The sequence below is a fragment of the Accipiter gentilis genome, chromosome 11 (assembly GCF_929443795.1).
Source record: "Accipiter gentilis chromosome 11, bAccGen1.1, whole genome shotgun sequence".
Lineage (NCBI taxonomy): Eukaryota > Metazoa > Chordata > Aves > Accipitriformes > Accipitridae > Astur > Astur gentilis.
In genome coordinates this window covers 23,448,447-24,025,162 of record NC_064890.1, presented here as the reverse complement: position 1 = coordinate 24,025,162, position 576,716 = coordinate 23,448,447, and the positions used below count along the sequence as shown (strand labels likewise).

The following is a 576,716-nucleotide window of genomic DNA, read 5'->3' as shown; positions in this document are numbered from 1 at the left end:
TTTAAATTTCTCACTTACGAAAGGTAAAAATAGAAAGAAAAAAAAAAAAAAGATTGCCAGATTTCTAAAGCTTATTTACAAAACTCTTTCAGTTTGGTCCTCACAGATCAGCCATTGGCTGATAGGAACAATTTTGTCCTCTAAAGAGAAAAATTTTATTGTCTCACTAGCTGTCAGTGTGAACTATTTGGAACCATGTCACAATGTGGCCGCTACAAAAAAAGAAAATGGAAAAGACAAAACCAAATCACTTCAGTCTCCATTAGACTTGGGATTTGGGGATATCTTTTTTCTGCGATGTCAGATGCTGATAGTGTGACTTCTTCCACAGACAACTGTTTAATCTGTCACAATTTTTCTACTCCATGGGAGTAAATGTACACATGTAAACACACGTAAATGTGCTGAGAAAGATCACAAAGGACCAGCAATAAAACGCTGCTTGGCAAATTTACTAATTTGCATGTCTTACTATTTAATGTGCACTAGATCATGTAGGCTTCCACAGATAATTCGGATGTTTTGAATTCTTTGTGGTTTATCTCTATGGTTATTTAAAAAATCCAATAATTCAGAACTCAGGACATTATTTTGAAGGTTATTGGTTAGCTGTGATTGATCATCTAGAATCACAAAGTATCATTTGTTTCTGGTGCTCATGCCATATACTATGATTCATGATCGCTTCTGTGTCTGGTTTTGCTATATAATTTCTCACATATGTGACATTTAAAGTTGCTTTCCTACCAAGCATGTTTAGCAGAGAACTTCAATTCGTCAAGCATTCGCTTAAATTGAATAATATGGGGTGTTAAGCATGGCCCAAAAGCTTTAGTTATAAAAGAGTGGAAAGTCATAGAATCTATTTCTTTTTATCATCATTTTCACTTTGAAGCTACCATGTTGTCCTGGTTTCAGCTGGGATAGAGTTAATTTTCTTCTGTGTTGTGTTTTGGATTTAGTATGAGAATAATATTGATAACACACTGACATTTTAGTTGCTGCTACGTAGTGTTTATCCTAAGTCAAGATTTTTTAGTTTCCCATGCTCTGCCAGCAAGGAGATGCACAAGAAGCTGGGAGGGGACACAGCCAGGACAGCGGATCCAAACTAGCCAAAGGGATATTCCATACCATAGGATGTCATGCTCGGTATATAAACTGGGGGAAAGTTGGCCGGGGAGGCCCTGAATGCTGCTTGGGGACTGGCTGAGCATCGGTGAGTGCATGGTGAGCAATTGCGTTGTGCATCACTTGTCTTTCTTGGGGTTTACTTCTCTTTCTTCTTGTTATCTCCCTTTTCATTACAATTATTATTATTATTAAATTTTATCTTATTTCAATTATTAAACTGTTCTTATCTCAACCCATGAGTTTTACTTTTTTTTCTGATTCTCCTCCCCATCCCACTGGGGTGGGGCAGGAGTGAGCAAGCAGCTGCGTGGAGCTTAGTTGCTGGCTGGGGTTAAACCATGATACTTGTACAGAATGAACACAAGGTATTTATAGTTTCATTTCATCAAGCCTTTAAACAGAGCGTAGATATCTTTCCTCTCAGAAGCTGTTATACCCACTGCTTTTTTTGTAACATTAATGAAATATACTTGCTGTTCTGATAGAAATAGACACAAACTATGACCCTGTGTGAAAATATAAGACATAATAAAAAAACTTGTCTTTATCTCCTTAGTCACCAAATTCAGCTCATAAACAAAATGGGATTTTTTTTCCAATATTGTCTACAGCATTCTTTGTAGCCAAAGACTGATTGTATGTTTTACAGTAGATGCAAGAAGTATTTCTATCGATTTTACTGATAGTATGATAATGTGTGTTCAATGCTTACCACCTCTCAGCTATCAAATAATCTTATTAACACAGTGATGACATGAAATGCCTGACTGTCTTTAACTCAGTACAAACATGATTTTAAATAAAATGTTGCTGTGCAGGTGGCCTTAGAATTCTGTATGGAAATCACTGGTGTTTTTTGATTTAATGGAGGAAAAAGAAGCCTGTTAACTGTGGTAAAGCCTACCTCAAGACCAGTAAAATATTTTTATATTTTCATCATTTCCTTCCATCTTTACATATGTCTTTATTTTAAAATAAAACCTGCAAAGTTATTGATTTAAGCTCTTCAGCACCATAGTTTAGTAATTTTTAATCTGGTAATATTGCAGATACTGCAGAATGTAGATAATTGGTAGTTGTTATATGTAGTTATTACTGTTAATTCCAAGCAATTATTTCAATTGCTGAACTACTTTACTGTGTTGTGTGTTCTACATAAATGTTAACACTTTTCAAACACAATGGTTGTTTTGTTAATTTTATTTACAGCTCTTTGCCAATTTTCTCACATTGCCTTAGTGAATGCCTTCAAAATGTTTTGACGGTTCTTACTTCAGTGAATTTGGAAAACTGCCTGGTTTTTTAATGCTAAGAGTAAAGCTTTAAATATTATACATGCCAAGCCCTACTCACTGAAAAGAAAAAAGAAGAATGTTGTATTGTGAAAACAGTTTTGAAGCTCTGAAAAAATGCTGTTTATAATGTTCTTACACAGTTTAACCTGTACAAGACTTTAAGAGCACTTAGTTTTGTGTTGGATGTACTGTAGCTAAGTATTTATTTTGACATTTGCTTATAACTCTGCATATATTTTAGTATTTTCCAAGAAGACTGTAACATGATTTAAGACCTTGATCAATGCAGCAGGAGGGAGAGAGAAAAGAACCTTACTCCCAGCCCTTACACAGCTACAGAAGGACTTGCATTACAGCAGTCTGTGTTTAGGTATCTATCACGTTTAAACACAAATATGAAACTAAATTATTTCCTCTATGTCAGTTATATTTCTTCATTCCTTTAACTTTTTATATTAATGTCAAACTTAAAGCTGGTTTGTAAACAATTCAAGGTCACTATGAACAGTACAATCTTCTTTGTTTTACTTTATCCCTGTTGCCTCTGCAGTAATAATTAATTACAGTTGTCTTGGACCCTAATCTCTCTTTTCCTTCATACACAATCTTTTCCTCCATATCAAAACTTGTCTCCCACTTCTTTTACCCACAGATAGCCAAAGCAATCTTCACTGTCATTCATGTTTTGAAGATCAAACTCACTGAATTGGAGGTATCATCTCGGGTGCTACTTACCTTACATAGGGCTGTATATCCATGCTCGTTACCCCATACTCCCTTCTTGGTCAGTGATAAATAACATTTCAATGGAAAGAAATTAGGATTAGATTAATCTGATCTATTAACACTATACGATGCTAAGAATTAAGATGCAGAAATTTTTATTACTTTCCATTTAATAAAAGGTTCTACCTGAGTTTTATAAATCTTAATTTGATGAGATTATTATTGCTATTCCTTCTCAGTTTATCTTTTTCTATCTAGTTCTCATACCATTCTTCTGCAATGTATATAAAACTAGTCAAAATTTTTAGAAAGGAAATAACTTTACAGTTGAATATATTGGACTTAAAAGCTTTCAAAGGGAAGTTTCTGGGTCTAAGGCATTATGTCTGCTCAAATTGACAGAGAAACAGCAGAATTAACCTATGGATTGTGTATTCATTCTGAGCAAACACATGAATGCAGATACATAGCCCAAGCAAGGGACTTTACTGCCAATTTTCCGCTGTCTTTCTCGGACCTAATAAGCATGTAAATATTTCTACCAAAGAGAACTTGAAAAAAAGAATGCAAATTCAACAATAATGGGAAAATTTCACTTAACTGAGGGAAATGAAAGAGTAGGGAAATACACTCCAGATTCCTCTGTTTAAATCAGATGCTTAACAACAGAATAATAGCTTCATTGGAGTGTAAGAACACAGGTTTTAATTATTTTAGATCGACTTGTTTTTCAGAAAATTCTAAGCTTCATTGCGGCAAAAATAAATCTCAGGACCTTCTTTTTTGACCTTATGAAACTCTTGGGGGTTTGGCTTAGCCAGATACCTTTTGGGTGTCCTAATTGTTGTCAGCAAGTGAGTCAGTGTCCAAAAGACAGTCACAGAGCTTGTTGAAGCTAATGGGTTTGTCAAACACAGTTTCAGGCTGAACGAAAGGAACAATTAAGTCTTTTTATGTATCAAGGATAGCTGGAAGCAATGGAATAATCATCCAAGGCAAATGGCGGATCAGAGTTAGTTTGAACACAGTCTTTGGACATGCAAATAGATTAATTTATGTCAATTCTAGCTGTCCTAATTTTTAACATAGTTGTGAACATGTGACAAATATAAAAAGTTATGCCGCCACTTCCAGGTAAATAGGGGCTAATCATCCTGGTTTTAAAAGCTCATTTCTTAGTGAATAGTCAGCACACATCTCATACTTCTCAATGCACTCCCTGCTTAGTTTTACATAGTTGACATGGTGGGATCTGTGTTATTTAATGCTCTAAATATTGCCTCTGTATATACCTATAAGCCTGATTGAGTGTGATACTTGCTTGTTTAAAGTTGCAGGCATTAGGCATTCAGATGGCAAAAAGATGGGGTTTAGATGCAGAAAGCTGGGAAAGACCTGGAGAAGTAACTGTGAACATCAGCATTCAGAGGTGCAAAGCTTTTGGGTAAAGAGTTCTCTGACTCTCAGATTGCAAAGCAAAGAAATTGTGTCCTCTTTTACCTCAGTTGCAATTGGGAAAAGAGTAACTGGGTTCATATTCCTACAAATAAGCCTATGTATGCAGGGAATATGTCTTTGGTACGTAACCAATTGATCCTCCTAGAAGCAGCAATCCTTCCTGCCTATTAGCCAGCTGTTCAGACCAACTTGGCAACCTATCTTAAAGTTGCAACCAACATTACCTTCCTTGCCTTCTAACTTTTACTACTCACTCCTCTCTCCAAGCCCCCTTGCTGGCAAATGTTTACTACTCTACTAAGTTAAATTTTCCAAGATTGTTGCTTTCAAGGCCCTGCACAACTGCCTGCATAGACTTTAATAGACTCACTTAGGTAAGCAATCATTTCTCATCTTAAGTGAAGTTTGATGAGTCTGGCCAGGAGGGAACAGCAGGTTTTCTTCTATACCCAATTTTGCTGTTTTCTTCCCTGACCCCTTTTCATCAGTAGATCTATTTCTCTTGACAGACATCTTTGAGTCTCACAACAGCCTGAGATGATACCAGACACAAGTATTCATTTCACTTACATATCAAATTCCTAACGCACAGGAACATGCTATCCATAACCACAAAACAGACAGTGAGTAACACATCCAGTCTTATGCTGTATATATATATATATTTGTGTATTTACTTATTTATCAGTAACGTCAATATAGTTGCTCCTTCACAGTTTTTGTCCCTGAAATGCACCAGGAACTTGTGCATATATAGTTTCAAGCTCCATCAGGCAGGAAATTCAATACTCTAAGTAAATATTGTTCCATATACTTTTTCTCTTTCCTGTCATTGCTTTAACTACTGCAGAAATATAAGTAAATGATCTGAAGAACATTACTCCATGTTTATTGAGTTGTGGATGGAATAACAGAATTTTACTTGGGCATGAGACTGTACCCTTTGCACGACAAGGTTTAGCACTGCAGGTATTCATTAAAAAGCTTCTCAGGGGCTCCAAAATATGGATTTTTCCCCAAGTGCATCAATTTCTTAAGGAGAAAGAGAATTCTGAAAGGCTACACCTGCTTTACATTCATTTTACACTGAAGGAGAGATCACAAGATTATGATAATTCCCTTCAACATGCTGCTTGCTTCGATCATGAAAATACCTCTAATATAAGGAAAAGGGTGTTGCATCCCCTATATGTAGGCTTCTAAAAGTAACATCTGTGCTTTGAGCACCTGTATCTTGCTGATGATTGAACAAGTTCCTCCAGACTAGGGATATTGTTTGACCTCTGGGAGGAGCCTCTTTCTCCACTGGTAAGAACAGAACAACGTAGTAGAAGAACTTTTGAGTTTGTTGAACCTAGGAAAAGTACCTGAAATTAGGTTGTGTGACTGCCTGCCTAAATATGTTTCCTGCAGAAATATGTATCTTTATTACAAACTTTCACCAGCTTCATGCTCTATTTCGTTAAGATTAGGTTCACTGAAGTGAGGAGGTTAAAATCACAAGTAAGAAATTATATTCTTCTTCCTTATCTTGTTTCTGAATCTACTTCCCATCGTCTCTGCTTTTTAATTTCTTGTATTTTCTTCTCCACAACATGCCAGAAGTGCTTATAAGTATTAGGAGAGCATTTTAGTTGAATCAAAATAAATTTTTTTTTTTTTTTTTTTTTTACTGAATTTTTGCCCTTATAACACAAGAAACAGTCACCACCTTTGCTGCCTCCTACTCTGAATATATAATTGATTTAGTGATGTTAATGGTTAGCTGGTTACATTAGAAAAGCTTTGGGTTTGATTTTTTTTTTTTCCATAGTTTCCCTTTAATGGCAATTTCTCACTTATTTCCAGTATTAGGATCATAGAGGTATGTTTAAATTTTATGCCAGCCAGGTATTAACCAGATGATCAATGGGGAAAAAAAAAGCATATATATATAAAAAAAAAAAAGTAGATTTTTTTTTTATTATTCTCAGGAGCCTTGATCAGTAGGCTAGTCTAATGCTAATACTTTTTTCCTAATATTCAGTTAAGAATGAGAAGCATCATGCACATCTTGTAACTGTGACAGATTTGAACTTCTCAGACTGTTCTAACACTCTGCAGACTGGAGTATCTGTATATCTTATTTGGAATATAAGAATGGAAGAGCACCCTCTCTGCTTTTTGTTCTCTCTCCATTAGACAGCCACTGTCATTGGTTTTCTTAGACTAAGTAGGCTGTAAATCATGTAAACCTTAGCTGGGCTTATTGCTGCACTAGCTGAATATTTGAAGCTATACCTTTGCTATCAGTACTCATTTTCCCACTACATAAAACCTGTATTTAATCCAAATTATTAGTTGTTACACAGCAGGAAGCAAAACAGTCCTGCATTTAAATAGCCCTGTTAAGTCCCCAGTGACTGGACAACAGGGAATATGGCACCCATTTTTAAAAAGTTTAAAAAGGACCACCCTGGGAACTGCTGACCAGTCAGCCTCACCTCAGTGCCCAGTAAGATCACAGAACTGATCCTCCTGGAAGGTATGTCTAAACACGTAGAAAACAGGGAGATGATTAGAGGCAGCCAACATGGTTTCACCAAGGGCAAATGGTGCCTGACTAATGTAGTGGCCTTCTAACAATGGAATGACTGCATCAGTGAACAAGGGAAATGCTACAGATGTCACCTACCTGGACTTCTGTAAGGCCTTTAATACAGTCCTCCACAACATTCTTACTGCTAAATTGGAGAGGTATGGGTTTGGTGGATGAACTATGTGTAAATCTTAGTAGATATACCTGTGACATCTGTGTGCAATGTTGTCTGTAAAACAGAAAACTGTGTGAAAAGGATTTGCAATGAAAGAAAACAGCTCTTCTCCATCTGAAAAAGTACTAATTGTTGAAGTGGTGTGATTCAGAGAAATAGATGAATGCGTTATATTCCTCTTCATTAGAACTTCAAAGGTGAGCCAAGATCCATTGTGTTCCAGTGAATGCAATACCTGGATCAGATAGTTAGTGGATACTTAATTAGAACGCATTAGAATTTTAACTGAATATAGTATTATTTTTGAGCAACGGTGCTAAGTCAGCTGTCTGTACATTACTGCACTTTAAAAGTAATCCTGACTCTGAATCAATACCTAACAGCTCAGGAACTTTTCATGTTACATATATATGTACATTTTATTATATATACATTACATATTACTTTACTTTATATATGTACATATATAAAGTAATACGGAAAGTTCCTGAGCATATATGTACATATATATATATAGTCTGAACTAAATGTTATTGGGAATAATTTGTACTGTCCTAATCTTGGACTTCATAGAGGTTCATGAATAGGAAATCTGCTTGAGAATTTACCTTGCAGTAGTGACTGAAAAACAAGTAGACAAGCAGGGAAAACTCACAGTAAATGAACCTGGTGTTACAAAAGCATGAACTATTTTATTTCTATGATAGAGAACAGAAGTAGTTTCACATCAGGATCACATGAATAATTAATTCACCTTTTGTTCAAGAACATGTTCTGATTGGAAAAATATATGTGAAGTGGTATGTTAACTTTACTTAAAAACATTTTTGTTGGCATGATTTAGCCACTGAACTGTGGTCTAAGAAAAGAAAATGCTTATTATTAATCTTTAATAAGCTATACCAAATAAAAGAGCCATAATTCAGCAGGCTACAGCCAATAATTCCGCATCACCTTGGATGTTATATAACATTAATTTATTGAGGAAAATATTGCCAATAAAAAAAGACAAACTGTTTGGACTGTATACAATGATGCTAGTTTATAAAAGGTTGTGACTAAAATTTGATTAATGCTGGCAAAGAAACTCTCTTTCCATTGCCAAATGTATCATATATTTGTCTGGGTTGTAATACTTCAGCTTTAATACAGTAAAACAAATCAGTTACATGTAACTTGGTTTCATGATCGCTTTATAACATTATATGTGCAGTGACCTCAGTAACCCACATATTCCCAAACCTGAATCTATAAATGTAGTAGAAAATCACTATGTGTTAATAAGTTATAGTTATAATTAATAATGTGTGTTAATTTGCACCTTGCCTTAAAGAAGCTGAGACCTAGAGTAACCAGAGTGAAAAAAAGATCCATCCAAATGCAATAAATCCTAAGTTTTGTAGGTACCATTATAAAATTAAAAAATAATATACACAGAACCATTCTTTCTGTAATGAAAACTTCTATGTTGAGTATGGAAATATATCTTTACTGATCTGCATTTTGTTAGTAGACACCAGAAATGTGTTGGTAGAAAAATGAGAGCTCTGCCTACTCCATTATGATCAGATACTTATTTGCCTATATTATATATATGTTTAGATACATATTATACACAGAAAAGGAATTATTCATGGCAGCTAATGCGTGAAGACGGGAAGAAAATAAGAGTACTGAAATGAAACTAAGCACAACTGTCAGTCATTCAGTTCATTTGTGCAAGTCAGTCATTATATTAGGCACAAGGTTCTGATTCAGGAGACCTAGTTTCAACTGAAGTCTATCACAGGCTTCCTCTGTAATTTAGGCATATCACCTACTTTGTATGCTTGTTTCATTTTTCAATCCTTTAAGCACAAATCAATTACTGTTCACAACAATTACACACATAATTCATTATTACAGGAGAGAGTCATCTCTATTCCTCTAGATAGATTCCAAATGTTGATCAGAGCAGATTTTCTTCTTGTTATTTTGCTGCTTTTTTAAAAATATAGTTTACTCCTCTGAAGCCTCTGAAGAGAAAAAAGGGTTGGGTCAAACCATTTTTTTCCTGAATACTGATTATTCAATTTGTTCCAGCAAAGCTATTGACACGGTTAAGCTGGTCTCCTGTAGGCAGCAATAATTGAAAGCAAACATTGAACAGCAAGTAAAATAAGAAAGAAAAAAAGCATAAAAACAACACACCTGCTGCAAATGAATAACTGTTCATACAGCCTTGAATTTTATCTATGTACACCCTTCAATGTTACTCTGTAGCACTCAAATGTTCTTTCATTTCTTCTTCAAATAATTAAAAGACTTACTTCACACAACACTGAAATTTCTCCTCCCTGGATAAGTATTGTTTAGGAGAACACATTCTATAGGCAGGTTTGACACCCCGCCCACCCCCAGTTGGTCTGTATTGTCTACATTATAGTGATTTTCTGATGAGAAATTGCCAAAGATTGAAAATAAGGCAAAGATCAGCCTATCAGAATCTGAAGTCTCTACAGAACAATCTAAACTCCAGAGGTTTAAGAGGGTTTTAGTGGTTTCTTTTCTTTTCTTCTTTTCTTTTTTTTTTTCCTCCAAGAAAATAGTCTCCTATTTACATGGAACATTCCAGACTATTTAATGCTAGAACATAGAGCCATAATGTATCCATACATCATGACAGAATGCGTGTTTTAATAAACTTAGTGACAAACATCTTGGAAAACAAGAGTGCAATAGTATTAATTTGAATAATTATTTTAAAAGATTAGGTCCTGCGTGTAATAAACCCAGGTTTCCATGACAAAAGGCTAAAGATGAGCTTTAGTAAAACATATCAGCCTTATCTGTAGGAATTCACAGATTACATTAATTTCACACTTTCTGTGCTACCACAAATACTGTTCCAAAGTAGAAGATTTTAGACAAAAACTTTTTCTGAAAGGGACGGTCTTATTAAAAAAAATATTCCAAGGATTACTTTTAGGGATGCCTGATCAAAGCTACTTAAACATCATCTTTTCCTTGAGTTAAATCAATTTCTTATTTCTTCAGAAGCTTGGTTACAAATCAGACTTTAACTCATGCACTATAGCTTGCTGTTTTAACTGCAGTTCTCAAGGTACTTAAAATGACTTCTGCTGACTTAAGTGGCAAGAACAAATCATTACTCCTTCTTCATTCGTGTTAGCACTACAGAGGCAAAACCATGGCTATACTATTTCTTCTCAAGTGTAATTGAGAAAAAAAGTACTGATTTATAATCAGCAAAACCTGTGCAGACCAATTGCTTATAATAATTTCTAGCAGGAGAAAGCTGATAAGTTTTTCTCTTCAAAGTCATAAAGTGAAGAGTATGACAAGAAAATCTACTGGATTTTCATCCTGAAGTTTGTGCTCAGGGTCTGAGATTGTTATGACTGATCTGAACATGAAAGCAATGAGTGATTTGATAGATATTTAATAAATAACTGGAAATCTATCTGTACAGTCTCCAGAAGTTTTGAGATTCCTCATCATTGATAATAAAATACTGAGATACTCTTGTTTTCTTAAAGTTCCCTTAAGCTATCATTAAAAAATGAATATATTTTCTAGGGTTAAAGTCCTTCAAATACCCTTCTAGGTTTAAAGCCTTCATTCATCTGAATGGCTGAAGTCAGTAGCATTCACAAGAATAAGTTCTTTATGGGCTGAGACCTTTATATGGCATTTGGCATGTGTTGGTCTTGGCTGATAATAGCCTTAGCATAGTCACTGCAGTTAGCCCTATGGGGGAATGGAGGAGTATTTTGAGCGTAAACAATCTGTTGATCACTGTGAAAGCTGCACACTTGCTAGGAAGCTTCCAGAGGAGCAGACTGAGACGCTCCTGAGCATCCAGATGCATGAGCTCCAGAGATGGCAACAGCCAGCTATCAGGCACCACAGGTCAGTCAAGACTAGATTATTCTCTACCCAGACCTGTAACTGAGAGTGTCCAGAGTCACATGGGGAGAGATTTCAGGGATATATGGGAGAGATGCCAGGAAGAGACGCCTGAGACATAGCCCTGAGGACTGAAGAAAAGAAAAACAAAGAAAGAATGACCCCAGGGAAACCTAAAGCCCTGGCCCTGGACTAAGCACTGCATGGCTGGAAGAGTTGTGCTGACCTACCAGACTTTTCTCCGGGAACACTTTGTGCGTCTTGTAGGACAGGAAAGTCGTACAAGGAACCACTGCGCTAACCTGCACAACTTCTGGACTGCATCATACCTCCCACAGGACAGACAAGTCTTGTAATTTGTAAAATCGCATAGACCTGTGATTCAAGTGTTTTGGTATCTTTATCCACTTTCCACACTGCCACTTTGTCTTAAACTATGACACTTCTAGCTGTTGTAAGGTCTTTACATACAGGGAGTATTACAGTCACAAATAAGGCAGTGTGTTTTCTGATCATTTAAGAGTGACACACACAGTTTTGTCAGATAATGAAGAGGTCACATCAGAAGAAAGGTCTACAGCTATCTAGGATCTTGACAGATGCATAGCGCATAGTAGGAAAATTCATATTTTATCAAGAATGGATTTTTTTATGAAACACTTTTGAGAACTTGAAATAAAAATATAAAGTTCTCTTTAGGCAGAATGAAAGAAAAATAGACCACAAAGTCATTAATGAAACCATCATCTGCTTGTCTGGAAAGTTTTCTCTACTCCTGATTAGAGTTTTTAGTGATAGCACAAGTCCTGGTATGTCATCTAAGTTTTACAGACAATGCAGGAAACTAGAAGAAAAGTTTGTAGAACATTAGTATTTATTTGTAGCATGAGTGCATAGGTAGTGATTTATTAGCATTCAGTTATAGTATTGCTCTGTCTTACAAAAGACTGTAGCAAGAGGTGAAAATAGTACCACAACTGACATTAATGCACTTTTAGAACAGAGCTATAAATGGAGAAAAGAAATTAATATATTTTAAACCTTCCACAAAATCACTAGGCTGTAACTGTGAGGGTGTTCTTTAATGATTTTTCCACAGGCTACAAGAAACAGTTTTTAGTATCTCTAATACATTTGAAATAATTGTAAGGCTTTTCATTTAAACTAATTTGAAACAAGTGTATTTTTTTTATTTAAATTAATTTTATTTTAAAGAGATATTTTAATTGATTCTGTGATAGCGTTATGCCTCCTACCATAGGCAAGTATATTAGGCACAATATATTAGCATAACCAAAAGGTGATGTCTGCCTCATGAAAGTTTATTGCACTGACCACCCATACCCTTTTCTCTACTTGCAGTGTTCCTGCATGACCACTGTATAGCCTTTGGTATCCTTATATTGTTTTCACCAGAAAATGTGATACTGTTCTCTCCTCAGTTTAAACATAAAGCAGTCAAATCTGAGCTTGCCGTTTCCTCCGCCAAGATCTCCATACTCCCCATTTTGATCGATCTATGCTGGTGATAGAAACATCGATATTGCCACTTGGGCCCACAGACCAGACTCACCTAGGATGCTTTTGTTCCTTTCCTGTGCAGATCCACTCCATATCCCACTCTGACTTCTGCCTTCCTCCAGCCTGGTTCTTCTTCATGACAAGAAGTTAATACCTTCTCTTGTCTTCAGCATCCACTGCAGCCCTACTCCCTGCTGTTCAGTCTCATCTCTGTTGCATCATTACCACTTTACCAACTTTTTGTTCATCTTTCCTATTCTGATAGTCTACCCTGGTTCTAAATACTTCTCCTAATACCTAAAATCCTCTTGATCATTATAAATAGCCATGATCTTTGGCCACTTGTTTTTCAAATTCTTAGGTTTGAGTTAAGGACAGCTCTACTGAACTCACCAGGATTACTTTTCTTTTAGAAATATTTGCAATAATTCTTGAGACTCACCAGTCTTAATTTGCTTTTCACTGTAAAGACATAAAGACATAAAGACAAATACAGGATATCATGCTTTTCAAATTTTTAAACAGAAGGTCACCATGGGTTGGGGGGGGGGGGGGGGGGGGGGGGGGGGGGAGGGGAGGGAATCCAAGAATCGTCTTGTGCATCTTGGTAGTTTTCATTTACAAGAATGTAAAAGTTATCCTAAGATTGGAGTAATCATCTATTACTTTTGTTTTCCCTGTTTTATCTTATTCTTCTTCATTTTTGTTTAAATGTTTGGTGTTTTGTTCTTTTTCTGTTTGTTATCTTTTCAGACATCATCTTATGATGCATAATAAAACCCCTACAGAGATCACTTACAAACATAACATAACAATTAATAGAATTAGTCAGATGGACTGGAAGGTAGAATGACTTTTCATTCATTCTCTGTATTCAAACAGATAGCAAGCATCATCATGGAGAAATTGACAGATAAGTGAAAACTAAGGTGTTTGTTCTAGTTAACTTATTTTGATTGAAAGATAAACACAAACCAACTCCTATGCTTTACAGCTGGGTTTACGCAAACATAGGGATAGCAATGCAAGCAAAAAAGGAAACCAGAGATATGGTAATGTACTCAGGGAAAAGAAAAGCAAGGAAACTAAAACTAAAGCAATCAATCTACACCAAAAATTCTGCCCCAGGCAACAGCTGTATTCACAGAGTATGATTCTCAAGCTTTCTTTCAAAACAATCCCAGAATGTATAGAGGTCAGTACTTCAAATGAAAAAGTAGTGTTTTTTCTAAAATGTTTGAAGAGATGAGAGTGATTCAAGAGGAACTCAGAGATGTAAGCAGCAGAAATTACATGAAGATTTCTTCATTAAAAGTAAGAAATCATGTCAGGTTAAGACACAAAGAACTAGTCAGGTATTACTGATTAGACTAAAACTATGTGGTATAATTATATAGATAGCTGTACTCCTTGGATGCAGTTATTAAATCTGATCAAAGTCATGATGCATTATCATCTATCAAATCCTAAGGAAAAAACCCAACATATAATATAACATAGCAAAACAACATTAGAAAAATCAATAACATGGACAGAAAAGAAGGTTTCAGACAAGAAACTTATAGTATAGGAAGTAAACATTTAAAATTGGGTTTGAGGGAAATAAACAAAAACTTGGAAGAAATACACTAAATGTATGAGAGTTAATCACCTGTTGTGGTTTAAGCCCAGCAGGCAACTAAGCACCACACAGCCAATCGCTCACCACCACCCCTCCATGTGGATGAGGAAGATAAGATGACTAAAAGTGAGAAAACTCATGGGCTGAGATAAAGGCAGTTTAATAGGTAACGCAAAAGCTGCACGCGCAAGCAAAGCAAACCAAGGAATTCATCCCCCACTTCCCCTGGGCAGGCAGGTGTTCAGCCATCTCCAGGACAGCAGGGCTCCAGCACGCCTCACGGTGACTGGGGAAGACAAACGCCATCGCTCCCAATGTCCCCCTGTCCTTCTCCTTCCCCCAGCTCTATATGGGGAGCATGACGTCCCATGGTCTGGGATCTCCCTTGGGTCAGTTGGGGTCAGCTGTCCCGGCTGTGTCCCCCCCAACTCCTTGTGCCCCCCCAGCCTCCTGCTGGTGGGGTGGGGTGAGGAGCAGAAAAGCCCTTGGCTCTGGGTAAGCACTGCTCAGCAGTAACGAAAACATCTCTGTGTTATCAATGCTGTTTTCAGCACAAATCCAAACCACAGCCCCATACTAGCTACTATGAAGACAATGAACTCTATCCCAGCCAAAACCAGCACAGACCATCTTGAAGCAGTCATGTAAAACTAGGAAAGATTATTTCCTGTTTTCAGAGAAAATAGAAAAAGATCGTAATTTAAAACAGAATAAAAAAGTAATATTTATCAAGGCTGTCATTGAAAAGTGGGTAAATGTAGAGCCACTCTTTCTACAAGAGATGATCAAACTCCAGAAAAGAGAGATTTCATAGAAGGGTAGTGAACTAATGACACTTTATTATGTTTTCAACATCAGCATTTGAAAGGAAACACAGAAGTAGCAAATGCTGGGACCAGATGGTATCCTTACCAAGACCAGCACAGCTCCTAGTGGCTTTATCAGAACTCTGTAAATCAACACTGCATGCCAGAGCAATGCTAATTATCACATTTTGAACTACTACCTTATCTCCTTTTTAACCACAATGAGGAATCTGTTAACACTGTTCATATCAGAACATAACTGCAACAACCTATTTAGGCAAAGATATTTCCTGTGAGATGCAAGCATAGAACAAGAGGTACCAAGGTTCAGATTCTGATTGACAAGCTAGTTATAAAAGCCATCAAATCCATGAAGAGGAACCTTTATTTAGGCCTGTGTTTAAAAACGTTGAAAATACTGAGACTGTACACTACTGTGAATAACACAGAAAATTTTGGAGTTTTCCTCTTGCAGTTTTGATATAATGCATTATTCACCAGCTCCCATTTCTATAACTTGTTGTGTAATGCTGTTACTTAAAGAGTGCCTGAGTATATTTCAGCAGGATGAACTGGAACTTAGAGTGAATTTATGATCTCACTAACCACAGCAATATATTGTCTTGGTTTTGGCTGGGATAGTTTATTTTCTTACTAGTAGCTGGTCTAGTGTTATGTTTTGGGTTCAGTATCAGAGGAATGTTGACAACACGGATGTTTTCACTTGTTGCTCAGTAGTGTTTAGACTAATGTCAAGGATTTTTCAGCTTTTCATGCCCAGCCAGCGAGAAAGCTGGAGGGGTACAAGAAGTTGGCACAGGACACAACCAGGGCACCTGACCCAAAGTGGCCAACGGGGTGTTCCATACCGTGTGACATCCCGTCTAGTATAGGAACTGGGAAGTGAGGGGAGGGAATTGCCACTTGGGGACTAACTGGGTGTCGATCGGTGGGTGGTAAGCAATTGCACTGCACATCATTTGTACATTCCAATCCTTTTATTACTACTGTTGTTATTTTATTAGTGTTATCATTATCATTATTGGTTTCTTCTTTTCTGTTCTATTAAACTGTTCTTATCTCAACCCGCGGGTTTTACTTCTTTTTCCCGATTTTCTCCCCCATCCCACTGGCTTGGGGGGGAGTGAGTGAGTGGCTTCATGGTCCTTAGTTGCTGGCTGGGGTTAAACCACAACAGGCATCTACCACCTCTATAGACAACCTAGATAAATAGTCCTTTGTGATGAGCACCATTTCTACAGGGGCTGGAAGAGGTAGGAACATTGCCTGAGCACCAGAAATGATTAAATGAATTTCATACTGGATTTCCACAGGCTGTTGGAAGACAGAAGATCAGACATTGTATTGATTCAAAAATCTTCCTCTTCACAAAGCATACTCATAAAGACTATGAAAAAACCCTGCTATTTCTTTGGACAAATACCCCTCAGAGAAAGAAGAAAAAATCCTCCAGAAATCTCAATTGCTAAGGAGAGAATCTGTAACAATAATCACAGAAAGAGAAAAAACTGTTTAAATACCACTTGTCACATGTGGTCTGAAAGGCCTTGTAGTCTTAATCAGTTGGAGTTTCCCTTCAGCATACAGAGTCTCCAAAACCCTCAATTTTAAACATTTAAGCCATCTTCCACATTTCTATAATATATTGACCTGTAAGGATACAGCTAACACCAACCACTGTAAGACTTCATCAATTCATATCAATAGGAAATAAAACAAACAAAAAATTAGAAACACTGCATATACAGTAACTATTAATTAGAAAATGTTCCTACTATTCTGTGTAAAAAAGCTTTTAAATCCTACAGGCAATTTCACTACTTCAAAACATTGTCAAGTATGGCTTTCTGCTCTTGCTAAGTAGGGTTTGTAAGCACAGAAACAAGTCAGTCTCAGCACTAGCAATTTCATTGCATTGACTGCCGACATGAAAAATACTGAGGCTGAAAATGGAAAAGTATACTGACAGTTGGTTATTCGTACAAGAAGTAACTAGTTGTCCTTTTTCAGAAAAGGAAGACTTAAGTCAAGCACTGAATGTAAAACAAAAGCTTACAAGAATACCTTAATTGAACCAATCCAGAAGAATCAACCGATATTTCCTGACAAGGATTAGTGCAGGAACAATTTACTAATGCCTTTATCAGTACAAAATGAGGGGAAAAAAGGAAGAAAGTTAGTGGATCTAATTCTCCCATCTCTTCTGAAAGTCTGATAATAGACAAAATGTAACACAAACCAGAACGCAGAGGTGAAGGTTTTGATTATCACAGCAAATTTTATGTGTAAAGGTATAAGGACTTATTAAAAGTCCATTAAGAAGGTGAGGGATGAATTGAGGCTTCAGGAATTAAAAATATCTTTAGACAAACAGAGCTAATGAACTACGAAACTTAATAACTGAAGAATAAGAGAAGTGCAAAAATGTTAAGAATTCCTAAATGGAGACATTGTGCAGCAGTCGGCTCTTATTTCACAAAGGGTCCCTTATCTTGAATGCATAGGAAAAATAATGTCTAAGCAAATGTAAAGGAACCTATAGGATTTTGTACAGAAAGAATGTAAAATATAGTAATATTTATACGAATTATCAGAAATCTGCTCCTGTCTTTTTCACAATCAAACTCAAGATTATACATGAAATAATTTGGGGGTAGGCCAGTCTTTTCCTGTTTTAATATAGAAGCTGCTGAAAAAGGTTAATGAAGATTTTAAAAATCTTAAGCAGAAATATAAAAAAGGAACTAAACAGGGAAAGGTGATGGGGTAACACTGGACTTTGGTTGCTTTGATTTATCTGTGCATTACCAGATAATAAAATTACCACTATTTTTTTTTCCCCAGTAATCATTCACCACCTCTGCACCTCCCCTTATAGTGGAAGATTTACAATTATCTCGGTTTTAACTGAGTACTCTGGATCCGCCTTTCAGCCTCAGCAGGCATATGAAACAAATCCACAGAAATCTGCAGAGAAACATTTTGCTCTTTGTGCCAAATTTTCTGAATCCATAAATTTACAGTGTATGCTTATTTTAAAAGTGGCCTCATTTGCATTTCAAAATTGTATTCATTGCAACAGCACGGGTGTGGGAACTGTCAGTTTTGCTAAAGAATGCCTAATATTGATTTCGTTTAAGAAAACTCATTACTAATGTCAATAAAATCAATAAAATCAGAATAAAAGTGTCTCTACACAGAAGATTGCATCAACCCAGCCAAATCATCAAAAGAATTTTTCTTATGGGCACAAGCCTTATATAAAGTGGAATATTCATGGGCTATTGATGCTTAAGCATAAGATTAATAATCCTGTAAGTGTTTATATACATAGTTCATAGACTATTCATACGGATCTCATAATTCAAGTAGATCTTCGATACACAGAGTTGCACTGATAGTCTATCGCTTTCTGTTAGGTAGACTATAAAATATCAGTACTACACTACTAATCTAGATCCTCACTTAAGCACTTAAATCTAGATGAGATTAATTCAACATAGCTTGAGTCTCTGTTAATACATCCTTGTCCATGACTAGAGTTCTTGGGCACAGCAGCAACAAAAATATAGATTTCTCTCACTGTCATCTTATTGCTGTGTTGCTGCTTACTAAGATATATCAGTACAGTCCAGATCTGGAGCATAAAAAGTAATAACAGTAGTATATTTATAATATGAATTGCACACAGTGCTATGTACATTCAAAACAAACTTGCATGATAGAATACAGTATGGAAGAAAACACTTACACACCTTTTCCTCATACCATGGTCATTCCTTTTTTAATTCCCTTCCTTCCTAAATCTCCAAGTAGGGTAAGATACTTACTAAAATCAGGTGGTAAGGTCTTATTTTGAAAAACAGACGCTGACTCACCACACTTTTGTGTCCAAATAAATGCCTCTGCAGATATCAATAAACAAGATACACCCTTGTCAGTGTTACTTGCAGCCACATCAGATATGAGTTTCTAGGACAAACTTTTCAAGAAAAAAATCTGATGTAATGAATGTATCACATTTACACCTAAACTAACACAGGGCTTAGAAAGGTAAATTGTTGAGGAATGGTTAATGGAACAGGGTCACAAGTCTGTGTAGGTGTTGTGCAAGCAAAAAGATTTCTGCTGAGACAAGACAGCGATGAAAGTAAGGAACTTGGTGAAGAGAAGTTGTGGTTGAAGAAATGTAAAAATAAGTAGCTTGTGACCGCAAGTACGTGCAGTATGTGAGTGTAGCCTTTTTATCATGTAACCAATAAGAGAATGGCTAGTAGGCATATGTTATAGAAATCATATAAAAGAACCTTGTTAGAAATAAAGATTGAAGACGTTTGCAGGATCTCATATTGAGTGTTCTGTGTTGTCCCTGTTCGCGGCGAGAAGATTTGGACTGGTGGTTACAACATTCGGAAATGTTACAATTAAGTTTATTAACCCAGGGTGTGCCTATCAATTTGAGCCCTTTAAAAAGTCCAGTACTAAAATGGATGTCTGGAACGGAATGGATTGAAAAACCAAAGAGAAGTGAAGCTCCTATCAAGAATGCATTAACTGTTTATACAGATGCGGTTAAAAAATCACAAACAGCAGCTGTCACCTGGGAAGTGAATGGACAGTGGAGTCATCAGATAATCGCAGCAGAAAAAGGAGATTAGCTGCAATTGTTAGAATTGTCAGCAGTCGTATGGACCTTTGTTAAGTAGATAAATGAACCAATTAATGTTGTTTCTGATTCATTATATGTGGCTGGAATAGTATACCGAATAGAAGGAGCAAGGATAAAAGAGGTTAACAATCCTAGATTGTTTGAACTATTACGGCGACTTCAATCTGCCGTACATCAACGGTCAGAACCGTATTGCATGATTCATATTAGAAGTCATAAATGGTCAGAAGGTTTAGGTGAAGGTAATCAGAAGGCTGATCAATTGGTATCTTTGACTGTACCTCTAAGTGAGTTTGTGAAGGCTCGTGAGGCACATGAAGCCTTTCACCAAAATGCCAAGGGACTGTTCAAACAATTCAGAATTACCATAGATGAGGCTAAAGGTATTGTACGAAGCTGTCCAAAATGTAGCCATTTTGGTCCAGGTTTGGGAATAGGAGTAAACCCCAGGGGTCTTGGTCCGAATGAACTATGGCAGATGGATGTAACCCATGTAAATGGATTTGGGCGTTTAAAATATGTCCATGTAACCATTGACACCTACAGTAAATATGTATGGGCCACAGCTCAGGCTGGAGAAAAGGCACTCCATGTGGTTAGACATCTTACTACGTGTTTTGCTGTTATGGGGGTGCCTCAAGAGATTAAAACTGATAATGGTCCAGCATATACCAGTACGAAAGTTCAAAAATTTGTGCAAATGTGGGGGGTGAAACATGTAACAGGTATACCACACTCGCCCACTGGTCAGGCTATTATAGAAAGAACACATCAAGTATTAAAACGATACTTAGAAAAGAATGATGATATTGTGGATATACAAGAACGCCTAGCTCGTACATTGTTTACTTTGAATCATCTTTGCATTTTTGGGCAAGATCAGCCTGCAGCCTGGGTTCATGATATAAAACCAAAACCAAAGTCTGCTGAGTTGCCAAAAATTAAGGTTAAATATAGAGATTTGAAGACTGGGATTTGGCAAGAACCAGCTGAAGTTGTTTATCAGGGAAGAGGTCACATGTGTGTACTTACCCCAACAGGGTTACAGTGGATTCCGTCCAGGTGGACTAGACCAGCTGTAAACGACATTTGTACTGAGACGCCTGGTTTGTAAATAGAACTATAGACTGTCTAATCATTACTAACAAATTTGAATCTCCACTTGTTTTATAACAGAAAATGGATAGAATTATAACCGGGATGAAGATTTTAATCATATTGTCTGTTATCTTAGGAGAGGGATCGGGAAACCTTCACAAGATTGACCTTCGACAGAATATGTGGATTACTTGGGCTAACGAGACAGGACAGGATTCATTTTGTCTGTCATTAGCTACCCCGTCTGATCCGTTTCGTACGTGTTTAATTGGGGTCCCTTTAAAAAACATGAAAGGATTTAAGCCTTGGACGACAACCAAAATTTATGATGATCTAAATCAAGCAAAGACTGATTTCTGTACCATTTGGTCTGGATTAACCACATACAATTGGTGTGACATATTAAATATCTCCATAAATCCTTTGGGAGCCCAAACACATAGCATTATTAAAAAATTGAATGTTACTGGTATAGAACCTCAGGAACTTGATATTTTGGGGTCTATACCTGGAGAATATTGTTTAACTTTCAGAAATTATCAAGGTAAAGATTTAGTTAAAATCAAAAACTTTAGACCTGAAAAGCTGAGAAATGATAGTATCTGGATTACCCCTAAATCTTTTTGGTATTATAACATTACTGGTTATTGTAATAGTTGGAACTGGCCCGTAACCGGGTATGACAAAGTGAAAAAGGCAAAAATGTTACCACCAGGGATATTTCTTATTTGTGGGGATCGTGCTTGGCCAGCCATACCTGCAAAAGCACAAGGGGGACCATGTTATCTTGGCAAATTAACGTTGTTTGCCCCCAGCATTCATCAATTGTTAGATATGAGTAATATAAGTCACAAATCTAAACGTGCCAGACGTGATATATATCAATTGGGACCTGAATGTAAAGATAATGTGGAATTGTGGGAACGTCCGACTGTTATTTTAGCATCTCTTTTTACACCTCAAGCTGCCTCTGCCAAAGCACTAACCCAATTAAAGCGGCTAACTTGTTGGACAGGAAAACAAATTAATATTACCTCAAGAATAATAGATGAACTCATTACTGATGTTGATAGTATACGGCATACCTTGTTGCAAAATCGAGCTGCCATTGATTTTTTGTTGTTAACACAGGGACACGGTTGTGAAGAGTTTGAAGGAATGTGTTGTATGAATCTTTCTGATCACTCTGAATCTATTCATAAGAAACTTTCTCAATTGCAAGATAACATAAAAAAGCTTACTGTAGTTGCAAATCCTGTTGATGACTGGTTTGAGAAATGGGGAGGTACCGGTTGGTTAAAAACCTTGATGAAGGAAGGCATTCGGTTTTTTGTTATTATCATTATTGTATTTGTTATCATTTGTTGTGCTTTTTCTTGTATGAAGAAGGGTTTAGAATCAGTTGTGAAGCAGGTTTGGATTGTTCAACAAAAAGAAAAAGGGGGAATTGTTGAGGAATGGTTAATGGAACAGGGTCACAATCTGTGTAGGTGTTGTGCAAGCAAAAAGATTTCTGCTGAGACAAGATGGCGACGAAAGTAAGGAACTTGGTGAAGAGAAGTTGTGGTTGAAGAAATGTAAAAATAAGTAGCTTGTGACCGCAAGTACGTGCAGTATGTGAGTGTAGCCTTTTTATCATGTAACCAATAAGAGAATGGCTAGTAGGCATATGTTACAGAAATCATATAAAAGAACCCTGTTAGAAATAAAGATTGAAGACGCTTGCAGGATCTCATATTGAGTGTTCTGTGTCTTCCCTGCTCGAAACTCTCCGCAGTAAATCACCCCAGTTGCAGATTGCTTCTATTACTTTAAATTCTTATTATTCTAAAATAGGTACTGATAATAATGTCACTTATAATACCATCTGTGATGGTTTAACCAGCAGGCGCTGAATACCACAAGGCCATTTGCTCACTCCCTCCCCTGTGGGATGGGAGAGAGAGTTAGGAAAAAGGCAAAACTCATGGATTGAGATAAAGACAGTTTAAGAGGACAGAAAAGGAAGGAAAAATAATAATAATTTAAAAAAAAGAATATACAGAAAAAGTGACACACAATGTAATTGTTCACCACCTGCTTACTGAAGCCCAGCCAGTCCCCAAGCAGCAGGCTGCCACCCTCTGGCCAACTACCCCCAGTTTTATGGTTCAACATGACATCATATGGTGTGGAATATTCCTCTGGCCAGCTTGGGTCAGCTGTCCTGGCTGTGTCCCCTCCCAACTTCTTGTGCCCCTCCAGCCTTCTTGCTGGCTGGCCATGAAAAGGTGAAAAATCCCCGACTTCGTCTAAACACTACTTAGCAACAACTGAAAACATCAGTGGGTTATCAATATTCTTCTCATGCTGGATCCAAAACATAACACTATACCAGCTACTAGGAAGAAAATTAACTCTATCCCATCTGAAGCCAGGACACCATCTAATGACAATAGCAAATACGAAGTAAGAAAATTTATGATTATGTTATCAGCATCATTAAAAACTAGTTTCTGCTACTTTGATAAACATATTAGTATTTATGTGTTTCAAGGCAAAGATTTAGGGAACTAGAATCAGCAATGACAAGTTATATCTTCTTCTTACACTATCCTCTGCTTCTCGGAGAAGAGAATAAAGACCAGTTGCAAATAAATATAAGGAGGTAGCATTTGTATCTCAATTAGAGCTCACTAAAATATGGGAATCTCATATTTTATAGGAAAGGACAAATGCTTTAAATGTTCTTTCAGTCTAAATAAAAGTGAAAATTAAAAATTTGGCAGACTCTTTTTTCCATCAGAGAGGGAATACAATAATGAAGAGATATTCAAAAGTAATCAAAAATAATGCAAAAGCAGAAAAAACCCTCTAAATATTTCAAGGTTTCAACACTTGGGTACAACTTGTGTTTGAAAATTTCAGTGTAATCCCGATGTTCCCAGTGTTTTTTTCAATAGAATCTTTTCTACACACAAGCTCTATCCTCAGGATCTGCTGATCTTGGTCAACTGCAAACTATGGAACAATGATGGCTTAATCCAGTGTTGTCAGTAAGCATTAAGTCATATTTTAATATGAATAACATAGTGACAGAACCAGAAGGCTATAATGTAATCATTCATAAAATATGAATGACTATGTAGTATGAGGAAAGTAGCTAAATCTAACCTTTACTAAAAGAATGAATAATTTTTCTTTGTAAAAAGCATTGATATAAACTTATTTTCTAGTTTGCAGAGGAAGAGTAAGCTATTTAACATCTTAGTTTTATCACTTCAAAAAAAATGTTGTTTTCTTATTGAGCTGAAATTACATCAAATCTTTAAAGGGTAAATTAATAGGTTTTGTAATTATTAAGCACCACCTTGCTCAAGCAAGAGGCTATTTTCCATTATTTACAGTTTTGCATCCCTTCTTTTATCTATTCCCATGTAATTGCCTTCTTTTAATCGCTCCTTTTGAGAGCCTCTATCTTTCAAATTCATGCTGACTTTTATGCTTACCTACATTTTAGGAATTGTCAGAATATGAAGTTCTGGCATAAACACAGCTGCACTGATATAAAAAACAATTCTTCGTGTAAGTTTCTTCTTAAGAAACTTTAGCTACATAAGTAGTAGGCATCTGACCTAAAGCTAGTCCATGAAGAGAGAAATGTGCTTCCACAGGATTATTCATCCTACTGATTTCAGAAACCTACTTTAGAATGGGATGAATCCCTCTCTGGAGTTGCCTTATCTTCCTCTCGAGTAGACAAATCCTATACCACACTAAATACTTAAGTATGGAAGGGCTCAAACTATGTGACACATAACTGGCAAGCTCCAGTTATGCTGTAAATAAAATTACTCTGAAGGTTTATTCGTGTTGAGACGAAGAGACAGAACCGTTGCAGTCTTACCTGTACAACCATATCTTTCTCAAGCCTCTCCTGGGTGGTGCACAGAGGGGAACGTGAGCCCTTTCTTAAGGCAGCAGTTCCTCACTGGGAACAGTGACTGGCCTCACGACAGCAAAAATTTCTCAGTGAGCAGATGTACTCTGCAACGTCCATCCTGTCAGCTCTATAGACCTGCCTCTGGTCCAGCCAGCTCAACACCACACACTCCACACCCAGCAAGGGGCTCTGCGGCCAGCTGCCTTTTCGCCCTCACTGCTGCCCCTCACAGGGACCACATCAGCTGCCACCTATTTAGGGCCCAGCTGTGCTTAGGGAACTTGTAATAGCAGTGGGGTGCCTAAGGGCCAGGCACTTTTTAGTTCTTGTTCTAAGCACATTCAGTGCTTGCACAGGCAGTGAATCCGTTCAGAAAACCTGCGCGTTTATTTTTTTATCAGCATAAAGCTTACCTGGGCAACTATATGATAAATAGCAAATCAAGATATATAAAGTCAACAAAACCGTGGCAAATGGGGAAAGCATAAATGGAGGTTGGCCATTATTTGGGAGGGAATGAGGGTGGTAAGCAGTCATTTAAGTGAATTATGTGATTGGGATTGTAGGGTATTCCTGTTGAGCAGCCTTGCACAAGATCAGCCTAGTTTGCTTCAGAACAAAAATCCTGTCATTTCTTTGATATTTGCATCTGATTTCACCCTTTGGCTTGGGCACATGGGTTGCTCTCCCTAATACTGGCAAGGGAATGCTGATTTCATAACAACTGGCACATACGCAAACGGGGGACGTAACAGTCATTTCCTAAAGAAAACAGACTGAAGTGCCTCTCTGACACCTTGTCGTTCCTTTACCGGGAGTTGTTTTACATTATCATGCAACTATTTATACTAGTGTTGTTAATTCACATTTACATTGGTCTGAAGTAAAAATGAGATGCCAACAGAGTTCCTGTAGCAAAACATTCCCCTAAGGCTTTGCTCTTCACTGTCTTTCCTGCAGCCATGCGCCCTGCACAGAGTAAATATTAAGTGCTAATATTTTTATATGGTGAAGTTTTACTCTGAAATTGGTGGAATGATCAAAATGTAAATTGAGTTTTCACACTCGGTGGCAGTGCTTTTCGTGATTGCCATTCAATCTTAGCTGCGCCCTTGTCATTCCCAAAGCCCACTTAGGGATGACTTTACCTTGAATGATCTCCTTTCATGAAAAAGATCCAGCAGTGGCTGATAATTGGCACAGTGAGTTATGTTGCGTCTTTCAAAGTAGTACAGGGATTCTTCCAAAATAAATGAGCATGCCCTTCGTGCGTTCTCATGTTCCAATGATTTCTGCCTGTCAGAGTCGTGAGTTTGGAGCAGAATTAAAGTAGCCACATACAAACATAATTACGTAAATGTGACAAACATAGAGGTAGAATGATGACAAAGTTCGTAGGACAATTAGTGAAAATTTTCTTGAGTTCCTGAAGGGTTATATTGATACTAAACCCAACACAGCTGGCCAGTTCAGTCAGGTGAGTGAATATATGCAGTTTCACTTGTTCTTATCCATGTCCAATGTCTCATTGACCATGACTTCCTCAAGTAATTTTCATCTACTGTATTAATGGATGCTAGTCTAACTCTTTCTTTTTTTTTTGAGGAAACTTGAAGTTTCAAAGCACAAAGAAAGAGCAGTGCACATGAGCTACACTCTTCGGACAGCAGATGATTTATGAGGTTTGACAAGGCAATTTACAGATTTTCTATTTCTGCATTCAGAATATGCTCTGTGTCTAACAGGAACTCCTATTAATTACCACATGAAACAAAGTCATGGTTGTTGTGACATAAAATATGGAAGATTATTTTAAAAAATACACATTTGATCACGTATCATAGTTGAATGAATTCAGAATCAGTGTAAAGGAAATTTGATAATGATTTTTCCCAGCTTGTGGTATATAAACCAAAGTAAAATCCCATTTCTCAGACAAGTAAAAAGAAAGTGGACAATAAAAGAAAAAAAAACAACCACAGCGAGTTAGTTGATTAAATATATCCTGGCAGTTTTGGGCATATTTAAAGCCAACTTTGACAGATTACAGGCCTGGATTTGCTGCATTTCTATTCTAATAATAATGTAACATAATGTAAGAGGACTGTTTCACTGGAGTATTTACTCCTGAAGACAAAATTGTTTTTATAATTATACATCCCCATTAAAATTTACAGAAATGTTGACGACCATAAAACAAATTCATCAACAAATTATAAGGTTTGAATTCTCCCAGTTACATGTGTACAACACTTTCACTACTGTTAAAAGGATTTAGGCACCTGCACTGAAGGATAAGCATAGCTGATTGGATTTTTCATTGTAATTTACATTGTAGTTTTTCCTGCTAAAGGATTGCTTACTGGAAAATTGCATTTAATATAATTTTCCATTTTTAATGGTTTTAAAAATAAATTAGGTATAAAATTTCTGTGATAGAACATATGTGAATAGCTCCCAGAAACTTAATTTCTCTCTTCTTTTATTCACTCCATATGCAAAATTCAATATTTGGGCAATGTGACAGATTGTTTAATTCACAAGAGGGTATTTCTGCACCCTGTATATATACCATTAACCTGTCTTGATACTTATACTTTTTCTCCATCTGGAATTCATCTGGCCATTATAAGCCATACTATCTTCTCAGTAGAGGAACCTATATTTCTATTACAACAAAAATTATAAACCTAGCCTTATGAACCTCTCTAACAATGACTTTCTATTAACACTTACATGTATATCTGTTATGAGTCATGTCTGTAATTCTTAATAAATGACTTTACCTTTACTACTTAATGTTTGCGAAAGTTAGGATAGTTGCTCAGGAGCTTAAGTATCAATTTAAAAAGCTCTGCTATTATAAAAATAGAAATCATGGTCTTGATACCTTTTGCACCAGCTAGACCTATTTTATGGCAGCAATGGCTACATTATGTCTTCCAGTAGGAAGGGAAAAATGTAAGCAAAAACCTGTTTTAAGCAGGTAATTTGCAGAAAAAGAGAAACTAAATCTTCCTCTCTTTTTGAAGCTGGAGTAGCAGTGATAAGTAATTTTGAAGAAAATTATTGATTAGTGACAGAAAAGGTATTTACCTGTTGTGCCATTTGTTGTGTCCATGCAATGAAATGCAATTAGGTGTCATATTTCTCCATAATGCAGAGGGATTACTGTGCTCTAAACTGTAGATCTGCTAAGTATAGAAAAAGCCACTTCTTGAGAGACATCTGTTAGCTTGGATGTTACTCAATTTCTGTTTCCCACCAAGATCATCATTGCAAATGAGAGAATGGGTAAGTAATTGGCAGGAAACACTCTGCCTGAGTTATTCTTATTATGTTGAGCATATGGCGCCATTGTCTGTCATCACTTAGACCTGTTTCACTTTATTTTGTTGCTGAAATGCTTCTTGATTTCTAAATGCTCATGAGATATAAATGATTCTCATGGATCAATCTGATCACCAGGGCTTTGCTGCATGGGCTACACAAGAATATTTTTTCTGTTAGGGCCATGAATTCTATTTAAAGCAAGTGTAAGAGATTTAAGAACAGTGTATTATGCTTAATGCCATCAGTTCTATTTTTTCTTATGAATGTCTCTAATTAATCTAGAGCTGCCCTTTGATACATGAAATTTTAAAACCTCCATTCAAGCACTTTTTCCCTGCTCTGCCAGTTCTTGCCAATTTTTTCATGTGTCCATGGATTTATATAATATGACATGAACTGATCTCCCCCCACCCACCCCGCCCCAACCTCCCCCAGGCTTCAAGGTAATTCATTCCAGAACTAGTTCTGTAAGAGTGGTCTGAAAAATAACTGAGCACACAGAAGTGCCAAATTTTAAAGTATATTAGGAGCCTTCCAGTGCTTTGAATACCTAACTGAGTGGTATTCAACAGTGAAGAGCTGAAGAGATGATAAAGTCAATGAATAAAGTCACAGAGACTACAAAATAATTGCAACATGTACCCTGACATGACCCAATGTACTCTTGTATTGATGCAACATCACAGTGAAAACACTGCAAAGCAATATCAAGGCACCCTGCTGTGATTACTTTGTGGTTCTTCATGACTATTTGACACTGTTTTTCTTATCTTCCTTCTCTTTCCTCTTACTCTCGACTTCTTAGAGGAGCCAGGTTATTTCACATTGTGTATCTCTTTCCTTCTTTTTTTAACCCCATTTTCACTGTTTTTTCTTCTGTTGTGGATGATTCTCAGTGACCTGGGTTTATTTGTTCATAACTTTATGAATGTCAAGGAGCATTAAGGCAACTGCAGAGATATTACTCTCTAGGTATTTTCTGGTCATAGACAATAGAAAAAGAGCTTTATAAAGTCTTACTGACTATACAGGAACTATAGGCAGGAAGCAAAAAATATACATGTCCCTGTACTCCAGAAGGATCCCACTAACTCAGCCCTTTGTGAGCCTTGATATTATAATTATAATACAAGGAAATATGTTGACTTTTTAAAAAGGAGAATCTTCAAGCTTTCAGTATCTCAAATTCCAGTCCTAATGCAAGATGTGAGAGGTACAGATTCAGCACAGCATATGGCTTTAAAGTTGTTATTACAGATTTAGAGCATGCAGCCGTTTTTTGTCCTGTGAAATTACTTCCCATGAAATATAGTCTTCGATTTGCATTTTACTCTGCTATCCTCTATTATTTGATCCTCCATTTATATTTTAACTCCCGCAGCACTCACTACTGGATAATGCCAGTTGTTGAGTCAGCAATATGAATGCAGCTCAGACACTATGATTACTAAGTTTTATCTTCTAGTCTCTGAAGATGCAGCCACCTGCTTTGTTGCAAAGGAAAATTACTCATACTGCACATAGACAGATACCTGGATACTCAGAGTGAGTTTTATATGGTGTTCAGTATGAACTTAAAAGGGAAATATAATGATGTCTCCCACAGGAGGTATAACAATAGCTGAAGAAAGATTTGGGAGATTTATGCTTAATGAAAATGTAAAATAAAATAAGGATGAGGGAACTTTACTCTCCCTGCTGTTCCTTGGTAGCCCAAAACATTCTGAACACAAGGACAGGAGAAAATTTCTGGAATAAGTGGGCTGTGAGTATCCTGGCTGTGTTTCTACCACATAGGCATGAGTGCTGCTCAAAGGTCAGGAGTAAACAATGTTCATTTCTATCAAGGAAGACTGTGGTTTGGATTCTAGCAGGTTAGGTGCTACAAATGAAGTCTTAAAAGTAGTAAAACAGGTTACATATCTGATGTAAAATAGTGAGTATAGGAGGATCGTAGAAAACCAGCAGAATGATATTATTCAAAGCCATTCAGTTCAATAAATGTTCCATTCCTGTTAGAAACTAGTGAAACTAGAAATTGGGGCTGAAATTATCTGACATAAAATGTAAAGAGCTGGCTTGTAGAGCTTAGCTGTTCACCTATGGTTCCCTTAACTGTAAACAGAGATGAATCAGAACATCTAATTCATCTCATTATAAATTAAATACCTAAAATAGATTAGATTAATCGCACCCTAAAAAGCACTAATTCCTCTTTGTTTTTCTATAAAAACAGCCTCTCCTATTAGCTTTGTTCTGGATGTATACATCACAGATGTTTAAAGTTAAGCTAGATACATCTTCTTTTTGGTGCACAATTTTTCCATGAACCTTTGAAAAATTTTACATGTTTTTATATCTATAATAATTTATAAAACAGGAGGTTGGACTAGATGACCTCTGGGGATCCTTTCTAATCTATATGTTTCTATGACCTCACTGTGAGAAAGTTCTGGAAAGCTCATGAGATTTCCCATCCTTTTTAGGCAACATTTGCCTGTCCATTCAAAATCTGCAGGCCACATATCTCTAAAATATCTGCACCTGCTGACAATCCATAATAGAAACATGTTTTTTAAAATTTTATGAACTCCTTACCTATTGAGGACAGGGGCCCACCGGAGGTTCCTTGAGAACATAGGAGTTAAGAGTGTTGTAAGAAAACACTCAACACTGTGGTGAAAGATGTGTCAAATGGATATAATAATGACATGGTGAAGAGCTGGGAGGCACAAGGGTAGATGAAGATCTGCCATAGGAAACCAGACAACACTTTTTCTACTCCTGATGGAACAATTTATTTTGTTTCACTTTTTAAATACAAAGACAGTCTAATCTAAAACATCTGCAGATTGCAGAGGCTGGGGATAACTGGACAAGCATGCCTTCTCTTTGTGAAAATTGCCTTTCTGGCTTTTTCAACATTTGACTCCAGGACTTTTTCATTCCTGGCTGCATAGTGGTCCAGATATGACATTTGATAAAGATTCAGTCCCACAGAGTGCCCACAGGGGTTGTTGATGAAGTTGTCCTTATATACATAGGAGCTTCAGGATGTGATGCCTTGTGTTTGTGGTGTTTGAAAGAGAGAATTCAAAATATGAAGAAATTGTTTGCTTGTTACTTTAAAAAAAAAAAAAAAAAAAAAAAGAAATCTTTCTGCTTCATCAGATGTCTGTGTTGTTAGAGGGAAATTTATTGGGTAGATTTATAAAAAGAAGTGCCTCTAGGACCAATCACACTGTTAGTTCCTTAGACAACCACCAGAAAAAAAAGATGAGCTCTCTTTGGAAATCTTCTGGAGACCCAATATCTTTTCATGTATTTTAGGCAATTCCCTTAGGAGGACCAAGTGTCCATTTCTGTATGTCAAATTTTGATGACTACAGTGCAGAGGTGTACATCTGAGCTGAACTCAAAGATTTTCTTAATGGTCAATAGAAAGTAATAGGTTTTCCTGGAATTCAACTGAATTCCTACAGTCTACATTTAAAATAAGATAAATACTTCTCTACACATGGCTATTTCAAATGCTTACAACTCTCCAAATTCTGTACAAGGAGGCTAGATGATTACCTCAGGCATAAACATCTACATTGCACTCATCTTGAGGGTAAAAGAGATCCATCCCTAAAAGCTCATCTTAGGTGCCCAAAACTGGTGTATCAAGCCTGACTTAGATGTCACAATCAGGCTCAGTGGATCCCCTTTCCATTTCTGTAATTCTAATGTTGCAAAAGTGACCATTAACATAACGCTAGTAAAAGCAACAGCAGGTTTTTATGGTTTTTTTTAATGAAGACTTTAGCCAAGTTTTCACTTTAAGATTTTTATTATCTGTGAAATCATTTATTGAATATTATAAAGGTAATTAATGTTTCTGAACAAATTAAATATCTCTATTGTAGTGACTTGGGAATTCTGATTTCCTCATGCAAACTCATCTACATTTTGGTAACATCTGTTCCCTAGCCACTTAGTGATAAACAGAATAACAGGTGATTAATCTGATGAAAACACACTTTCTAAAAAATATTGTTGTGATGAGTAAAAGTACATAGATTGATTCTGATCTGCATAATTTGTCATATTCATGATATCCAGCCATATCATCCAGTAGACAAGTGCGGAAACAAGGAAATCTATTGTCATGATACCAAAGGCTAAATGAGCACTGGCTGATATAATTCAGATTATTCTCACTGATTTCAAGTCCTATCTGAGCAAGAAACCCATCAAAACCTGTCATATTGAATATGCTATACAAAGCTCCAATGTAAAGAACAACTTTCAAATATACTTTTATTGAACAACTTTTAGTGTGGTCGAGAACAGCCTACCACCATATTCCAGGAACTTTTGCCATGCAGTAATGACATTGCATTGAGAGGTCTACTTAGTTAAGTATTTTGAGGTGTACTTCTATAGCCTTCCATGCTCTTGCTGTTCATGGAAGAAACACTCGTGGTGTTCAGGAACAGAGAGGAAAACAGCTGCTGCACTACTGGTGGAATAGACAAACTCAGGTCCCTGCATTTTGGAAAGAATTCCAAGTTTCAGTTCAAATACTGACATGAAGCTGTCGTTGCTAAGATCTGCAAAGCTGACCTGATCAGCTCTGCCTGACTTTTTCTAATTTTACTGCTCTGAAGAATGAAGAAGGTAGTAATACAATTGCTGTCAAGCCTTGCAGTAGTAGAGTTATTCCTTTGAAAGAGAAGAAGGTTGGGGTTAATCACTTCATATTTTCATATGCCTAGTTTAAGGAAGACATGTTAAAGCACCTTCCCAAATGAAGGCGATAGACAAAAGTGATCTAAATGGAGCTCAGTTACCCTGTTATTTTAGTCTGTTTTCTTTTAAATTGTTTCCTATACTAGATTGTTGTGGATGCCACATTAATGCAGTATTTCAGTTTCATAGGAGTTTAAAATATTTGACTAAGATTGTCTTTCATTTAATTGTTAATGTTTTTTTTTTAAAGCAATTTCCAAAAAGTGAAAATTACCCTTTCAGTGTAAATTGCATCATTTCGTTGGAGTGATGCTTTCACTTCATGATTTGCTTTCCCTCTACTGAACAACTAGAAAGTGCATAGTAAAATCCCTTCTTTACTGACAAACTAAAAAATTGTCTGCAAGAAAAAAGCTGACTAGATTTAAACCCGTCATTTCAATCAAACATAAATCATAGTATGCAGTGATGAAAAACTTTTTTGAGAGACAAAACCTTAATTGCATATGTATAGCACCTTTTCTTCTGATAAATTTTGGGAAGCAGGAGATTTATAAATTATTGACTACTGTAAACATAATCCAATGCAATAGAGGAAAACATCATTATCCCTGTAGTGTACATCAGTTAACTGAGACAGAGAAGGGAAAACTAGTATTAGCAAAAGCATACAGCTGTGCACTCAAATAAACAGCAAGTGTGTTGTATTTGAGATTAAGGTACTGCTTTTAGGTGTCTTCAAGTAAAAGTCTTTGCATGAGTTAGATATCTGAGCTTCTATTATAGTCAGTTGAAAGAGAGTAAATTAGTCAATGGCACCCTAATTACTTTGCTTAAATATAAGCCTCTAATGACATTGAGACACCCTAGGATACCTGAGACATCTGCCAGGGTCAAGCAGTGGGAGACCAGTTACCTTTCTGGAATGGTAGATAAGTGGCAGAGAGAATACCCCAGGCCAACTCAAATCATATTAAAAATATATGTGTGAGCAATTGAATCAAGTTCTAGGTTTCCACATTAGACTGATCCAATACTATTGCAGGCTCCATGTACTGTATTGATTTGGTCTCCACTAGCTATAATCTATCTCCTACAGCTATCTACAGATGGACACCCAGATGTAATTGTCCTATTCTTGCACTTGATTATGCCCCTTAAGCTAAGTCCAGCTGTCTAAATGTCATCATCTCATGCTGTCTGAAATGCCATACAGTATCCAAGATACTTATACAGTACTGGCAAATACAGTACAGTACATAAATATTATTTGATATATGACCATCTCCTTCCAGAGAAACAGCCAGAAGCCAGCCAGGATATCCTTGTGTACCTCAAATGGCCCTGGATGCCTACGTTTAGATGACTAAACATAGCCGGGATTTGAATTTTTGAGTCTAATTAAAATAGCTTGCTGGTTCCAGCATAAACAGCCACTAATGAATTATATGGATACCAGCCAAGCAATCTGAACAATATATTGTCTTCAGGGGTTAATGCTCCTAAATCTGAATATTCCCTGATGGCTTATTTTTTTACACAGTTCCTAAAAAGAACTAAGCTATCACAGTTTTATTTAAGCTTTGCAAAATCCAGTTAACAAATTTTACATGTTTCAGCCAGAATATGAAGACTCAGAAACCACGTCTGAAAAGGCAGCGAGAGAAAGACCTAAGTTAGTACATGGATGTGCTAAAGTGAGCAATTGTAAATATTGTGTCAGCCTTCTATTTTAAAGAAGAAGTGCAGGAAAGAACACTAGTAAATTTGTTTCCTAACATTTTTTAATTTAAAAGTGATTCATTGTGTTCCAAATCATACTTATGATATTTTCTTTCTGTACTAAATCTTTGCTTACTAAGAAAAAGAATAATATTAAGGTGTTCTGAAAAGACTTGATACTCACATTTGTCAAGGCGTTTAACTATATAATCATGAAGATGGATTTTTTTTTTTTAACAGAAATCTGGTTTCTGAATCAGCAAAGAGTTAAACTGAAAAGCAAGAAAAAAATGCAGAGCAGAAGTATAATCATGCATGCTGAAGAAGTGTTCTTGACATATCAGAATAGAAAAATAATGGCTGTTGAATAAAAAATTTCCATTACTTAATTACTATAGCAGAAGTTACCCCTTGTGATTAATTTATGGTTTACTCTCTTTATCCAGGAAGGCTGTAATCATTGAATTTTGGGTACCTTCTATCTTGTTTTGTCTTCCAAAACCTTTCCTTTCCCCAGCATGCTTCTTGTTGGAGATAAAAAGAATCTAGTCACCATGGCACCCATGATATTTTTGCAACCTTTTTGTAGCCTTCAGTTCCACTCTCATCATATCTAGAGTAGAAATGAAAGAGCACTGAATCCCAACTCTACTCCTTTTTGCAGAGACATTGGGAGTGGGACCGGTGTAAAAGAACTCTGTACATTACATGAGAAAAATGTAAAGGATTGCTTTCCCTAATCAGCTATTTCATTCTTTCATTCTGTTGCAGGCTAGCTTGCTCAGCAACACAAAGACAATGCAAGACTAACAGATTAGTTCAATGGTATACTTTGTCAGATAATATGGTGAGTTTTTAAAATCTGCATTATTAATCATTGATAATTTCTAAGGGGAACCGGCTCCTTAAGACTCAATAATATCCTGGTGCAAACAAATAGCAGCTTTTAGGGTCACTTGGTTTTAAGAGTTTGGCAGAGAAGAAAGCCAGAGATGTCTCTTCCTCAGAGTCTTCTTTCTCAGCTATACATTAGTTAACACTTTACTTCACTGAAGATTCCTCAGATCAAACCATTCTTTTTAACCACAGTTCGCTGATAGAAGTGAGAGATGGAAAGAGATAAAGTGGAGAAAAAGTAAATGAGAACACGAGCTGTGAAGATTTCAGCATCGTTCTTATTCTCAGGGAAGGCAGGAGGCACTAGAGGTGGTCCAGGCAAGAGGTCCGTCTCACTGTTTTACAAATGGTGCTACTGCAATGCAAGATAAACAAAAGACAGCTGGATTTTTAGTTTTATTGTTACTCTGCTTGCATTTTAATATTGCTTATTCCGAGTAATGAGGTATGTTTAATGGAGTAGTGTTAAGTGAAGAATGGTAATCCAACTAGGAGGCGTTCCTAAAACTTCAAACTATAATGCCTTCAAAAAATAAAAGAAGTTATTGGAAAAGAAGTCATACCAAACCAGAAAAAATGAAGACAATTTTGAAAGCTTTCTAACAGATCTGAATCTGCTGGGTCAATATATTATTTTGGGAGGTATATTTGAGATTGCATTGTAATTCTTAATTTGAGATCACATTGTAAAGGACACTAAAGCTATCAAACCGAGAAAAAGACTATTAGAAGATACTGATCAAGATATTTTAAAAAACAAAAGAATACAGTAGGGTGAAGAACAGAATGAGAGCAGATTGGAAGTACTGTCTGAAAAAAACTAGACGATACCATGGTAGAACGAGGTACAAGAAAAAAAACCTGCACGCATACATAACTTGGGAAAACAGGCCTGTTCTTTCCCTTTGACTTTTTTTCAGTGATTGCATTTGGAAATGATGACAGGCTTTTTTTTTTTCTTTTTTTCTTCTGTTGTATAGCTTTGAGGCACAAATTATTTTTACTTAAACACACAGATGTAGCTTTCACAGAGTGTGGGTTCTTTAATTGAAAAAAGTCTTGAAATAAATTTGAAGTAAAGAATTTTTTGTGTCATCACCACATAATTGATAATCCTCTGAAGACACCAAAGAATGTGGGGATTAAATTAATTTTTTTTAAAAAAAAAGCCAAGATCCTAATGAAAAAACTAAACACAAGTTGGTTTTTTTCTTTTTTTTCTTTTTTTTTTTTTTTTTTTTTCTTTTCTTTTGTCATTAAGACAAAGATTGGTACTGCAAAACCAATTTACGGAGCAAGAATATGCTGTTGATTAGCGAAGCTAGTTTCTTGAAAACCTTAAGTACTATCTTGATATTTCAAAGTCACTAAGAGTTGTGACAAAGTCATAAGTTATTGTTCAGATAATGGAAAAGATCAGGAGAGTTAATTCTGGGAATACTTGTACTGAATTATATATCTATGACAACAAACAGTTTTAAACCTTTGATGTTCTGTGATGTGTAGCACTCCCACTGAGGCATTTTTAACAAAGGCACAGCTGTGAGCAAATGTGTTTTTGATGGGTAACAAATAAATGACCCCAGCACCTATCCACAGTGAAGTGGAGATCTGAATTGGGAAAAGTGATTCCCCAGAAAGTTCTCCAAGGTGTCTCCCTGAGACCCTCATAGAGAAGCTGATGAAATATGAGCCAGATGAACAGGCATTGAGGTGGATTGAAACCCTGCTGAATGGCTGGGAATGGCTGGTGGTCAGTGGCACTAAGTCAAGCTGGAGGCCAGTAACCAGTGGTGTACCCCAGGGTTCAATATGGGGTCCAATCCTGTTTGACAGCTCTATTAATGATCCAGAAAATGGGGCACAGTCTACAGTCAACAAGTTTGCTGACTATGCAAGGCTGGGAGGAGTGGGTTATACACCAGGTTGTGCTGTCAGCTAGAGGGATCTCAGAAGGCTGGAGAAATGGACTGATGGGAACCTCATGAAGCTCAACAAAGGGAAATGTAAAGTCCAGCACTGGGGAGGAATAATATTCCTTTAACCCTTGACAGCCTGAGAAAAGTGGTAGGATCCCAACAGGAGGTCCTGAGAGAAGATTTGTGGTATGGCTCCCCAGAATAAAATGGGAGGAAAATGCGACCTAAACTGTGAAGTATATAACCTCCACCTTGCCTGTTTTGCTCAACAGACAAAACAATGAAACTTCCAGATTCAGAGATGGAAACCCCTATGACTTAATCAGTCCACAGCTTCATTCATTCATTCATTCATTCATTCATGCAAAAATTAATCCATTTAAAAGGTGAATATTTTAACTTTTCCTGTAAGCACAAGAAACTGATCCTGGAGAAAAATCAGTAAAATCAGAAACCAGAGAAATATTCTCAGAATTATTTTTTTGTAATAGCACATATCTACAGGTGAAAAGTTGGAAATAGAATTTGTAAATATAAAAGGCATATATGTTTCACACGTCCAATAAACAGTTACCACTCAGAGACACCATGTAATTCAAAATTTTGAAACTCTTTAACAGTCTAAATTTAAAAATGCAGTTTCATGCCATATTGTTGGGATGTTGATGATTTTGGCCATATCTGACTCATTATTTTAAGACTTAGTGATTTCTTGACTTATTTTCTTACTTCTTTTCTCTTCCTGACTTGAATTGTTATTCCATGGCATTTTTCCATTCCTGACTGACGTCATTCACCCACAAATCTATTTTTACATTACACAAACCCTCAGCTAAACACATGGATGTCTGCTCAGTGGTACCAGCTGCCTGAAACACTTCATTTCTTTGGTTCCTGATTATGCCTTCCTATGATTCCTTGTTACACTTCCTTGTGCCAAACTGTTGATCTGACGTGTTCTAAAGTCCAAAGTTTAAAAAAAAAATTCTGGTAATAACAGCTAAAGTTTATGTAAGAGTACAGTTTTCATTATATATTTGAACTTATAACTTCAAATATTTATTTTTTTAATTATTCTATTTTGTGATTCTTTAATATCTAATGCATTTTAAGTTTGATTCACTTTATCATGCTCCCTATTCACTCCACTGTTTTTCTTCATACCCTTTTCTGCACTATCTCTTGCTCTCAGTTGCCAACAACTTCTGAATTTATGAACACATGTCATTTTAATTCTTTTTGTTTAACATTTTAAAACAGTGAAACACACAGAACTTCTCTTCTTGTACAATATAACATTCATGTTACGAGCATGCTGCTGCTCTCATTAAAAGCTCCCATTGCATACAGGTTCTCTATCCAAAGATTTTTTAAAGAAAAATTTTTATTTAGCGTTCCCTTAAAAATGAACTGAAGACATAGTAGGGAACAGTAGATCTATTTCAGACAAGCGTAACCACTGTTTTAGAACTTATTTTATACCAGTGGAGTAGCTACAAGTGAAATGGAATGTCCTATGATAAACAATAGTGGTAGCCTGTAAACTCAGCAAATTATTTTCTTCTCTAGACCTCTATTCTAACAACTTATGTGCAGATGTATCTGGAAAGTAACTGTATTTTGGAAAGTAAAAGCTTAAAAAGCATATTTTTCATCATTATTTGAGAAGACCTGAGGATAGAAAAGTAATTCTGTTTCACAGATCTCAATTTTCTGTTAATAATATATGGGTTTGAGGTTTTCAGTTTGAATTACAAAGCAAAATGTTTCAGCTGTAAGAAAATTTCTCTGGGTGGGATGCTACAGATCCTAGAAGTTATAAGGTATCTGGGTCTACACCTGGAAAGGTAGACCCAGATCACAGTCCATAAAATCTTGGTCTGCTGAGCAGCTGGGCACTTGGAGCTGGAAATGCAAGTTCAGGGGGCTTCTCAACTCTCCACCAGGCAAGCTGAAAGCAAGCCAAGAGCCTTGAAGCCTTGGCTGGGCAGAGCAACCTGGGAGCCAGGACTCGCAGCTCCTCAAGAGCTTGCCAAGTGGACTGCTGAAAAGTTGGGAGCTTGGAACTCCACCAACAGCCTTCATAAAAGGCAGGTGGGTGAGCTAGCGTTGCAGATGACTGTTGGAAACCTGCCTCCTTTCTGTCACAACTTTGTCAGAATTGAACTGTCTCCTGCAAACGCTTTGGTTTTGATGAATTTGTAGTGTCTGCTCCATCTGACAATTTCCAAAACACTCTGATTCTGGAGCCCACCATTCAGGAAGTTAGGCTCTTTACTAGGAAAACAAATGTTCTTGGGAAACACATACAGTTTTATACAACTGGCAAACAAAAATCCACACTAAACTAATTGAAATATTCCTTCATGCATGACGAATGAAGTCTTGTTTGCCTGGCATCTTTTAACATTTTTGGTTTGTTAGATTGCTTAGTTGCACTTCTCAGATGAAGAATACTGTCACTTGCTTGTGCACTTTTTTTTCAGATATTTGTCTGTTCTAAACATTATTGTAGAATGGGATGACAGTAATGGAATACGTTAGTGAAGTAACTCAGGTACTGACATCATTAAAGTTTTAGTATTTCTACAGATACATCTAATACTGAAAAAAAAAAGTTGAAGCACTTCAGTATGTAATTTTCCCCTTTTTTTAAATAATCTACATAAATTTAGGGTTTGTATACTCTATATTAGTTTTTATTTAATCAAATGTTATTATAACTTGAAGGACCAGGTGTAAAGAATTGAAGCTTATTACTGAAATATTGTTCTAATTTTTGAATTTTCATATTACTAGGATAACTTTTTCAACAAAAGAAATTTCATATGTTTTTTCTTGCCCTTTTATTTAGTAAATCTTTCTTTATAAACAGAGAACAACATATGATAAAGAACAACATAATGATAAATCACTTTATTTGTGTTATTTACCCTTTCAACACAGAATGGCATTGATATTTTGTGGGGTTTTTATCTCTGGTCTCTGCAAACACTATTTAAAAGAAATATTCTATATCTGTATAATAGATTTCAGATAGTTCACAAGAACATTAAAGAAATTAGGTAACATAATGATAACACTTCAGTAGAGTTTCAGCAGTTCTCAAGAGTATCTTTCACACAAATGTAACCTGACTGCACTAGCAATTGTTAGATCTTTTGGATTTCAAAAGGGCTGTTTCTTATTCATTTATTATGGCTGAGAATTTCAAAGGGACAAAGGAACTGAAATCAAAGCCAGTAAGAACTTGATTTTTGTCTTTTTTTACATATCCTTGAAGAGGTTTTGCTGCTTTCATTCCCTCTCTCACTGTATTCCTTCCCCTCCCCTTCCCCCCAAAGTTATCATTTCTGTGGCAGTTTGGTTGGTTTGTTTGTTTTAAATTCTGTCATTTGGTCTAATTTGGACTTCACTGTGCGTTCATTTGCCATACAACTAATGTGAGACTAAATTTTACAGGTACGGTGCAGTGGTACGTAATTATATCAGGTGCCCCATCTATTTTTTTTTTAAATCGATAACATTGGAAAATTTATAATAAAGTAGTAAAGGTGTATCTCAGTGAAGTTTTAATGAGATAGCAACGTCTGAGCCAGATGTTGATTTTTTGATCTCTACAGGTTTTATGTGATAACATCAGGTCTTTTGAAATTGTTCAAATTAACTCATAGTAATTTGTGTAACCTGTATTTAGGAATTTGGAAGTCATATCATCCCTATTTTCTGGTCACCAAATGATGTGTTCATAAATTGATCAGTTTCTTTCAAAATATATTAATCACGTGTCAGACAACAGAGGTGATGTCAGTTCTCTGGAAGGAGACGCCAACAAAGGCGCAGATTCATTTGTGTTATTTCAGTGCGAATGTGTTGGCTCTAGCAAACAACCTGAGATCACCAGGAACGTTACCATTTGTAACAAAGTGAGGGCTCTACCGATCTTCCCCATTTCTGAAAATCACCATACATTTACATAACTTTTAAGTACCTAAACTTACTGTTTAATGTTTTGCTCTGTTTCCTCCTCAGTAGTGGCTATGGATCACATTTATTTTTCAACTGGTGTAGACTGCCCATTTCAAGAAGTACGTCAAATAGCCTGGCTATTCCAAGTATTTAGACCTTTCTTTCATGGTTCAAAGCACCCTTTCCTGAGAATGTAACACTTTGGATTAAACTCTGAAAAGTTCATAAATACTGTGCAAACGTGCCGCAGAAATTGAGGCATCAGTTTGATACATCACTACCAGAATTTTAACTTCTTGCATCTCCTGCAATAAGAAGAAAAATGGAGGAAAAAAAGGTAAAGGGGAAAAGGTGTGTGTTGGATAATACAGACATATTGTTTCATGGGAAACAGAGAGAGAACTGGGTTGTTATGCTCTTGTATCATGCTGTTATGAGGAAAGTCACTGCAAGGGAGAAAAGTTTAAATTGACTTCCCTAAGAAATAAAAAGTTTCAACAGGCTTTCTGTAGCAAATTATACCTTCTGATCAGACAATCTCCCCTTTTGCATGTTTGATCTTTTAACAGTGAGAAATTGTCTGTGCAGGCAAAAAATATTAATTTCTTTCTAGTTTCCATTTTAATTTGATCCAGAGAATATTTTGTGAAGTATGACTAATAGGTTTTGAATGTGGATCAAGAGTACTACTTTCAAATCTGAAAGTAGAGACAAAAGGGAGTTTGCTTTAGGTAGTAATATTGGGAATTACCTTTACAGGGTCAGAGCAGCAGACAGGGTTTTTCTGTTGGATTTGCCTTTTTCTACTTTCAAGAAAAATTCAAGGTATTGCATGGGCACTTAGAGGAAAACTCCTTCCTATCTCTTATCAGTCACTTTCTAAATTACCAAGAAAGAAAATTTATATCACCACCCTCAAAAACATTATTAAAAAAAACCCTCTTTAGTTATCAAGTTCAATTTTTTATGTATTTCTTAATAACTTTCTGACTCTATCGCATTCTCCACCACACTGGCAAGTTTTGTCAATGTTTCACAGGCTGTATTATGTAAGAATTTCCTAAAAGCTTTTACCTGAATGTGTCATTAAATACTCATGTATTCTCCAGTAAAAAACTGCATTTACGAGGGCCAGATTTTTAGTTCAAATTTTTATTATTTTTTCTATCTCCACTTTCCTTCATCCTGCTGAATTGCCTCTTTTCTAAACTAAACAGCCTCAGTGTTTTTTATCTTTTTTATTAGTCTATGAAAGTTCATATCTGGTTTTAGGATTTGAATGATATGAACAGGAGGCATGGTAGATCTTGTGGCTAGTCTGCCAATCTAGGCTTAATAGACTATATGAATTTACCCCCAAATCCTTGAATCATTTAAAGTCTTTTGACAACATTGTCATAAAATTTGTTCTTTGCCTACAGTGTCCACCGCTCTCATAGCCAAACTATGAAGTGAAAGGAGGTTTTATTTCAAGCTTCTCCCGCAGACACTGTTGTTGCTGCACCTGTCCATTCTATTTCTCATTTTCCACTCGGTGACAAAGCTGAGTAAAACTGAGGAAATCCTTCCTTCCCTAGCTGAAGAAGGACCTGATACAAGACTCCACATACGAAAGGATGCACAGCCTGACTTTCATGAAGGAGAGCTTTCTAAAGAGCTATCAAAATAATGCAAGTGCAGCTAAGGAATTCCATATCTGCTATTGAGATTTATCTCATTGATTGTAAATCCATTTGTCTATCACCTGCTGAAGTCTACATAATCTAGGAGAACTAAAGTGTGTCATCCTATGCAATCACATCTCTTAGGTTTGCACATTTCAGGCTTACAAAACTACAAACCCCTACTATAGGGCTACATATCTAGCTAGTGACCATTTTGAAGGCTAAAAGATAGCTGTGGTACTGAAGACTAACTTTTCAACATACACAAATTGGGTCAACATTTCAGAAGACACTCACCCATGCTTAAATATTCAGTAAGTGACTGGATTGCTCTAAAGGGCTTAGTAACCAGTAGCTTCTGGATCCAGACTGACTGCATGTTCATCACTAAGCTTCCTCAAAAAGCTACTTCTTAGCCAGTATCCAAGAGCACCACTCTGTTAAAAAACAGCTGAGTTTTGTAGTCCACCTTTGAGTTTTGTGAGTGTGTTGGTTTTGTTTTGATATTTATTTTCCTAACTAATCAAGAAAAAAAGTGACATAATTGTGAAACTGTGAAGCTAATGAGTTCTATATGAAAATGCATGAACACCCAATGACTGAATAGTTGTAACAAAATCTCCAGTGTAGTACCTATATAAATGTAATTCAGCTACTAAAACTGGTTTTTTTCCCCAGGTTTATGTAACAGGTTCAGATTCACTTTCCACTTTTATAAGCAATTTTGAAAATTGTGTTTTATTGTATCAGGTATTGCATCCACTGTATATTTATCCGGCTGAAAGATCTTTTCATTTGTGAGGCACAGATTCTGCTTCACCTTTCATGAAGAATCTTATACTGTAAACTATGGCAAGATCACTTAGGTAAGTAGAGGCTGGTTTTCTAAGGTGAGTTCTATACATATCTATACCATATACTGACATAAGAAGTTGACTAGTATCAAGCTACAAAACAGAATCCTGAATATGCATGCATATGGTTTTAGATAACTTTTATGAAACACTGCAATGTAATAACTATTTTTCTTTTTCTTCCTATAAAGACAGAGCAATGGATCAAAATGTGTTCATGCTATTTACAGGTAGTGAGTCAGATCAAATTTAATGACTTTTGAATTATCACTTTTTCATGGTGAAAAATATGATTATAGAAAAGTTTTCTTTCAGCAAGTTGTATTGTTGGAAAAAAACATTGTTCATTTGAAATAACTAGTTATAAAGACAACAGAGAACATAAACAAAACAGGAATTAGTTTTTCCTGACTTCAAGCTATCCTGAACTTGCTTTATTCTTACATGGTTTTGTATTTCTTCTAAGTTGGATTGAAAGGGGAGGAAATAAGAGAGAAGAAAAGGGGGAAGAGGGGGGCAAATCTAGGGAGAAAACAGAGAAAAGATAGAAAGCACTGAAAACAAATGTTAAATTAGACCAAATAAAGGATTACATAAGGAAGTAAAAAAACAATCGGGGGGGGGTGGGGGGTGGGGGGGTGGGCGAAGGTCAGATCACAGTTTACCGCAGGCTGGATTATTTTTATTTGTCTTATCCATGAACAACATATAGCTTTCTCTTTCTGCTAGCTAACTGTAATATTAGATTTAGCTTTATAGACTTCCCTAGCAGGAAATTAAGTTGGCTGTAAAATTTACTCTTCCTTTTTTTTCTGGAAAAAAACCAACCAAACAAATAAAATCCCCAACAAAGAAATATGGGCTTGAATTGTACTTGAGGCAAAGCATGTCCATGAACTCTTCCTTTGGCAGGGGGGTCTGTCACAGCAGCCATCCTGCACTCATCCTTGAAAAACACAAACAAACACAATAAGTTTTATCAGTCTCACCCACAAAAGTTTTATCAGGCCAGCTAACAGTTTAGCAGGGAAATGAGAACACAGGTTATGGGAGGCGTAAACTCAAACTAAGACGACAAGAAATGATTATCAAACTGTGGCCTCATCAACAAACTTTGAAAATCTAAACACTTTGCAAGTCTTTTGTCAGCTCTCAAGAGGTTGTCGTTCAGTGCTAGACATAGAGCTAATAATTTGATCCAAATGTAATTTCTCTCACATCAGCTTGACTATATCAGAAATTAATCAGATTACAAATGGATGTAGATATTGTGGTTTTCATCAGATAACTCTTTGATTCAAGGAAACTTTCCACATTGAGTTAAAGTCAACATATTTGCAACACTTTTTTCAGACTGGAGAGAGCCTTAGCATAGAGGCATAAGCATGTGCTCTATGTATGTAAATCTTCAAGACTCTGGGAATTTAGAGAGCAAATGTGGGCTGAATGTTACTAATTGTAGAGGCTACAATATGCATTTGGCCCCCTAGAGGCATAATATGCAGAGAATGCTTTGTGACTAATGCCTGGAAGTTTACACTGAAACTGAGGTTTGCCCTTAAATGTCATTTCACTAAACTAGTAAGTGTGAAAATGTACCTTGTCCAATGAACAAATGGTAGAAATAATCAGGAACACTTCCTTCCATAATACTGATGGTGAGAGCACGTTGTCCATGCCTTTGGGCACCCTCTCCATTACTGACACCTGAATGATCTATGCTTCCATCTTTGATTCTCTTAATTTGCATTCCCTTTTCTCTGTTTACCCTTCCTTAGAGATTCCTGTCGCTGATCAGCTTGAACTCTGTGTTATTATTACTGATACTTCATATTACAGTGGAACCCTATGACTCCCACTCTGCTGATTTTCAGTATTACAGTGATTCTCTCCAAAGTTCCATGCTCTGTTTTCCTGAGTACTACAACGAAATAACAAATTGACCAAATGTCTGGAGCAGAAATACCTATACTGTTGCTTTGTAAAGAGTACCCCAAAATATCAGAGGGTTTGAAATTCTAATGTTTGCTTTTATTAAAGCAAAAATGGGAACAAGTAACTCTTTAAATAAAGAAGATTCAGACCTTCCAGGTGATTAAAATAAAAGGATGCAAACCCATACTTTTCACCTTCCCACACCTCTTTGTTGTGCAAGTCCTTCCCTAAGGTGTTGTTCTTTAGTCATCAGTTTTCAGTAGCTTCATGGGTTACGTCAAAGACCACACAGGCTCTTCTGGGTCTCTAGGGAAAATATCTTTCTTTCCACAAAAAATGAGGCTGATCTGCCTGTTCCCTCATCTTTTGAGGAGTCTTCCATTTCTTTTTTATTATCGCTATATGTCCCATTCCTTGTTGGCCATTACTTGAACTCAAGATATTTCTTCCAGTGGAGAAGGACTTATTGTCTGTTTCAGAATGTACTGTCTGGAGAGGATCCCTCACTGCAGAAAATTTTTTTGACCTTTGATGCAACTAGGAAAATTATTTATGTTTAGCAGAACATGAGGTTTTCACAGTAGAAACAATAGTAGAATGTGAACAAACAAATCAAGCAGATACCATGTACTACAGGCAACAATATTGCAGACTCTCTCTCAACACATCTGTCAGCCTGTCCCACACGTCACAACATGTATCTCCATCTCTAGCAATTTAGCTGTTTGTGTGGTTATGAACTGGATCAGTAAACAAACTTTGGATAAATATGACCCTTTCCACAGATTTTTTTAGTGATTGACTTCACAGCAAAACGTTATGATGTGCTGTACTAGAATAACTGAGGGGCAGTAGCCTCCTAAACTGATTTTACCTCTGGAAAGATGGAACATAATTTGACAGCCTTAGAAAGTCTCCTTTGGGAAGGACTCTGCTGGGAAAAACAGGCACAATACAAGATAGCTATGGTATCTCCTCTGTGTTCCATGTACTCCTTCTGTTCAGGGTTGGCTCCACAGAACCAAGCTGTACAACTCAGGAATTAACTGCTTTGTAATCTGGTGGTAGACTGCAGTCCTTCTTCATTACTTTTGGGGATTAAAGAGCCATCACTGAAACTTTTCCCACATCTTCTTTCTCTCATCCTTTCTCAGGGCACTCCAGCCATACTGGGAGTAGTTTCTTAAATGTGTTATGCATAACTACTGTGGTTTTTTTAAGCTCTCCAAAGTAATGATGTTACTTTACAACAGATCTCTCCATAAGCTGAGGTGTCATGCCTTGGACACATGTGGGACATATGTAGGATTTGGGATATGTAATGGGATTCTTTCACCTTACCTGAATGTAAATCCAAAACAAGACTTCATAGGAACAGAAATTCTTTTGCTTCATTAGTAGGTCAAAGATTATTTCAAGAGTAAGTATTCCTGCCTGCTATTTCGTTAATTGGCATGTGGTGCTTTTGCCTTTTAAGAACAAATGATGCATTTCATACCTGCTGGCAGATATATATATTTTCAGATCTAACAGTAGTGTCACAGAATGCTCAGAGCTCTTAATTTTCAATTTTCCTCCCTAAGTGGGAAAGTAACAAAATACTTTATTCAGTGCTGAGAACAGATTAACTGATTTTATTCCCTTTCTTGGAAGACAAACTGAATGGGTAGCCAGGTCAAAATATTGTGAAAGGTCTGCCTAAACAGCATATTTTCTTACCTTGGGGAATTCTTCAAAGTACTCTGATGAAAAGGATTCAATGAGCTCTTTGTTCTTCCTCCTGCCTAGTACATGAAAAGCTCCAGCCAAACATTCAGAGCTCAGTTTGGGATCAGATGAGGGTGAGAGTGTGGGAACCAGCATGACAGAAGTTGCAGAGCCTCAGTGAGAGCTGGAAGACAAGGACAGAACTGAGTGATGCCAGATGTATCACGTGGGAAAAAAAAAAAATCAGCTGTGGATTGGTGCAAGTTCTGAGGTGACAGGAAATATGATATCTAGCTAAGGTGAGGTTTAATGATATATACAAATAAGGTTTAGATATATTTTCCACATGATTGTCTTCCAGCTGGCTAGCCTATTACTTTAAAATTTGTTAGTCTTTTGAGTTAATAACACATTAAAGGTAAAGATTTAGTGGAGGTGGAGAGGTCCTAAGAGGACTACAAAACATCTACCAGAACTATTTGATACTGAAATACCATACTTTCTCTTCAGGCATGGCTTATGGCTTCTGGAATTATTCACCAGCTGGGATTTAAGACTTTCAACTTTTATGTAGATTTTCACCCCACAGTCCTTATCAAAGCTGGAAGTTCTCTGCAATTCAGCAACATTTGCTGTATGCAAACAGATCAAATAGATTGACCTGTTACAGGTTTAAATAACCTGTGATTTAGTAGACCTACTGCACTTACCTCAATATTCTGTATGGGCTGAGCAAGTATCAGAAAGTAATTGGAGAAGTTTACAAAACCCATGGTATCAGCAACAGGAAGGGAGCTGACACTCAACCTGCATGTCCATCCAGTTGTAGGAAACATGCTATTTAATTCTCTAACGGAGTTTTTGTTATTATCTTTAGCACAAGGAATCATTTTACTAAAAATGAAGACTATAAAATCATATTATACAACTACGAATGACGTCCAAGAGTTTGAATATGTTTCCTAAGCTGGAAGTGAGTTACAGCTAGAAATAAGGTTTTGCAATCAGGGTTGCTTATATTAAACAGGGTTGCTAACAACTGGATCTGGCCTGTACTGCTATTACTGCTATTTGGAAGAAGGGTTGGATGACTCCTCCGAACGTATTTCCAACGTTTAAATGGAATTCAGCAGATGTGTGCAAATATGGCTTAGAAAGCTTTATGTTTGTGCTTCAACTGTTCATTTGCTCTAAATAGAAAGTACAGAGAAGGCCTTCAGAGAGGTAACTGAAAGGCCTATTGATATATAGTGAATAAGCAATAATGTAGTAAAATTAGCTAGAGTCTAATGAGAGATGACAAGGACTAATGTAACAGCATGTGAAATGGAGGTGGGAGAATAGACTGCATGAAAAATTACATTTTCCAGTAAGTAAATCATCCTTTCATTCCTTAAAAAAATGCAAGACTGGCGAAAAAAATGTGGGTCAAGTTGTGCCCTGCTATTCTACCCACTTGATCTCACAATCCTTTTCATAAACATACTGAGCTCTGTCTCATAAGTGGTGAGTTTTTTGCCTCCCCTCACCCCAAAGAAGCTGTTCCTGAACTTCTCTGATTTGATCATTAAGAACTTTCACCTCAGCCCAGATTGAATTTTTCATCACCAGTTTGCACTTCTGTGTGATGTGATAGTTTGCCAGCCTAGGTGCTGCTGGACTTTTCTGCAAGGTCTGCTGGTTTCAGCAGTTAGTAGTTGAGGACTTTGAATTCCAGAACCACAAACTGGACTGGACACCAGAAATGTCACTCTGGTTTCTTTCACTGGGGTAATCTGGCTAGAATGGCAAAGCAAAGCATTGGCAAAATGCTGGACAAATGATAAAAAATGTAACAGTTCAGCAAGGAGAATCTGAATGTGACTAGCCAAATATTTCTTTCTTTGCAACATATGTTCCAATCTATTTTATATAAAGATATCCCTGCTAATATAGGGTTTCAAACTGTATTTACAAGCCCAGTAGGGATGCAGATCAGGAGTTTTAACTTTGGTTTCTTGGCCATAGTTTGGATATGGTCTTTTGAACTACATGTAAGCGCATAGTTTTCCCCAAGTCCAGTTTAGGACAGCTGAATTGCATGTTGGTTTTGTTGGGTTTTTTTTCCATTAATCTGTCAAGGTACACATTATCTAGCATTTCTGAGCCCTGTATAAGATGCAATAGATGAGAGTTCTTTGCTAGCCACTACATTTAGTTTTTCTTATTAGCTACACTTATGCCTAAAAGTACTTCTTTGATAGTAACAGACAGCAATCGAGTAACTTCTTAGCCTTCCTTAGCTGGATTAAATAAGTCACATTCGTTAGTCTCCTGTCAAATAGCAGCTGCTTCATTGTCTGAACATCCTCCTAGGCCTTCCTGTGTTTGTTCCATTCTGAGTTCTTTTTTCACGAGCATGAGTAACCAGTCATATATGCATTCTGTGAGAAGGCTAACCTGGCCTAAATTGTACAGTGGGATCAATTTCTTCCTGCCTCTGCTGGAAGCCTCTGCTCTGCTGTAATAAGATTTCATTTGTCTTTTTCACACCTACATCAAGTTAGCAGCCTGTGATCAACGAACAGATCAAAGTCCTTTCATCTGTTTTTCTATAGATAAGTTCCTAGACTGATGTCACAGAAGTTTATCTTATTAGACCTGAAGCATATGATCCTGCATGTTTATCAACTGCATTACATCTTAAAATTCCTGTCATCACAATAGTTAGTTCTTCCTGTATATATTAATTCTTTTCTTATGGACAACACTTCCCAACTTCATTTCATCACAAATTCTCTGAGTCAAATCCTATCCGCTGTGTTTTAGGTGAAAATACTAAAAAATATCTGTGCTAAAAATTGTCCTTGTGAAATACCACTCAGCTCTTAGCTGATCTTTCAAAATCTATTGTCATCTTCTCTTCAGGTTGTTGCTCCTCCCTTGCTTTTTAATTCATCTATAACCCCATCTTCACTATTTTTTTCCATAAAGAATCGAGAGATGCTCTGCTCTAGTCCAAATACAGGAAGCCCTCTAAGTCTAATCTATCTAAAAAAACCCAAAACATTTGCAATGTATGTTAGCATATGTTATGATTGATAAACCAAGATTACACATTTCATTTTTTATTTATTAAATATTTACCTATTCTTAATATTTTGTTCTAAGACTGTTCAAACTACAGAAGTCAGAGAGCTTCTGACTGAATCTCTTATTCTCAGATGGCAAAATCCAAATTTCTTGACTAACCTGAATTAAGTAATTTTATTTTTGCTTCACCTGTGTTATGATTATTTTCATTCTATACACTTATTTCCATTAGTCAACTTACCTTTTCTCTTCTTTTCAAAAACTTCCTCTTTTTTTAAGGCAAAAACCAAATATTTGTTTAGTTTGAGTCTACATCCTAAACTTGAAGAAGCATGATTCTTTCAGATTTAACTGCTCAAGCTATTACTTCCAACCAATTTCATTTGCTGGTCCTACTGTTAATAAAGGCCACTTTTTTAAACTGTAGTTCACACACAGCTTGGTTTGTTTGTTTGCTTATATTTTCTAGCTAAATTCAAGTAATTAATGAAACTTACGATTACGCTGCCCATTTTAATTGCTCAGCCATGTGTCTTATAAACCCATGGAAGATTCTCTTAAAATAAAAAATCCACAGAGTTTTGAGACTCAACTGCAGCATGAAATTTCCCTAATTGAGGTATATACCTGAAACATAATCAAGCCAGGAACCTTCAGCAGAAACTGGGCTACATGTTACTAAGAATATATTGTGTGGATTTCAGATTACTGGAAGAAAGCAGCTATGGATAAATTGAATTTTGTCTCTGGATATCTCCATTTCCACTTCAACACAAGAGAAAGATTGTAACTGGAGATTTAGGTGGAGTTATTGGGCTGGTTGTAAAACATTCCTGTACAAATGAACCTGAGATGTCTGTGTCCTGGTTTCAGCTGGGACAGAGTCGATTGCCTTCCTAGTAGCTGGCACGGTGCTATGTTTTGAGTTCAGTATGTGAAGAATGTTGATAACACACTGATGTTGTCAGTTGTCGCTCAGTAGTGTTTAGACTAAAGTCAAGGATTTTTCAGCTTCTCATACTCAGCCAGTGAGAAAGCTGGAGGGGCACAAGAAGTTGGCACAGGACACAGCCAGGGCACCTGACCCAAACTGGCCAACGGGGTGTTCCATACCATGGGACATCATGCCCAGTATATAAACTGGGGGGAGTGAGGGTGAGGGGTTCGCCGCTCAGGAACTAATTGGGTGTCTGTCAGTGAATGGTGAGCAATTGCATTGTGCATCACTTGTATACTCCAATCCTTTTATTATTACTGTTGTCATTTTATTAGTGTTATCATTATGATTTTCAGTTTCTTCTTTTCTGTTCTATTCAACCGTTCTTATCTCAACCCACAAGTTTTACTTCTTTTCCCAGTTTTCTCCCCCATCCCACTGGCGGGGGGGGGGGGGGGGGGGAGTGAGCAGTGAGCAGCTGCGTGGTGCTTAGCTGCTGGCTGGGGTTAAACCACAAGAGTCTGTTACCTAATATGTACTCTGGCTCTGTATTTAGGTGCAGAAGAATATATCAGTGCATTCTCTAAAACACCATTTGTGAAACTTTTTGATTACTAAAATAGTATTCCTTCTAGAGCCAACAACTTGACTACTGTGAATAAACTTCTTTGTTTTAAACTGTTTTGCTTAATTAAGATTTTTAAATCACAGTTAGTCAGACATGTGTTTTCTGATATATGTTTCCCACAGGGACATTCAGAATATGAAACTTTCTTACATTTTAGACCAAGGATTTATAGTTAGGCAAGACGATAAATTTTAGATTTTCAGGAATGAACTATTCTAGTTCACACTATCTGTAACAAAAGAAAAAAAAACATGATGGTGCATAATGCATATTCAGCATCTTCCAAAACAAACTCCTGTTACAATCTACTTCTACCTTAGTATGACACTGAACAATGAACTGAAATTTGAGCAGATTCTGGGGATGCCTGTAAGATTAAATAGAAACACATTATGTAATGGTAGAAATATTTTTTAAAGAGTTTTCACACATCAACTCTGTGAATAACATGATGTAGAATATCAATATTTATTCTTCATTTCCCAGGAATATGAAACCTTTGCATATATTTAATGACAATAGAGACTGCAAGATGTACCCTAAGCATCAAGTAATGAAGATAATATTATTTTTTTAGCTTTAGTATTGAATCAGTTCCCTTAAATAAATGGTTCCTCAAAGAAAGAACTGGCAGCCAGCTGGAATAGGGAAGATAACATACAATATATCCTGAAGCAAATTTTTTATAATGGCTTAATTAATAAGTCTGTTTTACTAGTTGTTAAGTGATCTGTTTACTAATTTACTAATGATATTGTGTAAAGAATATTATTTATTTTCTGGAACATTGATGTTGTAATGTGTTTTTCAATAGGAAAAATCTACGGTAACTTTGATAACATTTGGAACTATGGTAACATTTCTTTAGAGAAGAGTATCATGCTGCTTTGAGAATTTTGTGTGAAAACCAGCCTTTTTCTCTAGTTGTTCAGTATATTACAAATCTGTTTTACACATACTCCAACTGATGTAATCTGTTCTACTGAAATTCAACTATTAATGATAGCTTTTAATGTCATTCTGCTTCTGAATGATGAACATTTTTTCTATTCTATTTAGTATGGAAAGAGAATTTTAGGTGATAAAACTCATATCAGAATAAGGAGTTACTAACAGAGCAATGTTGTAGTTGTTATTATTTTTATTATTATTATTATTGTTATTCACATCTTTATTCTCCTTGGACAGATTTTTTTTCTTCAAAATAGGAAATCTAATGGTTTAATGTGTATGAAATTTAATCATCTGTGTTGTACATTAATTTGGACTAGATGGCCTTACAGGATCCCCTATAGCCAGCATACTTATGAAACAATGGATTACAAAGAATAAAGTAAATCCAAACCAATTCAAATATTCATCAAAAAATGTGAATTCTTATATTCTGGTATTTTCTGAAGGGTATTATAGCTAAAAGTGAAAAGCAGTTCTAACTCACATCAAGTAACACCGTCAAGAAGACATTTGTTTGGTACAACTCAAATTTAATATTCAAGTTATGATGTTGTATGTATAGATTCTTGATAAGGCATAACTAAATTGTTCTTCAGTCTTGTTTCTTCTAGTTCTACTTCCTTCTATTTCCATTCTTTCTGGTTTTTAGGTCTCAGGAATTCAAAACTCTTTGGGACTTCCTGGAAAGTCATATTCAATTTCAAAACCAACTGGAGTTTATCACAGAGGTAACCACACATCCTGACTGGCATCACATTTTCAACAGTATTTGCTTCTGAAACACTGTCATACAGTTGTTCATACATACCTCTGTGTAACAGGTTCTGCTGTTTAGTTTTATGTGAGAAAACACTTAGACTGTTAGGCATAGGTGTGTTGACTGTGTTCCAGTTTTTATTATGAAGGCTACGTTGTCTGTGACCTTGCATGTGCTTTTATTCAATGAGCTTGTGATGTAGCATGGTTTATTTTAAGTGAAATAACTTTAGAGTTATTTAGTTAGGTAATTTTATACCTGTAGTTCAAAAGGCCTGTAAGAAGTTTCTTATATCCCTGGGACTTTAAATAAAATTGTGATTCTGAATGTTGTACAGAGCTAAGCACTTATTTATCAGCTCTATTCCCTAAATTTGCTTACTCGGATTCCAAGATGCACTGGGTTAATTTTAAAATTTAAGAAATATTTTCAGAGTAACTTCTGGTGTTCTAAAATGCTGGACAGTCTTACAGGAACATCGGTCTAGAAAAACACACATGGTTCTTGTTTTCCAAGCAAATGGAAAAATTTTATTGGTCAATATTAATGGACCTGTTGCCATACTTTTATATGCATTGTTAGGTATACCCTGAAAGTTTTTTCTAGTTTTGTTTTTATTTTATTTCCTGGGGTTTGTTTGGTTTGGTTTGGTTTGGTTTTTTAAGAAGAGCTAGGCTTTCTTTCATTTTACGGATCATGTGGTAAAGTGAAAAGTAAAAAAGGTGCATGACCAAAGCAAATAGGTAGAGTTTTGCAGTTTGATTTAGATCTAAGTTAAGAATGACAGGCTTTCTGTATCTTTTTTTAATTCAGTCTTAGTTTCAGTGAGCAGCTACCATGTCCGTAACTTGGAAACCATAGCTTTGAAGAACAGAATATGTGAGATTGTGCAAAGCCTTTTATAAAAGACTAGAGACTGCATATATTCAGATTTATGCCTAGCACAAAAAACTTGTTCCTTCAGGTAGTCCTGCATTTAATGCCTGCATTGGTCTGCACAACTGCATGACTGCATTGGTCCAAAGAGGGTAGAAAAACCTCTTTGAAAATTTTATGGTTTGTTAAAGCCAAGTGTCTTCTGAAATTTTCTGGTTTTGATATCCCCTTATTCTTAAAAAAAAAACCCCAAGCCCCAAAAAACATCCAAACAACAACAACAACAACAAAACACTAAAAAAAACAAACCAAACCAAACCAAACAAAAAAACCCAAACACCCCAGTTTGTTATGGGTTGTCAAGGTTTAAACCCAGCTGGCAGCAAAGCACCACCAGGCTGCTCACTCACTCCTCCCCCCCGCCAGGAATGGGGAGGAGAAAATATAAAGAAAGGCTCATGGGTCGAGACAAGGGCAGGGAAGGATCACTCACTAATTACCGTCATGGGCAAAAACCAGACTTGACTTGGGGAAAAAAAACCCAAAATCAATTTACTTTTTTACCAATCAAATCAAAACAAGGATAATGAGAAGTAAAACCAAATCTTAAAACCCCTTCTCCCCACCCCTCCCTTCTTCCCAGGCTCAACTCCACTCGTGAATTCTCTACCCACCGACCCTGGCACCGCAGGGGACAGGGAAAGGGGGTTCGGGTCAGACACCTTGTCTCTGCCGCTCCTTCCTCCTCGGGGGGAGGACTCCTCACCCGGCCCCTGCTCCACCGTGGGGTCCCTCCCATGAGAGACAGTCCTTCACCAACTTCTCCAATGTCAGTCCTTGCCTCAGTCACTAAATGAATTCAGCTTATGCTGGAGATCCGACGCAGAACAGCTGTACAGCATCAAAGAATCTGGCAACTGATGCATGCTATATTAATCTTATGGGACCCTGCTGACTCCTGATTCAAGAAAGTCCCCAATGTTAGGGATCCAGGTGGAAGATGATTATACAACGTCCCATTTGAGGTATGAATATTCCCCAGTCTCCTTCATGGTTATTTTGGAAGGGAAGAGTAGACGCAGACAGATAGACAGTGTTTCTTTACTTATTTTTTCAGCTTCAGTAGGCACTGCTTTAGCAACTCATCCCATTTTACCATATGTTATGACCTGTATCTAGGTCATATCTCGGGAGAGTCCTGCTCTGAATGATTTCCTAAAGAAGTCTGATTACAAATTTCAAACTTTTTGGTGTTGTCTATCAAATAAAATAAAAATCGAGTACTGCATGGGAAATGAGCTTAAGTAAGTCAAGTAAGCAGGGGTCTCAAGGCCTGCAACAGTGAGAATTTATTTATTTGGACCTTTGGTAGAGGGTCATCCAGTAATAAAATTAGATTTATTATAATAGGCCTCAAGATATTGTCAAAGGCTTTTAGAAAAAAAGAGACGTATGTGTAGCTACAATTCAAGATATTTTATTGGTGACTGAGAATTCTCTGCAGTTTCTATAAAAGAGATTTCTAAATTCATCTTTAATTTATGCTATCAGCACACTAGACTTTTAAGAAAAATAGTGGTGCTCTTAGAACATCAGTAATAATAATATTTTTTCTCTGTTTTGGGGGTATGTGTCTGCCTGTCCTCCTCCTCCCCCCCCTCCTTGTGTATTGGGTCTGGCTGAGATGGAGTTAATTCTCCCCATAGCAGCCCTCACAGTCTGCATCAGTAGCTAGAAAGGTGTTCATAACACACCCGAGTTTTGGCTACTGCTGAGCAGTGCTGGCACAGCATCCAGGCTGTCTCTCCAATATTTTTGCCCCCCCTCAATGGCAAGCTGGGGCTGGGCAAGATCTTGGGAGAGGACATAACCAGGACAGCTGACCTAAACTAACCAAACAGATATTCCATACCATTTGACATCAGCTCAGATATAAAAGCTAAGTAAAGGCTGACAGAAGGGAGGCATTTTTGTCTTCAGGAACAACCACTACGTGTACTGAAGCCCTGCTTCCCAGGAAGCAGCTAGACATCACCTGCTGATGGGAAGTAGAGAAGAACATCATTTCTTTTAAGTTGCTTTCACGTGCGACCTTTGCTTTCACTTTATTAAACTGTCCTTATCTTGACCCATGAGCCTTTTGTTATATTTTCTCCCCCCCGTCCAGCTGAGAAGGGGGAGTGATAGAGCGACTTTGGTGGGCACCTGCCATCCACCCAGGGTCAACCCACCACACCTTGGTAAATAAAATATTGTATAATAGTACAACATATTGGTATACCCTTTCATTGTAAAAACAAAACAGTCCCCACCCCCCAAAAAAAACACAAAACAACACAACACACAAAACAAAAAAAAAAAACAACTCCTTTTGAACCTTTGACCAGTTTAGGCCAGTTTTGTCAGAGGAGTAGAAGTCACAGAAATAAAGAAAAAGACTAGATTCAAGCAAATTTGTGAGAACTAGCAACTGAATACTGAGAAGAGATCCACTAACGCCCTCAGGCAATGCTGTAAGACAGACAAAGGTGCATTACCTTTTTTGAGGATCCACACAGAAACCCTGTATGAAGAAACAAAACCTGCAGTAACCAAAGCCTTGTTGGTTCCACTACTGACACAAATAGCCATTTTGCAAAGCTTCTGTGTACATGTGATAGGAATTCAGAAGGTTGAAAGTGTGGGTGTTCAGAATATAAACCACAATGTAGTCCTTCTCTATTTGTCTATTTCTTTATTTCTACTAGATTATCTTCTCATACACTTGAAGACTCCTATTTCAGTTGAAAAAATATTTGAGAAATCTTTTTTGATGGCCAGGCTCTAAGCTGGAATGAAACATTAGCAGTGGAAAGCAGATGACTTAGACACTGTCACTACTTTCCTACCTCAGTTTTGCATGTCACGTGAACTATGTTGAGTGGGCTTATATCAACTTATAAAAAGAAGTACTGAAATGAGGGAAAGATTAAGTATATACTTGTACTAATGAGGTATATTGGACAGGTTTAGGATTTGGCTTTAAGACTGAGGTGATCTAAATAAGTAAAATCAAGCTTATGTCTGGGTTTAAAACACATGAAGAAATGTTTTGAGCGTGTCCCTATATTTAGGCAAAACCAGTTTCTTTGTATATAGATATATACACACACACACACTTATACATGTGTTTGTTGTGTATGTGTATCTATATTATCTTTTCTGTTGAAAAACAGAGGAACAATTAGATGTTAAAAACCCCAATTTTGTGATGTTGCTTGGGAATAATATTCTCTGTAGACAAATGCAAGAATATAATAGGTGTGATTCATCATCAAAACAAATATACTGTGTACATTTATCTAGAAGCAATGGAAAAACAATACCTAGAATGTGAGATTTCATCTTTGATCTGTTCACAACAAAATCATCCTGACACTAATGAATTTCTCTCTGCAATGTTCACTGTGGAAGCAGACATGAAATATTTAAGCAGTCACTGTGATACCATCACAAGGACACCTCAGGATGGACCTCTTTTTCTGATATTTTTTCCAGGTAGATATTTGAAGAAAGTAACAAGTTCAAATTGCTGAAGAGATAAGAGCATACTGGAAGTTTCTGCATTTGTCATTCAACAAACACTTTTTATTGCATTGGAGGAAACAGCTCATTTCTTTGAAGGACAAAATGACGCATATCTTTTATACCCAAATGTATTTACAATTGAGATATTGAGGCTGATGTGTCAAGGTTGAAGTGTTCCACCTCTGTAACTATGTGCAAATTATTCCATAGGAGTCTCAAAACACAGGAAAGGTAATGGCATGCTCTGTATGGAGAAACTGTCCTGTCTATTGAGATAAACTTTTATCGTGTATTATGCACAGTAGGCTAAATGCTTTCCTGTTTGCTATTCTTAACAGAAGAGGTGACTTCACTGAGGTAGCATTGTTTTTTTATATTTTCTGATGCATTGAAAATGATCTGACACCACCCAAGCATTAAAAAATCAATCTGTTTTACACTTAGCTTTCACAGAACCCTTTTAAAAAAACTCTCTGTTCATGCCATCAAAGTAACAGAATATGTGCTCATTCTTAGTATTTTCAAAGCAGAAATAAAATTGGTTTATTTTGCACTCAGAATAATTTAATTTTATATTTTATCCATTTTACTTTACACTGCAGTAGATTAGGTATGCTAGCCAAAGGAATGATATTTCCACTGAGAAGTAACTTCTTAAACATCTCTCTAACGGTCATCTATAATTACCCAAATATATCTTAGTGTTTATCAGTATAGCTTATTAAAGAGCTGTATTTTATAATGTAGGTTTATTTTGACCCTGCAGAAAATTTGATAATGTATTAGATGTTCTCATGTGTATTTTTTTCCAGTCTATTCACACATCAAATAGATAAACCATCCCTATTGAAAAGAACATGTCAGCATATGGTTAATTTTGTGTTTAAGACTGTGGAGCATTAACTTGAAAATAATGTATGTAAAGTTAAGAGTTTTACTTTGTAAGAATACTTAATTTAAATGCTCAAATGTCTGGAAAACTTGACTGTAAAGATATTCTGCAGTATTAGAAAGTACTCCATAATTCATTGTTTGTTTGATTAGTTTCTCCTATTTTTCTCAACATTTATTGATTCTTTTCCAACAGGTTGATATTTCTTAACATTTCTTTAGAAGGATAATCTTACAGAATTAATGACTTTTAATGGTTATTTGATTTTCCATTCATGCCATCACATGTGGCATTGTTTCTAATCTATAATGAGATAAGCATTATCTAGGAAAAACACATTGAGAATTCACTGCTCATTAGTCATAAAGGGCGAAGCTTTAAACTGTTCTGTCTGTGAGGATTCAGAACATTAAAATCCAGTCACATGAATATTTGCAAATGTTGCAAATGTCCTTTCACTTGGTTAGTGATAGGACAGATGAGCTACAGCTGCATACACTTTTTAAACAATTTCCATCGACAGGCAGGACAGAGAATGCCAGGTAGGTACCACAAGCTCCATTTTCAGCAAATGTCTCTGTCTCTGTCTTCCAGTACTGGCTTTTTGTGACTGGATCTTTAGATGGAAAAGGGACATTTTGAATAGGATTAATCTCATCAAATGTAGAGCCTAAAATATAGGCTGTTGTGTCTGAACTAGTTGTGTAAACTTCCTTTATAGTCAATGGGAAGAGGAAGACATTTTAGGATGAAATGTGATGTCATCTGAATGTACTCATCTATCAGATGAGTCACACCTTAAGAGATCCTGTTCTCTCCAGTGACTTTAAAGGGCACCAGAAGTGACTCCCTTGGATGTAGACATCTTCTAAATTTAGGTGAGATAAGGTCTGCATTTGAAGACTGACAACATGGGGAGGAAAAAAAGTATTTCCATAATGGCTAAAGATTGTATAATGTTAGTAAAACCATTGCAGCTACAGCATTTTGTAGCAACATACATCATATTTCATACATCATATAGGAAAGGCTATCCTTCTAACATTTGATCAGATTATACCTCACATTGTAAGAACTTTGCTGAAAAGAAAAAAGGAATGAAAATTCCATCCTCCTTTTACCTCGATAGCCAAATATATATATATTTATATATGTCATTAATTTAATTTGAGTACGGACCAAATTACAGTTAGTTTTAGAGTAATATGCTGCGGCGAATACTTGTACTTGTTCTCTCAGACAAAAGAAATGTCAACTGTCCTGGTTAGCATGGTACTGTGTAATTCAATAGGAGAGGGAACACAAGACAGTTTTTGAATAATAAAACTTAAAAAGTTACATTTTACTATTAATTGTAATTTGGTCAGTCTCTCAGCTTATTAAATGACACAGGCAAGACTTTGGTCAAGGACATATTTGGAAGTGTTTCTAACTCTGTGTTTAGTGAACTAGTATAGGGCTACCTATCCTTGTGTTATTTGAGTTGTTAAAGTTCTGACATAGAAATGATTTTCTGTCATGAAGTGCTAGATACTATTTAAAGTCAACAAAATATGCCCAAGGACATTGAGTGTGATGTGTGCCACTGTCATGTGTTTCTCTCATGGAGCGGAGTCTATTTGACTAGTTTGTTGGATGGGAAACTGAGAAATGAAATAGAAGAAAATAGAAACCAAACTTTGTTCTTTTTTTATTTTGAGGACAAGGTACTTTGAAAGTTATGTAGAACTTCAGGACTCTGACGCACACAACACAGAGCTAAGAGTAAACAAATACAACCATTTTTATAGCCTACTTTGAGGAAGCTGTGTTCACCAGCTTCTTTCATGTTAAGAATTTAGAAATCATTTTATGTTACATTTGAGAATAAAACTGCCTCCCTCAATCACTAGAAATAGGTTTTTAAAAACAAGCAGGTATTTACTTACCTAAGAAAGGTAAAGCACACAATCTAAACTGCACTTCAACCACAGGCTGGATTCTAACCTCATGTATATTAGTTAAAATAAGTGGAAGTCACTGATGTTACACGCTGTGGATCTGGGGAGCAGCAATATGTATATAACTGCAGGAACTTACTTCATATACTCTCCAGTATGTAAAGTGCACAGCATGCTATTGTTTGAAGAAAAAGTGTAGCTGTGAGATTTTGGCAATCTATAGCCTAAATGAGTGCTGTTACTGTGTACTTTACCCTAAAATGTCACATTTCAAATTGCTGAGGTACCTCAGACCCTATTATTTGGCAACTATTTTATATAGTGTATATATACACTAAAACAAACATACAAAAAACTAGTACAGTTTTATGTATATTAATATATATGGCTTTATTTCAGTGTATATATATATATATATGACTATATAACGTTATATATACAAATATACCAGTGGTTTTTCCCTAAGAGAGAAAACTCTAAGCCCATAATCAAGTCTAGTGTATTTGTACACTGATATATATATATATGTGTATGTGTGTATATGCCTTTACAATTTTCTCTTTGCTTTTTTTTTTCTTTTTTCTGATGCACAGTTCTTCAGAAAATCAACATTGCTTTGCCCTTTAAAGGACTTGGATGAATAATATTCTTAGGAAAAGTCATCTAATCTATTTTAGATGCTTTTTTAGGATCAGATGAATCACACTCTGGAAGTACCTTTTCCTTTCTCCTAAGTACAAAGGGTTTGTGGGGTGACTTGCTTAGCCTTGAACATCTACTCATTAGATGCCTACGTGAATGCAGAAAAATATCTCCTGAAATAATGCAGACAGTAATTCATTATTTTAAGCAGAGTAAGTTCCAGTTAAAACACAGAGACAAAAAATGCAGCAAAACAATTAAACCCTGTTAGAATTGCAATAGTAGAGTAGAAAGTCAGGAATAAAAGCCAGTGGAACAAGCTTCATATGTGTTTTCTTCTTGTGCATTATCAGTAGTTGACGGTTCATCATTTGGGAAATATCCAAACCCATGATCATTTAATGAATTCCCCACTTACAGAGATAGAGACAGAGGAAGAGGAAGAGGTAGAGGTAGAGGTAGAGATGTTACAGGTGTAGATATAGATATTTTAGAGAGTCACCATAATCACCAAACCGTTGTAATGTGTTCTGGGAACAGAAACTGAAGGTAGCAATTGCTTTGGGTACAACTTTCACAGTATTATAGAAATATGTTATGTGTGTTTACACATTTGCATTGCTGTCTAATTCTGGAGGCACTTAAAACTGGCTAGGATGCTACCTTTTTAACCTGAGAGCCACACAGAACTTAACTGCTTGTGACTTCTGAAAATCCTGATCTAACCAGCAACATCTCTACCCCTTGCCAAAGCCCTGACTAATCTAAACACACCATAATTCCTTGTAAAGGACAATTTATTACGCTTGTTCTGTTCTTTCCTACCACAAAAAAACCACCATAAATTCAGCACAAAGCACAGGGGATGTGGCTGATTTCATTAAGCTGGGTGAAAGATCTGGACATGTTGGACAACAGCCTTGGGGTTAGTGCTCGCTACTGGGAAGCAAGTGATAAAAATTCTTAGGCACAGAAAGGATTCAAAACCATATTTCCTAAGACAATGATCTCCTCCAATAAGTTAACTAAGGTAGGCTGATCACTTAGTCATAAGGCTGTATCTTTGGGATAAAGATATTAATCTGTGAGTCCTTGATAACTTGGATATATCTATTTTCCTATAATGTTAAAGACATCAAATGTTGTGAGATCTGGGGATTGAAGTCTAGTTGCCAGTTACTGACTGAATAGTTAGCTCTCAGAATCAAGCTCTTGCTTCCTTGTTTTTCCTCTTGTAGTCCTCTTTATACAGTGTCATCTACAGGACCAGCAAAGGTAGCCTGTTCTTGTCCTTTTCTGTTCTGTACCTGGAAATAATGTGCTGTAACTACCCTCCTGGAATGCAGTTCAAGGTTCATTTGAAGAACCCAAATTTCCCATTTCTTGAATGGCTGTTATGTAAAAAGTGGGTATTATCATTACCATGCTCTGTTCAAAAAGACACTTACTCTCCAAGGAGGTTTCAATGCTCTGCATAGTGAGTGGACAGAGGATTATTAATCTAAGCTTAAATGAGGGCAGAATTTGAGCCATTGCTGTGCCTGGCATCCGCTATTTGTTACTGCTATGCTGGCTTTCCACAGTTCCTTGCAAGCACTTTCTACTCCCCTGCAGCTTGGGCAATATGAAAAACACTTTGTATGTGAAATCTCTGTTTTTCACTGACATCCATGTTAGCTCCAAAACAGGCATTTTCAAAGTGCTTTGCTCTACTTCATAAGGAACTCTGCAAAGAACAGCTAGTATGAATCTGTGAACATGCAAACAATACTGAAATACCAAATGAGAAATTATTGGAGGGGCACTGTGGATCTGTACGGGAAGGTATTAGCAACAGCTAAACCCTCCTTTCATTTATGATGAGCATACCTATCACCAGGTTCTCACAAAAATACAAATATCTGTCATAGACGTGAAAGCCCTATATTGAAATAGCATAATCAACATTGCAATGGTATCATAGAATCATAGAATCATAGACTAGTTTGGGTTGGAAGGGACCTCTAAAGATCATCTAGTCTAACCCCCAAATGTTTTCAAAAGTTATGAAATGTCACATGTATGGCAGTCAAAACACCTCAATTGTTACGTGCTTACACTTTTATACAGTCTTCTCTTACATGGTCACATGTTTTCCTACTTTTTTTCTCTCATAGTGTATCTCTCTTTCAGTTAAGATGATAGGAAACTCTTAAGACATAGCCCATTGATTAATAGCTCATTGCATTTTCTTAGTAATCAGTTTTTAAGCCTACTTTTTTTCTGTTGCCCATTATCCAAACTGCTTTGACGAAAGAAATAAGGATTTCCTTATGTACTTTGTATGGCGTTCATCGCTTGCTAGAGTGCTGAAGTTTTTCAAATATGTCAATACATCAGTTTTCATAACATTATTTTTCCATTATCTCTCCAGTAGGCAAACTGAGCTAGATGCTAGAATGGATACAGTAAGGTTCTGTCCCTGTTTAAAAAAAATATGGTTTTTTGCACCTTACTTCTTTTTAAAAAGGATATGTAAGTTAAAAGCACAGGCCTGGTTAATTTCTGTGACTCCATGTGTTTGTCAGAATTTCTGCCGGAAAAAAAATCCAGGTTCTTAAGGCAGTCATAAGCAACATATAGACTGTGGGGACCCAGAAAAAATCAGTTAGCTGTTTTGCCTAGCATCACATGCAGTTTCATGCCACGGTAAGTAATAGAATCCAGTTCACTAGGTCATTGTTCAACTACCCTAACAGACAAAATTTTTCAATTCCTTTCTTCAATTCTTTGCTTTGTTTACTAGAAAAAACACTAGACATCTTTTATGGCAACCTTATCCTGACATAATTTGTTGAGATCAAACATGTTTAGAGAAACGTGATGACTTCAGCAGATCTTCTTAAAACACAGGCCAGTTTTGAAGCTCACTTCCCTGTCTGGTTTTGGCTAGCCCCTTTGCCCATCTTCTTTGCTTTTTAGTCTTAGGCTGGCTCGTCCACACACTATTTAATCACAAGTTTAGTTACACACAGATGAAATCTTGTAAGTGCTAGTCTCAAACCCACAAGTTTGATGCCTCAGGCATGAGATTCAGCCAGTGAGGCCCTGCTCCTCTCTTGTTTCCAAATGCTGGCATCTCCTGTAGCGGCCACATGCCTAGTGCAACCCCAGCTCACCGCCCATGTTAGTCTGCAATCTGTGTGCTCTCCTTGGCCAGCAACCATAGGGGCGGCCAGGAGGTCAGTGTGAGTAGCGGAACGTGCAGAAAGGGTGGGAGCAATCGTTTGTTGATCTCCATAACAAGATCATCCAAAATGTGGGCATAAACAAGCAAAATGACAAATACTGCACTATGTAAAGACTTGATCATGCTTCCAGACAGGCAAAGAACCCCCTTTCTTGGTGCCGTTAAAGGCCAGTGTCACCTGCAGGTGTTCATTTAACACCAGTTCGAAATTCCTTTCCTTGCTACTCCAGTAGAAAGGTGATTTATTAGTACAACAACTTTAGACATCTTATTAGATGTACTGTTAGACTATTATTACTATATAACTTTTTAAGTTTTCCAAAGAATCTCTCTCCTCTATTTTTTTGTAGAGAAATTATACCCAATGAAAAGTTTTAATAACAAGGTTTGTGAAAGACTGCTCAAATTTTCCAATTGGCATTATGAAAAGCTTTTGTTAATTATCTCCTAAATATCTTTATTTATTGAGAGATTTTACTCTAAAATTGCTTCTGACTTACCAATGTTCTGTCTTTGAGTTATTTTTGATTAAAACATCACGTATACCTGCGATAAGTAAATATGAAACTAACAAGGTATATATATTTACAGTAAAGGAGTCCTCTTGGTCTTCCTCTTTGTTTTGGTTTGGGGTTTTGTTGTTTCATTTTTGCTTTATTTCTTTCTTCCTTCCTATTTCCTTTATAGAGCTTCCATTTTATCTATTTGTGTATTTATTTATATTTAATGGTGCAGTTTCTTTTAGTTTAGCTGAAGTCTCTGTTACTCGGTGTCACACCAGCTTAGCTACAAAAGAAGCTTACAAGACTAGGAAAAAGACAGCCAGTGATACCTTATAAATAGGCATTTAAAATGCTGGCAAGCTCTTGGAGAAAGTGAGGGAAGTTAATTTTACCTGAACACTAACACCTGAAGAGCAGTCACAAAAGTGATTGATTGCTATACAAAATGCGCCATTATACATTGCATGGGTTAGTGTATTTATTTCCTGTATTATTTCCAGTCTTCTTGAATTTTCTATGAAGAAGTATCTTTTCATAGATCTTGATATTAAGATACAGAGGATATACATAGTGGCATCTGTGTTTATATTCGGGACCAGAACACAGGTAATCTCAGAGACTACATCACCACTCTCTGGATATTCTTCACAGTGTAAGGCTACAAATGTGGTTTTTAAAATTCAATAATTTTAATAATGGATTTTCTTAGGGATAAAAAAGGAATTCCCAAGAAAAAAAATGGAATTTCTGTCTCATTCAACTTTTATTGCCATCTATAGAAGGAAAAAAAGAATTTGTAATTACAGTTTACCTACAGCAAAACAACAGAATTCAGAAAGGTCAGGCGTAGATCAGAAGAATTCTCCACATTTGTTATAATTCCCATAACATAGGTAGAGTTGTATGACATTGTTTTTGCTATCCTATTCATATTTTTTTGTTGCTAAATCAGCTATACTACATTTGGGAATTCTAGTCCTTCAAGAAGCATGATTTATAGAAGACTAGAGGACTGAATTAGAGGTCCTATAACACAAGGACTTAAAAAATACACTTTAATAATTTTTGTTCCTTCGCTGAACTGTGGGTATTTGCTTAAACTATATATTTAGGATTATGTCCAGGCAGCAAAATATTTTGATTCGGGTCAAACCTCCCTAAATCAAAATAAAAAATAATTATTTTTATTTTCTCTCTCTTTCCTTCTCTCTTTCTCAATACATATATTTATACACACACACACATATATATCTATGAAGCTGAAGTTTTTAAATTTTTTTAAATTTACCATTTTCTTAGAATACTTATTAGAAAACTCTGTTCTTCTCAAGGATGTATTATGATATTAAACAAAGTTATTGTTTATTTTATTTTACATTGTTAAATAAATATTGATGCATTATTCAGGCGGTATAAACATGCATTTTAGAATTACTGGGGTAAATGCTCTACACTGTAGAAAAACACAGCTAATAAGAATTTAAAGTTACATCATTGGAAAAATCACAAAACAATTACTCTTCAAGGCTTATCAGAATAAACATGAGTTAGGAAATATGTCTCTTTAATCATATGACCCAGTAAGCACTGGGAAAATTCAGTGTTCAGTAATTCTGTGAAACTCTAACTACTCTTCCTGGTCACAGCACCTGCCTAGTAGCAGGAAAATGGTGCAGAGGCAAGCTACATACTGATATGTTAATGTTTCATTATTTTTCTTATGCATTTCATTTAAACTTAGGTATATAACATGTACATTTGCAACCAGAATTGTGTCTTTTAGCAAGTATAAGTTGCACTAGGACATTCCTTCCTTGTTTTGTGTTGAAACAATTGGTTCACAAAGAGACCAACTATTCTTTGATTTAACTACATAGAAGTAATGGCCTTTGTACTGAGAGAAAAAGAAGTGGCATTAACTGGTGTCTAATATGAATGACATTTCTGTATGTTTCAGAGCTTTGTACACAACCAGCTGGAAAGACGGCAGACAAACTCTTGGAAGCACTGGATAAAAACACTAGTTGATGACCTGTCACAAAAACACTTCCTTTCCTCAGTAAGATGTTCTTTGGAAGTTGATATAAGGAGATTAAGATGATGGATGATGACACAGCCTAAGCAGTATGCAGTATTTCACTGGTCATATGTGTAAGGCTGAAAGTCACCTGGAACTTTTTCAGTCTTTGTTTCTGCAGTTTTGATATATTTTGTTAAGGGCCAGCACAAAAATTTAACCTTTAAATTTAATTTGAAAGCAGCCATTTCACAGTAATAATGCTGACTGTTTTTTATCTTTCATATCACATCAGAACAGTGCTGACTGAACACTAACAACTTTTCGGTATAAACAGATTGACAGGTAATGACCACAACTGCTTGAGAATTATTTACTACACAGAGAAATTTTTTATTCAAGGCCTTCTCTTTTTTCCATTTTTCTTCATCTGTTTGCTAATCAAACAAATGCATTGTAAGTTTTCAGTTATCTGGGCTTGTCTACTTGATCTTGTATATATTATCATTGGAATACACACATGGGTAAAATGACAATGGCTAAATGGCAATGGAAATGTTGTTTTTCATAGCTCTTTTTTTTAAATGAGTCTATCTATGGCAAACCACTCTTTGTTATATTTTATCCTGTGTAATAAGGTGTCTTCATTAATGAATTGGATGATGGGATGGAGTGTACTGTCAGTGAGACTGCAAACCTGACCAGGAGGAGGGATCACTATGCTGGAGGTTCAGAATGGCTTCGCCAAGCTGGAGAAATGGGCTGACAGAAAACTCATGAAGTTCAACAGAGGCAAGTGCAAAGTCTTGCATCTGGGATGGAATAACCACATGAGCAGTACAGAGTGGATAGAAAGCAGTGTCAGGGAAAAGGAGCTGATATACAACAATTTGAACGAGTTCAACCCTTACAGCAAAGGCAGCCAGCTCTTGCCAGCAGCTACAGGGAAGTGAACCTTGCTCTCTCTTCAACACTTGTGAGACCACATCTGGAGTATTGTGTCCAGTTTTGGTCTCTCCCATACAAGAAAGACATTGACAGGTTGGAACAAGTCCAGTGGAAGACCAGCAAGGTGACTGAATGTTCATGACATGGAAGGGAAGACTGAGAGAACTGGTTTTATTCCACCAGACAGCCAATGAGAGGGTAAAGAGAAGACAAAGTCACACTCTGCTCCAAGGTGCACAGGTATGGGAAGAGAGGCAATGGATGCAAGTTGGAGAAAAGAAATTCTCATTAGGTATAAAAGGAATTTTTTATTTTTTTTTTTCCCCCATAAGGATGGTCAAACACTAGAACAGGTTGACGAAAGATGTTGTGGCATCTTGATTCTTGAAGATATTAAAAACTCAGCTGTACAGGTCCCTGAGGAACCTGATCTAATTGGACTTGCTGTGAGTGGAGAGTCAGACTAGAAGGCCTCCAGACATCTCTGTAACCTAAAATACTCTATGATTCTATTAATGGAATCCATGCTTCTTCCTTAAAAAGAAAACAACTTACTGCTTACAAATGGTAACAGTCAATACCTTTCTAGCTCTATGCATAAAGATCATCCTTCTGGTGCTCCCTTACAACTTTTTTGCCTCTGCAACTTGTACTTTTTCCTCTATCATTTCACTAAAGTTGCTATATGGTGTGTACACTCTAGTTACTAGTCTATACAGCCAGTAAGTCTTCCCTTGTACTCCAGAGAAACTTGCATTCTCGTCCCCTAGTTTTCTCATACTGTATCACTGTCTCTAAGCGTCCTGTGCTGTGCTGCTAAATAATGAACGTGGAAGGGAAAAAAAATATTACATGGTAGTTGCCGTGGTTTAACCCCAGCCAGCAACTAAGCACCACACAGCTGCTCACTCACTCCCCCCCATCCAGTGGGATGGGGGAAAAAAATCAGGAAAAAGAAGTAAAACTCGTGGGTTGAGATAAGAACGGTTTAATAGAACAGAAAAGAAGAAACTAATAATGATAATGATAACACTAATAAAATGACAACAGTAGTAATAAAAGGATTGGAATGTACAAATGATGCGCAGGGCAATAGCTCACCACCCGCCGACCGACACCCCGCCAGTCCCCCAGCGGCGATTCCCTGCCCCCCCGCTTCCCAGTTCCTATACTGGATGGGACGTCCCATGGTATGGAATAGACCGTTGGCCAGTTTGGGTCAGGTGCCCTGATTGTGTCCTGTGCCAACTTCTTGTGCCCTGGCTGGGCACGAGAAGCTGAAAAATCCTTGACTATAGTCTAAACACTACTGAGCAACAACTGAAAACATCAGTGTGTTACCAACATTCTTCTCATACTGAACTCAAAACACAGCACCATACCAGCTACTAGGAAGACAATTAACTCTATCCCAGCTGAAACCAGGACAGTAGTAATATGAGATCTCTGACTCCTGTTGACTGAGTTGGTATCTCTATCAAAATTGGGATCCTAGTCTATAGCTTTCACTTACAGCTGAAATCTTCTGAGGCATGAAATTTGTTCTTTTTAGATTTTAATAGGCAAAATAGATTTGGGAAATCACATTACACTGATTCTTTACAGTGTAGCACTACACCGTCCGCATTATTCATATACTTATGAATCAGGTCTTTGAAAGTCTGTAAACCAGGAATTTGCACTGAAGAAACCCGATTAGAATAAGTAGGGTTTGATCTTGCCAGTATTGTAGTACCACAGATTAGGTATCTCTAAACCGCTACTGTTGTCTCCTATTGCACTCACCTGTATATACAGACATTAATGGTAGACACCTCTGCTGGTGTACAATGCATTTTTTTTGTTCTTTGTATGATCTGACTTGATGGATTTAGCTCATTGGGTGACTGCTTTGAAACTGTGTGGTGTGAGTATGAACTGTTGGCACTACACAGAGAGATGAATATGTTAGCATCAAGGACTCTGATCTCAAGTCCCACTAGAATCAATGGGTATTTATCATCTGAAAGCAAGCAAGTTCCTGACAGAACTAGGTCCTTACAGTCTCAGGACTCAGCCAAAATACTTTTCATCTCATGAAAAAAATGACAGAATTTCTCCCCATACAGACAAAACTTGCAAAGTATGATTTACACTACCTGGACAAAGATCTTATGAAACAGCCATTCCAGGTGATGCTACAAAGAGCAGAAAAAAATTGGGTGGGATAATACTATCGCTATGTAGCTGGTGTCCCATGGGAGAGTAATAGTGAATAAAAGCAGTGTACTGATAGCACTAATTACCCAGGGGTATCATGCGGCTGAATGATGTAGAAGAAAAAAAAATATATTGAGGAAAAATAGATACAAAGCAAGCAAGATGGGACAGAAAAAAACCTGAGGAAGCAGGCACAACTGAAATGAAACAAATTATTTTTCAGGGACAAGGATGCTTGACAAAATTGATCATCTTGGAGGGAAAAATAAACCATTGATCCAAAAGCAAAAGAACATGGTAGCAAAATTAGATTGAATATTTGTATCCTCATAGAGATAAATGGAAGCAAGATGGAAAATGTAAGAAGAAAAAGAAAATTGCCATCTTTAAATTGCCAGCCCTACAGTGATATAGGGGAACATAGAAATGGTATATTAATAATCTTTTTTTTTTTTTTTTTTTCAGATGCACTAAAATAACTGCAAAGCTCGACAGATCATAACAGTGAAGGACGAAAAGCTGGGAGTCAATGGATGGCAGCACATGCAGTTTTAGCTAGTTTCAGCCATACAAATGGTAGATCCTGACAGACATTGTTAAGCCTTATCTGCCTTTGGGTGTCTAAGCCAAAAGCTAGATTCTGAAAGAAATATTCAAAACATCTCCCTTTTTGACACAGATACAGGAATTTTTGAGCTAATATACTTGTGAATGCAAGACTATAAACCCACCCTGTTTTTTGTTGACATTATCATAAAAACAGCACTATAGTTATAATCTGCTTATAAAGGAACTCTATGTGTGTAATTGGGAATGGGCTAACAGTGAATCCAAGTGTATTGGACCATAAACTTATGGGTAGCTCGTAGCCAGTTTAGAAGATTGCACTCATTAGCTGATCTTTCATCATGCAGGAAATGCCGCCTATACAAAACCCCTGATCCTGGCTCATTTAAACTGCATTTACATTATCAATTCTTTTGGATTAATTTCTGGTACACACAGAAATTAATAACATGTTACTCTAGCTTTCATAGTGCCTTTAAAAAGAGCAGTAGGAAATTAAAATTTTACTTGTTTCTTTTTGGAGAAGAGTGTTAGAGACAAAAGCGGGAGAGAATGACAAAAGGAGGGGACTGAAGAGTGGTATGGACGGCTGCAGGTAAGTGGCAGAGCTGGGCCTCACTTTAGCCATAACTCAGTAGCTTGGCTCCGTGAGGCTGGAACGACAGGGGGAAACTGGTGATGAGCATAGAGCGTGGGTACTGCAGGCAGCGTTTACCTTCCTTGGGTCAGTGAAAACGTGATTCCAAAAGTGCTGGAAGTGTGTGTTGTCAGCATGTCTCCTCTTCTGTGGCTTTCCCAAACTTGGGATGGGTTCCTAAGGAAATTAACGGGACCTTCAACAATCGCATGACAAAACCAAGAGACTTTTGTGTTGCCAGCAGAAGAGATGTCTAAATTGGTCTAGATTTGTATGAATTGACTCTATTTTATACCTGGACTTCTGCTTTGCTATCTAGCCTTTTACCAGGATGACTGGTGGATCCAAGCCAGGGCAAGTGTGAGAGCACGTAGAAGGTCAATGATGCCTTTTCACGTGATTTGGTTTCTAAAGTAAGACACATGGTCCAGACAGGAAATACAGTTTGGATTGTAAGTTTGTCTTCAGTAACAATGAAACAGTCCTCCCAATTCCAATAAAAAACTGAAACCAGAAAGATTGGGTTTATTTTACCTATCAATCTATTTCAAAAAAACATTTTGATCTTATTAAAAAGAATAAAAAAGGGAGTTACAGTTTGTTAAAATGTAAGGGATCTTAGGCAGTAGATGAGACATAGGGCTTTTCCGTCCTTCCTTTCTAAATGATGAAAGAGTTGTACTATCATTAACTTAATTATTAACTGCCACCAGTTGTTCTGATGGTTAACCCAAAACTGGCTCTGTTGTTTTGTAATATTATTTCCAATTAGTACTCAAATTGTATTTAATTTTACTGTGAGGGTTTAATAAGACTAGCAGTAGTCACCTCCATTTGATTGGTATTTCTCTGTTACCATTATTATGATGCTAAAGTCAAGGCGACTTTAAGTGAAGACTGTGAGATACAGAGAGGTTGCAGAGCTTTTCTTTCTGACAATGTATTCAGTCACTGGAATAGACAGGCTCAAATAATACATTATTTGTGTTGCAAAACAATTCGTACTCCTGGGGTTTTATCAGTTTTAGTTTAGCTCTTGCTAAAGGTCAAAGTATGTTTCTCTGAATAGAAAACAACTCAGGATCCTCAGACTGACACAGCATATTTTACATAGATCATATTATAGAATCGTACATACTGCTCTTGCTACCTAAGCTCTGCCAAAGCCTTGGATAAATCTGAACATATCAATTCTTATAAATAACGTTAAGAAATGAAAACATGCAAAGTTAACAAGAATATTTCAGTAGCTCTCATCTAGGTATTTGCTTATATGAGCCTTCAAGAACTAACTTGATTCTAAAAATGAAAACATAGCAGACTTGTAGATAGAGGATGGCTTTGTGAAACTGTCCTAGGTTTTGCTGGGATAGAGTTAATTTTCTTCCTAGTAGCTGGTATAATGTTGTGTTTGGATTTTGTATGAGAATAATGATGATAACACACTGATGTTTTAGTTGTTGCTAAGTAGTGCTTATACTAAATCAAGGATTTTTCAGCTTCTCATGTCCTGCCAGCATGGGCATGAGAATTTGGGAGGGGACACAGCCAGGACAGCTGACCCAAACTGGCCAAAGGGATATTCCATACCATATGGCGCCATGTCTAGTATATAAACAGGGGGGAGTTGGCCAGGAGGGGTAGATCGCTGCTCGGTGACTGGCTAAGCATCGGTCAGCCTGTGGTGAGCAATTGCATTGTGCATCACTTGTCTTTCTTGGGTTATATTTCACTCTCTTTTTGTTACCTTCATTATTATTATTATTATTATTTCTGTTATTAAACTGTTCTTATCTCAGTTCACGAGTTTTACTTGGTTTTGAGTCTTCTCCCCATGCCCCTGGGCAGGGGGGCGGGGAGTGAGTGAGCGGCTGCGTGGTGCTTAGTTGCTGGCTGGGGTTAAACCACGACAGAAACACACCAGCTCAAACAGGTACATTACTATTTCAGTGCTTCGTCTGCTTCACATATGAATTACAAGTGAGTGAAATAACACACTCTAAATATAAATATTTTTAAATTCATGCTAGTTTAGCTACAATCATATGAGAATATTATGTGTGGGAGATATTAAATACAGGGCAAATCATGCAGAAACTATAAAACTCAGAAGGGTGATGGACACGTGTCTGTTGGAAGTGGTCACACCTCGCAGCCCACAGTCCAGACAGCAGGTCTGGGATGGAAGCAGTGTATTTCTAATAAGCAATCTTCCTCAGCTGAGAAAATCTCCTCCTACTTAGGCTGGAACTTTAAAGTTAAATTGGCAACAAAAGTAGTGTTTGGCAACCAAAATAGCCTTTGAAGCAGTTTATGTGGTTTTATTATCAAGTTCTTCAGAAACACTAGTATCACTCAGGATGTGTTTTCTGGGGTTCAAATCTTCTCAAATAATCAAATGAAGAAGAGGAGTTATAAGCATCAGATGACCCATTTACTGAAGCATGGGTTCTGCTCACTCCCCATCCTGATCAAGTTTGGCTCAAAGGTTAGTGACTTCATTTGGGTGTTTCACAGTCCAAAAAGTGATGGCCTGTCACCAGTTTCTCATATACAAGATTTCTCTCTCTCAGAATTTGGGTATGAACAAATCAGTTCTGTTGCTGCTTCGTGGCTGATGCCCAGTGAATACTGGAAGTGGTACCTGGTGCTAGTATCAATGACTTTTCCATCCTAGAGCGAAAGTGTTCCTTCAGGTAACTATGACCGCTCTGTTACTTGAAACCTTAACTTGTTTGCACTGTTATCTTCTGCAATATATTGAAATACATTTCAGTAACACTTTTCTTATGTTTCATTCCCTTGCAAGAATTTATGCTCATTGCTAGTATGAAATACTAGTATTTTCCACCTAATTGATGGTTTTCTAAGAAATACAGTACTGTAGAAAAGAGGTAAGGAACCAAAGTCTTTCATTATTGTTGATCATCAGTATCTTGCTGTGGTGGGTTGACCCTGGCTGGATACCAGGTGCCCACCAAAGCCGCTCTATCACTCCCCCTCCTCAGCTGGACGGGGGAGAGAAAAAATATAACGAAAGGCTCGTGGGTCAAGATAAGGGCAGTTTAATAAAACGATAGCAAAGGTTGCGCACGAAAGCAAAGAAAAAAAAACAAATGATGTTACTCTCTACTTCCCATCAGCAGGCGATGTCTGGCCACTTCCTGGGAAGCAGGGCTCCAGTACGCGTAGTGCTTGCTCCGGAAGACAAAAATGCCCCCCCCTCCGTCTCCCTTCACTTAGCTTTTATATCTGAGCTGACGTCATATGGCATGGAATATCTGTTTGGTTAGTTTAGGTCAGCTGTCCTGGTTATGTCCCGTCCCAAGATCTTGCCCTGCCCCAGCCTGCCATTGAGGGGAGGGCAAAAATGTTGGAGAGACAGCCTTGATGCTGTGCCAGCGCTGCTCAGCAGTAGCCAAAACACTGGTGTGTTATCGACACCTTTCTAGCTACAGAGCTGCAGAGCACAGTGCTATGAGTGCTGCTATAGGGAGTACTAACTCCATCTCAGCCAGACCCAATACACTTGCATATGTCAATTGTTTTACATAAGTATGTATGCATATGTGTGCACGCTGATTATTCATGGTAGAAGAAAACATTTATTTATATTAGAAATTCTATGTTATTACCAAATAGTACCTGCCCATCTTACAAACATAAAAGTACCAAATGTATCAAAATATTGTCTTATGTATTTAAGACATGGTTTAGTGGTGGACTTGGTAGTGTTAGGTTAACGGTTGGATATGCCAAATTTCTCACTGAGAGCATACATGAACCTACTTTACAGTAGCATAATCTTGCCCAAGAATTTTATAAGCAGCAAGAGCTCTATTTCACAAAGAATGAGTTCCATCAAGTTAGTGGTTTCAGGTTTCAGGTTTTATTATCATCCTCTATTGAATTTTTTTAGACATGATAATGATACATATCAAATTAATATCCATGCAGCAAAACCAATTTCTTATTCCTAGGAACTTATTAATCCTTGAAATTGTCTTTAGTATTATGAACTTTCAGTGTGTGAGCCATTTGTCTTTTCCAACAAATATTGTTAGTTTACAGCCTTTAAAGAAGATATATAATGAGGAGTTTTTTAATATGGAGTAAGTAATATTTATAATATTTTCTTACTGATATATGTTGATTATATCTTTACAATACCTGTTTTACATTTTTTCTCCTTGTGTACGGCATTTAATAAACCCCTCTAGCTCTATTAAATCAACAAAGAACTGTTCATCAGTTATAGAGATTCCATTTCAGTAAATAAATATAAAAATATAGGAGAATATCAATCTATATGTTGATCTATCTATTGATCCACCTAGCTATCTATAGGACAGCACCCAAATTTATTCCAGTTCAGTCCTATGGCATCAATCACCTTGTCATGTGGGAAAACTGGAGCAGAAAACACACACACTTTTTTAAAAAATTCTTGTTTACTTCACCCAGCTGTATTGTAAAATATCACACTACACGTAACTACTGTAGCAAAATACAGTGAATGCAAAAGAAAAAGTGATGTTCTTTGTCTACCAAAGGGAACAGAAGAATTGCTGCAGATTAGAGGCATTGATCAGGCATAGCATCCTTAAACCAGGGGTAATACTAGAGCATTTTCTCCTTTCTTTTTTCATTCCTCGCTCCCTCTTCTTGTAGAGATTGTGACTGTCATTTAATATCCTTGTTATTACCTTTGTTTTAGCAACATATGTGGGATGATTTACATATGCTGCATGTTTGGCTTTTGTTCTCTTTGTTACACCAGAAACCAGCTCTGGACAGCTTTCAAGGTTGCATTCCTTTAGTGATCAGTGATTGACTGTTTCTGATTTGCAGCTATATCTCCAGAGCCCCCGGTATCATCTGTGCCTGTATTCTCAAAGCTTCTATTATTATCTTGTGCTCACACACTTCGCGCACCATGTTACAATCTCTGTTGTATCTATCTTGATAGATAGATAGGTTGTGATTGTGTGTGTGTGTGTGTGAAATTGTAATTATGGTTTTCTTTTGCCAGTGTTAGTCTTGTATTCCATCACTACCTGCTATGCTGTCAATTTTGTCACAGGTACTTCTGGGCATAAGATTGAGGCTTGAGCAAATGAAATCATGAAGAGGGAAAGGATTTCTGGGTTTCTGAGTGAGTAGAAGAGTGTAGAAGGAGCTGGTCCTTAGTGTATTTTGAAGTGATGATAGAAATGAAAGACTGGGTTTTTTGCTGAGGGTGTGTTCAGACTGTAGAGAAGGTATGCAGAGCAGCACAGCCCCTGCAATACATTGAGGTCCCATTGGCCTCTTCCTGCTCATGGTTTTCCCTTGCAGAAGAATTGGGTACTATCATGGAGTCAGAACATGATAGTGATCCAGTTTTGCATCCATGATCACAAGCAAGGAAATGCTGTTCTGTCTCACTGCATATACAGAGACTGACTGAGCAGATACGCTGTCCCAAATTCTGGACTACTTAGTACTCTGTCAGAGAACTAAGATGATTTCATGGTAAATAAAATGGGGAAAAAAATCAGGAGTTGACAAAGCCCCACTTTAGTGGAGGTTCTGGAGCTATTTAGCCACTGAGTCATGTTACACAATTCGGGAGAGTACATCAGCCCCTACTAGTGACTGGACACTGGTGTTGCATTGTCCTCTTAGTCTGCACCTGTAAAATCACTGGGGTTTGCCATAGGATGGAAACTGGACTATTAGAAAAGTAAGGACTTGATTAATTTTGTGGACCTGCTACATATATCCAGGAAAGATATTCATCTCACTTTGCCTCACTTTCTCATACTTTTGTAAATCATGTTAAACAGCAAAATATCAGGTCCAGAATGATACTGTCCCTAAAATTCAATTCAATGTTGATATGGAGACAATAAACAAAAATGCTGCAATCCATGTAGAGTTCCAAAAAGGACTTTGGCATTGGTATTCTGAACATTACAACACATAATTTACTGGCAGGTGGTCCACAGAGCAGGGTTCACAGCTCACAGATGTCCTCGGGAAGTGTTGACTGCATAAATACAGGATAGGAAATAACTGGCTTGGTAGCAGTTCTTCAGAAAATAATCTAGGTCATGAGTCAACAGTATCATGCTGTTGAGAAATAAAGCAAGCATCACACAGATGTATGAACAGGAACCCATCCTGGGGGAAAAAAAAAAAAAAAAAAAAAAAAGAAGAAAAGAAAGAAAGAGAGATAGGAAGAAAGAAAGGAAGGAGCAAAAGAAAGAAAGAAAGAAAGAAAGAGAAAAAGAAAGAAAGCAAGAAAAGAAAAGAAAGAAAGAAGTGCATTATGCATACGCAGACAGATGACTTCCAGTTCTGGAGGTGCTCAGTCTTCAAGAAAATAAAAGACTTTCAAATAGTAAAAGAATAATCTCTCATGGCAGATGGGAAATAAGAAAGAGCTCGAACTGCAGCAAGACAATTAAAGCCTTGCTAGTAATAAGGGTGGTAACCATGAAACAGACTGCCTGGCTAAGTTACAGTCTCTGTCACTGAAACTCCTTAGGAACAGGTTAAATTAGCATCTGGGGGGAGGGGGGAAACAAAGAAAACCAAAGCAGAAAAATATATGGAAAGGGAGAGGGAAAGTAGAGGCAGGAGGAAGGTTTCTAGACTATATTCATTTGTGAAAGTGAATTTCTGAATTTTGTTCCAATTTCAAATATGTGTATTTGAAAACTATATCCAGTAATACTATATCCAGTGATGATTTCCCAAAGAGTATATCACTCCCTGTATCTAGGATCAAACAAAAGGTTTTGTAATTTCTAAAATAATGCCCAGGCATGATCATAGAAAACCATTCTTTGCCTATTTCTTCCCTGTGGCCATATGAATCTTTAAATATGCTTGCCCAAAAGCTCTGTTATGCATGTGCCCTCTCTTTAGCCCCAAATCTGGTTGTTAGGGCATTCCCACGAAGGTCAGAGCTTCCAACTTCCTCCTTCTGGCAGAGGAAGATGTTGAATTTGGTCTCCTGGTGTCTGAAGTTTGGATGCATGTTGTAGATTATTTTGTGATACTGACTTATGTAAGTCCAAATTCTGTTATCTTTACTTTCCCATTCATTTATTCAGCATTACTGCTATTTCAAATAAATAACACAAAAACATTTTTAACACTAAAACTGCTATTCAAAGTACTGGTATTTTTAATTACATCTGCAGATTTTGCATTGAAATAGTCAGGTTTGCAACTCTTGTTAATACTAGATGAAGTTATAGATTTATGATCCGAAATGGTTTGACATCATTGTCAATAGCTTTTCTTTACAGATGCATGAAATTAAAATGTAATTTTCATAAAGCAAAAATTTCAATACTAATTTCCATGAAACGTTGATGTTCATATAGAATGCCATTTCCAAGAATATTCTTGAGCTCAGCTTTGAAAAGACGAAATCTTGCCTATTTTCTGTGAGCAATATGAAGGGTTAATGTTTGGGAAGTACTGTGTGTTTATTGATGGCTTAAAGTGAACAGAGTATAAAACAGACAAAATATGTCTTCTCTTTTTGTAACTCAAAAAGCAAGGGCATGCAGTCATTAAAAAAGGAAAAGGAATGAAATCAAAACAAAGACAAACTCTTAGACTGCGGTGCTGATGACTCATTTTCAAACCCCTATTCAACTTTTCACTTTATTTTCTAGGGCGGACTCCTCACCTGTGCCAGCTTGTGTGACATTTATAAATAAAATTGTGGAACTTATTTATGTGAAACACTTCTAATGTGTCATGTGCATCTTCCATATATAAATGTATTTGCACTGCCTCTTTGGCTATAGAAGATAAACTATTTCCAGCTAAGCTAAAGCCCGCGTAATGGCAGTGAACCCCTGAGCCCCAGGGCAGACAGCCGGCACGACGTGCAGCAGGTATCCCCGCCGAGGCTGACAGACTAATATCCGCTGTGACTTCAGTGCACTGAGCCCTCCCAGTGCCGTTGGGATGTGGAACTTCTTTCACTTGGATTTGGACTGACAGATACAGTATTTGCTAGACCGACGAGAGCAGAGAATGGCCAGCTCCACAGCAGTCTAACAGCAGCCGGCATTGCAGAGGAATTTCAATTAGTCAGGTGACAATCAGCTGCAGTCCCCAAGGAGCTGGCTACCGCCTCTTCTGCACAGTGCTCTTTCACTGCTCCTAAAAGCTCTAACTGTGACACCACTTACATCACCAGGTGTAAAAGTAGCTACCTGGGGGTCACTTTTCCTATCCTCACGCATTCATTTAAAACCACATCTTCTATACTGCGTTTCCCTGAATATGAATCGGTTAGTTTGTAAACAAAGAACTGAAAAAGATGAGTTTGGCATGAAGAGGCAGCTGAGTCATTCTGTAATCCCCATCCCTTGAACGTAAATGGCAGAGGTTTTCTTATTTCACATAAGTGCAGCTCTTTTAGCTTAATGAGCTCTGGGACTTTTGTAGTAAAATGATTCCTGTAAGCTATTGGTCCAGTCAGTGCCTCCACTTTAAACTTTTCTATCCAAGATTTCACTTCTTGACCACTATGAAGACAAAATTAATATATTGTCTCCAGGAGCTTTCTTTTCTCTTTTTCTTTTCATTTTAGCTCTATATTTTAATAAACAGTGTTTGAATTGATTTGAGTACACCTCTGTCTTTTGAAGGTAGTGTTTCTTCATTGTGCTATGCCTTTTATACCATTTACAAAGGGGACACATTCAAATGTTGGCATTAAATCTTTGGAGTGAAAATATGGGTACTTAAAATGTGATATTAAATCTTTGGAGGAAAATGTGGGCCCTCTGTGGAAGGAAACAAGAGACCTGGTCACCAAGGACATGGAGAAAGCTGAGGTATTCCTTGACTCTTTTGCCTGAGTCTTCGTGGCAAGGGCTCCAGCCACACCACCCAAGTCGCAGAAGGCAAAGGCAGGGACTGGGAGAATGAAGAACTGCCCGCTGTAGGAGAAGGTCAGGTTCGAGACCACCTAAGGAACCTGAGGGTGCACAAGTCCATGGGACCTGATGAGGTACATCTGCAGGTCCTGAGGGAAATGGCAGGTGAAGTGGCTAAGCCACTAGCCATCATATCTGAGAAGTCGTGGCAGTCCGGGAAAGTTCCCACTGACTGGAAAAGGGGAAACATAACCCCCATTTTTAAAAAGGGTAAAAAGGAAGACCCGGGGAACTACAGGCCAGTCAGCCTCACCTCTGTGCCATGCATGGAGTGGATCCTCCTGGAAACTATGCTAAGGCACATGGAGAATAAGGAGGTGATTAGTAACAACCAACATGGCTTCACTAAGGGCAAATCAAGCCTGACAAATTTTATGGCCTTTTACGACAGGGTTACAGTGTTGGTGGATAAGGGAAGAGCTACGGATGTCATCTACCTGGGCTTGTGCAAAGCATTTGACGCTGTCCCGCACAACATCCTTGTCTCTAAGTTGCAGAGATATGGATTTGATGGATGGACCACTCGGTGGATAAGGGCTCAGCTGGGCGGTCATACTCAATGAGTTGCAGTCAGTGGCTTGATGTCCAAGTGGAGGTCAGTGATGAGTGGCGTTCCTCAGGTGTCGGTATTGGGGCCAGAGCTGTTTAACACCTTTGTCAGTGACATGGACAGTGGGACTGCGTGCACCCTCAGCAAGTTTGCTGATGACACCAAGCTGTGTGGTGCAGTCGGCATGCTGGAGGGAAGAGATGCCATCCAGAGGGACCTTGACAGGCTTGAGAGGTGGGACCACGTGAACCTCATGAAGTTCAACAAGGCCAAGTGCAAGGGTTGTTGCCCTGCACAAATCCCAAGCACAAATACAGGCTGGGTGATGAGTGGATTGAGAGCAGCCCTGCGGAGAAGGACTTGGGGATATTAGTGGATGAAAAACTGAATTTAAGCCAGCAATATGCACCCACAGCCCAGAAAGCCAATTGCATTCTGGGCTGCGTGAAAAGAAGCGTGACCAGAAGGTCAAGGGAAGTGATTCTCCCCCTCTACTCCACTCTGGTGTGACCCCACCTGGAGTACTGCATTCCGCACTGGTGCCCCCAGCATAAGAAAGACATGGACCTGTTCAAGCAGGTCCAGAGGAGGGCCATGAAGATGATCAGAGGGCTGGAGCACCTCTCGCATGAGGACAGGCTGAGAGAGTTGTGGGTGTTTTGCCTCAAGAACAGAAGGCTCCAAGGCGACCTTACAGCAGCATTCCACTACTTAAAGGGGAACCTACAGGAAAGATGGGGAGGGACTTTTTATCAGGGAGTGAAGTGATAGGATGAGGGGTAGTGGCTTAAAACTGAAAGAAGGTAGATTTAGATTAGATATTAGGAAGACGTTCTTCACTCTGGGGGTGGTGAGACACTGGAACAGGTTGCCCGGAGAGGCTGTGGATGTCCCCCCATCCTTGGAAGTGTCCAAGGCCAGGCTGGATGGGGCTTTGAGCAACCTGGTCTAGTGGAAGGTGTCCCTGCCCATGGCAGGGGGGTTGGACTAAATGACCCTTAAAGGTCCCTTCCAACCCAAACGATACTATGATTCTATGGTTCTATGATTCTATGAGTTTTGATTCAGAAGTAGAGGTTAGCACAGAAGAGGATTATTTCTAGTTTGGATTATAACAGCTAAAATTAATACTAGAAAACATTACAGGTTTCAGCAAATATACCCACAGTTCAAAAGATAAAAACTTTCACAAAACATGAAATATTTTTTCTTCCTTCAGCACTACAACTTTGAAAAGACACAATATGAATAAAGCAATAATGTTCCACAGAAATTGATATAATTTATCTTCTGTGTGACATACTTATTTGTTTTATTGTACACATCTTTTGAAATTAAAGGAAAATTCTGTCTTGTTAGAATATCTTACCTAAATAGATATACTGCTTTAAAAGACTAAAGAAAGTTTAACATCCTCTAATAAATTCTTTGAAAATAAGTGAATACTGTTCTGGATGTACATTTCCACTAAAAATTTTATTGCAAGCAAAATGGAAATTGAAATCTGAATATGCTTCCTCTTGTCATCATTAATAGTATTGATAATAGCCACATAAGACAGGGTACTTCAAAACAGCTGACTATATTCAGAGAACAGGAGTCTCTAGGGTAGTAGGTTACAGCATTAGTCAGCAAACACCATCGTTGGGTCTATAAATAGGAATGTTGAGTATAAAACAGTGATTTTACTGTGTTCAGAGCTGATAAACTCAGCATTTCATATCTGGGGCAATGCAACTTAAAAGGAGTGATTCAACTAGAGAGAGTCCCAAGGAGAGCAGGAGGCTTTTCAAAGGTCTGGAAAATCAGACATTAAAAGGAAGATGAAAGGTTTAAGTATGTTTAGACTAAGGAAAGAAAAAGACAGTAGCAGTGTTCATATATGTAAAACATAGCTTCTGAGGAGTTTATTCCCCTCTCAAAACTCACTGCAGATCAGACAAGTGACTTTAAATAATGGAAAGGAAGGTCTATGTTAGAGTGTGTAATACTGAGGACTATGAAGTACCTACAACAGTTTGTTGGGAGGCTGAGGCAACTCCCTCAGCTCTAGTTCCTAAGAGCAGGTTGTAAAAGTGTTTGTTCAGAAATGATACAGGTACAGCTGATCCAACCTTTGCAAAGGAGGAGGGAGTAGAAACTCTCTTAAAATTTATTTCAGCATCAATTTCTGCTATTTCTGTTGTTTTATTATCCAGACTTATTGTTCAGTTTATTACCCAGATAATAAAATCATGAAGGAATTAATTTGGAGTGTTGACGTCAATACAAAATTTTTACAAAACAAACACAGGGCTAGGCCCTGGATATTAGATGGATATCCTTTAAAAATTATGCTTAAAAATTATCAATACTTTCATTTAAATTTTACCAGAAATATGTTCAGATTGAATTAATATTTTACCTCTAAATGTTCTAAATTTCCCATAATTACTATATTATTACTCTATCCAATGATTGAGGCTACTGCAACATTAGCAAAATATTTTCTTTACTTGCACACTAACTTATTTACACATCATATAAAGCCAGTATTAAGCACTAACAAGGTTGATAAATGCAACTTCATGTTGCCAACTTGTGATAGTAAAGGGTTTTGAAATTTCATGCCTGTCCAACTAAATACTACAAAATATAGCTGTGAATTGTTCTTTTTCCTTTTTTAATGTCCCTAAATATTTTACGCTGCTTAATGAGGATGAGACAAATTATAAGTTCATTATAAGAATTGTAATGGACAGCAGTTACATTTGTGTTATTTCGCATTTTCATTATTCTAATTATCCTGACAATAGGCTGATGTTGTTCTGCCTCCTGTTCTCATGACAGTTTGCCAGAGAAGTGCTGTATCAGAATGCTAATAACTTGTCATATCCACTCTTTGACAGTCAATAGTGAACTTAAACACTCCGAATTTTCTAGTGTTCATCAGTTTTGTTCAGTGGGTCTATCCTGCTTTACAGGGGCAGTAATCCACCCGGAAGAGTTAAGAATGGTTTAGCTGTCAAAATACAGAAAAGACTGAACTCTGCATTTTTAAGTCTATTAAATATTTAAAGATTTTTCAAATAACACTGTAAGGCATTGCAATTTAGGTATATTTTTTAAAACTATAAGGCTAAAGAGATACTACTCTATTTTTAAAGTAAACCATTCCCAGCTATTAGTTCAGAGCTTCTCTAGGAAATTTATGTGTGACCATTGAGGTGCCGTATATTTTATCTGAAAATTATTCTTTTGCAATATTCAACCAGGCAAACAGCACTTGTGCTCTTGATCAAAATTGATTCAACATCTATCTTGCAGTGTATTTCCTCGATAATCAAGCAGATTTTCTTCAGGTAAATCCTGTTTAGAAATATGGTATCTTAGCAAAATATAGTAGGTTTATTTAATATTAATACACTCATCTACACAGTTCATATCAGTTGCACAGCATTATTTTACATATCCACTTCAGCATGCACATAACTGAAGCTGAATAATCATCCCAGTCAGTAAAACATAAATATTAATTTCATTTTAAGTTCACTGACTTAGACATTCTAACTTCCTTAAATGTGAAAAGGTGTTTAAGTGCTATGCAGTGATGGGGCCCGGAGTTTTTAATGAGAGTAATTTACTCAATGTGAGAGATAAAAAGAAGAAACTTGTTGCTAATCATCTAACCTTATTTACTATAAATCTCCAAACTCCCAGATTCATGAGGAACAAGCTTAATTTTGGATCCAGAATGAAATTACTTGTAATGGATCAAAAGTTAATTCTCTCTTTGGATGAGAATAGATAAACTGGTGTGTATGGAGTGGATTATTATGGTTTAAAAAAAAAAAAAAAAAAAAAAACCACAGCCAAAAAAACCAAGGATAAAAATAAGGCTACAAGTCTTGGATTGGACAAAAATTATTGAAAATATAGAATTAGCACATACAAATAAAATTTCCTTTGGTACTTTATCAGTATCATGCTTTAGGGAGAATTTCAGCATTTCTTATGGGTATACTAGAGGATGTTACTATAAAACAGAGGGATTGCATAGCAATGTTGTGTTGGATAACTGAACTTGAAACAAGATCAAGCCATTCATCCAACTAATACATCTCAAGATATTGAGACAACTCATCTGCCTAAACATTTGACACAAACATTTCATTTTATTAATCTAGTATTATTTGAAGACAGGAAGGAGTTCAGGGGGAAAGGGGAGATATTTACACTATTACAGATACAGGTCATAAACCTATTCTCTTTCTATTTCTTGTTCTAACATAATTTACATTGGAATACAACTTGATAGTAGTAAATGCAGCCCGTTGAAGCATTTCTGCCTGTTGAATCCTGGATATCAGACGCAGCAGAATTTCACAGGGATATGAATTAGTCATGTTTCTGCAGTCATGATTATCACGGGCCTAGAGCTCTTTGAAACAGTACTGGTGAAATAATTAATTTCCCTGGTTCCTTTATCAGTTAATTCAAAAGTTGATGGACAGAGTTTCTGTGCTCATAGGATCTTCAGCATAACAAGCTTCATGGCTTTAGAAGAGCTTAACCTGACTGAGGCTCCAAAAACTTACAGACAATTTGGGAATTTTTAATAAAAAATTGCCCAAGTATTGAAATAATTCACAAAACAAAATTGCCTGTCAGGCCAACTCAAGTGACTATATTTTATAGTCAGTTCGCAGATCCATCCATTTTCTTGAATGAGTGGGTTAAATCACCTGCCTTCACAAATCTATGAAAAAATCATGCCGCTGTCACCTAGGTATTTTAAATGAGTATGTAAAAAAACCTGCACCGTAGTCATTATCTTTCAGTTTGTTCTATCCTTCAGTCTTCCCTGTTTATCACAATGCACTTAATAATTTGGAGTAAAATACAGACCAAATCAAAATGTGTGCCATTTTCTACCTTTTATTTCTGCTATGTATCTGTCTATACAGGTAATCCCTCTTTGTATATTCTGAAAATGCAGAAACACTGAGACATTCACACTACCTAGCATAATATGTGTGATGCAGCTTACAGAAAGTTAAAAAGAAATAGCAAAACCTCAGAGGGACGAAGCATTTATCATCTCTTGCTAAGATTCATTTTTGTAGACATCAGTCACTTTGTTCTAAGAACCTGCTTTTAAAATTCATTTGAGAACATAGCCTACACTTTTCTGGAGTTTGGAATTTTGTATAAAGTTGCCTCATGTAGTCTTCACAAATATTTTTTCTACAGGTGATAAACCTTTATAGATATTGAGGGAAAAATGTCATGCAAATAGTAGCAAGTAAATAATAATTTAAATACAATATCTAACAGGAAAGCTACAATTTTCTTCTAAGGTTAGGAAAAAAATTAATCTTTATTGTAAGCCACAGAAAAGACTGTAGATTGGAGATGGGTGTAAACATGCTTTGAAGCTGAACTGTGAGTAACATTTGGAAGTCCGTGTGTACCACAAACATTTTATTATCTGTTGTCCTTTCAAGTCATGTCACAGGTCCTTCTGATCCATGTTTTGACAAAATGCAGTGCCCCAGATCACTCAATGGCATTCATCTGGAAATCATTTTGGGTATATTTTGTAAGTACAGCTGAAAAAGCAAGTGGGAATGGGTGCTGGTTTTCAGGTGACAATCAACTAATGTCTTTGTTAAACAACAACATGCAGTGTTGCTAATAAAACGATGTTCCCATAATTGAGTAATTGGGTTGGATTTGGAGTTAAGAGAACTGATGAGTTATTGTTATGCATGACAATAGCATTAGAAGCAAAAGAAAATGTAAGCATTGCTTATTCATGGCTTGATCACTAAAACCTGAAAATAAACACATACTATGAGGCAGTTCAAACAGTAACTGAAAGTTACAGCACTAAATGCAGAATCCTCTGTCAAAATCACTTGAATAGTTTCAAAAATAAATAGCAATATTTTAATATTTCAATATTTCAGATTCAAATGCAGTGCTGAGTTCTATCATTTAGACAACCTAGTATAAATACGATTTTTTGTAACAATTGCTAAAACACAGAGAAGATAGACACATTATACAGTTCTACTCTGTCATTTTACATCCTTTTATGATGTTTCATTTCACATCATTCTGCATAATATGCCAAAGAAAAAAAAATATGCACAGGCAGTTGTTAACAGTGGTGCTATTTTCTGTGTTCTGTTAAAGGCAGAGAAACTTTGACATCCAGATTGCCACAGGCAGGTTTGAACAAACCTGTTATTGAAAGTTTGGTTAAACAAAAAAATTGTTCTCATTCTGCAGTAACACAAGTCCTGTGTTCCCCACATATCATATCCTGAAGATGGATTTCCAAGGTGAACCTCCTTTGCAAAACTGACACAACCATTTCTGTAATTATCATGATTATTTAAAAGATTTCAGAGTATTTTAATAAAATGGTCTGTGCTGGTTTTGGCTGGGATAGAGTTAATTTGCTTCCTAGTAGCTGTTATAGTGTTGTCTTTTGGATTTAGGATGAGAGTAATGTTGATAACACAGGGATGTTTTCATTACTGCTGAGCAGTGCTTACCCAGAGCCAAGGGCTTTTCTGCTTCTCACCCCACCAGCAGGAGGCTGGGGGGGGCACAAGGAGTTGGGGGGGGACACAGCCGGGACAGCTGACCCCGACTGACCCAAGGCTGATCTCAGACCATAGGACGTCATGCTCAGCATGTAAAGCTGGGGGAAGGAGAAGGACGGGGGGACGTTGGGAGCGATGGCGTTTGTCTTCCCAAGTCACCGTGAGGCGTGCTGGAGCCCTGCTGTCCTGGAGATGGCTGAACACCTGCCTGCCCAGGGGAAGTGGGGGATGGATTCCTTGGTTTGTTTTGCTTGTGTGTGTGGCTTCTGCTTTACTTGTTAAACTGTCTTTGTGTCAACCCACGAGTTTTCTCACTTTTGCCCTTCCGATTCTCTCCCCCATCCCAACTCAGGGGGGAATGAGCGAGTGGCTGTGTGGGGCTTAGTTGCTGGCTGGGGATAAAACCACAGCACAGTCAGCGTTCTTACAACCCTACTCCACATTCTATTATATTTTATTTAATCCTGTAGATGGTTTAGGCCAATTGTGTAAAAAGGATTCAGAAAGATAATTCTGGTATGCAGTGAGAGATGAATGTTATGTGAGGGTGCTCTCCTTCCCTTCCAAAATGGGGGAACAATTAATTGTTTACTTCTGCTCCGGCTCAATTGTTCTTAAATAACTCATTCTGCTAAGGTATTAAATGTTCATCCTTCCAAATTGTGAATTACCATATTACAGGGTATGCATCAGAGAAATACCAGAATGTTCTCTTTATCAGGTAGTAACATGAACACTTTCTTCTGGGAAAACTAAAGATATTTTTTTTCTTACTAGACCTCACTTTCATTAATGTATTTTTCCACTAGAATTTTAATTTGGAGAATTTTTCTACAAAGCTATCTGTGGCATGATGATACTATATCTTTCCTTTTCATTATACTGACTGTAATTATGAATTAGTATCTTTACCAGTGCATGCATTTGTTTTATTATAAAATTGACCAGAAAACAGTTTACAGAAGCCAAACCCGAAATATACTGGTAGTCACTGGTGACCTAAGTGTGACTAGAAGTTTTGTTTATAATCAGGTTTCTACTTCTGCATTTACATGAAATCTGGTGGGAGTTCCTTACTTTGCTTTTTATGACTTAAGTCCTATTTGGATTATAATCATAATACAGTTGTGAAATAATTTTCAGCTTCTGGAAATGTAGCAGACTGCATCAACGGAGTGTTGAACTATCAGCCATTCAGGAGAAAAAAACCAAACAAGTCAGCAAAAGTTGCAATGACAAAATTTTCTTTAGTTAACAACAGAAACATCTCCCTTCACAGGAAGCAAAAGAGCTCATTACAATGCATTTCTTTATTTTCTTATGCATTACCAAGGAAAGGGAAACCAAAATAAGCCACAGCTGAGATCACTTCTTTGTCTCTTCATTACTATCTTCTGCACTGTTAATTCTGATTTTATTTGGAACTTTGTTTTCTGGTAGAGACTGGCATCTCGGATATAGAGCAGGACTCTATTTTGCTAGATAGGCCTTATAGTATTACATTAACAAATAGGTCCTATTCAACAGGAATAAAGATGCTGAGCAACATGGATATGTTCCTGATGGCAAACAAAACTCAACCATTTAGTAGATGTTTTTTCAAATCTTAATTATACATTTCTAAAAAGTACAGTTTAATTTCTCACAGTTGTCATTTGCTAAGCTATTCGTGTTATGTAAGTAATTGGTATTTTTCTTTATTTTTCTGGGAAAAAGAAACCCCATACAAATGAATATGAAAATGCTTTGGTTTGGATCAGCAGTTTGGACTGTAGCTTTTCTAATTGAAATTAAAAGCCTGTGTGTTTAATTCTGTTTATCATTCTTGCATCCAACACAAGGATTCCACTTACACACGTGGAAGGAAAGTGAAGGAAGATTAAAAATAAAGGAGGATGCTCACCTCTTATTGAGTAGCTCTGGTGTCTTGGCATCTTATGACTGATTTCCAGCTGACCAATATTTTTGCCAATTTGGAGTGAATTTGCAAACACTTTCACAAGAACCAAGAATACAGATTTTGTCACATTGACTGTATGGTGGAATAGATAAAATTCAGAGACAAAATTTCTGGTATCAGAGGGATAATTTATTCCTCTATAGAATCCTTCTCTGATTGACCATGTGTACTTCTCTCCATTCAGCTTTTGAAACTATTCTGCCAGAAGAGAATGGATCCCTAAAAGACAATAATTTGGGGACCTTTAATGAGATTCATCTCAATATTTTGTTTCTGTTTTGTTTTGTGGAAGGCCTTACTATCTCAAACTGGTTTATTGATTTCCTCAGCAAAATCAATCCTTGATGTAACTCTACTGCCATGAACTTATGATTCAAATGAACATGACCTAGTCAGTTTTGTGGCATTCTTATTGCTGTTGTTGCTAATGTATTTACTAATTATCAAACCAACTTTACACTGCTGTCAGGCACAGCACAGGGAGAACACAAATAAAAAATGGCAAGCAAACATATTGACTAAGGAAAATGTCTTACCAGGTACTCTACTTCCTATTTCAACTGTTCTTATATCTGGACTAAAGGGAGAAACACTTTGTTTTAGTTTTTAAAACTATTGCAGCAAGCCCTCACATGTAAATGCTCTTTTGTAATTATGAAGGACTAAGCACATGTATTCCAATACATGTTATTACCTTCAATATTAGGTAAGAGTGGGCAGTAAGAGAGTCGTGACTCTAGCCAATAAAGGAAAGTTTCAATACCTTAAGTTAAATATTTTCTTCGGAGTTGGAAAGCTTAAGTGCTTCCAATCAGGCACCCTGTTTCATTCCTTGTTATGGCTTCAGGTATTTTATCCTACTCTGTACAGATCAACACAAATTTAGCAACGCTTGTTGTATTAGCTCCATGTCTGGAGATCCTGAGCCATATATTAAGGAAACAAAATCTCCCCTCAGAATAAACTAGAAAGCCTTTCTCTAGGTTCAATCATTAAGAAAAACATAATGATCAGCCAGAAAAAAAATATTCTTGGCTGAGTTTCAGGTTATCACTTCGAGGTTAGTTCTAATGATAACTTAGGAAGCAGGCAATTACTAATAGAATGATATGATTGAAGGTAATGCAAAACAGTACTGTTGACTGTGCTTTTGTGAGGTCATTCCTCTCTACCATTAAGGAAGGTATACATTTTACACAAATTAAAAATTCTGCAGTATCTACTAATAGTTTAATTAGGGGAAGTGAAAGGATGTTATGAGCACTTCTCTGTACACAGTAACTGCAGAAAAACAACTAGGTTTTATCCTGATAGTCTGTCTAAAAGCTACTACCTTAGCTGAGAGCCAGTCCTTCGCTGTTTAGAGTATCACCACAATCACACTGGATAATGTCCATACAATGAAACGTCAATTTGCATCACAGCCTCTCTTTTCATCTGGGAAAATTTGCTCAGAAGAGATAATTTAGCAAGGCTTTTAATTCTTCTAGGGGCAGAGAGCAACCTTGTTCTAATCCTGCTCTCAGATCTCCCTTACAAAGAGCAAAAAGTTAGCCTATCAGTTTTTATAGAGATCTTATAAAGCTTCAACTGAACACTGAGCAGAGATAAGTAATGACCATTAGTAATGCTTGGGGAACTCAAAGAAATTTTTAAGACACAATTAAATGGTTTTTTTCCCATCATTTGTACATTCCTAGGAGACTTTTTTTTGAAATATCACCTTTCTGTTCTGGCCCTACAATCAATAGTAATCTCAAGCATTTAGACTAACATCTTTGATTGACTAATAACACATTTTCATTGTTATATATTCCTGGTTTTTAAAATTTTGTTTTGTTCTACTCATCAACCATAAATAGCCATAGAATGTTAGGAGCTGAGTAAATAAGGTAAGTTAGAAAATGGTGTAACCTAAATTACCTGAATAGTTAGGTATGGAGTCAAATCACCCCAATACTTATTATTTGTGGTGATACCTTCAAATAGAATCAGTAAGAAAAACAAGTGTTTGTATACATTGTGTGTTTCCTGTCTGTACCATGAGTATAAATATTGTATCCCAGGTATAAATGGAAGAAGTTCAAATTTCACCTTAACAATTGCTTCAAAGACCATTAATAAACTTCCCGGGCATGCTGTTGCCCCATTGCACCCCTCCTGCAGGAGGTTCAGCTCCAGGGGTGCACCAGGGACGCCACTGCCCGGCCCGCACAGGGGTGTGCTGTCACCCCCCCGGCAGCACCCACCAGCCTTGCCATCCCTGTTTCCCTCTCAGTGTGTCTCCCCCATTAAAAATATTTATACTTCTTTTATGTCCCTTTTCAAGCTGAACCCTTCTCTGTTTCAAAAGTCTCCTTGCAATTCCCTAGTTAATGTTTAATCTAGTTGATGATGACCTTCTTCGGCATGACTAATTTGAGGCAAAAGTGTTTTCAGACAGTTTTGGATGTGCTCTTCCCAACACACTCACAGTCTTGTCCTAAAAGCCGGTCATGTTTATCTGTGAGCACCCCCACAACAGCCTTCTCATTTGCATCCTTTCACTGTACAACACTTTTTCCTGCATCAAATTTATCTGGCTGGCCAGGTAGATTTTGCTCAAAATTGTAGTGTCAATTCTCGTTACCCAAGGTCTTGTTTTGTTTAGTAATAGAGATTTTACTCAGGAAATTCCTCAAGTCTCCTAGTATGAATATATTCATTTAAAGAGAATATCCATGTAGCTATGAGGCACAAGCCTATGTTTGTGATGTCTAGAGAGTTCCCCTACAGTGGTGTAACGGAAGTACCAAAAAATCTTTTTCTATATTCTCCCCCGTCTTCTGTTCTGGAGAAAAAAACAGATGAATAACAGAATATTCCTCTTCAGTCAATATTTCATGCTGCTACTTTCTTCCTGTCTCCACACTTAAGAAGAAAACGAAGAAGCAATCCACTTAGTTCCCTCAATGAAATGCCTACAGTTGTGTCCACTTTTTTTTTTTTTTTTTTTTTTTACAGTGCACAAATTCCTCCTTTTTAGTTTACAGGAAACAAAAAACAACCCAAAGGTCTAGTTTTGTCAAAATGGCATATATTTTTAAGGCTGGATTTGCTTTGCATCTTTCTAACAACTGCAGCTGGTATTAACTCAGGGCCTTCAATCTCCAGCCAAAAGTAGATAGGAACAGTCATAACAGCCTGGAATAGGAATAAGATTTATTCTTTTTAGCCTGTGATTCTTTCTCTCTGCTTGAATCACATTTTTTTTAGTAATGGTACTTCTGATGTTACACTATAGCTTACTTTCTCAAAACTGGACAACATTAGCATGAAAACAATTAGATTTCCTAATTTCTTTTAGAGGTGATTGATAGAAAATGTATTTAATCAGATGGTTCATATCCCCACTGCCCTCTTGGAGAAAAATCCTAATTAATTGCAGAGCTATCACCGAATATGGACAATGAAATATGCAAAATCACTTCAAATTAATTATATATGTATGAAAGCTCAAATAACTAGTTTTATATCTGTGTTGGTACTGAACTGCCTTGATTTCCAGATAGAAAGTTGAACATTTAATTTATATGTTTCAGAAGATGTCTTGGAATGCCATCACTGAGTTAGCTGAACACTATAATAAAAAATTATTGATACTATAGTATATGTAAGCCCTTAATCACAAATTGACCTGATAAATATTGTCTTAGATCGCCCATGCTGTAAATGATTCCACTTAATTTATAGACAGAAGTGCTGTAGTACAAAAATGATATCTTGTTCTCTGTTAACCAATCCTTTGGTAGCAGAAGCACGAACAGAATATCTAGAATCATAGGCTAGAACTATAGAATTTTTTAGGTTGGAAAAGACCTTCAAGATCATAGTACAACTGTAAATCCAACACTGCCAATTCCACCACTAAACCATGTCCCTAAGTGCCATGTCTACACATTTTTTAAATACCTCCAGGGACAGTGGCTCACGCACTTCCCTGGGCAGCCTGTTCCAATGATTAATAACCCTTTCAGTGAAGAAATTTTTCCTGATACCAAATCTAAAGCTCCCCTGGCACAACTTGAGGCCATTTCCTCTCATCCTATCTCCAGCCACCTGACAGAAGAGACCAGCACCCACCTCACTACAACCCCCCTTTCAGGCAGTTGTAGAGAGCGATCAGGTCTCCCCTCAGCCCCCTCTTCTCCAGACTAAACAGCCCCAACTCCCTCAGACACTCCTCATAAGACTTGTGCTCCAGGCCTCTCACCAACTTGGTTGCCCTTCTCTGGACACACTCCAGCACCTCCATGTCTTTCCTGTAGTGAGGGGCCCAAAACTGAACACAGGACTCGAGGTGCGGCCTCACCAGTGCCCAGTACAGGGGGACAATCACCTCCCTGCTCCTGCTGGCCACACTGTTTCTGATACAGGCCAGGATGCCGTTGGCCTTCTTGGCCACCTGGGCACACTGCTGGCTCGTATTCAGCCGGCTGTCAACCAGCACCCCCAGCTCCTTTCCTACCAGGCAGCTTTCCAGCCACTCTTCCCCAAGCCTGTAGCGCTCCATGGGGTTGCTGTGACCCAAATGCAGGATCCGGCACTTGGCCTTGTTGAACCTCATACGATTCGCCTCAGCCCAGTGTCCAGATCTCTCTGTAGAGCCTTCCTACCCTCGAGCAGATCACCACTGCTGCCCAACTAGGAAGTTAGTAACCTAGTGTCACAATTTCTCCTTTTCCTACTTTTCATGCAGAATAATGGTTTGAAAACTTTTTTTCTGTTAGTGGCATTGTTCATTTTAAGTGATTTTGGTTTAAAAATTCAGTTTAAGATACAATGTTACTGCATTGCAGTTTCTCTTTTAAGTTTAAATTTATACTGTTTAATGTACAGGACATGTACTGATTTAGACTCACATATTCTGTTTATTCACATAAAATTCCATTGTTCAGTTTGAACATATAACCCCCAACTGTGCCTTCAGTTTCCAGTCTGAAGAAAGAAAATGTTGTTACTAACATCTGAAGACACATAATATGATAATTACTGTGTAAATTCTCTTTTTAAACTCTTCCCAAGTAAATGTCTTTATTTTATTGAATAAAAAGCCTCATTTTTTATTCAATAGAAGTTTCAGTTTAAGGTCATTCCAGCAGCAAATTAACTGCAGCACGGCCCTTCTACTAATTATATACACATGAACCTTGATTTTCGGGAATAAAAATTTCTTAACCTGAGTCCAGTTTGCTCTAATTTGTGGTATGTTATTTATTTCTCCTGAAAACAGGTGAAACTCTTAATCTGTATTTCCCAGAATACTCTCACCCTACAGCAGTAAAGTGCTCTGCCGGAACAGACTGTGCCATAGCCATGCTTTTCAGAGGTGCAAGTAACAGAATGCTAAACTGAAAAAGAAGAAAAAGAAATGTTGACATCCGTGAATCACAGTTCACCTAAGAGCAAACATGACAAAACTGTTGACAGGAAATAAAGTGGCACTGAGGTGCTGTGTGAGTTGGCACAGATGGATCATCATCAAAAAATAGAGAGCTTCTGTGCATGTCCGTTCATCAGAATGTATGGCTGAATTGATAGAGTGCATGTTGAATATAAGGCAATGACATATGAACCTATACACAGAAAAATATGCCTTGCAATCAAGGCTTGAAGCTCCCCTTTGTGCCATAAAAGAACTATTATTCAGCTTTCCTGTGTTATCTCCAAGTCTTCTGGCATAAAATCATTTTTTGGAAGATCACCTGCATTTTCAGAACTTGATTATGAAAGATAACATTTATTCAGGTCGTCTGTTCTGATTCTTTAGTATGTTTCATATATTTTAACTTTTTGAGACATGCAGGTTACCAAACTACATTTTCCTCAGTAGTTTCACTTTTATAGTGGCAGCTGGGAACCACAGAAATGTTTCGTTATTTGCTTAGTGTATAACTCAGGTGTTATAATATCAACAACATTTTCTACTCACTTGAGAGACCTATGTGAAAGGAAGATGAACGGCACATTGACTGAGTAGGAAATGTAATGCAATAGACCAAGCTCCAAGCAGAAAATGTAGGCATTTGTCTTCAGTGATTTATTCTTTGAAAAAGACAGCAGATCAAAAATGTATGGGTTTACAGGAGGACAAATTATACCCAATATATATGTATGACTTCTTACACCAGTTTGTACTCTGTTATAACTTGTTTGCTGGTTAACTGGAAATATTTGGGATTAAAGAAGAGATTTTATGTTGTTGGTAATCTTCCTTAAAAATAAATTGCATTTTGACAAAAATGGTAAAAAAAATTTCTTTCAAAATAAAAAAATTAAAATCTTACTTTAAAAATGCCTACGTTAAAGAATGGAGACATTTGTGCTTCTTCCCCGTTTTTTGAACTAAACATTGACCAACTCTATGTGGGCACACAGGTAGCTTCAGCAAAACCAGATCTTTGCTTTGTAAAGGACAAAATGGTAAATAAATACTTTTTTTTTGAGCAGATTACAATAGTTCATGTGTGCCTGCATTGCTGTTAAAACACTTCTGTTGTCCAATCTACTGAAGTCCATTGCTAGATCTACATAGCAAGAAGAAAAAGGCAGTTTGCAAAGAATTAATGATAAAAAAAGAATTTAAGAATTTAATAGCATAAGTTTATTAAAATAGCCAGGTTTCTGGGGCAGTCAGCAAAATGTATACAACAGGAATTGATTAAATTTTATTTATCAGTATTAAAGGGATTAACCTGGTTGTTATTGAATGCTGAAACATATGGTGTTTGAAAAGAAATTATGTTCATGAGAACACTTTCAGCTTTATGCCAGGGTGAAGAATTTTTCCCATTTTGTTTACACTCTGAAATGTATTGTTCTTTGAAATGTTCATTTAATCTCCAGAAAAGCAGAACTAATATGACAAAGCCAATCACTGACACACAGTCAACTTGTACAATTTTGCAAACACACAGAGATAACAGACTCTGAAAATAGTTTATCTGGATTATTAAATCAATATGTATGAATAGTGAGTGTACTCACATGGAACATTATGGGATCACATATTTATGACAATATTCCATATTCATGGACTCCTGAACTTACAGGGTCTAAGAAATCTATTTCACTGTTTTTACTTTAAAAAACCACATATAGGTAATGCAGATTTTATGGGCAACATTAATCCAAAAGACGCTCCATTGCTTTTAGCATCACTATGGATCCAGTAATCAAAGTTCAAAAGAGGTGGTGAAAAAGATTCTTGCTTTCCAGGAAAGCTTGAATCAAACTGTATAAAATAAACAATATGTGCAGGCATGAGAGAAACTGAAGGTCTTGGAAGTTTATAAAATGCTTCAAGTGGTTAACTTTTTCTGTCTCAATTTTATAACTCTCTGGCAAGTGCTAATTTTCTAAATGTGTTCTTAAGTGTTGATGCTATACTTATGATATTTATTGTTGAACTGTTTCTGGGACCATCAAGGCAACAGAGATGTAGATATGACATAACTGAGTTCCTAGCTATAGATAACTTACTCTAATAAACAATCAATCTCCAGGTAAAAAAAAGGATTCAGTTATCAAATTGAAACCTTGATTTGATTTTATATTTTGAACATTCTTATATTTAATATTATTTGAAATATGATTCTCCATTTCTCCACTCAGATTGGTTGAGTCCTTTTTTTTTATATCCAGAAACTACTGTTCACAGGCTTGGCAAGGTATGCTCCTACCCTTAAATCTGATCAAATGATTTTTCATGCTCCTGAATATTATACTTTAGATGTTACAAACCTAACATTCTGTTTCAAATCAAGTGTGCACTTCAATAAAAACTTATTACTTATATAAAAATCCTTTAAAAATGTGTCTAAGTTTTTCTGTACAGGCAAACTTAGGTTTCTTTTTCTAGCTTATTTTTTAATTGGTCCATGATATACTGCCTTTGGCTTAAAAGGTTTTTTTCCTGTCTGTTTTCTGAAGATGTTTTAAAACTTTTGTGTCAGCGATGTCAAACCTTTATCAGAAGTGAGCACCACATATATCGTTTCATTTTGGCATCTCTCATTAAAGGACTTAAAAGAGCTTTTGCACAAACAGTTCTGTCTTTGGAAGCCGAAAATAGATTTCCATCATCTTGAAACCTGAAGAACCACAGGGTGCCCTTTGGACATCTGAGAATAAGGACTGATGCTAACAGCAAACGCTACCAGTATATCACAATACAAATCAGTTTAAAGGAAGTAATAAAACTAATCAGGCTGCTGTGCCATCTCTTTTGTAATGGTTTGGCATTATCTATTAAAAAAAAAAAAAAGTCCTGCTTTTCTTTTCTAATTATCATGTGAAAAGATATATTCAGTTTTTCATGTTTATATATTGTCAGCTGAATGGATCTAAGAAGTCAGCACTTCAAAGGGATCATTATTCCTTTGCTGGGAAAACGTATGGAAATAGGAAATTACAAAGGAGAGAGAGAGAAAGAAGTTAAAAAATAATAAAATAGAAAAAGTGAGAAAGCTCAAAGGAAAAAGTTAGTTCTCTAGGTTTCATATGAAACATTCATGACAGAGTGAAGGTAAATGGAGAATAGATAACAGTATTAGCAACCTTTGCATCGCAAGGGCTTTCCAGGCAGTGATTCAGGAAAAAGGGTGCTATCACTGTAAATGAACAGCCATTAGTATAGGTGGCTAGGATCTCAATACAACGTATATGAAGAATTAGATACCTCTGATAAGCAGTCACTGTCATAAGCAAAGAGGATTTTATAATAAACAATAAGAAATGTTGAAAATATGAGTAAGATATAATTCTTATGCCTTTAAGAAATGTGCCCACTGCATTTCAGCCTTTAGGAATGAGCTAAACTTCCATGCAGATTTACATACTTTCATCCATCCAATGAGACGGACTGTCTGCTGACTAAGAAGTGTTCATTTAAATCCTTCACAAGTCAAAGTCCTTTCACCCAGCAGGAGAAAGTTCTTAGAATATGTGTGAACTGTCCATGTCCACAGACTTCTGATAGTAAAAATTTTTACTCACAAAGTAACTTTTGATACTGTATTTGGGATAATCATTAGTACTTATCATGGTAGGGAATATTTAAGAAACAGTTTCTCTGAATTAGTCCATTTATCATAATTTTAAGTATTTTAATGTACTTCTCATAACTTAACGCATAGAAACATTAATTAAAGCAGCCTGTTATAGACCTAATGCATTTACTCTCATTTTAGCTTCATGCCAGTCCTCGTTGTTAATTTTCTTTCACCAATAAAGTCTGGGTTTAAGGAAAATTCTTATCATCTTCATACTACACCTCATTCAAGAAGCATTATATAGAACAGAATAGTATATTGATTCACAAAACTCATAACTGGACTGGCAAATGGTGGGGAATAATGAGTTTATAAACTTTGATGATGGCCATGAGGAGCTGTAGAAAGGTGTCCTAATAGTTATCACTAATAAAATAGTAGATGACGTTCAGTGCCAATAAATTACAAGTGAAACATATGAGGAAAGAATACTCTGAACTAGGTATTTCCTCCTTAAGAAAAAAAAAAAGAAAAAAAAAAAAAAAAAAAAAAGAAAAATTATAATAATTTTTGGAAGACTGTTCAATAACAATAAAGAAAAAAAAGGAAATAAAACAACAAACAAAAAAACCCTGCAAATACTCTGCAGTTATTAAAACAAGACAGAGAACAAAATATAAAACATCATCATGCCAGTACATAAATTAATCACAGATTAAATATTTGGTCCAGTTCTGGCAGTTAATGTCTGAAAGTAATGAATATTTTTAGAAAGGTATAACTGTGGAGGGCTGTAACTGGGAGGAGCTGGGATGACTACAGCTGTAGAGCAAATTCCATGCAAATAGAAGTTACACAGACTCTGATTCTTTGGCCTTGTTATTTGTCACAAAAGAGGTATATCAAACTCTGAGTTGCACAGAGAAGGTGAAATTAATTATTCCCTGTTTCTTAAAGAGTAGGCAGGAATCAAATCATATTTTCCACTGACAGGTTGGAAACAAAAGGTGTGCATTCTTAACTCTGGAATTCATTATAACAAGACATTATGGGCATGAAAAGTTTACATGGGTTCAAAAATTGACTGGGCAGATTCATGGAGGAGGTTCAGAGAAACCTTTGTCTCAAGAACTTCAGACACAAATTTTACAAGGATATTTCAGAAGCATAACAGTCTGCTTGCCTTGCCCTGCACTTTTTTCTAGACATCCACTTATGACTAAGTGTCAAAAATATCAGGCACACTCTCCAATAGAAGAGAAAAAAAGAAGAAACGCTGTGATATCAGAAATATGTTCTATTTTTATTTGTTTAGCTATGAAGCAGCTTCACTGTGCTAACTGTTGAGAACTGACCTCATGGGCTTTTTTAGCCACCACCCAGGATATAACCTCAACTGTTACTTAATTAAGCATTCGGCTGCTGGGGAGCAGCAAGGACCAGCAGCTCCATGAGGGCTGGGCAAACCCAGCTCAAGCTGTGCCCTCACCAAGGAGCACAGTCCCATGGGGTCTGGACACAGCAGGCAGCACCAGTTTCTGGTAACAGGGTCCATCAAGAGCCCCAAACATGGCAAGTGGTGAGGAAGGTCCAGAGGTTGTCCAGGGAGCCGAGTTGGGAGCAAAGGAGATGAGGTCATGGACACAAATGTGAGGTAAAGTGCCTCAATGAACCTAACTGAAAGAACTTCAAGCAATGTCATTTTATCTCCTGGTTCAGATGGAACAGATGAGAACTGGTAGCATCGTCTCAGATGTTGGGTCTAGATTTCAGCTCAGCCCTTTGGCTTTACATATTTGTGTGTTTCACTCTGTTTTATGTAGAGTCCATAAAAGAACAAAAGGCTGTTTTTCAGTCTTGCAATGTGCATATGCTAAGTATTTATCTTAACATCATAAGAGTATAGATAGGTATGAAATTACATGGCATTTGGCATTGATACAGGTTTACTCGGGATTCAAAAATCAATCAAAAAACTTATTCTGCAAATATATGGATGTATTAGTAAAACTGACACTTCAAAGATTACTGACAGTATAAATTTAATTTAGTTTCTACAATGTCAAGAATGAGTTGCCTTACATCTAAATAGACTGTAAGAAACCATTTTAAACTTGAAGGAAGTCATATATAATCTTTGTGAGAAGAGGAAATGAAAATCAAATTCTCAATTCTAGTTGAATTGAAATATCTCAGGCAAAGGTGACAGAATAGATAAAACATTTATATTAAAAAAATGCCATGTTGCCTGGGGCTTATTGATAAATGCTGCTTTATTAGGCTCAACTATTCCTGAAGATATACACATACAACTTTCATTGATTTCCTTCAGCTTATATTTTTATAATCATTCAGAGTACCAGTGCTTCCTGACATTTCATGCTACTGAGTCAAATTGGTCTTATTGAACAGCCATAAAAACTGGAGAATCACTGAATCATTCACACTGGAAGGGACCTTGAGAAGTCACCCAGTCCACCTTCCTGCTCAAAACAGAGTCAACATTGAATTCATATGCGAGATCTAGGGCTTTTTTTCAATAGAGCCCTGAAATTCTCTAAGAACTCAGCTTCTCTGGGCAACCTAAGGAAATGCTTAATCTATCTGATAGTGAAGTGTGCTTGATCTTGGTTTGGTTTGGTTTGGTTTGGTGTTTTTTTTCCCAGCTAGGCAGTTGGAACCTCTTCTGTTTCAATTTATGTCCACTGCCTTTCATTCTCTCCTGGGTACCTCAGTAGAAAGCCTGGATCTGTCTCTTTGGCTGCCTACTTGTAGGTATCAGAAGGCTGCTATTTACTCCCCCTAAGTTTTTTAGTTCTTCAGACAAAAAAAACAACAACATTCCCAGTAAAGCCGGATAATATTCTTTAATTTGACCTACTGACTATACTCCTGCTGGCTTAGGAGCTGTTGGCCACCTTCGCTGCCAAGGTACTGCTGGCTCATGCTCATCTGGCTGCCCATCAGCACACCCCGGTCCTTTCCAGTGCAGCGGCTCCCCAACCAGCCCGCCCCAGCCTGTGCCGCTGCTCAGGGCACCGCGCCTGCAGGGGAGGCTGCGGAGAAGGCTGTGGCCACCAATTTACCAGGGGTACTTTCTCCAGCCAGTGGTGGGGACTGAGCCCTGTGACATATTAACACCAATTTGATTTCAGAATTCAGAAAATGGAAAATTTTTTTTAGTTATTTCATGCTTTTCATCCTTACTCCTTGTTTTGCCAAACTCAAATCAAACAAAACATGTACACATACACACAAAATATGTCTTAATTTCACCCTAAGAACCCTAAGATTGTGTTTTTAAAGTGGCCATTCAAACTTTGTTGTTGTTGTCGTACTACTAAGTCTAATAAAATGCATGTCTTCACACAGGAAGAAGTACAGAATCAAGATAGATTGTTGTTTAAAATAACAAGATAACAGGATGTCATGGTTTCAGCCCAGCCGGTAACAAAGGACCACGCAGCCTCTCACTCACTCCTCCCCACCCCCCTCTGGTGAGATGGGGAGGAGAATCAGAAAGGAAAAAAGAAAAAAAAAACCCAGAACCTCGTGGGTTGAGATAAGGACAATTTACTGGGACAACACTAAAAGAGAAGTTACAACAACAACAACGGTACTAATAAAAGAATATACAAAACAAGTGATGCACAGTGCAACTGCTCACCACCTGGAACCTGGCGCTCCGCCACTTCCCCCACTGAAAGGCAAGAGAACCCCCCAGCCCGCTCCCCATTTATATACTGAGCATGATGTTGCACGGTATGGAATAGCTCCTTGGCTAGTTCAGGTCAGCTGTCTTGGCTGTGCCCCCTCCCAGTTACCTGTGAAAATTAACTCTATCCCAGCTGAACCCAGGACACAGGAAAAAAAAGAAAATGCACCACAATCTCTTGATGAAATGTTATGTTTATTCAGGAAAACAGCAAAACTTCTATTAACTCTGATAAGAGTCATGATTCCCCTTCATCCTGCCACATAAGGCCTGTGTCAACTCTTCTGCGTGGTAAAGTATTATCTTGGGAAGCAGCCTGTAGAGAGTTGTCTTCTGCCTAATGCTGATAGGGAAGGACTGGACAATCTATCCTAAACAATGTCCTCACATAATGAGGAGGAGCTGGACCTTGTAAAAAGGTAGCTATACTTCAAGAGCAGCCTTCTCTAATGCAAAAGTTGTATCCCTGTACCTGTCCTGAGTATGCCCTCTGACAACAGCAGGAACTAAAAGCCCAAGAGGAGAAGACTGAAATATCTTCAGTTTAGAAAAAGAAACTGGACTGCCAGGAAATGACACTAGCTTAATGTCAAAGTTTCCATATAAAGTCCAGTTATTTTTGTTGATGTGTTTTAAAGTATTTTCACAAATATACTTCATTATTACAGGCTTTGAACACACATTCATATCACAGTTTGTATAGGTGATAACATCCATATTAATGTTAGAAGAAATAAAAAATATCAAAGTCAAGAGAAAATTAAAAAAAAAAATCAGGAAAGAACAATTTATAAATCAAACATTTGCCCGTGATGCTTTACCAGATAAGAGGCAAAAATGTAACTTTACTTTCCATTTGGTATCCAAATTTTCTGTTCAGCAGCTAGCCACTTTCCCATAAACTCAGAGGTTCATCATTCTTTGTGAGTGTCCTTTTCTCTTTGTCAGCAGTTACCTATCATTTCTGCTACAATCCATATAACTGAAGAGACTCTATGATAGCACAGCTGTCGCAGGGAAAGGTGGCTGCAGTGATTATGTTAATGGGATCACTAATTTCTTGTATAAACATAGCTTTAAGCTGTTGTGCTACTTCATGTGTCACTAGCTGGGTCAATGAAAGATCTTGGGCAAAGGACAAAAACGTTAATACCTCGGCTGTTATTTATATTTCAGTGGTACCTACAAGCCACAATAAGATGAGACCCTAGTATTTGAGGCAAAAAATAATCTCCCTCCTTGTAAAAGCCTATATAATCAGACAACAGGGCCTTACTGACCACCTCTACGCTGTTCTTCTTCCCCTCTACTTCACTCTTATGAGACCCCAGCTGGAGTAGTGCATCCAGCTTTGGGGTTCCCAGTACAAGAAAGACATGGACCAGTTAGAGAAGGTCCAGAGGAGGGCCACAAAAATGATCAGAGGGATAGAACACCTCTCCTATGAAGACAGCCTGGGAGAGCCAGGGCTGTTCAGCCTGGAGAAGAGGAGGCTCCAGGAAGACCTTTTTGTAGCTATTCAATACTTAAGGAGAGCTTATAAGAAAGACAGAGAAAGACTTTTTACCAAGGCCTGTAGCGACAGGACAAGGGGAAATAGTTTTATCCTGAAAAAGAGTAGATTTTTAATTGCATATAAGGAAGAAATTTTTTATGATGAGGGAGGTGAGACACTGGAACAGGTTGTCCAGAGAAGCTGGAGCTGTCCCATCCTTGGAAGTGTTCAGTGTCAGGTTGGATGGGTCTTTGAGCAACTTAATCTAGTGAAAGATGTCCCTGCACATGACAGGGACTAAATGAACCTTAAAGTGCTCTTCCAACCCAAACCATTCTATGATTTTATGGTTCTATGATTCTATGTTTCTATGCTTCTATGAGAGACAGATAAGAGTTGACAAAGAAATAGTGAGATAATGAAAGTATTTACCTAAAAAAGTAATATATCAATTAACAGACTCTCATTAACATGTTGGAAGCCTCTCCACTTCTATATCTATCATATGATAAGGAAAAATATTTGTTTCAACATTAAAAAAAAGAAAGGTATCTTTTAGTATGTAAGGTGGTCAGCTTGACCATACAAGCTCCATTCCTAGGACCACGAGATACACACCATCTCTCCCAGAAGATCAAGAGGCAGGAAGGATGTAGGACTAGTTTATAAATGTGCTGATTCTGGGACTTGATAATATGTACCTGGAGATCTTTTTACATTTCTGCAGATAATGTTAACTTTTGTGGTTAATTTCCTCCCATAGAGAAGGACTCAGGCTGCCCACCAGTCCATGGACCACTCCACATATATACCTGGCCTCCTGTCTCAGAGGCTTTCTTGAATTGTCCACATAGAGACATGGATTGCTTATTCTTGTGTTAAATCTTTATTGAGGACAAGAGTCTGTCAGGATTTTTGCCACTGAGTATAAATAAAAACTCACCTTGGACAGCTCATGTGTCTAAAGCTAGGTGACATGATATCCGTATCTGTCTCTTAACAAGGGAGCACTGTGTTTTCTTATGGGCCCAGTTGCCTATTAGTATGTGTTGTTATATTCACATTCAAAACACAGAGATCTTAGCCTAAGTCCTTTGGAAGATGGCGGCAGTTACAGCAACGGACTAGGAAATAATCAGTCTCATCTGTAGACAAGACTTCCAAATCTTTAGAACTTTTGCAGTCATATCCCTTCCAATTAAGCTTTCCACAAAAATAGGCAGGAAGCCAGGACAGATCAACCATAGCCTGCTCTCAGCAAGAAATGTCACTTAGGAGGACAGCACTCATGGGGGGGGTTTTGCATATTTTGAATATGTACAGTGTGATGTACTTGCAGAGCGCATCACAGCACTTCAGACAGCAAGTGTGACAAGCATGGATAACCTAAGGCAATGTCCAGATCCCAAGATGAGCCCAATTTCCTTGCCAAACACAGATGGAAAGCTTTATTCTGGCAACTGCTGATTCTTGGATGTCTAAAGGTTTTAAGCTTAAATTATATAATGTGCAAGCACAAGTAGGTGTATAGACATAATCCAGAGGGTACCATGCAAGTACAATTGGCACTGCCTGTTTTCTAATAATGGCTCTTTTCTACATTCTACCTGCACTTAGGGTTTGGCTTTCAAAGGTTTCAGTTTGGCTCTTCAAACATGAGATGTGGTATTTTCATTGTATAGCACCCTGCCAAAAAATTTGTGTCGCAGCTTGTAGTACCAGTTGAGTGAGGAAGACACATACCTGCTGCCCAGTCTCAAGGTAAGTAAGGAAAAATATAAAGGAAAGCAGCATGACCTCAAACAGCTGGAAAAAAGTTCTCCTAATGAAAAAAAACCATAAACAGAATAAGCAAATCAGAAGAGGATGCATATGACTGCACTTTGGTTTATTTTTAAATTAGTTTTTTTAAGACTGAAGTTGTTCAGAGATACCCTAGGTATTTCTGAATGAAGTAGCTTGAGTGCTGAAGAACATCTGTGCTTCACGGCATTTTTCCAAGGTTGTTTTATGCCATTTCTGATTGACCCCAATGGGAAGACTGCCACATTACGATATTAGTCAACACCCAAACTAAGTTGTTTAGAGCTAGGTCAGACTTCTTTTTTTCAGGTCTGCACTGGTCTCTGCCGACATCATTCCTTATGTATTTCATTTAGCTCTTGGGTAAATTCAGCAGTTGCAACCATCAGTGAGCCCCTTAAAACTGTATGTTAATATCTCCATCTATGTTGCACTCGTCTTTCAAATTCACATTAAAATATGTTTCAAAAGCAATTTATGCTGAATTGTTTCCAAGCCCCTTTTAGGCACTGATTATGAAAAGGACTAAACTGTACTCGTACAACATTAAGAAAGCCTCTTCTGTCTTGAGCATTGTTTAGATCTGACTTCACACTGGCTAAGAGTACCTATACAATATATTGAATATGTAATTCCATCAGATTTTGAGAATGAAATCATATTTTTGTTGTAAAGACAGGTGTCCTGTTAGGAATACGAGTTGAATGACACATAGGAATATGAGTTGAATGACACAATCACCCATTGGTAAAGGAGTAACTCTACAGTACTACAACATTTTACTATAACTTTACTCAACATTCAGTCTTTATAAGGTACTACAAAAAACATTTCACCCAACTGCTCATTTGTCTTAAGTTATGCAACCCTTGCAGTAAATTCACATGCGCAATTCCAATATACAACTATAATGGTGTCATGGTCTAACCCTAACTGGTAACTAAGGACCACGCAGCTGCTCGCTCATTCCCCACACCCAGTGGGACGGGAGAGAGAATTGAAAAAAAAGTAAAACTCCTGGGCTGAGATAAAGACAGTTTAATAGGACAGAAAGGAAGAAAATAATCATCATCATCATCATCAGACAGCAACAACAACAACAATAATAATAAAAGAATTAGAATATACAAAACAAGCGATACACAATGCAATTGGTCACCACTTAGTGATGCCTAGTTAGTTCCTGAGCAGCGATCCCCCCCAGCCCCACTCCCCCCAGTTTATATACTGGGCATGACATCACATGGTATGGAATACTCCGTTGGCCACTTTGGGTCAGCTGCCCTGGCTGTGTCCCCTCCCAACTTCTTGTGCCCCTCCAGCCTTCTTGCTGGCTGGGCATGAGAAGCTGAAAAATTCTTGAATTGGTCGAAACACTGCTTAGCAACAACTGAAAACATCAGTGTGTTATCAACATTCTTCTCATACTGAACCCAAAACATAACACTATACCAGCTACTGGAAAGAAAATTAACTCTATCCCAGCCAAAACTAGGACAAATGGGAACTGAGAATTGCACAGTCCAGATACAAATATAGTCTAACGAAATTACACAATTCAAGCTTGTGGAAGAATCCAAAATATAGACTCAAAAACTTAATAGTGGCATATTATTCACTGACTTCATTAGGTCTGATTATGTGAGGTCAGAAAGAAAGGCAGATAGGTTGAAACACAGGTTCTTTAAGTAAAAGAGCAGTACACTGCTTTTACGTAAGCCTGTTTCCTTGCAACTCACTGGAAACGACAGCTCTCTGGTTACTGCAATAGTGGTACAGACTTTGCAGTGGCAAGACAATGTGATTTATGCACTTGATGTTGTTGCAGTTGGCCAATTCTTGTTTTCCAAAAGCTGTCTTGATAGGCCAGATGTGTCATTAAAAGTCTAAAATTGCAACAAAAAGAGCTACAGAAATTTAATCTCTATATAATCATAAACTGATGTTTTCTACAGTTAAACCATTAAACATTTGTATTCTTCCCAAAATGAAATAGAACTTGGTATTTTGGATGTATATGTTTGAAAATTCTAGTTAAAAAAAAATTAAAAATGTGGAAAGGCATATGATTACTTTATAGAATCCTATTGTGCTCTTGACCATATATCTTTTGCTCTTACTCTATGTAGTGGGTTGACCTTGGTTGGACACCAGCTGCCCACCAAGCCACTCTATCACTCCCCCCCCCAGCTGGACAGGGAAGAGAAAAATATAATGAAAGGCTCGTGGGTCAAGATAAGGACAAGAAGATCACTCAGCAATTACTGTCGCAAGCAAAACAGACTTGATTTGAGGAAATTAATTTATTGCCAATCGAATCAAAGTAAGGTAATGAAAAATAAATCCAAATCTTAAAACACCTTTCCCCCAGCCCTCCCTTCTTCCTGGGCTCAACTTCACTCCCAAATTCTCTAACTCCTCCCCTCCAGCGGTGCAAGGGGACAGGGAGTGAGGGGTGCTGTCAGTTCATCACACATTGTCTCTGTTGCTCCTTCTTCCTCAGGAGGAAGACTCCTCACTCTTCCCCTGCTCCAGCATGGGATTCCTCCCATGGGTGACATTCCTCCATGAACTTCTCAGCGTGGGTCCTTCCCACAGGCTGCAGATCTTCACAAGCTGCTCCAGCATGGGTCCCTCGTGGGGTCACAATTCCTGCAGCAAACCTGCTCCAGTGTGGGCTCCTCTCTCCACCGGTCCACAGGCCCTGCCGTGAGCCTGCTCCTGCACGGGCTTCCCATGGGGTCACAGCCTTCTTTGGGCATCCCCCTGCTCTGGCGTGGGGTCCTCCCCAGGCTGCAGGTGGAGATCTGCTCCACTGTGGACGTCCCTGGGCTGCAGGGGGACAGCCTGCCTCACCAGGGTCTTCCCCATGGGCTGCAGGGGAATCTCTGCTCCGGCACCTGGAGCATCTCCTCCCCCTCCTTCTGCACTGACCGTGGTGTCTTCAGGGTTGTTGTTCTCACATATTCTCACTCCTCTCTCCTGGCTGCTTTTTTCCCCCTTCTTAAATATGTTATCCCAGAGGCACTAGCACCGTCGCTGATGGGCTCGGCCTTGGCCAGCAGTGGGTCCAACTTGGAGCTGGCTGGCATTGGCTCTGTTGGACATGGAGGAAGCTTCTAGCGGCTTCTCACAGAAGGACCCCTGGAGCCCTTCCACTACCAAACCTTACCATGCAAACCCAATGCACTGGATAAATCAACAGCTTGTATTTTTTATTTTAGTTTGATTTCATCAGTTGGATCATTATTTTATTGCCAAATTAAAGTATCTTGTCAGTAGGAAGTTTGATTTCATTTCTGTGTCCAGCAACTGATACTACACGAGCCATAACACACAAAATCTTTGGTATTTGTATTCTTACTATTTTAGATATACAGCCATGTCTCTTCCTGAGTACTTTACTTTTCCACTGACGTTTTACCCTGTTAAACTTTCTGACCAAGATGCTTTACAACAAAACATTCAGCGAGCTCACTGGGAATGTGGTCAGAGCCTGTTGCTGGTGTGCAAAAAATAACCAAAGGAGTTCTTATGTAGGGTGAGGTGATCTAAGCAAACTGCCGGATCAGCATTCCCTGCCCATGACAGCTCAGTGGTTGAGCATCTAAACCTATGGTTCTATGGCATCTGTCTAAAGATAATTCAGTGAACACTGTCTTGGCCGCACACATATTAAATATTTTTTTTTAATTATTGATTGTAATTATTATTTAATTTCCAAACTTCCATTTGATTTTCAGAATTGCTGGAAGTGTCTGAAGTAAGTCCAATTCTCCAATCCCCTCTGGATAGCCTGTCTGCTTCTTTCAGCTCAAGTCAATGTACTTTGCTGGCTGGTTTCCACTATAACACCAGAGATGAAACTGTTTATTCTTCACATACTTCCACTGTAGGAATGTAATGTGGTTCATGTTGTTCCTCCTCTGAGAGAGGACAAGACAGTCAATTTCTCACAGGAAGTTTGACTTCCGTACAGCCTAACTCAAATTGATATCAAATTCCTTTTTATTCAGGCAATTTATAGTACTGGCATTTTTCTGATCAAAGCCTAAAAAATTAGGAACAGTAATTCAGCCTGCTGCAGCTATGATTTCTATTTTTACCCACATACAACATTCGATCCATCATACTTTACATTTCACAATCAGTGACTTTGTAAGCTTTTGCACTTCAGACAATTACAGGTAAGTTTGATACATATAACTACCAAAGCAGCCAGCCAGCTTAACATTCTTTGGAAAATCACATGTCAGTTTCAATTGCTTAAAACTATAGTTTTGAATACTTCCTTCTATTTAATTGTGCTTGCTAATGCCTTCTGTTTTCCATCTAATTTCATGTACAGAATTAATACGTTTTACTATACAAACATTATTTTTGTATTTTAGACATTCTCACCAACAGGTGCACATACCCATCTACAATCAATAGACATGAATCAATGAAAAATATGTGATTATTGAAGTAAATATTCAATACATATGTTTAGTGGTATTGCATACAGCACTTGGTCTTAAAAAACAATATTTTTAAACAAGTTTCTGCCTTCATTTTCTTACTTCCTTGTCTGTTACTTGAATTTGCCTTGTGGCCCCATAGAAGGTGCTATTCCTCAGTTTCAGAATCACTGTGGGTTTAGACATTCCTATGGGAGAGCTCCAGGTCTTTTCCACTGGTTTGTCTCTTCCTACCTACCAGTTCAGTCCTGAGCTATATGAGATTTGATTTCAGTGGAAACTGTCATTTGGCCCAAATAGGGTTATTTAGGATCATGAAATTCCTATTTTGTCTGGTTTATAAAAACAACTAAATTTAAAAAGTTAAAGATCCCAAGCAATATCTTTACATCCAGACTACTGACTATTTTAGTATGGTCAGTAATTGTTCCAGCCAAGCCAATTTCACTCCCTCTTAAATAATTAAACATTCAATGGGACTGACAAAAAGAAGGAGAAATTGCATACCTGATCATACATCTTGTTGGTTGGTGTTCTTTTCTGGGATACAGAAGAGTCAGGTTACAAGTTTCTGCTCCAAAATTCAGTTTAATTATTTAAGCAAAGAGAAATAGCTTCAATTGTATATTGAGAGGAGATCACACTAGGATATCCAATATCTTGATGATTAGGGTACTCCCCTGGGATGCTGGGCGACCTCTTTCAATTCTTATGCCAGTGAATATTTAATAATTTATACACAGTAAAACTGCTTCAAGACAAATTCATACCAGACTATCCAGCACCTCAATGATTAGGACACTTATTTGCAATTCAGACAGACCTGATTTCAACCCTCTGATCAGATCAGAACCCCAAATCAGAAAACACATATGCTTTGAACTCTGCACTGCTAAGTAAAATAAGCCCAAACTCTTTATCTGCAGGTTTTGTGGAGCAGACAGTTTGCGAGAGCTGACCTGGAATTGGATATTTATTTCCTGAAAAGGATTCTTTATTGAGACTATATAATATCAGGTGTCTCAGATTGCTTCCATGTCTTGGCGTTCCCATCTTGGATAGCTCATAGCTGTTAGCTTTTGTGAATCCTACATGTAGGCACCAAATTCTCTATACTATGGCCTTCAAATCTGGGACCCGCCGGTTATAGTAGACTGCAGTGTGCCTAAAGGTTTTAAGTGTTAAAAATCAACACTAGCCAACTTCATTTGTATGCATGGGAGAAGAGAGAAAATACTCATTGGTATGTAAATCACTTGTACATCTATATCATGAAAGAAATAAAGATACTTCAAAATGCGTAGCTTTACAGATTGGTTCCAACTGGCCCCCAAAAGAATATTTTACTTAAAACTATTCTCTGATCATATGGAAATGCTTTATAATTAAAAGTATGTCAAAGAGTTTATAAAACCAGAAATAAGTGACAGAAAAGATATGTTTTTTCTGGCATTTCATGGCTCATTTAATCCTTATTATTTAGCCTTTATAAGGTAGATTCATTCATATAGTACATTTGATGTATCTACAAGTATTCATTAATGCATAAAGTAAATAAAGCACCAACGATCTTGTTAAACATTGGAAAACAAAACTAAGAAAAAAATTCATCTTCACTAAGGGGAAAATAGATTTCTTTCTATATAGAATTCATAGTATGCATGAGTCAATAAGAGTCAGGTGAGAATAAATGTGCTTATTCCCCTTGGACACCTATGTTATTTAGATATACATAAGGTCTCTAAATTCATCTTGTTATCTGAATGAAGCTATTCAAGTAGTGCTCAGAGCAAAACAGGAAAAAAGGAACTTTAAGCACTACAACTTTGAAAAAATTACTGGAATTTCATAGAGAAGACTTTGGATTGTACTTTACATTACTGATACAGAAAAAAAAAAGGAGTCGCGCAGCAAACTATTTTTCTAAATTATCACTATTACTATTACTATTATTGTTATTGTAAATAATAAAACCAATAACACAAAGATAAAATTTACGTTGTGATTTTATTAATTTCTTGTAGGTGTATCTGAAACTCCTAAGTGAAAGAAAAACTTTAGAAGCAACTGCCAATTTTAATATCCCCCCCAAGTAATGAAATTATTCACTCAACAGCAATAAAACTTGTAATTTAACACCATGAAACAAAACGTATAATCTACACTGTGCAGGGAAATAATTGTAGTAGTAATAATAGTAATAGTAACAATAATGTTTCCACTTCACCCATAAAATGTATTTTTCCCTTTACAACCGCAAAAAATCTCTAACACTTGTTTATAGGGCAAAAAGTGCTTTAATTTAATTTATCTTTTCCCTTTCACATGTCTATTGTGTTACACCACAAGAAAGTATATAGCTCATTTTCTTGCCAATTATTCTGTCACACCATTTTGAAACTGCATGTATATCATAGAGGTAAAAAAATGAAACTGAAGTTCACAAATAAAGGTGGATATGATTCCAGTACACAATATGTTCACATCAAGTTTCAAAGAAGGCTATGTCATAGAATCATAGAATCTTAGAATCATTTCGGTTGCAAAAGACCTTCAAGATCATCGAGTCCAATCATCATCCATGCCCACTAAACCATGCTGCTAAACCATGTTATGGAATACCCCATCTACGTGCTTTTTGAATACATCCAGGGATGGTGACTCAACCACTTCCCTGGGCAGCCTATTCTAATATCTGACAACCCTCTCAGTAAATAAATTTTTCCTAATATCTAACCTAAATCTCCCTTGCCACAGCTTGAGGCCATTTCTTCCCATCCTATCTCCTGCCACCTGACAGAAGAGACCAGCACCCACCTCACTACAGCCTCCTTTCAGGCAGTTGTAGAGAGCGATCAGGTCTCCCCTCAGCCTCCTCTTCTCCAGACTAAACACCCCCAGTTCCCTCAGCTGCTCTCTATAGGACTTATGTTCCAGGCCCCTCACCAACTTGGTTGCCCTTCTCTGGACACACTCCAGCACCTCAATGTCTTTCCTGTAGTGAGGGGCCCAAAACTGAACACAGGACTCGAGGTGTGGCCTCACCAGTGCTGAGTACAGGGGAACAATCACCTCCCTGCTCCTGCTGGCCACACTATTTCTGCTACAGGCCAGGATGCTGTTGGTCTTCTTGGCCACCTGGGCACACTGCTGGCTCACATTCAGCTGGCTGTCAACCAGCACACCCAGCTCCTTTCCTGCCAGGCAGCTTTCCAGCCACTCTTCCCCAAACCTGTAGCACTGTATGGGGTTGCTGTGACCCAAATGCAGGACCCAGCACTTGGCCTTGTTGAACCTCATACAACTGGCCTCAGCCCACTGATCCAGCCTGTCCATATCTCTCTGTATAGCCTTCCTACCCTCAATCAGATTGACCCTGCTTCCCAACTTGGTGTCATCTGCAAACTTGCTGAGGGTACCTCAGTACCCTGGGGATAACTGGTCTCTTTATTAAAGACTGAGGCAAAGAAGGCATTAAGTAACTTGGCCTTTTCCTCATCTCTGGTGGCTACGTTCCCTTCTGTATCCATTAAATGATATATATTCTCCTTGGGATTCTTTTTACTGTTAACATATTTGTAAAAACATTTTTTGTTGTCCCTTACAATAGTGGCCAGATTTAATTCTAGCTGAGCTTTTACCTTTCCAATTTCCTCTCTGTATGATCTAACAAGATCCCTGTACTCCTCCCAAGTTGCCCGCCCCTTCTTTGAGAGATGATAAACTCTCCTTTTTTTCTTGACTCCTAGCAAAAGCTCCCCGTTCAGCCAGGCCGGTCGTTTTCCTCGGCGGTTCAACTTGCGGCACATGGGAATAGCCTGGTCCTGAGCCATTAAGAATTCCTTCTTAAAGAACGTCCATCCCTCCTGGACCCCTTTGCCCTTCAGGACCATCTCCCAAGGACTCTTTCAACCAGTGCCTCGAAGAGGCCAAAGTTTGCCCTCTGGAAGTCCATAGTGGTGGTTTTGCTGACCACCTTCCTTGCCTTACAAAGAATTGAGAATTCTATCATTTCATGGTCGCTAAGCCCAAGACGGCCTCCGACCATCACACCTCCCACCAGTCCTTCCCTGTTCGTAAACAACAGATCTAGCAAGGGTCCTCCCCTGGTTGGCTCACCCACCAGCTGTGTCAAGAAGTCATCTTCTACACACTCCAGGAATGTCCTAGATTGTTTACTCACTGCTGTGTTGTATTTCCAGCAGACATCAGGGAAGTTAAAGTCCCCCCCGAGGACAAGGGCACACGATTCTGAAACTACTGCCAGCTGCTTCTAGAATGATTCATCCATCTCTTCAACCTGGTTGGGTGATCTATAACAGACTCCCAGCACAGTATCTGCCTTATCGGCTTTCCCTCTCATCCTCACCCATAAGCACTCCACCTTGTCATCAGAATCGTGTAGCTCTGTACAGTCCAAACACTCCCTAACATAGAGAGCCACCCCACCACCTCTTCTACCTCGCCTCTCCCTTCTGAAGAGCTTATAGCCATCCATTGCAGCACTCCAGTCATGGGGATCATCCCACCATGTTTCCGTGATGGTGAAACATGGTCATAACATGCTTAGAATGACCTCTTTTGTAAGTCTTACTGTGTGACGTCCTCTCCATCCAGCAGTTATACATTCTAGTGTCCACTTGCTGAGTAACCACTAATTGAAGTACCTAAAACTTGTATTTACACATCTGACCAATATGTGTCCAGAACAGGCAGCAAAGAGTTGTCTGAACTGAACACATTTATTGTGAAGCTGGCTACAACTAATTGATGAAGATGAAATATTGGCCTTATGGTATTTTACTAGCAGATCCAGGCAGCCATGTCCATTGCATTTTGCATCTAGAGATGTAGAAAAATCTCCTGAAACTGGGTATCTATCTTTCTTTTAAACATTTGAATAGAGCTTGGTGCCAAAATATTGTCAGTAGTTGACATAAGCCTTTAATCTTACTCTTTACTGCCCTTCAGAGCTTCACAAGCAGACCTAGCAGGGCAAGGCCTTTGTGGTGTCTTTTGTACAACCCAAGACTGGTATCAGTTACTAGCTTATGGGGAAGAAGGTGCCCAACAGGCCACTTCTGCCTTAAAAACAGAGATGCAGACTGTAGCAGATCCAAGAGTTCAAATACCTCATTAAGCATTGCCACAAACATTTATCTCCCTTCTGCCTGCCTGCCATGATGCAAGCCCACATCATTCTTCCATGGCAAAATTCTTTCCACTATGTTTCCACCTACTTAGATACCTCTCTCCATGAAACTCTTGAAACTCTCGAAACTCTCTAAATTCTCTGAGATCTGAGAGCTCAGTGTGCCGGACAGATTTCCTCCTGGGTATTTGGCTCAGCTCCTTTAGATCCTTCAAGCGAGCACCCTCAGATACCGTAGCTGCTTTTACCTGTATGACTAGCAGCACAGTGGCACAGGCACAGAAGCTGTCTTTGAAATTCCTTGCTAAATCTATAGCTTAGTTTGGGGAGTAGGGTTAACAACACTCAAAAGATATGCATAGCCAGGTCTCTTTCCTGGCAATAGCAGCTTATAAAATTCTTATGGTGAGCTAGAGGATAGTTAGTTGTGCTGAGCGTTGTCCATGCTGTCCTATAAGACAGCATAGACAATGAAAAATTAAGACCTCATGACAAAACTGGAAGCATGAACAGAACTTCTGTGAGTGAGGAATTTTGAATGAAAAACATGAAAACACTGTTGATTTTTCTTACGCTTGAATATTCTGGGTAAAAGGTTTTGGCATTGGGCAGCTAGTTTTTATTTGAGTTCCTTTAGATGAAGTTCAGTTTGGAAAAAGAGCTTCACATGGAAATAAAAGCATCTATCTTTCTTTGTGATTTGTTATGTAAAGCATGGGAGAAAACCAGTCCTTTACCTCTCCAGGTTAAGAAAAGGGCAGATCTTCATCAAGAAAGACTTGCTTCACTGTGTAGTTTGAGAGAGGCAGGTTACTAATATTGTTTAACAGCACCAATCATGTTAATTTTTTAAACCTTCCAATAGAAAAGGTACTTAACAGCTTGTAGCAAAGGAGATGGGAAGCTATTACTCAGTAAGCATTGATGTCCAATATATAACTCAAGGAGTGGATTGAGCTTGAGTTTGAGGTTTGGGGGTTTTTTTCACTCAGGAGAAAATTTTTCCATGAGAGAAGGGAAACCACAAAGGAAACAAAGAAAGCTACAGGCTACAGGCATAAAACTGTGTTTCAAGAAAGAAATTCCAAAACCTGTAACTCAGTAAAATTATTGTTCATTTTGGTAAAGATTTTTTATTGTTCCCGTATCTACTGTCACTTAACATTGAACAGCTCCCAGGTCTTGACAACTACATGCAAACTGACTTCTTAAGGAAGCTGGTAAGAATTCGTAGCAAAAAAAAATTAGTAAACCTCAGATCAAAATTGTAGAAGTCAGTAAAAGAGAACTTGTAGAGTATCTAGCAAAATTGTTTGCTTTTTTAACTGCTTTTTTAACTGCTTTAAATATTGTCCTAAGTCATTCCTCTAAAAATTATAAAGTTTTTACAGCATACTCATACTATGATATATACATACAGGCTGAAAGTTGAAAAAAAATATTGTAATAAAGAAATAAAAATAAAGAATCATAAGCTGTTAGGATTCATTTCATTACGAAATTACACAGGTAGTTGAAATGCACAGGAAGAATACTAAAGTTAGTTTCTTTTAACTTCAATGAATTATACATTGACTGTTGATGTGGAAGTTAAGAAGGTATCTTTGTTCCAGAAAAGCCTGCATGAAGCCACTCCGAACTATAACTTCAGTGGCAATTTCAGAAAGATTCTTCTCACTATATGAGTGTTTGACTGTTTCAATTGCGCAACCTCTGTAAACAGATCAGTGTACAGAGTATCCTTTCCCGTGTGTGGAGAGAAGTATGACTGTTGCAGCTGCTACAATCCTTTATGCTATCATGGCAATCTTAGCTGGTTTTCATTCTGCAGACTTCCTTCACCGTGCATCAAAAGGCCATATGTTTTACCTATGAAAACATTGCAGATTGAGAAGGAGTGCCAACCACAATCATGTAAGACCTTAACAATAATTCTTTTCACAGGAGCATCATGCACTCCCAAAAAGAACAAATTGCACATTTTATTAGGTGTTTATATGTGAGTTATGGGTGTGAGGGTAATAACTAGTGGATAAGACTAGCAGAATTCACACGTAAGATCTCCTAGAACTTTTTTTCCATATATCTGAGACAGCTTTGCAAATGGGACATGATCATACTGCATCCGCCTTGCAGATGGCTAAGGTGCAGAGTGGTAAAACAATGTCTAACAGCTACGTTAGGACTAGAATGTATACCACATGGCTTTTTAAATTACTGAATACACGTACCATAAGACACCAACCTAAGCCTCCTTTTAGAATCAGTGAAGACAGAGACTACCTCATCCCATCTACTACAGACATCTAATTTAGGATATAAATTCACCTGTAAAGCTGCCTTGCTCTCCAACGACTACAGACAGAGCCTACACAACTAGATTAGACAGGATACTCAGTGTTTAGGCAGATGAAGCTGGTTGATGATTCCTGCTATAGAGTTTTTACGTTCTTCTTTGATGCAGTATCCAAGATGTAGTCCTAGATTGACTATTTGTATATTTATATTTACTGACTGAATATTGAATAGAAAATTCTTTAACATTTAGGATAAACTGAGATTGAAACTATGCATTTGTATTTTATTTCATAATTCTTCTCATGCATCAGTAACACATTCCTTTGTTTTAATGATATTATGTGGCTCTGTATCAGGTAAATTTCTGTGACCTATTTTCTCATCCTGATAATTTAAAACCACTATGAAGGATAGTGCGTTATAAAAATAGATTTTGTATAAGTGTGTTTTCTGTGTCAAATGAAGGGTTTTGGTATGTCTTATGTGTGCAGCATAAATGTTATTTGTCAATGTGAGAACTGAATCAGAATCAGCAGGAAACAGAAAACTTGCAATAAGAAACACTGTCAAGAATAAAGCAAACCAATAACAATTGAGCAGTAGTTAATGAAAATGGATGGAAAAAAGGAGAAGAAAGAATTGACACAAGAAGGCTGCTCATACTAAGGATAAAAATGATATAGAGTTGTTTATCTTCATTTGGCTGCCTATCTTAAAGTAAAGGATAAGCCCCAGTGTTGGCACTGTAAATAAAGAGAAAATATGAACCCTTTTTTAAACTTGCTCTGCACGTAACATTGACTTCTGTTTGTAGAATCTTCTACTATCTCTCTGCTTTTGCCACATCAAGTAGTTATTTCTTCCATGTGTGTCACAGACACCCCTTCTCAAAAAAAACCCCAAAGCTTTTGTGGGTTTGTTTTAAACTTTTAAATTTTGTAGAGGAAGAGCTATTTAGCTAAAAAAAAATAATAAATATGTAGTTCAGCTGAAGAATAATTTTGGAAATTTCCTTTTGTCTATTCCATTTTTTTAATTTAAATTTCTCACCTCTCTTATCTTTCCAAACTTTGTTATGATTATAGTTACAGTGAATTATTTGAAGAGGTAAATCACTTAGAAGTAAGCTGTCAGTACCTACAGCTCGTTTGCTATAACTATATCAAGGTAAAATTCCATGCAGTGGCAATCATTAAAGCTAAAATCCGTTTGGTTCTAATGCTTCAGGTTTCATGTGACCTTACTGTTACCCCAAAATAGTAAAGGAAAAACATGTTTTCTTTTTCTTCCATACTGAACATATAGCATTGTTTCATTTATCAATTGCTCAGTTACTTTGAGTGCCAAGATCTGAAGAAATATCTGCAACTTTGCTTTTCCTTGGTCTATGATTTTATGGCTGTCAAAGATCAGTAGAAAAGTCGAAAAATGAAATCACACAGTTTTATAATGTACCAGCTGTTATAGAATTACTCTAGTAGCTTTTTGTTATTGCTGTCCTCTTACTCACCATTTTTCCTGACTTTAAATGGTAGTCTATGATCACACAAATTAAGGCATAAATCACATCAGAAATATGTCACCTATTCCTCAAATATACATGAGGAATAAACGTGTATTGTGAACTAATATTCTTGGAGAAATAAGACATCTTCCTTTAATTGCTCTTAAAATGTAATCATTCTTGCATTGACAGGAAATTGCCTGGGATTTATGACCCAGATCTAAAGATCTGATAGACAGACATACTTTCGTTGATCTCAGTGATTTAGCCAGGTGAAGGCTAGGTCCAAAACATGGATTAATCTCAACTTTTTCTCTAAAAACCTTTAGGGACTTGTCCCAAAAGGACTATAAACTCAAAAATGCATCAGGTATATCCTCTAACTGTTTTTTTAAAGAGACTATAATAACTGCCACAAAAATGCTTCTGTTGAAATACAGAATACATCTCTATTCCCAATGGAATTCTGAAATTACAAAGAAAATTATTTTTGACATACTGAGAATATATTATTGGATACTACCATGTCTTGTTGAGAGTCACTATTAAAAAAAATCAGCACTTTTTAAAAAATGACCACACAATCTATGATGCATCTCACCTAGATTTTGCTATTAAAGTTAGGCGTTCTTTATGCCTAATGTGGCAATTTAAGTTATTCTGTGTTCCCTCAAGAAGCTAATTCCAGAAGATCATTCATCCTACTGAAGACACATAGTTTAGGACAGTATGATTCATCCTTTAGAGGTGCCTATGTTAATCCATCTATTTTGGAAGGAGTCTAGATGAGTAGCTGACACAACAATTCAATGGCTAAAATGAGATGAATGCTGTTTCCAGGGACTATTTTACCTTCCCGTTAGAATCAGAATCTCAAAAGTCTGTAGTATTTTAGGCCATAGACACACATGGGTCAAACCTTGTTAATTGATCTGTCATGATTTTAAATTCAGTCTGGATGAATCAGAAGTTAATTTACATTTAATTTAACATTTAATGCTATTGCTTACAACTACTGATCTTTCAATATGCAGATTTTTTTCTTTCTCAGACTCCAAAATATATGTCCTGATCATTCATGTACAGCTGTCAATGATGCACTTTGTTCCAGATTTATGCCCCAAGTTTTAGCGTTTCATTTATTTGCTCATAACTTGCATTAATTATGTTTGGTAACTGCTGCTGAAAATGCTTGGTTTTTAAAATGGTAATAATTCAAATCCCTTTAACTGGCTTTGTATGAAGAAGATAATACTATTAATATGGCAAGTGATAGTCTGCTAACAGTAATTTAGTGAAAACTGATTTCTTATTTTGTTCCTGAAATATAACTCCAGGTTTTTCTTGATGATGATAAACCAAAACATACTAAGAAATCCAACAGAAGATTGTACTGTAAAAACTTTATTTTATAAAAACCAGCACGAATAGTTTGCAGTTTTCCTAAGTCACAAAGTAGTCTTGTGGGTCTATTCTGACCCACTGTGTAAAGGCAATAAAATCTCCCCCAGAAATTCCTGCATTCAGCCACCATCTTCTGCTTAGTTTTAAGGCATAGCTTTATGACATCCAGACCTAGATTTAATGGCAGCATAATATGGTCTGACTTAAAAAATCCAAATGAAACTAAAACAAAAAACCAAAGGTATTTGACTTAGACTGAACTTTAAGGGTAAAATCATTAATTCAGTAGAATGAATTGGACTTTTGCCACTGATGCCTATCAGATTAGTGTCTCTACAGAGAAAACTTCCAACATACAAAAAGCCCTGCCAAGCAATTGTTATTTTCCTCTTTTTGTATCAGAAGATGGAAGGGAAGGACCCCATGGAGGTGCTCATAGTCTTGAAACAGGCCATGTCCTAACTCTGGGAATTAAACTACCAAATTTTTATTGTGGAATGAAGTTGGTTCAAAGAGCTGCTTTCTACTTCCTTCCCCTTTATATATGAAAGACAAACACTGATAATTCTGATGTGGTATCCTGATAATCACTGAGAGTTTATTACATGAAAATTGATTGTGGCTTTTAAAGCTCCGCAGAAAAACATTGGTTTCTACTAAGTTTCATATGACTTTACTATACTGGTTGACCTATACAATACTGTGTTTTCAATTGCCAATGAATCATACATGTGGGGTTTTTTAGCAAGAGGCTCTGAGACGGATTTTTCCTTTAGTTTTTCTGTCCTCCATTTAGCTAATATTGATTTTCCACCACAGAGTTTCTAATGAACTGGAAAACAACCTTTCTTCTTTTATTTACTTTTTTCTTCTCTATAGTACATTAGCATTCTCAAATTACATGTAGATATATGTAGGGCAGAATATTACTTTAATTACATTTAGAAAAGAAGAGCTTGGAAACCATTTTTAGCAACAGAAAAGGACATAGTCACTTTTAAAATGTTTTTTCTTAGAACAAAATTATTCTACACCTATATTAATTGTTAAAATTCGAATATGGTTGCCTTCCACTCTACTGTCTGCACAATGGTTACTATTTAGGATTTAGTATGTTTATTGCCTGCACCAGCCAGCAATGAGGATATGTTTGTACTCTACCACAAACAATTGTGTACTGCATATATATATGTAAGCTATGATTATGTTGCTAACCTAGATACTATTAGCAAAACATCCTGAGCAGTCTTTATCCCAGCAAAGCGTAACTGGTCAGCCAAGCTATACAGGGACTGCTGAATCCTGAGCTGTCACAAAATATAGATAGAGGTATCCCAGCTAGCTATTTTAGATCTTACTTTATATATCTACTGCAAACTAACAACATTGCAAGGACAAGTAGGTAGAAAGGGATAGGAAGAAAGCAAAGCTGCTTACTGATGTAGGAGCTGTCTGAAAAATTTCTGTAGTGTAACAAAATCACAACAGTATTTTCAGAATTCAGTGCTGTCAAGAAAAATTAATTTTGTCTACTATTTAATGCAGAAGAAACAGTGAATTTTCCAGAAAGATGAGAATTGCAGAACAAATGAAGATTAAGCCTTAATGCATTCAAAGGTTTTATGTACTCACTGGCAGAACTTAAAACTGGTCTGAGAATATGGAAAGCATTCACTACCTAGATTACTGTAATGGTAAATAAAATCAAAGGCTAATAAGTCTTAAAGGCAGGAAAAAAGCTTCAAACAATAATGCAAAGCTCTTGTGTGTTTATTCTGCAATTTAATTTTATTAAACTTCAGAATACTACTTATCTCAAATAAAAATTGTGTTTGTTTGCTGGACATGCTCTGAAAAAAGTTCTTGCTATCATCTGCAGGTGCTGTTTTGTACTTAAGAAATGTTAAAAGAATTAATCGTGAAATGAAAAGTAAATCAACTTTCTTTCAGCTGTTTACTGCAAAAATTTAGTACAAATGTCATAAGATCATATACAGTTTCCAGTGTAATAGGCTGAATATTAGTTTTTAATATGGCAAAAATAATTATTAAAGTTTTATACTTCCTACCGATTATCAATAATTGTATTGTTAATCAGGAAACACAAATGCTCCCCAGAAATATACATTACATGATCTAAATTAATTAATGTGGACATGGTCTAAATTAATTAATAAAAGCAATAACTAGTGGATGACACTGTATGGCAAGCTCTTGCTTAGCTGTAAATACCAGATACTTTAGTGAATATAGGATACTTGTTCTGAGATGTGCAAACTTTACTTACTTTGTAGACTGTGCTATCATTTTAAAAAAGCAGATTATAATTTTAGTAAAATGGGATTAAATTCCAGTCTTTGGTGTCAGAATGCTACTTTTGGTAAAAAGACTTCAGTTATTCTAGAGAGAGATATATATTTTGTCAGATATTGAAACAAATCAGTCAAGATTCAATCCTCCTTTTTAAAGTATCTATCATAGAGGTAAAGGTAAGGATTTAGCTGAAGGAGAGTGATTCAGATTTTTTAAATGAGGTGCTTAGTTTATATACTTTTCTCTACTGACTGAAGGGAGTTCTTAGGACGTTCAGAAAATGTTTTTCAATGATCCTGTATGCGAGGGAGGGAACTGCCCAGAGCTTGCCAAAAGGGAAGGTGTCTAACACAAGACTGATTCAGGGCTGCATAAATCTCCTTTGCACAAGTTGCCTGTTGGAGAGAGGAAGAGAAGGCACTCTTTTCCTAAAGGTGATTGACAATATAGGCACTCTTCAGTGATGAAAGTTTACACGAACACCCTTGCTTTGTAAGAAAGGGTCAAAGCACCAGATTATTGACGAAAGAGGGCTGCTCTCCATCTCTTTTATTGAAAGTGCATTTCTGTATACGAAGTAATGTAGCATTCATGAAAATAGAACAGAAAAATAAGGGGAAGTCTATATTTATAATCATGAAGTTGGAGACCTGCATTCACTTGCATCTCCAGTTTTCTGATGTAGAAATAGGAAGCCATATATTCCCAGGTTAATCCTGTCATTTCCCTAGCATGGGAAACCTGGTTTCCTCCAGGTACCAAGAAACCCTAATGTTTATACCATTCTATGGAGCATCAAGGGCGATGTGCAACCCTCATTTAGATCCCTGCTTTAGCACATAATCCAGTGTTACAGGAGCAGAGTCATAGCTGCCCATACATATCAGCACTATTTCTAGCTCTGTATGCATGTGCATGTGCATGTATGTGAGTTTATTATAATACTAGTTATAATAAACAACTGGTTTATTTTAGCCAAATTTGAAGAAGGAGTGGAGATTGCAAAGCTAATTATCTTTCTGCACTTTTTGTTTCAATAGAAACGGGAGAGAGAAATGAAGTTGAAATATCCTTTAGTTTGTTTCTAATACTTTCTTATTTCATTAGCTAATCTCCAATAAGGAGTGGAGCAGCTCCAGCTTTATTGAAAAAGTGTAAGAGAAGGCTGCAATGGAAAAAGATGAAGGGACACTCACATTTTAAGTGCTCTTGGGAAAAGAAACTCAAGCAACTTCTGCATTGAAACCAGATGTCTGTGGTTAAGAAGTGACTGACAGATCACTTTGGATTCAAATACCTTTATTCCTCCAGAATTGTTAAGTATCTAAAAAGTTTATGGTAGCTTGTGATTTATACATACAACTGATAGAGTACACTCCTACTCCACGGTATTTAAAAGCAATGCCACAGTCCCCATTTCATTGGTGAGGAGCTGAGGCACAAATATATTGAAGTTCCCCAGGGTGACTGAGTAGAACTATGGAGGAAGAGGCAGAAAGCCACCTAACATATTCAACATACTTACTTCAACTGCATCCATTTTCACACAACTATGACCAACCATCCTTCACTGTGGAGTAAAAATCCTTTTAAAAGTGCACACTAAATTCAACTTTTTATGCTTCTGTTTGTGATTAGAGCTTTAATAATGATTTACAAATTTACCAGTTTTAAGGACCGTGTCTAAGGAAACCAAATAAACAATCATTGTTCTGAAGAAATTTATAACTTTAGAAAGGTCAACATCATATATTCAAGCTTATTTCTCTAGTCTCATTGTACACAGGTTTCTTCAGATTTGTTTTCAAAGTTGCTGCCTAAAACTGTCCTGAGAATTTTTCTTGGGGGTTCTGTTTGTTTCTTTTCATTTAAGGCCGGTACATGCAGGTAAACGCACACATTGATTTTCCTCAGGAAACTCCTTTTACATCTGTGCATCACTACTGGGAAACCTTATTTCCCTGCCTTACATATACATTAGGGTTTCCTGTAATAATTTCTATTCTTCTGGCACAGAATAATGGGCTGAACTCCTTTCCAAGGCCACCAACAAAGTTTTTTGATTAAGATATGAAAATATCGCAGGTCCTGCTCATCAGACAAACAAAAAAGCATGAAATGCAAGTCTTCCAAATAGATCTTGCAAATGGCATCTCCAATCCATTGAACTTTCAGCATTTTCAAATGCAGCTTTATACGGGATTCCACTTCTTTTGCAACACATTTATTTTCCAATTAAGACATCTGTAAACTCTAAAATGAAGGGTTTAATTACTATTAAAAACTTACTTCCATCTTAGAAAGGCAGTCTCCCTCAATAAATTTTATAGGTGGATAGACTAGTTTGAGATATCCTGAAAATAAAGTAACTAAAGCAGCTAAAACAAGAAAAATTACACCAACTGATTATAAGATGAAATACAACAGAAGAAATCAAACCATGCACAGATGAGACATAAATGGCTTTTTCTTTCAATTAGAAATAACTGGAGGTTATATTGGGCAAAAGAGAAACAAAAAAATGAAGCTAAGCATAGTGTAAAGACCCTTTGTCTTGGACAAAATGGGGTGGTAAGTAGAAATGTCAAAAGTTGAAAGAAGCTTGTTGTGGACAAAAAAATAGCAAAGAAACAAACAATGAATCCCCAAAGAAAGCTAAAGTCCTGAAGAGAAATGCTGCTGTCTTTGTTTCACATATACTTCAACAGTCAGACAAGATACCTGATGATCACACAGCATGTTAGCATGAGAATTCTTCATGAAACCGATCTGAGCCACATAAAATTTTCATTTATTAAGAGAAATAGTAGATGGGGAACACTGGATTTTGAATAGCCAAATATTTCAAGAGTATTTGAAACAAAGAGACAGGTTTTGTTTGGGCTTTGGTTGTGGGTTTTTCTTTTCTTTTCACTCTGCTTTAGATTATAACAGAAATATGACAGACTAATATTTGAAATTCTTGTATGTCTTCAATACCATTGAGTATTGCTCACTTTAAGAAAACAGGTGACCAGAGATGCTTACTTTATGTGCCCATGTTAAAAGCATGTATCAGGCAATTTCAGAAAATGCCTACTTGAATTTGAGTCCTAATGGGACATCCTTGTACATAGAGAACAGATTTTGGTTTGAGACCAACAGAAGTTTCCTAGTCTTGTCAGCATGAAATCAGTGCCATGCAGACACAGAAGGAGAACCTTTTAGCACCTTGGGTACGTAAAATATCACTGATGTTGTGGAGTTTATACACCTCCACAGCTAGGCATTAAGTCAGTAGACATTTATAAGATTATAGGATTAGCCCTAAATCCCTGAATTCCCTGTACTTCTTTTGTCAGTCCTAGGCCTTGAAGAATTAATTATTAAATTTCCTAAGGAAACAGGTTAAGACATTTAAATTTGAATACGGATTTTATCTTCCCACACATGCATGTGGTTTAGTATACAGTTTTACTACTTGACTGAAACATCATCAGTATGATCAGTTTCTCTATGCTTTACTTAGACATATGCAACAAAGCTTCAGCCAGTCATTAAAAAGCGATAGACCAAAATTCCAGCCTGCAATACCTTTAGTGCCAGAAATTCACAGTACGCCATTACTAGATCTGATGACACTTAAACTAATGGTGAGTCATTCAACAGCGTTAAAACCTGGTGAATTACACCCATAGCACAGATCCCATGCCCATCACAATTTGCAGATGGAATGATAATTTGGATAAGTATGTCCAGTTATAACACTTTGAAAAGACAAAAACTGAGGGAAATTGGCTTCTTAGAATTCACACAAAAACGCCTCATAAGTATTATCTGAGCAATAAATTCTTCAGAAAACTAACATAGTTAACATTAGTCTTCATATTAGTAATTCAAAGCTTAAAACAACATTGAATTGCTTGTACTATGCAATGAATAACAGAGAAACTTAGGTAACTGCTCTATACATTTTTCCATTAACACACTTCCCATTGGGCTATTCAGAAAAGCATTAATTGGAATTAACATTAAATAGGAAAAAATCATTAAAAAAAAATTTATTTGTGTCAGTTTTCCATTTAAAGAAATAAGTACTCTTCAAAACTTACTTTTCTCTTGAAATTGTTCTGAAATCCCTTGCCATAATTTTCTGTGATCTTAATGATGGACAGAAAGTTATCAAAAATCAAAGCAAGCAGAAAGAAACAGATTTGGAAGACTTACAATGGTGGTTTCTTACCAGCTTTCATGCTTCTTTTCCCAAAACGAAAAAAGAGAGCTTCTTGCAGTGTTTCTACAAACTTTGTGAGAAGAGACTATAAAAGTGCTTCTGTTATATTCAGGCAGAAAACAGGTGAGATTTAAAGACAAACCTTACATTTTCTAGGACAACATGATTTATTGACTTCTAGAAGAAACTTTAAAAATAAGAAAAGGAAGAAGGAAAAAGGAATGAAAACTCAGAAGCTTGTAAAAATATTCTTGTTCTCTAGATCAATATAAGAAACTGCTGGCTGTCTTGCTGTGAAGAGCTTTCCTGTGCATTTGGGTGAATATTCTGAAATAAATAGCTGTTAGACTCAACTATGAATAGCTGTTTTTTAAAAAATAAAATGCAAAATGATAAATTTTGATTAATTATTTTAAAAATTACCAACATCGTCTCCATCTGTGAAATATCTGTGAAATCAGGATAAATTATATGACTCTGTTCTGCTCTTCCTTAACATTTTATTTTGTGAAATAATAGGCATCACTTTTATATAGTGTCAGTACATAAACAACATACGTTGTTCCTTTTCCGTGATTATATAGCATACAAATTATTCTACTGCACATATTTTCTACTTTGATTTTCAAAATTCAGTTTCCACAAACAATTGCAACTGTTTCAATTTCACTCTGTGAACATTTTCCAGCAAAACAAATAACTGGTAAATTTGTGAACAGAAACATGAAGTAGTTTACAAATGGCACAGTAGAATTAATTAAAAAATGCAAATCAATATTTAAATTTCTGTACGTATGTATTTGTTTTATTAGATTTTGTGCACAATGCATTTTGAGAGTTACACAGCAGTTATTAGTCAACTCTAAATCACTTTATTTATTACTCTTTTCTTTCTAAATTATAAAGTCTTTCCTGTGAAGGAAAAATAGAGCGGGTTTTTGGTTTTATGTTGACATATTTTGTTCTTTCACTAATGCTCATAAAAATCAAGCACTAGTGTTGGAGCGGCGGAGGAATGCACATAAGTCGACCCAATATGAGTGATAGAAGTGATTCAACTTTATTTGCACGGAAAGCTCAAATTTATACAGTTTGCGATAATTATGCCTACTAGTCCTAATATGATTGGTACATTGCTAATGTTTATTCATTACTAAAACACACCCACTTGTGATTTGCAGCTATGCGTGTTCCGTAACTTTCTCATGGGAACTTCTTCAAAAGTTACTTATGAAGTTATGCCAAGGTCACACCGTCCCTGTCTTTCTCCTGATAACAGCGAGACCAACTGTTGTTTTTCTCCTGATATCAACAAGGCCAGCAGTCTTCAGCCAAGGCCTAGTCTTGCTGCGCACGCTGACATTCCTTCACACACAACTCTGCTCGCACAACTTTTCCATAGACCCATGTCCTTTCTCATTAAGCCAGTTCCCAACAATTCCCCCTTTTTCTTTTTGTGCGAGTAGAGCTTGGTGTTTCAGCCTTGAGACTCCTCTCATCATGTACCCATACGCAATCCTGACTATTACCCAGATTAATATCAATATACCTAACCATCGTAAGGCTTCCTTAATCAATGACATTAGCCATGGTGTTATTCCGCCAAATATTGATTGTAACACACCATCAAACCAATTAATTTCTTGCTGGATCTTTTGTGTATGTTTCTTCAGCCAATCTATTTGTTTGTATATAGTTTGAGAATGATCACTTAAATTAAAGCAACACATCCCATCAACATCTTTACACCAGTGTCCTTGTGCCAGCAATAGAAAATACCCAGACCATGAGGACTATGAGGAAAATGAACCATCCATACATTCTTGTGCCATATTGCTCCACAAACTTAGCCCAGCAATCGGTAGGTGCCAGCTTTCCGTGGGCGTCCCCACAGAGGCAACGATGGCCTCACCGTACACCAGCCCCATGCTCTTCAGAAAATCCCGGTATTTATAAATTTGCAGAGGAAAGGGGTTTAGCACATGTGGCCAGCGGGTGCCAAAAGTCCGCCTCGGTTGCAATCTATGACACATGCGCTCGCTGGCCAGGCGCGCTGCACGAGTCATAGCCATCTTGTCCCTTGGTTCATGGGCTTTACGATACAGTTGCGATGCATGGAGAATCTTGACCTGTTATGTTAGCCAAGGTGACCTATACATTAGTTTTCAGCTGAGGTAGTATTCATATTGCCACATCATCTATGATGCTCCAGATGATGTTGGTTGTGCAAATCGAACAGGAGTCCGTCGTGGGCCTGTACCTGTGGAAACACAATCAACCTTGTTCCCAGGTTATTAATGGAAATAGACCTTACCCCTAATTTTGGCTTTAACTAACTTTTACATTTACCCCACACTGTCTTCCCGTAATCACACTATGTTTAATCAAATTATGCTTAACACACTTTTTACCTAAAGCAAGTTCTGTATACAATAAGGCACGCTGTTCTAAAAACCTCTCTGAAGGACTCAGTGTCTGCTAGTAATACTCTATTAGTTAGAATCTGTCAGATCAGTGGCTTCAGCACCCGCCGGTGCCGTGCCAGTTGCCATTGGGACAATTCCAGGTCCAGCATCAGTGCAATGCCATGGCTTGACCCACTTAGCCGGGATCTCCCAGTAAGTTTTACTTCTGCTGATCCGCACCATTTCCCGGATTCTGGGTCCTTATACGTTACCATGATTCCTGTACTTTGTTGCGTCCTTTCTGCCTGTAAAAGAGCATGATGCACTACCATTGGTGGGTCTTTGTGATCACCTGTCAATCTAAGATAAGTTAGCACAAATAAGGCTTTGGCCAATCGTTCCTCTGGGAGTAAGCCCTGGGTTCCCCCTTTTTGTTTTTGCAGCATGTTCTTTTAGGGTTTGGTTGGCCCATTCGACAATAGCCTGTCCTGTGGGAAGATGTGGAATACCGGTACCGTGGTGAATTCCCCACAAATTACAAAATCGAGCAAATCGTGTAGAACCATAGGCTGGGCCGTTGTCCGTCTTAATTTCTTTAGGCACACCCAGTACTGCAAAAGAAGCGTGAAGATGTCATTCAATATGTAAGGCCTTTTCTCCAGTTCGTGCCGTGGCCCACATGGCAGCAGGATAGGTATCAATACACACGTGCACAGAACGCTTTGCACCAAACCACGTGACATGGGTGAAATCCATTTGCCACAACTGCAATGGCAAAAGACCTCGTCGGTTAACCCCACAGCCCAAGCCCAGCCCTTCCTTTTGACAATCGGGGCATGCTTTAACGATACCTTGGGCATCAGTAAGTGGTAAGTCAAATTGCTTTGCTAACATCCTAGTGGGTTGTTGCACGAACGCATATGATTGAGATCTATAATTAACAAATCCCATTCTTCTGGAAGCATAACTGGAGACGGCAAACCTGGCTGCAGGGCTCCCATACAGTGTATCACCGCATTCACAGCTCTGAGATCATGTAACAGTCTCCATTTCCCACTTGGGAATGGTAAATATTGATGTATTCCATGGACTAGTAGAAGGAACAACATGTCCCTCTCTCAATTGGTCTTCAACTAACCCTTGTATTTTTAGCAGCCTTTCAGAATTTAGCAGCTACTGATCAATCCAAACAGGGTCATCTGTTTTCCAGATAATTTTCAGAATCAGCTACCCCTCAGTGACCGCTCCTGAAAAGGATGTGTCACTAACATTGCCTTCATTTGGCTCAATAAATCACGGCCTACGAGGCCAAACAATTCAGTTGGGGTAGTCATGACCTACGGACACGTCGTAATGTGTTCACCATCGGGGAACGCAAATGTAATTGGTAGCTGACTTACTAAGGTGGCTTGTGTGCCCCCTATCCCTGCAATACCAAAATTTGGATTGATCGATGGCCATGATGGAGGCCAAATGCATCGTGAAATAATCGTAACATCAGCTCCTGTATTGGTTGTCATCGGTTTCTTGACGACAACTCCATCGGGCCCTTCCAATTGCACTACCTTTTCTGGTTTACCTCTTCTTGTGTCCATGGCAAAGTATACCTGCGGTTTCCCTGTGGAGCCGAATCCACCATCTCCACGTTGTACTTCACCCGGATTCGGAACGCACGACCTGAATGGAACTAATTGTGTTATTCTGGTACCTTTAGGAATAGAAACAGGAGGGATTAAAACATGAATCATAATTTTCACAGTCCCACAATAATCTGCATCAATAAGCCCTGGGAGCACCAGAATTCCTTCTAGAGCTGTTGACGATTGCCCCATTAAAAATGCACTAAGTCCAAACCCCAATGGTCCCTTTATGTTGACTGCGGTTTCCACATCCACTCCGGAGCTTCCTGCGGTGGCGGATCTGGTGGTTGTGAGGCTGCCTGAGGGCTGGCAGCTCAAGCCCCTTGCATTCGTGTCGTCGCGCGAGGGGTCTTCGTGGTCGGTGTAAAGTTTCCCTTCTTCCTGTATTCTCGGTGGTATGGTTATCTTTCTTACACTTGTTGCAGCACTTACTGTTAACAGTACCTGTACATTTGCTCCTAATGTGTCCACGTTTGCCACAGTTAAAACACTTGACCAAGGGTGTCTTACTGGCCTCGTGTTTCTTTGTAGCTCCTTGGAGAGCTGTGGCAGCATAGGCTACTTTCTGTGAGTCCACTGATTGATCCGTGTATTCTATCATATCAACGACGTCTGCATTTTTCGACAAATTACACAATACTTTGCGTGTCTTTTCAGTAGCATTTTCAAAAGCGAGTATTTTGAACATGTTTTCTTTCATGCCCTCGTTCATGTCAGGGTGGTCATAAATTGTATTCTCCTGTTTCACCTGGGTAAAAGCATGGCTGTACATATTGTCTGGTATGGTAAGCAAAGCTTGATACGCCAAGATCTGTGATAGATGATGAACCTCAGTGATACATTGTAACTGAGCGTTCCCTGATGTGAAGGGTCCAGTACCCATCGGCATCTGCGTGGTTACTCCCCATAGGGGATCTGTTTGTTGTCGTGATGTTGCTTGTTCCCTATCACAGAGCTTCTCCCACTGCCGGAAAAACACTAACATTTGGGCGGGTGTCAAAATCAACTGTGCTAGCTGTTTAATATCTTGAGGTATCAGCGTATCAGCAGAAAAAAATGAATTGCAGTATTTGGTGAGTTAACGCAGATTTGATTCCGTACTGACTCACAGCATTCCTTAATTTCTCAACGACCTTCCAGTCAAACGCCTCCCATTTTTTCTGTCCATTTGATGCAATAACTTGGAGCATAGTCCCTTCTATAATGGCCTTTTTTATTACACCCCTCCAATATCTCTGCCTTTCTTCTGCAGCGGCTATTACAAGCAGCCATTACAAGTGGCTCCGCGTCTATCATGGGTGCGGTTGCTTTCCCCGTCTCTTTTCCCCATTTCCTTTAACAATTCTAACATTGTCTCTTTTTGTTCTATTATTAGAGTAGCCAAGTCCTTGTTAGCATTATTTGAATCAGGGTGTATGCTAGGTATAATTTGTTCATGTTGAACGGTGTGGGGGCTGTTTTTTCGTAGGCAGATTTTTACTCACTCCCTGATTCTGTAGGGTTTCCTTTAATCGTACGGTTAGGGAGGCTTAGGAACTGTCAGATGGCTGATTACTATCGGCAGTCCCAGGGAGTGGAGCAGAAGTCAAGGGCACAAGAGCAGGCGAACAAGCTCCAAAAAGTCTCTCTCGCTGCATTATGTTTTTCTCCCCGCTTTTCCCTTTCGCTTGCGGTTGGAGAGAGAGAGCAGCAAAAGCAGACGCAGATGCTTTACGATCTGCTTTCATTTCTTACAGAGTTGTCTTAATCAATTTCCATAAAGTTGCAAGACCTTTAACTTCTTTAGACCTGTCACTAATTTCACCCCATAGGGAGGTTCCGATAGCATTCCAGGTACTAAGCTCAAAAGCTGTACCCACACTAATTGAAAGGTTTCTGTCCTTGCTTCATTAGTTTTTTAGCTGATTTATCATCATCAATTACCATATCCCATAAAACATCTCCTAATCTACGCCATTCACTCTCCTTAAATAATAAATCCGGATTCATAAAGCATCCCTTAACACGACCTAAAGCAACTAAACCCGAAAATTGCTTAATGCAATTTACCCCCCGCTTTTCTAAAAAGCACTGTAATAATTTTAGGGCTACCTCTTGATCCATTGCCGGCCGGCTTCTCGATACTCCTTGGTGCTTCCTTGATTAAGGCACCTCGGTTAAAAAGTCTTTGCAGCCTTTTTCCAGTAGCCCTCACTGACGGTGAACCCCTTTTGGACGGTCCAGGCACGAGAGTTAACACACCAACCAAGACGATCAGCGTTCGGTTAATCTTTTGCCCCCCGGTCGCTGCTACCGGTGCTTCTCAGTGTCCGTCGTTCCAATTCCCCTTTCTTCGGTCCCTGTTCGGGCGCCATTTGTTGGACCGGCGGAGGAATGCACGTAAGTCGACCCAATATGAGTGATAGAAGTGATTCAACTTTATTTGCACGGAAAGCTCAAATTTATACAGTTTGCAATAATTATGCCTACTAGTCCTAATATGATTGGTACATTGCTAATGTTTATTCATTACTAAAACACACCCACTTGTGATTTGCAGCTATGCGTGTTCCGTAACTTTCTCATGGGAACTTCTTCAAAAGTTACTTATGAAGTTATGCCAAGGTCACACCGTCCCTGTCTTTCTCCTGATAACAGCGAGACCAACTGTTGTTTTTCTCCTGATATCAGCAAGGCCAGCAGTCTTCGGCCAAGGCCTAGTCTTGCTGCCCACGCTGACATTCCTTCACACACAACTCTGCTCGCACAACTTTTCCATAGACCCATGTCCTTTCTCATCAAGCCAATTCCCAACACACTAGTAACTGATACAAAAAACATTATTCTCTTAAACAGCGACGAGACCACTTCATTGGAAAGAATACCAGTGTTTTGATTTTTTTCCCCTGTTTTGGAGGTGGTGACAAATTCTACATTTGTTGCTAGTTTTCTGTTTAATATTTTATTAAATAGGATGGTATTTAAAAAGTTTTTAGACACTGAGCCATGGAATTATTTATATTTGACAATACTGAAACTGATGCAAGAAGAAATAAAAGGAAATAGGGTACACGCTCACAGGCTGCCAAGACCTTTTGGATATAATATCCACCATAAAACAATATTAAAACATATTTTTTTTCTTTGGGATCCTAGTTGTTCTGTTATTTCCAGTGAAACTTTGTTAGGTCAGATGCCTTCAGCAATAACCATGGCCTGTTTTAGTGTCAGCAAAGGCTATGCAATTCCTGTGGCCATAGAGGCTTTACAGTATTGTTTTTAACAGGAAAGGTTAACCACAAGGTTTTAACAAGTTTGTTATCTAACATTGTGTTTGCTATTATATGCCATCAAATATTGAAGAGCTTTCTACCCAAGGCAATGCTGACTACCAATTTGGAATGGCAGACAAGTGACTTAACAGTAAGAAAATAACATCAGTCAACATGAGTGACCTATACAGCAGAAATTTAAAATCTGTAAGACAAATGTCTTTTGCTTCAGTAGGCATCTGGATTCACTGAAGGACACAATGTAGAGGCTAACACATGAAACAGAAATAGGTATGTGTTGCAAATAGCAACACTGAACACTAATACATTTTACATATTTTATAACTACACTGTTCTGCCACTCATACCTAGAAAAGTATTCAACTATTCCCTTTGTTGAACATATCTGTGAAATTTAATGTCTAAGTATTCAGTATTATTTGGCTTATGACATATTTATTTTAGGAAATTTTGCATATCTCTATATTAATCAATTCATAAAATCAGTCTCTGATTTAATCCTCATCTCTATTTTAATGATGTGTTACCTTATGACGTATAAGACTGAAGGTTGCCTGCTACTGACATGTTCAGTTCATAGGATCATGCTCGTCGTCTTTAACAGCAACAAATGTTAATAGAGAGAATTAATCATTAACAGCTCTTTAATAGGGTTGACTCCAACTATGAAACTGGAAGTACAGTATTAATTCATACCTAGAGGATGTCACATTGCAATCAGCCACTTATTAAAGCATCAGCATTAGGCATTCACAACAGTGATTGAACAACAGGATTTTGCTGAAGTGTTCACAATTTCTTCTATGCACAGGTTTTCTGGCAAATCAATACATTAGCGTTTTGACCCTTGGCACTTCTCACTGGAAATTGCAGTTTACAGGAGAATACTACACATTTTTTTATTATCGCTTTCCATTTTTGTTTTCAGTTGAAGAAGTCTTTGAGTTTAACCTTTGAGACCTAGTATCACAGTGCCAACTTTCATACACAGGCACATTCTTTTTAGGATATGCTCAGAGAAAGGAGGATTTAAAAAAAAAAAAAGTATTTTAAGACTTTCCATTTTTTTCAGAGCTAAAATTTATATTCAAATTGATGAAAGTGGGAAGCCAACAAAAGGAAGAATGAAAGAAGGGAAAACTGAAATTTTAAAAACTATGGACAACTAATATTTTCACTTATTTTCTCCATTTCCCCCTTCATCTTAAGAGAAAGGATGCATAGCAAATGGCTCTAACATTTTCTTGGTTGTGTGGCAAACTTAATATAAATAGATTGTGTTTATATTGTGTTTCCAAAGCTGTGAGTTCATTGGTCATTCTAATGTCCCACAGGAGGGCGATGTCGGGCAGTGACTCTTAAAGGCTGTAATGAAGGGTACAATGCCATTGATGTGCCTTGGGATGTCCCCAAGTGCAAAGGCTCAAATCTGCAAAGCGCTGTGGAAGAAAGGATCCATTTGTACTGTGCTAATGCTCGGAGCACTCAGCACCTGCCAAAGAGTACTCAGCACCTTGCTGGATTATCCCTACGGAACAGAAGATTAAATAGGATGAAAAAACACATTACTAACCCACAGCTCATCTAGCACATACACTGTCTGCAGCAGTAACCACTAGCCAGTAGCTATTAAACAGAGCATTTTTCTCTTTCTCGAAGAAGAAAGTATAGCTTATTTTTGATTCTAGGAACCGTCTGCTGTGTTTCTTTGACAGAAATAAGGCATTTGCAGCGTAATTCTTCTATCACTAATAGCATTACAACAAATGCAGCAAAGCCACTTCTTTGTTCCATATTTATTAATGAGAAAATAATTTGGTCTATTGTTTTTTCCATTATATCCTCTGTCATTTGAAAGATTTGGATAGCATGAAATAAGCCAGATAACTATAGATTTGGCTACCAGATGGAAAGAATCTGGTGATCTGTTTTGGAAATTCTGGATAACCAGTGGTCAGTTAAGTTATGCAGTACTCACTCTGTGGGACACTGCTATCAAGTTCCATTTTACATGGTAGTTAGTGAATGTGTTTAATTCTAGTTCTTTTGCAGTCCCATGCAGTTTACAAGGATTATTCAGGCAATTAAAATGCTATGTGTTCTTAAGTAACATGTAGAGTCTAAGTTTAATCTTTACTTGCAATACACAAGTGGCTGCTGAGAGAAGATTTTGGTTTTACATTTTTCTAATAACTAATGCTAACTTTAATCCTTGATTAATCCTGAGCATTCAAAAGACCAAGATGGTGGACTGCAATGCTGTTAATAACACTATCCTGAATAATAACTCCATGCAAGATAGCAGATTCACTCAGCAATCCATTCTTCTGTTTTATCCTTTTGACTTTGTAGGTGAGGATAAGTATTCATAATAATTTCATCTACTCTTGCAATATCTTCTGTATTTTTCTTTTTTCATTCTTTGGGTAAGAGAGCACTGACTGAAGTAGATTTACAGTGAAGTCTCAAACTGCTGAAAGATATTAACTATAAACTTAATTTTTCTATCTTCTTTTATGGCCCAGTGATCAGAATAATTGAGCTTCATGAACAGAAGGTGTCTGTATTCTTGTCTTCTAAATTCAGGGGTGTTCCAGTTAGTGGAACATTATTCCTCTAGATTATTTTGGACCGTAGTAGTAATCAAAGAATACCTGTTGTTTTTCAAATTTGTTATTGGAAGAGTGTCTATCTCAAAAAATTCATAGTTTAATAAATAAAGCCATGCATGGTTAGAAGGAAAAACAAGTGAAGCATTGGTTTAACACAGAAATGCAGTAGCACCCTACTAAGCAAAGGGGGGTTTAGGCATTATGCCAGTGATGTGTTCTGAAAAAAAATATTTGAGAAACAAGAAGCAATACTTTTACACTTCCTAGCTATGGAAGGCTGCTTCTTTTTAAGAAGAACAGGTTGGAGTGTTAGAGAGATAAGAGAAATGAAAATGCCTGGGATTAATGAAATTAATAAAAAGACAGTGTAATGATTGCATGTAATGATATCTGAGGCAATTGGAAATGACCATTAAAATGCTTGGAATAACAGATGCTTAGGCCTGAAAATGATCAATAACATGACTGTGAGACAGCTGGCTTCATTAACTGAAGAAATTAGCTAACTGGCTAGGAACTTGCATCTGGTTAGATCAATTAAAAAAAACTGATTGAATAGAAGGAGAGTTGGGCTTCATTGGTTCAAATAAAATAAGTTTAGTAAAAGATTTAAGAAATCACAGATGGGTGTCTAATTAATAAAAAAAAAAACCACCAACAAAAAAGTCTTGAGCGGTTAAATGGGGAAAAAAAAGTTTGAGCAGACATAAGGGACCAAGCGTATTGAGGGCAGATAACTGAGGACTTTAGGGTAAGGGATCCTGACACTGGACATCACTGAAAAGAGCCTGGTTCTGTCTTCTTTGCACCATCCCTTCAGGTATTTATATACATTAACAAGATCCCGCCTCAAGCCTTTTCTTCTCTAGGCTGAACAGTCCCACCTCTCTCATCCTTTCCTCATATGAGATGCTCCAATCCCTTACTCATCTCAGTGACCCTTTGCTGGACTCTCTCCAGTAGCTCCATCTCTCTCCTGCACTGGCTATTTCCATAACACTTGTTACTGGCCTCCAACTACATTTTGTGCCACTGATTACCACCTTCTGGGCCTGGCTGTGCAACTGCTTTTCAATTCATCTCAGTGTCCACTCATCCAGCCCATATTTCATTGGCTTCTCTTCAACAATGTTATGGTAGACAATGTCAAAACCCTTACTGAAGCTGAGAGAGACAACATCCACTGCTCTCCCCCCATTTACCTAGCCAGTAACAATTAGCAGCAGTAGTAAAGAGCAGCAGTAGGGTCTGTGCTTCTCTGTCACTGAACTAGGTATTTATGGACCTAATATTTTACTTATTCCAACAGGAATTGATTTTAAATGTGATCAGATGGGGATTTGCCACTACACTTGAGAATCTGAAATGAAATGGAAAAAAAAAAAAAAGAATTATTAAACAAACATTAGTCTATGTCATTCAGTTATTCATGTGAGAATTTTGCTATTTACAACCCCTTAATAATTTAATTATGTTATTCCTTTTTTTTACTGTTATTTGCATTGCAATAGGACCAAGGATTCTGTTATTGATCATAACAGCACTGAGCAAGTCATTATATGTAAAAATTGTGTTTCTCATATTCTTAGCTGCCCATGAGATCCAAAATCTGTTGGTTGGTTACTCTGCTGGCAAGATGGCAGCAGAAATTATCCAAGTAGATTTGAATGAGAAGAGGAAGAGAGCTGAAAAAAAGAAGTGTAGGAGCTATGGTTTTGAGCAGAACAGCTAGAAAAAGACTCAGGTAAGACAGAAGAGAAGAGAAAAGGCACTTGTGTATAAGCACAGAAAGAAGAAAAAAGTTCTATGTTGTTGAGGTTGTACACTCCTTATCCCACAAAAAAAATTTCAGAGAGGGCATATTGATAATCATGCTGTAATATAAAGATGAGGAATATCCATTGCCTAAATCTACTCTGATGTACCTTTAAGAAAAAAAGTGAATGCCTGAATAATTCTCTACAGTTGCTAAAGGAAGTCTGGCTATAAAGAAAGAGCAAAGATAGGGCAAATGCAAGATTGCAGTTATCGCTAATACGAATGGCTTGCACATTTGCCACTCTAGTACTTAATTCCCTACTACTGCACCTTTGATAGCTTGGTAACTTTAGTAACATAATAATCACTTAGCAGTTAGGTAACTTAAAGAAGATTAATTATTAACAGTAATTTCCTGCAGCTTGACAAATTATAAACATCAATGAAGAAAGGTTTAGAAATATTTATGTAGCTGCCTATTGCCCTTATGAGTAGGTAGTGCCTTCGAGGTCTGAAAGTGTTTTAAAGACATTAATTAAACATGTACTAGAATACATGTAGAATATAGAACATATATAGAATACATCATACCATATATAGAATATATTATTAGTATATAGAATGAATAAAATTTAAAAAGTCCCAGAAATTAATTTGTTGTATTTTCTATGTAAACAGATGACTAAAACCAAGAAAGGAACCTTTTAGAAGGGTGATGTGTATAATCCTCAAATAGTTATTTTTACCTTGTTATTTGGGACTGCAGAAGGAAAACAAAAGTACATATTTAATACTCCTCCTACTCTACAAATAATTATACTAATTAATTGAACAGTTGAAATATGTTCTTCTGATGGTTCTGTAACTAGCTTCCATTCATATTAATTCCCCTGGTAATTATCCTTATTATAACAACACATATTTATAACAGCATTTTAAACACTTACCTCCTAAGGCCACACCGGTATAATAAAGGTGAAGTGTTACTAGTATTGCCACAGTGCAAACACTCAAACTGAGACTTTGCAAAAAGCCTTTGTATTCAATTAACGCTAAAGATGAGATATCAGACCTGTAAAATGCTGCTAGATATTACATTCGCTAACACAACTCATTAGTCCAACTAATCAGCAATAGTGGCATCTGATTCAGAACTCTTGTTCTATATAGAAGCTTAATTCTCATAACTGTTTTTACACAAAATAGTCCTATCATAGTATTCTGTTCAAACCTGACTACATACAAGAATTGCACTTTAAAATTCCAGTCTTGCAAAATCATGCACATGGAAATGTTTTATAACTTTTTTTAAGATAAATTCTGCATTTGTACCTCTGAAGCAGGACAATAAGCCCTATGACTCACTGATAAAAATTTTAGGATCTAGTGAGAATGTTCCGTAGACTTCAGATAGACTTCCCACAAGAGGTTTGGAGGGAGATCATCTTGAGGAGGATAGGAGTGAGTAGGATAACTTTTCTGTTTCTTTTCCCCACACGTCTGCAAAGCAAGAACAGCAAGAGTACTACAGTGGGAACTTTTTTTCCCACCCCCTTTTTTGAAGGCAAAGGGAAAGAAGGAAGAACTTTCTTCTGCAGCAGGATCTCTGTGACACTATGTCTTTGGTAACTATTTCTACAACATAATATTCACACCAGGCATTCCTTGTTCCTATGACAAGTGAAATATTGTGTTGATGCCTTTTCAAAAAAGACCAAAAGAAAGAGAGGGAAATAAATGGAAGGTCTACACTCAGAAAGTTGAAGCTTGCACCAATTAAGGTCACCAGGAAAGAGTTCTTCCATCCTCTTCAGAGGAGCTAGAATTTCACTCCACAGACTGTACAATTATAGAGCCTAAAAGTACTACCTGCATAACAGGGAATTTCATCACACAAAGTGAATTCTATTAAACAGTCCAGAGATCCCGCAAATAGGAAAAGAGAATTTATAGGTCTTGAGTGCTGCAGCTATACAAAAAGACATATTTTATAAACAAATACACATTATTGTCAAGGAGGGATTTTTATGTTTTCTATACATCTAGATATTTCTATTTTCTGTTTTTCATCTTTGCTTTTATTTGCCATCTAAAAATAATTTAGATTTTCCTACTGAATTTTCAGATTATCTACCTGTTGTTTGAACTGGCACAGGCAAAATAATTTTACAGTTCATTTTAATTCCTCCTTGTCTTCCATAATGGCTTCTCTGTTCTCCTTCTGTTTCTCTTTTTGAACTCTGAGACTCTTTGAAAGAGTAGAACAATTTTTACCACAAGTGTGTAACTTCTCATCACAGCCAGTGACTGCTTTGGCTTTTCTAATCCTAAGTGGGATGAATCTCTTAAATTTAAATATTAAGAACATTATTACTTTTGATCTCATCTGTTTTACTATTAACATGTCAATTTTTTATTTTACCTTCAAAACCAAAGCATTAATTACTGGCCTAAAGGTAATTTATTCTGCATGTTCTGTCTGTTTTAATATCTTTATTTTACCTATTTCGCCTCAGACTACTGTGGATAACACTGTAGTTCATTAATTAATCCCCGGAATTAACAACAATTGTTCCAACTAAGTTTTGCACATGCAAGCCTAAAACTGTTTTGCATCTTAGTTTATGAGACAGGTCAGGTGAGGGATGGAGAACTTATGGTGCAAAGCATTTTATGACAATCATTTCTATATGAGACTAAGCATTCAAAAACTGGTGCAGTCTAAGAACCTGAATGACTTTTGAAAAAAAAGTCATATATTTATGACACACACACATATCGTTCTAACAAATATACTGAACTGTGGTTTATTACAATATGAATAAACCCTGTATAATCCAGTTTCTAAATATTAGTAAAGATCTATTGGTCCCACAGCATAAAGAGAAATAAAAATTCCCTCTCTGAGGCTCAGATATGCCGTTGATGTAGCAGGAGAAGATCTGGTGGAGGTTCCATAGGACTCATGCCAAAGATGTCTTTGAAATCTTATTGGGAACATCACACAGCATATGTCCTGCTTGCATGTTCTAACTTGAAATGAGAAACTTGAAGTTCTCACAGTAATCAAGTAGTATAAGATTATTGCAAGGCATGTCTTTTCACTCTTGCTGTTTTTCTTTGTTTGATTGCACCTGCAGTTTGCATGTCTCTTGACTTAAGGTTTGATGTCTACCAGTGTATACTGAAACTGAGCCGATCACACTTTTCTTGGTTAATACTGCATATTTTCAAAATTGCCATATAAGACAAAATGAAGTTTCTGTGACACTACATTCTTCTTGGACCTTCTGAAGCCATATGAGATACACATCTTACCTGTTTAGAAGAATGCTCATTGGTAACTCCATTTGTTAGTTCAATAAGTGTAATCTTTTTACGAATTTAAATACAAATAATTTCTACCTTGATACTGGTGATGGGTTTTCTCCAATTTCAAAGTAAATAATGGCAATAGAGAATGCAATTTTGATTTTGGCAATAATTTCGGAAAAGTTACTCATAATACATATCTACCTCCAGTTTTGCTAGTACAAACAGTAGCAGAGACTATAGGGGGTCCTACACCCCAAATACTAGAACCCTGTTTCAGCTTTCACTGTCAACACAGATGTCCTTGAAAAACAGCAAGCGAAGTCCTACAGAAGCTGGCAGACACATGTCTATACTGATGTGTGCTGCAGTGCTATGATAAAGGAACCACCACAAAACCACTTTGTCCTCTGCCTGTCTCGTTGATGATTTATTGCTTAAACATCAGTATTACTTAATTAATGTTCTCTAAGCAGAAAATTTTAGATGCACTAATAGCATTAGATTCACTTAGGATAACATTCTTAATTAAGTAAGGTACTGGGAAATGCACCTTGAGGAGATGTCTTGGGATTGGTTTTCACAGGTATCTCTACCTGCATGGAACTATTTGCATGAAATTCAGTATGAGTGAAAGGATTAATAACATTATCTGAAAAGGCCAATAGGGAAATGTTTTTAATTAACTCTAAAGCTCTTAAAAAATATATTTCTTTCTAACTTTTTTCTTTTTAATTGCTGAGTGTTCTTATAGGAATAATAATGGATATTTGAACTGGGATTGGTATACAAACTGGTAAAGGTCTAAGTGGGAACACCAAAGAAGGAAAGATGCAGACCAAATGTCTCTGTTCATCTGTGCCATGACAGAAAACACTAGTTGCATAAGGATTTTTCATCACTCCAGGCAAACCTGCTTATTTGCTCCTCGTGGTAATGACTGAAACAATGTATGCACCTGCCCTAGTATGTCTGACTACGTAACACATGGCTGCCTAGCCCAAATCAACATTCCTTCTTTTGCTGTTCTCATTTGAAAATCAATGCAAATTTTGTCTGAGTAGGGAAAGAACTGACCTCATAAATCCTGTAGTCACTTCTGTTCTTCAATCTGATGACACTAAAAAGACATAGTTTGAATGTGCTATATTGTATTTAAAATCAAATCAAGTAAGGTGATTATTTTTGATAAAACAGCTAACAGTTGAAACAAACAGCTTCATAGAATGGTATGAAGTTTCTCATTTTTAAATGTGATTCAGATAAGAGATTATTAATCTATTCTAAGATTTAAGGGGTAACTAGCCATAAAGATACTCAGTAAAATTTCTTTACAAGTTATACATGGCTACTTCGAAGTAACTCTTAAGAATCCTTTTTTGTCATGGTAGAAACTGTGATTTGATCACTTGAAAAATGAATGACACTAGCTTGTTATATAAATTGAGCTGAGTTCTATGGCACTGCAAAAATATTTAAATTTGACTAATAAAACATATTTTAACCTCTTTTTTTTTCTCTTTTTTTTTCTTTCCCATGAGTTGATGAAGTACTTCCTTATATACTATCACAAGTCTCAAAGTCCTTACACGTTTTCTTTCAGGCTTCCCCCAATTGAATAGTCACTGTTAAGGATCTGCTAGTGGGCTTTCTATCTCTTTCTATTCCATGTTCTTGGGATACACAAAAGATTTGACTCTGTATCCCACTGTTATATTTTCTTATGCAGAAAGTGTCCAACAAGCATACAGACAAGTCTAGAATTTAGTGCAACACTGCTGGACACTACAGGCTACTTACTACTGCACAGAGACCAGGGCTGGGATGATAATGTAATGTAACAGATTTGATCTTCTTGTTACACCATCTTAAAAGGCTCTAGGCAGTCTGGCTCTAAGTCTTGTTTTCCAAATTGTGGAAGTGAAGGCAACTAGTGATTATTATGCTTGCTAATTAATAATTATGGTATGTATCTCCATGAGCCAGATAGACAAGTGGAATTAAGAATAATGGATTCATTGTCTGGCTATATCTAATCATCATTAGGTAACCAACTTCATATGCATTAGTTGATATGCAAAAGACTTCTGTATCTGTTCTTCATTTAATCTTTTTGCTGATACAGCAAGATAATGTTGCTATGGCTAATGGTCTTAAAAATTTGTATCAAGTTTTACATCTATATTATAGAGTTTTGCATAAGTTACATTTAATTAAGTTTACAAACTACTCAAGGAAATGGCACTGGAAAGCAGAAGGCACAGTACAACTTGTATTGGTAGAAGAGTGTACATGCTCTGTAGAGAGCAGTGTACTATAATTTGAATTAGATGAAATCATGATTTGCTGTGACCTGTGTAACTCAATACACACAGATATCATAACCTTATTTGAAAAAAAATGGGAATTTAAATAAAGAACAGGTACAAATGGAATATTTTATTCATTGTCAGCCTGTTAAAACTGACTATTACACTAATAACAGACCTTTATTATTATCACTACTACTACAGAACCAAATTTAGCCATAGATGCTAGAAGCTGAATCTGAGGCCCTCAGATTCATCATTCATTATCTAAGTGCCCTTTGGCATCTAAAGTCTAGACTAACAATTTTACTTCTATGGCTTGATATATTTTTCTTCAACAGGAAGCTAAAGGCAGGCAACAAAAAAGGTCATTCCATGGTTATTGTTACTGCAATATTACCTGTTTATTTAGAGACAAAGTTTGATCCCTTCCAAGACATGTCAAAATCATTTCGTAGTCCTTCAGTAGTGCAAAATAATACATGCTATTGCAATTATAAAAACAATCTGAATATGATGTCCTTTTTATGGTATAAAACTAATGCCTTGTCCACATTTATTTTTCATTTTTACCTTTTGCTCTTAGTATCACAAATCAAAAGTGTTGTCATACCTACCATTTCATTTTTATTGAGTATTCCACACATTTTATACAATAATCCTAGTTTTAGAGAATAAATTTAATGCATTCATAAATGGTAGTTTCACACAATAAATAAATATCAAGAAGGATTTAGGCAGGAACATCATATCATATGCAACAGATGGCATAAAACATGTTGAAGGCCCTAAAGTCCTTCAGGAACTGAAAATTATACTACCAAATATGCTTGAAAAGGTGCCTGAATGAATGAGAATCTTCACACTGAAAAAAACGCTCATTGATTGAGTTTAGACGAATCACACAATACTTTTTTTTTTAATTTCTTTTCTTTTTTTGTTGTTGATCTGGTTAATGCAAGTTGACATTTTATGAAAATGCATTGCATTTCAAAATATTCAAACTATTTTAAAGCATCACATCAAGCTTTATGCATACCTTCAAGTTAGTATTATGCAATGTTATTTATTTTTATATACAGATATAAATTTATTTCCAGTGGTTAAATTAAAAAAAAATCTAGTTTCCTTTTCAGTGATGCTTATTTGTGATATTTAGAAGATCTGCACTAACATATGCTGTACAATACCCATCTGATATAGATGTCCTATTTGTGCTCCATAGTCCTTTGCCCCACATAATTTTTGGTACCTAGGTCACCTGTGTTAGAATCATGCAGTACTGTAGAGCATAAGGTTGACAGCACCAGAAAAGGATTCAGGTGCTATGGTTCATTCTCTATAGATGCCTTTCTTTTTTCACTTGCTAGTTATACTTGACACGGTAACTAGAGTCTTAATGGGGGAGATCTTAGGACAAAGGAGGTTTACCTACTTCTAATTTGTTACTGTAGAACTTCCTCAGGGTTGATATCTGCTCTAGAAAACCAAAAAAGACAAAACTTGCATTTCATAAAATCATGCTGACTGTCAGTAATGAATCGTATTTTCAGCCTCCAACATATTATCCTCAAGTCTTAGATGTGATGCTACTCAAGGTTAAATTCAAACCAGAAATTCCCCTGGTTTGGCCTTTTACCCTTTTTGTCTCATCTGTTTCTGTTACTAATAAAATGGTAAATATAGCACTAAATTTTCTTCACTGACGGAATACAAGTGATAAGTCACTTATGTGTAAGCAGTATAGGAAAGGCCCACAACTTTTATCATGATTTCTGTTTTCAGACAAAATAAGAAGGATGTATTTACACAATATACTGATGTAAATAAAGAAGAAGTGATACAATATCTGTTAAGATTACAACTCATTAAATTAAAAATCTCTGATACATAAGGGAATTACCTTGGGAGCTCTTTGCACAATTCAGTTTTAACAAGCCTTAGGAAACTGGAGGAATGCTAAGGGATTAAAACCAAGTGACATATGCTTAATCCTATAAAACAATAAAAGAGGATAAACCAGAGGACAACAGTTTGGTGTCAGTCCTGTGCAAAATAACCAAATGGCTATTTTGGCACTCTACCAATAAAGATTTAGGGGATGAAAATATGAGTAATTGACAGCCAGCATGGCTTCATGGAAGGTAGGTTTCATTAAGCAAAGCCACTGTTTTTCTGGTAGGGTTCTTCTGACAATTACACACTGATAAAAGTAATTCTATTGCTTTGACACACCTTTTTCTCCAAGGCATTTTAATTCTACGTAACGTTTGATTAATAAAATTGCATTAGGGAATTAATCAGTCACACATCAGAAGGACTGAAAATGGTCTCATTGACATATCTCAAAATATAATTGTTACAGAGGAGGTAATAACGAGCAGGGACATTTCTGTTGGGGATCCTTAAGAGACTGATTTTTGGTTCTGCACTTTTTATTACTTCCTGTTATGATCTCAATAAATATAGAAAATCTTCACTGAAAGAGATTGAAAATTACATGCTGACAACAGGATAACAAATATTGAGAAGTACAAGTTACTAATGCATACTGGCTAATCATTGGCTTCACTGATATTTGTGGGAATAGTTGGAAAGTGGAGATGTAGTAGCAGCATATTACTCCTCTTATCCTTCCTAAAATCATAACTCAGTTCTTGGTGTAGATTTGTATTGCCTCTCACTGAAGTGGATGGAAAGGCATTCTGCTGTGAACTGTTTAAAACTATCTTTATACTTCCCCCCCCCCACCCCCCCCAAGAAATACAGGACTCTAATTTTAAGTTAAAATATTTGTCCACTATGTGGGGTTTGAATTTTTTTTTGTACTTGGTAGTCCTTTCTGTCACTTGCCTGTTTGAATCCCTGAGTATCCCTCTTAGCACTTCTGTACGTGGGCCCCAGCGGGTATATGATCACCCATGTTGTCAGTGAACTTATAACATTCACAGCTCTGCATCTGGATGATGGGTATAATAAATCTTATGTTTCATGGTTTCAGCTAGTTTTGTGTAGAAGTCAGGATTATATTTTCCTTCTTTTCCTTCAGAACTACTTGAAATAATCAGTTTTTCTTTACTTCTTTCTTTTCTTCTCTATTTGAAACATTATAGATTTGAGACCAAACAGACTATCCCAAAGCTCACAGAGAGAGTAGACAAACCTATCTCAAGCATTTCATTCCCTTGATGGACTCAGGATGATACGATTACATTGAGATCCCAATCTGGGATTGAAAACAAATTTTCCTTAAATTCAGATTGGCAAAGCAATCACCTTTTCAGTGCCAAAGGCTTGGATCATTTGCTTGGATTATTTTGCTGTATCTTAATCCAAATGGTGATTTCATGGTCTCTGATTTTGTCTGTCTATGGTGCAATCTAAAAGCTCAGTCTTGACAGGGTTTTATCAAGGTAAAACCTGCATCAATTTATAGTCAGTGATATACAAGAAATTATGATTAAAATATCCAGGTGTCCTATTCTTTAATTCTATGAAATAGTCAAAACCTTTGTTAGAATCTAGATCTTGTAAATCACCAACCTTACATATAATTGAAGAAATTATATTGTTCCGAAGCATGGTGTTTAGAAAATGGTCCATCCTAAATCAGTTTTAAATATTATATGACTAGATTCAGTTCTGTAGAATATCTAAGTTCCCCATGCAATCATTGGAGAGGCAATTACTCTTTTTGCTTGGGATACCTAACTGGAAGCCATTCTCTGAATAGATTATGAAATCTGATTTCTGCCCCCACCTATGCAATGAGGTTAGCCTATTAATAAATGACAAAACTGCTGTCAACTTTACCTCTATAAATGGACTATGCAGGCAATAGTATTTAATTATGAAAGCTTTATAAATACAAAAGATACCATGTCCTCACCATCTATAGATCAGAAAAATAGAAAAAATAGAACCAAATCAGAAGGTTCAAGTTAAAGATTTTTGAACATACATGGAAGTAACTCTTAAAATTGAATTCAGTACACTGCATAAGATGCATGTCAAAGTTACTGGCATGTGTAGTGGCAAATCATAAAGCCACAGATGTATTTAACCTTATGAGATCTTTGGAAGGAATAGGGTCACATCAGCTTCAGGGAAGATGACAGTTATTCTAAGCAAGGACATGGTATCTATCCATTTATCTATCTGTGTCCTTGTCTGAATAAGCCCCTTGGGTTAAAGGTGGAATCAAAGCTCTCTGTTTGTAAGGTTTCCTATGTATTTGGTTTCTGTGTAAAAAGTGGAAACTCACTCTCTTCTGATCTAATAGTAGCAGGATAGGGAGCAACGTAACACATCTACAGTCAAGCCCTTTCATTATTTAACATGGAAACAGAACTCTGAAAATGCAAAGTAAGCAGGCAACATATAGCATACTTTTAAAGAACTTAAAGCGAATGCATCCGTTGCTTTCTGCAATGCAGAAAAACGTGTTCTTCAATGTTGCTATTGTGCTGTTTTGTTATTTGCATTATTCTCAGCCCAGTTTCCTGTGGCAGAGAATTCTGTTGTTTTATTCTTGTAGACAGTGCTAGATGACAGTAATTACTTTATGTAATACTCTGAAGGATTTAAAAAAAGAAGTAGACAAAACCCTATTTTTCCAATATATTGAGTTTTAATAAACAATCAGCAAGAAATGTTTTTAAAAAAACAACCAAAACAAAACAAAGACCACACACACACACACACACACACAAAAACCCAAAAAAACAAACACAAAAACAACCAAAAAACCCAGAAGTCACATCTCCCAGGCTAAATCCATGCTGGATCCATGGATGAGTGCTGTGTGTTGTCCTGCTTGACTGAATGTCCTGGTCAGCACCTCTGAATTGTGGTCCCCAACCTGTGTCCATACTAGGAGACATGCCAAGCACACCATCTCTCCCTCCTTACTGCCATTCTCAGTTTCCTTTGGAAGAAAACTAAGGGGCACAATGATGTGATGCTTAGGGCAGTCTGCTCCCACCGTGGTCTTGGGATGTGCTCAGAGTGCACCAAGATTTCAAGTCCGTTCCTGCTACATAACGTAGCCACAGTTATGAACAGTAAGACTATAAATATCTCTGCTTCAGGAACCAGGTATGCCTATTGCCTTTTAATATTATAATAATTTATATTGTTATTTTAAATAGTTATATTATATTATTTTTCACAACTTTTTTTTCTTGGACAGGAAAGCAATTAATTCACCATACTTAAGGTGGCCTAATCTGCCTGCATTTTTTTTCACCTCTGCTTAGTTTCACCTGTTTTATTATTTCTCCTTTAAAGTCACACAAGGCAATACTATATATGTGCCTGAAATATATTCAGAAACATGAACTCCAGAATTGTCTGTCTTGTGTTTGAAGACAGTAACATAACTCCCATAGAATGCATTGGGCGCAAAATTAGGCAGCACAGATGTCACTGATGCAGAGCTTCCACAACTGAGAGTTCTTCTGAAGATCCCTTAAACTTTTAAAGTTACCTTTAAACTTCAAACCATGCTCACTTCTGGATAGTACTCAGAATGATCAGAATGCAATTTTTTACTTTCCTTGTAACAGTAAGAAGACTTAATTAAAGTTTATAGTATATCATAGTCTACTATTTGTCATAAATAAAAGCAAATAGGGTTTTTTTCTTTGGTTGGTTGGAGTTTCTTTTTGATCGTCTGCTTGTTTTTTCTCCAAAATGATCATCAAAGAGCAAAGAACTGTTAATCATTCACAAGTGACCTCAAACTGTAATATAGTAAAATTCCTTTTCTTTTCTACATCATATATACAGTTCTGGTGACAAGTGTCCGTGCTCTAGCTAAACCTCGGACAAAAAGGACAGCTTAAAAAAAAAAAAAAAAAAAAAAAAAAGTGTCACCAAGCGGTTAGAAGCTAGAATGCCTGCAGTAAAACGTGGGGTTTTTTTCTGAGCTTAACCTTGACCCTAGTGAGTCACCTAGCTGTCAATACTGCAAATCATTTTTGGTTTGTTGCATCCAAGGTTTTTCTTTTCTCCTCTTTCACCTATATCAGAGAGATCTATGACACAGCAAAGGCTATTTTGAATAGCACTATGAAGACACCTGAAAATATTACTGCACATCAGGTATGTTCATTACAGCATGAATAAATTAAGTGAAGATTCAGCATTTGGAGGAAATTGTATTTACTTGAAGAAAATAGATCTCATAAACAGTGAAAAAAATCTCCAAACCCCATAATATCGAAGAATAAACGAAGCTTGTTATCCTATTTCAAACGCCCAGTTTCTAAGTGGAAATGTTACTCTGTGTTTCATTTTTTATTTTCTGATGCACAGTTACAGATGTGGCACGTGTATGAGCAATTTTAGATGTTGCAGGTTGTTAGAGGTGTCATTGCAACAAGCTATATACATGCGTCATATTATTTAGATAGTGTCCTGTAAGTACGCCCACCTCCAAAGAGTATTAAAACTCTTTAAGGTATTTTTTCTTTATAGATCTGAGCTTTCATAAATTTCAGTTTTTATAAAGGTGTGCCCAATTTTGCCCAAACCAACTCTTTTATTTGAAAAAAGGTATGCAGAGAAGATCCACAGCGTTACGCTTTAAGTCTGAGATATAATGTTCTGTTAGGTACAATATTTTGCACTCCTGTTGCCTTTTCTAGAAAACAATAAAAACAAAGAAGTTTTATACAAATTCATTTTAAAAGTCTCTCTATCAGTCTTCTGATTCCACACACAGAAGAAATCTGTCATTACATTCCATTGTGTAGTAACTGCAGGCTATTGTTAGCATTTTAATAAAGTTCACAACTGGGTGTTATAATGCAGAGAGCTATTCTTTTAATATCTTAAATGAAATCTTCACTCTTATTTCTGTGATAGTCTGAATCTCATATTGCATGACTCAAGCCACAAAACCCCCCTGCTCTCAGACTGTTTAAATGGTTTATTGGCATATCAGTACCTTTTTATTGATCTTGATACAGTAGACCAGAGACCTATAAATTGACATTCTTCTTCTTTACTTAATCAAATTTCCAATAGTATAATATTCAACCAATTTAAAATAATGCTTCAAGTAGCCAAGCTTTTTGCTTTTCATAAAGCAAGCTGTAGTAAGGTGCTTTGTGTCATGAGATTAAACATATCCATCACTACTCTTTACGTATATTTACTTTAAAAATGAAAGAATAAAGTACTTCCTCTTCAGTGCTGTAAGTTAATTTTCCCATCCACTCTTGTCATCTGAGTATATACGCTAAAAGGCCATCTTCTGTATTTTAAACACAAATGACTCCAATTTGGCTGGCCTACACATTCTGCCTTTAAAAAAATAACATTAGCTGGTTTCAAGTGTCAACCCCATCAAACTCCTCAGTCATGAAGAAAGCAAATGTATTTATTTAATTTTGTAATATGTTTGGTATAACTGGCTTCCTCTGTAAAGCAAAAAGACTGTTTTCACTAATGTCAGAATAAGTTTCAATTTTGCAAGTACACAACAAGGACCAAAACAATATGGTCACTTTGATTTCAGTCTGGACAGATAGAGAAACTTTCCTGGCTATTGCTGTGGATATGTATAATAAAACAGTAGGCATTTTCAATATCTGGTGTAACCAATCTGACACCTTCAAGCCTGTAATAATCCACAGCATGAACCTATGTCAGTATTTTGTCTAGTGAGTTCTTTTGCAAATCATAGAATCACAGAATGGTTTGGGTTGGAAGGGACCTTAAGGATCATCTCATTGCAACCCCCCTGCCATGGGCAGGGACACCTTCCACTAGACCAGGTTGCTCAAAGCCCCATCCAACCTGGCCTTGGACACTTCCAGGGATGGGGCATCCACAGCTTCTCTGGCCAACCTGTTCCAGTGTCTCACCACCCTCATAGTAAATAATTTTTTATAACATCTAATCTAAATCTACCCTCTTTCAGTTTAAAACCGTTATCCCTTGTCCTATCACTTCACTTCCTGATAAAGAGTCCCTCCCCATCTTTCGTGTAGAACCCCTTTAAGTACTGGAAGGCTGCTGTATGGTCTCCCCGGAGCCTTCTCTTCTCCAGGCTAAACACATAACCACAGATAGCCAAGTCCTGTTCTCCTTCAGCCAATCAGGCCTGAAGTTCACACAAATGCCCCCACTTTCTGGATTTACACACACACACGCTCGCAGATCCCTCAAGCATCGGCATCCACTGCCCGACCGCTCTCTCTGCCCGCATCCCAGGCACTCTTACCTGCTCCACTGGTCTTCCAGTCTCCCACTTGCTGGCTGGTCCAGCTTGGTGGTCTCTAGCAAACACACACAAACTCTCACACTCGTCTCACGCACACTCCACGCTCACTTGTCCCCCCCCCCCCAATACCAGCATGGGCCCTCTGCTTGGATCTGGGGCCACCTACTCATCATCTGGTCTGCACCCCCACACACCACGTTAGGGAAGGATACGAGGGCAGTGGTCCCCGTGGCTGCTGGCATGCAGGCACACGGGCCCTAGCCCCACTTCAGCTGGTGCCGGGACCCTCGCTCGCTCCAGCTGCTGGCACCATGGGCACGAGGGCCCTGAGGTCTGACTCCAGCTGCTGACGCTTGCCTCAGTCGCTGCAGCCCCCCAGCTGCTCCGCAGCAAACACACGGGTCCCCGTGACCCCGGTGCGTCCCAGCTGCTGACTCCGAGCCCCTCACCCCTGCCTTTTGCTGGCACCTTGGGCGCACGGGCCGCTGCCTCCAGAGTCTCGCTCCTGGTGCCGGTACTTGTCAACCGCTCTAGCCTCTCCGATTGCTGGCTCCTAGACCTTGCAGTACTCACACATGGGTTGAAGAGTGAGATTACACAGAAAGACAGTTAAGAAAGGGTTTAATAAGAAGATAGAATGGCTGCAGTGATCAAGCAGACTGGCAACTGTTTACAAGTGACCAGCTCTTTTAATACTTGCTCCTCTCTATTGTTCCTCACCAGTTCCTGCCCCCTAAATATTCCTCAGTAAGTTTTGCCTAGTCCCACACGTGCCCCCCCTCAAATATCCATAATCCTTGTGTTCATCTTATTTGTGCATTTTTATCGGTTGTAAAGCGCAGGTTCTGTCCTGGGTTTGGTTGGGATAGTTAATTTTCACAGGAAACTGGGAGGGGGCAGAGCCAGGACAGCTGACCTGAGCTAGCCAAGGCGATATTCCGTCCATGGGCCATCATGCTCAGTATGCGACTGGGGAGCGGGCCGGGGGTGGTTTCTCACTGGGGGAAGCGGCGGAGCGTCAGGTGCCAGGTGGTGAGCAGTTGCACTGTGCATCACTCTTTTTGTGTATTCTTTCATTAGTACTGTTGTTGCTGTAACTTGTCTCCTTGCGTTGTCCCAGTAAACTGTCCTTAACCCATGAGGTTCTATTCTTTTTTCTTTCTCTGTTTTGATTCTCCTCCCCATCCCACCGGAGGGGGCAGGGGGGAGTGAGTGAGCAGTCTGGTAGTGCTTTGCTGCCGGCTGGGTTTTAAACCATGACAGGTTTCCTCTCAGTTATAAAGTCCAGGCTGGCCCTTTCTAAGACTATGCCCCATCAGTAGGTGGCTGAAGAGTTTCACTCATTGTCATGGTCTCCCCTTACAGTTTATCGGTTTTGTATCTCTGTGAGTTTTGTTTATCACTTTCCCTTTTGCTTATTATCCCCTTTGAAATTAAAGTTCCTTGATCTGACAATCTTACCTAAGCAGATGGTCTCGCGGTCCACACATCCTTATGCAAGCACTTTCTCAGTTTTCTCAGGTGGGGACTATTCCCACATGTTTGCATGGCCACCCAAGGCCACGCTTGAAGTACAATGATATCCATCCTCCTTTTTTATTATAGTTTGTATCATACCAAAACTAATTAATTTGATGTGTTGTAGCTCACCTGCAGAGTAGGATGGCACTTTTTGCATATTAGTACAGGATGGGGGAATTTTATAAACCTATAACAACAATAAGATGTTTCTGAATATTTAATAGTTTAAAATATATCATACATTTAATGTTTATCTGTTTTCAGGACTTGATTCACGACAGAGCAAATTTGAAGAATGAAAAGCTTTTATAACATGATCCTATTTCTCGTAGGAAACCATTTTACAAAATGTACTTTTTTATGTATAATTTGGACTGCTTAAAAGAAAGAATGTTGCATTACCCAGTATAAAGACATTTTAGTGAATATTGCACCTGTTATGGCATCCTTAGTAGTTATACAGAATGTATATAATGTAGCCAGGACTGTAGAATTTATGATTATTTTATATATTATAATATATATTTATATATTTTATATTATATTATAATATTTATATATTATATTATATTATAATATTTATATATTATGATATAATATTACATATAATTAAATTTATACTTTTATGTAATTTTGGAGTCAGAGAACTTTCCCTAACTATATTTGTGTAGATGACGCAAATTGATCAATACTTACCTATGTTGCTCTTCTTTTCTGTCAATAACAAATGTATTTCAAAGGCAGGCTTTTTCTGTATGTATGCCTTCCATCAGCACATACTCCCTAAAAATCGATAAAAAATCCACAAGTGAAAAGCCTGATACAAGTTTCATGAAGGGACACTTTAGACCACTGCCCTGTAACATCTCCATGTCCTTACTATACATTTAAAATGAGTATTTCTGAGAGTTCAAATTATTTAAAAAAGGAAAGGACAGAAACAAGAGCAGTTTGTCAAAGCCCCCATTCCATACAGCTTTGCTAACACACAGAAAGAAATTAACATCCCACATATAATAATGATCTGCTGCATAAAGTGTGTCTGTGGGACTGCAGCGTTGCAACACAGTTTGGATCTATTTCTCCCTTCACAATTCTTAAACAAAGACAATAGCTTGGTTTTTACTGAAGGCATATTTTTAGTTATAAAAGAACTGCAATAGTAGTAGTTGCTTTGGTATAGCTGAATAAACATCGATGGCATAACATTTAAAATATATGTCGAGAAATAAAAAGGTTATTTCTTTTCAGCAATACTAGATTGAAGCTATTATTATTTATCATCTAAACTGTAATCCCTTTTTTCTTTTCCATGAGTACTTAGGAGGTCTCTAATCACAGTGTCCTGGAAAGAGTTATTGCTGTGCTGTTTCAAAGCTTGTGATTATCTTCTGGTAAAGACAGTGTTGTGTTTTTCCACACTATATTCTGCTGGTTCATACATACAAAATAATATTTCAAAGTGTTGAACCGAACATTTTCTTTTAAGTTTGAAATAAACACACTTTAGTCCTTCATTATAGTATATGGAATACATTTGATTTCTGGCAGAGAAAATAACATGTTACTGTAAATGTTTCAGGCAAGACCAATATGGAAATAGCTCTGATTTAACGTTTTAAAATTCAGTAGGAACTGTAGACTTTCCATAATCAAGACTTCCACTGATTTAGAAATGGCTGAAGACACATGGCATGAATGCAGAGATTTAGGAACAGTCCCTTTGTTCTTTATTTGTGAAATGGCACATTTTATAGGTAAAAAATTAATAGGTAACAAACAAGTAAATTTTAGTTGTTAAGAATTCTCTGTGTTGTAGAGGACAACAATATGAAGTATTTCTATGCGTGTTAGCTACTACTAATTTTTTTAACATATGCATTACGATATTACAAGAGAATTGTGCAGACAATGGTGTGTTCACTTTTACAAGTCATGAAGTGGGAAAGCACAATCTCTTGAACATCAAAAGCCACTCAGTTTAAACAGAGATAAGAGAAATTCTATGTTTGAAGTTATGAGAAGAAATTTCAGAAAAAATGAGATGCTAACTGATTTCATTAACAATAATATAGTAAGGAAAAAAGGCTGATCTTCAGATGGCTGCGTAAGGAATCTGGGGGAAAGGAAGAAATTATTTTTTCCAGTTGTCTAGAGATTTAGATCACTGACTAGCATATCAAAATATAGAATTAGAAAGTTCCAGTATAGATTAATTGATCAATCACAACAGAAGAACATGTGACAGTAACCATCAGACTCGGAAAACACGCAGAATCAACATCTGTTTGTTTGTGCCTTATATACCACAGAAGAAACTGCATTGATACTTGATCTTTAAAGGTGTTCATGGCAGCTTTGCTCTTTACATAGGTAACACACTGTTGAGCAATTGATGATCAGATTGCAGTAGCATTTAAAAGTCCAGCTCCCATAGTTTCTGAAGAAAACTGAAATTTAAATTTAGAAAGGATATGAGACAGGGGAACAAAAGCAAAATCCGTAGCCCTGAGCTACATGCTTTATACAACACAGAGGAAGAATCAGCTCTTTCAGAAAATGGATCCAGCAAAGCCAACATGGTGAGCAAGGACTGCTGCGCGTGGGAATGCGTTTTACTAACATGGTCCAGCTGATGGCTTGAGCTGGAGCCCGACAATCTTTCTGCCAGGATGGCTCCACTCTGCCTTCCTGCAGAGGAGCAAAGGAAGACTGCACTCGCTCCCTTGGCAGCGAAATGCCTTATCTCCCTCATCTGCTTTGCTGGGTGCTCAGAATCCTACCGACTCCTGTTGCATCCATTTGGAAGGAGAAGCTGGGGTCCCGCAACGGGGTTGCAAGCTAGCCTTCTTGGCTGATGAGACTGCGCGAATCCTTCCCCTCGCAAGGCATCTCTGAGCTGTAAGGAGTCACTGCACTTCGCTCAGCACTTAGGGCACTCAGGCCTCCTGTGAAGGATGCAGCCTAAGTCCTTGCTGACAAAAGCAGAAGTCAAGTGTTTCCTTCGAAGCAAGGGCGAGTGATTTTAGCCAACAGTTCAGCAGTTACGAGATTTAGAGAGGCAGTGGCCTACCTGCGTCCAAATCCTTTCTCTTCCTCACAGGAATTGAATTCACATCTTTGACTCACTAAGGTCAGTCTGAAAGCATTAAGCTATACTACATTTTTAAAAAGAGGTAAAACAGTTGTTCATCTTTGCTTGGAATACTAGAGGATTAAGTGGAAGCAGAGGAAGAAAGAACAAGCATAAGGACAATCGATTCTCTGACCCAGTGATAAAGGCATTTAACTGATAGGAGGATGAACTATGTTCTATTCCCCACCCCTAAGAATGACTTGTGCTTTTTGTAACCTCTGCTCCTATTTTTTCTTAATTAAAAAAATGCATTAATTTTTTATACAAACAAACATAATATATACACACTGAAACATAAGTTTGCAATCCCCTTTGTTCCCTTATCAGGCAGATTGAGTGAGCTCAAGCTGACCCAAAGTCATTAAAAGATTATAATTTTAACAAAGAAAATTTTAGGTTCATTAGGATTGTAGAGGAGTATACAAGATTCTTGTATTAATCAGAATCTACATTCAATGGAATAATAATCTTTTAAAGGCTTTTGGACTTTTTTAATTTTAAATCATGAACCATTTTAGTGTCTCCTTTGCGGTATTTCTGTACCATGTATGCTTGATCTCATTATTAGACTAAGCAGATATAGCAGGACTGTCACATTTGTAACTGTTGAGCGAGTACTGCTAGTACACTGCGGCTTTTAAGTGCCCATATCTGTTGTACTTAGTCCCCTCACCACGGTCAAAATGAGAACAGATGCAATGCTCCTAAAATGCAACCGAGTGTTCTCTCACTCTTAAGTCTAAAGTTTACTGAAAATCTATCAAAATAGCTACTCCAAAACAAGGACTTCCACACTAGTGTTAGTTCAAATAATGAAACCAGAATAGACATTTCCATACCTTGCCTGATGCAGAAATTCTGAGACTTATATTAATCTTACATTTTCATACTCCCTTGTTACTGTTTTTGATCTTTACTCCCACCCCTGTCCGTTTCCTCCAAATGATTTACTAACAGAGGGCTTAATACAATTAGCATAATAGAGGCCTACAGAAATCTGCAAACCTGCTCTAAACACAAATAACTTCAGGTTGTTTTGAGCTCAGGAGGAACATGGTAATACAAAGAATTTAATTAACAAATCTTTTAATACTACTAGAAGAATAGACTACCTTTAATAAGAATCAATTACTGATAATTGTTTTTCAGCCTGGCAAGTAAAGATGTTGTTTTCAGTGATCAGATTAAGCACTTCTGCACACTTCAAAAGGCAGAATTAGGAAAAAAAAATAGAAAATATGTGCGGTTTCATACTGAAGTAATTGCAAGGAAGACTTTACTTTAGCTTACTAGCTATAAAACAAGTCATAACCTGAGAGAGACGAGAGAAGAAAACAAAAGAAAAAAAAACAGAACTCAAAGAGTGACGTTGGTTAGTTGATAACAACAGAACTCAGTCACAGAAACAAAATTTTCCTTTTATGTATTTTCCCCAAACTATGTGTTAGCCCTATAGAACTAGGCAGAGCACAATAAGCAGGACCTCTAGGAGTGATTACATTTCCTTGAGTCTCCCAGTCTGCAAGGACACATATTCACTAGTCCAGCCTTAAAAAAAAACCCACGCTTTTTCTGTGCTCTTAATTGGAGCCACTAGCACTTTAAAGATGTGTAAGGTGATGGCAGTAGCAGAAGAGATTTGGAATAATTCTCCCAGAGGTTGGTTTCTCTGTGCTTTGTCTCAGCAAGTTATGGAAAACAATGCAGTTGCCTCCTTTTCTGGGTTTGTGTGGTGGGGTTTTGGTAGCGGGAGAGAGGCCGCAGGGCCGGTTCCTGTGAGAAGCTGCCAGAAGCTTTCCCGGCTCCGAGTCAGAGCCGCCTCTGGCCCAGGCCAAGCCCATCAGTGACGGCGGTATCGCCTCTGGGAGAACGGAGTTTAGAGGGGGGAAAAAATCACTGTGCAACAGCAGCCAGAAGAGAGGAGTGACAATATGTGAGACCCCCAGGTCAGTGCAGAAGGAGGGGGAGGAGATGCTCCAGGCGCCGGAGCAGAGATTCCCCTGCAGCCCGTGGGGAAGACCCTGGTGAGGCAGGCTGTCCCCCCGCAGCCCAGGGAGGTCCACGGGGGAGCAGATCTCCACCTGCAGCCCGGGGAGGACCCCAGGCCGGAGCAGGTGGGTTCCCGAAGGAGGCTGGGACCCTGTGGGAAGCCCGCGCTGGAGCAGGCTGTGCCTGAAGGACTGCACCCAGCAGAACGGACCCACGCTGGAGCAGTGGAAGGACTCACGTTGGAGAAGTTCATGGAGGACTGTCTCCCGTGGGAGGGACCCCACACTGGAGCAGGGGAAGAGTGTGAGGAGGAAGGAGCGGCAGAGACAACATGTGATGAACTGACCACAACCCCCACTCCCCGTCCCCCTGTGCTGCTGCGGGGAAGGAGGTAGAGAATTTGGGAGTGAAGTTGAGCCTGGGAAGGAGGGAGGGATGGGGGAAGGGGTGTTAAGATTTGGGTTTCCCATTATCTTTGTTTTGATTTGATTGGTAGTAAATTAAATTGATTTTGGTTTTATCCCCAAGTTGAGTCCGTCTTTTGCCCGTGACCATAAGTGGTGAGTGATCCCTCCTTGTCCTTGTCTCAACCCATGAGCATTTCTTTATATTTTCTCCTCTCCATCCCACCTCCCACCAGGGCCGGGGGGGAAGGAGTGAGTGCTTCATGGCGCTGTGTTACTGGCTGGGCTTAAGCCACGACACCTCCTGGAGCCTATTTTCTCAGTCTGGTAGTTTCTCCAGCAACTACTGGACAAGGACGTACTGGGAATCCCAAATTCATCTGCTCCTTTAAATTCCAGTAATGAAATAATATTCTGTGATTATTTTTTTTTTCATTTAGTAAGTTTTGCAATATTTATTTAATCAGTACTTTTTTTTTCCTATTTTTTAATTAATTCTGAGGAAAAGAAACAATTTGCTGCTTCTGAAGCTGGTGGGTGTGCTGGGCAGAAAAATATAACTATCTCTTCATCTGCATCAGCTACCCCTGGGATGTAGTTCTTGTAGCTTATCTAGTTGGTATTCATACTGTCCTGAGCTGCTGGACATTCTTCTGAGTTCAAGATACATAGGCTTTTGATGCATTTCAGAAAGGAGCTTGGAGCTAGAGGGTAAATGGAAAGAGTTTTAATCTCCCACTCCTATGTTCAACATAATACAGAAAAGCAGACAGCTGTGAGTTTTTGTAGTGATGGATTAACAGTATAAATAGCCAGCCCTAAGTAGCAGCATACGCATCACCTTTAATTTAATGAATGTCAAACTATTGTTTACTATTTTTAAATCATACTTCCAAACCTTCTAAAACCTGGTCCTTCCCTTCTACATCCTATTATTTCTACACAGCAGCAATTTGTTTCAAATGGAATTTGGTCAAAGTAAGTCTAATATATACCTGTCTTGAGTGTTTTCTTGCTATTGTAGTACCAGTTCTGTCTCTAAGAGTCTCCCTCTGGCCTGAGTGATTGCCTGCCTTCATGTCTGACTGCCAGCTAAGCACTGAAAGTTGACCACAAGGTGCTGTACTCAGGGAACTAGGCAAGTCAGTAGTTTTCTGCTCCAATTACTGGGCTTTAGTCATTATTAAAACACACTATAATTTCTTTTGTGGGCAAGTATTCCTAGTGATGCACAACCAGAAGATGCATGCCTCTAGTAGAGCATCCAAAAGTGGCTCTTCCCCTAAGAACATAAATAAAATATGCTGGCCTGCCAGTAACATTTTGGAGCACAGACAGGCAATCGTATGCAGTTTAGCAAGAAAACAAGAGTTGGTATAACCCCAAGTCCTTAGTCTCCTAGGAAAGACAATTCATGTCTAGGGGGTTTACCACAGTAATTAATTTTCCTAGGCAGAAACTAAGTCCGAGCTCTCAAGCCTGCTCCACAGAAGAGATGATAGATTATTCTTTGCAAAGCTAATTCAAAACATGTCACATAGCTACAGTGACAGGATTAGCAATGTCAGAAACAAAGCAGAGTGAGTGGGTGAAGTGCCCTATATTTATGGAAGACACCCTTCTCAACCTCTTTACAGAAGCAGGAAACACTTCTCTCCAGAAACAGTGTTGTGGACTTTCTTTTTACTCCAGAGTCAAGCCTAACTAGCTATGGTTTAAAACCAGCAGAACTGATAGGCTTTGCTGTAGAACTGGTTTTCTGCTGACTAGCAGCTTATAATTTATCACATTGCTCATGATTACATCACTACATAACCAGGATTAATCTCCCATGGAGTTCTTTATGGTAGCAAACACAAGCAGAAGTGCCAAATGAACGATCACAGCACATGAAAGGAGGCACTTGATTTGCTGTACCTATTTGGTTTGAAAAAAAAAAACCAAAAGAGACCGGGTTTTGTTCTAATGCAAAGTACAGCGTAAAGTACTGGAAAAGTCAAAACATAAGTTTCAACTTTACATTTTTGTTTCAGTGGGCTTTTGATGTGTTATCAGATGTGTACACAGCTCTACTTCATTATCATGCTGAGGAGGAAATAACCCCCCTTGGCCCCTTTTGATGACCTCTTTTTTGTCTCTCTTTAATCCTGCTGCTCAAAAAAATAATGAAAAACACTATGCTGCCACAGCAATCACAGAAAACATATCTCTGAACTTAAAAATAATCTTAGGGAGTTTACACACCTTTGGAGTTTTCTGGCTAAGTCTATGGAAAACATCAATATGGCAGTGTGAAGGAGAATCCTTGCAGAGAGCTCTAAGGCAGACTTGTAGAGGTGTTTATGTACCTCAAGAGCAGATGGATAATACATAGATTTTTCCAAAAAATTCTCTGATTTTCACTAATTCAAAGGAAAATTGTCTTCTCACATTCCTTTGAAGATCTTCTATTTTGTACCTGACTCCAACTGCAGTTAACCACTTCTGAAATTCCCATTAGATACCAGTTTGCCACTTTAGGCACTGAAATGACCTTTAAAATCTTGTCCTACACTTCTAGCAAACTGTGAAGGAAAGGAAGTGGAAAACAAGGAAAAAGTAGACACCAGGAACTCAAAGGCTATTTCAAAAGGTTACTTAACATTCACTGTATTCAGAGCCAGTGTGTTCATGTTGGGTGTTGAAATGAGGATAAACATTGGCACCACTCAGTTTTGACCATCCAAATTATCCAGTTGCCTAGGCTGTCTCTGTAGGTTGCCTTTATCATCAGCAAGTTGGGGTAGGTTCCTCCAGAGGGTGGTTCAGAGGATCCTAACCGAGGTGCTGTGAACTATTCTGTGGAGGAGTGTTTTTCTTTCCAGTACAAGGAGCCTGTCTGGTTACTTTACTTAGCTAAAGCAGGTATTGAAAGTTGGACACAGTCAACAGACCCTGTAATATTTATTTTTAACTATTATGTAAGAATATGAGACTACTATTGTAAAAATAGAAGCCATGAGAGAATTCCCAATTGCGGGCAATGCAATGCAGCATAGCATGGTGATTTTTGATATGTGGTTTAATTGTTAAGGAACACCAGCATTATATTACCCATGACTATTACTGAAAGCGTATTTTGATTTTCTCTCAACATGAGAAAGCTCATTTTCAATTCCATCAACACCCACTTTGCACTTTTTGTCCACGTTTAGTTTATTTTAGGTTTTATACAGGTTCTCCTGTGTGAAAATTCAGAGCTCACCATAGGGATACTGTGTGATGTACAGAATACACAGAACCCTGTTGTGTTTCCATGGAAGTATTTTATTTCTTCTTAATTCAAACTCTTTCATTACAAATGAATGGAAAATGTGGACAACATTTTAATTAAAAAGTAATATGCAGAATTAACTGGAAACCTAATCTTGCTTCTACAGCTTTTGGCAGGGACTCCTATACATCTGTAGAACCTCATTACAGACAGAAGAAGTAAACAGCCTACAACTGCTCCTGTATTTGCCCTTACTGAATTCCAGTATGTTTTTTTATAGTTACTGTCTTGAAAGCATAACAATTGCAACATAACTAGAGAACTGACTGAAAACTGAAGAAGCATAATTTAATAATGCACTGTAATGTTAGGATTTTTTGTGTGATGCTTGGTTTTCCCCTTAGTAAATAAAATATATTGTTGAGTGATGGGAAATGAGAATTTTACTGAAATACTAGTAACATATACAAGTGCCCAGCTTTCTACAGAGATCGGAATGACTATTTAAGTATTTCCCATAGACCGACAAAACTCCAAGAGGAGATAATTAAAGGTATTATGTCTCATAATAGTCCACTCAATGTACTAGAATGTAGAGAATGTAAGATAAGATAGATTCTGCTCCCTCCCCTGCATTAGAGGAAGAACAGATTTGAACTCAGATCCTTCACTTCAGATGAATGGCTTAACTGTTCTTCCTTTTAGAAAATTTCAATTTATGTACGTGTGAGGTCTCACATGGAGCACTGGACTGGAGATAAGAACACAAATGTAGAACAGCTGAGTTCCAGTATTTACACATTCAAATTATTTACATAGAGCAGAAAAGCAATGGTGTTCATAGATCCAACAGAGATGATTAGAGTCTCTTACTCAACCCCTCCAAAGAAAAAGAAGAGCAAGACATGGCGAGATGCATTTGGGTGAGGTGGTAAGGTAGGTTCAAGTACTGATTAAAAATTTAACCCGTGTTTATTCTAAGCTGAGGGAGCATTCTGCCTTCTGAATTGCTGGATGAGAAGCGTGAAATACTACGGCTTCACTCCAACTAGCATTGGGACAATCAAAACTCTGTGTTTGATGGGGGATTTTTTGGCAAATTAACCATTCACTAAGGAAAAACAAATCATCCAACTCCACTGTGGTAACCCAGTATCCCAAGAATACTGATTTGCTATTTTCTAATACTGGTTAGCTGCCATTTGTCTTGGGATAACTTTCAGTGAGTAGTACAGCTGTGAATTATGTAAACACAGAAGCAGTAACAAAGCTCTCTTGCTAATGATGATTGTTTCTTAGTAATTGTATGTATCATTCCTGTAATTATAATGTTATTTATTATGTTAATTTACTACAGTATTACCATTAATTATTTCTAAATGTGATTGGACTACTTGCTATTTCTGACACTTGATGCAGTTAGGAATGATGTGGCCCACATTTTAATTAATTTGTTAATGTTGCTCTTGTTTGGTGTGTGCTGTACTGTGTACTGCTTATTTTGCAAGCTTTTTTTTTTTTTCTTCCCTGTCTTTCCTGGTGAAGTAGCTTGTTCTAAAGATGCAGCATGGAACAAAGGCATTTGCCAAGTTTAAACAAACAAACAAACAAACATACAAATCCCTATATATATATATATTCCCCAATGCTCACCTCTAGATTTCTACTATTAGATGGAGCCTTAAAAAAAACCCTTAAAAATTATATATATGTTTTTATCTCTAAGACACTGGATATAAATTATACAGTAGCACCAGCAGAAAATGACATACCAGTTCCTAAATGTAAGATCTTATTCTTGAGTTTGGAAAGGGTGAATTAAACTCTCGGGAAAGATACTGAAGGTGTTACTGAGCACTCTATTGGCAGGGTAGGGAGGGTGTTCACATCTTGACTGATTCTCAGATAACTGGGGACAGAAGTAAAAAAGGAGACACTGCCTAAAGGCATTGCACTTTTCCATGCCTGATCCTGATTTTTCTTCTGGAAATTATCTGGGCAAGAAGTGCATTGAAAAACAAAGAAAGAAATCAGCAAGGCTGGACAAGCAAGGTTAAGTGCAAGAGGTGAATGACAGCTAAAAGTAATCTGAATGAGTACAAATGGAAGTTTTAACTTAAAATATCTTACTAAGCACAATATATCTCTGGCCTCAAAAGCCCCAGAAGACCATCTCTGTGGCAGGCCAACCTATTTAAACAGAAAGGTCAGACTGTCAAAGAAACTAAACTGCCTTACAGAGCTGTAGAGCAGATGATGAGCTGGGAGGTAATTTAATGAACTCCTCCAACCTCCCATCCTTCGATATTTCACACTCGGAGGTATTTTGGCTCCACAGTTAGCAGTGCAACAGATATGAGCTCACCGAGTTCCAGGCAACAGTAATTATCCTGAAGAGAAGTAAAAGGGGGAAAGCAAGTTTTAGCCTCTTTGTGCCATTAAGACAACTCTAGTTTCACAAATAGTTGTCTTCCATAATCTGTTCACCTTTTCAGAACTGTCTGGTTTTTCTTTTAAAAACAACAACCTTTGGTGCTGGAGAATGTCTTTGCTGCTGACACACAGGGAAGAGGAGAGCCCTCAGGGGTGAAGCCTTCAGCTTATTCCCCCATCTCATTGTTTCCCTGGTCAGGGACTACATCTGGTCACTTGGGACGATAAGCATTGTCACTGGCATTTCCAGATACAGCTCAGAAGCAATCATATTTCTAGCTGACCAGATAGCTTTTTTCCTCATAAGAAATGTGCAGCCAAAAATACGCAAGCAATTTTTTTGATACAAAAATTGAGGTCAATGACCAAAAATATATATTTTTTTTATTTTTTTTTTACTCTCTCCAGTGAACCCTGATACAGCTCATTTCCAGGTTAAAAAGCCCCTTTTCATCAAAATTAAAAACAATGAAAGTTCAACCAAAAAGCAAATTGTTATTTGCTACCCTGCTTCCTGATTCAATGGGCACAAATATACTTGAAAAAATGAAATGTATGTGTGATTACAATAAATATTTAATTACTATAATGAAATTAACAGTGACTTCGAGTATATTATCTCCCACGAACTAAGTATCTGCTAGAATGCAATGGCCAGCTACTGTGGTGAAATAAAAAGCATAGTTAGGAACACATATTCCAAATACTCTCAGCCATCTCAGACAATGTTACAACCTCAGTTCCCTGTATAATTTAAATTATTCAAAACTTTTACTGAAATCATTGCAAACATTTCTGTGTGTACTTTGAAACTGACTCTGCACCTCCTTTCCTATTTACTGCTTGTTTGTAGTTTTTAGCAACTTTTGTGTTTGTTTAGGAACTACTCATTTTCAGAGTAAAAATATCATTAGCACTGTCCTTCAGTGTGAACTGGGGAAAAAAAATTGAAGAACTGTGGGATCTATTGTGTTCTGAACGTTCTGACAAGAACAAATAATTCACGTTACAACATATTAGTACCTTATGAAATGGGTAAAAGCTAGCATTCAGAACAATGAAGAAGCATAAGAAGCTGAGGCCTTACATAACCTTCTCCTAAAATACATACAGTTCACAAAATTCATTAAGAAGAAAACAAAGAAAATGGGTTTTCTTTCATAACATAGAGCTAGTCAACATGCAATTAGATGTGAGCAAAGTGACTAAAGGGCAGGGGTTTTTAATATTTTATGTATATTAATGTACATTGGGACCCTGATCATATCTGTGTAACACAGTTCCATGCAGTCACTCAAACCAGAGCAATTTGCACCATATAAAAAAGGACAAGGGTACCTGAAAAGGAATCAACTGTAATTAGAAATTTCAGTATTCTCAAGGTCAGAGCCACTAAACAACTTAAAAACTTAAAAGTTATATGCCTCAAAGCCACACTAGCCCTAAAGTACAATGGGATCTCCTGGCTTCCCCTAGTGCCATGAGGGAAGCTAGAGCTTCACCTCACAAAAATGAAAGTTTACTTTTTAAGACTGACCGGACTGGAACTCATCTCTGCCTATTCCTTCTGCTGCTGCTGCTGACAGAGCTGGCCATGACACAGATGAAGATCTGTCAAGAAGTTTATAGCTGAGTGTTTTAAAATCAACCAAAGTGGTTGCATGAGTCTGGATTTAGAAACCCTACTTTTCCTAATCCCTAAACTCATGAACTAAATTCCAGTTTACCTTAGCTGTGGAAGTTCCAGAGCTACTTCAGCAGGCAAACAGGTAAGGATAGCAACTCTATTATCCACCTCAGGGCAAGCCATTCCCACTTGCAGAAAAAAAGCTTGTAGTTATCTGTCTGCATTCTTGTTTTCGTATGGTATCTCAGCTATTATAACCCTCTGCAGGGAAACAGGATATTCAATTAGCAGATTCAATTTTCTCACTTGCAGGGAACAGGGGAGGGAATTAGGCTATATTTGCCTAAGATAGTGCACTGACTATGAGCTCAAAAGGTGTTTATAGGCCCTATTGACCACTCCTCCTGTATGTTTTGTGTGAGATAGTGATTCTGCAACACTTATAGGTTCCCCTATACACATTAACTTCTCCTCAGTCCAACATCTTCAAGCTGCTTATCATTTTTTCCTGAGATTCTGCTTGCAGACACATATTCCCAAAGAGTCTTTGCAGCACGTCACAAGTTGTTGCTGTGTGTTATCTAATCAGTGGGAAATATTACTATTCCGACTGTGTTGTAAGATCTGAAATAACCACGCCACAAGGCAGCCAGGCACAAAAGAGAGAAAAACTGACGTTGTAACAAAGACTCTGTTTCATTTAACCCAAGTGATGATATAAACTACATGGAGTGGAGAGTAGGAAGGCTTCAAGGAGTAGGGCAAAATGGAAGTGAATGTTGGCTGTCCTAGGTGGACATGATAAAGCCTCTGAATGATGGAAAAATGAGTTTTGCGTGGCACCTTGCATGACCGATGGGAGTACAGAAGTAGAGAGGAAAACAGAAGAAAAACGATTCCCACGTGAGCAACGAGGAATCCCAAAAGAACTGGATTCCCGTATGCCAGTCTGTAAGATCAGATCGCGCCTAACTTTAAGTTCACCTGGGCAGATGTAAAGTTCATTTAACATGTCCTGTAGCTGCTGCTGTGTCACAGTCACATGTCAGTCACACCGTAAGTGACTGATAGTGCGGTCTGTTGTTCTGTTCGCTCTATACCTTGAAGTGCCAAGGGAAGCATGGAGAAGCTTTTGTGGCCACTGTCGGGCTCCTGTGCCACCGAGGGGTGAGCAGGCAGCACTCCTTCCCTCAGCTGGCTGCTCTGACCAATGAGCACCTCCAGTGCTGCTCAAGAAGGGGGAGACTTCTGACAGGGCTTCCAGCTTCTGTACATCTAGCAGTGGCCCACTGACATCAGCTCTCTCACCTTGGTGTTTGATTAGGATAGATTTTAGGATAGGAAATTTTTGCCAGCATGTCTTTTTGACAGAATCGGAGATTAATTGTTACAATGACAGAATGTGCAACAGCAACCCTACCCGCTAGATATGCCAGAACATGGTTTATGAGATTTTCTTCCATCTTTGTGTTGATAGTACCTTCATAGGGTTAGTTACCGGGCTCAGCTGTATTGTATGTAAGATTAGGTCAATTTAAGTGACTAATTTGCCACAGAAATCTTGCAAAACTATAGGTGTTAAAAAATAAAATGCCTCTTAAAAATCAGATTTATTGTAGTATATTAACCAGAAGAAAATTACAGACAACACTGTTTATGCTATTGTAGCAAGAACATCGGTAGACAATGAAGAACGTATTTGCTCTCGCAGATGAATATGTTTGGTAATTTCTCCTTAATGAGCATGAGAATTGCATTATACACATAGCTCCCATAGACATACAGAGCATGTTCTCAGAAAGGTTTTCAGGAAAAGCAGTTGTAGAATTTTCAGTTCATTTTTAAAAATCACTTTTCCATCATTAGTATACTTCATCTGGACTATGGAGTTTGGGGGTGTAGTAGGCAACAGTATATAGCCCGTAACTGATCACTTTATAACAGTAGCCATGTCCTTGTCAACTGACAAACAGTAGGTTCCTCCTGCCTGCTCTCCCCCTGGGCCCTGAAGCATCAGTATCCCCATTTCAACAGGTGGAAGGGAGACTTGCTCCCTCTTGTGTTACCTTATTGCCTTGTATTTAAAATACTTGAAAATCGGAATGTGTACTTACCCTTAAGCTACTGTATAAACCCAACTGCTTTCATTCACTAAGGGCTATGCTTACCCCAAGAAAAGATTTTGCACAGTGACTAGGATGGAGCAGGTCCTGACCAAGCTGCTGAAGCAGAGAGCGAATTACCACGTGCAGGCACCCGGCACCATCAGGGAGGACAAGGCACCTCTTTCAGCCCCATGGCATCGTGTTGTGACAGCGAGTGCCTGGAGCTTGCTGGGCTCAAGGAGCAGAGGTCACCCAACGAGGTACGAGAGGTTGGACTGAATATGGACGTAGTGCCTTGTACACCACTCAGGATTCCTTGATGGGATGGATGGTGTGGTATTTTGTGTATCCTATCAGAGAAGTATGTAGCCAGGTAACAGGGAGCATTGATCAGTGTTTGTATCAATTAACCAGTAGACAATCTCTGGAGGCATAAAAGACTATCATTCTTCAGAGCAAATGGATATGCTCAGTAAAGGGAAGATGGCGTCCAGGGGGCATCGGGCAGAGCAGGAACGAGAGTACAAGCAAGGAAAACCGACTCTAGGATGTAAAAAAAGTGCTTTTGGTAGGTAGCAAAGTTTTGGAGAGTCTTTAAAGTGAAAGGAAGACATTTATTCTAGAGACCTATATATGACTGGGTAGATTTACTTCTAAGCTAGGAAGATTGCAGGGAAGACCTCAGTCTGCCAGAACACAGTGAGTAGATTTGTCTTAAAACCTTTTATTTAAATAGTCTTACCAAGCAGAGCTGAGTTTTTTCTGTTAACGTAAAAGAAAAAAGAATTAAGCAATAGATGCTTTTAGTGGGGAGACATGTTTTAACAGAGCGATAAGGCAGAGGAAGAACAGATCCTTTGAGACAAGATTTTATATACATTTACCTCAAAGTCCAGGAAGAACATTTGGATGCAACATCTATATTCTTCTGCTGTAAAGCTTCTGAACAGCCCCTCAGGGGGTCAAGTAAACAATAAAGCATCCATACTAGATAATATTGCATTATGAAATTGTGTGTGACCCTCATCTGTAGTTACGTGTATATCTTACATAGCACTTAAACAGTAAGTTTAAGTAAGGGAGAGAGCTTTTACTAAATCACATCGAACGACATAATGTATGCAGCATAAGTAGGGCAAGAAGAGGAAAAAAGGAATAAAAAGATGGATGGAAATATCCCATTCTTACCATATGAGCATAGGAGCTGACTTTTGACATATTTTCATCAAAGAGTAGGAGAGCAGACAGCTAATGCTCTGAAACACCAATACTTTCTAGCCAAGTGTTCAAAGAAGAAAAGACCTTTAAAATATTGAAATCAAATGCTAAGGATATATAAAATTACTAAAAATGGAGACTTGAATATAAGAAAGAGGAAAATACTTCAAAACATTTCTTTTTCAAGCCTTGAGGCAAATAAAACACTCAGATCACAGTAGATGATTACTAGTAACTGTAAGGGAAGGCAACCTACTAAACTGGTCACATAAACAAATATTATATTTCTGCCTTTTGTCACCTTTTATTATCCAATAATCTGAAATATATGGGTGAAAGACTTCCTTTCTCCAATAGGTAAATTCTTCTGATGCATTATTTTCTGAGAATTTAACAGTATCAGAGTTCCAGTGTTCATCTGTGGCAAGGCACAAGCAGGCTACAAATTGAAAGAAGGCTTGAAAGTACAAGATAGAAAATGCAAACAGGGTGAAAAACAGAAATTGTGTCTAACTTGGTTTAATGGTAATTGAACTTGCCAGGTGTAACTGTTTGAGCCTATGTTGCCTTCAAATAACACAAATGACCTACAGAGCAGCGCTACAGGAAACAAACCAAATCTGCTGATAATGCAGAAGTCATTGAAACTGGGAGCCCAGTTATTTCAGTGAGCAAAATTAAAAAGCAGTAGTAATTAGGCTGATGAGGCAAGTCATACTAAAGTGATGAATATCAGGTTTAAGTGTGAACTAGCAGAAATCTGTAATGTGTCCAAAACCAAAAAACAAACCTCAGATATGCACATATGTTGTTGAGCAGGTGAGGGACTACACAAAAGCTTCCGCAGAAGGGAAAAAGCCTTGCCCTGGAGGACAGCCAGTCATGCTGGACATAATTTTATTCCATATGTACAAAATGATGATGTTATTTTCATTGGCATGCACAGTTACTGGATTTCTTACAACCCAAATTCCTGCAGCTATGATAGGGACAGGCTGGTGTCATTTATGTCTTTGCTTGAGAGACAAGACCTCCTCTGAATGCTTCTCTTCTGAACTGATTGGGTAGTAGGTGGGTAGAAGATTAATCAGGTAATTATTCTTGTCTTCTATGAACCTGAAGGAAAGGCAGCTTTCTGACCCCTTACCAGTAGAGCTGGGTTATGGCATCCTTGACATATACTTCAGCTGTTGTCACATAAGTTGACAAAAAAACCCTCAAACACTTCAATCCTCAACTGGCTAGAGTATTTTAATGCCATAAAACTAGTAAACAAGTGCCTAATTTTCTGTGTTTAGTTTCTTTATTTATCATTATAGGGGACAGGTTAACAGTATATATTGTTATAAGGTTTTCATTTCAGTTCCAAAGAGTGTATTCTTTCAACAAAGTGACGGAGCTCTTGTCATTTTATATTTCCTGAACAATGAGATGCCCTGTGAAGTGTCACATCAGGTTGTGTCAGTCACATTGCTTTGCTTAATAGTGAAATGAATAGATTTCAACTGGAGCGGAAAGTCTGGAAGGGTTTTAAAAACAGTCTTGAGGTAACAATGAATTGGCCTTTACAAATACCTACAAAGAAACAAACTAGAGAGGCCGGTGTTCTCGCAAACAGAAGATGCACCTGTTCCCTATCACCCAAGACAGTTTTCACATCAATCCTTATTACAAGTATGATTCTCCAACCACTTGGCTTTCGCCCACAAATCTGCAAAGCGTATTACCTCTGAGCCATTTTGTAAGACCATCTATTAAGAAGCTGGATACAAAGATGTGTGTGCATGTAAGAATTAAAAGCATTAAAATATTTTGCATAGTATTGTTCTTAACTCACAATGAAAGAGTTACTGATGTGATGAATTTAGAAATAATACATGATATAGTGCCTGGTCAAACACTGTGGAAGTAGGTGCTAAATCACTCACTATGAAGCATTTTACTTCCTTACCCACTGTGAGCACACTCTTAGAGTTCCTCCGGAAGGCTGCCATTCCCCCTGCAAATCATCAAACACTAGCTGAATTGTACATTGTATGACCATAGACAGAGACCTGTGGGTAAAGAGGGGAGAGAAGCACAGTTTTTCTTCTTTTGCTTTGAGACAAAATCATGACCCCAACTCACGTTTTTTAAAGAACCATCTTACCCTCAGAATGGGACTTGCATGCCAGCGTGAACATACACACTGAAGCTAACCATGTAGATTCCTTCATAGGAGGAATCCTTCCTTGTCAAAGGAAACAAGTGCATGCAAGTCATCTAACCCTTTTGAGGTATCTTCTTTAAGATAAGATGGATTAGATCAAAAGTCCTCTTCCTCTCCATTGACTAATAAAAGGAACCTAGTATGACTGCCTCAGAGGTAGATATTCACATAGTCAATATCTGAAGTTAGGTGAGACTGCCCTGTCTTTAATTCCTGGAGAGGGTTTGCAGTGTGGATTCTAGGTAGAGAAAATTCACTATAGTCAAACAAGATACAGTTTCTGGGATATTTAAGGTGTACTTACACTTCAAAAAATTCCAAGTGTTCATCTGTCTTGAATTTTGTAGATCAGAATAATGAACTGCTTAGAAGGCTGAAAATGTTTTGCTGAATGACAATCAAATACATTTAGACCTTCTGTGATAAAGGCTAAATAATAATTATTATATATTCATAAAGTATATGTGGCTCAAGGGTTTCACTCCACTATTAGTATGTTCTACCTTTGAACAGGAAGGCTTCAGAATATGAAGTCTGAATGAGGTAGACAATTTGCAGCTCAGAAATAACACTTCTGTTCATTATTGGGAAAAAGGAGTAAAAGTGTAACACAGCTGCTCTTCTATTTTAGCTTACTTTAAAACAAACAAGGCCACCACTCTGGGCCCATCTAGTTAATAACAGCTGGAAAATGTTCTCGGCCAATTTTCCCATTAGGCAAATAATTATAGGATTTAACAGACAACGGTTTTCCTGGTACAAGACTGTAAACTTGTCTCTAGGGTATACGGACAGTATGAGAGATGCTAGACTGGGAAACAGTAGATGTTTTCTATTGGAGCTTCTCTCTAGGGAAATAGACCAACACAGTTCTCGCATGAGTAAGAAATGGCATGGATGATAGTAGATTGGACATATGTTTTCCCTGTCAAATAACTTAGATCCCGAGGGTCTGATTCCCTGTTCCACTCTATATGTAATTTGGTTGGTTCCTGGACTCTCTTTTGAAGCAAACCAACTGGTTGCTTCTGGATAAACTCTAGATGTAGACCTCTCATTTCTTTGCTCCAGGGACTATTCTGTATAGGGAAAGGAATGAAACTGCACAAAATTTCGCTTCCTTCATCCTGCTTTAGCCTATAAGGCCTACCCTGATTCTTCAGGTTGCCTCACATCCTTTTGCTTTCATGGAAAGGAAAACAGATACTTAATGTTATGCTATATATGTTCAATGTTATACCTGCAAAACAGATACTTAATGTTATGCCACAAAAATATCATTTTTGTAAGCCTATGAACCAATCCTCATTTTCAAGCACTGCAGTTTCACCCAGGGACCAAGGCTATATCACAGGGAATCCAGAAGATACTTTCGTCACGTACAGCGCAGTGTAGCAGCAGTCCATGGGGAAGGGTTCATCATTAGTACAGACACAGAAGCTTCTGCAACTCTTGGCTTGGAGGCCTGGAATCACTCCCAGGCAGCATGTCTTTAGCAGGATAAGTATAGTCTGCGCATTTGTCACTGAGCCAATGACTTCCACACCTTCTGTCTGTATCTGATGCCTCCATTCAAGAAAGATGACGATACTTTGTTCATGGCAGAGTTGCAGGAATGATTAAAAGATTAACCAAAAAGTCACACTGTGAAGGACTCCAGAAACACTCTCTCTTTAGCTTAACAAGAAGGAGGTTAAACGGCAACTTCATTACAGCCTGTAAGTAGTTACAAGGAAACCAGAGACGTCTGTGCCAATACATATGAGCAGAAAATAGAATGTAGATATAGTCAGGTGAGGAAAAATACCATAGTTTTTTTAATAGTGAAGACATTAACCTTTGGAACATATTACCAAGAGGAGTATTAGATTCATCATCACTCAAATTTTTAAAATTGAGACAAGATTTTATTTTGCTTTTCCAGAAGGCTTGTTCTACTTCAAACAGGAATTAATTTAAGAAAGTTCTTTCCTTTACAGAAGGTCAGACTACGTGACCCTTTTTTTGATGGCTAATCTATGAATCTATTAATATAACAGAGAATTATGCTGACGATAGAACTCAAGCAGCCATTTGTCCTGCTGATAGGATACATCCTCTATAACGTTCAGACTTATGTTTATAGAATGTCACTTAATTTTAATCACAAAAATTCTTCATGTTGGACTGACTAGCCATCTCTCTTGATTGTATAACCCACAAAAGTAGCAGCATCCTAGTTCTGCTGTTCATACACACAACCCATATTTATTTCTGTACTGTTCCTAAGATTTGTGATATAATTACAAAATTAAATCTGTTTTAAAATTTTCTGGTTTGTTTTACAGTTATTTTTATCTCAATTGTCTCCACAGATTTGCTTCAGCATACTTCCCTGTTTCAATTCACGTTTCTGGCCTCAGTATCCTCTGTTGTACTAGTTATATTTTCCATTTAATACATCCCTTTTAATGCCTTCTGTGTAGATCTAATCTACCACATCTACAATCCACAATTTCTTTTCCCTTCACATTTTCCTCCCAACTTGATAATTTCACATTGTTCCTGCAAGGTTCAAAATCATCCTGTCACATAGAAACAGAAGAATGATGTCAACATCAGATTGCTACTTAAACTGGCAAATGAAAATATACTCTTAGTTTGCATGTATTTTTCTCTTTACCCGTATCCTCTCTCATCTGTCTCAGGGAGAAAAGTTAAGAAAGCAGCATGTCTGAGTTTGCAGTAGGAAAAAAATAAATACATGAAAAGTTTAGTTTATTTGACTTTGAAAGACATATGTTGAACTGATACGGAGACAATGTTATCCTCAAACTTTCTTTTATATCCTGACTTGTGACTCCAAAAATTCAGTGTTTCAGAAATCTCTTTGCACAGCTATTTGTTTTCCTGTCCAATGTCTCATAGCACTCTATATGAAGGACATTCTATATGAATTGCCATTCTGCACATGGATTTGCCATTTTCTCAGCAAAATAGACCAGCTTTGCCATTTACAGGTATCAGGGAAAACAGAAAGAAGGTTTGTCTGGATTATTTGAAAACCTTCTTCAGTTTCTTTTATAAATATAGCAATCAGACTTGAGTCTTGAGAAATAAGGATGGAGCGGCTGGATTTTGATATTTGCTTCTGCTGCTTCACACTGTTCTACTCAGATAACCACGGCAAGGGGGATCTAAATTTTTGCAGAAAGACTATATTTCTTTAACGGATATTCAGTGCATATACATTTCTGGAGTTTCTGATTGGTTTTCAGTGACAGTATTTTTTGTCAATTGTTTTGTTATGAAAAAGAAATACCATTTTAAATTATTTTGGTTTTATGATAGACCTTCTTTTTTTTTCTTTAAGTATATGTATAATGTCATGTCCTATTACCACACCACTCTCAGATTTTTCACAGTTATCAGTCTCACACATTGAGATGCACATTATCTAAGCTGCTGATTAAAATTGTGTCTTTTTTGATTAACATAGCGCTCTATAATCTTGACTAAGCATGATCTGCAGGGCATGGATATCACATATTTCATGGCCTGACTACCATTTTCACATCAGAACAAACCTTTTTTTTTCCTCAGATGCACATCTTGAATAGATTTCTCTTGTGAGGCTGATGTTCAGATGGTTTGTATTGCATTTCACGGAACAATGATGCTATCCATATTCCAGACTACATTCTTTCTTTCTTTCTTTCCCTTCTCACTGGATGTATTTTGGATCAGTGCTATGTCTTGCTTTGCTTCCTATATTTGTTTTGGATTGATGGCAATTCAAATGACTGTGGTTTGGCCTTCATCTGTGTTCCAATGGTAGTTCTGTAAGAACTTGTAAGGGTTTAATGACCTAATATTATCCATTATTGATATGGAAATACTACTGAGGGACTGAACCGGTGAACTAAAATGTTATTATGGTAGGTACTGGGCAAGTGTGGAACGACGATTCTTTATCCTAAAACACTTAAAAAGCTGAATGTGAAACAGAAGACAATATGGGATATTGAGAAAAGATACTTTGAGAGGACAAAGATTTACCCTTTCAAGGTTCCATTGTGTGAAATCACTGGTCTTCATTGCCCATTACTCTGTCTCTGACTGTAGCTGGTAACAGATGTTTAAGAAGTGTTAGAAAAGAGCATGCATATAATGATACCTCTCCAGAAGGATCCTGGCCAAGTTTTAGCTGCACAGCCTTTTGATTAAGAAGTGGTTTCTTTGCAGTTAATATCCCTTCATGGATATTTCTTGCATGACACTGTCTAGCTATTTTTCAAAACTATATACAGTTTTAGGCAAAGAATTTCACAGCTGGTTTATGTGATGTGTTAGGAAGCAGCTCCTTCCATCTGTCACCAGATAAGAAGACTCAAATCATTACTGAGTTAGACTGCACTTTGAAATTATTTCCACCAATATTTTCAGGTCTTAGTGATTTCTTTTTGTCTATTAAAATAAACTGTCATTTTTTTTTTTTTTTTTTTTTAAGATATCAACTCCACCTCCTACAGATAGCTGCCATGTTAACTTGTCATCTTTGAACAATATTAGTTCCTACCTATAAGCCAGATCCTGTTATTCTTTCTGGCACTTAATAGTCATTCAGGGCTGGATGAACCAAGAAGATAGATGTATAAGGTTAAATGTAGGCATAACTTAAGCACCTAAGTCCAATTTTTTTGTTGTCTTTAAACCATAATTTAAACAAATCTGTAAAGAGGTCTAAAAATCTACACGTATCCATATCTTGATATGAAAACATCTTAGTTTCCATTTTTTTGTTTCTAGCTCAAAATTTACTTCAACCCCAACAAAGCCAATCAGCTGAGTGTTTAGCTTATGTCTATTTCAGATTCATATATATTTGGTTTTCATTAGCTCATTTTTCTCAAGAAGCTCAATCTATTAATCCTTGAATGTGTGAGATACTGTATCATTTGTCAGATTTTGCAGAAGCTGCAGCGATAGCTACCCCTGTATTTCAAAGTATGGACAGAAAAAAAGGATGAGTTGCCCATATTTTTTTTTTTTACAGAGGGTTTTAAAGTAGATTACATCAAACTCTACATCTTTATTTAGAATGAAAGCATCCCAGTCACCAAACACAAAATCCCTTCTTTCTAAAGAAGTTCTACTTAGCAAAAAAATTAAGATAGGTTGGTTGTAAAGAGTGAGTGTCAAAGGTCGTGTGTTATGCTGAGCTCTTGTGGGTCAGAGGTTGATTGCACACAAATGTAAATATGCTCATATATTGTAGTAATTAGACATATTTTTAGAGCTGGAAGTGGTGTAATCCTCCTCTGTGTCACTTTGTTCAGAGAACAATTACCTTAGGCAAAGAGATTCTGCAAGTAGGATACACAACTTAGTATAAAACAATTACTTTCTGTCTAGTGCACACAATGGATAGCTAGGATTAACTGTTGAGTTAAGCATTAACATTCTAACCATTCCCAAAGTCATCTAATGACTTTTGGCTTGCCAGGCAGATGCTACTTAGGTGGAAAAAGTTGCCTCTGATGTTCTTTGGAGTGGCCTGGCCCTTGATATTTCTGATTTGCTATGTCCTGGTCTTTTCCCTTAAGATTTTTTTACCTTTTCATATTAATACTTTTTGTCTTTTATTCTTGAGCTGCTAATACTCATCATCTCAAGTATCCTGCCTCTGTCTGCAGTTTTACCATCCTTATCCTGCATGGTTCTACCATGCTGGTGTTCTTACAGATACTTCTCATGACTAAACTGTTTCCTCAGGAGTCTAAGTCAAAGTTACGCAGCTAGGGCATATTGAGAGTACGTCTTGTACAACAAATATTTGAGCCCTTTGAGATCAGTGTTAGGGTAGAATGAATCTGCATAGACCAAGAGTTACTTATGTGCTTTATTGTACAGCTGTTTAATGTAAATATGCCCAAGCCTCCTCCCTCAGAGTCAGGAAAAGACCCAGAAATATACTCATCCCTCTTCCTTTCTGAAACCCAACAAATCTACTGTTATTTTCTTCAGAGTGAATCCACTTCAGAGGCTGATCATGCTGCATTCTCTCTCCTCCCTGCTGTCATGTCGTGCTTCTGTTTGTACCCGTTTATAACCTGGCAGTTGTTACACCATGACGGACAGACACTGTGGAATGGAGTGCTTCCAAGAAAGGACAGGATCCTTACCTCACTAGCAAGTGAGAGTGCCTCAGTACTGACCTCTTCCTCTCACATCTCCCAGAAAGATTAGTGTTACCTAGATTTCCATACCTTGGACTCCTACAGAAAGTGCATCTGTCTCTGCAGAGAGCCCAGAGCTGTAAACCCCTAGCAGCTGAAAGGTCCCACACTGCCATGATACAGATTTTGGGGACCCTATTGTCTTCTGCATTTCCTACTAGATAATTTAGCCATGACCCCCCACAGGACCTTGGCTTTTGCAGAGACTATTCAGAGGCACTCTCCCTGATCTGTTCTTGAGGAATCTGTGCAGCTGATTTAGGTCTGTGGATTCTCCTGCAGGGCCAAAAGCCTAAAGATTACATACTGCCACATGCAATCCCCTTGTGAATTTGAGCCTTATTCTCTCTGGTTGGTTTCTAGTTGAACACACTGTGACTCTTATTATATACCATTTCACTGCACAGTTGCATGAATACAGCCCATTACAAATTACAATGTGGTTTTTCTGCCTTTATTTCCTAGCTGTGATCACCATCAAGACTATGTAACGTCTTGCCCATGGAATAAGATTCTACATGGATTTTTTTGTTGGTGGTTGCTTTGGATAAAGTATCTCCTGTACCATTTTAGTATCAGTAAGCTCTCACTGACAGCTTGTTAAGTTTACAAGAAAAAGAAATCTCTTATATTCCCAGATGTTCAGCTCATCTGCCAGAATGAGAACTGAATTAGGAACTGAACAATTAGAAGGTGACGTATTACAGAACACAGAGCAAGCCAGATTTGTACCAACTTAATAGTCTTGAAGTCTTTAGCATTTTATACAAGATTTTAACCTGGGTATTTTAAACCAGATAGTACATTTATTATTTCTCATTTAAATTTATGTTATCTTTAATACTCCTGAGTGCAAAGTTTTTGAGACATTAAAATGTGCAACTGTAACTGTATGTTGTATACCAGCTAAGCAGGCAATTAGTTATATTTTTTTTAATTAACACATCAATTCTTCTTAGTTTCAAAACATCAGGAATATATGAGACAACACCTTCTTTTTAAAAGTTCATATAACACACGTTAAAAAAACTTAGAAATAAAACAGACCCAATTTGCATCACCAAGGAGAAATCATGAATACATGCCTTCCCAGAAGAGGAAGCAGAGAGGGATTGCTATATCAGAAGAGAAAATAAGTATTATCCATCCAACCAACATAATAATAAATCTGCAAGAAATAATTTAATTTCAGTCAGGTTCAAGTTTTCACACATAGTTTCTCAAGCATACTTATTCTATAGCACTGAAAAACATTATGCAATTTGTCCTGGTTTAGGCAATCTTATGACCTCAGGTACTGTACCCAACAGAGAAATAATTCTGCTACATCTTTTAGGTCAGTTTCCTCAACCGGCCAGAAGTGTATCTCTTGGACTGGGGAGCCCAGAACTGGACACAGTGCTCCAGGTGTGGCCTCACCAGTGCTGAGCAGAGCGGAAGGATCACCTCCTTCAACCTGCTGGCAATACTTTATCTAATGCAGTTGAGGCTATAATTTGCCTGCTTTACAGCAACGGCACACTGCTGCCTAATGTTCAAATTGGTGCCCACCAGGACTCCTAGGTCCCTAGTTTTGAGAGATTATTCAGAAAAGTTGTTACATGGTGTTGGAAAATAAATAGAGTATTCCATCTTACTATCCATTATAATATAACTGAAGAGAAATATAAGTTAAAACTAAGCTTTTAAGAAAAATATTTAGCAGCAAATATCTCTAAGTAAATCTTGATTACTAATAAGTTTGTAGTTCTGCTATTACAATTAACATTTTTACCTCAGTTTTATCTGAGGTTTTTCTTCATTGTTGTTAAAGAAACATTTAAACAGGTTTTTTTATCAACATTTTAAACAAAATTATATCAACCTAAACAGGTTTCTTTTTGAGAAGGTTGGTAATCCACTGTATAATAGCTGAGAGATTTCAGATCTAGTTGCAGACAATCTCCTTAATGAAGAACATCTCTATAAACAGTGGGTTCTAAGTTTTTATTTTTTAATTCATTATGCATTTTTGTCTTTTATGTATTTTGTGTAATTTTTACCTCTAATGGTAATTTTACTTACTCATTGTAAACATGGTTGTGATACTTTAACATACAATGTAGGACTGCTAATTGACTCAGTCTTTGGATTTTTGTTCTATAATCATCAAAATGCTGGTCAAGTTTAAGACTTTCTTATATATGTTTCTCAAGCTATATAGTCTTAGCCATCATTTCATCATTCATCCTAATTCTAATATCATTTCCTTATCCTTAAGCTACTCCGTTACTGAAAGAATATTTTATTCTGTTCCAAAGAGAATTTTTTCCAGACAAGTTATATATAAATTAAAGACAACTGTGTTCACAATGGAAACATCTGTCTTCTTCTCCAAAAGATTTGCTCTCTGGATGCATGTCTTTCTATTTTTACTGAACGAAAGATATTTCAGTTTTGTCAGTGTAACTGAAAAAATGCAACTTCTGGAGAGTTAACTGAAACACTCTATTTTATGGCTTCTCAATAGGATTTGCATTGCAGAACAAGTTCATTTGTTACATATTAAAAGCTCCAAGCTGATAAAGAAATCTCTATGCAAATCTTTGCTTGGCAGAAGTGTTTTCTTAAGGAACATGTCAACAACTTTGGAGATGCATGTTTTCATGCTCTTTCTGTACTTGCTGGTCCTAAATGAGAAAATTTTGCTACACAGCTGCAGGTACTTCGCAGAAGAGAGGCTTGTCTAACTAACTACAATGCTTCTGGGCATTTATCCCCAAAAGACCTTAGCTTCATCCAAATATGCATCCTCTAAATTCCACTACAATCATATAAGTCTCCAGACAGCTACATTTTCAACATTTGAATCCCTCTAAGTAAGTAAATATCCATTTTTTTTTCCTGGAAATTCCTTTCATACAAAGGTAGTTATGAGTTACAGAACTTGAAACAGATAAACAACATACATTAACTTCTTCAGTCATTCCATTCAATAGTGTCAGTCCTATTGCTCATATAATATGTTATTGCTTCTCCACTTTTCCACTCTGCTCACTCCTGTGTTCTTACACCCTATCTATCTCCTGCTATGGTGTGGTAAATCTAGTTATTGTTAGATTCAGTCACTTCTGTTTAAGAATAAATAAATGTTTGCTGACCATTAGTTTGAAAAGTATTCGAAAATGCCATAAAATTCTGTCTTGAAGACATCTCAGTGAAGGTCTTCCAAGGAGTGTCAAACACTTTATGTGGACAAGACTCACCTGTTTAGAATATTGGATTTCCACATCCCAGATCATTTGACTCATGTTGAACAGTTAGGATATCGTATATTTTTCTTCTTTGTTTTTTTTTTTTTGTCAAAGAAACCAGACCTGGTTTGTGTGATTAAGTCCTGAGGTTGAAAAGGGTTTGTGATCTGTTCCTCATCAGCTCAGGATTGTGTGAATCCAGGACAGTGTTTCGACACCTGGGTGTCTAGTCCTGGGACCGTGCATTACACAGTGCAGCAGGGTGTCTTCAGGCTAAGCCAAGAGGCAGAACTGAGACTATTTTTGAGTTCAGTTCTTGTACAGATTCACACATACCTGAACTTGCTACCATTTATTATGCTTTCAGGTTATCAATGGCTCATTAGCTGATTCATTAACTTTAAACTCCTTCAAACCAGTTCTACGGGAAAGTCCTACAATTAAAACTGCAAGGAATTCTACAACAGAGCAAATGCTAACTTTCAACTCCTCTTTAGTGCAGCATTTGGCCCAGCCCATTTCCTTCCACCGCTCTCCCAGTTTCTATTATTCAGGACTGATGAACTGGAGAGAAACTGCAGCCCTAGGCTGAGGCTGGGGACAGGGCTCTGAAGCAGAGAATGATGGATGAAGACCGGGTAGGAATGGTAGACTCACCTGCAAGCCCCTGGTGAATCCATATGTGCACGGAAATACATATACACACAGAGAAAGCATCCAAAAACATCTGCCCTTGGGATCATCATGTTTTTAGCTGAACTATAATTCTGTAGAAATCCTGCTGGTTTAGCTTCAGTTTGTATTCAATGAAGAGCTTCATTCTGGTTCAGGACTATTTAAAAGCAAGCTATAGGCTGGTTTGAACTGGGTTTTAGTGGATTTTGATTTTCAGTCTGATCCTCTGTGTGCAGCACTGTAACACCTGAATTGCTTTGTACATTTACCTCAAAGTAACAGCAGCTCCATGACACTGCTACAGTACTAGGCGCTGTGCCCAAGTCATAACCCTCATCACAGTTCTCAGCTATTCATTCTCTGCTCATTTCCCAGTTCCTCAGAAAATATCGGTACAGGAACTGGATGTGGCTATTGTAACAGCAAGGTTTATTTTTTTAGACAGTGATAATTTAGTGATCTGAAAATTAGGCTCTTCTTATTATATTTGTAGCCTCCTGGATGTTTCAGGGAGAACTGGATGCCCTCAACTCTCAGGACACTCCAGTATCTTACAGAAAACCTTGGATTAACTTCACAGTGAGAAGAATCTAGTGCTTATTTGTTCATAAATGATAAAGCTAGTTGCACTGTGGAAAATACATTCCTATCTGTTGAAGACTTCTTTGTAAATCATAATCAAGTTACCATCACCCACACATTGTATATAGATAAACATGTACAGACATCAGCAAATAATGTCATATTGGCTTCTCCACTAAACTGTGGGCATTAGCTCATCAGCTTTAAGTATGATGCTGAGCTGCACAGTACACATGAAGTGACAAGTGACATATACATAGAATCAAAAGTTTCAATCTTTTTACCTCCTAGCAATAACAGGAAACTAACAAAAAGCAAACACCAAGCAGATGCCAGGAAGAACTTTTTCATGGAAAAGATTAGAACTGCAAGGATCAGCCTAGTGGGCATTATCGTTAAAGAAAAATCATTGAAGCCGTTCAAAAAAACAATTACATTAGATGACTCCCTGGGGGGACTGGAGCTCTGAAGGCGAGTAAGTCCTAGTAGGATGAAAAGCCTTCAGTCCCTAAGCTTCATATCTATTAGACTTTGACTGTATTGAGTATACCTACAGATCTGAGATGCATACTACAGTTAAAAGGTATTGGTTTACATCATCAAAGCACAGGCTACTATATAAATGCCTGCTGCAGATAGATCACCCTGGCCTGACACGTTTGGGTTGTTCTAAACAAACAGAAAGGCAGGGAGACACACACACACAGAGCATAGGTCCCTAATTGATTATCTATTCAACTTAATACCATAATAAATGTCTTCCAAACACCTGCATTATACTGGATTCTTTTTGAGAGACATCATCTTCAAATTCTCTTTTTCAAAGTGATGCATCACTTATTAGATAGTGTATGTATAAGGAGAAAGCATGGTAGTTTTCATGCATATACATCCTCTAAGGTCAGTATTTCCTTTTTACTGTTTACCAAATAGCTGCTGTTGTAATTCTTCCCTCTTTTCACACTTTTTTAAATCTGTTTGTTACCCATTTAAATTAGGACATATTGCTTCTCTTTTTTTTTTTTTTTTTAAGGCATTTTATTCAGATCGTTACTCTCTTCTAACGCTAAACATGGCAGTACTACTGTTGTGAAGAGAGTTTAACAAAGGCAGAACTTATAGCATTATAGTACAGAATGCTATCATGTAGGTCTATTGAAAGAAAGTTATCAAGCAAAGGACATAAACTCATCAAGGAATATGTCACTGCAAAAACTCTTCAGAATACATTAAGTGCATGGAAATAGCACCACAATTTAATTTTATTAAATTCTGTTAATGGAATATAAATGAAATATTAATATCTTGAAAAGGCCAGTGCAGTGCTTTTTGGTCCTGCTGGTTGAAGTGTCATTAAGAATATTAATGTCTTTAGAGGCTGAAATGCTATTACAAATAGAAATATGATTCCTATTCAGAGGGATCCAGTCCCCATACTGGAGTGTCCAGTGCCCCTAATTGGCATTTCAATGCTATGTTTCTAGTTAAGAAAACTCCTAATGTAAGTGTCTAAATTTGCTGTCTAGTCAGTAGGAAATGATGAAGATTTCATAGTAAGCCGATATACCCCTAAGATCACCAGCCACAGAGATGCTGCTAATGCAAAAGAGTCCTGTGAGAGGAAGAAAAAGAACCAAGCTCATTTTGCCCATAGCGTGACTTTGTTGAAACTGTGTAGCCACTCAGAGCCATCTCATTAATATTGACAGCGATTACTGACACTTGAAGCCTGCTAGCCAAATCACTCCCACAATTTCACCTACACATTGCTGTCAAAAAATTACCAGGCTTCACGACTTATCATTTTAGCTGTTCAAGTAACCTGCTAATTCCTTCTGGGAGAGTTTAAACAGAAATGACACAACAAAATTATTTGGCCTGTATAAGCTATCAACATTTTTTTTGCATATGTGGTGTGTGAGGGAATATCAATTCTGTCTTATGTCAACTTTTGACATTTTCAGTTTTTCATTCCACTGGGGACTTCCAGTCAGCATCTTTCAAGTGTTTTCAAAGAAAGAAAACTCTGATCAGCTCTAGAACAACAGTATAGTATTTCATCTGAGAAATTCTTTAGACCTAGGTTCTCTCATAACTTCTGATCACGGGCAAACTAAGCGGATAGCACTGTTACAGAATGGAGCTGATGTATGCCAATCACTTCTTTCCTGTTTTCTGTGAATTACACACAGGGAGTTTTTCAAACTGGTTGTGTCTCAGTTGCAGGCTAGTGCTTTAACTAGTAGTTTGGAGAATGGAAGAATGTTTCCAAAACCAAGTAAAATCCCAGATTATCGTCAAAAAGCGAATAAAAATTGACACATTACAGAAGTGCTGAATAACGACAAATGATCTGAGTGTCTCAGTACTGCTACCATTACCTTTAAGGACGACTCTCACCTCTGTACTCCTCTAGATACACTTTCTGTGAGCCCAAGTACCTTCTTCAGATACTGCTGATGGAATACAGATTAATATCCTTACACAGATTGCAAATTCTTAAATGGTAATAGTTAGAATATTTCATCCTGCTACAGTATTCCACCCATGAGCACCTTGGTCAAAAAAGATAAAGGGCATTGTATTTACACAGTATGAACACTGCATGCTGCATTTGATGCACCTCTTAAACTTCTCCTCATGACTGTATCTTGTAGAACAGCTCATATGGATTTATGCTCTTTGGCCAGATTCTGGGGACTTGTTGCCATAATGAGACATTTTGAAGTACTTGATGGAGGCTGTCAAGTAGAAGGTAAGCACCAGCTTCTGATATTCCTAAACTCATCTTTTGTTGTAGGTCTCACTTGCACATACTGCTTTAACTTGATTCTTACCTACAGAGATGTATCTGCCTGAAGCTTGTCAGCTTCATAGGGATCCACTTCTGCCCATATCCTAGGCTTCTGGTAGTGTCAGTCAGTACTGCCACTAGCTGTCATATGCTAAAAGTTTGTAAATAAGGAGTAGAATGATAAAAGAAAAAAATGTGGTTATTTATTGTAATTAAAATATTCATCAAGTTCAGCAGTATTTTAACTAAAATATGGAAATTAATATGTACAAAATGCTAACACCCAGCTAATCCTTCGTAGGATATTCTAATTACTTATTTTCACAGATTGTTGGATAATTTGTTTTATCTTAATGCAGGAGACTTTCCTTTTTTGTGTGTGTGCAGGAACAGTACCTCTGTAGACTCATTTAATTGCTCAGCAAAGATCTGGCTGACTGAGGACTTTGATCTCTTTACATGTCAGCACATTGCTCTTTGCAATTTATATCGGAATAGAAAACAGGGATACCTGGTATGTCAGTCAACCCTCTTTTTTGTCTTTCTTTCTGAAACCCTGACTCAATTTACCCAAAAGGCAATGTGATATTTGTAATGCTGGCTGTGTATTACATATCTGAAGGGTATCAAATCCAGCATTCAGTGGAAAACAGTTGTAAGTGAAGACTTAGTGGATCCTTGAAAATGACCTGATACCAGTCTCTTCAGTTCAGCGTCTCCAAGCAACTATGAGTTCGTTTGTTGTAAAATCAACTTCATAAACCTGCCCTGGTCCCCCGCAGTTGGAGGGGTTTTATCTATTGGAAATTTCACAATCTAACTGAAAGAAACAAAACCCCCGATCTACCTGTTACCGTCACTTTACCAGATCAACGGTAACACCTACATCCTGGGTCAGGATGTGTTGCAAGTCCCACATTATGCAAGTGTTTTTCAGATGAGTTGTGTTGCTTCCCCATGCCAGAGAGCTGTGAGTCTCATTTGCATCAGTAGCACACCAGGCCTTTGGCCCTGGCAGCTGGCAGCTCAACCCCACCGTACCAGGCAGGAAAGCTGACATTACACTTCTGCTCTCCAAAAAAGGCCTTGCTTTGATCCCTGACTTCATGTCTATAGGAAATTCACCCAGATGGGATATAGTCACAGTGATGTTTTCCTACCACAAAAAAACATTCTGCTGTCATTAGTGCTGCTTAGGGAAAGCTTGGCTTTCAAGCACAACCTCATCAAACGTAGGTCAGGAGCTGTGTCAGGTGCCTTGGCACTAAGAAGTATACGGTGGGATCCAGTGGTGGACAATGTGCAGGCACCTGCCTAGGACAGTATTACTTTCCTCAAATGGACGCATAGGATTCATTAAAAAGAGGCCTTCTGCCTATGGATGGCCGATCCTCTTTGTTCTCGAAAGCAAAGCATGGTGTGTTTTAAGGGGGCTTATTACAAGGGGATCATGAACATGGTTCTTTCTTGAAAAAAAACCCTGGGGGAAGTCGACTACCATACTAGAGACTTCAAGTATGTGTAGCACCGCTCTGTACGTGGAACAACCAGAAAGCATGGTGTGATTACTTTTTGTCAGCGTGTTACCTCTACTGTCTCATTTCTGTTTTCTCGTCAATCTATGTAACTATAAAATGCACTGAATTAATCAGACGGAGGAAACAAATGGTTCCCATCTTTTACCTGTAATATTTATGTTGTTGTTGCACTGCCGTTGTTTCTCTTTTCTGGTTTTATATGTGGTCTCTTTCTTGAAGTAACAGCTCATTTTTCTTAAGTGAAGAAATAGGTGCCGAAACATCATCATTTGAAACTATCTCCAGAATACACTTGCAAGGCATCCGTCCTAAACTTTCAATGCTTTAGGCAATAATTTATAAAGTACCATCAGTCTGGCATTTGAAATAATCACATTTTTGTTATTTTATCTTGCAAATTGTGCGCTTCATAGCTGTCATTCAGTGAAAAATACCCTGAATTTCATATAAAACTAATCTTTCTGTCATTCCTTGTTCAGTGTCACACTGGAGACGGTGGCAAAAGATGAAAACTCTCACAAGAAATGATAACCTCTGTATATCAAAATGATTGCAACTTGTTCTGCATTTTCAGGTAAGTGTATGAACCATAGAAATGAAGAAATAAACAGCATATTGTTTTTAGAAATGTCTATCACTTGTGATGAAAAACTATGGGGAGCCAGGGCAGAATATATGGATACAGTTATATTTACGACTCTGTATCCTCTCTAAATTATGCACACAGTAAGGGCTGCGCATCTGAGTTAAACACAGCAGGCAAGGAGTATTGAGGTTTACTCTTTGCAGTCTGCAATATGTGAGATATATAAAGAAATAGATGAATAGAAGTATGGATAGGTTTATCTCTGATGAAGATTTCATATTCTTGTAACAGGCAAGTCCCCAAAAGTTTGGCAGTTCAATACATCATATGCATCTCCAACATTCATTTTCACCTGTGCATTCTCTCTTTCTTTAGCTTTTTGAGATTTTATTAAAATTCTATTAAAAAAAAATCTGGATAGCATTCAAAGGCTAATCCAGGTGTTGAGATTTTCTAAAAAACAGTAAGCCACTGAGGCAGACTTCCAGCAGCAGCCTGTGGAAACTGTCTTTAGAGCTGATTCTTCCATTCCCTAGAAGAAAGCAATCAGTCATGTCTCTAGCCAGGAATGTTTTCTGGAGTTGTTTTACCTTCTTTAAGCACTTTTGACCCTGTTATTCCTCATATTTGACTATTGTTGCTATGGATTTACTCCATTGGTATGTTTTCTTCCACGATACCAAAGCCAGTACTTGGATAAAAGCTCTAAAGGGAGTACAAGAGAACTACTAGAAGCTGTATTGAAGAAAGATGGTGATCAGTCATAAATCAAAACATATCTATTGGAAAGTTCGTCAACACTCTAGCAAGACTAGGAAGAAGAAAATGTGTAAGTTAAATAAAAATAGTTTATTTTCTGAAAGGTCATACTTATTTAATATTGACAGTCAATGACCACAAAGACAGTAAAGACGCTGCAGCTAACCTGGGGAGTAGGCTCCCAGATAGAGAGTATATGCTGTATCAGGCAAACAGGAAGCAGAAAAGGCTTTGAAACTAGCACTGCATATAGGAATTCTTAATGACATCAGTCTTGCAGAAAAATTTTGCAGAACAACACTAAACTTTGGCTTATCACTTGATCAAAGAGCCTCCAAGGCACATTTTCATGAAATAGGAAGTGATACTGGCAATGCAATTTATGTTTTGCTTACTTTGGGATCAGGTTGAAGTTAATGCACTTGCAGTGCTGTTGATATTAGATGACACTGTGGACAAGACACTCTGTAATATTTGTATTGGCCATTGTGTGTGTTTCTAGTTGTGTGTTTCTTCTACATCTGACCAATAAACAAAAAACCCAACACCTTCTACCAGATAGTAATTAAGCTTTCAGACATACTCAGTCTGAATACATTTAATATACTGGTGAGCTGGAAATTTAGAGGGTTTTTTGTTAAATATAGTATGTCCCACAAAATAATAATTTTAAGCGAGAAAATTTCAATTTTGCAGGGAAACTTTCCCTTTATTTTGGAAAATAATTTCCAGTTCCCTCTGAGACCAAGATATGACGGACCAGTAAGGCTCCGGAGATTTTCTGAAATCCCATCATTGAATTAGTCATTGACAAAGGAGAATAAGCTAATTCATTTGCAGAAAGACAGGTGCTGTATTAAAGGATATGTTGCAACCTTTGATCTCAACCTACTCCTTGTGAATCAAATGTTAAAATATTTATATTTGCAGGTCTTTGCAGAAGTTGAGCATATTCCTTGGACACAATCATAATATTTTCTTGAATTTCAAAGAAAAATAAGTCTATGTTTGTATTTGCTACCTCATCCAACATTAGCTCTGATGGCGCCCATCGATTATTTTGTCATGTCTGTTCACTGCAGTTCTGTGGAGTATGTAAGAGTAACACACACTCTGGGGATGGATGGCAAGTGCCCTTGACAGAGGTCAGCATGGACTTTTTGGAGCTGACACAGCTCTTCAACAGTGGAACTTTCCAACATTTTCTGCTGCTTCCAGTAGGGGTTTAGGTACTGTGGTTCTGTCACTGCTCTTTTTTTTTTTTTTCTTTCATGTCCATACTCCTCTGCATGTCATACTGCTCCACTTCCACTGAGAGACAAGTCATTTGTGTAATACAAACAAAAGCTTTGTTCGCTGTTCAGGATATTGCGCATCTTAGTGTACTTCTAACATTGTTTTAGCTCTGGGGGGCACTGCGGTTTTCTCTTCGCTGCTGCACCATTGAAAATAGTAAGTTCCTGGGAGCTAACCACCTGCTGTCATCCTATAATGCCAAACAAGAAAAACTATTGCTCTCCATTACTTTAGTGTTTCAATGTGATGGAAGAATTTACAGAGTTATCAACATTCATGAAATGTACAAAGAATTCTACAGTGATCTTTTATAGACAAACGTTGAAAATCTTTGAAAGACTTTACTGAAAGAAGAAGTTTAACATACTCTTACGTAGTTCATTTCCTGATAAAAAATTTTAGTAGACTCATTATTAAGGTTTCCAATTTCCTTTAAGTTATCATAACCAAAATATTTTCAGATGAATGTGTCTTTCCCATCAGCCAGCTTGTTTTCTTTGCACAGATGCAACAGATTATTTCCACCAAATGTATTTTGCCATTCTCAGGATCCTACTGGTGAATTTAAGCCAAGTAAGAAACTAAAATGAGACAATGCAACTTACATATATTCAGCAGTATAGGATGCAGTCAACAGATAGGATCTATTCATTCTTGTATTTGCTGTATCCCATTAATTACAATCATTTACTTTCCCAGGAAACATAATAAGGATTAGTTGACACATATACTTTGCTCTCCTATTAGCTACTGAAATTTCAGAAGAAAGTCAGAAAGAAATTACTTCTTGCTGAGAAAAAGACCATTTCACAATTAGATTGCAGGAGGTAATTATCCACAGCAAATGAAACAAGCATGTAAAATATGAAATGGTGTTTTGTGGATGCAAACAATTGCAGTACCACAAGTGCTAAAGATGCAATTAGATTAGATACCACTGAAACTGGGAAAAGGAATGCTTACTTCTTCTGTCATTGAATTTTGCTCTTTAAAATTTAACCAGAATATGTAGATCCATATGTAATTTCTTAATTATACCACGTGGCACATCATAAGCTATTTGCAAGTGTAGTTATAAGCTTCATTTTTTTAATGGCTGATGTGATGGTGAAATGTGCTGGATCATTCATTTACAGTTTCAAACCAAAGCATTACAAAAGAATGCTGCAAGAGAGATATTTTCTCTTTATCTATTCACCATGCTACGTCTCTTGCTTTCACATTCTGCCTTTAAGTAGACACATAAATGAATAAGTTGTATTCCAATACAATACATTTACAAACTGGATCTGTTAGGAATGCTTTCCTTCATGTCTTTCATTGGCTAGTAATAAAAATTATCTATTCATTGGAAGAGAGCTAGTACAATTAGTTAAAAACCCTGCTGTGGAAATTGCTATTTAGGCATTTCTTGAAAGGAGATTTTTGTCAAAATTCCCTTATTACTCTTTCTATAGAACAGTTAAAGTATTGTCTATAAATTCTGTTTAATTTCTGGTTCATTGACCTGATACATAGAGTCATTCAGATCTCATTGTATCTATCCTGCAGCCACAAAACAACATTAAGGACTTGTTCCTGATCTCAGTGAAACAAAGTTGTGTGTCCTGAGGGTGTTGCTTCAGAATACTCACACAAAAATGACCAGTAATCACAATTTTAAAACTGTAGTCTGCTTCTCCATGATTGGAACTAAACCCTAAGTTTGTACAATAAAGACTTTTTATAATTTTAGTTGAAAAAAACGTTCCTGTGCCTACACAAAAATTTAGTTACTAAACTTTGAGATCTCAGCTACTGAATTACTGTGAAACCCAAGTGGACTGAAAATAATTGAGAGAAACTCCTTGATTAAAAAATTTGGATAATCACATTTTCAGACACTGTCTCACGAGTGTGCATAAAGCATACCCTGCAGGCTTTCATTAGTATAATACTGCAGTCACTGTGCTTTTGGCATACATGTTTTGGTCTTGCCACTGGGACCTCATTCATAACAACGGTGACTTCTTCTGGATAAAAATTAGATTGGAATGTATTTTGACATTGTGTATTGCCCATCTGATTTATAAGTCATTGGATGGTTTCAGCTTACAGTCTGGACTAGAAAAAAGTAGAACCATCCAGTCCCTCTGGGTGGTGCTGACTAAGTAAGCCTACTAAAAGACTCCTGTGAACTTCACTTGGCTTTGGATCAAATCTTTAGCATACAGTATATCTTTAGTCTGTAGAAGTATATGGTTGATAGGAGAGAGTAAATCTTGCCAATGTATACTAAAACTAGTGTGCGCTAAATTTATATGATGGGACAGCTTCTCTAGTAGAAGACAGCACCATTGACAGGGGATCTCACCCTGTCACCTGTCTGCCAGCTAGAGGCACCACCCCAGGCTTTGATCTGCATGCATTTTAATTTTTCTATAATGAACTGCTCTCATTTGTGAAATGAGGCAATGAAAGCTTGCAGAGCTAAGGCTGCAGGTTAGTTCAAGACCTTCACCCATTCCTTGTTTCTAAATGGAAAGCTCTGAGATCTAGATAGTTTTAGATACCAAGGTTTTTAACTTCCATCAGTACTAAAGAGATTTATCTATCATAGTCTATATTCCTCTAATGACTTCACTATTTGGTTCTTTTCGCCTCAACAATCATTGCTTTATATCGGGTTAAAATGATCCTCTGCAGCTCTAGTTGCTGTGCAAGTTCAGATACCAGGGAAGAACAGGTAATTTAAGAGTGACCTGTGTCTCAAAGTCAGGCCAATAGAAGATCTAGCTTAGCAGTCCCATAACACCATTTAAATTATAAAACCTAGTTTGCACAGATGTTTTTATAAACATGAGTGATTTATACACCAGAGTTCCTTGTACGCATAAAGGATTTTAATGGTTATAATTATCAAATTAAAAAATAGTTAAAAATTGATATATAAGTAATGTAGCTTTTGGTGACAGACATTTATTCAAAGCTAATAGTTTAAAAAAGCTATATGTTAATTTAATCTCAATATGTTAATTTTGATCTCAAATCTGCTAAAACAAAGGTAAAAGACCTTCATTAACTTGAATGGGTTTTACATTAGGGCCATAGGCCCTCAAAATATACTTTGAAGGGAAGAAAGTGAAAAGGTATGTGAAAATGGATACTGAACATTTACATTTTTATATGATTCTTTCCCATAATTTTTCCTTTAATTTTTCTAATTGTATTGTACATAACTAGAACATACTGTGTTATGATCATTGGCCAAATCTCAGTTTTTAAACTGTTACCACCTTCTGATTACATCTGCCTCAGGACTTTATTCTATTTGTAAGCTTTTCATTTTAACTTACCTAAATAACTGTTTTTCCATTTACATTCTTTTGCATATACACTAAGAAAATACATGCCAAGTTTCAATGTGCAGAATCTTTGTGTGTGTTAGATAATATCACTCATAATGTTGATAATTGTTAAACTGTAGCTTCACAAATGTCAATGTTATAAGATAAAGAGCAGAACAAGGTAGAAACAGAGGTTGTTAAAAAAAAAAAAAGCAAACAACTAAAAAAAAAAAACCAAACAAGGAGTTTTCTGTATAGATAGATTAAGTGATGGCTATTTCATAGAGAAGAAAAATGCAGCTGATGTATAAGTATTCAAAGGCACAGTAACAACAGACTCTGCAGGGATTTCTTATTGCTGACTGAATTCCCCCAAACTTCTCATAAAAAGGGACCTTGTAATATGAAAGGTAAAGCACAGAGGAAGCAATTTTTCTAAAATTCATCCTTTTTTATACTCATGTTGCAAAATTGTATCAATTTTTCCTTCCTTTGTATTATACAATTCTCTGGCTCTTTCTTTATAATAGTTCTTTTTTTTTTAGGAGGTTGCTTTATTATAATAGCTAAACTGGAGAAAAAGCCCCAGTAAGCTGAAAAAAAGACCACTCAACCTAATTAGAATCAATCATTCAAAAATATTTAATTCCTTCATCTGAACTGTTTGTGTTCAATGATGATGCTGAAAAAGGTACATCAGTCTTGGTTAGAGGCTGTAGACTGCAGTCTCTTAATCAATAATCCCCGAAGTAGAGGTCAGGTGGGGTCAGAAAATTTAGGTCACCTAACCTGGAAGTTAGGACTTGTAGAGATGATGCACAATCTATTGCACAAATGGGACTTAAGAGTCACCTGAAGACACAGTCTTGGAAGCAGAACTCACAAATCAGGTTGCTAGAAAAAAGTCTTTGGAACTGCTACCGTACAGGAAAAAGTCTCCTAAGCTGAAGAGAACAAAGTCAGCATTTCAATTCAGAAATAAAATGTATTGTTCTTCCATAGCTCTAGAGCGATACGAGAGAAGAATGTGCTTTTGATCACAGTTACAGGAGACAGATACGCACCATTCTATGCAAACCTATAAACTGTACATAACTACTCTGTAGAAGTGAAAACTGCAGACCAGTGCTGTTCTGCTGTATTTTGAAAACACCCAGTTTATTCCATAATTCATACTGTGTGCTCATTTTTCTGATGAGTTACATTAATACCAGTGACACTCATAGGCTTACTATACTCCCTGTATCAGACAGAATGACATAGAAAATGCATAGAATAATTTCATTCCATTTTTACCCTACTGTTCAACCAAAAAAAGTGTATACTGGTCTTGGTAGATCTCTTAAGAATATCATTTTCTTTGGACTACTGTGAAACTGGAAGATATTACTATATCATATACTAAACTTTATGTGTATATAAAATTTTTATGTGTATATGAAATGTTTTAAACACAATTCCTATGTACTGCTTTTTCAAATGCATATTGTTATGCTTATGTTACTATGTATAGACATTGAAGACAAAATATTTGGAACTTTTTTTGTTGTGAATTGAAAACTAAACTTTTCAAAGGTTTCTTTAAAAGAAACTGTGCCAAAACACTTGTTTTCAGATAAAACACATTCTCTCTTAGGAAATCCATCCTAGACATGAAAGTCTGTCTTGTTAAAACAATGATCTAATCAATTCATTTTCCCAAAAAACTTCAATTTGATGAGATATTAGCTAACAAAACAGAACTAAAAATGTTTTTATGAATTCTTTTTGCAGGTCGCATTGCATTACTCACATGCTTGAAATTAAGCATATATTGGTTTATAGGTTTGGGATTGATGTGCTTGTGGCATAGCCAAAAAAGGAATTTTCACGTAATGTATCACACATACCAAACACACAATACCACACTATGTCAAAGCAATCATCAGTTAATAATTCAGGCATTTAAATGCTGAGAAAAACTAACTATGTTTTGTCAAATATTTTGAAAATGGAAATTCACTGTCATGCAGTTTGCTGAGTGTGTTGGATTTTAAATATTGACATTGTAAAAAAAAAATTTCAGTTTCAGATACTCCAATTTTCATTCATGTAATTTAGGACCTGCCACAGCTTCTTTAAGATATGTTATAAAAATATAGCTCCTTTGAGGAAAGAAACACAAGGAGCCACCCAGGCTAATTCAGGAGAAATAACATTTAATAACCAACTGATTGTGAAGACCCATTGAGCTGACGAATGGCAAGTAGTGTATGGAGTGAAAAAGTCTTAAAGAACATCACAGGTAGAGTTACAAAGTAGAAAGTCCCTAGCTGTCTTTTTTAAACTTCTTTGGAGGGATTTATTAACATGATAGTTATCTATATGAATTTCTTTTTCTCTTTGCATAATAATTTCTAATGTACGCATAATCATTTGACATGGGAGTTAGAAGATGTGAAGATTGTAGATGGACATCTATTTCTTTGATTTTTTAAGTGTTAATAAGGCAATAGTACATATATCCACTAGGTTACTGCTTTCCAAATTCTCCATTGATTTCTCTCCTGTTATTTCAAAGTCACCTTTATTGATAAGCATCTGCTACATTCCCCTGTCAGAGACAGGATACTAGGCTGAATAGACTTTCAGCTTAATCCAGTCTAGCTGTTATAAAGTCTTACAAACTGTAAGTTCCAGAAATGAAAAAGATCAAAAGTATTAGTGAAGGTTCAAAAATATAATACAATCATACAAAATAATTACCATCAGGACTCCTTCACTTTACAAACATATAAAATGCACTTACTTTCCAGGTGAGAAGCGGGAAAAAATCCTTCCACTAGAAAATATAGTCACAAAGCTTTGAACAAATAAATTCACGCACACTGCAGAGTACACACACGCACACTCATGCAGGCATGCACATACATACACGCACACGTGCACACATACACACACATGCTTAGAGTTTACACTGCATTCTTCTGATGCCATGATTATTATTTTATTTGTACACCCACCTTTACTGCACATTCTAAACAAACAATAGACAAGAGTGTAAGGACTTTTTTTTCCTTAAAACTGCAACAAAACAAGTCTCAACATTTGCAAAACATTCCTTTATTATTAGAAATAAATTATTTTGTATAAAAATTAGCATGCGTTGACCACTGCATTTATTTTAGCATAACCCAGGACTTAATTCAGTCAGCCGCCACAAGAAACAAACTCTTCTTTTACGAGTTGAACAATGTAGGACAGGAAAGGAAATTGTCACAATCACAAAAAAGTACTTACAAATATAACATCAGACATGATTTATTTCAACAGCTTTTTTTTTTCACAAGCTAACATTTGTTCTTCATTTGTGATTTGCTTCCTTTTGTGAGTGAACAGTTCAGAAGCTTGACACTGTCTCTGTTATAAAACTGGACTTTTCCTTCCCCTGTCTCTTTTTGCCTTTTGCCTCTTGTTTAATCCTTGTCCTTTAGGAGACTGACTATTGATTTGAATGTAGTCTACAGATATTTCCAAGACTGAATTCTGGTGGTGGTAAAGTCTCTGTTTGTAAGATCCCATCCTGCAGGTCTTCCAGTGAATTTCATCCCTGCTCAGTTTGCCTGATTGCTGTAACTGACATAAGTTGTCTTGGTAGAAGAGGCTGTAAATCAAAAAAACCAAAAATAAACAACAACAAATGATTCTAAGATCAAGAGAGGAGGGAAAAAAACATATTTAGCATTTGAACTCAGTGTCCAACTATATTTCCAAATAACATGGCCCATGTTCAAGGAATAAAGTAAGAAAGTTTCAGCATGTATACAAGCCGTGAGTAAGTTGAATCTCAAGTTCTGTGTTCCTGACGATAACTTCTTTTGTTTATGACTTGGGGAAGGAGAGGTCAATAGAGAGGAACAATGATGGGTGGTTTTAGCATACCTGTAACAGAATTTCAACATGCTATTTGTCTGGTATTATTTTAGCTGATTTCTGTATAGACCTTTTTAATTTAGAGCTTGGATTTTTCTCTCTCTTCTGCTGGTTGAAGACAACTTTGCAGCTAGTGGTGGGTTGTCCATCTAAAAGGAGGCTTATGCTCCTTGAAAAGAGCAAAGCCTAACATGGGAAGCATCTCTCCAAGTTGGCGAAACTGAGTAGCTAGTGCCTACAGCACATATTCTCTGGAGAGCCTTCAGACACAAAGCATCTGCATATAAGTAAGCCAGCAGAAATGCTTATGAGAACCTAGGCTGTATTTTAGAGCTGCCATGCTATTATGGTCTCCTTATGTTGATGGTCAGCTGATCACATCTTCCTTTGAGCAAAGCTGATACCCCTTGTTCAGAATTAGGCAATATGTTGAGGAAGCTAAATACTTTTACTGTTGTAAAAGTGAAAAACTGTGAATCTTGCATGGAAGTTTGTGTCAGCTCCTAGCCCTTGAATCTTATCCCTGTGCTGTAAAAAATACAGCTCATGTCTCCACTGTTGTGTTAGTGTAGTGGTGGGAAGAGGCAAGTGGTGACATCAGGTCTCGCAGGCAGCTCGCTAATTTTAAACCAGTTGGGTACATGGCAAATCAGATTGCTGGGGGACTAAGTCTCTTTTTTGTCTCTATAATACAGTCTATGCCACACTGCATAAAGAGGAATTTGGCTTCCCAAATATGTTTTATATTCCATCTGCTACAGACATGTTCTGTTCATGATAGTGAAGACTGCAGCTGGCAGGATGAAAATATTGTGATGGCACAAAAACTGTCTGGTCTATAGATTCAAAGATCTTAATTCTATTCCCATACCTTCCTGCCTTCCTCTAATTTCTTTTTAATATGTAGAATCTGGTGGGAGCTGAAATAGATAGAGAAGGATTCTTCGTGCTAACTCCTAAATCCAGCCCAACAACCCAAAGATTTGGGAAGAACAGACTACAGAAACCAAGAAATGACAGTTTCTCTCTCCTGCATCAAGGATTAAACTAAATCAAAGATCACTAAAATTGCTGCAAAATAATACTAGGTTGTATATATAACTAAGTTTGCTGCTTGCTTTTTTCTTCATGTTTTCTTTGGGTTTCTGAGCAATTTGATTCTCATATTGCATTTGCCATTTTGTAAGACACATTTTGTAAGACACAACCAGACCATTATAACTCACATATTACTATAATTTTTGTTCCATAAGAAAACATATATAAGAGTGGATAATCAAAAGGAAGCTGCAAAACATAATATTTCTTACTTCCACTTGCACAGGTAGCTCCAGTACTTTGTGTCTGCAAGAGCTATTTGATGAAAGGATTGCTTTTGGCACATTAAGCAAGTCTTTCACATAATCGATCACAGTATTTGAGCACCAACTTGAAATAGCTTTATTTGCATGTATTGGGACACTTGAAGCAAATATAGCCTCATTTACATCTTTCAGATCTTTCAGATGGGATGTACTGATCCCATCTGAACTCTCCCATGCTCCCACAGCTGGATTTCTGAGAGGATTCTATTTTTCCTTTGGCCCATAAAGTTCCTTCTGAAAATAATGCAGGACTGCTGAAATGGCACCAAGTTCCTTAGAGCATAAAAGGATTTTGTTCCCAGCTAAGAAATAACAAATAAATGCACATCTGCAAACTCTGCACACTTGGGAACAAAAGGACGGAAGGAGCAGAGCTTATTTTTTTCCCTCACCCTGAAAATAGGCTCAGATACGTGATCAGGTTAAGCTAGCTTACCACATTACCCTGTATCAGCTGAGTTCTATGATAACTTTTCATGTGTATGTTTTTAGCCCACAGCAGTGTAACATAATCGGATTTATCACAACTCAGTAAGCTGAATTATGTGAGGACATCTGCAAGCTCAAAATACAAAAGTAAGTAGTTACTACACCTCAGCTGATTTAGAGTAACTTGTTAGTTTGCTGTAACTTCGTTGTGTATCTGACACTTAAATAGTTTTGACAGAATTAATCTAGGACTGATCAAGAAACAAAAATCATCCTATTGAGTTCTGAGTGTCATTACTTTAAAAAATGATAGCACAGGAAGCTAGTGTAGATAGTAGTTTGAAATGTATTAAATCTAATCTCATCTCCAAACAATGGTTTTTTACTTGATAAATATTACAAGTGTCTTTATAGTTCACTGTAATAAGCCTACAATTCCTGTTTGGGGATCTAAAAGCTTCAGCAGCTGGTGTCCTGCTCTTTAAGACTGTTAGCATTTCATAGTAATAACATGAACCACATTTGGCAAGCACAGACGGCCAGAAAAAGTAGCAGACTTGGCTCAAAATGTTTCTGGGAATGAACACTCTTTTCTAGCTCCAGTTACTATTGCTGTTGGAATGAAACAAAAAAGAAAAAGAATAAAATAAAAGAGAATTATTGTTGTGTTCTGACCTATATGCATTTAAAGTACTTGTCATTGTTATGCCTCCTGTAATTGCATCTGGATTTTTTTTTCATCCTGTTTCCCAGATACAATTTGTTTTCCACTGAATATGAATGTATTTCCACAAAAAAACATGACTGTGTTCATATGGGGGACAACATGGAATAAAGTCTGTTACATGGAACAGGACAAACCAAACAGAGCAGAGTTGTCTCTGGATGGGAAGGAAAAGAAATTACCTGACTGTCTTATTTCTTACCTAGTTATGAGCACTGTTATCGCTACCCGTATTTGTGCTTGCAAAATGGTGGGAAACACTTACTAACTGCTTCTGGTATACTTGGAATAGCCTGATTGTTTGTCATCAGCTTCATATACTATAGCTGAAAGGAAAGATCTACTTCACATTGAGTCAGTGCAAGAAGAAATGTTGCAATGTAGAGAGGTCATTACTGTTGACCTAATGAAAAGGATTTATATGACATTGTGCACTGATAATTCACAGGAACCTCCAAAAGTTTTGACAATAACTATTTTGGCAGAAAAGAGGGAAGCTGATCAAATCCAAATGGTACAGAAAAATTCTGGGCAAGAAAGAAACCCATCTTGAGGCCAAGAGCTCAATTACATAGGGACAGCTCTCTGGAGTGCAGATGACTTGACTGTATTTTTGCCTATGAAGCATTATGCTGCCTGCATCAAAGCCTAGTCAGGATATACTCCTAGTGAGCTGGGAATTATATACATGTGCTACTGTTAAAATTATGTTTAGAGTACAGTAAATAAGCATTACCCTGCATACATCACACTACTGGAGAAGCAGACTTGCTTCCAACAGTAGCTGTTTCCGTGAATTATGCATAATCATAGTTTAAGTAATACCAGACACAGCATTTCTTAATTAGGTGCAGTAGATAAACATCAGATACCCAAGACTTTATTATTAACAGTCTTTCTTTTCCTACTGTGGAATTCCTCCTTTGACCTTTCCTCAGAAGTTTATAATTTTACAAACTCAGCAAAATCCACCTCTCTTTCCCTCCTGAATTTTCTTTTGGTGACTTCTGAAGATTTGAGAAATTATTGAGTTCTTCATATTCCCATGCTATTATTTGATCCGAAAGGAATGCCATTGCCTTTCTCCTTTTGTCCTTTGTTATACGTCATAATCTGAAGCTGTATAAAACCATAGCTCAGTCTAGCAGATTTATACATTTTGAAGGGTCATGAGTTTTTCAAGGGAATTGGTTTGTACTCAGTATCTTCCATGCATCAGCAACTATATTATGGTAAACTTACGGACTATTTTAATATAGTCTTCAATTTGGCAAACTCTGATTGAATTCAGTGGGGGGTTGCATTTTTCTGAAATAAGTACAATATTTTTCTGCAAACTTGGTACTGATTTGTCTGAATGTGCTCAAGCAAAATAGTACTATTGAATCTCTCGTCAACATCATTAAAAAGTAATATTTTTTTTTAAAAAAAACCCTCATTTGCAGTAAAATGACTGAAAAAATTGTCTTTAACTATAACAGCTGCTGTCCATCCCATGTGACCTCTACCTCCTCAACAGAAACCAATTCTCCATGACTACTAAGCTCTGGGGTAAAGTTACTGGCTCTACTTATATTTGATTCTTATTATTGTGAAGTCCGGTTTATAAGAATGTATGTCATGTGCTGGAATGGAAGGTATAACCTCTGTTTTCTTCTATAGCAGAGCAATTTAGAGATGTGGCAAGGTTCAGGAACTTTTCTGACATGGGAAAGAACTTTTTCCCATTACTAACCCACGATGTATCAGAACATGTAACGATTAAGCTGTATACGAATTATCACAATTTTGTACCAAGATGAGTAAGACCACGACCAAAAACCTGGATGGGAAATGTTATTCTGGGAAGCGTTAGTACTCATGAGTTTGATAAATGAATAAGTCAACAAATATTAAGTTAAGGTGGAAAGGTAAAAAGCATTATTTTCACTTCCATATCTAACTGCAAAATAAAAAGAAAGTTAACTGTTTTCATTATCTTTTTTTCAACAGCCTTTGAGTTTTTGAATATACAGTGATGACCATAAATACACCTCATGAACTGTCAGGACAGACCACGACTGGCACAGCAATGCACAACACATCAAATTAGCACTAGCTAAAACAGATCATTTAAAAAAGATGTGGCTTTCCAAAATCTCCTTGTGCATTTCTTTCTTTTTTTTTAACTAGCTTCCTGTGAAAAACAATTTGTTTGAAACAACTCTAGGCATTCCTGCATTCAGCAGTACATGAATTCTGACACATCTCTGGATTCATGCAGAACAAGTAAGAAAAAGAATAAAGTTTATTATTAAAAGAAAGTGCATTCCTGTGAACGTACATCTATTAGGAAGTGCTGCCACTCTTGACCATGGGAAAGTCTACAGATGACTTACTGTTGGTTTCAAGACTTTCACACAGTTCAGTTTTGACCTCGCCATTTGGTCTGTCATTTCCTTTTTGGGTCAGTTTGCTTTGCATTGTGGCAGCTGTCACTACAGCCTTGAAGCTCCGCTTCCGTTTTTGAACATTCTGCTCTGGATGAAAAATGATAATATAAACCTTGGGCATGTAGAGCATGCCCAGAGACACAGAAGCACTTAAACTCATGGAGACAGTTAGTGTTGTTGTCTGGATGTACATCTGGGGAAGGAAAGAAACAACATAAAAAAATCATTGTTATATTGATTTGATATAAGAAGGAAAATAAAGTATTAACTCAAAAATACTGGGTGGAAAGGGAACCAATAACACTCTTCCTTTTCTGTACGTATATCAGAAGGACCCTTGACTTTGGTTGCCTTTAATTATAGTAAAGTATGGCTATTTCATGTTGGTTTTTTAACATTAAGAGTAGGCGGTAGAAACAACATAATATTTATTAAATTTCATTCTCACAGAAGTAATCAAGATGCTGTAGCAACCACATTTCCAGAAAAGAAAGAAATATGTCTGTACAGGAAAAGAGGAGTGACAATAGGGTTAGCCTTTAATACACAGAAAGCTCTACAACAATATGCCACGTGGTGATTCAGTAGTGTGTGCAGCATGGCTCAAGTGGCAGCAAGCATAATGCAGAATCTAATGAAAACTTTGATATACTCTTTGAGTTTCAAGCTTGGGAAAAAAACAAATAGTTTCTCTGTAGGGAGGCATGAATATTCTTGAGTTTGTTGGGTTTGGGGTTTTTTTTTGTTTTTAACTTTTCCACCTTACTGTTGAATTCTAGTCCCAATGCTCTCTTGGCACACAATAAGCATATTAATATGTCACAGTCCTAACTAAGAAATTAGAAAATCGGGGAAATATAAAATCAGATCACAAAGGACTCAGTTCCCTATAGATACAAAGGAAAAATCTGACATTCCTGAGTGAGTCCGTCTATTGTTATCACCTACAAAAAGAAAGCAACTACGGTCTTCCATAGTCCCATAAAAGAAAATTACAATGATAACTCCATAAGGACAGCAGAGAGAAGTTCCTATTTGGAGAAGTATTCAGATAGTGTATTAGAAATAGTAACTATAGTTCTGCTCAATATTTATTTTTTCTTAGGAAGTTATATTTTATTAGACAACAATTTTACTTTACAGTTGTGTGTGGTTTCCTAAACTAAGTAGGAAATCTCTCAGTAATCATGTTGTAATATTGAACAAGATACTGCACCAAAACCTGCTTACTGCCTTGGCAGAAGATTCAGTGACAATGTTGTCAGGCATGATTTTAAGCACTGGCCAATACTATTGCATTAACCTGGAGATAAGGTAGTAAGTCTGTTTGCAATGTCACCTTCAGATCATCTGTTTTTATTAAGTGCCCTTGGGTAACTTGGCCCTTGGCAGAAAAGTAGAGATATAATAAGCTGGTGTGCAGTCACTATTATAGTTGAACATTTTTAAATGTTTTTTGGCTTACAAAGTTTTTCCATTAGATACTTTCTCCTTCGAGATCACAAATAAACTGTGCTCTCATTTAAAGCAATGTTAGGTGAGAAATGTGACAGATGTATTTTGGAAGGGTGGAGTCTTGCTCCGAACCACCTTGCAAAGTACCTGTATAATTGTACAGAAAACTGCCAAATATTACCATAAAATGAGGGATACCCCGATTTACTCTTTAAGAAAAGACTGACAATGCTTCAAAATTTGTAAGAAGCCGAACCTCCTTTCAGGGACAGCACCATCAAGCTTGTCTTCTTATTGTGCTGAGGAAAGCTATTGGAGCAACACCTTCCTTCATTTCACTAATACATCAAGACAATACATCAGGAAATATACACAATACAGTCTTTTCTTACACCAGTGAAATAATTCCATGCCTTCCAATCTCCAAAATGACAGTGGTGTGCCTGAAAGCAGAGCTTGGCATACATTGTGCATGAACGCTTCTGATGAAAACCTCACATGGTTACATTAATAAGAAGTTTTTTCAGACTTCTGTGGAAGGACCTCTGTGCAGATACACATTCACATGCAAACAGCACCAATGATATATCCATTTCACTCTGAACCAAATTGGCTCATCTCCAATTAAACTGGTACAGCGGTGGCTTTTAGGGTTAAGCATTGCATTAAGTGGTGTCCAAAAGCAAAAACATTTTAGTTCCTAAGGATGCATATATTTCCTAATGGGATTTTCAAAACTGAAATCAATGCAAGTAATACCTTTAACAAATTGTATTGCATACAAAAATTCCATTAAACATAAAAAATCCTTTTTTGAAGCCTTACCATTTTTTTAAAATCCAACTCATGGCAGTTAAGTGTCTAGCTGAGCCTCACCCACATAATCTGTAACAATGCCTGGCATTTAAATATGCATATTTTAAGTCCTTATCAAGTACCCAAGCTGTAAGGCTCATCTTCCTCTCATGTTTCAGTATAAGAGTTAGGTGATAAAAAAGGATAAAGAACCTCTGGATGTTACAGGGTAAAATACATACATTCATGTAATAGTACCAGTCATATTAGCAACAAATATGTGCATTATGGTAGATCTCAATGACTTTTTCTGTGATAAGAAGTCCCACAGTGCCAAGCTCTTATGAATACTAAAGAGAAACAGTGTCTGCCTGAAGGTTTACATTCAAGTAAGCTCCATAAGTGAATCAAGTCTAAATCTGATCATGCATTCATTGAAATAATAAAAACCCACAGATTTCGATGCACTCAGTGCAGGTATTCTGCATGAGCTATGTCATCAGATCTAATGTATTTTCTGTGGATTTAATTGAAATGACCAGCACAACAGTCTATTTAACATCCAAATCACAGATAGTTTCACATTGCAGATTACAGTTCATATGCAGTAGGATTTATTTCCAATGATTGCTGTGGTTTTGAACCAGCTACTATAATTACTGAAACATTAAAACTAGAGTGGGGAATTTTCTGATGGAACAGCTTTCAAATAGCAAGTATAGTCTTTAGAGAGCTTTGGTCTCAGGGATCCTGTTTTGCATGGATCACCCTTACTCTTTTCTCTTTAATGAAGCTAATGAGAAAGAAGGGCTTCGAGAAACTTGCTAGACCTTGAGAGGAAGGCTTTGAACATACACTTACATGTACACATTGTGTGTGGTGTGTACATCAGTCTGACTCCATTTGCTAATGCAATTGCATACTCAGCTGGAGACTAGTTGTCAATGACAGTATGGGTCTGATTCCTTTTCCTATCAGAATCATAGAATAGTTTGGGCTGGAAGGGACCTTTAAAGGTTATCTAGTCCAAGCCCCCTGCAGTGAGCAGGGACATCTTCAACTAGATCAGTTTGCTCAGAGCCCCGTCCAGCCTGACCTTGAATGTTTCCAGGGATGGGGCATCTACAACAACCCCTCTGGGCAACTTGTTCCAGCATTTCACCACCCCCATCATAAAAAATGTCTTCTTTGTATGTAGTCTGAATCTACCCTCTTTTACATTACCCCTTGGCTTATCGCAACAGGCCCTACTGCTTTTTAAATGGTCATTTGCAGGCTGAGAGTCTGTTTTATAGGACGGGAACATCCCCTGCATCTAATCCTTCCCATCTTTGGAATCCCCCTTCTTGCAGCACAAGTCTAGCAAACAGGATGCCACACACTTGGTTTGACTTTTGTCTGTCTCTTATCTTGTTTTATCCCTGACAAGAAGACAATGAGGTTTTATGGCTGTGCATTCTGGGTACTTTTATTATTCTGGGAACATAACTACCTGTAACTTTTACAGAATTAGCTGGTCTAAAAATCAAGAAGCAACAAAAGTAGTTCAGTTTAATAAGATATGAGGTCTGAATAATTTTTCATGTGTCTCACAGTGGTAGCTCGCTCTAAGTTACAGGAGAATAAAGGTCCCTTTCTCACAACGATTTATAGTTACACAGAAAAGAATTTCAGCATTCCTCACACTAAAGCCCCTTCTGAACTACAAACTTTTTGTCCAATAATGCCTTTCACAGATGTAACAAAGACTGCTATATCTATTCTCCTTGTTCTTGACAGTCAGAAGATATAAGACAGAAAAGTAAAATCATGGTAGCACATGGAAAAAAAAATATCTTTATACTATGGGAAAAACTTGAGACCTAAATACCTTCCTGTCTGCATCCCCCACCCCAACCCCACACTAGAACTGATACAGGACTTCTTATATACCGTTTTCCACCTCCACAATTGACAAATAATCCCTCACAACAGACTGTGTCTCATGTAAATGATCTAGACCCCCACTCAGACACATGATCTGTCTATTTCATAAATGACCTAGACCCTTTCCTCATCAGAAGGATCCTACAAGCTTGGTAATACAGCCTCTGACTGCCTCAGCAGCTAAATAGATAATGGCTGTGTAGGGATTTTCTATCTTCTACCACTGATTCTAGGACCACATATCTCCTTCTTTCCACTTTGAAACTTAAAATATGACATAGGAAATACTGGAGCACCAAAAAAGGCTATTTTATAAAAACACAGATACTCTGATGGTTCCTTCAATTTGGAAGTACTTGAAAATGAATTGCCTCCTTGGTAACCTGAAAAATTTCTATGCATCAAAGCAGGTGTGTGCACCGAATTGTCCCAGTGCAGGTAGCTGAATGACTACCTCTCAGCTAGGCTTCACTGCTTAGAATTGAAATAACCTCCAACTCTCCAGTAGTCCCCCCATCAGTTTGGAGCTTGCAGAGGCAATGATGTCATGCACACAGCATGCTTTGAGTTCAACACAAAGCAACCATTTCCATTAGAGAAAAAAAATAGTGGTACTGTCACAACTTTTGTCCAGATTGTGTCCTTGGTTTGAGTCCTCCCCTACTTTCACACATAAGATTATATTCAGGGTGTCTCCAGAGCTGCTAGTTTTCTCAGGCTATTTGTTTTTCTTTACTGCTCAGTTGTAACAGGTCAAATAGAGAGAGGGTACCTCCCACCCAGCCTGTTCCCTAATCTGGTTTTAATAGTATATCCTGGATAGGTGGGAGATATGGCTATTGTAATTTCTTGAGTGAATTGGATCTAAGTTTTCCACTTTGGTGCAAGTTCTCTAAATGCTAGCAGTTGTAACACAGAAGATGAACAAGTCCAGCAGTTAGAGAAGTGCTAAACCACAGAGGGAATTCTTGGTACATCTCAAGCTCTCAGGGTGCCTAGTGTAGATCCATCTCCACTATTCGCAGTCCAAAGAGAAGTGGATGTTTAAAAAGACACAGCTGGTCTAATGTCTTCTAATGGCTAATTCTATACAATTTGCCCTTTAGAAGTGCCTTTCTCCACAGGCTAAAGAAACAGCCTCGGTATCAAACACTGGAGTCTAAACCATCCTGCTGAGACAGATATACCCAGATAGGCACTCCTGAACGCGTCCCACAATGCCAGTAACAGAGCAGAAGATTGAATTATGATTTAATTTTTCCCTTATCCTTGTTACCAAATACTTTACGTCTGTTATGTGAATCTTCTCAGCTCCTTCAGCCAGTTTCATTTTTTAAGGCCAGAACTGCAGCAAGCTTCATTTCCCATGGGGGTTTTTGCTCTCATTCCCTTCCCCCTCTCTTGCCTTCACTCCCAGCTGTTGAAAGCCTTTACCAGATCCTTTATAAACAGAAGATAAATTATAATGTCATAAATAAAGATACATGCCATCTATCCAAGGCATCCCACAGATTGGAAAAGACAGCAAAATGGTCCCTCTCCGTTTGTGGTGGAGAGAGCACGAGTCTTTTTCGTTTCAGAAAAACAGTGAAAACATTCCTAGCCATCCGCACTCTGCTGCAGAATCTAGAAGCCTTAGAAAGACAGTCCCTTTCTTCTTTTAAAGTCATGCATAAGGTGCCAATAACTAACAAAAGGATTCATGCTTCTCTGCAGAACCTCCATCTCCATCAGCTTACACCTACAGATTTTTATTGCTTTCAGTGCACAACATACTTTTCTGTCTGGACCTGTGGGAAGAAAATTCATCTTTTCTTGAAGAAAAACATTACAGGTGCAAGTCAGTCATTGTTTTGCTCATATAACAAGATTATTAAACTTCACAGAATGAGTCACCTTCAAACATTTGTTCAGTTAGAAAACATGGGAAACTACTTAACATATATCTTTTTTAACCTTTTAAAAACATTCCTTACCAAACTATCAATTAAAATGTGGTTTTGAGAGAGAAAGTCAAAGCCTTCTCACAAACATGAAAGTACAACATTCATTCGGTTATCTCAAGCAGTAAACGTAGGCTGTAATTCTGTACGTTGCAGAGAAAACTGAGAAAACAAATCCTCTATTTTTATCTGTACATTTCAGTTGCTGTCAGAAACTATAAGAGAAAGGAAAGATCTAATAACTGATTTCAAATTAAATGTGTGCCAGCTTTAAAAAGTATGAACTTTCATTAAAGCTTGGATACGAGAGGAGCTATAAAGGTTGTAGCCGCAGTGGAACATGTATATACCTGCATTTCAGAAACAGAATTATGGTAATGATTTCACTGTTCAGATTTTCCACTTAAGCCTAATTTTGACCTTTCCTGCAATGTCATAAGTATTCCCTCTCTACCCATAAATTATTTTATGCAAAGAAAGGAATGGTTTTACTAGGTCTTTTTTTAGCATTGTATTTATTATTTTAAGGTAAGTAGATACAAAGAACTCAAGAGTTGTCAACTGCTCATTGGAAACGATATGTTCCACAACTGCACATTGCAAAATTTGCATTGCATAGTTCTCCTTCCAAAGTGTTATTTCACCACATGCCTAAAACTAACCTTAGTTCATCCAAACATTTTCCAGTGACTTCTCGTTTCATACCTGATTTTACCATAGAGGTGGAGTAGGACAGCTGTATCCCAAACAAACACAACTCCTGAAACTCCCTGGTAATGGAAATTTTAACACATTGGGAATGAGCAATGTTTTTTAAGGAAAAAAAAGTTCAGCTTTATTTCATCTGCAACACTTATTACATTGTTTAATTAAGAACAGTAATAAACTAAATTCTGCTTCTTTACTGCGGTCAATTCTCAGGACATTCATCTCATAGAAAATGCTAGCACTGCCTTGCAGACCTTCAAAATAATTTAAAATATCAGTAGGTAATTTGATTCTTTTTTCTTCTCATGTTAGGTTAGATATCCCACTATCATACAGCTTAAATTTACCACAGCACAAAATTTATTGCAGTATTATGGTTTTTAAAGGGCCATGTGATCCATTCATCTCATCAACCTTACTATAAATAGAGCCACAGTAGTCAGTCAGTGACCAAAGACTGATCTCTACTATGTTGTAATGTGTATGTCGGTCCTGATATTCAGGAGTACCGAACTCCAAAAGCTCAGGTAGAAAGTAGATACTCACAATTTGTAACACTAAGCTAAGAAATCTCCAAATAACGGTTAAAAAAGTCAATATTAAATAACCATACTGGAAGAAGTCTGTGCTGCATGAAAAAAATGAGGAAGGAGATTATTTAAAAGTAGTTATTATGTTATACATTAATTGAATCTTCAACATAATGTAGAAGTAGGATTTTTATGGTATATTGTGTTACAGTTAAGATCTTCTTATTGGCAAAATGCCAAGCAAAGAATTTATTGTTAGTCTAATTAAAATCTGAGCAGCCTAATCAAAACTATGGCAAATATTATTATTAATACATTTACAATGATACTAGCTTTTACTGTTCAAATTACTTCATTATTACAGGAAAATCGCATTAATAATGTAGCTAATGTGTTATACATGAACTTTAGAGTATCAGTCCCTTTTCTCCAGTGATACACACCCTGTCCATGCTCCTCTGGTTCCTAAGGGCAACGGATTCAGGCCTCCACAAGAAGAATAGAGGGAAGGGGAGGTTATGTTGAGCTGTCAGCATCCCAGTTCCTTCACCAGGAGAAGGTGCATGATGTTGATGGCTGGTGTTCCATCCCCTTAGTGTTGAGTCCAGCTGAGGTTACTTTTACACATATTCTGACACTATGTGCTTATTTGCTCTTTTTAAAAATGAGTTCCCAACTACAATCAGTCTATCTCCACCCATTAACTGCTTATTAATTGAAATTAAGTCCCAGTTACTTTGTTACTGAGTGGATTCACAGGATTGCTAGATCTTTACCATATCCAGTATTCAGAGACCTAAGCTGAAACAAGTTAGGCAGTAGTCTCCCGACTGCTGGACAATTGTTATCACAAGTAACAGAAGCTCAGGATACAAGCCAAAATATATCCTGAAAGTCCACATTGACAGGTCAATACAAAGCCTGTAGCCTTTTCCTAGTAACAAAAAATCGTATTTATTGGGCTACAGCTGGATACTCTGTACAACAGTGAATTTCAACATTATTTCCAATTTTATTTAATAAAAAATATTCCTTTATTATAAGATTTCCAAAGATTTTCTACCCGAGTTGTAGTCCAGCCTTAAAATCACTTTCATACTCCTTTCAAATACTTAAAAAATTAAAACTATCTTTGGTCAAATGTATTCTGATTTGCACAACTTAGATCCAATCATCTAGATAAGATGCAGCACATTTTAAAGAATAATTTTATTTTTGCACTTGTATAACTTTTAGCAAAATTTATTTTATAAAAATTGTTTATTATGAATTCAGTCTTCAGGTATCTACTTTGAATGCAGATTGTATTTACCCTGAGGCTATATCAACTAGCAAATGTGACAGGTGGACACCTATTCAAAATAAATTCATTCTTGTCCAGATTTAAAATTTATAGAGTATTACAATCCTGACTGAAGATCTATTTCTTATATTCACAAAACATAGAAAACATAGAAAAAGTTAAACCTTAATTGCTAGTTTATTATGCTATTATATGCATTTTAGTTTCTGTTTCCTGAAGACTTTTAAATATGCATTGTACCTGAGCTAAAGAGAAAATTGTGCTCTAGAAATACTGTAAACCAACCTCCAACTCTAATAATTAACTTGCTACTAGGTTTAGTTTTAAAATTTGTTTGTTTATTTAGTGCACATGGCTTAAGTGTCAGAGTTCAAGTACCTGATAGAGACAAATATTAAGTGAAGTACACTTGTTCAGAAGATAATTTTGTTTAGCATCTTCAAGCAGGGCATAATTAAGTTACTCTGTCATACAAAATGATGGAGGCTTAAGTAAGTAACAGCTGGTTATCCCAATGGCTGTACAACTGCAGGGCAGCCTTTGGCAGGAAAAGCTGTGCAAACACAACCAATACATTATGCTAATGGGACCAATGTAATGAGCAAGGAAGCAGCTAAAATGGAATGACAAAAAGAAAAACAAACAATCAACAAGTCCCTTCAGCCCTTAGCATGCATTTCAGTTGCGATTTATGAACGGAAATCTTACAATGGCTGTACTCGGGTACTAGCCTTATCTGGAAATGTTTACTGAGTCCATTTCTTATGTCAGAATAAGTTTAATGACAGCAGGATAAACCCACTGGTGGTTGCTCTCTTGGCTTCAGTGAATTTACACTGAATTGCTCCAACTGGTGAATTGACAAAAACATATAAAATAATAAAAAAATATTTTTTCATTAATTTTCTCTCTGATCATTCAGAAAAAGAAATTAACTAAACTGCAGTATAAGTGGCCAAAATTAGACTTAAAGATATGCACGTTATAAAAGTATTTCCCCCCATTACTACTAATCTCTAAAGGTTTCACTTGAGTGTTTACTTGCCTTGGTGTCACTCTGATTCTTTTTGTTCTGTAATTCATTAGGACACTGCTCCCGTAGAGTTTTTCTGTCAGATTTCATTCATTGCAGAAGGCCATTGTGAATTCCTTACCTAGCTCTGGAGCAGGACAAAACCCCCACTAACCCAAAATGGACAGTAGATCCAGGCGCCAGGTTCCTAGCTGCAGTGCAGAGGGTATGTTGTATGCTATACACAATACGTTCTGTGCTGCATCTAACCTACACCCTTTCAAAGTCCACTCCAAAAGGACTTTCAAAATAGGACTTTTCAAAAATAAGACTTTTGAAAAAGCCTATACTTCTTCTTAATCTAGGCCAACAATCATAATCTAGATTACCCAAAACAGAAGCAGAGGACAGGGATTTCCAGCGTTGGAGACAACAACCTGGAAAAGTTTAAGGACATAGCGAAACAGGGGAGAAGAAACACCTCAAGAGCAGTTAGCTTATAAACTGCTGGAAGCAGTAGGAATACAGAGAGGAGTCTCTAACATACATTTTGCCCTCTATTTCTCATATGTAAGTATAACCCACACCACTGCTGAAATGCTGGTGACCCAATAATCACACTGTGCTGGTTTTCGCTGGGATGGAGTTAATTTGCTTCCTAGTAGCTAGTATGGGGCCGTGTTTTGGATTTGTGCTGAAAACAGTGTTGAAAATTCAGGGATGTTTTCCTTACTGCTGAGCAGTGCTCACGCAGAGCCAAGGGCTTTTCTGCTTCTCACCCCACCCCACCAGCAGGAGGCTGGGGGGGCACAAGGAGTTGGGGGGGACACAGCCGGGACAGCTGACCCCAACTGACCCAAGGGATATCCCAGACCATAGGACGTCATGCTCAGCATGTAAAGCTGGGGGAAGAAGAAGGAAGGGCGGACATTCAGAGTGATGGCGTTTGTCTTCCCAAGTCACCGTTAGGTGTGATGGAGCCCTGCTGTCCTGGAGATGGCTGAACACCTGCCTGCCCATGGGAAGTGGGGGATGGATTCCTTGGTTTGTTTTGCTTGCATGTGCAGCTTTTGCGTTACCTATTAAAATGCCTTTATCTCAGCCCACAAGTTTTCTCACTTTTTCTGTTCTGATTCACTTCCCCATCCTACTGTGAAGGAGGTGAGGGAGCAGCTGCGTGAGGCTTGGTTGCTGGCTGGGGTTAAACCACGACACACACACAAAGGAATCTGGTGCATAGTGAAACTGATCATCTTAGACAAAAGTCTAATACGAACAGTAAGAAAATAAAATCCTTAAGCAATATATTCACACTGTCTATATTAGGACGTGCACAAACACGGAACACAGAGCAACTGTCCCTGCTCCACAGACTATTATCTAATTTTACATAAGGATTGTCAAAAATATGTCAAATAGCAGAAGACACTGATTCAATAGAAACTACAAGAGTACAAGCAATTTAGCAAACGGAACTTTGTTTTGGGTCATTTCATGTCCCTCTGTGATGGCACATGATTGCTGTATAAACCTGGCCAGATTCATTTATGCTGGCTACCAACAGTGTTTTTATTGGTTTCTAGTTAAGTGGCTTTGCATGCTCTGAATTTCACTTTGGCAGTCTTTCTCTGGGCTCAGATTAATGCATATATGCAAAATCTCAGCTCTTTTACCTCAGTCTCTGCGCACCTATCATCTCAAGTGACCTGAGCACACCAATTCAGAAGAGAAAGGGAAGAACTACCACCTCTTTTAGGCTATGCAAATGCTTATCTAGTTTCTATAAACATTGTTATTATGGACTCCCTATGTTCTTCCTAGAGAGCAGAACTGGTAAAACCTCACCATTATTTCACATCTGTCCAGATGCCAATTTACCAAGGGGAAAAAAAGTATGTCAGGGCAAACATATCTTCATTTCTCCCACTGAATTACCTCAATAGCACAGCCTTGTGAAGTGTCATGACTTTAGTTCTCCCTTTTGCCTCCCTATGATCCATATTTTGACACATTCTCATTACAATGCCAGTATCTTCTTGCTCAACAGCTCCATCTATCAGATACAGCAGATCTTTACACGCAGCAAGCAGTTCAATCTATCAAATCAGGGTCATGCAAGGAAAGACAGGCAGGGGCATATTCTTAACTTGAAGAAAGTTCTGCACCATGGCATCTCTTTAGTGCCACAGGACTAGTGCCAACCCACACACAGTTGTTCCTGCAGGCACAAGTAGGACAGTTTTATGACCCCATAGGCATCCTGTGCTATGTACAACACCCTGCTATGTGACAAAGCACTTTATCAATTGTAAAATTTCAGGCTAACCATACTTCTTTTCAAGCCCAGTCCTGCCATTCCACTACATGGTTCAATCCGGCCATATATACTGTGACCCAAATTGCCTTGTTTCTTTTGGATGCATGTATACTTATTTTACATATAATGTCATATGATGGCATGGAGTCCTGATGCTTCATCATTTGAACCAATATCTGTTCAGGATCCTACAGCTTCCCTCTGAAGTGCATACCTGCATTTCCTTTGTATGGAAACTTTCCTGGGTGACAGAAGAAATGGGAAAAAATGCAATCTCAAAGACATGGGCAGAAAATGTATGACTTGGCACTTGTCGGGGTCCAGGTACCTGGATAGGTAGCATATCCCAGTGCTTCTCAACCTCCAGGACAATGACATCAATTTGATTACACCAGAATTCAGCAAGAAAACGACAGAGTGGTTCTAATGTGGCTTAGCTAACTATTACCCAAACTTCTAATTTGTATTTGAAGTTTCTCTGTGACCTACAGAATCTTCTCGGTTTCTTCAGCAGGTAACTACATATTTATGGCATAGACCTGACACAAACACTATTTTTATGTAAGAACCTGGATAAGCTTTAAATTTCTTATGGCAGGATTTTGCTGACTCCCACAGAAATGTGCAGTATGAAGGTATCTTAGAGGACCATCTCTGAGGTATCTCAGGAGGGGATCTTAGAAGGGCAACAAGGTAGAGCAGTGATGACATATGTACCTCCCTTTCCAATCCCTCCCACGCATACATACAAACTCTCCTTCTACCTTTCACCTTCCATTTGCACTTTCTGTGTTCATGGTGAATCTTACTATGAACTATTCTGCCACATTATTTATTTATTTTTTTTAATTCAACTGCAACCCTCTCTGGTGAGGTTTCAGTTAGTTTCTCCTGGATAATAATACAATGTAGTCCTTCCACAATTCTTACATATCATTATTGACAATTATTTCTCTATTTGAACCCTCACCGCCTACAATGTCATCCATAGGTAATACTGCATCTTTACTAGAATCTCTCTGATCTCAGCATCCGACCTCCACTCTCCCTCTGTCATTCTTAACTGTCAAGAATTTTAATCCTGAAATAAAACCTAACATGTTAACTTTTCTGGGGGCAATACCAGCAGGTAGGAACTTATGTGTAGAAGTATGCAGCAGCAGATGTGTCTAAATTGCACTGCAGAACCAGCACCAAGGTGGGCTTGTGATTGATTCAGGGCTGACTCCACTATGCCTTGGCTGATAATATCTGGGGAAACTATGAGTGACCCAAACATTTATGTTACTGTCCCAAACGCAGTTAAACGTACAAGGTAAATCTGGCACAGTGGGATGCTCATGTATCCCTCTACTCTTGCTTTGGTAACTCTACACAGAGAAGACAAGCCAGCATGCTTCCCTTTAGAGATCTGGGATACTTCCTATATAGTCACTGTTATCATCTGCCACGAGGAGAGATTTGTTAATCAGTCTGAAAAGATACTGTCTATAATGATGGAACAGACCTCGATTCAAGCAGAATGTGAGGCATAGCTAGCAAAACATTTCCGTTTCCTACTGTTCAAATTTGAACTCTAAACTTGAGAATATGTTGGCCTGAGCCATGAAAAGATGATGTAAAATAATCTCTCAACTTTTAAATGGCTACAGTACTCTTTGATGTGCTAATGTTATACAATGGTGTCAGCATTACTGCTGAGAGGGAAACAGCTTGTCCCTCATGTGAGCATTCTCAGTGTGAAAAAGAGTTTTTGTCCCAGATGAAGAAGTGATTTTTTTCTCAAACTGAAAATCCACAAAAACATGCAAAAATCCATATCAGTTCAACTGAAGAATTTGGTTTCATTCTTTCCAAAAAGATTTTGCTTTATTTATAATTATAGTCAGTTCAGGTTGGAAGGGAGCTCAGGTCTCTAGTCCAACATTCTCCTCAAAGCAGGGTCAGCTGTGCAGTTAGACCAGATGTCTCAGGTCTTTATCCAGTCAGGTCTTGGAAATCCCCAGGGATGAAGAGACATTGCACAGCCTTTCTGGGCAACCTGTTGAACTTGACTGTCTTCAGAGGAGAAAACGGTTTTCTTTTTATCCAGTCTGAATTACTTTTGTTTCAATTTACGCCCATGGTTTCCTGCTCTCCAACCACACCCCACTGTGAAGACCCTGGCTCCATGTAGGCACTGGGGGCTGCTGTTCGGGGTGTCCAAAGCTGTCTCTGCTCCAGGCTGAACAAGCCCAGCTTCATCAGTCTCTCCTCACAGAGCAAGTGCTCCAGCCACCAACCATCATGGAGGTCTTCTGCTGAACTTGCTCCAGTTTATTGATGTCTGTCTTCAGTACAGATACCAGTCTGTCTTCAGTACTTACCAGATGTGGCCTGATGAGAGCTGGGTAGAGTGGGATAATCCCTTCCCTCAATCTATCTATCTGCTTCTGTTAATACAGCCCAGAAGGCTGTTGGCCCTGTTTGCAACCATGGCACTGCTAGTTCACACTCAGTTTGCTGTCTGTGAGGCCTCCATGTCTTTTCCACAGAGCTTCTCCCCAGTCAATCAGTTTGCAGCCTGTGTCATTGCAAGGGCTCTACCTTTGCATTTGTCCTTGTTGAATTTTATGGGTTTCCCACCGGCCTATTCCTCCATCCTGTCTAGGTGCCTCTTGATGACAACCCTTTCCTTTAGCATATCAACTTTTGAGCCCCAATTTGGTACCATCTAAAAACTTCATGAGAGTGCAGGTCATTGCCTCCTACTGGTCATTGATAAAGATGGAGTCTGTATCAGGACAGGTCCCAGAACCAATCCCTTGTTACTGGCCTCCAAGTATGACCTATATCCACGACCCCCTGAGCCCCATCACCCAAACTGACTCTTACCTATTTGGTTGTACACCCACACAGACTATAACACCCTAACTTGGGCAACAAAAAATTGTGGGACACGGTGCCAAAAGACTTGCTAAAATCAAGGTAAATGATGTCGCCAGCTCTTCCCTCATCTGCAAACCCAGATGTTCCATCACAGAAGGCAATCATGTTGTTCAAGCATGTTGGCTATTGCCAGTAACTTTCTTCTCCTTTACGTGCCCAGAAATGTGTTCCAAGAGGGCTTGCTCTATGATTTTCCCAGGGACCAAAGTGAGACAGGCCTGCCTGCATATAAACCTAAATGTTTTTCAGCTTTTAAAGTTGTTCTTAAAATTGAGTACTACCAAGTTACTTAAAGGAACATGGGGGAAGAAAAGGTGCCACTACAAATCATATAATAGTAGTAGTGATAATTAGGAGGTATTACATCACAAGTCCTACAATAGTAGTAGTAATAGTTAAGAAGTGTTGCTGAATTATCTGTAATAAAAATTGAGAAGTATTACTGAACTATCTAATGGTTTTATTAATATTTTTTCTTTCTTTGTCTCTGTGGTATACTCTTGACATCTTGACCTTCCTTGTTCTCTCTTCTTGAACTAAATAAAGAAGACTAAGATAAGGACCATATTTTAATTTCCTACAATTTGGCTTAATATGTTCCAATTTGCACATTATGGATATTTAAATATCCTAAATAATAATGATGTCAATAACAAATTAGCATTCAAAGTGGAATGATAAAATATAGTGAAACCCATGTAAAGTACATGGGATTCAGGTCAGCTCAATTAATATTCTGTATTTTATATGGTATATTTTACTTGACTACTTTATACAAATTAAAGGGTTCTATTCCTCAAGGTATTTTTATAAATGTTACTTATTAATATAAAGTAAAGCCTTTTCTTCAGTACTGTGTTTCCAGTGCTCAAAGCCAACCCAGAATTCAACAGATTGCATATTTTTAAGACGTTGCCAATGTTTTAAACAAAAAATCCCTTTGGTTTACATTCCCATATATTCATATTGTTGTTGCACATCTGCTGTAATGATTAAATAGGACATTTCATCTCTGGAGGAAAACCAACTCAGTTAAGTGAAAGAACTAAAAGGTAGTTTTCCTCCCCCTTCTTAAAAACAAATTAAAAAAGACACTTGTTTTTTCTACTTCTAAACTGTAATTAACACCTGTAATTGTATAACAAAATGACAGAGAGCAGCTGCATGCCAAAAGGAACACGACCACACAATCACTAGTTAAGAAATACTGATTTTCTGTCATTAAAAAAAATTAAGAACCATCATTAGATTTAGTTATAGTTCCAATGTGTCTAAATAGAGACCAACATTTGTTGTTCTTTTAAACTAATGAGATGATCTATTTGCTTACCTTTCAGTGAACATGACTCAATGTGCTGGAATATAGTCTGCAGCATACAAAACGGTGGCTAGACAAAAGAGCCAACTTCATTGGTTCCCTTAACTGCTTTCTTGGGCTATTCCAAATTAAATGCTTTATCTTGCCAGATCACCCAGTTTTTCAATGCAAAGTTGAATGCTTGTCTAAACTAAAAAGCCTCTGCCACTAGCCAATCTGTGGGGCCATGCTGTCAAAGCCCCTTGATTCATGCCAAGAAGAGATGCTCTCCTGCCAGCACAGTTACATCACCTCACCAAATGACAGATGCAAAACTAACATTAGCTTTCCCTTTTTGGCACAACCACACCTTGGGGTTTTGCCATTGTAACTATGTTAGTCAGCTTTGGTATGTGAGTGTGTGTGTGGGGGGGGGTCAGTTTCAACTCTCCTAGCTTTGTTGGCAGGTCTTTGTAGACATGGCGTAAGAATTAATGATCAAAATGACAGCTGAAAATTTACTGCCATCTATAAGGTGTTTAATGTACTAAAATGTACCTGAAGACTAAAAAAGTACCCTTGAGGACTATAGACTTCTGTTTGATTTGATTAGAAACAAACAGCTCATCAGAAATGTTTTGTCTAGCTGTTTGACCAGAGACTTCAAGAAGTAATAGTCTTTATCTGAAGTTTTTCCTATGTTGGAATATTTACAGATTTATTCTGCAATGGAGGGATTGTACCTTATAATATTTTATGAGGTGTAGTTCACACTACAGCTTGTTCTTCCCTTCTCTAGCTGTCCATGTAGGACCTCCACTTCAACATAAAATTTGGCTGAAACTGGATGCCAAACTACTCTTTGTTTTAACTTGTGGTGGAGTTAAGATGGCTAGGGCTGGTCATAAGTAAACTCTAGGTACTTTTGATATACAACTGCATATACTGTCCACACTTTATTCTGTCTGGCAGAACCTCACCAATCTCTATGTTAGCCTGACAGATTTACTGTATTTCCTTCTATCACTCCTATAAACCTGGAGAACTAAGTTGTTGTTGCAGTTGTTTTATCAGAGGTTAGTAAATCTGACCTGTACTGCAGACACCTACAATATTCATTTTCTGAAAGGAAGCGGTTGTTTGTTTCACACTTTGCAAATCAGCATGAATAGCAAACAAAGAATAAACATGGTGCAGTAAGATGTATGTTGTTATTTTATTCATTATTTAGCTTTATAACTGTATAAATAATCTGGCCTGGAGTAGGAACAGTCCAGTCAAATTTAGCACACTATTGTTTTTATGCAGTAGTGGTTTGTGTAAATTGTGATTGTGACAGTTTATAATACTATGAGGAAATATTTTGGACGGAAGTAACAGGTGACCCATGACAACTCTAACTAAAATATATTGTTGGTGTAACACAGCTAATAAACCCATCATATTCCACCTGTTAAGCTTCAAGAAGAGGCAAAATAATATATAGTGCATAATAAAACAAATATGAAAAGGCAAGCCCTGTTATTTACCAGCTACACACATCCTCTAATAGCCAAAAGTGATCCTAATCACTGTCTCCCTGTTGAGCCTTTCAGAATAAACCCTTTTCCCAGGTCACTTCCTTTGTTTCCCTGTGTCCTACCTCGTAACCTCTTTTGCCTTTATCTCTGATAGCATTTTTAGATTTTTACTGTCTGACAGGTTGCCTACATCACTGACATAGTATCCTGTCTTCACTGCCTTCCCTGATTGGATGACCTAATTTTTGCCGACAAGAGCACTGGATGAAATAATGATTAATGCCCTGAGACTATTCAGGTGAAGGCTAAGAGTACTTTAGAATAAGGGACATAATAGGAGACGGTAAGTATAGGAACATTTAGGACATTAAAAATAATTTCCTGTCCTTCCCCAAGCCTCTCCCTCCACACTCCCAACATTTTTTGCTTTTTGCATGAGGTTTATTTTTGGCTGTAAATATGAACTCTAGAGTTTATATTAGCTGTGTTCCTCCCTTCCTAAGGCAAAATGCAGAGTGAAATCTAAATCAGATTCAATGTTTAGCAAATTTTGCAGACCCTTTCTCTTGCCATTTTCTTACCAATAAGTTGCTATTTCTGCTGCCATTCTCAACCTTCCTTTACCAGTGCTGCTCATTGATGACTGGCAGCCTCTGGCTTTCACTCCCTGGATATGTCCAAGGCATGTTTGAGGGCCATAAAAAGTTTCTATGGGGCTCTTGCACCATGCTGTTGAGGGAAGAGCTGGTATGCAATCTTTCTCTTCACAAGTAATTTTTCTGTTGCTCATACACACATGACACTTGTTTTTCCTCATTTGATACTGTGTTGCACATATTTTCCTTGACAAATGCAGATATTTTGCAGTAATCTCCTTTTCTTATCCACATTACTGATAGCCTTCCTCCACTTCCGTGAAAATCCAAAAATCTACAAAAAAGTAGGTATGTCAGAGAGGGGTTGAAAGCCCATTTAGTGTCCATGTATATGCTCGAAGCCAAACTACAGTTTTTGTAGATGTAAGAGAAATGTAAGAAAACAGGGACAAGCGCTTACTGAATCACAAATCAAATCGCATAAACAGAATCATAAATATATTATTCCACTGTTTACTCAGCTCTAAACCTGACACTTAACAAGAAACGTTTAGCCACATGAGAGCGGAAATTGCATCTTCTCACTTATCCTCATTCACGCTCTGTCTCTTGCATTTGATTTGTGCCAGATTAGCAGAAGAGAGTGAGGAATGAGGCTAAATTGTTCCTCCCTGTGCAGAGGGAATGCAGAGGTCTCCCAACAGCAAGTGGCTTTCCTCACCATATGTGCTGCTTCATCTTGGCCCAGCAGGGCAGGAAAATGGATTTGAGGATTTTCAACACAACGCACGTTATGTAAGCGTTAGCTGCAGTGCTTTGCTCCATTTTTGCTTTCAGTGGCTTATTCACATGCATTTCACAGCGAGTGGCTAAGCCCAAAAGTTAGAAAGGATTTAGTATATGTGGCCAGATCTGTGGAGTTCAAGTTAAAATTGTTACATGAGGGTGAAATTCAGGTTAGTACTTTACATATAATCGTGATGTAGCTCCGTAAGCAGGGCTGTGGTTTTGTGCACATGCAGCATACTTAGTCATCAGTTCCCAGGGTACTCCAAAATCAGCCTTGCTATTCTCAGTGCTGATAAAACAATGGAGCAATTTGAGACAACAGACTCACTTGAGACAAAGTGATTGACTGAATAACAATGCATTTGGCTAATTGTTACAGAAGTTCTCTAGGTAGAGATTTTGGAGAACACAGGAGATTCTCTGAGCAGGTGCTGCTGCCATAGGGTAATTGTTAGGCACCATTTGCATGTTGTTCCTATAGAAGCAGAATGGGTAATGTAGGACAGTCTTTTGTAAATAGATAAAGATAGTTAGGGGATGCTTTGTAAATACTTCAAGATAGTAATGAGAAAAGTTCATGCATTTGCTGGAGAGGTGAACTCAGCAAAACAACAGTTCAGGGAGTCTCATCCAAACCAGTTGAAAATGCCATTGCAAGGACCCAGACAGTGACAGACCTTTCTGTTTGAGAGATTCAATTCTACTTATGAGCATTACCCTGTGCAACGCATTTCAACAAATTAGGGGATTTTTTAACGAGCATTCTGTCTGTGAATGTTTGCAACACATGAACCATACAGTCCTGAAGGGCATTTTCTTTAATGATAGACTATCATGTTGTAATCTCACTTGCCAACATATGACCTCCCCCCAAGAAAGAGCATTTCAGATGCAGCATTTAAAGTTATTTCTTTAAATGTTGGATGTTCGTGTCTATACTGTTTTCACCAGATTGCATGACGGCCAGGTTCCAATTAAGCACAGGTGAAGTCATGACCATCTTTCTTTCCCGCCTTAATCATATTGATTATTGTTCCCCATTACAAGGGTATATATCGTATTGCTACCAAAAATGGGTAAGATGAGGAAATCCCTGTAGTTTTGCTGCCAGTTGTGAAGTCAATAGAACTCAACCAATGTGCTTGAAATTAGGTGATGTGTACTGCCTTCTAGAAAAAAATTGGACAGCTGGTCAGACAGTGTGAGGTATCCCTTTACCTTTGTATCCTGATCCAAGCAAACTCCAGCTGCACCATTAGCAGATACTGAAGCCCGTAAATCTTAACTCTGCAATTGTGAGTAAACAATACACGCCTTAATACTATTTTTATGAGTATGTAAGCATAGAGTTTCTTAGAACAGAGGAGATCTAAGGGAATCCATAGTTTAAAAAGTTGTCCATAGGTATTTCTATGCTAATATATCTCTGTATCACTCCATTCTCAAAAAGCAAAATGTAGTTTGTAAGAAATGGATTAAAAGACCTTTCTTTCCTATTTTATTGACAAAATTTATATAGCAATCAAATGGTTGGAAAAATCTTTGTTCCTAAGCTATTGACAGAGTTGATTCAGACATTTCATATCTACATAATAGATTTAAGGCCCTCTTCCACAATTTAAGACTCTATTTATATCATATTATATCAGATGATCTTTATCACTTATAAACAGGCCCATGAAACAGAAAGAAAGTATTCAGTTGTGTCCAGAGTAAAGGAATGTATGCATTGTATTTGTGGGTTTATGTTTTAGGCTGCCAATACTTTATAACAATGCTCCCCTCCTCTACCAAAAATAATTACTCTGTCTACATCCACTGTTATTTTCATTTCTATTCAAAAAAAAAGAAAACTAAAAATCAGACAAATAGAAGTAAAAAACAAGGCTAAGCTAACTACATATGCCTACATAACTACTAAGCTAAATACATATGCCCCTTTATTTAAGCATTATAAAGTTATATATGAACATTCTGAAATTTATTATTTGTAATCTTGGAAAACAGTAAAGATTTTGGTGATACTGACTACCTGACCAAAGGAAGTGTGAATATAAAAGTTCTGATTTGCACCAATTAACTGAACATTGAAATACATTTAAACAAAGCAATAATGACAAAGTATATCTCAGGAACATTTCAATCTCAAAGTTACAACAGAAGAGTGATGCTATGCTATCATAAAACTCTTTAAAGTCTCAATTGTGGATCTCAGTGTACTTTAAAATCACAACAGTCTCCTTTCTTCTTAGTGAAAAACCTTTCAAGTTATCAGTCATTTGAAGTTTTTGCTTTTCCTATGAGTATCACCCTGTGAGGGTTTTCTGCCAATGCCATTTGGGGTGTGAAAAGTATCCTAATTTTCATTCTATAAAAACCCTGTGACTCTGCAGCAGTCAGGCTTTTTTGAATGCATGGGTAACAAAAATCAACATTTTACCTCCATTCTCCCCCTCTGCCAACAAAGTATCCTGCCAGTGTTTTCCCAAAGCTTACTCATATTTCTGCCACGACAGTTCTTCTACCATTTTCATACATTTTTCATTTTCCTTTCTTTTCAATACTAAAATTCAAAGATAACTCACAGCTACAGACTATCAGAAGTTACAGGTTGTTAAAGGATCTGCTAATAAAACCAGGATTTTAAAGGGACAGATTATATGTGTGAAAATATGATTGACTGAAACTGTGTGTGGGATAAACTACCAAAGAACTTATCTTATGATAGCAAAGTAATATAGAATATCAGAGACATGCATGTCTTCTGGAAGTCATATCAAATCATATGCCTTCTGATAATCAAAAAGAGGAAAAATTCAAATACTCTTTAATGCTCATTCTTTCATGTAAAATGCATTCCACTTCCTCTAAGAAAGAATTTATCAACCACAGTAATGTTCTCTTTAAAAAGTAGGAGCTACAGGGTTGATGCTTATGGCTGGCAAAAGTTGAACAATTCATGTAGCTATTTAGTAAAATTATTGTATGATAGAGTAAGTGTTTCTTTGCTTAAAAGTCACCATTTCAGACCATTGAAGTGCTATGTGTGTAAAGACTCCATTTATTTTATTAGTTTTTTAAAAAGTACTAGGTAATTACTATGTGTTAACCATTTTAGCACATATAAAACACTAGCTTCTGTGCTACAGAAACATTCATTTTTACATTTGAAAGCTTTCATGTATTACATGTTCAGAGACACAACGTTTCATAAATACTGCATTTGTAAATGTGAAAGATGGCAGACAAGTCATTGACAGGTGGACACTGAGAGTTCTATGATTATTCTAAATGCAGTATCTAGTAAGACCATGGGTTTGGGATTCAGCATACAGACTAGAAGCCTAGGGTGACTGGGTTCACATATAATACATGTCTGCATATTGTCAAATAAATCCCAACTTATCTGTCTGGAGAACAAATATTGGCATAAGGAAACTGAATTGTCCATCTCTCTTGCATTAAGATCGTGTACTCCTTTATTCATTGAGCTCTATCTGCCAACTCTGTACAAATACCCATGTGACCAGTAAGCAGATATTTTTTATCTCATCTCATTTACCTTTTTTATTGAAATACACTGCAACCTGGTTTTTTTTACAGTAATTATACATTTTTAATTTTTTTTTATAAAAGGCTTGTCCATTTACTAGAATTTAAGCGGAAATGTTCTACAAAGTCAATTTAAAAGTGCTTCAGTTATGAGAGAACTTCCATCCCCTGAAACACAACTATATAAATGTGTAAAACATGTAACTGCAAAGTTTTAATCGATCGGTGAACATGGCAATGCAATCTATTCCTACTCCATTAGAGTGCTCATAAATTACACTACAAAATAAGCCCTAGTTTGCTCCAAAACATTATGCCGTTCGGTTAGCCATCGATGCACATATTATGTTCTGCTTGTGGGGTGACTACAGATACTCCACGTGCTGAGCACCCAGGCCATCCTGATGCAATGTCAGGATGCAATCAAACGCTGTGAGGTAGACATGTCCAGACGAAAGGTCAAGTGAGGGAGGTCACCTGTCCCCATTTTACTTCCAAAGCAGTAACTAAGCAGTCTTTCCACCAGCCACACAGTACTTTCCCATCAGAACAAGCACCCTCTAGATTAGGAGCCTAGTCTTAAAAGAAGAGGTACTTTTTAAGCTGTTGGTGCCACAACAATTATGTCAGATTAGGAAATTTCACCAACTGCATAAAACCTAAAAGCTTCCACTAGGATGAGAAGTCATACATTATGTATTTGAAAGTTATTAAACACCATGGTTTGCATTATCGGATGAAAGCATCTTGGAGTAATCACAAATAATTGAGTGAAACAAGCATTTGGTGTCTCCATTTAAAAAGTATACTCTTGCTATGCAAGTGGAAAATCACAGCATGTTTGCAGAAGCACATTTAGTTAGCTGCAGAGAATACAGATTTCAAATTTTCCAGGATGAAGACATGAAGAAATGAAAACATGATTCTAAATGAAGGAATGTTCTTTTTCATAACCACAGCTACCTAAAGACGGGGGGAGAGGATGTTTGGTTTTACTATCTTATGTTTTGCACAGAATGACTGACCAGATCTCTCACATAAAGCAGAGCTGCCAAAAACAGATGGGGAACAAAATTAAAAAGCCTGAACATCACATAAGATTTTGCAGGAGCTCAGAAACACTAAGAAAAGTGCCATATAAAGGTAAACTACTAAGAAGGAAAAACTGGTGACAAACCCCCCCCCCACCCAGTTCTATACGCTTCTACTACAATTTTAAAAAGATATAATATAAAATGAAAACTTTCTAAATGTTTAAGAATGTAGAAGTTACCGGATTAGAAGCGTGATCCATGTGGTCAAATATCATGTCTTAGAGTGTGGCCAAAGTGAGGTGCTTTAGAGAAAGGTATAAAAGAGACCTAGCTGCAGGAAAATCTACTCTCATTAAGTTCTTATCTTCATAATTAATCATTAGAGACTGCACTCAACCCTTAGGTATGATATTTTATCCCCTTACAAAATTGTTTCAAGCATTAGCTATCCTTATCACCTTTTGAATACTGTTAGATTTTTGGTCTCTGACAGATCTGTGTGCAGGCCTATCTCTGTATCTGCAAAAATATTAGGTTTTTGGGGACCTACCTCCACACTTTTGTGGGTGTATAAATGATCATGGTGATGGGTATTGGCACTCAAAGTCTAGCCTCTCACTCCTCTGCTTTCAGGTGCTATACATATTATAAAACTAAAATATTTATCCCTTGGATAGAAAAAAATTCCTACCACAGTAGAAACCCTACAAAGTTCACTACACCTGAGGACCCATTCTGTATTTCATATTCAGGTACATCTAGACTTTTGATCATGAAGCTATATCTATGGCCATGTAGGCGTATAACTACTTGCAACTGTCAGGCAGAGTTGGGGGCCAACAAGTGACTGCCTTGGCTGTCAGTGTATTTGGGGAGGACTGCACTGAATTCCGCACGGAATCACCAATAAAAAAGACTAAGGACAACAATAATTTCAGTGGAGATATTCTGAGATATCCTTTATCTCGTGGGAAAGGAACTGTGTATTTTTTCTATGTTAGTAATCATTTTCAATTTACAAGTAATTGTAGCCGAAGGCTGTGTTTCCCCTAAGGCTACTGTAGAACAGTGTGTACAGCACTACCATGAAGCAAGGGCATAAGATAGTGAAGTTAAATCAATGACGTATTTTCTTCCTCTGGTTTGGTAAATAAGCCATCATTTAAAAATTGGTTGAGATTGAACCAAATGCATTTATTTTGGGTTTGCTCATAGAAAAAACTTATTAATGAATATTTTATTTATCACTGAATCACATATTTTCTTTTTAGGCCCTTGAAGGAAAAGCAAATTAAATCAAATAGAGATATCAGAGACAGAACAGATGGTGGCATTCTTTTAGCTCATAACTGTTGTTAGATATTGTTGTTTAACCTTGTAACTGTTCCTGAGAATGGAGGGACTTTGGCTAATATTTCCCAGAATAGTAGCTTCAAAATCTTGCTACAGAGCATCCTGGAATTATGTTTTACCATACTTTCAAATGGAACTTTTCTATATGAGTGAACAATTCAAGATTCACTGAAACTAGAATCCCAGCTTTCTTTTTTCTTAATTGGTCTCTTGCTAGTAGGTTCCTTGGCATAATTAGCTCCTTTACGGAGTATCATTCTCAGAGACAATGATCAGGAGTAGTTCAGGGATAAAACCAGTGATAATTTCCAAAGGCAGTATGGACAAAGCTTTGACAAAGATGCCTCTCTCCATTTTGTAGTTACTAGCCGAGCAGGAAATGAATTCACAAATTCTACATGCTCTCATGGTAAAGGACCCATATTACATGGTGAGATTTCTGTTACAAAAAAGTTATCTCATATGCTATATGCCCTCAAATTATTTCAGTCCCTTTGAACTGAAAAAAAAAAGTACAAAAAAAGTAACAATTATGTCTCGGGTCCATAGATGCACCACATGGGATCCAGAAGACAGATATTTTTAAGTGCCCTGTTGTATGGTTGTAGCCATTGTGGTTTCTGTTCCTGTTTTGTTCAGCACTAAAGACGTAGCCAATAAGTCTTGTATATGTGAGATCTTCCTTGATTTTTTTTTATTTCTTTTTTTGTTGATGATTTTTTCCCATTTTTTACTTATTATTTCTCTACAAAGGTTTCACACTAGTAATTGGACATCTTAAACAAAGTTCAGCTATCTAACCCAAGTGATCAACACCATGCTATTTCAGAGTACTCTGCACCCCAGAGGACACAACATTCCCCAGAAAAGTTGTTCGCCACCTTCAAGTCCCACTGTGGACAGTTTTATACTAATCATAAAAAGGGACGGTAGAACTTAGGCCTGTTATGCTCACTAATTCAGGTTTGCTCTTCCACATTACCAGTGGTGGGAGATCTGTAGTTCTTCTTCAGACACCCTTATTTCTGTAAAAGGCATCCCAAGTTCAGACAATTAAATTCCACCTGGCCTTGCAGTAAGCAACATAGCTGTATGAAGTCTTCATTGGTCACTTAACAGCGCTGCAACTGCCGAGACACAGGCAGCAACTGAACATGCTGTAGGGACACACTGAGGTCCACACTCGGAAGCAATGTCTCCTGGTCTTTTCCCTGAGTGCTCCTCTCAAAGGTACTTCAAGCTGCTCAAAGCACTGTGTAGAGGTAGCTTCTCTGATCAACCTGAGTCATATGTTCTATCTATCCTGTTTTGCAAGGAGCCATACTTACCATATGAGTTCACTGGAAAACGGCACCCTCCTACAGCATAGGCTAATCTTTTCTCTTAGGGAAAATGGATCATCCAAAGCCATAATAAGCTTATGTTTCTGTCATCCGTGTGTCATAAGAGATCATGCACACATTACCCACTCCCTTCAGAATTTATAGTATATGATCTCTCTATGCAGCTAGTCAATCCTTTCTCTTGTCCTGTTGTGTTCCATTTGGGCATTTTTCATATCCAGTATGTTAGCTTAAATAACATGTATACTCAAGAAAGGGCACAAACTGATACCTTCTGCTCTTTCCCTCGCACTCTGGTACAACTACTTCAGGAGCTACAGAATCTATGTGTCCCAGAGTGCCAAAATTAAGGTTGCACAGAAGCTTCAATTATGAAACCACCACGTTTACAGGGGGTTTTGTTTTGTATCTTTGTCAACTTGTATAGATTTTATTGTGAGGAAAATGGAATTCATTTACTGTAAAAATTAACTGAAAGCAGTTCACTTTCTCACAGGAAAATCAAAGTATCTGATGTGGCTTCATCAAATAATCTAGTACAATAGATGTGGCTCTTTTCATCCTTTGAAATGTCTAAAAGGAATTCCATACTACTAACTAATGAATTAAATCTTTTTTAGTTGATGTGCTGACCTGTTCCATTGAATTTCATGATACCAAAACAATTACAATATCTTGCTGAAGCTCCAGAAGCATATGTTTGAATTTGGCCCTGAAGCAGTCAGGCAGTTAGACTAAATGTTCATTGTAGGTCCCTTCCAACTGGAATATTCTAATCTAGCCTACTCTAGTCTAGTCTAGTCAATTCCAACTCTTGTTGTACAGCAGTGATGACCATGTAGTAGTGGCTGGTGTGCTCATGGAATCAAATGTAGCTGTAAGTAACGTTTGCTAACTCCCCTGATGCCTTGGGTATGCAAGTATGTCTTCAAACACATGGATTAAACTCAAGCAAGTGGCTTAACATACCTTAAATCCACACAGAAAACTTTAATTAAACTGAAATTTGAAATTAGACCTTCGGGCCTGGACTTGTAGAAATACTGGGAACAGAGGTGAAGACCACTGACCTGGCACTCTCTCATGCTGTGAAAAATAATCACAATCTATGTACAAAGCAGCAACGTTTTCTGTTTTCTTTGGCAAATCTAAGTACTTTAAGCTTTTAGGAAGCAACAGAGTGTTTTCTTTTCTTTTCCTTTTTTAACACAGATATTACATGTTTTAATTAGATTGTGAGCTAAATGCTGTCATCATCTGAATAAGAAAACATGTACACTTAAACCTCTTAAGGAAAGAACATATGATTCTTCAAAGTAAGTGAAAGAGGCCTTGGTTAAGGAAAAAAAAATCAGAGAGAGATGAACTGTGAATATAAGCAAAAAGTAATTTCAACGAGCAGTCAATAAGGCGTAGAGTGTGGGGCCTCTGTGAAATATCCTTCACCCAAGTAGACGGCTTTGTAGGAGGAAGGGAGTACTGTTTACCAGAGCTGAAAAGCAAGAATAAGTAAGAAAAAAGCATAGAGAAAACAAGCGCACTGGTGCTCTGAAACACATCACTGCTGGCTAACCTGACAGGTTAGATCTAAGTTACTTGCCTGTACTCTATCATTTTGAACAGCATGGTAGTGCTAACTGCAGTAAAATTGGGTCTTAGCATTGACTCTGAGGCATTACATATGTTGGAGGTGTGCCCATGGTTTCATTTTGCAACCATAGGGGTCTAGTCTTCTGTCAATGTGGGTGCACAACAGCTTTAACATTAAAAGAAATACATGCATTCATCCATGGGCAAAAAGGCCCAAAGAGCTTGCGTTAGTATTCAGATGACGCAATTAAAATCAGCGTTAATCCTTCTCATTCTGTAGATAAAAAGTCTAGCATAATTTTACCAAAGCGTTTATTTCAGTCATGTATAGGAGACAGAAATTATTAATTAGCCTTATAGTCAAACAGCATTCTGCCAGGTACTAGTACATTCCGCAAGATGACACCGACAGCACTTAAAAATCTCTTTGCTGCAATTAAAAAAAATCTATCCAGAGTAAATCTTCAGCCCACTGTCAGTGTTTTGAAATATAAAGAACTTTTTCCAGCAGACAGGTATAGAAATGACATTAACTTATGTCATACAGAATAGGCCTGTTCAACTGCTGTTTTGCCATTTCCTTGTATATTTCGTGACCTTGAGAGAAAATGGATTTAGTCAAATACTAAAACCCCTGGCTGTGATATTAAAATGTCTGGCTCTGAACAACCTTCTCAAAGCAAGCACAGCTGGAGCAATGCCAGGTGACAGTGCTTCCCTCTAGCCCACAGTTTAGCATGAAATGCACCCAAGTACCATACAGAGCTACACAGGTACAAAGAGAAAAGCCAAAAAGAAAACAGGGCGTCAACAAGATCTGCTTGTTACATCCCTGCCTAGGAGAGAGGAGGAAGCATGCCACGTATTTCTCTTTCCTACATCTATGCGCCCTTCTTGCTTATAAACTTCTAGTGTGGCAGTAAAACCAGGTATGACACTGTTTAAGGACATTATGTATTTAGAATTTCTCCTGGTTTGGATATTTAGAAAACCAGACCTGCCTGCAGTGTATTCTTATACCATTCTCTTGGTATACATAAGAATTCAAACACACACAGGGCTGTTTATTAAAACTACAGAAAAGTACAGGACAGTCAGCTCAAGATGAAGCCAAGTCATATATGACATTTATTTAAGATAAACGATGAAAAATACAGTGTCAGATTCCCCAATTATATTCTTGTATAACAGAGATGTGCAAAATTCTAACTTACACAGGTCCCTTTAGAAAAGCTTCTAGCAGCTTGGAAAATAGATAGGATGCATACAGAGGAAGGATTAAAGGAAGAGTTAACAGCAGTTGGAGCAGTGACATCAAAGGTTTCTTGACATCATTGGCAAAACTCCCACTCACTGGATTGTGGCTTTACCTGAACCTTTCAGAAATGGAGCACTAAACAAAGGAACAGAAACTTGGATAGATTTGAGAATGCTGGATATAGTCAGATGGAAAGAAAGACAGGAAGAAAGAAAGAAAAAGAAAAAGAGAGAGAGAAAGGAAGAAAGTGTTTGTGTACTAGGAGTCATAAAATTTTGCTACATTTAAGAGTGAAAGTAACAAACACCAATAACAAAAAGCCAATGTTAATGTCAGTGAGGGAGAAGAGGAAGAGACACGGGGAGAAGTGCAGGGTCTAAGTACTAAGTCATACAGAAAAGAACTAGTATTCTGGATATTGTGGAATAAAAGTGGCACTGGCTGGAATGACTGTTCTATCCTGGACAAATTATAAAGTAAGCTAACAGGGAAACAAGGGAGGAGGACATAAACAGCAAAAAAATGAAGGTTGAGAAGGACAAAGGTTATGGCTTTGGTGGTGGCTAGAAATGAAGAAATTACAAGCCTCATTAACAAGGCAAATAGTGCAGAGGGAATAACAGAGAAATTTCCAACTTGGAAATCTGGAAGCCTTGATGGAGATACATGATCTTTGTAGGTCAATAAAATTTTATGCAGTGTGATGGCTCAAAGGGATAGAAGGTGATGTGTTCTGGAGGAAGCTGCTTCAGACTGTACCATAATTTGCATTGTATGTGTAGGAAGGACTTCTCTCTCTACAGCACCATTTGAGTAGATCAGCTCTTAAAGAAAACATATGGTACAAACAATTCCCTTACAGAGACTGTTTGAAAAGCAGTTCAGGGCTTTGGGACCAATTTCTGTATCATGCCACATTGGCTTGCCTGGGTCTTTTTGATGACTAGATTAGGAGATAGATGCTTTGCCTGCTGTGAGCTCTTCTGCTATACCTCACTCAATTACAAGTGCTAGCTTACTAGAAAAGACACTTGCAAAATGTCATGTGTTCCTCAGCTTCAGAGCTAAAAATCTTTTCCTATGTTTGCTATTGAACACTGTCTTTTAAGTTCCCTGCTTCTCTTCTAATCTCCTTCTGACCTTGCTGGTTTGTAATTGGGAAATGTTGTGCAGTACCTGTTTGAATAGCATTCGCAATACCTGTGAATACCTGCTGTTATTCCATCTGAGTTCAGTGGAGTTAAAAAAAAGACAATCAAGTCCTGTGCCTTTCTTCCTTTCATTGTTCAACTACTCTTTTGTACTGTGGCAGACAGGAGGATGTTTTCTGTAAAAAACAGATTTATCCACTTACTGTGTCATCAGTTTATCAATGAGCCTGATAACATCACTTTAATCCCATCCATATGTTTCACAATGTCAAGGAAACATGACCTTGATAATCACCATGAAAACTATAATTTGACCATTCTACTAGGATCATGTTTCTGGTAAACTGACTGATTATGAAATTACTCTCAAGTCTGGAAAGCACCGTTTTAGGAAGAGAAAAAATCAAACTATATGTACATACTGAAAATGCATGTCTGAAGTTAAGAAGATATTTCATAACTAATCCATTTTTAGCTGGATTACTAGAAAAAAAGATAACATTCTGCTACTGTTAAATTCTGACCCTCTTGGCTTAGCTTGTATGGTTCTCTCTATTTTCATTTTATCTCTTGTTAAGAAGCTTCACTGTAAACTGAAAGAAAAAATAGGCTTTCAGAAAAATAGATGTATATGACCAATTGAAGTCTTTGTTTTGTACAAGGTGGTCATATATGTATTGAAAGTATTGCTTTTGCTGGGCCTTTTAAACTGATTATTCTGTTTTCATGCAAGAAAGATCTTGCAGTTATATAAAATGAAGTATTTGTACAGACATGCTTACGTGCATATTCAGTGTTAACAATCCAATTAAAGATTTATTCCTGTAATAGATTTAGTTTTGCTTTTCAAGAGTAAGCATAAAGCTCACTAGTCTGTGTGAAATTAGACTTCCAACAATTTCTGGTTCCTGGTACTTCCATTTTTCTGAGATAGGAATTTAACATTCACTGTCCCCAAATTTAAGAATTTTATTTTATTTACCAATTCTGTTACAAAGTTTACTGGGATTATATTGAATTAAATTTTTGGTCTGGATCTTGTATTTTTATTGAATGTCCAATGTATTGGCATATTCTCAGCTACACAAACTATTACAATTCTTAAACAACAGAATGGTCACGAGGGGCTGAAACACCTATCAACTTACTTTGCTTTACATAACTAACACTTTAGTTGAGTCACCATAATTGTCTTTGAAAATGTTATTACTCTAAAGGAAATAGAGGGTAATATGGCTTTGATTAGCTGTTGATCATGAATCAAATTCCAGATGTGGTGTGTGATGATCTTGTACATGCGTTCTTATTAAGGCTCAGCCTATGTATCACAATTTACCAGTCCACAGAATTTCATCATAGTTGTGAAATCAAAATCTTGGTAGTGTTATGAAACCTATGCAAAATTGAGATTATTGTAGTAGGAGATAAGACAGACGAGAAGCTGAATATCTACTCAAAGCTAAGCAAAAAACCTTTTTAATTTGTTTCTTCTGTCTTTCATACATGAAACCTATGCAAAATTGAGATTATTGTAGTAGGAGATAAGAAAGACGAGAAGCTGAATATCTACTCAAAGCTAAGCAAAAAAACTTTTTAATTTGTTTCTTCTGTCTTTCATACATGTGTTTACTGGTTTTCAGTAAGGTAAAAGCATTTTTAAAGCTACAACAGAGGCTATTTTTTGTACTGCTTCCAATTTGGCCGGAGCTAGCAAGTACAAGAAGTCTCACAAGACCATCCCAGAAAGAGTTCCAACCCAATTTCTAAACAGTGTTCTATTTGAAGATTTTCTATTTTTCTTAACAAAAGTGTAAAAGATAGCTGGAATTAACTTTCTATTACCTATAGATATATTTTTTCCCAGTATGTGGGTTTATCATATAATTCTTAACTGAAAAAAAAAAAAAAAATCCCTCTTCCTGTGTATTTACAAACATATTCAATTCCATTTTTCAGTAAGTGATAAATTTGCTTACATATACTTCCTATACAGTTTGCGTTACCACTTGGTCTGGTTTCAGCTGGGATAGAGTTAATTTTCTTTCTAGTAGCTGGCATAGTGTTATGTTTTGAGTTCAGTATGAGAAGAATGTTGAAAACCCACTGATGTTTTCAGTTGTTGCCAAGTAGTGTTTAGACTAAGTCAAGGATTTCTCAGCTTCTCATGCCCAGCCAGCAAGAAGGCTGGAGGGGCACAAGAAGTTGGCACAGGACACAGCCAGGACAGCTGACCCAAACTGGCCAAAGGGGTATTCCATACCATGTGACATCATGCCCAGTATATAAACTGGGGGGAGTGGGGCTGGGGGGACTGCTGCTCAGGAACTAACTGGGCATCGGTCGGTGAGTGGTGAGCAATTGCATTGTGCATCACTTGTTTTGTATATTCCAATCCTTTTATTATTATTATTCTCATTTTATTATTGTTATTATAATCATTATTAGTTTCTTCCCTTCTGTTCTATTAAACTGTTCTTATCTCAACCCACGAGTTTTACCTTTTTCCTTCTGATTCTCTCCCCCATCCCACTGCAGGGGGGACAACGAGAGTGAGTGGCTGCGTGGTGCTTAGTTGCTGGCTGGGGTTAAACCACGACACCACTAGTTTTGCTTCATCCAAATTAAATCAGCCTTTCTAATGCCCTAGGAACCTAAGATTTTATAAAATGCAAGTCACTTCATTGTTCTGAAGTGATGGCTGAAAAGAACAGGGTCCTGGCAGGCCACAGGGCAGCAGTGGGAGACCAGATTTCAGCCTGAAATGGAAACCTGAATGGGTTTGTAGGCTCATGAACTTCTGTGAGGATGAACTTTTTATTAGGCATCTGAGTCCAAAAATTGCTATGTATCCCTTCATTTTGAATGCAGAATAATGGATGGTATTGAATACAATACAAGATGCAGGAGCTGCATTTGTCTCAATCTGGTTGTTTATAAGGTCCCATGATGCAACACTTTATGTGCGTCCCTTGAATACTCAAATCCACTCTTGTTGCATACAAAGAAGCTTGCAATTGGTCAAAGGAAGTATGCTTGCTTTTAATGAACTGTTAAACTGTCTGTGGTCCTCTTCAGATGCAGTGTGGCTGGGCACCGGTTGCCAGTGCTTGACCATAAGGGCATGAAGCGGTTGAGAGCATGATTAAACTGTAAGATGTATTTCCTACTTTTTCTTTTTATGCAAAACCATCAGTGACTTGGATGCTATCCTGTGTGTAATAATGACATAGAGGACCCCATCTCACAGTTACACTTGTTGATGAAACACAATCTTGAAAGTTTATAGCATCTTAATACCAAAGAACAATCTCTTAATGTGCAAATATCATCTAATACAACTGGAAGGCTTTCTGTTTAACTGCACTTGTTGAAGATAACCGTATTTTTGGCAATGAACAAATCTGAGCCAAAAGATCAACATTTTTGTGAAGTGAAGCTGATTTATAGAAATATAGTAGATAAGGCATAATTTTTTTTCCAGATTATCTCTATGAAACATTTGTGGTCTTTCACAAACTGCCATGTGTGATTACTGATTATTCTTTTCTAAAGTAGATGGAGATGGCAGAGTTATTTAGCTATCTGTGCTTCACAGAATAGTTTCTGCTTCTCAGTTAGAATTAGTTACTTATCACAGAAACCAGCAAGCAGCCAAAAAGGTCTATTTAAAGTTCTCTAGCATGCATTCCTTCTTCATATACCTGTTACCAACTCTCTGACATTCCTCAGGATGGAATAGGAAGCAGATCACAGGCAAATTTAATTTTTCTGGCAGCTCCTTCCTGTCTTTGGGAAAGAAGCTATCATTCATCACAGGGCCAGAAGCAAACATGTCAGACACCAAATTGCTGGTGTTTTCCATTATGTGACAGGTGCATATCTCTACAATGTACACAACTAGGTACGCCAGCTCCATGCTCATACTGGAACAGACATGCAATCAAGCAGAAAAGAACAGGGTATACAACCTTCAGGTACACACACGAGCACCTCGCTGAACTGAAAAAAAATGGCTTTATATCTCATTAAATAATCCAATTCTTAGAGAAGCTGGCATTTTCTCTCTTCCTGGTACCTCCTAATAAACTTACAATGAAAATCAGTGTTCAGTGTACGTAATTAAAATGCTAGTGGCTTAATTAATGTAAAAGTAAACAGAGATATATAATTGCAACCTAAAGACTGTAGGCATGTCTTAAAACAATAAAGTTGAGTCTTTAAAATTACATATGCATTAGCTTTGCACAAAGTCTTTCATTCAGCAAGAAGAACACTTGCTGAAATTTGTGTACAAACTATGCTGAATAACAAAAAATCTAAACAGGGGCTAGGATTTTAAAAAGTAGCTGCATTCAGGCCTCCATAAGATTTCATTGAGTAGGTAGCACAGTCTGAAAGAAACCTTCCCCCTAGCTTTCATGCACTTTACCAGGCAGGTCACACCTACACGTCATGAGCAGGCAGAAGCAGAGGGACTTTTTCTCTTCAGTCCAAGGGGATTTCATCAAAGCTTTGCAGATGCATTTCACCTCAAAACAACTTGAAAGAACTTGGGAGCCTTACCTCTTTTTCCTCTAGTCAGTCACTTCTGGAGAAAAGCAGCTAAACAAGGAAGCAGATGACTACCCCACAAAGAATGTTATGATCTTAAATTATCAAAATGAGCCTGAACAACATCTAAGTGAACAGAGAGCTTAAGACACCTTTTGGCACAAAAGACTGACTTGGTTGACTACAGTAATCCCTTCTGATTTCTTAGTTAATCTAATGCAGCTTAGATAATTACACTATAGTATAGTTTCATTTCTAAGAAAGTCAGTACTTGGCCTGAAAGCTGGTCAGAAATGTTTTGATAAATGTTTCTTTAAAGGCAAGTCTGGCATTACAGTTAGCAGTCAGTTCAGACATTTTTCAGTTTAAGAAAGTGGGAACAGTTCAAAAGTTATGAAATTATGCTCTTTCAATATCAAAACTGCTCTGCTTCCAAAATCCAATTTAAACTCAAAAAGATAGAAAAGGTTCAAACTGGAAAAAAGCTTTCTAAATGCCCACAAAATTTTAAATGACCCAGGCTATCATTTTTATTTCCTTTATTAGCTAATAAACTTTTTTCATAATTTTCACTTGTGATTCTAGTGGGAACAGAGAAGCTTTTCCTAAGAAACAACTTTTGGAATGGGTTCCCCCGAGGTGACTTTTGAAAGAAAAGAGGATCTCTATATTTAACCGGTTTCTCATTAGGGGTACCTTTTGCAGTTTACGCAGCCACACTGGAGAAGTATGACCACTGCTCTGTCCTCTTGCACCAGCTCATGGAAGGCTGGGGAAAGAAGAACAGGTTTGTGGGGCTGCTGCAACTGGGTTTTGTTCATCCAATGGGTGGACCCAGCATTGTCCACAACCTGCACTGCACTGAGTATCTTCACCAGCTGGAGGGAAACACGCTGTCTCAGAAATAAGCAAGAAATGAGGAATTTCCCTTACAGAGGGAAAGGGGGCAAAGGAAGATTGGGGAATAAATTGCAATCCAGTTGTGCTCTTGTTCACATCTTTTTTGCCACTCTGCTTCTACAACAGAACAACAAAGCCCCGATTTCTCCTAAGGATTAGGTCACAAATCCTAGGAAATTATCAAATTAGAAATAATCTAGCTCATGAAATATTTACGTTTTGCAAAACATGAAATGAGAAAACATTATTAAAACTTCCCCTTTCTCAACATACAATTTCCAGTGAGAGGGGGGATATTTCTATCAGACAATCTGGTGACTTTTATCTGATTTTCTGTGTTCCAAAACATGCAAAAATTCAAGTACTGATAATTTTGTTAGAAACCTGCAGGTTGTCCCATATTCCAAAGATTATGAAAAAATAGCACAGAAATTGAGTTTTGAACAGTGATCAATTGCTGAATGTGGGAAGTATCACTTCAGCAGTCTTCTAACTTTCTATCCCTTAATAATGAAAATCAGAAACTGTTCCAAATATCCCTCAGATTAATCCTCATGCTATGCACAGTGTTGGCACTAAAGATTCTAGTTCAATCAAGCCAAACATCATTCATAAAATGGAAGAAATACTAACATGATAAATTGTCTTTCTGGACTTTTTCCTGTGATGTGTACTGCATGGACTACCTGCAGAGCTAGATCTCTGAATATGACCAGGATTATAAGAGAATGCTTTGAGGTGAAGAAAAGGCTCAGTGCAGTCTGCTTCATTAACACAGCTTGAGGCATCATTAAGATGCTTTGTTTTCTTACAGTCACAGGAATATATTTAACCAAGAATTCATAACATAAACACACACAAAAAAAGGCTATTTGTATAATTTTTTTTAGAAATGTGGGGGAAGCAAAGGGTCTTTATCTGAATTGTCATTAGTCGTTCTTTTCTTTAAGCTAAAGAACATATCTGACTAGACTGATGGAAGTACCTCTCCCACTGAGAACTGAATATCTTCCTCTTGACAACTACAGCAGCAGTTTACAAGTCACATTAATATTGGGATACTCTTAGAATTGTTTCTAGCTTCTTTTAATGTTACTAACAGCTGGGTATAAGCATAAGATCCACATGATCAGTAAATCTAGGATGAAAACAGCTGGAATAGTAAGGTCATAAGGATAATAATTTATGGGAAGATTTCTACCATATATTACAACTTGTTTTGCCTCTATTGCAGTTATGAAAAGAGAAATAAAACTTGTCAGCATAATTGGAAATATGTTAAAATTTATCTGCCTTGTTAGATTACACCTTGCAATTGTGGCCGGTGGGAGGAGAAGAAATCATTCAGTGTTTTCCATGGTCCTTTTTCCTCAGCAGAAAGTGCAACCTCTTTTATTTCACACGGGAAACAAGTATTCATCTTCTCATTCAAAACACAGTATTTCCAGGCTAATGTAATAAATGATATCTTTATTATCTGTGAATGAACATGATTCATCCACCTGTCAAAACTGTTAAAAGGACGGAAATTTTAAATGTTCAGTTTATCAAATAGGGACATACTTTACACAGCCATCTATCCTCAGCTGGTTTTTGTGCAGTCTTCCGCTGTAACTTAATTTTACCCAGAGGTTCCTCAAACATCTGTTTTAATCACTCAGCTAAATTCAATCTTTTTTCTGTGGCATTCCAGACATCACGACATTTCAGCCATCTCTATTCCAGATGATCCCGGTACTTCCAGTGTTTTGCCGTGTTCACGTGCATGACATAGATGAAGGCTACATTCACAGAATGCTTTCTCACAGAATTTCACTCCTTTGCCTCTAAAGCACCTCACAGACATTTACGCAAGTGTTAGAAAATTGGCGTTTTATGTTGTAGGGATACCTTTTTCATTCAGTTCAATGACACACTGGAATAATTTAACAATCTGTGGTATGTTCCTTTTGTAAAACAGCAGCTAACAAAACGGGCTTGATCATAAATGGGCAAAATCATGAATTGGACAAAAACCAAATCACACAGAACTTAAAGTCAATGCTCTTATTGTTCTCTGCAGAATATCTGCAGGAATGACAATCTAAAAATGGTGTGTTTAATAGCACAGGGGTTTTATGTTCTGCTGCTTGGGATTAAGGACAAACAACAAACATGGACTTCCATAAGAGCCACCAAGCTTGGGTTACACAAGGTTATTTTAACCTTCTGTTAATTGGCCATAGATACATACAATTTTAATTTCTTGAATATTATATAGTACTTTTCTCAATTTTCTGTTAGTTTTAAACTTACACATAAACTGAGGTAATATATATGAGTAGAAACAGCATCTGTTATAAAGGACTGTTAAACATGTTACAAATGTCAAGACTATAAATCAACATATTCCCACTTGTCAAGTCCTGTCAAGTTACCTTAACTTTTACCGTGTTTTCTCTTATGGATGTGTCACATCATGCAAATCCAGGCATTTAACTCAGCTGTATTAACCAGCTAGACACCCAATGTTCCTCATATGCACAGTGGAGAGAGAGGTTTCCCATCCTGAGCTTCACAGCAAGAACATATCAGCAAGATTCACAGTCTGTCTGCAGAGAAGTACTTAAGCTTATTTATATGCCCTTCATCACACATATTTGAAGTTTGACAGACACCAACACTCAGTTTATGCACTTGTGCCAACTGTACAGGCTTATACTCCTCTAGGTTCTACCCAAAATCTCTTAGCATATTTACACTCTTGGGAATTGACCCCAAGGCCACTAAAAGTAAAGGTAACCTTTCCACGATGATCTATGAGTTTTGGATCTAGACACCTGTTTTTCGCATTAATGGTCCTATTTTTTTGTTTAACAGTGGAAATATTTTGACAGTGAAATAAAAATAAAAGCTTCTCAATACATTTTCTACTTAATCTGTGTTCATGCAATAGTTAACCTCTGTGTCAAAAAATGCATAATGACTTCTGCTATTGTTGTAAGCACTACTGATGTTTAGGAAAACAGAAGTTCCTTAAAAAATTTTGGAGAAGTTTTAACTACTTTTTATTCAGAAAGAAGTCTGTCTAAAGCTAGTAGTTAATGAATTGCTAGTTGGAAGTACACCTGGCTTCTAATGAATGCTATGTTAGATTTTATTACTGTCAAAATTTCAAAAAAGGAACCACTGCTTTTAAATAGTACTTTAAGTTTCCCAGCTTATTGCTCTGTTCTCTCTGAACAAACTCAAGCCATAAAAAAATAATTTCAGGATTGTCAAATCAACTGGAAAGTGAGTAAGCACATAACAAAAGTCTGTTTAAGTTCATTTTCTCTTTCATTTCTTTCATCCTCAAAAAAGATCATAACACCAAATTTCAAATAAAGTGTTCTATAATGTATTCGTTTGCTCTTAAAATGCTTCTTTTGGTGTTATGCATTAACTGAGAAATCTACAAGCAACTTTGAGTTTTTCTGGCCAATGTACAAACGTATGCACTAAGATATTACATTTTTGTCCTATTCAGGTAAGCAATTTAATTGTATGAATATGCGAACTATTATGATGATATCCATAAGACTCTGTGTGGAAACATGTTTTTATTTGCAGCAAAAAGTAGAAGCACTGTGAAAAGAATTATTTGAATTACAGAGCTACTGTATTAGCATATTAATTTCTTTTTTTTCCTCCTGAAAGTCATTACCCGAAGACTAACAAATCATTTAGAAAAAAAGGCAACTAACAAGTGAAATTTAGTGTTAGAAGCTGTGTGATTTGGTATAATTTGTGTGTTCAGTCTTCAGTTTCATAAAAGAAATGCAAAACAGGTGTTCATTAATCTTGTCTTTAAAGGTCAAAACCAAGCCATGCTTTACTGCAAGCTATGGCGTAAATCTAAACTCACTGCAGAGTTGCCAGCCAAATAATATTTTCTGTGTTTCAATATTCAGAAATACATTTCTTTTGCTATAGTACTTGCTATAAAACTGACTGGCCCAAGTTGTTATACCAAAAAGTACCACACATTTATACAATGAAGTATTTTTCTGACTTAAGTCTACACATACAAAAAAGTCGGAATTTAAATACAATCCATCTAAACATGCAAGGGGGTAAGAGTGCTCTCTAAAACAGACAGATGCCAAACCTTTGCAATTATAAGTGGACATGTTGACTTTTCCAATTAAATTAAAATGTATATTTTAAAACATTATAAAAAACACCTACTAGAAGAAAAGGGGAAAGAAATTATGTAAAAGACTTATGACTTCAATTTCCTATTTTTAAGATTTTCCAAATCTCGCAGATCTGCAGTTTTTAAGACTGATGCTGGTATTATGGCTCTTTCCTACCTAACTTGTCACTTTCATCACTATCAGCTGAGTAAAACCTCACACAGTCAACATTTTCCTCTGCCTTCCCATTAGAACTGAGAGAAGGCGAGTTGAATGTCTGACATATTTTGTACTGCTCACTATGACTTAGAAGTCATACTTTCACTATAGTATCAGGAAAGACCCATGCCAATTGAACAAGGAATAACAGATATCCAAGTATGCAACATTTAATTTCTCATTAAAAGATCAAGAAAATATTTTCTTTTTGCTCTGAGATAATAATTACTGAATTACACTTTCTATGATTTTACATACACTTCATTCATTCTTCCCTTTTTTTTTTTTTTTTTTTTTTTTAAGTTATATGTGTCAACCAGAGAGAAAAGTAATTCTTTTCATTCTGCCCAGGCATTCTTCTTCATTATTTTTGACAAATGTAAGTTGATCTTCTTAGACTTTTGAAATGCAACCATTTCTATCAGATCTGTGGATGATAACAAAGATTTATAGTGCTTCACGTAACAGACAAGAGCATCACTGAAGGATATATTGAGAAAATGTCAGTGTTGTTATGCCAGCCACACCACAATTACATTCAGTTTCTTCTGTTAAAATATAGGAAACCTACATTTTGAATCATATATTTTACTATATGTGAATTCTGAGAGTTTGTTTGCAATTATCATTCAGAATTACTCATTCATAAGAGTGAAAATGTACTGTAGCGCTGTAAGTGTTGCAAGATGAAAACAGAAAAAGGATAGTATTTGATTTGTAAACTTATCATCACTTACCTTCTCTGCTGATTGGGCCGTACCAAAAAAGATTGGGATAAAAGCTAACCAAATTATGCAGGTTGTGTACATGGTAAATCCAATGGGTTTGGCTTCGTTGAAGGTCTCTGGAACCCCTCTTGTTTTAATAGCATAAACAGTGCATGTGACCATCAAGAGAATACTGTATCCAAGGGAACAAATGAGAGAAAGATCTGAAATGTCACATTTGAGAACTCCCCTGGCATTTTCTGGTTCAAGTGTCCTCTGCTCTCCATAGTCTACGATGGTATGTGGTGGATCGATAGCAAACCAGATGAAGACTCCAATAAGCTGCATGGATATGAGGCTGAAAGTGATCACCAGCTGGGAAGCTGGACTAATAAATTTGGGAGCTGTGACGGACTTTTTACCTTGTTCAAATATTCTGTGAATCCTGTTTGTTTTGGTAAGCAAGGCAGCATAGCTGAAACACATGCCAAGTCCTAAAAAGATCCTTCGAAACGAGCAGACCACTGTATCGGGAGTCGCGATCATTAAAAAAGTAATGGAGTAACAGAGAAAAATCCCAGTCAAGAGCACGTAACTGAGCTCCCGTCCAGAGGCCCTGACGATCGGTGTGTCGTTGTACCGGACGAATGTCACAATCACAAAGGTGGTGGCAATTATACCAAGAATAGCTATGAAGACGGGCACAATGGCCCAAGGAGAATGCCACTCCAGTTTGATTATAGGGATAAGCTGGCAATCTGTACGGTTGGCGTTTGGTCTCTTATTAATGGGGCACAGTTCACAGTTGAATTCATCCACCTGGTAATGGTACCCCTCGCAGCGTTCGCAGTGCCAGCAGCAGGGCACTCCCTTCACGGTTTTCTTTCTTTCCCCAGCTTTACAGGGCAGGCTGCAGACAGATGCTGGATGAGTGTGTTCTCTGTTAGCCCACTGCATGTCTTCTACCTGTGGGTATAAAAAATTAATGAGCCTTCTATTTTCCCCCATTTATAATACCCTAATCCGGGCCACAGGTTTGTCATAAATCACTACATGCTGACACTACAAATACAGTTTACCATAATAAGAAACCTGTTTCTTTCCCTTGTATTGACTTTATAAAAGTGTTAAATGATTGTGTCCAATAAATCATTCATGCCACAGGCTTGATGAGTGTCATTAGTTTCTATTTACCTCTTTACTGCTGACCAAATTGACATCTGTAAAGATATTTATTGACTCCAGGCTAGTTTAAAAGCAAAAAGCCTTCTACACAGTGCTTTAAAAGTTAATTACATGCAAATACAAATACCAGTAGTTCTCAAACATTTAATTACAAAATAAGGCTATGTGAGTTTCAGACAAGTTTCTGCTACAGTAAAGAAATAGATTAAAATCTGCCTGCATCAGCTCTGGCAGAACAAAGAGTGCCAGGAAAAAAAAAAAAAAAAAAAGATCTGTGATGCCACCTCTTCCATGAATGTGGATACTTTATACCTTTCCACTTTCTACGTCTTGACATGCACAAGAGTGTTTTGTTTACACTTCTAGAAGAGAAAAATGAGTATATACTGCTTTCTGAATAATAATGGGAAAAGATGTCATGGCTACTACTTTGGTCCTCCTGATTTAAGGAGTCCAAGGATCTTTTTGTAGTACAGAACAGATGCACACAATGCAGTCTTGTTTTGGAAATCCCAGATTTATCCAGGGCAGCGCATTAACAAAATATACTTTTTTCATCCACTTATCTATTCTTCCTGCATGCCCTCCAAATAAAAATCTGAATTGGAAACCCATGGATTTAAAGCATTTCCCGCTTAAAATTATGACTCGGTTTGGTGCCAGCTCTCCTTAGCCCACCCTTAGTAAACCCGTGTTCTCCCAGAGGTCACGCTGAGGGAACCAGAGCAGTGCATGGAGCAAAGAGCTACTTGTGGGCACCAGAATCCCTGTGTTGCTCCCATGCTCCACCTTTCATTCCTTTGTTAGGTGGTAAGCACTCAAGGACAAAGGACTTGCTGTGTTCTTGCCTATTAAGTACTTAGCACTTTTGATTCATTTGGAGGCTTTATTTATAAGTGCAACAGCAGTAACAAAACTTCACATGTCAGGACTGTTTTCAGTTCCTTCTGGAGGAGGACAGAATGAGGACAGCTTATCAAGAGGGATAATTTTGTCCTTAACAGGTTTTTTTTCCAGCAATTTTTCAACAGATTTGAGAGAAAATCACAATGTAACATTGCCGGCCTCATTTGCCTTCCTCAGAGAGCCGGAGCACCGGTTACAGCGCCACACAGGGTGAATAAAGCAGCAACCAGCAGCCAGGCTCTTTGTCTCCTCTGTCCACTCCTCTGCACAGTGTAGGACTTTGATGTTATTCACCACTCAAAGGGGCAAACGAGACACCACACAATAACAAGGAGACAAGAAACTTGCTCATACAACCAGCTCTGTGAATCCCCAGAGTCACTCAAAGACTTCAGTGGGGTTTGGATCAGTCCTGAACCTACAGAAGTTAACCGTATTTTATATCAAGGACTGTGATAATTACACAAAATGCAGCATCTGGTGACTATCTAAAAGGAAATAATTTAAGTAATTAGCTTCCTAAAAACCAGAAGAATAACCCAGTTGCATGAAACAGCTTTAACAGAGCCCTAGCAGAGCACTTGACACTCTAAAAAAATATTCACCTCTATTACCCTCCTGGTTTTAATCACTGAAATTCTCAAAGCCTGCATAACCCCTACTGTTTCATCTACTAGACAAGAGAGAAAACATGTTATGATGAAACCAGTGTGATAGCAAAGACGTATTCTCCTTCACAGTGTTGTTAGGAGAATAAATATATCAAAGCCTGTGATTTAGTCAGATACTATGAAAATGGGGGCAACAGGAGGCCATGGTCATTAATCCAGATCTGTGGATAAATTTGGGATGACTCAAGAAAGAACAGTATTGCATATTTGCCAGATTATAGCACACAAGACAGAATCACCAGGAGATTACACAACACCTCATCCAGCATAAACTTAGAATGGCATGGACAGGCAATATCTAATTTGGCAGAAAGCCTGACAGGATAAAGCTAAGATACCCATTTTTTTTAACTCATCTGAACTAGCACAGTGAGTTTATACCAGATCAGCATTTAATATCATAAGGCTACAGTGTTTCTTAGCTGCCATTAAGCATCCTAAAGTCATATTTACTGTACTGTGAATCCACAACTTAGGAACACAGAATTCCTTTGTGTCTTTCAGAGTTTCTACCTTAATAAAAGAAAAAAAAAAAAAAAAAAGAAAAAAAAATTGTTTTATTGTACAGCTACTTATGAATTTGTATACTTTTGTCTTGACGGTGCTTTAATTGACTAAAAACATGCTTAAAAACTCTTCCTGGTTGGCAAGACATTAGAGTGGCTCAGGTTACACATCCCAGTGGCAACAACTGATAATAAATTCCTATTTCTGAAGGTCACAGGTAAATATTCGTACTATGTTTTTCATTCTAGTACATCTGACACATAAACTACACAAGATATAACTTCCAGCATGGCAGTACAGGGTTATGAAAGTTGGAGAACTCGTTGGCTAAACAAACTTGAGAGGTATTTTTTAATTAATTATGAATATAAACACTATTAGCTGTTAGGAATGGAGCAATTTGAACAAGAATGGACTCTTAAAGCATAAAAAAAAATCTAAATCAATGTAGAGAATAACCACAATGAATGGCTGTTACAGGTGCATTTTACAAGGTATACAAGTTATATCTTACCATCTGTCTTGTCTGGATTACTTTTTTTACACAAAACACACAGTTACATTTAGGTTGACCTACATTTCTGAAAAAGCTCTTAACAAAACTGTTATGAATTCTTGCTCATGAGTTTTTAATTTCATTTTCTATCCAACAGGAAAGAGAAGATATATTCCCAGGAAACACTGGCCAGTGTTTGAAATTGGAGAGCCCCTTTAAGAAACTTGCAGTTCTTAGAAAATTCTGGCATTGTAGGATTTTAACTCTGGAAGTGGGTGCAAAGATGGGATTCTTCCGTAAACCCAGCCATCCTGACAACTCATTTTATAGCTACATTAACAAGCAATGTGGAATAGTCAGAGCCAATCTGTGGAGCAAAGGTGTTGGCTCTGAGGACCTGATGTTCACATTGGTCAGTATTTGAAATTAAAGTCTGGGAAGGAAGGTTATATTGAACTAATTCTAACATAGTTCAGTGGACTGAACACACAATAATGATTAAAGAAGACTAGATGTCCTTCTGGAAAGCATCTTCTGTTTTCATTTCAGCCAAAAGCAATCCAGTTCACATAGTCTGAGACCCACTCCACAATGAGCAAGTGTACTAAGTGGGAATAATTAGCAGATTCATTTCAAAAGCAGACTCTTGACTAAAACCAAAATGCTAATGTGTGTACACCCTCAGACTGCTGCTTAGATGCTACTGTAATAGAGGCAGAGTAAAGGGCAGGGGAAACTATACCTCAGAGTGAGCACTGCTTGCTTTTATTACATCTGAACAGGTCTGCTAAGGGTTTCTGTATCTGCAGCAATTAAAGACTGAAAAGTCATGCTACTTCTGGTCATTTTGTTCATTCCCAGCTATCCACAACCTGCAGAAGTCTTTGCCTGTAATGTATTTTTGAGTTATTTTTTTTGCATAATATAAATATAATAAGGAAATCCAGTATAAGATGTAATTACATCAATGCTCTTTAAGCTCTATCAGTTTTTTCAGTCACTGAATGTATATACCAAAGGACCCAGCTTCTTGAACCTGTGCATAAGATTCACCCATGTGTTTATTTTTCTATCCTGAAGTCATAGTACTATTGATCACACTTCTTCTCTGAGAGTAACTTTAGAAAAAAGGAAAGCAAAGGAGGATCATTTAGGAGCAGAGACCGAGGGACATTGTATAATTTTCAGAAGTGCTGAAAACCTGTAAAAGTCATAAACTTTAAAGGGAGTCGCTGGTTCCTCAGCCTTTTTTGAAAATCATAGTTTTTTACATAGACATAAACACTTAGCAGTGGAACTTTCAAAAGTGCCAAGGGGAACTTGTTCAATCCAGCTAATTAATTTAAATGGGAGCTAAGTGCCTTATCTGTTTAAGTGCTTTTGAAAAATCCCACTATGCTTCTATCCGCAGTTTTCAATCTCAATACTTTTGAAAACCTGCCCCAAAGTGATCTAGAAATTCAAACGTTAAAAAAATAACTTCAGGGGAGCTTAACTTTAGGTGCACATTTTTAAACAAAATTCTCATGAGGGAAAGAAACTGACAAGCCAAAGACAGACAAAACACACACAGAAAAGGGGGAGGGGGGTTGGGGGGGGGGGGGAGAGTGACATTAAAAAAGAATGAAAAAGTTCTGCCTCTCTTCAGCCTTTACTGATCAAAATACCTGGGTCTGCAGCACTCTTTATACTGCTCAGACACTGCTAAGGCTGAGGGAGTCTCAGATTATTAAGTAGCCTTAGGTAAACATAGTTTCTAGAAGACTTATTTTGTCATCTTCATTTTCATGTGACATCTTCTAGTAGCTGCTCTTACTACAGTATGATACATGACAAGGCAAAGTTCATTGTTAAATGCATCTGAATTCATCATCTAGGTCAGATGGACTGGAATAGCCTAGCTCTTTTATCTATTATTAATAATAGTTTAAAAATTATTATTATTAATTTTGAGTATCTTCTCTGAATTTGGAAAATGTCTGATAGATTGATGTGCTATCATCAAGTACCTCACATTTCCCTAAGATAAGTTTCCATTTTCTACTATTCCAATACTTACCAGAGTGAAAACATCAGAAAGAGTATGACAGCATGTCTGTAAGACACGTACTCATTTTCTATGAAATGCATCATGATACAAAAAGAGAATGGCTTCATTGCTATTTAAATAGACATAATAATCATCTCTATATGAGATATCTGCCTGATGGAGCTGCAATTTGCTTTACTTTGCAGCACTAAGACTCAGAGTTCACTAAACCATTAAAATAGACAAAATGTCATTTCATATCAAAACCAAGTAAACACCTCTATCCTTCATGAACATTACAAATGCAGTTTCCTCTAATATCTAATACTAAAGCTAAAAATTAATGATGTGAGAACTGTGCTAAAACAAGATGAGATTTACACCACACAGTACAAGTAGTACCTTCACATTCCCGGCACCAACGTTCTTCCAATAATCAAGCAACTCATTCATTTAGCCATGACCTCAGCAACCAGAGGAGACTGATCAAAAATGCTGTTCATAGGTCACGTATAATTTCTGAACAATTTATGTGTACAAACCCGCTCTGATTTCCATTCTTAATGATCATGGAAAAATCTATCACCTACTCACATAATTCAGCAACCAGTGACAATATAAAGGCACTTGGACAACCTTCAGGTAGTTTATATCAAGGACATTGGCGGATAATATTTTAATGTTTCTGATTATGTTCTATTGTCATTTGCAGGAATTTTCATTTTTGAAATCTTTTCTCAGAGCTAGATATTTATTAAAAATTGTGAAACATGTGTTTAAAGATATTACTGTAATGAATGGAATTATACAAGATCTGGACAGAGGAATGCAAGTAGTGCATTCCACCAGCGTTGTCGGAGCAGGCAAATATCTTTTTTTTGTAGTCAGTTAGCCAAGACTTTCAGAAGCATCAAGGCTCTCACATTCATACAGCTTTTAATAGATATCCAGATTCTTAGTTATAAAAATGACAAAGAACTGAAATATCACCTCCAGCTGTCATTAAGAGTTGTTCTTATTTTTGTCTCGAGTTCCTACAAGTATTTATCTTCTGACAAAAATGTTCATCAGAAGAGCATAGCAAGTGAGTGAATTAAGGTAATTTAGTCTAATATTTAGCTTTTTAAATTGTCTAATGCATCTATTCTCACAGTAAAAGTTCAAGTCTCTAATGTACCTTGTCCAATCAAGTAATCTCAACCATCTAAAACCAAAATTAAACTGAAACTGGTTCAACCAAAGTGAATTCATTATGAGTCTAAATATAATGATCATTGCATTCAGTCTGCCAGACAGACTTTTATCCCTTTAGAGAAAAGCCGGACTAAACTTACAAATATTTAAGTAGGCATGGACTGAAGAAAAATAAGTCAAGGACAAAAAATACGGTTTTAAATTAAAATACAAAACAAAACCTAGAATTAATCCAAATTGTCAATGACAGTATAAAATCACTATCATTACCAAGTTTGCCATAATTGCTGTAAATTATTTACCTCATTCACTATACACAGACATTTTCCTAACAACTGAGACGTCATTTTCTGGAATTTTAGGCATAGCCATTCCTAGAGGTTTGCAAAGAACATGGGATTATATCTTTGGTTTTACCACATACTGGACAAAAATTAATTCAGTTGAGTATCAGTTTGAAGAGGAGTCTGAGAAGCTTGATCAGATGCAATGACCATTAAAGGACCAGTCTGAACTACTACAAGGAAAATGGTTCCTCCTCTTTTTCTTTAGGAACAGAAGCACAGGTTGTTGTTCCAACTGAGATGGAAGCTGATTTCTCCTAACTGTGAATCCACCTACCCCAAGTTCCTCCTAGGCACACCACTTACCATCTCTATCTCACAGCTTCTCTAAAGGAAAAACAAAGACAGTTAAATTTACTGTCATTTAAATTTTAATACCTATTTACATGCATGTATGTATAATTATATATATGCACGTATGATTTAAAATGACCTAGACTACAGGAAGGAAGGAGATAATTATATTATTTGAAAGCAGTACTACAGAACATTTAAACAACTTTGGTCTCTAAGCTTAGAGTTAGCTTATATGGCTCTGATACAGGTGTGACTTTCTTGGTGACCTTAGGCAAATTATTTAACCTGCTTGAATCTCAACTTCGCAATTGGCTGGAGGGAAGCTGTCATGCAGGCAGGAGCAGTGGAAACACTTAAGTTTAAAATGTGGGTAAGAAGTTTAAGTAGCGATATAACTGATATCCATCTCTCAGGTCTAGAAGGTTTTTTTTGCCCAGCAAGTACTTATATTTTAGGAAGCTTGATAAATACGATTTTTACTTTTAAAACTGAGCAATATTTTTTCAAAGAATTAAGACCACAAACATCGGAACAATTCTGTGCTTCCTCAGCATGTCAAAATCTTTCTTGTCATCTCCAGTTTCTCAGAACTACAATATTGTCAATCTCTGGAATTTCTAAAGGTAAGAGAATGTACTTTTAATGTTCTGGTCATAATAACAAGTCATTCTCAGCTAGGGCAAAACAGCTGAAGGGAAGGATGCTCTGAGGTAATACACACAAACAGAAAAGAGCGGTGTAAACAAATATAAAGCTTCTTATGCTCATAAACAGAAAAGGTTAAATACTAGCCTTGCTTTATCAATAGAAGTATGTTATTTAGTGTGCTGAGACTGTAATTTTACCTCAAAGAAACTAGCCTCGCTAGTTAAGTCATAAAATTCATGACTGCTGAATACTTACACAGAGGAGCATACCATGGAAACCTTAAAACAGGGAATAATTGTACCACAGTATCATAATCTACAGAGACTGTTTATTAGTGCTATACAGACTTTAAACCCCAGTCTTAAAATGCTAGCCTTTGAGTGGTTTGGGACCTGTTTATTTTACTTTTTTTTACTTTTACTTTTCTCTGCCTGTGGTTTGATTGGTACTGATGGGCTACAGAAGTGCTTACCCTAACAGACTCTTGCTACAAGGGTAGGAGGAACTGCAATATATTTCCTTCTTCAATTTGCCAAACACCAAACTTATTAATGTGCATGTAATACCTGGAAAACAACGTTTTCTTTTCAGAGGCCTTGGGGAGTAGGCTAGCACAAAGTGCAGTGATTAGCAGGTCATCAAGTAAACAGCCACTGTTACTACACTTGTATAACTATCAGATGGAATTTTACAGCAATCTAGTAGGCACTTCAATATAAGCAAGATTTTTTTTTTCTTTCTTGGAAACATGAATCACAATTAATTTTTAAGCACCTGTTTCTGGACATAGTCTTTTTATTTACAAATGAGGCCAAAGAACCAAAAAAAACCCACCCAAAAATCCAAACAAACAAAAAAGCCCCACCACAATTTTTTCCCTAAGAGTTTTATGACACAGAAATATCCTATTCAAGGTGACATCAGCAGACTTCAGATTTTTTGGAAGTGCCTTGCATCGTCTATTGTCTATATTTTGAAAATATGTAATTACTATCAATGGATCAGACTGCAAATCAGGTTTCCAAAGTTATTCTTTATGCAGAGCATTTTCACATTGACAATCTCTATCACATATACTTACCTAGAGGTCCTCACTGCCCTTACATGCACCTGACATGCACTGGGAGAGGTTTTAATGACCTTTTTTATATATATAACTTATGATGTACACACAAGGATTGAAGTCATCATACACTACCAAAAGCAGACTGTGCCGTAACTTTGCTTATAATTAAGCATGTTAAAACCCCCTCAAATTAAAAAAAAAACAAACTTGTCAGATTTTGATTTTTTTCCTTTAAATGTTGTTTTGAGAGGAAACCTTCCACCATTGCCCCTTTTTGTCAAGTGATAGGTTTTGACCAGCTCTAGTACTAAGGCCATTTGAACCACAAGGCTTGGGAGTACATTTTTCTTCCTGCAGTTGATCGTGCAGAAATAGCCTGCAAGCACACTTAAAAAAATTTAGTGTTTTGAGAAAAGAAAAGGAGCCTAGTTCCAGCAAAAGGGTTTTTTAACATCACTTTCATTGTGCCGTTTCTCAGTTCTGCCCAAGGTCCATACAATCACTTATTTAATGCACTAGTTGCATTTCTTGATGAAGCTTTTAACAGCCATAACAAACATGCTTCCTCCCAAATCTGTTGTTTTATTTACAGTTACCTAAGTTAAATTTCGAGTTGGCCTGTGCTAAGTCCGGTGCTCCATAGCTACTATATTTCCCTCTGAGATGGGTTGACCCTGGCTGAACACCAGGTGCCCACCAAAGCCGTTCTATCACTCCCCCATCCTCAGCTGGACAGGGAAGAGAAAAATATAACAAAAAACTTGCGGGTCAAGATAAGGACAGGAGAGATCATTCACTAATTACCGTCACAGGCAAAACAGACTCGATTTGGGAAAAGTAACTCAATTTATTACAAATCAACCAGAGCAAGGTAATGAGAAATAAAATGAAATCTCAGAACACCTTTCCACCACCCTTCCCTTCTTCCCGGGCACAACTAGCCTCCCAGATTTCACCACCAAGCCCCCCCAGCGGCAGAGGGGGACAGGGATGGGGTTTATGGTCATCACACGTTATTTTCTGCCGCTTCACCTCCTCAGGACGAGGGCTCATCACACTCTTCCCCTGCTCCAGCGTGGGGCCCCACCCATGGGAGAAAGTCCTCCACGAACCTCCAACGTGGGCCATTCCCACGGGCTGCAGTTCTTCACGAACCGCTCCAGCATGGGTCCATTCCATGGGCTGCAGTCCTTCAGGCACAGACTGCTCCAGCGTGAGTCCCCCACGGGGTCACAAGTCCTGCCAGAAAACCTGCGCCAGCGTGGGTTCCTCTCTCCACAGATCCGCAGGTCCTGCCAGGAACCTGCTCCAGCACGGGGTTCCCACGGGGTCACAGCCTCCTTCGGGAACCCACCTGCTCCGGTGTGGGGTCCTCCCCGGGCTGCAGGTGGAGATCTGCTCCACCGTGGACCTCCCTGGGCTGCAGGGGGACAGCCTGCCTCACCAGGGTCTTCCCCACGGGCTGCAGGGGAATCTCTGCTCCAGTGCCTGGAGCATCTCCTCCCCCTCCTTCACTGACCTGGGTGTCCGCAGGTTTGTTTCCCTTACATGTTCTCACTCCTCACTCCGGCGGCTGTTTCTTCCTGTCCCAACTTTTTTCCCTTCTTAAAAATGTTATCCCAGAGGCGTTACCACTATCACTGATTGGCTCGGCCTTGGCCAGCGGCGGGTCCGTCTTAGAGCCGGCTGGTATGGGCTCGCTCTCTCTCGAACACAGGGGAAGCTTCCAGCAGCTTCTTACAGAAGCCACCCCTGTAACCAACCCCCCCCCCCCCACTGCCAAAACCTTGCCACACAAAACCAATACACCCTCCAATCTGGGTCAGATGCCTTTCGTTCCCAATGGTGCTCAGAATCTCCCCCACTTCACAGCTCAGAGTAACGAGAAGAAACACAAGGGATTAAGCACAGCTGCCATTTGACTTTAATGGAATTTTATTTAGATTTTTTTTCTTTAATTTGAAGACTAATTCATTTAATAAATCCCCTTGTTTAATGAAAAAAATAGTCACCATTACATGCTTTTAATAATTCTATTGGTTTAAAGGTGAGTTTCTTTATCAAAACAAGAAGCTGCTGTCCCCAAACACCTTCATGATGCCCTGTAAAAAAATGTACTGGACTAGACCTTCAGCAGATTTAGATCAGTCCACTAACTTCAGTAGAGTTATGCTAACAAGGTCATGACCCATACACATACTCAACATTACTTAAGAAGATGACCTGTCACTCACCCTTTTTGTTATCTTTAATATTTCATTATTTTAAAACTAGAAATTAGCCAATCAGAAAAAGCCTCAGTTCAGTATGAAAAAAAAAGATATTGATGGGTTTGTTTTAGTTTTAATCCTGGCTCATTATTTCTAAATAATCTATTTTGCATTTCTTGATCAGTACAAAAGATGCTGTGCATATGAAACTGAAGAATGGATGCCTCTAAATTCCAACCTGCACAACCTTTCCTACAAAATAATACCAATACACAAATAATATATTCTTTTTATTCTCACGCTGCTCACAGACCAAGACTTCAATTGCACTATGGGATATACAAATCTGCAAGAAAAAATGATGGTCTCGATCCTAAAGAATTCACAGTCAAACCATAAGATAAAGGAGAGCAAAGTATCAGCATAATACAGAAAAGAACATCCTAAATACAGTAAGGCAACACTGATCAGCATGATAGCAGCTATAGCATACCTCCAAATAGATGCTTTATAAGGAAATTGTAGCAAAAAGGTTTTTAATGAGGGAACTGAAAGAAGACAGCAGGGGAATTTTGCATCCATCTCTTGAGCTTTCCATCCAAGCGTAAGTGGCAGCAAGACGGAAAGCACAAAGGCATCAAGTTCATCACGGACCTCTCAAAGAGTAACAGAAAACAGAGCTGGAATAGCTTGTGATCCTGTGCTTCTTGCTTTCTAAACAGTGTTTCAGCAAAGTGAAGCACTTGGAATTTTGAGCAAAGCTGCCCTCTTCTCAGCAACCTTGTGCCTTAATTGACTGTGGCAGAGGAACAGACAAGCTCAGTTGAAATGTAGGGATCAAGTTTATTTCCTTGTCTCAAGAAAAGAGGCACTATACCTAAACCATTCCTGACATATTTGTCCAACCTGTTTTTAGGAAAAAAAGCAGTTAATATGTGTAGTACATTCTATCCTGAAGCACTGCAAAATCCTAAACACTGAGACATATCTCTTGACATTACCGTAAGGTGGTTTCCCACTATAATAGCTCATATCTTCTTCGCAAGCTCCTTTTAGTGAACAGGCAGATCTTTCCATTATAATAATTTTGAATTTTCAGCACTACATAAACAAAAGAAAAATCACATTGGCCCTTTAAACACAGTTCCAGCCAGGTAAGAAAATCACATATAAAAAGTCTGAAAGTCTAAGCTGGTTCAGAACTGTCAGAAAACAGACTGTGTTTTATATGAGATTTTCAGCAGCAGGGGAAGAGCAATCTCTGCCAAGTCTATACTGCTGCTTAGAATGAAGAGTCAATAATTAAATTGAAAATTCAGCAGAGAGAGTGATCTGGCAGGCACAAAACAAGCGTGTGGAAGAAGCTTAAGCTAGAGAAAATGCCACACAGCACATTTAGTCAGAAAAAAAGGAAAAAAATAATCCTTGTTACTAAGGAAAGATGAACACATTCAAAATGAGAATACTTCAGGAAGACAGGGGTTTTCATATGGACTGAGCATATTGAGATTTTATTCTACAATACTTAAAGAACTGACTTGGAAGACAGAAAGCTCTTGAGACTTTATGGCAAAGTGTGGAGAACTTGCAGATGGGAAACCTAGTGCTTATGCTCAGAAAAGAGGGGGAAAGCAGAAGCCAGGGAATTATCAATCATTCAGTTTAACTTGAATTCTCAGAAAAAATCCTGAAAGAAATAAACACACAGATTTCAAAAACACTGAGAAAACAAACAAGACAAATAACAGCCAGAAGGGATCTGTCAACAATGAGCTGTCACATTTCCTTCAGTGAGAGGGTAACAGGCATCGCAGAGGAGAGGCAAGCAGCTAGGTGTCATTTATCTCAACATTAGAAAGATTTTTGACACCATCTCAAATTACACTCTCAGTCATAAGCAACCTATTGAAACAGATCTAGCCCCTAAGGGCTAGGTGCAAATTATATCAGAAAGCTGTGGGAAGATAAAATTTGCCATTGATTCACTTTCAGGATGGAAGATGGTACAGGGTGGGGCCTGGAAAGGTCTATACTTAGTCTGCTATTATTCAATACTTGTAATAAGCACTCAATGCAGTTTGGATGATAAAATAGAGTATATGGTGATTAAATTTGGGCAACAATACTGGAAAAGGTTGAAGCTATGCTGAAGGTCAGGACACTTATTCCAAATGATACTGCAGAGAGTCTGAAAAAAAGGAGCATGCAGTTTAACAGAGACAACTAACAGAGGTAGCACATGATGGGTCAGGAAGGACAAAGAGAGAGCAGCTCTTCAGAAGAAAGAGATCGCAGGGCTCTAGTGGATTATAATATGTTGAACCAATGTCATACTGTTGCAAAAGGGGCAAATGCCATCCTGAGAAATGCAGACAGAGAAAATAATCTTTCCCCTCTACCCTGCACTCATGAATACATGAAATGATGTTTCTCCTGTACTCTGCACTAGCGAGAGTTCAGCCAGAGCACTTTGTGAAGGCTGGATCTTTGGGTTTCAGTTTGAAGGGGAATCAAACGGGAAGTCCAGAGGAAATCAGCAAATATCAAAAGTGTGTCTAGAAATCATGATCTATGTGACTAAATTGAACAAATTCAGGTTGTATAGCCTGAAGAAATAACACAGCCTAGGGGGTGAAACAATAGTCTTCGAATACATGAAAAAGATGAGGATGTGCTTGGTGTATACTGAATAAAATAAGAAATAACGGGCTTAAATTATAGCAATGAAGAGTAAAGTCAGGTATTTATAAGACATTTCAGAGTGATAAGGGTAGTTAAAAAATGGAAGAGAATGCCTTCAGAGGCTGTAAAGTCTTCATGCTTGGAGTAACATAAGTATAGAAGATGCTAACTTTATGCAAGGGCTAAATAGTCTCTTGAGATCCCTTTTGCTGTCTTCTACAGTGCTAGGGCAGATTTCGGGTACTAAAGATTTTGAGCACAAAGAAAAAAACTAAGATCATAACTAGGCCAGGTAAATAGAAAAATTTCAATGTATTCTCATGACAGCTAAATTCTTTAGATTGCCTTTTGTGGTTTTACAGAATACCTATTTAAGAAACCAATTTTTTTGTATTTATAGGAATAAAGTAAATAAGAAATGCTGATGATTGTACTTTTCCTACTTCTTGGCTAATTAATGATGCATTTTAAATATTTTTATGGGCAGAGCTGCTGAATTGCTTTTGGTTACAGGGAAAACGCTTCTCTGAAAAATGGTAGAGAAAGAAGGTCTAAGTAAAAGAAATCACCACTGTCACAATAGTAAACTGTTTTCCACATAGACATAAAACAACATAAATCATTTTGGGAAGTATTAAGCAGCTCTCATGTAAAAAAAATCCAGCGTGGAGTCCTATATGTGAATGGAAAGTTCTCCAAGTATTCATAGAAAAGTTGTCCTTACCTACTAATGTGATGCAGAACCTGAAGCAAAAGAAGATCCTAAATAGGTAACCCAGTTTATAAACTAATAAATCTGTCATGGCGTTCTTCTAGAGCTCTTGCTAGATACATACACAGTCTTGCATTCACTTGGGAAACTTAGAGTGTAGGAGTTCAGTTGCTTGTATCCCTCCCAGCATTTGCTCAAGGCATAGAGGAAATCTACCTACCAGCAAATCAAACAAAAACAAACAAAGAAAAGCCAGAAAACTTAAGAAATGCTGGCTGAAGGAGATCTTGGGAGTACTCCCCTGGCCCCACCTCTGATTCAGCTCTGCAAAATCAATCTGTACTGCTCACCTGCTCCAACCAGCCCATAGCATTGGAGACTGCCCAGCCTCCCAGGCAATGCAGCACAGTACTTAATTATCCTTATCATTAGAATCTTCCAGCATGTCTGAGTTAAATCGCTCTTACTGTAATTCAAGTCCACTACTTCTCCTAATAGCCAAATTAACTATGACTAACAGTTTGTTCTTTTTCTGAATAATCTTTTATGTATTGAAAGAGATTAATGTAACTCCCCTCAATTCAGTCTTCTCCAGACTAAACAATCCTAGTTTGCTCAACCTTTCCCTACAGGCATACTTTTAGATGGCTGATCATTATCACTGCTTGCAGCTGGACTCTCTCCAGCTACTCTACTTTTCCAAGTGAAGTCACAGTTCTGCTAAGAGGTCGTAGCACTGGGGAAGAGAGCAGATGGATTACATCACAACTCTAAGAGTTCCTTGCTGCAATGGCCTCTGGCAATGCAAATCTCAGTTAACCATTCCAAAGACATTGCTTAGCTTTATGCCTATGCTTTCCGTAAAGGAGGTTTCGCTTTAATTTGTGGAGTTACCGGAAACATTACTGCAATCCTCCCTATTTGATACAGTCATTCCCAGCACATCCTATTGTCCCACTCAACACTAAATCTGTTTACTGTGAGCTGAAGTTAATAATGAGATTAGCTACGCGTTCTTTATTGCCTGCCTTAAGCTGTACTATCACAATATCACCACTAAAACCAGTGATACCATTTTGGAAATGTGGAAAATAATTCACTCCCTGTGTTTAAATAACTTTAAAAAAGTGTTTGGGGATTTATCAGCATGAAAAATCCTCGATAAATATTAGATGACTATCCGAAAGAAATGAAATTAATACTACTGCAAGACAAAGAGAAATTGCAGCAAAGCAAACAGAAAAAATAACCATAGAGTAATGTTCTGCTAACTGCTGGTTATTCTCTTTCATCATAACCCCTGAATGTCTCTTTTTTTTCCCATTTAATGATTTTTAATTTACTAGTAGACTTCCATTATGTAACACAAATGAACAATAATTAAAGTAATTTAATCTACCATTGTTGCTTTTAAGCATGAACATTTTGCTTCTAGGTTTAAAGGGCAGCTCAATCTTCAAATTACAATACATATATAAATTTATGTGAGGGAGAGGAGAAAGATGGAAGAGACTGGGGACGAAACATGGTGATACTCCATGTTTCACACAGGTACCTCACAAAGCAATTCACTGCAGACTTGCTGCCAACCATGCATAATCCAAGCTACCTTCTACGTGCAGTAGCTGTTTGTCTATGCTAAAAGTCACAACATTAGCTGGTACCAGGAGAGCCACTAACCCTGCTCTGAAGTCCCATACATGGATGTGGAACTCTCCAGGAATATATATAAAAGCTCCTGATTTTTCACTGGTCTATCACCACATGGTTGTTTTTATTGTGAAAGAGAAAATAATATTTTTAAACACAAGTGATTTATTTTATTTGTCATGAATGGCAAGGCCTCCTTTCTGGTTTTTTGAAAAAACAAGAATACTCTACCGTCCTGTTAGTTATCACTATTTAAAGAACAGTTCAGTCTAATCATAACACTTCTTACAAAAGATGATAACAAAAAACTTAAAATATCTACCATCCACTCAAGAATCTTGTGGAAAATTCACAGCCAAGTGTGCAACTGCAACCCCATGCTTCATTTGAGAAACCTGACTTTCACTCACCCTGACAAGGTGGGAAAAAATCCCTATTCATCCTAACTCTCAAGCAGAGGCTGTTTCATTGGCAACCTGGTATCATTCTAATGAAGAACAAATGGTTATCCAAGTTCAGGATATTTTCTTAGCAGCTCCCTTTTTTCATTTTCTTTTTTTCTCTAAAGAATCAGTCAAGAAGTCTGTTTCATTGAGAAAAAAAAAAAAAAAAAAAAGACTATTAGGACCACCAAAGTAAAAATCTTTGAAAGGAAGACAACTTGACATTCTTCTTGGGTTTCTATAAGGTCATTGGCTTTTGAATCCAAGTTCTGTTTTGATTTTCAGTCACGTCTGAAATAGCATCTGTTCTACTACAGGCACGTCTTAAAACCATTTAATGTTTTTTCAACATCTGTATTCAGCTTATTTCTCTCCCATCCCAAAGTAATATTTTTAAGAATAATACAATCTGTAATCTTTCAAAATCATAAAATCCCAATTTTATTCCATGTTTTGTGTATTTTGTTGGCTTGTCTACAATTTGCATTCACTGTAGCCTACTGTTGACTGACTTCTTCAGTCTAGCATTGGTCCTTAGTGACTACAAGTCTCATATTGACCTCAGACTGACAGTAAAGAAGAATAAAGCCTGAGTCATACTTATTGACCAGTGCTAAGATCAGGACTAGCTTTGTAAAACCTAAGTAGCCTTCTAAAAACCATAATAGTCTCTCTCTACTTTCAGCCCTGTGTAGAATGAAGGAAGACAGCAATATAACTTTGAGAAGAAGAATAGAAGAACCTAAAGCATTTTTTCTTGTCTCATTGAGTTTTATTTTTAACCCAGCATCAACAATTTTCAGGCAGATAACATGGATGGAGTGTAAGTTTGAACTCTACAGCCCCATTACATATGGGCAGAAGAGCACCCTGCAGGCAGTATGACTGTCATATTTTGTTTATAGATATAATCATATACAGCACTAAGTGCTCCTGTTGTATATTTCACTGTAGTGTGTTCTTTTGTTAAACACAGGGCTTAGGTTCAGCAATTTGAAAACATCTATCAATTATATAATAGCTACCACAGGAAAAAAGAGGCTCTCTGGCTTCTTTAATGAAATATAGTGGCCTACAGCAAAGCTTGAAACTTATTTGCTGCAGTTAGAGAAAACATCAGAAGCTTCTTGAATCATTTTCTTTTACCATGTCACAAGAAAGGGAACTAATGCATTTTGAATCTGTTACTTCCAAAAAGAATTCACTAATGTCAGTGTTGATAGTTTCCTTCAGGATTAGATACATAATTTACAAGAGTCCTAGAAAAGAAGAGAAATCAAATACTGATTCAAATCTTTTTTTGTGATATGGCTGCCTGAAGGGAAGCTCATTGTCAGTGAGGGGTTCCCAATTTTTACTAGTTCACCAAACACTGTGCTTAGGGCTGATGATGATTATGGCTGTCTCTCTGATAGTTCATCACATCAGTGTAATTTTAATTTATGGTTTTCTTAGTCATAAATCAAGACCATTACAGAAAAATGGATGCCCCTGAGTCATTTATATCCTCAGTGCATATACTCCATGAATCTGAAAGCTTATGCATCCTATTATTTCTAAGAGAATGTTAAAAATCTGTTATTGTAAAATTTCACTTGCCTTGCAACAGAACTGTTGTGCTCTGGTTAACAAAACAAAACAAAACAAAACAAAAAACAAACACAAGTGAATTCTGTCTTAAAAATTTCACTGTTTTCACTTGAAAGATATAGTGTTTTGACATGCTTTGTTTTTTTCTTAAGGAATAATATCACATAAATGGATATCCACTTAAGCTTTTTAACTGCATCAGTTAAATACCTGATTCTGAAAGCACCAATAATTGTGTCTGCCTGAAGTCCCATCAATCAAAATTAGTAACTTGGAAGAATATGGATTTGGATCTACATATTTTTTCAGATTAGGATCTTTAAACACAGACCAAAACAATGCATAAGCTTGAATGAAAACTGGCAATGCTTTAAACTATATTAAAAAGGATTTTTTAAAAAAAGTCAAAATATTAGATTTTAAAATTTGTAAACATTTCAACTTTTCTTTTTCCAACTGGCATTTAGGTTTCAAAATAGAACATTTTTAAAGAGGGGGGAAAAGTCCCTCAGAAATTAAGCAGAACAAACTGAATGGGTTCCTAAGGAAAGGGAACTGAGAAAGTTGTTATTAAAAATTTAGGACTGGGACTATTTCTGTTTACTGCCACAAGCCATCAGTCAACATCTTGATCTAGCCCTTATTACAACACGTGCAATACAGAACACAGTTTCTAAGAGGGAATTCATTATTAATCACAAAAGGAAGTTGATTTCAAATCCTAAGTGCCAGGAGAAGCAAACTTGTTTTTAACAACTTTCCTCCTACAGAGACTGCATGGTTGAGAGCTCAAATTTGCTAAACCCACACATTTGTAGGGAACTTTTACATGAGGCATCATATGCAAAATACTGTTGCAATGTGAATAAAACATAACTTTTGCAGAAACAGCTACCTTTTCCTGGATTTTTATTCATTATGAAAACCAGAATACTTTTGGAAGAAAGCAGAGTTTCCTGAAAAATGTTACCTTCTTCTACTGATAAAGAAAAGAAAATGAAAAAAAGCAAACAACAGAAAACCCTCACAGTTAATGTGTATTCAGTGATCAGAAGTTCTAAGGCAATTATTTTTTCTTTCAGTGATACTAAAAATTTTTCTGGTCTAGTTATTTCCAGTACATTAAGATTATTGAAAGTCAGGCAACCTTAAAGAGTAAAAGGACTTTAAAAGGGGTGTAAATCTATATTGTCAGAAACACATAAAGTGATAATAGTACAAAACCCAATCAGGTTCTTTGAGATTATAGTTTGATGTTTCTAAACATCTGCTTTCAGAGTTTCCTTGCATCTGTCAAAGATTGAGATACCTTATTCAACCTGAAGAATCACACAAAAATTTTAAATTTTTAAGATTCTGATTCTTTTTTAATTTAACTTTTATACTGGATCTCTCAGCGTTGTCACGCATGTGTTTGTTTTGTAAGAATTGGAAGAGTAGTACTGATCAGTAATCATGAAGTTCTTGTATCTGGAAGCTAGGGCTGTTTCAGAGGAAATCTGAAAGGTCAGTCTGCCTAAAGAAGAGCATTAATCACTGAGGACTACAGGGAGAAACCAACATTGCAGCTAGGAGGGTCTCTGCAGCTGGTGAAGCCTGCTGACAAAAAGCCCCTTAGGGAGCATGATAGAGTCTTTATCTAGCCGGAGTCAGCACTTTCTGCCCAAAGCGAAAGCCAGCACTGCACCAGGAAAGGAACCTTGACCACAAGGACCCTGCAGAGACAGTGAATACTTTGAGGAACCAGAGGCAGCAGCAGAGGAATCCTGAATCCTGAGGGTCAGGGTCAGGGACAGGACCAGGGCTGGCCACTGGGTAAGGAGCCATAGCCCACACAACAGAGACCTGCAGCCAAAACCTGACAAGAAAATATCAAAAAGCACCCTAAGGAAAAGGAAAACAAAAAGGCAGTGGAGAAAAATAATTTAAAAAAAAAAAAAATCAGAAAGAAAAAAGGAAACCTTTTGGTTCAGTTATTTAGATACAAGGTGTGTTCTAATCTTAGTTATACTAATTGTTCCAAAGGTTGAACTGTACTACAAACCAGGTAATTTCATGATTTATTTTTCTGTCATGGAAAAGAAATAGATGAATAAAAGCACAATACCAGCTGTATACATGAACACAATCATGAATACATCATAGCTACGACATGTTACCACACAATTTGAGGAAGAAGTAACTGTAAAAACAGGAGTAGAAGTGTCTATAAAGGATATCTAGCAGACAGAATCATTAAAAATCATAGTTACACGTGTCTTCATTAAGAGGAAACTGCAGGACAAAGAAGGAAACAGTGGGAAAAGTATTGTATTTTAAAAGCATCTCCTTTATAGAACAGCAGGGTAAAAAGTGCTCTGCCATCTTAATACTGCTTTGCCTTCAATAAATATAGATGTTTTCATCGAATCCAATGAAAACATCCACTGTGTTCCCTCTGATTCATTGGCAATCAAAGACTCTACCTAATTTGCAATATGATGATTTGGAGTATTGACAAACATTCACAAAGATTACTTGGTTTAAGTACACTTTGTCTAGTGAGAGGAGGCAACAGCTTTGCCACTGCAGATCATCATGTGGCATAACTACTACCGACACGTGCTATGTAAGTTTAGTGAATATAGAAACAGATGGAAATGAACTGTATCACCCCTATCATGACTTCCTTCTTCACTGTTAGCATACCAGCGCCTGCAGACGCCGATGGAGACCAGCATCCAGCATCTCAAGCCCTGACAATCTTTAAGAAATAAATCCCAGTCGTCCCTTTAGAAATCTCCCTGGCTTTAGATAAAGATGAGTAAGTTGGGAAACAGGAGTGAGAGGCAGGGAGAGAAACTTCTTGCTGAATCAGTCCCGTCGCACCATGCACGAGGGGACTGAGCCCTGTGCGCCTGCTCGCACCCTGGTCCGTGCGAGCACGGGCTGTGCAGCAGAGCAGGGGGCCGTGGGACGAGAGCAGGGCCATGGCAGGAGGCTGGGAGCAGAAACACCCTCTGCAGAGCAGCATGCCAGCCTTTTCACTTCTCCACAACTCCACACGCTAGACAGAGCTCGCCTGCAAATTTGGGCAACCAGTTGTATCCAGCACGTGAGCTCGTGGAGGTGAAAAAAAAAAACAAAAACAGAGGAAAAAAGAGAAGCAAGGAACATCATAACATATCCATTCTTAATGAGAGTTAACAAGGGGTGTCCTTAGATAAATCCTTTCCTGTTCGTTTTGTGGTCAATGTGGTTAGCATGGCGTGGTCTGGGTAGCAGCCAGTCTAATCATATTTCAGAGAACTCCCTGGAGTACACATACATCAGGCAGAAATAATGGGACTGAAAAGCTACAGGCTTAATGAAAAATTTAGCAGTCTAGGGGGGGATAGAAAAAGGCAGATCAGAGTGACATTAAAATTGAAGCAAATTCTAAGGTAGCTTTTAGCTACTACTATGTAACTGCTATGTTAGTACTAACATTTGTGCAAAATGTGTGTTGGCAGTTTTTTAGCTCGCCTAACAAACTCTAACTTCAGAAAACTGTAGCAATTATAAAGAACTGGAACATATGCCATAATAGTTATGATAAGGGTCTAACTCTAGTGTTTTCCAGAAATTACTACTTAGTATTAATCTTTAAACTTGTTTAACCTTTTTTTCTTTTCTTCCCTTTCACAGACAGATATCAGGTTAGTGGAGGGAGATAACGCTGCCACACAGTCTGCTACACACAGTTTCCGTTGGTAGGGTTTTTTCTATTTGGGCAGAAGAATCAAATAAATGAGTCCTTGCCAAGTAGTTATAGATATTAAATGGTAGATATGGTAAAGTGGTTTAACAGCTGTGGCTGAAAATGGGGAGCTATCATATGTGTTGCTGCGGGTAGCACTCAGATAATTATTGCAAAGTAGTCTCAACAGGAGAACCATTTGTAAATATTTACTACACTGTCTTTGTTACTCTTCTTCAGGAACCTCTCACATGGAAAACCAGAGATGTTTGAAAACTGTTTTTTGTGGTTTGATTAAAGTAACTGCATAAACTCCCTTTGGTGAATCTAATCATCAATTCACACTGTTGCCCTTCCCATCAGCCCTTAGCAAAACAACACTTGGTATTTCATGTTTGCAGAGCTACCCAAATGGCTAACATAACTCAACAAGTAAGCCCTTTAAATATTGCACAGATAACAAGGAAACAGTTTAACTTCATTTTGCTTTTCTCATGATTGTAACTCTTCTTGCATGGAGCCATCTTCTGACAGAAAGTGCCTTGGACCCAACAACTTCTCAAGTTACAGCTGTGGCTTGATGTTTAGCTGTCATACAAATATTGCATATTATATTCTCTGAACCTTATTGGAATGGTGATTTTCAAAGCACATATAATTCCATGCACAGGTGGGGCTTAACTACCACAAAACTTGCAGAACATATTAAGGTAGCAATTAGAAACACCGCCTAAGGATAGGTAAGTTGTTGTGTCTTTTGCTTCTTCTGCTGTTAAGTAATATGGAACTGTATTAATCCTAGTTAACTACATGGAAAAACTCCAAATTCTCCCTTTATATTCAAGAAATACTTTTATTGCAGTAGTTCGCCATCCTCGTGTTTCAACTAAATCAGAAGTGGTTAGAGAGTCCAAACTTCTTTTTTTACTAAATACATTTCCAACCCCTTATATTATTTGAAATACCTGGGCAATATACATGTACCCATCATTTTGTCTGACACCCTCTTTTGAGGGATGAGTTCCTATTTCCCCACCTAACTTAATAATCAGCCTGAGGAATATCAGACATCTAATGATTCTAAAATATCATTTAAAGGAGCAGGTAAATACACAACCTACTTTAAAATATAAAGAATTTTGTTCAGGTTGTTGTGCTACCTTTTACTACTATCTTCTCACAGAGAGAATGGAAGAGCTCTCTTCTGCCAACTGACAGAAAAATCATCAACATTTTTTAAATGTTTTGAAATAATATAATACTCAATGAGTATTCTCCAATGTCTGTATCATAATCAAACTAGTACTTACATTTAGATGAAGTTGGTTAGTCCATTGACCAATTACTTTGTATTCTGCACTCTTGTTGGTGATTTGATACTGAAAAATATCATAGCGTCCAGGAGCATCTCCATTTTCATTGAAGATAACCGGTGTTCCAGCACTCCCTGAAAAAAAAATTAAAAGGCAATTAGGATAAATACCTTTAAAGCAATTTTCCAGAAAATAGATTTTGGAGGAAAAATACTAATTAGAGATTGAGCAGGTTCTTTGTAATGCAAGGCTAGTATGGTAATAAATCCAGAAACCTCTGTGGCAGGTACACCTGCCCTGATAGAGACCGAAACATCTCAACTACTGAAAAGAAAGAGTTAAAACTAGAAGCCACCGTTTAGGGGTTGAGCCACTGGGGCTGGTGGTCACATACACACCTCAGCCAGTGACCACCGTCCCCTACACACTTCTGCCAGGGGATAGGAAAGGCAAGGCCCTTCGGTCAACAGACAAGGCCCTCAGCCAATGCAATGCCTTGGTCAAGACAAATTTCCAGACTGCTGACCATCTATGACCAAGAGCCCTGGTTCGATTTAGGGTATGAATGGAGCCCGCCAGAAGACCCTTTCGAGCCAGTCTTCCTCAGAGCCTCAGGTCTGCAATTGGAGGCTGTCCCCTTAGACTGGGATGCTGACTAAGGAAACTCTCTGGTGTTGAGTGCCTCGTCTTATCAGTGAATTTTGAGTCATCATTCTAAGCTTAGATTTCGTTATTGTTCATGTAGTAATAGTTCCCCAACTGACATCTTGAACCTGTAAATAAATTGTGTTTGTTGCAGTGTTTACAACCTAATACTCCTGTCCAGTCTGGCTGTTATATCTCAATACTGCATAATGTTCCTGTTCAATTTGACCATTACATTTTGCTATCATTAAAGTACATTGACTTTTGAAATACACTGCCACCTGTCTGGTGTTTCTGCAACTACGTCACTAAGAGAAAATATGTTATCATCATCACAAAAACTACTTTATCTGTAAGTTAATTAAAACAATTCAGAAAGATAATCTTTTGCAATCTTTTTGTTTGGTTGGGGTTTTTTTTTCATGTGTGTGTCTATTACAGAACATTAGGAAATTCTGTGATAAAACAGAAGTGGAGAAGTTCCTTTTGACTTGCAGAAGGGCATGATTTCACATTAGGATGTGAATGCAGTGCAGTAGGCACAAAATAGCAATCTTGTAATGAACTTGATAAAGAATTTTGCTATTAAGTATGAAAATAAAATTAATATCATCAACTTTGAAGCCAACACTCATAAAAGACCTTGAGATGCAAGAGTTTAAATCTGGCCACAGTTAATGTGATCAGTTTCTAGCACTGACCACCTGTGTAAAAGTGTTTTATCAAAATAAATTAAGGATAACAGCTGTGCTTGTTGCTCTCTCCTCTATACATGACACTGCCTGACAGAAAGGTCCATTGCGGAAGCTGTCAAAAGTTATAAATTGACACTCTGTTCTTACTTCGATCAACAAAATGTTCAAAGATTGAAAACTACATGTCTAACTTGGCAACCAGGCCAGCCAAATTAGAACACATTTTGATGAATTCCCTCAAGGTGAGATCAAGGATCTGCACTCCTACAGAGACTTTTCAAAAACTACACAAAGAATATTATTTTCACCCATCCCCCAAAATTCATATGTATAAATGAATCGTATTTATAGTTGAGGTCCATTGAAGACAAATTTAATTATGTTAAAGTTCTATTTCAGTGACTGGAGAATGAAATCTACCATTACTGAGGAAAAAACCCAAACCACCACAAAATCCAGGCCCAATGCTTTCACTTTCTATGTATGAACAACCTAGAAAGGGAGAATATTCAGCTCATAGTAAATTGGTACAGCATTAACCTAGAGGCCCCAAGTCCACTGTGAGTGGTTTCTAGAGAATGCCAAAAAGCCTGAAATTCTGGGTACATATCAAATAGAAGCTAGCCAGCAGAAGTGGCAACAACAATCTACTTACCCCAGAATTTCAGCATAAATACTTCTTCTTGTATGTATGTCTGTCTCCCACAAAGTATTTTGTTCTCTTGTTTGGTATAGCAGCTTTCATACAAAACTGATATCCAGTGAAAAAACAGTGCTCTGAGAGTGACAAGTGGCACATTAACTACTGTGCCAATTTCACAGTTCTGGCAGCAAAAGTCTGGCTGCAAAAATTAGATGTGAGCAACCATGGAAGAGGAGTATCAAAAAATTATGTGTGATAAAGACCCCATGAAGACACAAGAGACTCAACACAGAATTTTGGAAATCTCTTTATGCTTAGCTCCCAATTCATTTGACAGAATGAAGGACAAGAAAAATGCCAGTCTCCAATCTTTCAAGCAATGAAATTATTCTTCACTGCTCAAATAACAGGTTGATCCAATAAATTTCTTCCAACTAATAAACACATATTCAACTCTTGCTGGTATGTAGGTAACCTTCAAAATATTACTCTCAAGTAATGATGGAATTCATCTTTCCACTCAGCAGCTTTTGAAGAGCTCATGGAAATAACAGGTATCTTTTACCAACAGATACAAAATGTCCTTTGTATCCCTTAAGACTAATGGGAACTTCAGACATTCTTTTGCGCAGAAATAACAGCATGAGCTTATAGTCTATTGCTGGTTTTGGAAAAATCATGTACAAAGACACAGACTACAGTACAGGCCAGAACCATCTTTCTCTTTGATGTAGTGGTGTTCTCAGCTAGAGTATAACAGCATCTCACGCTGTGCACCTCAGTCGACAGGGACAGAGCATCCTGCTGAATTCAGCTGCCACTCCAACTGAGACCAACAAGATCTTTCTCCTATAGCAGAAGTTAAAACAAACTTTGCCAAATTAATAAAATTAAGCTTGTTAAAAGCTGAATAAGTAACAGAAGATTCAGACTCCCATACACTGGGAAGACCACACTATCCCTCTGTGGAATAGCAGATTTAGAAAGTACCATAACAGTCACAGTGCCTGCTGTAAAGTAAATTTGATTATGTTCTAGCAATACTGCCATAACTAGTAGATACTGTTAGTAAGCAGTAGCAGACCCTTATTTTCATCTATGTCTTATGACTTATATACGTCTTTTAGTTCATTGTTGCTTTGTGAAATGAAACATGTAATGGACCTAAAACAAGGAGGTATGCATGGCTGGATTGTGCAAATAAACATTAGCTACATAACCAAGAAAGAAAAGCTTAAAAACTTTTGAAGAAAAACTGGGGATTTTACCAAGGGTTCCCAAAATTATGAATGCAAGATGGTAGTAGAAGCCTTGAAAGTGTAAGGACAGAATGAAACTAGAGGTCTCAAGGCTATAAACAAAGCGCCAATGGTTAATTAGTGTTCTTAAAAAAATGTTAATCTCATCTGAAGAAAAATATACCCTGGTGGACGACCTGGATGAATAGTTCATCTGGGAATGGATATCCACAAAATGAAAAGGTTTTCTAAGAAAATACACTTTGTTCCATAGTTCACCAAATTAAAGTGAATACTTCCTGGAAAAAATGGTTAATACTGTAGAGAGATCAGATAATTAAACCATGTAGAGAAACACTGTAGCTGACCATAACTCATAGCACAGGTGGAGGCATGTCTATATTCAGTATATAACATTGTAACAAATATCATTGAGTTGTACAAGTGACTCTTTTTTTTGACAACCAGAAATGCAGAACTGAGTACTCTTCATATCTGGTACCATACTGGCACATATGCTTATACTGTACCACTACAATTACAGGGAGCTGCATCTTAGTTCTAGTTTAAGACACTGAGTGTTTAATTGCTCCGCTTAACAGTCATCGAGGACTAGCTGCTAAATCTAAATGCAACATACTGTGGAGAGACAGTAATACAGAATACAACACTGACCTGAGGTAGTGAGCCCAGGTTAAACAAATTCCAGCTTAGATAAAAAGATTTTGGGAAACCACACTGAATAGTTCTTGGATGTGGTATTTACCTTAGAGAATGAACTTGGATATCCTCACCCAGGAACCGCATTTATTACAAGGTAGTTAAAGAACAGTGAGGGAACTGTGCCTTTGGGCTTTTTCACATTTTATCCTCTGTGTGGTTATGTTGCCATGCATAATTTTAACCCATGAATGACTCAGGTAATTGTATTCAATCTGTCATGATCTTAACTGAATTTTTAATATAGTCTGGATGCCTAAAACAGAAGTACGTGGTAGATTTTCAAGAATACATAATAAGCTTGGGTAACTATGGAAAATCATGTGTAAGCCTTCATCTTCTTCATATTTCCTTTGTGCCAATCCTTTTTTGGGTTTTGTTTGTTGGGTTTTTTTAATATATAAACAGAGTTACTAACTTATTTTGAGATCTGTTTCTGAAGTCTCTCTTTGCTGAGCAATTCCAGAATACTTTTAGAGAGCCTTTTTTTTTTCCTGATATATAAATGTAGACTGATAAGTGGAAGGAAAATTTCAAATTTCACAATGAAACATTGCGCAAAAGGTTTTCAGGCTTGTTTTGAAATCTCACTTTTTTGCAGTTAAATAGGTAAAACAAAATAGGAAAATGTAGCTCATTTAATGTCATCAGGCCGTAAAGGAAAGACAAGCAGTTAAGTCTCATGGTTCATATAGAATGAAATTGTTCATTTTTCTTTACAGAAACTACTTAACCAAAAGGGACAAAAGGGACAAGATACAGAGAGAAGCATGTAGAGACAGAGCTCCGTCCATTCTTCTGCTGCTTCAAAGACATCACAGCACGAAGGGATTACACTGTCCTGACAGCAGAGCTGTGGCTATGTCCAATGAGGTGGTTCAAAATACGGACAAAGCTTCAGAGTCTTTGCTGTATCGCATACCAAGTCCCTTAGATTTTTTGAAACACTGAATGGCTGATAAATAGATCCTGCTTCAAATCACTCCAAAATCAGACTAGAATATATAATCTTCTATAAACCCTATTGAAAGTAGAACAGTTCTGTTACCATTCATTTGAAGACAATCCCTATCCACAGCATAAAAGAATATGTTACATTTTATTAAGCCTAAGGACACATTTACTTATTGTAGATATAAAATAATAATCTGGTACTGAAAGAAGTTATCCCTCCTCCTTCCCAGTTTACAGCCAGCAGCATTAAACAACTCTGGGTGTTAAAACAGCACATTAGCTAAACATTACTGAAGCAATGTGTCTGTGACCTCAGCTGTTTATAAGCCTTTCAAAATGCAGCTTAAACTACCCAGAAATGTTATTTAGAGAAGAAAAAAAGTAAAATGCATGAGGTTTTTAATTCAGAATCAAGAATCTAATGGATCCTTTTGAATTCTTAATGCCTGACACTGATGTCAGGGAGGACTCTTTCTGATAAACAACTGTTTTATGACAGGTCCTTTGAGCACTGAACTTGAAAATTCACAATCTTCTGAAGAAATCTTTAAACATGTACCATGATAGTCTTAAGATACTGCTCAGCAACTACCTTATCCTGCATATGCCTACCTTATCAAGTTACATTTCATATGAATCTAAAACATCCCTGCTCCTAATGCAAACTGTAATCTTAGTTCCCTGTGAGGTTATGGAGTAAACTTGCCCAGATGCCTTCCAGTGAAGTTGTTCTCTTTACATCTCAGGTAGTGGGAAAGAAGTGGAATGACTGGAAAAACCACAAGTTTATGCATAGTTGTGGCCAACTACATTTTAAAGTGAGTAATCTGTAATGGTTCCTAAATTAAGAATAGTGGTGAGCCTTATTTTTTTTTTTTTTTTAAAAAAAAAAAAAAAAAAGTAGTTAAATTAAATTAACAGCCTTGGATTTTTCTTATATGAAAACCTTTAATAAAAATTTACTTATCATGAGGCATTGCTACTTCAGTGCCTTGACAAAAGTGTAGAAAAGTGGTTGTGTTGATAAGTCTTACAACGGTCATTTACAGTGTATTCCAACTGTAGTGGAGCTGATTTCATTACAAAGCTTGATACCAGATACAAATCTGTTATTTCACCATATTTCAGTGGCTTGATATTAATTTTATTTTTGAAACTGAAATGAAAACTTCTTAAGCTAAATCTTCATCCTTTGAGCTGCTCCACATAGGCTGTTTTATCTGTAATGAATCCTAATGCAGTCAGCATGGATTCAAGGGTATGTTCAGGTGAATGGAATTCAAGCAGTTTATTGTATACTGTAATACAGTTAACTGTTGTGTATCAAAAACTTCAGAATGCACCATCTGTTAGAATTTGGCTTTACTGGAAGACTCTTCGGATTTATAGGATCAACCCTTATTTCATTAATTTATACAATTAGTTTCAAGTGGTAGAGTTGGGGGTTCAGCTTTATTTTTTTAATTAACCTTTCATTTTAATTAGCTGTTGAAACAAAAAAAGTACTACAGAGATGTACATGAATTAAATTGTTCTCAGCAAAGTAGAAAGAGGGAAAGTAACCATTGAACTTTCAGTAGTGAGAGTTCTCAGAGAAGAAGAATGCATTTGTAAAATTAAATAAGAAATATGTCACTGATAAGTATTTCCATGAGACAAATGACATAGAAGGTTGAAAAGGAATCAATGGAAAGAGTAAATACAAGCTGTTAAAACATTTAATACTTGGGGAAAAAAACCAACAACAACAACAACAACAAAAAAAAAAAAAAAAACAAAAACACACAAAAAAACCCAAAACACAGAGAATTATAAACAACTAATCGGAACTAACAAAAGTTAATTTGTGAACATTTGGCTGGCAGACAGAGGAATAAAACACACTGTATCAATCTATGTAAGGTTTGTAATAAATGAAGCCATTATCTGCTCAATCTCCATACAGCAGACTTTTCAAACAACGAGCAATGTGGTTACTAAAATAACAAATGATGATTGTCTTACACCTATTCAGAATCTGAAAAGACTTCTCTTTATGCTTACCCTAAATGTCTCAGTTCAAGATTAGGACAATAAAACAGGATTGAATCCAGTTTCTGTAAACATAGATGCTTACTGATGTTTTAAATATCCTAAGTTACTGGAGACATCCACACAGATATGCAGAATATGCATATGACCGAGAACCTGTGCCTTTCCCAGACAGCAGCTGGAGGCCAGATGGATACCCTGGGGTATCTGAAATGGCATTCGATGCCCATATTTAGGCAATTTATTTCACTTACCACAGGGGAGAGTGTGGTTTTTCATGTACAAATGCACAAAATAGAACCAAAGAGAAACTCAGAGTGCTACAGGAAAGGAATTATATACAGATTTGGGACATATGTGATATAAATTATGGTGGTACTCACTACAGGGCTTGTAGATAAAGTAAAGAATTTGGTATTAAAATAAAGTGATATAAATCAATTCCAGGTCAGCCAGTATGACTTTATATTATTGCAGCTGATGGACAAGATCTTTAGCTGTGATTTTGCAGAGATGGGTATAATTTATTTGATGTCTTGATCCTCAGAACAGTGAATTATTAGAAATGTGTACTTTTGTGAAAGGAACAGTTCATTCCACCCCTGCATGAGAACATCAGGCAGGGTGGGTATCATGTGTGATATTTAAAGTAAGAAATAACAAGTAGTACTTTTTTCCTTCCAGAATATGTCAGAACTTCTCGCCATAGCAAGCACGGAGCCACGATGTCTCATAAAACTTACCCTAAAATGAATAAAATTTGAAGATGAGACTGTTGCAGCCAACAGCATAGGTGTATTAAAAAAAACAATTTTCCCCGTCATTCATTAGCATGTCTATCAGTGGTTATTAAAAGCAGTGATCTAGATGCAACTCTGGTCCTTGCAGTCCTTCAGCTACTAATTGCAAGAAGAATATACAGGTGAAAAATTATTCTACATTTTATTTGTTCCCTACATTCTCTCCCCAAGCACCTGCTATCAGCCACTCTCAGCAAATGTACTACACTGGTGAAATTTTTATTCACATCCTCTAACAAGTAATACTTGCTCCAGAATATAAAAGGACAGAACTCTAGCTCCTCTCCTCACAGCACCTTGAGTCTACTAGTAGGTGATAACTATACCTGTAATACAACCACATCACAGATTAAACTTCATATTTTGCCAGATAAAGAATTAAAATTGCTAGACACCAGTCCTGCTACGGTGACATAGTATTGTGAAGGCAGTTTTATATTTCCCCGCCTGGGCCGATGCCATTCTTCTCTACACAGCGAGGCTGTGCCTCTACCTTCACCTCTCCTCCCAGAGATGGGGCGATGCTACGTGAATGGCTTTCCCTACTCCAGGGCTAACTGACAGGAGTAAGAGACATAGATTAGCTTCTTCACAGGTAGGTGCTAAAGCAAGGCAGGCATTAGCACTGTGGCATTGGCAGAAACATCCATCAGTTCTAGGAAAGGAGTGTGAAGAAGGAGGTTCCGACGGAGTAGGAACTACAGAGAAACAGAAAATGAGCCTCTTTGGACCTCCCCTGCCACCTTAGCTTTGTTCCTTTCACCTCTGGAAAAGGGACAGCCCTGTCCACACAAGGACATCAAAGTAGATAGGGAGTGGGGGGAGAGGGGAGACAGAGAGTGAGAGAAAAAGCTTGCTGTTTCCTACATGTAGCCAAAAAGCTCAGTGCTACCAGAGTACTTGGAAGAATCCAGCCTGTTTTTATTCTGGACTCGGAAAATCCATAGAGACAGGTTTCATCTTCAAATCTACAGCCAGAGAAGATTGGTTCAGTTCTGCAGCTGAAGAACCCAGTAAGTCAAAAAAAGCCAACAGGCTCTGGGAAGGGATATTGTATGCAATGAGGATACATAACTCAATCCCTTAAAAAGCAACACATGACATAAAATTCCACTGAAGATAAATACTACTCTAGTAACACACTAAAATAGCAAGGTGGTATGACATTATCTAGTACAAGCTAACAGCTTGTACTGGAAGAGGAACTTATAAAAGGGTGGTTAGGTTTTGGGGGTAACAGCTATACAAACATGTAAATAAATGCATAAAGTTTTGTTCACCTGATACTATAGACTGGATAATATCAAATGTTGCTGGGTGAAAAATGTTTATTTTAATGTTATCAAGTATATGTTCATGTTTTTAAAAAATAATGTTATTGGGTATTTTTTCTTTTTAAATGTATTTTGCAGCACCAGTAATAGCAAGCACATTTCTTGTAATCCTTCTGAGAAGAGTTCATGGTTATAATTCTCCACAAGAAAAAAAAAAAGAAAATAAGGTAACTTACATGCTGGGAAGTAAGTGGGAGTGAAAGTGTGAGGAATCTTCACCACAAATAAAAATGCAAGTCGTTTGTTTCAGTATTGTCAAAATGAATACATTTCAAGTAGACATGCATTTCTCTACAGAAGCACGATCACCTCCAGTCGCCAGCAACACAACCATACAATAGAGGCCCAGTTCAAAAGGGTCTTTATATCATTTATTTCCATTTTCATTATTTTACAGGCAAAAAACTCTTCCAAGAAGCTGTAGTAGTATATTGCCAATGGAAGAGATCAGAAAAGATTGAGGACGTCTAGGAGTGTCCAAGAACTTCTGCATTAGCAGTTTTTCGTTACCTAAAACTCTAATTAATATGTTCCTAGGAAGCATGGAACAATTCCCACCTCACCATAAATCTGGCCATCAGTTTATCTCAGGGTACACAAGAAGGACACGCCAAGACATATATGAGAACTACATGTCACGAAGAGTGCACCCTGCCTGCATCTGTCTTCAGCAGTAGCCAGTCTCCAGTGCTTCATGAGATACTGAGGTTCCTCCTTATTCTACATTTCCCACTTTTCCTACTTTGTGACATGATTTGGGGAGGGTGGTGTGTTGCTTCATCCCCTGCGCCCCCTTTCTTTTAGTTTTGTTTTACTAGTCCCAGAAAGATGTACTGATTTCAGCGCTACTGACCTCTGTCACTGAATACACAGTACTTCCACTGGGGTCACTTGCCGTGTTCATCAGATCCTATCTAGGTAGATCCCACCTAGGACACTATGCATTATACATGAAAAAAACCCACATCTGTTCCCTTCCTGCATTAATGTTCATACATCATTCTATAGCAGTGATCCTATTACAATAGATACGAGTACAAATATTTAACTTCTCACTCTCTTCCCCCCCCCCCCCCACACACACCTTTTCTCTGTTATTTTAATCTTTCAAAGAGTTCTGGCCAGGTTTTGTGTGAAATTCTGGTTTTATAAGGCTCCTCTTTTTTCACTTTGGTAATTAGCGTATGTCCTCTGGAATAAGCACTTCTGCTCAGTTCTACTAAAAGGTAGGCTTGCAGCATAGTTTCTACTCTGCATCTCACTTCTGGCACTCTGAAACTTTTCAGGTAAGAGCCTACCAAGCTGACAATTGATAGAGTGTCTTTCAGATGATACCAGGCTTTTCTCATCAGCTTGCACTTACAGAATATGGGAAGGCAGAGGTGAGTCACAGCTCTCCCACTTCAGACTCCAGTCTGAGCATTTACTTCAGGCCAGGATGAAAACGTGCCAAGCAGACACAAACACACCTCTGTGGACTTCAGAAGTCAAAAGACACTAAGATAAAGTGTTTCAGATAAAGAAAAAACTTTGGTGAATGTCAGTAACTCACAAGTGCCTGTACAGTCTCAGGAAGAAAGATTTCTTCCCTTCCCACTCCTGAACAATACCTCTGGTACTGAACCATGTGAGAGAAAGGAGATGTAGAGCTAAGGGAAAGCCCTGCCCAAATGGAGATGGGGCTCATATAAGGAAGTGGATCAGAGCCACACATTACTACAGGAATCAACACAGAGGCTGCGATGTTCAGGAACTAGCGAAACTGTAAGGGATGACTGCAGAAAAAGGGAGTATCTGGAGAGCCGTCTATACTTCCAGCTGCTGTTGGACAGAAGTTTTGGGGGTTTGTTCAGCTTCTCAAGCAGCTCTTCTGTACTAATAGATTCCTGAGGCCAATGGGAGGCAAATAAAAGTGCTTTGCCACTGGTGATAGCTGCCCGGAGAGCAAGGCAGTATCCTGGTGAGGAAAGGTAAGTACCTTCTTCAGAGTAATTGTTAAAATGGCATCAAATTAGGAAAGAGGGTAAATGGTCCTACTAACAGGCATCATCCCCAGTACAGGGGCTTCTGTCCCAACCGCAGCATAGCTTTTATTTGTGATTCTGCTCCTCTGTCTCCAGGCACTTCTCTTGAAGTCTTCAGCTGATGAGCTCTCTGTTCAGCAAAGTAGGGCTTTACATGGAGTTTCTCTGCACTAAGGTCCCCACCTGTACTGAAGCTGGTGGCTGGGCTTTGACACAGCTTCTGTCATCAGCGTCTTTTTCACCATGCTATTTTTAAATATAAAGAGAAAGTCTGGAATCAGAGGGGAAGGGTAATAGTCACTCCCTTAGCTAACCTAGACCATGGTCACAGTTCTCAGATACCAAAACGTGATTCATCGTGTTAATACTGACATGTACTGATTGTGGTATTCCATGTCTAAGCCTTCATTCTTTTTCCAGAAATTATATATTGCTAGAATAACATGAGCAGAAAACAAACAAAAAAAGAAAACATTCTCACATGAGAATAAAACAATGGATTACAAGAAAATGAAGGAACTAAACATTTTCCCATCTAAGGGAAACATAAGAACCAATAGCCAAAAGCCATGAACTATGTGGGTGTTCTGAAAGCACACAGATAATTTAAGATTTCTCAAACAAGACACATCTGCGTCTTTAACTGTGTCTCATTGGGATTGTCATGACACAGACATTAGTCCATTAACATTTAGTTAACAGACAGCTGAAATATAAATGTAATTTTCTTCTCTAACCCAACTCCACTTAACATTTTCTTTCACATGCAGCTTAGTACCAATATACTCTCAGTCATCCATGAGTCTAGTGCATCTTGCTGAACAAGAACCTATTTGACATTAAGCTATTTGCTGTCATTTCCTGAATGCAATAAGCTGTGTGATAATTAAAATAATTAAGCAGGTTAAAAGTATATCAGGGCATTTCCTAATATTGATTTCCATCAGTTGACAGGGATCACAAAAGGCCTTCCAGTGCTTCAGCTGTGGCTTAAACTCTGTTGTTTAGAGAGGACATAGCTTCAAAGACAAACTGTTAAATATCCATAACCCATTTTGTAGCTAGATTTCTTTTGTACAGTCTACACTGAAAATGAACTAACTCACACAACCATGCACACGTACACAGACACAGAGCTTCAGGTCACGCTTCAATTATCACAAAAAATTTGGAGAGAGGAATCAAGGAAGAGACATCCCTGTCTGAATCACAGCTTTAGATTTTCCAAAGTATCCAAGGTAATGTTATTTCAGCCTCATGACCTTGTCATGTCTTATTGTTTGATGTTTCTAGAATGCAAAACAGTCTAATACAATTCACAGCAAATACTATGTTACCCATTAAAGCATTACCTTGTGCTGAAAAGATAGGGCAGACTACAGAGCAGTTACTGAGAAGGCTGATGTGCTGCAGCAAGGAAAAAAATGCTTGAAATTCCTGAGTCCTTCAACTCTGCATGACAATAATTAATGTATTGAAGTCAAAGAATAACAAATAATTTCTGGGTTTTTATTATCTTGTTTCTTTGTAATTACAGCAACCATTAGTGAGCAACTGGTGCCCAGTGAAAATTTACTTTGTCGCCATGGTTATTTCATGTAATGGTACAGCTATTAATCTCCAAAGACATAAAACAATATTAAAACTATGTCTATAAAACATTTAAGAAGTAATTTTAATTTACAATGTTTTACAAGCAGTTTATAAGTTACAGCATTACTGAAGAACTGACTTAAATTTGGAAGTGAAGTCATTTAATACACCTACAACCTATATACTTACTCCCACGCTTCCCACTTTTTAAAGACCCTACTTCAGATCATGCTGACCTTCCAGGAAGTCTGTCCATGGAATCTTTCAGAAACTTATATAACAATCTCTATACTAATTTTATACCTTTATGGTTGTTGTGAAAGAGTATAACTAATTTTTTTTTCACTGACTCTTTTGCCTAGTATAAAAGGTTTTTCACCTGTTTACATGGAGCATGTTAGAAGCTGTTGATATCTGGGGAAGTAATTTACTTTTATTGAAGACAAATGAGCACAATTTTTTTTTAACAGCATAACAAATCAGTATGAGAGGAACAATATATTCTCTGAATGGCTAATATCTCCATTCAAGAAGACTGATGATGAGTAGACTTCATGAACACATTTTTACAGGTACAGTTCTGTGTTGATGTTAGTGAATAACACAGGCCATATTGCTAATGCAGTAAATCTTGAGACTGTACATCTCAATCTTGTCTACTGCTATGAGAAATTCACATTCCAAAAATTACAAGTAGAAATACCACTAACATTTTTAGTATTACTGAAATTTTATGGCTAATCTTACAAAACTTCTCTGTTGGATCCCAGATAGTAGGTTCATGTAAACATGGGAGAATCTTTTTAGCTTTCTTTAAAAAGTTCTGAATCCTCAGAGCCACAAAGAAAAGGTTTCATATGCAGCCAAACTGCTATTCAAAAAAACAGATGGTGCAAAAGAATTTCTCCAAGAGTATTTTTAATCTTAGAATTTAAAGGCTTCTTTGGGGGTCTGACTCAAGACATCTGAGCTCATGGTATTGAAATACTTCATTATAGTAAGCAATATAATGAAAAATGCTAATATTAGACATTCTTCAAATCTCGGCATTATCTTCCCTACATAACTAAATTATGTAATGACTAAAAGACATATTCATCAAACAATGCTGGCTTCTTCCTTCAGTATCATAAGGAAGACAAACTCTGTTTAACTAGTTACTTAAATCAGGTTTGCAATTGATTTGCATTGTGGAAACAAGATAAAAGTTTTTAAAAAATGCAAATAAGAGATTTTATAAATGTGTTTGGCTCAAAATTTCTAAAATAAATCTTTATAGTTTATCACTATACAATGAGAGTCACACAAAAACATAAACACACATTTTTTTCTTTTGCCACAGTTATCAAGGCTTTTAACAATTAATATGCTGGTTTGGGTTGAAATCATAAAAAAGATACTATTTTCACAGCTGGGCAACAAAACCAGATACCATTCTTCTCTCAACTCACACTCAACCATAGTAATGACACTGTCCTGATTACCTGCTTGTCACAAACGGTACTTTTTATCTGATTTAAATGTCAGTAGGCCTATCGGAAGCTCATGGAGTGCAGGGACCTGTTGAATTGCCTAGAGATGAAGTCATACATCTTGAGTTGGCAAAAGGCATACCTGGCAAGAGGGCTAAACCCAGCAATACTGGGCTGAAAAAAAGACACACACACACACACACAAAAAAAAAAAAACAAAAAAAAAAACAAAAAAAAAACAACCCAAAACCCAAACAAACCAAAAAACAAACAAATATAAGACCATCTTGCTCCTGGTGCTATTCAGCATGTGCAAAAATATGCTTTTAGGACTGGTTTGGAGAAAGTGTTGATTGGGTTATCAGACTCATCTGATTATGTCCAGGTCTCCAAAATCTAAGATTACAGCATTTAAAAAAAAAATCATGATGGAAAGTTTAGTACCTAGATTCAATGCAGATACTGGAATTCATATAGCCATAGGTTATCTCAGGTATTCAATGGAAGCAGAGTCTTCCCAGCTGTTTGAAACCTTGTGAAGTCTCTAATAACAGCCACAGATTACAGCATTGTATGCTTACTTACCATCATGCCCAAGTTTGTTATTTTAAATGTGTCAGTAAATCTAGTGTTTTCACTGATAACTGCAATGCAATATGAAGATTTAACTGCTACAATGAAGTATTTCAAAGACCACTTAAAAAAACTAATTTGCCAGTTGTAGCTCTACCTGCCTAAAATAATTTGCTCATTCTTGCAGGTGGTTAGAGGAAATGCTGTACTGTTTTGTTACTGCACTAGGTACATGCAACAGATATCTGGCAGACATAAACTGGAAAAGGCCTTGTACAGATTCTCATTTCCTTTTGCTATTTCCCTGTAAGAAAGTTGCACTTCTGTACCCTGTAGGGGTAAAAATCAGTATTTGCCTCTGCAGCCATCAGAGCAGACCAAATCCCCTTGCAAAAAAAAAGAGCAATTTTTTTGATCCAAACTTTGGTGTGATTTAAAAGGCAATAAAACCAAAGTGTGATAGTAATCATCTCTGCTTACCATAACCTCAGCAAGTACAATGGGACACAGCCTGTGCTAATTATTACAACTTGCACAAGCTTCAGTCACAGTTGCATCCATGTATCTATAGGTAGTGTTAAGTCCAAAGAGCTGAAGATTTAGGATTTGTTGATCCCATTGTGTAAACTTCAGCTAACACTATACATGACCAGTGCTTGAGGCCTTTAATCACATTGACTGATGCCATACAAAGATGATTTACAGACAAATTTCCTCCCAAATCCTTACAAGGACAAGATTCTAGATGCTGACCTTGCAGAAACTGCCAAAGAGTTACAAAAATTGCTTCAAGGAATGATCCTACCCCCAGAGAAAGAATACTATGTTGTAACCATAGGCTGTCAGATTTCAGCTGCTTTCTCTTACAGTAAAAACTCCATCAGTTCAGCTCGCTCAAATATTGCTGCTTTCCATGCCCGTATCACATACCCTTAGAACAATGGCTTTATCACCCACCAAAATCCCCATAAAATAAGAGAAACAAAAAGGTGATTTCCCATTCAGGAAAATACTACAAAGCCTTTTCAGATTCCCAGACTAGTATAACCTCTGCAGTTATCTGGAGCCCTTTCAGATTTGTTTCTTTTAAGGATAACCTTGATTATATGAAGCATGTAGTTGCAATCTTAGTAAGTTAAATAAATAATGCACATAAAATCCCATTTTCTTGAAACACGTCTGGCCTTTTTGCTACTTCTACAGTCCAAGGAAGTCTCAGGTCATATTTATAGCTGATTCTCCCAACACATCTAGGCAGGAAAGACTGCAGGAAGGTATCCCCTGAGCTACTTCAGAGAAGCCAGCACACCCACACAGTGTAGTACATTGTAGCTTAGCAGCACCACCTCCACAGCCAGCACAGCTTTGTTGTTAGTACTGTGCTGGGTCAGGTTCAGCAAGCCCCATGTTGCAGCACTGGTGTAGTTTTGGTCCTCAAAACAGTCACAGTGAACTAAAACATCCCCTCATCACTGCTTTCCACTGCACAGCCTGCGTGTAGATGCTTACAGCCTTTTTACTCTTTCCTGTCTTTACCAACCACCTACACAACTCCCCTCTCCACCTCATGAAACCTGAGAGTGCAAGTCAGGACCGTCACCATACACTGTGTATCATCTGATCCACTACGGCTGTATAGCTCATCACTTGGAACTATGTCTCTCAGTATTCACAGAAATGTCACTCTTTAAAGGAGCTTTACTGACACATTTGTTGAAGAAGAAAAAGGGTTTTAACTAGTTTGAACTAGTTTGAACTAGTTAAAACAGTTTTAACTAGTTCCTGACTGGCTGATCTGGTTGAAAGCATCTTATACTCCATGCTATGATAAAAGCTGCTGGCTTCTCTTCTTCTCTCACATCCCTGGCTGAAAATACACTCTCAAAGCCCATCACTATCTTTCATTAAATGAATTAACTGGAGAAAAGCAGAGGCCAAATGAAATAAAAGAGAGTGTGTGTGTGTGTATATTTTTTTTTCCTCAAAAAAGTCAGATATGCAGTCTCTTCACTATTTCCCCAATTCCTCAAATTAAGTACCTGAACCTAGGTGGGAAAGGAAGGCAGATTTGACTCCTAAAAAGGATGCCTTTGAAAATTGTCCTGACAGGCCTCTCCAGCACAGGAGTTAAGCTCAGCAGAGTTGCACATGACAAGTTGCCAGCTGTGCATGACTGCCTTTTCACTTGGATGTTAAAAATGTTACTCACATCTGCAACTTGTGTATCTAGTCTTAGCAAGGATTAAACTTTCCAAGTAAAATATTGTTTGGTTGGTCACAGCTGAGCACTGCCCTGCTTTGTTATTCAGCTGGAAGTGTGCAGTATGTACAGAATAGCAGAAGCTGGGCCCTTTCTTTCTCATGGCTTTCTCTGTGTGTGTGTGGCTTTTTCGCAGCACTGTTACTAGCACAGCATCCTTACCGCCCCTGACCCTGGGCCTGTTAAAATTTCCTGTTTGGTTACCTGAAAGACTTTAAAGTAGTTGGACCGCTGCCAGCTCTGTCAAATTCTTACAATATAGCTCTAAGGCAAAGATTTAATCATCCAGCGAGACCTCTGGCTATGGTACCATGATCGTGGTTACTCCCAGTAAGTAAACAAAAACTGGTGCCTGTTGCCACTAGGGAAAGGTATTCTGTGCCTGCCACACAAATTAACCAGTTAGTTAGTCTTTCTGCTCCTGTAACTGATAATACCATAGATATTGCTACTTATCTCCAACTACCTGCCAGTTTGTATTCAACAAAACTCTAAAGCTCCTGGTGCATTCTCACCCACACTCTGATATCTGAAAGCATTATATGCAGTTCTGCAGGGTTTACAGGTTTTCTTCAAATCACTGTGAATTCTCCAGGTGTACAGGTGCCAGACTGAGAATTTTCACCTCTCTTCTTGCAATCGGAGTATATGCCTTCACATGCCAAGTTTCAGCTGGAGTGGTCTCACCTGATGATTATGCAAGATTGTCCCTCATACCTGTCAAATGATGTTTCATATTTTGCTTTCTGTTGCTCTTTTTTCACTCTCTTTCTCACTGTGACATTTTGTATCTTAAGATTATAAAATCCTGTTCTGATCCTTGCATTCTCTTTATGCTTTGCTTTAATTTCTTGTTGTTGTTTTTTCTTTAGGATGGCTCTCTATCAGAAGAGCAAAATCATGTCATGGCTTAGAGTTCAGTCTCATAAATAGTTCTTGAATAAATACAGGTATAAATACAGGTAATCACCAAAATCATGAGTTGCTTTCTTGAGAAAACTTCTCCTGAAATTCATGCACCTAAACTGATTTCCACTAGTTGATAATCTCATGAAGACCTTTAAATGAATGAGGAACGGTGTTTCATTAAGCAAAGCAAGGCTAATAATTTCTAATAGATCACTCATGACCCTTTCAAAAATCTGTCCAGAAAACAGTTTATTCACAGTATCATATTTACAACTTATGTCCAGATGTTAAACTATTAAAGCAAAGTTAAAAACAGAAACAAAACCAAACCCCCTCTTCTTGTATTTTGCAAAAAGGCATGTGTATTTGCCAGGTCATTAAGAAGATTTTCTTTACATATATAATCCAACATGTTAAAAAGGTTTCAGACTTTTTAATACAGGCTCCCTACAGCTACAATAAGCTTTATAAAAGAAAATCATAATTTGCTCCAGCCAGGCTATGCATGGGAGCTAAAATCCACCTGTACATCATCTGTTCCATGACTGAGAATGTGAAGTAATGAACAACATTCAGAAGATCAGCCTAATGATTCAAAACACCACAGAGAGAGCATGAGGCTATCCATCTAAGTCTATAATGATCATTTCCTACTACAGTGACCTAAATCTAATCAGTGATGCATGGTAATATATGAAAACATAGTCTTTACCACCTGCAGTAATACATCTCACCTGCGATATGTTGCAGGCATTAGACTCCAAGTCCTGTATAATTAATAACGTTCTGCTTATCTAAATATTCCCGCAGTGTTCATGTAGATGTTTTCCTTCTTCTAGGTCAAAAACTGACAACTGAGGAACTTTTGTCATTTACTTCTGCTGAACAAATTTCACCTTTTGTCTTTAAATTGTCATGGAATGTACATGTTAATGCACAAAATTCAATGCTCTTCTTAAGAATTGCTTCATATCATGGTGAGAAAATAATATTCTTTAGTAATATATGTTAACTGTAAAGCTCTCTGAGTCTCATAGCATGATATAACTAATGTAACCAGATTTGAACTTAGGATATGTTATTGCTGAATTCATATTTTCTAATATTACTTGTATTTTTTAAAAAACTCCTGTAGTAAATATTTTTAAAGATAACGAAATGCCTATCAAATGACTCTTCATGCCAGAACTTAAAAATAGAGTTAAGCAAAAATATTTTTATTATGAAAGCTATCAATCAAAAATCTTTTTCAATGAAAATGTTTTGTGGCTTTTCATTGAAAATTTTCATAGATTTTTTTCAGTGAAAATCTAAAAGGGTTCTGAATTTTTAAAAAAAGTGTTATTTTAAGATAACATCAATTAATATAAAACTGCATACATTTAAAGACAAAGGAAGCAAGTTAAGGCTGGATGTACTGCATTTAAAAAAAAAGAAAAAAAAAGGGGGGAGGGGGGGAGTGCTAATTATTCCATCCTACCACAGAAAGATATTTCATTGTAAGGCTTTGTTCACAATAAAGCAGAATTGTTAAAAACCTCAGAAAGCAAGCAAACAAACCACATCCTCATATACTCTCTAGATTTCTGGACCAAACCACAGAGTAAAAGGTTGTGCTAACCTTGGAGTAAGGAGAATAAACTTTGGGAGCTTTCTTGAGCTACACACAGTATCTAAACCTTCAGCTATTTACTTATTACCAATTTTAGCACCATTAGGCACTTTGTGTGAAATTTTATTAGAACATTAGTGTACACCTTTGGTGTTCAAAGGCATGAAACTCCATTTATCTGGCCTCCTAACGGCCCCCAAGGAATGTATTAATGAACCGATAAAGCTGTTTATTATGACCTGTTACATTAACCCACTTCATATTAGTATGTCACATGTACCATATTTCTGCAAGAAATAAAAAGAAATTAATCAATTTTTACTCTCCTGCTGTTGTGCAAGATATTAGAAGTGCCTCAGACAAATCCTGTTTCAGCTTAAGAAAACCATAAATTCATAATTTTATTCTTGATTGAGAAATCCAAGGTCTGGTTTTCCAAGTTTTATATGCAGTGAAACATCAAATGCAGACAATATATAGTCAACAAAATCCACAAACACAAGACTTCTTTATCAATTTCAGATATAATACAAACAAAAAAATCTCTGATATTTTCTTTTAATGTCACCATATTTAATACTAAATTGCAGAAATAGGCGCATAAAAATCTGTGTAATACTCACACAAAGGCCAATCAAATAAATCCTAGTTAGAAAGGCTTCAAAATTGAAAATGGTGGTTTGTTAAACTTTACTGCACATTTCCTCCTTGCAAAGGAATTCCACATGTACAGCAGTACAAAGACATCCTTTGTTTTTTTTGAGTACAGTTTCAAAGACACCCTGTGGACTTTGTGGGTGTAATAAGGGACACACTGACATTCCTTAGACTGTGCTTTCCAAGGCTTACCAAATAAGCTAATGATTTTTTCTTGTAATGTCAATAGCTGGGGAAAGAACAATCACGCTTGCCTGGAGCTTTAAAAGACAAAGAGCTTTATACTAAGACTAGGATGCACTTCAGCTTCAATGCAGAGAAGAGGAAAGTGAATCCATATAGATATATACATGGAAATGACTGAGACTTATGTGCAGTCTATATCATGCTGATTTACATCCTTGTTCATTGATCCACACACATTTTGACAGAGAAAAGATTTCTCTAGACCATAGCTGAACTGAATGCCTTGAAAACAGTAACACAAGGACTAGACAAATTATTAAAAATTTTACTATAAAATCATAGAATTTTTTAGGTTGGCAAAGACCTTTAAGTTCATCGAGTCCAACCATTAACCTAACACCACCAAGCCCACCACTAAGCCATGTCCCCAAGTGCCTCATCTACACATCTTTTAAATACCTCCAGGGATAGTGACTCAACCACTTCCCTGGGCAGCCTGTCCCGATGCTTGATAATCCTACGATACAACATATATGGTAGATTTTTGAATAGTTGTAATTTCCCAGTCATTATTGTAATGGATAAATGAAACTGATAAAGCCATTGTCATCCATCAGAAGTTTGTCTGAATACAGAAATTGTGATAAATTGGTTTCTAATAAGGAATTTTTGCTCAATTTGGCAGCGTAGACTCTATCACAAAATAGCAAAACATGATTGTTGTACACCAAATCCAATCTGAGGACAGTCTCAAGTTCATGAAACAGGGAAGTCAAATACAGCTATTTTTTCACATCTAACAGTCCATATCAAATCAGAAGAAGCTTATCTAGGCAAAAAGATTGTTCCTTTTGTTGCCAGCATTTGTTCTCTAGGAACAGTCAAATGACTGCAATTTAAAAATGAAAGCCATGATTTTTGATGAGCATTTTTTTGCATGCTTTCAGGGGAAGGCAATGAAAAACATATCTGCTACAGACTGAAAAACAAGTAAATAAACACTGTCTGTTGTACCATAAAATCTGAAGTAATTATAAAAGTAAGGACAAGCAGAAGCATAGAAAATTTCACTATGTGCTTAGGATAATACTAATTCCCAGGAAAAAAAGGCTTAAAACCCAAATATTTCAAATTATACTGGACATCTCAACTGTTTCTTGTAGTCATTTTGGATTCACATTGACTTTTGTCCCACACAAACCAATTATCTCAATTCTTAAATGGAAAGTTGCAGAGAAGAGGACAAAACGACTAACATTTTTTTCCATCTTTAATGCCTTCTGTATAAGTATTTGTGTTGTAAATGACGAATCATGGGGCTAAAGCCAGAAGTCTTTGAGTGAGTGGAAAGGGATAAGAGAAGGCTGCAGTAAAGAATATTGTTAAGAAAATTATTCTGGTAGTCTTTGAAAGTCTTTCATTATTTTATTTTCTCTCCAATCTTAAATTTTAGCCTGGCATCTGAATGTTTACACCTCTATAGTATCAAAATTCTTACTTCAATGTAGTTAATTAATTTTTTTTTAATTCATTTTTTTCCTTCAAGAAACAGGAAAATTGCTGTTTCATCACCACATAAAAATATGCAGAAGTTATAATTTTTTAATGTGGAATTCTAAGTACTACGTTATTTATAATGCAAAATTGAGAAGAGTTCTTCAAACTTTCAATATCTTGTACATAAGATTAGCTAAAACTGTTTAAATTTTTGCTAACATAAAAAAGCAATTCTCCAACATATTGAACAGATAGAAGATGCAGTTGTTTGTGAAGGACTCTTGCTCAATATCAGGCAGTTCAGGATGAGAAGTGTAATGATTTTTATTTATAAACATTAAAACTCATGACATTTTTAAAGTAAGGAATTTCCCAAGGAGATTCCCAAGTTTCTCATCTCTATCCACAATGCATAGTCATTGTATGAGCAATTTTATTAACCTGAAGGGCTTTCAATAATCTTGAAGTCAACACGACCTAATTTTCTTTCTATTTATCATGACTATATTTTAGACACAGTCCATCATCTTGGCCATAAATAAATTTTACATTTAAAACAAAGTGTAATCTGCTGTACAAGACTGTTGTGGACATAATTCAAAGTACACATCAGACACTAACGTGACAAATCACTGACATACAAAACATTAACTAATAAATTCATTTTAAGCATTCCTCCTGTTAGTCCCCCAATAGGAAAGTCCATTGTTTGGGTTTTCTTTTTACTGATGCTTAATCCTATTTTTTTTTTCTGTTCACATGGTAAGTATTACAATTTTAAAAGTATAACACACTCAAAGTAAACTGTGGTTCTTTAAAATATTACTGAAAATTATTTTTTTCCCCAGAAAATGCCTATAAATCAGGCAGAGAGAAAGCAGCAGGAGAGACACTAAAATAAGCTTTCCCTTGTTCTTGCTGAACATGTATACCTGTATATCTCAGACATATCAGGGTGGGGTAGTTTGATTTCATTTTATGTACTGTATTATAACAGATGGCCCACAAGTTTTACCATGAAAACTCTGAAGTTTTTAACATACCTAGATTTCTACCCAAGGAAGTCAGGTAATTGCCCACTTTCCACATTTCTGTCATCCCTCTGGCCATGCTGCAGGTACAGAACCTATGCCATAAAAAAAGTAACATTAAGGGATTATGCCTGTCATCTCAGGCTGGATATTTCTGAGTCTGAAATATCATTTTCAGAAAGGATTCAGGTGACAAACTGTAAGCCCATTGGCAGGAGGGATTGGTTTGCCTAACTTATTTCAAACAGTAAAGACTCCTTAAATTACACTCTCTGGTGTTCCAAGGCAAGATGCAGGAATATAGTTCATTGTGCTCACATTTTTGCTACACGGAAGTAACTTCCAAGCTCAAACTTCGATTTGCCTTTGTTTGCCTTAAAGAAAACCAAATGGGACTGAAGAACAAATGAGTAAAATGGTAATGCATTTATCTTCTACACAGCAAACTTCCTGTGGATTTATGTCAACTGCTGATGAATGGAAATGAGCAAATGGATGGCTAAACCTTTCTTAATCTGCTCATAATTAAGTAAATCTAGTTAAGTTAATTCACTTTTAATTTATAACAATGGAAGCATATATTGCTAGCTAGGATGCATCTCCTGAAATGATCCACTGGGCTTGAGATGTAATGTTACAGGATGCACTCTATTCTTCTCTTTTAGCTAGAGATACCCAGCTGACAACATGTTGTCTAAAAGCAAGAGCAGTGAAATCCTACCAATTTAAAATATCATTGTCTCCCACTAGAGCAACTTTCCACTGAAAGTATAAGCCCCTGGGGAACATTCTGTAAGCGTGTGAAATAAAAATTCCTTAACAAATACATAACAACCTACAATGCAGTAAGAGCTATAAAAATCAATTCGGCATATTAATGTAGTGCAGGAAATTCAGATATTCTGGAAGTGGCCCTGGGAATATCAAGTACCAAAAGAAGGGTGACATCCTGCCTGACAAATACCAAAGTATTTGATCATGTGACTCCTGCCTCAAATCTACAATTATGGATCAGAGCACATCTCTTAGGTAGAAGCCTGATCTAGGTTAAGGAATTCAAGTGGTGGGGAAATGCACCAGCTCTCCCAGCCTTGCCCAACCAAGCACAGCAAGATGCACCTTCTCTTCCATTGAGCACGCAAGTCTTTCCCAGTCCACCCATCCTGTCTCCAGGTGTCTTATCTACCAGTTTCTGGCAAACTCTGCTGATATTTCCTGAAGATCAGCTCCTCTCCACATTTGCTTACCTGTGGAGATGGTCTCTTCTTTTTCTGTTCTTTCAGCCTTGACAGGGTTGAGGTGTGGACCCATGTGAACCTCATGAAGGCCAAGTGCAAAGTCCTGCAGCTAGGTCAGGGAAATCCCCAATATCAGTACAGACACGAGGATGAACGGTTTGAGAGCAGACCTGCGGAGAAGGACTTGGGGGTACTGGTGGATGGAAAATTGGATATGAGCCAGCAGTGTGCGCTTGCAGCCCAGAAAGCCAATGGTGTCCTGGGCTGCATCAAAAGAAGTGTGACCAGCAGGTTAAGGGAACTGATTCTCGCCTCCTACTCCAATCTGGTGAGAACCCACTTGAAGTACTGTGTCCAGCTCTGGGGTCCCCAGTACAAGAAAGACATGGACCTGTTGGAGTGAGTCCAGAGGAGGGCCACAAAAATGATCAGAGGGATGGAACACGTCTCCTATGAAGACAGGCTGAGAGAGCTGGGATTGTTCAGCTGGGAGAAGAGGAGGCTATGGGGACACCTTATTGCAGCCTTTCAATACTTAAAAGGGGCTTATAAGAGAGATGGAGAAAGACATTTTAGCAACGTTGGTAGTGACAGGACAAGGGGCAACAGTTTTATATTGAAAGAGGGTAGAATTGGACTGGATATAGGGAAGAAATTTTTTATGATGAGGGAGGTGAGACACTGGAGCAGGTTGCCCAAAGAAGTTGCGGATGCCCCATCATTGGAAGTGCTCAGTGTCAGGTTTGACGGAGGTTTGAGCAACCTCAGTGAAAGATACCTCTGCCCATGAAAGGGGCGGTGGATCTAGATGATCTTTAAAGGTCCCTTCCAACCTAAACCATTCTATGATTCTATGATTGCCTGCAGGAGTTCATTATTTCAGCTTCTGATTGCTTCCCAGGTTAAGTACTTCCTTGCCTTCAGGGACATATAAGCAACCTCACACTCTAAAAATATCACAGTATTTCTAGCTTCAATTTGTCTCCTCCAGCTTTCAAACCATGCCATGCTTGAAAAATAAAAATAAAATTAAGTTCTCCTTTATCAGAGTATATTCCTTCGTGAAACAAGAACAAAATCAGAAGACTTCTTAACCTTTCATCAGATAAAGCTTCTTGGGTTTCTAATTGTAAAAAAAATTCTTTCTAAAGTCTTGTAACACTTTTTAAAATCTCTTTGCAATATGCAAGCAGCATTTTTAAACAATAATGAATACCAGAAATGGATAATGACTTCCAGTGATAATACCACAAATGCCAAAGATGGTAAATATAATTATACTTTTCATTTTGCTATTTATACACTCAGAATCACATCTGTTTCCTTACCAAAATTCTCCCAATGAATTGATGTTCGGCTGATTATCTACCCTGAGTCCTAAATTATTTTCTTAGTCCCCACTCACTAGGATACAATTAATTGTTCATTACGTGTATGATTTTTAAAAAAAAAAAATAAAAAAAAAAAATAAATATGTAGGGCCCATAATATAAAGTCACAGACTAAAACATCAGTGTATTTCGAGTCAGTTACTTATTTTCTTCTTAAGCTTACAAAAGATGATAAATCATTAAAAATAGCACTTAAGAAAAATTACTTATTAATAAATGCCCTGCTAAAGTGAGAAAAATGGGGCTTTTTATACCAAAAGATCTAGACGTACACTGCAAAAATGTTGATAGAGTCATTAGTCTGCTTGCTTGAGAAGTACTATTAACAATACCAACACACGGTGTAATGATTCTACTGAAGAATAATACAAGAGTAACAACCAAAAGGCAGAAAATACAGATATGCCTGTTCAATGCCCAGAGTGACTGCTTAGATACTTTTGATTCTGTTAGAGCATAACCAAAATTTCCCTCAAGCATGATTAGATTTGCCCTCATTTTTGGATTTTCCTGTAAAATATAAACCAACTTTGCTTGACATGCTTTATATGTACTTGCAATAGGGAGGTGTCAATATGATAAAACTTTTTCTTTAACCACATAATATAATGTTTGTAATATTCAAAGTCACATTTTAGATCATTAAATATATAGTGTAGCATATACCCACATCATTAGGCTATTATTATGTCATGATAAGTTCAGAAGTCAGCTCATTAAAAAGTTTTGTAGGTTTCCAAGCCTAGGGCAAGTTTAATTAAAGTCAGTGAAGAATTTTAAATTGAAAGAAAATTAAAATAATAGAAAACATAAAATATAATCTACTGATTCATTTGCAAGTTCTCCAGAAAAAAGCGAACAGGATCAGTTGTTAATGAACATTGATTAAAAGAGTCACATACATTACATCCTAGGTTAGAAATGGCAATGGAAAGCCCACTTTGAAGAAACCTGCCTCATATGTGTGTCTGTTGGGCTCTAGAAGCAGCATTTTTAATTGTATGGTATGTGATGAATTAGTTAAGAGAGCATGGACTCAGTCAGCATGGGTAGGATTCATCACACTTCACTCAGCTATTTTAAATTATTACATAAGTGGAAGGAGATAGACAGGGTGATTCATCTTATTCTAAAGTTGGCTTTTAATACAAGTGGGTGAATCACCCCTCTGAAGATTCCTAGATTTTTGATAAACCATACAAGGAGTCTAAATGGCTAAATTAAACTAAATGCCTGGTTTTGCACAGTTAAAAGTTAGGTGAAACAAAACTGATGCCTTAAATGTTTAGGGTGTGTAATGAAAAGGAAAAAAAAAGCTCTTTAGACCTTCATCATGGCTTTTTTTCTCTAGACAAAACAAAACTAACTGAAAACAATAAAAATCAATCATAATGTACTTTTGAAATAAACAGCTAATTTGAATTATTCAAATTCATTTTCTTTTCTGCAGATGAAGAAAAGATCTTCCGTTCAGGAAGATAAGGTTCAAATGTATTATGGTATCTTCTGATTTCTTTTTAGAGGACTTAATTTCAAGACTGATTTTGAATTGAACAAATGTACTGATCTTCCTTATCACTTAAAGACTTTCCTTCACCATCTATAGGAGTAGCTGTAACAAAGTGAAAAATTCAAGTCTTGGTAATCATTAATGGAAAAACCCAATGTCATGGTTCCTACCCATTTTTCTTTTTCAGTTGAGTGGATTCCCCCCAGATATTTACTTTGCTTCTGAAAATCAAAGCTATTTTTCAAGGTAAGAAGGGACATTTTGGGCCCAGGAACATTTATTGATGACAAAGCTAACAGTAACTAAAACCACTTGGTGCTGCATTTTTCAGTATGTGTATGCAAAAGCTGCAGATGCTAAAAGGAAAAGGGACAGGCTTTCAAATGAATGTAGCGCTGCATGTCCAGACTTTCTTACGTTATTTTGTTATCTGGGCAATGGAGCCCTGCCAGCAAATCGCCAGCCAGTTGTGATTACCAATATAATGTTACGTTCAACAGCAGCTGCTTCACCCAACTTTCCTAGTTTTTTTTCATCCAACTGGATCAGTGGTCACAGGCCTATTTTTCAATGCCCAGGCATTTCTACTGTACACATCTGTAGATTTAAATCAGGTTTCACTTTGAGATTGTATATACACAGGCAGGTTCTGGTTTAGTCTTTTATCATTAATTAAAATGCCAATTTGCACGTCACTCTTTTTTTTCCTATAGTGTTTCTTACTGTCTTAAGAATTATGACTTTCCTGGATAAAAAGCAGTAATAAATATAAAAGTCAGACCCACTGAACATGAAAGTCAGTACTGGGGTACTGCTCTAATGGGTCTCACTTTATCTGCTTTCTCCAGATGGACTGAATATCTTCCTAAGAAGGCAATAACTTAAACATTTGTAATAACTTACTAAGGCAGCACAGCATCCTAGTTCCTTTAGGATCCAAGCAAAGGTTAGTTCCCAGGCTGCTTTTAAGTAAGCATACATCACAGTATTTCAGGAGTACGTGTTTTCTGATCTGTTTTAACAGCAAATAACTATGCCAGCCTCAGAGCTGCCAGTCAGCAGACTGCCAGGATGCTTTTCTTTGTTGTGTGTTTAAGAAAAAAGGTCTGGGTAATATTCTCACAAAATTTCAGAACTTCAAAAAAAATAATCTAAAGGTAAGAGTTTCAAGGCTAGGTAATGGGATTCAAATTCCCAATCTATGCAAGAAATGAAAGAAAATTGCTGCAGCTCTGAAATCACAAACTGGTGAACTACCATATTTTATATATATATATGTATGTATGTATAATACATTATTATAAATACATGTTTTTATAAAATATGGTGGGTAAGCATGTACAAACACAAAGAAATCGGTCTGAAATATAGGTTAAACAGAAATAAGTAAGACAAGTATGCTCCATTAATTGCTGGAAGATGTATTACACCAACCAGGCACTATTGACATTGGTTTAGCTGGAAAGTGTGATTGCTAAAGAATTTTATGAGATTTTTCCACATTGCAAGTCAACTTTATAAAAAAGAGCTATGAAATTGATCACTTTATTGAACTCTGATTGTAGGAATATAACTACATAATTAGGTCTTAAATCATTACAGCATTCTAGATGAATACGTATTTTATACCAGCCATCTAGCAGACCTGGAAAAAGCCAAGCATAATATAATAATATATATTTCTTAAACAGGATCAGGTACCAAATTTAATTCTATAATAAACCCAAGTGTTTAAGCAAGCAACGAAATAATGTCAACAGAACTATACACCGTTGCTCCCTCTGTTTTCCCAGAGGCTTCTCTCACTGTTTTTCTGCATCATCCAATTCTGTAAATGCATGTGAGGGCCCCGACTAAAGCAGGAGAGAGGCTGAGAGCATCGGCACAGCAGACTCTTAGGACGGAATTCCATTAGATTTGACATGAGCTTCCCAGAAGGGATTGAGCGCAGCTTTAAGAAAGAGCAATGCTGTGGTTTTGGTACCTCCTCAATCAATCTATCAGAAAATATTTTTACTTCTGTTTGATCTTTTTTTCCCCCAGGATTTTTATTTATTTATTTTATTTTGTAAGGCTAGTGGCACATAACAGAATTGTTCTCAAATTTATACGTAAAGACTCAACTGAATTGTTATTGTTAAGTATAACACACTGTAACCTGAACCCAGCAAAGGAGGAGTGCTGCAGCTTTGCCTTCTAACCTCACTTAACTAGAGATATCTTTAACAAGGTTGAATTTCTATCTAAAATAAAAAACTCAGTGCATTTCAATGACATGTTGCACTGAGTTGTGTAAGAAGATAAATGTAAACCTCCCAAAGTTAAGTTAAAAATTTCTTTCAGTTGTCAGTTTTTCATTCATCCTTAAACTTCTTTCTTCCCATTTTTGCACATTCTGGTTAGTACTTTTATATTTAAACATCTCTCATAGTTTCTCTGCTTAGGGTAATAGAAAACTAATTCTGGCTCATGCAAAATTTTCCATGCAAAAGCAAATTTTCAAGGCTCTATCTTAAGCATGCCTCTAACATGGTTTGCCTGGCTGGTAGTGATAAAAGTTTTGACATCCAAATGACAGTAATGCCACAGTGGGCTTGTGAAACAAGGTCAAAGAGTTAAAAATTCAATAATAGACTATTGCCAGAGTTTTCAGGGGAAATAACTTAAATACGTTTATCAAAAAAACATGACCTAATTCTGGCCAGAGTAATACCTGGGTTTCAGGTATTAATTCTTCTGACTTGAGTAGTAAAAGGTTGTAAAGGTAGGCTGAAAGAAAAGACAGGGATGGTTTATAAACATGTTGTGACATCAGTTAATTAAAAAATTCATTGTTTGGGAAAGGTTGTGGAATTGCCAGATTTTTAAACACATTTTCTCTGCCCTGTAGTAGAAGAATGGACTGAACAATCTCTTGAGGATTCGCTTCACTCTATTTCCTGACACCAGTATTTGAACATGATAAAGGAAAAAGTCATTGATAGTAGCATAGACATTATCCAGAAGTTTACCATTCCAATTTTATTTCACATTTGGATCATATCGGTAAATAACCATTGCCTAGATATAGTACCCACACACTGATTTGTTTTCATAATACTCAAAATTTCATTCCTCTGTATTTGGTACTGCCTTGGACAACAGTAGATGAATGAGCCAAAGCAGAATAGAAACCCATAAAGAAACTGTGTCACAACTGCCATCTGTATTAACCTTACATTCTTTAAAATTTCCCAGGATGTCTTATTTTCAGCATTTAGGAAAGCAGAGTAGCCCAAAGTACACATTAGTTTATTGCTGGGAGCTAAAATTCAGATAAAGAGATCATTGCCTGAGAAGACAGGAAGAAAAAACACAACTGTAAGTATTGATCCTGGTTTTAATGTCATTTAAGGTATTATTTGGGCAAGGAAGCAGCTTTCAGAAAACATGAGGACTTTATTAGGAGTCAGGAGGAAACAGGAGAACTGAAATAAGAGTCCTCTTATTGCCTCAGTTTGAAACTCACTGTGATGCCCAGACAAATATATCAAACCTCACATTTTCAGGGGAAGTGTCATAACTTCAAAAGAACTAAGTATGATTCATAAGTAGTTTTCCACATCATCACCGAGTCTACAAAACAGTGAAAGAAATTAATCACATGGCCATTACTTTTTCCAGAATTTGAACCACCATAATCCTTGGGTTGGTGTCCAAAATATGATCTTAGGTCATTAAAATGGTTATCACTATGAGTAAAAAAATGCTGTCATTAATTAATCAAAACTGTCATTAATTTGCATATCAGAGACCATAGCCAATTTACAGTGATTGCGTAACAATTGGGGCATTTCTGTATCCAAGCTGCTCATTACTATGAAAAAAAAAAAAAAATCTATTTCTTTTGTGAGCTTTGCTAACATCACATAGATGGTGAAAGCAAATTAATTATCAAAACACCTTTCTCCATAGAAGTGTGTATCTTGGAGACCTTGGCAGTCTTTAATAAAATGTAATTATATAAACAATATATAAATAGATCAGGCAGAAAACTAGTAAATTAGGTCTGTGAAGGCATCATTCTCACTGAAATCACAGGAAGAAATAGGACAAGGTCAGTCCTTACAATCTGGTTACAAGCAACAACACTGACAATATGTTGGTATAACCATATTGATTTCAATAACTGTATTTTTCATTTGTGCTGGTGTCAGCTCAGAAGCAAGTCTACACACATTTTCAAGTCTGCTTCAGTTTCAACAAAGCCCACAGACAGTCGTCAGCACCAGCATCTATTTCACACCTCTGCTGTGGACTGCTCACTGCAAGAGTGACCTCACTAAGCCACCAGCAAGACTTTGTACTAACATACTATCACACCAACATATGTTAGTAAAAAGTGGGTGTAACTTTTCAACAAGCAGCTGCTGAGATAAAAGACAGTCTCATGCCTGAGAAAAAATCAAGTAAAATGTACAACGGCTGAGTTTTCTTCAGAGATTTCTAATTTGGAGAATTTAAGCCTCGGTTGCAGATGGTGAATCATTCATAAAGTTATCTTCATTGGCATCCTTAACATCAGTTTATCATAATATCCCTTTCCTCATTACTTATGATATCTATGCAATCAATGGCTATTACAGCTTTCAGTCTGGTTTTTAAAATACTTAGTAATTACTCTAGTGACATCCCTTTTCCTATCTGTGACACTGGGCTTTTACTTTCTGTGTGGTGAATTAATGACATTAATTAGCTCTATTCCTTGACAACATGCAATTTTTGCCCAAGGGCTTCCTCAAACAAGGAGAATAAGATCAATTAAAACAAATGCAATGAATTTAATGTCTCTTGAAGACAAATGGTCAGTTGTAATACATATGGCATCCTGAAGATCTAGATCCCACTCCTGACTTGAATACTATCACCTCAAGTTTAAACTTGCGTGATCAAAATTAGGCAAGTTGTATGTTTTTCAGCCCCAGGGCAAAATTTGGGTGAAATGTACATATTTAGTTTGGAAGCAGATCAGTTAAATGATTAATAAAAACTTCATTTCTTCACTACTGAATCTACTAATCCTCATAACCCATGACAATTATGGGAAAAATCTCTTTATTTCCCACTTTGGAAGTGCAGTTACTCATCTGTTGCTAAATGCCTCTAAAGACAAAGGTTACTCAAAAAACAGTCTCTGTTTAAAAAAGAGCACAGATCTTGTGGGATGCACACATGCAAAGATAAAGTATTTACAAGCACCTGCAAATCTGAGTATGTGTCATTTCACCTGAGCAACACACATCAATTCTCAAGTGTGAATTCTGCAAATGCAAAAAAGCAGATATGCATTTCTAAGCAAAAAGAGGCAGTTTTAGAGAAACAAAGGGAAGAGAAAGTCCATGAAAATCAAGCCCAAAAGACCATGCGACACAAGAAATAATTTTATATATTACTACCAAAGCTGGATTTTCTGTTTGATCTGCAAATACCAGTTGCACCCCGAGAAGCAAGGTTTTGCTTCCAAGTATTAATGTCATTGCACAAATGGAGATTGCTAGTATGCAAATAGTGCACAAATGCACAACCCTGTGTGGATGGATGAGAATTTGGATCTAAATGGTCAAAGAGACAACAGAATAAATTATAAATAAGTTATGAGAAGTACAGAATTATGAGAGCATAACATCAGTCACATATAAGCATTAAAATGTTAATGGAGTGCTTGGGCAATCCACATATCTCATATAAAAGTAGTGAAGCTGCTTTCTAAGTAGGAGCAAAAGAATAGTTTCCCCCTACCCCAAGATTATTTTAGACATTTCCTGTCATGTTGAATTTCCGAACTGAAGACAATGATGATATCCGTTTATATCATTTTTGTTCTTTTATGCAGTGTGACATAAATGATACGAGGCATCTCAACAAGATACAGCAGGCCAAAAAACTGTACCAGGGGCTTCGCATGAACTCAGTCTCAGCTCCCCATAACAAAATATATTTTGTGCTTTCCTTCAAAATTTTTATATCATGAAGAAGAATTACATTACCGTTTCTGTTCCCCAAACACAATTAAGTGTAGCACATCTTTAGTAATTAATATTTCATTAGAACCTGATTTTTTGTAAAACTCGGAAGGCAAACAACTGCATTCTCCATTTACTGATTTAGATGCGGGGGGGAAGATTTACCACACCAATGTGACCATTAGCACTGTTCAAAATGCATACGTAGAGCTTTGATCACCTTCAAAATCATACTAGGACTTCTAATATAACATTAATGTAGTGCCACAGTATTTTGAGGAGTAAAAAGGGTTGTCGTTACAGAGTATATACCCCTCTATCAAATAGTATGTAAATGGTTAATTAAATTATGGTGATTGTGATGCTGCAGTGACCTGAGCAGAGTCTTTACTATAGCATTGAGGATTAACACCTCTGGCAGTAGGCCTGGCCAAAATCAGACAAACCTTATGAAAGTATTTGAGATTCCAGCATTATATGAATCACAGAATGGAAACAATTTTAAGCAGTTGTGGATTTCTTAGAAAAAGCAAGACAGAGAGCCCAAATGTTAGGGGATCACAATACATCACCAGTTCAAGTCCTTTCTTTAAACCAGGGTCTCACATTCCAGTCAAAGAGTTACTGTTTATATGTTCATCATGTTTTTTCCCACCGCACCCCCTTCTCTTATTTTATCCATCTCCATTCCCTGGGAAGAGTTCACATGAAGGTTTGATGATGAAAATATGGTCAAAACAGCTGCACTTCTGCAAGAGTTTAAGTTTCCAGAAATTAGCATTTTCAAGTTGAAAAGGGTTTTGCCAATGTTCTCTCAGCCTCCCCTACATATCCCACTTGAGAACTGTGACTATCCCAAAACTTCCTGGGAAAATGGAACTTATATTTTCATAGTAAGGTTAGGCAAGGGCTGCTATTGCATTGCTAAAAACTGAAAGGTCTTGTAAGAGGAAGAAAAACCCTGTTCTAAGTCAGGAGCCTTAGGGTTCTTATTCATGTCTGTCTATTATTTGAGACTCTGTATTGAACCAGTCACATCTAATTAATGAGCTGTTTTTAACAGACGTAAGCTACAATGATAGCTTAATACCCTAACAGCTTTTGTTTCTATAAGCCCACCACATCTCATTATTCTCAGGATAACAGTAAAGCTAGCATATACTGGAAGTTTTTTGGTTGTTTATTCTTCAAATAAAACAGTAGCCAGGAGCTAAAGAAGAGAGATCAGCAGAAATGTTATGGTATCAATACAGCCCTATTTACATGGTGCACGATTAGTATATTAGGGTTTACGAATATTTTGTTTTCCTCTCAAAAGATCCAGCTGAATCAGATAGCTCTTAAACCATTCAAAGGATAGGCTTGTTCTGACTAGCCAGAAAAGAAACAAGAGACAATACTGTTTTGGTGAAGAAGGGTAAGGCAGACCAGAAAATTTATTGAGAAGTAGTTTTCATGGGAATGAAAGAACAAGACATGTATCGGTGTGAGCAGACTGAAATTGTCTTTTAAAAACAGGTCTGATGGTGACTCAGTGTTGAGGGTGCTCCTTTTCTATGCTTATATTCACAAGAGACTGCCATTTAGTATGAATTAGGTAGAAAAAAACCTTCAGTCCACGGCTGGCAAGGGTGAGTCTGATAGCGGCTGCACTAGAATTAGGAACCTCCTGCACTGGAGTCTCAGCAATGCTGAAACACATATTGATGCTAATCCCTCCTCACCTCCAAGCAGGCTGGCAGTAGTCTTCATATTAGTATGCAAAGCCATTTGTTACTGGAAAAATAGGGTTATTCCTCCTCTTGAAGGTATGGATATATTCACTCTTGTTTATTTGTTAGCTTTAGCAGAAAGTGGATTTGGATTTTATCGCTGTTCTTCAAACCTTTAGGGAGATTGAGCCCTGGCATACATACTGATCACATGCTCCTAATGCCCCCAAAACATCTGGGTTTTTTCAGACCACTTTTATATGTGGCATGTAGAAAAGAATCAAATAAAATTTAAACCATTAGCAGTAAAGGCTTTGTTTTTATTACTGTAACACATGTAAGAATCCAGGAGGCCTACCTCTCACATCTGTGATTTTGTAATGAGTAAAGGTATATGCAAAAACTTTCATTTTAATTTTTGCTTGAGGCACAAGCCTTAAATATCTCATCTATGCATACTTTCAGCAAACTAGCATTTTTAGGAGTACCAATGCAGTAAATCCCGTGAAAATGCACAGCATAAAAAGGCAGTTAAGAAAATTATTAATGGTAATAGCAGCCCAACAGTAAAAGTGTACCTGTTCTAAAGTGCTTCCTACAGAAATCCAATATGTTACTTTATTTTAATAAGTTCTGCCACAAAGTCTGAAAATACACAAGAAAACTCTCTTAAAACATCCAGCTAAGAATAATTTGCTGCTCCAAAAACTATCTGAAGCAATTTTCAGCCCTGCAATTAAACCAGGTTTCATTTCCTTTTTGTTTTCTTTTTAATACTCCCTTTGCAGAGATGGAGGGTTTATAACTTTTAAAGAAAACTGTCAGCATGAAAATGAGATACAGAAATACAGAGTATTTAAAGACAATCTATTGCAGATTGCAATGGTCCTGAATTGTAGTTGCTAGTGCATCAGCAATATCAGGGTGACAACTTAGCAAACATTTCACATGGACAGTTTCACAAAGAACTCAGTCATAATAATTCACACTGCAAACTCTCCAAAAGCTCAGATGTTATACACTTACAGGAAATGCTACTCAAACACAATACAGATAGATAGAAATGCCACTGTGAAGAGAATCACTTACCCTCCTTCAGTTATCATGAATTTTGTTAAAATGATGGATTAATGTCACTTCACTTCACCTCTGCCCTTTTTTCTCACACATGTATCCACACATTTAGAGTTTGGTCTTCACCCCTGCCGTTTTTTCTCACACATGTACCTGCACATTTAGAGTTTGGACTTCTGCATTAAAATTCCCATGCCAGAAAATTTCTGAATATGTAATGCAAAGTGGTTTTGAGAAGGGTGTTGGTTTTACTGATTTTAAATTCACCAACTGATTATAACAGTGCATATAATAATCTTTTTTTTTTTCCCATTTCATTTTTTCTTTTCCAAGCACATGAAACGCAGTAAGTATGAGAAGTTACCAACACAGGATTTACAATAGTGAAGAGCAACCAATAAGGAAATTTTGAATAAAATGTGATTTAGAATAAATACATGTTAATTATATAGGGTCTGGGTTTTTTATAAACTAGAAAGATTTGTAACGGAATGCATTCATATCATCTTTGAGCATTATCAATTTACCTCAAAATATCATTCAACATCACAGATGAAAAGGAATTACATTCCACAGCAAGGAAAGAAAATGGTGGTTGAAATTCCATTTTACATTTCTACTAACTTCCAATTGAAAGATTGTAGCAAACATGTTTTTAATAGCTACCTGAGGAGAGCTGACACTGTAGAGATGCAATACAACAGCCCTGGACACATGTTAGTCGTTTCACCCATTTGCTAACTCACTGTATTTTCAGAATGACTGTTATCAACCTTGCTTTTTTTTCTAATCGCTGATGAATATATTTAATAATTTCAGTTTGTCCTCTTAATGCTATAAAAAGATTAAACTTTAGAGACCACTTCATAAAATATTACAGATTATTAAAGAAATATTCATTTTTTCATTAGATGCTACAAAAAAATTCTGAGTTCATAAGGACCAGCTGGTCATTGATGGGCCTATGATTGTGCTGTGTAATCCACTTATCAGCTCTAAATAGGAGTACTCTGGAAGTTCTCTACAGGGAAGCTGAAAAGCAAATCAGCACTGAAATTTTCTGGAAAGGACTGAGAAGAAACGTTTTCCTCAGAGAACCTTTTTAAAACTGTTGGTCACAGAAAACAATATGATGTCAGTTTTAATGAGAAGAGCAGATGTATCTGCCCCTTTAAAAATCACACCCAAAACATCACTCTTAATATTGCAAGTTTTGAGCACTTCTGATTTGGCCCTCTTACTGCATCTTCCGTGATTCTTAAACTTCTCCTAAATATCATAATGTTCTAAAACAATTCCAAGATTTTCCAAATAATTTATCATATACAGCAATGTGCTATACAGAATAATGCATTAGTTCATAACTCCAAGATTTATCCACATTTCTAAAAGCCTGAATTTAGAGAACTACAAATAAGAGGGAAGTTTTACTGTAATTTATTGTATTTTAAACAATGTCTGCTCTCACAGATTTTAATGATCTTAACAAATTTTAATAAATGGCACTTTTCCTTATTAAAAGACAATATTTTTAATAAGGACTGAGGGAAGATAAAATTCAAAGAAAGTGGCATTAGATCAATGTGGTTCTTGTCTTAAAGTAGGAGGAGGCAAAAGGCACAAAATTCAAGGCCAATTAGCTCAATTTCAGTTCCTAAAAAGTGGTAGAAAAAATAATCAAACACTGTCTGAGCACTTACAAGATTAGAAAGATACGAAGATGAGTAACACTGACAGTGGATTCATCAAGAACAAGTCGTGTCAATATAATCAAATTTTTTTTCCATGATAGCATAATAGGCCTTTGGGATAGAGGAAAAGCAGTCACAGTGTCATGTAGTTTCACTTTAGAAAGCCTTCTGATGCTCTCTCACATGACATTTTGATCAGCAAACTAGGGAAACACTGCCTGGATGGAATTACTACCAAGTATCATTATTAAGAGTTCACTGTCAGGCTGGACAAGAGTTTGCAGTACTGTTCCACAGGGGTCTGAGTGTATTCATTATTTTCTTTAATGGTTTAGATAAAGAAATCAAAAGTATGGTTATTACATCTGGAAGATGACACCATGCTGAGAGAGCTGCAAATACATTGGATCAAAATTATCTCAACAAATTGAAGAAGCCTGAAGAAAATTCACTACAAATAAGGGCAAGATCTGCATTTCATGGTAGAAAAATTAACCACATCATTGCAGAATGGAAATAACTGGTAGAAAGCAGTAGCATCCCATTAGTACCGGTGGCTCTGTCACAAACTGAACATAACAATATTTTATGCAAAAATGGCATTTTGAGTTGTATAAAGAGATTATTTTTAAACACTCTTCCATCCCATTCAACACTTGAGAGGCCTTAGCTGGAATATTATATCCATTTTTGAGATCAGTATTTTAGAAAGTATATGGAACAGGAGGAGAAGCTTCAGAGGACACATTAAGGAAACAAAACCTGGTTTAAGCACAGCAAGTGGTTAAAGGAACCAGGTGTGTTTAGTCCAGAGAAGAAAAGACTGAGGGGCAATATGATAATATTAAAAATGTAAAAAGGTAGGAAAAATAAGAAAGGAAAAAGCTCTTATTCTTGTCCACTGTGGATGTGAGTTTAAAATAAGCTGAAAATTTAAGGTTATTATTCCAAGACATGGAGTAACAACTTTCATTTGCAAGAATGAAGACTTAAGTTAAAGCTAAGAAAAAACTCCCTAGCAGAAGGCAGTGAAGCAATGGATTACCTGCAAGGCAGACTTTTTTCATGAACAGGCTGGACAAGCATCTGTCAGCAGTGACAACAGTACAGTTAATCCCAGCTTTGGCAGTAGGATAGAACCAGTAACTCTTCAAAATCATTTTCAAATTTATTTTATGCTATTTTTATGATCCTACACTGATTGCCAATTATCTATCATTACACAAGTAGAAGCTTATGGATTAAGTCACAGTGTTCAATATATAGTAACATTTAAAAACTATCTGTAAAACTAACCTGTATGCTTGATTCTTTGTGAAACTTGACCAGACCATTTACCCCAGGTCTGAAACTACAAAAATCATTAAATGAGTGACTGGATTTTAAATATAGATATGAGGGATAACAATGTGAATCTAAACCCACATATAACAGGTTTCTACTCAAGAATAAAACCAATGGGCAGTTACAAATCCCGTTCTTCCTTAGACTTACACATTACAGCTTAATGTACTGTAATACTGATTCCATTAAAAAAAAAACCAAACAAAAAACCCAAACAAAACCAAAACCCCAAACCAACCAACGAACCAACCAACCAACCAAACAAAATGAAAAAAAAACCAACCTACCAACCACAAACCAAAACCAAAATATTTTTTTTTCCAGTTTTAAATATTTGGAGACTTACAATATTATGTAGCTGGAATGGAAACAGAAATGTTCCACGTTTCACGTCACAACCTGCAGAAGCCTTTCTGACAAGTTTTAAAAGTGATTCTGAATCAGACTTCAGTCATAACTACACTGCTAACTCAAACACCTCTATGTCTGAGGTGAGCCCAGGGGAAATATGTAAGTCTGCACAAGTAGTGATTTAGTTTTGCATTAGAACATAAGGCTGAAAAGCTTACATCTGAGATCAATAGGAAATTTGAATTGAATTATGTCCGTTTTTTCCCCTCAGCTTTCTTTTTTTTAATGGGTTTTAAGTGATTTCTCCATTGACATTGTTATTAAGTATTTATATAACCAGAGCAAATATTGAGCATTATAGAGAAGATATCAGTGTGCTGTTCTCCCTTCCAACAACAGAGCCCATGTCCTCCTCTTTCAGAATATAAATTCATCAAGCCTGCAGATAACAGTGACTGACAAAATATCCAAGAACTTCTGAAACCCTCACATCCTCACTGAACTGCTAGCGCCAGATTAGCAGTTGGTAAGGAGCCGTAAGGGAGGCTGCTCAAAGCAGAAACAGTGATTTACAGCTGCTGTTATTTCTCCTCCCTTCTTTCATTGGGGTCTCTACTCATCCTTTCGATGGTTCTGACTATGGAAACCTCATTGTCCTTTAACAGCAAATGAGTACGATTCTGTTTAGTGATCGGCACCTGTGATTTCAGAACCCCATTTCTTCAAGCAAGTTAATAAGAGGCCATATCTTTAACTCTGTACTAAATCCTTCAGTTGTAAATATGGAGCAGATAACACCTCTAAAAAGAAAAAAATTATGTGTTTGTCAACTGAAATCACATAATGATCTCTAGCACTTATATCTCATCTCTATTGTTTATACATACCTCTGTTGTTATTTAAATCTTCCTGAAAGATATTCAGATCATTACTTCCACAAAGCTCATTTTGTCAGAATTATTTCTGTTTGCAAGAGTAGTTATTATTACGCTTAAAATGCATCTTTATTACATTTCTGCCAGCCGAGTGCTACTTACAATTCCATTAAGGTGACTGCTAACAAAGCAGTTAAGCACATGCATAACTTTACATGGATAGCGTCCCTAAATTCAGCAAGTCAATAGATGACTTGCTTGTTAACTGCAACTGTATGCCTTATGGGGATTCTTAAGTGCTCTCCTAAATGAAAGGTTATAACCTTGATTTTTAAATCTGAGTTAATATTATTTGATATTCCATAAGAAAAGCTTAAAATTAATTTTCCTCCAAGACCACTAAAAGGTTTACCAGGTGAAATAAATTATCATAACATTGTAACACTCACGGACTGCACAACTATAATACCGTATACCAGCACCACTATGTCTCAATATTTCACCAGGAAAATGTGAATATGTTATGTGTATTACCTGACTGTTCCTGTAGAATAAGACCTGTAGCCTTGTCAATAAAGGTACTAGTGATCATGAAGAAGAATGAACTAGTTTGGTTTCATGCAAATAAAAGTCCATTTAAAAACATCCTGCAACTTCTAGAGGTAATAATCACCAGGTCCTCTTCATATGCATGCAAAACTCTAATAATTCAATATTGTAGCAAGACAGAAGAACCTTAAACCAGATGCGAAGAGGAATGTGGATTTTTTTTCCTGTCATCTGTTCTCAGAGTGAAAAAAAGCCAAGGGAACAGGAATGTCAGGGCAGAAGAGAGCTAACAGAAGCAGGCAGCAGACAGAGCAGCTTGCTCAGCATTTCTGGGGCTCTGCTTGTAGATCTGTGAACTACTTCTGCGATGGCCAGAGACTCCTGGGAGCTCCTGGAGGAACAGCAGGGTGCCTGCCGTGCCGGGGAAAGGCAGCTGCGTGGGGCTGTGACTTCCAGCAGCTTCTGACGAAGCTGTTCCTGACCAAAGGGCCCTTAGAGCTTCAGCCGACCCTCAGCAGGGAGAGGAGTCTGGCACCTCTTCAGCAGGTGCGGGGAGAGGCAGGCCAGCCCAGAGCGCAGTGCCCGGAGGAGTGGTTTCTGCAGAAAAATCCAGCTGAAATCCCAGCTGCGGAGGGAGGCGTCCACGGGCCCGGTGGTGGTGGCGGAGCACCACAGAGCGCGTCCCCCGCCTCCACCCAAGCGGCCACACCGGCAGGCGGGAGGCTCGGCGCGAGGTGCCGAGGGAGGCCGCATCTCTGCAGGCCTCTTCCTGAGGCGAGGGCCGGGGCAGGATGGGCTCTCTGCCGGCAGGAGCCGTGCGCTGGGGACCATTACATCGCCGAGCGGAGGAGCTCTGCCGAAGGAAGGGCAGGATAAGTCTGCGCTTGCGGGCTTCAGAAATGGAGAAACCCAGGATGTTGAAGCCTGAGACTTACAGCGGCAGAAGAAAAGCTCCTTCTCTGATCGGCAACTGCAGAACAGGGTCTGCGTGCTGGCAGCAGATGAGGTGCCGACTCTGAGCAGGAGGTTGAGGCGGTGGCCCTTCCTCTCTCCTGAGCACAGGTGAGACCACAGCTGGACCACTGTGTCCGGTTCTGGGCTCCCCAGTAAAAGAGAGGCATGGACACAGTGGAGTGCGTCCAGCAAAGGGCCACCAAGGTGATTAAGGGGTTGGAGCATCTGCCATACAGGAGAAGCTGAGAGAGCTGGGACTTTTCAGGTTGGAGAAGGGAAGGCTTGAGAGGGGGATCTTATCGGTGTGTACAAACATCTTATGGGGGGAAGTAAAGGAGATGGAGCCAGACTCTTCTCAGTCATGTCCAGTGACAGGACAAGAGGCGACGGGCACATACCAACACACAGAAAATTCTGTTTAAGCATAAGAAAAAGCTTTTTTAGTGCGCAAGCAGGCAAACAGCAGAATAGGTTGCCCTGAGAGGTTGTGGAGTCTCCATTCCTGGAGATACTCAACACTCAACTGGATGCAGACGTGAGCAACCTGCTGCTGTAGTTCAGTCTACTCTGAGCAGAGGGGGTTGGACTAGACATCTCCAGAGGGCCAGCCTCAACCGTGCTGTGATTCTGTGAACAGTATCTCTGTTTCTGAGGTGTAGTGAACCCAGACTTTCCAAAAGTTGCAAATGGTCAAGGACAACGACATGAGTATTTGCAGCCATCTAGCTGCGCCACCAAGCCAGGACAGGTGTATAACAGCCACAGAGAGCCATCTTTGCTGCCTCATTTCCCTCTGTTAAATACCAAATGAGGAATATCTGAAAAATCAACATAGTATGTTTCATGAGCCTCATCTTTAAATGCAAAGGGATATTATAACTCTATGCATGTATCATCTGTATGAATCTATGGAATGCAGACTACACAAACCTGAATGAGAAAGGAAGATGACCCATGAAACACCCACACTATTAATTGTTGTCAGCCCAGTGGAAAGACTTCAGGAGCTCAGCCCTCGATAGCTTTGTGTTGGAGGAGCTAACAAAGACGCAGGCATTTGAGAAATTATACCTGTAGTCAAGGCACTTATGATATGTACGATCTTATGCTTATTCTGGCATGAAAATGTATAATGCTTTCTCTTTAGAAGTAAGTAAGATTGAATAATAAACTAAATAGCTGAAGATATGTGTAAATAGAAACAAATCTCTTCAACTCTCTGTAAAAAAGTAGCTCTAGATTATAGCTAGAAACTAATAGGTAATTTTCTTCTAATTTTTAAAGCATACAAAATGTAGATACTACCACAGCCAAATGAAATTCATAATGTCGCTTGCAATTTCAGTTCAGGCAACATAAGAAGAAGCAGACAATATGACACATGTAACAGATCCAATGAAATAATGAAAAAAGTGCATATCACATGAGGAAAGTGAAAACCTTTGTTACATTTCCACAGATCTTGTCTGTTATAGATAATTCTTGATAATGCACTGAATATTCCCAGAAATTACTATGAATAATTTTAATTAAAAATAGACACTTTTTTTTGGAAGTGTTACTTTTTAGAAGACCTGCTTCCAGGAATGATAGTGGACAGGTCAGTGTAGAAAATTGGACACAAAATAATATAACCTTAGGATATACACAATAGAATGGGCTGTAAAACTCTTTTGTTACAGTTGTTTTTCTCATTCCTGTGAACTGCTCTTTTAGGATCCATTTAGCAATTAATTGCAGCCCTCACTAGATGATAATGCTGCAACAGAAATCTACAGAATAAATTGTGCCAGTGCAAAAGAGACAGTGATTGGCAGGCCTTTCTTAATTACGGCATTAGGTTCAGCACTTGTGTTAATCTGAAATTCATCAACATGTCTCCAGATACCACTAGTTAAATCCAGTTTGCCAACAGGCAGAGCCAGCTCTGAAATTAGTGCTTCAGAAAACCTTGTTTACTGCCTGCTGTCCTCCGGAAAAAGAATCCACTGAGGTCAGGTTTCCTGACATATTGTTTGACTGGATTCCCAAAACAATTCCATGATATTCTCAAGGGGCAACTCTGGACACACAAAAGCTAGAATGCAGTTTGTGCCAGAATCACTTATATTCAAGCAAAACTCTTATTTCTTCAAACAGATTCTTAATTCCTCTTTTAATACTTTATTGATATAGTCTTTCATGCTGCATTTTCATGATCAATAGTTATTCTACCCATATAGAAATCTCTGTAGATGATACAGACAGAAATGCAAATGAGAATAAAAGCTATATAAATTTTTCAGAAACGGATTGTGCCAATGATCCTGGTGTCTTTCCTTGACAGATAAGTTATTTTACTTTACAAGGAAAGCATGACAGATATAATCTCTCTGGATTTCAGAATTTTATTCCATGGGAGATGTCTGATTAAAATTGAGAAGATGGGAATCAGAAGCTGGACTGTAAAGTGGTTAAGGACATGATCAAAAAGGAGATCAAACGAGTTGTGCTGAAAGTGTTGGGTATGGGTGGGTTCCCCGTGCAGTTCTTCACAATCTGTTTTGGAAAATTTTAGTGTTTTCACCAGTGACTATGCCCCCAAAACAGAAAAAAAATGCCCTTAGGGGGCATAGAATGTGCTAATGAAAAGTATCAAAAGTGTGAAGATGGGATGCATCAGGAATATGGAATGAGATCAAACATCACATGGCAGAAACTGGGTAACCTTAGGGACTGAGGCAATAAAATATAAGATGATATGTATATTCTGATGCATTTACAGGCTAATAGCAGGAACTTTGCTAAGAACATAGAGTACATATGCTTCCAGATACCAGAGAAGAGAAAGTGTGTAACAGTTCAGATAAATCTCACACTAGATTCCTGTCTTTCTTTTCAGTCTCTTTCTTCAGGGACATTAAGGATGTATTATCTACCTTCATAATGTTGTAAAATAATTTTTATTTCATATTTTGATCTCTAATATAATTACACTGGGATTCTCTATATTATCCAAACTTTTTCCCAATCTTATTTTGTAGACTTTCCTTATTATATTCTCAGAGCAGTAAATCTTGCAAGGATTTGATATAGATCTTCTTAGATCCAAAAATAGGTCATCATATGAAGTCATGAAAGACAACCTGTTATTAAACTTTCAAAGTCATCTCTTCTAAATGTAGCTTCCAGCTTTCTGTCTACATTTTCATTCTTACTTCTTTATCACTCTCATATCAAATTATTTTACACACATTTCTTAGAATACACTGCATTCTTTCTTGGAAATGCTTGGTCATTTTACACTGGATGGACAGATGCCATAGTGATAGATTGGGTGAATTCTACAGAACAATGAATTATATAACTCTTTTCTTCATCTCATTTCTATAGCCACGATTGTCAAAATTCCTCCCTTTCTTAGCAGAGTGTTGACAAATGACAACTGGAACACAGCATTATCTCACTGGCTCCCCAAAGTCTCCAGAATTAAATAGAAGTCTCTTCTACCACATCTAATTCTTTCTCCCAGGTAATGTCTCCAGTTTGCTTGAGTTCCAAATAATAAATAACCTTGTAAGTACTGTTGCTTGCTCCCATGCACATTCTTTTTTTGTTTAAAGTTCAGTTCCCCAGCCTTGTCAACCCCTGTCACTTATAGTCAGAATTACTTGTCTAACTGTTGTACAGACATACAATATGTTATATTCTGCATTTACGTGTTTCTATCCACCAATTTTTCCTACTGGTTTCAGTAGGCTCTTTAAGACCAATTTTATTTTTATTTTTCCTGAGCTTCTTCCTTATTGGTGTTTCCTCCCTTATTCCTTTCCCATTGTCAGCTTTGCAACCTGCAGATTACTTTCAGTTTTAAAGGTGTTGTCATATTGGTGTAATCTAAAATCTTGTTTGACAAGATGCATTTTTAACTATCTATCTTCTTCAATGTTAATAGTTTTGTCTGTAAGGAGGTTTTGTCATTTGGATGTGTCTTAATTAGTCTATACAATTTCTATGTATATGAGGGAGAACTCCATAGGGATTACTTCTCCTTTCACTGCTTTTAAAGCAGACACAAAATAGTAGTCTAACTTTATTATTAAATAATTTATGGTTATTGTTACTGGTATTGTTACTGGTATTGTTACTGGTAATTAGATTAATATCTCTCTGCTAAGTAGTGTTACCATATGGCTTTTTGCACCTACTCTAAGTTTCTGCCATTTCTTCTTTCATTTGGTAGAAAACTTGCAGGTAATTTACAATAATAACTCAACACTTTATTCCTAGCTTCTCTCCTCAAGCTCATTTTTTCCCCCAAAACCAAAGTAGTATTGGAGTCATCTCACCTGTCTTTGGAAACAGACATCTAAAGCTGATGTAGTTTTATAGATTTGCTCTGCTGCCAGCAGAGGCATCTCTACAGCACAATTCATCTCGCTTATTTTATACAAGTAAATGATGAGGTGAACCATGCCCGAGTAAGTGACTTTCTCTCTATTCACTATAAAAGTAGTGTAATCAACTAGTTCATGTGTAGACATCTGCACTGTACATATCTAATGTGAAATAAATTGAATTCCATTCCTATACCGTTTGGCTTTATGAACAGCTAAAGTCTCTGTGTCCCTGTATTATTCCATTTTTGATACTTGTCCCCTCTTCCACTTTATCTAGTTGCATGACACACAAAATACAGCGAACCGAATAGATCATAGTAATAGAGCATTTTGCTACTACCTTTTACAATGCTAGGAAAAACTGCATCTTTTATCACCTACATCATCACGTGCCCATATTGTTTGCTGTTATTTCGCAATGGGAAAAAAGAAAAAAGAAATACCATTATAAATAGCCCTTGTCTCTAATCTATCTATTGTTCAATATTTGTAGCATGTCAATCTGCTGAAGTTATGAACCCTTCTGTTTCTCTGTGCCTAACCTTATTACTTTCCATTTCCCGGCAACAAATCATATGGTTCAGGCCCTGGCTTGTGACCCTGTTCTATGGGAGTCATGTTCATTTGTTCTCACCCTCAGTGCTTTGTCCACAGTTTTCCATTATTGCCAGATTTCATTATCCTTCTACATTTCCCTACTCAGAACCCCTCTTGTTACATATCTGTCTGGCAATTCATATCAAGGTCCGTGCTCATTCCTGTTAAATACTCCATTAGAAATCATTAGCAAGTCAGGACCATGAAGACGAAAGATTTACATTTTCAGAAATATTCTTCCATTGATCTGGATGTTATTGATTCTGGCAGAGGGACCTCTGAGGGAGGACAAAGAAGCGATTGTAGCAGCAGCTAGGGAGAAAAACTAAGAATACTTATAGTCATCTTTACAACATGTTAGGAGTAACAGATGCACATACCAAAGCAAGAAAATAAAGGTAAATGTTTATAACAATATATCTGTATTAATTTTCCATAGAAGAGCCTCAATAAAAGATCTATATGCAGTCTCTGAAGACACTGAACTCCATGAGAATTATTTCCTTTCTTGATCACCTCCCATTTAACCACAGTATATCTATTTTTACCAGGTCTGTGTTATCAGAGTCCAAGGACTTCACAATCTGAAAATCACCCACATGAAACAAGACCTTTTATAGGATAAAGACCAACAGGAAAGACATGATTGCAACTGCTTGTTTTGGTGACCAACACCTGAGTTGAATTTAGTTATCTAAGAACTCTCCAAGTGGCACTGAATTGCAGCTCTAAGTTTCTGAAGGACCAGCATTTACGCTCCCATTTTCAAAAGTTCCTTAGTCCAACCAGTGAGTCACACAGCTGCTTCTTCACACCCCCTGCAGCTCGGACCCAAGAGGGAGAGGCACCCCTCTTTTTTGCTTGTATCTCTGATCTGAGTTGTCCTCTCTGGCCAGAATTCAAGAGAAATGCAGCTACAAACTCACGGGGATCCTGGCTGCTGAGGGAGGCAACTCTCAGCTCTGATGACATGGCACTAGGTCGGCACAAGGGAGCCTTGCCCAATTTCAGATGGGTTTGCCCTGAAGGTTAGCACTATTGGAAGCTAAGAGACTCCATTCCTGGGACTGATTTCCCAGAGGTTTTCACTCAAGGACCAGAGCCACAAAAAGAGTTTCTTGCAATTGCTCAATGAAATCACATCCTTGTCAGGAATGTCAATTAATTGCTGGTTTTCATTAGCGATTGTACTGATAGGAACATCACTCACCAGTGCAGCTTTAGGGCCTGGAGAGATTCTGATTCTTCATGAAATTACTTTTAGTTTAATTCAGGCCAAAATCAAAAAATTAAACAATAAGACAGGAGAAAAATTAATCCTTCAAATCAAAGCCTGTTTGGCTGGGTTTTTTCAGGTGACAAAAGATAAATTGTATAAACAAATTTCTCTTTAAAGGCCATTTATGCTTTGTAATACTATTTCAATCCAGTGTAAGAATTCAACTATTTTAGAAGGTCTTTGGTTTTCCGGGCCTTTTTTAGCATTTAATGACTTCAGAATAAGAATATACTATACTATTCCATGAACTACTGAAAAAAAAACCCCAAACCCATATATTAGGAAAATGCTTTTAAAGTGTTTGATGCTGAAAAGCCTGACTTCAATACACTTTATGAGGAGCACATAATAACCTCCTGGCTGCACAGACTCGTAGACATCTGTTCACATGACATGGTATGCACCTGGGTAAAAATATTAGACCCTGGCCATGGAGCTCACAAGGTATACGTTTACAGGTGTTAGTGGACCACTTCTGTAAAAACAAATTGCCACCTCTTCTCCACACATGAAAAAAGTCTGTACTTCTCAAGTGGCACTGTTGTTATTCACTGTTTGGCAAATATAGGCAATGTCTATTATCAGCTTATCTTCCTAGGAAATCTTTAATCTGATTATACATGAATTTAGAACACACAAAAATCTCCTCGTGTATTTGGATGACTCAAATAGAAGGTGAATTTCTCAGCTGCCATTTTCTACCTTCTTTCTCTTCCCTTCTTCACTTTACTCCTTTTCAGCAGTTACAACCACTCATCTCCACAGGAGTGGCAAGATCCTGCTATTCAAACCAAAATAAATTAGCTTAAATCACCTTTGAACACAGATTCAGAGTCCTTATTTAAAGAGAATGGTTCATGTCTTTTTTTCAAAAATTTGGTGGACTGAGATAATAGTCAGTTATGTCTGCTACATACCATGCAATAATTCATTAAAACACTGTAGTTAAAACACATTCGCCTTCACTTTTGTTGTGCAAATTGGTATAAGGATTAAGAATTTCAATCCCTAAATAATAACAGAGGCTGCAGGCACATATTGCAGACGGGTATGCCTGCTACAGGGTAGCTGGCAAACACATATATCTTTGCTCTGACCCTTCACACCTTGTGACAATGAACTTTAGCAGACCTGACAATTCAGTGCCCAGCACTTGTGGACTTCTAAAATTTACTGGCTAAAAAATATCTACATTGCCTAAAAATGCCTTGAAAAGCTAAAGTGTTGTCCCAGGACTACCTAAACAAAGACACAAGAAAACAAATAAATAAAATAACATCTGTAGGTAATTTTTGTGTTAGTAATACAGTAACCCAGAGTCAGCAGGTGTCAGGTAAACAACATAAACATGAGAAATCTTCAAAAGGTCAAATTAGGTCTACGGCAAATTAGCTGAAATAAGGAACAACCTCAACATTCAGCTGTAACTGGAACTAAAAATTAACAGCTTTCTTAGGTTTGGGAACAACTTCTTGAACATTACTTCTTTTTTATTTTACACATTCCCCAGAAATTTCTGATTCACCATACAAGGCTCAGGACAACTCACTCACTACAATAAGAACAAAACCATGTGCATTTTATGCTCAGGTAAGCAAGAAATCCTGCCTAAGCACTTTGTGCATGAACAATATGCCTTGCTGGTAAGAAATGGTGAAAGTGCAGAACAGAGAAAAAAAAATTATCAGTGTTTGAGCTGCAGTTACTCTGTGCATAAGGGAGGATCAATACAACAATTTGTAACTATCAAGAGCTGGAGCCTTTAAACGCCAGCTGGCTTAGCAGAAACCTTCCCACAGTGGCTGTATGTCAATATAAGGGTTATTTCCAAGCACCTTGAGCTGTTTTTCTCCAACATGATAAGCAGTGGACTCTAATATCCCAAGGCTTTCTCTTCAGATCTCTGGGTAGGGACTTGGAAGAACCACAGCAGAGACTGCACTAAATCAGCCTTTCGAATTCACAAAGTCTGGCGTGTGCTGAGGAGTCTGACTGCCCTGTAGCTGCATATCCTGCACACAGGTGATGACTTCAGGTTCCATACATTGTTTTCACTTTCCTTTAAAATGCATAATAATTACTTCTAAAAAGTGGGACACAGCTACCATAACTGGCCATATTATGAGTTGTGACTTAATGCTACCTAGGGATATATTTATAAAATGTGATTATGTGTGGCACGGGAACAGTGCCAATACATTTTTGTCTCTCAACTCAGGATCAAGCTGTATTGAAGCAGAGCCAGGGTAGTCCTAGAGTGGCTGCAGGGCCAAACACGAAAATCAAACGTTGATCCAGCTGGAGCTCAGAGTGAGCAATAATAATGTCTTCCATGATTATATCTGTTTGCTTAGCCTTACAGTCAAAGGAAAGCAATCTACCATTGAGGTCTCCACAAGATGCAACACACAGAATTGTGAATTTCCTGCTATTTTAGAGAGTTTGATGAGTATACGTATGGCAGACCTTGAAAGAAAAGAAATTCTGAGGAGCCAGCAGGATACAGTGTATGGGTGACATACAGCTGCTTCTTTTCCACCAAGTCTGTACAAACTGCACCTTCACCTGCCACAAATAAACACAAATTCCCTCGCCTTTCCACTGAAAAACATACAGCTCCCAGGGGAATATTCATTTAGTGAATGTCAAGGACTGTCTCTTACTGTGCTGTTCTTCTACTCCTGCAGATAAACATATGTGACAGATAGCACGTCTGTAAACTCAGGATTTTCTGAGTTCCCCAGACAGGTCAGGTAACCGCTATGTTACTATGACGCTTCCCAAGCTCTTAGGAACTGTCTTCCCATACAGAGCAAGTGCAACACCTAATCTCAAAGCCACATCAAAGTGACTAGATGATAGTCATAATAAAAATAAGTAATTGTAATTGCAAATGGGGTTTTTTTTCTGTCTGTTTGCTTGTCCACTCACTTGGATTTTGCTTTAACTTACTTTTTTAGCAATTCTTTAAAACTCTTAGGGTGACTACTATTTTACAGTGGGTTTCAAGTATGATTGATGAACACCGGTATTCCAGACTCACTAAAATAAACAGCAAATTTTCTATTGACTATAGTACAGTTGGAACTTTATAAACCTAGTGTTGATAAGCATAACATTTCTGCATTTTCCTGGTTAGCTGATGGATTTTCCTTTTTCGATGAAATAATGAACACGTAACATTTATTACCTACTTTTCAAGAAATACTTCAGCAAACTGAATGACATTGTTCCATTTCAGAATGTGAAATAAAAAGGGTGAGCTAATTTAACAAAGAAGTTAAATGCTCATAATCTTGGAGCATTCAGGTTGGCTCAATATTTTTTAATGCTTCCAGGCACTGGAAATTTCTGGACAGTAATAACCAGCATTAATTTCTATCTGCTGTGATATTTGTATGTTATTGTACTTTTAGGACAAGTCACAGATTAAAGATGAAAAATATATTGCAATCAGCTTTTAAGAATATTTTTTCCTTAATTAATTAAACATTTGAATAGATCAGAGTTTCTACTACTTCATTGCTGGTTATATTGGTAAATTCTAATTACAAATATCTTTAGCAACTCTGAATCCTTATTTATTTTAAGTTAAAACGTGGAAAAAAAGTCACAAGGAGATATGCAGATAGCATAGACCTAGAATTGCAGATGCAAAAAAGTACTGGAGGAACAGAGACATAGCAAAACTGTTGCTTGAAAAACTGTGTAAAATTTTTGGCTTTTGCAAGAATGAACTTAAGCAGTCACTCCCATTTCTGTGAAAATTCTTTTAAACAGGGTGTTACCTAATCAAGCTACATTTCACATGTTGTAAGGATGTCGTAAGAAACTTGAAAGCTATTCATTTCATGATAGCATAACATCTAACCTTTTATTGCTCGTTGAAAGAAAATAAAAGTGATTGATGGAATACTCAACCATCATTATTACATGAATACTCTTTTTTTTGCCTAAACATGAATTTTCTCCTTTATATTAAAACTATGTTAATAAGTTGATAGTTTCTTTCTCTAACCAAAGTTGGTTGGTTTTGGTTTGGCTTGTTTTTCTTCCTTATTGGACAATAATTGTTTATTAGCAAAAAATAATGTTTAAAAATCTTTCTACCTTCTCTAACCCTTTGGAGATAATACAGATATATGGCTTTAATACAGATATATGGCTTTAATCCCAAAGGGTAACTTGTAAATCATCTTCTATAAAACAGAAATTTTTTTATCTGAATGAAAATGAAAAATAATTCAGATGTTGATGATAGGTCTTTGTGTATGGGGCACAATAGAAAAAACTCCAACAAATGCATAAAATATATCCTGTACTGCACTAAGATTTCTTGCTTCAGTGCTGGCTGGGTAGAAATATGGAGTCATCCATTTATAGCTGCTTCAATTCTGCTTTCACTAGAATAAAAATACAATAAAAACTACAACTTCACATAAACTAATAGCCACTTAGTGCTACTAAGATAGGATATTGAGAGTCCATTCAGATAGGACTTCTAGGAAGTCTTGCATTATTAGCTGCACAGAAACCCAAATGCAACAAGACTAAAGAATATCCTCCCAGTCATGCCCTACACTTGTTTAAGGCTTGCTTCTGGGACATGGCTTCAGTCTCCTTTGGATTAAAGGCTTAGAAGTCAATTACTTTATTTCTTTAGTGAACATCCTAATCCCAGACTAATATGAAAAGTTTGGGGGAAGGACCAAACTCCACTGTTTCTACCATCTTCATCTCAAAGCAGAGTTAGCACTGCTGTATCAAATATTTCTAATTCCCCTCTGGAACTGTTCAGAGGCATAAACCTCTTCCCCTTGACTTAACATAGAATGGTTGTACCACACCCTTTTACCCTCCAGCTAGACTCCTAAAATTTAAGCAAGTCAGCGTCAGAGTTAATCATACCGGGTAATAAACCTCACCCATTGTAATTGGTGGGTCTAAGGAGGAGGCTATGATCGGTGTGTAAATTTTGATACAGTAGTTAAAAACACATCCAAATTTTCATATTCTGAAATGTAGCTGAGTATCCTGTAATAATCTTACTTTTACATAAATAGCTCAACTATCAGCAGATAAAACTGTATTCAAGTAGAGTACCAGTCAAGCTGATAATTTGTTAATAGAGCTGTAAGTAATAGAGAGAAGCACCATTTTCAAATCCATCTGGCTATGTAGGCTCCTATGACTTGGCTTAAAAGAGTTCAGACTTCCAAGTGTAACTAATAATAAAGAGTATTCTGTATTTCCTATATTCCAAACTATTTTTTTATTAAATTCTAATGTAATTATAAAAGTTAATAACCTAAAGAAATTGGCACAAATTGAAAAATGTTAACATAGAAGCCTCACTAATGCATCATCACTTTGAAAGTGTGCTATGCACAGAATCCACAGAATCGCAAGTAAAATCTTTACTGCAAATTATTTTACCTTTAATTATCAAATGTTCAATTTTGATGACAGACAAAACAGGAGAATTGAGAGAAACAGTCTCTCTATTTAAAATGGAACGCCTCAGGAATTTGTGCATCAAATCCTTTTTATTTAAGGCTTACAAGGGAGAGATTTGGCTAAGACTATGGGGAGCAACATTTTGGGTCCAATCTGTTCAGCATAAAACATAACCTGCTGCGTGGCCAAAATGATTGGATAACTTAATCCTCAGGAATAACAGCAAATGCTTCCTCTGCTAGAGTAAATTACAGAGGCTTCTAAGATAAACTATCTTCCGCGTATTTAATATTTCGTACTATTAGAAATGCTTTAACCAGCCTTTGAGAAAATCTCTCTGAGTCATAGCTGCTTGCAGAAAAACATACAGAAGTAGATGAGTTGCTACGGTGCCTAAATGCTAACAGACAGGCTAGCTCTCCGGTAGCCTTTAGAGGTATCAGCCTCTCCCATCACCTATATGGAGAACTAGACACTCACTATCGACTTCACCAGCTACTGAAACTGAGGGAAACCTATTTGCCTGTGGGGGATGAACTGAATCCCACCCCTTTGCTCTTGGATGACTTGTTTAGTTTGCTTGGATTCTCCTGGGTTTTGCTTAAAATGACATCTGGTAACAAGCTCTAACATGTCTAACTTGCTCTTGAATCCAGTACTGCTTTGGCTATAGATCTGAACTTGGTTGATTAGTGCTGAACACAACATCTCCCTAGAGTAGAAAAACTAGATAGTGCTGTCTGATGATGTCAGCAATGTCTGTTAATTATAAATTTATTTTCTCCTTACCGTAATTCCTGCCCTACAGTATTAAGTCTACCTGATTTCACTGTCATTCCCTTCAACATAAAGAAATGCTTACTTTCCTCTTTATATGAGAATGTAAGATTTGTCAAGATATTTTCACTGACAAGTGATGTCCCTGAAGAACTGCTCTATTTTTTGAGTTTGTCACTTATCAGCCATTACCAGTTAGATCACTTTTTATGTGAATGAACTATAAATGTGGTGTATTTATACTACCAAATACCCTTAATAAAATCCTTACTGTTTTTTAACCTTGATATTCTCTCTAATGTGCCTATTTCATTTTGTAAGTAAAACTTGTTGTAGGAAAATGAAAAAGGCTCATATTATTCTGTCACAGAGGTACTAAAAAGCAATCATTTCCCCTCATGACTGTCCTGCTGGCTTGCAGAACTGTTGTCTTACCAAAAGGGTCATTAATCAACATATGGAAAAATTAATAACTTGTACAAACATTCTTACTTGATTTGATAGATTTAAGAGGAGATTTTAAATTTAAACATTTAAGTTAGGAAGCTTGTCAAGGTATTCTTTACCTCAAAACATGTGGCATGCCTTCTTCCTGTTAATAAAGGTAATAAGGATGTCTGAATGGCTTAATAACACTGCAGAACTGCAGCTGTGATGTTTCTTACACTGACTAAAAGGTAAAAAAATACATGCAATATGGATCCAGTTTCTTTCCACTCAGATACCTTTTCACTCAGAATGGCAAGGTTTACTTTGTACTACTCCTCACTATTGCTTCAGTTTTTCACTTGGTCATATTAAAAAACTGTACTTTAATATAGCTGAATATCCTCACCTATCAGGAGATGCAAATCAATTTTCATGGGTAATGAGGGTAAATCCTTTATCACCTTCCTTCGCATAATAATTATAAAAATATCTTATGAATTAGACCTTGTTCCTCAAAACAGAGAACTGACCTCAGTCACGTTCTACATCATGAATTTTGTATGTGGAGCATATATATTGCTCAATTAATCAGTACTTAAGATCTGTACGTAAACAAAAGCACAGCTATAAATTGCACTTACTTTTAGGTTCTACCTTCTAATTTCACACCCAGCATTTTAATAATCTCTGATTTTAATCACATGGATTCATGAGGTACCTAAGAATTACAGCAGCTCCAAGCTTTGCTTGCTGTGCGTGCTTACATTATAACCATACGTTACTTAAACCTGTTAAGAGTGATTCAGAATGTGCAATTTCAGTTTCCTTTATAGCCACCTGGATTAATTCCATCAAAATAATTAGCATGCTAAGGAAGAACTTATTTGAAATCATCCCCTGCTCATCTCCAATAATAAATTAACTGAGGTAACTCCTTTCTTAATTTAAGATAAAGGGATGGGAAAATAGACATCAGGATTCTTTATTAAAAATGGTCTGCCATAGCCTCAGTGTATTCACAACCCAAATTGGACACCTCTGAAACCATGACAAAAGTACATGAAAGGAATGAACTATTTTGAATTCTGGGATTTTATGAGTTCACATCTATATTAGTTTAAGCTTAGCCATGTTTTCAAACATTCCTCTGTACCATCAAGATTAAAAAAAAAATATATTACATGGAATTATGTCATGTGATTAACTCATAACAGAACAAACATCACAGATTTTAATAAAACTGCAGCAGACATTCCCCCTTGCACTTCCACTTCTGCAGCTGAAAACAGTATCTTTATTTCTTCAGTAGAGTACAGATTAGTGAAACTAGAGTTGCTACCACAGTGAATCCTAGCAAGATCAGCAGAGTTTAGCCCTTCCCAACTCATTGTCAATGTTGTTTGTCCCTCTCTGATCTACTCATCTGCTATTATCTCCCATTATACTTAAATATGGTTTTAACCCTATCAGAATGCCAGTGGCATCGTATGATGCCAAGTTTTTCTGACAGTATGAACCACAAAATTATGAGCTGACAATAAGAACTCATAACTTTAAAAATCACAGATGTGCCCAAATTCAACAGTTTCAAAAATTTTTTTTTTCTATTAGTAGTTGTAGACTTGAGAGTTGGATTTTTAAAAATCTGAGTTAGGAGTGGGACATTTAGTTCTATTGTGCTTAATACCTTAAAAAATGTCAAAACTTATCAGCCTCAAAGGGCACAACTTTAAAGCTTCTGTTTTAATGATAAATAATGATTTGAGAATGCAGATTTTGTAGTCAGTGAAAGAACAGAGAGGTGTCAGCTTTCTTCAAGAAAACACTTAAAACAGTCTGAGCTGAATATCAAGCCATGAGAGTTTTGCATAGATTGATGTCTTAGCAACTTCAAAAGATAGCAGGAGAAGATGAATTTTGTAAATGGCTGATTCCACAATAATGATTCTCTGGAGGGTTCAAAATTCTCCATGAGAAACCTCATTCTTCTTTTTTTTTTTTTAAATACTGTCCTCAATAGACACTGCTTTCACAGAAAAAAATATTACAATGTAGAGTGATCATTAATTTTTAGTTTACAAGTGTTGACACGTTATTTTGAGTTTGCCTGCTAGTTTCTGTTCTTATGTTCTCATTCTGTGGCATCATTCTGCCCTTTCCGGATGAAACTTTGCATGTTTCCTTTTTAACTAGGGCTGATGCTGCATGCATGTGTATTTTTGTTTGTGCAGCCAAAATTAATCTTTTCTCAAAGGCATTTAATTAACATATCTAAAAAACAAATAACAGCAATACTTACTAGTCTACTCAGACTATGAAATTAGTTCCAGAAGAATAGAGTAAAGGTAACATATGTTCATTTAATATTGTAAAGCAAGGGTAAGTGACATACTTTTCTTTCTTTCAAGTCCAGCTAGGGCTACAGAATCACAGCATGGCTGAGGTGGGAAGGGACCTCTGGAGATCACCCAGTCCAACCCCTTTGCTTAGAGCAGGCTCAGCTAAAGCAGGTTGTCCACGTCCAGCCGGGTTTTGAATATCTCCAGGGATGGAGACTCCACAACCTTTCCAGGCAACCTGTTCCAGTGTTATTGTAGACTTGTCACAAAATCCCAGCAACATAGTTGCTTTACTTTGTCCCAGAGAAGACCAGAGAAAAGGTTGCACAGTCAGACTCAGACTTTATTTTGAGTCTCTTCTTCACTAGGAGGGGGAATTGATGTTGCAGTGACTTCGTGCAGGAGCAACGACATTTATCTAAGCATTGACAGCAGAGGGGAGTCAGTGCTTCCACCAGTTCTCTGTTCCCTTCTCGCTTACCCCTGCTCACCTAAAAAAATATCAAAGTAGCAAGTATCCTGCTCAGCCACAGGATAAGTAGCCCATCAAAGCAAATAAAATGTCTGTTTGTATGCATGAGAGTATGGGTCAAGTTCTGCCCTTACCCTTATGATTAAGCGAAAGACTCATATTGTAATATCTGTAAATATATTGTGGGTTTGTGTGATGTTTTCTCGGTATTTATCCCTGGAACTACTACAGTGTGTTAATGTCAATAAAAATACAAATATATCACTAAAGGTAGGCAAAAACCAGCTACCTTATACTAGCTATAAGTCTATATAAATAGAAAGAGTGAACTTTCTTCTATATGAAATGTTTTATGTATAATATAAGCAATGATCTTTATCTTTGGAATTTAACTATGAATTCTGATCTTCACTTTTGTAGTGGGACAAATGGAAAGGGAGGCATTGATCAGTCCTACCACTTTCTGCTTTATTCCCACCCAAGAAATAGCACTGTATCCATGTTGTCATCCTTTCTTTTGCTTTGTCAGGAAAGAAGTATAAAGATAAATCTTTTTCACAAAAAGAAAAACAAAACAAAACCACCTTTGAAACATCTCCATCCACCACAAATGCATGTTCATTCAAGTCCTGTTTCTGTTAAATGATGAGCACTTATGTCGAATTCAGCAGAGCACTTCTCATAAAACACTCAGCACATACCAGGGTAAAAACTCTTAGAAAACATCTGCTTATTTTGTAGACGGAATAATGAAGTTAAATAGAGTGAGAACACTAGAGCAATGTGGTGGGAGAACTCATCCTGCCACAATTACACTATTGCAGACATCACCATTTCTACACCTAATTTACAGAAAAACTATTTGCTTTGCATAACTTTAAATATGAAATACCACTTTCACATAAATATCTCATTCTCTTTGAATACAAAAGCTAGTTAAGGAAAATCTTTCAAATATGGCACCTTTATTAAAATAAGAACACCATAAGGTGACAACATTCACTTTTTGCCTGGGAAAAAAAAAATAAAAATTAGGAGCAGGAAACTTCTGAAATCTCTAAGTATTCTTTGATCAAATAGCCAGAAAGGGCTGGTTATGGTCTACTAGCAGTGACCATCAAGAACATAGTGAACTAAATATGCCACATCTTAGCACACTGGCTTTCTATTTTCCTGTTGTTTAAAAACTCTTTCGATGTATACAGCAATAGGCTGTACCAGTTACATTAGAAGTTTCTTTCCCCATGAAATTAGATTCATTATTAAACTGCCCATTATAAATGAAAAGCAATTGTTTTTAGACACCATACTTTGCTAGCTGTCCTAAGAAAAACAGGAAACTACACTCAGCAGTAACTCAAATCTCATGTACAAATAAGTTTCTTCATCCCTATGAAGAATTTCATCCCAAATGAAGAAGTTATATCCCCTTTAAAATCATGCTGAACTGTGAGATTTTTTGCATTTATCATACAACTGGTAAAAGAATATCTAAGCAGAAACAAATGTCATATCAATTACATCAGTACACTGTGTGCTGGTGGTTATGATCACCCTTCAGTCATGAAGGTGTCATGGAATATTACGCAGATGAATCCTTCAGGGGAACAAATCTTCTTCATAATTTTTAAATAAAACTAAAAAGAGTAAACAAAAATAAACACATTTCAAAGTGATTACTTGCAGTCAAAAGCAAAACAGTTACTCTAATGAATGGAAATATGCATGTTTTCTTACCCTTGCAAATACCCTCCATAAAGCAGACAGATGTCCTTCATAATACAAGTCCATTTTGTGAGGTGAAACCCACTAAGTTGAATATGACAGCATATTAATTGGACTTACACCCACTCATTACTACCTCAGTTAAGAGGGATATATTGCATTAAGAGAGGCAGGAAGTTGGTTTAATATGCATAAGGGTAGAATCATGTGGGGAAACTGATACGGAATAAAAAGAAAAACTGCCTGTCTCAAAAATGCCAGTTACTTCTTGATACTAGAAATTATTATCACCTTGAAGAGCAGGGGGTTAATTCTAAAACACAGGAAAAGTTGTTTAAGCATAAGAAAAAACTTCTTTACTGTGAAGACAATCAAATATTGGAACTCACTGGTCAGAGAGAATTTTGGAGGGTTCTCCATTCTTATATATATTTAAAACCTGGCTGGAAATGGTCCTAAGTAACCTGATTTGGCTGATCCTGGTCTGAGTGGGACATTGGAGTAGGTGATTGCTGGAGGTCCCTCCCAACTTCAGCAATGCTCTGATCCTGTGATTGTTAGGATAGAAAAATGCTACCTTGAATGGCTGTGAAAGGCCAGGTTTTCTGTTCATGTATCACTTCACTTGTAATATACTACATTATTAACAACTGAACCTACGATGCATGTCAAAATCAACACACAACACTACCGTCAACTCCCAGCACAGGACGTCTGGCAATCTATGTAAATATTCACTTCTGTAAAGCAAGTCGGACATAGCGACAGTGCTGTCCTGAGGAACAGGAATTTGGGAGTAAGAGGAAAAGGCAAAGGCTTAAAAACTGTCCTCTGCTTATGCCTCCCAACACAAGATGACAAAAAGGAAATATTTGGGCAAATAACACATGCCAAAATTTGGTACGCCAGTACATAATGTGGACTAGCATAGTACAGGGAACAGTTAACATATGCCATGGGAGAGAAAGTCAACCTCACAGAAATGTTTCTTTTTTTTCTTTTTTTCTTTTTTCCTCCTTCAGTAAATCACTAGTTCAAAAACAGATACTTCTTCATTAGTGTCCAGAATGCTTTATCCCACTCTTTCATCTCCCCTTGTTGCAATACTTAAGTCAGCCAGAGAAACCATGACAGGTATTGATGAAATACAACAATCTAGGGAAAGAAAGGTTTCATATAAAATGTACAGCTTACCTTTCTATGCTAAACTTCCACGCTCACCAAATGAAAATACATCACTTTCTTTGTGCTTTAACAACACATACTCAGAAGAATATCTACTAGGAATGTAGATAATTATCACTGCAAACCTTACAATATGCTGCCTACCTTTGTCATCATAACAGTATTTCCCATTTGCTAGCAACATGTTTTGCTCCAGGAGGTCTTTAAAATCACTAAAGAAGTATTTAAACTTCTATCTTTATATTCCTGGAGACAGGGATTCCCTTTTCATGAAAATTACATTGGAAGAAAAAACTGTGAACTACAGCCAACTTTCATATCAACCAAATGGTCTGGTATATTACCTAAAGCAAAAAAAGCTTCCACTCAGAAGCTAAATTCAAAATGACCTTGTACTTTTTTTCAAAAAGGCTGGCAGCTGAGGTCATTGGAATAAATTGTGATAGACAGTGCTTCTCACTGCATAGTTAGAAGGCATGTCTAGTATGTGAATTACCCCCAAGTGGAGAAAAAAAAGCAACCAAAACACAGCAAAGAATATGGTTCCATTTCTTTGTAAAATAATGATAAATATTGTCTACAATAATTATGACTTTAATGAAATAATGTAGGTTTGCAGCAACTTTATTTCACCATCAAGTATGTTCTACCCTTTTCAATTCCACATACATAATTTAATCCTGTTCTTTATTGGCCTCTACTGTTAACAGCATAAGCATCTGTAACTACATTTCCCCAGCAGGCAGATCCCAGCTGCACAGAATATTATGTAGTGTTGTTTAAAAATATATATTGCAGTTGTGTTAAAGCTCGCTAAATCACTGAGTCAGAAACAATGAAATGGAAAAGAAGCCAGAACTGCTAGTGAGTGTTTTAATTGAGATTTAAATATGCAAATTGAAAGCAAACTCCTCACTATTCACTTCTGTAAGGAAATTGTTAACAGTAATTTCAGAAGAAGGCAATTTTCAAAAGGGTATTTTTTTTTAATTCATTCTCTTGCAAACACACAAGCAACCTCTGTCAAAGGATTTTAATCTGTCAGTAGGACTGCATGAGTCCTCAACTTGTTTCCACAATAGCACCTTTTCACTGGAATATTTTGATCGACAGATTCTTATTTTTAACATCTGCCTCTTTTGGGAGCAGCTTAATGTTAAAACGATAAATACACTTGGGGTTTCAAAGCAGGTGGAAAAACTCACAGTTCTGATTAAATGAGAACTGCCTCTAATCCTGTTTTCCACTGTGCCTTAAAGTATCCTACATAAATAAGAAAACAAATCGTGTCACTTCTGAAACATTTAAAGAAGAAAAGGGGGGGGGGGGGGGGGGCGGGGAGTACATGTAACTTACCGTTAAAGTTTACTGCCCGGATATAGCTAAGTAGTTCTTTACCATCAGTTGTGCTCATCCTTGGGCATAGACCAATATATCCAGGACAGAGATCTTTATGCATGTTGTGTAGTGCATAGGCCATGGAATATACCGCATCAATTACAAACTGAACTTTTCCTTCTTGCTCATAGGCTGAATCTCTTGCAATTCTTTCTAAGCCTAAGGAAGAAAGAGAAAGAGGCAGTTTACTTCTGCTTCTGTGTGTGTGTATGTGCATGAGTATTTGCATGCAAAAATTCACAGTAGAACATAAATAATTACAGTTAGATTGATATGTAAAGTTAGGACTCATTTATCTATCACCTAAATAAACAAGACAAGGAAAAATATGGCCATCTGGTTTTTGCCTCTAATCATTGTACACTGTGCCAGGTATATAAACAGTATGTTGAGTTCTGGGCTGGGAAAGAGGACAGAACATTTCATTACAAGAAAAGGAAATACAGATACATGTATTTCTGCAGTCCAATAGAAAAACTCCCTTTCCACCTTATTGACTTTCGTTCAACAGCTGTTTATTGTTATTTATAGGACACTTCTACAGCAGCCTGCCAGTCTGTTTGAGATAAATTTAAGGCTACCTTGATTTTTATCCCTGTCTATTGTTTGATAAACATTATTTAAACATGTCAGGGAAAAAAGCTGAATGCTTGCCAAGTGATGTGGCCATCTGTCTCCATATTGAAAAGTGCTTATTCTGAGACTTTTTTTCCTGTATTTACTAGTGAATTATGCTTCACATTGAGAACCATGTACTGTCTGTTATTTCCTACGGGGACATTTTTCCTTCAGAGGGAATACAGAGCAAATCAATACATTATGAAATTTTTATTCTGCTGGAATTGCCCACATTAATCATCTTATGTCCAAATCCAAAGAACCTTTTACATTCATAGGTGATAGTACTAAGTAGAAAAGTTGAAAAATAAAGTTCAGAAAAATTATATTATAAGCAGACAATCAACATGAAATCCCGTGCCCTATATGGGAATTCAGCCACTGATTTCAAAGACTCAAAACCTTCATTTAGCAGGGAAAGAAGGCTCTGCAGACCTCACCATGAAGTCTGACCTGCTGAAATCTACATTCAGTGGACACAAGAATAAATACCCAGCTTATCTACCAGATTGACAATTCAATCAGTTTGAAAATAATCCATTCACATTATTTAAGACTATCTAGAAATGAACCAAAAGTTTATACATATTTTTTATTGTAACCTTCTATATCTTATTTTTTTGTTTCTTTTTTATCTCTAAACACAGATTTTTATCAGTTCAAGATATCAATTTTGTTGTATCCAAGTTTTTAAAAGTGCATTGTTTGTTTATGTCTGAAAATATACTGTACATGAGATCTTTTCTTTAGACAAAGTATGCAAGCCCAGATGACATGAAAAAAAAGCCAGGGAGTATGCTCAGAAGCCTTTCTTCTGTTTGCCTGCTGCACTTCAGTGCCACCATCTCGCATTACAATGATAATGTATGAACAAATTTGTAATCTGACAAACAGTAGTGTTTTGTGCTTTAAACATCCTTGAGCACTGGGAGCAATAGAAAGCCTTGAAAAATCATGATGTACTTTTATTTCTCCTCAGGGATTAGTTAAAAAAAATAAAATCACTACCTCTTGAAAAGGTACTAACCATTTGGAGAGGAAAGCATATAACTCATTTTTGTGATTTGTTACAACTTCATAGGCACTTTTCAAGACATGCTATCTAATGATTAGCAAATAATCAGCAAATAGCGCAACACTACTGCAAATAAACAAACAGAAAATCTTTTCCTTGCACATGGTAAAAATCACACAATTAGTTGCAACCCATTGCCCAGACATAAAAGAAGATATGAGGGATGGAAGACATGAAGCTTAATTAGATTGCAATTTTATTAACTTATTTCATTTGGGAACTAGCTTCCAACAGTATGTGATGGGTAGAGCTCATGAACCCCACCTTAACTGTTCCTGCCTTATTAACGACTGCCAGACAACAAGCGAAGGCCAGGGTTTACAGAACTGCTGCAGGCACACAGCGGTCAGTAACCTGTATGTGCTCCCCAGAGCTTCCACATCCTCTAAACAGGATGGGCAGGGCAGGAGGAGTTTGAAGGAGATATATCTGCTTTAATTGCCAGGCTAAACATAATTCCCCTCACATATCAGACGGATGGATGTGTATGTTGAAAAGTGAGGTGTTGGTGGAAGACAGAGGGAAGTAACTTTCTGTACTAAATGCTAAGGCGTAGAACACTAAAAGTTGCAAACACTTCAGCAAGTACGTTGTACTAAGTGGTACAGATTTTAAAAGACGGGAAACATCAGTATAATACTCTCCTGTGTTATACTATATTTTAAACGCACATGGGATTTGCATAACTTTCTTCCACAGCATAACATTTTACCTTTACTCTTCACAGATATGTGATCATAAAGTAATTTATCATATAAATTACAGAGAAAAAATTTGATTTATTGGGACTGAATGTGTTTCCATACATACAAAGGGGTGAGGAACATCACAGAGTTATCAGTTTTAAACCTGCCAAACCCAGAAGGCAATAGACAAGAAGAGTCTCTGTGCTTTGCATAACTAACAAAACCCAACAAATTGGATTATGTGATCTTTCTTTTTGAGGTTTCTCTTCATATTCTCTCTCTAGAATTCTCAAACACGTGAAACAATAATTTATAAAGATGACAAGAACTCATCAACTTAAATTACATTACACTGCCCTAAATAAATGTTAATGTATAGTAGTAAAATGATGTATACTGTCTAAGCCATAAACATGGTCAGCCTCTACAGAGATAATATTACACATTTGGAAGACATGATTATCATTTTTCTTCAGACTTGTATATCAAGTAATACCATTTTCATTTATAGCTTGATTCTCAGCACTACAAGGCATGTTTCACACTGGTGACTTGAAAGAATACAACAATTTGTATCTCATAATAGAAATGTTTTAATGCTTTCTTAATGATCACTTCAATTTCTCATCCTACAGTTTTTCCTCCAGATAATTTACTTAGGCTGTGTCTTTATCAAAAAGAATGAGATGATGTTCCCAACTCTTGAAGCCAGGCACTTGATACTCCTGTGGTCTGACAGTGTGTCAAGAACCGAGACAAGCAGTGGGCTCTCATGGCCCCTCCCTAATCTTATCTCCAAACAAAGGAATCCAGGGAAATGTGCCATGGTGCTTTCCAGCAGGTCTTCCAATCTAGCGAAGTGCAAGCTTCTGAGGAATTTCAGCAAGATGTCAAGACTTTCCCTGACCAATGAAGAAAATACATAGGTGCATGTACTTGATGTTATCATCTTGGACTAGAGAAGAGCTAGGAGAGGTGTAACACTAGCACAGGAAAAGTGTCAGCTGTTCCTGGCTCCTTCCACTTGAAATCTCTTTTGGGAACCCTAGAGTGAGCCACAGGAATGATCCTATAAGAGCCTGTACAGGTGAAAGTCTTGCTACGGCTACTCTTGCACTTCCTGAGCAAGAGTGACAAGCTGGGCTGTTGCAAGAGATATTGCCTCCGTACCTTCTCATCATTTCCCCCTTTGTTCCTGTAGTTTCTGTGCTGCAGGAATAATTGCTTATCCTGCTCAGGATGGTGGAGCTCAGCTACGACAGAGAAAGATAAGGAGCATAACAGTAGGAAGGTGAGACGTGGATTAAGTGGATAAAGGGATGTGGCTGGGGCTGCTAGTCTGGGGGGAAGGCGAATTAGGCAACGTTGTCAATCCCCTAGGTATGAACTGGGAATCAAGAGATTTCAGGGAGTATAATCAAGAGAAATTAGGCCTTTACAACAATAAATTAAAATGTGTCTTAATTAAAAACTTAGTAACAGTACACGGTAAGTAAATAAAGATTAATGTAATATAGCTAAGATAATGAATTCCTACATGGGTGATGATATCACCTGTGGGATACAAACAACTATCTTAAACAATCAGAACTTAAGTTGCTGATCTCACCAGCAAGGGACTAATCTGCTAGGTGATAAATATTGTATAATTCATCTAAGTTTTAGAAACCATGTTCTTAATGATTATCTTAAAGCATACGTAGAAGTAACTTCTGCACACGTATAAGTCCATGGCAACAGGAAAACTTCAGAGCAGAGTTCCTAGTTATTGCTCTTTTAAGAATATAAAAAATTCTAAATGAGGCAAACGGATATACCTGGTTTGTAACTTGTGATATAGGGGAAAAAATATTAACTGCTCTGTTTCTGGAAATTGCCAGTTCACCTAACATTCCTCAGCAACCCCATCCCCGCTGTCTCACAAATCTTTATGTTTCCATTTAGCATTATTGAAAGCAATTTATTTAAAAGTGCAGCCAACATTAGTTCTCATTATTATTTCTATAGTTTCAAGAATCCATCCCATATATCTAGTTAAGAATCTTAATTTATGCTACTTGAAGACCAAAGGTTGAAGTCAAGGACCTTGTCCACAACAGCTGGTTAGAGCTTCAGATTGGAACAACGTTGTGAGGGTGCGGGGTTTGAGAAAGGTTTTGAGAACTAGACAGGTTTGGAAGACAGGAGTAGGGCTGCATCATTTAAAGGAATAGAGATACCTGGTATAGGGATGCAGTGTGCATGGGAATAGGATCCTAATTTTGGCAGAATAATCATCATAAGCTCAGGTTCCAAGCTTAGAAAAATAGTACAGTCAGAGACAAGAAAGTAGGAATAGGTAACTAGAGCTCCAAGTAGGAAATAGGATGCTTCAAGGTGTTGTCTCCTAATCACTAGTCAATGGCTTTTTTTTCCTTATCATTCTCCTTTATTATAATTTTTTCTTTGTCTTGTCTAGGACTGATTGGAACACAACTGGCTAGATCATTTTTCATTTTCAGTTCAAATATTGGCTCAGTGTAAGCCTTCTTCCATTCTCTTGCAGTACTAATTCTCAAAAGCTTATCAAAATCAAAGTAAAAAACCCATACAACTTCCAACTTTCGTCTCTGAAAACTCTCAGGTGGAAATTATAAAATGTTCTTTTTAAAAACTCTCACCTTTAGTTGTTGCAATGTGTCATAGTCTTTCACTTAATTAAAATGGAGATTACATTTTCATCATCATCATCTGGTAGGGTTACATCTTTTATATTAGTAACCTAAAAATATTAATGTAATACTTGTAATGTTTCTGTGCGATTATTGATACATCTAGCAATGGACCAATACTTTATGTCTGCTTGAAAAACTCAATTGCCAACTATAGATTTGCATTTATACTATATTAAGCCACTTATTTCTATGTTTGCTATTGCTTGATTTACATATCTTACTCTTACAGTTGGTAATTTTGGTCAAAATTAGTATTTACCGGGGAAAAAAAAAAACCAGCTTAAAAAAAAAAAAAGACTTGCACTTCTTGTCCTTCAGTTGGGGAACAGCAATGTGAACAGTTAGCTTAGCAGTGACAGAAGTCCTACTGTAAGAGGGTCAGGAATCTCCTAACTGTGGATTTGTTACCAGAAAGAAAAGATCCCTTTCCAAGAGCCTCTACTCCTCCCTCCTTTCCACATTCCCATCCACTCCTCTGTGACCCTATCCCCTCTTGCATGTGCTGAGTGACAAATCAGCTCTTTCATAGACTGTGCTCCAAACAAGGGGAGAAATCTTTCTGGGGTAATGGTGGGAGGACAAGTAATGCGGAGGCAGGGAGAAAAATGACAACACAAATTATTGTGAAAATGGTAAGAAGCAAAAGGGTTACTCATGAACAGCTTTTATTCTATTTGCTTCCCTTTACCTGCCTTTGTTATATATGCTTGTGCATAATTACTGTTTAAAGACAGTTGGTGAATCTGTGCAACTCTTGGGTTTTTTCCTGAACTTCTGTTTTGACAACTCTGGATCTTGGGATATCTAGTAACATTTTTTCAGTTCACAGTTACAATTCACATTATTTTCTCAGTGCTAAATTATTTACCCCATGACTTGGCTCACAAAACAGTTTTACTTAAGCTGCACTTGGAAGCAAATGAAATCAAAGATAAATATTATTCTGTTGAGATTGATCTTTTTATGCGTGCCAATCACAATCACAACTAAATCACAAAAATTTGTAAGGCAGCTCCAATACTCTTCAGCTCAGGCATGATAGTCCTCTATTTGTCAGAATTGGTTAGAACTTCCCACCTTTGCAGCAACAGTTTTTTTCCTCAGAAAGTTGGCATCTGTAACTGTAAGCCATTTCAGCAGGCTCAGCAGGAAGCACCAGGAGCATATGTTGCTCCCACTGAAGTCTTCCCGATTATTCAACTGTTTTCCTCACACGTTACAGAGCTTGCTCTCTCTGAACAAATAATGCAGTAGAAATCATCATCTTCTGTTACTCAAACTTAAGGGGATGATATACTTTTACGGTGGGAGAGTTGAGTTTTGTAATAGCTGCATGGTAACTGTGATGCTTGTTTTGTGCATGAGTTAGTTCGCAGAGAGCATCACAAAACCTGTGGCTCTGCTGTAATAGTATGGTGTCAGTTTAGGAAGCAATTCAGAGAGGAAGTTAAGGATTACATCAATTTTCTCAGAAAATTGAGAATGTAGAAGCAATGCTAGTGAAATGAAGCAGTTTGTCTACTCTCCTCCAACAACTGACAGATGTGGTTTTGTGGTTTAATGAACTGGCATTTGATGTAATTTTTCTGGGGTTATGCCTCTCTACACCAACTCACACAAAAAAAAAAAAAAAAAAGAAAAAGAAAAAGAAGACAGCAAGACCAATTAGCAAAAGTCTGAGAAATAAACAGTTTTTCAACCCCTAGAATAATGTGGAGATTTAAAAACACTTCCTACCTGGAACTGAGCTGAAAACTCACATCTTTGTGACACTTTTCAAACAGAAAATAGCAAAAAGAATATTTCACATAAGTGAATATGTTTCAATAATTTTCACTTTAACATCACCATAAATAGGAAACTAGCTTTCTTGTTTGCCTGTTTCTTTAAATGAAGTACCTTAAAAATTCTACCCCTGCCCACAAATATTTTTCATTGGAAATACCATAACATTTTTCCTGACCTTCACAGTAAATCAGAAATTTGTTTCAGCAAAAGACTTCTAACAAATGCACAATAGTATATATCAAAGTGAAATTAAACCATTATTCTAGTCATATTGGGGGGGTTTGTTTGTATTGCTATATGTGACATTTACTAGAGTTTTTTTCTCTTAGAAAAACAAACCGAAGTTGCATTGCAAATAGAAGATTCTTTTTTTGCTCATTTCTGTGCTTTGAGAGAGACCTTAACAACAGTTTGAATGCTGTTATCAGAGTGAAAAACTTTCCCTTTTCTAGTTAATGCCTTCACACCACTTAATTATAGCTCCTTAAAACAGCGTATAGATTTGGAGAACACAGGCATTCAGAACTCTCAAACATTTAAAACCTGAGTCTCCTACATCTAACAGCGGCAGTATTGTGTAAAATACCACCTTGCTGAGCCAAGATTTGCCGTGATGAATATGTTAGGCTAAACAGTAACCACTGCATTCAAATAACAAGGAGACACCGTTGGATATGGTTTCTGCCAACCACACTAAGAACCACACCATGCATTTAAAAGAGAAGGTGTATCAAAATTACAGTGGGATAAGCAATAGTTCCTTCAGGCTAGTCAGTATCAATAGAATTGCCCAGGTAGGAGTATATTATTTAGTGTGTACAAAACTCGAAGCTGGGCATAAAGTTTTAAAAAGTTACATGTCCTTTTTATCAGCAGATTGCAGCTTTGAAACTGCAGGCAGAGCATTACTAATGTCCCTGCCAGTAAATATCTGCCCTCTAAAAATGGTGCTCTGGCAGAGATGTGCTCACCTATACTGGTTCACTTTCTAGCTACAATATGTCTGACAACCTGAGAGCACACAATCACTCCAGAAATACCTGCAGAAAGGAAGACACTGTAGAAGTTTAGATAAATGGGAGAGAGACTTTTGCATTACTAAGCAAGGATCCATAGCAATTGATAAATCTGATATCACAATAGGTTTTGTTAGACTTTCTCCAAGCCATAGAGAAAACCACAGTCAGGTCTTGCAAAGCTTTCTTTACAATTCATTCCATGCATTTTGCAGGTTTCCTAAATATTTACATAGTCATTTATATATCACTCAGGTCCCCTCTTGCTTCTTCTCTTTTTATTTTAGAAAAGACAGTGAAGTCAGAGATTCACATCTCAGTTTTGCCTGAGCCTTATATTTCTGCGAATTTTGTACCATATATCATTTAGATGTGTTAGTGATCCACTGTCTCTTTAATTCCTCGTATTTCTAGTTTCAGTATGTGTTAGAGTAATGCAGTTGATCTGATTCTATCTTACTATGGTATTGCACTTTTATAACCCTCTAATATCTATTCTGCTTTAGTTATAAAAATAAAAATCTAATGCAGAACTAAGTTCAATTTATATATTTGTCAGATTTAAGATTTTACTTTACATCTATCAGTATATAGTAACAAACAAAATTCAGTTTCAATGTAAAACCGTAAGTTTTACCATTAATTACCATTCCCTAAATTCTACAAAAATAGGGAATTTCAGCCTCAAAAGTTGTCAATTTGATTTATGAATGAGGAATGTTATTTTACTGATCTTGGACCAAATCAAAATGGTACAGGGAAAAAATGTTTTAATTATTTTATAAAAAGAGACGTATTTGTCATAATTAAACCATGTCAGAAGTTTTACTTGAGCTTTCTGAACAAAATAACATGAAGATAAAGGAGAAAGCTTGCTTACTGTTTGCTAACACAGAGATCTAAGGACTATTTGATCAAAGACACTTTAAGTGTTGTTCGAACTTTAACTCTCAGTTAGGTCAACCTTTTTGACTCTGCTTTGAACTTCTATACCCGTAAATATAAATGTTTTCATTAATAACAGCAGATAAAAGAATGCAATAACATGGAAGCATTTGTCAGTCTCTACCCTACTTCAACTTCTATAAAGCCTATGAAAATTTGCCATATCTGTGTATTCTGTTCATTTTATAACTGGGATCCAAAGACATGCTAAGCAATTCAGTCCTGTACCCTGGTAGCCTAGCACGCTCCTTTAGGCACGTATGATAAGAAAGAACACAAAATTTTTGAGAAATCCCACATTTCTTTATCTCTTGGAATAGTGTCAGTATGCAGGTGAATGTTAGCATAAATAGACAACCAAATATTTTGCTGAATTTCTCAAGTTTAAACCAAATCAAAAAAGGGCTATCTTTTCAGATCTCGAGGTGAGTCTGTAGACAGAATCTACATTTTCTAACACAGATTACCCATGGGAATTTCTAACTATGGGAAGAAATTACTAGTGTACTAGTCCAGGCACATAGGTGGAAATACCTGATATCACTCTAAAATCCCACGGGCTGCAAGCACTTCTAATGCAGACTTCAGTGTATAAGTCCAAGGCCTATAGCAATGGCTATCACAAAAAGAAAAGATTCAGTACAAACAACTGAATTTATTCATTGTCTGTTAGCATTTAATCTCAGAGGACCTTCAGTGCATAGCAACAGTATGTGTAAAAATACTTTCCTCTGCTTATTGACCATGAAAGCTTTTCAGTTTAAGCTTCAGACCAGAAATCCTAGGGACTTGTGTCCTCAGGAGTATTATTTTTAGTTACAAACTTGATTGAGATCCTGCTTAAGAAAGCCCTTTCTTGCAATTGGAAAGCATTTGTTAGAAGTATAAACAGACATAGAGGTATGTATCCAGGCACATAAGTACTTATGGCCACTATGTGGTATGAATCTGGAGACTAAAGAGTTAAGTTACAGCAAGACTTCACCAAAAGTATTGCAATATCTAAACTAGTCATATTAACTACTACTGACCAGAGGTTTAAGCATTTTCCTTTAGTTTGATGAGAAGCTCCACAAAAGCAGACCAATTTAGGCTGCAAAGAGTTCATAGTCAACTATTTACCAAAGAAAAAAAAAGTATCAGTTTGAGATGTTATTATGCCCCTTTCATCACCTATAGATACTTGTTACTAACCCCTCTGTAGGAATTTAAGGCTTCGGCTGAGCCAACAGAAGGAGCCCCTTCTCTGATATCAGAGAGCTGGGCTGAATAATCTGCTCCTGCATCAAATGAGGACCATGTGTGATGGATATCTCCTCTGGCTTGGCTTGAAGTCTGCAGGCTAAGGGGCAGCAGCTCCCCATCAGGACCATTTCTGCAATGAATATTTGACGGCTTGTTTATGCAGAGAATTTAGATATAGATGTGGAATGTACTGTGAATTCCCACTCAGACTAAGTGTTTTGACATCATGATTTCACATCAAGTACTGGATACCTTTGGTTGCTCTTGAAAAGCAGCTTTCATCAGCTTGTGGTATTTCCTTGCAGTTAGTTGCTTAGGCAGGATGCAGCTCATGCAGCTTTAGTGATCTAATAGTTAATTGCCTAACCTAATGAAAGCTTTTTTTGTTTCCAAGAACACTCACTTGCCCTCACTGAAAACAAGCATTTAAGAGAACAGGTTGAAGTGCCCTCCTGAACTGGCTTTCATGCATGACTAGCTTAGACTACATAGTGAACTCCTAGAGAACTAGTATTATGCAAGATAAATCCCAACCAAAGAAAAGGATGGGTCTTTTGCTAATCTTGAATTTAAACAGTTCAAAGAATAAAATATCCCTTTTGTCAAGCCTTGGACAAACTCACTGTGGTAGCCAGCATTTCCATTGGAGGATGGTTTCTCCTCCAGTGTTTAGCTTCTCTGCCCCCATGATACTCCACACACCCTGGGTGACTCTCCCTTAACTCAAGACCCGAGATTCCCTCAGCCACCAGCCCACTCATCCCACCGCTCCTGCTCATTCTCAGTGGCCTGCACTATTTTCCTTTTCTTACTCTGTCAACATCCAAGTGCTCTTTAATCACATTTTACTGCAGGTCCGTGTGATAACTTTGCAGTCCTCAAATGAAGCCTACTGCTAGTGTAAACCAGTATCTCACATACTATCTACTGTTTAGTCAGCTGCTATGGGGTAGAGTCTCAGATCCAGCAGAAAAAAAATGCAGTTGTTATGTTTTCTTACAGTTGCTGCAAGGACTGACTATGAGCATATATGTCATATTTGGATTAATTCACAGGGCTGCATGTTAACGCTAAGGAGACAATTCTGCAAAAAGATTTCAAGACAAATGCAATGAAAACCAATGTAAAATGAAAATAAATGTAATAATAAATCTTAAAATAATTTCACTATGAGTTACTACTGGGTCTGTATTCACAGTATCAAACTTCCAAGAGGAAATTTTTGGAGCTGGACAAGATTCAAGTACTCATGACAGAGTTCCTATGTGGAAATAGAGTGGTATTTTTCAGGAAGCAACAGTGGGGAGGATTTTTTCAACTGCAACCGAAAAATAAGGGAAAGAAAGAATGTTTTTCACAGCAAAGGGACAACTACCAATTTAAGCATATAAAAGATCCAACAGTAACTTTTTACAATATTGAAAGCTGAAGAAAATGTTGCATTAACTTTTCCATTTGCCCTATCCACTGTCTCGTCCTGCTGTGTCCCATTTTAATGATCCTATCACACTGCAACAAGTAAGGCATGATGAGGAAAAGAAATAGCTGATTTTTCTTAGTGGAACCAGTAGGAAAAAAATGTTACAATGTCACAGAAAATTAAATAATTTTTTTCGTTCCATTTTTCACTATTCTGCAAGACAAAAGACAATTTTTGACGGTCAGAATGTAAAACGTGGGTTGAAGAACTCTGAACTGCTATAGGCTGTAATTTTATCATGTATTACTGTCAATGTAAACCTATGTGATTTTCTGGAGATGGCGAAACACCACTTTGTTCTACAAGCTGTGTAGACAACAGCTGAAACACAAGATTTACAATAGATGAAAATCTGTAATTTCCCCACTACTCTAATTAAAGGTGTTTCTTCAGGACCTAATAAAAATAAGAGCACCATAAATTAGAACTAAGCAGCTAGTTAATGGACTGCTTGATGCCATGAACAGGACATGGACAATTGGCTTCTGGAAGGGGATTTCAATCTAAAAGAGGAAGCCAGTTTACCCACAAACACTACTCTTCCCACAACCTAGAAGATAGCTAGTTCTTTAATCACAAACTAATTAGAACGGACGGGCTTCATTGCTAAATTAGGGACATTAAAGGGGTTTGCTCCTTTTGCAGGTTTGCTGCACACACTCCATTGGCAGCACTCTTACAGCTGCACATATCCCATCCTCAGCAGGGCAAAACGGTGACAATCACAATCTTGCAGAAAAGTTCCCTCATTGACAGTGCTTTCCCTTTCAGACACAGAGAATCGATTTGCTCTACTTGCTCCCTTTGTATGAATCAGGACAATTATCTACAAAAAGAGGAGGGGAAGGAGGAAGAGACTTGTCTGGAGATGGTATTTTGGAGGTAGAGGGTAGAAGATATGCTGTCAGAGCTTTTGCAGCAAATTTGAGAATTATCTTGGCTGAGACATGCTAAATTAGATAGTGCTGAACAAGAAGCTCGTGACTAAGCAACAAACAACACCCAGAAAAGTATAAAGGTCCCTGCAGTACAATTTAGGCATCTAATATTAAAAAGTAGTCAAAAACATCCTTAACTGCATAAACACCTTCAAATCTCAAAACTTTACTAAAGTATCTGAACTTCTATTAAGTCACACAGCTAACACAGAGCCACTTTGCGGATTTGAGGGCCTTTCCACTGTGCCAAGGGCAGTCTAGAATTCACAGTACAAACAAGTTTAATTCCTCACAGGGGATGAATCCAATGAATACATCTGAGTACACCAAATTTACACTGAGTTTAGCACAAAATATAGACATCCGATACTCATCTTCTCCTTAAAAGTCTTAGTGATTAAGGACTTTCTCAGGAATCAAATCTCTCCTTTAGGTGCTAGTACAGTAGTAATAATAACACAATAAATATGCAAAGTACTGTTAAAGCACAGGCTTTCTCTTGATAGGAGGTACTCACATTGTCATATTTTACATACCTATATCAGCAAAGCCCCTAGCATGAATTGTTATGAGCACAGTAAGGTTTCAGACTTGCAATTCACTGTACAGTCTTATAACAGTATTCTGAGCCTGAAGTTTTGTTTTCATCAGTGATTTCTACTGGCAATATGTACCCAAAAAAGCAAATCTTTAGGAGTGCGTACATATCACTGTAACACTGAGACAGTGAACACCTGCTTGGTTGTTCTCATGCACTCTGAAATCAAAGGAAAAAGGACATGACTTGTTAGGTATTCTGGTTCTTGCATTGAAAGAAAAGACCACCTGTGATAATCATTATACTATCATAAGTCTATTATAGTAACCTAAGGCTGGTCAAAAGTAATTTTTCACCTGATCTTGAACAAAATTGAAATGCTCCCATCTACTTCCTTACAGCACATTTTACAATTATAGATACACTTTTGGAGAAATCAAAACTCCTCCACAGAATGCCACAATCTTGTGCAGTTCATGTTCCAATTTACCAGGTGCAGTTTGATCTCATTTTACCAAGGCTTTTTCGTTTCTCCTTATTCTTATAACTTGTATCATAACCTTTAGTGTACAGACTGATGGGAAAAGCCCCAAAATCATTTAAGTGTTTCACCAGTACATTAGATGTGTAAATGTGTTTTGAGCCCCTCTATATAAGTAATGTATCAATAAATTGGAGCAAGTTTAGCAGAGAGCCATCAAGACGTTCAGGGGGCTAGAGCACATGCCCTGTGAGGAAAGGCTGAGGAAGACGGGTTTGTTAAGCCTTGAGAAGAAATGGCTTTGGGGCCAAGTCCCCCAAAGAGCAAACCCCAATGCCTACGGGGAGATGGAGTCAGGCTCCTCACAATGGTGTATGATGCAAGGACAGGACATAACGGGCATAACTGGAAATGAGAGGTTTAGTCTGGTAAAAGGTTTTTTCCAATGAGGATGCTCAGGCAGCAGTACAGTCTGCCCAGAGAACATACGCAGTCTCTTTCCATCCTTGGAGGTTTTAAAAACCTGACTGGATAAAGTCCTGAATCACCTGGATCCAGCCTCAGACTGACCCTGTTTTGAGCAGGAGGTTGGACTAGAGACCTCTTGATGTCCCTTCCAACCTGAAATATCAGGTGATCCAATATTCAGATGCCACTGCACCAAAAATGTCCCAGCCAATGCTACTGAACAATCTCAAGTGCATATGTACATATGCATACGTACAAGTGCGTATGCTCATGCAGATGAGCACGTGGAAATCCACAACAGTCTAGACTGAGCTCATTTGGGAGGGAGATCTGAGGGCACCCCAGGTGAAGAATTACCCCCCTCTCACCTTGTCTCCAGACCCAAAAGGCAGGTTTGGATAACAAGAGTTCTGGCAATAAGGCCTTTTGCTGATTTCTCTCTCATTCCTTGAGAGAGATTAAGAGAGGTGAGTTCAAGGCAAACAGAAAACCAGGTAGATTTTAATGAAAAATATTACTAGATTTGACCTCATCATGTAAGATATCTGCATTTTTAAGAACATATTACATAGACAGGGTACAATACATTTAGTGTTGCCAGGTTGGATGCTTTTTATTGCAACTACTGCATCACTTATTGCAAGAATTGTGTACCTAAGACTTTTTCACTCATTCCCATGAGGCTGGAGTTCTGTGACAGTGGGAAGAAAAAAACAGTTTACTGATGGAAAGTGGTGGTGAGAACCTTGGTCCCTTTTTAAATATCTTTCAAACATTTTAATCAGTAAAGAACTCACTCACTGTGACTTCAGTGGATACCAAAGTTTTAAAAAACAGAAAGAAAAGCCAAAACGTACTTTGGTAAGATCAATTTTAACCCAGCCTAATGATCTGCAAGTGACTTGTTTCATGACTGAGAGCGTTCAGAGCTCTCGGCACTCATCTCTTCTGCTGGCCTAAATCAGCTCAGTTCCAATGGAAGTCAATTGAGAAAGGGTGATTTACAGCCCCTCCAATTTTGTCTCAAAATTATGTCTGGTGTAATGTGAGACTGCCAGCGGGGTAAGGACATGAATTTTATTTTTTTAAGACAAATTGCATTATTTTCTGTTACAGTAGACTGACTGCTTCCTTACAGTAGACCGATTCTGATGTTCTCTATTTTAATTTAATCAAAGAAAGGGCACCTGAGGGATAGAAATTCAAACACAACCTAGATCATATAGCTCAGGAAAGCTGTGGTCAGCCTTTCATTTTAACATTCTCCAGTCTCATGGGTACATGCACTTAGTTATACTAAGTTAATTAGTTAGTAATATACAATAGCTGATATATAATTCACAAGATGACCATCATTGTAAACAATGTAAACAATATTTTGTAATTTATGTTTCCCAAAAGCTATATTAAAACCTAAAATAGATCTGATAACGTTCAGAAAGAGCAAAAGAAAGGGATGGGAGTGAAACACAGTAACACAGTAATTACTATTCAGGATGCAGAATAACAGAGACGTTTTTTCTAGCTGTAATCAGTATGTAATTATGGCCCCACAAACAAGGCAACACATAAAGAAACAGCTAGAAACTAGTGCCTTGTGCAATGCTATAAATGTGTGGTCTCTTCAGGCTTTTTATCTTCATTGACTTTATGGACAATTGGAAATCTGTATTTTTTAGGCTGCAGCTCTCTTCATCAGTAGCACCATCCAGAGGTACATGTTAATGCTCTGGAGAAGCCAGTTTACTAAAAAAAAGCACCATGGAGAATGATAAATACAAACATTTCTTTATTTGTTTGTTTGTTTGTTTGTTTAAAATAAGGCAAGGCATGAGGACAAAGCGATTCTGTTTTGTGCATGAGAAATAATTCAATAGCAAACTAAAGATTTTTTTCACTAAATTAAATAATAAACATACATCGCAGCTTTTTAATGTGAAAAAAGCCTCCAGTTATCTTCTCTTATGACTTCAACCTCTTAATGCCTTGACATCAAGAAACCCTTATCAAACAAAGAGGGACAGGAACTTTATCAACAGGTCCCTTAGATGAAAAGAACATTTTCAGAATTCTATATTTTCCTTTGATTTATACATAACATTTGGTTAGGATGCTGAAGGAAAACAAATGAAATCTTAATGAAATCCAAGTGATGCCATTCCACATTGATCACTGGAAGATTTGGCCAGTAACAGTTGCAGAAAGAGGTGATAGCTGAAAGATTATTTTCTTCTTTTGGTGAATAAACCTATTAATTTATCCTTATTAGTTATCATAATTTTTCAATGTAAAAATAAAAGCAAACAAAAAGTATTCTACATAAAGAGTATTAAAACCGGATATTTTGGTGATTCATTAAACAGGATGCAGTTGGCTCAATTACACATTTTTCCACTGCCATAAAAAATCCTGTTCTTAGAAATGTAAAGATATAAAGATACAAATGGCACTATCATCTATGGTAGACTGATTCCTTCTCAAAAGTGATGTTAAAAGATGAAAATTAAATGTACATGATATATATGCACACACTGAGTGAACCATATATACTGAATTATTTGCTTACTTTTTTCTCTTTTTCTTGTCTGAGAGGAATATACATTTATTAAAGCTTCAGAGTCTGTGACCAATACCTTTACTATGTATGTTTTGGTGGGGATTATTTTATAAAACAGATTATCCCATAATAAATCTCTCACAAATCAATGAAGCAGCTTTGCATAGGGAGTAACAGCAGAATCTGACCTGTGTTTATTTTACTTTACTTGTTGTAGAGCTTTCTGGAAATAACTCTTGATATGTTCTTGCTCATAAGAAATGAAAGCATAGCTAGTTGTGATAAGAACCATGATAAGAACCGTCAGTAACAAAGGGTCAGTTCATACTTAATATACATGTCTGCCAGCATGACATGGAAAATGTATGTGAGTGTCAGGCTGCGCATAAACTATGTAATTACCATTACAAAATGACTATACCATTACAAAATGACTAAACAGGTCTGGCAGCGTACTGAAGATGTGGGCTGCAGTTAATCAGTGCAATCTAGGAGACCAGACAGTCATGACTGAATGCTTGCTACTTTGGAAGGAAAATCTTTGAATAGCAGTGCCAGGACCTGTGACATGCCAGTGTGAAAAGCTAGTTCAAGACAGCAGAGCCAAGAAAAACCAAAATACTCCTGCCAACGGTGTAGGCAAAAATGAATTTTTGCTACCCCAGGATGGGCCACTTTTGCCACAGAAAGAGAAGTCAGAAAGAGAAAGACAGAAATCTTGTAGAGCTCTGAAACACTAGGCTTGCTCTTAACACTGTCACCAAAAGATGAAAAGGATGGAAACAGCGTTTGCCATAACCACAAATGACTTCACTCATTTTCAGTTAAAGCCACGGTTTCTTGTAACTCTCAGGGGAGCTGGCAGCAACCAGCTTGGCTCTCCAGGCTGCTGGGTGGAGGGGGGCACGGCAAAATCTCCAGACAACGGCTGATTTTGCCTAGGTCAAATTTGGTCCTATCTTGCCCTTGCTTCATTTAGAAGGTTTTCAGGCAGACGTGCACAAAATCATTTCAGGATGGAGGCTAAACAGGAGCAATGGGAGCACTGGGGTTTAAATCCCTCTATTTAAAATACATTCCCACAATGATCTGGAATAACTGCAAGTGAACTTGTAAAATTGGTCTAGTTTCAGTGAAACAGTACCAAAGATCTTAGAAAGTGATACACAAAATCAGTATTATGCAAGGATTTGTACTTAGGTAAAACTCTCCCTGAGTGCTATCAATAACCATACCTTGCTAATCCTTTTTCAAGATTTTACCTCCAAAATTGTTTTCTGAACAACCAGTCTGCAGAAAGCCCATTGTATTGTTCCTCAAGCCAAAACCAAAGGCCACACGTGAACAACAGGCCAGCAAAGGAGAACTGTGGCTGAGGAGGCCTTCTTCGAAACACAGACTTGATATATAGATGAGAGCTCTGACAAAAAGATCAATGACACTTCATAATAGTCCCATTGGTCCACTCATGTTCCTATTAGTACGTAAGTGGTTTAGTGTACTCACTGGCATCACTTCTGCCTTCATGGGACTGAGATAAGACCAATTTTTTTATCCAGCCCAGAGTTCTCAATTGCTAACTCAAAAGTAATTATATTTATCAGTAGATGGACCTGACAATCCTGGTGTCACCAGAATATTGGTAGCTTTTAATTTCTATTCCAGTCAGAATATTTTGGCAACATCACACACAGAACTAATAAAATGAATGACAAGATTCACCTTTTTTTTAAGACTCTACAGTTGATAGCTGTTGCTGAAACAAGTCAATATTTAAGAGAGGGAATACGTTGAGAGCTGGTTTTTTTACTAATTTTAGTGTCCCTATTAGTAGAATCAAAGCATCTTACTATTTTATTTCTCTTTGTTCTAGAATCTTCTTAAAGAAAAACCGTAGACTTTCTTTAAGACACTCAACCTTTTATTCTTTTACATAAAATTTTGTTCTAATTTAAAACAACAGATCCCGGCATACAACCACAATAACAAAAGCTACTCTCGAGATCATCATTAGCATTGATAATAATATAAACAGTAAATTTATTATGTCTTGTCCTACTGATGCTAGGAAAGCAGCACATTAAGCAAAGTTACCATTTCTGCTACCAGGAGACACAAACACTTCATCAGGGCAGAGTTTCAGATCATCCCTCTGCTCTACTGCTGTTTAACTGCATTAAGTTCACAGGCAAGCACTGTTTTGATTTGAGCCCTTATAATTCATCAGAGCACAGACTCTCAAAAGAGAAAGTCTGTTTAGTCTATTTCTATCATCATAATGACAGTAGAAACACAAAATAGCCTGTGGCTCTGGGTGATTTAATTATCTACTTTTTTTTTTTTTTTCCTAGGACACTGTCTTGAAGTACTAACACATTAACCTTGCAGACTGTTCTCTTAGACCTTCTGCACAGCATGAGATTACTACTAGTCTCAGCTGGTTAGTGTCAAGTTCCCTGCTCTCCAGGGTTACTCAGGTCACTCCTTATTGCCTGGAAGATTAATGTCCCTCTTAGGGACAGGGTAAATTTAAGCGTACAAACACTTGAATTAAGTGATGGAATATATTCTGAAAAGAGAAAAACTAAGTGAAACAAATCTGCTGTTTGCCCTGATGAAACAGAAACACCATCAGCAAGCAAGATCTTTTTTTCACTAAAATATTTATTCATACCTATTCTAAAAATATATCCAAATTATCTATTTTAATGAAAGGACTAGGACTCTCCAACAATACACTTTGGTTTCGCAATACCGTAAATCTCATAAAGGTTCATTTATATATAAGTACAATGTATTTATGTTTATATATGATACAAAGGGTGAATCTTCATGGCCCCTCCCTACAAGAAAGACTGAGGTGCTGGAGCGTGTCCAGAGAAGGGTAATGAAGCTGGTGAAGGGTCTGGAGCACAAGTCTGACGAGGAGTGTCTGAGGGAACTGGGGCTGTTCAGCCTGGAGAAAAGGAGGCGGAGGGGAGACCTGATCGCTCTACAGATCCCTGAAAGGAGGTTGTAGTGAGGTGGGTGTCGGTCTCTTCTTCCAAGTAACAAGTGGTAGGACAAGGGAAAACAGCCTCAAGTTGTACCAGGGGAGGTTCAGAAATTTCCTCACCACAAGGGTTGTCAGGCATTGGAACAGGCTGCCCAGGGAAGTGGTGGAGGTGTTAAAAAATGCGTAGACGTGGCACCTTAGGACATGGTTTAGTGAGCATGGTGATGTTGGTTGATGGTTGTGCTTGATGATCTTAGAGGTCTTTTCCAAACTTAACGATTTGGTTTGATTTGATTTGATTCATCCACTGTAAGTCACCTGTATTTATGATTTCCTTGCAATCTATTATATAACTATCCTTCTCATAGGATAGTGATTCACCAAGCTGTATCAAATGCAAATGAAGTAAATATTTAGCAGAATATTTTAAGCCTGATACAAAGATTAAAAAACTAAATATATGATTTCCGAGCTCTGACTCCATGTTTTCATTTAAGCTTTTACTTTTTACTTTTCACTGACTTTGGACAATGGAAATGGATTCAAGAAATTTACACTTAGGTTCTTGATGTAAACACTACATTATTGAAAGAAATATTGATTCATTTAACTGTTTGGAAGTGTTGCTGTGTAACTTCACTGGAAACAGCACATCTTTTTTTATTCTTTCAGTTCTGAAGGATTGCTTGGGTTTGCCTTTTAGTAGATATTTGCTGATAATACTCTTGTTAATTAAAACGTGATAACACACTAGTTAATTAAATTGTAACTTTTGTAAGACAGATACAGTGGATTACTATTATAAAATTAGTATCTTTTCTGAGCTGGACAGAGAGAGCTTGCATTCAGCTTCATTTCAGATTCCTCACCTTTTTGAATCTGACAGCCTGTTTCTTGATACCAATGTGGAAATCATTGATAAACGACCAGCATGTGAGCCAAAAGATTTCAGATCACCACAGAGTCTACAGAATACTGTCCTTTGTCAGAAAATATAATCTTTGTCAACCTGTCACAGAAAATTTCTTCAAGACATGTGACCTTAAGACTTAAAAGAAGAGCAGTTTACTTTATGCCTTAATAAAGATGTCTTTGCAAATTTTAGAGATTCTGCTTCCAAGCTCTCACAGCACCTATCTGGCATACAGTTTCTGGGAAATACAATAAAACTAGTACCACCTTTCAGTAAAATTTAAGTTTTTCAAGTTAACCAGTTAAAAGTCTGGCTATGAATAGCCATGTAAGGCCAAATAATCTTATAAGGCTGGTTGAAAATTTGATCCCAAAGTAGTCTAGTTTTGGAATGAGCAAAACCAGGTCTTTACTAGCAATAATTTGTGAAAATCAAATTATGCAAGTCTAAGTCATATCTAAGTACTGCATGACATCCACAGTGACTGAAAATAAACTCTATCAAGATCACAGCCAAGCTAGTATAGTTGTTCTGTAATGATTTAGGTAACATAGTTGGAAATCCCACAGAAACACAAAAGATGCACAAAACAGTACTCACTAACCATTTGCTTCAGGTAATCACTGTGTGCAGTAGATCTATCAGCTTTTAAGGAGCATTCAAATAAAATTATTTACTTCCCAAGTTGCTCATATTATTGCTTTAGATTAGTTTCTTCTCACTTTTGTTAAGACATTTCACAACTCTTAGCATCCAACTTAATGCTGCTTTTAGGAGACCAATTCAATTATGTCCTTTTAGTTTTAGGCAGAATTAAAAGGTTTAGCAGGCAAAACAGAGAAGTCCACTTCATTGTACATAGCTCCATAACCCGAATACCTTGTTAATACATTCATCAAATTTGAATACATGCATTTGTTTGCCATTGCAGTATACAGCAAGCTAAGATGTCTGAGTTGCTAGATCAAGTTTACACAGATCTGTATCTATATAGCTGGACAGACAGATAGATAGATAAGCACTCACACACAAAACTAGAGTTTCAAAGCGGGAGATGGATTTAATTTGTTTGAAATCACTCAAAAACACCTCCATTTTTTTTAATTGATAGCTGAAGGTTCTCAGAAGGGTGTCTTTGAGGAAAATCATATTTATGTGAGGTTTTCCTTAAATAAGCCAATGATAAATGGTGCTCAGAAATTTCAGCTGAAGGAATGAATTCAACACTTAAGAACTATGCTGGATTTTTCTTGTCTACAAAGGCGTACTGTTAGGATCTTTAATTTCCCTCTACAGGATTCCAGGCTCAGATGGTGATTTCAATTGCACACATTTTGAATCTAAAATAATATTACTGAAGTAGATTTCTTCTTGCACAGTTGGCCACATTTACATTAGTAAATGAAACAGGGCTGGTTTTCTAGCTTAAGCACTAGTGTGCAGCCATTAAATTTTTAGCCTGGGATAATAATGCCTGATCCTGTGGGGTACCACAGGCTGTTGAGATGCAGCCACCCACTTTTGGGAGGGTAAGAAAGTTAAGTCATATTGATGTAAGTCACCTCACAGCAGCATCTTGACCTGTTGTCAGTCTGCTTTATGTATTCGTAGCTGCTGCTGCCAGGACCTGACCAGACTTCCCTGGGTCCCCCTCATCCCACCCAAGGGCCCAGAAGCCCCATTTTGGCTCAGCCACCAGCCCCACATTTGGTGCCTGGCCCACATTTGGTGACTGCACTTCCAGGATCAACCTCGGACAGAACATCTGTGCCTGACAATCGCTGGCTGGATGGGACGTGCTGCTGCAACCCTTTGGCTCTGCTTGCTCTGCTCAGGGGCTGTTGGACAGTGGCAGCATCAGGGCTGCTCCTGCTGCTCCCCCGCAGCTGATCCCAGATGTGTCCCTAGCAGTTTTCTGAAAAAAAATACAGTTCTCATCTGCAGGTGGCATAGAAAGAAAAGGTTACCTTCATGATACTTGCTTTATACCTTCTAAACTACTCTTCAGTAGGAATTGACTTTCAAAAACTGAGCAAAACTGATTTTACCTCTTATGTCTGCCCATTCTGAAAGATTTAATTTTAACTAAAGTACATTTCAGAAAGGATGACTGCATCAGTACTAGAATTGCTGAGCTTAGTTGATTTACTAGCTGTACTTTAGCTAGCCTTTGTATGACACACTTCTTTTCTAACAACTTCAGTAAAATAAACAGCAAGCTTAGCCATTTAGATGCCTTATTGGCAATAACCCATTCAATCAGCAGGTTGTTCAGCTGTTATCAAATTATTGCTGAAATGTCTTCAGCTTTAATTCCTACAAATCTTTTGATGATATTTTGGGGGAATATTATTTCTCCAGCCCAAAAAGAAAAAGATAAAAGGAAAGGTGAAATGTTTCTCTTTCTTAGAGAAATTTCGAAGTGCTAAGAGAAGCATTATTAAAATATATTGACAGGACTCTGTCTTCTTTCACTCAGTTCTAAAGTAAGATTTTTCACTCATTAAAACCCAAGAAGCACCCTATTAAATCCTTTAAGTCAACCTATTGGTCATAAATAATAAGTTGAGTTTAAAAATAATGAGCTACTGATGTAGGATTAATGCTTGATTATATTTGTGAAGTTGATAATAGTGACTTGCCTGAATTCATGGGTCATACCGAAGTGACACAGAAAGGGCAGCCATTGCTCAATTATTTTCATTAGAACTTCTTTATTTAATGATGGAATGTCATGTGAAGCATGCTATGCTTCACTTGGGATTTGGAAAATATGACTGTCGAAAAAAAAGTACCACGGTTCTTTCTCATTTATACTACAATATTAGCTTGTTTTGTCTTTTTTAATGTAGCACACATTTGAGAGATTTTGATGGGTACATGGAAGCAAAAGAATTTGGAATTAAGAGATAAAAACTGAAAAAAATAACACAAACTGTACACAGCAGTATAAATTCCTCTGTATTTCCTTCTGAATTGATAGTGAATCAAGTTACAACATAAATAAACTGGTGTTTGGTTTTGTAGGACTAGAATGAGCCAAAAATGCATTATAGATGTCAATGACACAGGGCTAAGTGTAGCCACTCTATCCAATCAGGAGACATACCCAGGCTGTCCTTCAGGTGCGAGTGCTTTAAATTCACCTGTCTTTGCTCAGCGTGGGTATTACACTTATTATTGGTTTTGATTCACCTCAAGTTCACAGGCAAGAGAAGACACTTAAGGAAAGTAATCATACCCTCCCTATTTCATTACCTCCATAGAGTTAGGTAGACTTAAAGGTAATATGAAAAAGCAGTGAAGTGAAGACCAAAAAACCAGAGAGTATTCTGAATTACGGTTGCAGCAGTCATCATAAACCCTCCATGGTATCTGACATATCCTCAAAATAGCCCACCACCCTCCCTCAGTAACAAATTTCTTTCAGATTCAGTGGTCTAGATTTATTCAGTCATGGTACTCTGAAGGTTGTAATAAATATACAAATATATATATACACATTTGAATTCTGTTTCCCTCTGAACTCTCCCAGAGGAATAAGACTTTTTAGTAGAAGGACAGTCTCATTAACCTGCCTTTTTACAACAGGATTCTGTGTAAAGATTCCAGGCCTGTAAAAGTCAATGCAGTTGGAACAGGTGGAAATAAGGCGAGTGTTAAGTGCATGGCTTTTTAGTGCACTGAAGTGCTGAATTTTTTCATTCCTTCCCTCCCTATATCATATTCCCGTCCTGCATAGCTTATTCAGAATGACACAAACTACAACAGAAAGAAGGCAATTAAAAACCCCAAGGATTAGATCCCCAGTGGCTGAAGGATTCTCATAAATCCCTATGGCTGTCCTGGTCTTCCAGAAGCACTGGTCTGGTGCAGTTAAGAAGTTTCTGTTGTTTTCCCGATGTTTGGGTATGCAGAGAATTAGGAGTAACCCACTTACACTTCCTCTTCAAGTGTTCCTCCAGAGTAAGCTACTGTTAGCACAGTAGCATCCTAAGGATTCTGCACAATGAACCCATAAGAAGCCAGCTGAGCTAAATTTATGACTGCTTTCTATTGCAGAGCAGTGATGGAGCCTGAGGCAGACAAAAGTTCTTGCAAAAATCTCTAGTGCCATCTATTTAGCTTTGATAGAGGAAGAAAGAAGCTCAGCCACACTTAACTAAATTACACTGAACACTGATATGTGAATATGGTGTCAAAGTTAAATGAAGTGCTAGGCAGAGATAATATTCTCTTTCATTGCAAAGACCCAGAGCTAATCAAAACAATTAACTAAGCTATTAACCATACTGAACATACTGACTAGTATTGTTTATTACTCTTCCCAAAAGAATTTCTCATTTTTCTATGATGATGGAAGAAGGAAATACATTATCTTAAGTGTGGCAAGTGAAAACTGTGATGATCCTAGAACCATCTCTGAAGAGTGTGTAGGAGAGGTAATAGTAAAGGAATTACAGAGAGTAGACATGTTGGCACCAAATGTGTCAGCCTTACACTACTCATGGGGGTGGGCTGTAGAGAAGCTCTAGAATTAGTCCTTTTCAACATACAATAATGCAATTTTTCATCCTACTTCTTTAGTAATATGCTAAGCAACAGAGCTTTTCTCACTTACATTCTGTCTGTGATTAATAGACAGCAAATATAATGATGTGTCTTGTCCTGACTCACTCTAAGAAGCTCATTTAGAGGACCCTATTTCTACAAAATGGCATTGATTATCATCAGTTACTTATTTATTAAAGTTCTGAATGGACCTTCAAATTCTTTAATAAACATGCAGCAATCAAGTCTGTAAATTACAGACCCATCTGGAAGTCAAGGCTTTTATTTTAAAATTATCTTCAGCATATGCATGATTTGGTGAGGCTGTATGGAGCTCAGCTACCATGTCATTTGAATGGAAAAAGACAAACAAGTCAGCTTGTTCACATCTCTAGTATCTGAAAAGAACGCTCTTTGCATATTTACTATTTACCTTTTCTTGATCTAATGCAAGACTGGCTTTTTAAGTGAGTACCTCTCCTTAAGGGAGGATTACATTTCGATTTTATTACTATTGTGGTACAATGCTGTAATATGACCTTGTGCTGATTCAAAAGCTCAAGTTATTTTGGACACAAAATGCTGTATAATGAAAAATACTTTGGCAACACATCAGTGTAATTCTAGGCACTTTGTGAGCAGCCCCAGGTTAGCAGCCCCAGTCCTCTGTATCTTTTCTTCTCTTTTTTATCAGAGAAAGTAAACATCAAAGGAAGATGCTTCAGAAACCAAATTGACACATAGTCCTTCTCCATCAATCACCTCACTAAACTGTCCAAAGCTATGGATTAAAGGAAAAATGTGAAATCCAGCCCAAAGTGGTGTCTTTCTGTTCAAGAACCATCAACCTGCTCTGAAACTTCAGTGCGGTAGCTGAGTTTTCTCGCTAATATAGACTGGTGTCTATAAAACTACTTGTAGTTTTACAGAAGCCTCATGACCAATCATTCTGTTGGGTGCTGGATATTCAGATCTCAGAGAGCTCCAAAAATTTCAGCCATCAGCTACAGAGCTATCAAGTAAGATTTTAAATGTGTCTGTTCTGCCTTCATGAAGAATGGAAATTGTAGGTTCTGCAACAATGGATGGAAATAAATGTTGAAAAGACTGAGTCACAACAAAGGAATTGAATTACTGGGTATATATTTTTTTTATAAATATGACAAAAGTAAAGGAATATTGGTAACTTACATGATGAATCTAGCCTGCTCCTCTAAACATTAGTCTCTATCTGTCATTTCAGTGACAGAGGCACTGCAAGCAATTCACTGTGTCACTTTTATATTAATATGTAAGATCATAAGTTCAATCATCAGAGTAAAAAGGAACAAAGATAAAACTGAAAAAAATCCAAGGGAGGTCCAGGAAATGATGGGGTTTTTGCAGAAAAAAATCTAAAGAAAAAGATGGCTTTGGTTAAATCCTGAAAGTTGCAGTATCTGAAGGTCAAACTAGTAGAGCTGTCACACATACTGTTGGCAATGGGTAACAGTAGCACTAATACCAAAGTACTTTACATTTAGGAAAGCAAAATGAGAAGAATCAAACTTTGAGGGGAAAAAACCAAAGTAATAGTGGGCTTTTGCTGCATCCCTAAGTGTGCTGTAACTTTCTGTGTCATGTGAAGCTCTATGCCCCCAAAAGTGTGATAGTTTCAAAAACTTCTGGATGAAAAAGTGGTAAGCATCGTCAAATCAAGTCCAGAAGGCATTCTGCTAATGTTTAAGACTGTCTCAGTGAAACTGGCAGACCTCTGACAATCCTTTGCTTTTTCACTCTCTAGTCTGTATAAAACGTAAAACAAAATTGTATTTTTTGCACAGATTATACATTGGCACCCAGAATGCAGTACTTGAGAACATACTGATGATAGCTGGCTGTGCGGAAATGTCTGGAGCATTCAGGGAAAAAAATTGCCAGTCAGTTCATCAGTAGTGAAACTGCTGGAATGAAGAGAGGCATTAGCAGGATGCCAAAAAGGGGAAGACAAAAGGAGAAAAGAGGGTTGTGAGAGATGGACTGGAGGAAAAATAGTGGAAGAAGGAAGAAGAAATGAAAGCGTACTGTGAGGCTGAAGAGCAAACAGAATAGCAGCAAAGGTAAAGGTGATAGTGTGAGAAACTCTTGAGTACCATGGTTCCAGGTGTTGTTTTGGATTTCTGTGCTACTTAAACATTTGAAATTATTGGTTTTAAATATGCATCAGAGTTCAAATGATAAGAATGTTGCCATTCCGATTCATAAGTTAGAACTGAGGAAAAATACAACACCCTCTACTAAGAGTAACTCTTCACATCTTAAAACCTTATTCCTACTGTTAATTTGTTATATTTCAGATTACAATATTGCTTTGAAGTTCCAGACAACATCAGAAATTAAAAATACTTAGAGTCATGTTTAAAAAAAAAATAAAAATATTTAGGAATCTCAGAACTTAAGATATCCCTTGGCAAAATCTTAGGTGCCCAGCTGAGCCGCCCTTATATGCCCACTTTCATGGGCCTTTAGAAACAATTCACTTACAAATCCACAGTAGCTATAAACAGTCAGCTGCCAGAAGCACCAGTAGCCAATTAAGAAAGGCTGAGTGGAGGAACGAGCCAGAGCTACCCATCGCCATCTTCTTCCATTTTGGTTCATCCTAGCTTCATCCTCTAGGTTGACTCTTCTAGAACTGTTCTTTTCTTTCAACACCTGGTGGTGGTGCTGTTGCTCCTTTCTATACAGGAGCTTAATCGTTCCAGGTTTTACCTGGGATGTGAACAACCCCGAGTTTATAATCCGGCACACAGTGCTAACAGTAAAATTGCTGTACTCTCCCAGCTCCTCTGTGGGCTGTTAGCTCAGGTGTCCCTGCACTTCATAGGTTGTGCTGAACACTTCAAAAATCCACTGGAAAAGGACAGTCCTAGTTTTGCAAAAACATACAGCTTAAGTAAGGAAAAAAAGACAGTGGGATGACAGCAGAAAGGCAGTGGATTGACCAAAATGTTGGAGTTGGAAAAAGAAAGCAGTCCTCCAGGATTTGGGGCAGTGTCATATTGTTGAGGCAATTTTTCAGAGAGAGGAATTTCACTCATATTACTAGTCCTCTTCAGTTCAGAGGTCTAAACACGCTCATTTAGGTGACTGTAGAGATCAGAAAAACGTAGAGCTGTATATATCCCCCAACCTGCTGTGCATGTGTTTATAAACAGGAATTATCATTAAGAAGACAAGTGGTTGCTAAATCTGAAAGATTCGTGCCAGTGATAAGCACAGCATAGTTTCTGTATAAATTCATTGATCAGATTTTCCAGCATTTTATAAGGCAACAAAATTCTAAGGGAAGAAGTCTATTTTTTTGATTTATTGTTTATGATTAGTATCAGGTACACATCACAGTAGATGAAAAGCTTGCTTCAAATGTAAAAATAAATGGTGCAGGCTAAAAAAAAAAAGTCAAGCCATAGCAACAAGAAAATTTAAAATGAACAAATAGCAGAGCTATGTAAATTTGTCAAAATCCTGCTAATTATTTAATCTTATTTAAAAACCAAAACAAAACAAAAGAAAAACAACAAACAAAATCAACAAAAAAGTTCTGGTAAGAGAACTCATTCAAAAGTTCTCATATTTATGAGCTGAAGGGTAGATAATTAAAATGCATGAACAAAAATGAATTAAGCACTAGCAAGGGCTTTTTCATGGTTTGCAAATGATCTAAATGTCAAAATAGAGCAATCCCATTAAAGAAAAAAACAAACACAAAAGACAAAAACATGACTAAATCAAGCAGAACCAGATTAACGCTTATGCACTATAGGTCTGAGATTAGGGCACCAGCTTTTGGAATAATAATATAAGATCAGAATCCCAACTTCCTTTAAAAAAGCATGTTTCTCATCCCTGCAGTAGACAGGAGAAAGGAACAGAGAAAGGGGAGAGCTTAAAAACAGAAATGAGGGGTAATTAGTGTCCATGTCTGCAGATAACTCCAATGGATTTAAACTACAGCACTGAAATAAGTCATCACAGAAGGAGCAGAATCACACTCAAGGCAAGGGAAGCAAGCAAAGGTGAAGATGAGTTTTGGTGTTGTCCTATATTATCTAATGCCATGGATTCTGTTCTTTGATTGTTGCTGATTTGGGTACCATACAGCACATCACAGCTCCCTTACTTCTGTTTCTGAATAACAAATGTACTCTAGAAATGCTACACTGAGTGATCTTGCTTTTGAAGCACTTCTACCCCCCCACACCCCCCGCCTCCACTTTTTTTCTTTGCTGGTGCACATTTACTGTCTTCACAACCTAGACAGTCCTTAAGCTTTAATAAATCCAGAAAAAAAGAAAGTTCAGGCGGGGTAACGGAAAAACAAAAACTGGGGGGGGGGGGGGGCGGTGTTAGTGACAGATAAAAAAGCCCATGTAGCTAAAGGAAATAAAATCAGCAGAATAATGACTAGTGAGAAGAGAAAATTGTAATTATCATCATTTCCAAAACATTCAATGTTGAGAGAAAAGAGCAGGCAACAAATGTGAGAGTAGCATCATGAACAGGGATAGGCATAGTGGTGGTGTGAATGGAATGGCTATGTATCTGCACAATTGCATCTACATCACTTGTACATGAATTTAAGCTTTGCATGTGGCAGTGTTAATATGAGGAAAGGAACTGCATCCCTCTCTATTAGTCACACTCATAAATCCATGCTTGTGCAGTGACATCCTTCCTTGTTCTAAATAACAAGCCAAGAAAAACATTTCATCTGACATCCCAGCAACTTTACGTCTATGTTAGGGCAATCCTTTCCTAAACTGAACTGGAGTGAGACAACCCTTCTCTGCTACTGCAGTTGCACAGTTTGCACTATCATTTCATGATTAATTTTTTCCTTTTCACTTAGATAAAATGCCTAAAAAAGAACAAGAAAATATAAATAGAAATTTAATAGTCATTGATGCCCTTTCCAAGCACTTTCTCATTCATTATCAAAATAAACTTTTCATCTATCATGCCAAAAAACTCACAAGCAATCTGCTCCTGAATTTCAGACAAATGAAAAAAGAAAATACCATTGTCCATCCCTAAAGTTTGTGGTTCTTTTGATTTCACTCATTTGAATGTGATTATTACAGTATGGTTCACCTCTAGATGCAGATATCTGAATGTCTTGAACATAGATGTATCCATGTGCGTGAGATATCTTACTCCCCCTGAGGTCACGGGGGATCCAGTCAATCGAGTCTCATATACTTCCCAGATCACCCCCAAAAAGATATCTGCATTCAATGAGCTGAATAGACCTCCAGACTTTTGATTAGCTCTATTCACTATGAAGAACATCTAAATTTAGGTGTCTGAATCTGGAACTGAATTCCACTTCTGGGGCTCAATTCAGCTGTCCCCACATAGGAATAATGTCTCCAGCTGCCACTCCAGAAGGGCACATGTCATTCCAGCCAGCCACATACAGACTTGTTGGATATCAATAATCTCAAATGACCTATGTGTGAATAAGTTAGTTGATTTACTCAAGTGCTTCTTCTATCTGTTTTTGCAAGGATTTATAAAGCATATGGATTTGGCTCCATAAGTTTGTTTAGAGATTTCAAACCTAACCATACATCCTGGGCTTTATGCATGTTGTTGGATAAATATAAATCTTGATCTCACTGACCTCATCCTGATATCACTTAAAAAGTTACGCAGGGTTTTCAGAGAAACTCTCTCTGCGATATATAAGGGATGAGAAGAAACCACTGTGTGAATGTATTTCTCACAGTCTTTCCAAATGGCCTTTTACTGTCTGGAGAGTTGTGAATTGTAGCGATTGTTCAACTTTCTATCACAAATACTTCAGCTGAAACTTTCTAGGACTGCATTTGCCTTTTTCAAAGCCAAGATCACATTAGTAATTCACAGCCATTCTTTGACGGAATACTAAATCCAGCCTTCCATCTGTTTCTTCCATGTGATGAATTCTCACTCTACAGTATATATTCTTATTAGCTTTTTATTAACAGTCCCTATTAATTCTCATTCCAGCTCTATTTCTCCATTCCTAGGGAACTTTCTTTTTTTTTTTAGTACTGGTGCCAATCTTCCTACAGATTGGTAATGTCTCACAGGTGTGTTTCACTAGATGATTTCCTTGACAAAAATCTTCATTTCTGTGTCCTGTCACTGACAAAATAGGATGGGTCATAGGGCAAATGTTTGAGAAATCCTGTTAGTCATGTACCTATGCTTTCCTTTGAATACAATAACGCCTCCCCCTCCATTAGCCAATTATATTAGTCTTATAATATAGTAGCTTGATACAATTTTTACAGTTCTTACTAATACCAACATTCTCCATTTCAAACTCATAATTTCTCCTCTAGCATTGTGTTAAAACCTAAACTGATAACTGCAGAGATGAGATCAACTACTTTTTCTTGATTTAGGGAAAAAACCCACTAAATCATAACTTTCTTTGCAGATGTTTAGGTAAAACCCATATGAAAATACATCTCCTTTCCCCACAACTTCAGTTTATCTATAGTCTAACTGAATCCCACACAATTTCAGGCTATATTTGAGTATAATATTCTAAAGCATCTTCTGCTGCTGGTTGTGCCTATCACCCCAGAGTTCAACTGGCATTAAGCTGTGCAGCACCTAGTTCACACCGAAGTCCCACACAATCCACACAAGGTGTTGTCTGGTTATCTCACAATCAGGACCCAATCTCAGAAACGGTCAAAATTCATCACTGGTCTTAATATATCACCTAACCAGGAATACGGTGAAACTCCTCTTAATCTAGCAGCCAATCACTTAAAGCACTTACTCACTTCTCTCAGGATATTTATGTGTGTGAATGGTGATTCTGTCTTCTTCCTTTGAGAAATACTGCGGTAGGCAGGGAGGAGGAAGGAGTCATGGCAAATACCTGTCATCACAGTACTGACAGCACCTGTTGCGAGTTTTGACCTTTCATTACATCTTTTTGAAGCTCTTCCATTATCTTCAACAAATTAATCAAATGTAATCTAAGCAAAAGACAGGCAATGACTTCATAATTGTTCACTGGGCTCTTCATTTGCTTCCGTGAATCCTGGTTTTATGCACTGTTCTCTTCCTTTCCAGTGTTTACCTAAACTGTCTAGGTCTGACCAAAGAATGTATTTTAATACAGGTGTTAAAACATGTTAAAATAATCTATAACGTACTGTATATAGATCTAGGCCACTGGTGCCATGCTAACAGATTACAAGGAAGTCATATAATAGAGGAGACTAGAAATTTATGTCACTCTGATTTCAGAATTTTGGTTAGGCTAACCCAACCCAATGGCAAACATTTCACAGACTGCGTGACATCTTTTTTTCTTGTTCAAACAGCAGTATATCAAACCTTTGAAGTTAATTATGTGACAATATTTGTCCTTGAGATTATTAATCTTAAGATAAGAAGTCAGATACTTTGCAAATGAATATTATTAGAAATTTTCTCAAATTTCATACTCAAGGTTTTGCACCCTTCTTTTTCCCTTCTCCTAGGTCACAATACAAAAAGTAGAACTTGAGAAGGAAAAAACCTTTTAGAAGTTAGTTGACAAAAATAGTTTTGTGAATTCTGAAACAACCAAAGAAAAATCAACTCTGTTTGGATGACATTTCTGCTAATTTCTATTTTTATGTGTCAGAGAAAGAAACAAAAAATGTAAGTTCGATGGATAGCTGCTTTGGTTTCTTGCAGAGCTGTGTTTTGGGGAAATCATATTTTAATCTGTCAGGCTGGTTCCTCTGCCCAGCATTCCTCAGACAATTCAAACTAACGAATGAAACCATATTACATGGGACTAAACTAAAGTAATGATACAACCATGGAGTCCAAAGGAGAAGCAACCTTTAAGCTGTTTCCAAACAATGTGTTATGACTACAACTGCATTCATCTTTCAAGACTTGATTCACAAAGGGCAAGTCATGTTTGACCAACCTGATAACCTTCTATGACTGACTTGGTAGACAAGGGGAAGAGAGCAGTAGGTATTGTCTACCTTGGCTTCAGCAAGGCTTTCAACACTGTCTGCCATTAGATCCTGACGGAAAAGCTGTTGATGTTTGGGCTGGATGAGCAGACAGGGAGGTGGATTGAAAATTGCCTAAACAGCTGAGCTCAGAGGGTGGTGGTGGTGATCAGTAGTATGAAATCTAGTTGGAGGCCAGTAAGAAGTGGTGTACGCCAGGGGTGAAAAAATGATCCAACATTGTTCAGTATCTTCATTAATGATCTGCATGATGGGACAGAGAGTAACCACAGCAAGTCTGCTGGTAACACATAACTTGGAGGAGGGCCTGATACAACCAGAGGCTCATGCTGCCATCCAGGGGGACCTTGACAGGCTGTGGAAATGGGCTGGCAGGAACACTGTGAAGTTCAACAAAGGGAAGTGCAAAGTCCTGCACCTGGGGACAAACACTCCCACGCACCAGGGAGTGCATGAGCCATGAGTAAAATAAAATATAAAAAACTGAAAAAAGGGGTTTCTTTGTTCAGGGGAGCTGAGTTTGGAGCATTCCAACATCCCTTTGCCCCAGATCAGGCAAAACAGTGGGATGGAGACAACTTCATAGCTGAAAGCAAACTAAATTTATAAATTTGGTTTGTGATCTAAGAACTTCCATTTACAGGGAACTTAAATCAGTGACCCATGAGACCTCTTCTAGAGCTTTTCTCTTACATAGATATTTTTTCTGATTGTTATGAGTAATTGAGGACTGCTGCCATACCACAGAACAGAAACTACCATAATGTAATGTCATTGCCTTTGATGTATATTTTTATATTTCTACATAGTAAAAACATCCCGGGTTTTGTGAAGAAAGAAATTGTGATGACAAATACCTTTGTGATAATTATCCATTAGCTTCCAGCTTATAAAACCAGAAAAAGTTCAACATCAGGCCTCAATGCACAAGAAAGTGCATGGAACAGCCAGCTTATTTTAAAGTATAATTTTCTATCACTGTGCTTTTCCAATTCTTTTGTTTTAGCTAGGCTTGCCAAGGCTTTCCAATAAAACATTTTCTTCCATGGATTATTCACTGTGTGAAATCAGTGTCTCATTTCCAAAGAAAATTATGAACAACGTCAGCCGAATGTAGTAAGAAAATCGTATTTTTATATTTTGATAAAGGTACCTCAACAGGATTTCAGTTCAATTACCTCATTTTCTTGTAATAGTGTATAAGGTGAATTCTATAGTCTAATTCTCTCTCCCATGATGTGCTGTGGCCATAAAACTGACATGATATGCAGACTCTGCTTATTCACTTAAGAAGGTTATGATATTGTCCCATTAGGAACCATATCAGTCTTGGTATTGAGTGAGATACATGTTCTGTCAGTAGAAAAGGATGGGAACAACAGGCAACTAGAAATGCATTCCCCTAGACAAGTGTGACAGCAATGTCAAAGAAAAATATTTCTGGATCTTAATACAATATCATCCTTTCTTCACACACTTCTGTCTGAAGCCACTCTGGATATTTTAGTGATTGGAACAAAACTACTCCACAGTACCCATTCTCCTCTGCCTGCCCTCTCTCTCTCTTTATAGGCAGGCACTAGGAAGAGCTGAGACCCTGCTCGCAAGCAGAATTGGGAACTGGCACGAGACTGCTGTAGTGTCTGGAGTCAGGAAAACACTCCCAGCTGCAATCTTTGTTTGCAAATGGACACACACAGATGATTCATGTGGTCCGGGGAGCCTCTTATCTGGAAAAATTAAAGTCTTAAGGAGACTCTAACAAGCATCTTACAGCACTCATTCACAGTGTTGTGTTTACTCCTTCAGCACCTGACATAGGTGCTCAGCATTGCACCAAAATCCTATTTTCCTGCTGATCTGAGATGGAACAACAGGTTTTCCACACAAGCATTGATAAGCTATGAAGGATTCCTTATAATCTTACGATGACAGGCTCATGTTTAAAACCTTACCAAACAACAAATTCAGTCATCGGTAGTAACTCACAACAGCTGAAGAACGGACTTCTTTGACTCCTCAACAAGGCCAAAGCTGCAGAGATCAGCAGCATTTGTCACAAACTCATCCACAATGGAGTTAGCTTTATTAACAGAACACTTTGCAACACGAAGGTTAGATTTTCGCCTTCCTGTACGAGTTGCCATTCTGACTAGTGTCAACTCTTCTATCAGAAAAGGCAACTGATCTCATTCTACCAAAGACAATTATTTCAAATTTGTTGCTAAATGATTTCTGGTGAAACCAAGGTGATGAGCTATTGAACACTCAGTTCATTAGCTGTCATCCAGCTTGACATTTCCATCTTTCAAGCAGTATTGCAGAAAATCAAAGATACACAGGGTTGCACTTCCAAAGCTGCAGAGGTAGCCATACTATCTTCCAGAAAAGGGACCATGAAGGCTATCGTTAATGGAATGTGAAAGATTACAGCAACCCCTAAGCAGATAAAAAGTGTTTGAAAATTATTACTTCACATGCCCTTTAGACACACAGTTCCAAAAGGAACTAACTTTAATAAAACAGAATAAGACCATAGTAACAGAACTTAATAACAGAATAAGAACATAATATTCTGGAGACAGAATAAGAATAAAAATCTCAGCACAAATGACTGGTATTATGCTGTGGCACTTTTTTAAGTCATCCTATGCAAATATTGCACTCTATATCCATGTGAAAGTCAGTTACAATATATAGAAAATAGGTGAAAGTGAAAGAGTGCTTACTAACCGAACACCTTTATGGCAAAATTCTCGTACCAATACATGCTCAAATGAAATAATCACTATTCTATAATACATTCTATATATTATGTTACAATTATTCTTTAATTACTGTTTGGTTTACCTATTTTAGTCTTTAAGCCATCTGACATTTGAATCAACTTCTGCAAGGGCTTGTCAGCTGGATTCCTGGCTTAGGTACCCTCTTTCACAACTGAAGACAGTTTTCTGTTTTTCTCCTGTCCGTTCAGTTGAACAGGCTAAATATAAAGAAATCTTCTCTTTTTTTTTTTTTTTATTTTCTATTATTATTTGTTTCTTTCAAGATTTCTCTCCCCTCTACACTCCCACTTTTTATTCATGCATTTTAAAGTTAAAACTTTCTTGGCCAATTTAGAAAACAAAAAACCTACTCTAAAATGTCCTAAAATCTACACATTCTTTAAAACTTTTCTAGTTTTCTTCCAGAAGAGAGGTATATAGTGTTTGTCAGTACCTCCTTAAGTGTTAAAGGCATCTATTGTTTCCAGTCATCCTGTCTGTCTCAGTTCTTTTGAAGTCCAATTGCCATCTATATGTGACATGACAGGGATGGCAGAGGTATCAATTTATTGACAGAAATGTGTGATGTCTGTGATTTAGTCCCTGGATCAGAAATTGTATTCTTGTGTGTGCTGTTTATACTGATTCACTCAGGGCAACTCCTGTCCATTGGCATCACTAGACTTCAAACTGACTCCCACAGCTTTGTGAGAAAATAATCCCCAGCTCCTGAGACTCCTCAGAAACCATACCTAGAGCAAGCCTGCATGCTGCTGTACTCTGAAACTTGTGCTGTTCCTTGAGGAGGAAAATGCTCAGTGTTAAAGATCATTTCTATAAGTAGCTATGGCTAAGCTTTCATTTAGCAAAGGAAAATGTTAGATACTTGATTAAGAATAAGAAATCACATTTTAAAATAGTAAATATAAAATATTTAATATATTCCCAGGACTTCACAGTTATCTGCCTCAGTTTTGCTCCCAGTTATTAACTGGTGTATCCCTCTCAGTGATGAGAGTTTGGGAACAATTCTACCACCTATTCCTGAAATTCTGCTTCCCTGAGCTAATCTCCTTCCTTGACCACTGTACAACTTCCGTGTTTTATTGAGGAAGCTAAACCTGCTGCCTTCAGCCCAGGTCTGCTCAGAACAGACCCTTGTCCAAGCAACCATCTTTTGTCAGAGATACTCTTCCTTCTTTGTCTTTCAACCGTTTGGGCTTGTCTATCAGCAGAACCAGCAGTCAAGATTTATATAAAAAATGGTTGTGAGGAACACGGCTTGATGAAATCTCCTCAGACTATATATATTGAGTACTTAACCGCTGCCTTCAGGTTATATGAACCAACCCTCCTACAACTAGCATTTAAGCTACTTATATTCTTTGCAATGGGAAGGGGCTGGTTGATTTGGGCATCTCAGGTGTAAGAACTGACTGGTAAGTTTAGGTTTCTAAGTTATATTCACAGGATCTTCAAATGCAAATACATTTGTCATTCAAAGAATAGAGACATTTGTCATTTATTTAAAGACAACTAATTTGCTAGGCACTTAATATTTTAGGACAGTTAACTGCATATATTAAGCAGAGATAGTTCCAATCTCAATTTCTCTCCTCTTTCCCTTTGGAGATTGATTACAAAAATGCTGATTCAATAAACACGACATTACTCTCACTTGCACTGCGGATGAGGTTTCTGCTTCCATTTTGTAAACAATTTTGAATTTATCTATCTACTACATAACTTTGAACATACCGCCTGTTTCAGACTTCTTTGCAAGAAGGATCATTTTCAGTATAGTGGGACCAAGTGACGTGCCTGTTATTAGATTCATACATTTGAATTCACTATGACATCCTCAAAGAGTCTGCACATGAAAAGCTAGCAGCACAAATGACAGATTTGGGACCCAACATTTTCTTCTCTTCCTCAAATTTTGTGAACATTGTAGGCCTTGGACTGAGATTTCAGAAGTTGATGATTTTTTTTTTCCTTAAAGTAATTTACTTTTGAATATTATCATCGTTGGTGGATTTGTGATCTAAACCACATTTGTAGGTTTTTCACAGGGATGACAGGTCAGTGATTTCCTCTGGTACTAAAAGGTGGCCATTATCTTTTACAGTTCAGTCATATTCAAGATTCAGAGTCTGCATTCATCTAATTCAAAGAGCAGGCACATATCAATGAGAATCAATGAGAATCTCTGAACATTTCTGCCTTCTTGCTAAGATCTCTTTCTGTGACTTTGCATACAGTTAAGTTTATTCCTATCTATATAAAAGCCTGACGGTTACATTTCTGCACAGTAAAACCCAAATAAATACGGAGAGTCATAAAGAGTTCCTTTATTTCTTTAGGTAGTGCACTAAAGCAGTGCAGAAGAGGCTAATAGGTTCTGCAAAGCCACTGCTTTTTGCCCTTGTGCAAGTGAGCAGGACAGGATAGAGAGTGACTGAAAAACTATTGTGACAGGCTCTCAGCTGGCCATAACTCTGAAGTTGGAACCGTTGCACTCTCCCCTTAAAAGTGACCAGACTAAAGATACTAAAATGGCTTGCAGCATCAATGATTTATTAAAACACACACTAAAACAAGTGACTTTTACATGTCCAGTTAAGTGCAATATGGTGAGACAAAGTAAAATAAAAGGGTTTGCAGACAAATCTTCCCCTTATGCACTGTACCTCACAGAGTAGGTCCTTCCATTCCTATTTTCTAGGTCAGCAATTTTTAGCAGCTTCCTGGACTCCAACAAATTTACTATGGTCTGCTCAGGTTCCCCATCAAGATCCCCTTTCCTATGGGGAAGTTTCTGCAAGCCCTCCCTGAGGATTTTCTGCCAACTCCGTGCTCCCCTCAGGAGTCTCCCAGCCTGTACTCGTGCAGCAGCATCCCCACTCATGGCACTTGGCACTCCCCATCTGTCCTACCTCACATGACAGAATCCTCTCCCCCATAACCATGTTCAGTTGTCCCTGAGGAAAAAGCAATTTCCCCCCCTTCTTGCTCATACCACGATACCAGTACTGTAGCAGCCTGAGCATTGCCAACAGACAGCCTTCCTACCTGCTGCTCGGCCACATTCTTTTTTTTTAACAATGGGTGCATGTACACATTATAATAGAGCAATAAATGGTACAACAGGTGCCACTTACCACAGTTATTTCCAGTGACTGATCTGGCCTGTGTGCAATTAGTACGCAGTTGCATGACAAGCTATCATACCTATTATTTTGAAGACCAACATGTCATTTGCTTCTTCAGGTAGAGGAAGAGGACAGCCTCATTAAGACTCAGGAACCCAGCCACAGCAGCAGTCTTGTCCAAAGAGCAATCACCTGTTCTTTTTAAGTTTCCCAGGACACTGGAGGGCAAAACAGGTTGGAAATTCCTGTTTCTCTGAGGCAAGAAGAACATTGCTGTTCAGATGATTTGATCGACACTTTTCTATTGCAAGGGAATGACTTCAGGCAGCCTCAGAGTTGGACTCCAGGAGGAACAGAAGCTCCTCTTTGCAAGAACATAAGAATCTCATTTACCTTGTGCAAATAAAGGGCCTTGTTTGCAAGCACCAGGAAATGCTCTCTCACAAAGAGGCAAGGTGCTGTCAGTCACTGGTATCTTCACCCTCAAAGCAGCAGGGTTTCTCTTGGCTCAGAAACATAGGAAGGCACTGGGGGAGATGGAGGTTGTCACTCGAAGCATTGCTTATATCAACACAGTGGAGATGTCACGAGAAATTTAAACCAGCAGCACTTTATGCTCTTCCAAAGGTGCAAAAAGAAAGCAAGAAAGATCCTCACCTACAACACCCCTATCTCTCACCAGATGAACCAGAGCAGTCCAAGAACAGGTCATCCACTACTGATGGCTACCCTGTAAATGAGGTGAGGAAGACAACTACGCTATTGGAATGCGCTAAGCTGATGCAAAAAATTAGTTGCATTTATCTTCCTCTTAAACCAAGTGATATTTTGTACTGAAGGTTATTTTGCTGGATATAATTTTAAGGAGCCTATGGCTTTTTAAAATTGCTTTAAATTTAAATATTTGTTTTAATATGAGAACTTTTATCATTTTAAAAAAATAGCTTTACTTGCTTTTTTAAGCCTGGTTACATTTTTTTCCCCCTTAAGCTGTTTGGCTCTTTTGTGCTCCTCTATGACGGTAAAGAAGAGCATGTTATTATTTTTGGAAAGGTTGCTTTTTATATTCTTTCTTTATTACCTACCCTAGTCTCTTAATCTTTTTTGGATATGTTTGGGTGTTCTATTCGTCTGGAGTTTATTTATTTTTTTCCCCGTACAATATGTTCTGTACTTCCAGACCTGCCAGATACTAATTTTACTTAATTATCTCCTTAAAGTTCACCCTCTTAAAATTATCGCTCCTTAAAATTCGCTACTATATGTTGCAGACTCTGGGCTTTTCATAAAATACATTAATAATATTCATCACAGTCTCCCTTTCTCTCTCAAAATCAAATTGCCCTTTAAAAAAAAAGCAAAAAGAAGACTTAATATTTCATTTATAAATGGAAAAGAATAAAAGATATTTAATAACGTGCTAATAGATAGCACATATTTTTAATTAAATCGTAGTAATGGAAAAAAGCACAGTATTTTCATATTATAGATGGAATTGCAAATTTTACTTATGTATCAGTTGCCAGATTAACTGAGCAATTTCAGAAAAATATTAAAATTTTAATATAGAGGGTGTATTTCATTTTAGTGAATATTTGTGTATGAGAACATTAAGAAGACTGATATAGCATGGAAATGAAGCTTTCTGTTTGCAGTCCAGAGCCTGTCAATGTAGCCATTATAGATGAAATTTGCACAAGTGGAAATGTCCCACATATAGGCCCCTATATGTTTTAGCTATTTACCTTCTAAATTTCCAAGGAGCTATAAAGGTGGTGTCCAAGCACCAGCTTAGCTCTGTGCTACAGGGGGGTCCCACCCTGGACACCCAGATGTCTACAACAAGAGCAGGTATGAGACACAAGAGGTTGCAGCATCCTGGCTTATTTTGTTCCTGACACAGGTTGACACCTAGGAAGTGAGAAACAGTATTTTTTTTCCTCCAGGAAATGAGATAGAAATGCATCTGCAGTCCCATCCCCGGTCTCTGTCCTTGCAACAGTTTGTTCCCTAAAGATGGATTACACCCACGTTTTTCCTGAGACTCATAGAATCATAGAATAGTTTGGGTTGGAAGACCTTTAAAGATCATCTGCTCCACTCCCCCTGCAGTGAGCAGGGACATCTTCTACTAGATCAGGTTGCTCAGAGCCCCGTCCAACCTGACCTTGAATGTTTCCAGGGATGGGGCATCTACCGCCTCTCTGGGCAACCTGTGCCAGTGTTTCACCACCCTCACTGTAAAAGTTTTCCTCCTTGTACCTAGTCTAAATCTACCCTCTTTTAGTTTAAAACCGTTACCCCTTGTCCTATCACAACAGGCCCTGCTAAAAAGCCCATCTTTCTTATAAACCCCCTTTAGGTACTGAAAGGCTGCAACAAGGTCACCCCAAAGCCTTCTCTTCTGCAGGCTGAATAACACCAACTCTCTCAGCCTTTCTTCATAGGAGAGCTGTTCCATCCCTCTGATCATCTTCGTGGCGCTCCTCTGGACCTGCTCCAACAGGTCCATGTCTTTCCTGTGCTGAGGACCCCAGAGCTGAACGCCGTACTGCACGTGGGGTCTGACAAGAGCGGAGTAGAGGGGCAGAATCCCCTCCCTCAACCTGCTGGTCACACTTCTTCTGATGCAGCCCAGGATACTGTTGGCCTTCTGGGCTGCGAGCGCACATTGCTGGGTCATGTCCAGCTTTTCATCCTCCAGTACCCCCAAGTCCTTCTCCGCAGGGCTGCTCTCAATCCCTTCACCCTCCAGCCTGTGTTGATACCAGGGGTTGCCCAGACACAGGTGCAGGACCTTGCACTTGGCCTCGTTGAACCTCAGGAGGTTCACATGAACCCACTTCTGGAGCTTGTCCAGGTCCCTCTGGATGGCATCTCATCCCTCAGGAGAGTCAACTGCACCACTCAGCTTGGTGTCATCTGCAAAACTTATGCCAAACTTGCTGAGGGTGCACTTGATTCCACTGTCTATGTCATTGATGAAGATGTTAAACAGTACTAGTCCCAATACGGGCCCCTGAAGGACACCACTTGTCACCGATCTCCATCTGGACATCGAGCCGTTGACCACTACCCTCTGGATGCGACCATCCAAACAACTTCTCATCCACAAAACCGTCCACCCATCAAATCCATACCTCTCCAATTTAGAGAGAAGGATGTTGTGGGGGACTGTGTCAAAGGCCGTACAGAAGTCCAGACAAACAACATCCTTATAAGTTGCATCCATCCTGAACATGTATTCCTTGTTTGACAGTTGTCTAAAGCACCTCCAGACAGTGATTTTTGTTAGATTTCTGGAGGTATTTGTCTGCCTTTATAAGAAACAAAAGCATGTAGACAGAGTGATTCTGCCCACCTTGGGCAGATTACTAGCAGTTGCTTTTCACTTCAGACCCATTCACACATTCGTAATGTATATTTTGTGTCACTCAGAAGTTTGGGTCCTTAAAGTCCACCTAAAGACACTGTTTAGGAGGTCTTGCTCACAGCCTCTAATATTCCATGAAAATCAAGGTTATTAAAATTCTCCACCTTCTCATTATTCACAATTGTCATTATACCTAATGACTTTTAAAAAGAACGCAGAATGAACCACGGACTGTCCAAATACCAAAAATTGTAGTCTCTATTCCAAAGAAAAGACATCTTATTTCTTTAAGGTCTCAAGCCCCAAAAATTTCCTATCAATAACATTTGTTTCAACCTGGAGTTGAAATTATCAATTCTATTCATGGGTCATAGTGTATAATTATCTTATCTCTCTCCGATCTTATTCATCAGACAAACCAGCTATAACAGACTTTACAAAAGGCTTTCTTTTGCCTGGTTTTGCACATAAATACTGTGTTTGTATTTACTTCAGATACAAATGGTGCCACCTGCTCCTCTTAGTACCCTGACATTTGGTGCTAATTAGATGGACTTGCATTATCAACAGCAAAGTAATACCGCTCTGCAGCAGGCACGGTTACCATGGATCCTAATGCACTCAGCATTCCACAGGAAATTTAGCAGAGCGTAAGAAATAAATTCATTCCTGTGTGAACCTGCACCAGTTCTGTGATACTATTAAGGTACATCCTCAAAGTCTGCTAACTCCAAGGGTAAAAACCATTATTATTTCTAAACTTTTATTAATGCATTTTACCATTGAGTCACCATGTAGGTGAAACAAAATTGCAAGTTGATTTTAAACACCCTGACAGTGTTAATGGAAACAAGTCATGCATTCAAGCTGTAAAGGAGAATGAGTCTCAACTGGGGATCAGTTGCCACAAAAAAAGACTACTGGCATCTGTAAGTGAGAACAGTCAAAACAATTCATACTTGTAGGACTGTCACACTGAATAGCTGCAGTGAAAACTCATGCTATTTGTTCCTTTTCAAGCCTACCTGAATGTACCTAATTATTATACTCTGATTATAAGACCTAGCAAACAGAGGCTAATCCAAAAGTTGCTTCTACAGAGTGATTTGACATAGTTCAATAAACTCTGCAGATCAAATTAAATGAGAAGAAGGAGAAATGGATTATGGTGAGAGCAGAAGGTGAAGAAAAGAAGCTAATAACAGAGAAATAAAACCATTAAATAAGAAGGCGATATAAAATAAAATTCTTTCCTTTCTCCCTTCCTTACAGTGAAATGCATACAACACTATAATTCTTCCCATCTGTTCTAGGGTCCAACCACTCCATATTTTACAGTTGAGGTAAATGAGCATTTTCTGCTTCAGGCATCAGCCTCAGACATTGTTTGGGGTTCCTCCTTCATTGTCAGCACTATCTGCATTTCTGTCCTGTACACATCTTCAAGTGCCACAGAGCCAGACTTCTATGAGCTTTAAGATTCTTTCAGAGTTGTACCCAACCTCTCCATCTCAGAAAGGAAAAGTTCAGCACCCGAGTTATAAATTGCACATCCTGTGTTCTCTGCATGGGCTTTTTTAACAAACTACCAAAGGCAAGTTTGAAACATTATTGCCTTCCCCTCGTGATTGGAATTATTGGCTGTGGTATGGAGCAACACACCGCAATCAAAGGAAAATCAGGGAGAGATCCACCCCCTAAAGCTGAAAACATCATAACACAATGCCAGGAAGCATGCGGTATGATACACAACCTCACCAGGCTCAGGCTGCTACCTCCATGCTAGTCCTTTAGCTTTCCTCACAATTGAATTCTAATTAAAATATTTAACCTTTAAAAGATGAAATTCATTTGAGAATCACCTCATTAAGCTCAGTTAATATAAGTGACATAGCCCAAGGGAAGTGGAAGACGACAGGCCAGACAGCATCTACAGGTGTAAAAGCTTTTTATAGGGTAGCACAGATGTACTGACCAGGAATATACAATTAATAAACCACTCCATGCAACAGATAAGCAATCAAGCTGGTAGGTGATACATGATTTGGGGCAGGAGAGAAGTAACATTTCCTCCCCTTTTTTTTTCTCTCTCTTTTTTGGCAGGTACGAAGGGACAATGGACCTAGGTTTGTATAACATAGTTCTATTCACAAGCAATCACATTAAGAATCAAAATCACACTCTAAAATATTACCAATCTGTCTATATTTGAATTAGCAATCCGTTTCTAATCATGGGGAAATTTCTGTACCTAAATTATCAATAACTGAAGTGGCAGTGAAACTGCAGTGTATGAACACAATGCATGCTTTTGAAACAGGAAATCTCAAAGTTTGCACATGGCCTAACGAAAAGTAAAATATCCACTGATCTGACCAGAGACTTTGCTTTGCTTGGGGCCCTGAAGACTGTTCAGCCTTCACAGTCGCTAGATGCTTCCCCACCACCAGAGCCTGCCAGCTGACATAATTTCACAGCTGGGATGAAATCTGTGTCCACATAGCTGAGTGCATTCTTACCCTGGGTCGCTCGTGAATAACCAAGATTTTGTCTGTTGTACGGCATGAATACTGAAGAGGAAAGAGAGAGCTGCTCTAACGCCTGACCAAGAAAAGTTTATCCATCAGTAAGAGGGGCTTGGTTTTCCTACGTGTCAGAACAATACAATAGTCCCCACAAATAAGGAAGAACATTAAGGAATCTTCTGAACAAGAAAAGCTTGTGTTAAAGATTTCCACAATTATCAATGTGCTTTGAATTAAAAACTAAGGAAACCACAGCTTTCTTGAACAATAACTCATCGTGAACCACATATACTTCATTTCTAATGTCATGATACTGCCGAAACTTAGTCTTGAAAAAAAGCCGAGGAACATGTCCCTGTGATACATGTCCAGTATCTTGTTAAAGTGTTCACCCTAATTTTTTCAGGGGGTCATAGGCCAGGATAAGAGAAGAGACACAAATGCTGCAACTTTTGGAAATAAGTTTAAAATAAAATAAAAAAAGTTCTGTAAAAGCATCGTATTTCCATTCTCCAGAGAGCTTTGACCTCTTGTAGTTATTGACATAGCTGGGTTTCAGGAAATACATTAATGTTAAGTGGTGAGTATACCCAGCTCTCACCTGACATTCTACTTCTACAATCACACCTTTGATTTCAAAGAAGAGATGAAAAGCATAACTTGGATATTCTCTTCTGAAAAATAGCCCCACAGAAGGATAAATCCACTGTCCAGAGACATGGAAAATTACTAGACATCAATGTCAACATTTTTATCTGTGTGATTCATTATAATCAGTATGTCAATTATACACACTGTCATTATTGTCTTCATCAGCTATGTGCTAGATAAACATTTGCAGAGGTAGCTGTTCACATACTTACTGTGTGTAATAAATTATTATACACTACTCTGATAAAAATTATTTTTTCTGGGTCCCAGATCATACATTTTTTTCTCATCTTAAAACACAGGCTTATGGAGAGGCTTTTTTACAGAGTTACATTTCACTAGAGAATGTATTTCCATCACAAGAAAAATACTTTCTAAAAAACTTACTCACCAACGTTGAGATTTCTAGGGAAAACAACAAAGAAAATTAGTACTACGTTGAAAATAGGATTGTTGTATTTTAGAACTGAACCAGTTTGAAACTTTTGCTTACATGCATTTGATTTTTATGTTAGATAACACACTATAGTATTTTCATTGAAGTCGAATAAGATTTAATGCATTTGATTATTACGTTAGATAACACAGTATAGTATTTTCATTGAAGTAGAATAAGGTTTAATTCTCTTTTGCTTTGAATTTTAAAATGGTCTGGTTTAATTTCAATTCCAAATGTCAAAATCCTTTTTGAAATAGAAGATTGATCTTCTTTGCAGTTCTGCTTCTCAAGAGGATTTCCTGAATAATAAATTAAGAATAAAGGTTTTGACCCTTATTGTATTTTTTCCCACTTTCCAAAATTGGTCCTGAATGTAACAGCAGCCATTGGAAAAGCTCCGCTTTCTTCAGCAGCTCAAATATATAATTTGAGATTAGGAATGAGAGAGAGGGAACTAGCCCCGTTCCCCGGTGGCCTGCCAGTGCTTGTCAACACCAAGAGGTCCAGTCCCGATTCCCAGCTCCCACAGCTTTGGCTCCCCTTTCTCCGGGCAGCCTGCTCTGCCTCTTAACTCCCTCAGCCCTTCTCCATCTCCTGCTTAGAGTTTCTATGCTGAATTGAAGATCAGTAACACAAAGATTAGGGGGAGGAGAGGAGGATGGGAAAGGCAAAATGTTTTGCTCCAAAAGCATCCTCTGCGGATTTGCATACAGATAGGGATGACAATGGAATTGAGGTACAGGGCAAGGAGATTTTTTTTATATAGGAGAATAAATGCATACAGAGACATATATACACACATGCTGTACGCTGTAGTATTATTTTAAACAGGAATGCCCCAGAGAATAGATCTGTATGGATGTCAAAAACCAAGGAATAAGGTTATATCATCCTCCTTTCATCAGAAAATAAATCACATACAAACTTGAAGAACATAAAATATGACCAGTGAAAAGTATTAATAATGCAGTTTTTCAAATAACCACCTACTCTCTAGGAAGGTATCATAAGAAGGCAAAGTACAGGCACTCAAAATTATTATTTCTCTGTGGAACTGGCTATGGAATATTTTTACATGGTTAGAAAATACATCTAAGACATGCTGCATGTTGCCATAATCATTCTGAAGTCCTTTCAGCTGTGAAATGCTACCCAGTTCAGTGCAGTCCTGCACAGATGCATAAGTGGGCCCCATACAGCCTACCTTGCAGGATTGGAGCTATATTTCTAAATACTGCACAGAAAATTGTTTGAAGGCATAATTACACTTGAAATGCTTGATCATAATGTAATTAAGTTCCTTACACTCAAATGAGAACTAATTTAAACTAGCATTCAAAACTCCATTTAAAAATGGAGGACTTTGGAAAACAAAAAACCTAGTCAAATAACATGTTAATAAAGGAATTAATGTACTGAGCTATAGCAAACTATAGCAAAATGTACATAGTCTTATAAAAGAGTTACTAAGGATTTGAACACCATGAGCCAACTCTCTAGGAATGACAAATGATATCTGACGAGGTGCAGGATTAACACTGCATATTAAAGAACAGACGAGGCAACAAGGTAAAATTTAACCTTATCAACAAGTGTCACAGAATTGAACTCCTTGAGTGATCAGAAAGAGGGAGAGGATGATGGTTTGGGCCCCACAGCCACAATAGCAGCAAGGGAAATGAAATGCTACAAAAAGTTATAGCGACTGAAGAAGCAGAAAACATGATTTCAAATTTCAGCTAGCCATATTCCAGGCTGGTAAATATAATGAAGCATCAGCCAGAGATGCTGTAAATGACCAACATAAACAACAAGCAGAGAAACCCAAGAAGAGAAAGGGTGTTGGGCTCAATCTGGAAGAGTGCACCAGACGCAATTCCAGATAGGACTACAAATGAGTGCGTCTGTAATCATGACCAAATTATGCTCAGATACCCCTTCCTAAAAAAAAAGAAGAAAAATAAATAAATAAACCAACAAAAATTTCATATAGCAGTGTTGATTTTTTTTAAGGGAGCACTATAAAAAGGCAAAGAAGGTGGTAAAAACACTATCCAAATTCTAAAAGCACATTCTTTTTTTAATGTCACACGTATAACTGAAAGTAAACATATAGCCCTGATCTCAAAGGCTATAAAAGCAAAAGTCAACATGATTCAATATCACAGTGAGGGAGGCTGCAAGAAATTTTAATTCCTTTTTTGGAAGAGTAATTCATGCTAAAATGAGAAAAAGAGAAAGGATAAACTGTGGAAAATAGAACCACGTAACAGCAGATCAAAAGAGATTTCAAGGAGTAATATGCACTGCAGTTCCCTCCCACATACAATTTTCCTTTCATCAATATTAGAGAATTTTAGAATTTAGTAACACTAAGGCCAAATTCTTGGCTGGTTACCCTTTTCATAGGTCGTTCAGACTGCTCATCTCTATTTCAAGGTTCTGTGCAACCTGTCTATAAAGCTCTGCTTATTTTGATCCGACTTTTAAGATCTAAAACTCTTGTCTTCTGAAGTGAAAAGCAATGTAGCTCCCCTTCTGATGATTCCTTTAAAGCTTTTCTTACCCTACTCAGCCTTTGATTACTGACCTCTCTGTGATTTCCACAAAAAAATCAAGTTATTACTCTCATTTGGGGGGCCATATCCTCTCAAATCTCATACCTCTTCACGTCAATAAAGCAACACACTTGTACAGCACTGAAGATTTGGCCATTATACAACCTTTGTATTTTATCTCTGTGCAACTCAGTTGCAGAATCTTTGGTCTTGTGTTCCAAACCGTTTCATTTATCATAAATTGCATGAAAGAATTTCACAGAGGAATTAGTGAAAACAGTTCAGATGAAATGGAAAGTGACCTTAATACTCATCCAAAATTCAACCCAAATCTTATGCAGACCTGAAAGTCTCATAATGCAGCTTGCAAAGGTATGGGTCAGTCGGAGCCTGTGTAAAGAAACAGTGTTTAACACAGAGCTCCAGGAAAGTTTTACCATGAAGGCTGATACGCAGGCCATAGGTAGTTCTGCTGAAAAAAGTGCAGAAGCTACAGTATAATATGTAGAATTACTTGCCCTTTTTCCTGCAGGCTGTCAGGTACCAATCTTTACATTCCACACTATCCCACTGCACACAGAAATTGCAAATGTATAAGACCTTTGCATACTCGCTTTCAGTTCTGTTAGCTGACATGAAGACTTGTACAATCTAATACAGCAGATTAATTCCTCTTCCTTTCATTATTTTTTCCTCTCTCCATTTTAAAACACTGCTGCAACTACAGATTTCACTTAAAATCCAGTGAAGAAGTATCGAAAGTTCATAAGCAAGTTTTTTTCCTATTAAATTTCTACTCTAGTTTTGCAGAAAAGTTAGAATGACATATATCTGGTATAATTAAAAAACAAAAGCATAAGTTCAGGAATTAAATCCCTGAATGTGTTTGCTTTATCTATCAGTAAATAATTAGCAATTTATACAGCAAACTTAGCCTCCTTTTCTCTTCCCAAATTCTGTGAAACCATTTGTAATCTTCCTTTTATTATTTATTTGGAATTACTAATTACAAAGTCAATGGCTAATTTTTGGTCTGTACATTCTTCTTTCTGGATAGTTTTTATCTAGAATTTGAGGAATGTTACATACTTTTAAGTAGGATGCAGAACACATGACAGCCTTTTTGTCTCACAGTCATACTATTCAATTTTGCAAATTGCTTTACTTTACTGTAGCCTTTTGGCAGATGCTAACATTTCTGTCCAAGTTAAGAAAAAAAATCAATTATTCCAGCAATCTGTACACATGGACTGTTTGTTATAGTTTCAGATTTTATATGTAATATATCTTGCAAGAGGTTCAGTGAATTGCAGAGCTTATTCTATCACTCTCCAGGCCAACACTTGCAATGTTCCTAAAACTACCAGTTTTAGCGTCTCAGGCTCTTTTTCAAAATTTAAAAGGAATAAAATGAATTTGTTTCTTGTTTGCTGTAGTTTCAAAAGTTACAGGAAGAGACAATTTAAAATGTTACCTTGAAGTGCTTCTGGTGCTGGAAATGATTTGTTCATTTCGAGATGAGACAGTAATTGTTAATCTATCTGAGAGTCTCTGAAGAACTGTTCTTTCAAGGGTATGGCTCAGGAAAAAGTCTACCAATAGTCAGAACTCAACATTGAGAGTGAAAAAGCACCCTTATTTTCTAAGCCAAACAATGCTTATGTGGCACTTAAATTCCACTGGACTCCTCCAAACAGGTTTATGACACGTTCAAATGCCAACTCGTTTTTCTTCTTCTTTGCTTGAAAGAATAGAACAGGAAAACACTGTTCAAAAAAAAAACCTGAGAAATGCAATCTCTGGCCCAAAGAGTTTATACTTCAGCAAATGGAGAAGTAGGGAACAGGTGGGAAGCAAGGGAAACTTGAACAGCATGGTAGACCATGGCCTTAGCACACCACCTGCCCCATCGCTGCAGAACTTTTGAAGGCATTTGGGTCTTATTATTTTGTGGGGTCAGGTGGAATGTATGTAGTGCATAGACTTTCCCTTTCACTATCTTGAATTTTAACTAAGACAGTAACAAATCAATGAAGACCATCCTTGGCTGCCAAAACTTCAGTAAACACTGAAGGTACAGTAGAAAAACCCCACAGCATTAATCACCCGTTTTTTACTGATGCAGCTGAAGATACCACTAATGGAAGCACACCTTATCCCATAGTATCACTTTAATAATTTGAAAGTAACTTATTTTCCACAGGGTGTGTAGCATGTGAGATCACAACACTAGCTGCTTTTGTCTCAGTAACAGATCATGTACATTATGTAGCTTCATTGAAGATTTTAAAGCCTTAATTTGTCTGTCTCCTAGGATTATCTCATCACAGAATAAAAGGATCTTGGCCAGAATAATTAAATATTTATTTTTAAACAAAGCCTAAATATAAACCTGAAATATAAACCTTTGTCAACAAGCCCCTTTAAAATATTTTTCAAAATTCAACAGGAATTGCATCCTGAAAATCTACGGTATTATCAATAAGCAAATAGTCACATATTCAGATCTGAGGAAGATTTGCTGATAATCTGTGTACAGAGGACTGCCATGTATTACCTTCCCTTTTGTTTCTACCTTTGAAAGTAGCTGTAAGGATGCTAATCACCTCTAAACATTTAAGTAATATAGTCATAATTAATATAAACAAATATTAGAGTTATCACCAGGACCTTGCATGAACTGGGAAGGCAGATTGCTTTGTTGAGAAGGTGGTGATCAATGCAGCCATAGAATGGGATTCACTTCACTTGACTTGAGCAATCTAAAAGTAGGGCACCTCGTCCAACTTCGTCATCTAGGTCTATTTACAGACCATAAAGAGATGGGCATCCTCACAGGCTAAGTCATACCAGTCTAAGCAGCTTAATAAAACATCTGGAGGTGGCCTGCCAGAAGTTAAAAAATTAAGTAAATCCTGTCTCATGAGCGCCACCCAAGGGCAATCCTGCAAGACATGAACATGCACTAGTCCAGAGCTAGAATTTGGGTCTAAATCATTACGCCCAACGATGCAGTTAAACCAGTGTAAGTTCAGTGTGACAAATATACCTCTCCTCCCCTGTACACTGATTTTAACACAAACTGGGGACACTTGTGCTTCTACCTGACCTTTCATAAGAACTCTCCATACAAAAACACCTATCTCAAATACTGCATACAAATAATATTCTGGAAATATTGAACTATAATTGGTACATTTCATGGATACACTTATCCATTAAAAACAAAATTCTAACCTCCTTTTCTACGCTGATTTATACTACAGCCATTATGTATGCCCCATTGATTTTGCTGGGTCTATTTCTGCAATAAAATTCTGCTTGGTAGGTTAAAAGCATCTGCATCTGTTTACAGATGACCAATCTGAACTGCCTTCCACAAAAGGTGAGCAATTACTTATAAATCAGGGGCATTTCACAGATGAATAATTATTCAATGTATTGAAAATGTTCATGATCTAAAAGCAGTCCACACTAATAAGTATTTTCATTGCTGCTTCATGAAATTATGAAACCACTTACCTACACTAATTATATTATAAAATTAATATAATTACTAAAGATACAATTTACTTGGGGTATTGGTGGTATCTGAGTAAGTTGCAACTTCTTTTAATATCAAACATCATTAATCAGCAGAAAGATTAAATAATTTCCTTTAGTTTACCATTTTCTTTTCCCTTGTGCTCATATTTGCTTTAACTTGTTGATATCCTGTAAATCAAGTATTAACTAATAGAGAAAAGGCTGTTTTGTGGGAAGTTCTGTGTCAAGAGTTTATGATGTAAGTCACTCTGTATTCCAGTATATGTGTGAGATGACATTCTTCTGCAGTTACAAAACAGGACAAACAAGCTACTTTTTTTTGACCTACTGAGAAACTACATACTGGTAAATTCAAATACACATCTTAAATCATCGCATACTCCAAGAATGTTAAAAATAGCTTATGAATATTGAGCTGTGTATTAAACAAGGCTTTTTCCCTCTCAGAACAGCTAATCAATGGAATAATGCAATGTTAGTTTGTAGTTAGTGGTCTTCTGCAAATAAGGGCCAAGAGCAGTCACATCCTGCTTGTGCTTAAGAACTGAGCACAGAGAGGGCTCTATATCCTTCTGACTTACTCAAAGGGAACAGCGTCATGAGCAGCCGATTTCCCTTGCCATACAGACTGTACAGTACTGTAACCCGAAATGCTTGAATAATGCCACAAATGAAGTATATACAAAATTAAAACACTTCTTCCAGCCCTCTCACTAGGCAGGATTACAGTAACTTTGTCAGAAGGGAAAAAACCAAATACCTTTTCTACCTGAAGAAGGATATCTGGGACTCAGGCTTATCTAGAACACATCTTCCTGTTCACAGCAAGGGTCTGTTTGCGGCAGACCAGGAGAGAAAACTAGATGAAGAACAGCACGCGACATTCCGACTATCAACTTCCCGTTCTACCACCATCTGTCCAGATTGGTTGGGCTGGTACTGGAAATGACAGAGTAACTTACTATTGTCTCCCAGGAACACGGATTACATACAGATGATGTTCTTACGTGTGTGACATCTAAGTTACATCATAAGTAATATTGGTTACAAGTTTTCTGAGGCTACATTTGAGAAGGTGCTGTTCCAGAGTTTACACAACATTGTACCAACAATTCGTTCACTAGGATATGCCATTCTTGCAGAGGCTCCGAGCTGGAATAGAATTTCTGGATTCATAAGTTACTAGCAAACACATCCACACATGTGCACATACATATGCATATTAAAAGTATTCCAACTTGGCAGCAAGTGTATCAAATCTAAAATGGCAAGATACTCTGTTTAAAAGATTGTGCAGTAGAATATGAATCATAACTTTGTAAAACATTATAAATCTAAAATTGATACATTTCCTGACAGAATACAAGACTTGAATTGCTGTTTATGAATAAAATTATAGAGAAACAAAGACTTCTATGGAGTATATCAACAGCTTCTTCTTCATATTAGAAGAAGCAGCCTTTTTAAATGATATGTTTTGTAGGTGAATCTAAGCTTTGACAACAAGATTGAGAAGTGCTATTCCGCTGGATATATTATAAAGAGATCTAAAAATACTAACAACTGGTGAAACAACAAAATGGATGACAGCAAGTGAAAGGAAGAAGTCAAATCAGTGAATGGGCAGCGTATGTTAGGTCCACTGATTTGACAGCTCTCAGACACATTGAGTAATACTTATGCACATTAGCAGTTGCTGGAATGAAATACTATTCGACTTGAATTTTCTGAAATTCTGTAGTTTCTGGAATAAAATCCAGAACTGCCCCTCTGTAAGACAACTGTATGTGTATATTTGGATGAAATACACGTTAGGCTATGGTCTTCTATCACTTATCAGTCTAACAGACACTGACAGCAGAGACATGGCAAGGTTCATGCCTGCCAGTTCTCCACCATCAGGAGAGAATTTGGTCTACACATTCTGACCTGATGTAGAGCACAAGAAAGTCCATATTTCAGTCTTGTTAATTTTGGCAGAATGTCACTCACTTTTCTCAAACATGAACTTTTTCTTTGGAACTGACTACCCAGGCTTCTGAAATTGGGAACCAGAAAAAAAAAAAACAGAAAAAATGGTGAATTTATGGCCTATGGTATACCCTAATAGGGAGATCAAACTTCATTTAGGTTATTGGAAGAGGTCTTGGTGCCACCTGGGACATGATCTATTGTCCTAAAACCAAAAGTAGATACTCTCTGGCTTCACATATTATTTAATGACACATGATGCAGTTTTATTTAATGCTACATTAGAGGCAGCATGAGACCACTGCAGTGCAGCTACCCGTAACGCATAATTTTCATAGTTGTGAGATAATGTCCAACGCAGAGTAAGAAACAACTCAGACTATGACAAATACTCCTCAAAGTCTTTTGTGTCCAATTGATGTGATGGGTAGCAAAGATTCAACAGTCAGCTTAGCTCCTGCTTATCATGCCATAAATCTGACTACTGTGCTTTTTACTTAGAATTACTGTACTTACACAAAACAGCAATAGACGTTTTATAAATATAAAGAAGTCAAAAATCCTTCTGCAATGTGTTTATAAGCTACTTTGCAAATGGGAACCAAGAAAATGGCAAAGAACAGCAAAAGAAGAGAAAGACTAAGAATTGCCCTTTCCACCTCTTATGCCTAAACATACTGGTCACAATACACAAGTCGCACAAAGAGGGAGACCATGCAGCTCTTTCTGTGTGCTCAAAAACAGTCCCTCCTGAGCCTTAGTGCCTTTTGGGAATTGTGGTACAACTCACCATGTGTCTCAACTGCATCTATGCTCATTGTTTTTAACTTTGCGCAGGTCTCATCAAGAAAAAAAAACTACTTTAGGAGTGATTTTATGGCAATGGCACCATTACTCAAACTAAATAGCAATGCGCTGTACCTCTGCAACTGAACTTTTCAATTTGTTCTATAATTTTTTCAGAATGTGGCTGCATACACATATGAGTAGATCTACTTTTTTCTATTAATATTTGTAGGTGCAATTGTATTTTCAAAGATGTTAGTTAAGAGAAAACAATTAAATAATGTATCTGTAAAGCTCCCAGCTATGCACAATGTCTATTATACTGCATTGTGATTTTTTTCAGTAAAACAGGCGGTTCAGTTTGATAAAGCAAATTGAAATTAGACTATTTTACACAGGTCTCCATATGTTTTTAGAAACTCTTCCATCTTTACTTTTAGCAGTACAGTCAGTCATCATAGGCAGTTAAAGGCTGATGAGGTTTGCAAAGTAGTTAAAATGCTAACCATACAAAACAGGGGGAGAGACTACTTCTGTAGGGATGTGCATGAAAGAGCTTTTTTAATTAACGTTTTTGTTGAGGTTTTATTAAAGGGCCACATTTTGCTGTTCAAAGACTGTAACTACTATGACAACTGCATGCCTTGAAGGGATGCTATGAGGAAAACACAGAACAAATCTCAATGGAACTTTATCTTCTTACATCAGATTTGAATTTGAGGCTACCACTGTACACATTAAAACATGATAGAGTAATCAGCTTTACTTCATGTTAGATTCCTATCTGCTTATGCATGCAAACACGAATATCTACATGTGTACGCACATATATATGTAAAGAGGACTTCTTCAGAATTTTTTGTGAGAATGAAATCAAATATTAACATTCTGAGAGGTTAATGGAAGCAAACCTGAGTACACTTTGTTTAATTCTTACCCTTCTCCCTTAACTCTTCATCATTAATGCTGCTTTCTTTTTCTATCACTGTATTTTGGTCTTCTGAAAGAGTGATGGTGCATATTGTCAGTCCCACAATTCAATGCAAAGAGTACTCTGGGATATCTTTGTTTCATTTTCAAAGCTTTGTATTCATACTTTTGTACATTTGTTAGGAAACACAAGGTCTAGAAACCTACCTTAAGTTAGGACTGACAATTAACAACCAAGAGCTGGAATTAGCAACACACCACCAGGGATAAATCTGGTCAGTCCACAGTGTTTCTAAGTAATGTTAAATCTTCAGCTACCAAAAACTTGGCCCATCAACTGAGTCAAGTGGGAAGCTGAATGTATGGGAAAATTCTCCAGGATGTTAAATTTAGAGTAGAGCAAGAGGCATACTGTCTCTGCCATCTCCCGCAACCATGGTGCAAGCCCTTCCTCTTGAAGAATGCAGATAATCAAAGGATGAATGCTGTCTCTCCCTACAGTTTTCTGCTGGGGCACAGGGATGAGTGAAAAGCTTCTCATCTCCTTACTTCTCATTCCCACAAAGAGATTCCAGTGCTAAAGAAAGGCTGTTGAAGATTCCTGAAAGATTCATGTCTCACTAAAGATCTTTTTGTTGAATACAGAAAACCCGCACCTTGAATAAATATGTAAAGTGAGGCTTCTTGTAACCTCTACACACAGTTCAATCCTTGTAGTGCTCCATTCTTTTCCATTTTATTGTAGTAAGGCAAATGAGTTTCCTTTTCAAATGCCTTTCCCCTTCCCCAATTAAAAAAGTTTAAGGGTAGTCATTGAATTATTATTTCGTGTTTACTAAGTTAATGGCCTGATTATTTATTTTTTTCTTATTCCAGAAAGGCTGGAACAAAAGATCTCTAAAATTTTTCAATGAATTAGTCTAATCTTGATGATTTGATCAGTGTACACTCATATTCAGAAACACATAGAGCTAGTTGCAAATCAATGGTGGCAAAGCAATTACTTTTTCAAAGTTTAGATAAATAATTGCTTTCTGTAAACTGGCAAAAATCAGAAAGCAAACAGTTGGGCAAACTTAAAATAAACTTATTTTATTTACCTCCTAAGCACAAATTCTTTTAGGAATAAGAAGCAACAGCAACTACAAATAAACAGTATTTTAAAACAGTTTTAAAATAGCAGTTTTCTTTAAATAAACTGTTTAATTCATTACAACACTAGACTATAATGACCAGTAATGTATAAGAATAGAAGGAGGTAAGAAGGCATATGCCCTTTTGTAATTCTTAACATTGTACAAGGAGAGGAAACCTCTTTCAGGATTTTCAGTGTGAAAAAGACTGTTGATTTTACATGGAAGAGAAAAAAGTATCTTTCGCTATGGAGCATTTTCTAGTATCTTCATATGAAAGAAAATGCTTGAAATTGGATTAGACTGGCAGCATCCTGGCTGCAGGTAGTAAAAATTTAAACCTATGAACAGATAACTCAACTAAATAGAGAACAGGGATATCAGTTTTGTTGTTGGGAATTACAAATGTCATATGAGAAAAAGATTCAAGTACCTCCTAGCTAAGATAAACAGGAATGCCTAATAAAACACATCTCAAGCCTGAGAAAACTTTACACTTATCAATTTGCCTTTCAATATCTTTGGAGAGGGAGATTTTCAGATTATGGCTGTATCTCAAGCTTTTGGATTTCTTTCAGTGTATCACTGGCTGTTGACACGATATACAAATTGGGCTGGTGGTCAAAAGACAAAGAGGATCTTATGATCTGCAGTGCCCAGATAAAAAATGGGAAAAGTAGGATAAAAGGTGTTTTTAAGTTCAGTCTTCAAGTCCTGAACTAGAGACAGGAATACATTCCTTTTAAGAATTGAGCTGAAATTTAGGACTGAGAAAGTAGACATAAAGTTTCAGAGAAAACCCACTGAAAGGACAACTGGCAGCTGGGATAGGCAAGGATCAAAGTCTTCAATATTAAGTTATAAACAATTAAATGTAACAGCTCCTATATCCTTATTGAAATTTAGAGGTTTATTCCTTTCTTTCGTTTACTGCCATTATTTCAGAGCAGACTTGGCCATTAAGTAACGTCTTTGGCTTTTGAAGGGAAAGATAAATTAATGAGTGGGATATTCTCCTCTTTCAGCAGGCAGAGAAGATCATAGTAGACTGACTCGTCTGCTTTGAGGGCTGTGGTATGAAGAACCAGCCGGAATTTCATTACTGTCTCTCTTTTGTGCACAGGAGGCCATGACAAATGAACTGGGGTGGGTCAAGATGCCATTTGTGATTCTCTAGGTCTAGACTGGGAGGCTGTCATTCCCCCATTCTCCACTTAGCATTTCTCCTTAAATAACAGGGGTTTATTTTGAACTTCCACCCTCATCTCTTGATTCAGTTTGCTTCGAAGGGATACATTTTCATTGTTTTTGTTATCCAACACTTTAAATTTCAGTTAGATAAGCATAGGGATCATGATGAGTCATCAGCTTGTTTCAGGTCTGCTGCTGTCCAAGCGTCTCGCCTATTGTAGTAAGCCACCTTTAAGTGGTTTTAGTCAAGGGTCCTGTCACCTGTAGGTACTCCTGCTTGCAGAAGAATTCATAGCTTTTTCCCCTGCAGCTGAAAATGCACGTGCAACCTTCATATGAGACTGCCCACATCTTAATCCCAACCCTTGATACTATGTTAACTTTCTGGGTGCAGAAAATATGTTTTCTTTCTGTTTTCAGGCACAGAGAGCATACCATAATTTTGTTTCATAAAATATATGGATATCCATTTCAAAAGGCAAATTACTTTGAATCTGTCAAGATACGGCCTATGCATTTTATATGCTACTTTTCACTTCGTAATTCCGTTTGACAGACGTGATGAGGCTGAGACAAGTCATACAACCATCTGTAGTAACATTTAGAGCTTCCCAAACTACAGCACATACAGCACTCATTCCACCTGAAGAACTTCAAAAAAGCATCTATTTTCCACTTAAAATAGTAAAAACAAAATAATCCCTTCCCAGACATGGGTAACTACCCATCCATGACTTACTGCTATATGAATCAAGGCCAAGGAGTAAAGGATTAGAGTAATGAGCTATCATTTAGCTCAGTGAGGAACTGAATATCAACCTTTTTTTTTGTGGAGCATGTGATAAAAGGCAGAAGACAAGGCATCGTTGTTGAAATGAGAGAGTGCATGCATGGCGCTCATATTTCTCTGCGAGATAAGTCTGTGCATTGCGAAGCCCAGTGCAGTAAGTCTTTGAATCAATGGCACAGTACACATACAATAAATCTGATGGTTCAGGATGTGCAGGACTAAAGGTGCCTGTGCTTCGAGACTGCAGGGTATGTCTGTCTGACAAACCCAGGAGAAGTGGGGTGCTGGCACGCAGCTTTTGTTTGCAGAAAGTTTGGAAGTGCACTCCATAACAAAGGCTGCATGACAGTGTGCCCAGTTAGCCAGAAATCTTGGAAGAGCGAGTGAACAAAAATGTTCGTGTTCCATGAAGAAAATATTATTTGGTGAATGAAAACACTCCCAGGAAAATCAAGGCACATGGATGACTTATGCATGTAGTGCAGAAAATTGGGTATTGCTGCTGCCTCTAGTCACAGAGACGGTGGTCACTACCAGTAATGCTGGGGGGGTGGGAGTGGTAATTAAGGAAATAACACTGGGAGCCCTGACATTAGGCATAAACTGTCTACACAAAAAGTAACACAAACAGTCTGTTGTAGTCACAGAAGACTACAGGTAACACTCTTGTAATAATCTTTGCAAGGGGCAGCAAAAGGCCAACATCTCATAGGGGAGATGAAACTCGGAGCTACTGATGCAACTGCTATATTAGCTGTTGTGACAATTGTGTCTGGGTATGATGCCTGAGCAAGCAGGTTTGAGAACACCAGTACCAGTTACACAGAGTTTTTGCTCAAACTTCATAGAGACTTTCAGCTTTATAATACAATATAGAATACTGTTCTTTTCACATGAGGACAAGTAATAAGAACATATTGATTTGATTTTTACTCCATCCTCAAACACAGTTTGTAAACTAAATAAGGAGTTCGTGACTTGACCTATCATCAGGACCTCAATAGTTTAAACAGAAATTTAATTTTCTCTGTATATACTTGAGGGATAACAATATGAGAATTACTGTGATGTGCCTGTTCACTGAACAAAAAAAAAAAAAAAATCATATTGACAACTATAGATGGGGTGAGAGAGGAGGTCATGGAAAACATGAATGGAATTGAACCACAGTCACAGCTCTTTAACAAAATCTGTACCATCATTGGATTTGTGCAAATTAACTACCAACTTTCTCAAACATCGTCCATGAATTTTTTCTTCAGGTTTGAGAAAAAAACCTGTCATGCTTCTTACAGCATAATAATATGGACTGAAGATTTGAAGGGAGCCAAGAGTGATGAAAAGAAAGCAGTTCCTTTCCTGCACTCCAATGAACAACTTACAGATAATGTTTCACTTTCACAGTTACCTGTGCATTTCTTGATATTGCTGTTTCTTTTTCCATGTGATCCTAACTTGCATCCAAAGTTCTCCTCCCAAAATTCTGCAAACCAGACATTTCTTCGATTGTTAGCAAGTGTTCGGCTCCGAAAATATCTATCAAATCCTACATTTAAAAGAAGTGAAAGAAGCATTAAAATATAATACAGCCTAAAAATAGTTATTTAAAGACCTTTAACAGGTTTTGTATAAATATCAGAACAAGAAAAAGCTTTAGCTACAACTACTATAATAAGATATAGTAGTATCTAAGGATTAAAAAAATACTGTATTTATTATTATAGCATATTCGCTGTAGAACAAGATTTTTTTAAATACCTACAGCAGTTAAAGAGTCTCTAAAGCTCCAGCAGAATTCTATAAATTAAAAAAAAAAAGCAATGCAGATAGGGAAATAGCTTAATTTTTAATACACAGATGAACAAATAAAGAATTGGATACCTACAAGAAATTAGACAAACTATAATCACTACTTAGTCAAAGATTGTGAGCCAAATAAATTTCATTGCAAGGCCACCTAAAATCACCAGGTACCTCTCTGTTGAACCAGAGGGCTTCCAGGACACCTAAATTCTGCTTCTAATGACCCCAGTTGAGAAACTAAAGATTCCTGCTTAAGCCTGATCAGATTCTGCACCAGCCTTACCTCTACAACCCAGCAGCCATAATGAAATCACGACTAACACATACCATCTGGATTAAGCTCTTTACAAATGTTTCCATGTGGCTAGATTCTCCAAGTAGCATCAATAGTGCTCAGTTTTTCTACAGTAAGAGATGTTACTATGTCCAGTACCCTCCTGGGAATAAGGTGATTCAAACCAACAACTTCCACTTCATCCACCAAGTCAGAAACTTTGATAATATAGTGGCTTCTTAAAGTAAGTTTAGGAGAGGAAAGCAAAGCCTAAATTGATCTACTCCCAGGAGAATAAGCTGACTCACTATCATCCACCCAATATTCTCCTTTTTTGTCCCAAAGAACCACCAGGTTATGGGTAAGAAGCTCTCCATCACACATGCTCTTGTTATTAGACAATTATAAACTTGCCTAATTGCAGATTCACCATCTCCTAATCTCAACAGAGCTATTAAATGAATATTGGATCAGGCAAACTCAGGTTACTTAGTTGGAAAGGTTTCCCTGATTTCCCTGTAATAAAGGACTACATGATTTTTTAATTTTTTTATTTTTTTTTTTAAGAGAGCTAGGGTGCTTGAACATTGTCAGAAAATGAGGGGTTTGTGCCATGTGCACTCCTACCATCTATTGATGTCCTTTTGGGCAGAATGGTTACTGCTCCTTCCGCAATCTCCTCCTGCTGCTGAACTGGTGAAATTTTTGACCCCCAACTATCTGAGCCAATCCAGAGGAAATGTCCAGATTGATTAGCTTTTTTGGCTGCTTCCAGTATTCGCCTGCAAATAAGCAACAAATTACTAATTAAACAAACTGCATTTACAAAGAACTTGAGAATACCCAGCATTCATTCTGGCTATGCATAAGTAAGCTCATACTAACCAATCAGTCAATAGTTTTCACAGTCTAAAGCATATTTAACAACAGCTGCAATGAAATCAAGATACAGTACTGTACAAGTTAATTTGTTTCATCTTTAGCCATACTTTTCTAGCATTCTTATTGGGCTCTTCCTTTTCAGTCACCAAATATCAATCTATTGGAGCTGCACTATTAGGAACTAGGAACAGGTTAGATCTCCTCAGAATAAAGGACCAGAATACTGTATAATTGCAACTCAATTTCTTATCACCAGATTTCCAATAATTTTTATATGGGATTGAATGTGAAACCTCCTGCGTTACTCTATTCTGCACCAGCCAGTTGAGCATCTCTGTGGAGAGAACATCTTTAACACACAAAATTAGGAAACAGGCACCTAATATCATCTTCATTTGCAAACATGATCACTGCTCGAGCATTTGGAGTTTCCAACAAGCGCTTGATGATCTTTTCAAATTCTCCTGGTCTTGGCTCCCGAGGGATTTTGAGTGACTGAGCAATGCAAACACCTCCTGTGAAAAATTAAAAGAAAAAAAAAAAAATTAACCCATTAAATATCAACACTTCAGATAACCCATATTTAACCAGGTAGGCAAAGAAAACAAGATGCTATTCTGATATAAGGCAACGCAGCCAAAATTTACTTTTTTCTATGTATTTTGAAATATGTGCTGTACAAACTTACACACTTAATGCTGCATTAAAGAGTTCAGCTCAGTTACCTCTTACTTTATTTTTTATATAAAATTTAAAACAACATCCTGAGCCAGACCCTCAAGCACCGTACTCTGGCTCAGGTGGACTGAGTTCCACAGACCTACCCCAAATTGTGGCAGGTGAGAACCGAGCCTTGTCACAGGATTGCATTTAACCATGGAGCCACAATTTGACAGTTATCTTATATTCATAATGTGGTTCTTCAGTATCAGGTACTATCATATACCTCTGCTTTTTCAACAGAGAGTATAAGGTTAACAATAAATGCGGTGGTTACAGAATCAAGTAGAGAACTTGAAATGTTCTCTTACGAACAAATACATACAGATCATTTCTAATTGTTATTATGACTTTCTTAATTAAGTTGTCTTAATTATTTAAGAGGCTTTGGGTTGTCATTGAAAATTCTAAATTACTAATCAGCAAATGAATACAAATTCAGAGATGATATTTATATCTCTTCCTGACAGGAGAAAAGTGCTAATTGAAATCTCTACACTTTAACTGTCCTGCAAAAAGGGACAAATGACTACAGAAACTCAGTGATTTCTAATGGCTTTCATGCACCTGTGCAGGGTTATCTACTTCCCAGTTATGACACTGTTATCTATGTTTGAGCACACAAAGACAGAAATTCCTTGAGCCTGTTTCATGAAGCACTGAGTCCACATTGGCACCCACTTTCTATACCATGGATGATCTTTCTGTGACTCTTTGCTGATTTTTTTGTTTTAATTATTTTTTCTTGAAGAACTATTGCCTAATTCGCATTGGTACATCTAACTGCTACCAGTATTTGCTCTTGCCCATTGTTATTCCCAAAAGAAGAGCCTTTTTTGGATAATCTAATCATTAATAAACCCAGAAAATTAAGAAAATGAGAAAATGTTTATTTTTAACAAAAAGTGACATGTTACTAAAGAAAGGCAAAGCAAATGATATTTTTTGCATCTCTGCATCTAAATACTTCTACACTGAAGAGTGCCTTCAGTGTGAGTAAGAACAAGAATGTGTTTTAAAAGAGCTGTTCTATTTTAATGAATACTGGTATTTATTTTCTGATGTATAAGATCATTTGGGGCATATACATGTCTATGTATTAAAGGTAATCAGACAATGAAAGCCACAGTTAGATGGCTATGTTGTATATGGGGAGGCTTTCCAACTTTCTCAACAGTCTTGTCCTCCCTATTAAAATGTCAGCCCTCTGTTTTTCCAAAGTACTTCATGAATTAGCTTGATACACACTGTCAGTGATAGGATTTGATTAAAAACAAGGGTCCAGCCAGGCACAGGTTGGGATGTAGAGCTACATGAAGATGTTACAGAGGTCTCTTGTGTTAGCTTTCTTAAGCTGAATGTATTTAATCTTTAATCAAAACAAAACAAAAAAAAAAAACCAAAAACAAAACGAAGGCATTTATAAAGCCTTTTTTAATTTATTTTTCTGAAAGAATGAATGGGAATTGTTCAAAGCTGCCCCATGCTTGTCAGTGTTTAAGAGGCATTTAGACAATGCCATTAATAACGTGCTTTAACTCTTGGTCAGCCCTGAGTTGATCAGGCAGCTGGACTAGATGTTCATTGTAGGTCCCTTCCAACTGAAATAGTCATTCTATTCTATTCTATGTAATATTTAGAAAATGCTGGGGATTCATTATCAGATTTTGTTCTACCTTTGCAGAATCTCATTGACCTCCATAGTTTCTCTGCACAGGCAGATCCTAAGTTTGAATCAAGTTTAGACATGGCATAAATGAAGCATGGAATTATCAACTGCCAGCATAAAAATAACAACTTTCAAATTAAATCAGCCAGTTTGTGACAGGCAAACATATCACCTTTTTCAGCTGTGCATCAATTTCTTGGGATGTTATATTATTATCCTATTAGATAGAAAGATGCATACTACAGTACAGATTAATCCTCAATTCTCTGCTTTACATGAAAGAAATAATATTTGCAAATGAGAACATTTGTCATTTCTAACAAAAATTGTTTGTACATATTTCTTTACAATCTATAAATAGTATAAAGATATAAATAATTTACTCTTATCGGCTTTAAAATGGAATATAGTCCCTTTTTCTGGCAACACATTTCTTCAGTTTTTATGAAGAGCCTGAGTCCCCGTGACAGACAGCTAATTTGCCAATAACAACAGATGACCCCATATAGCGAGTGACCCTCACATTCACCAGGTATCTTTTACAATCCAGTAATGAAAAGATGGACACTGTACTATGAGAAGCTTTAGCCAATTCTCTAAACTGGTATTAAGCTATTGTGATAGACACTCAAAAAGTCCTGTACTACAATCTCTTTCTCAGGTAACAGAGCTGAAAAGTAAGAGAAATATTTAGCAGACATCCTGTAAATTTAACAATCAGCAATTCACTGTTAAAAAAAGAAAAAAAAACAACTGAAAAACAATGCCAAGCTCTTCAACTGTCCCCAAAGTCATTCAGGCACAAAAAGTAAAACAGATCCTAAAAAATGACATAAAGGAATAATTTGTTACCTCATAAATTTTGCGAGTGCATTTTTCAACCATTTCTATTCATGCAATGGCCCTTAGGAAAAAAAAAATTCTTTCCACATAAAACTCAAATGCAAATATTACAAAATGCTTATATATAATACATTATGTACAGCCATCTACAATCTGTGTGGAATGGATAAGGAGCAGTGAAAAACTGCAGTATCTAAAAAAGCTATTTTCAGTCAAAATGGTGTAGAAGAAACACCATTCCATCATTGCAGCAGCAAGTTCAATCATGACTGTACTGTGCATCTTAGCATCTCTACATTGAAGAATGTGTTAAGTACTAATAGGAACAAAATAAAATGCACTTCAGCCTTGTTGCTACATTTATAATGAATTGTGTAAGCTATCTCCAACACACAAAACACTTCGTGTACACTCTTATCTATATATTGCATATACAGCTGTTGCTCAAACAAATAACAGAGTATCAATTTTCAGCTAATGATGAAATGCTAGATCCACAAAGGTACTTACAACATTATGGTGTCTAACCTCTCAGCACCCTGCTGCCTTTGAAATCTACAGCCTGGGCTGAGTGCCCAGACACTTAGAGGGATGAGTATCTAAGAAAAGGATTCCTAGGAGCCAGCAAACTGAATAAGGAATAATTATTCCTCCAAAATAGCTAGCAGAGGTATTAAAAGGACAGGTTTTAAGGCCAATAGTTAGGATAATCTTATGCAGTGTGAACAAAAGAGACTTCCCCAAATCAGGAAGAAATAGGGTTTGAGAACAGATGTCTTGTATGAGATACCAGTGGATTTACCATTTGCTGCAGAGGTGCCAAAGGGCAGATGGTTCAAGCACCCAATGCCCCTCGAGGATTTATGGCTGTGAATCATAAGAACAAATAGTGTCTACATGTTTCGACCTGTCAGCATTTCTGACTGATTTGGCATGATGGCTGCTTGTCCCTGTGGCTGGTTTTCAAAACGTTTGTTATCCTTCATTGTCTGTGGATGTACCTAAACAAATGCATTGGTCTAAATTTCCCTTGGCTAAAATTATGATTAATCTAACATTTGTATGAGGAAATGAGAGCTATGTTCTTACTGAAAAGGAAAAGTTGTGTTCAAGCTTAGTCAATTAAAGGGACTTATGAACAAGCCTCAGAGAAGGATGCACTAAAAGGTGTGTTTGAGACTAAGAAAGGAGTCAGACAGACAGACTCATTTCAGGTAGCTCAACTAGGAACAGATACTGTTAAGTAACTGTACCCACTCCTATTGTACCCATTCCCTAACTCATGTATGACACAGGAGATGAAATTAAGGGTTTGTATCTGTCACAAATGTTAAAGACATTATGATAGCACTGATGGAAAGTAGTTCTTCAACTACTCTGGGAAAAAAACCCAACACCTTAGCACCAAACTGTGCTAAGCCTCTTTTGTCTGCTCTCGGATCTGTAAAACTAAGGTTGTACTCAGTCACCCCCGAGCTTGATTTGAGGAATAAAACAGTTAATAAGAACTGCATTGTGTCAGCGATGATAAGAATCCATTTGTCTTCTGTCTAACAGCTATCAAGGGTGACATCCAGCACCTGGGGCCAGGGGATGATGAAGAGAAGAGCAGCGGTGGGAGCTGGAAATCAGGCTCACGGCAGGAGCTGCCCCACTCATGATCAGGGGCTCAGTCCAGCCACTCTGCGCCACGGTTAGGAGCTGGTAACTCGTGTTTTTAAAATGGGCACATAACCAGACCTGATCTATAGTATGTTTTTGAGTTGTTTTCTCCATTGTGATAAAAATCACATCTTAAACAAACTGTTCCGTGTTAAGCTTGTCTTGCTTACAGGTGCTCTGTGTAACACAGCTTGTGGGAAATAGGTTATCACCAAACAAAATAATGGTAGATTTTGAAGATATTGTCAGTATGCTGGATCAATGAGCTTTTTCCCCCTCTTTTTGTGCTCTTACAACAGCAATTCTACCAATGAAAAAGTAAAACAAAAGGGAATGTAGCACCTGCATCATTTTGGTCATTAAACTTATGGTAGTTTTATAATGATAAATATTCATTTTAGCTCTCATGGGTTCTGAAATCACAAGATGGCATGCTAATTGTACACCATTAAATACTCAAGTACGCAGAGGTGGGTGTCAGAAGTGATGTCAAATGTGTATTTGGAAAATAGCAAGCAGACTTGGTAGTAAACTTGCACTAACAAATGAATTTCCTGAAGCAAAGACTGAAAAATTAAGATAAATGTAAATACAAAGGCCATATTCTCTCCTACCCCAGCCAGGATCCAGCACTACGTTATGGACCAACTGAGTAGGATACACAAGAAAGGGGACTGTCTTTGTATCTGAAAAGCTGAAGACAGTTTCCAGTTCAAGTGTGTTTAGTGTTGGGACCACAACCATACTACTCAGAACCAGTTAACCCTCTGAAATATTTTATCTCCCTATGTATATAACTGGCCTTATGATTGTAAAAGGGGAAGGGATCAAGGTATGTGCTTGCTTTGGCAAGCTATCTATTTCTTAGCATAAGGAGGCATACTTCACTTGACTCAGTATATACCATTGCAAGTCAGTTATTTCACAGCAGCTTCATCACAAATCACATTGTTCCTGAAAAGGCTCAAGACAAATAGCCAGAGCACATCTGGGACCCAGTCCTACCTGGCAGGACTTTCTCAGCTGCCTTCAAGTATACATTTACTTTTTTTAAGATAAATTGTATGCGACTGGTCACTAGGCCAAGAAAATTCTAACAAAGCCTGTGGAAAGTTTCCAAAAGACGTTACAGAAATATGTGAAGGCAGAGTTCTTATTCCAAGTAGGGGAACAGATGTCAGACTCAGAAGAAGCCTCAGCAAGAAACTCTCCTGCGAGGCACACAGGGTGCTGTCGCAGGCAGACACGGACTCAGCTCAGTCTGGCAGGAGACTGCACGCTTCTGACAGTATCACATGATGCAAGAGAAAATGAGGAAAACCAGACAATTGCTTTTCTCCTCCTCTTCCAGTCCTTCCCCTGGTTATACTGAAAGTCTAGAAAATCTACACGTGGTTATATGGAAAGCCTGTTCCAATTGCCAGGAACATAATTCAGCATGAAGATTGTTAGAGATATTAAAAACAAGATGCTCCACACTCAAGTTCTGTTGACAAAAATAAGGGTAGCCTTGTGACAGTGAATCCCTCAAGACATTCTTTTTAAGCAGACAGTTCATTATTTGATAAATTTGGATGCTAAGAAATTTGAATGTTAGAGAAAAATAAGGTAAGTGACTGTTCTGCATGGGGCTTTCGCTGATGCTCATAATCAGGAATTTTTAGGAATTATTATTTAAACTACAACCAACTTGCTGCCATCTTCTTGTGTATCCCTAGATGCCCTTAACAATAATTTTCTAGATTATGAGTCAACAGGGAGTGACACCTAGGAAGATATACTTACACATTGAAGATCAAATTTCTCGAGACACAATTCTTCAAAATGTAAACGTCTCCTTAATGCCAAAGTACTGTAGCTGGGAGGTCTGAATGCAGCCCTGGATTCTTTACAGACCTACCTTCACTTAACTGCCCCAAGAAACCATATGATCACCAATGTGGCTACATGGACTTTAGGGTAGCTTAGCTTTGTGAATAAGAACCTAAGCCTTCTGCAGGCTCTGTGCTCCCAGTGACGTCTATGACATGGCATCTTTACCGCTATTCATGTCCAAATCTAGTTAAATAAAATCTCATTCCGGTACACCTCCTTAGTTGCAGTCACCAACTAACTGCAGTATGGAAATACCCATTCATTTCCTCAGAAGCTCACCAAATACCTCAGCAAACAATTCACTTACTCTTGCAAAGACAAGTAATTCTTCAGTCAATAGTGGCAATACATTCCATGTAAGGTAATAGAAAGAAAATAATTTTTAAAATTAAATAATTCAAATAATACTTCACTCTGAATGGACAAAAGTGGCACTTAAGTATCCAATACACTAAAGCATAATGGAGGATGAGAGATTTTGTTATAATCTTTTAACAGAAAATAACATTCTGCATTTTGAGCCCATACATTGGTGTCTTTTTTCCTTTATTTAAGTAAAAATGCATTTTCTCAAAATCCCTTAATATTTACAACAAATATGTTTTTATTGCACAAGCAGATTGATGATGCTTTTTCATTAATATGTCAGCTACAGTCATGAGCTTTTCTTTTCAAAACTAACAGCCTTTAAGAGATCAAAGTCTCTCTCATTTTTTTTAGTGTTTTAGAAAGGTCTTTTAGCAATGTTTTTGTTGGGTCTTCCTTTTATTCATTCCTTTAGGAAAAAATAATAATAATTAGAAGACACTCAGTGAAACCATGAAAGAACACAAAACATTCTGATAAATACAATTCACCCCTTCCTTTTAAACCTGTCTTTTTGCATTTCTATATGTATTCACTGGCATAGAGCCATGCATATTTCACAAACACATGCGCTCACACAGATACTTAAATCATGGGCAAAGCAGATGTTAATTCTAAAATAGAAAAGGAAGAAAGAAAAAAAACAAGCTCTGGCTCCATATGAGACCACTGGCTACTGGCTTCAGTCATCAGAGCCTGTCTCTAAGGAGACATGAAGCAAGAGAGATCTGTTATTTTATACTTCCATTTTGAACAGGTTTGGGGTTTTTTTCCCCCTGGAAGAAACAGTTCTGAATGTACCAATACAGCTTCCATTAACACCAGCACCTGACAGAAAATAACCGCAAGGGATATTCTCACCGTCACCAAACCTAATGGGTTTTGGGGGATTTTTTTGCACGTTTAAAAATAAAAGCACAAACAACACATTTTTCATCCTTTGACTTTTTAGAGCTATTTGTGTAAATGAAAGCCAACTTTCACAGTCTTGAAAGTGAGAGGCTAAAAGAAAAATTCATCTGTAGTATAGACGTTTATGAATGGGTAAAAATCACATATCCAGCAAAAAAAAATCCTGAAAAGAATGAATTCTGGAAGGTTGTGAGAGAGGAATTTTCCTCCCCACAGCAAATCACTCTATAACTAGTTCATAAAGGATATGGGATGCCCAGTCAAACTTCAAAACAATCTGTGGCCAAAAGAATGCAATGGAAATTGGTCTCCACTTACATTTACTGGTCAGCTGTTGCAATGCTTTCACAGCTATGTCTTTTCTATCATCACAGTGGGTATGAATTTCTCCCTCTGGAAAAAACATGGTTCTTCCTACTTGCAGAGTTGGAACTTGCAGAGGCATAATATGAAAAAAGAAATACACTGCTATTTTCTGTTTTCCAGCTACATGCCAGGTACATCCTTAATGAGGAAAGAAGACCCTCTTTATTTTTGTTTGTTTTATAAAGATCAGGAAAACTTAAGTTATGAGAATAAATTGCATAAATGACTAAATTCTAGAAGATTTTCAAATTGTTTTTTTCAAAGTAACATCAGTTCTGATTTATAACAAACTAATAGTGTGAACTCAAACCCTGGCCTGTGGTTACCTGACATATTTTTCTCTGAAAGTAAATCTACTTGAATATGGCCCTTATTCTTTCCTCCATTTCCTAAAATTCTCAATACTAATAGGCCTGTGTAGCAGAAAAGATTTGGATTTGATGTTTTAGGGAGTTTAGATGCAAATGGTTGCTTCAAAAAATTCTAGAGGTGAGTCAGGCATAGACATCACCAGTTCAGCTCCAAGTACAGTCAATGAATGGTCCCAAGTCACAATCCCCGATGGGTGTATTCAGCATCATGAAGATGACACAGGAGGTTATAGCATTCCTTGTAAGTATGTTTAGGCAGGAAATGAAACCCCAGTACAAGAAGTGTTGGACTTTGTAAAAACATTTATTTCTAAATAAATATAACCTTTCCTCTTTCAGGATAATTTGTTCCCCACTGGGATCTCCAGTTTAACATTTTTTTATTCCACTCCCTGCCCTGTTTATTTTAAATATTTTATCAGTGATATAAAAGACTGTTTTTAGTTAAGTTGTCCTGGATTGCCTGATTTTAATGGTAGGCTGGTGTCCTATTTTTCCCTTGCATGTTTCTTGCTGCTATCGTGGTGTTCAGAGATTGCCTTCAGTCACCTCCTTTGCACTTAAATGCTGTACATAGGCAGTGGAACCTGACTTTTAATCATGCCTCCTAAGAAAAATAGCAGCAGTGATTAATTTTCTCATTCTGAAACTTTTTGGTCTGCTTTTATAAGTGAAGACTTGCTGCTTCTTTGTAGTCATAAAACAGCCACAGCTTTCGTGTATTCACTGGAATTAGAAAAAAAAAAAAAAAAAAAAAAGAAAAAAAAATCCCTTCTGCTTTTTGCTATCTTCCAGAATGTGGATGGCACAAAGTCTAGTATCAGGGAATTATTCTTAAAATTAGGCATATGTTATTTAGCTTAGGTTATCTCTAATTGTCAAATATTTATGTTCTCAGAATTTGAACTATCAAAATAGTTTGCACGTAAAGACTTACTTAATGAAGATAAGTCTGAGTTTGATTTCTGATGTTTGAGCTTGAATGTGACTTTCAAAAAGTAGTCTCAAATTTCAAGTGAAACAAAATAACTGTCAGCTAACTGGGCAAAGAGAATTCTGTGGTTTTCTCTACATGAAATTATAAGCCCAAATTTGTAATGAAAATCATAAAGGAATCACTTCTGCAAGGGAATCTTATAGGTAAACCTAATCCCCAGAAAGCAAATATAATATAGATTCACAGCCTCCAACAACAAAATCTCACATGTGGAGGTAATGGGGTTTACTGCATAAATTCTCCATATAGCATGCCTAAACTAAAATTAAACCCATGCTAACATTGCTTGAGTGCTCACTTGCAACCTTGTGCTCAAAGACCCTACTCTGCTTTCATGGAAATTGTTGTCAGGAGCCACACTGACTTCAGCCATGCAGGAATAAGCTGAAATTCTTTTCCAAGTCATGATTTTCTTACAGAGATGACATCATATATGAGGAGCTCTGTTCATGGATTAGACTAAAAGAAAAAAAGATCTTCAGGCCCAAAGAGACAATTGTCATCAGCTACCTCGGCCACTTCCACACTTAAGGTTGATCAGAATCTTCTTCAAAGGCCTAAGTTAGCTTTTGGAAAGGCAGTTTCATTAAAATTGAAATATTTTGCACTTGTTTGACAAAATTTTGAAGGATGAAAAGACATACTGGTTGTTGGGGTTTTTTTTCCTTTTATCTTAGCAATATTAAAACACTAAGATAAATTTGAATCTTTTATTTCAAATGTATCATTTTGAGCGGTTTTTTGATTTTTTATTCAGTCGGTACAAGATGAAACACAAACATTATTGAGACAAAAAAGTTAAACACTGGAGAAGTAAATATTTTATTTTCACTATGGAAAAAATCAGTATTTTGGAATTCAGTATATCAGAATTTCCAGCAAAATGGAAATATCATTTCTGAGTGCATAGTGAGTTAACCTAAGAATGTTAACCTATAATGTCTGAGACCAGCAGATTTCCATCTAGGCTAAAGTGTATATAGCTAAAACAAATAAATGTTTCAAGGTATGAAGGGTGTGCCACACCCCTGTAGAAGTTTCTCCAATGATTTATAATCCTCATTACTGGAAAAAAAAAAAGTTCCTTTTCATCAGTTTAATGTTTCTAACTTCAGTTTACAACAACTGGGTCTGGTTACACCTTTTTGATCAAAAACAGACATCCGTCTCCCTCATTCTTCCAAACACAACAACTTGTACACTATTAAGTTATCTGATTAAGTTATAAGTTAAGTAACCTTCTCTTACACAAATTAGGAAGGCTGAGTTTATTAGTACCTAACTACATTTATCTGACTTTAAAGTACTTTGAGAGCTGGACACTTGGGTAAGAACACCATTAGGATCTAAAAATACTAATGAACTTCATCTGCTGTCTTCTTACCATTGAGGGTTATAAAATATGAAAAGAATAAAGCTAAGTCTTGTATATCACTTCAGGTCTTTATGTTTCTTTACAGCAGTTGAAGATATAGTGATATTAAGAATCAGCGATACTTCTCTTACATTGCAGCAGTAAAATAAAGGAATGAGTTAGTGAGTGAACAAGAGGCACTCCATAGTCTTCCACATAAATAAACCTACAGAAGCCTACCTTAATTCTAAAAATGTAACTGAATTAAAGTTGGCTACACAGCTACTGTAGCTTTAAGAAAATCTGTGGCACTGTGTTGTGAGATTTGAATCAGAGAACAAAGTCGAAGAGAGGAGCCTCGTGTCTCTGTGTGTTTAATACCAAGTGGTAAAACATCTCTTGAGAAGTCTAAGAGTGAGTGGATCTGCTGATCAGTCTTTTCTTGTTGGGATGAAGGATTAGCTTAATTCATAAAGCCCTAGAGAAAAAAAAGGCATCAGGTCAAAAGTGACGAACCAGGAGACATGTTTAAGGGGCTGCAATGGGCCCAAGAACTTAGAGCTGAGGGAAGAAGCAGGACAGTGTTCAGAAGACCTATGCATGCAGTAGAAGAGACCTTGCAAACTGAACATGGTTTAGTCTGCTTTAAGGCATGTAACAACAATACAGAAGTGATGGGACAAGAGTAAAAACACTGAAATGGTTTTAATTCTGGAGTATAATAAATGCTGAAAAGGTACTAACACGTTCCTGGATGAAAGGTACCATCTATGTATAGATGGTACCTATGTACCATCTATAAAATAAACTGCAGAAATACAGCAATGTTTAATTTTACTAAATGTCTAATTACTCATATCTGTCTTTTGTTTGAGGACACAAATATCAGATTAATCTTCTGAATTAATGCTATCTTGTAAATCATACGCAAGCATATATGTCTACTATGTATTCTCAGTCCTTATTCATGAAAGAATAAAGTCCTTATTCAAGTAAGAATACAGTAGCAACTCTGTAAGTTGAATCACTGACAAATTCTTAGATTCAGACTAAGGATTCTGGACAGGAGTTCCAATAAGTGGTCAGATCCAGGCCTATTCTCACTATTTCTAAAATGGTGGGAATGCACTGCCTTGCCTTGTTGGGAAATGACCAGCAAGTAGGATCAAAGTCTGCTGTTACGTAGTCTGTCAATAGCTGTACTCAAACAGGATTTAACCCTGCCTATCCTTTTTTCAGACGCTAGAAACATGGCTTCATTCTCACTAACATTCTGAAAGGAATAAAGTCTCTGCCTAACATCAAAGAAGGAAAAACATGGGAGAAAGCTGTTATCCATGCAGGAAGAAACAGAAGAACCTGCCCTTTCCATCAAAGTGCACAGCTAATATAAAATTCCCTGTAAAGAATGGCAGCTAATAGAAAGAAGAGCTTTTGCTCTCCTTGGTCAAACTTGGAAAGGCTCAACCAGAATATAAAGATCTCAGTCAACCTCAACCAAGCTGCTCAGTGGCATTCGATGAACAAATGCAACTGTGCTCAGAATTAATATGCTAACAGTACACTACAGTAAAAGGGAAATCTGGATACTTTTAATAATGTGGCTATCAAATGGATGAAAAGCAATGTCTGTAAGTGAAGGAAGGCTTAGAACATAGGGAACAAATCAAATGCTCGAAGGTGGTTGGACCACAGTTCAATCCTTGCCACAGAGCTGTACCCTTCTTTCTCCTACCAGAAATGAAATCTTGCATGTGCTCTTCAGACTTTGTTTCTGTCTAGATTTTAACGTTTTAAAATTAGAAGAATCTAGACCCATTTCCTTCCATTAAAATAACAGCTGTGCTACATGAAATCACCATTAGCTGTAAAAGAAATGGAAGGAAGTGGTTGCTTTGTGATAGATCATGTATTGAAGGTGTCTAGTAACTGCCAAAAGATGTCTGCAGCTCACTCCCTTCTCATAAAATGTTAGAGAGATCCACCGTATTTTGTAAACAATGAAGCAAAAAAACCCACAATTAAACAAAAAAGACTGTAAACACTAGGTACAAAATTACTTTTACTGAACATTGCACAGTAGTGGACACCATTATGCTGTTAATACAAGCTGAAATAAAAGCCTATTTTAACGTGCATTTAGTCTCTACATAGAACTTTGATCAACAAACTATCTCATCAAGGACCTGAGGGATTTTTCTGTGTCCATGCTACTCATCTCATCATATGGTTTCAATAATTTGATGCAATTCTTCTATCACATATAACATTTTTAAGCATCCTTCATTATGTTTTTCTTTTTCCAAAAGCTATCAAAAACTATACCAGACAAAAATCTGTTATCCATAGAGAAATTATATCTCACTCATTATAAAAGAAAAATGTGGAAATACATGTTTTCAAAATTAATTAATTCTGAAATGTATTGCCCATCAAATCTGTCAGAAGATGTAACAGAGGGAAAATGAAGGTACTTCAATTTACTCTGAGTTAAATCTTGAATAAAGACATATGATTAGCCCCATGGACTCGTGAGAAAGAAACTCCACCTTGCAGTAACAAAAAATCCACCCTGTATTACTTGATGAAAGTAGCAAGTGAGGATATAAAATGAAGATAACATAGAAGACAAAGGGAAAATAACAAAGCAAGTAAGTATTGGAGAGCTGTGCTACAATCACTCATTGTTCAGTGTAATGCACAAATAACAGTGCTGATCCTAAAACAAAAATGCAAATGCCTAGTGCTAAAATAATAATATACCTTTGTTTGCAATGCTTTATGATTAATCACTGTCAAATTTCAAAGTGGAAAAAATATGCAGTAGGAATGAATCCTTTATTCTCCAGACTTCCAAAGAACTTTCTTGCTCTGCTTATTTAAGTTTCAACAGTGAAATACATATACTTCTTCCAAGAGAAAGAGTAGAGGAACAATTACAGATCTTCCAAAGTTTGGATTGAAATATTCAACTCAAACATGTTTTCAAATCCCAGAAGAGCTCAATAAAAGTTACTAGAAATTTGAATATTGAAATTTTAACTTTTTCAAATTTTGAATTCTGATAGCAGCCAAAATACCACAACTTCAAGACTATTTTTCTGCATATGAGAAAGATCACAATCAGCCAAAGATGTACCAAGTTCCACTGAATTTAGTATTTGAAAAGGCAGTTTCATTAGGAATGCCTTTGCCACCATTTAGATAGTTTCCAGTGATGAAAAGATAGAAAAGCAGAAGGAAATAATTTTCAATAGTAAAAAACAAGCAACAGCCCTGAAGAGCACAAACAACTTCTGCCCTCTCTTTTCTTGTGTTTGTTTTCTGTACAGATGGACTGACTTATTTTAGAAGACAGACTAGCCAAATAAAATGAAAATAAAAGGAATATGGGAGAAAAAAAAAAGAGAGATGAACTGCAGAATAGCACTAGTGATAGCTTGTCTGAGGATAAATTTAATTCCAATGAAAGAAAGCAACATAATATATATATATATACACACAACAGTTTAAGACACCCGAGCCCCTGTGTACAATACCTCTCTACAAGAAGAGAGGACAAGTCAGGCACAGTGAGCTTGCTATGCTCATGCATTTCCACACTGTAGCATGTGCACATGAGGTTGCTACATCCCATACCAGACATTTGTGTATAGTCTGTGAGACATGCTCTAACTTCAGGCTTCAGATCTGGGCTCCCTGGGTCAATACCTAAGGATGTCAGTGTCCAAATACAGCTCATCTGAGTTTTCATAAAACCATAAATTGACTAGTAGCCTGGGTTAGCCCTATTCACAAAGATAACTTTACTTCTTGATAAATAAACTAATTATTGACAGGTTTTCCATACAAAGTAAACTGTGTACATAGCAATCCTAGTGACCAAAGTCCAGCTATTCTCCACTCATAATTTCACAATCTTTTTCTCCCCTGTGAAACTTCTACTCACTTGCTTTAAGATTCATCTCTTGCATAGAAAAAAGCCATGAAGCATGAGATTGCAGTTGGTAGGGAGCAGAGGAGCAGAAAAGGGACACTAGGGGTCTTCAGCTTCTCTGTTAGCCTCCTATCTCCAAGCCAACGTATACATTCCCAATATAGCATTATTCTCTGGAAACTCCCTCCAGATGAAAAAAACCACAAAAAATATACATAGGAGAGGTTCTATACAGTGCTGCATAGAACCTATGTCTTTGTCCCATACCATACCTCTCGTGTGTCCCATGAGAAGGACACTATCCTACACTGTCTTATGTGACACAGAACAGGAATGCTTAGTCTCCTCACCATCACCACAGCTGTAGTCAGGCCCAAAATATTTAATGAAGGAAATATGTCTGCCATGCACATAAAGAGAGTCCAACAGCTGCAATGCTACAGAGATGTCTGGAGTAAAATCCTATATGGAAAAAGACATTAAGACTGCAAAACTATGTACAATAGAATTAGTCACTGGTTGGCTTCTCTGAGGCTGTCTGATTATTTATTGGAAAATAATACACTAATGTCCTAGAAATCACCTTTAACCATCTGTGTGGCTGCTACATTCAGGTCACTCCTTTAGAAGCTGAAGGGCAATGCTGCCAATGATAAAAGTCCAGAGGCAATCCCACATGGGACTTCCTAAATTGAATTCCTGCTCTCACAGCGTTGCTATGCTTTCCTCCAAGTTACATGTCTCAGATTGGCATTGCAAGCCAAGCTCGATGTGGGCACAGTGAGTGCATGATTTAAAATCAAAGCCAACAGAGTCTGTCCATTTTTTAACAAGGCACAGTGACATGATGCTTATGGCATTGGAGAATATACAGTCAGCCTAGGTCCCTCAAACAGAGGCAGTGAAATGAAACAGGCAAGGATCTATCCAAAACAAGGACAGCACAAGGGCATGTATGTAGAGTTAGCTGCCAGAGTTGTAAATTCTGAGAAACAATCAAGACCATGTCTTAACAGATAACTTAAGATTTCATTCTCACAGCTAGCTAGAAAGAAGCCCAGCTTTTCTGAAGTGCTAAATCTAGTGACTAGTGACTAGCAAGGGAGAAGATAAGAAAATATTTTACTTATACCACAGTCTCCTGGTATTTTCCCATTGAGCACATTCTCACCATTTCCAGAACATCTGTCAAAATCTCTCTCCAAGTCTCCTCAGGTACTTCTGTCTACAAAGCCAGGATCATCCTTTCCAAGACTGAACCAGTACAATGGGACTTAAATGACTCACTCAAAATTAGTTTTCCCAGAGAGGATATAACTGAAAAAAAGGTACTCTAAGGTTGGGTACACAGATTTCCACCCTACTAAAAGATGGATAACTCTACTCTGTCAGAAAGGAAACCTGTTCATTACAGGAAAACAGCATGTACCTGGACAGTTACAGTGAACAGTTACAATGGAGTTTAAACATAAATTCATCCCCTGGCTTATTTCACAGTAACTTCACAGAGATATGAAAACTCTCACCAGCAGTTCTCAGACCACGTATGAGCAGCAAACACCTGTTTGTTGATAATTAATGAAGAAAAACGAAGTTCAAAGAATAAATTATTTGTTGCATTTTGTTTGTCACTGAAGGGACTAGGAAAAAGGCATATTAGTATTCTGATAGAAGGCCAAAATGGATAAAGTGCTTCCCTTCTAATAAAATCATATGTATGACAGGAAAGGACCCTTTTTGCATCTCCTCAGAAAGACTTAGTTCCATATTTTTATTTGGAATAGTCTTTTCTCCCCCCCCCCCATGTGCGGCTGAAAGCTCCCTGCCAGCTGTCAATGTAATTAAATCTTGCTAACAGAGCCCACTGGATTTCCACTTGCAAAGGAATCTCTACAGAAGAGCAGCCATGATGGGTCTGACCAAAGGTTTATCCAGCCTGATAGTCCCTTTTCTGGCTATGACTCATAATGGAAGAGGGGAAGGACAGAGTAAACATATGTGCTGGCACGTTGTCCCAGTCTTCAGTAATCTCAGCTCAAGGGCTTTTTGAGAGAAGGTGTCTTTATGGTTATTAAAAGCCCTTGATAGAATTTTTATCTATTAATATATTTAGTCCACTTGAACACAGGTAAAAGCTACATTAGATGTTCCAGAGCTTCCCTCAGCATCACTAAGTCTAAACTTCACAATACGTAAAGATAATTGTCCTTTTCCTTTCTCCATGATTACAGTCTTAAGTTCCAAAAATCATAGTTTGATCCTAATACCATGAAAAAGTCTTTCCATGTTACATGTACTTTTCAGATTTGTCTTCTAGTTCAGGTGGTGGTCCCATGGAGCATACATACACATTGCTTTTTTCTACTTCAGAGAATCATAGAATGGTTTAGGTTGGAAGGGACCTTAAAGATCATCTAGTTCTAACCCCCCCTGCCATGGGCAGGGACACCTTCCACTAGACCAGGTTGCTCAAAGCCCCATCCAATCTGGCCTTGAACACTGCCAGGGATGGGGAGACATCCACAACCTCTCTGGGCAACCTGTTCCAGTGCCTCAGCACCCTCATAACAAATTTCTTCCTTATATCCAATCTAAATCTACCCTCTTTCAGCTTAAAGCCATTACCTCTCATCCTATCACTACGAAAGTCCCTCTCTGGCTTTCTTGTAGGCCCCCTTTAGGTTCTGGAAGGCTGCTATAAGGTCTCCCTGGAGCCTTCTCTTCTCCAGGCTGAACAACCCCAACTCTCTCAACCTGTCTTCACAGGACAGGTGCTCCAGCTCCCTGATCATCTTTGTGGCCCTCCTCTGGACTCACTCCAACAGGTCCATGTATTTCTTATGTTGGGGGCCCCGGAGCAGAATGCAGTACTCCAGGTGGGGTCTCATGAGTGCAGAGTAGAGGGGCAGAATCACGTCCTTGCACCTGCTGGCCACGCTTCTTTTGACGCAGCCCAGGATACAGTTGGCTTTCTGGCTGCAAGTACACTTTGCCAGGTCATGTTGAGCTTGTCAACCAACACCCCCAAGTCCTTCACCTCAGGGCTGCTTTCAATCCACTCACCACCCAGCCTGTATTTGTGCTTGGGATTGCCCCGACCCATGTGCAGGACCTTGCACTTGGCCTTGTTGAGCTTCATGAGGTTCACATGGCCCCACCTCTCAAGCCTGTCAAGGTCCCTCTGGATGGCATCCCTTCCCTCCAGTGTGTCAACTGCAGCACACAGCTTGGTGTCATCGGCAAACTTGCTGAGGGTGCGTTCAATCCCATTGTCTATGTCACCAACAAAGATGTTAAACAGCACCAGTCCCAATACCGACCCCTGAGGAACACCACTCATCACTGGTCTCCACTGAGACATCAAGCCACTGACCACAACTTTTTGGGTGCAGGCACTCCAACCAATTTCTTATCCACCAAGTGGTCCATCCATCAAATCCATGTCTCTCCAATTTAGAGACAAGGATATCATGCAGGACAGTGTCAAATGCTTCACACAAGTTCAGGTATATGACGTCAGTTGCTCTTCCTTTATTCACCAACAATGTAACCCCATCGTAGAACGCCACCATATTTGTCAGGCACGATCTGCTCTTAGTGAAGCCATGTCCGCTGTCACTAATCCCCTCCTTATTTTCCATGTGCCCTAGCATCGTTTCCAGAAGGATCTGCTCTGTCATCTTGCCGGGCACAAATGTGAGGCTGACAGGCCTGTAGTTCTCCAGGTCTTCCTTTTTTCCCTTTCTAAAAATGGAGGTTATGTTTCCCCTTTTCCAGTCAGCGAGAACTTCCCTGGACTGCCATGACTTCTCAAATATGATGGATAGTGGCTTAGCCACTTCATCCACCAGTTCCCTTGGGATCCATGGGTGCATCTTGTCAGGTCCCATGGACTTGTGCACCCTCAGGTACCTCAGATGGTCTCAAACCTGATCTTCTCCTATGGTGGGCAGTTCTTCATTCTCCCAGTCCCTGCCTTTGCCTTCAGCAACTTGGGTGCTGTGGCTGAAGCACTTGGCAGTGATGACTGAGGCAAAAAAGTCATTGAGTACCTCAGCCTTCTCCATATCTTGGGTAACGAAGTCTTCCGTTTTCTTCCAGAGAGGGCCCACATTTTCACTAGTCTTCCTTCTATCGCTGACGTACCTATAAAAGCTTTTCTTGTTGCCCTTGACAGCCCTGGCCAGATTTAATTCTATCAGGGCTTCAGCTTCCCTAACCTGATCCCTGGCTGTTGAGGCACTTCTGTATTCCTCACAGGCTACCTGTCCTTGCTTCCACCCTCTGTACACTTCCTTTTTGTGTTTAAGGTTGTCCAGGAGCAACTTGTTCATCCACACAGGCTTCCTGGCATTTTTGCCTGACTTCCTCTTTGCTGGGATGCATCGCTCCTGAGCTTGGAGGAGGTAATCCTTGAATATTAACCAGCTTTCTTGGGCCCCTCTTCCCTCCAGGGCTTTATCCCACGGTACTCTACCAAGAAGATCCCTGAAGAGGCCAAAGTCTGCTCTCCTGAAGTCCAGGGTAGTGAGCTTGCTGTGTGCTCTCCTTGCTGCCCTAAGGATCTTGAACTCCACCATTTCATGGTCACTGCAGCTGAGGCTGCCCTTCAGCTTCACATTACCCACCAGCCCCTCCTTGTTGGTAAGAACAAGTTCCAGCATAGCAGCTTTCCTCAATGGCTCCGCTATCACTTGAAGAAGGAAGTTGTCATCAACGCATTTCAGGAACCTCCTGGATTGCTTATGCCCTGCCATACTTTCCTTCCAACAGATATCGGGGTGGCTGAAGTCCCCCAGGAGAACCAGGGCTTGTGAGGCTGATCCTATCTGTCTGTAGAGGGCCTCATCTGCTCAGTCGTCCTGGCTGGGTGGCCTGTAGCAGACCCCCACGATAATGTCACCGGACGCTGCTCTCCCTTTAATCCTGACCCATAAGCTCTTGGTCAGCTCCTCATCCATCCCCAGAAGGAGCTCCATGCACTCCAGCTGGTCATTGACATAGAAGGTGACATGCCATCCTTGTCTCCCCTGCCTGTCCTTCCTAAAGAGCCTGCATCCTTCCATTCCAACGCTCCAGTCATAGGAGCCATCCCACCATGTCTCTGCGATGCCAGTAAGATCATAGCCCTGCAGGCGTGTGCACGTCTCTAACTCCTCTTGCTGATTCCCCATGCTACTTGCATTTGCATAGAGGCATTTAAGTTGGGCCCCTGATGAAGCTGACTTGCTGGCTGGAATTCCTTTGTGCTGCTCTTCAGGTGCTCTCCTGCTGACCTGTGATCCCTCTCCAGGCTCTGGGCATCTATTGCCGGCACTGGCATCAAACTGGTAGCAGTGGGATGGATTGAGGTTCCCCTCCCCCGGCAACTTTAGTTTAAAGCCCTCTTGACTGAAGATGCTCTTCCACTTCTCTGATGGACCCCGTCAGCCCAGGTTTCTCGAAGCAAGTCCCATGGTCTAAGTAGCCAAAAGCCTGGCTGTGGCACCATTTGTTGATTTGCCAGATTCGACTGGCCCCTTCAAACCCCTTCCCTTTGACCAGAAGGATTGATGAAAAAACCACCTGCGCTCCGGAGTCCTGTACCGCCACTCCCAGGGCTCTGTAATCCTGGATACTCGTCAGACTGCTCCTGGCTGTATCACTCGTGCCCACGTGGAACAGCAGCAGCAGGTAACAGTCGGTGGACTGTACGAGGCTCGGCAGTCTCTCGGTGACATCCCTGATAGGAGCCCCCAGGAAGCAGCACAGCTCCCTCCAGAGTGCGGCTGGTCGGCGGGTGGGTGCCTCCGCACCTCTCGGACAACAGTCACCTACTGCTATCACCCGTCGCCTTTTCTTAGTCGTGCTGGTTGTTACCCGGGGAGCAGATCAGGCTGCCTTACTCAGCTCCAGCATCTCTCCTGATGTGACAGGTCCTTCCTCTTCACTCCACAGAGTGGTGAAGCGGTTCTGCAAGGGCACCTCAGGCTTCGGGGGAAACCTCCTCCCGCTGGTCCTTGCCATTGCAAGCTTCCATTCTTCTGCACTATTGGCCCCCCCTCCCAGTTTTTGGCTGTTTGGCCGTGGGATGTGGGTCCGCCACAGACTGCGCTTGGAACCATCTGACTCCTTCTCGGCTCCCCTGATGCTCTTGCAGCCTTCTCACCGCCTCCTGCAGCTCAGCCACCTGCTGCCGGACGGCCTCCACCTGGGCACAGCTTTAGCAGGCAGCTCTGCTGCCTGTCCCTGCCCCAGGAGAAAGGGACTTTCCTTCTTTTATGAACAGACCTGCAAAGTATATTTAGATACATTTCTATGGAGCTTCTTAGAATATTCAAGTATCTAAAACTGTAGACATATTTTTATATCCCCATATGTGTGTCTGCAGCTTTTTTCATAGGCCCCAGAAAACTGGCCAAGAAAAACAGCATATGCAAGAATCTGAATGTGCAGGCATATACATACATCTCTAAAGGCTGCATGAAAGTCTTTCTGAAGTAACAGGTTCTTTAGTTTCTAGGACAACTTAAATCAAGGATCAGATATATTTGACAAGCAATTTGGTGTTCTGGAATCAAGAGAACTGATTTTTTTTATGAATGATTCAAAATGCTAATTACAGAATAATCCCAGATATACTTTCTCTGCGGCTTATTAACAATGGCCTAACAGTTGATCTTGTACTTACATATTGAACCGCTTCATGTTATGTATTCAAATATGGTGATTTCCTACATCTATTTCTGTTTGTAAGTATCCAGTAAATGCACTGTTTTAAGGTAGAGTTATCATATGAGATGCAGAAGAAAAGTTTTCCCATACATCTAGAATAATTGTATTTATAGCAATAAATTGAACAAGACAAAATTGGTTACTGACTTGAGTTTACCAATTTCATTAAGTTTGCTTCTAGAAGTCCTATTTCATACTGCACAGCTCCCACTGAAGTCACTGAAAGGGTTTCATTTTTCATAGTTTGGAATGTTCATTAGATATTTATATGAAAAATGAGAACAAACTATGCTACAGTAGATAGAACAAAAACAATTTCATAGGGCAGTAAACTCTCATACTCCAGGGCATAACCCAACCAGTAATTTACAGGGTTAGACAGAAGCTTTGCTCATTGACAAGTTATTTCAAAGAGAACACAACTAAGTGTTAAGTACCTTCCTTCAAAGCATCCCTTCAGTTGGAAACTGGACAAAATACTGTATCATAATTTCTTTGCCTGGATCTTTATGAAACCAACTCCTTGCCTGCCACACTTCTAGAGTGACTTCTACAGTTCTCTTTCTCAGTCCAGACTGCTCTCAGTACTGTTCACATATTCAGACATCAATCGGATCAGCTGATGATATTCTTTAGGATTTAAAAAGCTTTTTCTAGCCATTTTACTTCTTCATTTTACTTTATTTCCTACACCCTTTATTCTTTAAGATTTGAAATGACCATTTTTTCAAGTGAGTGGGGCAAATTCTCTGTAGATTCCTTGCATACCGTACATACCACCCTGTAAACACACCTACATTTGAAAGCATAAATTATCTTCTTCCCTCATTTGCACATGGACTCTTTCAGTTGTAATCCTGTATTCAAAGCACAGATATGTGTAATATCTAAATCTGTATTGATCAAATTTATCCAAGGCTTGCATTAAATGAAGATAAAGAAAATCCTTTTTAAATATAGAAATGTTAAACACATAAAACATGTACAGTTATCTATCTTGCTCTTAATAGACTTCAGAAAACATATTGGAAGAAGCAAAACCCTTCATCCACTGCAGCCACTGATCAAAGGGTCTTTACGAAGCACCAGGATTAACTGTTACAAGTATGATCATTAGTTTGATTGTCCTTTTAATTCAAAGGTGCCTCTCATTTGCTTCAGCACAATTTGCCATACATGTATCTTATCACTTAACATCATTACATCTTCGCACCAATTTATCAGTGAATGTGTCTTACAGAATTCCTTGTCTACAACTTCATTCCTCTTTGGGTTGTATCTTACTTCTGGTAAATAGGCTCAACCTCAAACAAGTGCTCAGATAAATCATCCTAGGAAAGGAATTAAAATAAAGGAAAGCAGAAAGTGATTTAAAGTTTTCATGAGAATCCAAAGTGACTGTACACAGTCAGATAAAGGCCTTTCACTCAACAGAAAGCAAAACAGCAATCCAGACCTGGAGTGCATCACAGTGAGCTGTGAAGACTTAGCCATTAGAAGTAGAAATATCCATTCCTGTTGTTTCTCCTCATTTCTTAGAGAAGAAACCTAAAATGAGTAAGTTTGTCAATTTCAAATGTAAAAATTAAGGCAGGGAATTTGTTCTCATTGCTCCCTTCCATCCAATAACCATGTGGTGACCACTGCAACTGGCTTTTACAGGTGAGCGGGCTGGAAGCAGGTGCCACTGCGCATTGTACCGGCACCAAAAGGAACTGGTGTCAGCTCCCCCTGAAGAGACGAGCACAAAGTTAACTCCCAGTGAGACAGGGCACAGGGGCAGCCTGAGGTTTCAGGAGCGACAGCCATGCACGAGCCTCCTCCCTGCCTCCAGTGAGGCAGGAGGCACGTACCAGAGCAGCAGGGAACCTGCCTTGCAAACATCCCAAATCTGCCCAGAGCCAGAAAACCCACCTTGTCCAGGTGGGTCAAGGTTAGAGACTGTGTCTGCAGCCTCCTGTTTCCCTCTGCTGCCCCTTTCACCAAAGACGAGACTCCTCTGAGAGAAGGGGTAAGAAGAGTTTGCTTTAACAAGTCCCACAGCATAAACTGCTCGATAACTTAAAATAGGAAGATCTTCTGTGGTGGTTCGTTAAGCTTTGCCTGCCTGCTAAGAGAAAATAATTAAATAAATGCTGCACAGACACAGAAATGTATATTTAATTAATTGTGATTCTTGCATGGCATTTAAGAGGACTGTGCTTTCAGAATGGAGCAACACAATCTGATTTCTGAAATACCCTTGTGTTTGAAATACCCGCTTATTTTATAAGCAACTACTCACTACCTCATGGTGTACAATGTGCAACTATGGCTCTTTAAAGTTCGGGCCAAATTCTACCATCTGAACTTCAATAAAAGAGTCTGTTAAATAATAACAGAAAACATTTGTCACAGAGCTATATTTTAAAGAGAAGAGGTTCAAAGTAACACCCTCTTCTTACTTTAAGTAAGGTCCTTCTTTAGGTTCACCATGGTTTAATAGGAAAAAGGAGTTCCCAGTATGATGACAAATTATAAACAAAAGAGAAGTTATTTGGATACTTTTTTGCTAAAAAGCCAATATTGGCCCTCTGATGCTAGGTGCAAAGGAAGCATAAGGACATGTTTAGACATTTTGTATTTCTGAACCTGTCGTTGGGACACCACACATTTTATTCGGTGTTTCTTCCACATTTCCTTAGAGCACAATAAATATATCTATGCAAGCAACTATATCAACACTAGGAGCTTATTTTATCTAAGATCAGGTGCCTTGTGTTGTTACGTAGGTGGAAAGGCAGATAAGTTTCTCCCTCTTCCTCGAGATGGGTAGGCGTGTGGAAAAATGCCATATGAATCAAATTATCTTTGATTCATCATTGTAACATTCACATCATACAAAAGGATTTGCATTTAGGAACTCATTTTTCACCCCTGCGTTCCTGGCAAGTATACAGTATACAAAAGAAAAGACCAGAACCCAAGAAGTCCACTTATTCAAGATCCAATTTACATTGCATTTGCTCCACAATAATTTCTTTTAATTAATATTTTAACAATGATTTGTATAATAGTATTTAGCAAATTCCTATTGCAGCCAAATCTTTTTGGTAAATGCCTACTCAAAGCACTTGGAATCCCTTTCTTTGAAATACCTGTGGTTAGAGTAAATCATATCTTCTACAGCAACCAGCTGAGCTCAGTTCAACTGTGAATGTTCTTTTTTAATCCACTTGGATGTCTCTACTCCTCCCCACACATTTTGTGGGCAAGGAAAACCAAAGGTCTTGATTACACAGAATGCCCCACAGTATTTTCTTCTAGAGCATTCAAGCATAAAATTAGAGACACATTGCACCATTCCTTCAGAAGTCTACAGTAGTGGTATTATAAATCTCAAACTGACTTCCTTATTTGATCTTTTCCCAGCATGTGAACATGAAGGCACTGGAAGCATCTGTGGGATTCTGATCTGAAGTAATGTGCACATATGTCCCCTGCTGAATGGGTCTTAAATCTGCAGCATTTACTGTTCAGGCCACTGCTTCAAGTTGACTTGCAGTGCAAGAGGATTCCTGCAGAGGCTTTATTAAAGTCCAAATTCTGCAGTCTTACATAAACAAAAGGCAACTTCTCAGCTTGTTACATGCAAAATACATCTGCTGTTTCATTCACTTGACATGCAAAGCCAATTGGGAGAGTGATCTGTGGGGGAAGAAATGGTTTTGTAGTCTCATTTCAGTCGAAAGATTGAGGATGTGTTTCTAGCTGAGCCATAAGCAACTCTGAAGAATCATAACCTCTTCTTCCTCTGTCTGTAAAAACTGCTATTTCTTATTTCACACGTAGACCAAGCAGGCTAAGGTTTTGTTGATTTCTGATGCAACAGGAGTGAAATTCAAAAAAAAAAAAAAAAAAAAAAAAAAAGAGCATTCACAATTTAAAAATTGGTAAAATGGCTTCCTTATCTGAACTAAGAAAAAAAAAACCAACAAAAAACCAAAAACTGTTTTCCCAGGCTTATTGCAGCCCACCACAGAAAGCACCTCAGCATTGCAAAGTAGTGAGAAGATACTGGTGAGTTGGGTCTCCAGATTTCAAAGGATTTTTCCTTACTTATTCATACAGCAAATTCAGCTAAAGGTATTAGTAGTTCTTTTTTTCCTCAGTTCATCTAACATGGGCCTTTCTGCTTCTTCACTCAGTGTTATTACTTCTAGGTGTGAATGCCTTTTCAGTCATGTGAAATTGATACCCTACCTCATTAACATACTATTTCTTTTCAGATTTCACTTTCTTTCTTGTCTATAGTTAGTATTCTCTATTTTACTTTTTACTTTCTTTGTTGTTGCTGCTCTTACTCTATAATGTGTTTTAGAATGTAGTTTACATGAAAGATGCTATACAAAAAGCTAAAGATAATCTAATTTCTTTCTACCAAAGAATACAGAGTTTTATGCAGGCAAGAGTTATATCTATTACTGTAGTCATTCAGGGAGTCTAGATGTTGAAAAAGTCAGAATAGCTAGTGAGGGTGTATTCTCCATTATTGCTGTTCTGTAAGGGCAGAGGGAATGCAACGGGAAATATTGTGTTGTTTGCAGTTATTAATTTCTGCGTTGCAAAAAAAGTAACGCTGAGCAGATGCACCTTTTTTCTGAACAGAAGTGTTTTCTCTTCCTAATTAATTGGGGACTTATTCAGAACTGGCTTAGCAATACAAAATTGACCTTTGAAGATCAAAGTGATAAGCCACATGGGGCTAAATCCTGCCTCTCTTACGCATGCAAAACTCTCACACATTTCAGATGAGTTTGCATCAGGATTTAGACAAGTGATCATCATATACCATGAAAAACAGCCCCGGGACAGTTTAATCTGCACAACCAGAACTTTCATGTTTCACTTTATTTTCTTTTTCCTCCCCTCCAGTGTCCACCCCTCCCTTTTTTCTGGGTTTCTTCTGGGAAAGTTTTATCCCCACCCACACGTTCCTCAATCGTCCCATTTTGCTTTAGCACAGTTGGCAAGCTTCTTGTAACACACACAAAATCTTGGGAGCGAGAATACTAGCACTGCATAATTTAAGAGAGCCTCCTCATTACACTGCCTCTTCATTTCAATTGTTTGAAATTCTTCTGCACCTCAAGGCATATGTAGAATCCAAACCAGGATCCAAGCGTGCTTACATTATATTACTATTTCTTGAATGAAGCATTTTAATACCAACATCCGGAGGGTTAAAGTAATAATTCAGAATCAAGAAAAAAATTTCTTCTGAAATACCGTATAAATTACACTGACTATATAGTTTTGTATTGCACATTTATAGTTTATATTAAAAATACTTACTACAATAATACTATCTCTGCTGCCATAAGGATTGTTTTATCAACTTTTTGCCCGAAATACTTCTTAAACTTAAAATAAGCCCTGCTGGTATCAGAAGATGAAAGTTGTAAGACCTCAACACCACCACCAACAGCCAAAAGTATATTAGAGTTTTTATGTGTTCAGTGTATTATACTCCCTTCGCACTACCACACTTGCGTTTTATGGTGATTAACTATCTAGCCATAGAATACAGCCTATAGTCTATAGCCATTCTAGTCATTAAAAAGAAGTCTAAAAAATTCTAGCATTCTGACATTGTCATAACAGCCAAATGACACAGATGCAAGATGTTCACAGTGTCCTACTAACTCCTCAAAGCTCGTGATTACTGCACGTCAGCCACACATACTGGGGGCTGTACTGCATCAATCACGCCCTAAGCAGGGAAGAAGTTGTTTAAGATTCAGGCAAAGTCCTGCACTGGCATTGTTTAGACAGTGTGGGAATACCCTGGATGGTGTCAATCAACATAGTTCCTTGATCATCAGTACAGCTATGTTTGATAATACAATTGCGAGTATCACATTATTAGTCTGCTCACTGATGGAAATAAGAAAAATGCAATCTTATTGTATGCCATCTCATAATTGGCTAACAGACTGAAAAAATTTTAATAATATTTAACAAGATGTTTTTAAATTATTTGATGGGAAGACAAGCCAGACCCATAGTTCACCTAGAAATATCTCCAAGCACTTCAAATGTGGTGATAAGGAGAAACAAAAATCCTTATAAAAGATCTGCCAGAAGAGTTTTGATAAGATACTGTGCCTTCAGTGACACCAAAGTCAATTAATATAAAGATGCAAATTCACAGGAAAACAATCTTCATAAGTTCTACTATTTATGGAACTGTGCCATAGCCTTGCAATGGTTTGTACAGAGCAAAGCTTTTAAAGTGTTCACTAATATCAGGTTCTTGTTATTTTAAGACATCTTTGTGGTTGTTGAAAGTGTAGACAGCTAAAGACTGTTACTCAAACTCTCAGTCAGTGACCTTGGAACATAAAACCAGGTACTAAACTACATTCAAATATTGTACCTTGTTATGCTTTTAGGTTACATATTAAAAAAAAGCCAACACATTAAAGTCAAATAAAGAAGGCCTCTCAAGGGTGAGATGCACCAACGCTGCAATTGGCTGCACTCTATGAAATGGTAAAATACCCACCTCCAAAAGACTGGAGTTGTGAGTATCCCTAAATTAATGTTTTTGAAGTACCTCAGATATCTCTGTCTACCTAAATTCTGCATAACATAACATGCATGATAAAGTTCTACACTGAATTAAACCCCCCAAATTCAATCGTACTATGGCCATCTGGTTCTCTCAGCAATGACAGAAAAAATAGTGTAAGACAAAAGGACTGTTTAAACAAACCAGAATGTTAACACAAAGAAGAAATGGATAGACAGAGACTATGAACATGTTTAAGCTGGATATTAGAAGCTTCTTAATTAGCTGTGAAATAGAGAATATTATTTCAGTAGGTGTAGAGCAAGCAGTAAAGCCCAGAGGTTTTAAGAAAGCCCTAAGTCAGTCTATGAATGGGATCATACAACCTGATCGCCCTAATCAGTGTCCGGTATTTTTTCAATCATATACACTTAAGGAGTTGAGAGACATTCCCAGAGCTCCAGTCAGAACTATGAGAGAACCACAGTACTTCATTGCAGACCCAGGAGGTCGTGTGATGCCGCAAGCAAATGAAGGCCATGCTCCTGGCTAGGAGGCCGGGCTGTGACCTGGATTCAGTTCGCTGCTCTGCTATTCATCTCTCATGCTTCCTCAGGCACATCACCGTCCCAGAAGCTTTTCATCTGTGACGGAAGGAAATACTTAACGCCGTCAGAGGTAGGTACAAGGATCAATGTCATACGGATCTTAGATACCAAGGTAACAAAGATCATATAACCACCTTTACAGGGCGCTTTTAATCCAAAAATCTCAGTTTTCATGGGCACGGGGTCCTCAGCTTTGTTAGCACACCTAGCTGGCATTTGCATTTCAGGCCCGGTGACAAGCACTGCTAAGAGGGCACAGACCGGCAAGCAAGGTGGTTCGCAGAGGGCAGGCGGCAGCCAGGGATGACGCAGTGCCCGTGGTCCTGCTGCCTACTGAGACCAGGCTGGAGCCCTGGACTGCACTGCGGCTGCTGCACCGAGGCGAAAGGGAGCGTGTCTGTGTCTGTCTGTGTGTTAGGGGAGGGTGTCAGGCTGGGGGGGGGGGCAGATTTGGACCCCTCTGAGCATTAGGGATTGCCTCCCACAGCCCCCAGCATGAGAAACACGGCTGCCTCTCTGGGTCTTTCCCCTCAGCCTCCTGGTTCACCTCCATCCTCCTCCGCGCCTGCCCATGCCAGGAGCAGCAGGGCTTTGGCCAGGCTCCGTCTGTCATCTCTGATGGAACAAAATTCAGTTTCACCTGCTCTGCTGGGAGGCACCGAGCTGGTGCCGGCTGCTACATCAAAGGATGACTCTGCCGCTGTCACTGTTGCAGCTGCTTTTTAGTTCAGAGGCTGGCACTCTGGCAGTTTACTGCGTATCTGCTGGTTTGGTACTGCCTGGCGGATGCTTTGTGATGACTGCATCCCCAGAAGAAAACGCTGGGATTAATATGCAGCTTATCTGTATTTAACAGTCAGTCAAAATATCAAAAAGCTATGTATAAAACTGTATCTCTGTTGCTACCTAAAGAAGTCCATACTCCTCTGTGTTTCTCCTATGAATACTGATTTTCTTATTCAATTAGGATTTTTTCATACATATCTTGTAGCTGAAGTCATACATCCAGCTTGTTAGCCTAAAATTCACAGATTGCCTCCAGTGTTAAACTTCCCTTTTTAACAGTACACTCGGATTTCTGTTTATAGAAAGTGAAGTAAAAATATGGCTCCCTGTGGGGCATTTCAGAGGATGACTCTAAATAAGCCAAAGGCAGTATATTAAAGACCAGATCCTTATTATGAAAGCTTAGAAATTCACGGTAACTGGCAAGAAAGGAAGGCCACAGAAATTTCAAGAAAATAGAGTAAAATTGATAAATATGCTTTACTGATGGGTTAGGGGAGAGTAGACAGCACTGCAGAAACAACAGCTTAGAAAACAGATCACTATCTGGGCTAATAACAACAGTTCACATGCATATCTGGCTGGAATCCTAATATACCTATATGGAAACCAGGGCTAACTCAAATAATGAAAAAATCAATATAGGATTTGGACTCTAAGCCCAAACCTGCCAAAAGGTCAAGAGAGTGGAAGAGCTCAGCTCTAATTAGGAGTTGAGTATCTCATTTACATCCACAGCTTCTGCATGTGCATAACGACAGAAAATGAAGGAAGCAAATTTTTTGCACACTGACTCACTGGATTGTTTTCCTTGAAACATCCTGCTTTAGAGCTTGTTAAAGTAATTCTCACCATAGGGCCTCACTTCTATAGAACTGAACTTCAAGTCTGTTAAATGTGATCCCATGGCATGACTGTTTTAGAATTCTTTACCCTCACATTGAATTAATAGAGTTGAGTGAATTCATCACAGTGCACAATTGGTCATTTTGGGGGCTTGTATCTGGTGAGGCTTTTTTGATTTCTTTGTTTTGCTTTGGGGTTTTGAGGGGTTTGGTGGGTTTTTTTGCTTAATCACTTGGGCCCCATCAATGTTTTTATTTTGCTTAAGTAAGCAATTTCTTTGTGATACAAAATTCTGACTAATTTCTTTAATCAGCTTTTGCTCAGAAACTGTTTATTTCCATCTGCATTACAAATGCAGGATTTAAACAATCTATCAACACAGCATAATGCAGCAAGTGATCTTGTCAGTTTGTCCTTTCCTCTCAGGGATGCAGCTACTGTATTCTGTACTTCTGAAGAAAGGAAATAATAGGATTAGAAAAACATTGAGGACCAGGGGATGTCAAACAAAAGAAAAGCATGCTGCAGTTCTAAAGCATTCTCATGTAGTATTGGGAATCGTAATCCATTTGTGCTAAAGACTTTGCTTTTGCTCATTATACAAATGAACGTAAAAGACATATACTTTGATACTGTAGTTTGGCCTATAGGGAATCATAATTAAAACACATTTGAGTGTGCGGGTTTTGACTAGGGTAGGGTTAATTTTCTTCCTAGTAGCTAGTGTGGGGCTATGTTTTGGATTTGTGCTGGAAACAGTGTTGATAACACAGAGATGTGTTCGTTACTGCTGAGCAGTGCTTACCCAGAGCCAAGGGCTTTTCTGCTTCTCACCCCACCCCACCAGCAGAAGGCTGGGGGGGCACAGGGAGTTGGCGGGGACACAGCCGGGACAACTGACCCCAACTGACCCAAGGGACATCCCAGACCACAGGACGTCATGTTCAGCAATAAAATTAGGGGGAGGTTGGCTGGGGGGCCACTGCTCAGGGACTGGCTGGGTATCAGTTGGTTTCTGGTGAGCAATTGTTTTCATTTGCATTACTTGTCTTTCTTGGGTTTTATTTCTCTCTCTTTTTGTTATTATCCTTTTCATTACATCATTATTATTATTATTATATTTTATTTCAATTATTAAATTGTTTTTATCTCAACCCATGATTTTTCTCACTTTTACCTTTCTAATTCTCTTCCCCCCATCCTGCTGGCATGGGGAGTGGGAGAGTGGCTGTGTGGTGCTTAGTTGCCAGCTGGGGTTAAACCACGACAGAGTAAATGCAGTCTTAGTCATTATAAAGCAACATAAAGTCAGTCAGCCAGACAAACACAGCATTATCTAAGGATTACAATGTGTGAGGCAGCCAACAATCAACCTTAAAGTTCTAGTGCTTACCGAGCATACAAAAAATTAGTAATATATAATGCTCAACTGTTTTAGAAAAATGATTCCATACATCTATGAAATAAATTTTAAAATGTGGGCCAATAGCAATAACTAATTTCTGTAAGCACTTGCAGCTACTGTGCAGAAGTTAACTCAGTTCATTATTCAAATAAATAGTCTTTGTTGTACAGCACAGAACTCCAAGCAAACCCTCTAAATCCAAATACCTAAAGCCTTCCTTTGTATTATCATTAGACAGTTCTATTAAAAAAAGAAGCACTATTTAAATAAGTCACAGTAACATCAGATATACAGTATAACTTTTAAGGAACAGTTTTGTGGTCTATTTTCTTGGTCTTCAGAGATATGAATAGGGTGGGTTTTTTTCACATACTTCTGTATTGCCTCAGCTTCAGGCACTAGGCTAAGTAAGCGTTCACTTAAGATTTAGTTCTGTTGAATTAGGATGGTACTGGGAAGAGTGACCTTCTCTGCATATTGAAGTTTATATAAGAAAGGTGAAGAAATGTTTGTGACCTTGTAAAAGGCCATGCTTTCCATTTAAACAGCACAGCAAGCAAGCACAGAGCATCCTTAAGGGTGTTAGGTTTGTGTGCTAATCACTCTCAAGTCTGTAACTGTGAGTGAATGGTGTTTGACTACTGGTCAGGAAATCACACAAAATAAAAGATGAAACCTACCTCTACTGATAATATGTGAACTCTAAAAGCAGTATCAAAGCCAATTCTGAAACTCAACATTAAAGCTTAGGGTATTTCTTCTATAAAGACCAAACCAAAAATAGTAGAAACGAGAACTAAACCAAACCAAACCTTACCTCCTTCCTTCCCCGCTCCCCCCACCCCCCCCCAAAAAAAAAAAAAAAAACAAACAAAAAAAACACACACAAAAAAAATCCACAACTAAAAACAAAACAACCAACCACTTTTTGCTCAGAACATGTTTTGCTGTATCTGGAATAAGTGAGCTGCCAGTCTCAGAGAAGAGGACTGTTGGGATTTCAAACACAGTAAAGGATAGTCCAGTGAGACTGTGAGACTCAAGACGTCAGTCTCTCTCACATCTAGATCAAGGTAATTCAGATGAGAATTCATTGTTTCAGGGATGAGTCGAACTCAAAGCAGAATGGGAGCAATTTGACATCCCCATTGCTGCAGTTAGCGAAGCCAACCGATGTGTACAGAGGTTGTATTTACTGTTCTCAGAACGCTTTTCTTGGCCAGTTCTTGTGTGCAAACACCATAACAGTATAATATAATAACACCAACCTGCTTTAGGCCCCTGCATTCCTCAGTGCTCATTCAAACAGGGCTTATGCAGTTTTGCTCAGATGCGTATACATTTCTATGTATCGAGGTATGCAGCAAAAAAGCTGAGATGAAAGCCTGTTCTCTCCCAGGTGAATTGCAGAGCTACAGAGTCACTCTCCCACCCCACTGAGCTTAGTTATCCATGAGGAGGTACAGGATGTTCATCCTATCAGAAAATACTACTCAAGCAGGCTAAAGCTATCAGTGAGTACTTTGGAAAATGCCGCTGGAAAGTACTGTAAATGTCCATCTGCTCTCTGCAGAAAGCAGGATGTTGAGATGTAGAGATAATGCAAATGTTCACAGAGAAATACAAGTTACTGAATCTTTCTGACCCACTTGGCTGCTCGTGTATCTATAAACCAAAATACTAAAAGCAGTCATCAAAAATATGGCTGTCTACTAACTGCAGGAGGATTTGCAGTTGCAAAATGTTGTCATATTGCTATAATTAAATGAAAGAATGATTTAGCAGTAGCGTTATCTTCAGCTGTCCAACAAATCATAAAATCATTGGATGCCACCTTGTCTTTCACAAGATGCCTTAGCGTGGCATTATTTTGAGCGTCTTTTCCTCACTCTCACATGTAATAGCAAAAATCATGAAGAGCCCGTAAAGCTCTACTTTTCAGAGCCATTCAAGCATGCAGCGGCTGTAGTTCCACTGACCAGCTCTGTCACAGGTCTGATCGAGCTCTGCTTCATAAGACTTCCACCAGACTGCTCCCTCCTGGAGTATTTCTAGGGCCCACCTAGCAGCACTTGCCTGAGAACTAGATCCCCCATCTCCCTGCTTGTGTCCCTGTGCTAACCTTACAGATTGTCCTGACTCCACCAGCCAGTCCTCTCCCCAGCCTGCATGCCAAAGAGGCAGGAGAGCTATTCCTCAACCTAACCATGTCACACTGCAAGTATTCAATACTTAGAGATCAAAGCAAAATTGTTCACTACGAAAGCATGAAAAACACACAGTTCTAGACATAGGTCAGTCTTGCAAACATGCAGACTTTGACATCCTTTTAAGCTGTACCTTAAGTGTCTTCATGACATTTCGGTGCTTCCTGAGAGTTACTTCTGAACCTTGGAGTCTTTTCAGCCCAGCTCACCTTAGCAAGACCAATTGCTAAGCCATGTACAAACATGGTTACTCAGTGGCAATGTTCTGCCCATCAGTTCCTCTCTTTTCACCTGCTGTGTTTTGTGCCACACTTTTCAGGTGATGCTGGGAGTCTCGCTATATCTAAAAACTTTGGCCTCTTTATCCTGTATTTAGTCATGTTCCACCCTCTTCCTACAGCTGGACAAAGTATATTCATTTTTGGTCAAAGCACAGTCATTAAATTTTAATTGTTGTCCCGAGGTTGCAGGGTATGTGTTGGAAACCTTGTCAGTAAATATAGATAAACATTTACCAAGAAGTATTCACAATACAGCAATTTTCATAACTACAGAATAATTCTGTAACATTGATTGGAATACATGTATCATATGCAAGTTCCCCTAATCATCACATGTACCTACTGATGTCTCTTTGAGCTACTTCAAGGACAGGCAGCATCTGCAGTTATTGTGAAATGTGCATTTATATAACAATATAAAAGTATCTACTCTAATTTTAGCTCCTGCCAGCAGGGGAAAATGTTTGCAGCTAAAATATAAAGTTTGAAATTTTTCTAAACAATTTATTTGTACTTACTGTACCACCAACCATGCTCACACATGAATAAAACCCAAAGGATTTTCCTGTTAATTTGTTCAGCATATATTTAGAATTTCAAATATGTTCAATTACAGCTTAGCCAATTTTCTACATTTCTTCTGATTGTTCTGCCCCTGCCCTTTAAACGATGAGGCATCTCTCTGCTGTGACTGCAGTATAGACTATTCCCTTTCACTATTAATAATCCCATTGGGAAATATGAAGCAGCCTGGCAAGATTAGTTTAAGCTTTATTATTTTCCTAATTTCCCAAAACTGAGTATTTCCCTAGTTACTACAAGGATAAATTATATTTACCACTGCTCTTGTCAATTCAAAATATGTTCACATTCAGAAATATTTGCATGCTATTGGATTTACTACTCAGTAGCAGAATAAAGTGGCAGAGGAGGATGCAGTATCCTTAAAGATGGGCAGTAAACTCCTTGCTTTTTCATTCCTTCAGTTTATATTATGTTTGGGTTTGGGTTTTTCTTGTTTTAACTGGTTGCCATGTGAACTGGCAATACAGCATACAGCCTTCTATACCTGTTAATGTCTTCCCATTTGAGAAAAGATAGGCAGTTTTTAATGTATATACCTCTGAGAACAGATTGCATTGCAGACTAGACCTCATGCAAAAGAAGAATTCAAAGTATCATAAGCAATTTAGCAAAACTGCAACTTCCACCAGGCAGATCTGCCAATATGCTCTAATTTGGGAACAAAATTACTGACTTTACTACTCCAAATACAATATCAACACTAACAGGACTAATAGCAAGTGCTAACAATGGGATAGCTCGTTAATATTAGGATTTGGTTATTCATCTGGACTTCCTAAGAATTGAGCATTTATGAATGAAAAACTTTTGTAACTGGTATCCAACCTCTGCACAATCCACATTATCTTGTAATTCAAGAGTAAAGTAAAATGCACGATTGTATAAAAGTGTGACGGAGACAGAGCAAGGAAAAAAAGAAAATGTTCCTTACAAGAAAACAACACTTACATTTAATGCCAAAAAAAATAACAAGATTGCTAAATATGATAGGAAGGAACTCTTACATTCCAGCCATATGCTGAGACTAATCTTTTCTAGAAAAACTGCATTCAATACAAGTGTATCTGGAGAAGAGCACTTAGCTGGGTACAAGTCATAGACACTTGTACTCGATTTGTAAAGGAAGGAAATGGAAGAACAAGAGGGAGAGGAAAAGCTATATTAAGAAGTCAAATTGCAGGAGCCCTTTGACTGCTGTTAGAAACCGAAGATCTTCAATACTGAAAACCTGCCATTAATCTCTTATTTACATGGAAAGCACATGCTTCTTTTTATCTGAAATACTTAGAGTAATGACACGAGCTGGGACTAGACAGATAAACACAATATGTCTGGTTATCAAGAAATTTAGATTTCTTATCTAAATTGGGGGTTGAAGCTGATATTTGCCTACCGTGAGCAGATAGTGCATCTGCTCAGTGAAACTTTTGTTCCCATCTACTGCACTGCTAATAGCAGTGGTGAAATAACATTTTCATGTGGCCCAATTTTTCAGGAAGCAGTCATTCCTAGTAGAGAGATAGTCTGAACCCTCCCCAAAATCACAGATTATAAGGCCTGAAATTTTATAATGGTGAAGTCCAACAGGAGGCTAGGCACAAACCAATAAAAATCACTAAAAAGTTTTTAAGCCCAAATTGTTCTAAGTGAAATGTTTGAGCTAAACAAACAGGCATTTTGTGATGCAACTGTTCTTAGAAAAGTTCCAGGAAGGACTGCCTCTTGCTGCATTTTTAATCAGACTTGGTAAATGCAGCAGCTGTATACATCTGCTTCTTTCTATGCATGTCTGATTTGAAAGTGGGTGATTGGGAGTAGCCATGTTTATTTATCAGCTTTATTTAATTTTTTAAGAGTTCTGGAAGCACGTGTGACTTTTAACAGGCAACCATGTGGTCCTTTGAACAGCTGTGCTGCATAATGGAAAACAGCAAAGTTTCTGCCTTGCTTAACCAGCTAAGTCAAAGTCAGAGAAAATAGGAGGCCATGACACTACTCATGCAAGGAAGATACAAACTCATCTCCGGTTTTGTTTTCAGGGTATTCTGTCATGTAATTTATTGGCCTCATTATAGGCTATCATACCCAACACACACCTCTACTTTGATCACAATGTTAATTCTGGTGGTTGGCTTGAAGTCCCTGTGCGGATACTTATGCCATCCAATGTAGCACTTCTGAAAGCAAATGCAGAAGGACTGCAAACATAGCAATTCAAGATTAATCCTGTCATTCATTAAAAAAACCTAATTTTTTTTTCTCACTCTGCTACGTGTCCATCTCACCCTCTCTCTTATTCACATAAAACTCCCACTGATTACACAGATGATGGTAATTAAACTAAATCGTTCTATGGGAGTGCTGCCAAAGACAGATAAACCCAGGTCCTGCTATACATGTGTCATATAATGGGGATATCAAAGTGCCCAATATTGGGCACAGAGATTATTTTATTTCAACATACGCACATAGTCTTACATTTCTGAGTCATAAGGCCACAGTTTATCTACTGATCTACAAGCAGATTCTTTGCTGTGGGATAACATTAATTAAGACTGCTAGAAAAGTGTCTATACATATCTCAAGTTTTTACTCATTTGTTCTTTTAACACCATTGAGTTATACATAAAAAAAATATGTAGGCAATGTCAACACCACTTTTGCTATTCTTTAAGAGTCATCACATCTCTCTCTGTTCCTAATCCACCAACACAACATACCGATTCTTGAAATAATTAGTTTTACTCTGTATTTTGAGGACGCACTCTTCACAAACAGTTGAATGCCATGAGGCCTATGAAGGTGCACGGCAGGATTGACGGGAGGACTGAGTGACTATTTCCCCTCATATCTTGAATGCAAAACTATTCTGCTAGCTGCTCATGTCATTAAGGTAACACTGTGCCTCTGAAACTACTTGGTTTATATTTTAATAGTACCCTATTGCTTGGCTTCCTATCTCACATTTGCTGAATCAACACTATGGCAAAACTGCAAAACCTGCCTGACATGGCGATCTTTCAATACATGATGATTCATCATGACAGGACACTGAAAGCCCTGTGGCATGTGGAGAAAAGCTTTAAATAGTACTTAGTTGTTAACTTATTTTAATTAAAATGCAAATGCACAAGAAAGAAGAAAACAATCTTTCTGTATCACATCACGTTTATTTGTTGTACTTACCAGCACAGGATTGTTTTGGTTCCATTAACAAATTCTATTTTAAAAGAAAGTTTTCTTCCTTACTTTCATATTTTCCTGTCTTTTCTGCATAGCATATCTAAAGGCACAGAGCTACTGGCTGCAAATACTACAGAGAATCACTAAATATAGGACAGCATGAAAATATGTTGAATACATTTGTCAGCACTGTATTAAAACAGAGCTGCATAGCAGAAAGATTCCCACATTGCTAATAGATACTGGCTTTATCACCTTTCCCAAGGTGAGAGCACCCCCACAGGTATCATAATCAGTGACGTTTTTGCAAATTGGTTCAGGATATTTTATTTATTTTTTGTCTCCACAAAATACATGCTGAATATGTGCTAATGAAGGTTACACAACTTTTTAGTATTATATTATTAGCAGAAATTCATTATTTCATTTGAAACTACACAGGTCTGAATCTCCCTTGTTTGAAGTGTTGCCAGCACAGCTGCAGAGTGCATCTCAGATTAATGGGAGCCATGACAAACAGAATGAGTTACCCGCATGCAAACTTTTCATCAAATATGCACAGCAGGTAAACAATTGCAAACTTCCATATTTTCTCTGCACTGTGAAGTCATTGCAGATGACATTATGTTGTTATGTAGCAAGGGACATCAAAGCAGTATGTCACATCAGCAGAAAACCCAGAAATAGCACAAGAAATATTTCCAAAAACTATTTTCAGCCTTTCCCAGGAAAACTACTGTGAAGCTGCATGGTAGAGCTAAATAATTACAGCAGTTTTCAGGCTTACTAATCCATGATATAGAAATGGACCGATGTTCCTTAATGAACAGCCTTTCAGCTTCACAACAGCTCTGCAGAACAGAAGAAGGGCTGTAGAATTCCCTATCGAAAAAAGGAGTTTTGCTAATGATACGACTCCATCATTGATCTTTTTTCTTCAAACACATCCGTGAGATTCATGGTGCTACCTGAAAATCTTACATCCAGAGCAAAAGTGGCAGGAACCATCCCTTCCCCAGATTTTAAAATAACCTAGTTACTTTTATTCCTTACAGGTAACAGGACCTCCACTGTGCATGCCAAGTTGTGATGAGAAGCATTACCAAGTATGTTTCAACACCATGACGGCAAGTGAAGGCAACTCTTGGAATCCACATTTAATCTACTCTGTGCTACCAATTACTGCTGCTTTAAAGCCTCTTCCAGACACTGGCAGGATTAAATGGCTGCCTCCAACATGTTCCACACCTGATGAACAACCAAGGAGCAGTGCGGAGAAATCCTATTACTGGTACTTTTCAAATCACTACAAAGTAGTTTGTACATCACCAGTGCCAAAAATGTCAACTATGCTCACTTCAGAAATGACAAATGTTTCATGTTGATTTTGATAAAAGTACTTTTGCTGTTGGGAATATATAATGAAGGACAACTCGGTGGGTGTGGTAGTAGAACAGTTTATCATTTGAACAACATCTCACAATAACCAAGTACAGATATATTCATTTATTAACAAATGTGGAGACCACAACTGTTTTGTTTTCTTAACATCAGCTACTTATTTTATCCACATATTTAGCTGTTGTAATAACCACAAAAGCAAAAATTCTCTTTCCCTTGATGACTACACATTTGTACTGCTTCTCCCTTGTTCCCAGCAAATTACTTGCGTCAAGTGCAAGACACTCTTCATAGCATTTGTTATCATGCAGGCTTCTAGCAGACAGCAGTATCTTATGTTTCCACTGGCATTTCTTATCATTAAATGGCCATATAAGTCTCCTGGCTTTAGCATGTATCTTGCCCACTGTTCTTCTCACATTTAAGTCAATAATCCTCCAGTCAAATTAGTCATACTTAAAAAGCTTACATCTATCTGCTAATTCATGATAATAAGTAACAGAGGAAATGCAATGTTATATGAAATATCTTAGACAAAAGACTTGAATATGTTCTCTACACACATGGTATAAAGGGCACAAAGTAACGAGAATAAATTGCAGCAAGAAAGATTCAGGTTACAAATAGGAAAAGCCTCCATAGAACCAGGGCAGCTAAAACACTCAAGGAGAGTGCTTGTGGGTGCTGTGTCACACCTGTCACTGGAGGTATCTAAGAGTGGAAACACAAATCTACCTTGAAGTATCACAGGCCTTGTCAATCTTGCTGTGGGTGAGATCTAAATAACTTCCTGTAGTTATCCCAATCATTCTAGAATGTGTAGGAGACACGGAAAATACAAAGTTCAAAAATTGGACTAGAAAAAGTTTATGCTACCCTCTAAATTAGTATCTGAACTCATCTCTAGAGTCTACTTCATTCTTTCAACACTATTAACAGAAAGCACACCCCTGGGGAACAGATACTTCTAAAGCAGAGAGTGGGAGAAGGAAGAGGAGAGAAAAAACATTAGATATAAGCAACACTACAGCTGATAAGAAATTCACCTTCTACTCTTCTTTCCTGGTTGGGATTTAGCAACTTATGAAAGTGACATGGTTCAGATGGAAAGACTTAAGTATAAAGAAAGTCGCACCAGAAATGCTACATAACACAACATTCCTTAATATTATTGTCATTCGTAATAGCAAGGTCTCATTAAAATATTACTGAAAATGACACTGACTTATACCAAAGTGACTTAGACATACATCTTCTACCCACGGCTTCAAATTCTCCAGTGATTATCTTCATACCATTGGCTACACATTTTGATGTCAGAAACATTTGAAATGCAGTAAGACAAGAAGCACCTTGAAAGCACGTACATACCCAGGAGGAGGCAGGTAACCAAAGAAATCTGAATCTATGTTCTGGGGAGCCAGAAGTACCACGGCACCATAGCAGCGACCACGCAGCCTGCTCCACTCCAGCGGAGGGGATCACCACCTGCAGTCATCCCCACGGGCATACACACACACATGCACGTACACTGCCTTTTCCAATCTGCCAGTGCCGCTGTTTCTGCAGTGGCACCATAATAATAACCCAATCCAAAAGCATGATCCAAGCTACAAAAGCTTCTGTAGTCGTAACTCAGGTAATAGCAAACTACTATTTACATTACTTGCACTAGCCCAGCTCAGTCTGAGCTTACTACAATCCGGACACAATACCCTGAGCAGCTGAGTTTGTTGGATGAAGAGGATGAAGGGGAAGAGTGACCCAGGTAGCTGGGCTCATAACCCTCCTAGCTGGCCCAGCAACAGCTGAAAGAGAATGTGTGTTCAGGTCTCCAAGGAGCAGGGAAAGGTGATTGTGCCCCTTCTTCCTGCTAGTGGAATGCAACTTGGTGTGACACGTCTGTGTTTAACAACGTTTTTCTCTGTGCAGATAATAAACATCCATCCACAAAGAAATTGTAATCCTCTCCCACAGCCCTTTTCCTTTGTTTTTTTATTACTTTAGAATACTTGACCGAGAATTCATTGGTAAAGAATAATTTCTTCTAGTCACTCCTAACGTCTGCCATTTAAAAAATTGTCATTATTAAATTCTATCTCTATTTTTGGGCTACAAAGTAGTACATAAGATTAAAAAGTTCAGAAAAGGCAGCTAATTTTTGTGCACAAAGAAGATTCATGGACAAATTGCCTGCTTTATGGAGACAAGGAAGCGAACAAAAGTTCTCTGATGACAGTTACAAAAGAAGCAAGATTACCATTCTTCAAAGCCGCATAGAAAAGATCAGTAGAATGCTCTGGTATTTAATACTTTAATGTAAGCCTCTATAATTAAATGTTAGATTTTCTATTAGAGAAATGATCAGATTAAAGATGGGTTGATCAAAGATTTAAATTTAATTTGGCTACTTCAGATACTCTAATAAAGATGTTCTGTTGATTCTCAAACCAGTAGCACTTAAATTAAGAGCATTTCAGGGAATGCCTCACCACATTGTGAACTACAGTATGTTCTTCTGTACTGAGCACAAAATTCTGTCCTTTTAGGGAAAAAAAGAAAAGCACACAAGAAGATTTTCTGCTTATCTCTGCAGGCTAAAAGGGTAATAAAATTTATACTGTAACCTATCCTTTGAATTTTCTCAGCCTAATTGCTCACTACACCCACAGACTCACATTTCTAGAAAATAATATTTTAATAGACTTTAATCCATACCTTTTCAAATGCATTTTTTTATTTATTTTCATGTAGAATGTAGTTCTCAGTGGAGGATCAAACCTATATCAACAAGGCACACTTCACCCTGTTTCCCACCACATGTAGTACATGATGCATAGGCCTACCAGGACAACAAGGAAATTCCCTTTTTATGTCAGCTAAAAAGGGAACTCCTTGGACATCATAATCAGTTTTCTTTATCTTAGCCTGTAAAAGAATAAACTAAAAGAAATAACTAAAACACAATAGCTTTCCTGCCTTGTTTTAGTAAAACAACAGTACAATAGGCCACATTCAAGACACCTATTAAAGCAGAACGATATCAACAGCATGAAAATTTTAGTTCATAAAAGAACTAAATGTGTATAGCTCAACTAATTGATAGGAATGAAACTCGACAGTAAGAGAACAGAATGAGCAATTAGTCTATCTACCCACATTTCAAATACCACATAGACATTCTTAGCTCAACTGCATAACTAACATAACTCAGAAAAATTATTTTGCATTGCATCTATGGCATATTTCACCAAATGTTGGGCAATTTGTTTACTCATTTTCTCAAGCCAATAAAACATGTACAGCTGCCCATCAGATACCCTTCTACTTCTGTCTTCATTTCTTCACTTCTCTTTTACTCTTTTGAAAAGATGCAGACTAAATGCTCCTTTGTTTCCACAGTCCCAAAGAGCATCCAGCCTAACTTTATGTAACAAAGTAGATGCCTACACCAAGACCTTAATCATTCTTGTGCCATCATTGCCCATATAAAAATGAGAGACTTTGTCCACAGGCATCTCAACCGACCCAAAATCTCAACAATTCTCTCCCTCTCTCTCATATGTAGGTAGGTAAGGATACCTAAAATGAGGTGGGAAGAATCTGGGCCTTAGCTGCAACTGTAGTCAATATGGATTAAATGCTTCTACTTACCAGCTACATAACAGTGAATGTGAGCACTGAAAGATACCAGAATCCGAACCCAACCCAAAACAAAAACTTGAATCTGAATCTTAGACTGGATTCTGCATTTGAATCAGTCTTTAAATCAGCATCGTATCTAATCCTCAATTGACTCTAAATTCTCAATTTGGGTTCTGAGTGATTTTCTTTAAAGAAAAAAAAAATTATTTTCCAAACATTAAGGCTAAGGTAAATCACTATAAATTCTCCAGCGACCCTACTGACGATGACAACGGGTGTGGTTATTTCAGCACTCTGGAATTACAGAGGGAGGAACTGTAGGCATTGTGCTGAATGGTCCAACACAGAATTCTAGCAGTAACAGAGTATGTTGAATATCAGGAAAGATTGCATGAAAAGAATGTAATAAAGTGTGAAATAGCTTCATAAGAATAATCATAGAAGAAGCAAGACATAGTGACCTAATGTTAGACACAAAAAGGCACCTTGTATGGTATACAAATATACATAATACCTCTATAAGACCAGTTTCTCCTCAGCTATAGTTATGTACATACAATTATTTGCTCTCACGTGTATATGACAAGAAAGGTGAAAAATGCAGCATGTTTATATTTAAAGCTGCACATGCAGGTATGAGGGCCAACTTTGACAATTCTCATGCTTAGAATACTTCTGCTTCTTAATCTTCCTTACCACCTGAATATGAGGAGAGGAGAAATGACAATACACAATGTCTGATAATATGGATGATTTTTAAAACTCTTCATTTCTGATTTTTTTTTTTTTTTATCAGCAAGGTGAGAATCCTAGAAGTTAAGGATGCTTCTTCAGTTCATGAATATTTGATATGAATATTGCAAGGGACAATTCTTGAAACAGACCCATAAATCCAAATAAAAGGGATTAAGAGTGATCTTGAGAAGGAAAGCACATGCAGGATGACGAAATGGTAAAAATTAAAAGTGTTACTACATAGCTGTGGACGTTGCATACTATGCATGAAATGCTCTTCCCCTCTTGATCATTACATCTCAGACTTCCTTTCACAACTGGTTATTAAATATGTGACAATTTGGAAACTTCCTTTTTATTATATATCCTAAGTAACACTCTGAAACCTTGTTTCTGAACCCATTAAAAAGACTTCTTTACAACAGAAAGAAGATTTGAGATATCTAGGTACATTCCTTAAAACCTGAAGAATAGTACTGAAGAAAAATGTATTCAAAGTAGAATAATTTTATAGTTTTCTGAACAAGCAGAGGATATCAGAAGCACAAGCAGCCTGAAGAAGAATAGAGGCCTTTGGGATTCTAAAAAAAGATGTAGCCAGGCTGAGCAAGGAAACTGCTGTTTCTCCAACTTCTGCAAACAACGGCAAGCAGCTCTAGCAGAAGGTAAGTGGTTTCATTTGCAAACATGCACTTTACAGTTAGGAGTCCTTCATTTTTAGTAATTTCTAATGCTCACAAGATATATGCTTAATGTTGGGACTTTTTTTTTTAATCTATTGCTCATCATTCACTTTTGTTGCACTTTGGGGTGTTTTTTTTTTACTTCAAAACACTTCTACATTTCAATATTTAATATTTTTTTTTAATTTTTTTCCATTACCATTCTGTCTTTGAAATGCTTTTACAATTTCTACCTTCCCTCTTCTCTCCTGTTTCCACTTGCTTGTTTTCCAGACAACTGTTCTAAGTGTGAGCTCTGGGAATGTCAACAGACATCCCCCATTCCTGCCTCATGAGGCAGAGCCTTGGGTAGATCTATCAAAAATTTCTCCATGTAACAGGGTTATACAAAAAGACTGTAAGTCTCAGACTCAAAAAGGCCAGGATCATTAGAACTGAACCTTTGATAATGTCCTGGTTTCAGCTGGGATAGAGCTAACTGTCTTCCTAGTAGCTGGTACAGTGCTGCGTTTTGAGTTCAGTATGAGAAGAATGTTGATAACACACTGATGTTTTCGGTTGTTGCTAAGCAGTGTTTAGACCAAGTCAAGGATTTTTCAGCTTCTGATGCCCAGCCAGCGAGAAGGCTGGAGGGGCACAAGAAGTTGGGAGGGGACACAGCCAGGGCAGCTGACCGAAACTGGCCAAAGGGGTGTTCCATACCATGTGAGGTCATGCCCAGTATATGTCACTGGTGGGAGTGAGGCTGGGGGGATCACTGCTCGGGAATGGACTGGGCATCAGTCAGTGAGTGGTGAGCAACTGCATTGTGCATCACTTGTTTTGTACATTCCAATTCTTTTATTATTATTATTATTGTCATTTTATTATTATCATCATATTATTATCATTATTATTATCTTCCTTTCTGTCTAATTAAACTGTTTTTATCTCAACCCATGAGTTTTACTTTTTTTTCCCCCCGATTCTCTCCCCCATCCCACTGGGTGGGGGGGAAGTGAGTGAGCAGCTGTGTGGTGCTTAGTTGCTGGCTGGGGTTAAACCATGACAGATAATTAGCTTTTTATACAGAGAAAATTCAAAGTAATCAGGTAAAGCAGTATAGAAAGAGAGTTTTTAAACAACTCACCCCCACAAACAGGTCTTTGATGTCAGGTTTGACTTCAGCCTACTCAGCAGCATAGGAAGGGACAGGGAGCCCTGCACGATCCCCATCGGCCCCTCAGAAACCTCTCCCCAGCCCACCAGGGCTGCTGTTGCTCCTGGCTGCTCTCAGCCTCCTGGTAGCATCTAGATTGTCCTCTCCCTTGCTGCTCAGGAGCTGGCAGTAACAGACAGTTGTGACATCCAGTGAAAGTTGCAGAACACAGAGATTTCTTTATATCTTTCTCTAAATGTCCAATACTTTTTATTTCATGAAATTTTACTTTGCAATTCTATAAATATGTGAAAGCAAGATTTTACTGAAACATATCACTTATTCATCATTTCCTAACATGTAGTATCAGTAAAAGAAATCATTTCTACCCATCTATTGACAACCATGTCTATTACTGTTGATTCACCAATTTGTGCCAGTTTGCTTGGCTAAAATTGTTATTACTAGTATATGACATAATTAATCACAAATTTGGAAGCTTCTTTCTAATTTCTTTAAAAGGTTCTGTGAATGCATTAAACCCAGTAAAGTAATTGGAACATTTTCTGAGAAATTCAGAATTCTTTATATAGGGTGATTTTCTTTTTCCCTGTGCTCAGTGATTCCTAATAAATGAATAAACAAAATTCCAAGGTTCCTACTTAGCAGGAATATCCTGTCACCCAGCCAGTGACCTGTTGTGACATCTATTATTAGATGCACTATTTAATTAGGATACACACTCAGGAGATCTGCTTAATCAGGATGTCTCCCAGTGAACACATTTAAGTCCAGCAGCACTCATTGGCAATGACTTTCATAATGGGGACAGTAACTTTCCTTAATTGGGATGCCTTAGGGTGAGTAAGTATGTTAACCTGAGTCTTGTAGTACTTCTGTCTTCTCTGACAACACCTTTCAGGTTTTCTCAAGCTAGAATAGAAAACACATGAAATATGTATCTGCTGCCTCCTCTTAGATCCAACTTTGCAATAATGTCAGAAGTGTTAGGGAGTGTGGGTTTGAACCCCCTTCAAGCCAAGTTAAAAAATGAATTTTCAGTGAATGTTATGAATTCCAAAGAATAACATCAGGGAAAAATCACACTTAAAATTAATAACTCAACTTCATGAAAAAGCTTTCATATAGACCTCAGAATTAATTTTCTGCAACGGAAGAAAATCTCCCTACTTGCATTGTGAAGGCTTCTGTCAAAAAAACCCGTGTTGTTTCATTTGTACTGTAATTCGAGGTATCCACTACAGGCTTGTGGAACCAACAACATGGTTATCTTAACAAGGGGTATAAGTATGAAACCACATAAATAAATAAAATCCATGAAACATCCTCTTTGAATATGTGTCTACAGGAGAGAAAAAAGTGTAGGAAAAAGATTATCCAAATTGCTCAGGTGCAAAAGGGAAAAAAACATATCTAGTAAAAATATAGCCATATGATGCACATATCACTTGCAGGGCACAAATGGCAAGCAGATGCTTAGTTCTTCAACACTCTTTTAAAGTCCCAGTAGAGACGCGGTCAATGTCTGCATACAAACTAAACATTAATAGGCATATTGGACCCGACACTTCAATAAACTGCTTGTGCCTGGCTGAATTTTTTGTCCAGTAATACCAATGTACAGAGTGTTACAAAAAGACCAATGTGAACAGTAGTTCAGCTCATAGGGTTTCTGCATCTGAAAATTGGGTTAATTGGGGGTCCACGGTACAAACTGATATTAGAATTAGAACCCCAACAGAAGCCCTATCCTACATGTTATTGATCACTCCCACCTACCAAAGAACATAAAGGTACGAAGAAATTGTTAAAAACCCTAGAAATCTGGCCCGTCTTTGTAACAAGGATACTTCTTTTATAGTGCAAGTCATGCATCATAAATATCAATGATATCCTTTAATCTGTATTTCTTAAAGGATTTGCAATTTGGGAAACATTATTGTAAAATAACAAGATCATTTGAATAGGATTGCTTCCTTACCTATGAAGATTTGCTATAGATAGTTTGCATCTTTGCTTTTGACTAGATTATTTCCTATATATTATTTATAAATCCTATAACAGCAGAGTTAGTTGATCACTGTTGCAAAGGTAAAGCTAAAAGACTGTCATTTGTCAATTTACGTTATTCGGTCTGTCTCAAATGCAGCATAATTCAAACCAGGAAATATGAACTCAGAGCACTTTTACTTTCCTTACTTAGAGACAATTTTCTTGTGAAGTTTGAAATACTAATTTGAAATTAGTACTGATCTTTCTTTCAAGTTTTGTGTCTGCTGTTCATAGCTCCATCATTACTCAAAACCTTTCAACACCTGGAAATACAAATTCTTCGGATTTCTAGAAGGATCCCAGTTCTGATGGTATTTTGGTATAATCACTTGCCTAAAACCATTTTTGTCAGTTTAAACTGTGCACTGTCAACAACTTTATATCTCAACAAAACCAGTCTTGATCTTGCATTAGTATATTTCACAAAAAATAAATAAAGCATGTATTTAATGCTGGCAATCCAATGCAGCAGGTCTCCGGCTATCAGGGCACTCACTAACTGTGATCATATGCAGCAGGGGTCTTCTGAATCCCTCTGTAGTTTTATTCACCCTTCTTGCCTCTGGAATGAAATCTTTAGTCCAGCTCACACTGGAAAATTATGACATTCCAAGACCATAGTGTGTGTATTTGCATTTAACTACATAGAGAGAAAGAGAGAAAAAAAGCATGATCTCATTAACTATTCTGCCAACACCTGGGAATATGCATTCTATTTTAAAAGAAAGGAAAATACTAAGCATGACCAATCATCTGATTTTATTAGAGATTTCTTTTACTTATGCGTAACCATCATAATTCAGAAGGCTTTGCCCTGCTACCCAGTTTTGCTTAACTATTCTAGAACTAATCTTGGTTTAACTGTCTTTGCTGTAGTTCTTCACAGATCCATTCCCTTTCCCTTGAAATCCTATTAATATTATTTGACTAAATTTTCTCATTGAAATGAATTATAGTCCTTAGATATTTCATTCAAAGACAAATCTTTTTCAAAAGTATTTTTGCTAAATTTACTACAAATGTCCACTAGTTCTTTTATTATAAGCTTAGACCAAGGAGAAGAGTTTTCCAGTCTCAGCTGAACCCATCATGGTTTTTAACTAATTTTATGATCTCACTCTTTACTGTTCTCTCGAAATTAAATTATCTAAATGCCTCTAATCTGTCTTCATTTATAAACATGGCCTAACTTTTCACCATCCTATTCACCCTTCTCTGGTCATCTCAAGTTCATTACCATCTATTTTGAAATAATTTTGCTTAGCTCTTGCTTACTGTAAGGCATAAGCTCAATTTTTGTTCAGTTTAGTGTTGAGGGAACTTGTTCTGGTTCTGAAAGAGCTATCGAGAATTAGCTAGTCAGCTAGCCAATAGCCTCATCATTTGCTCCTTGTCTTGCTGCCCGCAAGATCTGTATTTTTAAGATGTTCCAGTTCTACCAGAAAACCCCACGGGCAGCAGGTAGCATGCTTTGCTATATATCAGGCACAGGTTGATATCGACCAGTACAGGCTGCATCTAAACAAATAACATATTCTGCACAAATACTGTACTGAAAGCAAGTCTTGAGAAAAGCATGTGTCAAATAATTTGCTTAAGAAATATGACATTCACCAAAACGTACATACCTCATTTAGCAAATGCTATTTGCTGGCTGCTGTACTATCAAGCATTTCAAGTTTACCAACCACCTTTAGCTAACTCTGGATTAAACTCCTTAAGCTACTTACTGTGCCCCACAGATTCTTCCCTTTGCAAGTGCTAAGTAAACCTGTACGTTCCAAACTGTTCCCACCGTACTTGAGCTCCATCCTGCTAGCTCTGTCCCAGTGTTATATATCAGACTGCAGCTCATGTATTGAGCCTCAGTGCCACTGGCTCCTCGAGCTGGCGCTGGGGAATCTGCACTAGCCCAACATCTGGTGCAACGTGCCTCCTCCTCAGCCCTGGTCCAGCCCCCAGACAAGTGTCACGACCCCCCAGCACCACGGCACTGCATCATCCCACTGCTCTAGCCCACTCCCTCCTTCTGTTTGGGACAGGACGCCAAGCAATAAACACCCAGAAAGCTTTCTTCTACCTTGCTGCTCCTGAGATGACTCTGTTCACCTTCATGGATGGGTATGTAGATTGTAAGCCAGCTCACATATTGTACTGTTATTTGGTTGCCTGCTTATTTTAGTTCTTTTACTCCTTTGAAAAAACCCTCTTTTTCCATGTTGAGGTCATCACTTTACGGCCATCAACAAGGCCCAGTCGTGACAGCTCTTGCTGATCAGAAGAGACCCAAGGCCGAAAGCCACAATTTCTCACAGGAGGTCAGAGTTTAGAGCTGGTTGAGAAAAACTACTTTGTATCCACACGTTAGAGAAGAAGAAAGCAAGCAGCTGTGTTATGTGCCTTGATTAAACTGCCTCTTTATTCATCACCAATTCTATCAGCCTCAGTTGAAGAAACCTTACCAACAGGCAATTTTTAAAAAGAAAAAAGAAACAAAATCTGCAGTCTTTATGTGCACATATTCAAGTGCCATCTCCAAGAAGAACATCTATTGAAATAATTTGAGCTAGAAATATGCTGCTCGTTGACAATCCAAGATAACCAAGGGCTTATTGATCTCTCTCCTCCTCCTTCTCCTCCACTAAGAGAAAGAAAGAATGATAAAGAGCTGCTATTGAGATAAAATGCGCCATACTTAACATCAAGTACAATGCATAAAAATAAAAAGTTTAGGATTAGCTCAGTTACTGTCAGCACAATATCAGTGAATGACTTTTTTTTTTTTTTTGGCAACCCTACCTTTGCCCCCTAAATTCTACACCAGATGGAAAGAAAGCAAAGGTAATATCAAATGTGTACACCCTGGGAATGAGAAGCTGCACAAAATCCTGTGTGATTGTACAAGCATATACACATAAGCAGATGCCATTACTTGTTCACTTGAGGTCTGAGCTGGCTGGATATGAGCCAGCTCCAGTCCAAAAACTACAGAACCATGTTACCTGGTTTATTATTTTAGGATTAGCACTATGATAACACGTGCTGCTGGCCTGCACCCAGCTGTCTGAGAGGACAGATGGAACAGGAGCACAACTGTCCAAACCTCTACATGTAAACATGGCCTGCTTGTCACTGCAGATCTCAATTTGAGGAGCTAGGACAGGAACTCCATGGGCTATGCACAATTAATCTGATTCTCCCTTCACTAACAATCATATAGGAATTAATGTCACAGAAAACAACGAATTGCGCCCATGAGCACAGATATTAAGTGCAATGAGAACCTGGCTTGGCAGCATTTTCAAAGTATGTTAATTCTCCTCACTGATGTAGTGCTCAATTGTTTCCTTTTCCAGCTTCTGGGTTTTTTTCCTTGCATTTTAGCATGGCCAGTATAGATTATGATGACACAATTTGTGACCAAATGCTATACTTTCATGACCGGACAGTTAATACCTGGCAGCATATTAAAGCAGCACTTCATGGTTCCAATTTTCCTGAATAGAAACTAGATCACTAGAAAGCAATTACATTACTAATTTCTTGTCAAGTCACATTAATATTTTGTACAGTGGTTCCCCATGTTACGGTCCTATCCAGCAGGGTACTAAGGATGTTCTGGATGGAAACAGCCTTCTGAGCTCTTGCTCTAACTGGGGAGTGGGTGGCAGTTAATCAGCATATTCCAGGAAGAAATCAGCATCTTGGGATATCAAGTAACTAATTCATTGTCCTCCCTAACTGACTGTGTTTAATTCCATAGACATTTGATCAATAAAGCCCACACAAGTAACAGAATTAATAAGACTTGATAATGTTTTGATAATGTTCGGTGTCAAGCTGGATGAAACTATAAGAGAAGCGGTGGAGTTTTAGAATCATAATATTTTCACCTCCATGATGTTTCCACATGACTTAGGCACTGGTTTTGTGAATGACTAGACATATGTAATTCTATCACACTGAAAAAGTCAAATACATACTCCTGTATGCCTTTTCCCAGGACTTCTTGTAGATTCTTCCACGGATTTCCTAATTCCTATTAAATTTTATACATCCAGAGAGAAAAAAAAAACATCTCTTTGATCACCTGATGCATCTTATTCCCACTGTGTGTTCTTTATGACATACCTCCTATTGTTTTACCTACTTTAACCAAAATAGCAGGATGTAATCTGCTTTTTGGTGTCTCAAGTGGAATTTATTTTTAAGCCTAAACCAGAAAGCATGAAGAAAACATGTATTTCCTTCTTACCTCTGCAGCGGTATTACAGTTCCCTGCTGCCTAGAGCCCCATTTCTGCTTTTGCCTAGGACTGTCTCATCCTTGACAGGCTTAAACAGCTCAGCATCTTTGTCAAACTAAACCTCTATTAAAATCACACCTGACTTCTGATTCCCATTAAAGTCCATCAAGGGGGTTGAACTGTAAGAGCATTTCCAGTCTAACAGAACACGGCTTCCACAAAACACAGCTGCAGCTGTCACTTTCAAAGGTGACATGGTTCAGTGAATAGCTACCACTTTTTTCTATAAAGTATGCAACAAGTGAGATACTGATATTCCATGGCTACTTCAACCTTCATCTCCTGTCAGGCAGACCAAGGACAACTTCCCAACCACCAGCCTGTGAAGTGGAGAGTGCCCAGTCCTGCTAACATCGTAAGAGCAGCAATTCTACTCTGCTCTTGCTGAAAAGACTAAAAAAAATCAGTAATGAGAACTTTAAAAGAAATGAGCCCCAACAGAAGTTTTCAAAAACTGCTGCTTCACCACTTGTCAAGAAAAACAAAAACCTCAGTAGTGAAAAGGGACTCTTTTTTTTTTTAGATTTTTTGAAGCTGCAGAATGAAGCCAGACACACTTTTCTTTTGCTAGGTGTATAGTGAGCCCAGTTTAAGAGATTATGGAAGAGCTCTGGAAGTGATGATCCGCTTGTTACAACAGAGCTCTGCTTGTATTCAGTGAAGGAGGATTCAGTAAAGGAATCCTACCAGTGTGTGCTTTTTTCAGAGAGCCTGCATGATCAGAACATTTTTCCTTCATGTCTGATCATGCTCCTCTTTCACCAGCCAGTGTCAGATGTTTTGTAAAATGAAAAGGTTTATACAACTTTTTTCATTCAGTTCCTGTTCTGAGCTGTAATCTATTGATTTTAAAGAAAATCTAGAACTTATTACTAACACCTGATATTATCTCCTCTACAGTATAACTTACATCACCCAAAAGTTTCTAATTCAAACCCATACCTTTAGGTTGAACTGATGAATTCTATTTTCTTTTTTTTTCTGCTTAGTTTCTGAATTCCCAGGTGCAGAGATCATCTTTTTGTTCAACAGCTACCACATCACTAGTGCTCTAAAGCATTCAGCTAGAAAAATCTCCAGACTTGGCTGACAGCATTCAGCAGTGGAACTATTTACATAATTTGCTGAACTTTTCATACATTAGATAATACTTCTGGTAAACAAAATTTTTCTCCCTGAAATTGTCCAGAACCAGTTTTAGCTATTGAGTATTGTAATATCTTTTGTTCTACAAAGGATATCTTCTCTTCCTGAGAAGAGACACACAGACTAGTTCAAATCACCTCTTGAGCTTCTCTTCAGTGAGCTCCTGTTTCCCATCATAAGATACACTTTCCAGCTATTAAACTTTTTCTTTCTCTGAACTATTTGTTTTAACTGCAGAACTCAATATGGAATACAGTGTTTCAATATTACTCTCACTAACATATACAGAGGTAATATCTCTTTGCTGTTTTAATGAATATTACATTTATATACTCAATTATGTCTTTAGCCCACCTAGCCAAAGCACTTTATTGGACACTCTTTTCTTCGTGCATTGCCCTGCATTTAAATGCCTTCAAATTCATGTGGCTTGAGTGCATCCATCTTTTCTATTTGACCAATACCGTTTATAGGTATGACTGGTCCAGGACATTCTAGCATTTATTTTATTTAACTACTTCATTATCCCTTCCATTACCTATAAACCTGAACAGCTTCCCACCCAACAAGCCCTGCCCCCCAATCTCAAATTTTTACTTTTGTACAGCGGAAATACATCTCTTCTCTGTTTCTGGCCAAATGACACATAGCCATTTTTAACAAGTTTTCACCAGCTTATTCACTGAATGAGTTAAGCAGGTTATAGTCCTTTCAGTTATACACTGTAGATTTTCCATAGTGTCAGAGTTTACGTACCAGTGTAAGGCTTATATCAAGGAGGCTAGACTCTCCATACTGAATCACCTTCTAGAAGACACCAAATCTTTCCCAGACTTCATAGGCCACCTTTCACCTTGACTAAGTAAGGTGATGAAGATTAGATGGCAGGATTCCCTTTTCCTCATCCTACTTCCACATGCAGTTTTTTCACATGACAAAACATCTGTAGAGTAATATCGCAGTTCTGCAGGACAGTCTTCACTCTTGTTTCTGCAGAGCTAGCTGAGAAAGCAGTTAGAATTTATCTGCAAGAGTCTCATATTGAGATGCAAAAGACAACAGCAAGCATATAAACAACTAGAACCCTAAGCTGGCTCACAGCTTAATGTCTCACCAGACCCCTACTAATTTTTGCACAATTTATAAACCAGACATATTTTCTCAGTACTTTGTCTGACTTGAAAAACTCTTTAAATTCATCAATGAAAAGTCCAAGTTCAGGCCCTGGTTAGTATTTTTGAAGAATAGTCTTGCAATAGCAACATACTCACAATATCTACAAATACCTGTATCATGTGTACGTGCTTATATGCACGAACACACACAGACAAAGGTAAAATTTCTGTGAAATTCGACAGTTAAGCTTAAGCAATCACATTTGGGGGTCTGAGGTCATGTAGTACGAATCTTTGATATCCCAGAGTATTAACCTGACCAAAATAATGTCAGCACTGCAGAAAATGGCTTTGATCATTTCATCAAGTGAAAACTGTTAAATTAGATTTAGGAAGAGAGATCAAATAATCAGCTTGCCTGACAAGTTCTCCCCATTCCAGATTCCTGTTTTAACTCATTAATACTGTTCTGCAGAACCACAAGTGTTGCTCAAGTGCTGTTCAAGAGCCACAAGTGTGCACATGCAGGAGATGATTGTATTTGTATAGGTCCTACAAACATGCCTGCCGTACAACAGTATTTGTTCAACCATAAAAAGTATGAAACATAGAAACTGAGACTTTATTAAACAAATATGCTTTTGCTTGTTTGTTTGGAAGAGGATTGAAGGAGAGGTTGAAACTTCCAAAAACACCTGCTCAACAGCTTCCTAGCGTTGCTCATTACAGTGATTCTGACTGGGGACATATAGCATTTTACAGTTCTTCCTGAAGCTGAGAAGACGTCAATGGGAGTTGATGATGCTGAGTGATCTACCAGCACCTTAAATAATTGTATGCTGCATTGCAGATCTCTAAAGTCTGGTGTAGTTACATAAAGTAATATGAACAGACTGAATGAAAGTAAGTAAAAATAATCCTAAATAATATTCATCCTTTGATATTGTATAGTCTGATATATACTGATTATATAAAAAGCTTATGTTGCACATTACAAAACACAAAAACATAACAAAACAAGTGCTTTTCCAGTTGTTGTCATGTACATGAAAATTTTTTAATAGAGTAACAGTGCATTTTGGTACAATACCCTTTGCATTTTTATATTTCAATTGTGCACTTTGTCACAATTTATCATACATCTTGATGCTTTTTTGTTGTTGTTAAATCAATTTAAATATTTCTTCCTTGCATTAATGGCATTTCATGTAGCAAAATCTGTAAAGACATATGAATTTTCATCACTTTTTATCCCTCTTTCCCAGTCCTCATCCATGGAAAGATTTCCTGTCATCTAGAAACACTTGTTGAAGAATCAGTGAACAATATTCCAGATTTATCACAGGTGAAAAGGCAAGAGCAACTGTAGATGAGGTGGCTAGCCTCATCTTTTCTGTCACTTAGATCAGGATCCAGACTATCTTACATCATCTTAGTTTGAAATATAACAATTTTAGGCACTTAATAGCTTCAAGAACAACCAAGAAAACCAGTTCTCCTGAATTTATACACCAAGTCCTATAACTGCACAGAGAGCTCAAAACTCCTTCCATATCTACAATTACACCCCTGTGCATGCCCAGCAATGGGAGATTCCTACCTCAGGTCTAATTAAGGATCCTCTGGTCACCTTAAAGCAGTAGTAAATCCAACTTTGAAGTCTGCTTTGGCTGGCATGCTCTGAGCTTATCATAACAGTGTCAAGTGAAACATAAACCAGTCATTTAATTCCAGTATTTCTTCCACGTGACAGCTGAGCAGCTAACATACAGGTTGATACTCTGAGAAGGCAGGCGGTCTCAAGAGCTGTCCTAGCGGTTATCAAGATCCTCCTTGATTCTGAGAGATCCTAGCTAATCTCCTTTGATTCTATATTTCATTCTTTACCTTTCTCACTTCTTATATCTTTATATGATTTTGCTGGATTTCTGTCAGAAATAGACACAATTTCTGCTCTTTCAAGAGGGGTTTTTTGCCATCTTCTTTAAGAACAGAAATTGAGAAAGAAAACAATATGAAGAAATTGAAATTATTTTATTTAAGTGCTTTACTGTCCTGGTTTCAGCTGGGATAGAGTTAATTGTCTTCCTAGTAGCTGGTGCAGTGCTGTGTTTTGAGTCCAGTATGAGAAGAATGTTGATAACACACTGATGTTTTCAGTTGTTGCTCAGTAGTGTTTAGACTAAAGTCAAGGATTTTTCAGCTTCTCATCCCCAGCCAGCGAGAAAGTTGGAGGGGCACAAGAAGTCGGGAGGGGACACAGCCAGGGCAGCTGACCCAAAGTGGCCAACGGGGTGTTCCATACCATGTGACATCATGCCCAGTATATAAACTGGGGGGAGTGGGGGCAGGCGATCGTCACTCGGGGACTAGCTGGGTGTCAGTCAGCGGGTGGTGAGCAATTGCCCTGCGCATCATTTGTATATTCCAATCCTTTTAGCATTACTGCTGTCATTTTATTAGTGTTATCATTATCATTATTGGTTTCTTCTTTTCTGTTCTATTACACCGTTCTTATCTCAACCCACGAGTTTTACTTCTTTTCCCGAATCTCTCCCCCGTCCCACTGGGTGGGAGGGGAGTGAGTGAGCGGCTTCATGGTGCTTAGTCGCTGGCTGGGGTTAAACCACAACATTTACGTAGCATTCAGTCACATAAAACGGACACCCAGAGCTGCTGAAGGTGCGGCAAGCGCCTACTCTCCTATGGGCCCAGCAGCACCCGCGGCACTGACTCTGCCCTGGCAGGTGTGGCACGGGAGCAACAGGAGAGCCATACCTTTGGGGAGCCGTAGCTGTAGGCAGAATGACCTCCCCAAAGTACCTGCACATCACTAAGTGCCTTTCCTTCAGCCACTGAATTCTGCCCTGTTTCTGATAATATAAAACCACTGCACAAAATATAAAATGGTAACATAACAAATAAAATTACCATGTATCAATATAATTTCTGTTAATGTAATAATACCATATATGCTTCTAAAGGAAATTAAAGTATAAAGAAGCAATAAATGGAGAAAAATTAAAATTCCATTTTGATGAAAATAAAAATTTTGTTATATCAACAGTTTTTTCAGTATCTATAAAGCTATATTTTCCAGGGGGGGTAAACAGCAACAACCACCACCACCACAAATAAAACAGATTCCCATTTTTCAAGTTGCAGTAATCAAAAATAATTTTCAGTCTTTATTGTTCCTTCCCAAGGTAATAGTTTCAGGTTCTTCACCACAGCAGTTGCTATCCATGTCACTTTCCTGAACTTTTTTTAGCATCTTTTTAGTTCTGAAGTGCCCAGCACTGAAGCAATTTTTTCTAGCCGTAGTGTTAGCAGCTCTCAGAAAGGGGCATTATCACCTTCTGTTGTAGCTGTGATGCCTCTAAATATGCTGCAGTTCTAAACTGCTTTGACTTTTTGCTGCCATATTTCACAACAAACATATCTAATTGTCTGTTATTGCCCGTAGGTCTGTTTTTCAACATTACTGATTTCCATCAATCTTCTTCCTGTTGAAGGTGTTTGGGATTATTTTTCCCCAGATATAATCAATCATCTTTCCTGCCCATTCTTTAAATCTTCTCTAGGAAGCTGCCAGTGTAGTTCTGTGAAACACCGTCTCAGTGGTTTTACATGAAAAAGCCCACATTATAAATGCATAATTACCAATTTTTTTTTGTTCTTTCCTAGAAGAATAAAGATTATTTGCTCTAGTAAGCAACAGAAGATCATTATTCAAAGGGATAGAGCGGGATTACAAAGTCACTTGCAGCCAATGACACCTTTCTGAATTGCAACAAAAACAGTGGGATTGCTCCAGTAATTTACTCACTGAGTTCAGGCTCAGTGTGAATGGAGTTCAGCCCACACTAAGCATGCAATATGACATTGTCCTTCTCGCCAGGTCATGTCAGGCACAGCACTAAGTCAGCAAGAAGTTAAGAAAGCCACACCACAGACCCACAGATTTCTGAAGTAATAGCAAGGAATTAGGAGACCAGCTGATGAGGACTAACAGTCCCTTCATCTATAGCACCCTCCTACTTAGAAATTCAGAAGTCATACAGAATCCTTTTCAACATCAGTAAATACAGAACATTTTAGCCTTTGCCTACTCATTTCCATGAAGACCAAATGTAATTGCAATGTATAATCAGAGTCACCTTTTTACTGTTGCAAAAGAGTTTTTGAGTATTCATTTACTTTTGGGCTATGAAAATCTCACATTTTGTAGGCATGCATTACTATAAGAAAAAAGCTCCACAATCAACACAGTCCAAGAAACAGATATTCCAGTGATTTTTTTTTTTTTAGAGCCATTTCTTGAAGTGGTGATAGTATTAACCAATATAATACCTTGACAAAGCTCTATGGCACAACAATTTTGTTTTATTTCAAATCTTACTTCTGCAACTTCTCTGCTAATGCAACTTGAACAAACAGGATAATTCTTTCTCCTTTATTTACTTGTGATTTCCTTACTGAGCTTGATGGCAATATAAGTTTTAAAATTTTTTCCTTAGAAAACCATGTCATATGTCAAATTTTGTCTTAAAATGCAGCACAAAAAACTAGAGTTTCTCTACTGATCTCCACTGCAAGGCCCATGTTGTGATTCAGGTCATCCTGAGGCTTCAGTAATGAGTGCAGGATATGCCACCATTTTCACCAGTCAGGTTCTAGTCAAAATAAGACAGTGAAAGTCTGTATCTTCTGAAGAAAGGGCATTGAATAATTTTTAATAGCAGTGTCTCAACTCCAGCAAGACATTCAAACTCTGCTGTTCATTTTGAAAAGCCCCCTCTACAAAGAAATGTTCCAGTCAACCCTTTATTACACATTTTCCTTCTCCACAAGGCAAGACCGTATCTCTGAAAAATCCATCAGACTTTCTCCTTCATCCCTTTGGAGGGCCTTCTCAATATACACTTTTCTTACGATCCCTGTGAAATAATCTGTTGATTATCAATTCCAATCTGCTCAGTAGAAAGGATTATCTAGCTATATATTAACTAAAATGAAAGAACTGAAATGCACAGAGGGTGATTTATATTCCTCTGCATTCATTATCATCAATTACTTTCCTCCAGTCCAGCCATCATTTATAATAATTCACATCCTGTTTCCATATACTATGAAGTCTTGGGGCAGGGACAATCTCTGTTTATCAATACAGTGATTATGTGAAGATCCCAAATTTGAAATGTTTGGGCATTATTAAGAGTGAAAAAAACCTAAAACTATCTCATGGAATTAAGATAGAAAAAGACAAGAATACAGTTTTATGAAGCAACCCAAGGAAACAAGCAGTTTGATTGACTCATGGAGGTTTTAAGAACATAAGCAAGAAGATCTTTCTTGGTTTTGGATGATTTGGAAGTGGCTCAGAACAGACTGAGAGCAAAACTGGCAAGTTACAATGCACTTCGCTTCCCAGGTGACATTAACCCTATGTTCTTGTTCTTCTCTATAAGCAGTACACTTCATACCTGGATTAACTTTGTGTCGTGGTTTAACCCCAGCCAGCAACTAAGCACCACGCAGCCGCTCACTCACTCCCACCCATCCCACTTGATGGGGGAGAAAATCGGGGAAAAAAAAGTAAAACTCCTGGGTTGAGATAAGAACAGTTTAATAAAACAGAAAAGAAGAAACTAATAATGATAATGATAACACTAATAAAATGACAACAGTAGTAATAAAAGGATTGGAATGTACAAATGATGCGCAGGGCAATAGCTCACCACCCGCCGACCGACACCCCGCCAGTCCCCGAGCGGCGATTCCCTGTCCCCCCACTTCCCAGTTCCTAAACTAGATGGGACGTCCCATGGTATGGAATACACCGTTGGCCAGTTTGGGTCAGGTGCCTTGGTTGTGTCCTGTGCCAACTTCTTGTGCCCTGGCTGGGCATGAGAAGCTGAAAGATCTTTGACTTTAGTCTAAACACTACTGAGCAACAACTGAAAACATCAGTGTGTTATCAACATTCTTCGCATGCTGAACTCAAAACACAGCACTGCACCAGCTACTAGGAAGACAGTTAACTCTACCCCAGCTGAAACCAGGATACTTTGTTAACACGAAGTGTGAGATCTCTGAGCACACTTGCAAACCAAAGCCATAAACACTTCAACCAAGTGTGCCTCCTAAATATGCTCCAACAGAACTCAGGAAAGTAGCAATAGCATTTGCTACTCCTTGTTTTAATGTGTATTTTATGCATTTTTAAGACTCCGTCTACCTCACAGTCTGCTCCCCCTTTTTTTTTTTTTTGGTGTTATCTATGCTACAGATTCTCACACCTATGCTATCAGTGCTCTCTAGTATAAGAGCAGAAGGAGCATGACTGTTTCTCAGTTCAAGATGACAACTATGCCAGGCAAACATTAGAATGCAAACCAAGCCATCATTACACTAAAACCAAAGGAGTTAGAGCAGTATGAAAAAAACAGTCTCATAGAAGAAGTTCAGGCTTGGATTGTACACATCATTTGGTTATCTATGGAACTGGGACACAGACAAATTACAATCAGATACACTTGTACATTAATGTAAAGAATATTTGCCACTGATCTGCAACAGATACTCACATATATGCTCCAGAGACAAGTTACATTACATTTAGAGCAGAAGCATATATCTAGGCTATTACTGTAGTATTATAAATGATGTGCTAAATTTATGTCCCCTCATAATTTGTTAATGTGCCTTTACCTAATGTGACATCTTCTAAATGATGAAATTATGAAAACGGAGATACTTGCTAGAGAGCTTGCAACTCTCCCAGAGGAATATCATCTTTCAAGTCTTGAAAAGCCCAGTTAAGAAATCTGGACAGATCTGAAGGCAAAGCTAGGAGATTTTCAGTGGTAACTTTAGGAAAGGTTAGCAGATTTTTTTGGTTTCCAAGTACAACCCAAGAATAATGTCCATCATTCTGGGAAAATGGCGACTGGGTCACATCAACATCATGCAGCTTTAAATACTTAATTATTGCTGAAACAGCATCACTGCTTTGCATCAGAAAAGCAGTCTTGTTATAACTAGTCTTCAAAAAAAGAAACTCCGAAGAAAAAAAAAAAGTGATGACTGACACATAAAGGACCTCTGGGAATGGATATTCAGACATGCTTATTTATACCACTCCCACAGAATTAATTTGAAAATCCAGGTGCTCAGAAGAACTGAAAATCAGTCCTGCAAACCACATTCAAAGATCCCAAACTGGTTGAAAAATTTTATGACTAGATTGGAAAAATGGTAGGAAGGTATGATCTCCCTTGTTCCTAAAAGAGCAATCTCTTCCTACACTAGAAGAGAGGAAATTTATGTAACATGGTCTCGACAGTTATTCCAGTAGGAAACTGGGACTGATGGGCTCTGCTGCTGGCTAAACAGGACAATTCCTCCTACACAGGCAGACTCACAAATAGTTCAGCATCAACTTACCACACTTTACACCACCACTGTGCTGTTCCTACTCTTTCCCCAAGATGCTTGTGGTGGGTTGACCCTGGCTGGACACCAGGTGCCCACCAAAGCCATTCTAGCACTCCCCCACCTCAGCTGGAGAGGGGAAAGAAAACAGAAGAAAAAACTCATGGGTCAAGGTAAGGGCAGGGAGACATCTCTCAACCAATTACTATCACAGGCAAAACAGACTCAACTTGGGGAAAATTAACTTAATGTATTGCCAATCAACCAGAATAGGCTAATGAGAAATAAAAATAAATCCAAAACAACTTCCCTCCACCCCTCCCTTCTTCCCGGGCACAACTTCACTCCTGGATTCTCTACCTACCCGCCACAGCAGGGCAGGGGGATGAGGAACGGGGGTTTATGGTGAGTTCATCACATGTTATCTCTGCCACTTCATCCTTTTCAGGGGCAGGACTCATCACTGTTCCCCTGCTCCAGCATGGGGCCCTCCCACGGGAGACAATCTTCCACGAACTTCTCCAACGTGGGTCCTTCCTATGGGCTGCAGTCCTTCAGGCACAGACTGCTCCAGCGTGGGTCTCCCACGGGGTCACAAGTCCTGCCAGAAAACCTGCTCCAGCGTGGGTTCCTCTCTCCACAGAGCCACAGGTCCTGCCAAGACCCTGCTCCAGAATGGGCTTCCCATGGGGTCACAGCCTCCTTCGGGCACCCACTGCTCAAGCATGGGGTCCTCCCCGGGCTGCAGGTGGAGATCTGCGCCACTGTGGACCTGCATGAGCTGCAGGGGGACAGCCTGCCTCACCAGGGTCTTCACCACAGGCTGCAGGGGAATCTCTGCTCCGGCGCCTGGAGCATCTCCTCCCCTCCTTCTGCACTGACCTGGGGGTCTGCAGGGCTGTTTCTCCCACATGTTCTCACTCCACTCTCTGGCTGCCATTTCTGTCTGTCCTGCAACATTTTTTCCTTCTTAAATATGTTATCACAGAGGCGCTACCACTATCGCTGATTGGCTCGGCCTTGGCCAGCGGTGGGTCCGTCTTGGAGCCGGCTGGCATTGGCTGTTGGACACAGGGGAAGCTTCCAGCAGCTTGCCACAGAAGCTACCCCTGTAGCTCCCCTGCTACCAAAACCTTGCCATGCAAACCCAATACAGTGCTTCATTGATCTATCTTCTGAAACTTGATCAGAACTACACACAACACTTCCAATGGGCCTCTACTAGACTTTTTGATTCCAGCATGACCAACAGTTCTAGTCCCCAAAATTGAAATAAAAGATAAATAATTTATGACAGCTCATAATCTGGTAAAAAAAAGGTGAAATACCAGGTTTTATACAGTTTAAATCCACAAAGCATTATAGATACATGGTTTTGCTTTGTTAAGAAGAGGATAAAATCCATTGGCAAAACACACACTTGGATCCAAGCCTGACTGCGTGTCTGAAATGATGGAGGCACAGGTAGCTTCCCAATCAATTTTGTCTGTGTTCTGTTTTCAGCTGCTATAGAGTTAATTTTCTTCCTAGTAGCTGGTATAGTGTTATGTCTTGGGTTCATTATTATAAGAATGTTGATAACACACTGATGTTTTCAGTTGTTGCTAAGTAGTGTTTAGACCAAGGATTTTTCAGCTTCTCATGCCCAGCCAGCGAGAAGGCTGGAGGGGCACAAGAAGTTGGGAGGGGACACAGCCAGGGCAGCTGACCCAAACTGGCCAACAGAGTATTCCATACCATGTGATGTCATGCCCAGTATATAAACTGGGGGGAGTGGGACAGGGAGGGATTCACTGCTTGCGAGCTAACTGGGCATTCGTCAGCGGGTGGTGAGCAATTGCATTTTGCATCACTTGTTTACTTGTTTTGTGTATTCCAATCCTATTATTATTATTGTTGTTGTTGTTGTCATTTTAGTATTGTTATTACTGTTAGTTACTTCCTTTCTGTTATATTAAACTGTTCTTACGTCAACTGACAAGTTTTACTTTTTTTCCGATTCTCTTCCCCATCCCACTGCGGGGGAGGGGGGGGGGGAGCGGGTAGTGAGCGAGCAGCTGCGTGGTGCTTAGCTGCTGGCTGGGGTTAAACCACGACAGTCTGTCCCACAGGTAACCCAGCCAGTAAGATGACTATGTTGTTACTTTGAAAACTTCATCACAGGGGCTCCTTAGCAAGATCTGTTTCTTCATGATTCATGCTTTCTAAATAGATTTTAAAACCTCTGCTTTAACAAGCCTACCTTCTGCTCTCTCTAGACTCCATTAGAGGCCATATTGTGTTTTCCACTAAATGGTGACAGGTCTATTGCCTTGAAAATACATTGCTCAAGGTAGAATTTACCTCGAATAAACAGGAGCCAATTTCTGCATCAGATGATGTCAGCAGGGTAAAAGGCTTTACTTTCATGAAACCATCAAAACCACAGATATCTTCTAGCAAATCTTGCAGTCAAAGTTTAAGTATTTGCATATCCACTAGACCAGTGGTCTCCAAGCATTTTTGATCGTGCACTCCTATCAATAAAAAATTTTGAGGCACATACCCCAATATGTATTTATTTATAAACTATATACATCTACTACTCTATTATTAAAAATAATGTACTGTTGCTATTATTATAAACATACCCAGAAACAAAAATTTTTAAAGGATAAGATAAACATGAAATAAACACTACTGTTAAATTTGGGGTTTTATTTTATTAACACTACCCCCCAAAAAAAATTCTTCCTGCACCCCAATAGATTGTCTTGCACATACACTGGGGTGTGCAAACCCCACTTTGGAGACCACTGCACTAGACCACCCTGCTTCTCTGCCAAATAACCTGTGTTTGTGCTATGGTTACACCATTACAGAGATAAAATATAAGTACAATGCATATTTATCAGAAGTTTATTGATATGGCATGACTGTGCCCTAGATGTGACCGAGACCCAGAAACACAATCCTTTCTGCTACCCTTATTACAGCTACTCTGTTATACAGCAGTGGGGTTGGGCAGACAGCTGTAGCAAGAAGGGGAGTTCATCCTAAGCAAATCAAAATCAGACTCACTACTGAACATCTGTTAGCGCCGAAAGGCACTCAGTTGATTGTTCCATGTAGACCTCATTGCCCTTATTTTTATTGTGCTGTGAAGCAGTTTGTATGGAGCGAGACCATATAGGGAGAAAAAACAAACTGTCAAAATGTTCCACTAGCCCTAGGCCTGAATATTTTGTCTGTTCTCCAAAAAGTGCATATAAATCAGGTAATCACAGATGACAGCAGTATCACCTAAATGTCAGTGTCTAAAAGTAAGATAATAGAATACAAGGTAGCCATCCAGGCTCTGTTTATCGACAGTGGGGAGAAACCCGCCCTATCAGAGTGCTGCTCATCTCATTCCATTGCAAATATTTAAGGTAAGTCAAAAAAATTGGCTTCTGAAGCTACCTTCATCTTTCCAGGCTGTCTATGAGGCAGCTTATGATAACTAATGCCATCACAAATACATAGGGTTTGAACCCTTAAAGTAGGGCAGGTGAATACCACCCTGTATGCCTACCTGTTCCACTGCACATGCCACAGACATCAACTTATATTTGGAAATGCTTAAGATAAAGTTTTCGTCACTATAAACAGCTTCATTTCTTGCCCTACATTCTTCTGAAATGAACATCGATGAGACAATAAACAAAGACTACCGCAGTAATTGTGTTACTGTCACCCTGTTTTCCTATGGTTTCTTATAGTTCCTATTTAATTTGCGGCTATGGCATTTAGAATATGTTGTACACTAACAATACCAGTATCCAGAGAGATGTCTTGTGCATTCACAATGAAACACAGCTTGCTGACCTTTAGACAAAAAGAAACAGAGGAATAATTATTCAAGTGATTATTTACATTTTGGCAACATCTACAGGGCCATACCATTTTACCATATACTTTGGACACACTAGTTGCCCTGTCAACCCTTGATTCAAAAAAAAAAAAAATCAAAACAAAAACCATGGAGAACCTATACAGCATACAAAAGAGCTACTGGCACATCAACAGCCTTTGGTATGCCGGTCAGGAGGAAAGAGAAAAGTTAGAAAGTTAAAGAGTGGGGAAGGAGGACAATGAGGGAAGGGAAAGAGTGGGAGGAAGGAAGGGACAGGCAGCGAGAATAACAGGACAAGACGGCCCGTGGGAATAAATACACAGTCTGCCAAATGAAAATGGCAGTTTTCATGGTTCAGCACATCCAGAGCAGCCTGTTACCAGCAGTGAACCAAGCACTCACTGGGCTGAGACAGTAGGTTTCCCCCTACCACACAACAAGGATTTTTAGCTATGGGGAAGAAAAGTTCTGGCACTTCCAGGTATCAGGTCTGCTTCAGGAATATGTGCAGCAGACCTTTCCTTTAATGCCCCGTGGTTGTGAGGATACAGAAAAGGAATATGAACACTAGCCAGATCTTGGGCTACTGTTCCTGCTACTCCCAAGTACTGTCTAAATGTCAGGACGACCACGGGCATGGCATGTGCCGTTGTAACAAACCAGGTATCCAGTGACAAAATACGTCCCTTGGGAAACAGAGCTGTTTATTATGCATATTATCTAAGGCGTGTTTTCCTGTTACTGTGATGGAAAAAATGCCTTTAACTGACACAGATATTCCCAATACCCAGAGCAACATGTTTCTCATTTCACTGCTGCAGTTTCTTTTCCTTTTTTTGGCAACAAAAAAGCTTTACAGTACTATTAACACAGTGAAACCAAAATAAAATCTGTGCCATGAACTAAACATCCAAATAGTAAAGATCACAAAAAACATTTTGTCCTTCTTTCCTTTCTCAGCTATTGATAGATCTGTAACTCTGCTGCCAGTTCACTGACATGAAAATTTTATTAATTGCAGTAGTCATGTACGTAAAAGGTCAGGGTACTCTGTTACCTTAGACCTTTAACAACCACAGTTTCATCCTATGCTTTTGTTTTTATTAAAAGTCTCTCTAAACCTCACAAATATCACTGTATATCCTCTTTCAACAGGTAGCTCTTATTTCATACATCACTTTTGATATATGCTATAAAGGTACGCTGTTAGGTGCTCTATTTAATTGGCCAAAGTAATTTGGTCAAATTTTGCTACAGCTCCTCTCCCATTGCTTCAGGAACTCTCTTTTCCATCCCAAGAGAACGTGTCATCTTTTCCTCCTAAGTCCTTGCTTGAGGTGTTGTGAATTATAAAAACACGGCAGGTTCCACTCCTGAAGTGTTTGCATTCCAGCAATGTAGAAATTAGTTCTCTCATAGGCAAATTTCTACTACTCTAAAAGAGTTTTAAAACTTTCTAGAAGTGAGACAGTCCTACATATGCCTGTATCATGAAACAGATAATAAATTGCAATATTTCAGAAAATATTTAAAGATCCCTTTTTGAAGAAACGATAATCTTAAAACAGATTATTAGTTTTTCTTGCTTCAGGGAATTTAAAAGCACTGTCTGTTAAATTTTCTTGTGTCAGTTAACACTTTTAGGACATAGAGATGTAACAGAAGGCACCTCAAATGGTAAAACATCCACTTGAACTAGATGGATAACCTTATGCTTAGAGAGCCTCAAATTTGCCACTTGTTGAAACCATTTACAATTAACTTTTCATCTTCTTCAGTAATTCACATCTTTGTAGCTTCTTGTAACATACTACAATAAGTATTAAAAACTGAAATAACAAATCCCTTAGGTTTAGGGCTATAATTTTTCTGTGAGGCCCAATCTTTGTAGCCTTTATTCATTGTCCAGCTGCCTGCCTTAGCAGCTGTCTTGTTTAAAATAGTCTTGGCAATAATAAAAAGAAATAAAAATGTATCATGAAAATATAACATGTGAATTGTGGGGTTTGTATCCTCAAATGTATTTTTAAAAATCAAGCAAATAAAAAAAGACTACTGAATTTAACAAATGACAAAAGTTATTTTAGGCTTTCATGAAGACCACTGTATAAAGATACTGTATTTAGTGAAGTCTTTAGTACATACTTCACCTCTACAATTCTCAGGACATTTCAGCCTGCATCTTCAAGCAATTTGGTTTTGGAAAGGCCACCTTCAAAAGAACAGTTACCTTACCAATAGGTGATACAGTGCAAGAACACACCTATGGTCTGTTCTTCAGAGAGTTTGAGGTATTTTCTTGCAAATGTGGGGGCTTTCACCAGTATTTAAATTATACCTCTTAGAAGTTCCCATTTTCAATAACGGTAAGATTTCTTTGTTTTGATTTATAGCCTTTTTTGATACCTCAAAGAAAGAGCATGTGTTCAATATTCTCAAAACTTTACAGTATTTAAAGTACGGTCTGAAACCCTTGCTTTTGTTTCATATCCTGGGAAAACATCAAGCAAATACAACAGACACAATTTATCTATGATTAGTTGCAGTTTCTAAAAGCCTCATACAACCACAAATAGAAAAACCCCCACTATTTCCTACACATGGATGTTTGCATCTTTTTGCCTTGCTATTCCCCAGTCTAACCAGTGGGATATAAATATTCTCAGCAGAACCAAGGGCTGACAGCTTCCTTTTGTTATAAGCCAAGAAAAGAGATAGAGATGCAAAGTCAAGATGGTCATGTGTCTTCTCCCAGTCCTACTTGGAAGACTCCAAATTGACTGCCTTCATAGTCTTAATACTATCAGACCAACCACGTGTCCAGTAATCCAGAAGTAATAAAAAAAAAAAAAAGTGGGGGGGGGAGGGGGGCGAAGGTCCATTTAATACCCACATACAGACCAGTAATCATCACAAGATTTTCTGAATTCAGAAAGAAGGTACAAATTTACATATTATTACCCTTCTAACTCTTCTGATTTATGCAAGTAATAGATGAATGGGATCTCCCAGTCATTCAAGAGAGGAGAAGACAAGAATATGCTCTACATACTGATTCCTCTTTGTTAAAAGACATTCTTCAAATTCAGTAGATGGAGAGTTTGGCTCAGTGACCAACTTAGAAGGGAGAACTTAAAGATCATTCTGTATAGGACTTACTATTACTGTTATGATGTGTCATTCCCTAAACACACTGGTTACTGGTACTTCAGAATTCAGATACATTCATAGGCAACTGTGATGGTTTAAATATTCTCAGTGTTTAAAAATCAGTACCTGAAATTAACTACCTCAAATTTCCATGTGTTCAGATTCCAGAGCAAGGCTTTCCTCCACATATAAGATCAAAACATACGTGACAACTGAGGCTCAGATAAGCCTTTGCGCTATTACTGTGCTGTATGGTGATCCCAGTGGGCCAGACAGATGGGCACTTTGATTTCTGCAGTAGCAGATACGACCTCAGTTTTACACAGTCCAACAGTCTTTCATACCTCTTAAAATTCACTCCCATGAAGACCTGTGGTTCTTTAAACATGCCGCCTTCTCCCATGGTGTTTTTTACAGTTCAGTTTAGCTGTCTCAACAAAGATTTTGTACACTGCCTCCATTTGTTTTTTATATCTAATTCGTATAATTGAGCTCAAAGAGTAGGATTTGAAATGTAGAAAAAATAAGTTTTTTCACCATAGTCCATAACACAACCAGTTCTACTTCTTTACTGAAATGTTCTAGGGACTGCCATAATAGATTATAAAGCTGTAAATCATCTGTATATAGTACATCCAGGAAACAATTTCAGTTTGAATTGAAATTTGTGCATTTCTATCACCAGATACCAACAGGTGCACTATTCCTTTGACTGCCAGAAAGGGTCCAAATTCCTCACAGTTTGTATTTTCCCAGATTCTCAGCTCCACATTTTCTTTAGTTGCAGTTCATGTTCTACAGTCAAAGGAAAATTTGTTCCCAATGATGTTGTGTGACAGCTGCTACACATGGCATCAGGGCATGCACTGACTGTTGTAATCACCACCAACAAAATTAAATGCTACAGAGTGCTACAGATTTGTAGTGCATGTAGTTTGTTTTGTTCAAATGACAGTATCATTAAAGCCATTGAAATATTGGAATTTGTCATGTTTTAGTTCTGTAACTTTTCACCCCCTATCCTGGAAGGGCCTTGAATACACTTTACATGAATGCAGACACTTCAAGAGCAGAGGCTTTATTAATGGCATGAATATTTCAATCAATAACAAAACTGTAAATAAATAAATCTCTACAAAGTCACAAATAATGTTCCAATAATGTTATTTAAAAAAACAAAACTATGTGAATGTTTTGTAATGTTGGATGCATAACCCTAGTATCCCATAATTCTGCAAAACCCGTCTCTTCTTCCACATCCACAAAAAAATAGCATATTCGGCTACATTGTGCTGGTTCTGAAGGCATGAACTGCTCATAGAATTGCAGAAACATCTCAAGATGGAAATTGGAAGAACAGGCAGGTACATTAGAAGAAACCAAGTTAGGTCAGGTGAGGCAAGAGAGATGATTGACTTCAGAAAGTAACTGAGTGATTTAGCTTGAAAAAAGTGTAATAACAAACTTCTCACAAAAAACCACTATTATGTGGCTGCTGATGACTGCACCTAATATTCATGCAGTCATCAGGAACACATTCTTTTTTTATTAGATGATCCTTGGGCAAGGTTTGCACGTGCCTATCATACTCTGAGTGCCCATGAAACAGCAGTAATTAATGATGAATCATTTATTCATTGAATTTGGTCTCTTCTTATGCTTGAATACTGACACAATTAGTCTGCAGTTCTTAGACTCATGTTTCAAAACTGGTGTATCCAATTATTTTCCATGAATATTTCTTGATAGGCAGCTTGCACACGAGCTATTCTTACTGAAAATATCAGAGCATCAGGGTTTCAACAGGCAGATGGAACAGATTATTTTCAACAAGCTTTGAGGGAAAATGTTTCCAGTATGGCCTATTTCATTACGTCAGATATCCTAAACTCTCGTGTTGAGTTAGGTCATTCTTGCTGTCATCAAGAGGTCACATTCCCCAAGAAAGCAATAGGGGATTCTGCACATTATAGCATGTGCCTCAGCAGGAAGAAAAATGAATGTCATACGTCTGCTTTTCTGCTGTTATCAAGTTAGGGAATGTCATTATTAACATTTGCCACATTGCCTCTGAAAGGCAGTTACAGGATGTGCCTTGTACCTCAGTGCCATGCTTGGAACCCATCATGACAAGCTGAGAAAGCCTTTTAACTATCTGTTTTCTCCTTTCATTTCAATAAGGCTCAGAAGGCCCTTTTCCTCACACACATTGCTTTTCTACACAGTAACTATTAGAGGTGCTTGTATCTAGTTTGGAGCAGCACAAGAGTATATTGTGTCTCTTGTTCTTTCCACAACCAGAATAATCAGTCTGAAACAATCACTCAGCCACAACTGAGCATCAAAAACTATTCTTAATTAAACTATAAAGCACACTACCTACATTTATACTGCAGCTCTGGTTTCTACTAACTACTGAAAAGCAGAATATACCTGGTGGTCTGCAAAGAGTTGAGACAGACATACCCAAGCTATCTGGCTAATTTTGTTCAGTGCTATCAGGGCCTGAGATCCTAATGCAGTCAACAGCAAGGAGTACTTACAATGCCTATTCAAATATGTGTAGTAGACAGTCTGTCTATGACCCAGAATCCAATTGTAACCCACAGAATACCTTAATATTACTCCTGAATTGCTTATTTTGCCTCCATCTGTCACCTTACAGTGATCATCAGCCTGTTTTCTTCATAAATTCTATGCATTTTATTAAAAAGACCTTCTTCCTAAAGCATTATTTCCATAATTGAACATGAGCACCTGAAACAACAATGCAATATGCTGAAAGTCACTGGGGCAGAATTATAATGGATATAAATAGAATCCAGGTTTTCCCCTTCTCCTACGGTGTAAAAAAGATGTTCTTTTCTTTCTTGAACAAAATACTATGCTATGGGACTAACCCAATCATTTATTTCATCCATTTGCAGATTTCAGCATATTTTTTTCCATGCAGTCAGATGATGTATAATGCAATTAGGTGCTCTGGAAAAGGAGTAATAATATCATTTAAATGTTATGAAAAATTTCTTAAAATGCTAACTTGAGAATATGACCAACATCATCAATATTTCTCTAGCCACCTGTAACAGACAATTCTGAGAAATCCTGGAAGAAAGCTGGAAAATCTCTGCTTGACTAGAAAAGAACAGCTTTGTTATGTCTTTCTGTCATTCAGAGGACACTACACTCAGGTGCATAGGAACATGGGATTAGATGGAACCAACTTGGTCCTCAAGTCCACTCCCAGTGACAGCACACAGTCTGGCAATAGATCCACTGAACATCACTTTAGGCCCTTGTGGTGAGTTGACCCTGGCTGGATGCCAGGTGCCCACCAAAGCTGCTCTATCACTCCCCTCCTCAGCTGGACAGGGGAGAGAAAACAGAAGAAAAACCTCACAGGTCAAGGTAAGGGAAGGGAGATATCACTCAACAAATTACCATCACAGGCAAAACAGACTCAACTTGGGGAAAATTAACTTAATGTATTGCCAATCAACCAGAATAGGCTAATGAGAAATAAAAATAAATCCAAAACACCTTCCCTCCACCCCTCCCTTCTTCCTGGGCTTAACTTTACTCATGATTTTCTCTACCTCCTACCCCCCCAGCAGCACAGGGGGACAGGGAACGGAGGTTGGGGTCAGTTCATCGCACATTCTCTGCCGTTCATTCCTCCTCAGGGGCAGGACTCATTACTGTTCCTCTGTTCCACCAGCATGGGGTCCCTCCCACGGGAGACAGTTCTCCATGAACTTCTCAAACATGGATCCCTCCCACAGGCTGCAGTTCTTCACAAACTGCTCCAGCATGGGTCCCTTCCACGGGCTGCAGTTCTTCAGGCACAGACTGCTCCAGCGTGGCTCCCCCGTGGGGTCACAAGTCCTGCCAGAAAACCTGCTCCAGCGTGGGCTCCTCTTTCCATGGGGCCACAGGTCCTGCCACGAGCCTGCTCCAGCATGGGCTTCCCACAAGGTCACAGCCTGCTTTGGGCATCTCCCTGCTTTGGCGTGGGGTCCTTCCTGGGCTGCAGGTGGAGATCTGCTCCCCTGTGGACCTCCCTGGGCTGCAGGGGGACAGCCTGCCTCACCAGGGTCTTCCCCACGGGCTGCAGGGGAATCTCTGCTCCGGCGCCTGGACCATCTCCTCCCCCTCCTTCTGCACTGACCTGGGGGTCTACGGGGCTGTTTCTCTTGCATATTCTCACTCCTCTCTCTCTGGCTGCAGTTTCTGTGCCACAGCACCTTTTTTTTCCCTCTTCTTAAATGTGTTATCTCAGAGGCGCTACCACTGTCACTGATGGGCTCAGCCTTGGTCAGCGGTGAGTCCGTCTTGGAGCCGGCTGGCATTGGCTCTGTCAGACACAGGGGAAGCTTCCAGCAGCTTCTCACAGAAGCCACCCCTGTAGCCCCCCCACTACCAAAACCTTGCCATGCAAACCCAATACAGCCCCCATTCAATAACAACCAAATGTTTAAGACCCATCTCCAAACACTTTCCAAAACCCAGCAAGCCCAAGAAACAACAGCAAAGCATTACTGCAATTCACATAATGCAACAGAACATAAAATGCCTGCAGCAAAATCTTGCCCCTGGGACGAACACATAAAAGCCACTGACAGGGGTTGAGAGCTTACAAGGAAATTTTTTCAGCAGCTGAGTTGCAAATTTTCTTCCTAGGGCACCTTTGTGCTAAGGTTCAGGTCTGGTTTGGTTTTTTTTTACATCCAGAGCTATCCTGCAGCTCTCTATCCACAGAATTGGAAGGTATAGGCAGGGAGAGAAACACCCTTGAGGGAGAAGAGCCAGCTCTTTCTCCCTGTGTTGTGCCACAGCAAGGAACAAACACAACATAAAAACACTCATGGACCACAACTCAATACCTCAGTTTCTATCTTGCTTTGGAGGAGCTGAAGGACACACGTGTATGAGCTGCTAATGCAGGAACACCAGACAGCACATCTCAGGCTAATGTGAGGGAGAAGAGGGTTAAACCCTCTTTAGCCCCTCAGTAAATCCTCACGTAAGACAAGATCAGTCCAGAGGAAAACCATTACGGTCCCTGGTGCTGGAGAATTAAGGAAAGGTCAGAAAGGAGTGCTGTAAAAAGGACTCGGGTAACAGAGTATTTTCCCTTCTAATCGGTGGTGCCAGAGGAAGGAGGTAACATTGAACCTGCTGCAACCTCACCTCAAGCACATCTGCACAATGGATGCACCTGGGTCATTAACAATGAACAGAGGCAGAACTGACATGGAAGTTTGACCTTTTACCTGTCGCAGTACAAACTGGCCTGTTCCTGAGGCAGACCTTGGGCTATCTGAATCTTTGTGAAAAACGCCCACTAAAAGTCAGAACTGTGAGGAACCAAGTCGGACCTGTATAGTAAGAACCAAATTCTGTTCACAGTTGAAGAAAACACTCTTAAACCAGCTGAGAATAGTGCAGGGAGTTAAACTCCTTTACTATTTGCTTCTAGCTGCAGTCTTTGACAACGGCCTCTTTATTTATATCCTGCAAAGGTTAGGCAGCATCTAGGCAAAAAGCACATTATGGCACTGAAAATTTATTTAACTGTGGTGATATTAAATTGCTGTGTATGTGGGAAGGACAGTATCACAGAAACACATTTCTCCTCTTCTTTTTCCTTTTCTCAGGTCCTGGTTTTTACGTCCTAAAGCTACATACTAACAACTTCACTCATAGAGCAGCATCAGGTAAACTATGTTGATGAATCCCTTCATCATGTAACTTCCCGGGGAGATGCTCATTATGTGCTTCTTCCAAACAAGCAATAAGAAGCCTATGGCTTAGTAGGTGCAATTAAAATCTTGACATTTACCACACACAGTACTTACAGTTACTGTGATATTTACAGTATGCCACACTGAGTTCTGAATGCCACAAATACTATAGGGAGGGTAAATATTGCCGTGCATAAAAGATGTAGGCACTGATAGTTTTCAGTGTCTTATAAACACGATATAAATCATCGATAAGTAAAATCCTTCATTTGATTCCTTTATTCTTCTCTTTTGGAGGGAGATAATTTTGGAAAGGGGGGGGAGGTGTCCCTTTTTATGTCCAAAAATTACTTTCTAAGAGGAGAAAAAAACCAACAGTATTTACTACAACAGCTTTAATTACAGACAGTAAATAAGATGCCATTTATTTAACACTCCAAATCAAGTGTTTGACCACATTATTGGCAAGCTTTGCACATTCCAGAGACTTATTTTTTGTTTCTTAATGAAACTAAATTTATGCAATCATACTATCATATTCTGTGTGGATAGATGTAGCTTTTTTTGGCGTATTGTATGAGGTCTACCAACTTTTTGCACAGTTTTGCCAAATTTGACAGGGAGATAGAGGTCCAAAAGCTTATTAAGTACATTCATCTTTTGTGAAAGCACAAGGCTGATTAAAGACGAGAGATCCAGTTAGTTGTCTCACTGAGGGAAAGACTAATCTCAGCTTTTGCTAAACACCATAGCATCTGCACAGGACAGAGTAATTTCAAATGCCCCAACAACAGATAAAACTGTAATCAAAGTTCTCAACAATGAAATACCAAGCCATAGTTAATGAGACTACATTATGCCCCTGCTCACAGAAAGTCTTATTTCTTTAATGTTTAGAACCAGAGATATCTGCAGTTTAGAAAATTCCAAAGCCTTTTATCTGCTCTCAGGCTCCTACAAAAATTGAATAAATTCAGGGAGCACATGTTGATCAAATGGATATTAAATAAAATGGTCCAGCTACACTCCATGGTCTAAGAAATCCTGGTGAATCACTTTGCACATACATCCTGTTCCTTAGGTTTTTTCTGCAAAAAGCCTTTGCCAGAGAGAGACCTGAGCTATCTGGACCTTAGATTAGACCCCATTCAGCTGCATTAAGGCTCTTATATTTTGTGAATTCTGGATAATTACTTTAATCATAATTAAATTTCACTGACCTCTCTTCCAAGAAAAACTCAGACATTTGCTATCCCTTCCCTTAAATGAAATGGTACCTGCATTTCATAATATTAAATAATGGATTGATCAAAACTCCCTGATTTCTTTCCTACAAGAGTTGTTCTATTGACACGCAATACACATGGGATGAAATACAATCCTGCTAATGAGATGATTAAGTTAGTCACAGCCTGATTGAAATTTTAAATGTCTGGACCCAAATGGGGACTTCTCAGTCCACTTAAATTGACTCTAGAGAGTTTAGGCAGTCAAAACAAAAATGCAGAGGAAGATCTCATTCTCCTATTACACCTCCCTCCTTCTGCAGCAGAGCACTGAGCCCCTTTTTGTTAACGTATGTAAATCTAAACACTCTCCATTAGAATCAATGTCAGGTTTTCATATAAATATGGTGTCTGTTCATAGCAAAAGAGAGAGAGAAATGGAAGTAAAGGGGAAAAGAGGAAAGCAAGGAAAGCAAGCAGCTCCAAACCTGACACCAGGGACCTTCACTCCATTAACTGCAAAAATGAAGGAAGGACAGGTGTAATTCCCCTTACTCTACTCATACAAGAAAGCAAAGTGCTCACTCTCTCACACACACCCTCTCACACTCTTTCTTTCTCTTTTCCTGATGCTCGCAGAGACTTCTATCTTTAGTTAGTTGTCTTTGCTGTTTCTTTGACCTTCCAGATTCTGAGGGACTCCTTTGTCACGGTGTATTGGTTTTGTTTGGCAAGGTTTTGGGGGGGGGGGGGGGGGGGGGGGGGGTTACAGGGGTGGCTTCTGTAAGAAACTGCTGGAAGCTTCCCCTGTGTTCGAGAGAGAGCGAGCCCATACCAGCCGGCTCTGAGACGGACCCGCCGCTGGCCAAGGCCGAGCCAATCAGTGATAGTGGTAACGCCTCTGGGATAACATTTTTAAGAAGGAAAAAAAAAGTTGGGACGGGGGGAAACTGCCGCCGGAGTGAGGAGTGAGAACATGTAAGAGAAACAAGCCTGCGGACACCAAGGTCAGTGCAGAAGGAGGGGGAGGAGATGCTCCAGGCACCGGAGCAGAGATTCCCCTGCAGCCCGTGGTGAAGACCCTGGTGAGGCAGGCTGTCCCCCTGCAGCCCAGGCAGGTCCACGGTGGAGCAGATATCCACCTGCAGCCCGTGGAGGACCCCACGCCGGAGCAGGTGGGTTCCCAAAGGAGGCTGTGACCCCGTGGGAACCCCGCGCTGGAGCAGGCTCCTGGCAGGACCTGCGGATCTGTGGAGAGAGGAGCCCACGGAGCAGGTTTTCTGGCAGGACTTGTGACCCCGTGGGGGACCCGCGCTGGAGCAGTGTGCTCCTGAAGGACTGCACACCGTGGAATGGACCCATGCTGGAGCAGTTCGTGAAGAACTGCAGCCCGTGGGAATGGCCCACGTTGGAGGAGTTCGTGGAGGACTGTCTCCCGTGGGTGGGACCCCACGCTGGAGCAGGGGAAGAGTGTGATCAGCCCTCGTCCTGAGGAGGTGAAGCGGCAGAAAATAATGTGTGATGACCATAAACCCCATCCCTGTCCCCCTGTGCCACTGGGGGGGGCTTGGTGGTGAAATCCGGGAGGGTAGTTGTGCCCGGGAAGAAGGGAGGGGTGGTGGGAAGGTGTTCTGAGATTTCATTTTACTTCTCATTACCTTGCTCTGGTTGATTTGTAATAGAGTTAATTTTGCAAACTGAGTCTGTTTTGCCTGTGACAGTAATAGTGAATGATCTCTCCTGTCCTTATCTCGACCCGCGAGCCTTTTGTTATATTTTCTCTCCCCTATCCAGCTGAGGATGGGGGAGTGATAGAACGGCTTTGGTGGGCACCTGGTGTTCAGCCAGGGTCAACCCATCACACAGGGGAATTCCTGGGAATATAACCCCTATTTGATGAAACTCAGAGCTGCTAAATTAACAAAGGACTGACTACAGATATGATTCTTTGTTCACAGCAGAAATCCTGTTTTAACAGCAACTATTTTTAAGGAACACGATAAGAACATAGGTAATGTCGTACATTCACGTTCTTTTCTTTTATTTTCTGTCAAATAAGACTCTGAACTTACAACTATTGTCTTTCTCTGTGTGCGTCTCTGAGAATGTGGATCTTAGCCTGTGCACCTGCTACCCCCAACCTTAAGAGATCCCAAATTTATAGGCACCACTTGAACTTACTTTCCCAAATAATTTTTATTTTTTCTGTTTCTCTGAGTGTGCATGTGGCTCAGTCGCATGCAAAAGCCCTACCGATAACAGCAGCCTCCCAGCCAGCTAGGCTCTGGCTGCAGGCAGCCTGGGAAGGGCAGTCACACATCTCCAGAAATCACCATCCACTGGTGCTAGAGTGACCCCATACTCTAGGGCAAGAGTGAGAGGGCCATGATGACCACAGCATCGCATGAAGTATATCAGCCTCCTGATCACAGCCAGTGTTTCAGCCTTCTCCAAGGACTTCAGTAGACTTGAGGACCTGGCATGCTTACAGCCAGAAGCCTCCAGCGGGAGCTTTCAAATGAATGAATTTGCATGTCTAAGGGTTAAGTTGCCTGGGAAAAAAACGACAGCTGGAAGGTCATCTCCGGCTCTGACAGGATGGAAGGGATACAACCCATGGCATCTTATACTATGGAATTGATTCTCTATTCTTCATCCTTAATTCTTTTTTATCATCAACAAACTGCATCTCTTGTTTTCCTTTTTTTCCCCTTTCTTGCTCTGAAAGGCTGTCATGAGCAAGTATATGAGAAATTAAAGGGGGTTTTCCACCACGAAGATCCTGTGGTACCATATAGCACCTGTAATGCTTCCATTTCACCTCATACTTCGCCATCAGCTTTGGGACTATAATGCCTGTCTCTACTTTCATACAAGCACCATTCCACGCCCCACCACTATCACAAATATATATGTATACACATCTTAAATTCAGCAACTCGGCACAATGAATCAAAACCTCTATAAAAGCAGGAATGACTCAGTTCTTGGAGAATGTTGCACCTAAAATTAAATCAAAAGTAACTAACACTACGGCAGAAACTTCTGGCTACTAGCTTAAGCTACGAAAATAGTGCAAGTCCACAAGACACCTTTACTTGCTTTTTTTCTATAAGTCTGCCATGGATGCACAAACACCAGCTTTGTTTCTGCCTTCCAAAAGTTCTTTTACTTTGATAACTGTGTTCCCCTTGTTAGATGCCAGCAATCAAAAAATTAAACCTGATATTCATTTTTACAATGAAAAATTTTTACAATTTACAATTAAATGCAAAATATAGCTGAATATATGCCATTTTAGCATTTTTGTTGTGTCCATTATCTTACTCCTACAGGACTTCAGAGAAAGATTCAGTGGAATTAGAATTACTTTAATACACAAATTACAGGTTCTTGCACTCCATCCCCTCACACTGCCTCTGCAATGGAATCATTGTTTTCTTTTCCATTTGGTGAGCAGTGAACAATAATTTCAGTAAGAATAAAAAGTTGATTGAGCAAATTAATCAGGGAAAGGCTGAGGCTAATCTTGGTATCTCATCGTGCTGGCTGTTAGTGGCACCAGTCTTATTTGTATTCCTTCACTGCCTAAAATCTATTTATTTACATGCATGGAAAGGAATGAATTAGAACGGTGGGAAATTCAGTGCTTGTAGAAGTGGAGAATTAATAAAGTTGGGTAAGCAAAAGCAACAGTGCTGTGTAAACTCTCTCACCGTGCTCTCAAGTGCACATGGCATGGGTTGCTAAAATAGTAAATTGTGAAGATCTCATAATACTGGAATACCTTGTGATAGGAAGTTTGGAGACAACAAAGGCTCTTTTGCACCAATAACTAAGATTTAAGCTCACTTGCTGAGGCAAATCTTTGGTATTACATAAACCTATCTATTGTCTATGTCTGGTTTTTTAGTTAAATAACCAAAAGTCCACAAAAGCAGTCACTGAGATGAAATCTGACCTGACCTATAGTCCACAAAACTACAGCTATTTCAATAGGAAACTTTTCTAATTGAAAAAGTGATTTAGTATAGAATACACTCTCCAAACTAGATCATCTGCATTCTTAGTTGTCTTTGGATCTCATATCTGTATCTCATAACTGGAGTGAAAATATAGTATTCGTGGATGTATTTCATTTCTGTTAGTTAAGACAGAGTGAGCTAGAGCATAAGGATTTTGTGCATCACCAAAAGGAACATTTACTAAAGACTTGCGAGTTCATTTGAATAAATCCATTTAAGATGCAATAAATTTACAGAATCATCATTCAGAATACCATCCCAAAGAAGTGGGAAATTCATGGCTTGAGCAAAAAAAGATGATTTGATGGGGCAGAGGGAAGCCAAGCTCAACTCTCAAGTTTGGAGCCTGCACAACCATTCTCAACCCAGAGCCTAAACAAAGCCTAAGAACAACACTGCAAGCAAAGGGATCAGCCAGGTTTCTGAGTCAGATCCCACACTGTCTCAAGCAAACGCATTGAACAGTCCCTTTTATAAACGGATCAAGATTCATTCTTGAAACTTGTTTTGTTTTCCTCCCTATGAATAAATTAAATCAAATTGGGCACAATTCAGGGGCTTAATTCCCTGTTCAGCAAACCATGGCACTGCCTAGAGTATCACTCCCTAAGAAAACATAACTATATTTTGTTAAGCACTTTATTAAGCTGAACATAATATAAACTAAAGGCTGATAATAGATAACAGAAGAAATCCACTTAGCATTTTTCCACTTTGTTTATGCTCTTTCTTCCCCTTCTTTCACTTCTTATTTTCCCTGTTTTCCTCTGTGTAGACTCTCTCTAATTGGACTAGGAAAAAAAAGCATTTGGACACGATGTATTTTACCTTTTAAGCCAATACATAATCTCTCTGTTGCACAAGTTTTTCTAAGCCTGTATAACAACTGAAATAACAAATGAACAAAAAGAGTTATTTAGGAAGAAACAGAAGGCAGCTCTCTACCCACCACAGAAGTCCTTGAGTGCCTTTCATGGCTCCTCCTGAGAAGCACCTGAGGTGCAGGTAGCCCAGAGGGGCTTGTCACAAGCTTGCAATGCCTGTGGCAAGTGCACATATGGGAACTGAGGCTCTTCCATCACTAACACATTTCCTGAACACATCCAAATGTCCTTCTTTCAGAAAACTCTCTCCTTTGTAATTGTTTCTCACAGAAAGACAAAGAAAGCTGAGAACTCTGGTTAAACTGACTTTAGTTAATGAACCTTATAATTTCATGGACATTACTGTGGAAAACTGGCCATTACCATTACTCTCTAATTGGGAAGTCATTCTACATCTGAACTGAACACTTGCCATCACTTGAAATCCTCCCCCACACACGCAGTGCTCAGACTCTACCAAGGTGCACATGGGAAGAAAATCATCTTCAGAGTCCCATGACTTTAACAGCCTCTGTACAGACAGCACTGTTAACTCATGTACACCTGATTAACTAAAATATCAAAACAAAGAAGGGATTTAATCATGAAATGCCCCTTAACTTCAGTAAGAGATCCATAACTAAGTCTGTAAAAACTTGTGACACCAATACCATTCTGTAGGTTACTTTTTATTTTTAAAGCAAATTCTTTGCACTTAACTGGAGGAAAAAGAAAAAAAAAAATCACATATTTTCCATGTTTTAGCTACAGAAGGAATATCTTCAGGTTGGCTTCAACATCTCAATTCTGTGAAAGGGATACTATACTTTGCAAAACAAATGATTCTGGAAAAAAATTAAAAACATTAACCAATTAAAATAATATAACTGAAATGAAATAATATTTCTACATCCTGAATAAGCTCTGAAAGGATTTAATCCATAAAATACTACAATATAATGGAAGTAATTATGAGGTTTGACAATTCTTCTAAATTGAGCAGTGAGATTATCTGCACTTCATTAAGTGCATTAACATGTTGGGTAAAATACTTATAATCATATCGCTCAATTTACTGGCCTTAGCAAATGTTGTAATGCATCTCACAGCAAATCCAATATGCTAGCAAAATATATTACAATACACCTGCTAGAGCCTACATAAAAGTACTGCCCTCTCCTGGCTAGTATCTGAACATGGTAGTGAAGAGGGTCTGTCTCATGGATTTGTGCTTTATTCCCGTCACCCATGGGAAATTCTAAAAAGTTATTATATGCAACAGGGACAGCACTGAAGAACTGGGCAGGCTCTTTTGAGTTATATGGCCCCTCATTCTACCATGAAAGCAGGCTTTCATGGTACTCATGCCAAACTTCAGCCTAAAATTTAATAAAATGGAGGTTGTTTATTTCCTGGGACTGCACAATACCATTCTCTATCATCCTTCTGGGGCCTTTCTAAGAAAGCTGCCACTATGGGTTTCTCTGCCTCCCAGGTAGCACTGGCAAAATTCAATAAGATACAATTCTCTCAAAGATTACAGACTCTTTTAGATGATCTGGGATGTGCATGCTCTTTTAAAGGGAGTAGACCATGCAGAAAATACTACAAAGACACCACCGCCCCTCAAAATAAAGGAAAAGAAGTAAAGAGGAAAATAGGAATGCCTACAAAAATAAACAACTTGACTGCAATTTTAGCTCAGACTTTTTATTCCTATTTTTGAAAGAAAACAGATTTTGACCTGATGCTCCTGAGAACAGGTATAGTTGTTCTTAATTTAGAAAGCATCTACATCAATGGGATTAATGACATCCTGCCAATGTCATAGAACATTTAATGGTAATTAAACATTACCAGCATAAATGTTTGCAGGAACCATTGAAGTTTTGGGACAGTTTTGGTTTTCTTAGCCCCTCCCTCCCCAAACATTTACAAATTCCATAGGTGCATGCACTTCGGTGGACTCAGTTCTCAGTTTGGAAATCCACAACTGCCTTGTTCTTATGTTTGCAAGGGTTTTGAAATTTTCTTCCTCCCTCTATGACCAATCACAGCATTTTGGCTAGCAGCCCAAGGAGAAGCTGACTTATGAAGGCACATGAAGGGTATTCTGCACTTCAGTATATTGTTGTATAGTATGCTCAGTATGTACATGGCAGAAAGTTTTCTGGACACATACAGCCACAGCAGCACGTAGGGATTTATCTGCGTGACACCTCTGCTACTCAAGGGTATTGTTTTGTAACTCATTCTCTTGATTAATCATCTAGTCAAAACCTCATGCTTTAATTAACAATGTTAAAGAAAGAGACTGGCATTTTTGTTAGAATTTCAGCATTTAAAACAATTAGTTCTATTTCAGTTTCTTCCAAAAAGTGATGAAAAGCCACTAATCATTCTATACTGAAGAAATGGTAAAAAGTAGAGGAACAAGCAATACTATTTCCATCACAGAAAGTCCTTGAAACAACAGAGTTCTGACCTACGAAACAGTTTGTTTTCTAGTAAGAGAAAAAATATATCTTTTTTATAATCTGTAAGGTTTCACAATATGCATATTTCTGCCATCCCAATGTAAAGTGGTGGTATCACAGCTTGTAATTTGCATAAAAATCATGCATTTTTTAAAAAAAATAAATCGACTTCGGAGTCTTTCCAACTATTAGTGAAGCATATACATATGCCTGTTTTTTCTGGAATGAGGAATAGTAATTCTTTGAAATATTCTATTCTTTGAACAAAATTATTTGGAACTCTGTGGGCAGTTCATTATGTAACAGAATTGACGGAGTGACTTGTAGCTGACTAAAAGGGTTACCCCTGTCTGAACGTATGCAGACTCATGCAAGCACCCAAGAGAGAGCTGTTACTGCTAAGCTACCCCACTGCAAGTTTAATAGCAGACATGTGCTTACTGTGACTCAGAGCACAATATGGCCCCCTGTCCTTCAACACAAGAAAGAAAATAAATAAAATGAAGACAAGAATGTCGCATTGACATTTACAATCAGACATTCTTAGCTTGTAATCTTGCAAGAATATTGTCATCATTGTAACATTCAACTCAACTCCTCTACATCATGCAGATAAGCAAAGCTCAAGTGTCTTGTATTAGCACAGTGTATTAGAAATAGCAGTCAGTGACAACTGCAAACTGTTGTTTCTCATGCAGGCCCTGGATACTTCTGTATTGGGGTTTGGGGCTAGGAAAGATTAGAACAAGTAGGGGAACTCATAAAGAAATAAAACGAGAAGTGAAGATCTGAATGGTAAGGCCCAGAACACACTGGAATTTACCGTAATATAAAGGAAGAATGATAGCAGACATCTCTTTAGTAGGCCATGGTTTGGTTTTGGTTTTATTTACACTCTCCTTTTTTATCTCTTAGATTCCCCCCAAAAATCCCAGAAAACCAATCATAATGCTAAGTTTGGTAATTCCTAGTAATACTTTTCAATCTTGAAACATCTTCCACGAAGCTATAACAGACTGAGGAGACTTGGCTATGTATATATCCTACTACTAAGGATATAGTCATATATGATACAGCACAGTACATAACATAATGTGCATAAAGTCACATATAATATTATGTAAATATACAGAATGATGAATAGTTATTTTCTTGCTTTGCTTTCCCTTCAGAAAAAAACAAAACCAAAAACAAACCACTGTCTGCTTCAACAGCTTCCTAGATGTCAGTAGAACTGCCCAAGAAAGTAGACCATATACCATGTACATACACTATTTAGTAACAGAATTTGGCCTAAGGGAGGAATGAAAGATAATTCTTGGCTAGCACTAATCTTTATGATTATTTTTTTCTCATAGATATTACAGTTTAGCCAAAATTGATGAAATTCATGAAAACAAAGTTTCAGTTGTATTTGTTCATTTTTTCTTTTTAATATCAGAAGACATAACTGCAAAGTCATCACATGAAACAGTCATTTTCTGTTTCATTTTACAGCTTTTTAAAAATAAAATTATACCGAAATCTGAACAAAACATGCTTCAGTTGAACTGTAATGCAGAAGTTTGTACAAAAAATGTAATGCAATTTCCCTCTGTCTCAATTTGTAATGAAATTATCAGTTGTCGAAAGTTCTAAAGAAAGAAAAATTCCAAGTTTCATTTAGGGCTAATCTAATACTTGAAAGACTTTAGTTCTCTGTTACATAGACATTCTATGTAACTGAGTCAGTGACTTCACATGCAGTTGGATGATAACAAGAATTCAACTTAGTGCATGTTGGAAGTTACTAACCTTCACCCTCAAACTACCACAGCGCTATTGGCTCATTAACAGACAGTATGATCCTATGTAATAGGGAAATGTATGAGTTTAAAGCACCTTGAAGAATAAATGCATACAGGAGGCCCATATAGTTATACAAGATACATTTGTAAGGTAAATTCAAATCTCTCTGCATTCTGTTATTATTGGTAGTTATATAGAAACTAACAGTAGTTACTACTAAAACAGATATATCAGCCTTGCATATGGAATATTAAAGTTCATAATAGAGTTTTTAGAAGAAAGACTTTAGGAACTTGGGTCAATAGGCAGAAATTGGGGGGTGGGGAGAGGGAAGGGACCCCTAAGGATCAAACACAACAAAGAGAAACAGTCAAAATTCAGCACTGGAAAAGGCTAACAAACATGTACTCTAGAACTGCCTACTAGGACTTGGTTTGTATAACAAAATGCTCTTCAAAAAAAAGGGAGCAGGAGAATATTGAGCAGAAAGATTGCAAAATTTGAAGATGGTATAAAATTATTTGAAATAAACAAGATCAGAGAGAGGAGATAGGGTATTCACAAAGCTAGATAAACAAGTATATCATAGACAAATATTGACTATTGACAAATGCAAGGGAGCACAGACTGGCAGGAATACCTGGGATTGTTCATACACATCATTGAGTTCTAAATCAGCTCTAGCCATTTGTTAATAAACCTTGAGTGTCAGAACAGGTAGCTTTTGGAAATAATTTTCTTGATACCCAGCAGCCAACAGAAAAAGCTTACAATTTGTCAGGGTGCATAAAGAATGGGTCTGAGAATAAAAATGAGATTACAATGACTCTATATAAATCAATAGTAAGGTTTTAGTTGGAGTGTTCAGTCATGGCTACACAGCTTAACAGAGATATAAACGAAATAAGGGATCCAGGAACTGACAACAAAAACTATTAAACTGCAATTACTTCATATCTTCTAACCCACAGTTAAGTAAGAAAGCATGCTATGAAGGAGGTTAACTGGATTCTCCTGCATACCATTTGTAGCATCAAAACAAGAGGACATTCAATGAGTGAGGTTAAAATGATAACAAGAATAAATTATAATGGATATAACTTCTTATGCTTTAGGAAATCTCAGCATCAACCACTAAATACCTGGGGTTACAGAACACTCCTCAGATAGGTAGTTCTGCCAGTGACTGTTAAGTAAGATTTTGGTTTCTTTCTCTTCCATTCAACTGAGGCCACCACTGGAGACAAGATATTGACCGGCAGTGTCTGACTCAGTCTGACAGTTCTACTGCTTCATTGATTAAACTGCAGCCACAGCTCATGAAAGAGCAGATACTAAGAGTATATTGCTAATACTCAGTCATGAGGCATTTCTCACCTGTGATTTTTAAGAGGTACAGTTCTCCAGGTAGAAAGCAGAGCTGCAAAATTGCTAAAAGTTTAAAACTACTAGAAACCATTTGAAGACAGAGACAGACAGAAAAATGCAATTTTCTCAGCAAACTCAAGAGCCAGGAACTTCTCTTTACCAGGTGTAACTTCTTAATGTGAATGAGACTACTGACTCTAGCCCAGTGAAGCACAACCAAGATTACAATTCAAATACTGTGAACCCTTTGACACGTTAACAAAAAAGAACATGTAACTACAGCCCAAGCCCATGTCACCGTGTTCCTTCCTGTCACTTTTCTTGGATAGTGCCCTTAAATACAGGCTTTCCTTACAAAAGTCTGTACACTCTGGGAAAGTAAAACCATTAAATGTTATGTTGGCAAAGTTCACTCACACAAACTCTGATCAAGGCTATGCCATGGTCTGCATATTCAATCCCTGATTCAAGGTGGACTCGCAACAACCATTCACACCACTGCAATGCAAAAGGTGCCATGCTGAATTTTGTGTGAAAACAAGCTTTTTGCAGAAGTGACAATAACAGAAGTATAAAAAAAAAGACAAAGGAACTCTTAGTTCTTGAGAAAGGAGGAAAAAAAATCTCACTCATCGCAGAACCTGTGAAGCTTCTAGGACTTATTATTGACAGATTTTTTTTTTTAATTTTTTTTTTTTTTTAAACAATTTAAGCACGGCCACCATGGAAAATAAGCTGTCAAAGTATTTCCCATAGTTCTCCCCTTTTGCACCACAGCAAAATCATAATGCAAAAACCAAATGTGGGCTGCTTTATTTAGACTGCAAATCATATTGCATGTCCTTGATGCTTTCCCTTCTAGTATCCCCTTTACAAAGACTTTCACTTACAACAAGAATATCCACTGGGATTAACTCTGTTAAAATCCACTTCCTGTTAATGGGATTGTGTGAAATTTGGTCATAAACAACTGGAATGGCATTTTGATTCAGACGTTTCCTAAGTTTGCTTTCACAGGAGTTTTTTTCATTATGTGTGAATTATTTGCTCTGGGACTCCTTCTAGCAAAAAAGAGTCACAGGATCTAAGAGAAGCTACAGGCTCAACAGTAATGCATGCTAATACACAGAGCAGCAGCACTTGACAAGTTTCATTTCTGTCATTGCAATGATCTGATGGTACATTACTACCTATATATTTATCCTACCTTTTATTTCAGAAATTTTAATAACAATTTATAAGTCCAGAAAGCACACTTATAATCATAGATGTCTCAAGCATAGTATAGACTACAGTTTAAGCAGTGATTTCTAAATTTGGCCCAACATTTTGTAGTGAACTTCCTTTTAGAAAGATTTCTCTCAATGATTTAAACCTCAAATAAATATGCCAGTATGCCTTAGTATTTTTTGAATGCTTATTCACATCTAATATTAAAAAGTACACCTTACATCTTATTTGAAATGGTTTCCCTTAAACTACTGACTTCAGTTTATAGACACTGAAACTTGTAATCCTCAACCACTGCTGCAGAGCTCTGCATTTGAAAAACCACTTCATGAAAATGCATATTCATTATGAACACCACACACTATATTTCAACAAAAGTATGCTTTTAATCTAATAAGATTGCTTTCTTAAAATTAGCATCAACACATTTATAATTTTGTTTGCATTTTTACATTTAAAAATCTTGAACTAGATATCATTACTAAGTTATAAGGTTCTACAAATGAGCCATTGCACTAAAAGCACTGCCAAAATAGAACTTTGTTTCCTGGACTTTTTTTTTTTTTTTTTTTTTAATTTGTGCTCACAACCAATGCAAATACCTGGTGTTCACGTGAAGTAAAAAGGAAAAAAAAAAAAGTCATATAGTCTAATGACTTCTAGAGTACTTACAGGAGTAAGTTAAATACGTGAGTATACACACACAGGTGCAGAGATCCTCCATATTATATTAAGCTTTTAACATTTATTTTTCAGAGTTTTCTAAATGTTCTAAATTCACCACAGTAGGCATCACTGAGGAAACATATTGGTCCTTGCTCTGAGGAGCTGATTTGTCTCAGGTCTCCAATAGCTGACTGCTTTAAGCAAAATTAAATCACCTTCAGACTCCAAAGAGATTAAATATCGCAGCTATTTGGTAACTGTACCATATAAAAATAGCTAATGAACTGTCTTAACCACAGTTCACACCCCAGCTGGCATGAGACAATAAATATCAGTGGGCAAAACCGGGAAGTGTAAGGTCTTCCTACTGCAAGCCTTGTTGGCAGCCTCAGGGACAATCTTCCTGTGCAATTCACTGTTTGCTAAACCCCATGAGATTCAGGGAAGTATTCACTGACTTCTTTCAGGTACAAGGACGTGCACAAGCCCCTATTTGTTGCCCAGGACTTCTTTCCAGAATCAAACTGCAAATTGTCTCCTGTGGAATAAAAATGATTTGTACAAGTAGGGGAACAAGAGGAAGTCTTTAGCATACAAGCATATCCCTTGTAGCATAGGGACGGTATCTGTCCCTAGCTCCAGACTGAAGCCTCCTTGGGACCCCCTTTGCCAACTCTCATAAGTACTTAGTTCATTCCGGAAGTATGAAAATATAATGGTGGTTTCAAACATGTGACAACATTGCTTAGACAATCCATGAAAAAATTATATTGACTGTAAATTACTTAGGCTTCTTTGTTTCTAGCATTTTTTGTCATAGTACCTTAAAACCACCCCTACGAGGGATATTATTATCCATCCCTATGCTGGAATTGGCCACAAGAATAAGAAATCAGGACAGAACACCACTCTTTCAAGCTTATCTGTGAATCTGTGCTGGGTGAGGAAGCAAGGTTGGTTATGTGACTTTTGTCAATACAGTCCACTGTATGGTACATACTCTTTGGGGCAGGTACAAAACCCAGTGCTACAGAATCTTTCTGCTCTTTTGGTTTTTACTCCCTCCACTGTAGCTAGTGAGCTTTCTACAGGAGGTTTAAAAAGTGCCTCAACTAATTGACTGAAGAAGAAATCCCTCAAGAGCTATTAGAGATAAAGAAGTCCCTCTTCCAACAATCACTGAAGTGTCAGAGAGCATACCAGGAAAGTATGCTACTGCTCTGAGGCACCTCCCTAAAACTATAGAGAAAAAAACCCTATATAATTAAAGCTGAAGAACATCATATTGATTAGCACCACTGAGAGAAATGAACATGGTCCTTCATTATAAATCACTAAAAATTACACTGTTCTTTTTCAGGTATTAATTGGTACAAATATTAAAAACTGCTGGAATAATTTTTAAGCTTTTGCAATATTAATACACCTACCATCTGATTTTGTAATTTTTCAAACATTACTTTGAAGCTCCTGTAGCCAATTATATAGTGTTATTATTAATTACAGCTTGCAGATTGAAATACAGTGTTATCAATACAGTTCAGCTGCATAAATATAAAAGTAAAACTTAAAATTGAATTAAATTGTTTCCTCTTTGTGAGGGTATGTTAGAATATTATTAGATGTGAAAATTAATTTTTTAAGCTTGAAACCAGTCTTTAAAGCTGAAATATCTCAGGGAAAAAGGTTACATTTCATGTATTGGATTTCTTCAGTCTTCATGTTGCAAGATTTTTTAATCTTCTATTAAATAACATCTGAGGGGGGACAAAAATATAAAGTCTATTTATCAGCTTACTTAAGATATAAAAAGCTTTATCTTTGTATCGAAGGTATACAAAGATTACTGCAGGAAATGTGAATTAAACTTAACAGCAATCCATCTTATTTATTTCTAGATTATCAATGAATAATCTAAGTGGAGAGGAAAGGTTACACACCCTTAAGTTTTATTTTTCTGCTCAACCCTCACTCCCTACTTCCCACTAAATTTTCACTTTATCCATTGAAAGCTTTAGAAGTCCGAAAGATATTAAAGGCAAGAATCATCTCCAGTGATTCAGAGAAAAGTACATCACACAACCGCAGACACACAAAAAACTGACAAGAGACAAAAATGACCTAAGAACTATGTCAAAGAAATGTCACAGACCATTCTCTATGTAAACAAAATATAGCTAGCTATGTTGCAGTCTGAAGCAGTTTAAATAAACCTACTGTAGCATTCATTCAGGATATGTATTCATTATAATTAGGTATATAGTTATCAGTGTGACTGTAATGGTAAAGTATGATGAAGGATTATAAAAGTAACTGTGGTCCCTTCTCAGAAAAACGTTATTAACTGCAATATACCAGGATAAAGGGAGTAGGTAAAACTACAAAACCCTGTGCCTAAAAACAAACATTCAAGGGCACACACTGATATTAAGTACACCGTTCTCTTCCAGGGTAAAGCTGCTATGAAGTGACGTCATTTGGGCTCAAAGGTCTGGTCCTAAATCCTCTTTGCTGTCTTCTTTACACCTCTGGCAAGACATGCAAAACTGACTTACAAGGAAAAAAGGGGCAATCAATGTTAAAGATTCTCGCCTATTCTTAATGATCACCTACAGTTTCCTGCCTTTATCATTTTCACCTCCTCTTCTGATAGTTTCGTAAGTGTTTCACTGCCAGGACCTGTCAGCATTTGTGCCAAGTTTTCGTTGACCACTAGTGGGCATAAAATCTGTCACATAGCATTTCACATACTCTTTGTGGATTTGTTACATTTTCCAGTACAAACACTGCACTAACTGAGCAAGTACTCTGACCCCAAAGAGATTTTTCTGAACCAAATGTTTTTGTATTCTGTAAAAAAGTGAAAAGGATCCCATGATTTTCTCTCTGATAGTATCTAATAGCAGAGGGAATGAACCATTAAAAGAAGACTGATTAGAGACCTTCCAACATTGATTTTGTCAAACATCATTAACAGCATAGTAAATAGAAGAGCAATATTCAGCATGACAGTGTAATGAGGACTTGGTAAAATGTGCTTTCTTCTCTTCCCCTTTTTAGTTTCTCTCACTGAGAGAAGTCTCACTCAATTTAATGCTTAAGCTCCTAACCATTATCATTTTGTATGAATTCATTCCTTTAGCCAATGTACCAAAAATGATTTGATCACGATGCCAAAATGCTTATAGTGATATCATTGATTAACTTTGTAATGGGAGTAGAAAATACTATAAATTTAATCATTGTTTTCAAACAATAATGCATGGAAGAATGCGTTGGAATAAGTCCCATTCCCTATTCTCCTTACAATCATTGTCATGTAAAATATTTAACTTCCAGCTACGCTTTGTCCCAGACAGGATCTTTGTCATTAAAATTAGCGCAGATTTTGATATGTAATATATTCTGTGACATGTCAGGGTGGCACCACTTTGACCTTTTCAGTATTCCACATTTCATTTGGGAGCCTGTTCTTTCTTTTCTGCTTCTGTTACTAATCGAGAAATAGAAGTTGAACAGAGGACCAATCAAACTGGAAATTAGAGACAAAGAGACAAATAAGTACCTGAAATTATAAGTACATGAAATTAATCTCTATTTTAAAAATATTTAAAACCCTACCCCTTCTTAGCTCTTAAGTGACTGGAGAAAACTTAAAAACAAAACACAAAAATAAACAAACAAAAAAAAAACAAAACCAAAAACCCTCAAGCTTTCCTATTTACATTTTCAAAACTTCTGTCTCACACGTCCTCTCAGCCACTGAACGTTTTTCAGAAATGAATGTATCAATTTCTTTCACATCCTTTCCTCAAATGTATTGCTTTCCATTATGCTTATCTTCACATTCATTTAGCTTCCAGTTGTTGGCATCTTATCTTAAACAGGACGTAAAGTACTCAGGAGTTGAGCTGTCCTATGCATTTGTATTCCAGCAGCACAGGGGGAACCTGATTATGTTCTCTTAACACACAGTTTATTAACATAGTGCTGGTAAATTTTGCTAGTTTGTGTGCAGTCTCACACTATGTGATGATTTTTATAAACCTATGTCAACTCTGTAGTCTCAGACCTCATAATTAGATGCTATTCGAGCTTTCCATTTTAAAAGTGTTTCCAGCCCTACGGTTCAGGTAAAAAATATGAGGACAGTGGACAATAGAATTAGGCTGGAAGGGACATTAAGAAATCATTCAATCCACCTCCCAGCCCCAAGGAAGAACTAAGTACACTTATATAACCCCTGGGCAGGTGTTTGTCCAATGCATTCTCCCAGATCCTCAGCAATGGAGGCTCCAAAATGTCCCCAAGCAAGCTAGGCTAATGCTCTAATGTCTTAGCCATTAAAAGGGGCTTTCTTCAAATCTAAATGGAATCATGCTAGAGATTAATTCCATTACTTCTGTTCACATACACTGTATTTGGATGAACAAGGGGTCCTCTACCTTTCTGTAAAAACCATCAGTCTATTTGAAAACATTATTCTCCATCACCTTCCCTTCTTAGTCAACTCTTCTTCAGGCTACCTAACCACCTTGCTCAGTCGCTCCTCACAGAGCACGTTTCCAAGGTTTGTGATTGTCTTTGTTCTTGCTTGCCAAGACTGTCACCTTTGTGAAGTGAGGGTCAAAACCTGTACTGAGTTAAAAGGTTTCACAACTACCAGGTAAATCGGAGGATTACTCAAATTATTTTACAGATGGTATGCCCACGTGCATGTTCCAGTAAAACATGAGGAATATAGGCAGGTTATAATTTACTATCATGTTCAGATCATTTTTTGAGATAGTATTTTCTGACTAGTCGTTCTGCATTCCTTATTGTACAGATCCTTCTTGCTGAAGCACAATGTCTTGCATTTGTCTCTTAAATTGCATGCAATTTTTTTCAGATCATATCTCCAGTTTTGGACTCTAAGAATCTCTTCTGATACACTCCTAGTCCTTCCCATCTTGAAGTCATCTCCAGATTTTACAGGCATATCCTTCATTCCAAGTCTGTCTGGACTAAACATGAAAATATTGGCTAGTACCTAATCCAGCATAAAGCCCTGCCAAACACACAACACATTCTTCCTTTTAAACAGAAACCATTGCTAATTACTCTGAGCAAAGTTTTCTAAATAGGTCTGCATCCAGTCTATGATATTTTCACCTAAATCACAATTCCCAAATTTGCTCAGGACAATACTGCATGTGGCAGCTGAGATAACACTACTAAATTCAAGAGACATGACATCAAGTGCTTCTTCTCCAGCTATAAAGTTGTTATGCTGTCAAAGAAAATTATTAGATGGCTTTGATACTATTTGTTCTTGACAATTCTGCAGTGGCTATTGATCATGTCCCTGTGGTTACATATGATTTACCTGATTATTTATTTCAACATTTTTCTAGGAACTAAAAATTACTTGTCCGGTTTATAATTTCCTGTCTCTCCTCTGCTTTCCTTCTTCAGAACCATTCAAGTCCCTGTTACCCACAATAATGGGTAAGTTGCTATAAGCACAAAGCTTGCCAAAATCAAGTGCTCTAGTAGAGAACAAAAGGAAAAAAAACCAAACAATAAACAAAAGTTATTTTTTATGTTTCCTGGTATTACACAGCTCTTGTAATGTTTAGGATACCCATTCATTATTTTAACTGCTTTGGATTAATATTTAAGTAGTACTATTAATAATAATTATTTAATGAATGACAATTGTCTTTTCTTATTCTGATCAAGATCCAACTGACACAAACTCAGGTCATTGTGATTATCATGAAATCACTGTTGTCATTGCACCCATCTGAAGAACTCTTATATTTCTGGAAATGCGAAATGGTAAGAAAGTCCTGAGCACTTTATTTGCCTACTTTCAGGACTCAGCCAAACTAGCTGGGCTGCAGATGGTTTCAAGCAAAAGTGATTTTCAGCCAATTAACTCCTTGGTGAATGTCTGGGGCAGCCAATCTATTCGCTGCTGTATTTGACACAATAGATAAACCGTCTCTTTTTGGTACAAACTGTGGAAGAATTATCCATGCCTTTGCTAACTCCGGATCAAACCATTGTATTGTAGTCAGCCTTAATTCTCCCATGAAGACATCTAGGATCTGAGAACATTGATTAGAAGCTAGAAACAGAATTTTTATTAATTAATCGATCAAGCGTATTCTATACACTGGTTGCCTACTGGCATGAATTGCTGCGTTTTTGTCTTACTGCCAAATTATGAGTAATCAGTAACCTTTATGGTTCAAGCATAAGTACCTGAAACACACATGTGCTTTCCTATATGATTGAGATGGTCTCTGTATTTACATGTGGTTATTGAAAATGGAAGATTTTATCATATTTTCTCACCCAAGCTGACTTGAAAGAACAAAAGTTCATATGTACCTGCCCTGAAAGTCAAATCCAATAGATTAATCCAGGCTTTCTGAGGAAGGACAGGAAGGCTGTTTGCAATTTTTTTTTTTAAAGGATACTATTTTGTGTCATTTAACACTGTACTTAATGAAAGACCAATTCCACCCTTTTTCAAACCACCTGCTACTCATCATCTCCGTTCTTGCTCTCCCAAACCTACTGCTCCTGAGAAACAGCCATTTTTCAGGCCAGAAATAACGGGGGGCGGGGGGGAACAGATCAAAGGGACTTAAATATACTTCTCATAATAATGCCTGTATTTATATATAAGCACATTCTTTATATGAAGGAAAAATAATAAGGGTATGTCTTTGTACTTCACAGATTTTTTTATTATTTTTCAAATTCCTCAAAAATAAAACCCCTAGATTTATCAGTGCTTGAACAAGGAAAATGAGGTCTCATTGGATTATGATTTTCCTAAGCTAGATCAATTGCATCTCTTCAAACCTGGCTGTAATTCAGCTGGTGGTTGCTTTTTGCTCCTAACTCATCAAAAAGCTCCCCCTTTCCAAAAGGGGCAAGAGACATAAATCTTTTGCCTCTCTCAAGAGTTCTTAAATTACTGCCAGAACTGTCACCTTGGCAGATGCGCAAGCAGCAAAATCATCCATAACCCCCTCCACTTGAGTCCAGGTAACGCGCCTGCAGGTGTCCTGATCACTCTGTGTAGACCTAGGCAGAGTTCAGTGATGCTCTGCAACCCAGCAGCTATAAATACAAAACCTGATAAACATACGCTCACCGATTTCCCTGGAGAGCTGGGTGAACGCCTCCACACCACTCTCTCCGTAGTTGCCTTCGGAAGCCAGCGTCGACACGTAGTTCCACCCAAGGGCCGTCACGATGTCAACCATGGCCTGTGCTTGGTAGGAGTCCGGTGGGACCACTCGAGAGAAAAAGTCATACCTGGTGTTATCGCTCAGTTCTGGAGCTGTAGATGCATAGCTGATTTGAGGTATCTGCAAACAGAATGACAAGTCATTCAAGCCAATCTAATACCATTTTACACTATATACTTGTATGTTTCAAAGGCTTAAAATAGATTATGCACAGGCATTGCACAGAACGGAATATCTTGTTTTAATTAAATCAACTGATCAGAAAGCATCTCAGATTTTGTGAAGTGTCATTCAAGTCTTACTGTATAACACTCTCACCATGAAATAATGCATTCTGCTTTTCTCCAGATGTCATGATTCTTGACATGTAAGTGTAACAACTTCTTTTTTGATCCTGGCTCCGATAGGAACAGATGAAAGAAAAAAAAAAAAAAAAAAAAAAAAAAGGACGAATTCTTACTATTACTACAGAAGATGAAAAGGTCGGGTTTGATGACTGTGATTCTTAAAAATGCTGCACTTAAATTTGATGAGTAAAATGTAGATTATTTCCATTTCATTATTTTGTTTATTTATGTACATGCAAGTGTGCTTTCCCATTTTATTCCTATTTTTCAAGCTCTGTTATAGATTTTTCATTTTCCAGTTTTAATATGGTATTGTGCATGATTTAAGAATATGGAGGCTTTGTAGTTAATACCAAAAGCTATTTAATGAAAAAACATGGAAAAAAAAAAAAAATCTCTGTATACAGTATACATATAGAGAAGGAGAAAGGTTACAAGGATGGTAATCTTTGTACAAACCACCAAAATATTCCTTGTAGAAAAAAACAGACAAAAAAAAAAAACAACAAACAAACAAAAAAACCCAAAACAAAAAAAACCAAAATAAAAAAAAACCACCCAAAAAAACCAAACAAAAAAACAAAACAAAACAAAAAACAAAAACAAAGCAAACCCAAAACACACTAAATAACTGAATACATTTTTAAAATAAATTACTATTTTCATAGGAAAAAAAAATGTAGGGTGATTTTCTATTAACTCTTATCTTGAAGAAATATTTTGGAAATGTCCAGAAGCAGCTATCTGCAAGCAATATTCAATTATTCTGAAAAGTAATTTGGTGCCAGAAAGTTTAATTAACATTTATGCTAACTTAAAAGGGGAATGATTTTCTCATTTAAAAATGGTAAAACTGATCATATAATCACTAGCTTGAAATGAAAGATACTCCAAATATTGCATTGCATTTGTAATCTATATTAATAGCAGGTGCTTAATTCACATCTTACAAAACATAAAATAGTCTTCAAGAAAACAGTCTGAACAGAGTTCCTAAATTGATTCTGTTGAGACCTGAATTTAGCAGTCCCACATAACAGGTGATCTGTTAAATGCTCACTGTCACATTAGATGCTATAGTAGAAGGTTTTAGTGCAACCCTTAGGTCGTGTACAGCACTTCCTTATCAGCACAAACTAGAAAAGGGATTTGAGGCAAATATAAGGGATTCAAAGAGTCTGGTCATTAACCGTGCAAAGACAGCGTAGACTCTTACAGCCTGAAAAAACAGTTTATAGCGTAAGGGATGTCAAAATCATTTCTCAGTCAGAAGCAAACAAAATAAACTCGTATGTATCTTGACTATATCCTTCTTTAAGAAATTTTCTACTCATGGAAACGCCTCAGAATAAATAATCTGAAATGTTGTAATAGTAACAGCCAGAGAGAACACAAAAAAAAGGAAAGGGAGGATCACAGGAAAAGTAATCTAAAGGTCGTATCTCATGGAAATCAGTATTCTTAACACAGCAAAGATCCACCAAGTGAAAATAAAGGAGAAATTGTCCTTACAAAACCTGCCTTGTATAAATTCCCTTTCTTTCAGAAAATGTTTGAAACATCTTTATCTCTTTACAGACAAGAGATTTTGCCCTGTAATAACACAATTATGCTCATTCAGAGCAGATATCATTCCCTTTCTAAATTTGCCCTATCAGTCTCTAAACCAGCCATCTTTTTCCAGATGGAAAAAAATAAAGACAACCTCTGTGATTTTACTCATTGTGCTCCTCGGTGTGCCATTTCACAAATTCTATGGCGTTGTTGCTTTGGTGAAAGTTATTTCATCAATAATGTTCATAAAATCAACACTAGTAAGAGATCTTTTAGACAGATACGTTGTCATTGAAAACCTTCAAGCCTAGACCACAGAGTTATATCCATTAACTTTCTCAGTTCCTGTTTCTCTTCAGGCATGAGATGAATAAGAAATCCTAGATATGTGCTTGTATGAGAGTCATTGGTTCAACACAGCAATGAGGTGTTTCAGATCAATAAGAAATAATTTACATACTATGAAAATCCTTATTTTGGGGCCTTGGAAAAAGCAGAGAAGAGATGCTACTTTCCTACTTTTCAGCTCTTTGTAGTTCAGCTTCTTCCCTAGAGTTATTTCTAATAACAGTGAAAGAAAATGGAAGGTAAATACTGTCCAAACCCGCTACCCTGAAATCATTGGGCACACCTAGTAGGCTTAAATCACCACTGTTTTATAACTTCTGCCAGCTTTTCACTACCATAAAATAACAATATGCCATGTTAAAGTAGGGAGAAAGACACTCTCCAAATAGCAAGCCATCCCTAAGTTTTGAGAAAAATGGTTTATGCAACAGAATATGTAGTTATTTTCCATATTTCTTTTTGTATACATCCCTCATGGTTATAGACAACACTTTATATTCAAGAATTTTCTCCCCTAAACTGCAGATCTCCCACCCAGAAATACCTCATGGATTTCTTTCTGTGAAAGCATTTTATACAAAAGTAAACAGAAACTTCCTTCCTTGCCTGCTTTTAAATGTACATTTGTATACAGGGGGGCACTGAAAAGTAGCTTTAAAATTTGAGCGTTTGGGGTATGTTCCAACTTACACAGTTACTGAAAAGGCTTGGAACAAGACTCAAAGAAATTGTTTGGCATGAGGACAAATTGTTAGGATTTAGTGGTTCAATAATCCATGAATGAAAAATATATACATTAAAATGAAACAACTCTAGTTATGGACTGTAGGTTTAATAAACCATTTTACATGTCCCCAAGTACATTTTACAAGATAGAGCATAGTGCTGCCTAAGCAAGGGAACTGTTATGCTCTATGAATTCAGTAATATGTGCTTTTAAAACTCCCTAAATACAGACTGTATTTATACTTAAAGTTCCACTGGCCCCTTGAGACATAAATTTGCATTTTGAAAGAGACCTGTAAAGGGGTTTTATATTTCTCATTCTAGATTTCTCAATCTAAATTTTCAAAATTAAATACAATATGTGTAACATTTACATCGTATTTAAGTGCTATATAGCACTGTTAATAGCGTATTTCCTTTTCTTTGGGGGAAAAAAAAAAGAAAAAAAAAGGGAGGATTATATAACCACATTTGAATCGGTTCTCACATAACAGCTGTCACATTCACTGACAATGGCTAAAAGCATTCACGTTTGAATGTTCATTGATATTTTTTTCTATTCTTTCCTACTCTATGGGTTTGGCCTCCCATTAACCTATAATCTACTGATAAACACTCGACTTCTAGTGGGTGACAGACTTGAACTCTTTGAAATAATTATACAGAGGAATTCATAGAAGCCTTATTTTAATTGTTATTTTAAGCTTGAGCTATCTGTTAAATGTTTAAAAGCAAACATTTATAGTATGGTGCTTTGAAACAATATCCAGTTTTAGTTATGTACTGGTCTTAATCCTGGTGCATACTGAACCACTGCTGAAACTACCAGCAATCCCTCAGTCCTTAACCAAAGTCAGTGGTGGCTTCATCCCATTCTATCATCCAGTCACTGGCATTGGAAAATTATTCTGCATGCTTAAAAAACCCAAAACAATTTAGAACAAAGAAGAAAAGAAAACAAAGAAAACAATTGCTGATAACTAAGTAGAGCAGCTAATCCTTCAAGATACATTCAAGCCAAAATCAACAGTCAAGAATAGTCTGTTTTTCCTGGATCGTTCTGTATACATCTCCCAGCCGATTTAAAATCTGTCTCTAAAGATCTCCCCTTCGCAGAGGATTAGAGAAAATGGAGCAGTTACTTTCAGAACTAACTGTCCACAAAGTGTGAATGTGGCAGCACTTCAAAGGGGGAGCAATATCTGTACGAGATATCCACCAAACATTACTACAGAACAGACTTCTACTCCCTGATGGAGGTGTGGACAATTTCTGAAGTGCCGAAGGCAGCTAATGTAACTTCTCATTTATTTCAGCCAAGTGGTAAACCACTTTCAGTCCCTTGTACACTGAAAATGAAAGCCACCTACCAGCCCCGAACCCAGGACTATTCATAGGGAAGCATTACCCTGGTTCTGTTTGGTGGGTCCAGTGCTGGGATCCAAACCCAAAACCAGAGAGGTGTTACACTGAGGACAGCAGAGGAAACAACATGACCTAGGGTTGCCCTTCCAGTAAAGTGTCTTCACCACAGCAGGCAGCTCTTAGTATGCCTTCTCTTCAATGGCATGCTGTCCAAGTTTTGGACAGAAGTTCACTGGAACCTTTTTTATTGAGCTTTCAAATCCATTTGCATGCTACATTTGTCAATGTAAAGTATCAGCTGGCCATTTGAAATGCCATCTTCCTTTATAGAGCCTTTCAGCTGAAAGCATGATTTGGGAGCAGAGTAGCAGACAGTGAAACGAGCTAAGCTCATAAGAAAAAAGACCTGAGAAAGCAATCACTGGTAATTTTGAACATCTCAGATTATGAGTTACACTACAGCAGTAACTGCACTGTACAGTCACCCAGAGTAATGGGCTTAAATCACTCGCATCTTCAGTTTCACTACCCACTCAGTCCTATCACTACTAACTTCAACATATCAACTAGCATTTTATCTCCCTTTTCCATTCTCTCACCACTGAGAAGACTTTTTTTTTTTTTTTTTTTGAGGAGTATTAGCAGTAGAATATTAAAAATAGTAATAATTGTAGCTAACAAATTGAAGTCAGTAAACTTTAGGTTAATGATTGCTCAGTATCAACTGGCATTTTACCACCAACTAATAAAGCTTACAAAGGAGTAAAAATGCTTGAAATAAAATTTGACTGTGGAAACACATTTTCAACTTGGTGATTTTTTTGAATTTTAAATGTCTACCATTAATCATTAATGGCCCTGTCTTTTCAAGATTTTTATTCCCTCTCCTGTACAGCAAGAAAGAGCTCTTTGTGAGCACAAAAAACTCACAGAAGTGAAATGAATCCTCAGGGTCTAGATATTGAATACTTGCTGAATGAGAGCTGAGGTCACTATATTTTAGCTATTAGTCACATTTGTAAATTGCCATCAACCAGAGCATCATCTTAGCCTGCTTCCACTTCTGAAAAATGTGTCAGCCTGCAATACAGTAATGCTAAAGTCATTTAGGGTAGACATTCAAGATTCAAAAGTTTGATGAGGCTTAATAACATCTTGCACTAAACCAAACAAGATTAAAAATGTTGTCTTTCGTTACTAACTGTAGGAGGAGATGAAATGCGCCCTGAAACTGCCCATTTCTCTTCACTGACTATAAAGGGAACCTGGGAGATTAATTCAACTGTTGTACACACACTATGTAGAACAATACTGTAAACAGCTACATGAATGTCACAATCCCACTCATTTTGGCCACACATTACTATTAAGACATCTGTGCACAGATAATGATGAACTTCCTTCTGTGATGTCTCCATCTTTCCATCTATGACAAAAACCAAATAGGTCACCTATGCCATCATTAGGGACCTTGTTTCATTCATTTTCAGAATAAACCAACATTAAATCATTCTGGGAAGATATAACACATTAAGACTCAGTAACGCCTTTGGAGATGTGAGATGCCCCATTCAATGCTCAGAGCAGCTGAGCAGGGTGACACCTTGCCAAATCTACCGGCTACAAACCACCTCTGCTAGAGCTGATGCTGTGGAAAAAAGTTTCAGCATACGAAGTTTTCTGATTCAGCCGCTTTCCATGGATTTTACCATGAGGAGGAGCAATCTGTGACAAAATATTTTCCCAGTAGATGTATATATGTATTGACTTATATTTATAAACACATGTAATTCTAAACTGTATTTATTTAGACATATACACTTGAGGGTCTCTCTGTATATTAAGGAGACTCAACCACAGTATTTATCATGTGTCTAGGAACAAATCTTGTTTAGGAATTACCACAGATTTCCACCTCTCCCCCCAAAAATTATGTTCATATCAGCTAGGGAAAAAGCAAGAAAAAATAGGTATGCTTTTCACCTAGATGAATACACTTTAAATTATTTAGTTCAAAAAAAGTTTAGCAGAATTTAAACGCTTTGGAAAGGGAAAGAACAAAAGTATAATCTGAAAGCTGACATCAGCTGATTTAACTTGGAAGGCAGGAATTTTTTTAAATCCATTAGAGCTATTCTAAGTCATTCTGTTTGCAGTAAGTATCATAGCAGCTCCTGTCAAGGGTGCTTGCAATTCATACACCTTATGACGAGGAGCTAATGATAAGGTCATTTCAAACCTTTTGAAAGTTCCCTGTGTGTTTGTATGGGTATTGTGCAAAGATATGGTCTTTGTGATAAAATGCAACATAGCTATTGCTATTTTTCCCCCCCCAAACACAGGGACAGAAGTGATCCATCACACGTAAATGTTTTTGAGCTGGGATGGGTAAATTATTTTACTCTTTCTTTTCACTTCCTATTACTCTTTCACTGCCTTTACTTCTGTTGCCATCAGTTACCTTCTGAAGACATATTCCTGAGCAGAATGTCTCTTCAATGAGCTGCACTGATCTTTTCTCAAGAAAAGGACATAGATGAGAATCAATACAGTATGGTTTGTTGCCAACAAAATTATTTCTGCAACCATCATAGGTTGGTCCAGTATGCGAAAAATTAGAGGCAGATGGAATCGCTAGCCCAGTGGGAATACAGGGATAAAATCAAACACTCAAATCCTCTTTCATTACTGATTTTCTCTTTTTTTTTCCTCAACTACAGACACAGTAATTATCTATCACACCTATCTCTGGTGGTCAAATGGACTAGCAACTACTGTATTCTGAATAAACGATTACCCTAGAGAAAGTAATTTCTTATAGTTAATACACATAGTTGTATAGTATCAGATTATGGGATGAAAAAAATATTAAAGCTCCATTGCATTGCATTGTATCCCCACCAGCCAGAAAATATCTTTCATAAAGTCTAACCAGACATGCTACAGCAAGAATATTTTAGTTTGTGACCTGCTGTGCTGCCCTGGTAGAACAGGAAGTGACAAAGGAGGAATGTGTATAATATAAAGTATTCCAAATTGAGTAGTTTCCTTCCAGTGGGTTGAAGTAGGTCAGGGACTCAATAGAAGTCATTACTTTTAATTACACACAAGGGATACTAAAGAAGAAAATAATAATAGTAATAATGTGATATCACAATCTCCAATCCCATAATAGATGCAGCATCTACAAAACAAATTCACCACTCAGGAAAGTACAGGTCTCTGTGCTGTGTGATGCACTTTAGGGCAAAAACATTAAAAGGATATTTATGCATTACGAACATTTTTACAGCTGAAGCACATCTTGTCACACTGTGCATCGCTGTGTAACTCCAGGAGGATGAGAATCCATCTAAGGACAGCTTGAACTGTCATCAATGTTCTGTGCAAGAGAGTCTATTGATTAATGTTTAACAATGGCATTTGCTCAGTAAGGGAGCTCTACTCTGGTATTTCCACATCATTTTAAATCCTGGGGTTTGCCTTTCTGAAAACCAACTACGTTAAGCAGTTGCACATTAAATTATCCACCATCTGTAGGCAGCCTCTTTCTAAATATTTTAAACCCAGCTGAGGTCCAGGCACTGAATGATAAGCTGAAGAAGCAGCAGATCAAATGAGTAATATTCATACTGAGATCAAATAACAAGGAGGGAGGGGAGGGATGACCTTGAGCTTGGGAATGGCTGTTAGCTCTTCCTTCATAGTTTCTTATGTTCTCCAGTCATCAGATCAAACAGGAAGACAAGGATGGTCAGATAGCTTTAGGGACTTCTTAAACTATTAAAATTCCTTTTCTACTTGTTGGGGAAACCCACACTTAATTATGTGTATCGATATGTTAGACCTGTGTCAATCTCTGGTGCACACAGTATGAACTCTGATATTTCAAAGCTTTTTTAGCCCTACTTTCCTCATTAGAGCTTGTCATGTCAGTGTCTGCAAGTGTAATCTCTTTTGATGAGTTTGAGAAAAATATACAAAGATGTGCATTACTTTTGGTCTGAACTAACAAAGCCAACTTTTTATTATTATTCAGCAGTAATAAATTTACCTAATAGCTCATAAAGTATTCCTCAGTCCAGATCAAGATTCTTTTACATTCATTTACTAATTAGTACCATAGAGAGCACAACAGGCAACTTCAGAGACTCACCCGTGGGGACACGCAGTTGTCCACAGCAATTTTTCTGATTACAGAGACCATCATTATGGAAGAAGAGGGTGCTCTCAGCAGGATGCAAGATGGGTGCTCTGCTTAATGGACAATTCTGATCTTTGCATTCACTTTTTCATGCTGCAAGGCCACTTCAGCTTACACCACTGGCTGAGCAGCAGTACTATCCTTTTCCTATCCATGCTGTCAGCTTAACATCACGAGATACAAGTAACTGAAAAATGTCGTGAGAAGGGAAAGCAAATTTTGGTTTGGTCACAGCTCTCTCCACATTTGCGGACAACGTTAAAATATGTAAATGGGGCTCAGCTGGCCAGGCACACAGGCCCAGTGCTTTAGCGGGTGCTTTCACATGTTCTAGGGTATGCTGCTTACACTTCGGCTGCAAGCCCAGAAAGCCCAGCTTTCCTGTAATCTGTCTGCCCCACGCTAATGACTTGGATACCTCATATCAGACTGCATTAAGGGAATCCTTATGATTCACCATAGCTAGGGATTCCTTCTGCAGCATAGGCAGTTCATATGGGATTAAAAGCACCATTTTAAATCCATATATTACAGACTTGGAAGAAGAGAAATGAAAGGTGTCCCTTTTTGTGTGTGTTCAGATTATTTCTCTTCATTTCTTAAAACAATCAGGCTTGGCAGTTAAACAATTTTACCTTGAGTTTTTAACCTTAAAAGTTACAAGAAGAAAACATTAGCCAGTCTCAGGCCATTTCCAAAAAAATTAAATGTTTCCTGTATTACCACAGTGAGATGCTAAGTCCAGTTGCTACTGCTAGAAAAGTTGAAGAAAAAAAATGCAAAACATTTCCAATCAGAGTATTGGAAGTTATCTATGAATTAAGCTCTGAAGCCCATGCGAGTGATATCCAAGCCTTCCTTTCTATTCAAAATGTACTTTATTTTAAAATAGTAGGGTGGCTGTGGAAAAAAGGCATCCTCCTCCATATGGTTCCTGAACACCATATGGCGAAGTCTCTTCTTTTCTATCATTATTACCAGATTTCCCTTCTGATTTCTGACTCAAACACTATGGTTTATCAGTACATAGATCCATGGATTATCTTATCAAAAGGATCATGGCAAGCAGACAGATGAAAATCCAGGCAACCCAAGTGAGAGCACAACAGCATATATACAAAGTAGGACTGCACTGCCACTGGTCTGAAGACTGTCTGCAACAGCTCCTACAGAATTTTGGAAATTTGTGAAAACATAAATATTAAAATCCATGACCTGGACAGGTACATTGGAAATGAAAAATTCACCAGGGTGGGGAGAACAAAACAAACCAAAAATACTGATTACATAAATTAATCATGTGATCAAAGCGATTTCAAAGAAAGTGTTTTGTTTCCTTGTGTTTCCAGCATCAGAGTCTGGAACCCTCAAAAGTACAACCTGGCTGCCAATGGGCTATCTTACTTGGCCCTTTCAAGAATTCCAGCCTTGCACCATAAAAAGGTGGATGTAAGTGCATTATCTATCATTTGGGGATTGTTCTTAAGAATAACTAACACAATCTCAGCCTAGAAAAAAAAAGCCTCTTAATATGCACTCAAAAGTACATTGTACAAAGTACAAAACTACACCTTGTCCCCTCCCTCCATCAAAAAAACCTATATTGAAACCTGCATGTCCAAGCTCATGCAGCAACTTTGTACCCACTGTTTCCACCAAGGCATTTTGCTGACAGTCTTTGGGGACTTCAAAAAGTGCACGGTGCTTTGGAGACTGCTTTCAGGAGTAAGATTGTCCTGAACATCAGGAATCACAGAAGAAATTCTTCTATTTCTATATAAAAATATTTTTATGTATGTATAAAATATGTACACAGATGCACACACATATACCACGTGTTGGTCCATTTTTCTCCCCTTTATGACACAGTAGTTAGTGGTTTTTACTTCCTCACTGGGGAGGCTACCCAAATCTTGTTTCTAAACTGATATTGTTACTGACTCAAATTAAGTAAGATGAATTTTAAGAAAAGCACAGCTTGAAGGAAGTAAGATCACTTGAAGAAATAGAGAGATCTTGCAGAGGTTTCCTACCTGTACAGCAGTATATTCTTAGCTTCTCCATTTAATACAGAGAAATAGAGTATTGGGGAAAGCTTTCTAAAAATAGTTCAATGCTATTTCTTATTGAACGGTTCCGTATTTCCTATACGTATAGACAGGTACTTTTCCCTGACATTTTTCCCCTTTCTTCCTATAACTCATACTTACTTTTTTCCCCTCAGACATTTCAACAACTTATAGTTCCCTCCTGCTATCTTCTTGATGTTTTCTCTCTTTCCTCTATGTGAGCATCTCCTTCTTCCCAGATATGCCTTTTCCTTCACACCTGGTTTCCCTATCTCTTCTCACTCCCTCCTCAACCACAACTTAACTGAAGTGAGAAGGAAGAGTGGACAGTGATTAGTTTCTAAAGAGCTGATTTAGGATTTTCTGTTCCAGCTCTGCTTCTCCCCTTCAGCAGCCTACGGTTCAGAGATAGTCAGTGTTTCCACTTGGCCCAGTAGAAAGGGCAAAGGGAAACCCTTCTTCTGTGAAATAAGCCTGAACAGGGTCATTCCTCACTCTCATCTACCGAGTAAGGCTTCCTTCCCCATAATAGGCATTTTTGCTCTCTGACTGCAAGGGGAACACATCCACAAAGTCAGCAAAAGAACTATTTGATGTAGGAAAAAAGCCTATATTGGATGAGCATTTCACATCATTTCTGCAAATTCTCCTTCTCCCTATTTTTATTTATTGCAATTTAAGTATAAATCAGTTTACTGTTATCACCACCATACAGCCTTGTTTGATTGCTAGCCTTAGCCTTCCTGGCTAGTGCGATGGAGATTTCCTCCCTAGCTGTGACTCTCCAATATCTCTAAGTCCAAATACAGATGATATATAAGTCCTTTTGAAGGTTCTTAAAAGTCCTCCTCAGTTAGCTTGATCCTGTAAGTCTGGCCCCACCATGAACGCCCTACTTCAGCAGCTCAGCAGGATGCTGAAAGAAGAGGGTGTGAGGAGCTTTCAATAAGCTCAAAAAGCTCCCCCACTCATTTTTTCCCATTTCAGCAATCCCAGTAACACCCCATATTTAGTCAGAGGCAGGGCTTGCTAACAACCACTTTATGCTGGCCTGCGAAGCAGCTCCCCTGCCTGCCTTCATGCCTACAATTGTCAGCACACCTTTGCCACACAGCACAGCCAGGCAGTGCTTCAGCAGGCAGCCAAGGGAACCTTGGCCCTGGGTCTCCATACAAACCTTTGCTTTCACCTAAAGGGAGTGAAAATGATCACGTCAGCCCACAACGTATTTCACAGAATTCAGTGGCTTTATTTGGCTAGAACAAGAAAGCAATTGGTCCTATTCAGACCAAATACTGGGAACCTTTATATGCTCAGACTGCTGAAAATGTTTCCTTTGACTGATGCAAAACACCTGGTTTTCAGCTTGACTATCGATCTTTTTAAGAGAACCCCACATTTACCAGAGAGCGTTTCAGTCTGCAGCTACTGTGTGCAGTGCATTGGTGTACTGATTAGTAGTCTTTGGAAACCTCCTTTTGTATACTGTGCACAAACAATCTGTATTAGGAACTAGAGTACCACTGTACCACTTCTGAATACTATAGCAGCTTTTGATGAGTGAACATCTTTTATTTTGAAATTGTCCTCCCTCAGTCTGTTGCTGCATATGTTAAAAGACCCCATCAAATACAAAATTACACTAGACTAGATTTAAAAGTGTCAAGTGCATTGAATAAACATTGGAGACATCAAAAGCCTCAGTGGATGCTCCTGATGACAAGTGGTGTGGGAATACCAGCCTGTGCTGAGCCTGATACAATTCCATTTCTATCCACTTATTGAAATTGCTTCACAGATATATTTTTGCATATCAGTGTCACCTATCCACTTCCAGGCACTGGAAGAGTTGGTTTAAAATTGCCAACTGAAAGAAATCAACATATTTTTCCATGGAATATCAATGTCATTTATCCCTCTTTCAAAAAAAAAAAAACCACACAACTTTGAAGCTTTTTTTTTTTTTACGTCTTTAGTCTGTCTTCTCTTTCACAGTTTGTAGATCTTACTTTTTAATCATAAAGGCAACAAAGAACCAAGGTTTATTGGAACAGAATTTGTGGGCTCTGTCTGGCACATGGGCTGCCTATGCAACATATGATGAAGTTTATCACCTTGGAATGGGATTCATATGATACTTCCTGAGCTAGCTAGTAGGAAATACTAAGCAAGAGATGTGTCCAAGATCACATTTCTTTGGTGTAGGTGGAACCAAGACTGCAGTTAATAGCCCAAAACCATATTCCACACATAAAAGTGGTTCACACCAGTTCTAAAAACATGTCTAGGGAAGAGGACAACGTTGCCATGTCTATTTATTTTTTAAAGAAAACTAGTTGCCACAGAACCCACATTTGTCCACTTGCATCTTCACTCATAGTTGAGAGCCCTTCCTTTGTGTAGGGCTGACAACTTCCCTCAAGTCCCTTTCCTCTAGGTGAGAAACCAATACAAGAAAGGGTTATAGCAGAAGCCAAAGTGTGAAACATGGCTCTTATGTCACCATCAGCACACATACAGCCTGAACCAGATCTCCCAAGGGATTGCGCTAACACTGGCCAGACTGAGATGGGGAAGACCTCACGGTCCCATGGCAGCAGGACCCTGCGTGGATGAGTTGCCTAAAGCTGGAGAACAAAAAAGTGCAGCAGACATAATTGCACAGCTCTGCAATATATCTGAGCTGGGGCAGGTCCCAGGATCTGGTCTTCACTTCTTGAGGTACCTTTGACACTGAATAAAATATTATTTGTAGGCGATAAGCTAACTGCCAAGGTGGAAGCACTTGTGGGGAAATGCAATCACAGAACACAATGCTAAGAGAACTTTACTGGCCCAAATTAGACACCAGAAGTTTCACAGATCCAAGAACATCTTTACAGATCACAGACTGAGATGTCTGAGTGCCACTTTAGGCACATAAGAGGGTTGTGTGAGGTCTTATTTTATCTGGGCTAGGTAGTCCAAATATAACTCTTCAGATTTATGAAAATGATTAACAGGTCCAGCTGAATTATGCGGTTTCCAAACAAATCTGCAAATCTTTGGTGTCAGATTTCTAAAGAACTGTGATTTCACTCCCTATCAGGATGAGAGAAATTTCTGCCTGACAGAATTCCCCATACAATTGAATTAAGTTATTTTCTATACATATGTACATCAGAGTCTTATCTATCATTTCTGAGCATTTTTCCCTGCACACTTTATAATATATATCCTTTCCACACACTTCATTTGTCTGAGCCAGCAATTAACAATATCTTACTCAAGAGAGAATTTTGGCTTTATATATGCAGGTGTCACAACAGTCAGACTCTAACAAAAAGAGTGAATTGTTTCAAATACACTTCTTCATGTACAGAATAAATAAGAGTAAAAACAGAGCTACCACCAGCACCTGTGCTGGTGGCCAATAGCCCCAGATTCCCTCTACCACCTAGGGTGTCAAAGCGAAGGGCACCTTCAGAGCCCGCCTCACCCTTTGCACAGCCTGGTGGACACAAGCCTCAGGGCTGGAGTCTCTGGAGCCCGCTCTGTCCTGCAGCTGACTGCAGAGCAAAACCTTATTTTCAGACAGGCAGTTGGGTGCAGGAACCCAGGCCCTTGCATCCCATGCTTTGACTCACCAGCCAACATGTGGGCTCCTCACCCCAGCACAGCCTCCCAGGAGGCAGGACACAGCAGGCAGGAGCAGAACGGCTCACCCTGCTATGGCGGATGCAAAGGCTTTGCATTTTTCTTAGTATCCCAAGAATGAAACCTCCCTCTGAGCTTCTGCAACTCAGGTGGGGTGCTCACACTGCTGCCCCTCCGCTCAGTCTTGTGGGATCACAGCCAGGGGTTGCACCGAGAGAGCATGAACTTTCCTTGTAGTCAGGGATATGCCAGTGAGAACGAGACACTAAGTGAACGGGTAGTGCTATCGCTTTAAGGCCTATAGATTAAGTTCAAGGGTCACAAAAAAGTTCAGCAAATACTGGTAGCTGGCTAGACAGGAGATCATTTAAGTCTTTGCACAAGAGCTAGGCCAGCCACGTTATACCATCAGCTTTTCCACATGGTGATTTTTATTTTCCCCCTCCAACACCAGGACTGCTCACTTCAAACCACAAACTACTGATGTTATTAGTGGCATTTTCTCAATTTTTCCTAAAAGCAAAGAAACAAACGGAAAAACCCTCTTCAGACCTCTGTTTCACAGTTTGGATGTGTACATGTCACACAATACAGAAACCACTACCAAGAAGCCTTTCTGCATGGAAATTACCAGGTTGCCTCCATACTACCATTCCACCATAGACTTTGGAAATCTCAGCTCTACAGAAGAAACTTCCAGAAAGATAATTAACAATCAGCCTCTCCTTACCACAATTCTTGAAGCTATAAAACAAAACTAATCCATATTTCCTTTGATCCCTAAATTGACTACTCAAGAAATAAGAGGCTCAAGTCCCAAACTCTGTCAGTTCACTATCCAATTGCTTATTAAGATCAAGGAAGCTTTTCACAGACATGGAATTTTACCTGAAAGCAGCAGCTGAAGAATCAGAATCAAACAGATGATCAAAAATGTGATCTTCTCACACACACCTTTTTTAAAGCTTCTATATACACGCCTACATATACTCAAGGAATAAGAAGCACTTGAGATTCTTCTCACACTGCATCAATTTCCACATCTTACCTCACTTGAGCTCATACCTGCTGCAGAAATAAAATTTAAGAAAAAAAATTAACACGCTCAAACCTAACAGTTAACAATAAATTTCTGGTGCATAGTCAGAATGGGTTAATTTGTTTTATCTGTTTGGAATGCAAAAAGCAGCAAGTTAAATACTGAACTCTCTCTCAGAATGTGAAAAATATATTATCCTTTTTATTGACTGTAAACATTCAATCTAAAGAACAGTTGGAAGGTAGAGTCTGGAATACCTGCTTTGATTAGTCAACAGATGCTCTACAGAGTCAAAACTTACTTACTCCCTGAATTTTGACTTTTATTGTTAACTCAAACAATAATAAAATAGAAACCTAATCTTTTTTTTCTTTTTTTTTTTTCCCCCCAACTGACTACAGCTGCAGCAGCTTTCTAAAAACTATCTCTGCCCTAATACTTGATTATATCTGCTTCAGGGAAAGTTTCCTGTATCTCGGATAATTTCCACCTGCTTGTATGAGTCACCCGTTAGTACAGCTGCTTCTTAATGGTAGTGCCTTGCAGCTGAGATAAGAGTGAATTCAACAGCTAAAGATCAAGAGGTGATTTGATAGTCTAACACATTAGTTTCTTCCACTGACAGAAAACTTATTTCCTTATATAAATAAAATCATGACATGATCCAGTAGCTAAAATGAGGAAAGTAAAAAATTAGGACTAGAAAGAAGATAAAGATATTTAATGCTGAAAGTAACAAATAACTGGAAAACTGTGCTGAACTCTGCTTCTTGCTATCTACTGTAAGATAGCAGAGTACAGAGCCAAGATTTCAGATCAGCAGACTTCAACTTATTCAGGAAACTGCTGGGTGTGATCCTATGGCAGCTCTGAAAAGTAAAAGAGTTCAGCAAAGTTGGCAGGTCTTTCAGACAGCATCCTGCAAGTGCAAGAGCAGTCCTTCCCAATATTCAGGAAGATCAGCAAACTTACCAAAAAATCCGCATGACTGAGCAGGGAACTTATGGTGTAGAGGCATTAAAAGGCAATATACAGGAGGAAGATGCAGGGACCAGGTACAGGAATTCAAAAACATTGCTTGGGCAGGCAATGACTGTGTCAGAAAAGCCAAAGCTCACCTAGAGTAGAAGGGAGATCAAAAGCAGCAAAAAGAGCTTCTACCAATACATTCATAGCAAAATGCTGAACAAGGACAATGTGGGCTCATTGCTGAATGTGGTGGGTGATTTAGTCACAGCAGACACAAATAAGGCAGAGATACACAATACCTTTTTTTCTCTAGTTTTCACCAACAAGGTTTCTCAGGCCTCTCTGCTTAGTGAAAGGGTTCACAGAGGAAAACAACTTACAGTGGATGAGAATCAAGTCAGGGATTACTTGAGATAAATCATCCTGTGCACACCCATGGACCCTGTTAGGCTGCAGCCAAAGGTTCTGACAGAATGAGCTAATATCCTTGCAAGATCACTCTCTATCACTTTTGAAAGGTTATGGAGACTGGGAGAGGTGCCCCATGACAGGAAGAAAGCAAATGTTGCACCCCAGCTTCAAAAACGGTGAAAAGGGGAACTACATCCAGATTGACCTCACCTCAGTCCCTGGAAAAATCATGGAGCAAGTCTTCTTGGAGTGCATCTCTGGACACATGAAGAAGATGACTGGAAGCAGCCAGCATGGATTTACTGAGGGCAAATCACGCCTGACCACCCTGATTGCTCTCTACAGTATAGCGACTGGGTCTGTGCTCAAGGTGAGAGCAGGGGATGCCATTTACCTTGTCTTTAGCCTTCGATACTGTATCCCACAGTATTCTTATATTCAAGTTACAACTTTACAATCTGGTGGTGAACAACTGGACAGGTAAATATCCAGTTGGAGGATCAGGAGAGGGTCATGACTAAAGGGCCATACCCCATCTGGAGGCTAGTAACCAGTTGACTACCACAGGCGTCTATCCTGGGACCCACCCCGTTTAACATTTTTACCAGTGACCTGCAGGTCATTGAGACAAGAGAGTGCCCTCTCATCAAGTTTGCAGATTACACCAAACTGGGGGAAACAATGGATATGCTGCAGGGCAGGGCTGTCATATAAAGGGACCTAGACAGGCTTGAGGAACAGGCCAACAGGATCCTCATGAAATTCATCAAGGACAAATCCAAATCCCTGCACTAGGAAGGGAGAGCTCCTTGCAATGATACTGACTGGGAACTGATGAATGGGGAGCAGCTCTGCAGAAAAGGCACTGGGGCTCTGGAAGACAGCAGCATGAGCCAGCGGTACCCTGGCAGCAAAGAGGACCAGCAGCATCCTGGGCTGTAGTAACAGGAGCAGTACATCAAAGGACGGGATTATCACCCTCCACTCATCACTTGTTAGACCACATCTGGAATACTGTGCAAAGTCTTGGGTCCCCCAGTACAAGACAGATAAGGATAAACCAGACCAAGTTCAGCAAAGGGCCGCCATGATGGTTTGGAGCTGAAGGTCTTGCCCTGTGAGGAGAGGCTGAGAGAGCCGGGATTGTTCAGCTTGGAGCAGAGCTGGCTTGAGGGGAACTGAACAACAGCCCTCCAGCATCAGAAGATGCAGCCAGACCCCACAGCCATGCATGGTGGCAGGGTGAAAGACAACAGGGAAAAGTTGAAACAAGAAGAGTTCAGACTGATATGAGGAGAAACTTTTTCACCATAAGGACAGTCAGGCAGTGCAACAGGCTGCCCAGAGAGTCTCTCTCCATCTTTGGGGGTTTTCAAGACCCAGCTGGATAAAGACCTGAGCAACTGGTCTGGTCTTATAGGTGACCTTACTTTGAGCAAGAGGCTGGTTCATCCTACATCACTGGTGACAGGCCTGAGCTTTGAGTTAAGTTGTCCTCGGTGCTCTCTGTAGAAGAGAGCCTCTCATGAAGAGAGGCTGCAACTTCCATTAGGTAATTCACATATAAATGGACCGATAAACCTCCAGTGGAGACCTGTTTGTCTCCAGTGACTGCAGACAGAGCTTAGGTTAAAGTCACAGCCTCAATAATATTCAGGTATCTTTCTGTGCACCAAAGAACCAGCAAATATTTGCCTCAATTCTTGTTTAAATTTAGAATTTAAATGGAAGTAAGTATTATCTGACCTAATTTTAGTCCTTCTCTGTGTCCTGACAGAGGAAAGTAAATATAACACAGTCATTGCAAACATGCAAGATCCTAAACCTGTACAGATTTTGTTGCTACCTTAAGAATTGCAGCTGTACAGTCAGGTGTTGGGTTACTTTCTCTAAGACTTCCTATGGGAAAAAGAAGGTATATTAAATTTAATTCAGTAAATCATGAAAATTATAAAGGAGATTTATAAAATATTGCTGAACCTTAAAAAGCAAACAGACATGAAAAATGTCATAGTAAATAAAGAGACTGTATGGGCAAGAATAGCATGCTGCGACAGCACAAAAAGGGGCATTTGCATTGAACCAAGAAATAAACTCCCACAATTTCTTAAAATAGGCATATATGCACATGCACAGAGTATCAGAATAGACCGCAGCAAGAACTGAGGTTCAATTTCTGTCGGTAAGTGAATCCGCTCCACTCTGCAGCAGCCCCAGTGGTGCCCCTCACTATCAAAATGCCACGGAATTTCTTGGCTCCTTATGCACCCAGGTTTTGATCCCATAATACGGGCAGTAAGGTAAGGCATGTGTGCACCTCTCTCTGCTAAGGTCCAGTTTCCAGAGGTACATGGTGTTCTCACATGAGGGGCACCACTAGCCCTAAAGACCACTAGGAAAGTGAAAGATGTCTTCCAAGTCTTCCTTCTCTTTTTCATATACAGAAGCAGTGCCTTATTGAGAATGACAGTCTTCACCACCTAGAAAACTCAAGATATTTTAGCAACATGTTGTTTACATATTTGTAAAAAAAAATAAAATGTTTTTTTGAAGCACACATCAGTTCCATCGACCAGCTAAAAAGGTCAATTTCACTACAGCAAGGAGACGAAAAACCTTTTCTGTATCTTTGCCCTTTCAACATCATTTTGAAGATATTCTTTGTGAAAAATGTCCATCTCATCTAATCAATTTCTTTTTCTTAAATACCACTACATTAAAGAGCTCTGGGACAATTTTATTAATTTTTATAAGCATTTACCTCTTCCTTAAGAATACATAGTTTCAGATTTATTTTGCTTTCCAACCTCAGCCTTTACAGCTACTGTTCCAGCACAAGTGCCACTTCAGTTCTAGCCTCCCCAACACAATGAGCCTTTGCTGGTGCTGTATGTCCCAGACCACAACAAAAGCTCTGTGGGTAAGTCACTGTGAAAATAAATAAGGGACTGGTTCCTAAATCTTTCTGAAGGCAAGAAAGAACATTTACTTGTTATTATGGTTACCATCTATAAAGCAAGAATAATTCGTCATTAAGATATAATGCTCCCTTTGCCCTTTATCCATCTTTCAAGAGTGACAGAACATGTTACCAAAATGGTCTTAATTTTGTCCAAGGCAAGAACGTTTTGAAAGAAATACTCTAAGAAATCCCCAGTCTTTGTAATTAGAAATAAAATTTCTGTAATTCCTTTAATAAAGCAACATATTAAGTATGCTACAAATAAATCAAATAAATTACCATTTTTAATTAGGCATAACAAACAATTAAACAGATGACATTTAAAATTAATTTTCTCTACTGGAGGGAACACGATTTAAATCGGTGCTGAGCCCAGCACTCTCCTTGTGGATATCAGTGACATTCAAAACCATCATAACAGTTTCAGAGACAAGTCTATTTCCGTTTTTCTGTATTTGAGGGTTCACTTTTAAGCCAGTTTTTTTTTCAATTACCAAACTTCCCTAGAAATGCTTCATGTCTTAAAGTTTCTGCTCAGCTCCATAGTATGTAATTGCTGAACAGCTGCACAGTCATACCAACCACTGATAAAAAGGCATTACAAACTTCTAAGCAAATCATATTTATAATGCATAATATTCAAGGCCAAAGAAAATCACTAGTACTTCAAGGCAAACTTCTGAAAATAGGGCAAGAGCATCTTGGGAAAGTTGATGGTAAATACTGCGCAGCAATGAAAAGATGCAGCTGTCTAAAACATAGCTCCCGTTCAGCACACTGAAAAGAGAACTACCTTACTTTCGACTGCACTTTGTTTCCCAAATTAAAGCATTATCTACAGCTAACTGCTGCAAGGACTGGAGTAAAAACTCTTAGGACTCCCGTCCAGCAAAGAGTAGGTACCTTCAGGAGGTACGCAATTCTGAACAAATGGGTTGTCTCCCTGACTTCATATATGTAAATACCTCAAAGATTAGACCCTGTGAGATATTTCAGGCAATCCAGAAGCCACAGAGGAGATGCTCTATTTCCTACTCTGAAAGCTTTTCCTTAATCCTTCATTTGTAATGGTGTAAGCAAAGACTGAGTCTGTTGAAATCAGCAGAGTAAGGCACTGTAAAACTAGTAGAAAGGAAATCTAGCAGGTGCACATTTCACTTGCAAGCTTTACTTAGCAATTGCCATCACATGCATACACATATTCTGCAAAGCATCAAATCCTAAAAACAAAGCAAAGACGTTTCATATTCACTAAAAGGTGACAGACGAGTTTTTAGAGACTGCAAAATACAATAGAGCATTTCACCCAGAAGATCATTTTCAAGAAAAATGCAAAGCCCAAAATGAGAACATGAATTTCATTTCTGTTCTGATTCCTGAGAGAACTAAATGTAGAATGGTACCTTCCTGCTTAGACCCTATGTGTGACTCCTATCAGCAGAAACGAGCGCGATGTATGTGCATTGAAGGTAGAACAATTCTGGGTCTGTATATGCAATCTGGAATGTGAGAAGGTAGCAGTGGATTTGCTCTAAATTAAAGAAGTGGGAAGCTGAAGGGGCCATTTTTGTAGCTAGCACAGCGCTAGAGACCTTAAATGGAAGATGTAGTTGGAGAAAGCTATTTGTGACATATGTTAGCTACATCAGTCAATTTAAGACTATAGCTAGTCTGCTTTATGTATATACATATATAAAAATATATGTCCAAAAAGATCATACAAAGAAAAGAAAAAGTTTTTAAAACATTAGAATTATGACATAAATAAGTCTTTGTGCTTGGGGAAAAGCCTCAGGGGAACAGTTCTACAGACAAGCCCCTGCAAGGAAAATGCTTCCAGGGAATGCCTCCCTAGACAAATCTCCTGCAAAGCAGAAAGCCTCTGGCAAAATGCTTTTGGTAAAATGCTTCTGAAAGATGATGACTCTCTTGACAAAACCTGTGCTCTCTCTCTCTGAGAGTGCCCAAAGCCAGGCTTTCATCACTGTGAGGAGCAGCCCATCAGCGGGATGAGCCCTGCTCCACACTCTCTCTAACCAATAAAAATAAAAACTGGAACCAATTGCTGTCTGTATTTCAATGATTATAAAGCCAGAGATATCCATAATCACACTTATTAGAAATATTTGTTCTTTGATTAGGTACTAGTGACAAATAAGTGTCAGAAGTAAGGGATTTATCTGTGATAGAGTTACTGAGAAATGATCGTACTGTGGTTATGCAAATCAGTTCTCATCAGCCAATCTGACTGCAAGGATTTGCGTATGTTATTACAAATGTGCAGTAATACATATGTAACTTTGTGCTCTGCCTGCCTGAGAGACTGCTTCTCCTCTGGATTATTTAGTTATCTAAAAAATCCTGAAGTTACACTGGTACTGAAATTTTGTCTTGTTTTTCACATTCCTTGCATTATCTGGTACAAGTATATCTGTTAATATATTCTTGTGCAAAAGAAATCTTAAATCATATACTCACAACAAACAAGATTACTGTAGTTTCCCTCTTCCTCACTAATCTATTTATTCTCTCACTGTCCTCTTGCTGCAACTACATCCCCTGAGAGAAGTTTTTTCAGGCCCTATGGACACTATGTAAGAGTGAAAAAGGAATAAGTAGGAAGTCACCATTTTTACTATAACACAGAATAAGGACATCAGAGCATGCAGATAAACGTGCTGTGCATATATTCAGAAAACATCATGGTTTAAGTAGATCAATCATATTTCAGGCATACTGCTATAACTAAAAAAAAGTTAGCCATGCTTTGCATAAAACCCTTTAGGGCTAGAAAACAAATAGCAATCTTCAAGCTAGAGTATCAATTTCCCCTCCTTTGGATTGCTTACCTCTTCAGGTCACTATGGTATAAAGAGCCTTACAACAACATTAACAATAGCTTTTGACGCTGCAGAAGCGGTGAGAGAGAGGGAAGGAGTAAAAATTTACAAAATATTAAGCATTTTCAAGACTTTTCTACCTAAAGTGATTATACTTCAGTTTACTGCTCAATCTGAATATATTTGGTATATCTAATTTTCTGCATGTAAGTTTGAAAGTGTTGATACAGGCTGATAGCCTGGGATATCTGGTCACAACACAGTTTAGACTGTAGGCCTGATCCTGTTCTCCTAAATCCTGCTAGAACAGAATGCAAGCATACGAATTCCTCTTACACCTCCAACAGCAATCCAGCCCTCCAACCTGTGTGCGTAATCCTTTAAATACACTTCTGCTTGGCCTAAAAGTTCCTTTGGTGTCTAAAGTATGTGTCTCATAAGAACATATCTACAATGAAATACATTAGTATTTCTAATGACTTTGGGAAAACTGCATTTATTCTCATGATGCAAGGAACTTTGATTTTTATCATCAGATATTACAACAGTCATATCTCCTAATGCAACTAAAAAGTATGTTGTTCTTACATGGGCCATTTCTTATTTGCTTTTCTGTATATATTGTGCTCTTCTTTTCTATTGTCAGTGCATGAATACAAGGAAGAAATTACAAGCACAGAAATCTTTGCAAATGGAAATATCATTGATGACACTTAAAGATAATTACAAAAACCCTAAGGAAAGCTCTTTACAATACTGAAGACAATGAATACAACATCTTCAGAGACATGCTTATTCAAGTTGTTTACAACTAGGTGCTGCAGAGCTGGGTGGGAAAAGTTTTCTCTACCCCAACAACAACTGCAAGTTTTCAAAATATTTTCTGTGCTGCATGAGGACGGAAACAAGACCTGTCCAACTTTTCCAACAAAAAAAAAAGGTAAATCAATGGTTTATCATATGAGGTGTTTCTAAGAGGTGGAAAATCAACGTTTAAATGTCTCACTTGGAACTGAAAAGTGATACACTGATATTTCAGTTGGGATTGGGGGCTGTCTGGAAGCTATATGTATTTATAAGCACAGAAACTCCTTAATGGATCTGGAAAACTTTCCATGATCAGAGTTTTAGTAAAACTATACACTGCCCTTAAAAAGTTTGATTCAATAAGTCATCATTTTCAAACAAAAAAAAAGCCAATATTCATCACAAAAATCCAGACAAGCAGTAGTTGCTAGTATCCAAATGTTGATATAGTACTCATTTTATTTTTATGGGGTTCTTTATTATTATTCTGTAGCAAGTGAATCATTTGTCAATCAAAATAAAATTACAGTCAATTTCAGTCTATGGTGCTCACTCAAACCAGCTATCTAATTAGACATAGTCAACGTTATGACTCATAAACTAATGAGATCTCCCCTTTTGATTCTTTCAAAAAGGAACAGGGATTAACTCACTTGAGAAACCATTTTCCCACTTTGAACATTAGACCATAGTAATCATGAGATCAAAAGCAGTCTATTAAAAGGGTGTATTCCATAAGTATTGTATAAACTTACTGCATAATATCCTATTAGGAAATTGTGCATTCTTATCTAATACTGGAAAAAACATTCCAAAAATTACTTACAGAATTGCTCTTTCATTCATTTATTACATGTAAAAGAAATAAAAATTGTAGTCGTAGCCATGACAAAGGCTGACTTCCAGATCTCTCAAGACAGGACTGAAAAAGTTGCAATCAGTGTGTCTATATACCAAAAAAATAGTGAGCATAATATCAGCATGCATTGGTTGCTTGACATCACCAGGTACTGCAAACAGATTTCAGTTCATTTTTCCTATCATTAAAAAGTGTCAGGAATGCCTGAGGGTTTCTGTGTTGGTTTACTTTTTAGAGAAAAGCTTTACGCTTTTTAAATTAAGTATCCAGAATGTTAATGCATAGTTAATATTCTGAATCTACTTCTTTACACTGATTTATTTTGATCTGCTCTTTTTTTGTTACAGAATGTAAGCCCACCCCCAGAATGACTAATTTAGGCGCTGGTATATATATATTTCTGGCACCTGCTGAACTTTAGTGTAATCAGTGTGACTAGGTTTAAACACATCTTGTACATTAAGGCGAGTGCCCTCGCCATCCAGCTACAGGGCACTGGCAGAGAGGAGAGGTGGTGTCAGATTCACTGTTTTTCTAGTAGGGTGCAACCCAGGAAGGTAGCTCTTGCTCCTGGAAATCTACATTAATTTTGCATAACATTACCGTTGGGGAAAAACTACATAAAAACAAGGGCATAGTCATCTAACTCAGTTACAGTCAGGTTGCCTTTGCAGTGGCTCCTCTTGCCCTGTGAAACTGGCACTTGCTCAACGAACACGCAAAGGACCACAGCCTGATGTAACAGCTTTGCCCCGTGCCGGGGTTTGGCCACCCCTGAAGGTGGAGGAAATGAGTGGACAGATCCTGGCCAGGCTAAGGAAGACTCACAGTGTCCCTTTTCTTTTTCTTGCAATCCCACCAGGTACCATCCCCAAGAAAGAGTTTTTTTCCACCTTGCTATTATTTAGAGGGTGCCACCACATAGTTAGTTGTAGCTTCACCCATTACTGATTTCGATAGCTTTTCTGGGTCAGCAAGCAGCCTAAACCTGTCTCTCTCCAGAGAGAGAAACCTCTCTCTCTAGAAAATAATGTTTCTGAGTGCTTATGGGTGACCTTAGCACTCAGAGAAGTGTGGATGTGGCGCTTAGGGACACAGTTTAGTGGTGGACTCAGTAGTGTTAGGTTAACAGTTGGACTTGATGATTTTAAGGGTCTTTTCCAACCTAAATTATTCTATAACATACTTCAGATGCCACAGAACTTTTAGACCAAGCAGAAGTGTATTTAAAGGATTATGCACACAGGTCGGAGGGCTGAATTGCTGTTGGAGGTATAAGGGGAATTTGTACGCTTGCATTCATACACTTGCATTCTGTCTTAGGCAGGATTTAGGAGAACAGGATCTGGCCTACAGTCTAAACTGTGTTGTGACCAGATATCCCAGGCTATCAGCCTGTATCAACACTTTCAAACTTACATGCAGAAAATTAGATATATCGAATATATTCTTTTTAGCAACTAACAACAGCCTGATTATCACAGATAACCTGTACTAAAGCTACTGTAAGATGATCCTAACCCCTCCAACAGTCTCAGTGGTTAGAATTTCTGAAAATATTATTCCACTGTCTATAAATCATGTTTTAGTTTATTTTTGAAATAAAATGTTGATCTTTAATTTGCCAAACAGATTACAAACCAAACCAGATTTTAAAGCAACTTGAGTCAGTACTGTTGTTTGAAGGCTTCGGAAATTAAAGAAAACTTTCAGAGGATCCCACTTTAAGCTATCTCCTAATTTGTGATGGTCTCAGAGACTGAGATTTCCTACTCAATCACTGTAATTTTCTGTAGTTTTGGGTCACTCTTAATGAAGATTGTACATTGTATGGAGTGTTGCAATGGCCTTAGTCTGTGATGGCATTTTGTGGACCCACTTAAACTAAGCATCTGTTACCTGGCTCTTTTGTGGTGGAGGGAACAAGGATCAATACTGATTGGGTGATAGATCAAGTGGCCTTTCCAGTCTTCTCATTCTACATTGTCAAATACTCATAATTTAAAAACAACTAAGCTGATTCCTCCAGGTCTCACTAGCTTTTCAGTGGAGTAAACCAAACTGGGATATTTCACAAATTGATTTGTTGTAATCGCTGCAGGATACATGGGGAATTCAATCAAGCAGCCACTTAGAGTCCTCTCTGTTCTCTGTCTGCGTCCTTTGCAGCAGGCTCTTACCAGGGCACCAATATTTAGTGCTCCTGCCTTTCCTGGCCTGCTGCATTATGGGGTGAACATGAAGCAGTAAACCAGCTACATTCCTGGAAGACATTTCCCAGCATTTGCATGATTCCCCTTCAGAATGCTTGCAAACAGTGTTCATTACTCCTTCATTAGCTTTCTGCTGCAGAAGCAGAGTTGGTCCTAGTGTGGAAAATTCATGAATCACATTACATAGAATTAAATCTATGTGCACCAAAGCTACGCACACAGCCTGGCTGGGGATGACCGAATCAGTCTTACACAGACTTGTGTCTCAGGTAACAAAGGCGGCTGAAGATTTCAAACCTGACATGTCAGCTACAAACTACTCTGGTAAGTCTGAAAATCACTGCCAGTCTGAATGCTTACTCTCTTTTTTTTTTTCTAGCAACCTGTTAAGCTTTGCTACAAGTACTTTTCCAAACTTCCCTCAGTATCACTGGTATCTTTTTTTTAAATAGTATCTATGAAGGATCTCATGAAGTATGTTAGCTGCAATCAGTACTTCCTAAGTGAAAACTTTTATGGCTTTGAACACGGGAACAGAAGGCTCATGTGACAGCTCAGCTTGATTTGTAATTAATAAATCCACAGGTCACTCAGCAAGAGTTCCTACTGCAAAGGGCTGTTCTTTCAAATATTAGGACAGGAGCTGACTCCAGCAAGGTTGAGGCTGATGGCCAGCTAATTTGGGTAGCGCATGATGCTGAGCATCTGCTCCAAAGCAGATGCTAAAGCTTCTTTCTCTTGCAGACACACTCCTCCCTTCTGTCTGTAGAGGTTCTAGTAGATGGTGCAAATAGAAACAGCAGGAACATACTGGAGAAACCTTGATGGTCCTATTTATATCAGTTCCACAAAGCTCAAGTTCATAATTTCAACAAAATACTAAGAATCTCTCTCAAAAGACATCCGCATGTGTTCCACTTCAGACAAGTGGCCTGATTTTTGGGAGCCTGGTCACCACAATGGAACAGCTGACCACTCAGAAACTCTGCAAAACAGGCCAAGATGAATAAACATTGTTCAGGATGAATCCATCAGTCATGCATGCTTTAAGAGTGCCTTCACCCAAAGTACTTTAAAAATATGAAAAGGCTGAAAATCTGCTGACCACAGTTATTCAGTGATATCTCTAGGAGCTTTGTGGCAAGAAAGCCAGCAGCCTTCTGGCAGCTTGTCTGCTAAATCTTCATTTTGGCATGAAATTTGTTTACAAGACAGAGATAACATCCTTCGATAGTTTTTCCCTGAATAGCTTCTAACTCTTTCTACTGAAATTTTAATTGAAAGCTATGATAATGACTCAAAATCCAGTTAGAAAAAATAACTCAATGGGCAGCATACAATAGGGATAAATCTTATTCAAGTTAATTCACATTCGGATATCACATATGAAAATAATTTTAATATGCTCTTTAGCAAAAATGAAATTATTCAGTCTAAATGTAGAGAGTTTACATGTTTATGTGTAGATTGATAGACAGATAAATGTAAATGCTAGTCATAAACGAAACCCAAGGAATAGACGTTTTTAATCCATGAGTGTTGAGGGGCTGTTTTTTCATATTATATTTTGCCTACTTTTCCCATAAATGTTTTTATTTGATCTTAATTGACCTGCCAGAACAGGGAGAAACTATCAGTTCTGTGCTGTGGTCATCTGTAACTAAAAAAATGAACCGAAAAGACCAAAGTTGCTTCACATACACCAATTAACTACCACAAGTGAAGAATTTCAAATCACTACAAACAGCAGCCAGTTTTGAACTTAGAGGTGAAAGTACCCATACTAGAAAGCTCAAAAATGTCAGGGGGTTATATTACTATCTGACTGTCACTCAAAATAGATTACTACTGGTTTTGAGGAACAGAAGAAATCATTGCCCTCTGGTGGCCAAAATGGCATTTTTTAAGCATTATGGACTCAAATTTTAAGCAGGGTATATAGGGACAATAATCCACTATCACATACGTACAATGAAAAATGTTAAAGGATACTACTTTTTATAGATATTGATATAAATGGGAAAAAAATACCGTCCTGTCTTTTATAGTTTCAGGATACTTAAATCCTTAATCTAGATGCAGTTTTCTCTCCCTACAAGTTTTCTCCAGTTCAAATTCAGTTTGATCTGTGTGAACGTACGCCCATGAAATATATGCATGTACTACCTACCTTTGTTCAATGTCAGGAGCAAAGCAAGTTTTCAGCACCTAATCACGTCTGCCAACAACAAATTGCGTTTAAACGTAGTAAGGCATAATTATATATTTCCCTGAGAATGCTGTTTTTTTCTAGACAGACACCTATGGATGAATGTGAAATACGAACTCAAGCAACACAGCCAATCTAACAACAGTTCTTATACAGGGAATAGCCAGGCAGAGGTTTCCCCCAGTCCATCCACGGGCAAGGGCCAATTACACTATTGGTGCCATGGTGAGAAAAGGGATTTGTTGTGCTACAGGAAGAGAGGGAAATACAGCCGCTGCACTCAGCGAAGGACATACGCATACGCTGTTCATGTACCATATGAGCAATTCAGAAAGGACACTGCCTTCTGACACACACACATGCATGCTCTGCCTTTGTGTTAGCAAAGAGCAATGCAAACAGTATACCATAGCTCACTGCTGACCACGGTCTTACGTACCAGAAGGCTTCAACAACCGCTAGTAAGAGCTCCATGATCTTCCCCAAGCATCTGTTGAGTCCTGGTTGCTCTTCATTTTACAGATGCTTTAGCAAGACAGACTCTTTAGGTTGACTCCTTGCTTAAAAGTCACAACTGCTCTGTAGATTGTGCTGAAAATACAGCACGGGAGAGGGAATGATCCGAACCTCTCACACTTCTTTTCTCATGGCCCATCTGAACAGGTCCCACTGCGGCTAAGTACACCTCTGGAGGGCAGTGCAGAAAGTGCAGCCCTGTACCACCTTTTATGTCCCTAACTGGTCCAGGCTGTGAGCCAACAGTCCTGGACCTAGAAAACTCCCAGGGAATCTGTATCCAATAATTAGTTTATTGACATAAACCTACATTCATTTTATCCATGGGGAATTTAAAGGGCTCCTGCTTAGAGACTGGTTTAGCCCAGTAATTTTCCTGGGGATTAATACTGTCATTTCATTACTTTTTCTCTTAACTTTATTCCATCACTACAGTTACAGATTCTTATCACCACTTTAAGCAAAGTCTAGAAATGACAGCTGAGCAAAAACACTTTGCAAGCAAAGAAGGGAGAAAAAAAGAAAAGAAAAAAGAATCCAAGCCAAGACAGAGCAAACCCAGAAAATGGGCCATCTAGGAAGCCACCTATGTTACAAAGGAGTCAAATTAAGCAAGACAGAGTTAAGATTATGGTTTTTCCAGTCTATCAGGTGGCTTTATCGAGTTCTTAAGGAAGATAGAAACAGGATGGAGAACTCCTTCCTGAACGGAAGGGTAAGATCTTTATCCTCCAGCCTTAATGCTTATTCACATAAGCAGTTACTGATTTATGTCAGAACACACTTTCTGTGTTGCACAACTGACTTCTGTGTTCCCACCAACTGTAAGCTTAAACTGTTCTTACTACCTATTTAAATAAGGCTGCTTTTTAACTAAAACATTCTTCTACCAAAACCTGATCATTTTATCCAAGCCCAAGTATCTCAGCCTTAATCTCCATATACTGCACCAATTATAGATGTGAAGGACTGACCTGTGGTTTGGTTTTGTTCAAGTTTTTTAAAATGTGAAATGCTTTGGTTGGATCTTCATTTCTCTGAATGTAATTACCTTTTTAAAGAACAATGACAAAGACTAACAATAAAAGCAGAATAACAGAATAGGATAAATTTTATGAACATTATGTTGCCTACAACAAATGAATAATCTTTCATTCTGAGTATTGGCTGAAATATGACAATTGTAATCTCGTAGTACTATTCATTTCATTAGAGAAGGATAAGCTTATTGCACTTTGAAAAGCAGTTTTTAATCTTACAGCTGCAGAGCTTACATTGTTTTCTTCTGTCCTTCTCAGCTACGGAATATGCTTTATTCTAGCTATGCCAACGAAGGACTGAGTGCAAGCAACATTCCTATTGATTACAGTGCATAAAAATAGTAATCAAGCACTTCAGGATCTGATCCAGTATCTGAGGTTTCTGGAATATTGACATCGGAGTAGATGTTATGGACTGGTTGTGAAATCATCAGCGTTCTTACCAAGATCAATGCAGAATTTAAAACTGTTATTATTTCCTCTAATTGTCATGAAATTCAGAAATGAATGAACAATTATTCCAAATTTAAGGGAGCCTTCCAAAAATGGGACCAGTGCCTCTCTACTAAATACTACCCACACCAGATATATACAGAGATAACTTTTGAACACTCCATCTTTTGTCTTTTTGCCTTTTTAAATATAAATACCGTTCATTTTAAAATATTTTCTGTATGCTTGTAAGTATTTGTAAAAATCTTTCTTTTGTGATCTGATCCTGCATGAGCATGCTTCTTACAGTAATATTACCAGGGCTTAAAATACCCATAAAATTATGACTGCAATCCCATCTGCCTCATGAAAGTTTTGCTCTGGGAATTTCTTTGGAAACCAGTGTTAAATCTTTACTTTACGGTAAAGAAGTAGTGCATTCTTCTTTAAAACTGTGTGAGATGCTTGCGCTAAGGAAGACTCAGCAGAACAGAACTGCACACATCAGCAGGACCCTAAGCATTCCATCAGGAAAATCTCCCAGGGAAATGAGAATTTCATCTGGAACAGCAAAGGCAAGATGGGGCTTTAAAAAGGGGACGTGCGCTGGCGTGGCTGAGACAGGCCACGGCTGGAGGGTCTGGGGATGGCAGAGCCGAAGCCCTTTGTGGCTGCGTCAGTACTGGCTGGCCAGGTTTATGTCAGGTAACCCTCTCTTTCTGAACATACTGCAACAAAGGCAGGGTTTAGCAGGTTCATAAGGCCAGATGGTTCACCCCTCAGTTTAAATGGATTTTCTTAAATACTGTACATCACAAACAGATGCTGTTACACCCAAAGATACATTGATTTAAGTATAACTGGTAAGGACTCCTAAGGAGTTCCCATACAATTGTTTCTGAACTTCAAACAATGAGACAATTTTCAGAGCAGGCTGGTACCTTTTAACTGCAAATACTCGTCTACCAGCAGCCCTGAGTCCACTTCACAATGGTGTGTGTAGAGACCCTGGTTACATCACATGCCACTGTGCACTCTCACAGGTAGCTGTTACGTTATTTAGCGTAGAAGAGGTTAGCTGAGGTCCCGGGTTTAGGATATCTACTTGTAGATGACATCTCTTCTCTCTAAATTTCCAAGTTCACACACAGGCACCTCAAAATGAGCCCCCTTATAGCCGGACCTATGGTGCCTCAGATGAAGACAATCCAGCTGCTTGCACGTGGCTTGCCTATGATGTCAACACCACAGGAAAAACAAAACACAATATTTGATTTGGAAAAGTTTAAAAGAGCACACTTTGAGGGAATGATATACTGAGATTTTAGAATACAAGGCTCAAAAGTCATCTGAGTAATTCTTTGAAAAAGTACTCCTGCTTATGAGCCAAAAGCTATGTAAATTGCTGGGTAAGATTCCTCAAACAATTGAGAGTTAGGATTTCTTCCTTCCTTTCCTGGAATTTGTTGTGATCAATAGAAAAGTTTCTATTCACATCCCTCCTCTTCCTTCAGCTTTTTTCTTTATATGCAGAGTCTACAACCACTCTGATTAGGAAACTTAAAAAGCTTAGACATTAGCTGCTTAAGAATTAACTTCTTAAGATTTAACTTCTTAAGACCATATAAATTTAGATCCTCTCTGCTGTCACATTAGCCCAACAATTCAAGCAAATGCATGCTCTGATTTAAAAAAAAAAAAAAAAGGAGGAAATTCATACAATTCATAAGGTAATTATGCATCTGCCAAATACTCAGAATGGTACTTTCTAGTCTCTTTCCTTAATCTTAAGTATAGAATACTCATTTATTTCCAATAAAAGCTTTACTAGCAAGCTGAACAACCTCAGAGCAAAGCTGATCAACTATAAGAGTCTTCCAGACCTCATGTTTCAACCACATCTCTGCTCTCTGGATCATTAAACCAACAGAAGTGCAGAGTCAACAGTCCCCTTCCCCCTATTGTGACTCACAGTTGTTTTCTCTCATCTACTACTGACATGTATATACATTCTGTAAGAAATGGATCTGACTCTTCTGGGAGACTGACAACGAGCAAAAGCCCAGTGCAGATTTGAAGGCTTAAAAATGACAAATAAAATACCGATGTCATGCTGTTTTCAGATGGACCAAAACATTTTAAAAGAACTTTTGTTTTCATTGAAACACTGATATTTTAGCTCATTGTCATCCTTTTGAATGCATTGTCATTACTGAAAACAGATTCATAAAACTTTTGCTTTTGGATCTAATGCTTTCAGACTTGAAATCCTTATGTCCAGCATGAGAAGGACATGCTTGAGTAGGATGGAATTTAAACACCCTAAACACTGAAAGGGGTGCCCAAACTGAACAAGAGAAGCAGGATAGAATAACAAGGCTTAATTCTGTCTTCACGATTGCCTGTGCAGTTCCCCCATGACTTCAATAGATGTATGATATTGAACTGTAGGTCTTGGATAAATTAAAAACAAAAAGAGCTATTATCTGTTATAAGCAGATCATATATCAATAAAAAGTATTACTATTATTATTATTATTATTACTATCCACTCCATCCATCTGTCAGGACAGGATTGTCTTTTAAAAGGGCATTTTCTGGTACTTTGCTCAGTCCAGGTTTAGATGTCACATGAGATATGACATATTCCTTCCTCAGGAGGCCAGTTTGCTCTGAAAATATTGCAGCCATAAAAAAAGGTAGTCAAGGTCAATGATTATTTACTTCATTTCATTTAATTACTTGTCATAAACTCTAGGACCACCCTAAATCATTCATAATTATTTATCTGCAAATATACAGTGCATGAAATCTTATCTTCCCTGCTAATAAATCAAGGGGGCCAAAATTTCACCCCATCTGTAACAGGCCTTCTCAGAATTACTGCTGCATCCAACTGAGTCAAACACAGCTTGAAATGACTGACTTCTCTGAAACCCAAGATTCGGGCCTGTTAACTCTTGCAGAATTTCATTTTAAGTTGATCAGCCTTCAGTTTCTATGATTTCTCCTGTTTCCTATCTGGAGCTTCCCTATGTGTGAGTCTCTTGTGAGGACACTGTGCCTGGAAGGGCAGGCAGCCTTACTGTTGAAACAGGACCAGAAAAGGAGCCATTATACTCTACCGTGTTATTTGATGCTCTTCAGTCTCACGTTGTACAGGCTGCTTTTGCTCTTTTCCTACACTGCAATCACTCGTCAGATTTGGTTTCTGTTCCACCCTTGTGTCTTCCAAGGTATTAAATCTTGTCAGTTTTTTGCATCACAAAGAATACCAGTACATTTCCCTGAAATATGATAAATTACATTTTAAAAACTAGGGGATGAAGCCTAATTTTCATCATCTTCTGGGGAAAGTTGGGCAAGTATTTTGCTTCTCTTTCTTGTTCCTTTGTTCTGCTTTATTTTTTAGTTTCTAATTCCATCCTTGGAATCTCCTTCTACCTATTCATTTTCTTTTATTCTCACTTAGCCTTCAAATACATCTTCCATTTCCTCTTCTCCTCTCCTTACTATCATCTGTTAATGTCATCAGTTTCTGTCAATCCTCTCTCCCAGATCATTTTGCATAGGAAAAGGTTTAATAATAATCTCTCTGGCATCCTGCTAGACAACTCCCCCTAATTTATTACCTACACATTTATTATTACCTTTCACTTGTGGTCCAGTTACTAAATTCTCATGTCAAATGACTATTTGAATTAGCATGAAAATTAAGATTTCATGAGACATTGTAAAGAAGACTTACTAATACCTAGCTTCATTGTCTCAGGCTGTAGTTGTGACAAGATCAACAATTGCCTTTGTGAAGCTGTCATTACAAGACTTCTTAAACTTTAAAGACTGTTAAATAGTTTCTTAGGGGTTTAAGGTTGAAATTTCAGATCTGCTGCACAGTTGGGATGCAATGGTCTTCATTGGGAGTCTCAGCAGGGATGAGATAGAAAGATTCTCCCATTTGGGAGTGCATATGGATTTCGCAGCAGTTTCCTGAAGGCTGGGAACATGAAAGCTGTATCTATATGTGGGTCTGTCTGACCTAGCCATACAGACAATTTCTCTTCTTTCATTCAGAGACACACAGTGTCCTTCCTTTTGCTTCCCAAGAGTCATGCAGTTATGTGACACAAGGGGTGCTCAAACACAGTCCAAAGCCTGGACCGATACTATGCTGGTTCCTCTTGCTTAGATGTCCTTTTGCAGCTTTTGGAATAAACGTAACAAGGCTCAGGATAGACTCATCCTGGAATACAATCATCTGTATGGTAGAAATGTCAGCAAGTCCCATGGCACAGTTTTGGCTTCTATCAACAGCTACCATCCCAGAATATGTCCAGACTTAACTTGGGGAACAAGGTGAGCCAGTACTGGCCATCCTGGGCAGGAATATAACTTTTCTATGCAGGTGTGAGCTGCTGGCACAAAGGGCAAAAATAAAAATTCAAAGGCTGAAAAACAGAGACAAAATAGTCCAAACCCATTTTGTCCATATTTTACAAGGAACAAGATCATTCAGTCTCATTCACTATCAGGATTTCTGCTTAATACCTGATCTCCAGAGGTCTATGACATTATTTGCTGGTTAAACTGAACAAAAAATTGACAGATCTGACCTACTGAAGGTAGAGATGGATAAGATTTATGGAATTTCCTTACCTGTTGCTCTGCCAGAATAAAGATTCATAGTAAAGTGCATTGCATGTATCTTCTGTGACCTAATAAGCTCCTATAAGGAGACATATCTCTGGTCTTCTTTCACCTCAGTGTTCAAATCTTCCAAGTAGTCATTTCTTGTTGTATTTTCCTCTCTAAATCATTGTTTAACTACTGTACATATTTAGCTCTTTAAATCTTTCCTGACAGTGATTTCTCCAGACCACAATAATTTCTGTTGTTCACCTTTGAAATGTTGCTCTAATTTGTCAATATAGTAAGAAAAAATATGGGTGAAAAATTATACAAAAGTTTGACATAAATTGCTGTCTCTTTCCTCTGTGTTGTGATCTTGTCATGAAAGCATACTGAAATCACACTGTCCATTTCTATAGGTTTACCACATAGCACACTTATATCTAATTTGCTGTCCTTACTGGATAGTAATTGCTATTATCACTCTTCCCTTTTTTTCTGTCCTAGAGCTGGGTACTTGGTGCCATCCCAGTTGCTAGTGGTCTTTGTAAGTGGTTAGAAGCTCAGAGAGTATCAGTGATTAAGCATCATCTGGAATGATTTATTTGCCTCTGTTTACATTTTCCAAGTATTCCTGAATCTGTATTTTATCAATAGCTGTTGTTACATGATCTCAATTGTCTTCTAATTGCCTAGCCTTCCTTTTCTTTCCATTTCTTGTTAAAGGCAATATTAAAAAAGGACTTCAATCCCCTGGCTATTTTTAAGTCACATTTAATTTTATTGGCTTTTTATTTATTTTGTAGCTCTCTTTCTCTCTAATCTAGTTTTCAAGTTACCTTACTTTCTTCTGGAAAGCATTGTATGACTCCGAGTCATTTCTGAGAGTCAAACTGTATAGCTATCCCTTCCAATTCTCTACTTTTTCCACTTGAAATCTTTTTTGAGGATCTCACAGATTTGAAAGCTGGAAGCAGTCATGTTGTTTGGAAGGAATATGCTCCTTGCTCTACTTTTCATGTGTGAAGGTCCACCTGCTTGTCTTTCAATGTCATCTCCAGCTCAAGGGCTTTCCCTTCTTCACCTTGGCAACCACCGCTCCAGCCAATACTCTCTTTTTATTTCACCTTTTACTTACTGTTTCTCAGTACTGTCTGTCTCCAGCATGGGCTTTTGGGCTACCACCATCACAGACATGTTGGCAAGGGTAAAGGTAATAATAATGCAATTGCAATTAATGTAGCTCCAAAACAGATGTGAGGGCTTTGCAGGAATTTAAGTACCAGATACTATTACTACCTATCCTATTTGTACAATATCTTGACCCAAGCCAAAGAACACTTGCCTTCAGCGTACCTTCCCATCGACTGTCTATGAATTGCTGTCTGTCAGTAAACCTATGACTGTTAAAAAAAAAAAAAAAGGCTTTAAGAACAACTTCATTTGTGAGATTGTCAGACACAAGGCACATCAACAGCGGAAGATGCAGTAAGTTTTCAAATCACATGCAGTAATACAGATGTAAACCAACCATTTGAGTAATGTGGAAGGTTTAAGGTAACCAAGCGACTTTTCATGAGAAAGGATCTCCTAGAGGAGGAAGTCCTTTTTCATTTGTTTAGGGAAGGAAAAATAACTGGTTTATCTGAGACAGAGACAAACCAGGGAAAGGACCAGCCATTGCATAAAGTAGAGCTTGTGGAGTCCTGTCATGCTGCTAGTTCAGAGACAAATTCTTGTGACAAGAAGAGGCCCAGACAGTTCAGTGAATAACATTTCTTGATGAAATGATAAACATGTTACAGTAATAACTTCACAGTATCTCTGAATGCTGTGGGATATTGAATCTGCTTTTCTGCTTAGCAGAGATAAATCTATTTTCAGAAAGGTACTCTTTAAGGAAAAAAAATTACTCATGTCAAAGCAGTCAGTAACTTTAATTTCTAAGCTCTGCCATTTGACTAGCTGGAGGATCATGGTGACATTCCTCCCATTGATGTTGGGACCATAATATTATCATTTTTATTATTACTTATCAGAGAGAAGTAAACCAAAAATAATCCTCTGGTTTCTAAGATGTGTGGATTTTAATTCACTCCCTCTCTCTTTACTGCTATTTCTATGTCACCATTTCCATCTTCTCTCTGTTCTGCTTATTTGAATCTACCAGATCAAATCCTTCAGAATGGTCCTGTGACATTCACCCTTGCCAGCCAGCTGCCACTCAGTAGGTGAGTGGTAACAGCTGGAAATTCAGCGCTGGGCTCGTCTGATAGCCAAAATCCCTATGAACCTCTAAAAGACAGGCAGCATCTTTGGCTTGTGCCCTTTCCTAAGCCATCATATGAACAGTAAGGCTGAAAGGAAACGAAAGCAAGTACTTCCAGACTCCTTTCACATGTTCCAAATACATGAGGCTCCCACACGATTTCCAGAGCTGGCAGCCCCTTACAGCATAACCCCTGGCAATGATAAGCATTCCCAGCCACATCGAATGACCTTACTGAATTAACCCGTAAGTGCAACTTTCTAGGGACATCACAGAGCAGTGAGATCAGAAAGGATGTTAAAAGTACCTGAGGATACCAGTGAGGAGTAGCTGTTTTCTGGCTGGTTCATAGCTACCATTGTGTTTGCTTATTAAAAGTCTGGGACTCCAAATCTTTGCTAGTGATAGTCCCCATGAACTGCAGTATTCCTCAAATGCCATGCTTACAAATTTGTCTCAAGAGCACAGAAACTATCTACACAGAATTACTCACAAGTAAACAAGCACCATTATTTTTAAGTCAATACAGAGGGTCTTCAAGTGATCTGTCTCATTTCCTGCCTGTGGCAAATCTGATTTTGTTGCTTCATTCTGCAGTGATTTTGGCACACGACTTGTAGGTCAAATGCCCTAAAACTGATATTTCCTGAATTTTTCTAATGTTTTCTGCTAAAGCCTGTTGTCAGCTCCGCCCAAGCAGTTACCATCAGATAACAAAGCACTCTGGACAGAGAATACCTGAATGAATTTTTTGCAGGTACTTCGCGGATCAGGTAGGCTATCAAACTGGGTAATTCAAAAGCTATTTTTACCTTAATGGATCTGTTTTAAATGCGCACAGCCAAGGTCAGCACATTAAGATGAATTTCTAATGTTCATGGAAGGAGAAAAAATATTTTTGGAATTTAACTTTTCCCTTAAGACAACAGAAGCTACAGTTCCTCTTTATTAACTAATACAGGAATATTTGAAAGGATACAAGGATATCCGTTTCCCATCTGACCAGGATGCCCAAAGAAAGATTTCATATGTTGTAAGAAAACTACACATGTATTAGCTGACAAAGCACAAAGTTTTTTGTACTTGGAGTGTGATTCCAGTGATTACTTGGCCTGACACTTTGGATATACATTTTTGTGAATTCCAGCTTCATACCAAACATAAATCACCCACAGAAACCTCTGCAGTTCCTCTTACAGTAGCACATGAGAAAAGAACCGTACTGGGTCAAACCAATGGTCTATCTTTGACAGTGGTCGGTAACAAATGCCTCAGGAAAGAGCATGACAAACAGCAGATATTTTGCCTGGGCATCTTAAGAGATGGTCTTAGACTAAGCTATTATAGGGAATAAAGGTTTTTTGGCAAGACATATACTGCAGTTTGTTTCACCTCCATTAATGACTTCAAACACCAGTTTTGAGGACAGAACCTAGCAGAAAACAAAAATAACAATGTCCACTTTGCCTTCTTGAGACCAGATCCTTATGGAGAACAAATTCACACATACACAGGAAAGATCACTACCTAAGCTCTACCTAATTGTGCAAATAAAGTTTCTTTTCATAAAGCCCCAATCTGTTCTTATATATATTTCAAGCAATTATTTATTTGGAATACCATAACTGTACTATCTTCATCACAGAGTGGACATTTACTTGTTTCAATACAATTACTGTGACCAGTAAGTTAATGTAAGCTCATAACAGAGATGCCATCATTACATAGATTTATGAGAAGAGCACTAAACATAAAATTGAGGTAATTGCCTGTGTGCTGCCAGGCTATTTTGCCAGTTAATATAAATAATATCATTCTCAGCATGAGCCACCAGAAGGACATCATCCTTAAAACTAATTCCTCACCTGCCACTGTCAGAAATTTTCTCTATAAACTTGATGAAGAATGTGTTGCTAAGTGTTACTGACTATCATATATAACCAGGGAAAGGTGGTTACCTCGAGTACCCCAAACAATCTGTTGTTTTGGTATGTTACCACATAAAATTGATTTAATGCTGCAATTTTCCCTTTCTCTCTGGAGCACAGGCTGCTAATTTATTAGTCACGTATATTGAAATTTCTCCTTTTTCCATTCATGTATAAATTTCCATAAGCAAACTGAGCAGATAGTATTTTGTTTGGTTTATTTTTAAAACTTGGAAAAATAAATCACATGTGAAGTTCTGCTACTCATGCTATTGAAATGGGTCCTACAAAGCAAGCAGAAGTTAAAAGTCATATAGAGGATCTGAGATAGGAAATGTCAGTATGAGGGAAAAAAGACATATGTATTTTCTTGTTTTATGTCTGTAAATAAAAAGTTAAACAAAAATACAGAGAAGGGTGAAGTAGAAGGGTTTTTCTTATTTTTCTTAGTAAACAATGCAATAGTTGATTTGAATGTCTGCTACAGTATATATTGGAATTTTTATTCAAATTTAATCTCTTAACTTCTTCATTTTTTTTTTAATTTTTTCAACAAAAAAAAATGAAATGCATGCCTGAGACAGTGGGTCTGGAGATTTTTGACTGCCAACACTTGCACAAGAGCAAAAGCAGATCCCCCAGCACTCAGGAATGCTCTTCTGTGATCAATCTCCTCTTCACCCACCAGGCTCACTGTTTATCAGAGGTCTTTATGAGTCATTCAAATCTCACCATAAAGTGTAAACATTGTTGTAACTGAACAAAAGGGATTTAAAAGCCTATCATACACCGGTGCAACTGAGTTTTCTGAAATACAGGGTGATGGTCTCAGCAGGATCACTGTCATGCTCTCATTTGCGGTGGGGCCTGTATGTTAGCCTGTACAGATGAACACAGGACTTGTCTCACATACTTTTTAAAAGCAGTAAATAATACTGAGGCATACTCCAGGTATAGCTGAGAAAGATCTCAAAGAGCTGAAAAACTAATGAGTATGATGACAAATTACTCCCTGCTTGATTGCTCTGTGGCCAGTTCTAGAGTGGTGCAAAGTACTTTAAAAACCAAAAGCTTTTAGGAGAATAACTAAAGAATAATGAATAGGCTCTGTTAAAGTTAGGGATTCCCAAAGCAAATTTTGTTTGTTCCAGCAAAGTTCATGGTACTAGAAAAGGTCTGATATTATTATCTTACAGGGAATGGACTAAGACAGCACCATTAATAATACTCCTTCCCTTGTAAAAGAAAGTTGCGGAGGGACCATGATTTTTGCAACCAATCCTATCTTCCCATGTCCCTGCACACACCAGAAACCTCCCAGGCAAAGTGAATAATAATAATCAAACAAGATGTTGATAGCCTTTTCAAGGATAGCACCTATGCTACTCTTGAATATATCCAACAAATGCAGAAAATTTCAAGGCAACTAACCTTCTGATAACTAGTATGTCTGCTCAAGACAGTGGAGAAGATGTGGTGAAAAAAACATTAAGCATGGGAGTTTGTATCTCATTATTCCATACCATCCTTTACAATATTATGTTTGGTTATAAACAAGCGCACTTTCTGTGTGTTTGGGGAAATGGAATGTTCCCAGCCTGAAAAGACATTTCAGGTGCAAAGAAGCTGAGACTTTATCTATCCGAAAGTCAAGCAGCAGAGATAGATTTCAGGTGATGAATGCCTTCCAGCCAATTAATCTTTTAAACAGTCCTCTGGCTCAGGACCCTTCAGGCCACAATATTGCAGTAGTAAGTTAGTATTGCTCACATAGTGGTTCCAGGCTGAAAGAGATGTGTCTTCTGTCCTCGGCCTCCTGCTGAAATAGCAGTGACACCAACATTACCATGCCCTGACCATGCCTTCTATCCATCGATCTTTCAAGAATGTAGCATATGACACAGGACTAATTTTCAAATATTCTTCCTATTCTTTTCCAACCTTGTATTTGCTACTGATCATTAGGATCAAAGCACAAACTAAGCAGAAGCTGGTCTCCTAATCTCATGATAAATCATCAAGGTTTTGATCAGGCTCCCTACAGGACAATTTTAGCAACAACTTCTGGAGAAAGGAAATACTTGCTCAATTATTATGTTTTTTTAGTAATAGGGTTAGGTTTTTATATTGCACCGTACAGAACATGAATAATCTTGACCCACGAATCCCATTTCTTTTGGCTCAGTGTGTATATCTTGAAATGGCTTGGGTGACTGAGCTAACAGGGAAACAATAAATTCAAATGATAGAACTGGTATCACCTTGCTAAGTTGATGGCAAGAATGTAAGACAGCATAACCGACTGCATAGTACACAGTAAAGAGCACCTTTGCATGAACAGTGTGTTGAACAGGGGACAAGACAGCTCAGACAGTACAGCTGTAGCTTAACCACAAGGCCATACCCTAAGGCAACTGCAAAATGCCAGCACAAGGGCCTGAGGAGCCTGCCAATGAGACAAATGCACCTGATGCAAAAGCGTGTTGTTTCTGGGGCTTATGACCAAACTAAAGGAAAGAAGTAAAATGAGAAATGCAATGCAATATATGAAGAAACACCCCAATTTCATTATCCTTCTGTTAGGGGATAAAGAAAAACCGTCAGCCTCTTATAAAATACAGGGTTTAAGGGGTTTGGAGGTTTTTTAAATAATGGCAGTATAATTTCAGAAAACTGAACTTTTGGTGTCTAATTTCTTCATTAAGACTTGAGAGACACTTTGATAAATGAGGCTGCAAACTGCTGTGCACGGGGAAGAGTAAGTTACATAGATGAGATAACAGCTAGCACTTTCCGTGGTTATTATCGTCCTGAAAAGAAATGCTTGAGCTTGGAGCTTCTGTAGATTAACAATACAATTGACAGATCATACGTTCAGAAATATCCCAGAAAAGACACAAGAAACATACCCCTCCTCCACTTTCCTGGGAGAGAACTGCAATGCTACCGACCGCTTCTAAGGATTTTCGGAGCCTGTCTGTTTGCTGCACTCTCAAACAGAAGCGAAGCACTTGTTTGTTGAACTCACCGACCCCGTTCTCGCACTTGCTTCACTAAAGAGACCATGCGAACTTGCTGCAATGTTTCCTCCCCTGACACAGTCTTATTTCCTCGCCTTTCACAGGCAGTTCTCTTACTCTCACTCCACATTGCTCTCCTCTCTCAGAGGCCATCAGAGAGCTCCTGGCAAATACAGAGATTTCAGCTCCCACCAGCGTACTCTGTTCATGCCTCACAGATACTCCAGGAAAACCTTAGAAACAAGCTGGATAGTTAAAAAGGTTCAAGAAAAACTGGCTGCAACAAGCCCCCAGTTTCTGGCTCATAATCAGGAAAGGAGTGCCCAGAGGGGCTGTAGAGGACCACTGTCAATTTGGGGAGGAAACGTTTCCTTCACTGAGTCAAGCATTGGCATAAGAGCAATGCCAGCAGTAGTTAGCAGAGAAGGACTTTTCCCCATGAACCTTCTTTCCCATCCCCAAGCAAAAGCTTATCCAGATAAACCCCAAGCTACCACTGGTATTAATGTGAAGAACTGAAATAAAAAATATATATATTTATGATGGTCTTGTTAAACAAGGTAAGGATAAAGTTAACTCAGTATCTCACAGAATGACTGGTGGCATTGAGGTTTACAAAAGTCAATGCTGTAAGCTTTACAACTCAAAATCTTGCTAAAAAGATAATCAGGTTTATTTGCCAAGACCTATTTTTCATCCCTCCATGTAGGCTGGCATTCCCAATACTTTCATCCTGCATTAATACCATTTTATATCAGCTGTTGCATTATTTTGCCCCTGGCGGGGACTGGTTGCCAGAATTGCCTTTTTTTCCCCCCCTTTTCAAAACATTGGCTTACTCTAGTTCTCAGATTTCCCTGGCAGTGTTCATGGAGTAAAGCACTGCTTAGCAGGAGGGAAAAGGCAGACACAGCGTCTCAGGGGTAATGCTGACAACAAGAAATAAAAATCAATTTTACAATCTACACAATATTAGCAACCCCATTGCCCTCTCAGTACTGCAGTAAGACACACGGTGTAGAAGGTCCCAGCTGGGAGACCGAGTGCCCAGCCCGCTCCCATGCTCACGTCTGCAGCTTTGCCTAGCAAGAACAGCACAGACCTGCTAGTCTGTGTTGGGGATACCTCAAGCAGCACAGCCAGCCTCACTTCTCTTTCTCTGCTTCTCAAGCCAACAAACCACGAGCTGTCTAGCGCTTGAGCATTTTTACTCAGTTTTCTAGTTCAAATTACATGGAATGATAACACACAGTATAAATAGGTGAAAAGGGCTGTTGTTATTTAAGTCCTATATATTAATCTCCTGTAGGGAGATTAATAATAATTAGGGAGCATTATAAACACCTACATAACTACATGTGCAAAATGCAACTGAAAACTGTTAACTGTATGCATGTACCTGATCCTCTGTTTTACAAACACGCAATAATTGGCAAGTATCTGCAGATGTGCTGACAGTGCTACTCAGGTATGTTCTGACTGTCTTACTGAAAGAAAGGTTTTAATGAAATAAATGTCAAGATGATTTCTTGGATGACTGCTTACACTAGGATTTGATCTCTTGTTTATACTTGCTTAATAGCCATAAATTATGGCATATGTTTCAGAAGCATGTAATTACACTTGTCATTCCGGGTGTTAGATTCGTAAGTACTGCAGACAAACTGTGCAATGAGAGATGGCCAGTTCAGCCATCATTCATGGCAAGTTAAATCGTTTTCCAAAAAAAGACATGCAGTGCTGTAAAATGATCAAAGATACATGGAAGTAATGTTACTTTTGGTTTTACAAGTTTTTACCAGCAGCAGAATTTTACTAACTTTGCATTTCTACTTGATAATCCTTTGCTTAAAAATACATTAAATACTGTTAAGCTTTTCTAGGACAAGTCTGTAGCAGCATTTTGCAATTTGCAGTATTACTATCAAGGTTTGTTTACTTGCTTCTTAGAGAAAATTTTCAAGTCACTTGTATAGATCATCAGGCACACCAAAGTGCTACCCTGGCCTGCGTGATGAAAAGACCAAAGTATTTCTTTCACTTTTTTTCTAAGGTAGTGATAAATGTTTCTTAATTTACACCATTCTGGAATGTTTTCCAGCAGTAACCAAAGGAATAGGAAACTTTCACATACCATTTGGCACTAAGTTTCCATGAGTCACTTAATGCCCTTAAAACAGCTTCAGACACTCATTGCTACGGATGGAAATTAAGCCTATGCCCATGAGAGAACACTTGGCCCCGGATACTGAGATATCCCTCCTGCAAAGCCAATGTTCAGCTGCCGCAGGCTTTCCTGGCACAAAGGACAACCTGCCACTGTAGGCAGGGTGGATGGTTTTTAACGTGTTGGCTTAGGGTGGGCTGCTCCAGCATATCAAAGAACACACATGGCTGGTTTTTGTAAACCAAAGCAAAGTCCCTATTTGATACACTGCCAGATAAAATTTGATGCTAATAGTAGCATATGCACAAACTGGTTTGAGGCATAGGACAACTCTACTTCTCCAAAAGTATAGGCACTTTGATCTAGTGGTATTGCATTTCTCATGTCCTCAGGCACCCTGGTGCACTGCCCAGGGGTAGCAGCTGGGGCTGCGGAGCACTGCTTGCTTACGGGTCTCAGGCTCCTGCCATCACTTTCTGTTCTCCTTGGCATGTGGTACAGTGCAGGCAGTGCAGAATTCAGCTCTTATAAAGTGGGAATAAATATGCATATGACGTTTCTTAACAATTTTTTCCCCTTAATCTTTTCAACAGAAGCTGTTTTGCACAGTAAAATCAGTGACATTCATATATATTGACATCTAACTCCATAACTCAATTTTTTTCAGTCAGTGGATCTGAAAAGTATCCCAATTAAAGTCATAACTACTGTATTGTTTCATTATGACTTGCAGAAAACGTTGGTTGTATGCTGCCCTTGTCTTCTTCAGCCCTCCCCACATACTGAACTTTCCGTTAAGAAATGTCACAGACTTAACTGTTTAGAGAGACTTGTATGTTAGATTTGGAAAAAAAAAGCTTCCGTCATTGTACAATTATTTTTGTTTGTCCATTTGACATCATTTTTATGGTTCATTTTCTGTTTAGGTTTTAGGGAGGCACCTGGAGCACTGCTGCAAATAGGAGCTGTAGAGTAAAATACAACATTATTTATTATTATGATATCATTCTGCCTAAATAACTACAGTATCCACAATATTCACAATAGCCTGAAGAAAGAAAGAATGACAAATATCACTGTCAATAGCTGCTGTGGGAGTGTCCTCCAATTTTCTATATTCAAAACAAAAATCTCTACAATCCTTCTATAAAGCCCTATGTGTAAAACAAATCAAAAGTAATTACAAGCCTGTATGTCAAGGACAGAAACCATCTATATTTTATGAGAGTATGTAAATAAGACAGTTCACGGCAAGGGTTTTGCACTGCAGAGATATCAGCCTTAGATACTGAAGGACCTGCTTAGCATTTAGACACTTCAGAAGTGAGATGGTCAGTACTGTATAGCAGTAGGTGGTTAGAAACTCCTAGTCTTTGGAAGTCACTAGGTCTTCGTCTACGATTGATGAACATACATACATAGGCCCTTCCAGAAGTCCACTTGCACTTCAGACTCACAGGGGATGATTCAACCATCCATATGAATACAAAGGTCTGTCCTTGAGATCTATGTTAAACTAGGCAGCTGAAAATGGGGGTGAGACAAATCTTGTGTTACCGTTCTGGCTAAGACTTTCAGACTTCATCTTAAAGAAAAAAGCTTGGAAATCCATGGCTAAAGCATCTAAACGAATGTTTCAGTATTCAAATGTGCTTAACTGTTAGGTCTCCCCACGGCATTCAGCAGAACTTCTTTAAAGGCTTTCCATTGGTTCTGGTCTCTGTCACCACTTATCTGTCATTTTTTTGTAATTTATCCTCTCAATGCATATGTTCCAAAAGCAAAAATGAGGCTGTAGTAGCTGCCTGTATTATACTTAACAGCCTGGAGGTTAGAGTACTCAGCTGGGAACAACTAACCATTGAGTTATAGGGTTTTTGGTCATGAAAGTCTCTCCTGCTGAATCTGTTCACGTTTTCATAAACAATTAAGCTTCCATTGGACCCGCCTGAGAGTAATTCACTGGGTAGTCCAGTATTTAGCAAGAAACAGGGGTAGGTAAGTTCAAATCATTGCTCTAATGAATATTTAATGAATTCTAGCATAGATGAAATAAAACGTTCCCATTGTGAAAGCTTATCAGCAGTGAATAGACAGCATCAGGCAACAGCAGCGTTAACTTGCGTACAGCTGTTCAGAGGGAGAAGAGTGGGAAGGAGTTTTCAAAGAAGCAGATGCACAATTACAGGCCAGTTTTGACAAAGAGCTCTGAGATTAGAGCTCCCCAGGGAAAACCCTGCACACAGGAGACTGGTGGGATAAGACCTGTTCTGGCAGAAAGAAAAGTCACAGGGTAGAAGTTCAGGAGAGCTCAGTTACACAGTGTGCCCTGGCGTCCCAGTGAAGGGGTACGCTTCTGCAAAGCTTTCATCCTCTGTGAACAGAACTCTTAATTTTACTATAAAGCAGTTTTGTCTGTTGTTGTGCGGACTGGAGTTGAGCTGTCCCATCTCCTGAACTATATTTGACTCCCTGCTCTGAATCCACAAGGAAGAATTTGCCTAAGAGCCTTGTGTAAGTCATGAGTAAAGATGCTGTGATAAGAAGAGGGTCACCACCACTTAATGAATGGTACCCAAGATTGGCATTTCAAAGGTATCACTTTTTAAAAAAATTGTGAAATTTCAAAAATAGAAATATTCTGTTTCATGTGGAATAGAAGTTAGCATTTAACACAAACCAAAACATTTTGCAGAGCTTTTCTCAACAAAATAAAACAAAACAAAAAAAAACCCAACCAAATAAAGAAGCCCCAAATCCCAATTCAGCATGATCATTTTCGTTCAGATTAAAATGAATGTTTATTTTCAGTTCAGCTGTCAAACTAATTATTTGCACAGCCTTGCTCACAATATTGCATTCATGCTTTGGGTATATTAAAAACAACTGAAAAGGAGAAAATTTAAAATTAGTAATCACCTTTTCTAAAAGGTGTGGAAGGCCCTCTTAGCTCCTGATCTACTCCTGGTAAATAGATGAGACAGTTATTTGCCACACAGCTACCAGAAGTTGCACTATTCATAGGGATTTTTACTCAAGCTAGAGATAAGCAAACAAATTTTTAATGAAATCAGCATGAAGAATGAAACGCAGGAAAAAAAGTTTCCTGAGACACCAAGAAACAAAGTGGAATAATAGTCAGTCAGCAAGTCTTTTACAAAACTGATTTGACTGTCACTCTTCTCAAGCATTTAAGAACAAAAAAAATCCACTCAGCTAAGTAGAACATACATCTGCACACACCTTTCTTAATTTTCTTTTACCCTACACTACTTAATTTTGTGCTTTGTCATAATAATGGCAGACATTCATTTTTCCCAATCACTCTAATATAGATTGCCGAGATGAGTTTTAACAATTTTAATTTTCCTGGCGAATAATCCAGATATTTTTTCCTGACTCTGTGGCTCTTTTTCTTTGACTGTCATGGTTTCCTAAGGGGGATGTACAGCCTCTGATTGCAGGTCGGGCAGGCTTCACCACTTGCTCTGGAGACTGATGACTTGCATATTTAAATCATACAGTGAGTTGGATAATCCCCTTTCATAGCAAAACCCAGGGGAGGGAACTATGTAAGAGGATACAAGGAATCCCTCGTTAAGAACTAGCTATCTGAGGTACTTATATGCCCCCACCCCTCACTCATATCTGATTATCGAGGAGCCTTTATATTCACAAATCCCTTCGGGCACAGAAGTGCTATAACCAGGGAAGCAGGGGCAGAGGACCCTGGACTTCAGTCCTCTGGAGCTGCTGGTCACCCAGCTCCACGGGCATCAGCCCTCAGGCTGAGGATTCACTTCTGCGTGACTTGCCCAAGGTCACAGAGAAAATCTGTGGTGAAGCAAGACGAAGGATGTAAGGCTTCAGCGGGCACTACCACACAGCAAGGGCAGTCTGTCACACTCAGACAAAGCTTTGCAGCTTGCCATTGAGCCGAGTGATTATGTGACCCATCCCAAAAATACTCCGCGTTTTCATCGCTTTTTACATCTTTACTCTCATTCTCTCCTGCATGCCAGAATCAAACATTATTTGATGCGTACACAAAGATGCAATAAAATAAGTACAACTTGAATGGTGAATCTTCATTCCTGAAGCACAAGTCCTTTGCTATTCAGCCTAAAAATAGCAATAAGGAGAGAAAAAAAGAAAAACACAAGCTTTGAAACTTGGCAGGAACGGCAGGAAATCATACCTTGAGTCACAGGGCACTTGCAGCAACTGTTCCAACTGCAAGCTTTTCACGCTCCCTTATACAGCACAGCTACCCTCCCTTCCTATTCCAGTCCCCAAGACTAGCCCTAGAGATATTATTCTTTCTCTGCAGTACATCTTGTCTCAAATACTTTACATATCCGGTTTCCAAAATGCTGTCCAGTTGGTACTGGAGATGTGAACTAGCTCACAGATGATGAGTTTTTGCTGTTCAGAAGATATTTGGCAAAAGAGTTCCCAGTGGGCTGAAAAAACAGCTCGGACTGTATTTAGGTTTTGCAAGTGGAATTGTTTGTAACATGCACAAAAAAAGAAATGCTGCTTAATAAGATAGATGTTTACACTTAAATTTTCAAAGGGCACCATCAAATCCTGTCCAACAAAGAAGACAGAAACACATTATTTTTCTCTCATGTTTCATGCTTTCTAAGAGCTTTTACTTTCATTACAAACACTTCAATTCTGCCTGAACGGAGCACAAAGAGAATCAGCCCTTTAATCCTCAGGACAATACGTGTTTTCTTCACACTTTGAAAAGTAAATATAGCAGCTGGTAACTTTTAAATCCTGTGCTTTGTTATGCAAAGGATCGAAGACAGAACCATCAAAGTTAGGAGTGAAAAACACTGGCTACTTTACCTAGATCATTCTCCTGCTGATACAAAAATGTATATTTTTATCCAATCTAATTTTCCAAGAAAGCTTGGAAATAGGAAATTTGGCATTTTTCCTATCCTGCACAACTGGATTAACCTTTAGACAATATACGACAGCGTACTTCTTGGCAACCTCTATTTTCCCACCTGAAACAGTATCCTAGCTATATATGTCCATGCTCTACTAACTCCTCTTTATCAGTAGAATTTGGGGTGTTATGTCTGTAGTTAGTCTGTATTATAAAAGCCACTCTGCAGAGGCATGCCCATGCAGATCAGATTGCCAGCTTCCCCAAGATCAGTACTGTCCCATAGAAACAAACCATCCCTCTTCCAGTTGAACATATCCATATCTTTTTGCAGACTCAGACCAAAAGAGCATCACCATGATGTATCTGAAAATGCCATGAAACAATAATTGAGGACCCACATCCACTTTGGCTACGCACCTGTTGAACTCCCATACTGCAATAGAAAGCCTACTGACAGTAATACCAACAGGATGCAGTATTGCATGGACATAGGACATTATTTGCCTCAGGATAAATCCAGTTTTATAGTGGTATAATTCAGTGGCTACCTGGAATTCATTGCTCTCTCAGGGATTCTTCCTCATTTAAACAAGACTAAAAGTGACACAAAAATTAGACTCTGCTTGCCTTTTGAGTAAGCAGAATTCAACAAGCAGGTCTTATCCAGCTGGCTACAGAAGACTGTAGTCATTTACACTACTAGTCTGCTGCTCCTGAACTCGGCAGAAGCCAGATATCTGACTCCTAGAACAAGCCGTGCCCCTGCAGCAAGCCTTCTGCAGTCTTGGGATTCCCAGGTCTTCACGCTTTCAATTCAGTGTGTGATACCAGCCCTGAAAGCCTGTTTGTCTGTTTCTGTGGGACTTGTTTTCGTTTGGTCCCAAACACCACAGCAATGAGCATAGTCTGAATCCCCAGGATTTTTTATGCTGCTCCTAATGATAATTGAGTTCCTTGTCTTGGGTTATCAAGATAAATTCTCTTCTCCCACAGCGCTCTCTTGAAAGGCTGCTTGGACTATGTAGTCCACAGCCAATGAATTTATGGTAATATAATAACATAGCAAACATACATGTACAAAAGCATACATGCATCCATTATATATTCTCTCCTTTCTAATACTAGCCAGTACGTATTGTCTTCTACAGCAGCGCATTTCAATATTTCAGACCATGTTCCACTTCAGTTAATACTCCTTTCACATATCATCTGAACAGTCAAGTCTTGAGACCTCCTCTAACTTCACCTGCGTTAATACGGCATTCCATGGCATCACCATGGGGGATGAGTGCTACCATAATGCAATGGTGTTGCCTGAGAAAATTTTACCCAGCCTGGAAGAAGATTGTAATGGTATTTTAAACATGACAGAGCCACTATCAAAGTAAAAAGCTAATCAAGTTGTTAGGAGCTTTTTGTAGAATGATACCTAAAATGGGCTATCGTCCTTTTGCTACTTTTAAGTTTATAGAAGAGCCATGTGCGTAACTGTACTAGTGAAGAAGGAATAAAGATCCTGATTCTGCTTCTACAAATACTGCTACTATGCAGCTAAATGCTGGAGGCACCTTCTACAAAAGAACATAAGCCAAAACTGAAAATATGAAATCACTTTTGCTCCTGTTGCACAGTCTCAAGCTATAAAAGAAACACAATAGGAAGAGCGTTCTTGCAATACCATGGCATATCTCACCATTACTATCAGAAATAATTTATTTCAGAGAAGAGTTAGAGCGAAGTATCTATCTGAAGTGCCAGACAAGAAATCCTACAGTGAGGTAAAAAGGAGAAACCTTTGTCCCTTTAGGGCTCAATCTCTCAATAAGCATTTCCCTTATTTCCTGATATCCCCCCAGACAGGTCTCACTCATAAGTTGCCCAAACTGCAGCTCTTCCTCCTGCTGACCCACTCATCCTCACGAGCCACGGAAACTGAGACCCACTCAGAGCCTTGCTTATTCAACATGTCTGGAAAAAAAATTGTTTGGAGACTATGGAATGAAATATTCACTTGAAAAATAATGGGAACAGTGATCAAAAAGTAGCTTTTCTTAACACAACAAGAGAGGGAAATGGAAGAGAAAAGGAGATGGATAAGATTCCTCCCACAGGAAAGTGAGGAAGGAATTAAGAAACTGGCACTACCCTTGCAGGTGTTTAAAGTCTTCTCATAAACATGTACAGAGCCACCTATGACTTCCATGCAAGGCTTCCAAAGCCTTCCAGTGAGAAGAGGTTCTGTCTGGTAGAGTGCAAGCATGGATCAACCCATCATCTTCCTGTAAATGTGAAAGATGCATCAACACCCATAGACCTGATCCAGTCCCCCTCTGAAAGCATTTTACTCTCTCTATTGAGGACACAGGCAGCCAAGGGCAAACAGCCTCCTAATTTAAGGCCTCACTTAAATGCTTAATTGTCCTGTCAGAAGGATAGGGGACATAATATCTTGCTTCTCTGATCTGGGAGCATATGGAGATCCCAGCCCAGAGGAGGATTTTGCTCTTGGCTATTTAGTTCATTCATGTGGAATTAGTGTCCCTCAGTAAGACTTTTGTTTGGATGACTATTTTTCTCTGATAAATGCTAGCAAACACAAGGATATACATTTAAGCACTCTAAACCAGTTTACTCCTAAAAGCACAATGTGCTTTAGGAAAAATAATGAGGATGGAAATACACAAACCGACAAAATCTACCAATTGGCTGTAACACACAATAGTGCCTGGTTTCTGATGACAGTCAGAAAGCAGGACTATTCATATTGCACAGCTGTCACTGTACTGAAACAATTATCCACCAGCGGAAAAAAAAAAAAGTCTTAATTTAGTTCTCATCATGGCTAATAAAACTAACATTGCTGTACTAAAACACTGAAACAGCACCAATGATCCTTGCAGTGTCTTGGCTTCCCTTCAGTGTGACGTAGGAGCAGAGGAGCTCTGTCCTGAGAAATCAGCAGCAATGTCTATGCTGGTAAATCACATCATTTCAGAGCGCATCCCTCAGCAACAGCTCAGCTGACTCCACTGCTAGACTGTCAGGATGGTCCATAACTCAGCTGTGACCTGTGCCAGCCAAGTCTCCCAATTTCCAGACAGGCTTCAGGAGTCAGCATGGGTCAGGAATCATTCCCTGACAGTAATTTGCATGCAGCCCCATGATTTGGGGGGATAAAGGAGCTTATGATATGGATGTGGATTGTCAGAGTCAGCTGGCCTTGATGCCAGAGAACTATGCCAGGTACATTTTGTTTACTAGCAGAGACGTAAAAAGTGCCTCTTACTAACACAAGATCTTTAAAAAAGCCCACTGCACAGTTTGAGTTTCTGTGCATATGTGAGCTCTTGTTGAACTGCTAGATTCCTCTCAGCCTTTCGGTCTTCTCAGTCATGAAATTATGACTGATATCTATATTAATATAAGCACTACTCAACAAGTAACTCAGGGCCATCTGTCACATACAAACAACCCCAGTACAGTGGTAGAGACTCAGCAAAACTTCAGCCATGAAAGGGCAAAATAATTCTCTCCACATATGCAGTTTCCTTCATGTGAGGGGAAGATGTGTGTATATATATATATATATATATATATAGTCCCAACTGCCCTCGGGAAAGTGGAAAGACAATCAGACCACTGGTGTTTAATAGCCACACTCTCTTTGCAAGGTGCTCACATACTGTGGTTACGGAACGACAAAAAAAAAATCTCAAGCTTCAGCATGCCTACAAAAACAAGGGAGACATCTCAAACCATTTAACAAACATTAAAGAACATTCCAATTGTTCCTGTGAAACGGTTAAATACAAGCAAATCAAAATGACAGAAGAGAAGAACAAAAAGGTCAAGAGATGCATCTCAAGCTTTGTAGCAAACCAATGACAAACATGGAAAAAATATAGAGAAACAGATTGCACCTCTGCTCTAACCACGAGTTATAGCTCCATACAGGAATGGGAGAAAACTAAAAATATTAAATCTTCAGAGGAATATTTAAAGAACTAATATACTGTAAAATACGAAATGAATGCATCAAGTTGCTTTTGTACTCCCTTGCCTCAAGCAGCTTAGCACAAATAAAATTTGATGCTGATCAGTCCTAGCAGTTTTCACAGATTCTGAAAACCTATTATTTCCTCTGGCTGCAACTAAAAAATTTCCCAACTGTTTCATTATTGATACTTGCAAAGTATCTGTTGTACCTATAATTTTATCTTTGTGTTGACCTGGCCATAATACATTTAAACTGGTAGTGACAGAAGAATCATGGTTGAATTAAAAGAGGGTTTTGCATAATCGGGTATCTACTACCATGGAAATATAAAGAGATACGAATGTTGTTTTTATGTAAAAGAAGCTGAATTATGAAAAAAAACCACAAGAAATTGAATTATTATAATGGTATTTTCCAGCCAATAACAAGACAAGATGCTCAGGCACTAAGCAGATATGTGCTTGTAATAAGCTACAAAAAACACTGTAAAATTAAATGGGATGTATTGGCAATGGGTTCCTTTTATAATTAAAAATGATTCAGAAAGTGAAAATATTATCTAGAACAAAACTAAAACAAATCTGTTCATCTTAAGAGCTGATTTCAAAATGTTTCAGTCGTCTTCTCCCTGCTAACAACAATTTTTCTTCACACAAGATTTCCCACATATGTTTTAACCACCAAAAAAAAAAAATCATCCTATTTCAGATTTCAAATGCCATGCAGCAGAAAATGTTATTGACAAATGTAGCGTTACACAGTGAAGAGAAAATTGATATATTTTAATCAGTGCAACACTTTTTTTTTAATTAATGCAAATATGTTGGGTAAAATTCTTAAGCCTGTTCTTCACTTCTTATGAAGAATATGCTAAAGATTTTCCATTATGGAAAGGCTTTGCAGTCAGACATGGAACAGACTGACTTCTGCATCCCCCTAGAGCTTCTGAAGTCAGTAACGCTTATGAGGTGCAAAAATTTCCGTAGATAGAGAGTCAGGATCGGGATCTGTGTATAGTTCAGGTTGCTTCACGAAAGTATGTATGTGCTCTCTGAAATTGTGGTACAATGTTATTACATTTTATTTACATCATATTCCCTTCCATCATGAGATGCACTCTATTGTCACAATTAAATACATAGCCCTGTATTTATTAAGTTCAGTGAGGTTAGCCTCTGTACAATGGTAATTCCCTCGTTTCGGGGAGGCCTGTCTGCCAAACATAAAAAGACCTGCAACCAAGCCTAAAAAAAAAAGCATCATCCAGGTACAGCCCTGGTAGCTGTGCAAGGCTACCAGCCAAAAAATATACGCTAAAACCCAAAATGAGGCAAGAAAAAAATCAAAGCACATAAACAAAATGCTGAGGGGACTAATATATTCACTTCCAGATTTACTGAAAGAAACTGTCCCTTGCATTTTGGAAGGTTTCACAAAGTTGAAAGAGTTACTCCACAATGTAGCCCGTTTGTACTTGTACTTCTGAAGAGGTAAATGTATATGAAATGTATAAGGCAAATGTGCATGAAGTGAATATTAGTCCCTCTAGACAGCAGCTATTAAAGTAGATTACAGTGGTGCAACAAGAAGGGAATTTGACCAAAAAGAAGAAATAAGTCATTTAGTCTTGGGAAAAGAGGAGAAAACAGAAGGCCAGGCAAGGCCAGGCAAGGCAAAAGGCAAGGCCAGGCAAGGAATAAAACTGTTGATGAATATTTTGGTTTTATACACATGGAGATAAATATATACATAAAAGCTTTAAGATCACAATTCACCAAGCATACACTCCACCGTCTCAATTCGCATGCAAACCATCATCCCTAGGCTGTTCTAGTGTGACATTGGCTAGAAGATGTGTGAAGGTGACAGATGGAGCATACCAAGGAGTTCAGAAATAGCGTGAGGTTTTTAGATGGGAGGGCACTAGCATAAACAAATGCCTCTCTTTCCAGCAGATTTTACCCACTGACATGAGTTATTCAGACATTAAACAATTAGAAGCTTTGAATACAGGCAACAATACATGAAGTGAGCCAAGTTACAGAGTCTCTTGTTTCCTCCAGGCCAAGTTTTGAGGGACTGGGAACAGCCCCGATGCTTATAAGCATCACACAAAGCACCTAAAGGATACCACCTGGCCATGCCTAAGCACTCTACAGGAAGACAAAATTTCAGTGAGACAAAGCCAAGGAAGGGTATAAGAGTAAGATTTTCACTGATCAAGTCAAGAGGAAGGTTGCCTTTGTGCTAGTAAGAAATGGCCAACTGAGACAGACAGCCCCTCAATAGATCCTACCAGCCAAACAGAAACCAGCTTGGCAGCAGGATTTCCAGACTGAAAAAAAAAAAAAAACAAAAACCCACAAACAAAAAAACCCCAACAAACCACGAACGCCACTTTCCATTAGCCAGAGGAATGAGCATCTCCTGGTGCATCAGAAGAAAGGAAAGAGGCTGGCTTGTGCCTGTCTGTCCTATTCCTACAGTCACTGCCATGGCAAATGCTAAAAAACTGTCAAGGCCCTGAATGCACCAACAGGCTCTGCAACACCCTCCCTTCCCCAGCCAAGGATTTGGCTCCATGTGTTCAAGGTTGTCTCCAATATGGCGCAGATGCATCACCCTGGATCAGCCCAGCAAAACAGCTAAGTTGTAAGGAAGAGCAATAAGAAGACTCATGAGGACCTCAGTCCACCTTCTTTGATGTGCATTTCAGCTCTGGCCCTTGCCCTTAGCTCCTGCTTGAGATATGCTGCTGGCCTTGTACCTTACTGACCATGACCTTGCCTTGCTGACCCCAACCTTGCATTGCTGACCTTGGACCTGTCTCACTACTATGGACTTGTCTGGCCATCACTGGACTGTTGGCTGAACCTGGTTACACAGACGGACTTGTTTTGTTCTTCTCATTCAGGTGAAGCTATGAGACAACTGTCCTTCTTGCCTTACTGTCCTCTCGGCTCCCATCTCCATTTCCCTTGTGTAGCAGCCCACTCCTGATGTTCTCTGATAAAAACAACTTAAAACGATGAGCCAGCAACTTCAAGTGGGGACAATCTGTCCCAAGATGCACAAAGAACTGTTTAAGTGGGCAGCTACTGTGTTACTAAGTGGCACAGTCCTTCTGTGCTTGTCTCTGAAGGTCCTCTCCTTCCGTCGTGTGTGCAGCAAGACCACCTCCAAGTTCTGAAAGCTTAATAAGCAACTGTTTCACACAATCTTTTTGCATCAAGCAAATATAAGTAATATAAGGCAAAAAAGGCAGTCTCGTCACAATAATCAAGGATTAACAGGTCCACTTTCAAACAGTTAATTCCTTGAACAATTGTTTCTTGTTTGTAAAGTGCCTCTGAAAGGTCTAAAACCATCAACAGGTGAAATTTAGCCTGTCCAAATTTGGACATTAATGTTTTGGACCTGCAAGGCTAAGACCTACAGAAAATCACCTGTTAAGTGGTGGTGCACCTGGAAATTCACAAAAGGAGAAAGGACAGAGAAGAATTCAAGGTGAGCCATTTGACCAGGAGAAAGGCTATAGATCAAGGTCACTTTCTGTGGTGACCTTCCTCCCCTCTTCTCATGAAAACACTTAGATAAAAGGATACCATGACTTTTTCAATCAGTTTATGCTATCCACCAGATCATCAGATAGGACTATTGACCTGTATGTTTTATGTTGTAAAATCAATAACAGAAAGAAAAAAAATTGCAAGAAATAGAAAAATAGCAGCATAAAAATCCAAGCTGCTGTACATAGTATTTCTCAGGCTATCTTTGTTTGTGTATTGACACTGAGTGACATAATATATTTCTCACAATTTCATCACAGATTAAAATTTCACTGGATAACAGTGCAGTCCCAACATTTAGGAACTTCAGAGCAGATATTAAAGTAATACTGAACTTCAAATTACAGGTTCAACTTGCTGAATAGAACTGTTAGACAGAAATATGGATGAATCACACTCATCCTGGATATAATGGAAAGTAGCATTTGCATGACAGTGATCACTGAGTTCAATGAAAGTACAGGCATTTACACCAGCTGATTGCCCAGCCTTGACATATACCAAGGTACAGCAAGCACGATGTCATACCTGGAGCCTTCGTGAGCATGGACCAAGGTCCTAGTCCTCAGCTGCAAAGCTGTGGCTATGCATCAGCTGAGAATTTCAGCCCATGCCTTTGGTCTGTATACAACTCAAACTGGATTATACTTCTGTATTTCTGGCAAATGTCTTTATTTCCTAAGCCTCTTGCCTATAACCATTGTGAATGGTTTCTATAGTGCTTCTAACTGAGGGCCTTATCCAGAAGCCTTTACTCATGCAGAGATAACAGATCTACTTCTGAGAGGAGGGTGTAAAAACAGACTTCAGATGCAGGTCTAACATCAGACATTAAAGAGTGTAATTTTTCATTTTTTACATTATTAAGAATATTTGTGCGGGATCTATAATTAAAACTAAAAGAGATGTCTCCTCCTTTTGCCAGCAGCTGTGTTACATCAATTAAATGGGTAAATAAGATCTTCCCCCAGAGGGGATATCACATGACCCTCTATTGATTAAGACTGCAGTAGAACGTTATTTGCAATCTTATTGCATAATGGAAATCAGGAGGTAGCTGTCATGGTTTCAGAAGACAAATTGCCACTATCTTAGACAATTCATAGGCCTCTTTCCTTCTTGCTGCTCTTAATTCACAGTTAATGCATGTCTTACAAGGCTTAGTTTCTTAAATCACTCTACGGCACTGTATTCAACTCAAAACTGTGTGTAAGTCATAGTCTACATGGCCCTGCATTATGATGGGTACTAAAGTGACCGTTCCATCTATCATTACTTCAGAACTATGCATTATTTAATAGGGTAACACAGCTTCAAAAAAGGATGTGAAATTAAAAATGGACGCCTCCCACAACATGTATGATTGCTCCCAGGAAAGACAGGTCTCCCACACCAGGCACGGCTCCAGAGGTGCTCTCCATATAGAACATTTTTAAGTCTTACCTCAGCTTTGTGTACTTGATTTTCACAAGCAAAACATATGGATGGAACAAGTCCACTACTCTCAAACCTGTGCAGTAAGTGCAGCTAAGGATCAGTTTTGAGATCTTAATGAACACCTGACCACAACCCAGCAGACACATTGCTCCTCCACTGAACTATAAATCCATCATTATGCCCTTCGTGGGAGAAGTAGAGGGAAGGATAAAAATCTCCTTTAAATGGCTGAAACACTCTTTGACAATTGGAGAAACCTTTGCAAAAAAAAAGCCAATCTTTCCTTACTTTTATTCAATCTCTCAGTTATAACAATTAGAAAACAAATGCAACAGTTTTCAAAATATGTAACAGCAGTATTTAACATTACCAGAATCTTTTCCACTAAAGTCAAAGAAATGGTCTTTAAGTGGTCTTTGGTGGTTGTGAAGATGTAAGGCAAGATGAAGGATGTAAGGCAAGATTTCTGAACAGAAGGAACGAGTCTGAATAACAGTGGGTGGTAGGACAATAATAGATTTAGACAAAAGTTACAGTCGTTCTGTGTGTAGAAAAAAGTGCTCAACTTACCATCATCTGTTTGCCATTGCACAGGATTAAAAATTAAATGTCTGGTGAATGATCTGTTCCAGCTAAGTTGATTGATTAGAATGTGTTCATCTTCCCATCTAACTTAGCAAGTTTAAAAGTGGCAGGTTTACTTTTTCATTATTTATAATGCCAAATCTTAATAAAGTGCATGGAAGGAAATGCCAGTAGAACTGTTGTCCAAAAGTAATCTCTCACAAAGTGATAAAGTCTGGAAAAAAATATCACCTTGTAAAAAACATGGAGGAGGTTAAGATTTCAAGGAAATCAAAAATATTTCAGTATACTTCATTTGGCTGGACATGCACATCAATAGCACTAGATTATTACTGGCATATCTTCCTATTTAGGGAAATTATCTGGTCCTCCTACAAATGGATTTGTGTTTAAACCTTATACTTCATTCTCCTGGAAATCTGAGAAATCAATCTCAACCTAGTCTTGATGAGCATAAACACTCAATATGGAGCAAATGTGAGTAGTAAAAAAATGAGGATAAAAAACCCTAAAGAATTAAAATGTGCTTTGGTTGCTCAGAACTTCAAAAGGGGCATTTGGCACCTTAAATTAGGGTCTGCAATCATTGCTCTTTTTTTTTCCTTTGCTTTGAAAGGGCAAACCAGTCATTTCAGATTTCTGAATCTGTCAAAGTCCTTTCTTTTTTGAAGATAACACAATCACTTCACCTACTTCATTGTGCTTGAAATTTAAAAGAAAGATAGAAAATGTTCCTTACCTTAAAAAGTCTTAAAATATTTGCGACCATAATGGACACAGAACTTGCTGCAGCACCTATCACACCTGATATCTTGTCCGGCTTAGTGAAAATAGGTGGGTCACCATTAGCACACTTCACGTCTGAACCATCTTTTTCTATCAACGCTTGCACAAATGTCAAGGACTGCTCCAATGCGTAAGTGTCCCTGGAACACGTATCAAGGATCCGGACACCTAGGGTGATATTGGCAAGAAGATCAGGGTCTTTATTAATCTGATCAATTGCATACAGCATTGCCTCTAGTCTGTGGATCCCTTTCTCCTTCTTGAGCTCCCCACAAGGCACCCCTCTATCCCCTTTTGCATGGACGGGGAACAGTCCTCCCAAGATGATGTCCCCATCCAGTCGGATGGAGTGGGCATATTCCTGGCCATGAGTTCTTTGCATCAGGGTGAGTATCCAGTAGAATTTGGCTGTTAACAGGAAGAAACAATGGCAGGAAACTAATCGTTTTCCTTCGTATACCATTTTCTCTGAAGACGTTGTTGCTGTCCAGTATCCAGATTTTCTTCTTGCTAAAGGATGAGGTTGACCATTTGAAGCTGCACTTTCTGGAGGCTACCATCAGTGCCCAGTAAGTAATACAGAACCATGCAGTAGGTAGAAAAAGGATCTCAGCAGAAGTACATAAAATGTGTTTTACAAAAGATGTCCACTGATGTCTTGGGTTGATCAGCTTTTCTGAGAGGTCGTTTTCAATTGCTCTTAATTGATGGTGAAGTGTAGGGTAGTATGTCTGATCCTGATGCTAAGAGGAGGTCAGGAGCTTATGTCCTTGTATTTTGCCCTGCAGCTGAGGTACTTCTGGAAAAATAAAAAAAAAAAAAAAACAAACAAACAAAAAACAACAACAAAGTAGTGAGAAATACCATTTAGTTCAGCAGTTTTATACCTGTCACACAGCGTATTTACTTTTGAATATGAGTTACATTGCCTAGGTTTTACTTTCAATATTCCGATAGGGAGTAATTCCTGGCCTTCAGTGAATTTGAACACCTGGCTGCACTGTACTACAAGCCAGGAAATTGATGATACCAGCAGAGCAAAAGCCAAATAAGGGGAACTAAACGTAGCTTGGTGTTCAGATTCCAACCAGCAATTCGTATTTACCTTTGCATTGCATGACATCCAGAAACAGATTTGATCCATAGCACATTGTATTTTCTGTTTTGCTGCATCATTCTGTTCCAGCCTACAGAAGTGCAATAACTGCTTACACTCACACTTGTGGAGAGGTTCCATTTATGACAATGGAGTAATCAGGGCTCCTGAATTTAAGTACACTCTTCAGCCACTGCAGTACAAGCACATTCAATTCATCGGGATATTAAACTGATTATTTCTCCAGTGGAATTCACTTTTTTCTGGGCTTACTATATATCTAAAATGCCTTCCAGATAATTTCTAACATTAAATTACTTTTATGAAAAGGTAGCTGATTTCTTAAGCAAAAAGCACAATGTATTCTGTTAGGAAACCAGCTGAACATCCAGTATTCGCCTTCCGACATTTTACTTGAGCTGAAGTCCTACATTAAGAAGGTCTCTATTCTCTGCTTGCATTTGGGCCACACTAAACAGGAACAATGTTGTGCCCCCACTGACATCTGGAGAAGTCCCACTGATTTTAAGGAGATGAGGATTTCAGCCTACATATCTAAACACCTGTGTCACGGTTTAAGCCCAGACCCCCCCGGCCCGGGTGGGATGAGGAGGAGAAAACATAAAGGCAGGCTCGTGGGTCGAGACAAGGACAGGGAGGGATCACTCACCACTTACGGTCACGGGCAAAAGACAAGCTCAAGTTGGGGAAGAAACAAACTCAATTTCTTTTGTTACCAACCAAATCAAACCAAGGATAACGAGAAGCAACCCCAAACCTTAGAAGACCTTCCCCGCCGCCCGCCTCAGCCCCACTCCCGGTTCTCTCTCTCTCTCTCCCTCCGCGGCGGCGCAGGGGAACAGGGGCTGGGGGCTGGGGTCGGTTCCTCACCCCTTGTCTCTGCCGCTCCTTCCTCCTCTCCTCGGGGGGAGGACTCCTCGCCCGGCCCCTGCTCCACCGTGGGGTCCCTCCCTCCCTCCCTCCCTCCCGCGGGAGACAGTCCTCCACCAACTTCTCCAAGGGGAGTCCTTCCCGCGGGCTGCAGGTGGGCACCTGCTCCCCCGCTGCCCTCCGTGGGCTGGGGGGGGACAGCCTGCCATCTTGTCTCCCCGCGGGCTGCGGGGGCATCAGCCTCCTCCTCCCCTTCCTCACTGCCCTGGTGTCTGCAGAGGGGTTCCTCTCCTCTCCCACCCCGACCCCCTCTCTGCTGCAGGTTCCCCCTCTTCGCTCCGTTCAGGTGTTACCGCCGTCGCTGGCGGGCTCGGCCTGGGCCAGAGCCGGGGCCCACTCCCAGCCGGGGAAGAACCTTCTGGCAGCTTCTCACAGCAGCCCGCCCCACCGCCTCTCCCCCGCCACCAAAAAAACCCACCACACAAACCCAAAACAACCTGACTGACTGTTATACATAACTGCAAATTGCCCCCACTTTAATTCTCAAGTCAGTGGCATTTATTTATTTCAATATTTAACAAAATTACGCCTGCCTGAATAAATTTTTAGGCTTCTGAGGAGAAGAGTGAGGCAATTAATTTTACCTGATACTAGATGGGCACACTGTGGGCAACTGCATCTGAGCCAGTCTCTCAAGGCATCTGTTTCAGGAGCAGTGGACATCCTAGGGTGCAATTCACCCAACCCTTTTCTTTAAAAAATTTTATTTATTATGAAATTGGTCACACTGAACAAGTGCCTACCTCACTGCCTATACAGAAATTCCAAGCAACAGGCTTATCTGTACATATGTGTGTACTTTGTCCCTAGTGATCTGACTGGTTCCTACCAAAAGTATGATCAAATTAGAAGACATTTATAAACAAAAGTAGAAGACAGTTATAGACAACTATACTGTTTTTTCAATGACATTTTTAATTATTCTCCACAAGATTTTTATATTATGTGGTAACAAAACTCATAATGTGGTTTGATAATGCTTTAAATTGATCATCCTCTTCCTACATTTATTTTGTTACATGTTTTTCCCCAAATGATAATACTAAGCTCACAAAAGCTGAAGAAGAGTTTTTAAATAGTGGCTATTTGAAGGCCTGAGAAAAAGATCCATAAGGTAAAGTCTTCTATTGAAAGTCTAAAGGTATCTCACTGTGATTTGGTAACAGAGCAACAGCTTGAAAATGAAACATATTTAATGGGTGTGAATAAAATCACTGCAATTGGAAACAGCAGCACACAGGACTTTCAGTGTCTCTTAACATTTAGTATTGCTTGAATTTGGCTCAGCGTTGAATCTAAATGAAACAAAGTCTGTGCTGTTTTATGTGATAATCCCATCGTTCTCCTTTGGCTTCTTTTGGGCACATAGCTTACAAAGCTGCCTAGGCTTCAGCCCCATGAGCCGAACTCAGACTCAGTCACAAATGGAGGAACTTGACTAATGTCACTGTGTGAGTTGATCCAGCCCCACGGTATGTTTCTTATATGGCCCACGCTGTAAAGAAAAGATCGTATGAGCAATTGAACTAGCCACAACTGTCTGTTATCTTGATTGCCTCACTAGAAAAATGCAGTTAGGAGTTCAAAATAGTAAACAGTAAAAGTTGTAGCTACACCTAAAATAGACATGGAGGCAATTTCCTTTCTGGTTCCACAATGAACAACCAACTCATTAGTCTATGCATGTATGCACAACCCATACAGGGAGCAGTTTTTCTCTGAGGGAATAAAAGATAAGACTACCCTTATTTAACACTGTACAGAGAACAAGTAAACACCACTGAAAAAGTGAAAATATTCATGAAGGAAAGAAACGTTGCTTTTTCTCTTTCTCAGCCTCAGGTGGATTCCTTACAGCCAAAGAACGCCCAGAAATTAAAGCAACTGTCAGTCTTTGTACAAACGAATAATGATGAATTCAACTATTGCAACCCAAATTCCAACAACAATGGAGAAGCCACAGTGAGCCCAATATCCTCAGCCCAATACCTTATCTGGAACTGACTAAAAGTCAAATGAATTGGTAATAAACATTTCTCAACATTATAGTCTACATAAGCATTAAGTGCTCAGTCTCAGATTGCATGTTTTCCTGAAAAAGTATGTTTCTTTGCTGCAAGTGTCCACAGCTTGTCTATAAAACAGAAATAAAATTTTACAATGTTCTTTTTAAAAATTTAAGACCTTTTAGTCTTTTTTTGTTACCTAAGAAATAAAAGCTTCTATTACACTGCCTAATTTATTCATGCCACACTGCTTTTCATATATTGATTAATATTAACTTTTACAGAATGTTGTAAGCCTGTGTAGCTAAGCAGAAAGCATCTGATCCAAATGAATTCCATTTTTATCAATGACTTTTCATGAAAAAGCATGGGCCTCTGGGCTATAAAGCCTGAATGAACTTTCCTCATGTGCAGATTTCTTTCAAAATAAAGTGCTGTCCTTTTCCAATTGACCATAAAAGTTTGAATTAATGCAAATATATTCTCGATTTACCAGGTTCCCCACTGTAGTCGTTGGTGTTCACTAGAAACATGACTTCAGAGAAGAAATTCACACATTTCCCCAGCACAGTCCAGGAGTAAGTGCACCACAAGGCCTCTCTTCTAGTCACCTTGGAATACATGCTTCTCTTGGGTTTAATTCATTAAAAATATCTGGCATTATCAGAACATACTGCTATTTTTAAAGTCAGTATTTCAGCACAAACCTCCACTTGTTCTGCTAGAATATATATTTATTTTTAAACCTAAGGAGGCGGAGTACTGCAAGACAGGGGACATGGAAGCTTCTGCATGTAGTGTCTGGTTCTGAAATTACTTCCTTCATAAAATCATTCAGCTTTATCAGTTATTTGGTACTCAGGGTTGGGTACTTTGGTACCATGTTCCCAGAATCAGTGCATCATCATGTGCCTAGACTGGTCACTATTCCAACCACAGACTCATTGCACTGAGAGATGGGCTCATTACGGGAGTTCTTTATGTTAATGAAAAGGTCTAAATAATGAGCTGAGAGTGACAGATAAATACTGAAATAGATATAGGCAGTGTCTTTATTTTGATAACAAGGTTCCTGAGCGAGCCACCTTCAGCTGGCACTGATATCGTGGCTGAAACTATATAGAAAGATCCAATACGTTCACCTGGAAATACCGTTTTAAAAAATCTCACAATTACAGACAGTCGCAGGAGCAAAGAGTACTGTCTGCAGCATAAGCAGGAAAACATGTTCACTGAACTTCATGGAACATTTTTTAAGTGACATTGCCAGCCAGGAAAAAACATCTGAGAAAAAGTATTTAAAATTTTGTTTGAGACCAAAAAAATTCATTTCTCATTGCATTTGAAGCACAGTTGGAACTGCACTAAAATAAAATAAAACCAATATTCTGTGAAGTAAAAAAGGAGGAGTTTTAGGGTGAAAACCCATTTCTACTTTCACAAAATGTCAGATTGTCTAGCCAATGCAAAACCGATCTGGTTTTATTGAATGAAAACAAAGTAACATCTTCCATTATGAAGTTCTGAGGAGAAAAAAAATTGCAAAAATGCGATTAGCTTGACTTTTTACTACTGATATGTTACTTCTGAACTATCAAATAAGAATTATCTTGCTAACGTTCATTTTAGTGTTCATAAAAGTTGCCTCTTTCTCCTGCACAGCATTCAGCGATGAACAAATAGCTGAATTTCCGCACAGAGCAGGTAAAGAGTTGCCACCTGCATACAGTAACCTGACACATATAGAAGATTAATGGGTTTTGCTGACAACACAAGGGAATTTGGAAAACCTTTGGCCTTGACATCGCAACTCCTAACTTGCGGGAGGATTCTTCACTGATGTAAGTAGTCTTATCTACCTCAGCTCTTCTGTAATGATTTGCTGCACCCCTGCCACAGCGGTAACCTTTACACAATAATCAGGACTTCAAGGCGAATCACCCTCAGCATCTCGTTTACAGGAACTATTTCTTCCTAGCGCACCATGAGAGAAATGTCTCTACTCGGTCTGATCCACCTCTTTTCAAATGCCCCAGAGCACCTGCCTTCACTTTCTACCCTGCAAATATCCATTTTCCGAACAAGCTACCCTGCTAAAAACCAGCACAGGTCCTTCTGCCAGGGTGAGACTAATAGCAGCTTACGATTTTTAAAAAGGAAACAGCGTCAAATATTTTCCTCTGCCCTTGCCTGGTCTCTCAGCTGAATAAACCCCATCAATATTAACACCTTTAGAGTGGGTTTCACCTCTGGTCTGGCAAGTGATGATCCAGGAGATTTTCCCGGGCAGCCTAGGAGACCTTCCCCTCTTGTTTTTGTTTTCATTTCACCCTCTTCCCCACCAGACTCCCGCTCCCCAGCGGGCACCGCTGGGTTCAGAGCAGGCGCTGGTAGCGCAGCGCAGCGCTCCGCGAGAGGGGCTCTGCCCCGAGAAACGCAGCCGCCCGCCGAAATCGTCCCGGGCCATCCTGCGGGAAAGCCCACACCACACCACACCCCCCCCCGCCCCGTGTCCGCGACCGGCCCCGGCCAGCGGCCGCGTCCCCCGGGCGCCCAGCTGGGGGCGAGCCCCGCACCGCATCCCGCGCATCGCACGCCGCTGCATTCCGCGCAGCGCTCCGCACCGCACCCCTCGCACCGCACCCGCGCATCCCGCCAATCTCACCCCGCGCAGCACCGCAGCCCGCACCGCACCCCGCGAATCCCACCCCGCGCTGAGCGCCGCACCCCGCGCAGCGCCGCACCCCGCGCAGCGCTCCGCGCACCGCGGTCTCCCCCCCGCCGGGAGCACACAGCCGGCCACGCACCGGCTTCCCGGGCGGCTCCTCCGTGCTTCCCCGGCTGCCTTTCGGCTCCTAATGCGTGCCGGCCCCTTTCTCGGCCCGAGGAAGGGCTAGCGCAGCCCGGCCGGCCCCGGCCGGCCCCGCCCGGCGCTGGGGCCCGGGGAGCGCCCCCGGGGCTGGGCGAGCCGCCTCTCCCGGCGCAACTCCACGACCATCGCCCATCACCGCGGTGTTTCTCCCTTGAAGGGAGCCCCCTATTGTTCTCCACTTTACTTAGCCGAGCTATTTTTTTCCCCCCCCCCCCCCCCCTCTTCCCAAGCTCATCCGTACCCCAGCTGGCGCCTGTCGTTGAGGGATTCCGGCACAGCCTCGGCGCGGCTCTCCCCGGGGCCTCGCTCCTTGCAGTTAGCGGCCGTAGGACGGGTTTAAGCCGCCCCACGCTGCGGCCTTGCAGCCGAGGCGGTCCGTGCGCGGCGGGCGGCGGGCACATGCGGATCCCGCGGCTGGAGCCGAGGCTCCGGCGGTCCCCTCCGAGCCCTGCTCCCCGGCCGGCAGCCACCGCACCTCCGCGCTGCAAGCACGAGCGTCGCCTTTTATTTACAGCCGCCGGTGATTCCTTCCTCTCCTTGCATCAACTGGTCAGCTTTAACGAGCTTCTGTTCCCCCTCAAGGAAAACCTAAGTCTCCCGTAGTGAATCCCCGGTCCCAGAGGTCAGAAGCTTGCGAACTCCAAAATGCCAACGCCGGATTTGCATGCGCTTTGGGTCACCGATCGATTTTTATTACTTGCCTTGTGCTGGCTTTTGCGGTGGGGGATTTTTTTAACCGTGTTACACCTTCACCTGCCAGCACTTCGGATTCCCGCAACAAACACACGCCAGCGCCGGGGGATGTCGGATTCCCGCAACAAACACACGCCAGCGCCGGGGGATGCTGCCCCTCGCCGCGGACAGCTGGCCCCTCGCCGCGGACAGCTGGCCCCTCGCCGCGGGCCGGCACGGCCTCTCGCTCTCTTCCTCGGGGGAGGAAGCCCCCGGAGCCCGGCGGGGATCCCCCGTCCGCTTTCCCACCCCAGGGACACGGGGGTTTCCCCCGCGGAGCCGAGGGAGCGAAGCCCACCCGGCAAGCGGTGCGGTGCCGTACAGGCGGGCGGCCGGCAACTCGCCCGACCCCGGCCCCGGCCCCGGAGCCGAGCGAGAAGTTGGCGGCGGCGGGCAGGGCTGGCCCCGTCCCCCCGCAGCGGCGGAAGCCCCCGCTTCCCTCCCGGCCAGCGAAACGTGAACAGGGGGTTCCCTGTGTCCCCTGCCCCTCGGGGGTAGGAGAGGACCCAGTTAAGGAGGCAAGCTCACTCTTCAGGAGCAGCGGTATCCTCCCTTTTTGCTCGCTGCCGAGACGGCACCGTGCCCGGGATCTCTTTTGTTAGAGCTGATCGGGGGAGGATATCGACAATAGGAATGATAAATAATTAAAGTAAAAAAACCCCAAAAGCCCCCGGCGCCACGAAGCAGGCAGAGAGGACTGCCCGGCCCAAAAACGTTAACCGAGGCAAAACTTGCATTATCTGTGGACTCTTCTCTCCTTAAAATAAGAACTAAAGGCGACACACACATACACAAATACCTTGATCGAAAAGAGTTGCATATCCATGTTACTGTAGAGGTCACTGGAATTAATACTCAGCGCCGATCGGGAATAGCATGAGGTAATTTCTGTACAACCCTCGTCTCAAAGAGCTTCCCCCAGTAGCGTCAGTTTCATATGCAGGAGCTCAGCCTGGGACAGGTAGCCAGGAGAGCGATTTCAGCGGTGCTGCATAACACTCGCGATTAGCCAAGCCGAACCCGCTCCGCTGCCTCCTTCCTTATTCCTCCTCCCCTCGCCTAAAAAAAAAAAAAAAAAAAAAAAAAAACAACCACCAAAAAAAACCCCCCAAAAACGAACAACAACTTTTTTGGGACCCGTGGCTCGGCCCCCGTGACGCTCTCCACCCTCTGCCGCCTCGCCGCTCAATTGCAGCGGCGGGCCCACGCACCGGCCCGGCCGTGCCCTTCACAGCCAAGTAAGAAAACGCCCCCCAGCCCCCGCCCCCCGGCCCGTCCCCCCTCCCCGCCGGAGCGGTCGCCGCCAGGAGCCCCGCGGCTCGCTGCCCCCGGGCGCCGGCGGGAGCGGCACGGCGCGGCCCGCGCTCACCGCGGCTCCGGCGGGGCGGGCAGGGCCGGGCGGGCCGGGCGGGCAGGGCGCGGCCGCACTTGTAGCTGTTCTTGGTGCTGAAGGCGGCGGCGCGGCGCGGCGCTCCCCGGCTCCATGTGGATCCCCCGGCGGCCGCGGGCCGGAGCTCCGGGCCCGCCCGCCTCGCCGCGCCGGATCGGCCGGTGGGGCAGCCCGCGGCCGGCACCGCCCTCCCCCGGCACTCCCGGCTCCGCCCGGGGCGCGGTGCCGGACGGATGTTTGCCGCGGGATTTCTGAGCACAGGGGAAACCAACGAGGGCTGGGGCGGTCGCCGTGGGGGAGCGGGAGCAAGGGGGTGGGGGGGGGGACGACACACCGGCGGGGGCCGGGGCTGGTTAATGCGGCCTCCCCCGGCCTGCGGAACCTTCATCCCCACCCCGCCGTCCGCGGGCGGCGGAGTCGTGTCCTCCCTCATCGGATCGAAGACACGGGGGAGGTTTCCCCACGCTTTTTGTCCCATCCCCGGCTTCGGCTCGGGTGCCGGGCGGAGGAGTTCCCGTTTTCCCCCAGGCAACAGGGAGGTTTCGGCGGCACGGGGCCAGGGCCACCGCGGAGGGAAAGGGACACTTGGCTGGAACGATCTGGAAGTTTGCGCCTCTCCTCAAAGGCGCTCCCCGCCCCAGGGCCATCCCCCGCTTGCACGGGGATGCTCTGGGGCGCTCCGCTCCGGGCCCCCCCGGGGCCCCGCGCCGCCGGCTGGGAGCGCCCGGGCCGGCCCCGCACGGCCGCGGGAGCGCAGCCCCGGCGGGGCCGCACCGCCCGCCCGGGAGCGCCCGCCGCAGCGTCGGTGAGAAGGTTCCACCTGGAGGGCGCTGCCCGCAACTGCACCCGCGGCGCCGGGCTCCGCCGGCCCTCGCACGGCTCGGCTCGCCTCGGCTCGGCTCGCCTCGGCCCGGGCCCAGGCCCCTGGAGGAGTAGGAGAGGGCTCCAAACTCCCCGGTCTGAGCAGGCAGGCCGGTTCGTCAGGCTCCTCACGCTGACCAGATCTCTCCACCTTCCCATCTCAGATTACCGTGAACGGCTTTCCTTAGTAGCAAATAATATTTTGCTTTGCTGTGCCCAGAGCTGCCTTGCTTTCTTCGAACATCGGTGCTGGAAGGAGGAAGAATCCCAAGCACGCTCTAATATACCCAACCAGCGCTTCCGTGACCGTCTTTGTTGTATGGCACTGCTTGGATTTTTGTGTTAAAGGTCTGCCCCAGGCAAGACACAGACCTCTGACAGTATCTGATGAGTCTTTCAGTCCTGTAACTTCTTACGGAAACAGTCTTTCACTGTCAGAAGAAAATGGCACTGGGAAATTGGCCAGGTCTTAGACAGAATATGTTAACTCATGTTTGCATTTGTTTTTTTCTCAAAACCTTCCATGAAAGAAGACTGAGGAGCTGTGATTTCAATGACTCTATCATAGAAATCTGCAATATAGTCACATAGGTTAAATCCTGATGTTTAACCATGAGCAAAATTCCATCTTAAATTAGAGATCCTCCTTAACCCCATCAGGAAAATAAGCCATGCATGAGTTATCTGTAGTGTTGGGTAAACCAATTTCCAACTTCATTTAAACTCTGCAGGTCCAACAGCTGGACAGAAATTTCAGCAAAGCAAAACCAGGTGATATTCTGAGGGCACAGCCTATGCTTGAACTTTTGGATAAATCTGGCAGCTGGAGATACAGGCTGAGGTGAAAAAATTAAGATGAGGAAACCTCCGATGTGTTTCCAGTTTGGCCACCAACAGGAGTGTAACCCGTTGCCTTGCCCTGACTCTCCCAGCCACATCTTTTTTAGACCACAATTTTGGGGGCATGGGGACTATATCTTATAACCTGTTTACAGTGAGTAGCACAACGGCTCTTAGCTGGGAATATGATAAAAAAAAAATGCATAATCAAAGCGACATGTGCTGTGTTTTGACTAAATGCAAGCAGAGAAAATAAATTGGAGGGGGGGGGTAGAGAAAAGGAAAGAATGAGAAGTTTTACATGAAAATGGTCGTGTTTGGTGAAGACATGTGATGCAAAAGAGAGGCAAAGTACATCGGTCATTCTTCGAGTAGGATTTGTTCTGATTCAAGCCCAACAGCAGCTAATGGCAGTTTGTACAGAAGACTAACATCAGGACTGGTGACAACTACTACCTGCACAACTAACTGGGGAGGGAAGAAACCCAGTTCTGGAGACCTAGCTGTCATAAAGGAGCACTTAAATGACCCTTTTTCAAGTGAGAAGTCCTGATTCTCACAGGAAGCATCTTACACGTTAGAAGACTTGCATAGACTAAAGGCCATACTAGAATATCAAGACCACAGAGACATAGCCTGAGAGGCTTCAGTTTCAATTACTGCCTAGAATAAATGCTTGCTCTAAACATCTCTCTAAAACCAAGCAAAACCAAACACATCAGTCCAGCTCTGTGCCTATATTTCTCCTACACAGAAGACGTTGGACCTCCATGTATGCAAGCAGTGATTTTGGCAGAGCAGCCCATGTTCCAACGGCACTGTTCCATAACTGTGCTCACCAGTACGGTTTTTAATGACATTCAAATGGAGCTGATTTTTTGTAACTTTGAAATACTGAGAAGTAAGACACTCTGGACTTCTGGGTGGGGTTTTTTATTGCTATTCGAGTGACAGAAACATGACTTTTGGAGTTAATCAAACACGGGAATTAAACCCACCAAGGCAATAAAATCACTTGAATAATCACTTTTAGGGAAAGGTCTGCTAATTAATAGTTATCAAGGAATACAAAGCCATGAAGTCAGTGATTTCCATTAAACTGACAGTGGATACGGGGTTCTAAGTTACATGATGTTTTGGAATATGAGTGTTAGAATTTTTCAAGAAAACATAATCACTAAAAAAAGAACTTGATACTTGTGTGTTTTCTGTGCACTTCTCTAAGGCTAATATTTCTTTAAGAAACTTATTGCATGGTGAAAAAATAAAAGGGGGAGAAAAGGCATTTCACAGTAGTAACTATGACAAAAAGCGTTATCCGGAGGCCAAAGAATGTGCAACCATCTGTAAAATAGAACATACCTTTGGAAGGACCCGACTGTGATTTATTTCAAATAAACTTTTCAGCAGTGAACAGGAGATGTCAAAGCTTAAAATATAAAAAGAAAGATAGCCATCATGTAGGAAAGGTAGCACGGTTTCCAGGGAAGGTATTTTCAGAACGAGAATATTTTTAGTATCTAATTTCCGAATGTGTCTAACAAACTCCAGTATGTTAGAAGATTTTAGCAGTTGGAAACCATCCCTCTGCTGGAAGGAGCAGTACAAGAACACTGTTCTGTAAATGGGTTTTTGAACCTCTACTTTCAGGAGGCAGCAGGAGCCGGCTGCGCTGCAGGGGAGGGCAAGCTGGGAGCTGAAGGGGGACAATACAGCAGGCAGGGGCAGTGTCCTCCACAAAAGACACAGTCAGAGGTTAAAAAAAGCTCCTGAGTGATGCTGGGGAGCCCAGATGAGATTTCTTACAGCTTTCTGATGAAGCTTTCTCCTCAGCAGCCTGACCCAAGGTCGCACCACTGCACCACCGTGTCAGAGCTGGCCTTGAGCACAGGCTGCCAAAGCCATAGAAGCCGGGCAGGGCTCTTGGCCCTCACTTATATGCTGGCCGAAGTCTGTGTCATATTCTTTTACGTCTCCTTTTTCTGCACAGAGCTGGAGGATGACAGTGACACATCTGTCCTGAGCATTGTCATAAAACCTGATAAATTTTCTTAACGTACAGTGTAAGGATATGCCTCTCAGTGTGATTGAAATCTGAAGGAGAAGTTAGAAATGGTGGACTCATACTAAATTTTAGTGAAGGATGTAGTGTATTTATGAATCAAATACAGTGTTTCCAGAACACAAGTGGATGATGAGCCTGCAAAATCCTCTCCCACACAAGTCAGAACATTGAAGTCAGCAGAGACAGTTGTGAAGCAACATAATATTTGCTAAAGAGAAGAGAGGCTCAATCCTAATTAACTAAAAATTACAATACCCACAAAGGGAGTTAGGCATTGTTACACCTTTATAACGGGGACAGTCTCCACTAGCATGTCCTCTAGTATAATGACTGTGTGGTTTTATATCTATATTTAATAAAGTAGCTATACAGGTACTAAGTTCTGCAGCTTCTAAAACCTTAGTCTTTCATTTTGTCCTTCACTGAAGGAAAAATGAAACCATGTGTAAGAGTGCCTTTCATTCTAAGCCACTTTACAAAAACTGATAAAAAGCTATATATAGTGATTACTTCACCAGCCTTTGAAATGCTGACATCTTTGAGGTGAGGTACAAAAAAGGTTTATAAATCAGAAAGTAAAGCCACATTACCTTTTCAACAAGTGAGCCATAACCTTTCCTCTTAAATGACAACAGATGGACACTGCTATTTTACATGGAAAAAAATCTTTGCATTTATTTACCCTTCCAAAGAAGTTATTTGCATACAATGTCATTTGCCAAGCGACAAGTGGAGCTGTTCATGCTCTGCCTTGTTCTAGTCACTTTGTAGGCTGTTGGCAAAATCCTCTGAGGTTAGCAATGCATGGAAATAGCTAATCTTCAAGTCGTATTCCTATCATTTTTGTGGACAGCAGAATTCGTCACAAGGCTGTTTTCGAAACGAAGTGCGCAAAATGACCTGCATACTCCCTAGATAAAAAACATACTCAAAGCTTGATATAAGGTAAACTTAATTCTACTTTTAATACTGCCTATTAGACAGCCAGCAAACAAACCATTCATCCATCTTCTAGAATTCAAGGCATTGCACTGCAAAGCCAAGCATTTCTTTTCATGGCTTGTTGCAGAAGCAATAGAATTGCGGCTCTAGGAATCATCACAATCATGAATGAAGACTCACTTGAAGTAATAAAATGCTTTGCTTAAATGCAATTGTAAGTCTGCACATTGCAAGACCCACCCTCAAGCAGCATTGACCAGGGAGAGCATTTTGAAAAGTCTCTGAGAATTCCCCTAAAACCATGGCATCAATGCGTTGTCCATGCAGGCAGCAGACATATGTCCAGCCCCACATTTGGCCTGAGGTTATTCTCTGAGTGGATATGTAAACTCACAAGAATGATGTTAAGTAGATTATGGTGTCACCTCATGTGCCCAGACTCATAACCTTAGAGTAAGCAGGTGAACATGCCCTGTTAGCTGTTGCTTCTGAAACTGTTCTTTAAGAATGATGTAACTATATTGTTGGGTTCTCAGTTAGAAGACATTAAAAATGGAGATGAATTTTCTTGTGCAAAATACACAGGTCTTCAGGATAGATTCTCAAACATCTAAAATGTAAAATCCTATATTTAAAATATTCCTCTAGGCTCCCTGTGTAAATGCAAAATATGGAAATGGAAAGAAATAGCTACTTTCCAGGCAGTGAGTCATCTGATATTACCATAGATGTCTAAATAGAACATGTAAATCATGCCTGAGAAGTGTCTTTTTCTCTCCATGGACTATAAAAAGAGTCTAGACAACTGGCTCAGATGTAAATGTCTGCATTGTAGGTGACTGAAGTGAGGTGAGGTATATCCACCACCGGAGCATGGCAAGATGCAGACAGTAAAGGTAACAGGTCAGGCTCAGGTTCTGAGACCACACACCACCAGTTTGTGACTAGTTTTACTGACCTTTATATCTGTTCTTATGTAGGTAATACTCCAGCACTAATGATTCCTTCCTCTTTCCTTTCTCTCCTCACAGTAAGTTGCTGACAAATATTCAAAATGGTCTTAAGAAGTAATGATCAGCTGTGTGCCAAGTATTTAAAAGTGAAAAAGCCCTAGAAAACAATAAGTATTTTGTATTTATTAAGAAGCTATATATTTACAAGGAAATAATTCTGCAGCTTTTTCGTAAAAATTAATTTAATTGGTACAAAAATAAGCAAACATTTTCATTAACTGCCTGTGAGAAAAGGAATGGTCATGGTTGGGTCTTTTCCTGCTTGACTTTTACACAAACAAGATGTAATTGAGCTGCTGCTCAGGATTAACATATGATGACTTTTTACATCCATATGGCACTTTGTGGGCGAGTTCACATTAACATTTCAGCTTGGATCATGAGCACACTCTTGAAGTAAACCTCCTAGTCGTCCCCACTTACTATGTGCTTTGGTTAACGTGAGCAGTCTTGGGGCTCATGGACTGGATTCCTCTTGGGGGAAACATGTGGTGTGGACATCAACTCATCGGCACCAAATATTTTGCTCTATAGACCTGCGCTGCCCCACACGACTTGTTAATGTAAACATAGCCCAAGTCAGATTGAGGTTGCAGTCTTGAAAACCATCCTGGTATTTCCCTGAGGGCCAGAGCTGAAGGACTGAACTGAAGTTCAAAGATAGATAGATAGCTTTTGTCACTAATTAAGGGTTAGCATGATGCATGGCGTGTTTCACAAGGAAGTTTCACACTTTATTTAATGGTTACCAGCTGTAAGTAATGTACATGATTCTATCTTACATATGTAAAGTAAAGACTAAGCTTTTTTAATACTGTGGAGGATCAGAAAAACGTATATGCAACCATGTTTGCTATAGGTTCTGTGCTACTGAAACAACAGAGAACTCCCTATCAGTGTTGTTGGGAGGAAGATTAAGCGTACAATGATGCAACATTCATCCAGTGTTCTGCTCTGCATCTGCAGCTTGGGAATTGCCTTCACTTATCAATGATAAGGTGATCCTAATAAATCTCTTAATTATTTAAACTCCGCTTAAAGCACAAAACAATCAATGACATTATTTTAATAAAGAAAGACGAATTGTAATGTACTCTTACAATAGCGGCATTTTCTTGTCTTAAAAAAAATAACCTGGGATATCTAAAAGCCACTTTGTCACGTCATTGGTATTAAGGTTAACGATTCTTGCTTTCTTGTGCTTCATTGCTTAACTCTGACCTGAAGACTGGTAATCACTAACGGTATAATTAAGTGAGTGTTGTACCAGACACTTACTGAGTAGGGACGCTTCTGCAGCAGAAACATTTCCAGTTCTTAAACGCCACCTCATCGATCTTATTGGGCAACTTTGGGACCGGCAAAAGGCACATAGCTGTTCTGATGTGAAATACAACTACTATAGCACTACGTTAGATGCTAAAATATTTATCTGTACATTTTCACTCTTCAGCTTGCATTCAGCAAGGAGACTAAGCCACGCATAGGTGGGATTTTCATTAACATGGTCACAAAATCATTTCAAGGAGGACATATGCTCACATGCAGAAAATGAAGTGGGGGAAGGCTCCACAATCTGGCCTCGCCTTAAACATTTCGTTGCCTAAAAGGGTTCAAGAAGAGTTTAGGGGTTTTAATGGATAAGTTAAATGTACTGAAATAATAATATTCACATGAACATGGATTTATAGAAAGCATATTATGTTGTAAAACTTGACATAAAATCGCTGTATTCCTTAATGTCTCTAGCTGCTTCTCCCAGATTGCCTTGTGTTTCTCCTCAATATAAACTCTCAATGACCACAATGGTGCTAATAAAAAAAAGTGTGTGCCTGCTGTCTGGCCAAACAGGTAAAATGGAGCAAAAAGCTTTTGAACTCAAGCTGCAACCCTTTCCCTCAGCAGAAGAATTAACTCAAGTATCCAGCCAAAAGCTTTCAGGAAATAAAATATTCCTTTGGGAACACAGTATCTTTATATTTCCATCACTGGGGACAATTTAGCTGAAAAAGTCCATAGGCTAAAAACTACTTGGCAGACTAAGTGACAAACACATGAGCAGAGACATAGGGTTTGAAATAAACAATGTATCTGAATGAAATCAAAATAAAATAAATACTTTAGAATCAGACAAAAATATTTCTCATTAATTTTTTAAAATTTGTTTTATTCCCTAAATGCTATTATGTTGTTTGTTGGTTGGTTTTGGTTTGGTTTGGTTTTAATTTTTATTCAACACTTCAAAAAAACAAAGGAAATTGAAAATGAAGGGCTGGGGATATGCAAGAGGAGAAACTGGCGGGAGCAGACCCCTTCCTTCAATGTTGTGGCTGTGTTACTCATTTGCCACGACAGAAGCACACGCAGGCATCCTCTTTCTGACTCATTGCAACCAATGACTGAAACCAGCACTCCCTGATGCCAAGAAACTGCCTAATTTCAAGAGTACTCCAGGATGGGTTTCATTGCGTGTCTGTGTAGCTTGGGTTAGGAGTGCTACTTTGAAGCAAACCTCTTTTTCACCCCTATTTACAGCACTTAGATTGTACCACAGAGTTGTCTTGAACCAAACCAACAGGATCACCCTCTCAGACGAAGTCAAAATGCAACCTGCGCTCCAGCTTCATCGGGTGCCCAGACCTCAGAACCTAGTCCCAGATGACACCCCTGCACCAGGGACGGCATGGGCACAGGGGCCTTAGTGCCCACCCCACGGATCTGTTCCTGTTGTGCTAAACTTGCTCGACACATCTTCTCTCCCTCTCTCTTGTGCAGCGTTTTCTGCTGCGGATCAGAAAATGCCCATTGGGCCAGAAAGCGTGTTGAAGAACGAGCCCAGAGAGATGTACTGACTGGAGGCATATTCAGCCTTTTGCTCAAGCAGCTCAGGAGCCTGTAGTAAAATTACCCCAATTCCCTGCTGCTTGGGATATTAGCCCTTCAGCAGGCTAGTTACAGAAATGCTCTATAAGCCTTGAGAAAATAATGAAGATTTTCATCAGTTTCGGGCCAGGACATATATTTTATCTGGAAATGACTATGTATTGAGGTGTCCCAAACATCTCTTTTCATTATTTTTGCTTCACAGAAAAGTTTAAAAGCTTGTAAGCATTCTCAAACTGAAAAAAAGGGGGATGTTTTAAAATATCAGCAATTTTCATAAAAATCTAGTTTCTGCCAGTTCTGTCAGGAACCAGTTTTGTGTAGATAGATCCACATAAGCACTATTGCTAACTGCTGGATGAGAGCCCATGGAAGCAATGGCTGCAATTCAATAGTCACATTCCCTTCTGCCACTTCCATTTCCCAGTAACAGGGAAAAAAATTATATCAACACCACATAATGGTTTATAAAAGCACTGGTTTGTTGATCATCAGAAAGAAACATTGTTAATCATATCATTTCAATGACATATCAATGGATTTACAAGTCAAAGACTTAAAAATTACCTTTCCGTCCTGCAGTTGGACTGTATGCTAGCATAAGTGGAAACTCTACTTACTAAGGTCTGGAAGCTACACTTCTACAAAGTTAACATTACAATATGCTATGTTGCATACTCACTTTAAATTTCAAAAAGATTGGATTAAAATAGCATTTTAAGGTGTCATTATTACTTATTTTAAACATTAACACAGACTCTTGTTTTAAACTTCAAACACGTGAAGCAATGAGCAAAAATAAAATCCAGTAGGTTTAGCACATACTGAATGAGCTTGTCCGTATTATGGGGTAATACCGGTTTTACAGGGTCTAGCTATTATGTGTTAGTTACACCAGTGGTTTTCAGGTGCGGGTTTGCAGGTCATGGGTGAGGAACATGCTAAATGTATTATTTACCACTAAGCTGAAGGCTGCACAGCGCATCACGATCTGCGGCAAACTTTGAGGACTGACAGTGGTCCTCCAGGAAGTCTGGGGACCAAGACTCGTGTGCCCCATTGGCTTAGGCATATAAAGGTTCACGTAGGCATTATACAGTAACCCTAAACTTTTTTTATAAACCAGGAAGAGAAATCGTCTTCGCCAGGACAGTCACTTCATCTTCAAACAGGTGTCTTAAAAAGGCTTGGTAAATTGACTCGTAGATGTGGTAGTCTCTCTCCATTGACCACAGAGGGAGTCTCAGGGACTAACAAGGGGGACACTAGCTTTAGACATCTACCATCTACGACTACCTAGGCATCAGGAGCCAAGTCATTGCTGACAAAAAAAGACATCTAAACCAAAGGTCTTTGCTCCTGTTTCAGACACAGATTTGCTGGTGGGAGGGTCTGGAGGCGTTTGCCTTTTCCCAGCCGCCCTCAACGTTCCCCTCCACGGTCTCCGTGCAGGAGGCTCAGATGCTCCTGCTCCGAGCCGTGGTTCCTCCACCACTTCTTGTGAAGCGGCTGCCTCTCACCCAGGGCCCGTGGGAAGGGAGAGGGGAGGACAGCCTCGCAGCTTTCCACCGCCACCCAGGCCCACGCACGGGGCACGCTCTTCCTCCCGGTGCGGGGAGCAGGGTCCCACGGGAGGCTCACGGCAGGCGCTGGGGCTGCCCCCGCGTGGGTGGGCTGTGCAGTCGGCTCCGGTGACACAGCCAGAACTGCCTGCGTCAGCACAAGCACCTCACCTGACCGTTTCCACCTCCATCCAGCCTCTCCGCCTAGTCTAGACCAACGTCAGCAGAGATGTGTTGGTACTGGCGGCTGAAATAGAGGAGCTCTGCAGCCTCGTGTACCCTGGGGAAAGGAAATACAAGCACACAACTTAATTGGGAACAAGGTTTTACCCTGAGTCAGCACAGGAGTTTTGCTTCCTGCAGTCCCACGGGGGCCATGAAAATCTCTCTTTTTGTACAACACCTACTAGGGAGGAACCTGAAATTGAAGCGAGCTGGTACTGGTGTTCAACACATCCACGTTTTCCAGAAATCTGCTTTTTATCTGCAGGTGCAGATTTCCAGAAGGGGGGCCGTTTCTCAGTGCAATACAGATGCATCCCATGAATTAGCTATTGTATAAACAGGATTTTAATGCTTAACACTCATAACTGCAGCCTTGCAGAGGAAGGTTTGACTCAAGCACACCTCGTCGGGATTCTGAAATGCTTCCGCTTATGAGCCGTAATATTTAAAGTTGTCACATCAACCATGAAGAGTTTAATTGAATGAAATGAAGTTAAGATTAAAACATATACGCATTTGCTAAAATAAAAAGTAATTTAATGTGGTATTTGCCAGTTAAAAATACACTTTTACAATTAAATTTAAAATCTCTAGAGAAGCTAATTGGGTTAACGTGGAAATTTTTTAAAGCTTTTCCTCAGTGGAGTCAGTTTTAATTTTGGGATTAAATGCCTAGCTAATAAAGACAATCAGATTTTTTTTCTGTTCATACATTTGATGTTTGCTTAAGGATTTTTTCTTAACGAGAACCCCTTCAAAATAGCACTGCCTTCAATGAGTATTTAGAGCATGTGACTTACTGAAAACTCAAAATAAGCCCTAGGTTATTACATCCGCATCCATTAACACCCTTGCTTTGAGAAATGGCTTTGCTAAAAGAGCATGTTTTAATCTGCTGGTACTACTTCCTTGCATAAAGACTAGAGGGTTTTACCAATTTTATTAGAATTTAAAAATTGTGCAGTCCTTAGCAGCTATTGATGACATACTTGGTACTAACAACACTACTACAACCTGATGCATTGTATTCGATATCGCAGTGCCTGTATATGCTCCATATAACACAATTCTTCTTCAGTAGAAAGAAGCATGAAATCAAAATGATGTAAATTAGTGCGGGGAAAAGAAGAAAGCTTGTCTGTCGACTCTGACTCCTTGCAAAATCACCCGGGACTATTCCCTCAGAGATGAAACAGTTAACATGCCTGCTAAGCTTGTAATACAGCCTCATTTAAAATTTTTATATTTTATATATACCTCACCTCACTTCAGTCACCTACAATTTTTCTGGACAGTGTTTTATCTAGGATTAAGTGATCTGCAATGCCAGGTGAATGAGCAATTGAACCATTCTGGAATGACCTGAGAGATTTCTTGTTCTCCAGCCCGATCCTTCTGATACCCACACCATCCATTTACCACTTCCAGTATTCAGTAGACTTTTCTATAACTCAGCCAGGTTCGGTTCTGCAGCTACAATTCAATCAACAAATCATGTCAGGGCTCAGAGTTATATTAGCTGAAATTAGAAATGCTGGTCATTTGTTACACTTGGAGTCATATTTGTCTTCTGGGTCTCAGCTTTCTACTGAAGACAAATTCTTGAGGTTTTTATAACTAAAGAAAAAATGATATTTTTTTTTTTTAATACAAACTTAGTGCATCCTGGTGTTTATCCACCTTCCAGTTCTTTTACAAATGATCACATATTTCACAAGACTTCACAAAATCACAAGAGCTGTCACCACTGACATTTACCTATCAACATTACAGGGTGAGCAATTGCAAAGATATGTACGAGATCATTAGAAGTATAGAAGAACAGTTCAGATATTTTTTCTTATTCCTTTTGGGTTAGGTCCAGTAAAGGATTTAAAGGTGGCAACACCTAAATTTTGGGCTGACTTCCAGAATGACATCCAGAGCCAGATACCTGAGCTCCTTCCAAAACTTGAGACAGCCCACTCAGCGGGAAGAACTAAGACTCCTGACCAGTGGTGAGAACCCCTGTCCCCCGACTCCACTGCGTCCAGCCTCTCCACAGCTAAATCCTCGTGAGTCTGCTGAGCCTTACTCCCTCCTGGGTTTCCCCAGGAGGTTTCACGCTGCCCCACGGCTACAGTGCTTTGCTGCAAGAGGGGGGAGCGGGAGCCTGAAGCCCCTCAGGTTGAGGAGGGCATCCCACCCATGTCTCTGCCTCCTGGGTGTGTGCTACAGGCACGATATTAGGTACGAGAGGTTCATTAGAAACATCTTACCCATAAGTACCACTTGGGAGGGACACTGTTCTGCAGTGTGCAAGGCAGGCTCACTTCAAAGGACTTTGCATGCTTCTCTCCCTGGTTTTGGGATCCACTGAGGCTTGGGCAGGCAGGCAGCGTTGCAGGCTGAGCTGAAGAAGAGCTCCAAAGGTGCTTAGAAACCTTCAGGGTTAAGCAGACGCTGGCAAGGACGTTTAGATAAAAGGCACCGAGAGCTCGGTCCAGTTGTCTAACCATACAAGGTGTCCAGTAGTGTTTGTCACGTCCCAGGGAGGTGCGGCTGGGCGGTACAACACAGGCCACATGGAAGACCTCCACTTTTCTGGAGTGGCAGCAGGGGGCCAGCAGATACCCTGTAGCCTCATAAATGAAACTAGGTGCCTGAGTTCTAGCAACTGAAATAAGCCTATATATTGACCAAATCCCACGTTAGGAATGGAAATCTTGTACCTTGTTTCTGGCCTTTGGTATACTGAGAAGATATTGCCAGTAGCAGTAAATACTAACCAATTAGTTAGAGGAGAAAACCAGTTGAAAATATGATGTTTCCTATGTATTTTATTGTGCTAATAAAACGTTATGGAAAACAGTCTGTGCCAAAGCACAGACCTAGTTCTGCAGCTGCACATTGTGAAGCCTGTGGGAAGTGAGATGCGGCTGCCTCCAATTTCCACTCTCTTTTCGAGGTCAGTCAGACCATACAGTAGTTTACAGCTGTGATGGGTTGACCCTGGCTGAACACCAGGTGCCCACCAAAGCCGTTCTATCACTCCCCCATCCTCAGCTGGATAGGGGAGAGAAAATATAACAAAAGGCTCGCGGGTCGAGATAAGGACAGGAGAGATCATTCACTATTACCGTCACGGGCAAAACAGACTCAGTTTGCAAAATTAACTCAATTTATTACAAATCAACCAGAGCAAGGTAATGAGAAAGTAAAATGAAATCTCAGAACACCTTCCCACCACCCCTCCCTTCTTCCTGGGCACAACTACCCTCCCGGATTTCACCACCAAGCCCCCCCAGCGGCACAGGGGGACAGGGATGGGGTTTATGGTCATCACACGTTATTTTCTGCCGCTTCACCTCCTCAGGACGAGGGCTGATCACACTCTTCCCCTGCTCCAGCGTGGGGTCCCACCCACGGGAGACAGTCCTCCACGAACTCCTCCAACGTGGGCCATTCCCACGGGCTGCAGTTCTTCACGAACTGCTCCAGCATGGGTCCATTCCACGGTGTGCAGTCCTTCAGGAGCACACTGCTCCAGCGCGAGTCCCCCACGGGGTCACAAGTCCTGCCAGAAAACCTGCTCCGTGGGCTCCTCTCTCCACAGATCCGCAGGTCCTGCCAGGAGCCTGCTCCAGCGCGGGGTTCCCACGGGGTCACAGCCTCCTTCGGGAACCCACCTGCTCCGGCGTGGGGTCCTCCACGGGCTACAGGTGGGTATCTGCTCCACCGTGGACCTCCCTGGGCTGCAGGGGGACAGCCTGCCTCACCAGGGTCTTCCCCACGGGCTGCAGGGGAATCTTCGCTCCGGCGCCTGGAGCATCTCCTCCCCCTCCTTCTTCACTGACCTTGGTGTCCGCAGGCTTGTTTCTCTTACATGTTCTCACTCCTCACTCCGGCGGCAGTTTCTCTCCGTCCCAACTTTTTTTCCTTCTTAAAAATGTTATCCCAGAGGCGTTACCACTATCACTGATGGGCTCGGCCTTGGCCGGCGGCGGGTCCGTCTCAGAGCCGGCTAATATGGGCTCGCTCTCTCTCGAACACAGGGGAAGCTTCCAGCAGTTTCTTACAGAAGCCACCCCTGTAACCCCCCCCCCCCCCGCTACCAAAACCTTGCCAAACAAAACCAATACAACAGCTCTATGGACAGAGAAATCTATCCGTAGGTCTTTCTGAGAAAAATAACTAGCTCCAGAGTGAAAGCCCACCTGATGAGATTCGTAAGCAAAAAGAGCATCTAAACAACATCGGGACTGAGTGCTTACCCCAGCAGGCTGCTTGTTTTGGACACATGATGGAGAAGGCTTTTGCCAATTTTTGTTTAGCTTGGCAAACCCTGTGGCAAGTGTAGTCACAGCGAACATACTCCCAAACCAGATGATACACATGGTTGCAGAGCTGATACAAAATGGGCAGATGAGGGCTAGAGTATAATACAACCAGTTTAAATATTGTGGGACAGTGATAGCTTTGCATACTATTGTCTTCAATGTATCCAGGCAAAAACAGTGTCATAAGGATCTCACATTTCTTTCACAGATAAATAGCAGTGGTAGTGAAGTCAAAGATGAAATTATATCCAATTGTATATACAGAAAATTTGATTTATTTCTTTTTCCAGACACAAAGACTGATCTTGGACACAATTGCTAGATCAGACTCACAGAGAAGTCAAACTCAATTATAGAACAGAAAGCAAGGCATTATTTTTTAGCAACTGTGTTATGTGAGCAGGAGGAAGGAGACGATATCAAAATGCCAGTTTGAAATCAATAGAAACTTGGCCAACCAGCCTCAGGCTTTTTTCTGTTGTCTTCTAGGATATCGGTTTACTAAAATAATCATTTAATCCCATGCGCTTCAGGAATACCGGACGTTTGAAGATCTGAACATTTAAATCCTGGGCATTGTAAAGCTAACACTTTATGCACATTCAGAAGTTCATAGCAGGGCATTCAACCTTTATCTGGTCAATCATAATTTTTGGCATGTGCAACAAATGACACTGTGATCCAATTCAGATATTTATGCTTGAAAAAGGATTCATTTTACTTAACAAAATTTCTTATTTGGAGTATTAAAAGTCATGAGTTCCAGCTCCTCAGGCCAGAGGAGATTAAGAAGCCAGTATACATATGGTTCATAAAAAAAGTTAGAAAACTTGAAAATCATTGTGTGTTTCTGCCATGTGCTGACCTGGTGCTGTAGATGTTTGGCTTCTACATATTAACCCATCCATTCTGATACTACTCAGTTAAGTCCAAGATGGCCACCAGCTAGATGATATCTTTCTAGTGTCATCATCTTACCAAGCTCAAATTGCAGGTAATGGTGACAATACCTTAGCTTACCACAGCAAAGGACCTTGCTGCGGTGGGTCAAACCAAACAATCAAATGCAAGGCTGCAAAGCATCAAAAAAGTTATTACCATTCAAAATAATTCCTCTTCCCTACGGCCCTTATGCCTTTATTGTGAAGGACAATCCTCAGTCAGGTTCTCCAAGCACACACACACACCTTGTGACTGCGTGTTTTCCCTCTTTTCCTACCAGAGCAGATGGGGGAGTCCCAGGCTGTGGTTCACAAGCCTGACCAGACCGAAGAGGTAGATGTATAATTTGTAAATAATATTTTCAGCTGAGGTGTTTGATATCTACCAGGCAAGCATTGATGCTATCCCTTTGTTTTTCAGAAATGGAAGCAGAAAGTTTGTTACCCGAAAGGTAGGTACACAAAGTCCCATGGAAAGGGAGTGGCAGGAGTGGGCTGGGACACAGGACAGTCCTTGTCTCCCAGCTCGGGGCCAGGCTCAGGGACCTACAACACGCTGCCTGTCTCACGCTGCTTTACCCGGCCGGCCGGCCGGCCGATCGCGTGCCAACATTGACATGAGAGAGAACTGTATAAGGTCTCGCCAAGATCACTTTAAGATGTCACAGAGGTTACAGTCTAACCCATTTCTCCAAATTACAGTCAGTCGAGTATAAAGTTTCACCTGAAACACATTTCCGCACTGTGTACGTCCCAGTGTAATACAACTGCTGCTCAAATGGCTTCTCAGCATCTGGTAATGAGACCTGTGTGAAGAGTTCATACAGCTTCAGCATTCCCAAGGAACTAGAAGAGCTTTGTCCTTGAGCTTCTTCAAGAAACAAGAAAGTTTGGGAGAAGATTGACATTGATTTTTAAGAAATATTGGTATAATGAGGAAAGAAGAAAGAACGGCAAAAAAGTTAATTAGATATTAAGAAGGTTAAAAAGGATGACCTAAAGGGATAGAATGGTATTGATCGCACACAAAATGATGGAAGGCTGATAGGGATGCCATTTGCCATGGGTAAGAGTATGGTAGCATAATTAATGCCATTCAGCAAGAATTATGGAGAACAGATTTTGTCACATAAATAACATTACTGGAGGAGATTAGAAGTTTAGGTGATAAAGGTAATTATACTGACATAACAGGTTTTGACAAGGTATTTTACATCATGCTGCAGGACTTTCTGTTTAAAAACAAGTTTTGTACGAAAAAAAAGTGTAGAGTTATAAGAAAAATAACATAAAAAACCTCCTAAGATTATCTAGTTCATCATCCAGTTGCAGAAGCTTGAATATAAAATGGACTTCAAAAGGAAATTGGATTAATACATTTCCAAACAGAAGTATTTTAAATGGTGTTGCGCAGAGTTTCTATTCTTGGCTCAACAGTATGAAATACCTTTATTATTGAACTGAATAGAAAAGAATCACTGCAGCTAAAGTACAAACTTTGGCAGCATGCTAAATGATAAGAATGGGTCAGCTCAACACAGAGACTGTGGTGCTAGAAGTGCTAGTTTCATTCAAACAAAGAATATAGGTCAAACATCCAGATATGGAAAAGCTGTATCCTGTAATTCAATGAGTTTGAGAACTCTCGTTTGAGGGAAATAGCAAATGAAAAATAAGCTCGTAACATGACTGTGATTATAAGGGCTAGTATGATCTTCAGACGCGTAAATAAGAATGAGTCTGTTAGAAGAAGTATGATTGTATACTGCCCAACTGAGAAGAGCTAATTGAGATATTTTTTTCTGACATTTTTCATCAGAAAATTCAACACATACAGAGGCAGGTGGAATTTAAATAAAACTCTTCAGAAAAAAGTGGGAAACAGTTCTGATTTTCATGACACTTCTCATGTATTTTTAAATATACATGTTTTGGCTTTAAATTTAATATGCCTTTTATATCTTAGGTGACATATCATATTAAAAAAATATTAAAAGTCAAACTCTAATGAAATGTTTCATGTTTGCTGTAAGATTGTTTGTGAGCCTACAGATGTAGAAATTGTTAATATCTTCTCTTTTCGTTCTGATTTGGGAGAGGGAATCTCTGAAATCCCAAATTTTCTGTCCGCTGAGATTATCTTTCAAATATTGGAACCTGAGTCCAATGTCAGTATTTTAAGAATACAGGATGCCAAGAAACATTACAAATGATCCTGCAGGAAGCATCTGAAGTTGGACTTCTTCAAAACACAGTTTGAAAACAGGGGTAGCTTACTAGACCAACAGAAGCATAACAAGACCTAACACGAGAACCACAAGCCAAAAGAATTCCAATTAAAATTAATTGAACCTTTATTACGCATTGGAACAACTCAGTTGGGATTACCGTAGATCAATCATTTTTTGGAGCCTTTAAGGTGACATACTTTCCCGAAAGGCAGGCTTGTAGCTCAGTTACAGACTTAGGACTGGATACTGACTTTCTGCGGGGAGGTCCTGCAGCCTGTACTGCGCAGGAGCTTACAGCAGCTCCTGGGTTTAAGCCTCTGAATACGGGGAAAGAAATAAAGCAGGAATCAGGTACTGCTCAGGTCAGGCAGCTGCCTTCTGTAATCAATACGCATTTACAAGAATGAGCATTACTTGCCAAAGGGTCTGACAGGGCAGAAAGGGGCCGCGGTCTGCAGTGTGAAGCACTCGCTGAAGACAAGAGATGAGCTGCACAGGAGAGACTCTGAAACAAGTGCAGCTGTACAGCTGCGGGTACCGTGCTACGGGCAAAGCACTTTTAATCTCCCCAACCTTTCTATGCAAGAGCTAAAAAGAAAAAAAAGATAAGCAGACTTTTTACAATGGTAATAAATCAAATTATAGGGGGAGTTGTCTGAACAGGACCCAGTGGGCAAAATTATTCTAGTCCACAACTCAGCAATATCTCTGGGGGAGCAGAGAAAGGGCTAAAACCTGAAGTACAGAGAACTGAAAGGAAAAGAGAAACAACACGCATTGTCCTCCAACACACTGAACATAAGGCACCGCAAGCAAGACCCCTTCCCATGCAGATCACCAGCACCTTGCTCTGACTCAGCTTCTTCCCTGCCAGTCAGTCTTTCTGCGAGTGTAACGGCACCCTGAGTCTTTTTTAAATATACCTGATAAATTATTCCTCTTAAATCCATAGCAATAATGCTTTTGCCTTACAGCTTCAGATTAAGATACACATTTTCCCACATTGCTAATCTTTGTATAACTCGTGTTTCAAGAAAACAGACCTATTAATATAGAAAATATTATAAACACAGATGAAATTGTGAAGGTGTATTAGAGTGTAAGAAATCTTTCTTAATTAAGGTAAAAACCTGTCTTCTTATGCAATAGATCAATCATAAGCAGATGTTTCCATTAGTATCAGGTAAGCAGTCATCTTCCTGATGTATTAAAAATTCAACAAATACAGTTAATCTGCATTGATTCACCTCTCTCTATCCTTAGACTGCAAGATCTCAGACCAGAGACTCTTTTCCTGAATGTTTGGAAAGTGTTCAGTAAATTGTGGGCACTAGCATAAATAAATAATAATACCATAGTCACTGGGGACATTTAAGTAAAATTACACTCTGCTTTAACTATTAAGCTCCTCTTCCAAAATCCCAGATGAGCAATGATGTTCAGAATCCTGGTTTTCATTTATCTTGTTTCATTAGGAGTTTCCTTCTAGCAAAACAGAACTGCAACCATACATGTCCTGTTCAAGTACTCTTTCCCCATGCACACACCTATGCTTGAGACAATCCCGCTTTCTCAAATGCTGTGGGACAGATTCTGTTCTATTTGCTGCTTCTAAGTTCTTGTTATTTTCTTTTGAAAATACAGCGTCAGCCAGAACTTAAGAGGAAAGAAACTCAGTCTTCTTTGGGGAGCTGTTTATTGTGCTTAAGGGATGCTTAAGTCAACAGATGAGGTAAGGGAGTCATCACATGGAAAAAAAGAAGATGCCAAGAAGCTCTGAGAAGCCAGCCAGCCCTCCGGGAGAACGACAGGAACTTCCCAGGGAAGAGGAGGCTGGACAGTGTTTGCTGTAACTCAGGAGGTCACTGAGCTGACTAAAGCAAGGACTCACCTGAAAGAGCAGTTATTGATTTTTATTGGTTTCTTTCCTTTTTGTCTTTCTTAAGAGCTTTTTGTTCTCTCAATTTGAAAATTTAATTCTCTAGTTTTTATTCAAAAAAAGTTTTCCTTAAGGTTAAAAAAAACCCCAACAAACCGCCTCTAGTCTTTTGAGAGCATTTAATACAAGAATGTAATATAAAAATATTGCTTAATATAAGAAAATAATATAAAAAAACTTTGTCTAATGCAGGGTCCCATCACACACTTTGGGAACAGAAAGAGGACTGCCCTCAGTGCTTTCCGCACCACGGAGCAAGGATGGAGTCTTTCATGCTGGGAGGTTTCATTGCTGTCAGAAGTGGAGCAGTAAGTGTGAAAGAAGGAGTGGAAAAATAGGAGATATTTTGAATGGTAACAGGCCTCCTCACCTCCCCACACACCAAATGTCCTCCTGCAGGGAGGACAGGTGCAAAAGAGAACACACAGAAGAGAGCGAAGAGTGAAAGCAAAGCAAAGTATCCGAGGAGAACAGTGAAAAGGGAAATGAAGGATAAAGGAAAGCTGGGAATCATGAGATCACTGGCAGCAAAAGCAGAAAAACAGAGCAAGAGAACTACATAAGAAGGTGTTTCTTTCCTGTCATCCAGATAACTCAGTTATCCTAAACTGAGTCAACTAACTTCTTGTGATACTGAGTGAGTTCAAGAGTAAGGAGGCAGCTATCGCTCTGATGAGATGACATGAGATCACCTGAGACAGGTGACAAAGGTTGGAGATAAATGTTCCAGAAGAATTGGAAATAGTGTAAAATACACATCATGCACCAAAACAAGTAGTCCTTGCAAAATTATACTTTCCAAAAAAAGGAAGATGGCATAAATGCTCAACTCCTCCTTAACCCCAAGCACCTGGAAACGAGATGTGCTTTTTAGAAAGTAGTTTCTAATGCCCTTTGATCTCCCCATGAAAAACGAAGTTAGAATGGGGCAATGCTATAAGGGCAATGCTATAAAACATGGATTTTGTTGGTACAGCCCCAATTTTTAACTTAAAAAAAAAAAAAAAAAAAAAAAAGGATAGTTTAAACAAAACAAAAAACCCCTCACAAATCCCCTTTTTTTAACCACAAAGCTTGTCTTCATTTAAGTTTGCAGGACCTGCTGCCAGCTGAGATAAACTGTATCTCAAGAGAAATGTTATAGTTGCAGGGGTGGGGGCAGTACGGTCTTTCTTTCCTCTTCTTCCAGTGTATCAGCCAATTTGTCCTTTGCAGACAGACCTGAACAATATGCAACAGCAACTCTTCCCTTCCTCAGAGGGGAGGAATAAAGGCTGAGATCTGTTTGAAAGTAGTGATTCTATCTGTGGCTAATACTTTTTCAACTTCTGCATCCCTTTAGATGTCATGATTGTATATATTTCCCAAAAATTAAGTGGATACAATTAATTAATGTAGATACATAAAGCCGGGAGAAAGTAAAAATGACAATCCTGTGGCCAGAAAATTCTCAAATTGGGAACTTAGGTTTACATCTATCCCAGAGTATTGTCATCTATGAGTAAGCATCAGAACAGAAGGATGTGTTACATGGGGTTCTCCGGGGGTCTGTCCTGGCTGCAATACATTTCAGTATTTACTCCATGATTCAGAGAATGCATATTAAATTTGCAGATGGCAAGAACCTAGAAGGAAATGAA

The 576,716-nt window shown here is 38.2% G+C and overlaps 1 protein-coding gene across 5 annotated transcripts; it reads right to left on the bottom strand.

Moving 5' to 3' along the window:
• Positions 1-196,659: 196,659 nt before the first annotated feature.
• Positions 196,660-555,325, bottom strand: GRM8 (glutamate metabotropic receptor 8). 5 transcript variants are annotated; one of them, XM_049814189.1, is made up of 12 exons: positions 555,235-555,325; positions 554,665-554,924; positions 546,162-547,007; positions 486,273-486,489; positions 391,166-391,301; positions 390,532-390,686; positions 389,236-389,373; positions 328,941-329,141; positions 267,378-267,514; positions 243,750-244,685; positions 202,677-202,978; positions 196,660-197,567 (listed from the first exon to the last, which is right to left on the bottom strand). In XM_049814189.1, exons 3-11 carry the CDS (start codon positions 546,669-546,671, stop codon positions 202,682-202,684), a joined length of 2,727 nt encoding a protein of 908 aa, XP_049670146.1. In that variant the 5' UTR covers positions 546,672-547,007; positions 554,665-554,924; positions 555,235-555,325; the 3' UTR covers positions 196,660-197,567; positions 202,677-202,681. The 5 variants fall into 5 exon arrangements, with proteins under 5 accessions (XP_049670146.1, XP_049670145.1, XP_049670147.1 ...); XM_049814188.1 differs by having other exon boundaries at positions 202,732-202,978; XM_049814190.1 differs by having other exon boundaries at positions 554,665-554,817; positions 555,235-555,266.
• Positions 555,326-576,716: the final 21,391 nt, after the last annotated feature.

Bases quoted from the DNA above. Each gene is read 5' to 3' on its own strand.
- GRM8 (XM_049814189.1), bottom strand. From the start codon at position 546,671: ATGGTATACGAAGGAAAACGATTAGTTTCCTGCCATTGTTTCTTCCTG. The intron at 486,490-546,161 runs GTAAGGAACATT...TTCTGTTTGCAG, and splicing joins ATATTTTAAGACTTTTTAAG to ATACCTCAAATCAGCTATGC. The intron at 202,979-243,749 runs GTAAGTGATGAT...TTCCTTCCCCAG, and splicing joins CGGCCCAATCAGCAGAGAAG to ATGTACATCCAGACAACAAC.